Source organism: Lithobates pipiens, unplaced genomic scaffold (genome assembly GCF_037356315.1).
Source record: "Lithobates pipiens isolate NorthernLeopardFrog02 unplaced genomic scaffold, aLitPip1_a1.2 Scaffold_8, whole genome shotgun sequence".
In the NCBI taxonomy this organism is placed as follows: Eukaryota; Metazoa; Chordata; class Amphibia; order Anura; family Ranidae; genus Lithobates; species Lithobates pipiens.
This window is the reverse complement of record NW_027507903.1, coordinates 345,637,586-346,214,301: the sequence shown is the minus strand read 5'-3', so window position 1 is coordinate 346,214,301 and position 576,716 is coordinate 345,637,586. Positions and strand designations below refer to the sequence as shown.

General features: G+C 44.3%; 1 protein-coding gene and 1 pseudogene across 1 annotated transcript; one reads left to right on the top strand and one right to left on the bottom strand.

Moving 5' to 3' along the window:
• The first annotated feature begins 103,967 nt into the window (after positions 1-103,967).
• Positions 103,968-575,209, top strand: RAD50 (RAD50 double strand break repair protein). Its single transcript, XM_077473261.1, has 26 exons — positions 103,968-104,206; positions 117,942-118,156; positions 145,744-145,827; positions 166,218-166,369; positions 169,663-169,848; positions 209,596-209,800; positions 225,524-225,652; positions 225,808-225,973; positions 245,487-245,680; positions 256,936-257,142; positions 261,867-262,049; positions 272,414-272,571; positions 319,258-319,433; positions 326,809-327,046; positions 393,315-393,504; positions 400,707-400,833; positions 445,414-445,607; positions 459,934-460,044; positions 463,033-463,125; positions 463,208-463,321; positions 465,992-466,119; positions 466,517-466,741; positions 504,221-504,306; positions 528,858-529,000; positions 540,489-540,622; positions 573,755-575,209. The coding sequence occupies exons 2-26, from the start codon at positions 118,028-118,030 to the stop codon at positions 573,939-573,941; spliced, it is 3,939 nt and encodes a 1,312-aa protein (XP_077329387.1). The 5' UTR covers positions 103,968-104,206; positions 117,942-118,027; the 3' UTR covers positions 573,942-575,209.
• On the bottom strand, positions 196,078-197,886 carry LOC143962573 (uncharacterized; annotated as a pseudogene).
• Positions 575,210-576,716: the final 1,507 nt, after the last annotated feature.

The following is a 576,716-nucleotide window of genomic DNA, read 5'->3' as shown; positions in this document are numbered from 1 at the left end:
CACCTACCCACAGACAGGAACTGGAATAGGGGGGCACAGGAGGGACTGGAGACAGAGATAGGGGTCTCGCTCTCTCATCCCCTCCTCAACCCCCCTCACCTCTCTCTCACACCCTTTATCTTTCTTTCAAACCCCTCTCTCTCCCCCCTTCTCTCTCCTGCCCCTCCCCTTCCTCTCTTTCTCCTCCCCTCTCTCACTCCCCCCTCTTTCTTCCACCTCCCCCTCTCTCTCTCACCCCCTCTTACCCCGCTCTCTCTTACTTTCACTCTCTATTTTACCCTCTCTCTCTCTCCCCCTCTCTCTCTCTCTCACCCTGCTCTCTTTCTCTTTCACCCCCCTCTCTCTTTTACTCTCTAGCTCTCTCACCCTCTATCTCTCTCACCCCCATCTCTCTCTCACCTCCCCTCTTGCTCTCTCACCCCCTCTCTCACACACACCCTCTCTCTCACCCTCTCTCTCTCACCCTCTCTCTCTCTCACCCCCTCTCTCTCTCTCGCCCCTATCTTTCTCACACCCTCTCTCTCACCACCCCTTTCTATCTCTCACCCTGTCTCCCTCTCTTGCCCCTGCTCTCTCTCTTGCCCGTTCTCTCTCCATCCCTCTCATCCCCTCTCTCTTACCACCCTCCCTCACTCACCCCCTCTCTCTCACCCCCTCTCTCTTGCACACCCCCTCTCTCTTGCACCCCCTCTCTCTCTCTCTCCCCCTCTCACCCCCCTCTTTCACCTCCTCTCTCCCCCCTCTGTGTCTCTCCCCCCTCTGCCTCTCTCCCTCCCCTCTCTCTCTCTCTCTCTCTCTCTCTCTCTCTCTCTCTCTCTCTCTCTCTCTCATCTCCTCTTCTCTCTCTGTCTCTCTCACCCCTCTCTTTCATCCTCTCTCACCCCTATCTCTCTCCCCCTCTCTTTCATCCTCTCTCACCCCATCTCTCTCCCCCTCTGTTTCATCCTCTCTCACCCCTATCTCTCTCCCCCTCTTTCTCACCCCCTATCTCTCCCCCCCTCTCTCTCTCTCACCCCTCTCTCACCTCGCTCTCTCTTTCACCCCCTCTCTCTCTCTCTCTTACTCTCTCACCCCCATCTCTCTCTTACCCCCTCTTTCTCTCACACACATCCCCCTCTGTCTCTCACCCCCTCCTCTCTCTCTTTCACCCTCTCTCCCTCTTACCTCCTCCCCTCTCTCACCCTGTCTCCCTCTCTTACCTCTGCTCTATCTCACCCACTCTCGCTCTCTTTCTCTCTCTCTCTCTCACCTCCTCTCGCTCTCTTTCTCTCTCTCACCTCCTCTCTTTCACCCCCCCCCCTCACTCGCCCCTCTCTATCACCCTCCTCTCTCTCTCACCTCCCTCTCTCTTTTTCACCCCCTCTCTCTTACCCTCTTTCTCTCACCCCCTCTCTCTTACCCAGTTCCTCTCACACCCCTCTCTTTCTCCACCCCCCTCTCCCATGCAGGCAGGGGGAACTGAGTGGAAACTGACAGGTGACAGCAAGTGAGTGTCACTGATCCCATCCCCATCCAGCACTGCCACTGATCCCATCCCACAAGCACTGCCACTGATCCCATTTCCTCACTAGCACTACCACTCATCCCATTCCCCACAAGCGCTGCCACTCATCCTGTCCCCCAACACTGCCACTGATGCCTCCCCCCCCCCCCAAGCACTGCCACTGATGCCATCTCCCCAAACTCACCCCATCCCCACCAGGACTGCCAATCATCCCACCCCCCAATCCTGCCACTGATGACATCACCTCACCAGCACTGTCACTCATCCCACCCCCCCCCCCCATACTGCCTCAGTACTGCCACTGATCCCACCCCCCCACCACCACTGCCACTGATCACACCCTATACCCCCAGCCCCAGAAGCTAATGGGTGAGTGTTAATGATGTGCAATAACCTCTAGCAACCAATCAATAAGCAGAAATTACATGCTGTAACCTCTAACAACTACTCAGTGAGCAGTAATGATATGCTGTAACCTTTGGCAACCAATCGCAATCAGTGCCTGATCTGCTGCAGTAAACTGATTTTAAGTCTAGCTGTTATTTATTATGTGTCTTAGGCCGTGTACACACAAGCAGAATGTCCGACAGAAAAAGTTCCTTTTTCTAGTCCTGTCGTATGTGTTGTACATCACCGTGTTCTTAGCGATCGGACTTTGCTGTGATCGTGTGTACGCATGACAGTTTCAGCGGAACTCTGTCGGAAAAACCTTCGGAGTTTATTCCGGAGTGTATGCGGCATTAGAGTAGGCGGAGAGTGAAATTGCATGGGGGGTCCAATCAATATTAAAGATGGCCTTGGCCACAGCTATCACATAGTAAAGGTCTGCAGGGATTGGTGCTGTACCATGTGATCACTGTGACCAATCACAGAGATTACTATAGTACACAATGGCTATGAATGTCAAGGCTTTGTTTCTCAACAACTGACATGTGATTGCTGTGATTGTTAACAGGGATCACATGATACCAGGGCAGCACATAGTGGCCCAGTACAATGATCCAGGTCAAAGATTGTGCTGCTGCACGGTACCTATGGCGTGTGAGAGGGAGGATGTCATATTATTACAATAGGCGGGGGTGAAAGTTGGTTAAATGAAGCAGCTGGGGATTCCATTCATCTATCCTAGATGAAGCTCTGCTATAAATGTTAATGGTGGACAACTACACACAAAAATAAAATGGTTTCCCCAAAAGTCATACCAGGGATCCCTATATTTATATGAGATGTCATCGGCTGGAGCTATCAAAAGTGGGAAAGCAGCAAGATAAGATATTAGTGGGCCGTTTTTTGCTTCCTTTCAGTGGGTCTGCAGTCAGAAGGCATTGAGATTTATGTGGATCTATTTTGCTAGATGATGTGATTGATGATAGATGTACATCCTGGGACAATTTTGTTTTTGTTTTTTTCCTAAGTAAGGACTTAGTAAGGACTAAGTAAGGTATCTCGGGTGCCTTCATTTATGAAGCATCCAGTCAACAGACCCCACAACTACCAGGCCAGGGTTGTGGGAAAGAGGCAAACAGATGGCCCCTGTCCCCACCAATAGCTGGCCTTCACAGCAAGGAGCACATGGAAGGGCAATGCAATGTGCCCCTGTCCCTTGGGCAACCTCCAGGCCCACCTGTTACTTATCTATCCATTGGATTAGAATGCATTTGCTCCCACTGTGGAGACTGTCATACATTTAGAAGGTTTATGACTGCAATGAATACAGGATGCCGTGAAGGAGTCTTGCAGCTTACGTATGCGAAATCTGTGCTAACCAGACCCCTGTTTTTTGTTAATGCATACTGTTAGACAGGTTAATTCGGTTGGAAAGCAGATTATTTAGTGAGTTGAGCTGAGAATTTTCTCTGGTCTCTCTTTTGTTTATATTGGTTTGTAATGGAAGCTTTCACTCCTACATTGGTGTCAGTGTAAGAAGCCCCCTATCATTGATATCAGATACATAGATACTTATCTCTCATGAAGCTCTATGGCTGCCATGTGATTCCAGTACTGGAACTTTTCAGACATTGCTGAGTGGAAGATCATTCTGCTCAGGGTGGTCTGCAGAACTTGGACTGATGTCCCCCTAAAGCAGTGGTCACCAACCCTGTCCTCAGGGCCCACTAACAGGCCAGGTATTATGTATTACCATGGGGAGATACAGACTAGAATACTGCAATCACTGAGCAGCAAATGATATTACCTGTGATGTATTTCAGTTATCTTGCAAACCTGGCCTGTTAGTGGGCCCTGAGGACAGGGTTGATGAACACTGCCCTAAAGGATTATGACATGCTAGGGCATCCTGCTGGCCTCAGGGAGCATGTCAGACCTTTGCAGAGCGATCATTGCTTCCCCGCAGAGAATCAAGGTTCCACTCTGCAGCATGCCGCAACTAGCTAGACAGACTTTTCCACTCAGGCTATGGCTGCTGTAGAAGAAAAATGAATTTAAGACCATGAAAATTTTTTGCACTGATGCACCTGGAATGTAATTAGCTGATCTAACCTGACAGTTCCATTGGGCTTTAAAAGAGAAAGCCTTTGACTAAAGAGTAGAGGTGCAAATAGTAGAGTAGACAGCTTGGACTAAGCCCTTGTACACATGGTTAGATATTCCGATGGACAATGGCCGATAGGACCGTGTTGTCGGATAATCCGACAGTGTGTGGGTTCCATCGGACTGTTTCCATCGGAGTATCCGACGGACCAAGTTTTCCAACTTGTCTATAAAATTTTCTGACAACATGCTCCGATCAGACTTTGTCCGATCATGTGTAGAGAATTCCGATCGGACAAAGTGGCACGCATGCTCAGATCAAATTCCTAGACCAAAGCTATTGGCTACTAGCCTGAACGTAGTCCCGTCGTAACTAAATAACGTCATCACGTTAAGTACGATCGGATTTTCTGACAACTTTGTCCAACTGTGTGTATGCAACAGTTTCGGACAAAATCCATCGGACAAAATCCAACGGATTTGGTTGTCGAAATGTCCGACCGTGTGTACAAGGGTTAAGAAGAATATTGTCATACCTATTATCACTTTCCTAGTCTGACTGCGATCCGCTCAAGTGACAATGTCAAATGTTTGGTTAGTGGGAACTTTGCAAAGGTTTTATTAGCCACTTCTATTAGCATTACCAGTTTGTTTTGTAGAAGATAATGCGGACACTTTTAGTGTCAATATTAATATTATTTATGTAGCAATCTGATGTTTAGGCAGGGTTGCTATTACATTTAATTACCAGGCGATAGTTGCCTTGGCCAATTGTTAGGAGATCAATTCATTTCCCCCTAATTCTGGAATTGCTGCACTTCTTTCTTCTGTCACTAGGTGGTAACTGGTGACATAGAATAAGACAAGGGCATAGCAAGGACAGATTATTATTGAATAGGGTATCTCAACCAATGGGCAGGGATTTTCTTGGGTCCATTGGCCTGCTGGGAAAGCCTATTTATTTGGGTGGAGTCAGGTGATCAGGGTTCTTTGCCACCTGGACAGCTGTCTGGGTGGACATGTGTTATGTTGCCCCGGGCTGCTAGGCCATAGGCCTTAAGCCTATCCCAGGGACATCTGGCTGCTAGGCTGTCTGAGGGCCTACCCAGAAGCAGGAGAGCAGCAGAGGGTTGGGGCTTCAGGCTTGTAGTCCAACCAGAAGTAATGGTTACGCCAGTTGTAGTCGGACGTGAAGGGGAAGCTGTCACCACTAAGGGACCATCCTTGTTACCGGAGACCATCGTGAGTAAGCTGAGGCTAGTACCAGAGCAGACTTCTCACCAGCCGGAGAAGGTGAAGAAGTGGGAAAACCTCTGTAAGTGCCAAGTCAGGTACCCAGCAGAACAGCAGAGGAGACGCTTGTGGAACATCGGCAAGTTCCAAGCCAGGGACCTAGCGTGTCTGCGGGTGTGGCGCTTGAGGAGAATCTGTGAGTGCCAAGCTAGGGACCCAGCAGGGAAGTGGGGGTGACGCTTGAGGAAGATACTGAGTGCTAACAGTGGAAGAGCTCAGGGGATCCAGTGGCTATTGGATCTGAAGTCTAATGGGAGACTGGGAGCTCGTCGAGTGAAGACCCACAGTGAGTGAGTGTGGAGTAAGTTGAGAACTGCTTGATTTGCAAATAGTTGGAAACAGTTACAGTTAGTAACTTTTACATGACTGTTGCCATAGGAGGCAGCATTCTACCTATACAGAAGTGATGTCCGGCTGGAGGCCTTCATCTGTATAGCTGTCTACCTGTAGAAGTCTCAGAGTCTGCTAATTAACACTGCATCTACTTAAGGGTGTCCTGGCTCTAACCCTCTCTCCCATAGCTCTATTTGAGACAATAAATCTATTTGCATTCTAAAAGTGTCTGGCGCCCACCATTTCATTTTGCATTACACCCACCATGCCTTGTAACCCACTCTACACTGTAGAGTGGGCTACAATGTCAGCTCTCCTTCATTCTGGAGGTCACTATTGGGCCTAGAGAGCCCTGGGACTTTGCTACAATAACATTATTGTCAAACCATATTAGACAGATTTGTAGGCACCCTATTTCCAAATATTGACAGATTTACCATATAAACTGTTCTGTTTAAATTCCTTGAGTAAAACAGAGAAGGGTAATGTCCTTATAAAACAACGCCAACATTACCAGCATTTTTAAAGAAGGAAATATTTGTGTTTCCTGCATTATCTGTTATGATCTAGCAAAAAAGGAATGCACGCCATCTCATTTTTTACAGTTTAACCATGTGCTGAAAGAACAATTTCAGATAAATTCAGTAAATCATGTCATGTAACAGCCTTAATAATAATTGGCCTACCTTAAAGGTATGATTCGCCTTTACCAAAAACTGGCTATGCAGGTAAGGGGCATCTGTTGATATAAACAAGTGTAGCTTTGGCCAAAGTTGAATAATGCTGTTGCTATAGGTGTAGGCCATTTAGTTACCTCACAAAGTCTGACTGAAAAACTCCCAGAAATTGCATGATCCCAAGCAATCTATTGGGTTGCCTCTTTCAAGTTTTGTCGGAGGTTGTGTTTTGCTTCTACCCACAGTGATGAAATTGTTTTATTGAAGCACACTATCTTCTTGGAGATTTACTATATAAAGTATACTGGCAAATCAAATCATTATATTGGTAAGATATGGATAGAGGGAGGGAATCTAATAAAATATGTTGGCTGGGATAGAGCTTATACTAATATGTTTGTTACTGACACAGAGCCAAGCTTTTCTTATGTTTTCTTTGATTATTAGTTTACTGCATTCAGTGCCTCACAATATCAAGTTTGTTGGCAAGAAAGAACAGTAATATTGGAAGAATGCAGATGATATTCAGTTTAAAGTGGCTTACCAATCCTTAAATGTGGTGGCTGCATTGGTTTTCTTTTTTCAGTCTTTTTTGTGAGTAACATGTTCCTGTGCTGTCTTAGGGTGGTTCCACTTTCAGTATTAATGTAGCCAACCTTGGATATCAGCATTGTCAGTCTGGGGAGAGAGTAATGTTAGATGCACTAGAAAATGTAAATGGACATGACTGACAAATGAAAGCCTAATTCCTGCTGAGGCCTCTTTCACACGGGACGGTTCCGTGATGATCCGCCCCGTGGACATCCCCTTGCTCAGTGGGGATTGCTCCGTCAATCCCCGCTGAGCAGGAAGATGACAGGTCCGTCTCTGCACACTGTGCAGGGACAGACCTGTCAGTAGAGATGGCCTTTGCGGTTCGCCCGGCGGTCGGTTCGCGGCAAATTTTGCGTGTTCGCGATTCGCCAAACCGGCGGACTTCTGACGCTGTTTGCCCGGCGAACATATGCGTTTACATTGTGAAAGAACTTTGACCCATGATGACACATCCATCATGGGGTACAGGACAGCCAACTGAGACATTTCAGCACATGGACAATTGGACATTCCCCCTACCTTATAAATAGACCTGATCTGGCGGCCATTTTACACTCTGTCTTTTGTCAGTGTAGGGAAAGGTTGCTGTGTGGAGCAGGGACAGACTGTAGTGACACAAAAATCGCTAGCTATTAGGTCCACAAAAGTCCTTTTAAGGACTGGTATAGGTGTACAGTATATACAGTTCTGGTGCACTGCTGTGCTGGTGATTGCTGAGTGCACTGCTGACTGATTCTGCAGCTGTCTTTTGTCAGTGTGGAGCAGGGACAGTCAGTTTAATCACTAGCTATTACTATTAGGTCCACAAAGGTCCTTTTAAGGACAGGTATAGGTGTACAGTATATAGGATGCTGGTGATTGCTGAGTGCACTGCTACCCGATTCTGCAGCTATCTTTTGTCAGTGTAGGGACTGAGGGACAGTCTGCAATCACTAGCTACTAGGTCCACAAAGGTCCTTTTAAGGACTGGTATAGGTGTACAGTATATAGGGTTGTACACGTATAATCTACTATCTTTCAAATATAGAAAGAATATTATACTTGACTGCTGCCCTATTCTGCAGCTGTCTTTTATCAGTGTAGGGACTGAGGGACAGTCTCTATCATGGTGCTGGTGCTCTCTATCATGGTGCTGGTGTCAGTGCTCTTTATCACGGTGCTGGTGTCAGTGCTCTCCATCACGGTGCTGGTGTCAGTGCTCTCCATCATGGTGCTGGTGCCAGTGCTCTCCATCATGGTGCTGGTGCCAGTGCTCTCCATCACGGTGCTGGTGTCAGTGCTCTCCATCACGGTGCTGGTGTCAGTGCTCTCCATCACGGTGCTGGTGTCAGTGCTCTCTATCACGGTGCTGGTGTCAGTGCTCTCTATCACGGTGCTGGTGTGGTGTCAGTGCTCTCTATCACTGTGCTGGTGTCAGTGCTCTCTATCACGGTTCAGGTGATCATCTCCTGCACCATATTCATAGCCTACCCTGACCTTTCCTGACCTTTCCTCTCCTCCATGGCCTTAATGCGCTCCTGAATTGTCAAAATTTCACAGATAAAAAAAGAATGCTTGTCATTGTCGATCCCAGATTCACTTAATACTTTTGTTATGTCAGTGTCCATGTGGTGGGACTATGTGTGCACATCTAGTAAGTATTTTTTGGCTGAAAATATGACCTGTAGGTTTTTAAGGTTCACCTGCCAAGTCAATGGGGCCCGCTGCGAACTTTGCGGTTCGCAAACTTTTGGCCGCGTTCGCGGTTCGCGAAACATCCCGTCGGAAGTTCGTCCATCACTACCTGTCAGAGCGCCGCTCTCCCCTATGGGAGATCGGATGACGATGGAACGCAGAGACCATCGTCACCCGATATCCAATCTGCAGATGGATGAAAATGTAGGTTTTTCCTCCGTCACACTTTTTCGGATCGGAGCGGGTCGGATGTCAGCGGAATGTCACCGCTGACATAGAGGTCTGACTGACTGACAGGCAGAACTGAACGGATCATTCGTGTGAAAGAGGCCTAACACTTTTTAGCTTTAAAGGTTTTATATAAATTAATAAAAGCTGACCATTGTAAGCACCTCTACCCATGGTAAATGCTGTGTCTCAAACCTCTAGCTTCTGTTTTTTGATAAACAGCTTGGTCTGACCAATGCGGGGGCTGTGTTCAGGGCCGTCTTTAAAATTGATTGGACCCTGGGCAAAACTTTTCTTGGACACCCCCCACCGCCCCATGCAGTTTTGCTCTCCACTTGCTCTGAGACATACAATAAATAGCAGCTAGACTCAAAATCAGTTTACTGAATCAGATCAGGCAGCTATTGCGATTGGTTGCCAGAGGTTACAGTGTTTCATTACTGTTCACTGACTGGTTGTTAGAGGTTACAGCACACATTACAGCTCACTGATTAGTTGCTAGAGGTTACAGCACATGATTTCTGCTTGTTGAGATTACTGTACAGTAATACTGCTCACTGATTCATTGCTAGAGGTTACAGCACATCATCACCTCACTCCAGGGGTCATGCTATACATATGGATGCAGCCTTTATTTACATATCCATGCAGCTATTTACATATGAATGCTGCTGCTATTTACATATGAATGCTGGTTATTTACATGTAAACACAGGGTCTGCAGGTGAGTCATCTGTACACAACAATAGGGCAGAGCTGGGCAGCATTAGTAGCAGCACTTCACACTGAGATATCAGGACACAGCAAGAGACAAGGACATTTAAACTGGGATAGTTGGCAAGTATGAGGCAGCTGCTTTGGGCCCCACAACAATGACAGGGCCCAGGGCAGCTGCCCCTTTTGCCCTGCCTTAAAAATGGCCCTGGCTGTGCTTATGCACATGGGAATGCAAAGGTCCCCCCGCAACCCACTGCAGGCAGTCCTATTCATGTCATTTGAGACACAGCAGCTAAACAGACAAAGTTGCTGCTCCCAATTTGACATCAGTGCAGATGCAGATGTATGGCAGAACACACACTGGAACACCTGTGCATCTCTGTTTGGGTAAACATGGCCCTCGCACAGGCATATGCTACAGTATGCCCCATGTGAGGGAGGCCTTAAAGTTTAACTAAAGTCACAGTACTTATCTCATCTCCAACAGCTAGGCATCTACAAACGGCCCTTGCTAGTGCTGCCATCTTCTACCCAGCTTCTTCTGAGTGTTGGTCTTTGGCCATCTTGATTGGCTGGTATGGGATAACTTAAAGTTGAACTTTAGTCAGAAAATTAAGTCCTGCTAGATCATTTCAGACTGTCCCCTTTTGCAGGTATAGCTGCAGTGTGTAAAACATTAAAAATAAACGATGTGCCTACTCTGTTTAAAATCCACTATAAGGGTCCTTTCACATTGACGTTCCGTTCAGGCCCGCCTGTCAGTTTTTCAGGCGGACCTGAACGGGTGCTCCATAGAGGTCTATGGAGCGTCGGATGTCAGCGGTGACATGTCCGCTGACATCCGACCCGCTCCGATCCGAAAAAGTGTAACGGAGGAAAAAGCTATTTTTCCATCCGTTTGCGGATCGGATCGGATGACAACGGGCACTGCGGTCCGTCGTCATCCGATCTCCCATAGGGGAGAGCGGCGCTGTGACAGGTCCGTCCCTGCACAGTGTGCAGAGACAGACCTGTCATCTCCCTGCTCAGCGGGGATCGACGGAGTGATCCCCGCTGAGCAAACGGATATCCACGGGGCGGATCAGAACTGATCCGCCCCGTGTGAAAGGACCCTTACACTCTCACCCTGCTCTGCACATAACCAGTTGCTTTCTATTTTTAGGCACTGCCGATCTGCTGACAGCCTTAAAGTTGAATTAAGCCCTCCTATCCTTTACAAGGCACTACTATGGTGCTGCACATGTGTTCAGTTGTGACACCAGACATTTGATGGTTTGAAAGATTTGTTGAGGACACAATCAAATTTGACAGTTAGCAATCCTGGCATTCTAGGAATGTAAGGCCGCGTACACATGGGCGGACTGTTCGCCCAACTTTGTCCGCTGAACAGTGTTTCAGCGGACAGTCCGCTCGTGTGTGGGCTTCAGCGAACAGTTTCAGCGGACAGTCTGACGAACAAAGTTTTTCGGAATTCCCGTAAGACAGTCCGCTGAAACTTGGTTTGAGCGGACAGTCCGCTCGTGTGTAGGCTGGTTCGACAAACTAAGTGTCGCGCATGCTCAGAAAGGATTTACACGGCGAAGGTTGCATTGCAGTGTATTGGACGTCGTATTTTTCGACCCGTCGTACGTGCCGTTCACGTCATCGCGCACGGTTTCAGCGGACTGTTCGTTCATCGTGTGTGGTCAAGTCCGCTCATGCAAATTTTGAGCGGACTGTTTGTCGGATTGTTTGACAAACTAAGTTGGGCGAACAGTCCGCCCGTGTGTACGCGGCCTAACTGTTTTAAAACCCTTAAATCAAAGGGTTTAGTTCCGATATGATTTTCTGCAGATCAGGGGCTCTGGGATTCAACAAAATGGCAGCCTCCTGCAAGAAGAAACAAAAATACAATTTTGGTAGCGTAGTTATTAAATGTGTAATGTATGTTCCTTTCTAAAGAACTTTTATTAAGTTGTTATGGGTAAAGTTCTGCTTTAAATCCTGCGTTCAGTTTACATGTCACAGAAGATGTTTTTTCTGCAATAAATAGCCTTTAGTTCTGCTTTAACCACGTCACTTCTCACAGTTGTTCACCCCCTATGACCCAGAGCAATGTTTACATTTCTGCTATGGACCTGTTTATTCTGCAATAACTTTGTCATTACAAAAGCTAACAATGTAATACATTTATTGTTTTCAATGGCAAACAAGGCTTTCTATTCATGATATTGTCTTGCACAACAATGATTTTTTTTTTTCTCAATCCTTAGACAATGCAACAAAGTTAAACACACTTTTTTCTTTTTTTGAGCAGTGTTAGTTAAATAGTGTTACTGCACAAAAAATGTGCACATTCTGTCCTGTTTTATGATTCTAGTGCAAAGCATTGCAAAGTTACAAATGAAATAAATTGTTTTATTTTTTTCAATTTTGCACTTTTTTTTTATTTGAAATGTGTAATATATGTTAAATATATAAAAATATTAACTAACAAAACAAAAACATAGTTGAAGAAAGGAGACTAAGAAGTTAATTAGGGCTGATTAAAATAAACTAAGGGTTTATAAGGTGTTAAACAGAGAAACATTTTTTTTTTTATTATTCGTTTGTCAGGTTGGTTTAACTTGCATCATCTGCAGTTCTAAGTTCATCCATTTGATCTGCAGATGAATGAACAAGACGATACAAATGTAACAATATGCTTCATTGTAGCTTTGTATAATTGAGGTCTGGAGCAGTGCTGTTTATAAAAACACTGGTTCAGGGTTTTTGTTTTTTTTGACAGCTACATATGCCACTTCTTCTCTGAGTAAACTGTAATGTCCTGTACACAAAATAGGATTTTCTGACATCAAAATCCGTGTTTTTTTTTCTGACGGATGTTGGCTCAAACTTGTCTTGCATACACATGGTCACACAAAGTTGGTCAAAAATTCTGAACGTCAAGAACGTGGTGACGTACAAAACATACGATGAGCCGAGAAAAATGAAGTTCAATAGCCAGTGCTGCTCTTCTGCTTGATTCCGAGCATGCGTGGAAATGTGTGCGTTGGAATTGTGTACACACGATTGGAATTTCCAACAACAGATTTTGTTGTCGGAAAATTTGAGAACCAGCACTAAAATTTTGTGTGACAGAAAATCCGATGGAAAATGTCTGATGGAGCCTACACACAGTCAGAATTTCCAACAACAAGCTCCTATCAAACATTTTCCTTCAAAAAAATCCTATCATGTGTACAGGGCATTAGGACCTTTCACATGGGTTCTCCGATCAGGTCTGCCTGTTAGTTTTTCACGCAGACCTGATTGGACACTCTATGCACCTCTATGTCAGCAGTGACGTGGGATCAGATTAAAACGAACAGGCAGTGTCAGAAACCATGAATCAGACTGAGACATAAGTACAGTTAATATTGTTTTCTAAATAGTGCAGTGCTGTGTCTCATTAAACAATGGGCATACAAAATTTATATTAAACATATCATGATCAAAAGAATATTTGAAATAAAAATATGAAAATGTCAAAAAAATTAAAAAAAAAAACTGTTCATCTGTTTCAATGCTTCTAAAACAATCACCACTGAGTGTGTTCGTCCTCAAAAGGACTAATATCCAGTGCACACTTCCATCAGTTAAAGTGCCTGCTCACCTCAAAGATGAATGTAAAAGCATAGACAAATCACTCCTCCTGTCCACCACAATGGATCAACTTTCACTCACCAATGGTAAACCTACAGTCTCAAGACTGCTCCTTTATGTGGGTAGCCGTCAGACAAACATTACTTCACTTTCTAATAAGTGCTCAATCTCGCTATTACTTCTGTAGGTTATAGACATGAAACAACAAACTCAGGTGCCATAGTGTACTCTGTTTGCATGTTTATTAAAAGCCCCCAAAGTAAATCCACTTATAAGATAAAAACTTTAAAACAGCATGTCTCAAATCATCACTTCATTCACCGCAAATCTACACTCACGATGCTTCACAGATTCTCCTAAAAGTGTGTTATTTTTTTAGTTTTTAAACTTAGGTTTCTGAGAATACAATGGATAGAATCCCCTCATACGTCATGTCCATACCTAGAGCGTTATTAGCAGCACATGGTGACAAATGGTGCATGTGGGAATATTATGCTAACTAGAATTTGATGGACTTTTTTTTGTTATTTTTCAACATGACAAACTTTGCAACTATATAACAGTGGGATGGGGCTTAATCCTGAACTTACCTGCGGGGCGCAGGAGTCAAAAGTATATAATGTATATAGCGCAGGGGTCCATATTCGTAAACCTACATAGTGCAGTGGTCTGCATTGGGTAATGTACATAGTGCAGGGGTCTGGGTATGCAACATACATAGTGTATTGGTCAGTGTGAGGTTCAGGAGTGGGAAACATACTGTACATAGTGCAGTGTTCTAAGTTGGGTAAAGTACATATTGCAGGGGTCCAAGGTGGGTAATGTACCCCTCACTCTAGCTGCTAATGCATGCTGTATAATGACTTTGCTGCCCTGTGCCCATTTTTTGCCTCCTTGATCCAGCTGTTCGTGGTTGACATGGAGTGTGCACAGCAAATATGTGTCCAATTGCTTGATTTCTAGCTGCTAGAAGCTACTTGCATGCATGGTGTGTTTGTCATGTTGGCTGTGGGTCGATGGGATGGAGACTGGCCATGTTGCAGCAGTAGATGTCAGAACAAGCATGGAGCCATGGGCAACTGGTTGAAAGCTACTGATCTGTAGCATGCATGGGGTGCCCCTCCTGTCTACCTTTTGACAGCTGCAGGGGGCTGTGCAGAGTGGTATGGGGGGCTGTGCAGAGTAAGATGGGGGGCTGAGCATACCGAACTGGGGGGCTGTGCAGACCAAGCTGGGGACTGAGTAGAGCAGTGATGGTGAACCTTGGCACCCCAGATGTTTTGGAACTACATTTCCCATGATGCTCATGCACTCTGCAATGAAGTTTAGCATCATGGGAAATGTAGTTCCAAAACATCTGGGGTGCCAAGGTTCACCAATACTGGTGTAGAGTAAGATGGAGGGCTGTGCAAAATGAGCTGGAGGGGCTGTGCAGACTGAGCTGGGGGCTCTAAGAGACTACATTATATTGTAGATTACAGACTCCTGTGCTATATATACTATATTGTACATTACCTATGTCTCACTAAAGTGCTCATTGTCCCAACAGTTGCTGGTCGTTAAACAGCCTCTGACTATTTTAATGAAATAAATATTTTTTTTTTTATGATTGTGCTGGGGTTTACACATATATGTGAGAAATGTAATAAAATTGTAATGCCGCGTGCACACGACCGGACTTTTCGACAGCAAATTCGATCGTGCGTGGGCTTCATCGGACCTTTTCTGTCGAAAAATCTGACGGACTTTAGAAGTAGAACATGTTTCAATTCTTTCCTCCGGAACCAATTCCTATCGAGAAAACCGTTCATCTGTATGCAGGTCCGACGGACCAACAACGACGCAAGGGCAGCTATTGGCTACCGACTATTGAACTTCCTTTTTCTATTCCCGTCGTACGTCATTGCATTAAACAATTGGACTTTGGTGTGATCATGTGTAGGCAAGTCCGATATATATATATATATATATATATATATATATATATATATATATATATATATATATATATATATAAAAAATACTGCCACCGCCCTCTGCCCAACTGACACTGTCCTCTTGGGGTGGGGTGGAAGAGGGGGCGCCGAACTGAGTCTATGCCCTGGGTGAAAGAATGTTTAAATTCACCACTGCATTAAAGTGGTTGTAAATCCTTACAAACCACTTTTACCTACAAGTAAGCCTAGATTAAGGCTTACCTGTAGGTCCAAGAAATATCTCCTAAACCTACATGGTTTAGGAGATATTTACAAAAAGACAGGCACTGCTGTCTACGGCGCATGCATGACATGCATGGCAGCGGTGAAGGTAAAGAAGTAGGACCGCTTCAGGGGCTTCGTTCTCAGGTAAGTTATTCATAATGAGCTAGTATGCTATGCATACTAGCTCATTATGCCTTTGCCTTACAGGTTGCATTTAGAAAAAAAGTGCATTTACTTCCTCTTTAAAGAGACTAATAGACTTGCAAAAATGAGTTAATTTGTCCAGTTTCTGAACTGTTGCGTGCTCAAATACTGTTCTGACACTTTTTTTTATTTGTTTCGTTGTTTAGTGGTCAGTGATCTTGATAAGGCCAGAACTGACATATGACTACACACAGCTATACATTGCTCCAATTTTAACTGGAAAAGCAAGCAGGAAGTCTATCATCTATCTATCGCAAAATCTTTCAGTTGAAAAATGTTTAACACAGTAGCTGTGGGGCTTACTGTATGTGTCTTTTTACGCATGTGCACTAATTTACCACAAATATGTTGGAATACTGTGTTTATCAATTCACTTATCGAATAACATATTTGGTATGCAAGATATTGATAGACATGCTGGAATTGTTTCCTAATAGATGAGCCTACTAAAGGAGTGTCTGATGGTGGTTCTTCCTCCACATCATAGGTGTGCGCACAGGATGTGTCGGGTGTGCCCGGGATTAGATTACAATTAGTGTCTGGCCCCTTCACATCACTTCCGACTTCCCTCCTCTCCCTCCAACTGCTGCAGACATACAGGGGGATCTTCAGGATGTAGAGCAACGAAGAAGACCTTAACAATGTCATTTACTGGTCCCTTCCTTTTCTGAATGAGTGCAGTGAGTACTTAGTACCGATCGCTCACTGTGTTCATACATAACTGAAGCATACTAAGCTGTGCTTACTATTCTTCAGTTTATGCATGAATAGGAAGGCTGGGCAGAGCTTTTTGTGTTCAATAATTCTGTGCAGCTGAGGCTGAAAAAAGGAACTGGTTAGTGTTGCCCTAGTCCCTTTCTCTGCTTTAAAAGTAAGACCTCAGGGGTATCTCCCCAAAGCCCCCCACATCCCAAAAGTATTGTGGGAAAACATATTTAAAAAAAAATGCAACAAATAAAAAAAGTAAAAAAAATTAAAAATGTAAAGAATAATAAAAAAAAAATGAAGGACTCATTCACACTGGTTCTCTGTGTGTGTGTGCATATATATATATATATATATATATATATATATATATATATATATATATATACATATATAATACATATATACACACACACACACACACACACGTGCATTTGAGCTTTAAGGGTGCACACCCTAATGCAGTAGGCTGCACACGCCTATGTTCACCATCATTGCTATGAGCAAGCACACATTTGTGTTTAAGGACAGTATGAACAGACAACACTGTGAACTGCTTGATTTTGACTGCATGTCTGCTTGTCCTTGATGCTAATGACCAGCCTTAAAGGAGAACCAAAGGCAAAACTTGTTTTTCATTTTGGATTGACCAAGGGAGGTGGGGCTATAACCCCTGTCAAGTTTTATTTTTATTTTTGTTGCCATTTGTATTTCATTGGGGGGATTTCCCTTCACTTCTTGATGCATAGCCAATATAGGAAGTGAGAGTAAATCGATGCAAATTAAAGTGTTAATAAACCCACAACAGTAAAATCAGTGTGTATATGCAGTAAAGCATGCATCTTTTACTCATGGTGGATTCTAGGGGGTTAATCATCCGCATTGTGTAAAAAGGCTGTTTGATCTTGTCTTCTTTGATCCTCCCTTTCTTCCGCTATCCCCAATCCATCTCCTGTTAAGACAGAGCCCAAGCTCAGTTTGGTGTGTAATGCAGAGAGTTTTTTCTTTATTGGGAGGGTACACATGATCAGCACAGGTCCAATCAGCATTGTCCAGGCATAGGGTCTGGGGACCTGCTGCCTCATAGGACAGTCAGAGGAGAATGAAAACTACTCCTACAAGCTTTAACCAGACACTGATAGAAGTCACAAGACTCCTATATACTGCTGATGAGAAAAGATATTTAGCAGTTTACTAAAATAATTTAATTTCCATGTTCTGTGTACTGTGGGAGACCACACATAGTGAATACAGGGTCCTGGGTTTAGGAACACTTTAAGGGAATCTCATGGGGCCCCTAGGTCTCAATTGGAAGATTTCCCCAATATTCCTGTTCTGGGGACAACTCCAGACAAAATTTATGCTTTCACAGGACATATAGAGAAAAATAGAGACAAATAGAGAGCATGAATCCCCCTAAAGCTGCCCATACACCTATAGATTATCTGCAGATTTTCTATGGTTAGATGGAAAAAGTGCAACAGATTTCTCCATGTTCACTAAATTGTGTGGATGAAGGAATCTCCCACTTTTTCCATCTAACCATAGAAAATCTGCAGATAATCTATAGGTGTATGGCCAGCTTAAGGAGGACACAAGCTTGCTATGGGGCACCCGAACCAAGCCGCAGCTCCGTGTGTCCATTCACACATGGAGCTACTGTTTGGCCCCACCCCCTCCCTCCTGATTGGCTAACTGACTTTGATTGACAGCAGTGAGAGCCAATGGCACCTCTGCTGTGTCTCTGCCAATCAGAAGGAAGATTACTGGCTGGCCGAGGCACTCCTGGATCGAGATTTGGCTCAGGTAAGTATTAGGGGGGCTGAAGGGGGCTGCTGCACACTGAAAGTTTTTATCTTAATGCATAGAGTAAACTGGCCTTTTGGAAGGAAAACACATACGCAAGTATTTCATCCAAACAAAAAATACCATTATTTCGGTGTCAGTAACAGATAAAGAGGGAGGCAGCAATGTTGAAACTGGGGAGATTTGTGAAGCCTTTGGCCCCCAGGTCACACATCAAATATTTCAACGCAAAAATTGGTGGCCTGAGGAGTACATATCTGAGGGAGAGAAGTCTGGTCCTGAAGTCCATGAAACCCGGAACAGCAGCAGATGACATCTATGTTCCCAGGCTGTGGTACTACAACAGGCTGCATCTTCTGGCACACCAGACTGAACCCAGGTCATCACACTCTGGTCTTCCTTCCACGCTTCCTTCCAGGCTGTGGCTGTGGTGCTGGAGGTGTGGCAGAAGGAGGAGGAGGAGGAGCAGGGGCATGGGCCAAATTACACAAGTGTGTTTCTGGTGTCATTTGGCCCAACAGACCCGTGTTGAGGGTTTGTATAATAACCTGCTCACACAAGATCTGTTGCCCCTGCTCCATTTTCTCAAGCTTGCATACAAACAAGGCGGCCAAGGCCTCTTGGTAGGTTGGTTTTGCTTGGAGTGCCGCAGAAGCCTCACCAATCAGCCTCAGGGCCGACTCCTCAACATTCCCCCCCTTTCTCGCCCTTCTGCGTGGAAGGCGGAGGGGAGGGACCTGGCATTCGATGAGGCTACTTTGGCTGCCCACCGCCTGGCTGCCGCTTACCCCCGCCTCCTCCTGGCTGCCACTTTCCACAGCCGCCTCCTGGCTGCTGCATTCCACACCCTCCTGGTCCTGGCTGAGTTCTTCCTGTGTATGAAAAAAGGACATAGTTTGAGTTTTTGGTTCATCAAACACACACAATTTTCACATCAACACTGTTGCAAATTGTTAACCAATAGAAAAGACTATCATTCTGAGCCCAGCATTTTTCTTTCTTGTCCCAAAGGTTTTGGCCACTACTGTCTATTGATATGTGAAACACTTTCTAAACTCACCAATTAGTGATCACAAATCAAGTTAACATCATTCATTTTGACTCCACAAATATGTACAACAATACTATACCTGGCTTAAGCTGGGCTCCTCCAGTTCTTCCTGAGTGGAAGGCCCAGGTTGGGCGTCGGAAAACTCATCAGGTATGGAATGGAGCATAGGACGTGTGGAAGGAAGAGTAGAGAGGGATTCTCTGGCCTCAGCCTGGTCTGCCAGAAAATTCATCCTGTCATAATACCACAGGGTGGGAACATAAACCTCAGCTGCTGAAGCTCCAGATTTCATGGACTTCAGCACCCTATTCCTCTCCTTCATATATGTACTCCTGAGGTTCCCAATTTTCTTTTTGATATATTTGTCATCTGCCCTGGGGACCACCGTCTTCACAAACTCAACCAGTTCCAACAGTGCTGCCTTCCTCTTTGGTCTGCTACTATAGAAAGGGTGGGTGTTTTGCCACAGGACTGGCATGTCTCGATATTTATCGATGAATAGAGGGAGGAAGCTGTAGTCATTAAACCTGTCCATGTCTGCAAGACACAACACAAGACAAACCCTAATGTCAGGCTAAACTCCACTAATGCAGGCCCCAATCTAGAAGCAGTGTAGCCTAGTGATGTGCCAAGTTCAAAATGTTACCTTCATTTGCGCGTTCGTCGCCTCAGCTTCTCCCTCTGTTCACAGATCGTACGGACGACACACGTGTGTTACGTTTTATATACAGTGCGCATGCGTGCAACTCCGCCCGCCCCTGACGTTCTTTCCAGACTATTCCCCGCCCCTTCACTTCCGGCGCAGTGGGGAGAGCACATGGCAGAGAGAACACAGGTGCGCACTAATAATTACACTAACGAGGAGGAGGGTGAGGAAAGGCCGGAGCCTGAAACGTCCCGATCCAGGAAGACAAGATTTAAGGCCGCAAATATGTCTTTTGGAGAGATGTTGGAGATGGTCGACATATTGAACAGGACCGACTATGATGGGAAGTATGGACCTTACCCAAACCCAAATATCAGAAAGGCCAAGATCATGAATAAAGTTGTGAAGTGTCTTCTGCCTAATTTTGGGGTACACCGATCCATGGATCAACTGAGAAAACGCTGGTCAGACCTGAAACTGAGGGAGCACGAGCAGTACATAAGGATCAAGAGTGTTCTTGCCAAAAGTAAGTAGTTGTCGTGTGTTCATATGATTATTATTGCTTGCATACTGCTCCATGTGCTTTGAGTTCATGTTGTGCATTTTAAAATGGCCACTTTCAAGTTCATGGTTTCATTCGTTCATAGGAAACATCGTTCTTCCGGTAAGTATTCTAGCTGAACACAGTGTCCCCAATAATGTTATGACCTTGAAGCTCGGCCAAAATAAACAATTGAACAACACTTCCAAACAATGTTTCATATTGTTAATTTTTCACTCTGTGTGTTCATTTTTTATTTTTTCTACATATCATAGGGGAGAGAAGACTCGGCAAGTATGAGGACACCAGGGACCCCACCCCTCACAAAGAAGGACAACTTCCAAAAGCACAAACAGAGGAGCAGGAGGAGGAGGAGGAGGAAGGAGAGATCATGCAGGTTGGGCAAATTGTCACCACAACAGGGGAGTGTCGGAGAACACAGCTTCCAGTAAGCTCATCAATGTATGTCACCATATTTATATTACATGTTTTTTTTGTTTTGTTTTGTAGGTGATGTGGAAGATGATTTCCGTTTTACCAGTGAAAGTGCCCAGATCGGGGGGAGATAATGGGGTGCAATGGGAATTGGGAACATATCCTGCAAAACATCAATGATGTTAATTTAAATTTGAAAAACATCATTGATGTTTTGGGGAGAGTGTGAAACACCCCAAACTAGATAGGGTCTTATTTTTGGAATTGTACTAACAAAATGTTGTATTTCTCCAAATTCGACATTTGGAAGATGCACAGAGTGTGTAAACATGCATTATCTCCCATCATGGGGGATCAATGTATGTGTTTTGTGTTTAGTGTCTGAGATGAAGTGGTTGCAGCCCCAAAGCATGTACATTGATCCCCCATGATGGGAGATAGCTCATGTTGACACACTGTGTGCATCTTCCAAATTTGGATTTTTCTGGAGTGGCACCCCATGTGATGAAAGCAAGATCAGACCAGTTTGTACATACTCATGTCTGATATTGTCTTCATGTTTCAAAGCGGAACTTTGTAAGTTCCTGTGTTCTGTATTTTACAGTTAGATACATGCCTGTTTACAGAAAAACAACAATTAAACCACATTTTGAATAAACTAAGTTTTGGAAACACACCATTTCTTGGTTGGTTGTACAAACCTTTTCAAAACGCACATGTGAATGTGGTTGGATTAAACAGTTCAATTAGCAACAATGTGTGGCTTTTTTTTTCATGGCAACAAAAATGTATTTGTAGTACAATTTAAGTTTGTGCTGAGAAGGAGTGTGATTTAATAAAGGCAACTCCACTTTGCACTCCCAGGGCAGTTTCAGGTGTACTTTTGCAGTGCACTTGTAGTGCATAGTGGATGTGCCTTTACTAAAAAAACACCCACAGTGATGTGTAAATTTTGACAATCATGCCATTTTCCTGCCATGGTGCTGAAAATGAGCACGATTTGGGTCAGTAATGCACTACATACATTAGTTACCAAAAAAGAAGGTGTGTGTGTAGCAGACCCACAACATAATAACATTATCTTAAGAAGAGACTGTCCCCTCATCTCACTCTGAACTTGGGTTTGCACTGTTGGTGAAAAAGGCACAACTTGACCAAACCTAATTATACCTACGAGACACATAAAACCAAGCCAAGCAGTAAATTAAGGAGTTTCAGATAAAAAATTTTTTATAAAATGCCGCTCAGACATTGTCTGGCATATCAATGGCCCCCCTACCCACAAAGTAGTCCATGTATTGTGTTCTAACCTCACGGGTGCTTTGGGGGGCCAAGCCAGGATGAGCATGGTGAAGGCCCGTGAGGTTATCTGCATTGTCCATTAAGTCTGCTTTTTGTTGGCCAACTGAGACCGCATAGTTCGCAGTAACTTTTTTCAAATAATTGTGAAGAACACAGCACGCCAGCACTATGTGATTCAGTTTGTATTCTGCCATGTGAATATGCGTAAGAAAAAGGCGGAACCAGCTGGCCAGTATACCAAAAGTGTTCTCCACCACTCTTCGGGCTCTGGACAGGCGTAAATTAAAAATCCTCTGCTCTGGGGTGAGGGTCCTCATGGGGAAAGGACGCATCAGATGGTTCCCCAGGGCAAACGCCTCATCCGCGACGAAGACGAACGGGAGTCCTTCCTGATTCTCCTCTGGGGGTGGCAAGCCCAGACTGCCACTCTGGAGACGCCAGTAGAACTCCGTCCGTGAGAACACTCCACCATCTGACATCCATCCATTTTGCCCCACGTCCACATACAAAAACTCATATGTCGCAGACACCACCGCCAACATCACGATACTATGAAACCCCTTATAGTTAAAATAGTATGACCCCGAGTTGGGTGGTGGGACGATGCGGACGTGCTTCCCATCTATTGCTCCTCCACAATTGGGAAAGTCCCAAACTGGCAAAGTGGGAGGCCACAGTCTGCCATTCCTGTGGCGTTGAAGGACACTGTGGATTCAAACAAGAACAAAAATTATTAATTTGACCAATCAACATTCCAAGCAGATTACACGCAAACATTTTGTGACAAAATTAGTTAAACATTTTGGGAACTGAGTATTTAAAGCCTAAAGTCTAATGTACCCTTATGAGAGTCATCACCCCCCCATCCCCCCCACCTGATGGGCCCTTGCTAAAAAATGAGGGGGGATGTTTAGGACAGGTAACCCTCTCCACTTGATTGAGAGCTGAATGGCTAAATAATATGTGATACTTTGGGAAGCCCCTCCTTAGTTACACTATTGGCAGCCCACCGGACAGGTAAGAAGTGTCAGAATAACAAAAATTCAACAAAATGTAAGCACTTTTTGACATTCTCATATTACATATCCAGATAATTAATAGGTTAAAAGCAAAAAAAAAAACTTTTAAAGTATTGAGGCAGGCCCTTACACTACATGCTTAGGTGAATTCATCCACAAATGTGAGCATCAAAAAGGTAGGTATAGTGTGTATTAGGGATGAGCCGAACATCCCCCGGTTCGGTTCGCACCAGAACTTTCGAACGGACCCCAAATTCGTACGAACGTTAGAACCCCATTGAAGTCTATGGGACTCGAACGTTCGAAATTAAAAGTGTTAATTTTAACGGCTAATATGCAAGATACTGTCCTAAAAAGGGTTTGGGGACCTGGCTCCTGCCCCAGGGGACATGGGTCAATGCAGAAAAAACTTTTAAAAACTGCCGTTTTGGCGGGAGCACTGATTTTAATGACGATTAAAATACAAAAAAAGTGAAATATTCCTTTAAATATGGTGCCTGGGGGGTGTCTGTAGTATGCCTGTGAAGTGCCACGTGTTTCCCGTGTTTAGAACAGTCCCTGCACAAAATGACATTTAACGGAAATAACATCATTTAAAGCTGCTTGCGGTTTTAATGTTATATCTGGTTCCTGCAATATGGTTGAAAATCATTGAGAAAAATGGCATGGGTAGCCCTCCCTGCCCATTACCAGCCCCTTTGGGTCTTGTACGCATATTAAGGGGAACCCCGTACCCATATTAAAAAAAGGAAATATGTGTGGCCCCCAGGCCCTATATACTCAGAACAGCAGTATACAGGCGGTGCAAACAAGACAGGGACTGTGTAGGTTTGTTGTGTTAAGTTGAATCGGTTTGTAATTTTCTACTGGTACATTTTTAAAGGGTAGCTCCAGTCAAAAAAACTATTTTTAAGCTTTTTGGAAAACATAGGGAAGGGTTATCACCCCTGTATAATTTGTTTTGCCGTCCGTCTTTTTCAGAGCACGCAGACAGCACGCACAATCTCCTAACACTGACTGAAAGCTCTATTTAAAACAAGCAAGATATTTAGCTATATAGGTGGATAAAGCGGTGTATACTGCGTTCAGAGCACGCAGACAGCATGCACAATCTCCTAACACTGACTGAAAGCTCTATTTAAAACGAGCAAGATACTTAGCTATATAGGTGGATATAGCGGTGTATACTTCGTTCAGAGCACACAGACAGCATGCACAATCTCCTAACACTGACTGAAAGCTCTATTTAAAACGAGCAAGATATTTAGCTATATAGGTGGATATAGCGGTGTATACTGCGTTCAGAGCACGCAGACAGCACACACAATCTCCTAACACTGACTGAAAGCTCTATTTAAAACGAGCAAGATATTTAGCTATATAGGTGGATATAGCGGTGTATACTGCGTTCAGAGCACGCAGACAGCATGCACAATCTCCTAACACTGACTGAAAGCTCTATTTAAAACGAGCAAGATACTTAGCTATATAGGTGGATATAGCGGTGTATACTTCGTTCAGAGCACACAGACAGCACGCACAATCTCCTAACACTGACTGAAAGCTCTATTTAAAACGAGCAAGATATTTAGCTATATAGGTGGATATAGCGGTGTATACTGCGTTCAGAGCACGCAGACAGCACGCACAATCTCCTAACACTGACTGACAGCTCTATTATAAAAGATAGATATATCGCTAGATATATAGGTGAATATAGCGGTGTATACTGCGGTCAGGGCACGCAGACAACAACCACTACAGAAGAGCAAGAACAAAAAATCGGCCGATAACGATCGGTGTATACTGTGTTGAAGGTACACAGAACACCCATTAACTGCTACAGATGCCAACACACTACACAAGGCCGTCGCGCTGGCGGCCTTATATAGTGTGGGGCGTGTACTACACAGCCTGAGCTATGATTGGCCACAGGCATCCTGCCTGTGGCCAATCATGGCTCTCCTCGCTGCCGGCGCTGTGATTGGCCAAGCGTGCGGGGTCAAAGTGCATGCTTGGCCAATCATGAGCCAGCAATGCACTGCGCCATCGCAGTGCATTGTGGGCCGTGAGCGCCACACGAATTTGGTGCGAACGGCCCATAACGTTCGGAATTCACCGAACGGGCGACTCGAACACGAAGCTCATCCCTAGTGTGTATTGAGTTTGGTAAAGGCAACAGATAGAGGATTGCTATCAGCTAAGCTAGCAGTTGGGGGGAGGGGTGTTCCTAATGAGTTTGGCACAACCCCCCCCCCCCCCCCCCCCAAAAAAAAAGAAAAAAAAAACACTCTGCATGAATTGAAGCACACACATCACATTTGTAGACATTTTAGGGGGTGTTTAGGGTAAAGCAATACTATGGAGCTGACAAAAGAAATTAAGTGACTAGACTCTAGTTTTATGTGCCAAGAAGAGCATGGTGGGGAAGTTAGTGAGGCAAATATGCCTGAGGACAAAGGGGCACAGCATATAAATTAGAGCATATTGCAATGATGGTAATTAGAGAATGAGGAAAGAAATTCAAGACATTAGCAATCATGAAATACATAGAATGTGATGTTAAAGGATAACACTTACCTTCATATAGTCCTTCTGCAGGACCTGAATGATGGCAGAACAGGTCTCTGGAATAATGATCCCCAGAGCCTGGGGGGAGATGCCTGTAGAGAACTTGAGGTCCTGAAGGCTTCTCCCAGTCACCAAGTAGCGCAACGTGGCGATGAGCATCTGCTCCGGAGTGATGGCTTGCCGCATGCAGGTATCCTGCCTGATGATATAAGGGGTCAGCAAAGCCAGCAGACGGTGAAAAACGGGTTCCGTCATCCGGAGATAATTCCTGAAATTATCAGGATTATTCTCCTGGATCTCACGGAGCAAAGGCATGTGCGAGAACTGGTCATGCTGGCGCAACCAATTCTTGGTCCACAAACGCTTCCCCTCCCCGTTCATGGACCGGGCTTGTGTCAAAGTAGCAACCCCAACACGAAGCCCCTGCACAGCAGAAACTCTACGATGAGTACGTAGAGGAAACATGGTTTGAAAACGGTTGGTTGGTCAGAACGGACACCAGAAAGCACAGATAAACAGCAAAGCCTGAAAGAACGACCCGAATAGCAGAAGCAAGCAGAGAATAAGAACTGCCTTTCAAAGCGTACTATACAAAGATATAGTCCATAATGATCAACAAATACTTACTGACTGCATGCACTGATTATCAGATACGCACCGACAAGCAGAAACTGAAGAGCTGTAGCGATCTGAATCACAAATCTGAAAAGCACGAATCGTCTATCACCAAACTTCTACTAACACGCGATAGACACGAGATCAGCAGAAGGAGCCCAAAGGGTGCCGGACGTGGAGCTGAACTTCCCTTTTCTAGTCCCGCCGTATACAGCTTACGTCACCGCGTTCTTGACAACCGCGAAATCAGACAATTTGGCCCGACCGTGTGTATGCAACAGTTTCGGACACAATCCGTCGGACTAAATCCGACGGATTCGGTTGCCAAAATCTCCAACCGTGTGTACGTGGGCTAACTGTCACAAGGGATGTTTACATGCCTTGTGACAGCAATAAAAGTGATCAATTTTATTTTTATTTTTTAAAAACAATTAATTTTAAAATAAATAAAATAAAAACATTTTAAAGCCCCCCCCCCCCCCCCCCCCCCGTCACCACGAGCTCGCGCAGCAAAGAAAACTCATACGGAAGTCGCACCCGCATACAGTGGTGTGAAAAAGTGTTTGCCCCCTTCCTCATTTCCTGTTTCTTTGCATGTTTGTCACACTTAAGTGTTTCAGAACATCAAACCAATTTAAACAATAGTCAAGGACAACACAAGTAAACACAAAATGCAATTTGTAAATGAAGGTGTTTATTATTAAAGGTGAAAAAAAATCCAAACCATCATGGCCCTGTGTGAAAAAGTGATTGCCCCCTAAACCTAATAACTGGTTGGGCCACCCTTAGCAGCAACAACTGCAACCAAGCGTTTGCGATAACGTGCAATGAAGCTTTTACAGCGTCCCGGAGGAATTTTGGCCCACTCATCTTTGCAGAATTGTCCTAATTCAGTTACATTAGAGGGTTTTCGAGCATGAACGGCCTTTTTAAGGTCATACCACAACATCTCAATAGGATTCAGGTCAGGACTTTGGCTAGGCCACTCCAAAGTCTTCATTTTGTTTTTCTTCAGCCATTCGGTGGTGGACTTGCTGGTGTGTTTAGGATCATTGTCCTGCTGCAGAACCCAAGTTCGTTTCAGCTTGAGTACACAAACAGATGGTCGGACATTCTCCTTCAGGATCTCTTGGTAGACAGCAGAATTCATAGTTCCTTTTATCACGGCAAGTCTTCCAGGTCCTGAAGCAGCAAAACAGCCCCAGACCATCACACTACCACCACCATATTTTACTGTTGGTATAATGTTCTTTTTATGAAATGCAGTGTTCCTTCTACGCCAGATATACTTGGACACACACCTTCCAAAGAGTTCCACTTTTGTCTTATCGGTCCACAGAATGTTGTCCCAAAAGTCTTGGGGATCATCAAGATGTGTTGTGGAGAAATTGAGACGAGCTTTGATGTTCTTTTTGCTCAGCAGTGGTTTTCTCCTTGGAACTCTGCCATGCAGGCCATTTTTGCCCAGTCTTTTCCTGATGGTGGAGGCATGAACGCTGACCTTAACTGAGGCAAGTGAGGCCTGCAGTTCCTTGGACGTTGTTGTGGGGTCTTTTGTGACCTCTTGGATGAGTCGTCGCTGCACTCTTGGGGTAATTTTGGGCGGCCGGCCACTCCTGGGAAGGTTCACCACTGTTCCATGTCTTCGCCATTTGTGGATAATGGCTCTCACTGTGGTTCGCTGGATTCCCAAAGCTTTGGAAATGGCTTTATAACCCTTTCCAGACTATTAGATCTCAATTACTTTCTCAATTGTTCCTGAATTTCTTTGGGTCTCGGCATGATGTGTAGCTTTTAAGGATCTTCTGGTGGGCCTTACTGTGTCAAGCAGCTCCTATTTAAGTGATGCCTTGATTGTGAACAGGTGTGGCAATAATCAGGCCTGGGTGTGGCTAGAGAAATTGAACTCAGGTGTGGACAACCACAGTTATAGTATGTTTTAACAAGGGGGGCAATCACTTTTTCACACAGGGCCATGATGGTTTGGATTTTTTTTCACCTTTAATAATAAACACCTTCATTTACAAATTGCATTTTGTGTTTACTTGTGTTGTCCTTGACTATTGTTTAAATTGGTTTGAAGTTCCGAAACACTTAAGTGTGACAAACATGCAAAGGAACAGGAAATGAGGAAGGGGGCAAACACTTTTTCACACCACTGTATGTAAACAGTGTTCAAATCACACATGTGAGGTATCACCGCGATCGTCAGACCTCCTCTGTAACTCTAACCTGGTAACCAGAAAAAAAATTTAAAGCGTCGCCTATTGAGATTTTTAGGTACCGTAGTTTGTCATCATTCCACGAGTGCATGCAATTATAAAGTGTGACATGTTTGGTATCTACTCAGCGTAACATTATCTTTCACATTATGCAAAATAATTGGGCTAATTTTACTGTTTCGTTTTTTTTTAATTCATGAAAGGTGACCCTTTTGCCAAAAAGTTGCGTTTAAAACACCGCTGCGCAAATACCGTGTGACATAAAATATTGCAACAATCGCTGTTTTATTCTCTAGAGTCTCTGCTAAAAAATATTATATATATATATATATATATATATATATATATATATATATATATATATATATATATATATATATATATATATATATAATATGTTTGGGGGTTCCAAGTAATTTTCGAGCAAAAAATATGTATTTAACTTGTAAACACCAAATGTCAAAAATAGGCTTAGTCATGAAAGGGTTAATGCATGCCAATATTCTGTTGCTTTGTTAGCAGCAGCTTGGCATTGCATACCATTGCTGAGCCTATTATCTACTAGGACCCCCAGGTCCCTTTTCCATCTTTGATTCCCCCAGTGTACAGATTGCATTCATATTTGTGATACCTAAATGCATTATTTTACATTTTTCCACATTAAAATCTCATTTGCAATGTAGTTGCCCACCCCATTAAGTTGTTTCCACATCCTGTGGAGAAGTTATTTCCCTGCTTAACTTAGTATTGTCCGCAAATATAGAGATTGAACTGTTAACCCCATTCTCCAGGTCGTTTATGAAAAAATGTAATAGGATTGGTCCCAGTACAGAACCCTGGGGGACCCCACTTTCCACCCCTGACCATTCTGGGTACTCCCCATTTATCACCACCATCTGAACTCGCCCCTGTTGCCAGTTTTCAATCCATGTACTCACCCTATGGTCCATGCCAACCTTACTTTGTACAGTAAACGTTTATGTGGAACTGTGTCAAATGCTTTTGCAAAATCCAGATACACCATGTCTACGGGCCTTCCTTAACCGCTTAATAACCGGCCCATAGCCGAATGACGGCTACAAGGCAGTTTATTAACTCTGGGAGGGCGTACAGTGACGTCCTCCCAGAATTCTGCTGTCGAGCGCCCCCTGGACCTGCACCTAAGAACTTCCGTGACATCACCGGATCACAGTGAACGGCCACTGGTTGGGGCCGTTTACCACATGATCACTCTGTCAAATGACGGAGCGATCACATGTAAACAAACCGGCGCGATTTCCGGTTCCTCCCTCCCCTCTCCGTCCAGTGCGAGTGGAGAGGGGAGAGATCGGTGCCAACAGTGCTGTGGGCTACATGTGTAGTGCCCATCGATCCATCCATCCATGCTCACCCATCCATACTCTTCGTACCCAGCCACACTCTCCATACCGAGCCACACTCTCCATACCCAGCCACACTCTGACTACCCATCCATACTCTGCATACTCTGACTACCCATCCATACTCTGCATACTCTAAATACTCATTCATACTCTGCATATGCTGCATACCCATCCATACTCTGCATACCCATCCATCCATCCTCAGCAATACTCATCCATCCATCCATGCTCAGCCATCCCATCCACCCCCATCCATAATTAGCCATACCCATCCATACTCAGCCGTACCCAGCCATACTCAATCATACTCAGTCATACCCAGCCATACTCAGCCATCCCATCTATACCCATCCATACTCAGCCATCCCATCTGTACCCATCCATACTCAGCCATACCCGGCCATACTCATTCATGCTCAGCCATCTCCATCCACGGCTCATCCATCCCCATTAATGCTGATTTATCCCCATTCATGCTCATCCATGCCCCATCAAGGCCACTACAGTGCCTCACAAAAGTGTAATAGGTAGTCAAATTAGATTTGAAACTTATGTCCCTAGAACACCTGATGGTGCTCCCTGCATGTTGGTTCTCGGTATGTGACCACGCTGTGGAAAAGTCTCACACATGTGGTATTGCCGTACTCCGGAGGAGTAGTAGAATGTGTTTTGGGGTGTAATTTGTGCTATGCGTATGCTGTGTGTGAGAAATAACCTGCTAATATAACAATTTTGTGAAAAAAAAAGAAAAGAAAATCTTGATATTTCAAAGAATTGTGGGAAAAAATTACAACTTCAAAAAACTCACCATGCATCTTACTAAATACCTTGGGATGTCTAATTTCCAAAAAGTAGTCATTTGGGGGGTATTTGTACTTTCCTGGTTTGTTAGGGTCTCAAGAAAAGAGATAGGCCGTCAGTACTTCAGGTGTGATCAATTTTTAGAGATTGGCACCATAGCTTGTGGACTATAACTTTCACAAAGACCAAATAATATATACCGATTTGGGTTATTTTTACCAAAGATATGTAGTGGTATAAATTTCGGCCAAAATAAATTAAAAGAAAAAAAAAGAAAGACTTACCGGTAACTTGTTTTCCAGAAGTCTTTCAGGACAGCACCTGAGAGATAGTGACTCCTCCCTCATCCTTAGGAAACACCTTCTTCCTCTAAACTTTAAAGGGAGGCACCTCCCTACCACACCTCAGTTTTAGAAGAGAACCTCCGGCCCCGGCTGGAACACATAAACATATACGTTAGTCACAGCGTAGCATAATAAAATACAATAGGGCGGGATGTTGTTGTCCTGAAAGACTTCTGGAAAACAAGTTACCGGTAAGTCTAACTTGGTTTTTCCCAAGGCATCTTTCAGGACAGCACCTGAGAGGATAACAGATACTTACCCCTTAGGGCGGGACAACAGCTTGCATTACCTTCCTGACAAACGCTTGATCACTGGCAGATGTGAGGTCCAGCCTATAATGTTTCACAAATGTGTGAAAACTCGACCATGTCGCTGCCTTGCAGATCTGTTCAGGGGTGGCACCAGCTCTCTCTGCCCATGTAGACGCCAGAGCCCTGGTTGAGTGTGCACAAATCCCTGCTGGCGGGGAAAACTCTGCTTGGGAATATGATTATGAGATAGATAATTTCAGCCATCTAGCTAAAGAAACTTTAGAAGCCTGGAAACCCTTTTTATTACCTGAAAAAAGTACAAACAGTGAATCTGAACGTCTGAAAGGCTTTGTCCTTTCTAAGTAACACAACAGAGTCCTCCTGACGTCCAACATGTGGAAAAGGGTCTCCTTCTCTCCTTCTGGGTTAACGCAGGAGGTTGGAAGTACTATGTCCAACAAGGCTTGATTGTCAGTCCTAGAATGGTTGAAAAACAGGCCCTTTTTGGCCAAAAGGGCGTGATTAGTATGACTGGTACCTTTTCCTTCTGAATTTTCCTTAAAATTAATGGAATTAACTGAAATGGGGGGAAAGCGTAGCAAAGACGGAATTCCCATGGATATGCTAGTGCATCTGTCCCCAGCGACCCGTCGCGACTGTTCAGGGAGAAAATTGGAGAACCTGGGCATTCTCTTTTGAGGGAAACAGGTCTACCTTTGGTAGCCCCCATTTCCCGGCAATCATTGCGAAAACCTCTGGGTTTAGAGACCATTCCGCTTCCTGAATAGGGTTCCTGCTTAGGAAATCCACCACCCTGTTTAGATCCCCTTTTAGGTGGACTGCTGATAGCGACAACAAATGCCTTTCTGCCCACCAAAGGATTTCCAGGGCCAGTACTTGGAGCAACCTGCTCCTTGTACCCTCCTACCTGTTTAAATAGGCCACCGCCGTGGCATTGTCTGTTAGGAACTGAACATGCTGGGACTGAAGATCCTGAGCAAACGGCACCAGAGCTAAGGCAATCGCCTTGAGATCCCTCCAGTTTGAGGACCTGACTAGCAGATGGGTTCACTAAGGAGTCACGAAAAGTCTGAATCGTGGCTTATAGCTCCTTCTTTACAGAGGCAATCAGATCTTCACATACAGAGGCTGATTCCTCTTTAACTAAAGAAGTACCGTATATACTCGAGTATAAGCCGAGATTTTCAGCCTCTTTTTTGAGGCTGAAAGTGCCCCCCTCGGCTTATACTCGAGTCATCGCTGTCTGCCCGCTCGATCAGCGTGTCGAGCAGACAGACAGCGGCCATTCTGATTCAAAAGCCGCGCCTCCGGCTCCCCCTTCGCCTGTGATAGGCGGAACACTGAATTTCCCAGCAGCCTGTGTTCCGCCTATCACGGACTTCGTATCATCCTCGTACTACGGACGAGGATGATACGATGTACGTGATAGGCGGAACACAGGCTGCTGGGAAATTCAGTGTTCCGCCTATCACAGGCGAAGGCGGCGGCGCAGCTTTTGAATTTTACAATGGCCGCCGACGAACGAAGAGGGCACGGGACGGAGGCAAGGCACAGGACGGCACGGCACGGGACGGGACGGGACGGGACCGGAGGCAAGGCATGGCGGCGAGGCACGGCGGCGAGGCACGGAGGCGAGGCACGGAGGCAAGGAGGCTCGGCACGGGACGGAGGCTCGGGACAAAGGCTCAGGACACAGGTAGGCTGGACACACACACACACACACACACACACACACACACACACACACACACACACACACACACACACACACACACACACACACACACACACACACACACACACACACACACACACACACGGATGGACGGACACACAGGGATGGACGGACACACAGGGATGGACGGACACACACACAGGGATGGACAGGCATGTCTTACCCTCGGCTTATACACAAGTCAATAAGTTTGCCAGTTTTTTTGGGGGTAAATTGGGGGCCTCGGCTTATATTCGGGTCGGCCTATACTCGAGTATATACGGTAATGCAGGCACTGCATAGGGTTTTCTTCCAACTTTCTCCCAATTTGGCCCTGCAAGAAGGACATCTCTTCTTTGGATCAGAGCTTTTAGCCTATGAAGAAAAGACAAAAAGGAAAAAAACCAGGGGTCCCTTAGTGAGACCTAGTCTCTGCTTTGATAAGGATCACCACACAGGTGCACTAAGAAGAAACCAGTCAGCCTCTAGTGCCCAGACAGGCCCCTTGCCACCAGGGGGGAAAGAAAAAAGAGAGAGACCAAAAGCCAGAAATGGGAGAAAAGGCAGACTTTAACCGCTGCCTCCTACCTGGACTTTGCTGGTGCCTGTGCCTGTCCCCACTGCTGCAGACGCTGACTCTTCCATAGCAGGTGTGCAGTATTCCACTTGTGGCTTCACACGCCGCCTCCGGACTCCCATAATGCATCTGCACCAGGCCGGAAGCGGAAATAGGCACCAGCTCCTGTCCTCCCTCCTTCCCCCTGCGTCCACACCAGAAACTACGTTTTTGGCAACTCAGTGACCCTCTCTGTCGTTTCCTAGCGCGACCGTCGAAAGAACATGGCGGCGGCGCATGCGCGCTGACGCTCCTGTGATCGTGCGGGCCACCAAATCTTCGGCTCTCTCCGAGCACTAAGAGGAGAAGAGGAGCCCGCTTGCTACCGCTGCTGAGGCCTGGGTAGGTAGGGAGGACAGTGGGTCCCTAGAGGAGGAAAAAAAGGTAAGGGCCCCTCAGGAGCACCCAAGAGACCTTGACTCCCTCCCAAAAAGATGTTCCCTCCGGGCCGGAGGAAACACAATAACTGAGATGTGGTAGGGAGGTGCCTCCCTTTAAAGTTTGGAGGAAGAAGGTGTTTCCTAAGGATGAGGGAGGAATCACTATCTCTCAGGTGCTGTCCTGAAAGATGCCTTGGGAAATTACTAATATGCAAAATTGTATAACAGAAACAAAGAAAAATGCATTTTACAGAATTTTTGGTCTTTTTTCTTTTATAGCGCAAAAAAAAAAAAAAACCCAGCGGTGATTAAATACCACCAATTAGATGATCAGGGCTGGCCACCTATTATCACAAATGCACACATTAGTGCTTGGGACCAAGAAAAATACAAAATTATATTATATTATATTAGAGAATGGGAAAGCTAATTAAAACACAGCTTTACATCGACCCAAATTAAAAATCTTTTTAAATCTACATACCATACATCTATAAGCTCACAAATCCAGGAAATGTCATATAAATTTCTGACTAGGTGGTATCGGACTCCAACAAAACTGGCACAGATTTATCCAACAGCAGATGCCAAGTGTTGGAGAGGGTGTGGGCAGAGGGGTACCCCTCTCCACATAAGGTGGCTGTGTCCCTTGATTAAGGGATAGTGGCAGGAAATTGCCCCTTGGATAGAAAGGCTATCCCCGGAAGTGATAGAGTTAACGCCTCTAAACTTCTTATTCCAAGGGACAATGACATCAGTTAGAACATACAAGGATAGTATAAGACCATATTTACTAAACGTGGCAAAATTACTAATACCCAGATTATGGAGACAAACCACACGACCAACTTTAATAGAATGGAAGAAAGAAGTGGATAGGATAATGGAGGCAGAGAGATGGATATATATAGTCAAAAATAGAAAGGAGGAATTCAGGGAAAAATTGAGAAAATGGGAGCTCTACTCAATAGAGATTGAATAATATGATTTTGTGGGGGTGGCGGAGAGGATGGGGTGAGGGGGGGGAGGGGGCGACGGGAGGGGCAGAGGGGACTACATTTTTTTTTGGGGGGGGGGATGGTTTATGTAAATAAGAAGTTGCAAATGTAATACTATGTGGAATTGACTTCTTTTAAATCTAATAAAATTTGATAATAAAAAATAAATACCACCAAAAGAAAGCTCTATTTGTGTGAAAAAAAGGCAAAAATTTCATATAGGTACAGTGTTGCATGACTGAGTAATTGTCATTCAAAATGTGAGAGCACCGAAAGCTGAAAATTGGTCTGGTTATTAAGGGGGTTTAAGTGCCCAGTGGTCAAGTGGTTAATCTAGATGGCAGCTCACCTCCTCATAGAATGTTAATAGATTGGTTTGGCAAGAACGATTCTTCATGAATCCATGCTGATTACTGCTAATGATATTGTTTTCATTACTAAAATCTTGAATATAGTCCCCTTATCATCCCCTCCAAGAGCTTACATACTATTTATGTTAGTCTAACTGGTCTGTAATTCCCAGGGATGTATTTGGGCCCTTTTTTTAACCCCCTAAGGACTGAAACTCTTTCTGAGATTTGTTGTTTACAAGTTAAAAACTGTTTTTTTTGCTAGAAAATTACCAAACATTATACAAACCCCAAACATTATACATTTTTTTTTCTAACACCCAAGAGAATAAAATGGCAGTCGTTGCAATGCTTTCTGTCACACCGTATTTGCGCAGCTGTTTTACAAGTGCACTTTTTTGGGAAAAAATAAATTTTTTTGAAGTTAGTCCAATTTTTGGGATGTTGGGAAAGATAATGTTACGCTGAGTAAATTGATACCCAACATGTCACGCTTCAAAATTGGATCTGCTCGTGGAATGGCGACAAACTTTCTCCTCTCCATAGGCGACATTTAAAAAATGCTACAGGTTACATATTTTGAGTTACAGAGGAGGTCTGGAGCTAGAATTATTTCTTTCGCTTTACCAATCATGGCGATCAGTGGCGGCCCGTCCATAGGGGGCGCCCGGGCGCCGCCCCCCCTCCAGGCAGTCACGAAAAAAAAAAAAAAAAATGAAAAAAAAAATATATTTTTTTTTGGAAATGGCCCTTTAAAAAAAAAAAAATGAAAAAAAGTCCTTAAGTGCACTGTGTACGCGCGCCGGATACAGTGCAGCGCTGGACACAGTGCACTATGTGAAGACGCCACGTCAACGCAATCACAAGATTGCAGACGCGGCGCTTCATTTGCGGGGTTTTAACCCGCCTTGTGGCGCTAGTACAAATGCCGATCTGCATCCGCCCGGCGCCCATAGGTTTACAATGCTATGGGTTTGAGTGACAGACTAGTTAGTCGTCACTTCCGGTCTTCCCCTGTCGGATCAGCGCACCGAGCGGAGGAGCAGAGGAATGTGAACTGCTGCTGGCCTGCTGCACTATGAAAAAACAAGGTTAGAATTGCTGGAAATCCACAGGAGGGGGGCAGAGCTACAGGATGGATGGAGGGGGAGGCTTTACACGGGCAGCACTGACGATCAGCATCATTGGAAGATGAACTCTAACTGGCAGTTTCAAGCTACCGCACATAATGATTGCCTTTTGCACTCACTTATTTAATAAGCTCAGCTATGAAAGTTAACAATGGATTTTCCTCTGTGGATAACCTTGTGCTTGTGGATTGATAAAAGATGAAGAAGTGAAATGATCCTCTCTAATATATAGTAATTCTCACATGCATGTCTACAGAAGTAGATAATGCAGGCAGCAACACTTACGCTGGCCACTGGTTAACCAGTTATAACCAGTGGAGGCTCTTGTGAAACACACAGCCCATATGAAGCCTCCCCCCACCCACCCATCCCTCTGTCCCTGATTCATCCCAACCACCATCTCTCTGTCCCTGATCCCTGATCCATCCCACCCACCATCCCTCTGTCCCTGATTCATCCCAACCACCATCTCTCTGTCCCTGATCCCTGATCCATCCCACCCACCATCCCTCTGTCCCTGATTCATCCCAACCACCATCTCTCTGTCCCTGATCCCTGATCCATCCCACCCACCATCCCTCTGTCCCTGATCCATCCCACCCACCCATCCCTCTGTCCCTGATTCATCCCAACCACCATCTCTCTGTCCCTGATCCCTGATCCATCCCACCCACCATCCCTCTGTCCCTGATCCATCCCACCCACCCATCCCTCTGTCCCTGATTCATCCCAACCACCATCTCTCTGTCCCTGATCCCTGATCCATCCCACCCACCATCCCTCTGTCCCTGATTCATCCCACCCACCAGCTCTCTGTCCCTGATCCCTGATCCATCCCACCCACCCACCATCCCTCTGTCCCTGATCCATCCCACCCACCATCTCTCTGTCCCTGATCCATCCCACCGTCCTTCTGTCCCTGATCCATCCCACCTACCATCTCTCTGTCCCTGATCCATCCCACCCACCATCTCTCTGTCCCTGATCCATCCCACCCACCATCTCTCTGTCCCTGATCCATCCCACCGTCCTTCTGTCCCTGATCCATCACACCTACCATCTCTCTGTCCCTGGTCCATCCCACCCACCATCTCTCTGTCCCTGATCCACCCCTCTGTCCCTGATCCACCCCTCTGTCCCTGATCCATCCCTCTGTCCCTGATCCACCCCTCTGTCCCTGATCCCATCCCACCCACCACTGATCCAACTCCCCACCCCACCTCCATCCTTCTGTCTCTGATCATCACCATCCCTCTGATCCCACCACCAAAGGAAAACATGTAAGATATTGCATTATTGCAGTCACTAAATGTGATGACTGTATTTGTTTTATTTTATTAGGCTTTCTTGTACTTCATTGTCTGCGGTGACCTCTGCCTATTGCTGTTTCCCGAGCACCTTTTTTGTGTTTCCTGTTTTTTTTTCTCTGGTGAACGAGGAGTGTGGCTGGGCTGTCAGACATATTGATGTGTCATTAGAACCTGGTGTATAATGTAGAGCCTGGTATATGATGTACAGAGCCCTGTCTATAATGTAGAGCCTGGTATATGATGTACAGAGCCCTGTCTATAATGTAGAGCCTGGTATATGAAGTATAGGGCCCTGTGTATAATGTAGAGCCTGGTATATGATGTACAGAGCCCTGTCTATAACGTAGAGCCTGGTATATGAAGTATAGGGCCCTGTGTATACTGTAGAGCCTTGTATATGATGTACTACAGGGGACGGAGTTGGTGGATTCTATAATGGGTGGGGCTTATGAGAAGTGGGATGGGTCAAAAGGGTGGGCGTGGTCTAGCGCCCCCCCATCTTAAAACTTCACCAGCCGCCACTGATGCCGATACCTCACATGTGTGGTTTGAACACCGTTTTCATATGTGGGCGCTACTCATGTATGCGTTTAAAAAATGTTTTTTTTTAATTAATTTTACCTTTTATTTTTACACTGTTTTTTAACATTTTTTGCGCTATAAACAAAAAAAGAGACAATTTAAAAAAAAAGCTATATTTTTTACTTTTTGCTATAATAAATATCCCCAAAAATATATATATAAAAAAGATTTTTTTTCCTCAGTTTAGGCCGATATGCATTCTTCTACATATTTTTGTTTTAAAAAAAGTAACAACAATCGCAATAACTGTATATTGATTGGTTTGCCTAAAAATTATAGCATCTACAAAATAGGGGATAGTTTTATGGCATTTTTATTATGAATTATTATTTTTTATTAGTAATGGCAGCGATCTGCGATTTTTTTTATCAGGACTGCGACATTATGGCAGACACCTCAGACACGTTTGACACTATTTTGGGACCATTATCATTTATACAGAAATCAGTGCTATAAAAATGCACTGATTACTGTGTAAATGACACTGGCAGGGAAGGGGTTAACCACTAGGTGGCGATGAAGGGGTTAAGTGTGTCCTAGGGAGTGATTCTAACTGTGGGGGATGGGCTTCAAGTTACATGACATCGATCACTGCTCCCGATGGCAGGGAGCAGTGATCTCTGTCATGACACAAGGCAGAACGGGGAAATGCCTTGTTTACATAGATCACCGGGAAACAGGCGGGCATCAAGTCTACCGGTCCCGTGGGCACTGTCATGCTGTACATAGCGGGTGCGTGCCTACTAGCCCCGCCGCTTAAAGGGGACGTACGGGTATGCCCATTTGCTCACAGCTGCCATTGTGCCAACATAAATCTGTGTGCAGCAGTTGGTAAGTGGTTAAGAGCTATTGGCGGAAGTGATGTTTTGATGTCTCTTCCACCATGCATTGATATGGCGATGGGTGGGGGCCCTCTTACCCTCACTTATCTCCATGTCAGGTCAGAAGAAGGATCCGATCACCTCCGCCGCTACTAACAGCTCAGGTAATCGGCAGAGGGCCCCAGAGCAAGGTGGGAGGGGGGCCCTTCTCCCGCCACAGATAAAAAGTTCTCTTGTGGTGGATCTGCCACAGAGACCACTTTTTCTTGAAACAGACCGCTCACCAAAGAAGAGGATACTGGGTTTATGGCAGCTAGCTGCGGCCTTTAATGGCTTACCTTAGTTGGAGTCCATAGTGCAGAGATGTATGCCCACCCTTGCAAATACACACAGCTCACGGTAACAAGGTAAAAGGCTACCTGGGCTGTGAATTTGAGCAGGGGGGCTTGACAATTTACCAAAGGATTGTCGGTGAAGCCATAGTCAGGGATTCCAGAAGTCAGAGTTAACAATGAACAGAACCAGGGACAGAAGCCGGGGGCAGTCTTGGAACACTGAAACTTGAAAATAAGAACACAGGAAACCAGGCACCTTTGGCAATACAAGAGACAAAGAACTGATCCAGCCCTCAAAGTAAGGGCAGTGTTTTATACCCAGCTGATTAACTTCTTGAGTCTACGCTATAGCCGAATGACGGCTATAGCGCGGACCTGCTTTGCCGTCCCGTGCACGAGCAGCCTGCGCGCCCCCTGACCAGCGAGTCTATGAGACTCGCCTGATCACGGATCGGAGCAAGGGGGTCGATCCCGACCCCTTACCACATGATCAGCTGTCAGCCAATGACAGCTGATCATGTGATCACAACACAGCCGGTAATCGGCTTTTTTTCCTCCTCCCGCTGACAGCGCGAGGAGAAAAAAAAAGCCGATCACCGGCGGCCGTGATCGGGACATCAGTCCCGATCACGGTGAGCTGGGGACAGCTCATCAGTGCCCACCTGCCCCCTGCCAGTGCCACCAAAAATATGCCAAAAAGTGACACCCATCAGTGCCACCCATCAGTGCCCATAGTGCCACCCATCAGTGCCCACAGTGCCACCTATCAGTGCCCACAGTGCCACCTGTCAGTGCCCACAATCTGCCTTGCACACACTGTGCTGCACCTCAGTGCCACATATCTGTGCCCATCAGTGTCATGTACCAATGCCCATCAGTGACGCCCAGCAGTGCCCAGCAGTGCCACCTATCAGTGCCACATATCAGTGCCCATCAGTCCCATCTATCAGTGGTACCTATCAGTGCCCATCCGTGCCAACCATCCGTGCCACCCATCAGTGCCATCTTATCTGTGCCCATCTTTGCCCATCAGTGGCGCCTTATCTGTGCCCATCAGTACTGCCTTATTTGTGCCTATCGGTGCCACCTTATCTGTGCCCACCAGCGCCGCCTATCAGTGCCCACCAGCGCCGCCTCATCAGCGCATTTCATAGAAGGAGAAAAATGACCTGTTTGCAAAATTTTATAAAAACTATTAAACATGATTTTTTATTTATTTTTTATTTTGCATTTTTTTTGTTTGTTTAGTAAAAAATAAAACTCCCAGCTGTAATTAAATACCACCAAAAGAAAGTTCTATTTGTGGGAAAAAAATGATAAAAATTTCATTTGGGTACAGTATTGTATGGCTGCGCAATTGTCATTCAAAGTGCATCAGCGCTGAAAGCTGAAAATTGGTCTGGGCAGGAGGGGGGTTTAAGTGCCCAATAAGCAAGTGGTTAAATAAACTGCCTCAGCTGAACCAGGAGTGGCAGATACTAATTGCACAGCAAGATCCAGAGTATAGCCCTCAGTGCTATACAGCAGGAGCATTACACAGAAAGTCATGGGTTCAAAACCTCCTTGAGCCACTTGGGGGATGACCATGCCTGGCTGTTTGCATGGCATGATAGGAACCGTGACACTGCCATAACAACGACATTCCTCTTCAAAGTACGACCTATAATGACGGTGGGTGATCTGGAAGTGGTTAAATATTGGAACTACATTGGCTTTTCTCCAATCATCTGATACCATTCCAGTCAGTGTAGTGTCACTAAAAATTAGGACGGGAGGGTCGGGAGGAGCCAGTGACAAACAGTGCTGTGTGGGCACTGCTGGCGTGAGAGGAGATCCCAGCTGTTAGCTGTAGGCAACTGGCCTTACCATTTGCGATTCATTCTGCTGGAAAGTGTGAGTGAAGTTTATCCTTAGTTTATAGGGAATATTCAATATATTATCTGCGCAATGGTCTTTTTCTTTGTTGTTTCATAATGCGGAAGTTCTTTGAAAGCCAGAAGCCAGCCCAGCCTAATGAGCAGTTGAATATATGAGCAAGCCACCTATCATTGGGGTTACTCATTGAAACCTGTCTAAACTCATCAATCACTAAAGACGTTACATTTCTTCAAAGCGGTATGCTGTCCTATTGAGATATTTGTGCACTGTGGTTCATCACATTAGTATATCTCATCTTCTTTCTTTTTTATTGTGTTTAATAATTTATCATCACATTTATTTAGCTTAAGGATTTTGTTATGGTGAAGGATGTTATTTTATTTATAATAGGATCCATTTGCTTATTTTGCACATGACTCAGTGATTAACCATTGGGAGGTTACACCGTGTTATATTGGGAGGTTAATATTAGCGCATTATACATTCTAAATATAAACAACACCTGTGTACGATTCGACTCTCACGATTCGATGACAATACACTAGGATTCTTTTGGTGCATGAGGAATCTGAGGTAAGGAAAGAATCAGTAGCTATCAGTACTATCAGATGATCTGTAAACAAATCACTGTGCCATGGCAAACCATAAACCATGAAAGTATAAATTATATAAGATATCCCTGCTGCTAAACCAATATCTGTGATAAAAAACACAAAATGCCAGCAATAAATATTTCCAAAACGGTAAGTGCTAGATATCAAATATGAAGCTTAACAATAATGATCAAAGACAAATCAATGTTGTTATAAGTGCTACAAAATATACAGTATATAAAGTGCAGAAGTCCATAAACTTCACTTCATAGTGCCGATAGTGACAAAACAGTTTATGAAAAAGTGATACTACATGCTCCACACTTCATGCATCAATAAAGTGCTCCATTGTGATCTCAGTCCTATCCCCTTCCTCACTGGGACTAGCCAGATTCTAAGACCCAGAAAAAAAGTGGGTCTAGCAATGCTTGGTTTAGCACCCAGATTCCTGTTTGCATCTCCTCCTCCTATTATATCTTGAATGAGTGCACTCAAGAAGCCCTAAAGATGCTGATGGTGGTGAAACGTGTTGAGGTTGGGTTAGATAACCAACGCCGTCACTTCTGGTGATGCCAGTTCTGGACAGTGGAACGCACGCCGTTAGCAGAAGCAGCGGCAGCCAGCTAGGGGAATACACTGCCGGATTCTACTGAGTGCCAGTGCTAGGCACCATAACATGTGAGCGTAATAGCTATAGTATTCCTTGTATGTTTTAAGGGTTATCATAAACAGTAGACATGTGCAGAGTAAAATATTTCGTTTCGGAATTTCGTTTTTGTCCGAAAACTTAATTTATTTAGTTACTCCCGAAATTCGTTTTTATTTATTTCGTTTTTCGTTCAAAAATTGCATTCGTCCGAAAATCCACATGAATTACGATCGAATCTGTCTTTGAAGGCTTATGGTGTCTGTCGAATGTATAAAGAAGATTCGACGGAGCTAGTATATAGCATACTTTAGAACCCTATTAAAGTCTATGGGACTCCAACGTTCAAAATCTAAAGTGCTAATTGTAAAGACTAATTTGCAAGTTACTGTCCTAAAAAGTGTTTGGGGACCTGGGTCCTGCCCCAGGGGACATGGATCAATGCAAAAAAAAGTTTTAAAAACGGACGTTTTTTCGGGAGCAGTGATTTTAATAATGATTAAAGTGAAACAATAAAAGTGTAATATTCCTTTAAATTTCTTAGGGGGGGGGGGGGGGGTTGTCTATAGTATGCCTGTGAAGGGGCTCATGTTTCTGGTGCTTAGAACTGTCCCTGCACAAAGTGTCATTTATGCAGGAAAAAAAGTCCTTTAAAATCACTCGCAGCTATTATGAATTGTCGGCTCCGTAATACAGAGAACACTCATTGAAAGTCATTGATAAAAAATAAATAAAAATAAATAAAAAAGCGTGGGGGTCCCCCAAATTCAATTACCAGGCCCTTCAGGTCTGGTATGGATATTAAGGGGAACCCTGCTTCAAATGTAAGAAAAAATTTGACGTGGGGTTTCCCCTAAATATCCATAACCAGACCCTTCAGGTCTGGTATGGATATTAAGCGGAACTCCACATCAAATTAAAAAAAAAATTGACGTGGGGTCCCCCTAAAAATCCATGCCAGACCCTTTATCCGAGCACGCAACCTGGCAGGCCACAGGAAAAGAGGGGGAGACGAGAGAGCGGCCCCCCTCCCTCCTGAACCGTACCAGGCCACATGCCCTCAACATTGGGAGGATACTTTGGGGGTCTGTAACCCCTCAAAGCACCTTGTCCCCATGTTGATGAGGACAAGGGCCTCATCCTCACAACCCTGGCCGGTGGTTGTGAGGGTCTGCGGGCGGGGGGCTTATCAGAATCTGGAAGCCCCCTTTAACAAGGGGATCCCCAGATCTAAATCTAAACCGATTACAACAACTTTAACCTACAGGTAAGCCTACATTAGGGCTTACCTGTAGGTTAAAGTTGTTGTAATCGGTTTACAACCACTTTAAAAGGGCAAATAAGGGGACTTTTGGATAAGTCAGCCCCCACAATAAATAAAATGGGGTAGTTTCACTAATGTGGTGTACACACGACCAGACTTTGCAGCAGAAAAGGTCCGATGGTCTTCCTGACGGACTTTCGACTGAGTTACGATGGACTTCCGAACGAACGGACTTGCCCACACACAAACAGACTAAAGTCTGTTTGAAAGTCTGTTAGTTTTGAACATGATGACATATGACGGGACTAGAAAAGGAAGTTCAATAGCCAGTAGCCAATAGCTGCCCTTGCGTCGTATTTGGTGCGTTGGACCAGCATATAGGCAAACAGTTTTCCCGATAGGAATTGAGTCCGTCGGACAGATTTGAAACATGTTCTATTTCTAGGTGCTACGGATTTTTTTAAAGAAAAACGATCAGACTATCCCACACACGATCGGACTATCCGACGGAATGATTCTGTGGGACCTAGTCTGCCAGAAAGTCCGGTCATGTGTATACGGCATTAGAGTTAAATAACGACAAATAACAAGTGGTAAAATGCGGTAAATCAATTGTGAATGTTTGTTAACAAATACCACACGTGATATCGCCAGCAAAACCCTGGTGGTAATTGGACTTAAGAGCTTTTTATGCAATATTTACTCGCACATTTTTTTTTCGGTAAATACCCAATAATCATAATTTTTTCGTTTTTTTACATTGGACTTTACTGCATGCCATAATTTATGCAAATGAGTAACATGATACCCTTATCGGATGCGGTAAAGCTTAGTGAATTGACCCCAATGGGCTCTACTGAATGTCCTGTAAGTAGCAAAATGCTGCGTGTCTTATGCCGCATACACACGATCGGACTATCCGGCGGAATCTTTTCCTGTGTGTGGGCTCCGGCTGACTTTTTCTTTCCAAAAGTCCAGCGGACTTAGAAAGAGGTTTTGACTCAAAAGTGTCCACCGGACTGCAATCCGCCCGTCTGTGTGCTAGTCCGCTTGACTTTGAAATGAACGGACTAGCCCACACACAGAGAAAAGTCCGTTAATTTTGAACGTGGCTCCAGGTAGCCAGGACTAGTGAAGGAAGTCAATATCGCCGTCTACATCGGCGAGATTGACACCTCGCTGGCCCCGTTTGGCGCAGGGGTTCCCCTTTAAATCCATACCAGGTGAGGTCAGGACTCTTTCTGGGCCACTCCAGAAGGCGTATTTTCTTCTGTTTAAGCCATTACATTGTTGATCTACTTCTATGCTTTGGGTCATTGTCCTGTTGCAACACCCATCTTCTGTTGAGCTTCAGCTGGTGGACAGATGGTCTTAAGTTCTCCTCCAAAATGTCTTGATAAACTTTGGAATAAATTTTTCCTTCGATGATAGCAATCCGTGCAGGCCCTGATGCAGCAAAGCAGCCCCAAACCATGATGCCCCCGACCACCATACTTCACAGTTTTGATGTTGGTGTGATGTGCCTCTTTTTCTCCACACATAGCATTGTGTATTTCTTCCAAACAACTCAACTTTGGTTTCATCTGTCCACAGAATATTTTGCCAGTACTGCTGTGGAACATCCAGGTGCTCTTGTGCAAACTGTAAATGAGCAGCAATGTTTTTTTTGGACAGCAGTGGCTTCCTTTGTGGTATTCCCCCCCCCCCCCCCCCCATGAAATCCATTCTTGTTTAGTGTTTTACGTATCGTAGATTTGCTAACAGGGATGTTAGCATATGCCAGAGACTTTTGCAAGTCTTTAGCTGATACTCTAGGATTCTTCTTCACCTCATTGAGCAGTCTGCGCTGTGCTCTTTACAGGACGTCCACTCCTAGGTAGGCTGACACTACTGCTGAACAAGCTGCTCTGATGATCCAAGCTTTTATCCAAATTCCCCCCCCCCCCTTACACCCCCAAATTTGCCCTGGGAACAGGTTTTGCAGGACCTACAGGCTATGGCTTCATCAGAAGATCTAGCCTATTGGCATACACAGGGGCTGACAATGAGTCCTGAGACTGGACTCATTGCCAAAGAGGGGAAACCAGGCATACCAAAAGGCATGCTGGCCATGGCCGTGTAAGACGCTATAGCTCCACCTTCCATGGCCTTTAATTGGCATGAGAATCAGGAGCTCATCCCCACAGCGCCGCCTTGAACGAGAACAATGTTCGTTCTCATTCAAGCAGACAGGGAAAATGCGGTAATGTGCTTGCGCGATGCCGCTAAGCATGAGTTGAACCGTAGTTCACAATCACATCTGAGGTAGCGGCAGGTAGCGAGCTACAAGACACGGAAGTTGTGGCATTGTAAAGGGATTATAAAGGAGGAAGTGCAGAAATGAGGTAAGTAGAAAATAGGGAAAATAAAAATGTTGGCAGAAAATAAATATAGATCGCAGATGTTTATCATATATATATATATATATATATATATATATATATTTGTACCTATGCTCATCAATGCAGCCTCACCTGTGCTCATCAATGCAGCCTCACCTGTGCTCATCAATGCAGCCTCACCTGTGCTCATCAATGCAGCCTTACCTGTGCTCATCAATGCAGGCTCACCTGTGTCCATCAATGCAGCCTCATCTGTGCTCATCAATGGAGCCTCACCTGTGTCCATCAATGGAGCCTCACCTGTGCTCATCAATGCAGCCTCCCCTGTGTCCATCAAGGCAGCCTCCCCTGTGTCCATCAATGCAGCCTACCTGTGTCCATCAATGCAGCCGCACCTGTGTCCATAACAGCTGCTTTACCTGTGTCCACCAATGCAGCCTGAAAAAACAATGACAAGGGGCTTCTGGACTTTTTAGGCACCATAGACAAAACAATAACCATAAGGTAAGATCATAAACTTTATTTATTTAAAAAATATCATTGTATCATATTTAATACAACAGAGTTTTAAAACCATATATCACAACAATACTCGTAATTTTTGTTTATGTAACATACAATAAACACCGCGGCTACACTTAATACATTTTAAAAAAATTTAAAATAAACAGTATACATTTATTTGGTATTCTTATAAATAGAATTAGTATTCGCAGTATAAAATATGCTATTTGAAGGAAAGGCTCAACATGTTTCACGTGGATTAACACGCTTCTTCTGGAGCTTGTATTAATGTGACTGGTGAAGCAATAAGAAATAGACATATACAACAATTAATTATACACATAGATAACACTCATATTTGGCATATTATGCAAAAATAAAGATCCAAAGTACGAACATGCTTATGCGTTGTCAAGGATTAAACAGGGCGCCAAGGGCTCACTGACCAAGAACAAGGGGTATGGAGCAAAATGGTCACCATAGGGACGTGTATAACATAATGCCAGGGGTACTAAAAATGTTCAAAAAATGTATTTTTAAACTTACTCAGAGAGCTGCTTTCATATAGGGACTGTTGATGACTGGACTACACCACATAGAGAAATGCTACATATCCATCAATTTTAACCATATGGAGAAAAAGGTTTAGTAATTCTGGGAACAGGCCGCAGCCCGAAGTAGAATTAGACCCTGAAAAGGCCTACAGTTAAAAAAGAGTTAGGCAGCTACTAAGTAAACCAACAATGCACTAGCTTAAATGAACCTATTTAGAAAATAAAAAACAAAGCTTTACAACCCCTTTAAATATGATACAATGAGAGGAAGAGGATCGCCAGCTGGATCATCAGAGAGCTGGGGAACATCACTGGAACAGCTTTCATTTCAATAGCAGTGTTTTCCCGCCACTCAGCGTCACATACAGCCCCGTCTCCTCATCCCAGGTGATCTGTCTATCAAAGTCCCAGGACCAGGGGGCGCGGTTGTGTGTGACAGCACTCTGCTATTGAAATGAAAGCCGCTAGCGATGTTTCTTGTGCTCTGATGATCTGGCCACCTGCTCTCTTCTCTTCCCCGAGCACTGGGAGAAGGATTCCCATACAACCCGCCTGCCTGTTGGTGCCCGCCTCCCCCGCTCCCAGGCAGCCCTTCCTTGCCAGCCCTCAAAATCCACTTGCAAAATTCGAGCAGGTGAGTGGAATTTTTGAGGGCTGGAGTATATTATTAAAAGCGTGGACTGTGGCCAGTGGGATTAAACATCAAATCATTTGGTATTACCGGGAGTAATAATACTTCATTTAAAGCATCAAAAAATCTATAAAAATAGCAGCGCTAATAAATAATTATTGCATTAAAGCAACAATTTTTAACATCAATATCTTTTTGTGCAGTCAGTACTCAATATGATTCAATAAATACAGTCCATATATATCATATATTAGGAATCGCTGTCAAACGCTGTAAAACAGAGTCTGTTGCAGGTAAAGCAGATGTGAAATGATGGCACCGACAGACTTCACCTCCATGCGTGCACAGGAAAAAGAAGGGGGGGTGTGTGGAAGAAATCCCCCTTAGTATCGCTGTTACCGGGAACAAAAGGTTCAATCTGGCATATAAATCAACAATTCAACTGTGGCAACAGTCTTCACTCTTTTATTCACCTCTGCGCTTATCGCCTCAATATCTCAGTAAAACAGAAAAAAATAGTGGACATCCCGTTTAAAATATTTTTAATGCTATTCAGATGATGTTGGAATGACGAAACGCGTCAGTGTGGAGCCATATGACCAGCGTAACCACGTCAGTAATCTCGGAAAGGCAGTTGGGTTCTCTGTTGGCTATAGCTACAGCTACAGCGTGCTACAGTGAGCGGTAGGATAATCTGTATTCATCTGATGCTGCAGATGTAATGTGAACCAACGCTGTGATATTATGCTTTTTTTGTGTGAGTGCATATTGGGAAGGCTTTTAAGAATAACATTAAAAATATTTTAAACAGGATTACACTATGTTCACTGTTTTTTTTTCTGTTTTAATGAGATATAGAGGGGATAAGCGCAGAGGTGGATAAAAGAGTGAAGACTGTTGCCATAGTTGAATTGTTGATTTATATGCCAGATTGAACCTTGTTCCCGATAAGAGCGATACTAAGGGGGAATTTCTTCCACATCCCCCCCTTTCTTTTACCTGTGCATGCGTGGAGGTGATGTCTGTCGGTGCCAGCATTTCACATCTGCTTTACCTGCAATAGATGTTTTTTTTAATGTTTTGCTCTCTGTTAGAGCGTGTCTATAAGCAGCAGCTGATACCATTGAGTGCTTAACGAAGTCTATTTTTAAATTTAAAAGGAATTTCCTTCTGCTTCCATTTAGTGTTTGCTTTTATGAGAAATAGGTCTTGTTTTCTTATAATATTTTTTGTAATAATGCTTCATTGTTGGTATCATAGGGAGGAATAGTGCCCCATTATTGGTGTCAGTGAGAAATGATCCCTCATTGTCGGTTTCAGTGTTGGTGCCAGATGGCATAATAAGTGTCTTGCATCAGTGGAAGTAACAGTTGCCCCAAGGGCCAGTTAAAAGCGCGCAAAGGGCTGCATCCAGCCCCAGGACCGCAGTTTGGAGACCACTGGCCTTTAGCAACAATAAGCTTGCAACTGATGTCAGATATGTAAAGTATAACTCCAGGCTATTTTTTTTTATTGGGGCCCCAACTGGATTAACTGGGAAAAAAATCAGATCTCTCTGCAATACTCGCCTCAATTTGTCCTTCGCCGTAATTTTTTTTCACCACAAGTTGTCTGTAGCCTCCTGGGTTAAATAATGTACAGTGTTGATGTCAACTTAATTTTCTGCATCTGGAAGCTGTGCCCAAAAAAGTCAGACAGAGATCAAAGGACTGGTCACCAGAATCGTTGATGTTTCTTCATTATCCACTTACCATTCCTTATTCTACATGGAGTCTCTTTGTGGAGGTAGCCATCATGGTAGAGGTAGGGTTTTGATTCTTTATGTCAGAGCCTCCAGCATGGAGAACAGGTAGCAGCACAGTAGTGACATCACCAATCTCCTAAGACTAGCAGTCATAAGCAATGCCTCTCACACAGCAGGTATATAGCTATGAGCCTGTATGCTCAGAAGGGCCAAGGCACATTTGTGATGATTATCATATCGGACGACCTCAAACATTTAGGAGGGTCTGGAAAAGTAGTACTAAAGACGTTGCCCACCTCATTGGTCAGAATTGCTACAGCAGATGCCATAAATGGCTTGTCTCTGTTAGAACACGTGGCGGTGGTTACCCTTTATGTTTAAGGCTTAACTGCTTTGCTAGTCTACTGGTGCTTAGATTTTTGAAAATCTCTGCACAGGGTAAGGCTGTAAAAGAAATACATCAAAACTGTCACATGCCAGGAAGTAGACTGATATTTTTCAGGAGGCACTCAAAACAAAAGGTGTTTATTAACCACCTCCCGCCCGCCCTATAGCCGAATGACGGCCGTAGAGCAGGCGGGTTCCTTCGCTTGGCCGTCCCTGGACGTCCTTGTGTTTACTTCCGCAATGCGCGCCGCCGGGGGCGCGCATCGCGGAAGTTTTGTATTCACCATGTCTCCCGGAGACAGGCAAACATAGATCGCTGTGAACGGCCGCTTTGATTGGCGATCGCAGCTGCCAATGGGAGATGATCTCAAATGTAAACATATGAGATCATCTCCCATTGCCGTGTCTCTCCCTTCTCACACAGAGACAGCGTGTGAGGAGAGAGAGGATCTGTGAGTGATACATTGTTACACTGTCAGCCCCAGTGCCATCTGTCAGCCCCAGTGCCATCTGTCAGCCCAGTGCCATCTGCCAGTAGTGCCAGTGCCGCCAGTGCCACCTGCCAGCGCCAGTGCCACCTGCCAGCGCCAGTGCCATCCGTCAGCCCCAGTGCCATCAGCCCCAGTGCCGTCAGCCCCAGTGCCGTCCAGCGCCAGTGCCAATGCCACCTGCCAGTGCCAGTGCCACCTGCCAGCACCAGTGCTACCTGCCAGCGCCAGTGCCATCCGTCAGCCCCAGTGCCGTCAGCCCCAGTGCCGTCAGCGCCAGTGCCGCCAGTGCCACGTGCCAGTGCCACCTGCCAGTGCCAGTGCCACCTGCCAGTGCCACCTACCAGCGCCAGTGCCATCCTTCAGCCCCAGTGCCGTTAGTGCCAGTGCCGCCAGTGCCACCTGCCAGTGCCACCTGCCAGTGCCACCTGCCACCTGCCAGCGCCAGTGCCATCTGCCAGCCGCAGTGCCATCTGCCAGCCCCATTTGACAGAGCAATTAGCCAGAGCAAATAGCCAGCACCATCTGCCAGTGCCAGTGCCATCTGCCAGTGCCAGCCCCAGTGCCATCTGCCAGCGACATCTGCCAGCCCCATCTGTCAGCCCCATCTGCCTCCAGTGCCATCTGCCTCCAGTGCCATCTGCCTCCAGTGCCATTTGTCAGTGCCACGTGTCGTCAGTGCCATGTGTTGTCAGTGCTACGTGTCGTCAGTGCCACCTGCCACGTCAGTGTCACCTGTGATCAGCGTCACCTGTCAGTGTCACCTGCCACATCAGCGTCACCTGTCAGTGTCATCTGCCAAATCAGCATCACCTGTCAGTGTCATCTGCCAGATCAGCGTCACCTGTCAGTGCCATTTGTGATCAATAAAAATGTCACAAAGATTGTATTCAGCTGAGGAGGCATATGATATTTTTGCAGCCGACGAGAGCAACGGGGAGGTTTCCGCTTCGGATTCCTCCTCATATTCAGATTGTGACTCTGACGTGGACTACAAGCCTGTCCTCAGCAGCGGTACCATGACAGCCTCAGAGGAGGAAGATGATAGTCCGCCCGTCAGACGAAGGCGCACTGGTGAGGAGGCGGTACCATCCACCAGCACCGCAGAGCCATCCACCGGCAACCCAGTGCCATCCACCGGCACCACAGTACCTCGGCAAAGGCCACGTACAAGTGGGGTGTCAACTCGGCCCCAAAGGGTTAGGTCCCATGCCAGCCTTCCCTATTCCCTCCAGAACCCCTTGTGGCTTCCTCCTAACTCAGTAGAAGCTAACGTTCCCCCTTTCACTGCCAACCCAGGAGTCCAGGTGGACACACACAATTTTTCCCTGATGGACTTTTTCCACCTAATTTTTACAGAGGACATGCTTGAATCCATTGTGGTCCAGTCCAACCTATATGCCCAACAATTTATTGAAAGCAACCCAACGTCCTCTTATGCCCGTCCCTACAAGTGGAGAGCCCTAACAGTGGAGGAGTTTAAAAAATTTTTGGGCCTCACATTTTGTATGGGACTAAACAATAAAAATGAAATATGTGCATATTGGTCATCCCGCCCCATCTATCACATGCCCATCTTTTCCTCAATAATGTCCCAGACCAGATATCTAATGATAATGAGATTCCTACACTTTAACGACAATACCCAGTGCCTTCCCCAGAATGACCCAAATTTTGATAAACTTTACAAAATTCAGCCGCTAATAAATTATTTTTCTGAGATCTTCCCCCAGTTGTTTACCCCAGACCAACACATATGTGTGGATGAGTCCCTGATCAAATTTTCTGGCAGGCTGGGTCTAAAGCAATTTATTCCCTCCAAAAGGGCCCGCTATGGGGTGAAAATGTATAAATTGTGTGATCGAGCCACAGGGTATACATATTCCTTCATGGTATACGAAGGGAAGGACACCCAGCTACATCCCCCTAATTGCCCCGAATACATCGGATCGAGTGGGAAAGTTGTTTGGGAACTCATAAACCCACTCCTGGAGAAAGGCTACCATCTTTATGTGGATAATTTTTATACAAGTTTACCCCTGTTCCGCAACCTCCATAGAAAGCAAACTCCAGCATGTGGCACCGTAAGAACGAACGGGGAAGGGCTTTCCTCAAAGCCTCGTCAACAAAAGGCTAAGAAAAGGCGAAGCAGCGAGTTTACGGAACGAGGAAATTTTGGCTGTGAAGTGGAGGGACAGAAGGGATGTGTACATGCTGTCTTCGATCCACAACAACACTTTTGTTGAGATCACCAGGAGGGATGGCCCAATACAAAAACCCACTTGTATCCATGAGTACAACATGTTCATGGGGGGTGTCGACTTGAACGACCAGATGCTCGAACCCTATCTTGCCACGAGAAGAACATACAAGTGGTATAAAAAAATTTAAATTTATTTCTTTAATTTGGCCATATACAACACGTATGTAATTTATCGTAAATCCACAGAAAGACCCATACCCTTCCTTGGCTACCAGGAGGAAATCACCACTGCCCTTATATACCCCAACGGCCCACCACAAAACATTCGATCCGATGTAATTAGCAGACTCTCTGAACGCCACTTTCCTGATAAAATCCCTCCCAGACCAACAGGCCGAAGACATCAGAAAAAATGTCGGGTGTGCAGCAAACGAGGATTGAGAAGAGACACCACTTATCATTGTGCCCAATGCCCTTCCCAACCAGGCCTCTGCATAGGTGACTGTTTCCGCCGTTACCATACTTCAGTGAATTATTAGTGAAGTATGGTAACCATAACCCTCACTTCCTGCCATTTACCTTCAAACCCCTTATGCCTCTGCTTGCTCTGTAACTGACCCTGGCTTGTTATTCGACCACGCTTCTGCCTACTGATTCTGTTTATGCCTCTGCCTGATCTGGAACTGACCCTGGACTGTTTGACCATGCCTTTTGCCTGCCTCTTGGACTGATCTTGTACCCTCTCAGTGGACTAGTGGGATTCATAACAGGGGTCTCACATATGTGAGGGGCTCCAGAATAGTTTTTTTGGATGAAGAAGACAATTTCCTTTGTTTTCTCATTCCTAGATTAGGGTCTGGAGACTCGGAGGCTTCAAAGAGATTTGGGTGGGAGAAGCCTCTACCCCTATCCCCATTCTGTCCTGAACAAGGCCCTACTTCTGCCTGCTGCCTGTAGGACCTATACCATCATGCCTCTGCCTGTCGCATGAACTGACCACACCACATGGATGGACCATGTTCCTGCCTACTACCAGGACCAATATTTTGGCAATGCTGACGATCTCTGCCTGCACTGACCTTGGACTGTATATGGACAGTATCCCTGCCTGCTGTCAATATTGACTATGGACAGTATACCTGCCTGTTGCCTGGAAAATTGTGTTCACTTTTGCTGACCAAGTCCCTGCCTGCTGCCTGGACCAGTGCTATCATCCTGTGGACAACTGCGCTGCTAAAACCACAGGTAATCTTTTGTTTACTCTTTTCTCAGCAGAATGTATTTTGGGGTGTAATTCTTGGTATGTGCATGCCATGTGTCCCTGGAACACCTGATGGTGTTCCTTGCATGTTGGGCCTCTGTATGTGGCCAAGCTGTGTAAAAGTCTCACATATTTGGTATTGCCATACTCAGGAGGAGTAGCAGAACGTATTTTGGGGTGTCATTTTTGCTATGTACATGGTATGTGTTGGAAATATCTTATAAATGGACAACTTTGCGTAAAAAAAAATGCGTTTTAATTTTTTTCCACATTTTCCCGAAACTTCTGGAAAAAAATAAACCATTCAAAAGACTCAATATGCCTCATAGATTATACGTTGGGGTGTTAGCTTTCCAAAATGGGGTCACTTTGTGGGCATTTCCATTGTCCTGGTGCTCCAGGGCCTTCAAAACTGTAATAGGTGGTTGAGAAATAAGATGTGTAATTTATGCTCCTAGAACGCCTGATGGTGCTATTTCAATATTGGGCCTCTGTATGTGGCCAGGCTGTGTAAAAGTCTCACACATTTGGTATCGTTATACTCAGGAGGAGTAGTAGAACGTATTTTGGGGTGTCATTTTTGCTATGTACATGGTATGTGTTGGAAATATCTTATAAATGGACAACTTTGTGTAAAAAAAAATGCGTTTTAATTTTTTTCCACATTTTCCCGAAACTTCTGGAAAAAAATAAACCATTCAAAAGACTCAATATGCCTCATAGATTATACGTTGGGGTGTTAGCTTTCCAAAATGGGGTCACTTTGTGGGCATTTCCATTGTCCTGGTGCTCCAGGGCCTTCAAAACTGTAATAGGTGGTTGAGAAATAAGATGTGTAATTTATGCTCCTAGAACGCCTAATGGTGCTATTTCAATATTGGGCCTCTGTATGTGGCCAGGCTGTGTAAAAGTCTCACACATTTGGTATCGTTATACTCAGGAGGAGTAGTAGAACGTATTTTGGGGTGTCATTTTTGCTATGTACATGCTATGTGTTGGAAATATCTTATAAATGGACAACTTTGCGTAAAAAAATGCGTTTTCATTTTTTTTCCACATTTTCCCAAAACTTCTGGAAAAAAATAAACCATTCAAACGACTCAATATGCCTCATAGATTATACGTTGGGGTGTTAGCTTTCCAAAATGGGGTCACTTTGTGGGCCTTTCCATTGTTCTGGTGCTCCATGGCCTTCAAAACTGTAATAGGTGGTTGAGAATGTTGCATGTTGGGCCTCTGTATGTGGCCAGGCTGTGTAAAAGTCTCACACATTTGGTATCGTAATACTCAGAAGGAGTAGCAGAACGTATTTTGGGGTGTCATTTGTGGTATACACATGCCATGTGAGAGAAATAACCTATTACATTGAAAATTTTGTGAGAAAAAAAAATAAAAAATCTTCATTTTGCAAAGAATTGTGGGAAAAAGATGACAACATCAAAAACCTCACCATGCATCTTAGTAAATACCTTGGAATGTCTACTTTCAAAAAAGGGGTCATTTGGGGGGTATTTGTACTTTCCTGACTTGTTCGGGTCGCAAGAAATGAGATAGGCCACCAGTACATCAGGTGTGATCAATTTTTTATGATTTGCACCACAGCTTGTAGACTCTCTAACTTTCACAAAGACCAAATAATATCCACTAATTTGGGTTATTTTTACCAAAGATATGTAGCAGTATAAATTGTGGCCAAAATTTATGAAAAAAAAATTATAATTTGCAAAATTTTATCACAGAAACAAAGAAATATGCGTTTTTTTTCAAAATTTTCGGTCTTTTTTCATTTATAGCGCAAAAAATAAAAACCCCAGAGGTGATCAAATACCACCAAAAGAAAGCTCTATTTGTGGGAAAAAAAGGACACAAAATTCATTTGGGTACAGTGTTGCATGACTGAGTAATTGTCATTCAAAGTGTGAGAGCACCAAAAGCTGAAAATTGGTCTGGTCAGGAAGGGTGTTTAAGTGCCCAGTAAGCAAGTGGTTAAAGCGGTGTTCCGCTTAAAAAAAAAAAATTAAAGTCAGCAGCTAAAAATACTGCAGCTGCTGACTTTTAATAATTGGACACTTACCTGTCCCAGGGTCCAGCAATGCGGGGGATCAAAGCCCCGCTCGTCTCCCCCTCCGCTTGCATTGTAACTGTGGCAGAGCTGATCTCCCTTCCTGCACTGAGGTAAGTGACGTCAGGCGCTGAAGGAAGCAGACTACAAGGGACCCCCTAGCAACAGGCATTTAGAGGTGAGTAAAAAAAAATAACAATTTCTCCCAAAAAAAAATTTTTATGCACATAAATTACATTTTTTTTAGGGTAGAACTCCACTTTAAGGTTATTTCTTAAGCACAATTACATTTATAAACATTCCCTATGACATAGCAAATATTCACTTTGAATCCAGGCCCACTTTAATTAGATATAATCCTACCGGATGACGTTTAGTTTGTTACAGATTTTTGTTAGGAATAAATTCTCACTTTGTTATCATTCTTTCTTGCAAATTAATTCAACTGATTTTCTGCAGCCTCTGAGACATGAGTCTTGTCTACTGTAGCTTCAACTATATTTTATTGCTTTAGGCCAATTAACTGATAGTGACAAACGTGGACCATGCCTACACCATGTCAGTACAACCACTTTTAGTCTCTACCAGGGACACATGACAGGGAAATAATACAGCAGTACAGTTGGAGTGGGTCACTCCATAACAGGAACTTCTTGAATGAGGACTTTCAATGGCAGGATCATCAGGCATTATTTTGAAAGCTGCAAATTGAAAAAAAAGATTAAAATCCACTTTTGAGTTTACGCTCATACACGCTATAAGAAAATTGGGCAAACATTTTCGTCGGAGGAATGATCAAACGATTTTCTGATAGTGTGAACACAACTTTTGACAGCCGAGTCTGACCTTCCGAATAAACATTTCCAAAGGGGCACACTCCAAAAATCTTCTCGGAACAACTTTCGTCTAATGTGTACTGTTTTTGTACAACTTTTACACAAAATCAGTAACTGAATACTGCTCATGATCAGAAAAAAATAAACAATAAAAAAAAAGCTTTTGTCGTATGAGATTTTTCATACATTATTTCCTTCCTTGGTTCTGACTTACTGTGAAACAACGAGGAAAATCAGACAATCATTAACCCAATTTTCTAATAGTGTGTACTCCCCTTTACATGTTAAAGCTTTTAGATTTTGGTGATTGGGTTTAGATACTGTATACTTATAGTAAGTGCTAAGACAAATACGTTTCTTGATCCCCAAATAATTAAACCAAAAATGTTCCTAATGAAGGATTAGAACCCCTGATATGTTTTACTGCAGTCTATGACTCTGTTGGAGAGATTTTTCCTTATTGAATGTCTGATGGACAACCTCTTCAGATGACAGGGAGTGAATGAAACTCTCTAACAGCAACCCAGGCCAAGGTAAAAATGTTTTTTTTTAAGAGAGAAATGATAGAACATGTGAGCGCTATTGTCTCTATAACAGAAGCCTGGACAATAGTAAGATCTAAAGAAGTTCTAAACCTTCCCTAATCTATCCAAAACTAACAATAATGTTTAGGCTATAAATCTATTTTAAGATCATTTTGTTTATTTTAAATGTCACTTTTTTCTTTTAATAGCATTATCTTCTATTTTTAGACTGCAATATCATTGTCCTAAGAATAGTAATGACTTGTAATGACTTGTATTGACTCATATTGCAATATTTGCTTACAAACAAAAAGAGGAAGGTAAATGTTTGTCATCGGTTGACTTTCGCCATCGGTTCTTTTTAGTTTCATTCCAGCATTACAATGAAACTAGAGCCATAGTGGATTCTCCTTAGGAATATCAGGACATTTTCTCAAGAGGGAGGAACTAGGAAGTTTGTTTGACTTTTGTCTCATTACACATCAGGTGATGAAAACTCATCAATTTTAGATTGCTTAATAGTGAGACAATAGCAAAACAATAGTTTGTTAACACATTTTTGTTACATAAAGCATGCATTGCATGTGATTTACCCAAAACCCATAAGGATACACTCATTGATCATGCTGATTAAATTGTATTGTATTGCATCACAATGGCCTGCAAAATGTATCCAGTTAGGTCTATAAATGTACATATTCTGACCAAGGGATTTTCCAATATACACCATAGTTAGAAAGTAAAACAAGGAACCAGATTTAGACATAACTGCTATAGACATGAAAACAGAATAGAATACCAGAGGAGTAACCAAACAGACCGTGTTGTTATTCAAACAGTCCCCAAAAGGTCCCTCCATTCTGTTCCTGGCCTGTGGATATAAACAATTTACACATTTTTAAGGTGGAACTACACTGCATCTGAGTACCACAAATCAAAAACACTATTTAATACATTTTTTTTTATTATTATTTTTTTTTTCCCACGTCGGAGGACCTGTGCTTGAGACACAATCATATTGCCTCTCATTTTTATCTCAGCATCATATCTCATCATCGTGGGTTATAATTCTTATTTTCAATGATTTGTTTTTTTTTTTTTTTTTTTTTGCTATTACAATATCCGACAAAAAAGTTACCCGCCTTCCTGAGGCCTATCTAGACAACAACAATCTACCTATATTTTATCCCTTACCCGCCCTACCCCTACCCATCCCAACCCCCCCCCCCCCCCGCACCCCCCTCCACATCCCTCCCTTGCGCCCATTTGCACATAAACATCGATATGCTAACCTTATGTCTCCTATTCATTCTAATCTATAGGGTATCCCATCTCGGTTATCCATGGGGACCATATTCCTTTCCATACTCTATAATTTCCTCTCCTTACAAACAGAGTCTTCTCTTTCCAAACTAGTTCATTAATGCTTTGGGTCCATTCTCCTACTGTAGGGGCTCTTTCAGCTTGCCATCTTTGCGCGATCAATCTGCGTGCCTGAAACAGGCATCTTACCACTGCCATCGTGACATATTTCCCTTCTCTTGGCTCTTGCCTATATCCCAGTACGCACAAGATCGGGTCCATTCCCAATTCTAACTTAAAGATCCTATTGATACTCGCCGTCACTTCTCTCCAATATCGAAAGAGCTTCGGGCAGCGCCACAGCATGTGTAAGAGATCTCCCTGTCCCCAACATCTAGGACATCTGTCATCTATTCTCCTACCCATCAGACGTAATCTTTTAGGGGTATAGTAAGCCCTGTGCACCAGCATCAATTGTGAGATCTTTTGAGAGGGGGAGAGCGAGGTCACTGGCCCTAATTCCATTATTCTCCTCCACTGCGTTTCTAAGATTTCTCCTAAATCCTCTTCCCATTTACTCTTCAAGTTCGGGTGATCTATTTCATCATTAGAATTCATACCTAAATGATTGTAAATACCTGAGATGGACCCCTTTACGCTATCTGAGGTGAGCAACTTCTGAAGTGCAGGTATTTTATCCCACGGTGGCATATTTCCCCCAAACTGTGCTACTAAAGCATGTCTCATCTGCAAGTAGCTAAAGAATGAATGTTGTGGTATATCGTAGACTTTTTTTAAGTCCGAGAATGTCCTTAAGGCCCCTCCGTCATAAAGGTGGATCAGTCTGGTTATACCCTTCCTTTCCCAAGATTTAATCTTACCGATACTAAATATTTCAGGTAAGTTTTTGTTGCCCCATAGGGGTGTGGTTTCTAACAGCCCTGAGAAACCCATTTTTAATTTCACCGCTTTCCAAACCTTACCTATCATTTTAGTTATCGAATTACTATACTGAAAAGAGTCAGCCTCCAGGACCTCAGCTATAAACTCATGCGGGGCTCCTATCATTCTTATCCCTTCTTTTAGCTTTCTTCCTTGCTCCGAGTCATGACCTGCCAGATGCTGCATCTGCGCCGCCAGGTAATAGTTCCTAGGATGAGGAACAGCCAGGCCTCCTCTATCTATTGGCATCTGCAACGTCTGGAGTCGTATCCGGGCCGTACCCTTTTTCCAAATAAGTTCCCGAAAAAGGGTGTCTACTTTCTTAAACCATTTTTTGCATATCCATACGGGCGCATTATGCAGAACATACAGCAGCTGTGGCAGCCAGATCATCTTGATCAAGCTGCAACGGCCCATAACTGAAAGCGGAAGTTTACTCCAGACGTCGCATTTGCACTTAAATTTATGCAGAAGAGGGATTAAGTTTTTATTAATATATTGATCGGGGTTCAATGTCAAGTATATGCCGAGGTACTTCAGCACATTCACCTCTCTTACTCTTATCCCCGGGTGCGGGACTGCGGCCTCCTGGGGGTCGACTCGAAGCAGTTCAGATTTCTCCCAGTTAATAGCCAGCCCTGAGAAGTTACCGAAACCTTCTACTAAAATTACTGCCTGCTTCAGAGATGGTCCGGTATCTCCCAAAAACAATAACACATCATCTGCGTATAAGGCAATCTTTTCCTGTCTCTCTCCGCTTCTTTGAAATCCCTTAATCCCAGAGTTGGCCCTAATAGCTATGGCTAATGGCTCTATGGCCAATGCAAAGAGCAGAGGGGACAGGGGACAACCTTGCCTTGTCCCCCTGCTCATTTCAATTTTTTCTGAGTACCTACCATTGGCCCTTACCCTGGCGCTAGGGGCATTATACATCTTTTTAATCCAGCCAATAAAGGTGGGGCCCATTCCTACTTTCTCCAACACCCGCCATAGGAAGTTCCATTCTAAACTGTCGAAAGCTTTTGAAACGTCCAGGGACATTATAGCCCTCGCCCCTACATTCTCTACTGGGATCTGCATATTTAGGAAAGTTCTTCTGATGTTCATACTTGTAGATCTTCCCATAATAAATCCAGTTTGATCTGGGTGCACTAACTTTGACATGAACTGATTCAGCCTATTTGAAAGTACTTTAGCTAAGATTTTTTCATCCGCATTCAGTAATGATATTGGCCTATATGAGGCCACTTCCAACGGGTCCTTATCCGTTTTGGGGATGACTATGATCGTTGCCTCTGTCATTGAAGCCGGAAGGTGTCTCCCTTCCGCTGAGTCTGTTAAAGTTTTATGCAACTCGGGAAGTAGCAGTTCTCCATAATATTTGTATATTTCTACCGGGAGTCCATCCGGGCCGGGAGCCTTATTGTTTGGCATCCCAGCCAATGCCTGTTGTAGCTCATTAATGGTTATCGGGGCATCTAAGATTTCCCGTTCCTCCTGAGTGAGGGTCACCATTTCTAAGTTTTCCAGGAAACTATTCATTTCCCCTTGCTCCCCTGAGCCTCGTGACTGATACAGCTCTCTGTAGTAATTTCCAAAAATTTCTACTATCTCCTCGCTCTTGCATGTTATCACCCCATTTGAATTTCTAATACTAGAAATAAGTGAGGGGGAGGTGTTTGTCTTAACCAACTGTGCAAGCAATCTTCCCACCCCCTCCCCTTCCCCAAAGTAGCGCTGTTTCACAAATATTCGTTTACTCTCTTCTTTTTTTACAATTGCTATTTTATAATCTTGTTGTTTATTTAGCCAGATTTTTTGGTTTTCTGGGGTTGGGTCCAAGACATAGGCATTCTCAGCTTCTAGAAGTTCCTTCCTAATATTCTCCTCCCATAATCTAGATTTTCTCTTCATTCTAGCTACCTGTTGAATCAAAACACCCCTAATAAACGCTTTTAGGGTATCCCAGATCACGCTCATCGGGGCCAAGCCGACATTAAAACCTATAAACTCTTTTAAGCTTAATTTAACTTCCACTTCATCCTTCATAAGTTCGAGCCAGAACGGGCTAATCTTCCAACACCCTTGAATTTTTTTAATCCCCGTATTAAGCACGACCCTTAACAAGGAGTGGTCTGAGATACCCCTAGGCATATATTCTATCTTACTTATGTTTTGTGCCATTTCCACATTTCCTATAGCCATATCTATCCTAGAAAGAGTACCGTATGTTCCTGAAAAGCAAGAGTATTGTTTAATTCTCGGGTGCCTCTCTCTCCAGAGGTCCTTCAAGCCTATTTCATTCAGAAAGCAGCTCAGCCTAGTTTCGCCTAGGTCCCTGGATCGCACCTTAGGGGGAAACCTATCATAATTTACATCGAGGACTTCATTGAAATCTCCCATCGCAATAACTGGAATATCCTCTTTATCCCCAATGAATTCCAACAGTCTGTACATAATTTCCATTTTAAACGGCGGGGGTATATATATATTTGCCAGGATACAGCTACTGCCCTCAAGTTTACCGTACAAAAAAATATATCGGCCCTGCTCGTCTATGCTGACCTGGTTGCAGGAGAAGCTCACCCCTTCCTTTATTATCACACTTACCCCCCTTGAGTAGGAGGAGTATACTGAGTGGTATTGTTGTCGATATTTCCTGTTAATTAACAGTGATTTGGATATATTGGTAAGGTGGGTCTCCTGCAAACAGGCCAGTCCAATATCAAATCTCTCCAACGTAGCAAAAACTATCGCTTTTTTTACCGGGGTACCCAAGCCCCTCACGTTCCAAGACCCGATGTTTATAGATTTACCCTGCGTCAAATTTACCATCGGATCTAAAAGAAAACAAACCTGCAGGCAAAGAACGCCACACAGTTACACAGAGAGCAACTACATGATATTTATAGAATATAAAGTCTACTAGGATACCTATCTCTATTAAGTACACCCACCCTAGTATCATATACAGTTTATGTTTCTCTACTTTGTACATTAATAGCTCTGGGTTAAATTTAACCCCAGATATTATCTTATCATAGTGCTTTATGTTTATATACTTTCTCTCTTGTGCAATTATCCTGCGTCTATCATATTTTCCCTCCAGGGTACCATAAGATACTGAATGGTACTGCTGTTGGAATTTCCTATTATTTAGCTGTAGTTTAGACACATTGGTTAGGTGAGTCTCCTGCGGACAGGCCTACGTCAAATCTCTCCAGCACAACAAAAACCACCATTTTTTTTTTTTTTTACCAGGGTGCCCAAGCCCCTCACATTCCAGGACCCAATATTGAGGGTTTTAGCCTGTAGCATCTGTACCATCAAACAGAAAAAAAGAACAAACTAACAAGCGGAGAGTGCCACACAGCCAAACAATGTACATAAACATAGTACTTATAATATGTAGACCCTACCGGAGTACCGATATACAAAAAGTGCTCCCACCTCCATTTCATCTTCCTTTGACTTTTCCATACTTTATATATTTGTAACTTACAATTAAATTTAACCCTAGTTTGTGATATCTTGTAGTTGTGTTTAGTGTTACTTTTCTTACTCACTTGTGTATTTATCGTGCTATATTCAAATTTTCCCTTCACGTGTTTACTTTTTTTAAACAATTTTCCCCTCCCATCCAACCCAACCCCCCCTCTTCCCCCCAAACGTCCTACCCTCCCTTTTAATACCACCCCCTCCCACCCTTCCCTCCACCTAACAAGGTGCTCCCTTTGGGAGTTTAACGTGACCAAAACATCCATAACCCACCTAGTACCCAAACTCACAGACACCACCCCGTTGACCCCCCCCCCCATCCTACCTAAACTTAACTTCCACTTCCAACTGAAGATTTATCAATCGACATATAACCACCCCCCTCCCTTACTATCTACCCTCCCTTTCCCCCTGGCTACTCCGTAGGGACTCCTTATTATTTTCCAGCCAGTTTAGTGCCGCATCAAAAATCTGTACCCCGTCCGGGGTCATCACACGCAGTCTTGCTGGATATAAAAGTGCATATGATACTTTATATGACTGCAAAGTAGCTTTAATTGTCCGGAATTCCGCTCTGCGTCTCTGCAAGTCGGGAGAGTAATCTGGGTAAAGTGAAATCCTTGAACCATTAAAGGAGATGTCCCCCATCTCCCTCGACTTGCGCATTAATGTCACCTTGTCCTTATAATTAAAAAACTTCAGCAGCACGGGTCTGGGACGCCCTCCGGGTGGCGGTGCTCTAAAAGGAAACCGATGGGCTCGTTCTATCGAAAAAAAGGGTGAGAAACCTTCCTTTCCGTACTTGTCTACCAACCAGGACTCCAAAATTTTTATAATATCGGGGCCTTCACTTTTCTCGGGTAGGCCCAACAACCTAATGTTATCCCTGCGAGATCTATTCTCTAAATCGTCCATTTTAGTAGCGTAACTGTCCAAGTGCTTTTGCATATTCTTAACCACCAACTGGATTGGGCATAAGTCATCTTCCAGTTGACTAATTCTCGATTCCAGGGCGGTTGTTCTTTCAACTGCTTTTTGAATGTCTTGTCGAACTAACAATATATCCTCCTTCATTCCTGTTAGCTGGGCTGCCAAGTCTCCCAAGGAGTGTTTACATGCGTTTACCGCCTGTAATACATCTTTCAGTGTTGGGGCCTCCTCCTCCTCCTGTGACTTGTTAGACACATCTGACTCCAGATCTACTTGGGTACCCCCCTGGCTCTTTTTACTCTTACCCTCAGGTACTAGCGTGGTCAGAGCGGCCGGTTGGCCTTGGCTTTTTCTGTCGGCCGGGCCCCCATGATGAGATTTAGTTTGTGTCGTCTGTCCTCCTTTTGTTGGTGTTTGGGCCGGGGTATGCGTAAACCGTTCTAATTTTGCTGCAGCTGACATTGCTGCCTGATTACTTTTTTCCTTTTCTTTGGAGGAGCGGAGATGTTGTACCCCCGCACCCTCCTGCTGCGGCTGTTCCTCCCCTCTTCGCCTTGACATATTGACTTATAAAAAAAGTAAATAAGGAAAAAAAACAAAAAATTTTAAAGAGGGGGCCAATAACACTTATGACACTAATGCTATATGCAGCCGTTACCCCAAATAGAGCAAAAGCAAAGGAAGACTTAGTATTAAGACCTTTCGGACATTGCTGTAAGTCCGTGCTGCATAAAGAAAGCGAAGAAAAAGGGGAAAGAAAATACACAAAAAAAAAAAAAATGTTCTTATGTTTTCTTTTTCTTTTAAAAAAACGTTCCTAGCTGTATCGTCCGTAGCTGCGTTTGCGAGACATTTAAATAAATGTGGGTGTTCAGTTGTTCAATTGCACTTAGGGAGACAAAGCTTGTTTTTTTAAAAAAAAATATCACTGGAATATCATTCAAACAATTTACCAAAGAGATCTTGTCATCCTGAGAGATACTGAATCTAGTAGCAAACCAATAGATAGCAGTATAGGCATGTGTACTCTTTCAGTTCCATCAGCAGAAAAAGCATAGAGAGGCATAAAGAGTGTAAGTTACATCCCACTGCCTAAACTCCTGTTATACCAGAGATACAAACAGATGAAGCTGCTACTACAGTTTGTTGGCCGGAGAAATCCAGTGTACTAATCATTTTTTCTCACCTCCAGAGGGGCTATTCCCAGACTATTTTCCCCAACAAGGGGTACTCACGGATACCAAAATTAGCAGCTGGCAGGTACCGGTGTCTTCGCTTGTACAGCGCCCGGGAAGTCCTCATCAGCCGGCATGTATGTCGGCGCCTCCACTCCTGCGCTGCTCGTGTGGTCCGCGGCCAGCGTCGGCTTACATCCGGATATCTTCGGCCACTGTCGGCCGGCTTCGGCATATACCGGCGCTTCCGCTCTCCTGGAGAACTCCGGCGAACCTCATCTGTTCCTACGCAGCCTGTCGCTCAGACAGAACGGGGGAGAGACAGCGTGGCGGCGTCTCACTCACCTCAACCCAGCCACATCCTCACGATTTAATAAATTTTTAATACTCCAAGCAAACTCCCTTATCCCCCATGTCTTCATACTTTATTTTGCAAAGAAATCACTTTGAAAACCACCCCCAGGATTTCTAGCAGTGGCCATCTTAAGTAAGATCCATCTGCCCTTAGCTCTGGCATGCAGACAGGAGGGGGGTGCATAGCTGATAAAACCCCTCCTCCCCTCCTAAAGACTTCTGGGATGCATGACATAATTTGCCTAGGCATGGAAACCAGGAAGTAACTGATGTAAAAAAAGTTTTTAAAACAAATAAATATAATCAACCTTTCTATTTACTAAGGCTAGCAGCATAAGGATTACAAATAGTCAATGTTAACTGAGATAGTAAAGTTCCACTTTAACAAGCAGGAAAATACCTTTTAAAACAAGAGCTCAATGGCATCTGAAGCTACATGTGTTGTGAGAAGCTACATGTATTGTGAAGCAGTTCATTGTCAGAGATAACAACAGAGATATGGTTTCAGCTCACTGGGCCTGCTATTCGTTTTTCGTGGAAGGCTGACTGCCGTAGAAAATTAGGGGAAAGGAACTGTGTGATTTCAGGGACTTTGTTATGAAATTTGAAGAGTTATTTCTCTACAATGCCTACAGTTATGCCACGTATACACAGGAAATGTTCGTTGTGAACTTATTGTCGGAAAGTCCGGCCATGTGTATGCTCCATCGTACATTTGCTGTCGGAATTTCTGACAAAAAATGTTTGAGAGCAGGTTTTAAAATTTTCCAACAAAAAACATTGTTGTCGGAAATTCCGAGCATGTACATAAGTCTGAGGCACAAAATTCAACGCATGCTCTGAATCAATTACGAGACCGAAGTGCTCGCTCTTGTAAAACTAGCATTCGTAATGGATAAAGCACATTCCTCACGCTGTAAATTTTTAAATGTTTCAATGCAGCGCGTTCTCTTCTTCTTTACAGTATAATGCTAGAATAATCAAGTTGCTTTGCTGCTGATATTCACAAAGAGTTCTGACAAACTGATTTCTTATTATCTCTCATGATTTCCTGAATAATCTCCCCCCCCCCCCCCCCCCAGATCTCCAGAATAATGTTTGTTTGTTTTTGTCTAGTGATCTACTTTTATTTATTTTTTCTCAAGATCGCCCAAATTTTTTTTTCTACTGATCTCCATAATATTTTTTGTCATTTTGTGTGTCAAGTTACCACAACACCTTTATTATCTTGTAATTTTTAACATCAAAAGAGGTTGGTTGGTGTTGGTGTCCCTTGTTAATTTGACATTGTATTTTTGAAATGTACCTGCCTACTCACAAACTGCCCTTTTTTAACTAAAACACATAGCTAAGTATTTCTAAAAAAAAAATATTAATTTATTAGGGGTCATAACAAAATAAAGAGGAAGGCAACGCTGGATAAACTGTTTGTCAGAAACCATGAATCAGACCGAGACAGAAGTACAATTAAATCACACTTGTTTGTTAAATAAAAATAAAAAGGTAAATAGAGAAAGCGTAGTCAAAGCATAGCCAGAGTCCAGTAACCGGATCGAGTTGTCAGCCAGGCCAGAGTTCAATAACCAGATCGGGTAATCAGCCAGGCCAGAAGTCAGGGATCCAAGTGGAGCAACAGCAAGCAGGATAAGGAGCCAGAAAGGATGTCAGCAAGCCAGTCTTAAAACAGAACTGCAGGAGATGGTTTCTTTTGATGTGACCAAGGTGAAGGCAGAGATGAAGTGAGCTGGAAAGCTTTAAGTAGGCAGGTCAGACGAGCATAATCAGGAACAGCTGGTAACTGTGGAGAGAGATGAGAGCTGGCAATTAGCCAACAGCTGAGCAGTCAGCCAAGAGAAGGAAGGGCTAAGCCAGCCCTGACACTGTTAAAATTGGTGAAGCCTTTGTACCCCAGGGCAGACATCAATTATTTGACAGGCAAAATTGGTAGCCTGAGGAGTCCATTTAATAGGGAGCACAATCTGGTCCAAGACTCAGAGAGATCTGGAGCAGCAGCAGATGAGATATGTCCGGAGGCTGTGGTCTTACAACAGCCTGCATCTTTTACCAGACCAGACCTAACCCAGGCCTTCACTCAAGATTTCCTTGCACGCTTCCTTCCAGGCTGTGGCTGTGGTGTTGGAGGTGTTGCAAGAGGTGGAGGAGAAGTATAGTCCAATTCACATTCATGGCTTTTATTGATGAGTTGGCCCCTCACCCCCTTATTTAGGGCCTGAAAAATGACCCCCTGACAGATGAGGCATTGGCCCTCCTCCAATACTTGCATTTTGCTGGCTGTCATACACGCAAAGGCCTCCTGGACATTAGGGGTGTTTGTGAGTACTGCAGTAGCCTGCCGAATCGAAGCAGCTGCTGATTCCTCCATGTTCCTCCCTTCCTGGGCCTTTTTGTTGTAAGGCGGAGGGGAGGAACCTGGGATTTGTCAGGCTACTGGGCACGACCACCTCCTGGCTATCACTTTCCCCTGCCACCTCCTGGCTGCCACTTTCTTTGGCCTCCTCCTGGCTGAGACTTTCCTATGTATGAAAATGGGACATAGTTTTAGTTTTTTGGCCATCAATCACACACAATTTAGAGCTCATGACTGTTGCAAATTGAATGTTGACAAATAGAAAAGACTATCATTCTGACCCCAGCATTTTTCATTCTTGTCCCAATCATTTTTGGCTACTATTGTCTATTGATATTTAAACCACTTTGTTAAATCAGAAATTAGTGATCAATGTTAACATCATTATCATTTTGACCAGAAATATGTTGAACAATGCTATACCTGGCTCAAGCTGGGCTCCTCCACATCTTCTTCCTGCGTGGAAGGTCCAGGTTGTATGTCGGAAGCCTCATCTGATGTAAAAGGAAATATGGAAGGAAGTGTGGATAGTGATGGCCTGGGTTGATACTGGTCTGATTAAAACCACAGTCTGTCATAGTACCACAGCCTGGGGACATAAATGTAATCTGCTGCTGTTCCTGATTTCATGGAATCCTAGACCTTTTTGCGCTCCCTATTATGCATTCTCCTCAGGCCCCCAATTTTGCACTTCAAATAGTGATGTCTGCAATGGGATTCACCGGCTTCACCAATTCCAACAATCGATCCAGAGCTGCCTTCCTCTTTATTTGGTTGTTATAAAATTGATGTTTCACTTGCAGCAGACAGGGCAGTTCTCTGTACTTATCAATGAAGTTGGGGAGGAAGTCATGGTCATTAACCACTTTCAGACCGGACCATTTTGCTGGTAAATGACCAGAGGTCTTTTTACAATTTGGCACTGCGCTGCTTTAACTGGTAATTGCGCGGTCATGCAATGTTGTACCCAAACAAAATTTGCATCCTTTTCTTCCCACAAATAGAGCTTTCTTTTGATGGTATTTGATTGCCTCTGCGATTTTTATTTTTTGCGATATAAACGTAAAAAGACCGCAAATTTTGAAAAAAAATGATATTTTCTACTTTTTGTTATTAGAAAAATCCAATAAACTCAATTTTAGTCATACATTTAGGCCAAAATGTATTCAGCCACATGTCTTTGGTAAAAAAAAAGTCAATAATTGTATATTTATTGGTTTGCGCAAAAGTTGTCACATCTACAAACTAAGGTACGTTTTCTGGAATTTACGCAGCTTTTAGTTTACGACTGCCTATCTCATTTCTTGAGGTGCTAAAATGGCAGGGCAGTACAAAACCTCCCCAAATGACCCCATTTTGGAAAGTAGACCCCCTAAGGAAATTGATAAGTGGCATCTTGAGCCCATTGAATATTTTTTTTTTTTGCCTCAAGCGATTGAATAATGACAAAAAAAATATATATTTTTTTTTTTACACAAAGTTGTCACTAAATGATATATTGCTCACACATGCTATGGGCATATGTGAAATGACACCCCAAAATAAATTCTCCTGCTTCTCCTGAGTACGGGGATACCACATATGTGGGACTTTTTGGGAGCCTAGCCGCGTACGGGGCCCCGAAACCAAGCACCGCCTTCAGGCTTTCTAAGGGCGTAAATTTTTGATTTCACTTCTCACTACCTATTACAGTTTTGAAGGCCATAAAATGCCAAGATGGCACAAAACCCCCACAAATAACCCCATTTTAGAAAGTAGACACCCCAAGCTATTTGCTGAGAGGCATTTTGAGTCCATGGAATATTTTATATTTTGCCACAAGTTGCGGGAAAATTACAAACTTTAATTTTTTTTTTTTTTTTTTCACAAAGCTGTCACTAAATGATATATTGCTCACACATGCTATGGGCATATGTGAAATGACACCCCAAAATAAATTCTGCTGCTTCTCCTGAGTACGGGGATACCACATATGTGGGACTTTTTGGGAGCCTAGCCGCGTACGGGGCCCCGAAAACCAAGAACCGCCTTCAGGTTTTCTAAGGGCGTAAATATTTGACTTCACTCCTCACTACCTATTACAGTTTTGAAGGCCATAAAATGCCAAGATGGCACAAAACCCCCACAAATGACCCCATTTTAGAAAGTAGACACCCCAAGCTATTTTCTGAGAGGCATGTTGAGTCCATGGAATATTTTATATTTTGCCACAAGTTGTGGGAAAATTACAAACTTTTTTTTTTTTTTTTTTTTCACAAAGTTGTCACTAAATGATATATTGCTCATGCATGCCATGGGCATATGTGAAATGACACCCCAAAATAAATTCTGCTGCTTCTCTTGAGTACGGAGATACCACATATGTGGGACTTTTTGAGAGCCTAGCCGCGTACGGGGCCCCGAAAACCAAGCACCGCCTTCAGGCTTTCTAAGGGCGTTACAGTTTAGAAGGCCATAAAATGCCAAGATGGCACAAACCCCCCCCAAATGACCCCATTTTGGAAAGTAGACACCCCTAAATTTAGGGGTACACTAGTGAGACTAGGTAATAAATGGCGGGTGCCCTGAAACTATAAAAAAATAACTAACCAACCAGCGTCACCTGTAACAGTTATATGGTGATCACTGGTGAAAGGGTTAACTAGGGGGCAATCAGGGGGCTTTATGCGGTAGTATATGGGGGTCCCTGGCGCTATAAAAAGCTGCGGCGAACCTAAATACCTACCTGCCTAACTAGCGTCACCTGTGACACTAATACAGCGATCAGAAAAACGATCGCTTATTAGGCTGGGTTCACACTGGAGCGATGCGGGAAAGCCACGAATCCGCGGCGGGTTGCCGCATCGCATGCCTCCCGGCGGCAGTTCACACTGCCCTATGCGAACTGCTGGGAGTGTCAGTGAAATGTTAATGACACCCCCAGATCAGTTCGCATATCGCAGTGCGATCTGCAAACTCGGATCTCATGGTGTGAACACCCATGCGATCCGATTCTGCTGCGGGCCAAAAAAAGGGTCCCGTGCGAATTTGCGGCGGGTGCGGCGGGTGCGATGCGAATTCAGCCATACTATCTGTATGGCTGAACTCGAATCGCACAGAGATCGGATGTGATTTGCACTGCAGTGCGGTGCGAATCACATTCGTTCTCATAAACCGCTGCAATGTGAACCCAGCCTTAGTGACACTGGCGACAGGGGGTGATCACGGGGTTAAACCTTTATTGGGGGGGTTAGGGGGGTACATTAGAACTAAAGGGGGCTAACCCTAACTGCCCTAACAGTTATTACAGTCACAAATGACACCAATGCAAAAAAAAAAATGATATTGGTGTCACTGTGACTGGGGGGCAGGGGTAATTGGGGGGGTGATCGGGGGGGTGTGAGTGTGCCTGGCATGTTCTACTGTGTAGTGTTGTGTTGGTGCAACTCACCGATCCTCTCTCCTCGGTGTCGGAACGAAAAATACCGACACGGAGGAGAGATTACATCACTTCCTCTCCTGTGTTTACATTACAGGAGAGGAAGTGATGTGACGAAGGATTTCTATTCGTCGGGAGCGATCGCGAGGGGGTGGCCATGAATGAATGGCCGCCCCCTCATCCCGGATCTCTCCCGAACGAATACCGACCGCCGCAGGCACCGGACGGGGGCCCGATCGGGCCCCCGACCCGCGGGAAGGCAAGGACGTACATGTAAGCCCTTATGCCTGTCCGTGCCATTCTGTCGACGTACATCGTCGTGCGGCGGTCGGGAAGTGGTTAAATGTATCCATTTTATCTGCAAGACACAACACAAGGCAAAACCCTAATGTCAGGCTAAACTCTCCTAATCTTGTCCCGGTATAGGCCTCAATGTATAAAAGCAGTATAAGCCACTAACCACTGATGCCCTAAGTTAAAATAGTACCTTCATTTGCATGATCGACACTTGCGCTACTCCATCCTCACAAATCGTATGTACGATGCATGTGCGTTATGCTTTATCTACACTGCACATGTGTGAAACTCCACCCCGACCTTCTTTCTAGTATATTCCCCACCCCTTCTCTTTCGGGGCAGTAGGAAAGCACATGGCGGAGAGACAACAGGTGCATGATAATATCAGCAATGAGGAGGACGACGAAAGCCCGAAACCACAAACGTCCCGATCCAGGAGTAGATTTAAAGCCTCAAATATGTCCTTTGTAGAGATGGTGGAGATGGTGGAAATCTTGACGAGGGCCAACTATGATGGGATGTATAGACCTTACCCAAACCCAAATGTGAGAAAGGCCAAGATCATGACTAAAATTGCGAGAAGTCTGCAGAAGAATTTTGGAGTACAATGATCCAAGGAGCAATTGAGGAAACGCTGGTCAGACCTCAAATTGAAGGAGCACGATCAGTACAGAGGGGTCAAGAGAGTGCTGCAAAAAAGTAAGTACTTGTTGTGTGTTTCACTTATTATTACTTGCATGCTGCTCCATGTGCTTTTCTTTACTGTTGTACATTTTAAAATGGTGTGGGGACTGTAATCATTTGTAGTAAACATTGTTCATTCAATCGTCCATAGTAAACATTGTTTGTTCGACCACTAATACAATGATTTTGGCAGATGCAGGTTAATTACATTTGTTCAGGCCTATTGGTATGAAGGATATATGTGCAACACTGACTTTCACAAGTGAAACACAATTACGTGTTATTAATGTATCAAAGAAAAAAGAGACCACTGTGTAAAGAAACTGTAAACAAAAAGTTCATATGAAAAATGAGCAAGAGCTCAAAGAAAAATATCCACCAAAAATTATAAATACATAATGTACAGAAATAAAAAACAAAAAAATAAAAAATAATTTGAACAGTGTCAACACTAAATAGTGTCCATATGATTATAATTAAAAAATATCTTATTAATAGTGTAAATTGTCCATATAATTAATCGACCACCAGTGATGAATCTTCATGTGAATGACTGAATTGACACACACAATTCTTTTCTCTCCAAAAGTGCAATGTGCTCTTTACCATCACCAAATATATAAATTGGCTCCTTACCAACTTTAACCACTTCCCGACCAGCGCACGACGATGTACGTTGACAGAATGGCAAGGGCAGGCATATTGGCGTACAGGTACGTCCAATATTCAATGCCGCCCTGCCATCGGGAGCGCGCCGCCGGCGGCGCGCTCCCGCGCTGGTTGGGACCCCCGTGAGTCCGGTCGCGGGACCCGCAGACTCGATCGCCGCGGGCATCCCCGCGATCGTCTCACGGAGCGGCCGAATGGAGGAAATGCTGTGTAAACAACATTTTTCCATTCTGCCTAGCAACTAGTGACGCTGATCTCTGCTCCATGTGATTGGAGCAGAGATCAGTGTTCACTAAATGAAAGCCCAACCCCCCCACAGTTAGCAACACACCCCTAGGAACACTTAACCCCTACACTGCCACCCACTGGTTAACCCTTTCACTGCCAGTGTCATTTACACAGGAATCACTGCATTTATATAGCAGTGATTACTGTATAAATGACAATGGTCCCAAAAATGTGTCAAAAATGTCTGATGGGTCCCCCACAATGTCGCAGTCACAATAAAAATCGCTGATCGCCGCCATTACTAGTAAAAAAAAAATAATAAAAAATTATTAATAAAAATGCTATAAAACTATCCCTATTTTGTAAACGCTATAACTTTTGCGCAAACCAATCAATAATCGCTTATTGCGATTTTTTTTACCAAAAATATGTAGAAGAATACGTATCGGCCTAAACTGAGGGAAAAAAATGTTTTTTTATATATTTTTGGGGATATTTATTATAACAAAAAGTAAAAAATAATGCGTTTTTTTCAAAATTGTCACTCTATTTTTGGTTATAGCGCAAAAAATAAAAACCGCAGTGGTGATCAAATACCACCAAAAGAAAGCTCTATTTGTGGGAAAAAAAGGACATCAATTTTGTTTGGGAGCCAAGTCGCACGACCGCGCAATTGTCAGTTAAAGCGACGCAGTGCCGAATTGCAAAAAGGGGTCTGGTCATTGACCAGCAAATTGGTCCGGTCTGCAAGTGGTTAAGCGACCCCCCGTTACAGAGGGTCACAACAGATGAAGTAAGATTAAATGGGCATTCAGGTTGTTGTACCACTTGGTCAATCCCAGATCCTCCACAAGATGGGGCTACAGCTGTCTCTAGCGTCACTCCATATATCACTCCCAGCTCAGCGCAGTGTCATATAGAGATAGTGTAAAACCAACCCACTTTCAATTCAAGAATAAAAATAAATGCACTTACATAAAGAGTTTAACAACAGGCTCGATAAGAAGAGTGCGTCGGCCGGACACATGCCAAAAAACCAACCCATCCTTCCTGGTGTATGACAAGCGAACACGACTGGGGTGACGACAACACGTCGCTCCGCCCTACGCGTTGTCGTACCCATTCCCATACCCAAGCCTCGTTCTGGGTCGGTGGCCATTTTAGATGTAAACTCAACAATAAACATCACGTGATTGCAGGCCAAGCCTCGCTCCCAGTTTGCGGCCATCTTACGTGTGTATATCACCACATACAACATGTGATCGCGGGCCAAGCCTCGCTCTCAAACAGCGGCCATAATGGAAATTTTCTCTCCCCAATTCACCTAGCGGGTGTATGTCCTACGAAGGAACAACAAAAGGTTGGAAAGCCAAGCCTCACTCCCGATGGGCAGCCATCGTTTGAAGTTCCCTCAGCTTTGGAATCAACCCCGAGCGCAAATGATTAAAGGGAATGGGGAAACAGAAAAAAGAAAAAAGAAAAACAAGGAAAAAGAAAAAGAAATAAAAAATCTCATAAACAATCCTTTAGTCCATAAAAAACACACAAAGAATAAATAAAAAACTAGGTTAGCCCTAATTAAAGAGCTCACCTCTTATATACAATACAACCCGGAAATAGATCCGAATCATATAATGGGGACATGCAATGAGATCAAAAAAAAATAATAAAATAAAATAGGAAAATAAATGAAATTGGTAAAATTGTGAATTAAACCACATAATGGGTATTAGCTACATAAAGGATGGTCTACACCATCCATCTTCAAAATAAATATCAAGTTAAGAATTGAACATATATGTGTTTAGAGAGAATTCATCATCCATATAAAAAAACATTTTTTATTATAAAAAATAAAAAACTGAAAATATAAAAAAATATATATAAAATATGAAAAAATGAAACAAGGGAAAAAAAAAAGAAAGAAAAAATGCATGTATTGTCTATTCCAGTGCATCATGGGATGATAATCCCAGTTCCCATGTGATAATCACCAAACACGACGTGGCGATACCCATACCAGATCGGTACAATGAGGAAGCAGAGACAGGAGAGAGTATGTGTTCTAAATGTCAAACTACCCCCAATCTTACAGATGATACAGCCAAAAAGCCATCTACTAGTGTTATAGGGATATATTTGGTGTAGGTCCCCTCATCCAAATAGCTAGCCGACCCAAAGCAAAGGCCTACCCCAAATGCAGAAAAAAACATGTATACAACAAGAACATAGTCAAAAATTGCATATGTGTAACCTAGGTTGGGACAAAAACACAAAAAGCTACAGACTTAAGAATTATTAATAAAGGCATTTACATCGGTGTCCACATTGAGGCCAAACGGAACGTACGTCTTTAATTTATGGATCCAGGCCATTTCGAGCTGAGATATCTCCCTGACCAAAGATCCACCCCTCCAATGGGGCTTGTATTTATCAATGCCCACGAATAAAGTGCCCGATGGGTCTCTCTTGTGTATCTGATCATAATGTCTAGACACGGGATGTTTGTCGAACCCACGTCTGATATTCCCTATATGTTCGTTCAGCCTGACACGGAGCGCCCTTTTGGTCTGCCCTATATATTGGAGGCCACAAGGGCACTGTAAAAGGTAGACCACAGCCTCCGAAGAAGAGGTAATGAAGGGTTCTATTTCGTACGTTCTAGTGGTACTCGTGGACACAATGTTAGAAATCTTTGAACCCCTAAAGGAGTTCAAAGTACAAACTTGACAATTTTTACACTTGTAATAGCCCGTTAAATTCTGAAAAAACATCTGTTGGCCCTAGGTGGGTCCTGTACACTCAGAGCAATTTTGCTCCCCAGGGAAGAGGCCCCTTTGAAAATGATTTGTGGTTTTCCAGGTAAGACAGTGTTGAGAACCTGATCACTGGTCAATATGTGCCAATGTTTTTTGAACAGGTTTCTCACGCCACGGTGTTGCACTGAAAAGGTCGTAATGAACGGTACACCACCCTGAGCATTGGCTCTAATGTCCTGTCTGTCTGTCAACAGTGTTGACCTGTCTCTTTCTCGGGCGGTCCTCACTGTCACATCAAGGGAGATAGGATCATATCCTTTTTCCAAAAACCTCCTGGATAGAATTGCTGCCTGTTCATTAAACTTTGCAACATCTGAACAATTCCGTCTAAGACGTAAGAATTGCCCCAGAGGGACAGCTTTCAGCCAGGGTTGAAAATGGCAGCTGTCAATGGGGATGTAGGAGTTCCTATCAGTGGACTTGAAATATGTAGATGTTATAAACTCCTCTCCCACCTTCCTTATATTGAGGTCAAGAAAATTGACCTCTTCTTGACTAGCCTCGAAGTTAAATTTAATTCCTCTGTCGTTCTCATTCAGGGTAGTCATGCATGAACGCAAATCTGACTCCGTTCCATCCCAAAGGAGGAGGACGTCATCGATATATCTAGCCCACAGGACTATCTCAGGTCTCCTAGGGGCATCAATGACGTCCTCCTCCCACTTTGCCATGAACAGGTTGGCCAGACTGGGGGCATATTTGGCCCCCATAGCTACCCCCCTGTCCTGGCAATTAAAACTGCTGATCAAACCAAAAATAATTGTGTCCGGCAGCATATTCCAAAAGTTCTAACAAAAACTCAATCTGGGACGGGACAAGGCCCGACCCCCTTTCCAAAAACAACCTCACAGCCTCCAGTCCCAGAGAGTGGGGGATGATGGTATATAGTGATTTAACGTCTGCCGTGACCAACCATAAATCTTCCTTAGGAAGGATTACCTTTTCTTCGGAGGCTGTAGTCTACCTTTTACAGTGCCCTTGTGGCCTCCAATATATAGGGCGGACCAAAAGGGCGCTCCGTGTCAGGCTGAACGAACATATAGGGAATATCAGATGTGGGTTCGACAAACATCCTGTGTCTAGACATTATGATCAGATACACAAGAGAGACCCATCGGGCACTTTATTCGTGGGCATTGATAAATACAGGCCCCATTGGAGGGGTGGATCTTTGGTCAGGGAGATATCTAAGCTCGAAATGGCCTGGATCCATAAATTAAAGACGTACGTTCCGTTTGGCCTCAATGTGGACACCAATGTAAATGCCTTTATTAACAATTCTTAAGTCTGTAGCTTTTTGTGTTTTTGTCCCAACCTAGGTTACACATATGCAATTTTTCACTATGTTCTTGTTGTATACATGTTTTTTCTGCATTTGGGGTAGGCCTTTGCTTTGGGTCGGCTAGCTATTTGGATGAGGGGACCTACACCAAATATATCCCTATAACACTAGTAGATGGCTTTTTGGCTGTATCATCTGTGAGATTGGGGGTAGTATGACATTTAGAACACATACTCTCTCCTATCTCTGCTTCCTCTTTGTACCAATCTGGTATGGGTATCGCCACGTCGTGTTTGGTGATTATCACATGGGAACTGGGATTATCATCCCATGATGCACTGGAATAGACAATACATGCATTTTTTCTTTTTTTTTTTTTTCCCTTGTTTCATTTTTCAGATTTTATATATATTTTTTATATTTTCAGTTTTTTATTTTTTATAATAAAAAATATTTTTTATATGGATGATGAATTCTCTCTAAACACATATATGTTCAATTCTTAACTTGATATGTATTTTGAAGATGGATGGTGTAGACCATCCTTTATGTAGCTAATACCCATTATGTGGTTTAATTCACAATTTTACCAATTTCATTTATTTTCCTATTTTATTTTATTATTTATTTTGATCTCATTGCATGTCCCCATTATATGATTCGGATCTATTTCCAGGTTGTATTGTATATAAGAGGTGAGCTTTTTAATTAGGGCTAACCTAGTTTTTTATTTATTCTTTGTGTGTTTTTTATGGGCTAAAGGACTGTTTATGAGCTTTTTTATTTCTTTTTCCTTGTTTTTCGTTTTTCTTTTTTCTGTTTCCCCAATCCCTTTAATCATTTGTGCTCGGGGTTGATTCCAAAGCTGAGGGAACTTCAAACGATGGCTGCCCATCGGGAGTGAGGCTTGGCTTTCCAACCTTTTGTTGTTCCTTCGTAGGACATACACCCGCTAGGTGAATTGGGGAGAGAAAATTTCCATTCTGGCCGCTGTTTGAGAGCGAGGCTTGGCCCGCAATCACATGTTCTATGTGGTGATATACACACGTAAGATGGCCGCAAACTGGGAGTGAGGCTTGGGTATGGGAATGGGTATAAATGGGGTGACGTCGCACGCCGCCCGTGCCCCTGGACGACGTAAGTTCTTACGAAACGCGTAGGGCAGAGCGACGTATTGTCATCACCCCAGTCGTGTTCGCTTGTCATACACCAGGAAGGATGGGTTGGTTTTTTGGCGTGTGTCCGGCCGGTGCACGCTTCTTATCGAGCCTGTTGTTAAACTCTTTATGTAAGTGCATTTATTTTTATTCTTGAATTAAAAGTCGTTGGTTTTACACTATCTGGAGCCTATGTTTTCTCTATATGACACTGCGCTGAGCTGGGAGTTATATATATAGTGTCGTTATAGACAGCTGTAGCCCCATCTTGTGGAGGATCTGGGATTGACCAAGTGGTACAACCTGAATGCCCATTTAATCTTACTTCATCTGTTGTGACCCTCTGTAACGGGGGGTCGCTTCAAGTTGGTAAGGAGCCAATTTATATATTTGGTGATGGTAAAGAGCACATTGCACTTTTGGAGAGAAAAGAATTGTGTGTCTCAATTCAGTCATTCACATGAAGATTCATCACTGGTGGTCGATTAATTATATGGACAATTTACACTATTAATAAGATATTTTTTAATTATAATCATATGGACACTGTTTAGTGTTGAAACTGTTCAAATTATTTTTTATTTTTTATTTGTTTTTTATTTCTGTACATTATGTATTTATAATTTTTGGTGGATATTTTTCTTTGAGCTCTTGCTCATTTTTCATATGAACTTTTTTTTTTACGGTTTCTTTACACAGTGGTCTCCTTTTTCTTTGATACATTAATAACACATAATTGTGTTTCACTTGTGAAAGTCAGTGTTGCACATATGTATATATATATATATATATATATATATATATATATATATATATATATATATATATATATATATATATATATGTGTATAATATGTCGAAGTGATTTTTTAGGTATAATATTTGAAGCTTTTGTTTGCTTATTATTTCCGGTTTTGTATATACATATTTTGGAATTGCAGTGCACTTGTAGTGCAAAGTGTATTTGCCTTTAGTAAATACCCCACACAGTGCTCTAAAATTTGTCCCAATCACACCAGTTAAGGGACTCAAAGCAATTAATTCATGGAGCTGAAAAGGATGATTATTTTCATCATTAATGCATTACATACATTAACAAAAAAAACAATGTGTGTGTAGCAGACCCACAACATAATAGTTATCTGAAGAAGAGATTGTCACCTCATGTATCAAATAAATTACGTTTGCACTATTGAAGAAAATGGCCAAAAATAAAGGCCATTGGAGAACCTAGGAGACAGCTAAAAGAAACACAAGCAGTAAATCAAATGAAATATGAGTTCAGTTTATACCAAAAAAAAATATTTTAAAAATGTTTCACACATTGGCTGGCATATGAATGGCCGCCCTACCCGCAAAGTACTCAACATACTTCTGCCTAACTTCATGGGCACTTTGGAGGGGCAAGCCAGGACGGCCAGGTTCAAGTGTGGTCAAGGTAGTTGGATTTGGATTTTGTATGCCGGCCTCAGTCCCAACTGAGGCCCACATAGTTTATAGCATTTTTCTGTAGGAAATTGTGGAGAATGCAACAGGCAAAGGTAATATGATTCAGTTTATATTCTGCCATATGGATTGCTATCAGAGATAGGCAAAACCGGCTGGCCATTATTCCAAATGCATTCTCCACAACTCTTCTGGCTTTGGCCAGCTGATAATTAAAAACCCTCTGGTCCGGGCTGAGGGTCCTCATGGGGAACGGCCGCAGCAGAGGGTCACCCAGTCCAAAAGCTTCATCAGCGACGAACACAAATGGGAGACCAGCCACATTGTCTTCCGGAGGTGGCAAGCCCAAGCTGCCATTCTGGAGAAGTCAGGAGAACTCCATCTGGGCGATGACTCCCTCATACAACATCCGGCCAGTTTTCCCCACATCCACATAAAGTAACTCGTATGTCGCCGACACCACCGCCAACAGCACAATACTATTAAACCCCTTATTATTATAATAGTATGACCCCGATTTGGGGAGTGGGACAATGTGTACTTGCTTCGCATCGATTGCCCATGTGCAGTTAGGAAAGTTTCACTGCTAGGCAAACTGAGAGGCCACGGTGTGCCATTCCTGTGGGTTTGAAGAAAACTGGGGAGTCAAGAAAAAAAACTTGTATTTTTGCACATAACTTTGCAAGCAGATTGGACACAAACATTCTTGGCCAACATATGTATAACATTTATTTTAAGAAGTATTTAAAGTCAAAAGTATAAGGTCCACTTATCAGATCCCTCACCCCCTCTGATGGCCCATTGTAAAAATTTTAGGGGGGGGATGTTTTGGACAGGTAACCGTCTCCACTTCATTGAGAGCTGAATGCATAAATAATGTTTGTTACTTTGGCCAGCCCCTCCTTACTTACACTATTGGCAGCCCACTGGACAGGAAATAAGTGTCATAATCCAAAAATATGATTACACAATGTCCAAATTGAAGCACATTTTTACATTGTGCAATTACCTCTCAAGATAATAGGAAAACAAAACTTTAAACAGTACCGTTTGAAAGAATTCAGGCAGGCACTTGCACTACATGCTTTGGTGAATTCATCCATAAATATGACCAAAAAAGAGGTCGATATAGTGTTTATGGGTTTGGCAAAGTCAGCAGATAGAGTATTGGTATTGTCTGACTTAGCAGTTGGGGGAGGGAGGGTTCCCAATGAGTTTGGGCCCCCCAAAAAAAAGCTCCTTGCACTCTGCATGAATTTACAGTAATAACAAAAATAACATTTGTACACATTTTAGGGGGTGTTTAGGCTAAGCACTACAAAGGAGCTGACAAAATACATTGTTAAGTGATTAGGCTAGGTGTGTATGGGTCCAGGATAACATGCTGAGGAGGTTAGTGAAGGCAAATATGCATGAAGGACAAAAAAGGAGCATTAAAAGCTTCCAGCATGCATGAGGACAAAGAGGACATTCAGCGCATATTACAATCATGGTAATTAGGGAAAGATTAAATAAATACAATACATTAGCAAACATTAAATACATAGAATGTGATGTTAAAGGAGAAAACTTACGTTAATATACTCCTTCTGCAGGATCTGTATGATGGCAGAACAGGTCTCTGCAATAATGATTTCCAGAGCCTGGGGGGAAATGCCAGTCAAGAACTTGATGTCCTGCAGATTTCTCCTTGTCGCTAAGTACCGCAAGGTGGCGACAAGCCTCTGCTCGGAAGTGATGGCTTGCCGCATGCAGGTGTCCTGCTTAGTAATATAAGGGGAGAGCAAAGCCAACAAATGGTGAAAAATGGGGTCCGTCATCTGGAGATAATTCCGGGAATCATCAGGATTATTTTCCTGGATCTCCCGCAACAAAGGCATGTGCGAGAATTGGTCACGCTGGAGCAACCAATTCTTCATCCATGAACTCCTCCTTGCCCTATTCATGGACTGGACTTGGGTCAAAGCAAGAACTCCAACACAAAGCCTTTGCACAGCACGAACTCTATGACGAGTACATACCCGCAACATGGCTAGAAAACGGTTGGCTGGTCAGAATGCACTGAAAATCTGAAAGAACCTGAGAAGAACGATCTGAAAATCAGAAATGAGCGGACAAGAACGCACCGAAAACATATGAACTAATAAATAGAATGCACTGAAAGATAGGAGTGAACTGACAACATGCACTGAAGAACAGATATGAACCCAAAAGCACAAACTGAAGAGCAGTAACAAAATCAAAAGCACGAGACTGAAAAACGCGAATAGTCTCTCACCAAACTTCTACTAACACGAGATTAGCAGAAGGAGCCCAAAGGGTGGCACACTGGTTATTGAACATCCTGTTTATAGTCCCATCGTACGTGTTGTATGTCACCGCATTCTTGATGTTGGGAATTTCCAACAACTTTTTTGTGACCGTGTTTATGCAAGACAAGTTTGAGCCAACATACGTTGATAAATCCACGGTTTTGTTATCGGAATGTCCAATTGTGTGTACAGGGCATTACAGTGAAGACTTGTTTAAACTTTTACTGCTTGTTCCAAATATGTAAATACTTTAATGTGCATAGTCTTTGCGTAGTCATAGTTATTTAGTCAGCGTGCATTGTAATTTTTCTAATCCTTTGTTTCATCTCAGTGCTGTTGGAATCCTTGTAACCTCTTGCTGCTAATTTGCTGTGCCACTGGGTGAAATTGTGGTTTACGCCAGATTTTGTAGGAAGGGAGCACACTAATGGCACAGGTGTGTACGGGCTTCATATGAGAGCCAGACATAGAACTCAGAGCTCCACTCTGCCGAGGGAGTCAGTGTGTGAAGGGAGCCGTCAGAGGTGCTGGTGCACCATGGTGTCTAGGTTGGGATAGAGCAAGGCCCGAGCCTGGGAGAGAGAGACCACATGGGACAGAGCAGCTCTGTTCATAAACACTGGGATGTGTTTCATGATCAGGATGGCCAAAAAAGGTACTGGCAGTCTGGAGGATCCTGAGGAGGTACTTGGAGCAGTAAAGCTACCAAAAGAGAGTCAGCAGGCCGAATGTTATGTTTGATTCATAGTGATGGTAATAACCCCTGCGTGGGAAGATATGTTTGTGGGAATTTTGCCTTTCCTTTAAATAAGGTGGGCAGGAAAGCACCGAAAACTCTATTGGGCGTGGAGTTAACTCATTGTTTTGGCACTATCATTGACCTAAGAAACCTTGACGTGTCACACTGTTTACATGCATGAAGGGCTGCTGTAAGAAATCACAGGGCCCTATACAGTCTACCTGACAGCCCCCCCACCCCTCCCACTTCCTCCAAAAATACACTCAAAGCGTTATTAGCGGGCACAAATACTGACTGGTCACAAACATAACATAACTTACAAAATTCCTACTAAATTGAAACTATACAACTATATTGAATTAATAAAGTTTTGTGTGTGAATGGGGTCTCATTCACATAGGTGCTGTAGCCTGTACAGTGTGAATCAGTTTTTTTTTTTTTTTTATGTGACTATTGCTGTGTGCAGACAGGTTACACTATGGGGACACAGCAGCTGTATGAACACAGCTGCAGTTCATAATTTGACAGGCGTGTTGTGGATGCAGGTGTATGGCCCCCAATATGGATACTCACCCACTCCTGCACAGCTGTCACAAATGACACCAATGCAATAATCATTAAAAAACAAAACAAAAAAAACTGCTATTGGTGTCATTGTGACAGGGGGTGCAGGGGGGTGATTGGGGGGTGGAATGTGTGCCTGCATGTTCTACTGTTAGTGTAGTGTTGGTGCAACTCATATTGATGTCTTCTCTCTTTGAACGAAAAGGCTCGGGCCCCCCGCCTTGCCATTCTGCCAACATACATCATCGTGTGATATTAGTTTAAGCAGACTGTGATTGTCTATTGTTGTGACTTAGATGAAGATCAAATCACATTTTATGACCAATTTGTGCAGAAATCCATATCATTCCAAAAGGGTTCACGTACTTTTTTTTGCAACTGTATATATATATATATATATATATATATATATATATAAAATAAAATACACTGCCACTAACTAACCTGCCTGCCTAATCTAGCTCAATCTATCTCCCTCCACAGTCACATACTATACAAGTCTGCTATGTAAGTGGCCTTATATAGTGTGGGGCGTGGACTTACTCCCCCTGAACCATGATTGACCAAAGGCACCCAATTATGGTTCTCGCAGCAGAGGGCTCTGTGATTAGCTAAAGCAAGCAGGTCAGGTGCATGCTTTGGCCAATCATCAGACATCAATTCACTGCGATCGTGCAATGCATTATGGGGCATCCCGGGGTGCTCAAATTTGCCGCAAAAAATATTCCCTGTTCGACAAACAGGCGAACACCCGATGTTTGAGCTCATTCCTAATGAAGACTGCTTATACATGCCACACAATAATTGTATCTTGATTGTCCACCTATTTTACTGTAGATCTACTAAAGATTACTTAAAGGTCTTTGGTAAAGCCTTCAGCAAGGAAAGGAAGATAACTTGGCTTATAGACTGCAGAAAAATCAGTGCGTTAATGGGAAAGAAAATGTAAGATCACCCAGTAGATGGAATGTGAGGGTTATGACAGACAAAAGAATGTGCTTCTACATGAAGGAATAAGGAATAAAAAACCATTGAGTTCTCAGTTCTATGGGGTCTAACTAAGGGATACCCTACCATGAATGCACGAGAAAAGTGGGTTACTGCCCACAGGGACCAGTTAAATTCCTTGTTTCTTTATTCTGAGAGATTAAAAAAATAAAACCTGATTGGTTAATGTCTTGTTTCTGTTGTCTTGGGTTTTAAAAAGTAGGCTACTTAGTTAATACACTTTGAAGTTAATATAAATTAAAGTGAAAAGTGAAATATTAATATATTGTAATTCATTAAACATCAGTACAAGGTTACAGAAGTAGTCTTGAGCTCTTAAAACATAGTCCGGAGAGAACAATTAAAAAAAATTCTTCTACACATACTTGTACATTATTTCTAATGTTTTTTTTTTAATTCAATTAATTTTTATTTTATCAATCAAGAACATATCAATTAAAGTTGCTGCATATATTACATAACATTGTAATACAATAAACTGTGAAGGCATATAGTATAGAACTTGTTCAAACCTTAATGTCCTAGTCCAGCCTACCCCAATTGGGTTCATGCTGTAGGCCTAGAATGTCACCACTTTATCTATGCTTCAGTCAATATTTTTTGGTTATTCGTTCTTTTTCATTTCCCCTTTACCAATATTATTTCCATATTTCTAATGTTTTTGTCACTCAGCATTAGTCATGATTTGAAAATTTAGTCACAACATGAAATTAATTGCACATAATAGTAACAAATTTCAATGAAACTTAAATAAATTATAACGTAAACAACTAATTCATTTGTATTCGTTTCATTTGGATGACATGATGCAACAGTTTGTGCCTTTTGTTAATGTTTAAAGCATCCGAAATAATGTGATAACATAATGAATGATCCAAATCGGTTCAAATCCATTTGTTTTTTATTCTAGTTCCAGCTGTGATGAAACTACAAATCCCATCATGACTCTGCCTCTAGGAGTCATGCCTATGATTGTCAGGTTCTTGCAATGTCTCATGGGACCAGTAATTTCACCACAGCTGGAGGGCCGAGGTTGCCTATCCCTGGCATAGAGTGAATATTCTAATAAATTTCTGTTTGCATCAGCTCATTCCATTTATCTTTGTGGGTTGGACTAGCAGGGATGACTCAGAGTGCATAAGTAATCTCCTGAAACAACAACTTAAAGCGGGAGTCCACGGGAGTCCGCGTTTTTTTTTTTTTTTTTAAAAGCCAGCAGCTACAAATACTGCAGCTGCTGACTTTTAAAATAGTGACACTTACCTGTCCAGCGCGCCCGCGATGTCGGCACCCAAAGCCGATCTCTCGATCGTCTCTCGGGTGCTGCCTCCGCCATCTTGGGTATGGGAATCAGGAAGTGGAGCCTTTCGGCTTCATTTCCCGGTCCCCTACTGCGCATGCGCAAGTCGCGCTGCGCAATAAGGATGGACCCGCTGCCTCTGGGATCTGTGTGTTTCCCAGCAGGCAGCGGGGGACTTTCGGAAAGGGGCGTAATCTACGCCCCTTTCCGCAGAGAGCTATCCCGGAAGTGGGTGCAGATACCTGTACTGTACAGGTACCTGCACCCCCCTCCCCCCTGAAAGGTGCCAATTGTGGCGCCGGAGGGGGGGAGGATTCCAATGAGCGGAAGGTCCACTTTAGGGTGGAACTCCGCTTTAACATGTTAAAATGAATATAGCCAATCTTCCAAAATAACTTTTGAAACTACAAATCGATTTGGAACAATGAATATACAAAACAAATCTGAATATATGAAACAAACTCTGAAAACGAATCATTCTAACATAACAATTATGACAAAGTGAAATGATTAACTTAATAAATTAATCTGAAATTAAACAAATATTTACATTGTGTAAATCTCTATTCAGCATATACTAGTGAATATACATTATTATATGAGTCTATAGCTTGACTTATTATTTTTCCTGAGATTTGGAATATAGCATCCAATTATGGCTATCGAGTTATGTAGAAAATAAAGACGAATTTCATAAAGTTATAAAAATCTAATTTTTATCCTGTCGTGTATTCATTGAAAAGTACTTAAATACATTTTTAAATAGATATAATATATGTATTTCAATTATCTATAAACTTTTATAACTGTTATACCCTGTACAAAAGCAATGAGACTGAGAGAGGAACTCTTAGCACCCGTACACATGGTCGGATATTCCGTCAACAAAATCCGTCTGATTTTTTTCCCCGACGGATTTTGTTCTAAACTGGTGTTGCATATACATGGTCGGACAAAATCCGATCATTCGGAGCGTGATAACGTTCGTTGCGACGGGACTATGTTGCGGCTAGTAGCCAATAGCTTTGGTCTCATAATTTGATCTGAGCATGCGTGGCACTTTGTCCGATCAGAATTCTCTACAAACGATTGGAAAAAGTCTGATCGGATTTTGTTGTCGGAAAATTTTATAGCCCAGCTCCAAAAGTTTGTTGGCCGGATATTCCAAAGGAAACAGTCCGATGGAGACCACACACAGTCGGATTACGGAGTAGCAAAGATTTGAAAACTCTGATGTAAACAGTGTATCTCAAAGACACATGCAAGTTATAAATATCACAGTTCAACCAATTTAAATGGCTCAAGTGTGACTTGTGTGCTCAGGCATAAAGGGGGAAGAGAGGTGACTTGTTGCAGGCCAGTCTGTCTCCCTGAAAAATGTTGAAATCACAGGCCCTGACTGTATGAGTATAGTACCATATGCAAAACAATATTAACTTTAGGATAGAAGATAGAGTTCCTCCTTAGTGAATATAAGCGTGACACTGAGTTCTTGCTTAATGAAGAAGAGATGTGTAAGTCCGCACAATGGTGATGCACTTTAGGTGTTCTGACAATCAGGGTGGAACAAAGTATGTTTTAGCCCTTGTACACATGGTCAGACATTTCCGACGGAAAATGTCCGATCGGACCGTGTTGTCGTATAATCCGACCGACAAAGTTTTAGAGCTGGGCTATAAAACTTTCCGACAACATGATCCGATCAGGCTTTGTCTGATCATTTGTAGAGAAATCCGACTAGTCTCTGGCCCATGACAGCTGGCTGACATCCTGCTAAAAGCATTCAGTGAAACTGGAACAAACAAAACTTTGCCCGCCATGCTAAATAAACAAATTAAACTGTCTAACAATCTATGTGAAAAAACTGAAGTTTTAGTTTCACAACATTTGCAAAAATATGCAAGGTAAGATGTTTTTTGCAGAATGCGTCAGTAGGTTCCTGCTTGCTACTCAATACAGTATTCAAGATTGTGGCATCCTGTGCATGGTATTCCTTTTATAAGCTGTCTTTGTTTTGTTGTCTGGCAGAGGCTTCTGGATAACAAGACTGGCAGAACAGAATGACAAACCTTTCAAAGGGTAAAGCCTGCCATACATGGATTGAAATTCAGCAGGAATTTGATGAATTCTGATTCATGTATCGGCAGTCTGATTGTACCAAAGTTGATTCAGCCTGTCAGATTTTTCATCATGCTAATACCGCCAGTACCTATAGCTGCTAGCAGTAATCATTGTATTCTGCAGGCCAGGAAGCTTCCTACGCCCCTCCTGCCAGCAGAATACAATAGTGCAGCGGGAGGTATTCCCCCATCACCACTGAATGTGGTGATGGGGGAATCAAGCAATTTTATTTTCTTACACCTGTGATGGCAGGAAAGAAAATCGAGCAATCTATGAGCTGCTTTAGGCAGAGTGTGAATAGCTTATCAGCTGTTTCCCTAAAGTTCAGCTTAAAGTATGACTGTCTGCAAATGGTATGATGCAAGTAAAAATTTAACATGAATGCATTCATAAGCACTATTTATTTTCAGCAGCAATGATGTAATAGCGTTTAACTTTTTCATAAAGTAGACCTAAATTAAAAAAAAAGTGAACATTTACTTTGTTAAATGGAACATATAGAAATTGTAATTCTAGCAGATCTAACTTTATCTGGAATCCCTTGTTTAATTTGCAGTGTGCTTACCGTATGTGAGTGTGACTAGGCATTTCTATGCCTACATCCTCATAGTTGCAAATCTGCAGTGTAAGATCTAAGGCACAGTGGTGTAGTGGTTAGCACTCTCACCTAGCAGAAAAAAAAGGTTGCTGGTTCAAATCTCAACCATGACACTACTTGCCTGGAGTTTGCATGTTCTCCCTGTGCCTGCGGGGGTTTCCTCCCACACTCCAAAGACATGCAGGTGGGTTAATTGGCTTCTGTCCAAAATTGGCCCTAGTGTATGAATGGGGACCTTGGATTGTGGGCTCCTTGAGGGTAGGGACCGATGTGAGTGTGCAATGTACAGGGATAGGGACAATTGTGGACAATCACTCAGGTTGAACTGGATGGACTGGTGTCTTTATTCAACCTTTCTAACTATGTAACTATGCACTGCTGATCTAAATAGATTTGGATTGAGATTTGTTGATGTCACCACTGTGCTGCTCACTGTTCTTCTTGCTGGAGACTCTACACGGGGTAGCAAAGCCCTGTCTTTACCAACATGGTAGCTTTCACACAGACACACAGTGCAAAACAAGAAATGGTAATTCAGTAATAGGGAACAGATCAGCTGCAGGGAGACCACGTGCAATACTAGTGTCTAGTCCTACGCCCACTATCCGCCTTTTTTTGGGTACTGTTTCCACAGTTCAGCTTGTTACAACAGTTTATTTGATTGGCGTAAGACAGAACAGGAAGTTAGGAAATCCCCCCCCAAGAGGATACCAGTAGCATTAAAAGCAAAACAAAAATTTAGAACTGATGACAGGATTTCACTACTTTGTCCCCATGGAAAAAGAAAACAATATTCTCAATGTGGTCAAGTTTTGACTAGAAGTGGGCATTTTTTGTAAACACTTATCTAGCTAAAAGTCCTCTATTGTGTGTAGGTGTGTGATGAGCTATTTCAGCATGTGATGTATACATAATGAAAACATGAACTGAAAACGGTTTTGAAGTACATTGACTTACATTTAACTATACTTGACATAAACAGCAAAAATCCCTGCATATTTGTATGATGGACAAAAATTATAATATTTAATATAAAGTATGTAAAAAAATGTAAATTCATAGAAATACGTTTTCAATGTTTTATTTTAATAAAATAAAAGGTATTTATTCTTGCTTGTGATATGATTATATTTTGCCTATATGTAGCACCCTCCTAGATGGGTTGCTGTTTGGATCAGTTAAATTCAGTTCTGGTGGCTCTCCTGTAATCATTTGAGCAGCTTGTGATTGCTTTGGCTTGTTCTGGGCCCTTGCAAGATGTGGGGTTGATTGCTTCCCACTGTTTTCTGGACGATTCCAGATTTTAAAGGGTTGGGGGAGTCAGATAAGCAGCCTGAATATTTACAGTATGTGGGTCCAGCCCAGTAGGTGGTGGAGAGTGCATAAATAGCCTGGGGCCTGAGGCAGCCCTGTTCTTGTCCAGGAGGAGATGTTCCCATCCTGAAGGACTACTGCCCATCTGGGCAGCCCAGCTTAAAATGTTACTGGTGTCAATGAAGGTCCCAGGTATGGCAGAGCTGGAGGGATTTCACTGGGGATCTGGTCTAGGAGACTCATGAAGGAATTGTCTGTCTGATACTGGAGGCAGGCATCCAGATATCCAGGGACATTGTAAATACAGACCTGACAGGAAGATCGTAATGACTGTTGCTACTAATATCCCTAGCATACGTTTACTAATGCTTGCCTGTCGTAGGACCAGGGCTGTCTTTAATATTGATTGGACCCAGGGGAAAAAATTTCTTGGGCCCCCCCATGCAGTTACGCTCTTCACCTGTTCTGAGACATACAATAAATAGCAGCTAGACTCAAAATCAGTTTACTGTATAAGATCAGGCAGCTATAGTGATCGGTTGCTAGAGGTTACAGTGTATCATTACCGCTCACTGGCTGGTTGCTAGAGGTTACAGCACACATTACTACTCACTGATTAGTTGCTAGAGGTTACAGCACATGATTTCTGCTTGTTGATTGGTTGCTAGAGATTACTCTGGATATGACCCCAGAGGGGCATGATATACATATCAATGCTCCCGGCCACTGCTATTTACATATGAATGCCGCCACAATTTACATATGAATGCTGGTAATTTACATGTAAACACAGGGTCTGCAGGTGAGTCCTCTGTACACAACAATAGGGCAGCGCTGGGTAGCATTAGTAGGAGCACTTCACACTGAGATATTGGGACACAGCACAGGACTAAAACCTCAAGGGACGAAGGAATTTAAACCAGGATAGTTGGCAAGTATGAGGCAGCTGTTTTGGGCACCACAACAATGACAGGGCCCAGGGCAGCTGCCCTTTTTGCCCTGCCTTAAAGACGGCCCTATGTAGGACATTGCTGAAAGTGTCCTGGAGCTGTTCATTTTCTGGGCTTTTGTTGGAGAGACTCTTCTGAGAAGTAGTATTTCAGTGAAGAGTGTCCCAATTTAATTGCTCAGTGTTCATGGATTACAGTATCCCACAGCTCCCTGTGCCCTATCCAGGTTAGTCAGAAATACATTTTAAAAAGGCAACCCCTAGACTTTATTGAGCTGGAAGAGTGACTATTGCTGTCTGCTTAGATGCTATCAAACTAATCTTGGAAAGGAACCTGGGACAAATCAGCGGCCCTTTTGGTGGGGAGCGCTGCATATACATATACATTCACATGTAGAAGTGGGCCTCTTAACAGTGTTGTAATATTTGGATATCAGCTGGGAAAACACAAACTTAGAATCTTCCAAATAGCTATATAATACTATTTACTATGTTTTCAAAGATAATGTATGTGTATTTTAAATCTGTGTCCTGCCAACAATTTACCCCTTTAACGTGTTCTATAGTGATGGCCGAACGGTTCGCCCGGCGGTCGTTTCGCGGCGAATTTCCGACTTTCGCCGTCCGCGGGTTCGAACGCCTTTTTCCGTCGTTCGCCCCGGCGGACTTACGTGTTTAATGTATACAAGAACTTTAACCTTTCGTGACACGTTTATCATGTGTTACAGGACAACCAATTGAGACATGACAGCTCATGGACACTTGGACATTCCCCCTAACCTATAAATACACCCGATCCGGTGGCCATTTTACATTCTTTCTTCTGTCACTGTAGGGAAAGGATCCTGTGTGGAGTAGGGACAGAGAAAACGCTAGCTATTTGGTACACAAAAGTTCTTTTCAGGACTGGTATAGGTGTTAGGTCAGCAGCCTGAGTTTCTTTTGTCAGTTTAGATAAAGGGACAGAGCGCTGTATGCTGCTATTTTAGGGACAGCTCAGCCAGATTAGTCTTTCTTCATCATCATCATCATCATCATCATTAGCTGTTACTATCAGGTCCACAAAAGAGCTGTTCCAGCTAATCGTTCCAGCCTACTCTTTTTTGCCAATTTGTATAGGGACAGGCAGGAAGCAGTGTGTCAGGCAGTGAGGATAATTTTAAAGACTTGCTGTTACTATTAGTTCCACAAAGGTTCTTTTCAGGACTGGTATCAGTGGTACGGTAATAGGCTTGTACACGTATAATATTCTTTCTTCCAAATATAGAAAGAATATTATACTTGACTGCTGCCCTTCTGCTGCAGTCTGCTAATCATTCACAACTCACTTGTTCCACAAAGCTCTTTATCAGGACTGGTAACTTGGTCTGTCTAGGGTGCTACGGTACATAGGCTTGGGTGCGGTACAGTCTGCTGTTCTGTAAGGACCGCTATCGGTCCACAATAGATAGGGTTGCCGTGCACTACTGCTGACCGCTGCCCTATACTGCAGCAGTCCTTCAGCGGTATAGGGACTGACGCACAGTCTGCTAAACACTAATACACAACCTGCTTGGTCCACAAAAGTTCTTATAAGGACTGGTAACTTGGTATAGGGTGCTACGGTACATAGGCCTGAGTGCGTTACAGTCTGCTGTTCTGTAAGGACCGCTATCGGTCCACAATACATAGGGTTGACGTGCACTACTGCTGACCGCTGCCCTATACTGCAGCAGTCCTTCAGCGGTATAGGGACTGACGCACAGTCTGCTAAACACTAACACACAACCTGCTTGGTCCACAAAAGTTCTTATAAGGACTGGTAACTTGGTATAGGGTGCTACGGTACATAGGCCTGAGTGCAGTACAGTCTGCTGTTCTGTAAGGACTGCTATCGGTCCACAATACATAGGGTTGCCGTGCACTACTGCTGACCGCTGCCCTATACTGCAGCAGTCCTTCAGCGGTATAGGGACTGACGCACAGTCTGCTAAACACTAATACACAACCTGCTTGGTCCACAAAAGTTCTTATAAGGACTGGTAACTTGGTATAGGGTGCTACGGTACATAGGCCTGAGTGCGTTACAGTCTGCTGTTCTGTAAGGACCGCTATCGGTCCACAATACATAGGGTTGCCGTGCACTACTGCTGACCGCTGCCCTATACTGCAGCAGTCCTTCATTGGTATAGGGACTGACGTACAGTCTGCTAATCACTAACACACAACCTGCTTGGTCCACAAAAGTTCTTATAAGGACTGGTAACTTGGTATAGGGTGCTACGGTACATAGGCCTGAGTGCGTTACAGTCTGCTGTTCTGTAAGGACCGCTATCGGTCCACAATACATAGGGTTGCCGTGCACTACTGCTGACCGCTGCCCTATACTGCAGCAGTCCTTCATTGGTATAGGGACTGACGTACAGTCTGCTAATCACTAACACACAACCTGCTTGGTCCACAAAAGTTCTTATAAGGACTGGTAACTTGGTATAGGGTGCTACGGTACATAGGCCTGAGTGCGTTACAGTCTGCTGTTCTGTAAGGACCGCTATCGGTCCACAATACATAGGGTTGCCGTGCACTACTGCTGACCGCTGCCCTATACTGCAGCAGTCCTTCAGCGGTATAGGGACTGACGCACAGTCTGCTAAACACTAACACACAACCTGCTTGGTCCACAAAAGTTCTTATAAGGACTGGTAACTTGGTATAGGGTGCTACGGTACATAGGCCTGAGTGCGTTACAGTCTGCTGTTCTGTAAGGACCGCTATCGGTCCACAATACATAGGGTTGCCGTGCACTACTGCTGACCGCTGCCCTATACTGCAGCAGTCCTTCAGCGGTATAGGGACTGACGCACAGTCTGCTAAACACTAACACACAACCTGCTTGGTCCACAAAAGTTCTTATAAGGACTGGTAACTTGGTATAGGGTGCTACGGTACATAGGCCTGAGTGCGTTACAGTCTGCTGTTCTGTAAGGACCGCTATCGGTCCACAATACATAGGGTTGCCGTGCACTACTGCTGACCGCTGCCCTATACTGCAGCAGTCCTTCAGCGGTATAGGGACTGACGCACAGTCTGCTAAACACTAACACACAACCTGCTTGGTCCACAAAAGTTCTTATAAGGACTGGTAACTTGGTATAGGGTGCTACGGTACATAGGCCTGAGTGCGTTACAGTCTGCTGTTCTGTAAGGACCGCTATCGGTCCACAATACATAGGGTTGCCGTGCACTACTGCTGACCGCTGCCCTATACTGCAGCAGTCCTTCATTGGTATAGGGACTGACGTACAGTCTGCTAATCACTAACACACAACCTGCTTGGTCCACAAAAGTTCTTATAAGGACTGGTAACTTGGTATAGGGTGCTACGGTACATAGGCCTGAGTGCGTTACAGTCTGCTGTTCTGTAAGGACCGCTATCGGTCCACAATACATAGGGTTGCCGTGCACTACTGCTGACCGCTGCCCTATACTGCAGCAGTCCTTCATTGGTATAGGGACTGACGTACAGTCTGCTAATCACTAACACACAACCTGCTTGGTCCACAAAAGTTCTTATAAGGACTGGTAACTTGGTATAGGGTGCTACGGTACATAGGCCTGAGTGCGTTACAGTCTGCTGTTCTGTAAGGACCGCTATCGGTCCACAATACATAGGGTTGCCGTGCACTACTGCTGACCGCTGCCCTATACTGCAGCAGTCCTTCAGCGGTATAGGGACTGACGCACAGTCTGCTAAACACTAACACACAACCTGCTTGGTCCACAAAAGTTCTTATAAGGACTGGTAACTTGGTATAGGGTGCTACGGTACATAGGCCTGAGTGCAGTACAGTCTGCTGTTCTGTAAGGACCGCTATCGGTCCACAATACATAGGGTTGCCGTGCACTACTGCTGACCGCTGCCCTATACTGCAGCAGTCCTTCAGCGGTATAGGGACTGACGCACAGTCTGCTAAACACTAACACACAACCTGCTTGGTCCACAAAAGTTCTTATAAGGACTGGTAACTTGGTATAGGGTGCTACGGTACATAGGCCTGAGTGCAGTACAGTCTGCTGTTCTGTAAGGACCGCTATCGGTCCACAATACATAGGGTTGCCGTGCACTACTGCTGACCGCTGCCCTATACTGCAGCAGTCCTTCATTGGTATAGGGACTGACGTACAGTCTGCTAATCACTAACACACAACCTGCTTGGTCCACAAAAGTTCTTATAAGGACTGGTAACTTGGTATAGGGTGCTACGGTACATAGGCCTGAGTGCAGTACAGTCTGCTGTTCTGTAAGGACCGCTATCGGTCCACAATACATAGGGTTGACGTGCACTACTGCTGACCGCTGCCCTATACTGCAGCAGTCCTTCATTGGTATAGGGACTGACGTACAGTCTGCTAATCACTAACACACAACCTGCTTGGTCCACAAAAGTTTTTATAAGGACTGGTAACTTGGTATAGGGTGCTACGGTACATAGGCCTGAGTGCAGTACAGTCTGCTGTTCTGTAAGGACCGCTATCGGTCCACAATACATAGGGTTGACGTGCACTACTGCTGACCGCTGCCCTATACTGCAGCAGTCCTTCAGCGGTATAGGGACTAAGAGTTTTGTCACAGGGTGATTTAAAAAATGACAGGCAGAGGAAGAGGCAGGCCCTTCCGCAGGGGTGGTAGGGGTAGGGCAGGAGCAACAGCCTTGAGCCAAAGTGGGAAGTTGCAGAAGGTGCGTTCAATTACTTTAAAGGACGCACCAGACTTGGTTGAGTGGCTCACTCAGCCTTATTCTTCTGCACCCTCCTCATCCTCTCGATCTGCACCCTCTTCTTCACTCTCTGCTATGTGCACCCCCAAAGACACTACCACCAACAACACCACCACCACCACATACCTTCCGCTTGAGTGCAAATGGGGGCCTTCATGCTCCAGTGTTTTAATAGGGACCCCCGTATAAAAAGCATGAGGGTCAAGGACCAGTACTGGGTGGCAACGTACTTAGATCCCCGGTACAAACACAAAATGGCGGAAATGTTACCGCCGTCGCAGAGGGCTGTCAGAATGCAGCACTTCCAGGCCTTGCTTCGAGAAATGCTGCATTCTGCTTTTGCGTGCGCTGGCAGAGGAGCAATTCCCACTCCCAGAGAAGGATTTGCGGGTACCAATCCAACAGCGCCTGCAAGAAGAGGCCGGTTTGAAGATGTGTTGGTGACTTCGGATATGAGGTCATTCTTTCAGCCGACCCATCGACAGGTGTCATCCGGATCCAGCATCAGGGAACGCCTAGACCGTCAGGTGTCCGACTACATTGGGTTAACGGCCGATGTGGACGCTCTGAGGAGTGATGAACCCCTAGACTACTGGGTGGGCAGGCTTGACCTCTGGCCAGAGCTTGCCCAATTTGCAATCGAACTGTTGGCTTGCCCCTCATCCAGTGTCCTGTCCGAAAGGACGTTCAGCGCAGCAGGGGGGATTGTGACCGATAAGCGTACTCGCCTAGCTCACGACAGTGTTAACTACCTCACATTTCTAAAAATGAATGAGGCATGGATCTCGGAGGAATTCAACACATGTGATCAGTAGACCATGTATATGTCTATAAACAATTTTTGGAATCAAGCACACAGACCTTCTTAATTCATTTGGCTCACTTCCCTGACCCAAAAAAGCACACCGTACTATATGCCCCTACCCTCCTCTTTGAAGAGGTTGAGCGGTGTCATATTTCTACTGGGGCTGCTTATTATGAGGGGTTCCCACCATCCCTGTGCTGTGCTGACTTCCTCCTGGGTGTTCTTATTATGAGGGGCTCCCACCATCCCTGTGCTGTGCTGACTTCCTCCTGGGGGTTCTTATTATGAGGGGCTCCCACCATCCCTGTGCTGTGCTGACTTCCTCCTGGGGGTTCTTATTATGAGGGGATCACACCATCCCTGTGCTGTGCTGACTTCCTCCTGGGGCTGCTTACGGTGCTGCTGTCAGCGCTGTATGTCACGGAGCTGCTGTCAGCGCTGTATGTCACGGAGCTGCTGTCAGCGCTGTATGTCACGGAGCTGCTGTCAGCGCTGTATGTCACGGAGCTGCTGTCAGCGCTGTATGTCACGGAGCTGCTGTCAGCGCTGTATGTCACGGAGCTGCTGTCAGCGCTGTATGTCACGGAGCTGCTGTCAGCGCTGTATGTCACGGAGCTGCTGTCAGCGCTGTATGTCACGGTGCTGCTGTCAGCGCTGTATGTCACGGAGCTGCTGTCAGCGCTGTATGTCACGGAGCTGCTGTCAGTGCTGTATGTCACGGAGCTGCTGTCAGCGCTGTATGTCACGGAGCTGCTGTCAGCGCTGTATGTCACGGAGCTGCTGTCAGCGCTGTATGTCACGGTGCTGCTGTCAGCGCTGTATGTCACGGAGCTGCTGTCAGCGCTGTATGTCACGGAGCTGCTGTCAGTGCTGTATGTCACGGAGCTGCTGTCAGCGCTGTATGTCACGGAGCTGCTGTCAAGCTGCTGTCAGCGCTGTATGTCACGGAGCTGCTGTCAGCGCTGTATGTCACGGTGCTGCTGTCAGCGCTGTATGTCACGGAGCTGCTGTCAGCGCTGTATGTCACGGAGCTGCTGTCAGCGCTGTATGTCACGGAGCTGCTGTCAGCGCTGTATGTCACGGAGCTGCTGTCAGCGCTGTATGTCACGGAGCTGCTGTCAGCGCTGTATGTCACGGTGCTGATGTCAGTGCTCTGTATTACGGTGCTGCTGTCAGTGCTCTGTATCTCCTGCACCCTCTTGTTTGCCTACCCTGGTCCCTGACCTTCCCTCTCCTCCATTGCCTTCATTAGCTCCATAGTCCTGAATTGTCAGAACAATTTCCCAAATAAAAAAAAAATGCTTGTAGTTATCGATCCCAAATTCACCTCATACATGTATTATGCTATTGTCCAGGTGGTGGGACTACGTGCTACCCCCTAATAATTACCCCGTGGCCGCAAATTCGACCTAAAGGTTTGCGAAATTCGCCTCCCATTGAAGTCAATGGAGCCCGCGGCGAACGGTCGTTTTCGCGAACGTTTGTGCCCGTTCGCGTTTCGCGTTCGCGAAACGTCCCGTCGGAAGTTCGTCCATCACTAGTGTTCTATAATAAATAAAGTTCCTTGCATTTGGAAATATTCCGTAATAGGTTTTACGAGGAAGATAAAAAAATGCTCCATACTCAGTTCCCACATATGTACCGCCTTTTGCTAAGCATGACTTTCTTCTAGGCAGGTGTTTAGATAGAACTGTTAAAAGACAGGAGAAAATGTGTTTTGCTATGAAAGTGGCGATTTTTAAATTTTTTAGATAATGGCGTATAAGCACCATCATTTTTGTACTGGAAAATTGAATAAAAGAAAATGAAACAAATCAAAGTATCAGACTTCAGATTTGGCAACTAGACAGAAAAGCCCACATTTCCTTAAAAAAAAAAACATTGATTGATTTCTTTAAAAAAAAATTAGAAAATAATTAAAGTGTTACTAAACCCACAACAGTAAAATCAGTCTGTGTATGCAGTAAAGCATGCTTGTTATACTCACTGTGGAACCTAAGGGGTTAATCCTCTGCATTTTATAAAAAGGCTGTTTGATTTAATCTCCTCTCATCCTCCCTTTCTTCCACAGTCCCCAATCCATCTCCTGATAGTAGATAGCCTTGGGGGCACTTTGCACATGCTCAGTTTGGTGTGTATTGTTAGAGAGCTTTTTTTGTTTGTTTTTTGGGAGGATGCATGTGATCAGCACAGGGCCAATCAGCACTGTCCAGACAGAGGGTCAGGGGCCATGCAGCCTCATAGGACAGTCAGAGGAGAATGCAAACTCCTCCCACAAGCTTTTCCCAGTGCTCGGCTGGAGACTGATAGAAGTCACAAGACTGCTTTATGCTGCTGATGACAAAAAGGTATTTAGCAGTTTATATTTACTAAAATAATTGCATTTCCATGTTCGGTGTACTGTGGCAGACCAGATATAGTGAATGCAGGATCTAGTAACAATTTAATTGATTAGGTACAGCCTAATTACAGTAAAGCATACTGGAGTTCAAGTTTGGATCAATTCTATGCAATCCTAAAACAAGGAAAAAAAGCCAACACATTCAGTATCCTAGGGTGCCCTAGGTCTTTCATCATTCTAGTCATGCTCACATTTTGTCACACTGCTTTGACTTTTCAATTGTAAAGCCAGGCATATTACTTCATGCGGATATAGTCAATGTTTATATATTGTTTAGATTGTTTAACCACTTCAGCCCTGGAAGGATTTGCCCACTTAAAGCGGAGGTCCACCCTAAAAAAAATTACATAAAAATGCTCCTAAAAATCTGGAAAAAAAAATAAAACTATTTTTATTTACCAGAAATGGCTGTTGCTAGGCAGATCGTCCTAATCTGCGACTTCCTACTCGTGGTGATCTTCATTCTCCTTCTCCTCGCGTTGTCTTCTGGGGAATGGGGCGCGCTGTGTTCTGGGAACTGCGTGTGTCCCAGAACACAGCGCACCCCATTCACAAAGCACAGCGCACTCACGTATGCACAGTAGGACACGGGCAGTGAAGACGGATCGGCCTCGAAAGGGCGACATCGTGAGCATCCTGGACAGGTAAGTGTGCTTATTAAAGGTCAGCGGCTACAGTGTTTGTAGCTGCTGACTTTAATTTTTTTTTGTCAGCTGGACCTCCGCTTTAGATCGCAGGCATTACTAGTAAAATAAATAAAACAATTCCACAGTTTGTAGACGTTATACCTTTTGCACAAACCAATCAATATACGCTTATTGGGATTTTTTTTTTTTTACCAAAAACTTAGCAGAATACATATTGGCCTAAATTTATGATGAAATTCAATTTATTTTACATTTTTTTTGGATGTTTTTTAAAGCAGATAGTAAAAAGTATTGTTTCCCCCACCCCCTAAATTGTCTTTTTTTGTTTATAGCGCAACAAATAAAAACTGCAGAGGTGATCAAATACCAACAAAAGAAAGCTCTATTTGCGTGGAAAAAAAAGGACATACGTTTTATCTGGGTGCACCGTCGCACGACCGCACAATTGCCAAAGTATCGCAAAAAATGGCCTGGTCATGAAGGGGGTAAATCTTACGGAGGTCAAGTGCATAGCTCCCAACTGTCCCTGATTTCGTGGGACTGTCCCTGATTTGGAGCAATGCCCCTCTGTCCCTTTTTCCCTCTCATTTGTCCCTGATTTTAGTCTGATCTATATAGTTGTATATAAAATGCACTATTTATCTTCCAAAATTGTTCAATTGTTCAATTGTTCAATTGTTTCAGAAAGTGTTTTCCAGCGCTAAACCTTTCATCTGATTTCCAAATTGCTACATTTGTACATTTTAAGAGCCAATATAAAGGAATAATAGTGGTAAAAAAAAAGTCCTTGTGGGTTTAATTAAAGTGGTTGTATACTCAATTTTTTTACTTTTACCTACAGGAAAGCCTATAATAAGGCTTACCTGTAGGTAAAAAAAATATCTCCTAAACCTGTACGGTTTAGGAGATATTCCCCTCGGTATGCGCCTCTGACTGCAGCGGCGCATGCGCACAAGGGGATTCTCTGCCTGAAAATCCGGCAGTGGCCGACCGGCCGGAATGAAATCTCCCGCGCGCATACCCGGAAGAAACGCCAAGGGAGCATGTAAGGTTGCCACCTTTTCTTCAAGTCAAACCCGAACACTTTAGCGGAGCACAGCAATTTTTTTTTTTTTAATATTATAAACTATATATATATTTTGCTATTAAATAATATTTCTAATCGTATGAAATTAATAACAAGAGTCCCCCTCTTCATCAGAGTCCGCAAAGTTCCCCTTTTACATCTGAACTCGCAGAGTTCCCTTTCACTGTAAGGGGGGACTCTGCAGACTCTGGTGGAAAGGAGAACTCTGGGGACTCTGACATAAGGGATCCTCTGGGAACCCGGATTTAAGGAGGAACACTGAGAACTCTGATGTATGGAGAGGAAACACTGTGGCCTCTGGTGTGAAGGGGAAATCTGATGTAAGGGGTGCTCTGAGAACCCTGATATACCTTAATGTACTCTCTCAGAGTCAGGAGAGAGAAGGGGGGAGACTTCCGTCACAGACTGGGATGGATGGTGAGCTCACCCACCCCTTGGCAATCAGTACCTCTCATCCAGATGTATCTGAGGCTGCTGGACTTCAAATTTCCAGACACAGAGGGATAGGAGGTGGGGGGAGAGGTGTAGATCGAGCCCTCTCTCCTATCCCGTCTGTGTGTGTGTTTGGGGGTTTGTTAGTGCTGGCTTTGGGCAGCGTGAAAGAATGTAGCAGTCACTCTCAGGTTAGACAACTGCAGCCAGCAACCCTGCTGGGAAGCCATAGTCCAGTCTGAATGATGTGTCCGGGTTTCAGGCAGTCTGATGGTTCCAAACCCGAACTGTCCAGGTGAATCCTGGACAGGTGGCAACCCTAGGAGCATGTCAGCTCCCTCGGCGTGGATCGGGCCAGATGTCGGGGCCTCGTTCTAAGGTAAGTATTTCATAATGAGCTAGTATGCGGTGCATACTAGCTCATTATGCCTTTTGCTTTGCAGGTGTTAAAAAAAAAATAAAAAAAATTTGCGGGTTTACTACAGCTTTAATCTTTTTTCTTGGTTAATTTTCCTTTAAGGGGGTGTGGCTGGGGGGCGTGCCCTATGCCTACATACATTTGTTAGTAGACGTCCTTCATTCCCATTTCAAAATGTTGGGAGGCATGCAAGTGGTTAAAAAAGTTGTGGTCAGCGATCATGTGAGCTCTCAGAAGGAGGCTTGGAATCCATCGGGGAATGAGGAAGTGAAGCAGAAGGAGTGAATGTGAAACCCGAGAAACAGACCTGAGACTGGATCTCAGAACGAGGCTTGATACTCAGAGAAACAGGGAAGTGGAACAGAACGAGGAAGAAAGAGGCAATCATAATGATCTTAGAACGAGGCTTGGCATTTAGAGGAACAGGGAAGTAGAACAGAATGAGAGAGGAGGTGTAGTGTCACAGTTTGCTGCCTATCACAGGATGGTGCGGAAGTGACGTTGTTGCGTACTGCGCATGCGCGATGCGTTCCAAACGCTCGCGCCGTGCGTTCCAACATAGTTTCGGCAATACAGTTCAGCGAAACCATCACATAATGTTACGGAAGTGATGTTACACACAACACAAACACGGGCCACGTTGTTGCGTACTGCGCATGCGCGATGCGTTCCAAACACTTGCGCCGTGCGTTCCAACATAGTTTCGGCAATACAGTTCAGCGAAACCATCACATAATGTTACGGAAGTGTTCGTTACAACACTAATACTTCCCTTGTTACCTAGTAGGTTTTGCATTGCTGGGACTTGTAGTGCCTATCCTGAGCTACATGCTTCAATGTTCAGTGTCCTCATCCCTATCCCCATGCTTCAATGTTCAGTGTCCATCCTTATCCCCGTGCTTCAATGTTCAGTGTCCTTATCCTTATCCCCGAGCTTCAATGTTCAGTGTCCATCCTTATCCCCGTGCTTCAATTTTCAGTGTCCTCATCCCTATCCGCGAGCTTCAATGTTCAGTGTCCTCATCCTTATCCCTGTGCTTCAATGTTCAGTGTCCTCATCCCTATCCCCATGCTTCAATGTTCAGTGTCCTCATCCCTATCCGCAAGCTTCAATGTTCAGTGTCCTCATCCTTATCCCTGTGCTTCAATGTTCAGTGTCCTCATCCCTATCCGCAAGCTTTAAATGTTCAGTGTCCTCATCCTTATCCCTGTGCTTCAATGTTCAGTGTCCTCATCCTTATCCCTGAGCTTCAATGTTCAGTGTCCTCATCCCTATCCCCCTGCTTCAATGTTCAGTGTCCTCATCCCTATCCGCGAGCTTCAATGTTCAGTGTCCTCATCCTTATCCCCCTGCTTCGATGAGGACACTGAACATCGAAGCATGGGGATAAGGATGAGGACACTGAACATTGAAGCTTGCGGATAGGGATGAGGACACTGAACATTGAAGCACAGGGATAAGGATGGACACTGAACATTGAAGCTCGGGGATAGGGATGAGGACACTGAACATTGAAGCAGGGGGATAGGGATGAGGACACTGAACATTGAAGCTCGGGGATAAGGATGAGGACACTGAACATTGAAGCAGGGGGATAGGGATGAGGACACTGAACATTGAAGCTCGGGGATAAGGATGAGGACACTGAACATTGAAGCTCGGGGATAGGGATGAGGACACTGAACATTGAAGCTCGGGGATAGGGATGAGGACACTGAACATTGAAGCACGGGGATAAGGATGGACACTGAACATTGAAGCTCGGGGATAGGGATGAGGACACTGAACATTGAAGCAGGGGGATAGGGATGAGGACACTGAACATTGAAGCTCGGGGATAAGGATGAGGACACTGAACATTGAAGCAGGGGGATAGGGATGAGGACACTGAACATTGAAGCTCGGGGATAAGGATGAGGACACTGAACATTGAAGCTCGGGGATAGGGATGAGGACACTGAACATTGAAGCTCGGGGATAGGGATGAGGACACTGAACATTGAAGCTCGGGGATAGGGATGAGGACACTGAACATTGAAGCATGGGGATAGGGATGAGGACACTGAACATTGAAGCATGTAGCTCAGGATAGGCACTACAAGTCCCAGCAATGCAAAACCTACTAGGTAACAAGGGAAGTATTAGTGTTGTAACGAACGGCCCAGTGTTTGTGTTGTGTGTAACTTCACTTCCGTAACATTATGTGATGGTTTCGCTGAACTGTATTGCCGAAACTATGTTGGAACGCACGGCGCAAGTGTTTGGAACGCATCGCGCATGCGCAGTACGCAACAACGTGGCCCGTGTTTGTGTTGTGTAACATCACTTCCGTAACATTATGTGATGGTTTCGCTGAACTGTATTGCCGAAACTATGTTGGAACGCACGGCGCGAGCGTTTGGAACGCATCGCGCATGCGCAGTACGCAACAACGTCACTTCCGCACCATCCTGTGATAGGCAGCAAACTGTGACACTACAGGGGCGTTGTACAAGCATGTGATCTCAGAACGAGGCTTGGTTGCTGTACAGAAACTGGGAAGTGAAACAGAACGCATGGGCTGATGAGAGGGGGGAAAGAGGTTGTGTGGAGGTGTTTTATTACTAAGTGACGTAAAGTAGGAAGTCGCTGGAAAAGGTAGAGTGATTCCATGCCTGTGGGCGGGACTTGAAGGCAGATTTCCCGCGCTGTATGGATCGCACTTTGGGAATCATTGTACATAGCTAGTAGAGTGTATATCGGTGAGTGTGTATGAGTTCTACCAACTTGCACGTCCAGTCTTCTGAAATAGCCACAAGAAATATCAGACGCTAGGGACATATTTCATCGGACTGTAAACAATGAATGGTTGGGCTCACACTGTCATGTTGTGTGTTCTGTAAAGGCAGCACTTTCATATGACACACATATTCACAACAATTGTGAACTTAGCTTAATGGCCCATACACACGATCAGAAAATTCGATGAAAAATACTGCTTTTGACACAATCGTACGATAATCGGATCGTAAGTACACAGCTTTCAAAAGCTGATCGCGACAGTTCATCCGATATTATTCGATCGGACAAGCATGACGTACGATTTTAGTTTAGTCAGTACAGTTGTCATCCGAATATACAATACTAATGCATTACAACGCATGACATTGATTCCAATTTCTGTTTTTCTGTCGTACGAGAATTTTCGTGACTTTAGTAACCTATACAATTTCTATTTGCGACTAATAAGCAAAAAACGTCGGACGATCTGTTGTCCGATTTTCGGATCATGTGTACGGGGGCACAAGGCTGACCATACAGTATGCAATCCGATTGTACAGGGTGCTTTAGATCTACAATTAACTATGTTATGCAAGGGACTGCCTGATTTGCTATATATTGACTGCATTTATTTTTTATTTTTTTACGTGTGTTCTCGTATTACCTAGTTTTGGTAAATCTAAATGAGCTTGTGCAGAGATTGTATTATTTTTATATGTCCAGCTTGACCTCTGGGAGATTTACCCCCCCTTCAAAACCAGGCAATTTTTTACGATACAGCATTGTATGGTCATGAAAATTGAATGGTCATGCGACACTGTACCCAAATAAAATGTGCCTTTTGTTTTTCTTCCACCAGTAGAGCTCTCTTTGGCCCCTTTCACACGGGACGGATCAGCCCCGTGATGATCCGTACGCTCAGCGGGGATCGCTCCGTTGTCCCCGCTGAGCCGGCGGCGGACAGGGCGGTCTCCGCACACTGTGCAGGGACCGCCCTGTCAGCTGCCCGCTCTCCTCTATGGGGGATCGGATGAGCACGGACCGTCTGTCCGTGTTCATCCGATCTGCTCAGCAGACGGATAGAAAAATAGGATTTTCCTCCGTCTGCAGAATCGGACTGTTGCGGAGGCGGACAATAGCGGGTGTCTGTGGATGTACATCCGCAGACACCCGCTGTCCCATAGGAATGCATGTATGTCCGTATTTCATCCGCAAACGGATGGATGAAATACGGACATACTGTCCGCATGTGTGAAAGGGGCCTTTTGGTGGTATTTGAGCACCTCTGCAGTTTTTATTTTTTGTGCTATAAACAAAAAAAGCCTGACAATTTAGAAAAAAAAATAAAAAATATGTTTTACTTTCTGCTATAAAACATTCAATTTAAAAATATAAAAACTAATTTAGGCCAATATGTAATCTGCTACATGTTTTTGTTTAAAAAAAACAAAAAACAAAAATGAAAAATATCCCAATAAGCGTATATTGATTGGTTTATGCAAAATTTATAGCGTCTACAAACTATGGGATATATTTATGGAATTATTTTTTTAATACTAATGTCGGCGATCAGCAGGACTATGGCGGATAACACTGAATGACACTTTGCGGGAATCAATGACACCAATACAGTGATCAGTGATAACAAATATGCGCTGTCGCTGTTTTAAATACACTGGCTGGAAAGGGTTTAACCACTTGCTGACCAGCTGCCGTCATACGGTGACAGGTCAGCTCCTTCCCTACGAATTGCTGTAGCTGTATGGCGGTCCCTTTTATCAGCTATAGCAAGCACGCACGCCAGCTGCATGGCGGGGGAGCTGAGGCACATGGCCGGCGGCTGCTGCTGTGTCCACAGAGAGCCAGAAAGGGCATCTGTCAATGTAAACCGCTCCCTGTTCTGTCAGGGGAGTACAGAGTGATCGTCTGTTCCTAGTGATCAGGAACTCCAATCTCTCTCTGCTCCCAGCCAATCCCCTCCCCCCACAAATAGAAATACCTCCCAAGGAACACATTTAACACCTTTATCGCCCCCTAGTGTTAACCCCTTCACTGTCAGTGTAATTTATACGGTAATCCGTGCATTTTTATAGCCCTGATGGCTGTATAAATGTCACTGGTCCCCAAAAGTGTCCAATCTGTCCACCGCAATGTCGCAGTCCCGATAAAAATCGCTGATCACCATTACTACTAGTAAAAAAAAAAAAATGTAATAATAAAAACGCCATACATTTTTCCCCTATTTTGTAGATAACTTTAACTTTTATAACTTTTTCGCAAACCAATCAGTATACGCTTATTGCATTTTTTACCTTGTAGAAGAAGAATACATATTGGCCTAAACTGTATTTTTTTTTTTTTCCCAAAATTTTTTGGGGGATATGTATTTTAGCAAAGTGTCAAAAATATTGTTTTTTTTTTCTCAAAATTGTCAGTCTTTTTTTTTTGTTAATAGCGCAAAAGGAAAAAAAAAATGCAGAACTGATCAAATACCACCAAAAGAAAGCTCTATTTGTGGGGAAAAAAGGACGTCAATTTTGTTTGGGTACAATGTTGCAGTGCCGAAGTGCAAAAAAAATGGCCTGGTCATTAAGGGGGTAAATACTTCCGGTCCTTCAAGGGTCAAATATCTAGGGCGATCAAAGAGTTAAATGCGTACCTAGCCAATGTTTGTGTTTACAATGTGTGCTGCTTTTACTAGGGGAAGACATGTTTTACAGGATTGCAGAATCAATACCTCACCCTCCCCACACCAGTCAGAACCAGGATCTGCCTTGTTTACATAGGCAGATTGGCAGGTGCCGGAGAACATAGAGTGCCCGACACCTGCAGATCGGTCTCTGCTGTGAATATTCACAGCAAAAGCATCCCAGCGGCATGTGCGTGGCCCCTGCAGGCAAAAGTGCGGGCACGTGTGTGTGTGTGTGTGTATATGTGTGTATATGTGTGTATATGTGTATATATATATATATATATATATATATATATATATAATGTATATGTGATCCTGCACGCAGCTGCCACCCTGTAGCAGTTGAACTTCTATAGGGCAGTCGCTAAGTGGTTAAATCTAAATTTCGGACAGATAATGTAAAGTATACTATATTTACAGGTGTTCCTATGCCTTTAAATAATTTCTTTGCATTTTAGTGCACAGTCCCCTTGGAAGGCAGCACTCCAGCCTTCTTTATTCTGGGAGGAGCTCTCTGTACCCCTCATATCCTGTTCATAAGACCAGTGCCCTCTATCCCCGTCTATCGGTCTTGTAAATTCCCCACAGTAGTGTTTAGTAAAGTGAGTGGTGAGTACATCATAGTTTGCTACAGTAGGTGGACATGTTGAGTTCAAGCTCCCAGGTTGAGCCATCCACTGTACAGCATAGGACAGGAAAGGGAAATTTTGGGAGGAAAAAAGGGGTCAAAACATGGAACACCATAGCCATGAATTACCTCAGTATCCCCCAGTAAAGTGACGGACTATCTTGATACCAAGTTATATAAAAACGTATAAATTTATTATTAAATGCAATTTAAAAGATTATTTAAAGAAAAAAGAAAACATATACATAAAGGGTTTAAATTAATACATAGTATGATTATAACATAGATATGCGTGTTACGGCGATATAATCATACTATGTATTAATTGAAACCCTTTATGTATATGTTTTCTTTTTTCTTTAAATAATCTTTTAAATTGCATTTAATAATAAATTTATACGTTTTTATATAACTTTGTATCAAGATAGTCCGTCTCTTTACTGGGGGATACTGAGGTAATTCATGGCTATGGTGTTCCATGTTTTGACCCCTTTTTTCCTCCCAAAATTTCCCTTTTCCCAAGTGTTCTTCCAGGACAGCCCTTGAGAGATGGAGCTCCTCCCATCGACCCAGGAAACACATTGCCACAGTTCAAAAGGCGGTCCCTCAGGTCCCTGGTCAGTCATTTGTGTTTCCTCCGTCGGAGGAACATGTTGCCAGGAACCTGAAGGCCCCTCTCAGGGGCTGCCTGAGAACCTGTAGCCATGAGGGACCGGGTCCTATTCCTTGGCTGCAGTTTTGGGTCCATACCTTTTTTAAACGGCTCGGGTACCGTCCAGCTGATTCGGAGCAGACCCGTTACCCTCCTCCTTCCAGTGCCGAGGTGGCCAGGGGCAGAATGGCGCTGGTTTCCCCCAGGAGCGGTGAGTGGAACCTCCATCTCAGCTCCTTGTTGCGGTGGGGTCGGAGACGCCGAGCGTCACTTCCGGCGGAACCGCGTCATCACTGCGTGCCGAGACTTCCGGTTCCGGGTCTCTAAAGGTACAAGGAGGAGAGGGAGAGCCAGCGCTGTGCCTGTGAAGCCCGACCAGCGTCCAGCAATACCGGACTAGCGGCGGGATCGGGAGCATCAGAGGGGGACCATGGAGGCTATTCCCCAGGATACTCCGGCGGAGACAGGCACCAGCCAATCCCAGGTAGGCTGCTGGGCATGCTATTACTCTGGTGGAGTGGTGGTGTTTGTAGGCTGGGTCCTGTAGTGCCCCACGGTGGCGGTTTACTCACAGTGAGATTGTTTGCACTTGGTGATTGAAGGAGGGACATGGGGCTGACGCTAAGAAATCCTTTGTCTTCTTATTTCAGGCTAAAGATATCCCAAGGGAAGACAAGACAGGCCGCAAAAAGTGTCCTAATTGTGGGAATAGGTTGTCCTCTGGCTCTAACAAAGCCCTATGCAAGCAATGCATTGCAAGCTTGCTTAAATCTGAGGCAGATTCCCCTTTAGCAAAGTTTTTGGGCTCCTTTAAAGAGGAAATGGCGTCGACCTTTAAGTCCCTCCGGGAGTTAATCACTGACGTGGGATCAGCTGCAGCTGCCTCCACGAGTAAAGCAACTATAATCTCTTCCTCACCATGCCTTACAACACCCAGCTCAGGGGAGCCCCGTATGATCAGGGAGCCTAGCCCCACGTTGATTAGCCCCGATTCCTCTGACACTGACTCGGGTCAGGAAGAGGATCAAGTAACATCCAAAGCCTCAAAGTATAGATTGTCTCTTGAGGAAGTAGATGAGCTAATGGGGGCTATCTATGATACGCTGGAAATTGAGGAGGAAGAAACTCAGTTATCTAGACATGATCAAATGTATGAGGCTCTGGGGAAAAAGAAAGCAAGGGTTTTCCCTATACATAAGGTGCTTTCTGACCTTGTCCTTAAGGAGTGGTCTGAACCAGATAAAAAGGTTTTCTTTCCTAAATCCCTTAAGAGAAGGTTCCCTTTTGATGAGAGCCCAGAGGCGGTCTGGAATAAAAATCCTAAACTAGACGCCCCTTTGTCCAAAATCTCAAAACAAGCTGATCTGGCTTTTGAAGATATGGGTCACCTGAAAGATCCAATGGACAGGAGAACTGACATTGTCTTAAAGAGGGCCTGGGATGCCTCTATGGCAGGCTTAAAACCAGCTCTAGCCACTTCTTGTGTAGCTAGAAACCTGGAGTTCTGGTTGTCGCAACTTCAAGAACATTTAAAAGCAGGCACTCCTAGGGGGGAGCTTCTGAAATCCTTCCCTATGCTTTTTAAGGCCACCAGTTTCATCTCTGACGCCTCCACGGACTCCGTAAAATTTGCGGCTAAGTCAGCAGCACTTTCAGTGGCAGCAAGGAGGTCAGTATGGATGAAAACCTGGGGGGGAGACACGGCGTCTAAGACCCGCCTGTGCAGCGTCCCTTTTACAGGAGACTTAGTCTTCGGGCCTGAATTAGACTCCGCCTTAGAAAGGACGGCGGATAAAAAGAAAACCTTTCCCGCAAAAAAGAAAAATTTTCAAAGAAAAATTTTTCGTCCCTTTAAAGAACCCTCTAAACCAGAGAAGAGTTCAATCCCCAAAAAACATTGGTCGGGGCATAAAGGGAAAGGAAAAGGGGGCATACTGTTTAGCCGCCCCAATCAGGATCCCAAACCCCAGTGATGCCAGGGTCCCTGTGGGAGGAAGATTAAGCCAATTCCTTCCACAATGGGAAGAGACAACTTCAAACGAATTTGTCTTAAACATAATAAAAAGGGGTCATGCGCTGGAGTTTCACAGCCGCCCTCCTTCAAAGTTTGTAGTGACAAAACTTCCAAGTCACTCAGAAAAGGCCAGGGCCTTACCCTTACTGATAGGGGAGATGGTGGATCAAGAAGTATTGACACCAGTCCCTATACAGGAACAAGGAGACGGTTTTTACTCTCACATTTTTGTAGTAAAAAAGCCGTCAGGAAGATTCAGATTAATTATGAATCTCCGACCATTGAATCGCTCCATCCGTTACAAGAGATTTCGGATGGAGTCCATTTACTCCATAAAGAATCTCCTGCAGAAAGAGATGTTTATGGCTACCCTGGATTTAAGGGATGCTTATCTGCATATTCCAATAAAGGAGGAATGCCAGAAATTCCTTCGAATGGCAGTACAGATAGACACAAGGGTTTACCACTTTCAGTGCCGAGCGCTTCCCTTCGGTCTGTCATCCTCCCCAAGAATCTTTACCAAAGTTCTCGGAGAGGCTTTAGTTCCACTGAGGCTTCAGTCAGTCTCAATTATTCCCTACCTAGACGATCTACTCCTAACAGCACGCTCGGAGAGTCGTCTTTCTCAGGATCTGGAGTTGACTCAACTCAGCCTGAGTCGGTTAGGGTGGATTGTCAGCCAGGAGAAATCCAAGACAACCCCAACACAGGAGATCCTGTATCTGGGTTACTGGATCAAGTCAGTAGATCAAAAAATTATACTGCCGGAAGAAAAGATTTTGAATCTGTGGCAGAGAATATCTTTTCTTCAATGCAGCCCCAAATGTACAGTGAGGGAAGTAATGTCGGTCTTAGGTCTTATGACAGCAGCCATTCCAGCCGTACAATGGGCCAGGTTCCACCAAAGAGACCTTCAGGGGTTTCTGCTAGAACAATTAAGGGGCAGAGATCTGGAGGAGGAAGTTTTGATCCCCTCAAGGATAAAACGCTCCCTCTGGTGGTGGAAGGACAGGGAGAACCTGAACAAAGGGGTTCATTGGGTCCTTCCTATCACTTCAACACTGACAACAGATGCGAGCAGTTGGGGCTGGGGAGCCCACCTCGGCTCAAGCTGGGTCCAGGACAAGTGGACCCCGGAAGAGAAATGTTTCTCTTCCAACTGGAAAGAGCTAACAGCAATCCTGAGAGCGGTCTTAGCCTTTCACCCCACAATACAGGGTCACCATCTACAAGTCCGTTCAGACAATATGACGGCTGTAGCATACATAAACAAACAGGGAGGTACCAAAAGTCCTCGTTTGATGGTAGTAGCCAGACGCATTTTCCAGTGGGCAGAAGCCAATCTGGAATCCATTTCTGCAGTCCACCTGAAAGGGGAGCTGAACAACACGGCGGACTTCTTGAGTCGACAAAAGATTTCGAACCAAGAATGGTCCTTACACCCAGAGGCATTCAATCTCATAACAAATCACTGGGGAAAACCAGAGGTAGACCTTTTTGCGAACAAAAACAATGCAAAGGTTCCAAATTTTTTCTCGCTAAACCCAGGAGATCGGCCCCTGGCTGTAGATGCCTTGCAAGCTCCATGGTCTTTCAGTCTGGCGTATGCTTTTCCCCCTCTTCATCTCATTCCGAGGGTCCTAGCAAGATTCCTCAAGGAAAAAACCTGTTTGATTCTAGTAGCACCGTTTTGGCCCAGGAGACCATGGTTCACAACGTTGCTACAATTGACAGATTGTCCACCTCTAAGGCTTCCCTACAGACAGGACCTCCTGTCGCAGGGACCTCTTTACCATCCACAGGTCGCCACACTGAAGCTTTCGGCGTGGTTACTGAGGAGGAAATCTTAAAGAGTAAGGGCCTGACAGATGAGGTAATTGCGACCTTACTACAGAGTCGCAAACCAGTCACGAGGGCTATTTACAAAAAAGTCTGGCAAAAATTTAATAGCTGGTTGAATAGCCGTGACATAAACACGGCTAATATTCTACAGTTTTTACAGGAAGGTGTAAACAAGGGTTTAACCCTAAGTACCATTAAGGTACAGATAGCTGCCTTAAGTGTGTACCTAGATGAACGTTTACAGGAAAATCCTTTTGTCGCTAGATTCTGTAAGGCAGTCGCTAGACGCAAGCCAGTCAGAGTCACCAAAGTCCCATCCTGGGATTTAGCAGTTGTACTAAAAGCTTTCTTGGGGTCACCCTTTGAGCCTATCTCGGAGGCCTCCTTAAGGCTTGTTACATTTAAGACAGTACTCCTGGTGGCAATCACTTCAGCCCGTAGGGTCAGTGAAATCCAAGCCCTTTCCATCAGGGAACCTTTTCTACAGATCCTAGAAGACAGAGTCATTCTAAAGACAGACCCTGGGTTCTTACCAAAGGTAGCATCTAGCTTCCATAGGTCCCAAGATATTGTCCTTCCCTCATTTTGTCAAAATGCAGCAAATGAGAAAGAGGAACGTTTTCATTTATTGGATGTGAGGAGGTGTATTCTAGAATACCTTAAAGTAACAAATCCATTCAGAATTTCAGACTCCCTTTTTGTCCTTTTCTCCGGACAGCGTAGGGGACAGAAAGCTTCAAAAGTAACCATAGCTAGATGGATTAGGCTAGCTATAGCAGAGGGGTATAAGGCCTTGAATAGAGATCCTCCTGAGGGTGTTAAAGCTCACTCCACAAGAGCGTTGTCTGCATCCTGGGCAGAAAGAGCTGGTGCCACCCCGGAGCAGGTATGTAAAGCAGCCACATGGTCAAGCTTTTCCACCTTTACAAGGCATTACCGACTGGACTTAATGTCTAGTCAGGATCAGGCCTTTGGGAGGAAAGTCCTCCAGGCCGTGGTCCCCCCCTAATCTGGTAAGTACTTGGGGATCCTCTCAAGGGCTGTCCTGGAAGAACACTTGGGAAAACTGGAGTTAGTACTTACCGGTAACTCCTTTTCCGGTGGTCTTCCAGGACAGCACGATCCCACCCTTTATTTGATTATAATGATGTACTAATGTTATTACCTGTTATGGTTTATATGTTTTTCAGTTCCATCCTTCGGTTCTTGGTGAATGACTGACCAGGGACCTGAGGGACCGCCTTTTGAACTGTGGCAATGTGTTTCCTGGGTCGATGGGAGGAGCTCCATCTCTCAAGGGCTGTCCTGGAAGACCACCGGAAAAGGAGTTACCGGTAAGTACTAACTCCAGTTTTCTGTATTTAATGTATAAGGATGAGGATACCGCATATCTGCATATACTCCTCTTATAATACTTAAGGCACAACAATACAATCAGCATAGGACAGGAGTCTGATTCATCCCAAACACGTTCACAGTCCCACCCACGATGCCGCCCATTCAGACTGTGAGTGGATCAGACCAGGAGTCTGAGACTAATACAGTGTGAATGGGTGGCAGTGTGGGCGTGTATGGGATGAATCAGACTCCTGGCTTGTCCATGTAATTATGTTGTACAGTGGGAAAATCAGACCAGCAGTCTGAGACTAACAGGAAGTGATGTGGCCACTTCAGAGATCCCTCCTGAAGCCCAGGGATAGAGAAAATTCTGTGTAAAGAGATGATGTCACTGAGTTTTGTACACAGTAATCTAAATCACAATAGCTGTTTTTGCTTACCTAACTACACAGGACTAATGTGCACATTTTATCACTATCCCAGTGTTCTTTGAGTATATTTTTATACCGCATACGTTTCTGAGAAGGGAAAGATGGGCATTATATAAAGTGATATTAAAGGAGTTGTTAAGGCAGAAGGCTTTTTTTTTTTTTTCTTTTTTATATATTAATGTATTCTAGCCTCCCCAGCACCCCCTAATTACTTACCTGAGCCTCATCTCACGCCAGCGATTCACGATTGTCTAAGCTGTCCGGGACACTCTTGATTGGCTGAGACATAGCAGCGGCACAATTGGCTCCCACGGCTGTCAGTCAGTCAGCCAATCGGGGTAGAGAGGGACCAGGTCGGGGGGTTCCGTTTCTGAATGGACACACGGAGCTGTGAATTAGCTCCAGTACCCCCATAGAAAGCTGCTGACTGTGGGGTCACTTGATAGGAGGGAGGGGCCAGGAGCAGCAAAGAGGGACCCAAGAAGAGGAGGATCCAGGTTACTCTGTGCAAAACCAACTGTACAGAGCAGGTAATTATAACATTTGTTATTATTTCTTTTAAACAAGACTTTACACTCTCTTTATAGGTGATTTAAAAAAAAAGAAGCAATTTTGCACAGAGCAGCCCTGATCCTCCTCCTTCTGGGGTTCCACACTGGCACTCCAGGCCCCTCCCTCCTACTGAGTGCCCCCAGAGTAAGCAGTTTGCAATGGGGGCACACAAGAAGGCTGTGTGTCCATTCGCACACAGAGCCACTGCTCGGCCCTGCCCCTTCTCTCTCCTCATTGGCTCCTACTGCTGTCTCAGCCATTGAGGGGGGAGAGTCCCAGGAGAGCCAAGGTTCTCCTGCACATTGCTGGATCGTGATGGGGCTCAAGTAAGTAAGGGGCTGGGGGGCTGCTGCACAGAGAAGAGTTTTTTTTATTTTTTTTTTATTTTAACCTTCATGCATAGAATATATGAAGGTACAAAATCTTTGTGCCTTTAAACACTTTAAAAGAGAAGTTTAGCCAGAGCTCTTTTGGTCATACTTCTCTTCAGGGTTACATGAGTGCTTTTCTGTAACCAAGAATCGGCCAACAGCAGGCTAAAGTCCTAAAATCACAGAGCTACACCACACTCTGGAAGGATCCTGACCATATTATTGGGATCTGCCAGATGCCTGATCGGCAGCTGGTTCAGCCTCTCAGCACGTCATTTTCTCCTGCCCAGTTTCCCCGCCCCGTGCTTCGGTGAACATTGGAGGGGCAGAACAGAGAGCCGCTGCCAGTCGCCACTCTGTGCTCAGAGTAGACCCGAGAAATTGGCAATCAGGCTTGGGGTCGGTGAGGGAACAATTTCAATGTCACACCAATGCTGCAGCATGGAGGCAAGTTTGGAAGTTTTTTTCTTTTAATAACCCCAAACTTCTCCTTTTTTTAAAGTCAAATTTTTTTTTTTTTTTTTTTTTTAAGCTTAATGCATTCCCTATATTAGGGTAAAAAAAAAACAACATTCAGCTACCTGTCCCTCTGATCAACCCAGCGCTGTCTGTACCTGGCTGTAGGTTTTCTCCCTGCACTTCCTGGTCTCACAGGAAGTTGGGCAGCTGTCAGTCTATAGACATACACAGCCTGGCTCTGGAACGCACCTGCCTGAGCTTGACTGGCAGTCACCGCTCTCTGCTCAGTTCTCAGTCTGCTCAAAGCGATCGGTCGTGTGGTCATTAATTCTCAGTCTTAGATCTAACAAGGGACAGCTGCAGCATCACACCAAGCTACAGCCTAGAGGTCAGTATTTATAAAGAAAGTTGTAAGAAATCCAATCTCAAGTTCACATCATCCCATAAATGAATATGGTATTTTTGAAACAAGAGTAGTGGGACTTTACATATGCAAAATGAGAACAAAATCTGAATAAAAATCTATATAAATTTTATTACACATAAAACGTGGTCATAAACACAATATTAAAAACATAGATATGCATAAAGAAAGATTGTGATAAATATGTAAATCTGATGATTACATGTACTTGCAACTAGGTTACCCAGGATCCCCCGCTTCTTCTGGACCATACATATATTGCAAATGTGTTGTATATACAGAGTTTCTTACTCGATATCATAAATGATCAAAACAACAGAGGAGAGGAATACAGGATCTGACTCAGATGTTTTTCCTATTGGCCCATAGGATCGAGTCTGAACCTATAAAAGCAGACGTAAACATAAATATCTGTTGTGTAGCAATATACTCCAAACAATGTGAATCCCAATATCTATTTAACCACTTCCAGACCGCCGTGCGCTGATATACGTCAGCTGTTTGAAGAGGGATATCTTTATTATGGCAGCATCTAGCAGCCATAACCCTGGAAACCTCTTCTTCAGTGGGTGGTCCGGTTTCCAATAATAGTGGTCTCTGCGGCGGATTTGCCACAATATCGGTTTTATCGGCGGCAGGGGAGGCCCCCCGCCGCTCTCCAGTGCCCTCGGCCGCTTACCGGAGCCGATCGTGTCCTGCTGGCTCTGCATGGAGATGAGTGAGGGGAAGATGGGCCCCTACCCGTCTCCATGACATTGCAGTGCGGAAGAGACGTCAAAACATCACTTCCGCCCATAGCTCTTAAAGGGCTCTTAAGAGGTTCTGTCATGCTTTTTTTCTATTACAAGGCATGCTTACATTCCTTGTAATAGGAATAAAAGTGATTTTTTTTTTTTAACCGTGTAAAAATAAAAGGTAAAATAAGAAAAAAAAAAAAAATATTTTTTTTTTTTAAACACACCCCTGTCCCGCCGAGCTTGCGTGCAAAAGAGAACGCATACGTGAGTAGTGCCGACATATGAAAACTGTGTTCAAACCACACATGTGAAGTATCGCCGTGATCGGTAGAGCGAGTGCAATAATTATAGCCATAGACCTCCTCTGTAACTCAAAACATGCAGCCAGTAAAAAATTGTAAACGTTGTCTATGGAGATTTTTAAGGGTAAAATTTGTCGCCATTCCACGAGCGGCGCAATTTTGAATCATGACATGTTGGTATCAATTTACTTGGCATAACATTATCTTTGACAGTATATGAAAAATTGGGCTAACTTTACTATTGTCTTATTTTTTTAATTCAAAAAGTATATTTTTTCCCAAAAAAGTGCGGTTGCAAGACCGCTGCGCAAATACGGTGTGACAGAAAGTATTGCAACAACCGCCATTTTATTCTCTAGGGTGTTAGAAAAAAAAAAGTATAATGTTTGGGGGTTCTAAGTAATTTTCTAGCAAAAAAAAAAAAACTATAACTTGTAAACAACACATCTCAGAGGCCGGTCCTTAAAGTGGTTGTATACTCAATTTTTTTAACTTTTACCTACAGGAAAGCCTATAATAAGGCTTACCTGTAGGTAAAAAAAATATCTCCTAAACCTGTACGGTTTAGGAGATATTCCCCTCGGTATGCGCCGCTGACTGCAGCGGCGCATGCGCACAAGGGGATTCTCGGCCTGAAAATCCGGCAGTGGCCGGCCGGCCGGAATGAACTCTCCCACGCGCATGCGCGGGAGTGACAATATCGCGGCTCCGGCGCTGTGAAGAAACGGGCCAGATGTCGGGGCCTCGTTCGAAGGTAAGTATTTCATAATGAGCTAGTATGCGGTGCATAGTAGCTCATTATGCCTTTTGCGGCTTTACTACCGCTTTAAGTGGTTAAGACAGAGGGGATAAATCCAAAATGCCAAGAAAACCAGACATCTCTGTGACGATCACATATGCTGGTATTGTGGTAATAAGTACATATCCACCTCTCCTCTGGTAAAGTTTGTATTTATAAACCCCAAGCCTCTTCCCAGCTAGGCAATGTGTCTAATGTGCATGTACACCACTTGCACTGCATTCCATTGGTTTGGGAAGTACTATGGCTCTCTCTTTGAGTATGGCCCAATTCATAGGAATGTACTGTATGGGGAACTTGTAACTGGCAACTCTTCTCCCTTGCTGGTGTTTGGCCTGGCACAGGTATATGGAGGTGGAATGAGTCTTTAGCCCTTTGTTTAGATCAAATATATTTTATGTTGACTCAAATGGAAAATGTTTAATACTTTTACTGTGTAAGTATAACTGAGAGTAGTTTTAATTTTGTGTTTCAGGATTTTGCAGTCAGAAAAATAATTGATTTGAGCAGCTGCCATTTTTTTTTTTTGCTTGATCGGACAAAAGGGCAAAAACCTTCAAGATGTCAAAAATAGAGAAAATGAGCATACTCGGCGTGCGAAGCTTTGGAGTAGAGGATAAGGACAAGCAAGTCATAACTTTCTTTACTCCGCTGACAATTTTGGTGGGACCAAATGGAGCAGGGAAAACTGTAAGTTGTCTCATGGATTAGCATTTAAATTCTAACAGTGAGCATATCTTGTTTGCTTCCTTTGGTCTGTTACGGAATAAATGGGGAGATTTTCATTAGCTTCATGTTTTGTAGCTACAAGTGGGAAAAAATTTCAGTGAGCGGGCTGCATGCAGGGTAAATATTTCCTAAGCGGTGCATGTTTTAGGAGATATTTATTTTACCTAGAGGTAAGTCTTATTAAAGGCTTACCTCAAGGTAAGAATTAACAAGCAGGGCTTACAACTGCTTTAAGGGTTTTCAGTGGATCAAATGCATATGACTACAAGAATAAAAACTGATATGTATAGTGATAAAACACATTAAAGTGATTGTAAAGTCTTGCCATTTTTTTTTTTTTTTTAAACAAAGACATACTTACCTGCTCTTGTGCAGTTGGTTTTGCACAGAGCAGCCTGGATTCTTCTCTTATGGTGTCCCTCGCTGGAGCTCCTGGCCCCTCCCTCCCATTGAGTGCCTCCATAACAAGCAGCTTGCTACGTGGGAACCTGAGCTACAGCTCTTATGTATCCATTCAGACACAGAGCTGCGGCCTGACCCCACCCCTTCTCTCCCGATTGGCTAACTGAGTTTGACAACAGTGGGAGCCAATGGCGTTGCTACTCTCTCAGCCAATCCGGAGGAAGAGTCCTGGATGGCTGAGGGACTTGTGTACATTGCTGGATAAAGATGAGGCTCAGGTAAGTATTAGTGGGGGGAGGGGCGGGGGGGCAGCTGCTGCACACAGATTGCTTTAAGATAAAAAAAATAACTTTCTTCCTTTACAAGAATGCATGTGGCACTTTCAGTGATGGTGTACATAAGGCCTGGACAATTCTCATTTGCCATGGCGACTTAAGAAAAAAAATGAAACTCTGGAGACCGGCTAATTGAGAGCTTTTGCAGATGGGGAGGTGGGCACTAAAACGCTGGCGCTATAATTTGGGTAATACCTGCACTGCGTGAGAACGTAGTAGCAGATGTGATTGTGTTGTTAGTCAGTGATGCATGAGACAGACTGAGCTAGTGGCGTGTGAAAAATCTCAACATGCAAACTTTGCTCAGTCTGTATTGCACAACACTGGCTGTCAATACAGTCCTATTAGCTGCCACATTCTCACGCAGAGCCAAACTATAGCCTTTAAGCAAATGCCTCCCCAGCGACAATAGCTGTATCAGCATTTTGTTGAAAACCTCATTCCTAATTTCACCCCACTCTCTTCTCAAGCAGACTTGTCTGTGTTAAGAGGAAACGCAGCTACCATAATGCAAGCCATGGCATGTATTTATGTTGGGGTGAAGGCGCCCCCTACAGTTGACAGGTTTTCTGTCATGAATTCCCCCTCCGCTTCTTAAAATAAAACTAGGTAAAAGGTATTGCTTCAATTTAGAGAACACCTGGCATTTTCTGTTTATTGTTTTTGGTTTAAATTAATCTATTCTGTATCTTTTTTGTTAAAGGAAAAGTTCATCTAACAAAAAATAATACATGCAATTTTTTTTGGTTTGTAAAACAATGTGCATTTATTATTTTTTTTTCTGCAGCCTCTAAAGCAGGGGTATTGAATAAAATTTTATGGAGGTCCGATTAGTAAAATATTTTTCCAGTAGAGGTCCAAATCACACTTTTGTGCAAAGACTCCTTCACTTCACATGCCCCCCTTCACACACAGTAGTGTGCTCTGCCCCCACCCCCCTCCATATCACCCTTAACATGCACTACCCCCCCTGCACGTCACCCCCCCCCCCCCCCCCCACACACACACACACACACACACACACGGCCCCCTTCACATTACTCCTCCCTACAGCACTGCCCCATCACATCACAAATCCCCTCCACATTAGTGTACTCTGCCCTCTGAATATCCAGCAAGGCCTCCCCCCACTGCCTCCTCTCACAACCCCCCCCCCCATCCTCTGCCATTAACTCACCTACCTTAGACCGAGCGGAGGGCGGGAGGCATGATGGTAATATCCCGGGGTGCGGGAGGCACAGCTCTGTATTGGGGGCAGGTAGTAAGCTGCTAAGCTAACTTCAGGAGACACAGCTTTGCATTGGACGGGAGCAAGAGCTGCCGGCTGCATTTCATATTAACCGGTGTTCTGCCGTATAGTGTATGGCCATCAAATAGTGTCCGGACCATACTGTGCATGCGCAGTACGGAGCAGACAAAGCTTCGGAAAATCTCCGAAGCTGAACGGCGCCTGTGCCGTGAGTGGAGGTGGTAGCCCCACCATCCAAGCGCACACAGGGTTGTGAATATTAGAGGGCCCCTCGCGGGCGAGCTTAGCTCGCCACGCTTCGGGCTCGGCCTCGCTGCGCTCGGCTCTTTTTTATTCCTACTCTATGTCCACTTGGATAGTGGGGATAGAACCTGGACTCATGGCGCAGGCACCGTTCATCCTCGGCAATTTTCGGAATCTGTGTTGCTGTGTACTGCGCATGCGCAGTACACAGCGGACACTATCCGATGGAGGACGTTATTTGACAAGACACCGGCAAGTGGTTGCTGGCTAGGATGAAGGGCGGTCCTAGCCACCAATCACTTACCGGTTAATATGAAAAGCATCCGGCAGCTCTCGCTCCCGTCTAATTAATTCAGAGTTGTGTCTCCTGAAGTCACACATAGCTTATTACCCGTCCCCAATGCAGAGCTGTGCCTCCTGCACTCAGGATATTACTATCGTGCATCCTGACATGCAGAGAATCACAGCGGCTGAAGCTGGGTAACAGAAATGGTTCCTAAAAGGCGCAACTGTGGGTCTGGATGGGACAGGGGCTCGTTACGGATCCAGCCCGCGGTTCACTATTTATTGATGCCTGCTCTAAAGCATTGCACCAGTAATCTGCTGGCCGCTAGTGCCATGCAGTTCTGCAGTCTAGTAATTGTATCTGTGTGCCTGCACCTCAAATGGGCAAGCAGATAAAATCTGACAAGAAGACTTAATGAACTACCACGGTGCTCCACAGCGCCGTAGTAGTTAATTTAATACTACAAACTGACAGTCGCAAAGGATATCTGGACTTGTAGTTTTCAATTCACAGAGGACTGTGAATGAGTGACTTGGCCACGTTTTCCTTACATTGTATCAGCTAGTGGGGCGGGGAGAAAATCCCCGCTAGCTTTCAGAGCGGGGATCGGGGGGCAGCGGTGGTCTTGTTACACAAGTTCCATGTCAACTTATCCTTTAATTGTTAAAATGTATTAAGTCTTATTTTTAAAGTGGTTGTATACCCACATTTTTAACTTTTACCTACAGGAAAGCCTATAATAAGGCTTACCTGTAGGTAAAAAAAATATCTCCTAAACCTGTACGGTTTAGGAGATATTCCCCTCGGTATGCGCCGCTGACTGCAGCGGCGCATGCGCACAAGGGGTTTCTCGCCGTCAAAATCCGGCAGCAGCCGAGCGGCCGGACTGAAATCTGACGATATCGCGGCTCCAGCCACTCACAGCGCCGGAGCCGCGATACCTGGAAGGAACGCAGAGGGAGCATGTCGGCTCCCTCGGCGTGGATCGGGCCAGATGTCGGGGCCTCGTTCTAAGGTAAGTATTTCAGAATGAGCTAGTATGCGGTGCATACTTGCTCATTATGCCTTTTGCTTTGCAGGTTTAAAAAAAAAAAAAAAAAAAAAAATGTGCGGGTTTACTACCGCTTTAACTGTTGCTTTGCGTTATGTATCTTTCATGCTGGTGTAGACGGGCCTCAGTTTGTGCTTATTTTTTAAATTGGTTAATTGTATGTTGTACCAAATTTTTGTTTTATTTGGAATAAAGTTGGTAGGGGTTGCGACCCCTATTGGGTTACTTTTTGCTGTCTGTTGCATGTTGGGGAGATCCACCTTCACTTCCTATCCTGGAGACAGAACAGGAAATGAGGGAAAAAAACTCCCAAGGGGGAGGTTAACTATTTGCAATCCTTTTGCTGGTAGCTTTAGTAAACAGAGGTATATTTGTACTTATTTTAACCTATTTATTTATTTGACATACCGTATTTATCGGGGTATAACACGCATCGGTGTATAACACTCACCCTAAGTTTAGGAGGGCATTTTAACCACTTCAATACCAGGCACTTAAACACCTTCCTGCCCAGACCAATTTTATTTTTTTTGTTTTCAAAAAAGTTTTATTAAAGCGATTAACAGAAATACAAAGTCAGCAAAAAGAATCATGTGTCAAAAATAGCATAAGTAGTTGGATGACAGGATTACAAGGAGGTGATAAACAAATGACAGAACTCCACAGATCAAACCGCAGATTATAAATTTCAGTATGGGTCTTACATCCAACAACAGGTCGCGAAAAAGAGAGGAAATAAAACGTTCAATGTGCTGACCTACATAACCAGAATACATAGGAAAGATCCTATCATGAGAGAGAGGGGAAAGAGAATAGAGAGAAAAAAAAAAGAAAAAGAGGAAGAAATGCAGACAGAAAAGAGAAGGAATATGAAAAACCCAAGGTGCGATCACTTTAGCAAGCGGAATAGGAACCATGGGTTCCACTTAAGGTCATATATGCGCGTCGTGTCCTGCAGAGTGTGGAAGATCTTTTCAGACAGCATCACTTGGTCAATACGTGAGAGAACCTGTGCTAAAGGTATCGACAGGAATTTCCAGTGAAGTGCTATAGTCCATAGCACAGCGACACATATAGAGTGCACTAGCCGTACAAAGTGTTTTGGAGTGTCAGAGGGGGTCTGGAAGAGAAGGCAGTGGTGATAAGAGAGGGACAATGCTCGGCCCGCGAACCCGTCCATCAGCCTTAAGACCTCCTGCCAGACTGGGCGAATTAAACTACAATCCCAAAAGATGTGAACAAAGGTGCCCGGGTGATTGCATCCTCTAAAACAGTTAGGGGATGTATGGGGATAAATCTGGCGCAAACGTACCAGAGTGTAGTACCATCTGGTGAGAACTTTGATGGCTGTCTCTCTAATTGTTAGGGATCTGGTGCATTTGCGCATGTTATTCCAACCCTCCTCCCAATCCACCACTCCGGTCTCCAGAGCCAACTCCTCCTCCCAACGTGATCTATACCGTAGAGGCTGACACACTGTATGTCCTTCCAGAGCCCTGTATATCAGGGAGATCAGGCCTTTTTGGCGTGGGAAGTTAAAACATAAGTCTTCAAAGATAGTGAGTTGGGTCTGGGACCGGAGCCCATAACGGGAGAGAAAGAAGTGGCGGATTTGTAGGTATCTAAAACGTTCAAAATCCAGGAGTTGGTGCTGGGTCTGCAGTGTCGAAAAAGGAACAAAGCCAGAGCCCGTCACAAAGTCCTTCAATTGAGTAAGCTTACATTGAACCCATACACCAAAAGATTCAGGATGGAGATAAGCTGGGGGGAACCTAGGATCACCCAGGAAGGAGGCCCCCATAGAGCAACCCAGGGTGAGGTCGTACTTGTGTTTGAAGCGGTGCCACAGCAGGAGACTGTCCGCCACTATAGTATTAAGAGTAGTTAAAGTCGAGTGAGGACGATGAGTCGACCACATAAGGCCAGGGAGATAAAATGGAGTTATCGAGTCACTCTCAAACCTCACCCAAGGGACTCTAGAATTAGGGATCGACCACTGTGCCTGTTGAGTAAATCTGCAGGTAAGATAATACAACCAAATTTGAGGAACCCCCAGACCTCCATTTTTCATAGATCTGTACAGAACCCCCCTAGCAAACCTGGGAGATCTATTATTCCAAATAAATCTGTTGAAATGGGATTGAAGGTTAAAGAGAAAAAACTTGGAGAGCTTAACCGGTAGAGAGCGAAATAGATACAATAGCCTGGGGAGGATGACCATTTTGAGCGCTGTGATTCTTCCTATAAAGTGAATACGTAAAGAGAGCCAGCCTTTTAAGGTGTTTTTAAGTTTGCTAATCAGTGGGGGATAATTGACCCCAAAGAGGTCACGGAAATTCCCGGGCAGTCCCACTCCCAAGTAGGGAATGTGGGAGGCAGCCCAAGTAAAGGAGTAATTTTGTTTAATAAGGGCCAAGTCATTGGGAGCAAAGCCTATAGGGAGAGCTACAGATTTGGAAACATTAATGGAAAGACCAGAGACTTTCGCAAAGTGAGACAGTGTCAGAAAAAGGTTGGGAAGGGAGACATGAGGGTTTGTTATAAACATCAAAACATCATCAGCATACATACAAAATTTGTACATTTCTTTACCCTTAGTGTAACCAGTAATATCAGGATGTCTCAGGAGGGCAATCGCGAGGGGCTCTAGGGCTAAAGCAAAGATTAAAGGGGAAAGGGGACACCCCTGTCTAGTGCCTCTACCTATTGGGAAGAATTCGGAGCTACAGCCAGGCAACTTAATGCGGGTCCTAGGATTATTGTAGAGGGCTTGGAATCCCACCAGAAAACTGCCATGAAAGCCCATGAGTGGCAGAAGTGTGTCTAGGTAGTTCCATGTAACACTGTGAAACGCCTTCTGTATATCTAGGCTCAACAGGAGGAGCTTACGGGAGAACAGGTTGGCATCCTGAATAACGTTTGAGGCTAGGCGGATGTTGTCTGTGATAAAGCGATGTGGAATAAACCCAGATTGGAAGGGGGAAATCAGGGAGGGGATACATTTTGCCAGTCTGTCAGCTAAAATTCTACTAAATATTTTGATATCCTTATTTATAACCGAGATCGGCCTAAAATTTTGAGGTAAATTATGATTCTTGTTGGGTTTAGGGATCAGTGACATGTTAGCCAACAGCATTTCCTCCGGGAAGCTATCGCCTAACAAAATTGAGTTGAAAAGGTGCATCATTCTAGGGGCTAAGATCATGGAATATTTTTTGTAATAAAGAGCCGAAAAGCCATCCGGACCCGGGGCAGAACCCATTTTTAATGACTTGAGGACCCCTAAGATTTCTGGGACCGTGATGGGGGCATTCAGTACATCCAATTGTGAGGGGGAGATTGTTGGAAGGGGGATGTCGCGTAACCAGGACAGGTCTATGGGAGAGGGAAGAGTGTGAGGGGACTTTTGGAATAGAATTGCTCAAAAATCTTGAGAACTTCTTTGGGATGTGAAGATATAAAACCGTCTCTATTAGACAGCCGGTATACATGAGGCGGGCAAAGTGAGTTAGACAACTTCCTAGCAAACAAAGTCGATGCAGAGTTGTTGAACAACAAACTGCGAGCCTTGGCCCAGCGTAGTGTCTTCTCAACCTTGGATGACAACAAGGAGTCTAGTTCCAGGCGCTTCTGGTCTATGGAACGCCTGGTAGAGTCCAAGTGTAACAAGGACGAGTTTTTATATAATTGATCTAGGTCTCTGGTTAATTCAACTATCCTAAGTCTATTGGATTTGTTACGGGCAGCAGAAATACTGATAAGTCTCCCTCTAATGACGGCTTTATGTGCCATCCAGAGAGTCGAGGGCTGCATATCTGGGTGAGCATTCAGGGAAAAATACTCCTCCAGAGACTGCCACCTGGGATTCCACCCCTACATCAGAGAGAAGGGACTCATTCAATCTCCAGGAATGGGGCGTGGGGGCGAGTTTAATAAATCCCGTAGTAAAGGAGATAGCCTGATGGTCTGACCATACACAGGGGTGAATGGAGGCCTCCAAAGAGTTAGCAAGTATAATTGGGGTGGAGTATATGTAGTCTAACCTTGCATAACTATTATGCGGGTGGGAAAAGAAAGTGTACTCCCTGCAGCCTATGTTGTGCGCCCTCCAGGTGTCAGTGAGTTGCAGGTCCCGCAGGCCTCTCGAGAGATTTCGGGAAAGCTCTAGAAGCGATCGAAGTCGACGAGTGATCTAGAGTGGCGTTGGCTACCGAATTAAGATCGCCACCTATGACCATATGGGGGGAGTGGTATTGTGCCAATTTCTCGAAAAATATCCCAAAGAAGGTAGCTGAGCCCTCATTGGGTGCGTAAATACTGGCAATGGTAAGTTCCCTGTTATGGACAATGCCCTTAACAATAACATATCTACTTTCGGGGTCTCTGAATATATGCTTAACCTCCATCGGGAGGTAAGAGTGGAGGAGTATGGCGGCACCCCTGGTCTTGGACGAGTGGAGCGAGTAAAAGGCCTGAGGAAAATCTTTATTGAAAAATTTGGGATGGGAGGAGCGGGAGAAATGGGTTTCTTGGAGTAGAAGGATTTTAGCTCCAAGTCTTTTATAAAAGGTAAAGGCTTTGCGCCGTTTGGAGGGTGAGTTAAATCCCTTTAACATTATGTGAAATGCATGTTATTGCCATGGTAAATGAGAAATCACAACTGTAGTTGAGAGATCACATCTGGTGGTGGGGGGGAGGGGGAAACTTTCAAGGAATACTCGTCCAACAAGTACAAGATAAACAGGGGGACCCTCATATCGTCACCAAGACAACCGGAAAATAAGGTACCGTACAATAACACCAAGAGTGGCATGAGAACACTGATCTTGAGTATAAAAGGAACCTGAGTTGCTAAAGGAACATAGGACATGAAAAATGATCGACCTATTTGGGAGAAAATCGAAAAACATAGAGCAAGAAGATTAACATTTGAAAAAAAAAGCCCAGAATCTAACCTAGGACTGGGAAACAACATTAATGCTAAATGTGGTAGCGTGTGGGAAAAAATATCCACACCAAAATAAACGTCGGATACCGAGACTACTAGGTCTCGCGGCCAGTAGGGTTGCGCAATGGTAAGGGGCACCCACCAGAGAAGCAACCAACCACTGGAAAGGGGAGCCATAATACAGCTCCTAGGGACTTGTAAATTACCAGTGGGCTGGGTAGCATACCATGGAAAACATATACCCCCACTCCCTCTCACCCCACCCCCCCCCCCAAAAAAAAATGGAGGGGCGGAGCGAGCGGAGAAAAGAGGAAAAAAAAAAAAAAAACACAAACAAACTCTACCCTCGAAACTGTAAACAGGAGCACATTATGTATGTCCACTGGGAATCAAAGCTAACCGCAGTCAGAACATCAAGATGAAGCAGAGAAAAGTATCGTCAGCGAGGGCTATCTTCCACCCGATCCTCAGCACCATATCTGATCCTACGCCTGTCCCTTCTGGTCGGGGGTGTTTGCCAAATAGGCGTAGCTCTGGGAGTGGAGGGCAGTCTGCGAATCATAGAGGCCTCCAAAAGGCCAAGCTTCACCAGGATTTCCTTACCCTCCAGGACAGAGGTAGCAGAGTAAGTCGTGCCATTATGAGGGATCACCAGACGAAACGGAAATCCCCATCGGTATCTGATGCGGGCTGATTGCAAGACAGTGGTTATCTCCTTCAAGTTTCTTCTCCTCTCCAAAGTCGCCGGGGCGATATCTGGAAAAATTTGGATTACTTTGTCGTCGAGAGTTATCCTCTGTTTGTTGCGGGCTGCTCTCAATATTTCCTCCTTGACCAGAAAGTCTTTCATGCAGAGGATGACATCTCTGGGGGGCTTGTCCTCCGGGGGTTTGGGACGTAGGGCCCTATGTATCCGATCACATTTGAACATGTTGGCTTCATGGTCAGGAAGCAAGGATTTAAACAACCTAATCACCGCCGGGATGAGCTCAGATTCGGACTCAGGAATTCCTCGGATGCGCAGATTATTGCGCCTGTTTCTGTTATCAAGGTCTTCTATCTGAGACTGCAGTAGCTGGACCGTGGAGGACAGGGCCTCATGTTCTCTGCTAAGGTCATTATGAGCTATTGCCAACTCATCATGTTTAGTCTCTAGCCTCTCAGTCCTCGCGCCCAGAGCAGAGATCTCCTGTGAAAGTGCATGTGAAGTCTTTTTTTAGTTCCGATTGAAACTTGGACACCAATCTGTTGTACATGTATTCCAGACTGTCCTCCAGATCTGCCTTTGAGAGGATACTAGGGCTCCCCCTGTTCGCCAAAGGAGCGGGTGAGGTTGGACCCGGTGAGCGCGGTGGGGTGGCAGGATCAGGGGAGAGACCCCCCCCCCAACTGCCCCCTCACGCTCCATACTAGATTGTTCCTGAGAGCGGAGAAGATACTGTGTGAGGGTCTTTTGAGCGGTGCTCCGTGCCTTCTTTTTCTTCGCCGGCATGCACCAAGGTTCTGCGGGTTAAGAGGTGATATAAAAAAAGAGGGTGAAACGTGGGGTTAATGTACCTCAGGGATAGGCTGAAGTCCCGGACGGAGCTAATCTGGAGCCTCAAACGTCCATATTGTAACTAGCTGCGTATGCTGCTTCAGTAAGGGGGGGTGCAATGAGGCAAGGGTAGCAAGATTAGTGTCAGTTGTCTATCTGTGGGTTTGCTGGGGTGTGTTGTCCCACAGACTGATGCTGAAACAGGAAAGCTACCGGACCCAATGTGCCAGGTGGAGGGGAGCACTCCCCGGGCTGAACGTTCAGGGGGGGGTCAGAGAGCCAGGAAGCAGCTAACGGGGGGGGGGGGGCCATGCCGTACTCACTGCGATTCCAGGGGAAAGTGTAACGACATCCCAGGCCAGGGGTGCTGCTCACCACCAGTACTGAAGGTGAACTCCTGCGATATTGCCCAGATAGTGGTGAGATGCGGCGTCAGGAAAGTCACTGTGGGCCCCAAGATGGCGCTCGCCGTCAATCCGAGCCACGTGTGGACTGGTTATTGCGGGAAGGGCTGAGATGGCACACACAAGGTCCGGGGATGCCTCACCTTATCCATGGGAGTGAGTCTGAGCAGGGGTGTTACTCAGGAGGCAGAACTAGGCTCCAGATGCGGGGAGGGAGTGTTGCGGGCTGCTCCGGGTGTACCAAGATGGCCGCCGGCTAACACTCCGGATCACTAGGCCCCGATCCACCAGGCGTTTGGCTCCCACCAGTCACGGCCTCCGGGTCTCTGAAGGGGATGCCTCCCTGTGTGAGTGATGGGCGAACGGCCCTTCGCCGGATGAAGTAGGGAAGTCCGGATGCACGGGAGCAGAGGTAGGCCGCAAAATGGCGGCGAAGCGCCACTTGCACTGTCCGCAGCCTCCGGACGAACCCGGAGCTCGTAGGCGACCCGGGTTAACGCCAAAAAGTCCTCAATCGATAGCGGGCAGCTACAGCGACCCGGATGGATAGTGAAAAGGTCCGTCGGTAAAGCCTGGAGCACGGATGGCAGCAGATAAAGTTAGGCCGGCGCGGAGCTCTCCTAGGAAGCGATCATCCACTTCAACTTCCGGTCACGCCCCCCTGCCCAGACCAATTTTGAGCTTTCAGCGCTGTCGCACTTTGAATGACAATTGCGTGGCCATGCTACATTGTACCCAAATGAAATTTTTATCATTTTTTTCCCCACAAATAGAGCTTTCTTTTGGTGGTATTTGATCACCTCTGCGGTTTTAATTTTTTACTAAACAAATAAAAAAAATACCGAAAATTTTGAAAAAAAGTTTTTTTTTTGTTTCAAAACTTTTCAAATAAGTAAGTTTTCTCCTTCACTGATGGGGTTACACTGATGGGCAATGATAAGGCGGCACTGATGGGCACCAATGAGGTGGCACCGATGAGGTGGCATTGATGGACACCGATATGTGGCACTGATGGGCACTGATATGTGGCACAAATTGGCACTGATAGCTGGCACGGATTGGCATGGGTGGGCATGGGTGAGTCGGCACAGGTGGGCATGGGTTAGTCGGCACAGGTCGGCATGGATGGGCACTGATAGGCGGCACAGATGGGAACTGATAGGCGACATTGTATTATAATATATTGTACTAATGGATGCCAATCAGTGCCAATCAATAATGCATGCCAATCAGTGATGCCCATTGTGGGCACTGATTGGCATCCATTGTGGGCACTGACTGGAATCCCTGGTGGTCTAGGGTGGCGTACCTTGTCCTGGGCATCCCTGGTGGTCTGGTGGCGTCCCTGGTGGTCCAGTGTGGGCATCCTCGGGGGGGGGGGGGGGGGGGCTGTGCAGATAATCGATCAGCACAGACCCCCCCCCTGTCAGAGGAGCAGCCGATCGGCTCTCCTCTACTCGCGTCTGACAGACGCGAGTGAGCCGACTTTTCCTATTTACACTGTGATCAGCCGTGATTGCACATGGCTGATCACGTGGTAAAGAGTCTCCGTTGGAGACTCTTTACCGAGATCGTAGTTGCCGGGTGTCAGACTGACACCCCGCAACAACGATCGCCGCGATGCGCGCCCCCGGGGGTGCGCAGCGGCTCATAATCCTGATCACGTCATATGACGTCCGGTCAGGATTATGCAACCACTTTGCCACCGTCTATTTGTTATAGGGCGGGCGGCAAGTGGTTAAGGAAAAAAGTTTTAGGAGGGAAGTTTAAGGGAAAAAAAAATTACATTTAAATGCCCTTCAATGCAGCCTTATCAGTGTGCATCTGCAGCCTTGTCCATCATTGCAGAATGATCAGTGTCATTTGCAGCTTGCCCACCGCTGTTTGCAGCCTTGCAGAGTGTCATTTGCAGCTTGCCAGTGTCCTTTCCAGCTCGCCCAGCGCCGTTTGCAGCCTTTCCCAATGTTTAAATATCCCGGCACCGAAGAAGACCGAGCCGTCTGCTCGGCTCCGCTCGTAGTCCCGCCTCCCTGCTCTTTCTGGAGCCAGCGCTGCCGAAAAAAACCGAGCCGACTCTACTGTGTATTCGGCTTGGCTCGGCTCGCAGTCCCGCCCAGTATGGGCTGGACTACAAGCCGAGCCGAGTACACAGTAGAGTCTGCTCGGTCTTTTTTGGCAGCGCTCGCTCCAGAAACAGCAGGGAGGCGGGACTACGAGCGTAGCCGAGCAGACGGCTCGGTCTTCTTCGGCGCCGCTCGGTCTTCTTCGGCGCCGCTCGGTCTTCTTCGGCGCCGCTCGGTATTTTAGCCTCACAGACAGTGGGGATCGGCGTATAACACGCACCCACGACTTTCCCCCGATTTTAAGGGGGAAAAAGTGTGCGTTATACGCCGATAAATACGGTAGTTACATTCAGATGGTTTTAGCTACTTGCATTACTCCTGTGTTACTGTCATTTTTAGGTGCATAGTAGTCATTGTAGTTGTTTTCTGCAATTGTAATTAAACAAACCCTAGATTGTAAAATGTGTCACTTAAACCATATTACTTACAGCATTGTCTGTCAGACCTCCATTCTTTGTCACCACTAAAGAGGATTAAGCAACTTCCAACTTGCTTGCGCTCCAAAGCAAATTCCAGTTTGTTTCTGCTCTACAGACAACCTACAGTTGCTGTGAAGCTTGAGCAACAACAAACCTCTAGTTTCAAAATGTATTCTGTAAATGCGTGAAACAATCTATTTACAATGATGTACTTTTGTGTTAAATTCTGTAAAATACAGAGTTACTGAATCACAGATTTAAAGAAGAGTGCCACCTTAAAAAAACAAATACTGCTGCTGCTGACTTTTAATATATGAACACTTACCTGTTCCAGGGTCCAACGATGTCGACAGCAGATGACGAACAATCACTCTTCTCTCTCTTCTCTCGGCTGCCCCCGCCGCCATCCTCTGTCAGGGATTCGGGAAGTGAAGTAATGTGACTTCACTGCCCGGTCCCCTACTGCGCATGCTCGAGTCTTCACTGGTTCCCGTTGTGTCCTGGGAACTGTGTGTTTCCCAGAACACAACGGGTAGGGGGCTGGTTGGGGGGTGGTACTTCTGCGGCTAGCTATTCCCGGAAGTGGATGCAGATTCCTGGATTATACAGGTCATACATCTGCACCCCCCCCCCCCCCCCCCCGAGGATTGTTCAGATGAGCGGAACTTCCACTTTAGGGTGGAGGTCTGCTTTAATTATGGGTTAGTTATATTAGACCTAAGTGCTATTAGGTGTTTAACAATACAAAATTCCAGTGCTTTGGCATGTAAAGGTATAGTATTGGCAAAAAGATTTGGAGGTGCATTTATTCAAGAAAGATGCACGGTTTGGCTCATTATTTTCGGGATAATAAATGTGTATATCATGAAATCATTAAAAAAAATATTTATGCCATGCTAAATACCTATATTGGACACATTCCATTACTAAAAGAAAAAAAAAGATATTTTTGATACTCATGACAGTGACAAGTCTCAAAAGTTGAGACAGGGCCATGTTTACCACAATATAGCATCCTCTCATCTTTTAACAACATGCTGTAAATATCTGGGAACTGAGGAGAGGAGTTACTGGTGTTTTGGAAGAGGATCGTTGTCCCATTCTTGCCTGATATAGGATTCTAACTGCTCAGCAGTCCTGGGTCTTCTTTGTTGTTATTTTCCTTTCATGATTCACCAAATACTTTCAGTTGGTGAAAGGTCTGGACTGCAGGCAGGACAGATGAGCACTTTGACTCTTGTACTACAAAGCCACACTGTTGGCATAGATGTGGTATGCAGTAATATGCAAGGCCTTTCTTGAAAAACACGTAAAAAAAAATGGCCGTGGGCGGAGGTAACATTTTGACGTTGCCTTCGCCCTGCAGTGTCATGGAGATGGGTGAGGGCCTTGTGTAGCTATAAAAAAACTTTTATAAATACCCCCCCCCCTTTTTATATATATATGTGTGTGTGTGTGTGTGTGTGTGTATGTGTGTGTATATATATATATATATATATATGTATGTATGTATGTATGTATGTATGTATGTATGTATGTATGTATGTGTGTGTATATGTGTATATATATATATATATATATATATATATATATATATATATATATATATATATATATATATATATATATATATATATATATATATATATATATATATATATATATATATATATGTATGTGTGTGTGTGTGTGTGATCACATTTCCTCTGTTCTCCACTGCATAAGAGCTGGGTCGAGGAGAAGCGGCAGTATACTGATCTTCCCATTGAATTTCGGGGTGTCAGGACAAGTCTGATCTTAGGAGAATAGGCGCAGTTCCCAGCATAGCTAGAGAACTGACCACACTGTACTCTCCTGATTAGTGCTGTCAATTTTTAATTGAAAATCAGAGGTTCTGACAAACACCAGGGACTTCAAACAAAGGAAGAAATGCACAGAAAACAATCCTTTTTCTTACAAGGACATGGTGGTACAGCAGGCACATATCAGGAATATAAAATGCTGGGGTAACAAATAATTTAAAGCAAAGATCTGTGACCATCCACCACAGTGCTGCCCGATATGGCAAATGCATGTCTTGCAGAGTGAGGCAAAGCCTAGTTACATATGTAGACTACAGTGATTTTGAGTTGCACCAAATGTCTTTTTTTAATCAATATTTATACCATGGAACTATAAGAATACTTTGTGAACTTTCATATTCTGAAGAAGCGTGCAAGACCCCAGATACGCTTTGTCTTATAAATATCCAGAAATGTGATATGAGAGAAATTTAATTGTGATATACAAAGGAAATCTGTAATAAGGGATAAAGTATTCTCTCTTTTTTTTTTTTTTTATTATTATTATTTGTAAGGAAGTATGGTAGCCTTCCAGGTTTTATTGTTGTTGGAATAAACTATTTTATTGCTGGAATGTAAATACGGGATAAACCTGTTGTATGCGTATTTTAAATATATAAGCTGTATGAAATGAAAGGTTAAACATAAAAGTACATCAAATAAAACGACAGCCACGAGAGTATCATATGCTTCATATGCTACATTATCCAATAAAAACAAACAATATATATAAGTGCAGTATGGGAAATGCCCGCATTCTCCAATGGACAACGTGCAAGCCCGAAGGGATTTACTAGGCGACCTTGCCTAGTAAATAAGCAGGGCCTGTAAATTTTTTTATATTTAAAGCAGAGTTCCACTCAAAAATGGAACTTCCGCTTTAAGTGAAGGTGACCCCTGTCATTTTTCTGGGGGGGGGGGGGGGGTGAGTGAATACCCTGTTTTTAGAGGCACCCAGCTTTCACTTCCTCCCGGGGCTCTGCGGCACCGGAAGGAAGTTCACCTCTCCCCCCTCCCTTCCTCCAATCTTTCCAGGTTCCAGAAGATTGCCCCGCCATTCGCAGCACGTCTCGCGCATGCACAGTGATTTCCCGGCTGTGGAGCCACAGCCAGGTGCCCACAGTAAGAATTGTGGTGCAGTGGAGAGGAAGGGGAGGAGAGCAGGCTTCGTACGCTCTCATCGCTGGACCGTGGGACAGGCGAGTGTCCGATTTTATTAAAAGTCAGCAGTTACACTTTTTATAGCTGCTGACTTTAAATTTTTTTTTTTTTTTTTTTTTTTTTTTTTTTATACGAGGGAACGCTGCTTTAACATATTCTGGGGCCTAGTTACACACACTGTAGGCATTGTGGAAATGCGCAGTTTACCACAGCAATGGGGGGTAACACAGAAAATTAGGTGTGGTGCATTGCAGTGCCAATCATTTGAAATGGCACCCAAACATACCTAACCACTTCACAACATATGCAGTACACGCCTGTAGAAGGGGAAAGTTTGAATTGGCCATAACTATAATTGGACTTTTTGGGGTGACCAACATTTCATAGTTGGTAAAGTTGAATAAGGACACCAGTCCATCCAGTTCAACCTGAGTGAGTGTCTACAATTGTCCCTCTCTGTACATTGCACACTCACATCGCTCCCTACCCTCAAGGAGCCCACAATCCAAGGTCCCCATTCATATACTAGGGCCAATTTTGGACAGAAGCCAATTAACCTACCTGCATGTCTTTGGATGGAGCGAGGAAATCGGAGTACCCGGAGGAAACCCATGCAGGGACAGGGAAAACATGCAAACTTCAAGCAGGTAGTGTTGTGGTTGGGACACGAACCAATGACCCCTTTTACTGCTAGGCGAGAGTGCTACCCACTACACCACTGTGCCACCCGAACATTGCATAAACACCTTTTAGGATTACCATTACTTAAAATAAAGTAGGCTCTTCATTTCTTGTTTATTAGACTGTAATGGATTACACATTCTTACCAAAACAAAAGGCAATTACCAAAAAATCCCTCTAAAAATTCCAACTGCACATCTGCAGAGTGCATGACACAGCAATGACATAATCCTTTTGTGTGCCTGTAGGCTAGTAAACAGTAGCAGTGATGCAACCCAGGGAATCTCCTAGAGGAAATGGAGACATGTGTCTGAAACAGCTACGCCTGAGCAATAACACAAAGTTCGCAGTTCAATTTTGCAACTTCTTTCACAGAGGTTACATCCCAAATTGATTTGCTTCACTATAATTATTTTTTAACATGCAGTAATAAAAACATCACAGACTTCTTTACCTAGTAATGTCAGGCACACAGTTTATATATTTTGAAAGAGGGGACTGTAGGAAACATGATTTTGTATATAAGGCCTCATTTTCATGGGCGCCAAGACCAATAAAATGTGATTGACGCATTTGTTTGTGATGGAGCTGCCTGGAGCTTTGTGCAGGCAGCCTATGTGAATGCAGATACGGCAGCTGTACAGAAAGATCTGCACATCCTTTTTTTGGCATGTGTGCAGGAGGGGATTCACAGTACCAAACACACATTGGGGTTTATTTACAAAAGGTAAATCCACTTTGTACTGCAAGTGCACTTGGAAGTGCAGTCGCTGTAAATCTAAGGGGTATATCTAAAATGAGGGGAAGCTCTGCTGATTTTATCATCCAATCATGTGCAAGCTAAAATGCCGTTGTGTTTTTTTTTTTTTTTTCCTTGCATGTCCCCCTCAGATCTACAGCGACTTTACTTTCAAGTGCACTTGCAGTGCAAAGTGGATTTGCCTTTAGTAAATAAACCCCATTGTCTGCTTTTGGGGCTTTGCACCTGCCCCTGCATGCCTGTCAAATGAGTGCACGTGGCTGTCTCCATACAGCCAATGTTTCTGCATTTACTTACATAGGCTGCCTGCACACAACCTCATGCATGCTGTAGAGGCCTAAGCCCGTACTATTACAAATGTTGGTCAAAATATAAAACGCTAGACACAATAATTGTGCATTATTTTAAAACGACATATTACAAATATTCAGCTTTCAGTGCGCTCATGCTTTGAATGACAATTGCTCAGTCATGCTACACTATACCCAATTTTTTTTTTCTTCACAGAAATAGAGATTTCTTTTGGTGGTATTTATTCACCACTGTTTGGTGATAATTTGGGGGTAAAATCTCCCCCATTTTTTTTTTTTTTAATAAACAAGTGATGTTTCTTCATAAATATAGGCCAAAATTTATTCTGCTACATATCCTTGGTAAAAAAATAACCCAATTTCTTGTTGAGAAATAGGAATGTAGCATCTGGTCATTTGAATTGTGGTCACTACACTTTGTGGGAAGCCCTTTCTGTTTTGTTCTTGTACCACAGGCCAAGATACAGGTTGTGGAAAAGGGTCAGACTGGTATAATAATTATCAAGGTAGATGCGATATCCTGTTTGGAACAGTGGGAATGGCAGACAATTTTACTGCTTGTGCCGATATATGTTGGCCACTCGAGGCTGGAGCTGGAACTCTTTGCCTTTGTACATGTGGAAAGAATGCACATATCCTGGTGGTGGTTACAGAGAGCTTGTTGAGTTCCAATCCATATCTGACCCTTTTTTTTTTTTTTATCAGGAATTTATTGCTTAAATCACAGCCAACCAGTGAAGCAGACAATGGATTTCTCCACCCAGATGTTTTGGCCAGGGACTTAAAGTTCAGCAAAAATGAATAAGGGGGGCAGATTTTTTTATAGTTTGCCATATTTGGGATGCTCTCAGAGAGGGCACTGTGAGTTATCGCTGAAATGCAGGAAGCACATGATCATGTTATAGCGTGACCTGTACATTACAACTGAAAAAATTGGCATAGGGTGGGTGGACTAAAAAGCATGCAATTTAGTTTTTGTTTTGCAAGCCCCATGTTGATCATAAGGCCCAAAAACAATTTAAGCTTCTCCACTGTTAGAGGTCTCCATTCAAACAGATGAGCATGAGTTGGGGTTGTTATCAATATATTGTTGGGCGAAAAGGTTAGTCTGGTCCACAATAAATTGAAGTAAATTGTTATGGAAAAAAAAATAAAAAAAAAAATCATTTTTGCGCCAAGGCACAGTTTCCCAGATTTTTAAGATTCTTTCTCTGATTTCGGAACCATTGATACTGCCTTTTTTTTGAATAGGTGGGAAGCAGAACTTGGTGCAGCTTGGAGTGAGCAAGAGAGAGAGGAAATGTTGAAATTGGCAGACTGATGATCTCGGAGGCCGTCATGGGGAGTCACCCCTGCTACATTTTTTCCTTATGCAGATAAAAATTTAGTGACACACTTGGGTTACATCTCAACATTAAAGATGGCCATGCAGAGACAAATCCCGTTGTATTTGCTGGTCAGAATAACCATAGCCACCAGGGGGAAGCTACTTCAAGTTCATGGACACATACATGCCTTATGTTGCCCGCTTGGGGGGGGCCATCATATCCAGTTATATTTTGTTACTTATAGGGTTTCTTTCACTTTGACGGACTATAGTCCCTATTCTACAAGTTATACTTCTTATGTTACCCAATGGCTTGGTTTTTATTGTGTCTTTAACTTGTATCTATAGAGTTACATATTATAACATGTACGAATCCTACAGCGGTTGTATCCATATTTGAGCCGGTGAGGGGATTTTATTGTACATTATTTTGCTCTATTTTACTTCACCTTATTTTACTGTTAACGGGCATTGTTCATGTTGTATTATAAATCTTCAATAAAAATATTTAAAAGAAATTAGCAGACGGAACAGAAATAAAATATAAACACGATAGAAATATAAATGTCTGTCAAGATTGTATACATCACCTATCAAAAGGAGAAAACATCGCTTTGCTGGAGAGTGGGAGTGGGTGTGGGAAAAGAGGAACAATGACACCTATATGGTGGGAGTGATTGAAAATACAGACATTTTGGCAGGAAGTGATCTAACAGATCCAAGATATTACGGGAGTAGATATGCCTAAAAATCTAGAAAACATTACATAATACCAAACTTACAATAAAACAATATAAGAGAACGATCAGACCACATGTAACAATGTATGCCGGCACAATGGCACGGCTGCGTAAATGGGCGTACCTGTACATCCCCTTTTAAGTTGCAGCTTAGTGGGCGTGCATGCCGCAGCTCTCTCTGTGAGCATGTCCACGGGTCCCGCGGTCTCTGTCTGCCGGGGCCCGTGATCGTGACATGCCATTTCCCTGTTCTGCCTAGCAAAAGGACATGGATCTACTGCTTCCTGTCATCCCATTCCCCCCACAAGTAGAATCACTCCCTAGGACACACTTAACCCCTTGATCGCCCCTAGTGTTTAACACCTTCCCTGCCAGTGTAATTTACACAGTAATCAGTGCATTTTTATAGCACGGGTCCCAAAATAGTGTCAAAAGTGTCAGATGTGTCCATCGCAATGTCGCAGTCACGATAAAAATCACAGATCACCGCCATTACTAATAAAAAAAATAATAATAAAAATGCCATAAATCTATCCCTTATTTTGTAGATGCTATAACTTTTGTGCAAACCAATCAATATACACTAATTGCAGTTTATTTTTATTTTTTTTACCAAAAATATGTAGAATACATATCTGCCTAAACTGAGAGACATTTTTAGTTTTAGGAATACAAAGAAATACTCTGAGATAATGCGAATCTGAAAAAAAGAGGTAGAGGAAATAAATGAAGGAGAATTATAACGCATGTTTAAGGAATGCGGGATTGCGGAAAACTATATTTTTATGAATGAGAATTTTGTACAAAGTATTTTATCGTTTTGTATAATATGAAATTTTATAAAATTTTAATTAAAATCAGTTTGGCCTGCACACCTGGCTGTGCGGTGAAAGGGGGGGATTGTAGCTGATCCTGAGCTGGAAGGAAGCCATAATGGGTTTGGGCCCTGATTCTTTAGGTCTGGCGTGATATTCCAGTGCTGGTACTGGGCCTTTCATCCTGAGGTGGTAGCACCATTAACATTTGCCAATTAGCCATTGGGTTGTATGACGCTGCTGGTGGCTGCGTGATTTTCAGAGCCGCCTTATCCTTTTAGGAGAGACCCATTTCTTCTCTGATTCGGTCGCCGATCCACTACTTTCGGCTGGCTTCCGATCGGAGTCTGATGGTGAGAGCTCCCCGCTTCTCTCATCCATCATATTTTGAATTTTGATATGCCTCCTCACTAGTATACCATTTTTTTTGTACATAGTGGCTGTATGATGGGTAAACTGCTGATGGGCGGCAGTGATGGCGGCTCTGTGACTGGTACGCTGATCAGGTGCAGCACAGTTACTGATGGGCTGCATAATACTGATGGGCCGCATGACCGGCACACATGCAGGCTTGAGCCATTATCCATCCATTAATGCACCCAGTGTGGCTTGGCCTTCCCCGGCCCCCCCTTGTTACTGGATTTGATTGACAGCATCAGGCGTTAATGAAGTCCAGGGAGGAGGAAGAGAGCGCAGCACGGAATTGAGATCGGGCCCATGTAAGTATTTGGTGTGCGGTTGAGGGAGGGTGGTAGCATTTCAGTAAGTGAACAAAAAAATACTTGTTGATCTTGCCATAAATCCAGTGTGCTTTCAAATTCCTGTACATTTGCTGCTATCAGTCAGAGGTGTTGGCCCTGCCCAGCTCAGCTCACATTCTGTGATTTACAGAATACCTCACTCCTATGTTATGAAAAGAAGGGAAGGATGTATTCTGTAATCCCTATTTACCTCTGTCCCAGGTTGATAATGCTATTTCCCTTGATAAAGTACAGGGAATTAGTGTTGTCACCCTAGGACAAGAAGTGTTATTGGTAGGACCACCAGGTGAAAATTAAAGGGAAAAAATTAATGCAACCTCCACACATGAGGCTGGTAATCTGTAGCGTGTGTACACACACGTGATATATATATATATATATTTATTTAAAAAGGGCTAACTTTTACTGGTTAGTTTTTATAAAAAATGTTTGAAAGAAATTAAAATAATTTTATTAAGACCGCTGCGCAAATACATTGTGACATATATTGCAACAACCACCATTTTATTCTCTAGGGTGTCTACTTAAAAAAAAAAAAAAAAAAATAATGATTATATCTATATAATGTGTATATGTGTGTGTGTGTGTGTGTGTGTGTGTGTGTGTGTGTGTGTGTGTGTGTATATATGTAGACGATTAGCTTTCTCTTCCACATTTCCCGCTAGAATGCATACTGGAACACAGTGCAGCGGCAGCTCATCCGAGAATAGATGTAATACACAACTTATGAGGCCATTCACAGATAAATTCCAAAAAATGAGCAAACATACTTATCTTGGAAATGCGGTGCCACAGATCAATGAATCCACAGACTTCTGTGAGGCAGGCTCCAGACACGGACAGCTTTTTTGAGGAACAAAGCACTGGCTGTACTGTTATATGTGGGGCTAGTTAGCACCCGCTTTTTCACCCCAAAAGATCCACAGAAGGGGCTCTCTGCCTTATCAGAGCATTTAGCGTACCAAGGCCAAGGACTGTGCTTTTCATGATGGGCTGAACCTGAGCTGAAAACTACCAAAGGTGGCAGGTTAGGGTCCTTCTTCTCTTCACACTGGCTGTGAGTTCCATGAGGACAAAAAAGGGAACGGGCTGTTGTGTGCATGTTAACTTTTTATAGCTATGCACTGGTCCTATGGACTGGGCTACTATCATACGTATGCTGCCATGGAAGCACCAGGAAAAAGTTTTGCCTATTGTTCTACTTTAAGTTATGACAAAGTTACTGCCAAATAATCTGATCCATAGCAGAAATTTTAAAATTGCTCCAGTCCATGGGGAGTGATTAGGTGTGAGAGGTGAAGTGGTCAAAGAGACTTTACTTGGGGATGTGGGTAAAGAGCTGCAGGCACATAAAGCAAAATATCCACAATATTACCAAAAGTATTGGGACACCTGCCTTTACACGCACTTGAACTTTAATGGCATCCCAGTCTTAGTCCGTAGGGTTCAATATTGAGTTGGCCCACGCTTTGCAGCTAAAACAGCTCTTCTGGGAAGGCTGTCCACAAGGTTTAGAAGTATGTCTATGGAAATGTTTGACCATTCTTCCAGAAGCGCATTTATGAGGTCAGGCACTGATGTTGGACCAGAAGGCCTGGCTCGCAGTCTCCGCTCCAATTCATCCCAAAGGTGTTGAATCAGGTTGACATCAGGACTCTGTGCAGGCCAGTTAAGTCCCTCCAACCCAAACTCGCTCATCCATGTCTTTATGGACCTTGCTTTTTTTGTGCACTGATGTTGGAACTAGAAGGGGCCATCCCCAAACTGTTCCCAGTTTGTGGGAGCATGAAATTGTCCAAAATGTATAATGTCGCCTTAAGTGTTTCCTTCACTGGAACTAAGGGGCCAAGCCCAACCCCTGGAAAAATAACCCCACACCATAATCCCCCCTGCACCAAATGATTTGGAGCAGTCTACAAATTGTATTACAAAAGTTAACACAAAACCTTGATCACAAAAGGTTTTCAAAACATTATTATTATTATTATTATTATTATACAGGTTTTATATAGCGCCAACAGTTTGCTCAGCGCTTTACAACATAAGGGCAGACATTACATTTACATTACAATTTGGCACAAGAGGAATAAGAGGGCCCTGCTCGTTAGAGCTTACAATCTAAATAGTTTGAGTGTTATAATTTTGCCTCTGATAAACCCTTAATAAGTGCCGTTGCCTTGGCGAATTTATTTGGCTGGTTCCACAAACCGGCTAGTGAAAGAGCATGAGCACACACAATGTCTTTTGAATTTCTGACAAGATCAGCAGTTGTTTTTGTAATTGCCAAATGCAGCTCACTACTTCCTTGGGAGCTGCTGAATAGTTCATTACAGTACTGCTGGTTTAACCTCCCGCTTCTTCCACCTCTGCTGTAATAATCACAAACACAGTTCAACAATCTAATGGGAATGTTTATTCCTGATGCTGCAGTGTGTGTGATCTGTAGGTGATGCAGGACAGTATAAGTTGCCTCTCTTGTTGAGCTGCATGAGTAGAAAGAACCCTTTCCCTTAACGAACTGGCTCGTGTCCCTCTGAATGACATGTGGTACTTCTACAATGCTGGAAGTCCCAGGCCTCACCTGCCTTCTCACCTCCTGCCATTTCTTCCCATGCCAGCTCAGGAAAGTCCAGGCATGGTGAACCTTCCAGCTCTGGAGTCTTTGAACCTCCAGGTCGCCCAGTAGAGTTTCTTGGCTTTCCAGCGCTGGGATCTATGCACCCCCCAGGCCTTCCAGCCCTGCTCCTGAGAGTTACATTTTTGCAGCCTTTCTGGATCTTCTCTCATTCCATCTCCCCCAGGGAACACGTGGCACTGATCATTTAACCTATCTTTACCTACTAGCACCCACCTAAAGGTGGTGGACGCTGCACAAACTTATAACAAAATGCTTCCATTGGTGTATTAACTAGTTGAGGACACTGAATATGCTACAGACACCCCAAAAAAACATCAAAGTACAGAGGACATGTGTAGCAAGCCAAGTCTTCCTGCCCTGCTGCTGTATTTCTTACTCCCTACTAGCCAGCAATTATGTGTTCTTAAAATTAAAGCTGCTGTGAACACAAAGATACAAAGTAACATTGTTATGTTTGTATCTATTCTGTTTCATTTATCTGCAGATCAAATATACAGTTCTGTGTTCTTGCAGTGGTAGAGGACTTAATTCTCAGAAGAAAATCTAGCCGGCCTAAGTGCTGCTCACCCATTCACACAAAGCCTTGCATTTTTATGAATTGAATACAAGGTTTCCTTTGATTAAATGAGGTTAAGATTGTGACTTCAGCTAATCAGATGAAGCCTTGTATTCATTCATAAAAACAGGGGTCAAGTCCTGGGGAAAAAAGTGTGGGAACTCCCACCCAAGATCCACTCCCCCACCAAAAAAAATAAAAATAAATAAAGGTACGCTCATATGCATATATATTTCACAGAAAATACAGTACATTTATTGTAAAGTGCCAGTTTACAAATACAAAATAAGTTAACTTGTCAAACAGAATAATCAACACAATGGGTGATGATCTTTCTCTCGCAGGGAATTTCTAACACAAATACACCCTGTTCCAAATTCAAATACAGAAAATTTAGAAAATATCACACAAACTGGAATAACGTTGCCCTTGCCGTGCAAGATTATCGGCAACGGATCAAAAAACTCACGGATCGGATCATTCCTTGGATCTGAGTCACAGATCGGATCTTTTTTCGGATCAGCAAATAATTGAATTTGCAAAAACCTGTGAAAAATTTCACCACCATATAGTCCCCACTGCAATATACATCTCCCCTACTGTAATATCCACGTCATCTCCCCCAATAATATTTTGGCTGAGCATGGATGGGTATGGCTGGGTATTAGCAGAATATGTATTGGCAGGGTAAGTATTGGCAGGGTATTGCAGAATATTGGCAGGATAAGTATTGGCAGGGTATGGCAGATTATTGCTGGGTATTGCAGATTATTGGCAGGGCATTGCTGGGTATTGCAGGGTAAGTATTGCAGAGTAAGTATCGGCAGGGTATGTAATGCAGAGTATTGGCGGGCTAATGCAGAGTATTGGCGGGCTAATGCAGAGTATTGGCGGGCTAATGCAGAGTATTGGCGGGCTAATGTCGTGCTAGTGACTAACCTGGTTTACTTCTCGGGAGAGCACAGGGTAGAGGGGAGGGAGGAGACAGGCCGTATCCCAGCGGCGTGTGTCTGTCGCTGGCTGCGCTGGAGGCCGTATGCGCACTGTCCACTGACTCCAGTGCGTGCCCACGTGTACGGCCGACGTCGTGACCGGTTGCTAGACGCGGAGCGGCCCTAGCCTAGCAACTCGGGCGGCAGAGGAGCGGCAGGCTACTCAGGTGGCTAATGGGAATGGCGTTCCTGTTGTGGAAATAGTACGGGAACGCCGTTCCCATGCGTTCCCGCAGGACTCGAGCCCTGCATAAAAAGCAAGGCTTCATCTGAATAGCTGAGCAGTGCTTAGCCCGATTCGATTTTGTTCTAGCAGCAGACGGGAAGTCCCTGTAACACTGCCAGAACACAGCACTGCATACTGTATAGTTTGAGCAGTGCTGACAGCAGCTACATTCCTTAGTAATGGAAATAGTAATTTTGGACCAGCTTGACCCAAACAAACTAAAGTAACACAAAAACTACAGTTGGGCTTTAAAGCAACATGACAACTTATATATTTTTTTTTAGTTCTCTTTTTCCTAAATTTTGCAGATTAACCACTTCTCGATCAGCGCACGCCGATGTACGTCGGCAGAATGGCACGGGCAGGCATATTGGCGTACAGGTACATCCAATTTTAAATGCCGCCCTGCCATCGCGTGCCGGTCAGGGCCCCTGTGAGTCTGGTCACGGGTCCCGCAGACTCGATCGCCGCGGGCATACCCGCGATTGTCTCACGGGGCGGCTGAACTGGGAGATGCCTTTGTAAACAGCATCTCCCCATTCTGCCTAGCAACAAGTGACGCTGATCTCTGCTCCATGTGATTGGAGCAGAGATCATTGTTCACTAAAAGAAAGCCCAGCCCCCCACAGTTAGTAACACACCCCTAGGAACACTTAACCCCTACACTGCCACCCCCTGGTTAACCCCTTTGCTGCCAGTGTAATTTACACAGGAATCGCTGCATTTGTATAGCAGTGATTGCTGTATAATTGACAATGTGTCAAAAATGGCCGATGTGTCCGCCATAATGTCGCAGTCACAATAAAAATTGCTGATCGCCACCATTACTAGTAATAAAAAAAAAAAAAATTATAAAAATGCCATAAAACTATCCCCTATTTTGTAAACGCTATAACTTTTGCGCAAACCAATCAATAATCGCTTATTGCGATTTTTTTTTTTTTTTTTTTTTTTTTTAACAAAAATATGTAGAAGAATACGTATCGGCCTAAACTGAGGGAAAAAATGTTTTTTTATATATTTTTGGGGGATATTTATTATAACCTAAAGTAAAAAATAATGCTTTTTTTTCAAAATTGATGCTCTATTTTTGTTAATAGCGCAAAAAATAAAAACCGCAGGGGTGATCAAATGCCACCAAAAGAAAGCTCTATTTGTGGGGGAAAAAAATACCTCAATTTTGTTTGGGAGCCACGTCGCACGACAGCGCAATTGCCAGTTAAAGCGACGCAGTGCCGAATCGCAAAAAGTGGTCTGGTCTTTAACCAGCAAAATGGTCCGGGGCTGAAGTGGTTAATATCACAAAAAAGAAAGCAAGCAGAAACTGCTGACACAGTATCTCTGCTATAGGTTGTTCATACAGGGCAACAAATAACACCATGTAACTACATGATCAATGCACATATTATGTAGGTGAAAACACAAGGTATGGTGGTTTAAAACACAAGGTATGAAGGTTTATAATGCCTTTAACTTGTTGGCACCCACTTAACACATGTGTGAGGGCAAAAGGGTAGGCTTTTAAGACCTATGCGCTTATTTCAGAGTAAATGGGTCCTTAGCAGAAATGTAAAACTTGCTCTTGTTCTTGGGGGGTATAAAGGTGTAAGAAATTAAATACTTAAAATTACCAAAAAGAAACCAATAGATTTAGTTCATTGTTGCAATTTTATATACACTTTAAATCCTCTTTGCTTTCGATTGAAATGTTCTATTTGATAACTGTTTTTTTTTTTTTGCAGACTATTATTGAGTGCCTCAAGTATATCACAACGGGTGATTTTCCACCGGGGTCTAAAGGAAACACTTTTGTCCATGATCCAAAGGTATTGCTCATATTCACACTATGGTGCTTACATTTGCTAAGCTTGCAATCGCAGACTTTCATAGACTAGTGTTCATAAGCCTATTGTGAAAACATTTGGCAATTTCATAACAGACAACTTTGCAAAATGAACCACCAATATTTTCTGTAAAGGCCTCATTCACACAAGGCATATCGATGCGTACACCCATGTGAGGGCTGTCTTTGTCCGCACAGGATGCCCAGGTGTTCTGTGCATCCACATGCAGGCAATTCTATTCATGTCAGTCGGGATGTGGCGGCTCCACGGACACAGCTACTGGTTCCAAATTGACATCCATGTAGGTACGTACAGGTTTGTGTCCCGGGAAATGCAGACAGTGTACCCATGTGAAAGAGGCCTTAATCAGATGGTGGTAGTAAGGTAATTAAAGTGCAATATTGTCCTAATGGGTCTCATTTACATTTCTCAATTTATTCATACTTTCCCACACCATATACTAAAGTTATTAAGGAGATTTGTATCATTATGTGTGGTCCCCAGTCTGTCATCATGCATTCTTTATGCTAGCCTTTACCTACACAATTTCTTGCACTTGTGGTTTTGCTGCATTTTTTGCAGGAGTTTAACTCCCTCTAGTGTCTATAGAGCTTCAACTCGGCTCGCTATATGTGTATTTTCTCTTACTTTCATTGAAGGACACAGCTTAATCTTGAACATAGGTCCTTCTATACCTTTTGGATGTGCTGTTGGTAATCCTGAAGTCGTATGTGTCCCAGGAGCAGGATCATTTGTGACTGCAGGACCGCCGACAGTGCATCCAAAGGTATCCAAGGACCTATGGTCAAGATTAACCACTTGCCTACTGGCCACTACCCTCTTACTGCCCGCCCAGGCCAATTGTTAGGACTGTCACACTTTGAATGACAATTGCGCAGTCATGTAACACTGTACCCATATGTATTTTTTTCACACAAATAGAACTTTTCCTTATTCACTTTTGGGGTGGCACCGATGGGTGACACTGAGGCGGCACTGGTTGAAATGATTGGCAGCACTGGTGGGCATTGTTGTGACTACACTGACAATCGGTGTTCTGATTTATCAATGTAAAAATCCCATTTAACCCAAGACAGTTATCGTCTCTCCTCTCACCCCCTCACAAAGGAATGCAGATAACTGGCTTATGTTTATATCGTGATCAGCTGTGATTGGGCACACCTGATCACAGGGTAAAGTGCTGCTGATTGGCTCTTTACCCTGATTTGTGATTAGCTCTGTTTGGAGGACACAGTGATCAGAGTGTGCAGCGGGCAGGGTCGCGGGAGGATATCATATGATGCCAGAACCGACCGCCTGCGATGAAGCCATCATTTGGCTATGGCGCAGTCAGCAAGTAGTTAATGACAAGCTGTGTCCTTAAACTCAGAGAAAGGGGTTTTAAGGGCGATTATCAAAAATCCTGTTTTTGCATGCATTTAAAGAATGAAATGTTCTATCTTCTTAAAAACATGTTTATGGTCATATACACCAGCCCAGCAATCTGTCAAGTAAACAAAAAATAAATAATTAAACATTATTTCGTTATATAGTTTATAAAGTTGAAAAAGTTTATCCAGGTCAATCTGTGGGATTTTTATTTGCTGACAATTCCCATAGCTCTGTATATTCTCGGTAATCTCCTTCCAAGGAGAATGGGAGATGCCACCGTGGCCTGGATCACATTCTTATGGGCAGCCACCTTTGTGTTAGCATGGAGCTGCTGGAGACGGGGGGCTACTCGGAGCAGGGGAACATCACCTGCCATACTACAACACCTCCAGCTCCTCCGCCATAGTCGTGACAATGTAAAAATAACAAATGTATAAATAATGACTTTTTTAAAGCACCTTTGTGTTTGCGTGCAAAGGTTCACAGATTCATCTTTGTGCTCTTGCACAAAGGTGAACGCACACGTCGGTCCCACATGCACGCAAACAGCGATGTGAGGTATTGCCACATATGTCAGATCATGGGCAGTAATTCTAGCACCAGGCCTCCTGTGAAATCGTAAAGTTATGAGCTGTAAAGGCTTTTACCTGTAAGGGCATGCACAATTTAGATATCTATTTACTTGGCGTAACATCTTTTATATTTTACCAAAAATGTAGGCTATGTAGTGTGTATTTTTGCATTAAAATTAAAAAAGTGTATTTTTCCCCAAAAATTTACATTTGAAAAACAGCTGCACAAATACCGTGTGCCATAAAAAAATTGTAACACCTACCAATTTATTCTCCAGAGCCTCTACTTTAAAAAATATATATAATGTTTGGGGTTCTAAGAAATTTTCTAGCAAAAAAGAAAAAAACATTAATAGTTTAAGAAGCCAGAAAAAAAAAAAACAATCCTTTATATTTTTCCTGGTAATTTTTAATTTTTTTATTTTTTATTAGGACAAGTCGATTGTCATGAGGGACAATTAAATTGGGGCCCCAATTTAGTCCCTTGGACAAGTAGTTTTTTTTAAAAGTGTCCACACCCCTGTTTGTCATCTTTCCTAAGGAGGATGCGTGGCCAAAACTGAGCTGCATATTCTACATGAGGCAGCACCAGTGTTTTGTAAAGGGGTAGAACTATTGATTTATCTTTTTAGCTTTGTTAGATGCTGCTTGGCATTGCATACTATTGCTAAGTCTGTGCTCTACATGCATTCCTTTTCCATCGTGGATTCTCCAGGGAGCTTTTCCTAATGTATTTTTTTGCCACCCATAGACATAACTTTATATGTTGAACCTTATCTGCCATGTGGCTGCTCAACCTCCTATTTTTCTCAAGGTCTTCCTGTATTGATGCTATATTTGTGCCAAAGTTATTTCCCCACATAATTTGGTATCATCGGCAAACACTGAAATTGCGCTCTTGATTTCAACCCCTATATCATTTAATAAACAGATTGAACAGTATTGGCTCCAAGACCGTACCCTGGGGCACACCACTCACAACTTTAGACCATACAGAGAATGAGTAATTTATCACTACTCTCTGGAACCGTTAATGTAAGCAATTTCTTATCCATCCAACAAACTGTATCATGGGTGTATGGGACTTTCCCGACACCAAATATAATTCAAAGGCAGAAAATATATATAAAAAACAATTGTTTACATCTTTATAACATTAAAACAATATCTCAAAACATACATTGTAGGCTTAGACCATAGGGGAACAAAACCCCAAAATATAATGTATCCCTCGTAGGTTTAAGTGTAACAGTCTTGATGTCAAGAAGCTTCTACGCATTTCGAGTATCACTCAGCCCAAAATGGGTATCGTGTCCTAATCACAGCCAATAATGGGTCCACTTAAGAACATGGGTGGCCATAACACTCCAACACCAGGGAAGATACATCTCTGGTATTAGTGATGGAGGTGCAAGATGCATTATATGCATTATATGCGGTTGGATATAGGTATAGATCTAGTTTTTTTTAGGATAAAATCTTTCTTTCCATTCATAATCTGAGAAACACACAAGCCTAGATAATGGGGTTGGAGCTTGTGGTCCAGATGTCTGGTTTTGGAAACAGAGTTAGGTCTCGTTCACACAGGTACAATACTGTACACCTGTGCAGGGCTGTGTTTACCCACACAGGGATTACAGGTGTTTTGTGCATCCCTGTGCAGGCAGTGCCATTAATGTCTAATGGGATACATCAGCTGCACTGACTCAGCTGCTGTATCCTAATATGGAATCCATTTGAGTGCCAGTGTGGGACATTATAGGTTTGGGGACATACACCTCCACCCACATGGCTATTCCTTGTAGTTTTGGAAGGCATTTATGCAAATGGCTTTAGAGATTTGGTCAGGATCAATGATATCCTCAATATTAAGTCATACTTATCTGTCATGTCATACCATCAGGGAGACATGTGATTGGCCCCAAAGTTATTCTGCAGCAGGACAACAATCCCAAACATACAACCAATGTCACTGAGAATGATCTTCAGCGTAAAGAAGAACAAGGAGTCAAGGAAGTGATTGTTTGCCCCCCCCACAGAGCCACCAATCAACATCGAGTCTGTTTGGGATTACATGAAGAGACAGGAGTTGAGGCGGTCTACATCCACAGAAGTTCTGTGGTTACTTCTCCAAGATGTTTGTAACAACCTACCTGCCGAGTTGCTTCAAAAACTGTCTGCAAGTGTACCTAGAGGAATAGATGGTGTTTTGGAGGCAAAGGGTGGTCACACCAAATATTGATTTGGATTTCTCTTCTGTCTGTTTACTTTACATTTTGATAATTGATCAAATAAACTATTAACACTTCTATTTCTGAAAGCAATCTTTACAGCATTTTTTCATGCCTGCCTAAAACTTTTGCACAGTACTGTACAGTACTGTACATTTTAACTTTGTTCTTTTATTCCTGTTACTGAGTGAAATGCAATGACTATTGCACTTGTTTAATTAGTATTTGTAAATAGCTTTGCAGTACTTTGTACCAGAATCATGATGATTGCGGAACTTTAAACAGGACACTACGGAATAAAATGTATACGTTTATTCTACAGCAGCTTGATTATGTTTTTTATTTTATTTTTTTAAACAAGAAAACAAGCTTTTTTATTTTTATTTTTTTTTTGTTACTTTTTTGTGTAAATTAATTTTAATTCATGCATCATAAAAGAAAAATTAAAAATGAAAAGAATTGCGCTAGGTGTGAAATAAACAATACATAAATAAATGAATAAATAAACCATGAAGGATATCCTGCAGCTAAGCACTATAACCCCAATATAGGGCACAAAGAAAAATAAGTAGACAAAAAGTGCAGCGCTAGGTAATAAACTAATAATGCAAGTGATTATCAATAAAAACTGTGATTATACAAAGGAGTATTCTAAATAATTAAGTGATCAAAAAAAAAATCATAATATCCATATGTGTTAGTATGATCAATCCATGAACAACAAACACGTGTATCTAACGCAAAAACAGTTCATGGGTGAAATAATCCAACAAAGAAGTGTTCACAAACTAAATCCAAATAACACGTTTCCACCACTAGTGCAGCCCGTCACCTAGGAATAAGCAATGGAGGCTTACCAAAAAGCCAGCGACCACCCTTCTTCAGGGGGGGTCACATAAGGCTTAGTAGAACAGCAGGCTTGCTGTTGAAGTACCACCGACTGTCCTCACAGGTAACCGGCCAAAGTCTGTGGAAAGTGGTTTCAAAGGCGCTTCTGTCAGGAGATGAACGCTGCACATCAATGCACGTTTCCTTCCACCAGTGGGATGTGGTAATCCAATGGAATCCAAGGTGTCAAGCGGTCCCAGGCTCCTTTTTTCACCTGCTCTGATCCTACCCACAGATACCGGAAACAAAAATAACCACCTTCGTCCTACCACCTCACCAGGACGAAGTGGATTCAGGGGTTAATGGAACTAAATAGATGTAGCTACTACAGCTTCTATTAAAGGAACAGGATTTATGAATGGAGAGGACGGATTTATCAATTGTTCCTCCCAATCTCTATTCTTTTGATTCAGTTTTGTGGTAGCTGTGTAGTATGGCTTTTAAGAATGGCAGAGCTGAGTGGAAAGTGTAGGCATAGTTGGACTCCCTTGATGAGAGCCTGTGACATCCCTTTTGTTGTATTAACCCCTGCGCACTGGAAGATTACACCAGTGGGTTGGGGGTGGTGCAGGATGGAGGAAGATTATATTAAACGCAGAGGAATCTGCACAAGGGACACAGCCTACTGACTAATGTTCCATATGATTTTTTTGGCTTTTGATTTTGGCTGCACTTAGGCTTTAAGCGACCTCTCTCAAATATGAAATTGATTTATAACCATAGAGGTCGCTTTGAACCAAATTTCAGAAAAAGTAGGAATGTGACAGGCATAATTTTTAACTTGCTGTCCGTTGGACACAAGTGCTACTTGATTTTGAACAGTGGCACTAATGTATTAGCTCCGATTTACTCATTTGTGATCTGTGTCATGTCTAAGGGGTACTACTAATTTCCAAATATCCATATATTTGAGGTGGCACATGACACTTGGTTTAGGTTTTCATAGTTACTCAACTGATTTTACTCTACTTCTATTTCTATGCAGGGGTGTATCTAGAACATTTGGCACTCAGGCGGATATCCTATATCTGGCACCTCTTCAGACAGGCAGTGCACAGAACATCAGCTTGGTGGCGTCATGTGTAGTGCCTCCATGTACTGCTGATCAGAATCTGGAAGCATCCTCCTCCCTCTGCTCCCCTGGATGGCCAGGCCACTCCTCCTTCTCTGCAAAGACGACACCGACCGACACTAGGATTGTCATCGGACAGCCGGCGCCATACAGGAATACATGTAACTGGCACATTTAGTATGTGCTACTGCCAGTGGCGTCACAAGGGTTGGTGTCACTCCGCCACCTCCCCCAAAAAATATATATTTTCCTATTTTCCGAAAGAGCGCCAAATATGTAACGTGTACCTTAATAGAAATCTATAGGACTGCAGCTATAACTGCACGTAGGAAGACCTCCTTTACATTATACAACCCCTGTACCTCTGGACCTCTTCACATTTACACAGCCCCAACACCTCTGGACCCCTTTGCATTACACAGCCCCTAAACCCTGAAGCTCTGCCACTTCCTATATTATTAATGTATGCAGAGTGGGAGACACAGGAGAGTAGGAGGCAGGAGCGTGGCATTGAATAGACAGCGGTAGCTGCCAAAGTTAACTTTCCAAGTTAACCAGCAGGTGATTGGTTGCTAGGTGGTCCTGCCTATTCAGCACTGCTGTTTTTCCTCTCTCTCCCGTTCTGCCTTTTCCTTCCAGCTCCGCTCTTCTGTGTTAGTAAACGGCGGAGCGGAGACAATTCGGCAGCCAGCCCTATGTGTCACCCGGGTACCGCCCCACCCATTGGTACACCACTACTTAGGCTCCTTTCATTGCGGTAAAGCGCTGCTATTTTTTTAACGATGCTTTGGCCGCTAGCAGGGCGCTTTTAACCCCCGCTAGTGGCTGAAAAAGGGTTAAAACCACCCGCAGAGCGCTGCTGCAGCATAGCTTTGCCGGCAGTATAGCCGCGCTGCCTCATTGATTCACTTCACTGTTCCAAAGAGCCTGTGTCATGGAGATTCTATTAGAAATCGGAACCCCAGGCCTTCTGGCTTGCGTGCACGCGACCGTGCGCGGAAGCGCGTGTGCGCGCTCCTGTTGGCGCGTGCACGCTAAACCTGTCTGTTACTGACGGTCTCCGCTGTCTGCTCTACAGCGTTGTGTGCCTGAGAACCTGATCCGAAGTATTTGTGATTTAGACCCGGCTTGCCTGTGACCTACCTGTTATCTGCCTGCACCCGACCTCGGCCTGTTGTGACTACTCTCCTGCCTGCTCCCTTGTGCCTCGCTTCCAGCCTGATACCTGACTCGGCCTGTTTGACGATCCCATCTGCTAACCTGATCCAGTTTTCTGAGCTGATTCCATCTGCTGTAGTTACCTGCTAAGCTGATCCAGTTTGCTGAGCTGATTCCATCTGCTAAGGTGACCCAGTTTGCTAAGATGATTCCATCTGTTGTTGTGATCCAGTCTGTTGTGTTGATCCTGTCTGCCAAGCTGTTCCCCCTCTGCAGAGTTGACCCCGCCTGTTCATCCCTTCCCGTCTGTTGATCCTGCCAGACACCCGTACCCCTCCTTACTCCTGTGTTACCAGGAAACCGGTAGTGGGAGTCGTAAGGGAGGCCTCCTGCTGCAAAACCACTAGGTACGTGACAGAAGCAGGCAGCCATGTCTGAGACCGAGCGGGGAGCCTCCGCTATGGAAGAACTGTCAACACCTGGCAGGACTTTCCGAGGCAGTTAAGAATCTCCAGCAGGGCTACACCCAGCTGGAAGAATGGGTGCTCGCCCTATCCAACCCCTCTGGTACCCTGGGAGCCCCTCAACCATCAGTTCCTTCAGCCGAAGCAGGACTGGCACCTATAGTTGTGGTGCTTCCTCCAGAACCTAAAGTTCCTACACCTGAGCGATTCTCCAGGGACCGCAGCAGCTTCAGGGCCTTCCGTAACTCCTGTGAATTGTATTTCGCCCTCCAACCAGGGACCTTTTCTTTGGAAGCCACCAAGGTGGGCTTTGTGGTGTCCTTACTTTCTGGAGAACCCCAGACTTGGGCTCACCGTCTTTTAGAACAGAAGGATGCAGCCTTGACCAATCTCACCACCTTTGTTGAAGCAATGGCTCAATTATACGAAGACCCTCAACTTTCAGCGACTGCAGAAACTGCCTTGCGGACCCTCCAGCAGGGACGAAGAGCGGTAGAGGACTATGTGGCTGAGTTCAGGAGATGGGGTGCAGATACGAACTGGAATGACGCTGCCCTTCGTCATCAGTTCTGCATGGGACTCTCTGATTCCTTAAAAGACGAACTCGCTAGAGTCGGTGTTCCACAGACTTTAAATGCACTAATTGACTTGGCTATACAGATCAATCGACGTCTGAGAGAGAGGATGGCCGAGAGGGCCACGGGTTTCTCTCGTCCAACCTGGATGCTTCCAAAAGTTCCAAGCCATCTACACCCAGCACCAGCCGCCCGACCAGCATCCACTTCTGACACACATGAGCCCATGCAACTTGGGGTCTTGCGGCCGTCTCTTACCCCCGAAGGTCAACGACGACGGAATAATCTGTGTCTCTATTTTGGGGAATCTGGACGTTACGTCAGGAACTGCCCTATTAAGCTCCTTAAGTGTCCATCTATGCCTTCTGGTTTCCCAGATTCTTTAATTAAGATCTCATCTCACCTTGCCCTTTCTGTCTCCTTTCAGCTCCCAGGAAAGACTTTACAGACGCCCGCCATTATTGATTTCGGGGCATGCAGCTGTTTTATGGATTCATCTTTTGCTGCCAAACACCAGATTCCCCTCCTGCCTAAAACCCATGGACTCTCTATTCATCTGGCCGACGGGTCTGCTATCAAATCTGGTCCTGTAATTCAAGAGACTGCACCACTACCTGCTGTTATCTCCGGTTCCCACGTATGGAATTCCTTCGTATGGACATAATTTCCTCTCCACTCTTTCCCATAATACTTGGTATGCCATGGCTACAGGCCCACAATCCTGCCATAAACTGGGCTACGGGGGAAATTACTTTCTCTTCATCTTACTGCCAGAAGTTCTGTGGTTCTCCCGACCCCTGAGACCATCCACCTTATTATGTCTTGACTCAGAAATCGAATTACATCAGGCCATTCCTGAAGTGTACCATGAGTTCCTCGACGTGTTCAGTAAACAAAAGGCAGAGGTGCTTCCACCCCACCGAGCCTATGACTGCCCCATTGAACTGCTCCCTGGAGCCAAAATTCAGTTTGGAAGGATTTTTCCCCTGACAGAGGTGGAGCAAGAGAAGCTCAAAGAATATCTCGATGAAAATCTGAAGAAAGGGTTAATTCGCCCGTCCACGTCTCCAGCAGGTGCGGGTATTTTCTTAGTCAGGCAGAAGGACCACACCCTCCGACCCTGTGTGGACTACTGCGAATTGAATAACATTACAATAAAGAACCGGTACCCTCTTCCTTTTATTCCCGGCATTATTCCAAAGACTTGGAACCACTATAATTTTCACTAAACTCGATCTCCGCGAGGCCTACAATCTGATCCGTATCAAGGATGGAGACGAGTGGAAGACCGCTTTTCGTACCCAATTTGGACACTTCGAGTACTTGGTGATGCCCTTCGGATTGTGTAATGCCCCTGCCACTTTCCAATATTTTATCAATGATGTGCTCCGGGACTTTCTGGACTTATTTGCTGTTTATTTCGATTATATTTTAATCTTTTCTTCTTCCCTCAAATCCCATCGCAAGCATGTCAAGAGTGTGTTGGGCCGGCTCCGACAACACGGTCTATATGCAAAAGCCGACAAGTGCCAATTCGAGCAGGAAAGTATACCATTCCTGGGCTTGATCATTTCCAGTAAAGGTATAAAGATGGATCCCCAGAAGATCGCTGCGATTTTGGACTGGCCAACTCCTGCAGACAGGAAAGGAATCCAGCGCTTTATCGGGTTCGCCAACTTTTATCGCAAATTCATCAAAGGGTTCTCGGCTATTGTTGCACCAATCACGCAGCTAACAAAACTAGGGACCCATTTCCGTTGGACCCCTGAGGCTCAAGAAGCTTTGGAAATCCTCAAGGGACTTTTCACCTCTGCTCCTGTCTTTAGACATCCAGATTCCTCCCTGCCATTTGTTTTTAAGAAGTGGATGCATCTGAAATCGCCGTAGGGGCTATATTATCCCAAAGACAAGGAGCCAGGGCCCTGCTCCATCCCGTGGCTTTCTTCTTGCGCAAACTATCAGCAGCCGAGAAGAACTACGATGTAGGAGATCGGGAATTGTTAGCAATTAAATCTGCATTGGAAGAATGGCGCTATTTACTGGAAGGAGCTTCTCACCCAATCTTAATATTCACCGACCACAAGAACCTGGAGTATTTAAGATCCTCAAAAAGACTAAAGCCGAGACAAGCCAGGTGGGCACTCTTCTTCTCCCGGTTTACCTTCCATTTAACTTATCGCCCAGGTTCTAAGAACGTAAAGCCAGATGCCTTGTCACGGATGTTCCACAAATCTCAAGAAATTTCTCCTCCAGACACCATTCTCGCTCCTGGCATTTTCCTTCTGCTTCAGGAAAACCTTCTTTCCCGACTTAGACAAGCCTCCATGGGGCAAATACCTTCTCCAGAACCAGAACTACAAGCCAGAGACTGGTTACTGTGGCACAAAGACAAGATCTACATTCCCGAGGGCCTACGGGTATCCGTTTTATAGCTATGTCACGACCACGCACTCGCCGGGCACTTTGGTATCACCAAGTCCACCGACTTGGTACGACGTACCTTTTGGTGGCCTCAGTTGCGGGAGGACTGCAAGAAATTTGTGGATACCTGCACTACGTGCATCAGGAATAAAAGCTGTAGGACCAAGGCCTGGGGCCTACTCAAACCTCTGCCTGTTCCGGACAGGCCATGGAGAATGGTGTCTCTGGATTTCATCGTTGAGCTGCCCCCGGCAGAGGATCATACCACTATCTTTGTGGTAGTTGATCGTCTGTCGAAAATGGCACACTTCATTCCCATGAAGGGCACCCCCTCAGCCCCTGAAACTGCGTACTGCGAAACTGCGAGTACCAGCCAATATAGTTTCTGATCAAGGGGTATATTTCACCTCTCAATTCTGGAAGTCCCTCTGCAAGGCTTTGAATTTTGAACTGTCTTTCTCATCCGCCTACCACCCTCAGTCCAATGGGCAAACTGAGAGGACGAACCAAACCCTTGAACAATATTTACGCTGTTTCTCCTCTTTTGCACAGAATGATTGGATCTCCTTGCTTCCAGTAGCTGAATTCGCTTACAACTATTCTCTCCAATCCGCCACCAAGCAGATGCCCTTTTTCGCCAATTACGGCTTCCACCCTTCGTTTCTACCCAACTCCCTTCCCGAATGCACAGTGCCAGCAGTTCAGGAAAAGATGAATTTCTTCTCAACCAATAACAGACTTCTGCAAGAAACCATGACTAGAACTCAGGAGCACAACAAGACAACCTTCGACAAGAAGAGACGAGGGGAATTGGTACTGGTACCTGGTGATTTGGTGTGGTTATCCACGGTGAACTTGAAGATGGCGTGCCCTTCAAGGAAACTGGGTCCCAAGTTCTTAGGACCCTTTCCAGTTAGAAGGCTTAATGAAGTAGCCTTCGAATTAGAACTTCCAGACTCATTAAAGGTCCACCCGGTATTCCATGTGTCCCTGTTGAAACCTTCCACTCCCAATCCATTTCCTAACCGAAGTACCACTCCTCCTGATCCGATCTTGGTAGACGGTGAAGAAGAATTTTGAAGTAGAAGCTATCCTAAACTTCAGAAGAAGAAACCAGAACCAGTTCTTAATTAAATGGAAGGGGTATGGTCCCGAAGAGAACTCTTGGGAGCCCGAGGACAACATTCATGCAAAGAGTCTGGTTCAATCTTTTAAGAGGGCCCATCCCAAAAAATTTGCCTGAAGGGGCATCTGGAGGCTGCCCCTTGGGAGGGGGCAATGTCATGGAGATTCTATTAGAAATCTGAACACCAGGCCTTCTTGCTTGCGGCCGCGGGCGCCACTGCAAGTGCGTGCGCGCCCCCTGTTGGCGCCAAACAGGCTATTTAAACCTGTCTGTCTCCGCTGCCCGCTCTACAGCGTTGTGTGCCTGAGAACCTGATCCAAAGTATTTATCTGTGATTTAGACCTACCTGTTATCTGCCTGCACCCGACCTCGGCCTGTTGTGACTACTCTCCTGCCTGCTCCCTTGTGCCTCGCTTCCAGCCTGATACCTGACCCGGCCTGTTTGCCGATCCCATCTGCTAAGCTGATCCAGTTTGCTGAGCTGATTCCATCTGCTAAGCTGATCCAGTTTGCTGAGCTGATTCCATCTGCTAAGCTGATCCAGTTTGCTGAGCTGATTCCATCTGCTAAGGTGACCCAGTTTACTGAGCTGATTCCATCTGCTAAGGTGACCCAGTTTGCCGAGCTGATTCCATCTGCTAAGGTGACCCAGTTTGCCGAGCTGATTCCATCTGCTAAGCTGATCCAGTTTGCCGAGCTGGTTCCATCTGCTAAGCTGATCCAGTTTGCTGAGCTGATTCCATCTGCTAAGCTGATCCAGTTTGCTGAGCTGATTCCATCTGCTAAGGTGACCCAGTTTGCTGAGCTGATTCCATCTGCTAAGGTGACCCAGTTTGCCGAGCTGATTCCATCTGCTAAGGTGACCCAGTTTGCAGAGCTGATTCCATCTGCTAAGGTGACCCAGTTTGCCGAGGTGATTCCATCTGCTAAGGTGACCCAGTTTGCCGAGCTGATTCCATCTGCTAAGGTGACCCAGTTTGCCGAGCTGATTCCATCTGCTAAGGTGACCCAGTTTGCCGAGCTGATTCCATCTGCTAAGGTGACCCAGTTTGCTGAGCTGATTCCATCTGTTGTTGTGATCCAGTCTGCTGTGTTGATCCCATCTGTTGTTGTGATCCAGTCTGCTGTGTTGATCCCATCTGTTGTTGTGATCCAGTCTGCTGTGTTGATCCTGTCTGCCAAGCTGTTCCTCTCCACAGAGCTGACCTTCCCGCCTGTTCATCCCTTCCCATCTGTTGATCCTGCCAGGCACCTGTACCCCTCCTTACTCCTGTGTTCCCTGTTAACTTACAGGAAACCGGTATTGGGAGTCGTAAGGGAGGCCTCCCTCTGCAATTCGGGCTTAAAACCACTAGGTACGTGACAGGCTGCTAGCAAGACTTATTTTTTTTTTTAGCATCCTGCCAGTGCACCGCTCCAGTGTGAAAGCCCTTGGGGCTTTCACACTGGAGACACAGCAGCGGCTCTTTCAGGGCGCTTTGCAGGCGCTATTTTTATCGCTGTAGCACCTGCAAAGTGCCCCAGTGTGAAAGGGGGTTAACTCTTGCTATCTTATTTAGCTTACTTATTAATGCGCACAGTCGGATTAGGTCACTCATTTCATATTTCTTCAACAATTTGATAACTTGCCAGGTGTCTATGTAATACTGGTAAATTCCTTCTGTGTATGCTTTATTGCAGAGGCCTTGTGTTATCTATTTCTTTGACTGAATTAAGTAGCACATGGATGCAATATTTGTTAGCATTCATGTTGTCATTTTAATAATACAGTAGTACAATTTTGAATAAAATAATGCAGCAAAAATGTTGTTTTTGTTAAATTAAAATGCAGAACTGCGAATAGTAATTTGGCTGTAATGGACAGATCTGTGTGATGCTTCTGAATATTGACCACAGTGAGTGTCTCTTCCTCCTATTCAATCACAGCCCTGACCAAATTGTATTGCTTTGACTGACATGGTGAAAGTTAATGGTCAGGACTTTTTACAGTTCCAGTGCAAATGCCACTTGGCAGAACCAGCCACGTTACTCCAGTGAACTTTTTAGCTGTCTTTTTAACTGTCTATTAATGAATCTGTATTAGCAGATGTTATGTCATCTGAAAACTATATGTAGCAGAATCTCTGACCTTTTCCAGTGTAATGGGAACCTTCAAGGCCAAAGATGGCTGACATCCTTCAATAATTGGTGGGTTGTGAGGCATAGTGGGTGCAAAGGTGGTAGAAGTCACTGGGCACCAGACACTTCTTGGATGTAAAAGGATTTATATTTTGTAGGGGAAAGAGGGTTGGGGCCAGGACACCCTTGAGTAATTGCACATTCAAATGGTAGATTTTGAGACTTCAATAGGAGAACAGCCATACAGGGAAAGGTCCCAGAAGGGTGCCACTTCTGCACAAGCAGGATTGCTGTCTCCTTTGGCAACAGTACTTAAACAGTTCCTAGCTCAAAGTAACAGTTCTCCCAGCTGTACTGCAACTTCTTCTTGTAGTTCTTCAGCCCCTTAAGCTCCTAATCTCTCACTGGACCCTAACCCACGCTTCCCTGCTAGGTCCCTAGCTTGGCACTTTGCAGACCTTCAAGCTTCACCCCTGCTGACCAGCTCGGTCCCTAGCTTGGCACACAAGGCTGCTCTGCAAACATCACCTCCACTGGTTGGGACTTGATGACCTCCTGAATTTTCCCGATTCTCCACTTTGCCTATTTGGTGAGACTACTGCTCCGGTACTTTCTTCAGTTACTCACTGTGGTCCCAGGTAAAGGTGATTGGTCACTTTGTGGTGACAGCTTCCCTTCTACCTCCGACTACTGACAGGTTCCCTGGCAGAACTGTCATTTATGGTTGGACTGCAAGCCGCAGTCCCAACCCTGCGCTGCCCTCTTGCTTCTGGATAGGCTCTCGCACAGCCTTGCAGCCAGATGCCCCTGGGATAGCCCAATATCCAGCCTTAAGACATATAAATACAGCGCTCGCAAACATATATGTGAAAAAAGTTGTATATAAGATGAACCGACATAAAGTCCAAAACAAATCACTGAAAGTGCTCCAATACAAAGTGAATGAAAAACTTCAGGTGCACAACACCCCCTTAGGGCCGGTTCACACTGCGGCGCGAGGCGAGGCGACACGGCTCGCCTCGCCTCGCTCCCGCAAGTCGCCCCCATTCTGTACAATGGAACCGTTCTGAGAGGAGCGACTCGAGTCGCTCCGACTCAGAAAAAAGGTTCCTGTACTACTTTGGGGCGACTTCGGGGGCGACTTGCATTGACTTCTATACAGAAGTCCTCTGCAAGTCGCCGCTGAGGTCCGTGCAAGTCGCGGCGAGGCAAGTCGGAGACGCCTCGCCGCGCATCGCTGTGTGCACCGGCCCTTAAGAGTCCTCACTCACCAGATCCACATGACCCCCAGCTTTTCAGTCTGGAGGGTCAATTAAGGCTTGGCATGGATGTCTTTATGATGATGTGTGGAAAGCCAGATCAGCAGATCCAGGGTTCCTCAATGAAGAGTTTGAGCCAAATAGACATGTACCCAGAAGTAAAAAAAGGGGGAACGAATAGTGAAGTACCATCAAAAAATTGATTTATTTGAACAAAAGATGGGTACTTACAAAACGAAGGGAAGCATTAAGCATGGAACAGATCGTATGAAACCATCGTTAGTAGTGTGCGTTCCAACGTTAGAAAGTTTTAGTGGCTGGGTATTGGGAGGGTCTCCATATAACAGCGGTGATGGTGTATAACTCATCAGACAAGGGTATCTGGGGACAAATATTAAATATATGTGTAGTTTGAAACAGTAATGAATATATGATATAGTATGTAAATAATGAACCCAGTATACCTACATGTAAAGTGATAATAAAAGATTATAAATGAAAATTATAATGGACTAACCTATATGTAAAAAGTGATTGTCAGTGGCCAAAATATGTGCAAACATTAACTAGGAAACAGTGATGAATGAATGAGACTAAATAATAAGAAAAAAGGGGAGATAAAGTGCAATGGACCAAGGCAAAAACATGACAACCAAAGTGAACCTAAACCCAAAGGCACTTATCCAAATGCTGCATGCTATGCAACACCATCAGACGCCACTCGCACACATCCGGTGCAGTATCGGGAGCGGCGTGATGTCACATGTTGCGCCGCTAATGATGCTCATGTGGGGAATACAAATAGACCCAAGCGGCAAAACAGTCTGCGGGGCCTTTTGGGAGCCACATTACCTCAATGCACTGCAGTCAGGTAAATAACAAACCAATCTTTCTTTATTAGAACTGTGATTTTTTTTTTGTAGCTACTTTTGTGCAAATTACATGATAAAATCAATGTGGTATAACTTACTTGACCTGAATAGCACCACAGCACCTCCATTAAAATTAGTAAAAACGTAAAAACTGTATTTGTAATATATACCTTTCTTCTTTTATGTATTAGTGTCTTAATAAAAAATATATATATTTTTTTACTCATAAACTGTTAATTATTATATGAACAACAACCATAAAGTCCCATCCATTCCCCGACTAGGGGTTCTTTTTTTCTACCTACTGGAAATGTTTACAGGCTCCATGACACATATCTGGAGCGCTTGCCCTCTTGTAAACCCTTTTTTGGGGCTAAATTATTACGCCATTAATATGACTTAGTTGGTGACAGATTTCTCTTATTTATTACTTCTCTATCAATGTTGACCGGATCCTATAAACAAAATAAAAAGCCTTCTATGTCCTTTTTCTAACCTCTGCATGTACTGTGATAGGGCATGGCACAAACCACATGCTCCCTCCTTTACTGACTGGATCTGTGAAATGGATGCCATCCGCCATTTAGAGGGTGTGATCTCCTGGGAAAGGGATAAAACTGACAACTGCACCATCACCTGGTCCGACACTAGTACAGATTTTCCTCTTCTATCTAAACCTGCTGAGCTACTCTTTGTCATCCTGTGTAGGGTTTCCAGCCCTGCTGCTCCCCATGAGGCTTTGATCTTGTACATTCTTTGGCACTTGATTTAACTTGCCCTATACCCTCCTATCCACCCCCCCCTTTTTTTTTTTCTTGTTTTCTTTTATCTGTATTTTTCTGCTCCTTGACACATTCTAGGTGTTCTATTTGTTTATTTGGTCATGACAATACTATTATTCTATGTATACTCGAAAGAGAGGCACCCAGTGGCCTTGTATGGCAATGACCCACTCCTTTAATATACAGTAGGTGCCCGCGATATTGTGTCAATCTCGTCGCTTTTATCGGCGAGATTGGCGCACTGTGAGCCCCATCGCGGGAGCTAGCGCCGAGCCAGCTCGCATCGGGAAAGGAAAAATGATTTTTCCTTTCCCAATGAGTGACAAGCATCGCTGACATTGGGGCCGGGTTCACACTGGTGCGGGGATCCGAATTGGATTCCTGCCAATACCAGGCACGTTATTTGGTATGAATCTTAAGGAAGAACTCCACTCCAAATTTTAAATAAACTAGCATGGGTTCCCCCTCCAGAGGCATACCAGGCCCTTAGGTCTGGTGGGGATTTTAAGGGGAACCCCCTATGCCGAAAAAACGATGTGGGGGTCCCCCCAAGATCCATACCAGACCCCTATCCAAACACACAACCCAGCCGGTCAGCAAAGGGGGTGGGGACGGGCGAGTGCCCCCCCTCCCCCCAGAGCCGTACCAGGCGGCATGCCCTCAACATGGGGAGGTGGGTGCATGAGGAGGACAAGGGCCTCTTCCCAACAACCCTGGCCATTGGTTGTTTGGGTCTGCGGGGGGCTTCTTGGAATCTGGGAGCCCCCAGATTCTGGCCCCCCACCCTATGTGAATGAGTATGGGGTACATGATACCCCTACCCATTCACCTGGGGGAAAAAAGTGTTAATAAAAAAAACACACAACACTGGAATTCAAAGTAATTTATTAGGCAGCTCTGGGGGTCTTCTTACGACTTCAGGGGTTTTCTTCCGACTCGTTCGTGCTCTCCCGCGTCTTCTCCCGCTCTCTCCAGTTCTTCTACTGGGCTCCTCCGCTATCTTCTTCCAGTTCTTTTACTAACGGAGGAGCCCAGTCCGTCCTCCGTCCTCCGTCATTCTCTCTTCTTTCTTCATCCGATGTTGACACAACGCTCTCTCCCACTGTAATGCCGTGTGAGCGATGTGCGATCATTTATATAGGCATGGAGTGTAGTCACCGGGTGATGTCACACGTGGCCCCGCCTGTTATGATGTCAGGTCCCGGGGCATGCTGGGACTGTGAAATCATAAGGGGCGGGTCCACGGTGTGACATCACCCAGTGACCACACCCCATGCCTATATAAGTGATCGCGCATCGCTCACACGGCATTACACTGGGAGAGAGCGTCGTGTCAACATCGGATGAAGGAAGGAGGACAGAGGAGACCGGGCTCCTCTGCTAGTAAATGAGCTGGAAGAAGATAGCGGAGGAGCCCACAAGAACCGGAGAGCGCAGAGAAGAACCGGAGAGCGCAAAGGAGACAGAAGAAGACCCCCGGAGCTGTCTAATAAATTACTTTGAAAACCTGTGTTGTGTATTTTTTTTATTAACAGGTAAATGGGTAGGGGTACCATGTACCCCATACTCATTCACATAGGGTGGGGGGCCGGGATCTGGGGGCCCCATTTATTAAAGGAGGCTCCCGGATTCCGATGAGCCCCCCCGCAGACCCCGACAACCAACGGCCAGGGTTGTCGTGAAGAGGCCCTTGTCCTCATCAACGTGGGGACAAGGTGCTTTGGGGTGGGGGGCCCGCAGGGCGCCCCCTTCCCCCAAAGCACCCACCCTCCCATGTTGAGAGCATGCGGCCTGGTACGGCTCAGGAGGGGTGGGGCGCTCGCCCAACCCCACCCCCTTTCCTGACCAGCCGGGCTGCGTGCTCGGATATGGGTTTGGTATGCCCAGGGGTGTGGTATCCCCTTAAAATCACTACCAGACCTAAGGGCCTGGTATGCCCCTGAAGGCATGCAGGTCTTATTAGAGAGGAGACATTGTTGCTTATTTTTCGTGCTCGCTGCTATAGGAAAATTTGACATTTTCCTATTGCAGCCAGCGCGACAGGATCGCGCTGGTTGGAGAAGCCTGTCGCCGGGAACCGGCGCGTTAGGATCGTGCTGGAAACACAATATTGGCGGCACCTACTGTATATTGTTTACTGCCCTTCTTAACCTGGGCATATGGAGTTTCTAATAGGTTTTCACCTATAGATTTGGGCTAGTTGGGCTTGATTGTTATTTACCCCGTGGAGTGTTTCCTCGTGTTTTTCATTGTTTTCTATATCAGTATTTACAATGTACTTTTGCTGATATTGCACTGATCTCATAAATGTCTCAGTGCCTTTCTGTTTATCTTTTTATTGTAACTTGGTTATAAGCAAATCTTAAAAACAAGATTAAACTTAAAAAAAAAAAAGTTGAGAGAGGCTGCTTTAAAGAATAAGTTTACTTCTAGCGCACTTCTGCTTCTTAAAGGACAACTGTACCTTTGGTACAAGTTACCATTACTTAAATGCAACCACCCTGATCTGATTCTTACCTTTGTTCCCTGTCAGGTGCCACACGGCCTTCCTTCTGAAAACATTCTTGCTCAGTCCTCCTCATTGTGTGCTCATTCATTCCTATGGGGAACTGTACTTGTGGAGACCTTCAGCTGGCCAGCAGAATTTGAAAAAGACACTTTTTAAACTGCTTGAGAATGCGCAGGTTTGAATAGGGTGGGAGATGGGCATAAGGCCCAACCTTCAGCTTCCTGAGAATGAAGAATTTATAAGCACTGAAGAGCTCTTGATGCAAATTAGGAAGGTTTGACTTATAATCGGGAGGGTCGTGACTGAATAGCACTCCCATTTCAGGCTGGGTTCAGAATTATGCAATTCGCATGACAGGAGACTGTGACCGGGTCCCAATGGAGCCGGTAAACACCGCTTTGGGGCAGCCGCAGTCCGCATTGGAAAAGGGTCCTGTGAGCGTTTGGCTCCATTTTCAGGTGCGTATTCAGGCAAAAGTGTGGACCTGATTTGCACCTGAACCAGTGTACTGGGAAGCAGCGGATACCCTGCTGGGACCCACGGACGCGCATCAGTGTGAACCCAGCCTAATCCTACCAGTGGTTCAGATTTTTTTTTTTTTTTTTTAAGACTAAAGACACAGGAGTAGAATGAGTAGAACATGAATATTACATTGCACAAGCATAATTGCTTGGAAGTTAGTTTATTTATACGTGTTAATTTGTGAGTTGTGGAGTTGAATGCAGTCCTATTCAGTGAGGTAAACTCCTGCTTCCTATATTTTTTGTTGTAATGCCCACATGTACCATGCACCAATACCATAACCAAGATGTTTTATTTTTAGTCTGATTTCCTATTTGCTTTGAACAATGGGATAGACCAGATTGAAGCTGCAAACTGATAGTAGTTCAACATGTTGGTAAAATACATAAACTGATTTTTGCTGTTTTTCAGGTTGCTCATGAAACAGATGTTAGAGCGCAGATTCGTCTTCAACTCCGAGATGTCAATGGACAACTTGTGGCTGTGCAACGGTCTATGGTGTGCACTCAGAAAGGGAAAAAAAATGAATTTAAAACATTGGAAGGAGTGATCACCAGAATGAAGTACGAATCTAGAAACACTGCTAAATAAACCTGGTAGAAGAGGGTTCCTTCCATTTGTGGTTTTATATATCACTGTTTAACTGTTTATAAACTTTTAATAGCATAAATTCATTCTCTGTCATGGTTAGGGGTCAGACTCAGAGGCCAAAGCTATAGCAGTACAGAGGCTGCCACTGACTAGCAGGATACTGTAGGAATACAAGCAAGTCACCCTGGCAGATAGGGGGCTTACCCGAGATGCCAGTTCTAAGTACTAATCGGTATTCACCAGTGCTCCTGATAGTGAAGATGGGTTTTTCTGCCTGTTAGTATCAGGTTACGGCTCTCAGGATCGCCCCATCAGGAGGTGAGCAAGCCAGGGCCCAGTAGCAGATATAGCAGGTACAGATCAAGAAAAAGCAGAGTCAGTAAACTAGCCAAAGGTTGGTAACAAGTGTTTGCAGGTTGAGGACAAGCCAATGGTCAGTAACAAAAATGTTATTTTTTAAGTTTATAATAAAGTGGCACTAAAGACAAGTAAAGAAACAATTATGTTCAATATCTGTATTTGTAACTAGTGTCCATTCTAAAAGCAGCATTAGAGATCAAATCTATAAAAGTCGTTTTCAAAACTTTAAAGCTGCAACTTCCTTTATGAGGGTGGCTATTCTGCATAGTCCACACTGTACAGTATGTGGGATCGTAGCCACCCACTACTCGCTCTTGACTTGTACTCAGATACATCAATCAGCAGTGCATAAAAGCTCAAAGTAAATGCCCATTCGTCAAATCCTTGCCCATATTGTCCTGCCCACTGTCCCCTGTGACAACTGGTCATCAGCAGCAGACACTTGTGTACTGTGTGTAAAAAAAAAAAAAAAAAAAAAAAAAAAAAAACAGAAGGGAATGCTTACAGTGGATTGGGCAGGCTAAAAGACAGGAACATCCTGGACAGGGTTGTATCTATCCTGGGCCTGATATTGCATATCAGGCCCAGGATAGATACAACCTTGTCCAGGATCTTCCTACACTGGGACAAACCTCTGTCCCTCTGCTCTAGTGCCTGGGCCCTTCAGATTCATGCTCAACTCTAGGTTCATAAATGTTATTAAATAGAGTAAACCGCGCTAATCAACCCTAGGTGTTGGATAGATAAACACAAGGGGCAGTAGGCTCAGGAGAAAATATTATATATATAATTAAATAATTATAGGTTGCAGCCCCCCCCCCAAAAAAAGAAAATCCCCAATTGGGGTTTCTTTCAACAATAAAAACAATTTAGCAACCGGGGTAACTGGCGCTACCTATTTAGCACGAACAGATGTTAATTCTCAATACTGAGGAAGATGTATTTTTAAATAAAAAGTCAAAAAATGCCAGCAAGTCCAGTAAAACCGGCCTATTTCACACCTAATAGTTTTCATGTATCAATAACAACTAAATAAAGATAATTACTCCTTACGGAAGGTAATAAATCCTTTGGAACCCACTCATTTCAGTTCAAACCAATAAAGAACACAAAAACAGCTACTGCCAAAATCGTATGCAGTCGCACAGATTACCTAATGCGACTCAGACATACCCGTGATAAGTGTAATTGTTAATAACCTTATTTTGAAGACTCAATATAATCCCAAAAAACTTTACATATAACCTGTAGAACAAAAACTAAATAGCAAAAGATGGTGCTTAGTGCGACTTTGCCTTAAAGTCGCATCAGTACTAACCGTGTAATTATACCAACATTCTATAAGATAATATTTGTGAAATACAACTCAATCAATATATGTGAAAATGAATCTGAAAATACAAATTCTATTAAAGGAATCTATATATATAAAAAAGTGCAAATGGAAAAACAAAAAAGTATGTAAAGAAACACCCAATTAATAACACAGCTCGTGCCCAAAAACACAAGGCCTAAATAATGTGTATGTACTAAAAAAAATCACCTGTGAAAAAAAATATTATTATATATTACATATTTAGATATATATATATATATATATATATATATATCTAAATATGTAATATATAATAATATTTTTTTTCACAGGTGATTTTTTAGTACATACACATTATTTAGGCTTTGTGTTTTTGCGCACGAGCTGTGTTATTAATTGGGTGTTTCTTTACATACTTTTTTGTTTTTCCATTTGCACTTTTTTATATATATATATATATAGATTCCTTTAATAGAATTTGTATTTTCAGATTCATTTTCACATATATTGATTGAGTTGTATTTCACAAATATTATCCTATAGAATGTTGGTATAATTACACGGTTAGTACTGATGCGACTTTAAGGCAAAGTCGCACTAAGCACCATCTTTTGCTATTTAGTTTTTGTTCTACAGGTTATATGTAAAGTTTTTTGGGATTATATTGAGTCTTCAAAATAAGGTTATTAACAATTACATTTATCACGGGTATGTCTGAGTCGCATTAGGTAATCTGTGCGACTGCATACGATTTTGGCAGTAGCTGTTTTTGTGTTCTTTATTGGTTTGAACTGAAATGAGTGGGTTCCAAAGGATTTATTACCTTCCGTAAGGAGTAATTATCTTTATTTAGTTGTTATTGATACATGAAAACTATTAGGTGTGAAATAGGCCGGTTTTACTGGACTTGCTGGCATTTTTTGACTTTTTATTTAAAAATACATCTTCCTCAGTATTGAGAATTAACATCTGTTCGTGCTAAATAGGTAGCGCCAGTTACCCCGGTTGCTAAATTGTTTTTAACTCTAGGTTCATGTCTGCATGAGTGTCTTGGACATGATGGTAACCTGCTTTTGAGGCAGTGCCATGTGCCCATTTCACTCCAGGCCATTGAACCTTAACATTGTGTCAGTGTGGGACAAACTATATCAATCCTTGGACTGCCCCATGCATCTGATCTGCAAGGCCAGACTTTCCCTGGTGTTGTGGCTTTCCAAAACAGAACTTGAGAACCTTTTTCTCCAAAAGAAACGGAAATTTCCCATGACAGGTACCAGACTATGGGGCTATGGAGGATTCCTGGATGCCCTCTCAGTACAGGGCCTGGTAGTTGAAGGAAGCACATCTTCCCAACAGCATCAAATCTGAGGCTGTGTGGAAGTGTGCAGTGTTTCAAATTTCCTGAAGGTAGCTGCATAATATCCTATGTTTGTTTAATTAAAGATCATGTGTCCTGTACTGTACTCGGAGAAACAGATTTTTTTTTTTTTTTGTGATGGCTTTCACAAGCTGCTGTTTTATTGGTGAAGTGGGTCACCTGCATTTAACGTGTGTGCTATCTGTTATTACTTTGTTTACATTTGTTTCCAGGCATGGAGAGAAAGTCAGTCTTAGTACGAAATGTGCAGAAATGGACAGAGAGATGATCAGTGCATTAGGAGTGTCCACCGCCGTTCTGAACAATGTCATCTTCTGTCACCAGGAAGATTCCAGCTGGCCTCTGAGTGAGGGGAGACAGCTGAAGATAAAGTTTGATGAGATCTTTTCAGCAACCAGGTAAACCTTTCCATTTGAAATCCATACATGTATAAGTAATGGTGATCTGGACAATTGCCATTTCAGGCCACATGGATTAAAGCCTTGTACACACGGTCAGATAATTGAAAATTTTTTGTCAGTTTTTTGTTTGATGCTATTCTCAAATCGAAAATGAAGAGGGTACTCACCATGAGAAAATTTTCTGACGACAGAATTCAACGTCAGAAGTGATGTAACGTGTTGAATTGTTTTATATGTGTTCTTTCATTTCTGAGCATGTCTAGTCTAGCTCTTGAGATTTTTTTATTTATTTTTTTGGTCAGAAAACAGTACTAATGAAAAGAAAACCAGAGGACATGGTCACACTAGACAAAAATTTTCAAGTCTTCATAATCAGCTGTCAAAAGCCGCATACCAACGATTAGAAAATTGGCAGATCGTTCATCAGATGAAATTTATCTTCAGATTTTCTGACCGTGTGTACGGGCCTTAAGAGATCACTTATTCTGACTGTAACAGACTTTTTAGCAGTTTTACAGGCCTTGCAAAAGTATTCACCCCCTTGGCATTTTTCGTGTTTTGTTGCCTCACAACCTGGAATTAACATGGATTGTTTGATTTGCGTCATTTAGTTTACAGAACATGCCCACAACTTTGAGATTTTTTTATTTTTCATTGTGAAGCAATCAACAAATAGGGAAAAATGACATAAAAAGTCATTGTGCTTAACTATTCACCCCCCCCCCAAGTCAATACTTTGTAGAGCGGCGATCACAGCTCCAAGTCACTTTGGATAAGTCTCTATGAGCTTGCCACATCTTACCACTGGGATTTTTGCCCACTCCTCCTTGCAAAACTGCTCCAGCTCCTTCAATCGGATGGTTTGCACTTGTGAACAGTAATCTTTAAGTCTGACCACAGATTTTCTGTTGGATTGAGGTCTGGGCTTTGACTAGGCCATTCCAACACATTTATAGGTTTCCCCTTAAACCACTCAAGTGTTGCTTTAGCAGTGTGTTTGGGGTCATTGCCCTGGCTGAAAGACGATCCTCCATCCTAGCCTCAAATCACACACAGAGTGGTACAGGTTTTGTTCAAGAATATCCCTGTATTTAGCACTGTCCATTTTTCCCTCAACTCCAACCAGTTTCCCAGTCCTGACTGCTGAAAAACATCCCCACAGCATGATGCTGTCACCACCATGTTTCACCGTGGGTATGGTGTTCTTTGGGTGATGTGTTGCGTTTGCGCCAGACATAGCTTTTTCTTTGATGGCCAGTGTCAGTTAGCTGTGGATTGCTTTCTGAATTAAGAGCCCCAGGTATGACCCTGCCTCTGCACACTAATTTTATCAGTAGGCCATGCACCACTATCTTGTTATTAGGACATTGGGTGCTGTGAATTAATCTTCAATGAGCATTGACATCATCTATATAATGTCAAGTAAAGTGAGGTAGAAAAAATAGATATGGCGCTATACCTTTTTGGACTCACTAAATATAAATATCATAGAAATGTACAGATTTTTCAGCTTGCTGGCTAATGGTTTTAAACTCTAAAGAATCCTGAATGAACCAAAATATACTGGTATAATAAACCCTATAAATAATGTATCAGTCAATATTAAATTGTGAATCCAAAAATAAATATAAATTTTCCAGCGTGCTGGTTAATAAATTAATATAAAAATAGGGTGAAAATAGGAATTGGAATAAAAAATATATATATATAAATGTGAATTGCACAATAAATGAATCAGATGCCTAAAGTAAAGGATGCTATGTATGCTAAACTCAATCTATAATCAACAGTGAAACTTTTTAAAAAATATACTAAAAAATATACTAAAAAATACCCAATGTGCCTGTGACTGTGGTGATGGCCTAACCAAGAACTTTGGTATACAAATTCAATCAAATAACCATAAAGCAAAAACCAAAAAATTCAAATTTGTACAATTGTGAAACACAAGTGAAAAAATGAAATATGAAAAGTGCAACAAATATATACACACTGTGTTAGATTTCGAAAAATTCCCAATTATAGATATGAAAATTGGGAAAACAATACAAGAAAAATTAGAGATATTAGTCCATAATATAAAAAAATGTAAAAAATATAAGAAATAGAGATTTAGTCCATAATATAAAAAATGGAAATTAGATAGTGAAAAAAGAGAGATTTTCTATGTATAGAAGAAGAATGGAGGGAGTAACTTCGCTTTATCCGTTCGTGTTTATGAATTTTGCACTCACCAGAAATACGACCCCTTCCGGGGTAGATCAGCCTCCACAGTATAAGCCACTGTGTCGCTTCTTGCGCTCCAGATGACGTCTGAATGACAAAACGCGTAGGGCGTGGCCAGATACGTACACCTTCAGTGCAAACGGCGTGCTAGCCGAGCGGAAGTTCCGAACGCTTTCTTACAATACCTGTTTTATCATACTAAATGTGAGTACTTTTAAGTTGTTACAAATTGAGTTGCAAACATACTATACCATGGAAAGTCCTCTTCTTTACCTTATGTAATACGAGGTACAACATCCCCACGGAAGAACGAGGGATCTCCCCTGCATTCCAGCAAAGACAGCCCAAGAAGCGACACAGTGGCTTATACTGTGGAGGCTGATCTACCCCGGAAGGGGTCGTATTTCTGGTGAGCGCAAAATTCATAAACACGAACGGATAAAGCGAAGTTACTCCCTCCATTCTTCTTCTATACATAGAAAATCTCTTTTTTCACTATCTAATTTCCATTTTTTATATTATGGACTAAATCTCTATTTCTTATATTTTTTACATTTTTTTATATTATGGACTAATATCTCTAATTTTTCTTGTATGGTTTTCCCAATTTTCATATCTATAATTGGGAATTTTTCGAAATCTAACACAGTGTGTATATATTTGTTGCACTTTTCATATTTCATTTTTTCACTTTTGTTTCACAATTGTACAAATTTGAATTTTTTGGTTTTTGCTTTATGGTTATTTGATTGAATTTGTATACCAAAGTTCTTGGTTAGGCCATCACCACAGTCACAGGCACATTGGGTATTTTTTAGTATATTTTTTAAAAAGTTTCACTGTTGATTATAGATTGAGTTTAGCATACATAGCATCATTTACTTTAGGCATCTGATTAATTTATTGTGCAATTCACATTTATATATATATATTTTTTATTCCAATTCCTATTTTCACCCTATTTTTATATTAATTTATTAACCAGCACGCTGGAAAATTTATATTTATTTTTGGATTCACAATTTAATATTGACTGATACATTATTTATAGGGTTTATTATACCAGTATATTTTGGTTCATTCAGGATTCTTTAGAGTTTAAAACCATTAGCCAGCAAGCTGAAAAATCTGTACATTTCTATGATATTTATATTTAGTGAGTCCAAAAAGGTATAGCGCCATATCTATTTTTTCTACCTCACTTTTCTTATTGTTCCATCCATTAGGACGGAAACAAAATAGAGGCTGCTCTTACCTACATTACATTATATTATATATACTCTCTGTCAAACAAATTCCATAGCGCGCCATATCCTTTTATTTTTATTTTCATATAATGTCAAGTGCCTCATGCTGAAAGCAAGGAGAGGGGCGCCTTTGGGTGTAGATTTTAACACAAAATTTATTTAGTAAAAAAATGCACAGGCAACTCACATTTCATGTGATCATCATGAGCATGTAAATATAAGAATCGTCCATCAGGGGTAGATCGTCAGTTGTCGTCATAATTTCATCCTCTCTGCTGCTCGTTGTTTACATCGCACGATGGAAATGCCGGCCACGGTGGATATAGGACTGAAAACGAGGCTTGGAGCATAGGAAGCGTGGAGAGCAGCAGACGCGTAGATATATATATATATATATATATATATATATATATATATATTATAGATAGATAGAGATATATATATATAGATATATATATATATATATATATATATATATATATATATATACTCCATCAAAAACAATCTCCGATTTACTTCGGGCTATTTTCATAATAGACTCCTTCACGGTAAACTTATGTAATTTGCATATCTCTTGGCCTCTCTGAATTTGGGGTAACACAGGATGGAATACGATGAGACCTGTCCACCTCAATCTTCTCAGGTGATGAATCGCCCATTATCTGACGAAATAATTGTTGGACAGTTGGAAGCAAGTCAGACATCCGAATCGTTTCAGGCAATCCTTTTAATTATTTGTCTACTATCCCTATTTTCGTGGTCATCCAACTTGTACATATATGAGTTCAAAACTTCCTCATGATATTTTGCAGTGTCTTGAATGTCTGCTACTGCTTGTACCACTGCCTCATGGCTATTTTCTAGTGACTCTACCTGTGGCCTAGTACATATGTGTCTTCTCTGAGGCCCTCCACTGCTTGCTGATAAGATTTCTCCACCGCTGATATTTAATTCCTGAATATCTGATTTAGTGGGGAGCTTTTAAAAGTTCTCCAATATCCAGCTCCAAGTCCAGCTCCATGCCCTATAAACCCCCACCTGTCCTTTAACCACTTTCAGACCGGACCATTTTGCTGGTAAATGACCAGAGGTCTTTTTACACTTTGGCACTGCGCTGCTTTAACTGGTAATTGCGCGGTCATGCAATGTTGTACCCAAACAAAATTTGCGTCCTTTTCTTCCCACAAATAGAGCTTTCTTTTGATGGTATTTGATTGCCTCTGCGATTTTTATTTTTTGCGATATAAACGTAAAAAGACCGCAAATTTTGAAAAAAAATTATATTTTCTACTTTTTGTTATTAGAAAAATCCAATAAACTCAATTTTAGTCATACATTTAGGCCAAAATGTATTCAGCCACATGTCTTTGGTAAAAAAAAAGTCAATAATTGTATATTTATTGGTTTGCGCAAAAGTTGTCACATCTACAAACTAAGGTACGTTTTCTGGAATTTACGCAGCTTTTAGTTTACGACTGCCTGTCTCATTTCTTGAGGTGCTAAAATGGCAGGGCAGTACAAAACCCCCCCAAATGACCCCATTTTGGAAAGTAGACCCCCTAAGGAAATTGATAAGAGGCATGTTGAGCCCATTGAATATTTTATTTTTTTGCCTCAAGCGATTGAATAATGACAAAAAAAAAATTTTTTTTTTTTTTTTTACACAAAGTTGTCACTAAATGATATATTGCTCACACATGCTATGGGGGTATGTGAAATGACACCCCAAAATAAATTCTGCTGCTTCTCCTGAGTACGGGGATACCACATATGTGGGACTTTTTGGGAGCCTAGCCGCGTACGGGGCCCCGAAAACCAAGCACCGCCTTCAGGCTTTCTAAGGGCGTAAATTTTTGAGTTCACTTCTCACTACCTATTACAGTTTTGAAGGCCATAAAATGCCAAGATGGCACAAAACCCCCACAAATGACCCCATTTTAGAAAGTAGACACCCCAAGCTATTTGCTGAGAGGCATGTTGAGTCCATGGAATATTTTATATTTTGCCACAAGTTGCGGGAAAATTACAAACTTTTTTTTTTTTTTTTTTTTCACAAAGTTGTCACTAAATGATATATTGCTCACGCATGCCATGGGCATATGTGAAATGACACCCCAAAATAAATTCTGCTGCTTCTCCTGAGTACGGGGATACCACATATGTGGGACTTTTTGGGAGCCTAGCCGCGTACGGGGCCCCGAAAACCAAGCACCGCCTTCAGGCTTTCTAAGGGCGTTACAGTTTTGAAGGCCATAAAATGCCAAGATGGCACAAACCCCCCCCAAATGACCCCATTTTGGAAAGTAGACACCCCTAAATTTAGGGGTACACTAGTGAGACTAGGTAATAAATGGCGGGTGCCCTGAAACTATAAAAAAATAACTAACCAACCAGCGTCACCTGTAACAGTTATATGGTGATCACTGGTGAAAGGGTTAACTAGGGGGCAATTAGGGGGCTTTATGCGGTAGTATATGGGGGCCCCTGGCGCTATAAAAAGCTGCAGCGAACCTAAATACCTACCTGCCTAACTAGCGTCACCTGTGACACTAATACAGCGATCAGAAAAACGATCGCTTATTAGGCTGGGTTCACACTGGAGCGATGCGGGAACGCCACGAATGCGCGGCGGGTTCCCGCATCGCATGCCTCCCGGCGGCAGTTCACACTGCCCTATGCGAACTGCTGGGAGTGTCAGTGAAATGTTACTGACACCCCCAGATCAGTTCGCATATCGCAGTGCGATCTGCAAACTCAGATCGCATGGTGTGAACACCCATGCGATCCGATTCTGCTGCGGGCCAAAAAAAGGGTCCCGTGCGAATTTGCGGCGGGTGCGGCGAATGGCTGAACTCGAATCGCACAGAGATCGGATGTGATTTGCACTGCAGTGCGGTGCGAATCACATCCGTTCTCATAAACCGCTGCAATGTGAACCCAGCCTTAGTGACACTGGCGACGGGGGGTGATCACGGGGTTAAACCTTTATTGGGGGGGTTAGGGGGGTACCTTAGAACTAAAGGGGGCTAACCCTAACTGCCCTAACAGTTATTAGTCACAAATGACACCCGCCGGGTGATCAGGGGGTTAAACCTTTATTAGGTAATAAATGGCGGGTGCCCTGAAACTATAAAAAAATAACTAACCAACCAGCGTCACCTGTAACAGTTATATGGTGATCACTGGTGAAAGGGTTAACTAGGGGGCAATCAGGGGGCTTTATGCGGTAGTATATGGGGGTCCCTGGCGCTATAAAAAGCTGCGGCGAACCTAAATACCTACCTGCCTAACTAGCGTCACCTGTGACACTAATACGGCGATCAGAAAAATGATCGCTTATTAGGCTGGGTTCACACTGGAGCGATGCGGAAACGCCGCGAATCCGCGGCGGGTTCCCGCATCGCATGCCTCCCGGCGGCAGTTCACACTGCCCTATGCGAACTGCTGGGAGTGTCAGTGAAATGTTACTGACACCCCCAGATCAGTTCGCATATCGCAGTGCGATCTGCAAACTCGGATCGCATGGTGTGAACACCCATGCGATCCGATTCTGCTGCGGGCCAAAAAAAGGGTCCCGTGCGAATTTTCGGCGGGTGTGGCGGGTGCGGCGAATGGCTGAACTCGAATCGCACAGAGATCGGATGTGATTTGCACTGCAGTGCGGTGCGAATCACATTCGTTCTCATAAACCGCTGCAATGTGAACCCAGCCTTAGTGACACTGGCGACGGGGGGTGATCACGGGGTTAAACCTTTATTGGGGGGGTTAGGGGGGTACATTAGAACTAAAGGGGGCTAACTCTAACTGCCCTAACAGTTATTACAGTCACAAATGACACCAATGCAAAAAAAAATAAAATAAAAAAAAAATGACATTGGTGTCACTGTGACTGGGGGGCAGGGGTAATTGGGGGGGTGATCGGGGGGTAAAGGGGGGGTGTGAGTGTGCCTGGCATGTTCTACTGTGTGTGTAGAGTGTTGGTGCAACTCACCGATCCGCTCTCCTCCGTGTCGGAACGAAAAATACCGACACGGAGGAGAGAATACATCACTTCCTCTCCTGTGTTTACATTACAGGAGAGGAAGTGATGTCACCGGGGATTTCTATTCGTCGGGAGCGATCGCGAGGGGGTGGCCATGAATGAATGGCCGCCCCCTCGTCCCGGATCGCTCCCGGACGAAAACCGACCGCCGCAGGCACCGGGCGGGGGCCCGATCGGGCCCCCGACCCGCGGGAGGCAAGGGACGTACATGTATGTCCTTATGCCTGCCCGTGCCATTCTACCGACGTACATCGGCGTGCGCCGGTCGGCAACTGGTTAAAGGAAGATTGTCCCCACACTGTACTGAGATAGAGCTGGGGCTAGGGCTTATTATCTGCGTTGTTTGTCCCTCTCCAGGGGAGCCTGGTCCGGCCTCAATCCATCCCTTATCAGCCTCCACACTTTCTTCCTCAGACCCTGTGGGAGTCCTGTTCATTATAGGCAGGTCCTCATTAGGGCCCAATACTGTCCTGTCTCCCCTGGCCCCACTGGCCACTAGGGACATTAAGTCACTTTGATTATGTACCTGAGAGTCCTGATGTACTTTGGAGGGACCATCTCTGCAACCCGCCGTTCCGGGCTTCGCTCTCAACGATGTGCTACCATACACCAGGCCATTCCAACTGAGAGTCTGCTGATCTGCATCTATTACTGGGGAGCCCACGCTGAGCACTGCACTGCTGTCTCTGGGTGCCGTCCTTCCCCTTCCCAGCGCCAGAGATCGCCGCTCTATAGCCTGGATGCCACGGCCTGGTGTTAGCGGTCCCCGCTCTGGCCTCGATAGATCTTGCCCGCTCACTGAGGTCCACAGCTCCCCTCTTCCCCTACTTTTGCCCCCGGCTTGGGTTCCCCTCTCCGCTGCACGTGGGGAGAGGTAGGATAGTTTCCCTCCCGCCTGTTGCTGTGCTGTCTGCCTGCGTGTTGGCATATCTCCGCTGGAGTGAGGAGGCTGGAGGCGCTCTCAATCACTCAGTCACAGCCATTTGTAGTTTGCAGATTGTCTCATAGCCTGGCGGTGTGGAGAATGGAGCGCGTTACTCAGCATGTCCACTCACCACCATGTGTCAAATTATCTATGCTGGGTGCGTGCAACTCATGATCCACTATTGCCTCTAGGATTGCCTGCAGTGCATTACATGAACGGTCTGAAACTGATAACTTGTACTTTTGCTCTCAGCTTGAGTTTCTGCCATCCACAGAGACCTTGCTATATATCTCATGGGGAGCTAGGGGGATCCGCGTGGTCAGCGCACCAGCCAATGTACACTCAAGAGACAGAATGCTGCAAATAAGCAACCATCTAAACCCCTCTCACATGGGGGCCAGGTGTTCACATAACACGGATGGCCCTCACTACAGCCAGGCAGGGATCGCTGGATGGATCATGTGGCGTCCGTGAGCACAGTGTTTCCGTTACCATGACACCGGCCGGGACGCTGTGCACGCATACCCCTCCGTTCGGGGTCACGTGACTCGTGACGTCACCGCATCTCTCTCTCCCTCTCCCTCTCCCTCTCCCTCTCCCTCTCCCTCTCCCCCCTCCCCCCCTCCCCCCCTCCCCCTCCCCCTCCCTGCCTGCGCTCCAATTGCCAAGACATATGCTGACTCATCCCTCTGCAGTGCTCTTTGCTGGGAATATTAGTGTATTGCTTTTTCTTTGACACTTCCCCTGCAGTTTCCACCCACACCTCTCTAAGCCATACACACACACACACACACACACACACACACACACACACACACACACACACACACACACACACACACACACACACACACACACACACACACACACACACACACACACACACACACACACACACACACACACACACAGTGTTTTGTCTACAGTGCTACTCTTGAGGAGACCCAGGCCACTGCCATTAATGCCAGGTTTAAAGAGACTGTAGTGGCTCTTATTTATGCAGTTTGCACTGCTTTGAAGCTATGCCCTCTATCAGTGCTTTTCCTAGCCTGTGTCCTTTCAAGATCCCCAGAGACCTTCCAGTGCATCAGTTGTTTCCCATCATCCTTTTCAGAGACTGGAATAACCTTGACAAGGTGTTCAGCCTTCTCAAGCGACTATTGGTCCAGTATCCACTTAAGGACAACTGTGTTTTAAAAAAAAAAAAAAAGCCTTGATCATCCCTGTGGAGGATGTGCCTTTTTGAAGGACCCCATTGACAAGTGATTGAATGCCATTTCTAAAACCTTGTTCTTTCTGACAGACTGTACAATGTATCTGCCCTGGCAGTAACGTTAGTCTAGAAGAATGCCAATCCTTTGATCATTGAGCTACTGGGTGGATGGATCACTTTTGTGACTTCCAGGCCTCAACCCCCCAAGCCTGACAATTGGCCCACCCACAAACCGTGAACTGTCAAGCCCTTAGATGTGTTTTCCTTAGCATGGGGTGGTGCCCTCACTTTCTGAAATGGAGGACATCTGTTAAGCTTTGTGACATTTAGTCAGTAGGCATATGGGATGTTTGGGTGGGGGAGATGGATTTCATGGTCTACAAGCTAGAATTCTGCTCTGTCCCCTCCTTGGTTCAGATCTTCCAACCAGTCTGTGTCACTATAAATCAATAATACACGCTCTCGTCCTCACACCTGTGTATCACCACTGCGCTTTTGTACAAACCCCAAAAAAACAAAATAGTGTACAGTATTCCAAATAAACAGTATGGAATGAGCAGCTCTGAATACTATGTGAGTATAACCAATAACACAATGTGAACACTAATGTATCAAATAAATTAACAATAGTGTTCTGTGAAATGTAACCACACAGGTCTATAAGTAAACCACCCTATGAAATAAGTGACTTCAACGTAAATAAATAAATACATAAAGTGTCTAAATTAGATAACGCCAACAGAAAATGTCCACTTCCTAAAAAAAGGTTTATAACAATATGCACATTAGATGGTGACCAGTGAATAACTCATAGTGATGATCCATACAGCATTTCCAGGAACATTCCTCCACCACACCGCTGTGTCTGACTCCAATCCCCTTAAGCTTTCACACTCGCACATTGCCTGTGCCTTACACTCTCGTGCTTGGCTGAAAGCGCTTTAACCCTCTTTTCATGGGGTTGAAAAATAGTCCTCCAGATTCCAATTAGAGATAGATGCACATTCTTCAGATTAACTCTTTAAAAGCTGCACATGTAAATGAAAGAGAGAGCTGCATAGAGCAGATAAGTATCACGTGTTTGTTATTTTTTTATTTTTTTTTAAAACAAGACTTTACAATCACTTTAAGCCCTTTGTGCAGGGTGACGCACATGGCTTTGTGGCTTCCTTGCGTGCTCACCCGTGACTCTGTAGGATCTGAATTTGGTTCTCTGGGCACTACATAAACTTCTATTTGACTCTATTTGGGATGTTCCCTTTTCCAATCACTCACAAGGTTCCATACCTTATTGCCATTAGTTCATCGAAGTGAGTGCAGAGCTGGCGATACTAACTTGTAAAAGATCATTTTCTGGTACTTACAGAACTTCCCTTCTTGGGTATTTTTGGCCTTTTACCTAAAGGAAATTGTTCCTCCATCGCTCTGACCATAGGTCATCTGAAGGAGGTTTTCCTCTTTTTCCTAGATGTAGTTCATGGTATGCATGCCTGCTTTCTTTAACAACTTACGGACAATCCCCCCCCCGTCATTATACGTCGGCTGTTTGAAGAGGGATATCATTGTTATGGCAGCAGCTAGCTACCATAACCCCGTTATCCTCTTCTTCAGTGGGCGGTCCACTTTCAGATAAAAGTAGTTTCTGCAACGGATTCGCCACAAGATCACTTTTATCGGTGGTGGGAGAGGGCCCCCCTCCCACAGCTCTCTGGTGCCCACCACCGCTTACCTGAGCCGCTGTCGGAGTTGGAAGCGAATGTGTCCTGTCTCCTGTTGGCTATGGACACGAGTGAGGGGAAGATGGCCCCCACCCGTCTCCATATCATTGCAGGGCGAAAGCGACATCAAAACGTCACTTCCTCTCATAGCTCTTAAAGCTAATTTTTTTATTTTTTTTATTGGATTTTAGTGTAAATATGAGATCTGAGGTCTTTGACCCCAGAGGTTATGGACCCCAGGAATGGAGAAACCCAGGTGCAGGCATGGCATATACTTGCAGATAATTGATGAGTTCTGGATGGCCGCACTCAATTCAAATGCCTTTATTCGTGAAGCAGAATCACACAAGCGTGGGTCACAGCAAAGCAACAATAGCTATTGTTGCTTTGCTGTGACCCACTTTTGTGTGATTCTGCTTCACGAATAAAAAGCATTTGAATTTATCTTGGAGTGCGGCCCTCCAGCTCTTTAATTATTTGCAATACCTGGGTGATACTCATGAGTCACTTCACACTCTGCTTTCCGAAATTACCACCTTTGGTGACTACTCTGGGTTCTGGGTGAGTTGGAATAAGTCCAATATGTTTCCTTTTGGATCCCGTAGATTCACCCGGACTCCAGACTTCAGATTGTGTCCTACTTTAGGTATCTCGGAGTTTTACAGATACCTCTGTCTTCCTACTTTGCTAAAAACCTAGGTCCCTTATTAACTCGGCTACAAGAACAAACCAAGTAATGAATGGATTTGCCTCTAGATCTCATGGACAGGGCCAACACCCTTAAAATTATACCCAAGTTATTGTATCTTCTGGCTAACTCCCCTTGCAAAATCCCTAAATGCATTTTTAAGCATATAGACACGATCTGCACAGCATTCTTATGGAATGGTGCCCCTTCCCCCAGGAAAAGCTTGAAAAGCTGAGGTTGCCGACACATCTGGCAGGTTTGGCATTTTATAACTTATCTCTATTATCTAGCATCTCAATTGGTCCATATTTATGATTGACTGCACCCGGCTGCAGCAAATGCATGCACTACTACTGAGGGAGCCATTGCCTCTTCTCTAGAGACCCCCCCATAACATTATCTATAGCAGACGAGTTCCAGCTCGTCCTGGCACATCCATATTAGCTACACTTCTTTTGTTATTCCACTCAGTTGTTTCAAAGATATCCAAACAATTTTGGTCGACCTTTCCCTGTAACCCTCTGTGGTTCAATCCTAATTTGCAGAAACTGTACTCCCTACCCGATCCCAATCACTGGTACTCTAAAGGGGTTAAATACCTATGGGTATTACTTGTTTATGTATGCTAATGGACAACCAAAGTTTTTTTTTGTTTTTTTTGTGTTCATGTTGGTTTGTCTTTAAACCCAATAAAAAATATCTCATTCTGTCTCCATCCTAAACTTGCTGTGGTGAAATATGCACCTTACCGTGTTCATACAAAATCATGCTTTTGAATGTATTGTCCACACCATGCAACAACTATTGACTGTACTTCATCTGGCTTCACATCTTACCAAAATGATGACTTCATTGCAGCAGAGTGACCATCAGAGTCCCAAGTATTATTTCACTTCTCTAATGTAATTGAAAAAGTAGGAACTACTTTGTGCGATATGTCTTGCTTAATATTTATTGTAAAAAATACATGATATAATGTAATCCTCCTTGCTTCCTCCATTGTGTAGTTGAGAACACAACGTAAGGACTGAGCATTTCTAGGGAACAGAGGCATATGACTGACTTTATGATGAGGCATTTAGATAACCGTGACAAAAACATTGATCAGATGTTGCCCTGGATGACATTTGCATTGACATTTCCGCATTAGAGAAATCACTGATTTTCCCTCACAGGTTGGTAGAAATACGAAAGTTAGGGTTTGTGGTACCACTTTTTTTTTTTTTTTTTTTAAACTAGATTCGACATTTTATTTTATTGTATTCTATTTCAAGGGTCTGAATGTTCTTCCACACTGGCTTATTACGAACCACAAAAACTTGATCTCTTAAGCCTTGCATACACTAATTTTCAAAAATTACAAATGGCTCAACCATAAAGATACAAGCACCCTCATAAGTAGGCACCACATCCCCAGATAAACAGTATAGTAAAATGGAGAGTGAATAGGGATTTTGACGGTGCTAACTAACAAGAAAATTGGACAACGTGCAGTATAAAATTATACAAATTTTATTCAAAACATGATTAAAATTAAATGACAGTGAAATTATACAATTGTGGTTTGACTGATCAAGACGATCGATTAAATGAAGATGGATTGTTGCACATTATCCAACATGTTTTGCAAATATGCTTCCTCAGGGGATGTCCGTATTAGTTAATCGATAAAAACGCTAAGTTTGAAATACAAAAATACACAAAATTAACAGCAAAAAATATAATATATAAAGAGACACATTGGAAGGAAAGTACCACTTAGAAGATGAACACTGCTTACCCAGACCAAGTAAACCACTCCAAGCCACTGCCAGATATTAAACAACCACTGGTAACCCCACTGTCACGATCACTCGGGCACCCCGGTCGTGTACAAGAGACTTACCCGTAGAAACCCGTCGTGGAGAGCCCGCCGTTTTCCTTTGACGCGCGCTAAAGCCAACGATCGCACTCGCGTCAACACGAACGAGCGCGCACGCGCATGTGGGTTACGAACGGGAGCACGTTTCCTTGCGAGGGCGCGCTGATCCGTCGTACGTCCGTTTGGCGCCCTAAGGCCTTCTTTAGTCACTGGCTCCCTTCCACCCGTGCTGTCCAGTCTACAGCGTGTCCGTGATCTTGCTATCTGAATCTGTACCCTTTATCCTGGTTCCTGATATCCGGCTTGTTCCTTGACTCCGATCCGTTGCTGCCTGCCTACGACCTCTGCTTGTCTGACCACGTCTCTGCCTCATCCCTTGTACCTTGCTGACCGATTCCTGCTGACCCGGCCTGTACCCGATACTTCTGTTTCTGCTTACCCATTGGGTTCCTGGTGCCTCCTGACGACCACCTGCCCAGCAGTCCATCCACTGGTGCCTGCCTGCTACAGATCAGTCCTACCAGCTCTACCTACTCGCTGTCGGTGCCCAGCTGTTCATCTGGACCAGTCTCCATCTGCCAGGCACTTGTGCCCCCTGAACTTTTGAATACCTGTCCTCATCTCCAGGGGTTCATTAGCCAGGGGGATACGAGGGGCCGATCCCTGCATTCCAGGCTCAACTACTAGGTACGTGACAGTACTGGACAGCCATGTCCGAGCCTGCGCAGGGAGCCTCCCCCATGGACGAGCTCTGCCATCATCTGGCCGGCCTTACTCAAGCAGTTAAGAGTTTGCAGGAGGGCTACGGAAGACTGGAGGAACAAGTTCAGGCACTATCTGCTTCAGCACCAGCCGCTCCAGGGGCCCATGCCCCACCTTCAGTAGTCATGTTGCCACCTGAACCTAGGGTTCCAACCCCGGAACGATTCACGGGAGACCGAAACAAGTTCAGGGCCTTCCGCAACTCATGCGAACTTTATTTTGCTTTGCAACCCCGGACCTTCTCTCTTGAAGCAACGAAGGTGGGATTCATCATCTCTTTGTTGACAGATGAACCTCAGGCCTGGGCACACCGTCTGTTGGAGCGGAAAGACCCATCTCTAGACTCTGTGGATACCTTCTTTCAGGCAATGTCCAGACTCTACGAGGACCCCCAACTCGCTGCAACCGCAGAAGCAGCCCTACGTGCCCTGCAACAAGGTCGTAGACCTGTGGAGGACTATGTCTCAGAATTCCGGCGATGGAGCGCGGACACAGAATGGAACAACGCGGCCCTGCGTTATCAGTTCCGCTTGGGTCTCTCCGAGGCCCTGAAAGATGAGTTGGCTCGTGTGGGCATCCCCGAGACATTAGAAGCCCTGATAGACACCTCCATCCAAATCGACAGGCGCTTGAGGGAACGCCGCCAGGAACGTTCCTCCGCAGCTACTCGTCCAATCTGGATGTTACCACGGGTGCCTAGTCACCCAACTCCTCCTGCTCCATCCGCATCCACATTGGACACCCCGGAACCCATGCAGCTGGGGCTACTTCGCCCGTCTCTGACTCCAGAAGAACGCCAACGTCGCCGGGTCAACAACCTTTGTCTGTATTGCGGAGAGCCGGGGCACTTTGTTCGTTCCTGCCCAGCTAAGATACGTAAGTGCCTCCTTGTTCCACCTGTCCCCTCATCTGTGTTGACTGATAACCCTTCTCATCTGGCTGTCCCTGTCCTGTTGCAGCTCCCAGGAAGGACTATCCTAACCTACGCGGTTATTGATTCCGGGGCTTGCAGTGGCTTCGTCGACTCGTCCTTCGCCCGAAGAAATAGGATTCCCCTCAGACCAAGAGAGAAGGGGCTCTCGGTATACCTAGCTGACGGGTCTACCTTGGGATCAGGACCAGTGACTCAGGAGACTAGCCCCCTACCCGCTGTCATCGCCGGAACTCACCGAGAACTCTTGTGCCTGGACGTCATTCAGTCTCCCCTGTTTCCAATCATCCTTGGTATGCCTTGGTTGAAGGCACACAACCCACGGATTGATTGGGTCACCGGAACCATCGAATTTCCTTCGGATTACTGCCTCCAGCATTGCTGCCGGAACCCCGACGGGGACTCCTCGGTTCTTCTCTGTTCAGAATCCGATGACGAAACCCGACAAGCGGTACCCAAGGAGTATCACGCTTTCCTAGATGTCTTCAGCAAAAAGGGGGCAGAGACCCTTCCTCCCCATAGGCCATATGACTGCCCTATAGAACTGCTCCCGGGGGCAGAAATCCCCTTTGGAAGGATCTTCCCTCTTTCCGAGTCTGAACTGAGTGCCCTGAAGTCATATCTAGATGACAGTCTAGAAAAGGGATTTATTCGGCCCTCCACCTCCCCGGCGGGCGCTGGAATTTTCTTTGTAGAAGAAAAAGACCACTCCCTACGCCCATGTGTGGACTATCGGGCCCTGAATAAAATCACCATTAAAAATCGTTACCCCCTGCCGCTGGTACCTGAACTTTTTCAAAGACTGGGGTCCGCTAAGTTCTTCTCAAAGTTGGATCTTCGGGGCGCCTATAACCTCGTACGTATCAGGAGAGGTGACGAGTGGAAAACTGCCTTCCGCACCCGCTTCGGGCATTACGAATACTTAGTGATGCCATTTGGATTGTGTAATGCCCCGGCCACTTTCCAGCACTTTGTTAACGACATTTTTAGGGACTATCTAGATTTGTTTGTAATTATTTACCTGGATGATATTTTAATTTTCTCTTCCACCCTAGCCATTCATCGGGAACACGTGAAGAAGGTACTGACCCGTCTCCGTCTCCACGGTTTGTACGCCAAACCCGAAAAGTGTATTTTTGAACAGCAGAGTATCCAGTTCCTCGGCTTGGTCATCTCGGTAAGGGGAGTAGAGATGGATCCACAGAAGATCTCAGCAATCCAAGATTGGCCTGCTCCTTCAGATAGAAAGGGAGTCCAGCGGTTTGTGGGCTTTGCTAATTTCTACCGCAAGTTCATAAAGGGGTTTTCTGCTATTATCGCTCCCATTACCGAGCTGACCAAACAGAACCGAAGGTTTCATTGGACTCCTGAAGCACAAGAGGCCTTCCAGGCCCTGAAGAATCTATTTGTCTCAGCCTCGGTCCTGAAACATCCCGATCCTGCTCTACCGTATACCCTTGAAGTTGACGCTTCAGAAATAGCAGTTGGAGCAATACTGTCCCAGAGGCAGGGACCCAAGTCCTTACTCCATCCGGTCGCCTTCTTCTCTCGAAAGCTATCAGAGGCCGAAAGAAATTATGACGTCGGAGACCGTGAGTTACTAGCCATTAAGTCCGCACTTGAAGAGTGGCGCTACTTGCTGGAAGGGGCTACCCACCCAATCTTGGTCTATACCGACCACAAAAATCTGGAGTACCTGAAGACAGCTAGGAGACTAAAGCCTCGTCAGGCCAGGTGGGCACTCTTCTTCTCAAGATTTGTATTCCATATTACCTACCGTCCCGGATCCAAAAATACTAAGCCGGACGCTTTATCCCGCATGTTCAGCCAGCCGGAGAACTTGCCACCTATTGATACCATCCTCCCTGCTGGGAACTTCCTTCTTCTCCAGGGAGGTGTGATGTCTCAGCTTTAGCAGGCGTCCATAGGCGCTATACCTCCATCCGGTACCCCGTTATCCTCCAGTGATGGCCTTCTATGGTCTGAGAACATGATTTTCGTCCCCCAGACAGCTCGGACTCTGGTTCTGGCCTCCTGTCATGACCACCCCTTGGCTGGTCACTTTGGGATATTCAAGACCCTGGAATTACTCAGGCGTACCTTCTGGTGGCCACGGATGAAGGACGACTGCAAGAATTACGTACAAGCTTGCACCACTTGCATCCGAAGTAAGGGCGACAAGTTAAAAGCCTGGGGTCTACTAAGACCACTACCCGTTCCCGACAGACCGTGGAGGATGATCTCCATGGACTTCATCGTTGAACTTCCCCCCTCCGAAAACCACTCCACGATCTTCGTCGTAGTCGACCGACTCACCAAGATGGCACACTTCTTGCCCATGAAGGGCACCCCTTCAGCCACGGAGACAGCTAACATTTTTATGAAAGAAATTGTGAGGCTTCATGGCATTCCTGCTAACATCACATCCGATAGGGGGGTGCAGTTCACCTCAAGGTTTTGGAGGGCGCTCTGTGAAACATTGAAGATTGACCTTTGCCTATCCTCAGCCTACCACCCGCAGACCAACGGCCAGACCGAAAGGACGAATCAGACACTGGAGCAATACCTTCGCTGTTTTTCGTCCTTCTCTCAAGACGACTGGGCCTCTCTTTTACCAATGGCGGAGTTTGCGTACAATAATACTATCCACTCGGCCACCAAGCAATCCCCTTTCTATGCGAACTTTGGGTTCCACCCGTTGTTCCTGTCTGGCGACCTTCCTGAGTGCTCGGTGCCAGCGGTTCAAAAGAACCTGAATTTCTTTGAAGAAAACAACAAGCTTCTACAGCAAACTCTGGCCAGATCACAGGAGCACAGTAAAGAAATCTACGACCGAAAGAGGAGAGGGGAGCTGGATCTTAAGGTTGGGGATCGGGTCTGGCTGTCTACCCTGAATCTTAAACTCTCCTGCCCTTCTAAGAAGTTGGGCCCGAAGTTCATAGGTCCTTTCCCGATCAAGAGGAAACTAAACGACGTAGCGTTTGAACTCAAACTTCCTGAATCCTTCCGAATCCATCCAGTTTTCCATGTGTCACTCCTCAAACCCACAGTCATGGATCCCTTTACTGACAGAATCTCCAGCCCTCCGGAACCCGTGTTGGTCAATGGGGAGATTGAGTTCGAAGTGGAGGCCATTCTGGATTGTAGAAAGAGACAGAACCAGGTTCAATTCTTGGTCAAGTGGAAGGGGTACGGACCTGAGGAGAACTCCTGGGAGCCAGAAGCCAACATCCACGCCAAGAGACTCATCCGTGCCTTCAAGAAGTCCTATCCGAACAAGTGGGCTTGGTTAGGCATCCTGAGGCTGCCCCTTGGGGGGGGGGGCAATGTCACGATCACTCGGGCACCCCGGTCGTGTACAAGAGACTTACCCGTAGAAACCCGTCGTGGAGAGCCCGTCGTTTTCCTTTGACGCGCGCTAAAGCCAACGATCGCACTCGCGTCAACACGAACGAGCGCGCACGTGGGTTACGAACGGGAGCACGTTTCCTTGCGAGGGCGCGCTGATCCGTCGTACGTCCGTTTGGCGCCCTAAGGCCTTCTTTAGTCACTGGCTCCCTTCCACCCGTGCTGTCCAGTCTACAGCGTGTCCGTGATCTTGCTATCTGAATCTGTACCCGTTACCCTGGTTCCTGATATCCGGCTTGTTCCTTGACTCCGATCCGTTGCTGCCTGCCTACGACCTCTGCTTGTCTGACCAAGTCTCTGCCTCATCCCTTGTACCTTGCTGACCGATTCCTGCTGACCCGGCCTGTACCCGATACTTCTGTTTCTGCTTACCCATTGGGTTCCTGGTGCCTCCTGACGACCACCTGCCCAGCAGTCCATCCACTGGTGCCTGCCTAGTACAGATCAGTCCTACCAGCTCTACCTACTCGCTGTCGGTGCCCAGCTGTTCATCTGGACCAGTCTCCATCTGCCAGGCACTTGTGCCCCCTGAACTTTTGAATACCTGTCCTCATCTCCAGGGGTTCATTAGCCAGGGGGATACGAGGGGCCGATCCCTGCATTCCAGGCTCAACTACTAGGTACGTGACACCCACAGATCTATAAACGCCAAAAACCGTAGAGGGCAAAAGATCCAGCTAACAAATATAAATATTGTTTATCAATAAAATAAAAATTTATGGTAGTAATGTTGCAAATATTTGCAACAATAGGGATAAACATCCTTCAATATTAAAGGTATTAATAATTTACTCACTTAAAATCAAGTTGGTAGAGCTCAAGAGGAAAATGACAAAGATATACGTATACACTATCATGTTTTTTCAGCTCTTTGGCACCACCCTTTGGGCTCCTTCTGCTAATTTGTGTTAGTAGAAGTTTGTGCGTGATTTGCGCTTTTCATTTAGTGGTTTTCAGTTTGTGCTTTTCATTTTATGCTTTTCAGTTGGTTTCTGAAGGGCCGTTCGTTAACCAGACATGTTGCGTAATCGGAGGAGATAAAGTGCTAATTATTATTGGCCTTGGAGATATTGCTTTGACCCAAGTCCAGTCCAGGAACAGGAGGAGGAGGAGTTCTTGGACCAAAAATTGGGGGTTGCTTAACTAATCGTGACCAGTTATGTCATATGCCTTTGCTGCGGGAGCTCCAGGAGAATAATCCAGATGTTTTTCAGAATTCTCTCCGGATGACGGGCCCCTGCTTTCACCAACTCTTGGCATTGTCGACCCCCTATATTAAGAAGCAGGCCATGTGCATGAAGCTTTTAATTTATTTTTTTAGTTGAATAATTATGATTTGATTTATTATATTTTCGGATGCATAGAATGCACTTTTTAGTTAAACCGGAGTTCCAACCTAAAATGGAACTTGTGCTTTTTGGAATTCTCCCCCCCTCCGGTGTCACATTTGGCACCTTTTCAGGGGGGAGGGGGGAGCAGATACCTGTCTAATACAGGTATTTTGCTCCCACTTCTGGGCCACCCGTGGGTATCTACGCCAGTTATGGCACCTTCTCTGTCACCCCCCACTGCCTTCTGTGAGACACACAGGTCCCAGAAGACAGCAGGGACCAGTGGGATTGTGCAGCGCATTGGGGAACCAGGAAGTGAAGCCACATCACTTCCTGATTCCCTTGACGAAGATGGCAGCTCCTCCACCCGAGAGCCAAGGGACAGGTCGGCTTCGGGTGCCGACATCGTGGGCGCCCTGGACAGGTAAGTGTCCTTATTTTAAAAGTAAGGAGCTGCAGTATTTGGAGAATAGTACTTGGCTATGTGTTTTACTGCAAAACACAGTTTGGGAGTAGGCAGTTACATAAAAAAAAAATACAATGTAAAATTAACAAGGAACACCAATATAGTTGCATCTTTTGATCCTAAAAACGGCATAATGGTGTAACTAATTCTTGTTATCACTAGAAAAAAAAAAAGCCTTTGAAAATGAGTTTGCAAGAACTCTAAAAGCAGCTTCATTATTATCCCATTAACCACTTCCCGACCAGCGCACGACGATGTACGTCGACAGAATGGCACGGGCAGGCATATTGGCGTACATGTACGTCCAATATTCGTTGCCGCCGTGCCATCGGGAGCGCGCCGCCGGCGGCGCGCTCCCGCGCTGGTCGGGACCCCCGTGAGTCCGGTCGCGGGACCCGCGGACTCGATCGCCGCGGCCATCCCTGCGATCGTCTCACGGAGCGGCCGAATGGAGGAAATGCTGTATAAACAACATTTTCCCATTCTGCCCAGCAACTAGTGACGCTGATCTCTGCTCCATGTGATTGGAGCAGAGATCAGTGTACACTAAATGACAGCCCAACCCCCCCACAGTTAGTAACACACCCCTAGGAACACTTAACCCCTACACTGCCACCCACTGGTTAACCCTTTCACTGCCAGTGTCATTTACACAGGAATCACTGCATTTATATAGCAGTGATTACTGTATAAATGACAATGGTCCCAAAAATGTGTCAAAAATGTCCGATGGGTCCCCCACAATGTCGCAGTCACAATAAAAATCGCAGATCGCCGCCATTACTAGTAAAAAAAAAAAATAATAAATTATTAATAAAAATGCTATAAAACTATCCCTATTTTGTAAACGCTATAACTTTTGCGCAAACCAATCAATAATCGCTTATTGCGATTTTTTTTACCAAAAATATGTAGAAGAATACGTATCGGCCTAAACTGAGGGAAAAAAATGTTTTTTTATATATTTTTGGGGGATATTTATTATTACAAAAAGTAAAAAATAATGCGTTTTTTTCAAAATTATCGCTCTATTTTTGTTTATAGCGCAAAAAATAAAAACCGCAGGGGTGTTCAAATACCACCAAAAGAAAGCTCTATATGTGGGAAAAAAAGGACGTTAATTTGTTTGGGAGCCATGTCGCACGACCGCGCAATTGTCAGTTAAAGCGACGCAGTGCCGAATCGCAAAAAGTGGTCTGGTCTTTGACCAGCAAATTGGTCCGGTCTGAAAGTGGTTAAAGAAGAAGAGAATGTGCTCTGCATCTTGAGATTTCATAATTTGCCGCGTCACAAATGTTAATTCTCCGTTATGATCGCTAGTTTACAAGACCGACCGCTTCTGGCTCGTCCTTTCTTCCGAGCATGCGTGTTTGTACTTGGACTTTTGTCTGATGGACTTGTGTATACACGCTTGGAAAATCCGACAACAGACATTTGTCCACGGAAAATGTTAGTCTGCAATCCATCATTTGTTCGCAGAAAACTGACAACAATTGTCCGATGGAGCATACAAACGGTCGATTTTCCACCAACAGCCTGTCATCACACATTTCCCGTCGGAAAATCCGACCGTGTGTACGAGGCTTTAGAGGTATTGCAAAGGGAGCTAAAATTAGGATAGACTGCAGTGGACATTTGTACACAATCCCTTTTTGATTTGAAAGCCACATATGTAACACATTATTAGCATTTTTTAGCAATCAAGGTGATTTTTTTTACTGGTAAGATTGCACTCTAGTGAAAATTTTAGTTTAGTTGAAATACATGCAGTCAACATGGACTACAGGCATAATGCTTTGTTTTTTATCCTTCATGTAGTGTTCTGGACCATTTCACTGCATAAAAAATACTCTGATGCTTTTTATAAGATATTTTGCTAGGGCATGTCATCATGGTGATGACATCATCCTACTTCTTGGGTTCGTTTGGCCAACCATACTTGCTGTAATCTAACTGGATTTACTGTCTCCTTATTTCGCATTCTCTACACTTGCTGACATGGACTAACAAGCCTTATATATGCATCAAAACAATGAAGGCAGAGACACACAAACTTAGCACCACATCCCTAAATTAATAAAAATACAGATGGGGGAAAAAAGGGGTAGACAAAACCCCGGGACTTTAAAGGTGCTGAGTAATGTGAGGTAAGCAGGTATTCAGAGAGTATGTATGGTAAAATAACACGTTTTATTTCCTTTACAAAGGTACAAAACAATATTTACAATTTATTAAAATTGTTATCCACATCAATATTCTACAATAAAGCAAAAGGAAGAAATATTTATCACTCAGAGTATGCCACTCAACCATGTTTCGCTCATCTGAGCTTCCTCAGGAGTTTAAGGTACACTTTGTGGATAGACTAGAAACAATAAGAAGATATAGATCAAATATATATCACAAAAACATTAATAAGCTTGTAGGATAACATACTCCCAGTAATGCCCATTTAATGGGCACAACAACATTTATAAATATACAGTATCAACATATTTATATTAGGTTTGTTGAGTATTATAAATGTAGGTCCATATGTGGTCTTACCAAAAATATGCCAATTGGTGAATCACACCGCGACAAATGTAGCAGCCAACCGATAAATATTTTTGAAAACTGAATTCTGAATCGCACAAAGGGATATGCCTGAGTTCAGGGGCCACAGGGGGGTTAGTGACGGAGATGATCTATATAAAAAAAAAGGAATTGGATATACCAAATCCACCTCAAATATCCATCTGTCTACTATGATAAATTAATAATTACCTGACTATTACATTAGGGTAGAATCGGAGAGGTCCTATACTGGAGAAATGTCCTCATCTATAGACGTAAACGTGTTAATCATTCAATAGTGGCTTGACCCATTTGGCATTAAAGCATAATGGGGAAAAACCCAAAGAAAGATGCCCTATACATATAGAGGTATCTAAATACAAAGGACTGACGCACTTGATGTAGTGTAGCAAGAAAGTTTGCAGACCATCGGGTGATAGATGAATAGACCACCCAAATATGCGCTGACAACGGCAGAAAGTTGGCGGTGAATGCACCGCATCTAAGTAACCCTCCCAACCCGGCGGTATCTGACGTCACTGCCAGACTGCGGACGCATATGGAGAGAGGCCAATGGGAGCGACTGACTGGCTGGATTAAGAAAAATGGAGCGTATAGCGCCATAGAAGTAATCCCGCACATACGTTCCTTCATTACTTGAGAACAAGGAAAACTTCCGGGAGTGATGTATCTCACGTCACATCCCCATATTGCGCATGCGCACCGATTGCAATTTCTGGTATAACAAACAGGGGACATGTAAGCATTCCCTGCATCAAAAGAGCCATCTTAAGCTCTGGATACCCAAACTCACATTCGGGACACAGGACTAAATGGCGCTAAAATATTGCACAGCACAGAATGCTCCACAGTGTGCACTAATTTGAATAGGGCACAGTATAAGCAGGCGGCTGATTCTCCGCCTAACCGCTAATGTACGCCGGGCGTCCGTGTGAACCCCCAATGGAGTTCAGGCACATCAGGTGACAGAATCCAAATTAATTGAATAATCAGAATTATTTTGGAAAAAGGTATATAGATCAAATATGGACAGGAAAAAAAAATTAAAATCACAAAAAACATTTAAAACTCATAGCATGACTGAGTCCAGGGTATTTCAACGTTGACAATTCATAAATCCATCTAGCCTCCTGTTGTAAAATAATCTTATCATAATCCCCTCCCCTGGGTCCTGGTGGGACATGTTCTAATGCGTAAAAATGCATTTTCTGCTATAAAAATTATGATTAATACCAATATGGTGGCTGATTGGAGTTTCCATGCATTTTTTCAATATAAGGGACACGTATTTTGATACTGTATATTTATAAATGTTGTGCCCATTAAATGGGCATTACTGGGAGTATGTTATCCTACAAGCTTATTGTTAATGTTTTTGTGATATATTTTTATATATATCTTCTTATTGTTTCTAGTCTATCCACAAAGTGTACCTTAAACTCCTGAGGAAGCTCAGATGAGCAAAACATGTTGAGTGGCATACTCTGAGTGATAAATATTCGTTTTGCTTTATTGTAGAATATTGATGTGCATAACAATTTTAATGAATTGTAAATATTGTTTTGTACTTTTGTAAATGAAATAAAATGTGTTATTTTATGATGCATACTCTCTGAATACCTGCTTACCTCATATTACTCAGCACCTTTAAAGTCCCGGGGTTTGGTCTACCCCTTTTTTTCCCTGTCCTTATATATGCATGTTTAACAAATTGGTATATATGTTTTGTAGTCATTTTACATACGTTATTCGTTCTTTTTTTTTTTTTTTTTTAATATATTTTTTTTATATATAACAATAGTCGCATGACACCAGGGAGGGAAAATGGCTAATTGGGCCCAATTTGGCCATTTTCACTTAGGGGTGTACAAACTTTTGTTGTCAGCGGTTTAGACATTAATGGCTGTGTGTTGAGTTATTTTGAGGGGACAGCAAATGTACACTGTTATACAAGCTGTACACTCACTACTTTATATTGTAGATATAAAAAGATATAATAAAATATTTACAAAAATGTGAGGGGTGTACTCACTTTTGTGAGCTACTGTATACTCCAATTTTTGTAGCTATAGACACTATACTGTAACAGTGGTGATCAGAGACATGTAGTGTGACTGTTATAGGGTAGAGGGCAATCTGGTGCTAACAGACACTGGCAAGAAGAGTCACTAACTGATACTGATATCGCTAGTGACAATAATACAGTGATAATAATGTACTAATGACACTGGCTGGGAAGGGGTTATTGTCTAGGGGCAATTAAGAAGTTAATTGTGTGCCTAACAATGTGTAATGTGTGCTGCTTTTACTTACTAAATCTGGCAGTTTTTTCTCCCTGCTTTTCAGGAAGAAGAAACAGCCAGACCACTCTTGTAAACACAGACTGTGTTTGTAAACACAGAACTCTGTGAGATTGGACACAGCGAATCAGCTGATTTCAGCCAACATCATTGGCTAAAATCTGCTGCCAAACTCCTGCCGTTTCCACTCGCAGCATGGGTCACATGGGTAAGCACATGCGTGCTCCAAACCTGGTAGAAGGCCATCATGTACATGTATGTGATTGACTGTGCCTGTACCCATCGCCCGCTCACAGTATATTTACTGTGAGCAGTTGGCCGGTAGTTAAAATTCATGGTGGGATTTTATGGAAGTGCGCCATTGTCGTTTTTTCCATATATGCCGAGCAGGATTAGATTCTGAAATCGGCACTTGAAGGTGGCCAGAGGAATAGGCTCAGGACTTGCAGCAGTTCAGTCTTTCCTTTGTATCTACAGATGCAAAAAATATCCAATGCAATTTGAGACTTGTAGGGACGATATGCATGGACGTCAAACTGGTTTTGCACACAGTTGCTTTTTTTTTTATGTCTGTTGAGGGAAAACTTCCTGGTGAAGGATCTTCCGCAATCTGGGCATGAATATGGATTCTCACTACTGTGCATGGCCTGGTGGCAGACCATGTCGGCCTTCCACTGGAAACATTTGCCGCACTCCGCACAGGAAAAGGGCTTCTCCCCAGTGTGAACCCTTTGGTGTCTTTCCATCTGTGACTTGTGTGCAAAGCATTTCCTGCAGTCTGAACAGGAGAACGGCCTCTTGCCCGAATGCATGGCTTGGTGTTCAACAAAGGAGTCTTCCACTGAAAGGTTTCTCCGAACTCTTCACAGGAGAAAGGCCTCTCGCCAGTGTGGATGTTTTGGTGTCGGTCTAAGTGTGATTTTATGAGCAAAGCTCTTCCCACATTCGGCACAGGAAAACTGCTTCTCACCGGTATGGATTTTCCAATGTTTGACAAAGCTGGACTTGTGTATGAAGCATCTGCCACAGATCATGCAGGAGTTTTGGCTGTTATCAGCGTGCTTCTTCTGATGGAAGTTGAGCAACTGCCTCTCCGTGAATCTGTGGCCACATTCTGAGCATGAATATGGCTTCTCTCCCATGTGGTGCCTCTGATGTTCAACCAGCCAAGCTCTGCGCATAAAACACTTCCCACTTTCCGAGCAGGAGCAGGGCCTCTCCCCCGTGTGGACTCTAAGATGGAGGATAAGACTGGATTTGTGCAGAAAGCCCTTTCCACAGAGGGAACATGAGAGCGGCTTGTCACCTGAGTGCATGGACTGATGAACCAGGAGAGTGGAACGCAAAGCGAAGCTCCTCCCGCACTCAGCACAGGTAAACGGCTTTTCGCCCGTGTGGGTTCTCTGATGCCCAATGAGGATGGACTTCTCAAAGCATTTTCCGCAGTCATCGCAGGAGAAAGGCTTATTCTTCATGGAGACCTGTTGGTGTTTGACCAGCGTTGACTTCTGGCAGTAGGACTTCCCACAGTCTGAGCATGAATAGGGTTTCTCCCCCGAATGTAAAGCCTGGTGTTTGCCAAGAGAGGCCTTCTGGGTAAAAAGCTTCCCACATTCCGGACACGAGTATGGCTTCTCCCCCGTGTGGGTGATCTGGTGCCGGAATAGAATATCTTTTTGCCTGAAACATTTTCCACAGTCAGGACACGAGTAGGGCTTCTCTCCTGTGTGTATTCGTCGGTGATAGTTTAACTGGGACCTCTGTGAAAACCTCTTTCCGCAGTCGCTGCAAGACAACGGCTTACCGATTCTTTATTTTCTCTTTTCTCCATTCGGAGCAGCAAGTTGACGTTTACGCATTTTTAATCTTCTGTATCGTCCATCTGTGCTGATCTCTCTAGGAATTTCCTCCTCCTTATTTGACTCGTTACCAGATAGATTGTCTGTCTTCTTCCTTCACCTCTACTTTTAATAATGAGATTTTCATTCAGGTCCTTGTTTGAAATGTTATGATCATCCTGTGTGGAATCCTGAGTATAAAGAGGACTGGAGCATCTCTCTGGGGTATTTCTGTTACTGGATCTATCTGTGCTCATCTCCAGAGGAATTCCCTCCCCTTGACAGTGCTCCTCATCCTTCAGATACATCTCATCTTCATCTGTATGTTCCTCTTTAATGGCAATCACATGGTTCTCCACATGGCCTTCAAGGATCTCCTGATGTTCCTGTGTGGAGTCCCAGGAATACAGAGGACTGGGACATCTCTCTGGGGGATTTCTGTTACTGGATCCATCTGGTGGCGTGAGGGGCAGCTGGTTCGCCATCATGATCTCCTGCTCCTCACTGTATGTTATTAGTTCTTGATTCAAAAATACTCGGTGAGGTATAAAGAAATTATTTGCATTGCTGTGGCCTCTTAAAAACGACTTCAAGTGCAGGCCAATTCTGACATTTCTCTCATACATGTGAAATCAGCATTTTTATTTTTTGCTACAGAAATTACTTATAACCCCCTAATAATATATATATATTTTTAAGCAGAGTCCTTGTTGAGTAAAATGGTTGTTGTTGCAATTTTTATGTTGCACTGTGCAACAGTTTATCAAATGCACATTTAAAGGAAAAAATATATTTAAATGAATTTTGGTGCACACAAACACAATTTTCAGTAAACCTTAAAACATTATGTACAGTGGATATAAAAAGCTTGCACACCCCTGTTAAATTGTCAGGTTTCTGTGTAAAAAAAAAAGAGACAAAGATGCATAATTTCAGCACTTTTTCTACCTTTTTATTGTGACCTATAAACTGTCCAACTCAGTTGAAAAACAATCTGAGATATTTTAGGGGGATAGTAAAACTAAAAAACTAAAGTAATTTAGTTGAATAAGTGTGCACACCCTCGTATAACTGGGGATGTAGCTGTGTTTACAACCTTCCATCATTTAAAGTTCCTCTGATAACCCCAAATAAAGTTCAGCTGTTCTAGTAGGTCTTTTCTGACATTTTCTTTAGTCGCATCCTACAGCAAAAGCCATGGTCTACATAGTCTAGAGCTTCCAAAGCATGAGAGGGATCTCATTGTTAAAAAGTAAAAGTCAGGAGAAGGGTACAAAATTTCCAAGGCATTAGATATACCATGGAAGACAGTGAAGACAGTCCTTATCAAGGGGAGAAAATATGGCACAACAGTGACGTCCCTCCAAAATTTATGAAAAGATGAGACAAAAACTGGTCAGGGAGGCTGCCAAGAGGCCTACAACAACATTAAAGGAGCTGCAGGAATATCTGACAAGTACTGGCTGTATGGTGCATGTGACAGCAATCTCCTGTATTCTTCATATGTCTGGACTATGGGGTAGAGTGGCAGGGCGGAAGCCTTTTTTCACAAAGAAAAACATCCAAGTCTGGCTAAATCTTGCAAAAGCATATCTGAAGTCCCCCAAAAGCATGTGGGAAAATGTGCTTATGGTCTGATGAAACAAAGGTTGAACTTTTTGGCCATAATTCCAAAAGATGTATTTGGCGCAAAAACAAAACCACATCACCAATAGAACACCATACCCACAGTGAAGCATGCTGGTGGTAGCATCATGCTTTGGGTCGGTTATTCTTCAGCTAGAACAGTGGCCTTAGTCAAGGTAGAGGAAATTATGAACAGTTCCAAATACCAGTCACTGTTGACACAAAGCCTTCAGGCTTCTGATAGAAAGCTGTACATGAGAAGGAACTTCATCTTTCAGCATAACGACCCTTGTGTGACACAGAAAAGTGAAGATTAGATATTTGGGAGCAATGGAACAGCATAAATGGAGTTTTCAACCATTGATCTTGTTGGAAAACACTTTTTGTGGTAACGATAAATGGTTATGACCAGCATGAGTAGTATGCTTCCCCAACTCTGAGCTCCTGCGTTATTGCTTGCTTGTCCAGTGCAGGCCTCTTATGAGTTTAAAAAATTGTAGTGACTTCCCTTATTCCAACAGTGCAAACCTCTATCAAGATGTGGTTAGGGTCACTAAAAAAAAAACTCCCTATCCCACTATCGGCACTTTATACCCTGTATTGACCTCAAACTATGGGACTCTAAAGGTCTTACCCTACTGAAAGACCTATACCAGGGAACAACCCTACACACTTTTGCATACCTATCCTCTCATTTTAATCTTCCTCCTTTAGCACACTTTACTTACCTACGAGTTTGATCCTTCCTTCATAAACACCCCCTACCCTTAAACTTAGAAATACCAGCCACGATACTTGCATTCCTCCAAGAAGCTGAAACTCTATTAAAAGGGATCTCCCTATTTTATAATGTGTTCAATATCCAGGATTCCTTTTCAATTACCATTACCAAATGGGAAGCAACCTTAGACAAGACCTTTACAGATACATATTGGAAAGAAACCTTTTCTATCACATACAGTATACCTCAACTAGGTGTGCGAATCACTGGGAACTCTTCCAGAATGTAGTACACTCCTGGTATCTTGCTCCATTCAAACTCTCCAAGTTTTACCCCTCACACACAGCCCTCTGCTGGAGAAAGTACAGAGAATCTGGTACACTATTCCACATATTATGGTCCTGCATATCAATAAGGTAATTATGGAACAAAATCTTCTCCATACTGTCAGACAGAGGTGGCCATCACATAGCTCCCAACCCTGAACTAGCCATCTTACACCTGACTATCCAGGAACTACCACCCAATATGTGAGTAGTGGCTACACAACTTCTACTAGCAGTAAAACTCACAATCACGAGATTGTGGAACACACCCACCTTCCCCTCTTGATGCCATTCTTACCCTAAATCACCAATGTGAGATGGAAAAACTGTTGGCCATCACCAACCTCACTGTTACATCATTCAGAGATAAGTGGAATCTATGGTTATCTAAGTGTACAGTCAAGATTTGAAAACTGTTTAATATTCATGGTTACTGTAAACCAATCCAAGAATCACTAACATGGGTGTGCTACACACTGGTGAATAGCCTGACCTCCTCCTCTCTCCTCCTTCCTCCATGGCCCTTCTCCCCCCCCCCCCCCTTCCTCTCCTCTCCCTTTTGACAAGTGTATCTTGCTTGTTCATGACTAATAGGTCAAGTTACTTACCCTTTGTCTATGGTGGAAATGACACTACTTTTCTTGGTTTACTTTGTTGTTATGTTGACATTGGATACCAACTGATAGCTTGAACCTATTCTATCATACCACTTTATTTTGATACAATATAGAAATATTGACATTAAAAATCCACAAGACCCATTGGAGTTTAGGGATTTGTTTTATAGAGTAGCAAAGGTGACTTTCACAAACCACCTCTGTGGAGACCCTCCGGGTGCATGTGTTTTGAAATGGGAATGATTGCTTCTCCATAGGCAAATGTTTGTGAAAGTTGAATTGCCTGCTCTATAAATAAACTCCATCGTTTTACAAGTGTGCATGCATGCATTATTTTTAGCGAGTCACTGAACCCACATCTTGCTAACTGTAATGATATTTTCAAACAGACTGAAAGAGTAGAATGTGGAAAGCTATGTAAGACATGACAATTGATGGAGAGATAAGCTTTACACAAATGACAGCCAATAGTGAGAATTGTTTCAGGATCACATTATATACAGCTACCTATACATTCCACATTTTTCTCTCCTACAAAATGCTGTATAATGCTAATTATAAAACTAGCACTATTTAATTTCCCTTTTCTGCTATAGCGCATATACTTTTTTTCATAGTTGTATTTCTATTAAACTTTCACTAATAAAAGACGTTAACTGACCGTGCAAAAAAAAAAAAAGAAGGTAGGGGCCCTCCCTGTGATTCGCATTACAGAAGTTTTTAATTTCTAGTCCATTTGGTGGAAAACCCCTTTGCTTAGTAGTGCAGTACAGGACAGCATCTTTTAGTTTTTACCATTAGAGTGAGCTTCCAACTTGGCAACAGCTCCCTGTCTACAATCCATTGGCACTACACAACATCTAGAGCTAGTTGTCTACCTGGGTGAGCAGCAGCCTGTAGAGCTGGCACAAGGGATCAGATTGCTTCACTAGCTCAGACTCGGCCCAGAGCTCAAAGAGGAGTGGTCATTTATTTTCACAGGGCCCTAATACCCTTTGTTTGGACTGTTAACCCTGGTCTTACCTCCTGCTCTCTTATGGAGACTCTGCTGGCCCTTTGGCCATGCAACCTTCTTCCTTTTTAGCTAGAGAGAAATTTTCTGCCACATAGTATTAATTCATGGGCAGATTTTCAGGCCCTATAGAGGCCATTAAAACTAGGGGTTTCAAGTGTACCCCTTCAGGCTCCCTAGTCTTTCACTTTGCCCTTAAGGCAGATATACTATCAGAGGAAGTGGTAGATTAGAACAACACCCCCTCGGCTTCTGAGGAATTGGATCAAGATCAGACTCCGTCAGGTGAAATTTCATCTAAACTTAGATACCACTGTTACCCTTATTGATGCTGTATGCACCTGCTTAGCATTAGAGCATCCTCCACATGCTCAACATAAGGGGTCCATTAAACCTGCTAACACTTTCCAAGTAAAAACAAATATAGAAAGATTTTTGTGGGACTTTTAAAGCGCAAAAATAACAATATCGAAAAATATATACATTTTAATAAGTTAAAAAGAATGAATACATAGAATAGACATTCCAAAGAATCGATCACAAAATACACAGAGCTAGATGCAAAGCCGATTAGTCTCAATCAGCTTTGCATCTACCTCTGTGTATTTTGTGATTGATTCTTTGGAATGTATTCTATGTAGTCATTCTTTTTAACTTATTAAAGTTTATTTTTTTGATATTTTATGTTGTTTTTTTACGCTTTAAATGTCCCACAAAAATCTTTCTATATTTGTTCATAAAGGGATGTGCATCTAAAAACAGTTTCAGTATCCCAGCTCATAATAAAATTACTTTCCCAGTACACTTGCTTGTGAAACCTGTTCTTTACAGGGATTGGCCCCACCCGAGAAGATTTTTATTTTCCCAAAAGCTTTGCACAACAATATCATATTGCGTAAAGTTTCTAATGAAAATGGACAGTTCCTGTAGTAAATACTGCCATCTCTTGCCTTACCAAGACATTCACAGCCCCTAGAGGATAATTCTGTGTTCACTGACCCAGTGGACATGAGAATAAGGGTCCTCTTCTCCAACCATGAAACTTGTGGTTACTTTCATGGCAGTGTGTTTGACGATTGCTGTCTGGACTGAGTGCATAGCCCCAGATCTTATTTCCATCCTAACAGTTGCCCTACGTTACTATACAAACAGCTTGGTTGTCTACGTGCACAGGATCTTTGGTTTAAATGCTGGTCAATGAAACTTCCCTGCAAGAAATGCCTTGAGCGGCTAACCTTTGAAGATAAACACTTGTTTGGCCCCTCTTGGGATAAGTACATCAAGGATATCACAGGGCCAAGCATACTCTCCTTCCCCAGACCCCCAGAAAAGCTTGTTCTTTGACAAGTAGAACTTCTACTTCTAAAGGTTCCTTTTGTCCTGCTGAGACCTCCAGTTCCAAATCTAAGCCAAGAACAATCTTTCATACAATGATGTCTTCCAAACCAGCTAAGACTTCTTCCAAGCCCTTTGTTCAGTGATGGTGCACCACTAGACAATTGAAGTAATGAGAGTTCACTGCTCTAAGATGATCACCCCTCCCAGTATCAGCTGTCTCCACGATAGACTGGGTGCCGGCTCTGGTTGCAATAGGAACATGAAAGCAAACGCTTGATAGTCGCACTCCAAATGCTCACCTTTTCTTTCATAAAAACAGAAACCAAATACATCCATGGATATAAGTGCATACCAACACGCACCGCTAATGAGTTTCACACCAATTACGGTGCTTACTCATAGCCAAAGTGCTTCACCAACATACAGGCATATATATATATACCCCTCTAGACAATAAAACAAGACATACACATGTGAAACATTTATTGTCCATTAACATCACCTGTGAATATCAAGAACACAGATTGCCAACGTCTATTAACCATAAAATCGATAATTGACGTGGGAAAATGCACACAATTGTATATGGCATACTCTACCTACTCTGCCCATACGTAATAGAGGGAGTTTGGGACTTTAAAATGAAGCACTAGGATAATGGAGGTAGGTTTTAACCACATTGAAAAAAATATATATAATTTTTTATTGATTGTTCGGTAACAGATCATAAAAAATAATAAAGATCAAATTCATAAAGTATATAGGCGTAAGTACAGTAGAAGCATGATATATAGTATTCACATATAGCAGCACATAGTAGTAATAAAATAATTGGGTAATATGGCATGGTAGTGCCTATGACAGCAAAACCGACATCAGCAAGTACATCCACATAATACATATGCATCCACTAGATGTAAAACAAAAATAAATTTAGTATATAGTTAAAGTAAATTCATAACAAATTCATAAAGTATATAGGCGTAAGTACAGTAGAAGCATGATATATAGTATTCACATATAGCAGCACATAGTAGTAGTAAATAAAATAATTGGGTAATATGGCATGGTAGTGCCTATGACAGCAAAACCGACATCAGCAAGTACATCCACATAATAGATATGCATCCACTAGATGTAAAACAAAAATAAATTTAGTATATAGTTAAAAAAGTAAATTCATAATAAAATAAATATAGTTCCATATAAAGTATAACTGGGACATCATTTCAAAAGCTCGACGCGTTTCGTGGGTGTCTCCCCACTCATCAGGAGCTGATGCGACCAAAAAATTCCTATGGAATAGAATAAAGAATAATATAATATACTAACCATATAAATAAAAATAAATTAATGGGGATTTAATGCGTGTAAATGGTTAGCCAGGGCAGACTCATCAATCCGGATGGAAAGTGCAGTGTGCGGCAGTGGGCGTAGGGTGGGCCATGGGCAAGATCCCTCCCCGGCAACTGAGGCGGCATAGGCATGGATGCGATATCAGGCGAAACCAAAAAGATACAGCAGTGTTGAAGAGTATCAGATATGGAATGTGTGGCAATTGTTGAAAACAACATATCTAAAAACAAAATGTTAATAGTATGTATGATTAATGAAAATAATGTGATGCAAAAGTAATTGAAAATTGATAGTGACCCTCAAAGAGTACAGAGAGAGTGCTGGCCATAAGCCAAGTATATACTATGTAGTAAGTATATGCAGATGAATGTAAACAGTGAATGGTGTGCAAAAATTAAAGAAATGTAATAGTGTAAAAGAAAGTGTGAGTGTGCAGTTTAACAAAAAGTGAAGAAAATTGATGAAGGGTGTACATAGACCATGATAGACAAGGAGAGTGACAGAATTACCAGTCAGCAAGAAAAGAAAAGGTGTGAGTAGTAGGAGAAAAAAGATTTTTCACCTAAAAATCGCTCCTAAAACACCAGCAGACAAGATATTAGGATGAGAGATCCGTCCAGCCGGCGTCCTGCCAATAAGGTCTGCAGACACCAGTCAGGGCGGCTCTGAAAATAAAGGCCCCTTTAACTATCCACAGCTGATACTGATTGCACAACCAGCATGGAGAAAAAAAAAAAAAAAAAATATATATAAGGTAAACTTTAATGATAGTAATGGTAATATTTATAAAAGCTAGTATAGTGGCTTAAGACAAAAGGTAGTAACCATGAGCATAGGCAGGGTCAAGTACAATCAGAACAGAGATGAAGTGTGAGTAGAAGGAGAAAAGAGATTTTTCACCTAAACATCGCTCCTAAAAACAACACCAGCAGACAAGACGGCCAGTGTGTGCAGACTCCATGCAGAGACCAGCTGCACACAGCCATCTCCGAGTGGGGTTTAAATATGCCGCCAACGCCACGTGCGTGAAACATACTACTATGTGCTGCTATATGTGAATACTATATATCATGCTTCTACTGTACTTACGCCTATATACTTTATGAATTTGTTATGAATTTACTTTTTTAACTATATACTAAATTTATTTTTGTTTTACATCTAGTGGATGCATATGTATTATGTGGATGTACTTGCTGATGTCGGTTTTGCTGTCATAGGCACTACCATGCCATATTACCCAATTATTTTATTTATTACTACTATGTGCTGCTATATGTGAATACTATATATCATGCTTCTACTGTACTTACGCCTATATACTTTATGAATTTGATCTTTATTATTTTTTATGATCTGTTACCGAACAATCAATAAAAAATTATATATATTTTTTTCAATGTGGTTAAAACCTACCTCCATTATCCTAGTGCTTCATTTTAAAGTCCCAAACTCCCTCTATTACATACCGATTACCGGGATGGAGGCACATACTTGTGCTTCATTTAAAGTCCCAAAATTCCCCTTTTTTACTCTGCCCATAGGGAGATTTTGTTGAGATGGAAATCCAGGGAGCTGCCCACCATCACCACCTGGAGGAATATCCTGAATGCTGGATTGCCTCTATATAAGATAACACATATTGACGGAAATTGTCCGAGTAAATTTAACAAGATATGGCCCTTATGGATAGACTCCTGGGGATCCCTGCCATTGGAGGTATCTCCACTCAGCCCTATTGGGGAGGGGTGGATCTTGAACCAGCAACCATTTGATATAAAACTTTGTATGTAGTAAAATATCTGTGCACACATTATATATAATGGAGGGGACAAAACCATAATAAAATACAAATCGTTCTAGGGTTAAATTTTACTGTCACTATATAGACTATTTGCTCTGTTTGCATAAAGGAAGTTGGGGACATTAGTGAATGGCTTCTGTATCTCAATGATGATTTGTCTCAATTTGAGCTTTACAGGTACTATGGATCTGAGACAGAGTTCCTTGATGTTGTCTTGGTGGCGAAGAGGCTGGTTTTTCATCCAAGCTTGATAGGAAATTGTCAGCCCGCAATTCTCTGTTGAGGGCAGACTCTGGTCACCCCAAGCATACTATTAGAAGTTTTCCAGTCGGACAATTTTTAAGATTGAAGCGTATATGTAGTAGTGAATCTGACTTCCAGATGGAAGCTTGTAAAATGAATTCACGCTCCAGGGATAGGGGTTACCCTGAGTCTGTCTTCAATAGAGCCCTCAGCATTGCCAGCAGCACTGAGAGGTGATCTTCTCTATGACAAACCAGGCAGATCTAAAGACAGAAACAGACGTGTCCATAATTATGACATGTCTGGGTCTGTTAATATCCCTGTCTTTTTCAAATTCTTTTAGTTTTGAAATGAATAGAGATCAAAACATGATTGTGAAATATCTACTCATGTTCTACAATGATCCTATCTATGCTGAAGTGCTATCTAGAGGTATCAAATCAGTATCTTGTAGAGCCCCCACTATCGGTTGCATTTTATCTCCAAGCCTCTACACGAGCAGACCTTATCGTCCGCATTGGTTACAATTCAAAGGATCATATCAATGTGGAGGTAATGGTTGCTCTTGTTGTTCACATATAAAAAGGGGCGATGTGATACATTCTAACTCTTTGAATAAGGATTTTAATGCATCTACATGTATTAACTGCAATACTAAATTTGTGGTATATGTGATTACCTGTGAACAATGTTCTGTTCAATATGTGGTTCACACGACCTGTAGATTGAGAGACCGGTTAGGTGACCTTCTGTATGACATAGCTAAGGATCATTCAACCAATATAGCAAGACATTGGAATCAAAGCCAATGTCAGCAGTTTGCATATACAGGGGGTTGAAAAGATTGTGCTAGCCAAAAGGGGAGTTTGACAAGTTTAGCTTGTTATGTATGAGAGGTGTATTGGATCTTTCACCTCAATACTAGAAAGCCCCTTGGCCTTAACTTTGAGTGGAATATCTCACATTCCTATGAGTAATTAGGACAAAAGGACACTCTTTTTTTTTTTTTTTTTTTCTGTCTTTTCTTTACCTTCTTTATTCATCTTTCCTTCTCCTTCCACCCCCCTTTTCTTCTTCCCCTCTTCTTCCTTGTTACGTTTGCACATATTTGCATATATAGCCAAAAGTCACCGTGCCCACATCAAGGCTCCTCTGTATACTGCACTCCTAGCTCTAACATTTTTTAAGAGTATCCTAAGTAGGAGCACATAAAGCAGTGGATAGAATAACGGCAGGCGTTCATGGACGGAGCTCACCCCTCCTTTAAAGGCATGGGAACGCACATGATGCCCAACAAGAGCACAATGGCAGCGAAGGTATCCTGTGTGTCCCTGCACCCAATTCTACCAACTGTTCAAAAAAAGTGGCAACCACCCCACCTATAACTAGCCTTTGCAGTAAGGTGCACATGGAAGGGCAACGCACATCTCACACACAAGATTTCCCAGTGCACCTAACCAGAAGCTGGGTGACGTCAGTATGGGAAGTCGGCCATCTTGGTACACCCAAAGTTTCTCATTGAGCCTATGAGGGTAGACTAAGGAATAAACCAAATTCACATAGTAAAACAAATGGAAAAAACTGATAGCACCAGTCGGAGCTGCTGTACTAACCATGCGAGGTTCGTTTAACAATCTCCCCCACTGAGCTATTGTGTTCTGATAGGGGGAGTGGATGAGTTTGCTTTAAATAAAAAAAAACAAATATTAAATAGCATTTTTGCATTGTTGTACTTAGATGCCGTTTAGTTCAACTTTAATGTCGCAGGTGGGAGGGGGCGCCAGACATAGACCTCTTGAGTTTCAGGTTCAACAACAAATTGGACAAATGTATTGCCAGGAATAGATTCTTGGGCCTTTGCAGTGGATGCTCTGTTGACTCCATGGGTTTAGTCTGATCTATGCCTTGCTTCTTCTGAAGCTCCTTTGTCTGCCCGGAGTGCTGATTGGGAGTTGGTCGGATGCTGGTTTTCCAGCATGCACATCTGACAGACCAACATACACACAAGCAGAATGTCAGACTTTTTTTTTTTTACCGGCAAATGTCTCCCTGATTGTATATGGGGCTTAAAGAGGAAGTAAACCCTGATGAGTTTACTTCCTCTTTCATTCCCTGCAAAGGCAAAGCATAATGGACTACTATGCATCGCATAGTAGTCCATTATGTGTCACTTACCTGACACAGGAGCCAGCGAAGTCGCCGCTGTCCCCTGTAGTCCAGCGCATCCATCTTCTCAGTGGGGTCTCGCAGCTCCGCCGCTGTCATTCGTCGAAGCCGTGATGACGCCACTCCCGCGCATGCGCACGGGAGCCGACACGCGCGGCAGCTCTGTTGTTGGAAATGCCGCGCTCAGTGCGCCTGCGCGCCGCTGTCTACGGCGCATGCCTGTCTTCGGGCAAATATCTCCTAAACCGTATAGGTTTAGGAGATATTTCTTGGACCTACAGGTAAGCCTTAATCTAGGCTTACCTGTAGGTCAAAGTGGTTTGTAAGGGTTTACAACCACTTTAAGACTAAAACAATAGGATTTCTTAATTATTAGTAAAAGCGGTTCCTTGGAGTAGAGGCTGGGACACAGATCTCTGCCTTTTTGTTCTTATCTACCATTTCTTGCTATGAAACTGAGGCTCACTGGGAATAGGTTTCATAGGGGATGTCCTAGCAGCTCTTTTTTTTTATTTTTTATTTTTTTGCCTGTGCCCAATAACCTGAAGGTAGCTACATATAAACCATAGTACTAATAAATAAAAACATTTTTAACCCCAGCTATAACCTGCTAAGGTAGCACCTTTCCCATACCAAATGATTAGATGCTTTGATCAAAGATCCAAGTAATTTGTTTGGTTTTCCTCACTCGGGAATATGCTAGGCATTTCCCAGCATGATGGACCCTAGCCTCAAATATCTATGCAAAGCAATGCTTCATAGCACAAGAAAACACAGAGATGCTATGAAGACTGGTAGCCTCAGCTGCTTAGTTGGTGGGGTTAGGAGTTGGCTTGCCTTCAGATCATGGTTGCAGCCACAACGAGGAGGTTTTCAGACAAGTGAATTTAAATGGGTAAGGCACAAGGAACCAAAGAAATGTCACTAGGGATTTAATGGTAAAATCTTTGTTATGATTATTAGTATTTACTTTTTAATAAGTTGATTTTCTTGTCTATAAAGATATATTAAAGCCTTGGAAACGTTGCGTCAGGTGAGGCAGAAGCAAGGCCAAAGGGTGAAAGAATGTCAAGCAGAGCTGAAGTATCTAAAACAGAATAAAGAGAAAGCAAGAGAAATCCAAGACCAGCTACGGAGTAAAGAGGCACAGTTGGCAGCCTCTAAAGAGAATGTGAAGTCTATTGATAACCAACTTGAACCACTCAAAGTAAGTCATCATTTTGGAATCCTAAAATGAAATGTCATGTGGGACTGAGTGCCAGCTCAGGTTCCAGGTTAGATACAGTTGTCACTTCAGTAAGTACCCCAACAGAAACCTCCTTCACAGGACCTTAATGTATAATTTTAAAGTCTAACTTAACCTTTTAGACCATATTACTATTTACACCCATAATTGAGGTGTAACATGTGGCATAGTTGCAAGCACTCCTTCTACGACGGCATGCTGCTTCTTGTGGTTCTTTCTCAGCAGTCGCTGTCCATTTTGCCTTTTGACAGTTCCTTCAGCTTAGTAACTGAAACGCCATACCTCAGTGTGGAAAAGTTGCTGGAAGAAGAGTCTGTAGGAGCCTGTGCGTTGCACCAATGAGCCACAGGTCAGATTTCAAGCAATTTCTTTTTGAAGGTGGTCAGAACTACTTTCCTGGAACAGGAAATGTTCCAGATTTTCTAGTTAAACCTGTTCACAAGACAAAAGTTTGCATTTTCCCTCAGTACTAGATCTGCACTCTCTCAATAGATTCTTTTTGTTTCAAACAATCCCTATGGAATCCACACGTCCTCGACTATTGCTTTCCCTTCACCTGTGAAATATCTTGGCAATTTTAAAGGAAAAACACTGCGCTGTGATAAAGAAAAAGCTACAGATAAATATGGAACAGCAGCTAACACTCAAACAAAGTTCTGTAAATACAAAGTAACAAATAGTGTAGCGCTAAATAAGTGAGAAAGTGTCAGCAATGAAACTGACAATATACCGCACATAAATAAAATATGCAGTTACGTGAAAGAGGTCAAGTATTAATTCACTAAGAATACAACCTAAATATAAAAATAAAAATGTGTCAATACTGAAAAGTATCAATAACTAGAATGCGAGTCCCAGTGAAATAGTCCACATATATTAAATGGTAAACAGATGTTGTGGTTAATCTTCCCAACAAGGAGATCAGGCAATCTATAAATCAGTTAAAACCAGAGATGAAGGCCTGTCTGGAGTGACTTCAACAAATGGTTAAATACTCTTACCATAGAGGATGGACTCATCTGTCGTACAACGGTTGAGTCAACAGCGCTTGAGGTCCAGAAATGGAACCAATAGTAAGTTGATGGTAGTCCAAGCAGGTGGCTCAGCTGTCTCCAGATTGGGAGGACTTCCAATATTGAAAGGCTGTGGTATACGTCTCTCAGGGTGACAGGATCCAATCAGTCACGTTGGGGTGCCAACTCCAAATGCAGGGGATGGTCCGCAAATAGGGAAAAAAAGGCTCCAAATGGTGCAGATCAGATGATAACCATTGGGTTTATTTTTTTTAAAAGTCATAAAAACTGTAACAAAATTATGACATGTGATCACAAAAAAATGTTGAAAAAGCAATGTGGGGTGCCAAATGCAAGCCCGACACATTTCGACAGCATAGGTCTTCAACAGGGGCATATTGCAACCCTCCACATTGCTATCTGATTTATAAACTACCCCATAACTGGCCCGCCTATAAAAGGGTGGGGTCAGTAATTAGAGACAAGGTGTGTGCGGGATGGTTGTCCAATGGAATTATATCATGGGTGGTTCACTTTAAACTTAGTAACCAATAGACATCGGGCCATCCAACACGCAGACACCATGTAAACAGCCAGTCAGCTATACATTATCAGAATATCAAACAGTGTAATCAAAGCATTCACAAGTAAGGCTAAAATTCCACATCCATCCCTCCACATCACAAACGGCACTTACTGATGTGTCATACAAAGTCAATTCAGTCACATGGGGGCATGGGGGGCTAGGGGGATCCGCGTGGTCAGCGCACCAGCCAATGTACACTCAAGAGACAGAATGCTGCAAATAAGCAACCATCTAAACCCCTCTCACATGGGGGCCAGGTGTTCACATAACACGGATGGCCCTCACTACAGCCAGGCAGGGATCGATGGATCATGTGGCGTCCGTAAGCACAGTGTCTCCGTTGCGGGGACACTGTGCTCGCATGCCCCTCCGTTCGGGGTCACGTGTTCTCTCTCTCTCTCTCTCTTCCCTTTTTTTACTGTATTTTATTCTGCAATGTTTTATCATGCTTGCTTTTCAGGTATGTCTTTTTTTTTTTTTTTTTATACTTTACTGTGTTTTATTGTTAACCATTTTTTTGTTTTCAGGTGCGCCATTCAGCTGCAGCGCGGATTTATTTATCTTGACAGCAACAGCGTTTGCTCCCACGATACATAAAGCTGGGACTCCAGTGCTATAGGAGGTGAAGCATGGAGGCAGCAGGGGCGGAGGAGCGATTTTGCTCCTAATGTGCATACATACGGTCTAAATTCTGACGGAGGCTTGCCCGTGGAAAAGTCCGACCGTGTGTACGCGGCATAACTTTTTTTGCGGGAGGATGCCCCCATGCTTCGGCATATATTTATTTTAGGCACAGGTTGCGTTAAAAATGTTTTTATTTTTTACTGTTTTTTTGTTTGGTATTTGCTTTGCAGGTATGGTATGGTATGGTAAGGTCTTACTGTTATACTGTAATGTTAATTTGCTTAGCAGGTACGCCATTCAGTTGCAGCGCGGATTTATTTATCTTGACAGCAACAGCGTTTGCTCCCACGATACATAAAACCGTGACTCCAACGCTGTAGGAGGTGATTTCACCACCATAGTTAAAAAAAAAAAAAAAAAGAGCATATTTGCCGAAGCATGGGGGCAGCAGGGGTGGAGGAGCGATTTGCTCCTAATGCTGCGTACATACAGTCAATTCCAACGGAGGCTTGCCCGTGGAAAAATCCGACCGTGTGTACGCGGCATAACATTTGCCAGAGGATGCCCCCTGCTTTGGCATATATAAATGGTGCATGTATGCCCATCATTAGAAGTGGGTGAATGAAGGGAGGTATTCTATTGGCCAACAGGCTGCATGAAACAAAAATTACAATATATGTCCAACAAGGACCAGCAACATACTGGTATGTCGCTGGACTTTGAATGGTTATACCAGAATGATGCCTGCGGGTTTATTTATCATCTTGGTATCATTCTTTTCAGCCAGTGATCGGCTTTCACGTAAAAGCAATCCCAGCAGCTAATTAGCCCTCTAGACTGCTTTTACAAGCAGTGGGAGGGAATGTCCCCCCCCCCTCCCGGATATAAGCAGCGCCATTGGGAAATTGGGAAAGCGTTTTATCACACTGAACGGTGTGGTCAGATGCTTTGAGGGCAGAGGAAAGATCTAGGGTCTAATTGACCCCAGTTTTTTTCAAAAAAAGAGTACCAGTCACTACCTATTACTATCATAATCAAGATAACAATAAAAATGATAAAAATAATGGAAAGAACAGTTTAAAAATAAAATAAAAAAGCTAAAAAAATAATAATTATAAAAAAAGCACCCCTGTTCCCCCTTGTTCTTGCGCAAAGGCGAACGCAAGCATCAGTCTGGTGTCATATGTAAACAGCAATTGCACCATGCATGTGAGGTAGGTCAGATCGAGGGCAGTCATTTTAGCAGTAGACTTCCTCTGTAAATATAATCTGGTAACCTGTAAAGGCTTTTAAAAATGTATGTAGTTTGTCGCCACTGCGCGTTTGTATGCAATTTTCAAACATGTCATGTTTGTTATCCATGTACTCGGCCTAAGCTCATATTTTTTATTTCATCAAAAATTTGGGCAATATAGTGTGTTTTAGTGCATTAAAATAAAAAAAAGTGTATTTTTTCCCAAAAAAATGCATTTGAAAAATCGCTGCGCAAATACTGTGTGGGAAAAAAAAATGCAACACCCACCATTTTAATCTGTAGGGCCTTTGCTTTAAAAAAAATATATACTGTTTTGGGGTTCAACGTAATTTTCTTTAAAAAAAATAAAAAATGTTTTCATGTAAACAAAAAGTGTCAGAAAGGCCTTTGTCTTCAAGTGGTTAGAAGAGTGGGTGATGTGTGACATAAGCTTCTAAATGTTGTGCATAAAATGCTAGGATAGTTCAAACCCCCCCCAAATGACCCCATTTTGGAAAGTGGACACCCCAAGCTATTTGCTGAGAGGCATGTCGAGTCCATGGAATATTTTATATTTTGACACAAGTTGCGGGAGAAATAAAATTACGTTTTGCACAAAGTTGTCACTAAATGATATATTGCTCAAACATGCCATGGGCATATGTGAAATTACACCCCAAAATACATTCTGTTGCTTCTCCTGAGTATGGAGATACCACATGTGTGAGACTTTTTGGGAGCCTGTCCGCGTACGGGACCCCAAAACCAAGCACCGCCTTCAGGTTTTCTAAGGGTGTAAATTTTTTTATTTTACTCCTCACTGCCAATCACAGTTTCGGAGGCCATAGAATGCACAGCCCCCCAAAATGACCCAATTTTGGAAAGTAGACACTCCAAGCTATTTGCTGAGAGGTATGGTGAGTATTTTGCAGATCTCGCTTTTTGTCACAAAGTTTTGAAAATTGATTGAAAATTTATTTTTTTCTTTCTTCATTTTCAAAAACAAATGAGATCTGTAAAATACTCACCATGACTCTCAACAAATAGCTTGGGGTGTCTACTTTTCAAAATGGGGTCATTTTGGGGAGTTTTGTGCTGTCTTGGCATTTTATGGCCTTCGAAACTGATAGGTAGTGAGGAGTGAAATCAAAAATTTGTGCCCTTAGAAATCCTGAAGGAGGTGATTGGTTTTCGGGGCCCTGTATGCGGCTAGGCTCCCAAAAAGTCCCACACGTGGTATCCCCATACTCAGGAGAAGCAGAAAAATGTATTTTGGGGTGAAATTCCACATATAACCATGGCATGTGTGAGCAATATATCATTTAGTGACAACTTTTGTGCAAAAAAAAAGTTTGTAATATTCCCACAACTTGTGGCAAAATATAAATTATTCCATGGACTCAACATGCCTCTCAGCAAATAGCTTGGGGTGTCTACTTTCCAAAATGGGGTCATTTGGGGCGGTTTTGTACTGCCATGCCATTTTAGCACCTCAAGAAATGATAGGCAGTCATAAATTAAAAGCTATGTAAATTCCATAAAATGTACTCTAGTTTGTAGACGCTATAACTTTTGCGCAAACCAATAAATATACGCTTATTGACATGTTATGACATGTTATATAATCTTATTAAGACATGTGGCTGAATACATTTTGGCCTAAATGAATGACTAAAATTGAGTTTATTAGATTTTTCTTATAACAAAAAGTAGAATATATATATATATATATATATATATATATATATATATATATATATATATATATATATATATATATATATATATATATATATATATATATAATATAATATAATTTTTTTTTTTTTTCAAAATGTTCAATATTTTTCAGTTTATATCGCAAAAAACAAAAATCGCAGAGGCAATCAAATACCATCAAAAGAAAGCTCTATTTGTGGGAAGAAAAGGACGCAGATTTTGTTTGGGTACAACATTGCATGACCGCGCAATTACCAGTTAAAGTAGTGCAGTGCGAAATTGTAAAAAGACCTCTGGTCCTTAGGCTGACAATTGGTCCGGAGCTTAAGTGGTTAACGTTTAGGATTTCATACTTTACTGTCAGAGCACATTCTACCAGATCTGTTAGTGCTCTGTGGGCTTTTTAGCATTAAATATCTGTTTCTCAGATTTGCAAGGCAGCAACCTGGTCTTGTGTTTGCAAGTTTAACCACTTTCAGACCGGACCATTTTGCTGGTAAATGACCAGAGGTCTTTTTACACTTTGGCACTGCGCTGCTTTAACTGGTAATTGCGCGGTCATGCAATGTTGTACCCAAACAAAATTTGCGTCCTTTTCTTCCCACAAATAGAGCTTTCTTTTGATGGTATTTGATTGCCTCTGCGATTTTTATTTTTTGCGATATAAACGTAAAAAGACCGCAAATTTTGAAAAAAAATGATATTTTCTACTTTTTGTTATTAGAAAAATCCAATAAACTCAATTTTAGTCATACATTTAGGCCAAAATGTATTCAGCCACATGTCTTTGGTAAAAAAAAAGTCAATAATTGTATATTTATTGGTTTGCGCAAAAGTTGTCACATCTACAAACTAAGGTACGTTTTCTGGAATTTACGCAGCTTTTAGTTTACGACTGCCTATCTCATTTCTTGAGGTGCTAAAATGGCAGGGCAGTACAAAACCCCCCCAAATGACCCCATTTTGGAAAGTAGACCCCCTAAGGAAATTGATAAGAGGCATGTTGAGCCCATTGAATATTTTATTTTTTTGCCTCAAGCGATTGAATAATGACAAAAAAAAAATTTTTTTTTTTTTTTTACACAAAGTTGTCACTAAATGATATATTGCTCACACATGCTATGGGCGTATGTGAAATGACACCCCAAAATAAATTCTGCTGCTTCTCCTGAGTACGGGGATACCACATATGTGGGACTTTTTGGGAGCCTAGCCGCGTACGGGGCCCCGAAAACCAAGCACCGCCTTCAGGCTTTCTAAGGGCGTACATTTTTGAGTTCACTTCTCACTACCTATTACAGTTTTGAAGGCCATAAAATGCCAAGATGGCACAAAACCCCCACAAATGACCCCATTTTAGAAAGTAGACACCCCAAGCTATTTGCTGAGAGGCATGTTGAGTTCATGGAATATTTTATATTTTGCCACAAGTTGCGGGAAAATTACAAACTTTTTTTTTTTTTTTTTTTTTTCACAAAGTTGTCACTAAATGATATATTGCTCACACATGCCATGGGCATATGTGAAATGACACCCCAAAATAAATTCTGCTGCTTCTCCTGAGTACGGGGATACCACATATGTGGGACTTTTTGGGAGCCTAGCCGCGTACGGGGCCCCGAAAACCAAGCACCGCCTTCAGGCTTTCTAAGGGCGTAAATTTTTGAGTTCACTTCTCACTACCTATTACAGTTTTGAAGGCCATAAAATGCCAAGATGGCACAAAACCCCCACAAATGACCCCATTTTAGAAAGTAGACACCCCAAGCTATTTGCTGAGAGGCATGTTGAGTCCATGGAATATTTTATATTTTGCCACAAGTTGCGGGAAAATTACAAACTTTTTTTTTTTTTTTTTTTTTTTTCACAAAGTTGTCACTAAATGATATATTGCTCACGCATGCCATGGGCATATGTGAAATGACACCCCAAAATAAATTCTGCTGCTTCTCCTGAGTACGGGGATACCACATATGTGGGACTTTTTGGGAGCCTAGCCGCGTACGGGGCCCCGAAAACCAAGCACCGCCTTCAGGCTTTCTAAGGGCGTTACAGTTTTGAAGGCCATAAAATGCCAAGATGGCACAAACCCCCCCCAAATGACCCCATTTTGGAAAGTAGACACCCCTAAATTTAGGGGTACACTAGTGAGACTAGGTAATAAATGGCGGGTGCCCTGAAACTATAAAAAAAATAACTAACCAATCAGCGTCACCTGTAACAGTTATATGGTGATCACTGGTGAAAGGGTTAACTAGGGGGCAATCAGGGGGCTTTATGCGGTAGTATATGGGGGTCCCTGGCGCTATAAAAAGCTGCGGCGAACCTAAATACCTACCTGCCTAACTAGCGTCACCTGTGACACTAATACAGCGATCAGAAAAACGATCGCTTATTAGGCTGGGTTCACACTGGAGCGATGCGGGAACGCCACGAATGCGCGGCGGGTTCCCGCATCGCATGCCTCCCGGCGGCAGTTCACACTGCCCTATGCGAACTGCTGGGAGTGTCAGTGAAATGTTACTGACACCCCCAGATCAGTTCGCATATCGCAGTGCGATCTGCAAACTCGGATCGCATGGTGTGAACACCCATGCGATCCGATTCTGCTGCGGGCCAAAAAAAGGGTCCCGTGCGAATTTGCGGCGGGTGCGGCGGGTGCGGCGAATGGCTGAACTCGAATCGCACAGAGATCGGATGTGATTTGCACTGCAGTGCGGTGCGAATCACATCCGTTCTCAAACCGCTGCAATGTGAACCCAGCCTTAGTGACACTGGCGACGGGGGGTGATCACGGGGTTAAACCTTTATTGGGGGGGTTAGGGGGGTACCTTAGAACTAAAGGGGGCTAACCCTAACTGCCCTAACAGTTATTAGTCACAAATGACACCCGCCGGGTGATCAGGGGGTTAAACCTTTATTAGGTAATAAATGGCGGGTGCCCTGAAACTATAAAAAAATAACTAACCAACCAGCGTCACCTGTAACAGTTATATGGTGATCACAGGTGAAAGGGTTAACTAGGGGGCAATCAGGGGGCTTTATGCGGTAGTATATGGGGGTCCCTGGCGCTATAAAAAGCTGCGGCGAACCTAAATACCTACCTGCCTAACTAGCGTCACCTGTGACACTAATACGGCGATCAGAAAAATGATCGCTTATTAGGCTGGGTTCACACTGGAGCGATGCGGAAACGCCACGAATGCGCGGCGGGTTCCCGCATCGCATGCCTCCCGGCGGCAGTTCACACTGCCCTATGCGAACTGCTGGGAGTGTCAGTGAAATGTTACTGACACCCCCAGATCAGTTCGCATATCGCAGTGCGATCTGCAAACTCGGATCGCATGGTGTGAACACCCATGCGATCCGATTCTGCTGCGGGCCAAAAAAAGGGTCCCGTGCGAATTTGCGGCGGGTGTGGCGGGTGCGGCGAATGGCTGAACTCGAATCGCACAGAGATCGGATGTGATTTGCACTGCAGTGCGGTGCGAATCACATTCGTTCTCATAAACCGCTGCAATGTGAACCCAGCCTTAGTGACACTGGCGACGGGGGGTGATCACGGGGTTAAACCTTTATTGGGGGGGTTAGGGGGGTACATTAGAACTAAAGGGGGCTAACTCTAACTGCCCTAACAGTTATTACAGTCACAAATGACACCAATGCAAAAAAAAAAAAAAAAAAAAAAAAATGACATTGGTGTCACTGTGACTGGGGGGCAGGGGTAATTGGGGGGGTGATCGGGGGGTAAAGGGGGGGTGTGAGTGTGCCTGGCATGTTCTACTGTGTGTGTAGAGTGTTGGTGCAACTTACTGATCCGCTCTCCTCCGTGTCGGAACGAAAAATACCGACACGGAGGAGAGAATACATCACTTCCTCTCCTGTGTTTACATTACAGGAGAGGAAGTGATGTCACCGGGGATTTCTATTCGTCGGGAGCGATCGCGAGGGGGTGGCCATGAATGAATGGCCGTCCCCTCGTCCGGGATCGCTCCCGTACGAATACCGACCGCCGCAGGCACCGGGCGGGGGCCCGATCGGGCCCCCGACCCGCGGGAGGCAAGGGACGTACATGTATGTCCTTATGCCTGCCCGTGCCATTGTACCGACGTACATCGGCGTGCGGCGGTCGGCAACTGGTTAAAGTGGTTGTAATGGCTGAATTTTTTTTTTTTTTTTTTTTTTTTACCTTTTAACCACTTCAGCTCCGGACCAATAAATACCTTAAGGACCAGAGGTCTTTTTGCAATTTCGCACTGCGCTGCTTTAACTGGTAATTGCGCGGTCATGCAATGTTGCACCCAAACGAAATTTGCGTCCTTTTCTTCCCACAAATAGAGCTTTCTTTTGATGGTATTTTATTGCCTCTGCGATTTTTTTTTTTTGCGATATAAATGGAAAAAGAGCGAAAATTTTGAAAAAAAAAGATATTTTCTTCTTTTTGTTATAAGAAAAATCGAATAAACTAAATTTTAGTCATACATTGAGGGCAAAATTTATTCAGCCACATGTCTTTAGTAAAAAAAATGTCAATAAGCATATATTTTTTGGTTTGCGCAAAAGTTATAGCGTCTACAAACTAGAGTACATTTTCTGGAATTTACACAGCTTTTAATTTATGACTGCCGATCTCATTTCTTGAGGTGCTAAAATGGCAGGGCAGTACAAATCCCCCCCAAATGACCCCATTTTGGAAAGTAGACACCCCAAGGAAATTGCTGATGGGTATGTTGAGCCCATTGAATATTTATTTTTTTTGTCCTAAGGGATTGAATAATGACAAAAAAAAAAAAAAAATTTTTTTTTACAAAAAGTTGTCACTAAATGATATATTGCTCACACATGCCATGGTTATATGTGGAATTGCACCCCAAAATATATTCCGCTACTTCTCCCGAGTATGGGGATACCACATGTGTGGGACTTTTTGGGAGTCTAGTCGCGCACGGCACCCCGAAAACCAATCACCACCTTCAGGATTTCTAAGGGTGCAAATTTTTGATTTAACTCCTCACTACCTATCACAGTTTCGAAGTCCATAAAATGCCAAAATAGCACAAAACCCCCCCAAATGACCCCATTTTGGAAAGTAGACACCCCAAGCTATTTACTGAGAGGCATGTTGAGTCCATGGAATATTTTATATTTTGCCACAAGTTGCGGGAATATTACAAACTTTTTTTTTTTTGCACCAAGTTGTCACTAAATGATATATTGCTCACACATGCTATGGGCATATGTGAAATGACACCCCAAAATACATTCTGCTGCTTCTCCTGAGTACGGGGATACCACATGTGGGGGACTTTTTGGGAGCCTAGCCACGTACGGGACCCCGAAAACCAAGCACTGCCTTCCGGATTTGAATATAAAATGCTACCAAAAAACCTGTTAGCGATGGCAGGGATCAGGCCTGACTCTGCGATCGCTGCAGTTATGTGTTTAGTGTTTTGTAAGTGACAGTGATCGATCGATACTGCACTTGGGTGGGCTGGGCAGAGGGGCAAAACGCAGGTGCTAGCAGGTATTTAGGCTGATCCCGCTAACAATGCGTTTTTTTGGAACCCTAAACTGCTGGGGACGCTAGTATAGATCTGATCAGATCAGATATTGATCTGTTCAGATTCTATACCACTACGGGAGGTGTATGCTTTGCGTGTGGGTGTTAGCGGTACTGGCACTAACCTAGCGCTGCCTGGGGCGACGCAGACCCTGACCCTAAAACCTAATTGATATCACCCGCCGGGTGATCAGGGGGTTAAACCTTTATTGGGTAATAAATGGTGGGTGCCCTGATGCTATAAAAAACAAACTAACCAGAGTCACCCGTAACACTTATACGGTGATCAGTGGTGAAAGGGTTAACTAGGAGCAATCAGGGGGTTCAAATTTTTATTAGGTAGTATATGGGGGTCCCTGGCGCTATATAAAAACCTGACGGGGAACCTAAATAACTAACTGGCTAACCAGCGTCACCAGTGACACTTATACTGTGATCGCTGGTGAAAGGGGGTGAAAGGGTTAACTAGCAGCAATCAGGGGGTTAAAACCATTATTGGGTAGTATATCGGGGTACCTAGCGCTATAAAAACCTGGCGGTGAACCTAAAAAAATAACTAGCTACCTAGCGACACTAGCGACACTGATGCAGCGTTCAGAAAAATTATCGCTTAGTGACACTGGCAAAAGGGGGTGAAAGGGTTAACTAGCGGAAATCAGGGGGTTAAAACCATTATTGGGTAGTATATCGGGGTACCTAGCGCTATAAAAACCTGGCGGTGAACCTAAAAAAATAACTAGCTACCTAGCGACTGTAGCGACACTAATGCAGCGATCAGAAAAACGATCGCTTAGTGACACTGGCAAAAGGGGGTGAAAGGGTTAACTAGCGGCAATCAGGGGTTAAACCCATTATTGGGTAGTATATCGGGGTACCTAGCGATATAAAAACCTGGCGGTGAACCTAAAAAAATAACTAGCTACCTAGCGACACATGCAGCGATCAGAAAAATGATCGCTTAGTGACACTGGCAAAAGGGGGTGAAAGGGTTAACTCTAGGGGCAATCAGGGGGTTAAATCTTTATTGGGGGGTGATAGGGGGCTACCCTGGACCTAACACTAACTGTCCTGACAGTTTTTACTGTCACAACTGACACTGAATGCATTGATCAGTAAAGAAATGATCAATGCAATCAGTGACACTGTGACTGGGGGGGGAGGGGGGGGCGATCGGGGGGGGGGATCGGGGGGGGGGATCGGGGGGGGGTTTGTGTGCCTGTGTGTACCTACATGTCAGTGTAGTGTTGGTGCACACTTACTTTTACTCTTCTCCTCGTAGTCCGGTCAAAAAGACCGCCCCGAGGAGAATGACATCACTTCCTCCTTCCTGTGTAAACAATACACAGGGGAGGAAGCTTCTCATTGGCCAGGAGCGATCCAGAGGGGGTGGGCGAAAACCAACGGCCATCCCCTCATCACGGAGCGCTCCTGGACCGAATCGGACCGCCGTAACCAGCGGGAGGGGGTCCGATCGGACCCCCCACCCGCTGGAAGGCAATCACGTAGATGTACGTGATTGTGCCTGCCTGTGCCATTGTGCTGACGTACATTGGCAATACGGCGGTCCTCAAGTGGTTAAAGGGGTTGTAAAGGTAAATGTTTTTTCACCTTAATGCATTCTATGCATTAAGGTGAAAAAACATCTGACACTGCCTGCGACCCCAGCCCCTCGTTTTACTTACCTCACCCTTCGAAAGTCCCACACTCGTCCCCCGACGTCCTTTCCACCATTCAGCCTGGCTGCTGATTGGCTGGAGTGGATGGATGGAAAGCAGCGCAGCCATTGGCTCGCGCTACTGTCAATCACATCCACTGACGCGGAGCGCCGGGGGCGGGGCCGTGTGATACAGCGAGCTGCTATAGCCGCCGGCTGTATCACGGGAGCGCACCTGCAGATGCTTTTCACCATGCGAGGGAGCTCGCATGAACGTGAGAAGCATCTGAGGGAGGAAGCTGAGACAGCCGCCGAGGGACCCCAGAAGAGCAGGTTCAGGGCCACTCTGTGCAAAACGAGCTGCACAGTGGAGGTAAGTATAACATGTTTGTTATTTAAAAAAAAAAAAAAATTCTCTTTACAACCCCTTTAATGCATTCCATTCATTATGGTTATATATAATATAATTAGTGGATACGAGATATAGGGCCATTAATGGGTATGCAGTGGCTTGAAACAGGCTGAAGTGCCACTTCTCCCATAGACACACCCTGTTATACTCTAGTTATAGCATAGGATTAGGGGATTTTATCCTGATGTTTTGGGGAGGCCTGAAACTGGTCTGATACTAGCAAAATGTGTTATAACCATTTGTGCGTGTAATCCTGATCCAAAGATGGATTACTGAAACTGTGTTGATCACTATAACACTATACACTGCTGAGAAAACGATAACACAACATTGGCTATTTCCCAAACCACCTTTAACCTGCCTTTGGATAGATAAGGTAAAATTCCATCACTCATCTAAATACTTTATCTTATGCCGCGTACACACGATCACACAATCGGGTGGAAAAGTCCGGCAAACTCAAGTCCGCCGGACAATCCCCCCGTGTGTAGCCTCCGGCGTACTTTTTTTACCCGAAAGTACTTCGGGCTTAGAAAGTAGTTTTGCACTCCAATCTTCTCGCTGGACTTGCATTTCGGCGGACAATCCGGCCGTGCGTATGCCAGTCCGCCGTACTTTTGAAATGAGCTGACTTTTTCCGCCCGGAGAAAAGTCCGCTCATTTTGAGCAGGTCTCCAGGTAGACGGGGCCCGCGAAGGAGACGTCGCTGACCCCGCCACCTGGTATGGACTTAAAGGGGAACCCCAACGCAGAAAAAAATCGGCGTGGGGGTCCTCCCAGGTCCACATCAGACCCTTGTCCGAGCACGCTACCCGGCCAGCCAGGAAAGGGGGGCACGAGCGAACGCCCCCCCCCCCCTCCTGAGCCGTACCAGGCCGCGTGCCCTCAACATGGGGGGTGCCTTGGGGAAGGGGGTGGCCGCGCGGCCCCCCCACCCCAAAGCACCTTGTCCCCATGTTAATGAGGACAAGGGCCTCTTCCCGACAACCCTGGCCGTTGGTTGTCGGGGTCTGTGGGCGGGGGGCTCATCGGAATCCGGGAGCCCCCTTTTAATAAGGGGGCCCCTGGATACCGGCCCCCCACCCTATGTGAATGAGTATGGGGTACAATGTACCCCTACCCATTCGCCTGTGAAAAAAAGTACAAAAAAAAACACAACACAGGGTAAAAATAGTTTATTGCACAGCTCCGGGGGTCTTCTCGCTGGACTCCTCCGCTATCTTCTGCTAGCTCTTTTGCTAGCGGAGGAGCCCGGCTTTCTTCCTCACTGCCGGCCTCTTCTTCCGACTTCAGGGGTCTTGTCCCCCTCTTTGGTTCTCCTGCCGGGCCACCGCGCCTTCTTGTAGCTCTTTTACAGCCGGTCTTCTGTCGCTGCTGTCGTCATCGCCGCCTTCTGTTCTTCTCTTTTTCTCTTCAGATGTTGACTCGTCGCTCCCTCCGCTCACAATGATGGGGACCAGGCAGAAGAACCGAAGAGGGGGACAAGACCCCCGAAGTCGGAAGAAGAGGGCGGCGAGGAAGAAAGCCGGGCTCCTCCGCTAGTAAAAGAGCTAGAAGAAGATAGCGGAGGAGTCCGCCGAGAAGACCCCGGAAGACGGAAGACCCCCGGAGCTGTGCAATAAACTATTTTTACCCTTGTGTTGTGTTTTTTTTTTTGTACCTTTTTTTCACAGGTGAATGGGTAGGGGTACATTGTACCCCATACTCATTCACATAGGGTGGGGGGGCCGGTATCCGGGGGCCCCCTTATTAAAGGGGGCTCCCGGATTTCGATAAGCCCCCCGTCCGCAGACCCCGACAACCAACGGCCAGGGTTGTCGGGAAGAGGCCCTTCTCCTCATCAACATGGGGACAAGGTGCTTTGGGGTGGGGGGGGCGCGCGGCCCCCCCCTTCCCCAAGGCACCCCCCATGTTGAGGGCACGCGGCCTGGTACGGCTCAGGAGGGGGGGGGGGGGGCGCTCGCTCGTCCCATCCTTTCCTGGCTGGCCGGGTAGCGTGCTCGGACAAGGGTCTGATGTGGACCTGGGGGAACCCCCAAGCTGATTTTTTTTTCGGCGTTGGTGTTCCCCTTTAAGTCCATACCAGGTGGCGGGGCCAGCGACGTCTCCTTCGCGGGCCCCGCCTACCTGGAGACGCGCTCAAAATGAGCGGACTTTCCTCTGCGTGTGTGGGCGAGTCCGTTCATTTCAAAAGTACGGCGGATAGTACGGCGCACTTAGTACGCCGTATTAGTCCGCTGAAAAAGTGCCGTGTGTGGGCAAGTAGCCCGTTCGGAAAGTCAGACGGACAGTCCGGCGGGAAATCCGCCGGATAGTCGGCTACGTGTGTATGCGGCATTACACCTACAAAGGCAGTTCTGAGAGCCTGAGCCAGCCCCTCCCGTCCCCTCCACAACCCAACGCCTCCAATGAGTGCTGGAGGGGCAGAGCAGAGAGCTGCTGACTGACAGTCACGGCTCTCTGTTCAAAGCAGAGGGGGAGAACTGAGTGATCAGCAGTGTTTATTGCTCAGTTTGTGGTAAAGCCGGTGGGGGGGGGCAGATGCAGCTTCGGACCAATGCTGCATCCACCTAGGTGAGTATAATTGTTTTTTTTGTGTTTTTTATCCCAAACCTCTTTTTGGAGTTGTTTAAGGACCAACCAATAAAGCAGTTTGTTTCCAGTGATTGGCTATATTCATTGCAGTGTAGAAATCCATTTATGACTCCTGCCAGTGAAAACAGGTATTTCTTAGCATTACTGCTTTATATTTTGGAAATCTAGTTACAGTCTTGAAAGTAATAGCAGTTTTGTTCTGTTTTTAAACTGATTTTATATTAATATTAATGATTATTAGAAAGTTCATTTCATTTTTTAATCAGTAAATTATTGTTTGATTCTAGAGTCGGTTGGCAGAAATTCAGAAAAACCTTTCTAAAGTAATGAAGCTGGATAATGACATAAAAGCGTTGGAAAGCAGGAAAAAGAACATGGAAAAGGACAATCAGGATTTAGAAGATAAAATAGAGAAGGTTTGTCAAAAATGTGTTTGAAAAATATATGTTGACGAAGTACATACAATCATTATTGTTCCCAGGGTCATAGATGCGTTTACCCTATAGTGTAATGATTAGTAAATTTGCGATTTAGATTTTTTGATATATCATTTTGGTTTATTTGATTTCAGATTTTCCAGGGGACAGATGAAGAGCTTAATGAGATGTACCACAACCATCAAAAGACTGTGAGAGACAAGGAAAGGAAGCTCAATGATTACCAGCGTGAGCTGGACCGAGTAGTTAAAGACTGCCAGAGACTGAACCGAGAAAAGGGGGAATTGCTGGTCCAGCAAGGTAATTTACTGCACGTTTCCTTCAGGATTTATGAGTCTGTTGTGTTAAATCTGATTATTGTCTCCAAACAAGACAGATGATGAGATAGTAGGTCCAGATCATAAGATAAGTAGGTGCTTTTTATTATAGACACTTCTGCAGCGGAGAGACAAAACACACTGATATTTCAGCACTACCAGGCCGAACGTAGAAGGAAGTGTCTCTGACTTAAAAACATTGTTTAACAATATATACTTTATGAAAATGCATAAGCACTAGGTGTGTTATAGGTGTGATCGTATAGTTTAGTCCAATCAGCATTCATATCTTCTTAGTAGCAAGGGAACGGTTAAGTGGGTGGTTACATCATGTGACTGATAGCGAAAGAAAACATGGGCTCCGACCATCTCGGTACTGGTTCAGACCTGCTAGATAAGACTGTCCATTTCTTGTAGCAAAAAAGGAGTAAACTGTTGCTTCTTATCTGGCGGTGAAGGTCATCATAGACTGAAAACTCTAAGAAGAAGCAAGAAAAAGTGTGTTACAAAAAGTGACAGTCTCTCTCTCTAGCTATATCTATCTATATATCTATATATCTATCTATCTATCTATCTATCTATCTATCTATCTATCTATATATATATATATATATATATATATATATATATATATATATATATATATATACTTAACATTATCAGACCACTATAATTCTACTAATTTCCCTCCTCTTGACCCCTATGGAGGGATCGCCCATCTTGGCATCATACGAATCTGCTAATCTGACTATCTGATAACACTCTATTTCTTCCTTGGGGTCATCTTCCTCAGTTCTAACTACCATTGTAGTAATCCTTGTATTTCACATTTAGCACACCTGAAAAACAAAACAAGAAATCCTATAAGGATGATTATTATGAGGACAAGAAAATATCGGTTGAATCCATGAAAATGTACCATTCCTAAACAAAGTGTAATCTGGGTTTGTCTTATTTCTTATCATAAATAAGGAGATATTCCCAAGGGCCTTACGTTACATTTAGCATAATGTATTTTCACAATAATAGAACATTTGTGTTATTTCTAGACATACTGGTATTTTTGGCAGCTTTGTATGGCTTTAACTCAAAATGACAGTAAATGGGTACCAGGTGTGTGCTTTTTTTTTAACTGTCTGGCCTATGTGAACATATCTAGCAATTACTTAAATTACTCCTTATGCCTGTTAGCATGTGTAATTTGTACAGATGATTTTCCTCTATAGCCTTGACTACTAAGATCAAGCAAAGGCATAACAGTAGTTTACTCATATTTTGAAATTAGCTGTTCTTTCTTGCAATGGCTGGCATGTATCCAGGTCACTTTAAAGCTGTAGCAGTTGTCGGGAACACATGGTAGGGCCCTTCAAACTTTAATCCAAAGATGCTTTCACATGTTCTTTAACTAGGACCCAATCATCTGGCTATAAATCATGTGTTCCAGTTACTTGATCTGGAATGGAATCAAAAACAAACTTGTGCATCGCAGTTAGTTGCTTGTATTAGACATTTACATAACAAAACATAAACCTTATACATTACAGCAGTCTGATGTGGAAAATACAACCCTGTCTTAGGTGGGCCCCCAAACAAAATCTCTTGAGGGCTGAAGTTCTCTGACCCTATAAGTAGGAGTATTTCTGATGTTATTAAGAAACAGGCAACAGTGATGGCCACTGTTTCTTTACTGACCCTTCCTCCCGTTCCTACATTCATTTAGTTAGCCTTCCTTTAATGATTCCACTATATTTTTCTACCTTCCCTGAACTCTGAGGATGATAGGGGCATGGTCTGTTCAGTGAAATGTGTTCCTCTGTCGCTCTCTATGGTTTCAGGGACTCCGAAGTGGCATATTATTTCGGAAAGGAGCTTCTTTGCTGTTGTCTTGGCATCTGCTGTAGCCACCAGGCAGGCTTCCATTCAGCTTGAAAACATCTCTACGCACAACAAAACATATTGATAGTGGCCTGATTTGGGCAATTGGATGTAATCAATCTGAAGTCTTCGGAAAGGGAATAGTGACTTGGCCAAATGTCCTTGTGTTACTCTGGTTTCTTTTCCTAGGTTATTTTTAACACAGATTATGCATCCCTCAACAAAGTCTTGACATGAATTTCTGGAGTATTGAATAAACTATCCAGTCTTGCTTATGTTTCTCTCCATTGCCTTAGGGCCTACATGATTCAGGCCATGGGCTAGTTGCATGATTGTCGTCTCCATTTGAGGTGGGACACACTGTCCATTTTCCTTGCAAAAGAGTCCTTCCTGGTTCTTCTTTGCTCTGTATTTATCCATGATTTCATTCCAATCATCAGGTACAGATTCTTGCAATTTCTTAATCGGTTCTTTTAATTTGAGTATTTGTTCTCTTCTTTTTCTTCAGTCTGTTACAGCCTTTGCAAAATCAGTGATTAGGGTCATGATTGCTTCCATTGGTGTTTCAGCAATCTTCCTGGCAGTATATGCCTTGACCGTCAGGATGGCTACTTCCTTTGGGAGGGTGACTGCTTCAAAAAGTTCTTGAACATATTTCCAGTTTTGAATTGGTTCTCTTTCAGCAGTTGTGAATCTTCTGTTCTTCCTTATGGGTCCATAATCATGGACTACTTAGAGAGCATACTTGCTAGATGTTGGCTGTTTGATCATTTGCGACCTCACAGACTCTGGTGAGTGCTACCACTTTGGCAACCTGCGCTGAAAGTGATGAAGGGAGTAGTTGGGTCTCAATCACTTCCTCCAATGTTGTCTCCGCATATGCCAGTCTTGGGTACTCTATCTTGGTACAGGCGTGAACCCTCTACAAACAGGATCAGATTAGAACTTTCAAGAGGAGTGTCCTTTACTGGGGAGATTTGCTGCATTTATTCTTCCATAAGTCTTAAGCAGATGTGGTCACCCTCTTCGAGATAATCTTTTCGCTCTAGGAAAAAAGCTGTCAGGATTAATTGTAGTACATCTTTTCACTTCTATTTCTCCTAATTAAAGCAGGATTGCTTCATACTCGCTCAGCCTTGCTGATGACAAATGTTTTGTCCTTGTTCTTTCCAAGATTTAATTGGCATATTTCTTCATAACATCCGTTCTAAAACATATCTTCCCTTTTGCACAGCACCACTGGCACAGGTTGCAGCTGCAGTTTTCTTTTTGTGTTCTTGCCACAGCATGGATCTTGGTGCATCCACCAAGCTGATCTATTTTATACACAGTTTGAAAGGGTTTGTGGTCGACAGAACAGGGCAGGATGAGGGGGTTTCACACCATTTAAAAATGATATACAGAAAACGTGACAGCATACTTCTGGAAAGCCAGCCTCCATGGAAAGATGTTCAGACAAATTGGACGCCTCTCGGTTGAACTTTAACGCTAAAGTACTGGCATTGGTCCCATCTTTGCCTTCGTCACCATCTTTTTCTTCATGTTGATGGTCTCTAGCATCAGATGAGCATAAATATTTGCTCCTTTAAATTGGAAAGCAGAGTTCTTGGCTCTCTTCATCCAAAGCGACACTGAAGAAAGCATTTGCCAGTACTATTACGGTGTACACACGTGTTCCTGTTGTAGGTATGTCATTGAGCAAAGTACTAGGATTTGGGACAGCAGGAGTGCCTTCCTCTGATTTGATTGATGGTCATTAAATCATGTACCATTTGATTATACTGGCTTCCTTTATCATTCATCACGGGACACAGAGCAGTTATTCATGACTATCTGGGTTATACGCTACCTCTAGGTGATTGGATACTGGCAACCAATAGCAAGAAGGTTCCTCCCATATTACCCCTCCCATATGGGAATTACCTCAGTTTCTTCGCCAGTGTCTTCAGGTGATGGTCACGAACATGAAGCTCTTCAAAAGTTCATTAATTGAGCATCCCAGTGAGGACGTTGTAATCGGATCCATTCGGATGGCACGAAGATAAAGGAATGGTACCCAAGCCTCGATGCAAGAATGAGGTTTTGCTTGTAATGTGTCCTATCTAGGCGCTGGACCCTTGGATAGTGGTATTCTGGTCATTAACTTGCCCAAGATAAACCCGAAGGGTGTTTACAGGCCCAAGGGTGTGGACCCCAAGATGGGGGACCCAGTCCTTGAATGTCCACAGAGGCACTACCCTCTGTGATGGGGGAAGATTGGGCCTGTCTTCTCAGATCCTGCAGCGTGGACTGGTGAGTACTCCCTCTGGGATTGCTGTATTCCCCTCTGTTACTGTGTCTTTTCAAAGCGGTTCCAGACTGTCTCCATGCTGTGTTTTTTATAACGATGAAACGCTGGTGCATGCGGAGACGCCCGTGCCGTATGAACGTGTGCACGTGCTGTTGCCGTACGGTCGTGCGCCGCTGAGGTGATTTTTGCCTCGTACGGTCGGTGGTCTTCAGGCACGCATGAACTGTATTTTGGCGCCACTTGCCGTATATGTTCGGATACCACGCCTCCCTCGCGGATTGAATGGCGCCATTTGGAACCTTTAAAAAAGGCAGTTCACCTGGTGTGCGCGTGGAGGCATAGAGCTTGTTGGGCACGTGAGTCTGCAGGTTTTTTGACACAGTTGCATCAGGTTAAAGGGGATAGTGTTGAAGCTGTATTAGCTGCTGTATACTGGATTACAGTTATAAGCTCAGAGGGGGTGCTGTTTTCCCATACTTGTAAGCAATGTCTTCCAGGAAAAAGGGGACAGGGAGCAAGACCAATACAGGGTTAAGAGTACCTCCTTTAAAAGGAGATCAAGCTCTTGAGGATATTATACCAGCTCCGGTGAGGGTCCTGCGGCTTCTGGCTTGGCTGAGCCATTGAATTTGTCAGGTGTTGTGGCTACAACTGGTACCCCTGCTTCGGCTTATGTTTCCAAAGATGATTTGGCATCTGCCTTATCTGGCCTTGAAGGTAAAATAGCAGGTATGATTGCCTCGGTAACACAAGCAGGGAGAAAACGTAACAGATCTCTCTCCAGAGCCTGATCATGATGGTGAGTCATCTGAGCATCAGGACTCTAATAACCAGGCAGGGCAAGGGGACCCAGACCCAGAGTGGGAGGAGGATCTGGTCGCAAAGGATCGGGAACAAGGAGAAGCTGAGGACTCTTAAATAGGTGAGTCTAGCTCGGACGAGCCATTCTCAGCCTCCCATTCCCAAAAATTATTTGTCCATTCTCTGACAGAGATGGTTTGAGCTGGGTATAAATTACCCCCAGTCCAGGAAACTGGACCCTCCTGTTCTACTTTGGGTTCTCTTCGACCTCAGAGGCATTTGCTTTGCATCCATTGTTAGAACAGGTGGTATATGCAGATTGGGATAATCCTGACAGGATATATTTGCCTCCAAAAAGGTCTCCCCTCTTGTATCCTATGGAGGAGAAATTCAGGAAGAACTGGGGTACACCTCTGGTCGATGCCGCCATTTCTTCAGTAAATAAAAATTTGACCTGCCCTGTGGATAATACCCAGGTATTTAGGGATCCGGCCGATAAAAAGCTAGAAACTGCTAAAACTTTACAGTAGCTGGTTTGGCTGTTCAGCCAGTCATAACGGCTATTGGCATCTGCCAGTCCTTAAAAGATCGTGTTAAGAAATTGGTCAGGAACCTTCCTTGTCAAGGAGAAGCTACCGAAGAGCTCCCTCGCACCTTGTGCCTTACAGTAGATGCATTAAAAGATGTAATCCAACAGATGACTCGTTGTGCACTTCTGTCGGTACATAGGCGCAGGGTCTTGAGGCTGAAAAACTGGTTGGCCGAAAACACCATGCAAAAAGCTTCTTGCAGCTTTTCCTTTTCATGGTGAACGCCTGTTTGGCGAAAATCTGGATAGGTATATCCAAAAGATCTCAGGTGGGAAAAGCGCTTTGCTCCCTGTTAATAGGAAGAATAAGCGACCCTCCTTTAAGATTCCCTGCGGTCCAGGACCTAGTTCTTCTCCCAATCGGTATCGACGGCCTCAACATCCCGGTTTTAAAAAACCGCAGGGTCAGAAAAAACCCTAGACTCCAAGGTCAAACAAGCCCAGTTCCAAGTCTACCCTGTGAAGGGGCGCCCCCGCTCTTATGGGTGGGGGGAAACTTCGGCTGTTTTTGGATGCTTGGGGGAAAACAGGTTCAGGACAAGTGGGTCATTTCCATCATAACATCCGGTTACAAGATAGAGTTGCGGAAGTTCCCTCCAACTCGGTTCTTGAACGCAAGGGTTCCGGCGGGAACCAGAGAAAAGGAAATGTCTGCTCCTATCCTTAGAGCATCTTCAAAAGCATCGAGGTCCCGCATGGGGAAAGGTTCAAAGGGTTTTACTCAAACCTGTTCACCTTACCGAAACTGAATAGGGACGTAAGGCCCATTTTGGACCTCAAATCCCTCAATCTGTTTGAATGTCTGAAGTTTCCGAATGCAATCAACTCGCTCAGTGATAACATCCCTAAAGAAAGGGGATTACTTAGCATCCATAGAAATCAAGGATGCATACCTTCATGTGCCCATCTCCTTGCCGCATCAACGGTTTCTGCGTTTCGCGGTTAGAAGGGCGACATTTTCAATTCGTTGCATTGCCGTCCGGTTTAGCCACGGCTCCATGGGTCTTCACAAAAATTCTGGCCCCTGTATTGGCGGTCCTAAAGATCCCAGGGAATTGCTGTGGTAGGATATCTGGACAATCTTCTTTTGAAGGATCAATCTCGTCCCGTCCTGGTCCAAAACATCTTAAAGACTGTACAAGTTTTGCAACACCTAGGCTGGATTCTGAATATAAAAAAATCAAACCTTCACCCCACTCAGGTGTTAATATACTTGGGCCTAAACTTGGATACTGTCCAAGAAAAGGTGTTTCTACCTCCTGAAAGGATCAACTCCATAGTGGAGCTCGTCCGGAGGATGAAAAGAGAAGAGAAACCATCTGTTCGCCTTAGTATGAGGCTATTGGGCAAAATGATTTCGTCTTTCAGCGCAGTCCCTTTTGCTCAATTCCACTCCAGGTTGTTCCAGAACAACATTTTAAGGGCTTGGAACAAAACCACTCTAACTTTGGATCATCCTATGGTCCTGTCCCAACAGACTCTACGGAGCCTAACTTGGTGGTCAAAAACCAGCAATTTAAAGGTTGGAAAATCCTTTCCACCAGTGGCCTGGAAAGTTGTGACCATGGACGCCAGCCATCTGGGCTAAGGAGCAGTTCTGGGGGAAGCATCGGTACAGGGACAGTGGTCTCTAGCAGAGAAGGCTTTTGCCCACAATGTCTTGGAAATGCGGGCAACCCGACTAGCTCTGCTTTTCTGGACGACCAAGCTGCAGAGTCTCCCAGTCTGAGTTCAAACCAACAATTCCACAGTAGTTGTTTATATCAACCACCAAGGGGGCACCAGGAGCGTAGCAGCTCAGAAAGAGGTTGATCAGATATTAAGATGGGCAGAGAGGCATTTGCCGTTTCTGTGGGCGGTATTCATACCGGGGTTAGACAACTGGAAGGCAGACTATTTAAGTCACCAAAAGTTGTTGCCAGGGGTATGGTCCCTTCATCCTGAGGTGTTTCTCCAGATTTGGATCTCCTAGCATCCAGGTTCACTGCCAAGCTGGACAGGTTTATGTCCAGAACCAACGATCCTCTTGCAGTCGAGACAGACGCATTGGTGACTCCTTAGCACCAGTATTCCCTGCTGTATGCCTTTCCTCCAATCCACATCCTGACGCATCTGCTGCGCAGGATACAAGAGGAACTAAGACCGGTGATCTGGTGGCTCCAGCCTGGCCCAAGAGGTCCTGGTACACAGAAATTGTGAAATTAGCAGTAGGGGACACGTTGCTCCTTCCGTTACGCCTGTATCTTCTATTGTCCCAAGGACCAATATTCCATCCTGCTTTACAGTCGTTGAATTTGACGGCCTGGCTATTGAGGCCAGGGTATTAAAGGACCGCGGGGTTAGAGGTGCAGCCTTGTCCACTTTGATAAATGCTAGGAAACCGGTTTCCAGGGCCATTTACTACAGGGTTTGGAAATCATACATTTCCTGGTGTGAAGGGAAAGGTTGGAACCCTCGTAAGTATACAATTGGAAAGATCCTTGCTTTCCTTCAGGCAGGAGTATGCTTAAGATTGGCCTTGGGCACAATTAAAGGTCAGATTTTGGCCTTATCTGTTTTTTTCAAAAAAACAATTGCAGCCCATTCCTTGGTGCGTACCTTTTATTAAGGGAGTGATGCACCTAAGACCACCTATTAAATCCCCCTTATGCCCCTGGGACTTGAATTTGGTACTATCAGCCCTTCAGTATCTTCCCTTTGAGCCTATTAAGCAGATTTATTTAGTCCTATTGACCAGGAAGTTAGTCTTCTTGATGGCCATAACTTTGGCCAGAAGAGTGTCGGAGCTAATCACCCTTTCATGCAGAGAACCTTACTTGATCCTGCACCAGGACAGGACAGTCTTGTGCCCTCGTTGGGAATTTTTGTCAAAAGTAGTTTCCAATTTTCATTTGAATCAGGATATCATTCTGCCCTCCTTTTTCCAAATCCTGGCTCTAAGGAAGAAAAGTTACTCCACTGGCCAAACTATCATTCAGGCATTTGAGTTGAGGCATAGGATTCCACCGAGAGACCTGAAAGCACATTCCACTAAAGGGGTTAGTGCTTTGTGGACAGTGCATCGACAGGTGTCTATGGCTCAGGTCTGCAGGGCAGCCGCTTGGTCTTCAGTTCACACATTCACCAGAATTTATCAGGTGGATGTCAGGTCTTGAGAAGAGAGAATCTTTGGTCATAGCATGTTGCAGGCGGCCTTATAAGGCCATACTACAGTTGGGACTTGTCTAAGCTGTGTATCCCTCCCCTCAGGTGTATTTCTTTAGGACATCCCAGATAGTCATGAATAACTGATCTATGTCCCGTGATGTATGATAAAGAAAAACTGAGTTTTAAAAATCCTTTTCTTTGAATACATCACGGGACACAGAGATCCCTTCAATGCTTTCTACAAAACTGAGGTAATTCCTGTATGGGAGGGGTTATATGGGAGGAAGCTTCTTGCTATTTGTTGCCAGTGTGCAATCACCTAGAGGTAGCGTATAACCCAGATAGTCATGAATAACTGCTATGTGTCACGTGATATATTCAAAGAAAAGGATTTTACAGGTAAGCTGTATTTAAAAATCATTTTTTTTCTTCCCTTTTGACCTTTTTCTTTACAGGAAACAATGGCTTCTGTTCTCTGCTTTCTGTTTTATTTTTGACACCTGCTTCGAGTAATTATTTTATCTTTTGTTCTCATACACCAGCGAGTTGATCTGGTGACAGTAGATACTGTGGTATTCGTTGGATTTTAGCTCTTGCTTTTATTTTTACTTTAACCCGGAGGTCCTACATCATATTTCTGCTTGTACATCATGGGACACAGCTCCATAGTTGTTACTATGTGGGTTATAGGCCACCTTCAGGTGATGGACACTGGCACACCCTAAATTAAAAAGTGCACTTCCTATATAACACCTCCCACTGGTGGGAGTATCTCCAGTTTTTCGCCAGTGTCTAAGGTGTCGGTCATGAGTGAAGATGTGCTGTGCTGAGCTCCACTGGAGCAATCCTTGCTGGGGCTAGCGTTGCTTACCGGATCCATTCACAGTGCTATTTTGGGCCAAATTGAATGGTACCCAGGCGTTGTATCCGAAGAAACTAGGGTTTGCTTGTGAATGCTTCTCTTTTAGAAAGCTGTGCCCAGTACTTTTTGGTAGTAAGGCCATAAAGTTTTTACTGGCAGGATGCTGTTGCAGGTCCAGGATTGTGGGTCTCCTCTAGGATGCCCAGCTTCTGAAGGTTTAATGGAACCCACTGTGAAGGGTGAAGATTGGGTCTGTTGGTTTACCACAGAAAACCCTGCCGCGGGAAAGGTAAGGAGTTTTTCTTATGAAAAAATTTCTTATGACTCCTTTTAAAATTGTAAATGTTGTCATGCCTATGTTGCCACCACTGGGGACTGTATTGAGCACTTATTTCTCATGCTTCTCAGAGAGCCACGATGTGATCCAGGAAGTAGAAAGTTCTTCCTCCACCAAACAGCAGCAAGACCTCCGGTAAACCTAGAGGGAGGGTCCTCTCCCCATCAGACGCCCCATGTGCAGTCTATTTTCTCCCCCTCTTCTCGGGGGAAGGAGTCAATTCTTGGAATAAAAAAAAAAATGGCAGGAATGGACGCCGCTTGGGATCCTCCATAGGGGCCAGCAGTGTGAGAAAAGTGCATTTTTAAAAGACCGGAAGGCTGTAGGCGGAGGGGCGGGGCTTAGCGTTGCATTAGCGTCTTCCAATGTACAGCTCAGGAAGGGAGGCTTTTAAAAAGTCACCATTGTGTGTGTTCATGCTGCTGGAGGGACACAGGAGCAAAGGTGCTTTTTTAAAGGTTTGGTGACGCAAGCATTCATTTTGACACATTTACAGCATCAGGCTGAATAGCTGAGATTAAGCTGGACTATTGTTCATGCAGTTGATGCACTCCTTCTGGTAGTAGCTCTGCTTTGTGCATCGGGCTATGAGTGGAAAGGGGGGGTAAAATGCACCTCAAAAGGAGGCTCTAGTAAGACTACTACAGTCACATGGCAGCCTAGAAACATCTCAAAAAAGATGGCATCATTCCCTGAGAGTGATATGGCTGATCAGAGTGAGCCTTTAGGCCCCTTTCACACTGGGGCGGGAGCGGCGTCGGCGGTAAAGTGCCGCTATTTTTAGCGGCGCTTCACCGTCGTTTTAGCGGCGGTCTGCGGGCGCTAGCGGGGTGGTTTTAACCCCCGCTAGCGGCCGAAAAAGGGTTAAACCCGCCCGCAAAGCGCCGCTGCAGCGGCGCTTTGCCGGCGGTATTGCCGCGGTGTCCCATTGATTTCAATGGGTAGGAACGGTGAATACACCGCTCCTTCACCGCTCCAAAGATGCGGCTAGCAGGACTTTTTTCACCGTCCTGCCAGCGCATCGCTCCAGTGTGAAAGCCCTCCGGCTTTCACACTGGAGTGAAAGGGGCCGGTTTTTTTCAGGCGCTACACAGGCGCTATTTTTAGCGCTGTAACGCCTGAATACCGCCCCAGTGTGAAAGCAGCCTTAGGAGGGGCAAGTGTTGCAGATGCTTTTGACACTGCAGCCCCTATGTATATTACCCAGGAGATTTTTTTCTTCAACCATTTTAACCACTTGCCGACCGCCGCACAACGATATACGTCGACAGAATGGCACGGGCAGGCATATGGGCGTACCTGTACGTCCCTGCCTTCCCGCGGGTGGGGGGCCCGATCGGGCCCCCCCCGGTGCCTGCGGCGGTCGGTATTCGTTCGGGAGCGATCCGGGATGAGGGGGCAGCCATTCATTCATGGCCACCCCCTCGCGATCGCTCCAGACGAATGGAAATGCTTCGTGACATCACTTCCTCTCCTGTAATGTAAACACAGGCAGAGGAAGTGATGTAATCTCTCCTCCGTGTCGGTATTTTTCGTTCCGGCACCGAGGAGAGAGGATCGGTGAGTTGCACCAACACGACACTACACAGTAGAACATGCCAGGCACACTCACACCCCCCCTTCACCCGCCGATCACCCCCCCCCCCCCCAAGTACCCCTGCCCCCCCCAGTCACAGTGACACCAATTGCATTTTTTTTTTTTTTGCATTGGTGTCATTTGTGACTGTAATAACTGTTAGGGCAGTTAGGGTTAGCCCCCTTTAGTTCTAATGTACCCCCCTAACCCCCCCAATAAAGGTTTAACCCCCTGATCACCCGGCGGGTGTCATTTGTGACTTTAATAACTGTTAGGGCAGTTAGGGTTAGCCCCCTTTAGTTCTAAGGTACCCCCCTAACCCCCCCAATAAAGGTTTAACCCCGTGATCACCCTCCGTCGCCAGTGTCACTAAGGCTGGGTTCACATTGCAGCGGTTTATGAGAACGGATGTGATTCGCACCGCACTGCAGTGCAAATCACATCCGATCTCTGTGCGATTCGAGTTCAGCCATACAGATAGTATGGCTGAATTTGCGTCGCACCCGCCGCAAACTCGCACGGGACCCTTTTTTTGGTCCGCAGCAGAATCGGATCGCATGGGTGTTCACACCATGCGATCTGAGTTTGCAGATCGCACTGCGATATGCGAACTGATCTGGTGGTGTCATTAACATTTCACTGACACTCCCAGCAGTTCGCATAGGGCAGTGTGAACTGCCGCCGGGAGGCATGCGATGCGGGAACCCGCCGCGGATTTGTGGCGTTCCCGCATCGCTCCAGTGTGAACCCAGCCTAATAAACGATCGTTTTTCTGATCGCTGTATTAGTGTCACAGGTGACGCTAGTTAGGCAGGTAGGTATTTAGGTTCGCCGCAGCTTTTTATAGCGCCAGGGACCCCCATATACTACCGCATAAAGCCCCCTGATTGCCCCCTAGTTAACCCTTTCACCAGTGATCACCATATAACTGTTACAGGTGACTCTGGTTGGTTAGTTATTTTTTTATAGTTTCAGGGCACCCGCCATTTATTACCTAGTCTCACTAGTGTACCCCTAAATTTAGGGGTGTCTACTTTCCAAAATGGGGTCATTTGGGGGGGGGGGGTTGTGCCATCTTGGCATTTTATGGCCTTCAAAACTGTAACGCCCTTAGCCTGAAAGCGGTGCTTGGTTTTCGGGGCCCCGTACGCGGCTAGGCTCCCAAAAAGTCCCAAAAAGTCCCAGCAGCAGAATTTATTTTTGGGTGTCATTTCACATATGCCCATAGCATGTGTGAGCAATATATAATTTAGTGACAACTTTGTGAAAAAAAAAAAAAAAAAAAGTTTGTAATTTTCCCGTAACTTGTGGCAAAATATAAAATATTCCATGGACTCAGCATGCCTCTCAGCAAATAGCTTGGGGTGTCTACTTTCTAAAATGGGGTCATTTGTGGGGGTTTTGTGCCATCTTGGCATTTTATGGCCTTCAAAACTGTAATAGGTAGTGAGAAGTGAAATCAAAAATTTACGCCCTTAGAAAGCCTGAAGGCGGTGCTTGGCTTTCGGGGCCCCGTACGCGGCTAAGCTCACAAAAAGTCCCACATATGTGGTATCCCCGTACTCAGGAGAAGCAGCAGAATTTATTTTGGGGTGCCATTTCACATATGCCCATAGCATGTGTGAGCAATATATCATTTAGTGCCAACTTTGTGTAAAAAAATAAAAAATTTTTTTTTTGTCATTATTCAATCGCTTGAGGCAAAAAAATAAAATATTCAATGGGCTCAACATGCCTCTTATCAATTTCCTTAAGGGGCCTACTTTCCAAAATGGGGTCATTTGGGGGGGTTTTGTACTGCCCTGCCATTTTAGCACCTCAAGAAATGAGATAGGCAGTCGTAAACTAAAAGCTGCGTAAATTCCAGAAAACGTACCTTAGTTTGTAGATGTGACAACTTTTGCGCAAACCAATAAATATACAGTTATTGACTTTTTTTTTACCAAAGACATGTGGCTGAATACATTTTGGCCTAAATGTATGACTAAAATTTAGTTTATTGGATTTTTCTAATAACAAAAAGTAGAAAATATCATTTTTTTTTCAAAATTTGCGGTGTTTTTACGTTTATATCGCAAAAAATAAAAATCGCAGAGTCAGTCAAATACCTTTAAAAGAAAGCTCTATTTGTGGGAAAAAAAGGACGCAAATTTTGTTTGGGTACAACATTGCATGACCGCGCAATTACCAGTTAAAGCAGCGCAGTGCCAAATTGTAAAAAGACCTCTGGTCATTGACCAGCAAAATGGTCCGGTCTGAAAGTGGTTAAACTTGGACCAAAAAATTGATGCTTTATTTGCATTCCAGACTGGGGCTAAGCGTAGCAGGTCCCTGTCCATTGCTCAGGATCCACATTCTGAGGAGCACAGAGCAAGAGAAGACTATTTGCCTTCTAAGGACCAGGAAGAGACTAATGTTTCTGCTTCTGAGGAACCTAATACGGAGATTGCAGGTTCGCAGGAAAGATTGTTGGTACAATCTCTCACTGGGCTGGTCCACTCTACTTTTTCGCTGCCAGCAGCGCAGTCAGTTAATGAGCCCACATCTGGTTTGGGTTCACTTAAGCCTCCCCAATCTGATCATTCTTTTCCTATCCGTTCATGGCTAAGGAAGCCTTTGTATTCTGAATGGGAGCACCCAGATAAACAATTTTTACCTCCAAAAACGTTTTCTATACTTTATCCTATGGAGGAAGACTTTTATAAGAAATGGGGAATTCCAGCAATTGACGCTGCTATAGCCTCATTGTGTTTCACAGTAGACGCTATGAGAGATTCTGTTCTCCAGGCCTCATGGCTTATCCTAGGGCTGGTACATGTGTGCAGAATCCTATGGTTGAAAAATTGGTCAGCCAAAGCGCCTTGCAAAAAGCTCTTGGCCAGTTTCCCTTTTCATGGTGAACAATTGTTCGGAGACTATCTGGATAAGTATATCCAAAGAATTTCTAATGAGAAAAGTTCCCTTTTACCGGTTAAGAAAAAGTTTAAACATTTTAGTTTTAAACATACTTTCAGTGCCAGGGGCAGCTGCCTCCAGGCAGTCTTGACAGCCTCCACCGTCAGATTCTAGGAGTAAACCTCTCGGTCAGTCCCAGGGCCAAAAGAGGTCCTGGGGGAGGAAACCCACAAAACAAAATACTAAAACCTCCTTATGAAAGGATGCCCCCGCTTGCTTGGGTGGGGGGAAGGCTTCTGCATTTTTCAAGAGTCTGGCAAGGACAATGTCAAGACAGATGGGTGGCTTCCTCAATTTCTATAGGTTACAAACTAGAGTTCCGAGAGTTCCTGTATCCTCGTTTTCTCAGATCAAACGTTCCCAAAGATCCAAAGAAAAAGAAGGCTCTTTTCTAGCTCTGGATCATCTCTTATCTCAAGGAGTGATATCGGAGGTCCCTTTGGAAGAGCGAGGTTTAGGGTTTTATTCAAAAATATTCATAGTTCCAAAACCAAATGGGGATGTCAGACCCATTTTAAATCTCAAATGTCGAAACCGTTTTTTTTTAAACATCCGTTCCTTTCACATGGAGTCAATCCGATCTGTAGTCTCCATCCAAAAGGGGGAAAACTTCTGGCGTCAATTGACAGGGCCACAGGGATTGGCCCTGGTACCATGTGTTCGCTGTGACCAATCAGAGGTCTCACAGTAGTAAACCATGACAGCATTTATGTTCATATGCTTGCTGTGACTGATCCTTGTGATTACATAGTACACAGCCGGTCACAGATCCTGACACTGCATACTCTAGTGGGCACGCACGAGCAGGCAATGTGGGAGGACAGACAGGTGCAGTAGAACTCCATAGAGCTTGGGGATAGGCAAATGATCTGCCTTCCTACCCCATAGAAGACTACGGAATTCTACTATGTGTGCATAGGGTGGGAGCCGGACCCAGCAATTAGTGACGGAACTGCTGATCCCTGCACAAACCAGAAATCCGCTCCCAACGGAGGACTTCTCTTATTGCTAAAGCTTTGCAGCTTTCTTCAGTAAATTATATAAGAGTCACGAATAAGTTATTAGTGATAGGAGACTTTCTGTGCTGGGAGCCACTTTCACTAATCTCTGACCTGGCAGCTCACACTACCAACTTCCCCCACCCAACCACTTCTGCTAGCCAGGAGGACTTCATGTAGAGTTACAGATGACAGATCCTTGTGAAGACATCACTGCACGTTCAACTACATCTGTCATCACCAGTATGCCAGCACCACCTTCCTCCTTTACTAAGCCTGCGCCTCCCTTTTTACTACCATGCCTGAAACTTCCTTACCATGCCATTCTTCCCTCAGGCTCCCGCCACTGCTGCTGAAAACCCATCTTCCTTCCCTGTACACCTGCCTCCGCTCTTGCTGAGCCTGACCTCAATTCCCCCTGCTCCTACCACCTCTCCCCCGTGCCCTGACTTCACTCGTCACTATATCAATGCCCACCTTTTCACTCGCTGCCCCTGCACTGATGCATACATCAGTACTCGCTGCTACTGTACTGGTGTTCACATTTGTGCTCTTTGCCAGTGCAGTAATATGCCCTTCTCGTTCAGCCCATTAAAAGAATTAGCAAACGTTTGCTAGCTCTATTAAAAGCGCTTTTTTATGTTAAGGCTTTTGTTTAAAAAAAAAAAAAGGAAATATACTGCATACAAAGAAATTCAAATGTAGAAAGTTGCCTTTTTATCAGTTCCATTAATAAAAAGAAAAGAAAAAAATAACACACTACCAAAAGGTTGGAGAGTGCTGCTCACCCCTGGATGATAACCAAAAAGAAAAAGGAGCAATGTCCCCTGCAATAGGGTTTTATGGCAGCAAAGCAATGTCTATAATGAGGTTAGGAGACTGTTGAATAAAAGAAGAATTTGAATATTTATTGATACATAAAAAATATATATGACACAATGGTCAAAACATGAACTCCACTGGACAATTAATAAAAATCAGAACATAACATTAATGAAAAGTAGATGTACATATATGGACAAAGATTTCACATAGACACTGTGCAACTATACAAACAGTGGAGATGTGACCCTGACACGTTTCGACCCGCGGTATGGTTCTTCTTCAGAGGGATTGTCTATCGTGGAAGGAAAACATCATGAGTATATACATAGAAAATTACTTCAATATAATGTAAGTATCTGAAATCCTAACATAACATAGTTACCAAATAATGTACATCCAGATAGGTAAAAAATACAAGTTCACAGTGGAAACTTGAACAAAGGGTAAAAACAACAGGCACCGCTTATCTCTCTCCCTACATACGTATACAGGGGGCCACGACGTTACCAGTTGTCACCACAAACCAGGCAACAAAAGGGCGGAGTCTGATGGTGCAGCTTACAAGAGATCACACTGTTCACTCCTCTCCAATGTGGTCCACAAGAGAGACTGCAAGCATCGGCAACCAAGAGGTGGGAGGGACGCACCTGTAGCAAAATTAAATGCGAATGCGCAATTAACGCTGCCTGCTCAATAATTAAATGAGCAGGCAATCCGGCCAGATATAACTACAGTCATTCAGCGGGAGGTAGAGAATATTTTTTTTTTATATATACCAGGGAACCTTATAATATGCATGGAAAAAGTTAAGTCCCGTGCATGCGCTGCGAGGTGCGGCGTCCAGGGATGCTCCGGGATGCCGTCGGCAAGAGGGAGTTCCCCAGTCAGGTGGGGGCGGTACCAGCCCACCCACCCACACATGGGGACACAGGGGAGGGGCCCGCGCGGGCAAGGGCTCCCCCCTCCCCCTGCTTGGAAGCCATACCAGAAGAGTCCACCCATCCCGGGACGGCAGCAAATGGAACTCGGTGCACCACCTGAGGGAGAGAGAGGGATGTATTATTAACCAAAGAGATGCCAAGGTGTATCGTATTCATCCAATATGTACTTATAGTATATAAACAATGCATATGCACATGAAAAACGAAAAACAGTGAATGTTGCCAATCCATAGTGCTATAAGGATGATTAGAATGAATTGTTGTTATGGCTATAGAAGAAAGAAAGTATATAAATAACAGATGTATATCTGACCATATATTAAGATTATCCTCACCAAACCGTTCCCACAGTGGGGAAAGGGGGGGTAAGGGTGAGAGGAGGAACAACAAAGGGAGGCAGAGTGAAAGCGGGGGGGGGAAAGAAACAAAAGGGTGCGGGCGCAGCATATGTCATATGTCCCACAATTATGAGGGACACTACTGCCCTAATACTCTCTATTGCGTCCTTCCAGAGAAAAATCCTTTTAGGAAGGGGGCAAAAGAGATTGCCTCATTGAGTCCAGGGTAAGAGGTGGCATTCAATTTAAATATCCATCTCTGCTCGTGTTGGAGCAATATTTTATTCCAATAACCACTCCGGTCTGGAATGTGTATGCGGTCAAGTACAGTAAAGGACACAGTAGGCATTTTGTAGTAGTGTATGGCAACCACATGTCGCCCAATGGGTAAGTAGTGGTTGCCAATTTCCATGCTATAAACATGCTTGGCTATCCGTCGGTGAAATTCCTGTTTGGTTTTCCCGACGTAGAAAGCCCCGCACTCACATTCCATGAAATACACAACCCCCCGTGTTTGGCAGTTGGCAAAGTGTGCAGGTCGAAAAATCGCACCATTAGGTAGGCGAAAAACTTTCTCGCCTGATATGTCTACAGCAGGAACAGTGGCCACAGGGAAAAGAGCCAAATGCCAAGCAATGTCTGGCTGTCTTTCCTTCATTTTTATACTCGCTTTGGACCAGCTTGTCGTGAAGTGAGGTGGCACGTTTGTAAGTAATCGAGGGACACACTGGGATAAGGTTCCCAATCTTTGGGTCATCCCTTAGGATGGACCAGTGCTTTTGAATAATATTCCAAATGGCAGTATGCTGCTTAGCGAAGCGAAGGATGATCCTGGCTGCCTCAGAGCCAGAGCCATCTTGGGAAGCAGAAGGTCCCGACGAGACTGTGCCACCTTCCTGTTGTGAGCTCTTCGTAGGCACGAACGGCTGTAGCCACGTGCTAGAAGTCTCGCTTGTAATTTGCCAGCCTCTTCTCTGAAGAGGGAATCGTCTGAGCAGTTTCTATGTAACTGCAGGTACTGCCCATAAGGGATAGAGTGTTTCAAAATCTAGGATGGAAGCTATCCGCATGAAGCACAGTATTACCTGCAGTGCTTTTGCGATAAAGTGTAGTAAAAATATGATTGGCAGGGGTACGGCAAATTTGAACATCCAGGAATTTAATTTTATGATGATCGTACGTCATAGTGAATTTTAAATTGTGGTCATTTACATTCATACAGGAATGAAATTTCAGCCGTTGGTCCTCCGGTCCCTCCCATATGATGAGGATGTCGTTGATGTACCGTAGCCACATTGAGATGTGGCTCGTGTACTCGACGAGACCCTCGTCACACAGGAGGGACTTCTCCCACTCCCCCAGGTACAGGTTGGCGTAGGCCGGGACGCTTTGCACCTGGAGGTAGTGGGAGTTATTAAATGTGAAGTAATTGTGGTGTAAAATATAATCCAAGCCCTGAACGATAAAATCGTTCACTGCCTGGTCATATTTGCCACTGCGTTGAAGTGTAGCTGGTGTATTGTCCAGTGGAGTTCATGTTTTGACCATTGTGTCATATATATTTTTTATGTATCAATAAATATTCAAATTCTTCTTTTATTCAACAGTCTCCTAACCTCATTATAGACATTGCTTTGTTGCCATAAAACCCCATTGCAGGGGACATTGCTCCTTTTTTCTTTTTATTTATCAGTTCCATGATTACAAAAAACAAAACAAAAACAGCCTTTTGTTCCTTCAAAAAATCCAGTGAACTTGTAGCATTCTGTGTACTTTGCCTCTGCAATGAAATGTCAAGTAATGTTAAAAGCTCTGCCCAGAGTTTTACCTCTGTGAACTACAGAACACCTCCTCCCTTATGTTATTATGATGCGGAGATGGCAGCTGTTTTGTTTTCCTACCACACTTCCTTACCTAACGTAATGTTGGTGATTCAGTTACATTATTTACTACTTTGTTCAGGCCGCCTGCAGATGGAGGCTGACCAGCACCAGCAACAGATCAGAACTCGAGACTCACTTATGAAGACCTTGGCAGCACAACTGGAGCTTGATGGATTTGAGCGAATGCCATTCAGTAAGAGACAGGTAGAAAGCTTTCAGAAATTAGTCAAAGAAAGACAAGAAAAAGATGAAATGGAGGCTAATCAGATAATGGTAAGAGTCGTACATTAATATGTAGTAAAATATTAAATTTCCCAAAGAGGCAATATACTGTATATAAAATTATGAGTGGATGTATATGGGAGAATTTTTTTGTTTGGGGAATGCATATGTGTATGTGCGATGCACAAAAGCATCAATGTACATCCACCCAAGTACAGTTTCGTACAGCCATTCACTTCAATAGTAAGCTCAAAGTCTGTGTGTGTGTAAATATGCTGTGTGTGTGTGTATGTGTGTGTGTGTGTATATATATATATATATATATATATATATATATATATATATATATATATATATATACACTGCATATATATGTACTATGTGTGTGTGTGTGTATACAGTCAAGTCCATAAATATTGTGACATCAAAACAATTCTAATCTTTTTGGCTCTATATACCACCACAATGGATTGGAAATGAAACAAGCAAGATGTGCTTTAACTGCAGACTTTCAGCTTTAATTTGAGGGTATTTATATCCAAATCAGGCGAACGGTGTAGGAATTACAACAGTTTGTATATGTGTCTGCCGCTTTTTAAAGGACCACAAGTAATGGGACAGATTAACAATCATCCATCAAACTTTCACTTTTTAATACTTGGTTGTAAATCCTTTGCAGTCCATTACAGCCTGAAGTCTGGAACGCATAGACATCACCAGACGCTGGGTTTCATCCCTGGTGATGCTCTGTCAGGCCTCTACTGCAACTGTCTTCAGTTCCTGCTTGTTCTTGGGGCATTTTCCCTTCAGTTTTGTCTTCAGCAAGTGAAATGCATGCTCAGTCAGATTCGGGTCAGGTGATTGACTTGGCCATTGTATAACATTCCACTTCTTTCCCTTAAAAAACTCTTTGGTTACTTTTGCAGTATGCTTTGGGTCATTGTCCATCTGCACTGTGAAGCACCGTCTGAAGTATTTTGCTGAATATTAGCAAATGCCCAAAACACTTCAGAATTCATTCTGCTGCTTTTGTCAGCAGTCTCATCATCAATAAATACAAGAGAACCAGTTCCATTGGCAGCCATACATGCCTACGCCATGACACTACCACCACCATGCTTCACTGATGAGGTGGTATGCTTTGGATCATGAGCAGTTCCTTTCCTTCTTCATACTCTTCTCATCACTCTGGTACAAGTTGATATCGGTCTCATCTGTCCATAGGATGTTGTTCCAGAACTGTGAAGGCTTTTTTAGATGTTGTTTGGCAAACTCTAATCTGGTCTTCCTGTTTTTGAGTCTCGCCAATGGTTTACATCTTGTGAACTCTCTATATTCACTCTGGTGAAGTCTTTTCTTCATTGTTGACTTTTACACACATATACCTACCTCCTGGAGAGTGTTCCTGATCTGGCCAACTGTGAAGGGCATTTTCTTCACCAGGGAAAGAATTCTTCGGTCATCCACCACAGTTGTTTTCCATGGTCTTCTGGGTCTTTTGGAGTTGCTGAGCTCACCAGTGCGTTTTCTTTTTAAAGAGGAAGTAAACCCTGATGGGTTTACTTCCTCATTCATTCCCTGCAATGGTAAAGCATAATGGACTACTATGCATTGCATAGTAGTCCATTATGTGTCACTTACCTGACACAGGAGCCAGCGAAGTCACCGCTGTCCCCTGTAGTCCGGAGCGTCCATCTTCTCAGTGGGTCTTGCTGCTCCGCCGCTGTCATTCGAGGAAGCCGCGATGACGTCACTCCCGTGCATGCGCACGGGAGCCGCCACTCGCAGCATATCGCCGTTGACAGCGGCGCCCAATGCGCCTGCTCGCCGCTGTCTACGGCGCATGCGCCGTAGACAGCGGTGCCCGTGTTTTGGCAAATATCTCCTAAACCGTGTATGTTTAGGAGATATTTCTAGGACCTACAAGTAAGCCTTAATCTAGGCTTACCTGTAGGTCAAAGTGGTTTGTAAGGGTTTACAACCAGTTTAAGGACATACACACATATATATATATATATATATATATATATATATATATATATATATATATAATATGTGTGTGTGTGTATGTATGTGTGTGTGTGTGTGTGTGTGTGTATATATATATATATATATATATATATATATATATATATATATATATATATATATATATATATATATATAATATAAAATTTTCAGGGCGCAAAGTTCCAAGTCCTGAGCTACTAGCCAGGCCTTAAGAGTTACTTGCCACCAGTTGCCACACCCAACTCCTACCATGCCCCGCCCCTAAACACGCCCTCATAAATTATCTCATGATATGAGACTTAAAGTTAAAATTTATTTAAAACATTTATCAGTGCCCATCAGCGCAGCCTGACCGGTGCCCATCAGCGCAGCCTGACCGGTGCCCATCAGCGCAGCCTGACCTGTGCAGAGGAAGAGGCGAGCCAGCCGGATCATTAGAGAGCAGGGATTGCCCACTGTAACAGCTCTCATTTGAAGTCCCGCCTCCTGGCCTAGTGCTTTTGATGACGTTGCACGTCCCGGCATTGGATCGATGTTCTACCTATCAAAGGTGTCGGGCCAAGAGGCGGGACTGTATGACGGTGAGCTCTGGGAACAAATGAAAGCTGTTACTGTGGACAATCCCCGCTCTCCCATGATCCGGTCGGCTATCCTCTTCCTTCCCCCTGGCTGGCAGAACGGCTACAATTCAACCTCCTCTGGGTCAGCCTCACATTAACCAGCAATCATTTTCCACTGTGAAAAATTTGAGGACACTGTGTGTATGTGTAATATATGTGTGTGTTATATATATATATATATATATATATATATATATATATATATATATATATATATATATATATATATATATATATATATATATATATAATTATCTTAAAGTGAGTACACCCCTAACATTTTTGTAAATATTTGAATATATCTTTTCATGTGACAACACTGAAGGAATGACACTTTGCTACAATGTAAAGTAGTGAGTGTACAGCTTGTATAACAGTGTAAATTTGCTGTCCCCTCAAAGTAACCCAACACACAGCCATTAATGTGTAAACTGCTGGCAAAAAAAGTGAGTACACCCTTAAGTGAAAATGTCCTAATTGGACCCAATTAGCCATTTTCCCTCTCTGGTTCATGTGACTCGTTAGTGTTACAAGGTCACAGGTGTGACTAGGGAGCAGGTGTGTTAAATTTGTTGATATCGCTCTCACTCTCTCATACTGGTCACTGGAAGTTCAACATGGCACCTCATGGCAAAGAACTCTCTGAGCATCTTAAAAAAAAAAAAAAGAATTGTTGCTTTACATAAAGATGGCCTGGGCTATAAGAAGATTGCCAAGACCCTGAAACTGAGCTACAGCATGGTGGTCAAGACCATACAGTGGTTTAACAGGACAGGTTCCACTCAGAACAGGCCTCGCCCTGATCAACAAAAGAAGTTGAGTGCACATGCTCAGTGTCATATCCAGAGGTTGTCTTTGGGAAATAGATGTATGAGTGTTGCCAGCATTGCTGCAGTGGGGGGGTCAGCCTGTCAGTGCTCAGACCATACAGACATATTACTGGAACAATGTCCGGTGGTCTGGTGAGACCAAGATAAACTCATTTGGTTCAGATGGTGTGAAGTGTGTGTGGTGGCAACCAGATGAGGAGTACAAAGACAAGTGTGTCTTGCCTACAGTCAAGCATGGTGGTGGCAGTGCCATGGTCTGGGGCTGCATGAGTGCTGCCGACACTGGGGAGCTACAGTTCATTGAGGGAGCCATGAATGGCAACATGTACTGTGACATACTGAAGCAGAGCATGATCCCCTCCCTTCAGAGACTGGGCCACAGGGCATTATTCCAACATAACCCCAAATACACCTCCAAGACGACCATTGCCTTGCTAAAGAAGCTAAGGCTAAAGGTGATGGATTGGCCAAGCATGTCTCCAGACCTACCCTTTTGAGCATTTGTGGGGCATATTCAAGCGAAAGGTGGAGGAGTGCAAGGTCTTTAACATCCACCAGCTCTGTGATGTCATCATGGAGGAGTGGAAGAGGACTCCAGTGGCAACCTGTGAAGCTCTGGTGAACTCCATGCCCAAGAGGGTTAACCTCCCTGGCGGTAATCCCGTGTGTGGATCGAGATTAAATTTCAGTATCAGCTGTAATCCCGAGCCACACTCAGAATTGCATCTCGGGATCCTGGTGCAGGTTGGTTTCCTTGTCCCCAGGATCCTGCGATGTACCCCCCGCTGTGTCTGCGGGCTGTGTCCTCCGCCCAGTGCTCTGTGTGTCGGGCTCCGGTCCCTGCGAGTGCCACGACGGATTGGAGCGAAGCCTGGCGGCAAATTCAAGAAGTACAAAAAACATGACACAGTACACTGTAATCTTACAGATTACATTACTGTATCAAATCATTTCATCTCCCCTTTGTCCCTAATGCTTTGTGCAGTGCCCTGCATGCACTTTTATATTATATATACTGTTCTTTCTGCCTGGAAACTTGAGATTGTCCATGGCAACCAAAAGCGGTTTTAGACCAGCTAGAAAACACCGATAGTAAATTAGAACACTTGCAGAATTGAGCGATAGTGATTTGTGGGAAAATTCATTTTATTATATTATTTTTTATCATTTATTTTTATAATTATTTAAAGTTTTATTTATTATATTATTATTTTGTGTTTCAAACTTTATTGTACCTGGGATGTCTACTAGACTCTCTTGTTTGGACAGATTTAAGTGTGTTATTACTAAGAATTACAGGCCTACAATCTAAAATGCCAAATGTCTATGTATATGTGTGTGTGTGTGTGTGTGTGTGTGTGTGTGTGTGTGTGTGTATGTATATATATATATATATATATATATATATGTGTGTGTATATAATATCATGCATCACAAAACATGTGCCTTCTTCTCACTCATAACTAGTGATGGGCTCAGGTGTGTTCGGATCGATCCCACCACCAGGAAGCAGTCACTACACACCGCCAATCATAGGCAGTGAGGCATTTCCTGACCGGCAACTGCACTTACACATGCTGCCTATGATTGGCAGTGTGCAGTGCCGGCTTCTTGGCAGGTTCGACCCGAACATGCCTGAGCCCATCGCTACTCATATCCAATGGGTAATACTGCCACCTTCAGTTGAATGCAAGACTAATAAAATTCTATAACCCCTCCTGCTCCCAGGATGTCTTCCATTTTTTTTTTGCTAGTGTCCTTAGGTGAGGGATGTGGTTCTTTTAGTGCTAAGAGAATATTTTTTTTTTTCCCATTTACTGAGATTTGACTCAGTTTTTTTTCCCCCTATGTCCTGCTTTGCTGTACAGTTACCTACAGCTTGCTTGGCCTAAAGAGGCCTATACCTGGGCCCCTCAGTGGAGAATTGCAGGGATGCCCTATAAGGTTGCTGGATGACACTGGAACCTGCTGGAAGCACTTGTCTGTGCACACATGGTGTGTGTGATAGCAAGGTGCTGTAAAGATCCAGGGTAGTGGTCCACTGTGGTGTAGCCCACACCCTAAAGACCCTTCTGAGTATGTATTACAGTGGACGAGACAAAGCTTGAGCTTAGGTTTTGGAATTCAAGTCAAGGTCAACGGGACTCAGATCATTATCTAAGAGGAATTCATTTTGTCAGTCAGTGGCCTCTGTCCCAAGCAGGAGCCCGGAACTCAGTTTCACAGGAAGAACTGTGCTCCAGAGGCGGCCAGGCCTGTTGTTAAGACCTCTTTCCAGTGTATCAAAGAGTACAATATGAAGAAATCAAACTAAAGATACCACATCGCAAATAAAGTAGAGCAAAGAAAAGGGGACTGAGAGGTAACAAACCTCGGGACTTTCACGGTATCATAATACAAGGATCAAAATGTGAAAGATCAACATATGTAAAACTCTAATTTACCCATTAGTAAAAACAAAAAGGCAACAATGGTACATCCATACAGCAGGATATACATTAATAGGATATAAACATATAAAGCTCTACCATTCTCGGCGTGTTTCACTCTTTAGAGTTTCTTCAGGAGATTGATGGTAAAGCTCTTTTGTATACTGCAATAACAAAACATAAATAAGAAAACAACCTTTTGAAAGACATATATACATAGATATAACATGAATGTATATTAATTGAAAATGGTGGCTGTCAACAAGGACAAGCCTCATACCATAATGCCATATCAAAATTATAAGGTCATAGACAGCAGATGATCAAGAAATGGGAAAGAAAACTGGTCTCACCACATATGTTTAGGTTCCACAGTATAAGAATAAAACGATGTTGAGAAATTGGAGATGGCCCCAGAAAACACAGAGAAGCCACGTGACATGACCTCTTTCCAGTGACCCCTACAAGACATTGCAGAAACTTGGGTTCAAAATCAAAGGGATACAAGCTGGAGTTTTGCAGTTTTCCCCCTTCTCACTTCATGTGCTCACATATCTCTTCTGTGCTTCTCAGAAAAGCAAAACGTTTTATTATATTAGAGCGGCTGCAGGGGGCCGTTGCTTCTGTCCCATAGCAAGAAAAGTTCCAGGGGATGTATCAGTGGCGGTCGGTGGTAATTTTTTTTTGGGGGGGGGGGGGGGGGGTCGGTTAGCAAACCGTAACAACCCAACCCCCCCCAGTCGGTCGGTATGTCAGTTGGTATGCGGGTCTGGTGCACTTATCCCATCAGCAGCATTTCTCCTGGGCACTTGGCAGTGGCGCGGCTCTCCCTTTCCCTGCTCTACATGGATGAGGCTCTGGCTTCCGTTTCCTCCTTTTCGGTGGCCAATCGGGAGTCTTCTCTTTTTGCCCATTTAGAAAATGGGTCTCAGACCTGATTCTGATTGGCCGGATTGAGGATCAGTGTTACAACAGCGAATATTAATTTGCTGATGTAACACCTGGGTGGGCTCATGGCGCAATGCTCTGTGCCATTAGCCCACATATTTTGAAGCCTATCGGAGCCTATGGCTCTAATCGGCTGCTTCAAAAATACACCCCTGCCTTCAGGCGCTTGGTGTCTGAAAAGGGACACGATGCCTAAATAGGGGGTGGCAGCGGTGGCCATGGATAGATTAATACAATGCATGAATCTATCCATTATTCATAGAGGGGGGTTGGCGTGGAGAGAGGGGGCAGTGCCTGGGCGCCCCTAATGGACGAGCTGCCACTGAGGTGTATTGAAACCTTTTTACTGTCTCTGAGGCAAATGGGGATGTATGTCCTATCCTAGACCTGAAGATTCTCAGCAAGTTTAAACATTTTGTATAATATTAACCCTGTCTTTGTCTATCTGTTTCTTTTCAGTCAGGGTATTTCCTGGCATTGGTTGATATCAAAGGTGCCTATTTGCACATTCCTATCTTTCTGTCCTCCCATCAATACCTGCTGTTTGCAGTGGGTAAGTGTGATTACTAGCTTGTGGCACTTCAGTTTGGCTTCTTCACAGCACCTTGGTTCTGGGCTAGATGTGGTTGCAAGAGATCCCCATTATGAGGTATTGTGATGACCTACTTTTTAATGAAGCAATCCGCACAAGTGTTGTCGGCCAATGTCCAGCTGATGTGTATACCTGCAGAGCTTTGCATGGGTTTCGAAACCTCCAAGTGTCACCTCCAGTTTCACTCCAGACTACTGCCGCCCAACATTCTAGCAGCTTGGGACAAACTTTAAGTTCCTATATTTGCTCATATGCTTGACCAGCAAGAACAGGCTAGCCCCTGAGTTCTAGATCCCGAGTCTACCGTTGGATTTGGGGAAGTCACTACTCTGCGCTGATGACTGATGCCAGCCTGTGTACTGGAGTGGAGTCTTGGAGTTCCTCTCCGCTCAGGGGATGGTTGTAGTCAGACAATGCCATGCTGGTGTACGTCAGTCATCAAGGAGTTGCCAGAAGTCGCACTGCTCAAGTAAAGGAGACTGATTCTATCCTGGGCAAAACTTCATTTTCTGATGCTGTTGATGGTGCACTTTCCAGGTGTGGAAAGCTGGGAAGTCCCAGTGTCTGAATCCCAGGGATCACCCAAAGGTGTTCCAAGCCCTTTGTTGCAGGTGAGGTATGCTGGACATGGACCGTCTAGCCTCTAGGTTCAACAACAAACTGGACAAGTTTGTGGCCAGGACCAGGGATCACTTGCAATGGATGTTCTGGTGGGTTCAGGTTAATCTGATATTCCTTTTCTCCTCTTGATCTCCTCCTTCACTTGCTATGCAGGATTGAGGTGGAAGGCATTTCTGCAATTCTCATTGCACCATAGTTGCCCAGGAGAGCATGGTATTTGGACTTTGTAGGGATACCGGCAAACACTGCACAGACCTGCTTTTCCATCCTGCTTTAAAGAGGAAGTAAACCCTGATGAGTTTACTTCCTCTTTCATTCCCTGCAAAGGCAAAGCAATAATGGACTACTATGCATCGCATAGTAGTCCATTATGTGTCACTTACCTGACACAGGAGCCAGCGATGTCACCGCTGTCCCCTGTAGTCCGGCGCATCCATCTTCTTGGTGGGGTCTTGCTGCTCCGCCGCTGTCATTTGGTAGATTTCCTAGCCTTTAAGAAACTATGGGATCAGAGAGACCCCTGTGCCTTCATACTTGGGCTTGTTGTTAAAGTGGTTTTAAACCCTTACAACACACTTTGACCTACAGGTAAGCCTATATTAAGGCTTACCTGTAGGTCCAAGAAATATCTCCTAAACCTACACGGTTTAGGAGATATTTGCCGAAAGACAGGCACCGCTGTCTACGGCGCAAGCCCAAGTATGAAGGTACAGGGGTCTCTCTGATCCCATAGTTTCTTAAAGGCTAGGAAATCTACCTGTCGTAAAGGGCTACCATCACATGTGGAAAGCTTATTTCCTTTTAGTGTAGAGCAAGTGGGTTTCACCATAGGTAATACACTGTAGAGCATAACCCATCCTTCCTACAGTCATTGTTTGAACCAGTCTTCGGCCTTGAGTACCATCAGATCACGGCTTTAGATGTTTTCTTCTTCTAGAGACCTGTTTCTCATTTGTTGGTGAGAGAATTTGTGCAGTAGGGTGCCCATGCCGTCCCTCCTGTACGTTCTCCGTCTACTCCGTGGGACCTCAGTTTTGTGATGTCGACTCCTCAGAACCCTCCATTTGAACCCATTATGTTTGGTGCCTATATCTCAGCCAGTGGGGTGTTGGAACAGGATTTTTTCTTTAGAGCTGAAGTTTAGGTGTGGACTATTTTGGATAGTCCAGGTTGGACTAATGTAAGCTTGCATGTTCCATATCTGTGGGATCCCTGTGGGAAGCTGGAAAATACTGTAGTAGGCATCTCTAATACAATGAATGCTACTGGCTCCTGAGTCCTATGTTTGGTGCCCTGTGGCTTGGCAAACACAGAAGATTGCTCGCTCTGCACGAGTGCCAATCAAAGAACACTTTGCAGTTTCTTAATGAATGCAAAACATTCTCTAAATGGATAAGGTGGTGGCTTATTAGAAAGGTCAGGGTAGTAACATCAAGATTTCCACCTCATCCACTCAGAGAACATTTTACATTCATTGAGATAATGCAAAGTGTTCTCTGAAGGAGACCATTGTCAGCTGAGTGACCTCCTGTGTTCACAAAGCAGCAGGGCAGGACTGTGTTTACTACAGTGGTTTTCAGCTTCCATAGGTATTGGCCACATATGAAACACATGCATACTTGCATTGGTCCAAGCTGTATCAATGTAACTAGGCAAAATAGTCTATACCTGAACTTCAGTTTAAAGGAGACATTCTTGCTTGTACAAAGACAAGGTGGTGCTGAGGCCTTATACCTCTGTTTTGCCCAAAGTTGCTCTGGCTGATACCAGATTTGATTGAAAAGTCCTACAGGCAGCTTTGTAATATTTGGGTTACTTCCTGTTGTTCTTGGTCTCTGGGCTTTTTGACTATTATTTGCTGTGTTGCCCATTCCCTTAGCATGGGATTATAGGCTAGGGCCTTCAGGTGACTGGACACTGGCAAGCTTTTGAGGACAGGCTCCTGCCACCCCCTCTCTATATTATCCCTGTCCCACTATGTGAATTCTCCCAAATGGAGAAATCTTTCTTAGTTTAACTAGCTCATTATTTCCTCTTTGAATTCTTCAATCAACTCTTTATTGTGTTCTAAAACAATAGAAGCAATGCATCTTCAGAAAAACCTTGGGAACCATACCCGGTCCCCACTCTGTGGGGCACTAGATCCTGCATTGGCATTCACCTTTGCACTTTGTGCAATGCATGTGTTTAGCCTGAGGGTGCTGTAACCCATTGGCAATAAATTAGACCTGTATCTTGTAATGTACCTTAAGCAAATAATTTTACAGGTACAATATGTTGAAAATCATACTATCGTATGGTTTTGGCTAGCAGGATTGTGGATGGTGTCTATATGTCACCTAGGCTTTCCACTCACACATGGTGAGGGCTTCCAGAGTTTATGGCTGTTTATTTCCTTCCCAGAAGCCTAAAAGTTTCTGTTCTTGAGCTTGAACCTTGGGTGGGATAAAGCCTCTGTTTATAGGTCTACATCTTACCTGATAAGCAGACTTCATCAGCCTCAGCTATGTGAGCTTACTGAGGCTCAGGGCTCTTATTTTTTGTGGGAGCTTGCTGCCGTGTGAAAAGGTTGAGTGCTGACCGAACAGTAAAAAATGTACAGTCGCCGCCTGTTTGAGTTGGAGAACCAGACTTTCCATGTGTTCTGCCTCATGACAGGAAGTTACCATGGTACTAAGTCACATGATGAGAATGAATGGGAAGTTGGTTCTGTTTCATGAAAGTGAACAGCAGACAGGTGCTGAAAGTTTGGTCTGCTATACACTATACTAACAAAAATGATGTTCCAACTAAGAGTTGCATAAATCAGAAGCTACAAGAATAGATTCTTTGGTTAGGAGGTTCTTAAAGTGGACCTTTACTCAATATGATGTCCATTTAGCCCTCCCCCTGCCGGCAGTGTCCTGGGACATGTCACACATGAGGCTATATGTAATATGCAATCTAATGCTTTATTATAGGATGCTTTGAGACTATTGAAAGCAACTGGAAATATAAAGCTTGTGATGTGCAAGACTAGCTGTCCACTGATTTATTGTGTGGTGCAAGCAGTCACTGGCAAAAAGACACAAGTGTTCAGCTTGTACTTGGTGACCCCTGCATACCATTTTTCTTTGTGTTTTTATTCTCACAAAGGTTTACTATTTATAGCCATAGGCAAAGGTATAAAAGCCATTTGTGTGAAAATACAAAGTGTATCTTCAGTAAAATGTTTTCATATCTGCCAGTATTTTCAGTAGTTTTTTCCTAATTGCAGAAGGAGTTTTCAGACAAAGAAGCAGCTAAACAGAGACAAATAGATGAGATCAGAGACAAGAAGACCGGCCTGGAGCGCACTATTGAGTTAAAGTCTTCTATGCAGAACAAAAAACAGGGAGACCTCAGGAACATCAAATCTGAGCTACAGCAACTGGAAGGTTCCTCTGACAGACTGCAAGAACTTGATGAAGAACTTCTAAAAACGGTGAGCTGTATATTTGTGTGGCCTAAAGAGTAACTCCACTTTGTTTAGGAAAAAAAAAAACTCTGGGTAATCAATGTAGATTGCAGGGATATAAAAAAATAGATTCCTGAAGAAATAGCTTGTTGTTTCACCAGACTGATCTCATACTCCGATGCCACCAGGACTCCATTGTAAATATAGACACTTATTTATTAGGGCAATGTCACATTAGTCAAATAAGCCAACATTTGAGTTCTGTGTTAGGGTTCCTTTGCCGTAATGTGTATACAGTGCCTTGAAACAGTATTCATACCCTTTGAAATTTTCATGTTGCAACCAAAAACATAAATGTATTTTATTGGGATTTTATGTGATAGACCAACACAAAGTGGCACATAATTGTGAAGTGGAAAGAAAGTTATAAATGGTTATGATTACACAATCTTTTGCACAAAAAATATCTTAAAAGTGTGGCGTGCATTTGTATTCAGCCCCCCTGGGTCCAATGCTTTTGTAGAACCACCTTTCGCTTCAATTATAGCTCCAAGTCTTTTTGGGGGTGTCTCTGCCAGCTTTGCACACCTAGAGAGTGAAATGTTTGCTCATTCATCTTTGCAAAATAGCTCAAGCTCTATCAGATTGGATGTAGAGCATCTGAACAGCAATTTTCAAATGTTGCCACAGATTGTCAATTGGATTTAGGTCTGGACTTTGAGCCATTCTAACACACGAATATGCTTTGATCTAAACCATTCCATTTCAGCTCTGGCTGTATGTTCAGGGTCTTTGTCCTGTTGGAAGGTGAACCTCTGCCCCAGTCTTTTGCAGACTCTTAACAGGTTTTATTCTAAGATTGCCCTGTATTTGTTTCCATCCATCTTCCCATCAACTCTGACTATCTTCCCTGTCCCTGCTGAATAAAGCATCTCCACAGCATGGTGCTGCCCCAACTATGTTTCACAGTGAGGATGGTGTGTTCAGGGTTATGTGCAGTGTTAGTTTTCCGCCACACATAGCGTTTTGCTTTTAGACCAAAAAATTACATTTTCGTCTCATCTGACCAGAGCACCTTCTTCTACATGTTTGCCGTGTCCCCCACATGGCTTCTTACAAACTGAGAACAGGGCTTCTTATGGCTTTCTTTCAACAATGGCTTTCTTCTTGCCACATAAAGGCAAGATTTGTGGAGTGCACGACTAATAGTTTTCCTGTGGACTGATTCTCCAACTTAATCTGTGGATCTCTGCAGCTCCTCCAGAGTTACCACGGGCCTCTTGTCCGCTTCTCTGATTAATGCTCTCCTTGCCCTGCCTGTCAGTTTAGGTAGAAGGCCATGTATTGGTAGGTTTGCAGTTGTGCCATACTCTTTCCATTTTCGAATGATGGATTAAACAGCGCTCAATGAGATGTTCGAAGCTTGTTTTTTTTTTTTATAACCTAAACCTGCTTTACACTTCTCCACAACTTTACCCCTGACCTGTCTGGTGTGTTCCTTGGCCTTCATGCTGTTTGTTTACTAAGGTTCTTTAACAAACCTCTGAGGGCTTCACAGAACAGCTGTATTTATACTGAGATATTAAATTACATACAGGTGGACTCTATTTACTAATTAGGTGACTTCTGAAGGCAATTGGTTCCATTATATTTTAGTTAGGGGAATCAGAGTAAAGTGGGCTAAATACAAATGCATGCCACACTTTTCAGATATTTATTTGTAAAACATTTAAAAAAAACATTTATCATTTTCCTTCCACGTCAAAATTTTATGTGCCAATTTGTGTTGATCTATCACATAAAATCACAAAAAAATAATTTACAATTTTAGTTGTAACATGACAAAATGTGGAAAATGTCAAGGGGTGTGAATACTTTTTCAAGGCACTGTATGTTTGTAATGGAGTGTTGGTGAAGTCTCATTGTTTTACTGTGATTTATGCTGTGCCATCTGCTACAGTCACAATGAGGACTCGTATCTTTTTAAGGTCGAACTCTGAAAGCAGTGCAGTCTTCATCCTTTAGGTCCCTTTCACACTGACAATCTGTTCAGGTCCGCCTGTCAGTTTTTTAGGTGGACCTGAACGGACACTCCATAGAGGTCTATGGAGGGATGGATGTCTGCAGTGACATGTCCGCCGACATTAGACCTGCTCCAATCTGAAAAAGTGCGACAGAGGAAAAACCTATTTTTCTATCCGTCATCGGATCAGGTGACGCCGGACTCTACGGTCTGTCTTCATCTGATCCCCCATAGAGGAGAGCAGCGCTCTGACAGGTCCATCCCTCCACAGTGTGCAGAGACAGACTTGTCATTTTCCTGCTCAGTGGGGATCGATGGATTGATCCCCCCCACTGAGCAGAGCGGGCTCCGGACACGTCAGTGTGAAAGAGTCCTTAATTTAATGATCTCATACTCATTCTGAATCGGACGATCTAGTTAATTGTTAATCAGCTGATGCACTTTCTGTGTGTAATGAGGAAAACTGCAGTGTCTTACAAGCGATTACCCCTTGGGGTGTGTGTCACCAATTTTTGAATTTCTATCACAGAGGGTGCCTAAAATCTGACTTTTATTTTGGTTTAGGAAATTACATTTTTGAAGGTATTCTGTACACCAACAGTGTACAGAGCACCTCCAGGTAGCCATATTGCATTGAATGTTACAGAAAAATACAGCCCTGCAGATTAAAAAGGAAAGGTAATTTGAATAACATCCAATTACAGTATGGCATGGGTAGCAATGTTCATGCTATATTGCAGGCGATTCTCTGCACCGCAAAAACAATCATAGTGGCTATTTAGTCCCCCCCCCCCGTCTGCCTTAGCATGACATGTTGGGTATCTGTTTACTCGGCGTAACATCATCTTTTACATTATGCAAAAAAAAAATCAGGCTAACTTTAGTGTTGTTTTTTTTTTTTTTTTTTTTTTTTTTTTAATGCATGAAACTGTTTTTTTTTTCCAAAAAAGCACATTGGAAAAATTGCTGGGCAAATACTTTGCGAGATAAAAAGTTGCAAAGACCACCATTTCCTTCCCTAGGGTCTCTACTAAAAAAAAAACATTCATAATGTTTGGGGGTTCTGAGTAATTTTATAGCAGAAAAAACTGATGAATTTTACATGTAAGAGAGAAGTTTCAGAATTGGCCTGGGTGGCAAGTGGTTAATGCCCTTCATGTGTAAGGCTGAATTCACACTATGTGTGGTGACAGATGTTTTACTGCATTGTAAAATTGTTTCTGATGTGTCCAATTCACACTGCAACTCAGCCTAGGATTGCGCTGTTGCATGCTGCTATAAAATGCAGACATGCTGCATTTTATCTCAGTGCACACGTCGAATCGCATGGCACTGTACAAGTGCATCGCACTGCTGTATATTGCCATGCTGTACATTGTCATGAATGAAGCGTATGTTTTGTACACTTTAAATAAGGTTTGTATAAAACAAAAACAAAACAGGGAGCCGTGTGATGCATTGGATCACGCCTCACACTTCCGCCTACTGCAACCAGCAACGGAGAGCTGCTAGAGCAGTACAGTGCTTAGACAGCTCTCTGTTGCAGTGTGAATGGAGCCTGACAGTAGCAAGTCTTGTGATTGGACATTCAATACATCAGGTTGCTGCAAATGCATGAATGTGTCATATGGCAGTTTATGGCAAATTTATTTGTACCGCACTCTATCTGTAAGGTAGAACTCGGTTAGCATGATTATGAAAATACTAAATTATAGAGAATCTTGCATTTTTTTAAAGTAATTCCTGATGAACCAAACAGTGGCTGCATCCAATCAGATGCAGATGCTGTTTGGGTATTCTTTTTTTTTCCGCTGATGGGTGAATGCAGCATTAAAGTGGAATCCCACAGTACATGCTCTGCTTCAACAGTCCAGCAATGCCCACAAGGTCCCTCGTCAGCATCTTCTGGGTGCTGGTCTTTGACCATCTTGATTGGCTTTTGTGGGATAATGTCTGTGCATGCGCAGGGGTTCATTCGTCCCAGCACATAGGCACTGTGCTGGAATGTAAACTGAGCTGCACATGCACAACTTGGTGTACCCTAAGGGCCGGTTCACACTGCAGGCGATGCGAGGCGACACCGACTTGCCTCGCCGCGACCTGCCGCGACCTCGGCGGCAACTTGCAGATGACTTCTGTATAGAAGTCAATGCAAGTCGCCCCCAGGTCGCCCAGAAGTAGTACAGGAACCTTTTTTCTGAGTCGGAGCGACTCGAGTCGCTCCTCTCAGAACGGTTCCATTGTACAGAACAGGGGCGACTTGCGAGAGCGCGGCGAGTCGTGTCGCCTCGCATCGCCCGCAGTGTTAACCGGCTCTAAAGAAGACTGCAAACAGGAAGGTAGGTTTATTTTATTGCAGAAGAGGCATTGCAAAAAGCCTGTCCGCTTACATTTTTGTAAACATAAGCTTTAGTTCCACTTTAAAAGAGAGAAGGAAAAGAAGGAAGGTAGAGCAACTTAGTCACAAAACCTAGTGTGGCTATAAAAGATGTTCCAAAAAAGAGAAAGATGCCTTTCTTGCCCTCTTCTGAAATTGGTATGCAGCAAATATATTGTTAGATCTAGAAATTGTTTTATTTTGTTTTTGTAGCACTGAGAAGCTTGTTTAAGTTCCATTTTTTTCTACTACCACATGATACTACATATTATGTAGAAAATGTACTTTTGAATATTGGGTGTTAACCTCTGTTGGAGAATAAGTGGATCATATGCGGGTTTTGTCTCACAGGAGCGGGAACTGGAGGGCGTTGAACGGAAATGCAACGTAGATGCTCTGAGATCAGAGGTTGAACAGCTTCAGAATCAGAGGTCTGAACTGGACAGAACAGTGCGCAAGCTGGACCAGGAGATGGGGCAGCTCAATGCCCACACAATGACACGGACACAGATGGATATGCTGAAGAAGGATAAAGTAGAGCCATTTCATTACATTTTCTACTGTTTTGTTCATAGAATTACTAAAAAATGACTATATATATATATATATATATATATATATATATATATATATATATATATATATATATATATATATATATATATATATGAGTAATGACACAACCATCCCCACATGTCAGCGTGCTAGGTGTTATCCTGGACTCTAAACTCTCCTTTCGACCCGGCCCCACATCCAATCACTTTTCAAAGCTTGTCGCCTCAACCTCCGCAGCATCTCTAAACTTACGTCCCTTTCTAACCAATGAAACCACAATCTCCCGATTCATCCCCCCTGGTTATCTCTCCTCTTGACTACTGCAACTCACTCCTCATTGACTTACCTTTAAATAGACTATCCCCACTTCAGTCCATCATGAATGCTGCTGCCAGACTCATCCACCTTACAAATCGCACAGTGTCTGCTACCCTTCTCTGCCAATCCCTCCATTGGCTGCCACTTGCCCAACAAATTAAATTCAAAATACTAACAAGTTACAAAGGCACCCACAACTCTGCCCCCAGCAACATCACTAGCCTAGTCTTAAAATACCAACCTAATCATCCGCTACCCCAATCTGTCAGACTGTCTCCACATTTATCCACTTTTAGGCGATCCTCTTCAGAGTAGCCTATCCTGCCTCCATCTAACAAATACGCTACTTTTTCCATTAGCTCATCCCCCACAGCTATTACCCTTTTGTATAACTTGACCCTCCCTCCTAGATTGTAAGCTCTAACGAGCATAGCTCTCTGATTCCCCCTATATTGAATTGTAATTGTACTGTCTGTCCTAATGTTGTCCTGTATAAATCCTGTATAATAATAATAATAATAATAATATACATATTATATATGTGTAAAATAATATAGTATTTGTGCTGAACTAATGATTTGAAAGCACTGTTGCAAAGTGCAAGTATTTCTATATGTAAAAATATATTTGTATCTACATCTTTGGAAATCAACCAAAATCCAGTCTGATGGCCAGCATAGTTGGCCTACATTGCATCTAAGGATGCAAGAAAATTGTTTGCACCTCAAAATATTTTCAGTTAGCCACATGAAATGTATCACTTACATTTTGAATTTCCCTTCTACTACTATCCATGGCTAACATGGTACAACAATCTACTGTACTTACAGATGAATTCTGTTTATTTCCTGTCTAAAAATAGGATTTTTATAACAGCTTACCTGTAAAATCCTTTTCTTGGAGTACATCACGGGACACAGCGCCAAAGTAATAACTATATGGGTTATATGGTACCTTCAGGTGGTGGACACTGGCACACCCTAAACAGGAAGTTCAATTCCCCATATAACTCCTCCCCTTATTGGGAGAACCTCAGTTTTGTAGCAAAGCAATACATGTGTAACCAGAAAGAAGGGAGGGACCTCTGTGTCCCATGATGTACTCCTAGAAAAGGATTTTGCAGGTAAGCTGTTGTAAAAATCCTATTTCTCTTTTGTTCACTGCCTGACACAGCTCCATTAATCTTGACCATAGGGTTATTACACCACCTTCAGGAGAGGACTAGGCAGAACATGTAATATATCTGAAAAAACAGAACTTTACAGTTCCGCCCAGGCGGCGGTCCCTCTGGTAAAAACCCCTCAGCCTGCTTCCTGCAGCTCAGTTTTTTTCTGCCTAGTGAAGGAGATAGACCTAGGCTCCCTGGGATTTTTTGCTGAATGTTTGCCTTTTGCCCAAGATTTTAAGATCCTGTGATCTGCTATCAACAGCCGGCTGGGTGACAAGCTGGATAATGTAGATCCTTGTAGTCTCTTCAGCCTGGCCATCAAGCATGTGCAGACCCTAGCTACGTGTTGGATCGGCCACGGCATGCCCCTCAGGCTTCAGGGGCGGCCGGTGAGTGCAACGCTCCTGGGTACACACATGACCGGACTACCGATGTCCTTGTCACAGTGTGCCGTTGCCAGCAGCCACCCCGTACTGCTTGGAGAGTGGGTCTGTGATGGGATGTCCCCAGCTCGTCCGGATGGTAAGTACAGCTCTCCCTGCCTCAGTGGGATTGAGCAGCTGGCGATTCCCTGGGAGGTCGATTAGGGGGTCCATCTCCTCTCTCCCTGTCCCTATTCCCCCCCACCCCTGTGGGGGATGCTGCATGATGGGCTACTAGTGGTGTGTGTACCTGTAGCCAGGGGTCCCCTGGGGGGCTCTCACCTTAGATCTGGGGCTGTTTTTGGTGTCTGTGGTCTCCCCGCTGGGTGTCTGGAGGTCTGCATTTGCCGATCGCCATAGCGTTGTTCTGCCGCCATTTTCTCTGTCCTTTCACTGTGTACAGTTGTTGGCCATTTTTGGTGTGCCTCAGTGGAAAGCATGGTCAGGGGCCATTTTTCTGTAGCTCGGCGGCCATTTTCTTTGTCATTATGTCCCTTATACTGGGCGGCTGTAGGTCATTTTGTTGTAGCCCGGCTTGGTTTTTATCCTCAGTGCTGGTCCCTGCTGCTCAGAACAGCGCATTTTTTTTTTTGCTCAGGACACCTGGGAGCTGATACTGGATGCAGACACCCTGAAAATTAAGGATACAGCAGGTTCCTTTGCTGAAGTAGCATTCCCTTTTGGGTCCCGTAAGCCAGCCCGTACACCTAAGGTATTTCCGTATCTGACTTATTTCAGTAAGTTCATATACAAGGAATGGGGAAGCCCGCAACGGACCTTCTCGGTCCCAAAAAGAATGGCAATGCGCTACCCCTTTGAGGAGAGCCTTCTTAAAAAATGATCGGCTCCTCCGCTCGTGAGACCCCCCAGTATCCAGGTTAAATAAAGTAACCACGATAACGGTAGAGGGGACCTTTGCATTTATGGACCCTACCGACAGGAAGGCTGAAGCAGTGGCCCGTTCCTTGTTTACGGTTGTGGGTCAGCAATACGACCAGTACTGGCCACAGCACTTGTGTCGCAGACACTTATTGAATGGGCAAAACTTTTGCACTGCAAATTGGAGAAGTAGCAGGCGACTCCCGTCTGCGTGGAACTAGCAGACCAATTGGTGCACGGCCTTAAGTACGTTTGTGACGCGGCCCTGGATACGCTTCCTTTGCTCTCCAGGGCTTCAGTGTCAGCAGTGGTGCTGCGGCGCCTGATTTGGCTAAAATGCTGGTCTGCGGACCAGACATCTAAAAAAGCCTTGACGGATCTACCCTTCCTTGGTGAGCTGCTCTTTGGAGTCTCGTTGGATGACATTATTAATGATGTCACAGGTGGAAAGGGTACCTTACTCCCACAGGCCAGGAAGACTAAGGAGCCATGCCACAGGCAAGGGCCCTTATTTTCTGCTCAAAAGAGGCTTTTTCATCTGTCCGGGACTTCGGCTAAACGCTCACAGTCCGACAGGACAACCTCTAAGGGACAAAAGTGTCCCTGGAACCGCAAGCCTGCGAGCCAAAGTGCTACTGTATGAAGGTTTGCCCCCGCCCATCTCTCGGGTGGGGGTCGCCTTCGGGAGTTTGCAGCCCGATGGGCCTCTCGGCTGTCCGGCCAATGGGTCTGCAAACTGATTTCCTCTGGCTACAAGATAGTTTCTCTCTTGGCCACCAAACAGATTCTTCCCTTCCAGCATACCCTTACTCCCGGCTCGCCGGGAGGCCCTATTGGAGGCAGTAAGGGACCTGCTAAGCTGCGGGGAAGTAGTGCCTGTTCTGGAATCGGAAAAGTTCCAGGGGTTTTACTCCAATCTGTTTGTAGTCCCCAAAAAGGAAGGGGTACGTCCTATCTTGGACCTAAAAGCCCTCAGTTGCTTTGTTAAAAGTACAGAGTTTCAGAATGGAATCAGTTCGCTCAGTAGTCGCTGCACTCCATCAAGAGGACCACCTGGCATCTTTGGACATCCAGGATGCGTTCCTGCACATACCCATATGCCTCAGGCATCGGAGGTTTCTGCGATTTGCAGTAGGGGAAGACCACTAACCAATTTTGGTGTTTCGACAATGTGGGATCACAATCGTAGGCTTCCTAGACTATCTCCTCCTCAGAGCAGCTTCCACCTCAGAATTAAAGGAGGATGTGGCGATCACCATGCAAACCCTGCAGGAATATGGGTGCCTGTTGAACCTCAGAAAGTTGGTGCTTATACCGACTCAGCATTTGGAGTACCTAGGCTTACTGCTGGACTCCGTGGAAGCGAGAGTTTTTCTCCCCTCAGACAAACTGCAGACTCGCAGAGATGCGATAAAACTATTGATGAACCCCAGGTGGTTGTCGCTGCACTTCTGCATGAGTCCCGGGCCTCATGGTGGCCTCCTTTTGAGGCGGTACCATACGCAGTTTCACACCAGAGTCTTGCAGAAGGAGATATTGACAAAATGGGACAAATCTCTGTTTTCCCTGTATCAGCAGATTTGGGTGAGCCAGTCAGTCAGGGACTCTCTGCTCTGGTGGCTGAGGTCCCCAGCACTTTGGTCTGGGAAGGTGTTCCTACCTCTGCATTGGACAGTGATCACAATGGACGCCAGCCTGCCCGGCTGGGGTTGGAGTACTGGGAGTACAGTCGACCCAGGGCCTCTGGTCCGGGGAGGAATCAAAGTTGCTGATCAATGTACTCGAGCTACGAGTGATCAGGCTTTGCCTCTCCACATGGTCGACAAGACTAAGAGGGCATCCGATCAGGATCCAGTCAGACAACGCCACAGCGGTGGCATATGTCAACCATCAAGGAGGAACAAGAAGCTTGGCTGCAGCACGGGAGGTCACTCGCATCTTTCAGTGGGCAGAGCGACATGTACCGGCCTTGTCGGCCATTTACATCCCGGGAGTAGAAAACTGGCAGGCGGACTACCCAAGTCGGCAGATGCTGGACCCAGAAGAATGGGCGTTGCATCTGGAGGTGTTCAGGCTGCTGTGCCTGCGGTGGGGCACACCAGACGTTGATCTCCTGGCCTCCTGCCTCAATCAGAAGGTCCCGAGATTCATATCCAGGACAAGAGATCCTTCGGCAGATGCGTCAGACTCGCTGGTGGCTCCATGGGATCAGTACCGACTGATCTATGCTTTTCCTTCGCTAAAACTATTACCAAGCCTGCTCCGCAGAGTGGAGCCCAAGGGTATTCTAGTGATACTGATTGCCCCAGATTGGCCTCGGTGTCCCTGGTATGCCGACCTATTACGCCTGGTTGCAGATGCTCCCTGGCGACTACCGCTGCAAGAAGACCTTCTGTGTCAAGGTTTGATTCTCCATCCTGCTTTACCATTGCTGGATTTAATGGCGTGGCTGTTGAGAGCCAGGTGCTAAGGAACCGGGGCCTGTCGGACTCTGTGATTTCAACTATGTTGAGGACACGAAAATCTTCTCGGAAGATATACCATCTTACCTGGAAGGCTTACATCTCCATGTGTGAGAAGAAAGGGTGGCGTCTGCACACCTATTCCGTTTCCAGGATCCTGCTGTTCTTACAGCGAGGAGTAGACCAGAAATTGGCTTTAAGCACCATTAAGGCACTAATATCAACTTTGGCTGTTTTTTTTCCAACGACCCCTGGCATCTCACTCTCTGGTGAGCACTATTATTCAAGGGGTCCGGGATGTAGTCCCTCCGGTGCATCCACCTTTGTCCCCGTGGGATCTGAACCTGGTGCTATCGGCGCTTCAGAAACCGCTGTTTGAGAACATCAGGGAAATTCCCTTATTGACTCTTTCACAGAAAGTGGTCTTCCTACTGGCCATTACATCTGGCAGGAGGGTTTCAGAACTGGCGGCCTTGTATTGCAAGTCGCCTTATCTGGTTATCCATAAGCATAAGGTGGTGTTGCGTCCACAACCTTCTTTTCTGCCGAAGGTGGTTTCGGTGTTTCACATCAATGAAGACATATTGTTACCATCTCTCTGTCCTAAACCGACACATCCTAAGGAGGTGGCCCTTCATTCCCTGGAGGTGGTCCGGGCTCTAAGGGTATATTTGTCTGCCACAGCTCCCTTTCAAAAGTCAGACTCTCTGTTCATTTCAGTAGCTGGTCCAAAAATAGGTATGGCGGTCTCGTCGGCCACCATTTCCAGGTGGATCAGACAGATTGTGGTACAGGCCTATGCCTTGAAGGAGCAGGTGCCCTCCTTTCCTGTCACGGCCCATTCCACCAGGGCAATTGGAACCTCTTGGGAGTCCGACATCAAGCGTCAGTTGCTCAAGTGTGTAGGGCGGCGACTTGGTCATCCGTTCACACTTTTACCAAATTCTACAAAGTGGATGTAAGCGCATCTTCGGATGCATGTTTTAGCTGCAAAGTTTTGCCGGTGGCCGTGTAATGTTGCAATTCTGCACTCTTTCCTCTGTTTTTAAAGAAAGTTACTTTTGAGTATTAATGCACTGTTGCATTTGTTGACCGCAAGTTCTGATGCATTTAGATAAGATGGTGACTCCCCTGTTAGGGAACACCGTTGGTTGTGGGTGAAGTTTATTTTTGCTGTTCCCACCCCTCGTTATGACACTGCTTGGGGACGTCCCTACGGTCAACATTAATGGAGCCGTGTCAGTCAGTGAACAAAAGAGAAAATAGGATTTTTTGTACTCACCGTAAAATTCTTTTTTCTGAAGTTCACTGACTGACACAGCACCCTCCCCTCCTATTGGTTTACGTTATACTGCTTGTTGACGTACTGAGCTGCAGGAAGCAAGCCAAGGGGTTATTACCAGAGGGACCGCCCCCTGGGCGGAACTGTAAAGTTATGTGTTTTCACATGTATTACATGCTCTGCCTAGTCCTCTCCTGAAGGTGGCTTAATAACCCTACGGTCAAGATTAATGGAGCTGTGTCAGTCAGTGAACAGAGAAAGGATTTTAGGATAAGTACAAAAATCCTATTTTTCTTTATCGTACATCACAGGACACAGAGCCACAGTCCATGGGGTCCCTGCCACCATCTTTACTATTTCTGCTAGGGCCGTGCTAGGGCCTTAAGAACGACAGACTTACTTTCTTGCTTGTTCCTGTGAAGAAGTCGAGGTAGCAGCAGACTAGGAGGGAATGCATAAACCGGTGAGAACTGATCCCACGGGGTCACCAATGCATCTGTTCCGCATGCGAGTACATCCCTTGTTCTTGACACAAAGTTGTCGACTCTGTTGTTGAACCTGGACGCAAACAGATCTACATCCTGGATCCCCCATCTTTGGCATATAGATGTCTGGGTGAAGGAACTATTCCCCCGGGAACAACTGCTGGTGGTGACTTAAGTAGTCTGCTTGCCAGTGCTCTACCCCTGGAATGAAGATTGCCGAAATACACGGTATGTTTTTATGCCCAGGTTAGGATATGGTTTCTGGGTTCCTGGGCTGCCTGACTTCTGGTGCCCCCTTGGTAATTGATATAAGCCTCTGCGGTGGCATTGTCCTATTGAATCCTGACAGGAGAATTCTGCAACTTGAATGTCCAGGCCCTTAGGGCTAGATGCACCACCTGAATTTCTAGAATGTTGAGGGGCAAGGTCCTTTTGGTTCTGGACCTTTTCCCTTGGACAGACGCTTGTTCCATGACTAGTCCCCAACCTGAAAGGCTGGCATCTGTTGTCGCCACCTTCCAGGTAACCAGTAAGAAGGATTTCCTCTTCTGCAAATTCTTTGATATCCTCCACCAAATGAGGCTCTGGCGCACCTTTGGCGAGAAACGCATTGAAAAATCTAGAGCCTGAATCTTCTTGTTCCAGGCCAATAGGATACTGTTTTGCAGAATGAAACTGAGCATAGGGAACTGCTTCGAATGAAGCAACTATCTTTCCCAACAACCTCATACAAAGGTGAATGAAAGAATCCTTCTTTGCCCTGACCCCTTGGACCAGCTCCTTTATGTCGCTGATATTTGCCACGGGTAAAAACACCTTATTCTGGGCTGTATCTATGACCAGACCCAAGTACTCCAATCTTCTTACTGGCTTTAAAGAAGATTTCTCTAGGTTGAACCTGACGGTGGAGGCTGTCGTGATTGCCCGGAGGCGGATTCCCCTGGCACTGGAGAAAGAGCCGTTTATATGAGGGACGTTTACTCTTTCTTAACTGGCGAGAGGTTTGAAGAATAAAATCTCTGATTGCGTCAATTGTAAAGCACAAAGCTGCTGGCAGCTCAGTTAATTCCAGGGCTTGCTGTTCAGGGAACACCTTGAGCACTTGTTTCAAGTGGTCTCAAGGATTGACTTACCCCAATTGCTGCCACTGCAGGTTGAGCCACTGAACCTGCCAGGGAGAAAATATTTTTTTTAACAGGAATTCCAATTTTTTACCAGTTGGATCCCAAGCATTTGCGCATTGTCAACCGGACAAGTCAAACTTTTATTCACAGAGGATGTAGCAGCGTCAATTGCTGGTATACTCCACATCTTGGTGAATTTTTCCTCCATAAGATAAAGTGTTAAACACTTTTCATCTGGGTGATTCCACTCAGACTACATAAGCTTTTCTAGTAATGAATGGACAGGAAAGGCACGCAAGGCTTGCGGAGGCTTTAGGCTGGATTCACACCTATGCATTTTTTGTGCTTTTTGCATTTTTCAGATTTGCCCTACAGAATGTGTTCCATAGGGAACCATGTTAAATGGACTGTAGTGCAAATCTGCAAAAAGCACTAAAAATGCATAGGTGTGAATCCAGTTTTAGTGAACCCAAACAAGAAGTGGGCTCTTCAGCCGACTCTGTTACAGGTAGCTTAAATGTGGCGTGGAACATTTCAGTAAGAGAATGCACCAGCAATTTTTCAGTATTTAAAGCTGAAGAAGGTCCTTCCCCACTTGATTCCTCGGAAGAGGAATCATCAGCCTGTTCAGTTCCCTGAGGGGGATTCATTTTCCCCCTCCCACAGTTCCTCCGTTTATGGATCCTGGGTGGTACAAGGAGAACTAACGCGTTTTCTTCCACTCTGATTAAAGCCACTAATCTTTCCTCTAAGCCACTCATAGCTGAGGAGAAAACCTGCTCAGTTATATAGACGGGCTGAAGTGTCGGAAGCAATTGCAGCCCCTGATGGCTCACTTTGACAAGCCTCCTTAGATCTGGATGGTGTTGCAGAGGGAGGGTTCTTGGGACCTGAGGGCGACCTCTTTGTGTCCTTGGTGTCTTTGTGGCACTTGAACCACCTCCTTGGGTCATAGTGCCGAGCACAAACGCAGAGGTACCACCAAAAAAATGCACCCGCTGCTATTAAGCTCAGCCTGACTGTCACTCACATGCCACATGTCCACTCTGTGTCCCTCCTAGCTGTATGCACCTGAAAAAAGGTGCATTTTATAGCTATGCAGCCCGCATTGTGGATGCTAAAACATAACATCGCCCCTAAGTCTCGCCCCCTTCCGGCCACCAATCGCGCCCCCTCCCCCTCTATTTTAAAATGGAGCTTTTTTCCGCATGAGCGGGCTCTGATCCTGCCTGGACCGCATGGAAGAGGCCTGGGGAAAGAGGAGAGGAGGAGAGCTGCCCATGGGAACCGCTAATTCCATGCTGCCTCTGCCTGGAGGAAAGCTATCCAGGTGGGGGGACATTCCTAGGAGAAGAAAACGCCCCTTTCCCACGACTTTATATGGAGCCTGGGCCAGAGGAAGTGTGCAGCTTGTACACAGATGAGACTGACAAACATGGAACAGGTACATGCGCTTGACAGCCTCTGGTGGTGACTAATAGGCATAGCAACATTTACTTTAAAGGAGAAAACCCACAAGAATTAGAAAAAATCCTTAGGAATCTCCCTTACCTCATCCAGCTGCAGGGTTCTGTGTTAACAGACCCAATCTTCACCTCTCACAGTGGGCTCTGTTTAGAAAACCTTCAGGGACTGGGGCCCACTTTTTTTTTTTATCGGGGGATCCACAGCCCTGGGCCTGTAAAAAGCACCCTGCCAGGATTATGGCTGATTAAAAAACAAATACTGGATCCCGCTCTCTAAAAAGAGAAGTGTTACAGGTAAAACCTTGTTTCTTCGGATACGAAGCCCGGGTACCATTCATTTCGGCCTGGAAAAGACAATTTGAATGGATCCGGTTGCATAGCTAGCCCCAATTAGGAATATTCTAGTGGAGCTCAGCTCAGCACAGCACATCTTTACTCGTGACCAAAACCTAAGACACTGCCAAAAAAACATAGGTACTCCCGGTAAGGGGAGGGGTTATATGGGGAATTGAACTTCCTGTTTAGGGTGTGCCAGTGTCCACCACCTGAAAGTGCTATATAACTCATACAGTTATTACTGTGGCTTTGTGTCCTGTGATGTACGATAAAGAAATACTTTAGTTGCAGAGCACTGCAAATGGTAGTGTTGTAAAGCACATTTCCCAAATTAATAGTTTTCTTTTTTGCTACTCTACCTAGCTTACCTTACCTATACAATTTTTTTTTTTTGGTTATAGGCTGAAAAAGAGGAACATATTCGAAAGATAAAATCCAGACACAATGATGAATTGACTTCTTTATTGGGATACTTCCCAACTAAGAAGCAGCTTGAAGACTGGCTGTATGCCAAGCAGAAAGATATCAATCAGACACGGGACAAGCTGGCCAAGTTGAAGTAAGTTCCTGAAGCTGTTTTTGTTGTAATAACAGAATATAAAGTCATTTTAGCCTTGCTTATGGCAGGGACACCACTTATTTTTGTTGTCACAGTAATTACAGAATTTATGGTAGAAAATCTTTTAATTTCTAAAAGAAATTCATTCTTCCTTACAACAAAGAATAACTGTGTGGATGGCACTTTTTTTGCTCATAGGGTCTATGAGCACTGGCTTAAAAAAAACTGCTTCTGGAGGAGTTTACCATTTTGTCTGTAGAAGCAGCTAATATTATCCTATGTGTCCATGCACATTAGGACATTAAGAGGCATATTGTAAGCTTCGCCTTTTAGAGGTGGAAAAATCCCTTCTATCTTGCATTTTTTAGAGCAGTTTTCTGGCAGAAATAAATGCTAAATGCTCTGTATGATCTGTTTTTTTGTTTTTTTTTTTCCTGCCAAAAGACCTGGTCCAGGTTGTCCCCTTTTACCACTTATTTTTATACTTACATTGCCACTGTTATGAAGTATTAGAACTTACCCAGACATAGAAGGGGTACAGGTAAGGAAAGTGTCTCTTAAAGTTGCTGCATATGCAGACGATTTACTATTTTAGCCCAGAAGTAACTCTACCCAATTTAATGATTGAAATTATACCGATATGCTTACCGGTAATTGTCAATTTATAAAATTATGAGAAATCCAAAAGTAATGAATCTCACAGTCCCAGAAACTAGAATGTGTATATTGAAATTGAGCTTCCCGTTTAGATGGGTGGTGGAGAAACGTAAGTACAGTATTTAGGGATATATTTTACACCATCTCTAGCCAATGTATTCCAATATACGGTAACTTTTCACAACTGCTTACCAATATTAAATGTGATCTGTGGCGCTGGTGACAACTCTCTCGCACATGGTTTGGTAAAAACTGCATTTTAAAAATGAATGTACTCCCTCGAGTGCTGTACCTTTTTTCAGACCCTTCCAGTGACAGTATGACATAATTTTCTGCGACATATTAAGCGTGAGTTTGTGCAATTTTATTTCTCACTAAGCAAGCAGGGGGCTTGGGATTTCCAGACCCAGTACGGTACTGTCAAGCTGCACATTTAGTACGGATACTGGACTGGTGCAATCATGGTCGGGTAAAAAGCTGGTTATCACTGGAGCAACATATATCATCTATTCCACTTAAGGCCATCCCATGGCTTAATACTCTGTGTCCGGCTCAAGTGAGGGAGCATCCTATCCTAGGTGCTATGCTTAAATGAGTCTGTTTATTAAAACAAACTACTGTAGGTCCTTAAACATCATTACTTTTGGTGCCAATAATAGGAAACCCTGACTTTCCACTGAGGTTGACTTACCCAGAGTTTCGCCAGTTCTTAGCGATGGGCAAGTTCCAATTTGTGGATTTTTGAGACTCATATGGTTGGAAATCCATAAGGGATATACAATCCATGCTTACACCATCTTTACCGACATGGCAGGAGACACAAATATAGCATCTTACTTTACTATCTCAGGGTTCATAATTTTTAGATTATAGAAGACGTGTGCTGTATTGATAGCACCCTCTGATTCACATGTTCCTTTTTTATGTCTGTGTGGGAAAAAGATTTAAATAGATGATTTTCAGCTGATCAAAGATTGTATCCACTATTTCTTGTTCATAAAGTTTATTAAGAAAAAAAAAACGAAATTACAGAGATAGCACAGAATAACATTCTGTCACAGAGCAGGCAAAAGGCATTATATAAAAGTGAAGTCAGTTGGGATGCAACCTATATGAGAAACAGGTACAATAATAAAGCTAGTCAGTAGTGCAAATCGTGTTTCAACTCCTGGAATCTGACAGTGAAGGACAATATTAACACAACCATGAGTTGGTAATAAAATGTAAGGAGGATTAATCCATAAAGACCAGGGTAAACATGACCGCTGGTCAATTCAAAAGGTCTGTAACATGTATTGGGTAGGTAAGTCATAAAAGTAGGTAATTACAAGGAATACAGCATGTTTCGGAGATCCAAGGATACCGCTGTAGGGTGTATGATTAATCCCACCGAGGATGATCTTTATAGATGCAAGTCATCTAAAATAGGTGATGCATATGATAAGAAACCAAGGAAAGTCAGAAAGTGCAGGAGGGGAAGTTTAGGAGTAAGAAGGAACGAAGAGAGGAAGGCCCCTGGGGAGATGTAAACTGAAATTGCTCAAGATGAGAATTAATTTAGAAATGTATCTATTATTTCATACATAAATCTTCTATGTCTTCGAGACTGCAGGAAGCAGAGTACAAGCTCTTGACTAGATGTTATAGATCTCCAGAGAAGCTTCACTGTATGTTTTCTAATGCAGACTCCATTTGTTGGCTCTGCAGAGAAGAAATGGGAACACTATTCTATATTTTCTAGACATGTCCCAGAAATATCCCCTATTGGCAAGAGGTGTGCGCTTTGATTAAAGATATCTCTGATCTCTCCCTTGATCGGGACCCAGCAGCATGTTTGTTACATCTCAGCCTTGTCTTGAGGGGTAGATATCGCCAATCGGTGGTAAGACATCTCATACACGTGGTGAGAGAGTGGTGAAATATAAGGCATTATTTCCCTGAGCCTGTGTATGTAAGTCGCTATATGGCCTGGTCATGAAGGGGGGGGGGGTAGATATTCCAGAGGTCAAGTGGTTAATATGGTGGTTACCACAAAGAAAATTTTGCAGGGCTCTGTGAATCATCCTTGCAAACGACAATTATATAATGTTATTAAAGCGGGAGTCCACCGGGACTCCGCGTTTTTTTTTTTTTTTTTTTTTTTTTAAAAGCCAGCAGCTACAAATACTGCAGCTGCTGACTTTTAAAATAGTGACACTTACCTGTCCAGCGCGCCCGCGATGTCAGCACCCGAAGCCGATCTCTAGATCGTCTGTAAGGTGCTGCCGCCGCCATCTTGGGTATGGGAATCAGGAAATTGAGCCTTTCGGCTTCATTTCCCGGTTCCCTACTGCGCATGCGCGAATCGCGCTGCGCAATAAGGACGGTCCCCGCTGCGTCTGGGATCTGTGTGTTTCCCAGCAGGCAGCGGGGCACTTGCGGAAAGGGGCGGGCACTTGTGGAAAGGGGAGTAATCTACGCCCCTTTCCGCAGAGAGCTATCCCGGAAGTGGGTGCAGAATACCTGTACTGTACAGGTATCTGCACCCCCCTCCCCCCTGAAAGGTGCCAATTGTGGCGCCGGAGGGGGGGGGGGGGGTTCCGATGAGCGGAGGTCCACTTTAGGGTGGACCTCCGCTTTAAGTAGAAATGTAATGGTCATTTATTGTTTATTTTCTTAAGGGACATTCATTTAGCAGGCGCGCCAGGTACATACAGTGCCTTGGAAAAGTATTCATACTGCTTGACGTTTTCCACATTTTGTCATGTTACAACCAAAAATTTATATGTATTGGAATTTTTGTGATGGACCAACATAAAGTGGCACATAATGTTAAAGTGGAAGGAAAGTGATAAATGGTTTTCAATTCTTTTTATACAAATATCTGAAAAGTGTGGCGCGCATTTGTATTCAGCCCCCCCCCCCCCCCCCCCCCTACCATCTCTACCATCTTTGCACATCTAGAGAGTGACGTTTTTGTCCATTCTTTGCTAAAGAGCTCAAGCTCTGTCAGGTTGAATGGAGAGCGTCTGTGAATATATAATGAATGTTTGGGAGTTCTAAGTAATTTTCTAGTAAAAAAAAAAAAAAAAAAAAAAAAGTAGATTAGTACATATACTGTGGCTATAAAAAGTCTACACACCCCTGTTAAAATGTCAGGTTCCTGTGATGTAAAAAAAAGAGACAGATAAATAATTTCAGAACTTTTTCCACCTTTTTAATGTGACCTATAAACTGTACAACTCAGTTGAACAACAAACTGAAATCTTTTAGGTGGAGGGAAGTAAAATAAAATATTATGGTTGCATAAGTATGCACACCCTTAAACTAATACTTTGTTGAAGCGCCTTTTGATTTTTGGGTATGAGTCTATCAGCAATGCACATCTTGGCTTGGTAATATTTGCCCACTCTTCTTTGCAAAAACACTCCAAATCTGTCAGATTGCAGGGGCATCTCCTGTGCACGACCCTCTTCAGATCACCTCACAGGTTTTTAATTGGATTCAGGTCTGGGCTCTGGCTGGGCCATTCCAAAACTCTAATCTTCTTCTGGTGAATCCATTCCTTTGTTAATGTGGATGTATGCTTTGGGTCGTTGTCATGCTGAAAGATGAAGTTCCTCTTCATATTCAGCTTTCTAGCAGAAGCCTGAAGGTTTTCTGCCAACATTGACTTGTATTTGGAATGGCTTATAAATCCATCTACCTTGACTAATTCCCCTGTTCCAGCTGAAGAAAAACAGCCCCAATGCAGCATGCTGCCACCACCATGCTTTTACTGTGGGTATTGTGTTCGTTTGGTGATGTGCAGTGTTGTTTTTGTGCCAAACATATCTTTTGGAATCATGGCCAAAGAGTTTAACATTGGTTTCATAAGACCACAACACATTTCCCCACATGCTTTGGGAGACTTCAGATGTGTTTTTGCAAAATTCAGCCAGGCTTGGATGTTTTGCTTTGTAAGAAAATACTTCTGCCTTGCCACTTTACCCCATAGCCCAGACATATAAAGAACACAGGAGATTGTTGTCACATGTAGCACACAGCCAGTACTTGCCAGATATTCCTGCAGCTCCTTTAATGTTGCTGTAGGCCTCTTGGCAGCCTTCCTGACCAGTTTTCTTCTCGTCTTTTCATCAATTTTGGAGGGATGTCCAGTTCTTGGTAATGTCACTGTTGTGCCATATTTTCTCCACTTAATGATGACTGTCTTCACTGTGTTCCATGGTATATCTAATGCCTTGGAAATTCTTTTGTATCCTTCTCCTGACTGATACCTTTTACTAGGATGCGACTAACAAAATGTCAGGAAAGACCTACTAGAACAACTGAACTTTATTTGGGGTTAATCAGAAGCACTTTACCTACTTGTCTACCATGCCAATTCTGATGCGTCTCTCCTACATGTAAAAATCATATTTTTTTGCTGGAAAACTACTCAGAACCCCCAAACATTATATATGTTTTTTTATCAGGGACCATAGGAAATAAAATGGGGGTCGTTGCAACGTTTTATCTTGCATGGTATTTGTGCAGCAAACTTTCAAACGCCTTTTTGGGGGGGGGGGGGGGGGGAGTTTCATGCATCAAAAACAAAACCGTAAAGTGAAAGATGATATGCTGAGTAAATAGATACCTAAACTGTAACACTTTAAAATTGAGCACATTCATGGAATAGCGCCAAACTTCGGTACTTAATCCCCATAGGTGACGCTTTCAATTTTTTTTAAAGGTTACCTGTTTAGAGTTGCAGAGGAGGTCTTGCACTACAATTATTGCTCTAACTCTAACGTTCGCAGCAATACTTCACATGTGTGGTTTGAATGCTGTTTACATATGTGGGTGTGACCTACGTATGCGTTCGCTTCTGCGAGCAGGAACCGGGTGCTTTTAATTTTTATTTTATTTATTATTTCACATTTATTTTTATATTTTGATGCTTTTTACATTTTTTATTTTTATTTTTGATCACTTTTATTCCTATGACAAGGAATGTAAACATCCCCTGTCATAAGAATAGGGCATAACAGGTCCTCCTTATAGCGAGATTTGGGGTCTATAAGTCCCCAGATCTGGCCCCTAGGCTGGGAAGCCTGAAATAAAATAAAACGAGCTCCTCTTTCCAGCCGAGGTGGCGGCATTTTTTCAAGTGTAAAGGCCAGGCGTGACATCATAACATCGCGCCCAGCCTCCGAACAATCATAGCGACTTCGGGGACCATCTGGCCCACCGGAAATCTCTATGGTCAACATCCAGTGCAGTTCAATCCCTTCTCCGGCTCACCGATCGCATGGGTGAGCCAGTAGTAGCATGTGAGGGTGGCAGAAGGGGGGGCGCCTGTAAAAACGATAAAGCGGCTGAACAGCCGATATGATTGTGCTTACTGTGAAGAGAATCGCTGACTGTAAAAAGATATCTGAATGATGTCTGTAACTGCAGGCATCATTCAGATACACCCACTGAAAGTCTGCGACAACATATGACGTTGGGTGAGCAGCAAGTGGTTAAATGATGGCAGGTGTGTACTGACTCCTATTTAACATGAGTTTGAATGTGATTGCTTAATTCTGAACACAAGTACATAGACAGTTATAAGAGAGTGTGCACACTTATTCAACCACATGATTTTTGTTTTTTATTTTTACTTCCCACCCCCCTAAAAGATTTCAGTTTGTTTTTCAATTGAGCCGTACAGTTTAGAGGTCACAATAAAGGTGGAAAAAGTTCTGAAATTATTTATCTTTGTCTAATTTTTTTTTTACATCACAGAAACCTGACATTTTAACAGGGGTGTGTAGTCTTTTGCTATCCATTGAATATAAAAACTGTCAGAATTGGCCCAGTATTGAAGTAATTAAAAAACCTCTAAGGGTCGGTTCACACAGGGGCAACACGACTTTTGGAGGCAACTTGGACATGACTTGGGGCGACTTACAACAAGACTTTAAGTCGCCCCAGGCCAGGCAACTTTTGCCGTGGCCAATCAGAGAATGAGCACTGAAGGGGGAACTGCACGCCAAATTAAAAAAAAAAACGGCATGGGTTCCCCCTCCGAGAGCATACCAGGCCCTTAGGTCTGGTATTGATCTTAAGAGGAACCCCCTACGCCAAAAAAATGCAGTGGGGCCCCCCCCCCCAGATCCATTCCAGACCCTTATCCGAGCACGCTACCCGGCCGGCCAGGAAAGGGCGTGGGGGGTGCCTTGGGGAAGGGGGGGCCGTGCGGAGACAGCGATGAGGCAACATCACCAGAAGAGAAGAACAGAAGACCTCTTGTAAAAGAGCTAGAAGAAGGCGCGGTGGCCCGGCAAGAAGAACCGAAGAGGGGGACAAGATCCCCAAAGTCGGAAGAAGAGGGAGGTGAAGAAGAATGCCGGGCTCCTCCGCTATCTTCTGCTAGCTCTTTTACTAGTGGAGGAGCCCGGCATTCTTCGCCGCCCTCTTCTTCCGACTTCGGGGATCTTGTCCCCCTCTTCGGCGAGAAGATCCCCGAAGATGGAAGAAGACCCCCGGAGCTGTGCAATAAACTATTTAACCCTTGTGTGTTGTGTGTTTTTTTTTTTTTTACATTTTTTTCACAGGTGAATGGGTAGGGTAGGGGTACATTGTACCCCATACTCATTCACATAGGGTGGGGCACCCCTTCCCCATGTTGAGGGCACATGGCCTGGTACGGCTCAGGAGGGGGGGGGGCGTGCTCGGATAAGGGTCTGGTATAGATCTGGCGGGGACCCCCATGCCATTTTTTCAACGTAGGGGTTTCCCCTTAAAATCCATACCAGACCTAAGGGCCTGATATGCTCTCGGAGGCAGAACCCATGCCGTTTTTTTTTTTTTTATTTGGCGTGGAGTTCCCTCTTGAGAGCTGATCATTTTGTGAGAGTCGCCTCCGTATAGACGGAGATCCGACTTGGAAGCGACTGCCATTGAAATCAATGGGTACCAGTCGCCTACAAGTCGGATTGAATTAGTACAGGAACCTTTTCTGAAGTCGGAGCGACTTCAGTAGTGTGCATTAAGATGGCTCTCATTCACTTACATAGATTTTTACATGTAGCATGACTTAAGGCGACTAGGGGTGACCTGAAGTCGGATCTGAGTCACCCCTGTGTGAACCAGCTCTAAGGGCTTCACAGAACAGCTGTATTTATACTGAGATTAAATTACACGCAGGTAGACTCTATTTACTGATTAGATGACTTCTGAAGGCAATTGGTTCCAGTAGATTTTAGCTAGGGGTCTCAGAGTAAAGGGGGCTGAATACAAATACAAGCCACACTTTTTAGATATTTGTATATTTGTAAAAAAAAAAATTGAGAACCATTTATCGTTTTCCTTGCACTTCACAATTATGTCCCACTTTGTGTTGGTCTATCACATAAAATCCCAATAAAATACATTTACGTTTTTGGTTGTAAAATGACAAAATGTGGAAAATTTTCAAGGGGTATGAATATGTTTTCAAGGCACTGTATGTGTATACAGGCTCTCCTCACTTAGGCTACTTTCACACTGGGGCGGGCGGGTGATTATTAACGGCTCTTTACCATCGATTTTGCGGTGCTATTCAGCCGCTAGCAATGCACTTTTAACCCCTACTAGCGGCCGAAAAAAGGGTTAAAACCTCCTGCAAAGTGGCGCTGCAGTGGTGCTTTGGCGGCGCTGCCCGATTAATCTTAAAGGGCAGGGGCGCTTTAGAAACGGTGTATACACCAATCCTACAGTGCTGCAAAAATTCTGCTTGCAGAGCATTTTTTACCGTCCTGCAAGGAAACCACAGGAGTGGCTCTTTACAGGTGCTATGTAGGTGCTATTTTTAGCGCTGTAGCGCCTGTAAATCGACTCAGTGTGAAAGTGGTCTTAACGACCATATTCTGTTCCAGCGACCAGGTTGTTAAATTGGTCACTGAACAAGGAGCCACAAGTAATCAATATTTAAAGCATTCTTAACTACTGTATTGTATTCTGAAAAAAGGTCTAAACACAAAGCTCTAACTCAATAAAAAAAAATTAATTTGCAAGTACAAAACACAAAAATTTTAATAATAAAAATCCTGTACTGTACAAAACGATTAAGTACAGTGCCGAAAAAGCTGGTCGTAATTACGAGCGGTTGAGGAGAGTCTGTATTGTAAATGTGTATGTTGCACTTGGCAATTAGATTGTTGAGTACCCGGATGGTAGTGTATATTTATAATTTTTGTTTTGAGTTATTGTATATTAACCACTTTACCACTGGGCACTTAAACACCCTTAATAACAGACCAATTTTCAACTTTCGGTGCTCTCACATTTTGAATGACAATTACTCAGTCATGCAACACTGTACCTATATGAAATTTTTGTCCTTTTTTCACAAAAAGAGAGCTTTCTTTTGGTGGTATTTAATCACCACTGGGTTTTTATTTTTTGTGCTATAAAAGAAAAAAGACCTAAAATTCTGTAAAAAAAAAACTAAAAATAAATAAATTGCAAATTAGTAATTTTTCTTCATACATTTTGACAAATTTTTATACTACTACATATCTTTGGTAAAAATAAGTACAAATTTGTGATATTTTATTTGGTCTTTGTGAAAGTTATAGAGTCCACAAGCTATGGTGCCAATATCTGAAAATTGATCACACCTGAAGTACTAACGGTATCTCATTTCTTGAGACCCTAACATGCCAGAAAAAGTACAAATACCCCCCCAAATGACCCCTTTTTGGAAAGAAGACATTCCAAGGTATTTAGTTAGAGGCATGGTGAGTTTTTTTGAAGTTGTAATTTTTTACCACAATTTTTTGCAATATCAAGATTTTTTTTTCACAAAATTGTTATATCAGGTTATTTCTCACACACAGCATATGCATACCATAAATTACACCCCAAAACACATTCTGCTATTACTCCCGAGTATGGTGATACCACATCTGTGAGACTTTTACACAGCGTGACCACATACAGAGGCTCAACATGCAGGGAGAGCCATCAGGCATTCCTGGAGCACCCAGGCCAATTCTGACATTTCTCTCCTACATGTAAAAATCATAATTTATTTGATAGAAAATTACATAGAACCCCAAAACATTATATATGTTTTTTAGCAACAACCCTAGAGAATACAGTGGCGGTCGTTGCAACTTTTTATCTTACACGGTATTTGCGCAGCAATTTTTCATTTTTGGGGAAAAAAAAAAGTTTTGTGCTCTAAAAAAAACAGTAAAGTTAGCCCAATGTTTTTGCATAAGGTGGAAGATTAAGTTACGCTGAGTAAATGTATACCTAACATGTCAGCTTTCAAAATTGCACATGCTCGTGGAATGGCGCCAAACTTTGCTACTTAAAAATCCCCATAGGCGACGCTTTAAATTTTTTTTACTGGTTACATGTTTTGAGTTACAGAGGAGGTCTAGGGCCAAAAACATTTGCATCGATACCTCACGTGTGTGCTTTGAACACCATTTTCATATGTGGGCGGGACTTAAGTGTGCGTTTGCTTCTGCATGCGAGCACACGGGGACAGGGGCACTTTAAAAAAAAAAAATATTGTTCATTTTATTTTAGTTTGATGCTTTTTTCCCCAAAAATTAATTTTTTTGATCACTTTTATTCCTATTACAAGGAATGTAAACATCCCTTGTAATAGGAATACGGCATGACAAGTCCTCTTTACAGTAACATATAGGGTCAATAAGACCCCACATCTCACCTCTAGGCTGGGAAGCCTGAAATAAAAAATAAACGTTTCTGGCTTTGATGGTAGCGGTGAGTCAGTAGAAGCATTGGAGGGCGGCGGAAGGGGGAGATGTCCCCTCTCGCCTCCCGTAAGAACGATCAAGCAGCGGAACAGATGCTATGATTGTTCTTATTGTGTAGGGAATCGCTGTCTGAAAAAGCTGATATCTGAATGATGCCTGTAGCTGCAGGCATCATTCAGATACCCCCCCCCCCCACAAACTCAAGGATGCCATATGACGGCCAGTGGGCGGGAAGTGGTTAAAATGTTTTTTTTTTACACCAAAGTTGTCCATTTATACAATATTTCTAACACATAGCATGTACATACCAAAAATGACACCCCAAAATAGATTCTTCTACTCCTCCTGAGTACGGAGATGCCACATGTGTGAGACCTCCACAGCCTGATCACACACAGAGGCCGAGTACAGCTGAGCATGGCTGGGTATCACCTAGTATGGCTGGGTATCGCAGGGTATCACTGAGTATCACTGAGTATGGCTGAGTATGGCTGTGTAGTGCAGGGTATCACTGAACATGGCCAAGTATGGCTGGGTATTGCAGGTTATCGCCAAGTATGACTAGGTATTGCAGGTTATCACCGAGTATGGCTGGGTATTGAAGGGTATGCCTGGGTATTGCAGCATATTGGCAGGGCATTTCTGGGTATTGCAGCGTATTGGCAGGGAATTGCGGGGTTAATTGTCGGTGAGCAGCGCTGTGGGCACTACAGATCCAGCCCACAGCGCTGCTGACAATGATCTCTCCCCTCTCACTGTACCAATCGGTACAGAGAGGGGAGGGAGAAACCGGCATCATGACATGAGGTCGGTTTGTTTACAAGTGATCACTCCGTCAAATGAGATGAGCGGCCGTTTACCATGACGCGGCGGTCACGGATGCTCTCGAGTGCTCACCCCAGGGGGCGCGCGATAGCGGAATTCTGGGAGGATGTCAATGTAGGTTCTCCCAGAGTTAAGCAACCGCCCTGTAGCTGTCCTTCAGCTATGGGCCAGTTGTTAAGTGGTTAAAGCTTATGAACGTGTGGAATATTTAATAAGTGATTATAAAAAAAAAAATTGCGTTTTAAGCCCAGTGTGCATGGGCGCTTACAGTCATTGTACTTCAGGATTTTTCTGTTCTGGTGTCATGATTTTTAAAATGAACACTAACCCTAACAGAAACATATATAAATTACAGCGCTCACAATAATAAACAACCTAACTAAATAATCATGTAATACAATTCATTAGTAAGTGAATGTTCATATATTAGTGAACGATGTGCTCCAAAAATTCGAGGTGCGCAACACCCCCTCCTGTGTCCCCACTCACCAGATGGAATGGACCTTTTAGCTTTTCAGTCTAGGGGTCGTTTCAGGCTTAAAATGATGGCCAGGGATGGTAGCTTTACATCGATTCACAAAGCAGTTCTCACATGCTCATGATAATCATCCATAGATAATAGTACCCAAAATGAGATAAAAGGAGGGGACTATAGTGAAGTACTGTTTGGCAATATTTTTATTGCACAAATAGAGTGAATACTTACAAAATGCAGTGTAAAAACAGGCATATAGTGTCAGGAGATTGCAATAGGAAACGCAGCTCTCAGCGTGCGTTCCACTGATAACCGAAAGCGACGTCTGTTGGACTCGGAACCGGAAATTACATCAACACGTTTCACCCTCCCACAGGGTGTCTTCAAGGACCTTATTTCCAGTTAGGAGAGCCGTCAATAAATACAGGGAGGAGGACCCCACCCCTTTTACTCCAATCAGATTCTATATGCAGAAATTTAACTTAAAGGTCCTGATGGTCGCACTCCAATGAAAATTATTTCTTTGTTATAATGAATCCATGCAGCAAGGTTAAAACCACTAACGCTTTTCACACTTTTATAGCCGGTGCTTATTCATAGCTACGTTTTAAAATAATGAGACATATGCAAACAGGCAAAACCATTAGTTGGTGTAATTAGGCATTGTGTACGCCCACTACAGGTGATACAATGCTCTTAGTTGATCTAGGTGTCCGTTTATGAAGCAGTGATCAGTGGAGATCCAGAGGATCGCCGCTGATCACAGCCCATAAACAGTTTATAAACCAGAGATAATCAGGGGAGAAGTGTTTGAACTTGTTCTCCCGCCGATTATCTCTGCACACTGAGAATCCTCATAGAATGGCACAGTAACGGTCACTTTATGAAGCTGCGATCTCAGCGCTTCACTGGTGATCTGTGTCAGAATTCACACTCCCCGATTCACCAGCTCAGAGGTGGAGAACCGGGGAGTGAAGAAAGAACACTGTAACCATGTCCCCCTGTCATATTTATGTGTATATATATATATATATATATATATATATATATAATGTGTATATGTATATATAATGTGTGTGTATATACATGTATGTATAATGTCTGTGTGTGTATACATGTATATATTATGTAGGGGGACTCTTTATTTCACTAACATTAATCACACCGTGTGTCAGTGTATTGAGCTGTGATGATTTATCACTGCTTAATAAATTGACATCTCTGTGTATCGGTGAATTTCTAATACTGTAATCTCGTAAAGTCTCACGAGATTCCAGTATTAGGGGCTGTGCTCCAGTGTTAGAAGCGTTTGTAGATCGCTTCACTCCTCCAAGGGTGAAGCGATCTACTCCGCTTCATAAAGTGGCACACAGAGGAGAAAGATCTCCTCTGTGAATGCCGGAGAATGAAGCAGTGAATAGATTTCACTGCTTCATAAAAGAACACCATAAAGACAAGTCAGCTGGAATTCTCTCACGTGATCACAAGGTTAACTCTTCACACAAAAATAAAAACAAAGAAGCCAAACCCATGAAAGATATATGACTAAAGACCAAACATTTGACGGTGATGCATGCTTAACATAATTAAACCACTTTAAACAGGTGAAGAATATCCCACTCAAGATAGTCTTCTAAGAACAAAAAAAATGTGTTTAACAAACTTTCCATAAACGTGTGCATATATGTATATGTACTTTGATAAAAATGCCTGAAGAGTTTCCTGGCAGAAGCACCTGTGCATGCCTAGCATTAGAAATATCATGTAAATATATAGATACATAGGAATAAAAATATCTAAACATTGCTTTTGCGCATGCACAGGTAGGTAATTCCAAATTCTGTCAAAAACCCTGAATCTGGGTTTACCTAGAGTGAACTACAGTTGCATGGGCCCTTAATAGCAACAACCTGAAGAACAAGCAAAACGATTTTTTGGTTCATGCTTTGGGTCTGGCTATAAGCCACAATATCTTTTGGCATGAGAAACCGTATTTTAGACAGAGGAAAGGTATAGCCATGGGGGCCAAGTATGCTCCCTCGGTGGCTAATTTGTTCATGAGCCAATGGGAGAAAGAAGCCATTTTCAGTGGAGCTATACCTCAATTAATATTCTATAAACGCTTTGTAGAAGACATTATTTGGGCAGGTACTCAGGATTCCTTCTTCCCAATTTTATCCAAAAATTGTAAAAACAGATATGGAATTTCATTCACAGCAACATTTGACCAACAAAGCAGTGCAGCGCTGAAAAAAAAAAAAAAAAACCCTATTGGTATTATAAAAAGTCTCTCAAGATGAACAACATAAAAAGGAAAATGATAAAAAATGTATCAACAGTCTCTGATGATACTGATCAACAATCCTTCATTCTTCTCAGTGGATAGAATGCATACTGATATCCTTAATCACTGATTAATGAACCGCTAATGAAGTCCCGTTCAGGACGATTTGCGTGCGGAGGACCTTGGAATGTCACTGCAACCACCTTTCTGCATTGTTTAAGTGAATATTGTTTATACATGCCTATAATTCAGCACTAGATGTAGTGCCTTGTATGTGAGTACCTGTCTTTTGGCAATAATTTTTTTTTTCTATACGGTCTGCACTATATATATTTTTTTATTTTTAACATCTATGTGGGGAGTTTGAGCCATCATTGATGACAATGCTGTGATATCCAAGGAGCTGAGTTACACCCTTTTGATCCACCTGAATCCTGGTATATGACCACTGGCAGAGGCGAATGCTCCATTTGACCTATCTGTTTAGTCAGGGGTCAATTGTTTAAGGTGAGCAGTTTGGCTGTCTGGTGATTAAGGATATCAGTATGCATTCTATCCGCTGAGAAGAATGAAGGATTGTTGATCAGTATCATCAGAGACTGTTCATTTTTTTTATCATTTTCCTTTTTATGTTGTTCATCTTGAAAGACTTTATATAATACCAATAGAGGTTTTTTCACTGCTCTGTTCATGATGTTTCTTTGAGGTTTTTGTTATATTTACCTTTAGTGTTCAGCTGCTCCGTTACTTATATTTTAAACAGAAGGTATTGTTTTGCGCTGACTGATTTTGCATTTAATATTTGACCAACAAAGCATTTATTTTGTGGATCTTGTAATTTTTAAGGATAATCACCAGTTATTTACCAAAACTTATTTTTAGGGAGTGGACAGGAATGGATACATTTCATTGGGAAGTTGCCACCATCCAAGATGGTTACGTGCAATTCCCAAAAGCCAATTTATGAGAGTAAGACGTAATTGCTCCAAAAAAGAGGATTATGACATACAGGCCCAGATTTTATCTGATTTGAAGAAAAAGGCAAAATTCCAAAGATTTAGCAAAAACCAGGTTAGCAGTAAGAGATATGAAGAGAGGGGATCTTTTTAATAAGAAAAAATTAAATGAAAGGGACTTTGGAGTTGCTTTCATTACTGGTTTCACACGCCAACACAAACACACAGAAAAAATTATTTGTAAGCATTGGCCTCTGCTGTTAAAGGATGCTGACCTAAGATATATTACCAGGTAGACCACAGTTTATACTAAGCCCCCCCCCCCCCCCCCCCCCCTACTTTACATATAAAATTAGCACCCAAGGTTATAGACCCACCCTAGAAGTTATGTACTACTTGGATCCAAGTGGGTTTTTTTAAGCTGTGGAAGGTGTGTAATGTGTAGGACTTCCAAACACAGGGTAAGGAAGACAACACATTTCACCGCTTACTCTTCTGGCGAGTCCTTTAAAATCAGGAAGTCCATCACCTGTGGAACCACGCATGTCACATATCTTCTATCATGTCCATGTGGACTGCAATATGTGGGTAGAGCCACTAGAAAACTAGGAGTATGACTCCGTAAACATGCTAATAGGATCAGGAAGGGCTATTCGTACCACAGCTTGTCCAACCACTTTAGACTTCATCATGGAAGAGATCCGAGTTGTCTGACTTTCTGTGGTATAGATGGGATTAAAGGTCACTGAAGAGGAGGTAACCTTAAGAGGGCCATCTCTCGTAATGAAACCCAGTCGATCCATCATCTGAGGACGATGAGCCCATTGGGGTTGAACATTGAACTGGATTTGAATTGTTTTGTTGTCAAATTGGTAACATTTTTATTTTAATCTTTCATATTTCATTATTTTCTGGAGATTTCATTGATGATTTTTATTTTATTTTCACTTTCAGCCTTTCTTTTTCAGTTTCATTTTTATTTAATTTTTTTTTTTCATTTTTATTTGATTTGAAGTCTGCAATTGAGTGAATTAATATTAAATTTAAAATGTTAATGTTTTTATTAAAGCGATTGCTTGTATACATTTGTGATAGGGGTTTGCCGTTATGTAATGTTCTTACTTGAATTTGCGTCAGTTGGAACAATTGGCATTATAGGAATCATGAAAGGAATCTACATCTAACCAGTATCATGGCCACTAGTCTCCCACAGGGGGATTAACCATGTGGTAGAGGAGACTTTTGTGCTACTGACAAAATGGCCACCATATAGAATCTGATTGGCTGAGTAAAAGGGGGAGGTCCTTCTCCCTGTATTTGACGGCTCTCCTGACTGGAAATTAGGTCCTTAATGACGCCCTGTGGGAGGGTGAAGCACGTTGATGTAATTTCCGGTTCCGAGTCCAACAGTCGTCACTTCCGGCTATCGGTGGAACGCACGCTGACAGCGAATTTTCCTATTGCAATCTCCTGACACTATATGCCTGTTTTTACTCTGCATTCTGCTTTTATCTCATTTTGGGTACTATTATCTATGGATGATTATCATGAGCAAGTGAGAGCTGCCTTGTGAAGCGATGCAAAGCTGCCATCCCTGGCCACCATTTTAAGCCTGAAACGACCCCTAGACTGAAAAGCTAAGGGTCCATTCCATCCAGTGAGCGGGGACACAGGAGGGGGTGTTGCACACCTCAAATTTTTGGAGCATTAGCACTTGTATCACTTTTAGCGCATATATATATATATATATATATATATATATATATATATATATATATATATATATATAATATTTTGTTAACACTAATCCTAAACCTTTTTAATTTTTAAAGTTTAACAAAATCTGAAATTTCTTCAACTCGTGGTAATCTCTACTTGTGGATTGACCGCTCTTTCTTGCATCACTGAAACTGACTTGCTTACTCATGCTGTCATCGTAGTTCAACACTTCCCTATTCTGATCACATAGTTTGTAAGGAAAACTCCATCTTTTGTGTGACCAGTAACTGAAAAAAATAACCCTTCTCCCACATGTGGCGACCTTCATTTTGGATGGACTTCTGTTTATTGCGTAAAGGAAACTGAAATGTTTGGCTCTTGTTTTCTTATGAACTCATTCGAGGAAATAGTGCCACTGAATTCAGACAGTTTTGTTTTTCTTTCTCTTCTATTGAAGGACAAAGGAAGTAATTTACTTTTGGGTTTACTGCTCACCTACAGGAGGATTGGACTCCTATCCTCGTACTTATCAGTGCCTCATAATTAATAATACCTACTGCGGTAGACAAAAAAAATATACACTCCGCGTCCTTCTAAATAACTGTTCTGTTAAGAGCATTTGAAGTTTTTTTATAACAATGCTTACGTAGGTATTACATTAATATTGCAGTTGTACTTTTAAGGTAGCAAGGGGCATAAAATAGGCAGGCTAGCTTCTTATCAGACTGTAAAGAATATGTATGCATAATCAAAACATTAGTGCTGTGTGTAGAATATAAATGCAGTGTAAAATACATAAGCAAAGCATACAGAATTAAATAGTTCTTTAGCATTTTTTTTCCATCAATCAATACTCTTCACTACTATACCTACATTTTTTTATATTTCGGCTATCTGGCACAGCCACCCCCAACTTAGTTTTTGGAGTGCCGAGTCTGCTGGACTGGACATAGCTGGTATAGCCTGGAACTGACCTATGGGCACTGGGATCAGTGTAAGGCGCTTTTCAGACTCAGTGCTTGCCCTTTTCTAGAATACCCACTGCATTATTAGGCCAATTGGCTGGGGCAACAGGTGCTACTTCATTTACATTGCTTGCTGGGTTCCTTTAAAAACCTGGTCTACACTGTAGAAGGAAATTACGGTGGAGGGCGGAATGCTGATGCCATTCTCTGGGTGGAGTGTTGCCTGCACTCTGTGCTCCCTTTCCCTCTAAGTGTTACATTTCCTCACTGCTGCTCCAATTGCCCTGTGGGACACCGATATTCTGTTATACCACCCCTGCTGTAATCTTTTGGGCCTGTGTTTGTTTAACCGCTTGCCTCCGGCTTGCGAGCGGCTCATACAGACACAATCAGCCTGTGTGGCTGCAGTGTGTTCGGTGTTCAGAGCATGAACGCACCCTTCCCGGCCAACTCCTGTTGTGGTTGGACACATTGGATTGGATTTGTCAGCAGGTTTTAGCCAGTGATTTATGACTAAGACCTACTGATCAGCTTTGTCCAATCGCAGCCCAGAGCCCTGTATTGACCAACAACACAGAGCTCTGTACAGAGCGAATGATCTTTAGTACAAAGCAGCACACATTACACATTGTTAGGCACACAGTTAATACTTTGATCGCCCCTAGATGTTAACCCCTTCCCACGCAGGGTCATTAGTACAGTAACAGTGTATAGTAATAGTGTACCTCCCAGGCACCGTCCATTATTGTCAGATTGTCTGCCGCACTATTACAGTCCTACTATAACATGCTGATCACCGCCATTACGTGTGTGTGTGTGTATGTGTGTATATATATGTATATATACAGCTACGTGTATGTGGCTCCGCCCACTTTCTTAAGCAGCCCAATCATGGCTGGTGTTTGATAGCTGCAGGGCCCCTCCCACCCCCGACATCACGCTGAATTCTGACAGCTGGTCTATGCATTCAATTACATATAGTGTAACTGAAACTGACAAATTAGCTCAGTGTGAAACCTGCCAGTGCCACCTACCAGTTTCAATCAGTGCCAACCAGTGCCACCTGCCAAAAAAAGAAATCGGCTTAAAATATCGGCCACAAAAATCGGCGGCATATATTAGCCGGCCCGATTTCTAAATATCGGCATCAGCCAGAGAAAAAGCCATATCGGTCGACCTCTAGTCCTAAGGGTTTTACTTTACATGCCCTGGATGTGTTTGGGTGATTCTGGTGTATTTGGCAGTCACAGGGTCTTTTTGGAGATCAGTCTCACTGTTTGTGATCATGGACGGGCCAAAAAAGGGGCTGTCTGCTGCTGCTGCAACCTTTCTAGATGGATCAGACAGATGATGACTCTGGCCTATTCTGTCAGGGATTGGGTTCCTCCTTTCCCTGTTACGATGCATTCTACTTGGCTGCTTCCTACCTCTTGGGTCTTCCATCATCAGGCGTCAGCTGTGCTGGTTTGCAAGGCAGCCACTTGGTCGTCTGTGTACACTTTAGCAAAATTCTACAACGTGAATGTGCTGACATCTGAGGATGCTTCTTTTGGCCACAAGGTGTTGCATGCTGCTGTTTAGGGGGTCTAATCTCTATTGGGGGTATATTGTTCAGGTTGAGCTCCAGTTCTGTTGAGTTCCTGTTACCTGGTTGGCTCTTGTGTTAGCCTTGGGATTTTTCGTTGTCCCACCCCTCATGTTTGGCACTGCTTTGGGGCGTCCCTATGGTTCTGAATAATGGAGTGCTGTGTCTGTCAATGAACAAAAGAGAAAATTGGATTTTTGACTTACTGTAAAATCCATTTCTCTAACTTCATTGACACCTCTCCCACCCCTCTAAGGAGTTTTCATTGCGTCTGACACTGCTTGTTACTAAACAGAAGGCCTATAGCAGAGAGGGGGGTGTATATCACCTAGGACTGCCCATAGGCATAGCCAATTGTCCTACTTCTGTAAGGGGCAATATAACCCTATGGTTCTGAATAATGAAGCGCTGTGTCTGTTAATGAACTCAGAGAAATTGATTTTACAGTAAGTCAAAAGTCCCATTTTCTTTTCTTTTTGGTCTTTTCCTTTATATAATAAAAACCCAATTTGATCAAATACCACCAAATTAAAGCTCTATTTGTGTGAAAAAATAAATAAATTAAATTTTGGTATAGTGTTGCATACTGCGCAATTACCAGTTAGAGTACCGTATTGCTAAATAGAAAAAATGGCCTGATCATGAAGAGGGTAAAATCTTTTCTAGCTTAAGCAGTTAATTAAATAAAGTTTTGTTATTTACAAGTATAGTGGAACCTTGGCTTACGAGCATAATTCATTTCAGAAGAATGCTCGCAATTCAAAGCACTCGTATATCAAAGTGAGTTTCCTCATAGAAGTCAATGGAAACTCAGATAATTGGTTCCACAGTGACTTCTATGATATGCAGTACCGCATAAGGCCAGAGATGTGGGGTGTCAGAGACATTCTGAAACATTTGGATTCACTCAGTAACACTCGGAAAGGCTTGGGAATGAACCTCAGGCCAAATGTGGTACTGCACACCACAAAGCCTTGAACCCTGCTCATTTTGCGAGACAGTGCTCCAAAACCGAGTCAAGATTAAAAAAAAAAAATCTGAAGTATTACTGTATACTACTTTCCTGTAATGTGAGAGTGGCATGGGCACTGATATGGTCTCAAACTGCTGTACACCACCTGTATTCTTTGATAGTATCCATGGTCATAGAATAGTTGTAGCCTTAGTTTTTACTAAAGGCAAAACTTTTTTTTATTTTTCGATATAGTGGAGAGGGATCAGAACGTTTTATTGCTGTCTGTGCCCCTGTTAAGGAGATTATGTTTGTCTTTACCATTTATCGTTGAAAGTGAAAGTAAAAGAAAATCAAAAATGTTGGATTGTCCCCAGAAATGTAATAGAGAGGAAATCTTCCAATGGAGACACTAGTTCTGGTGACCTGGGGGTCCCCAAGGAAATCCCTTAATTGATATAAAGAATAAGCACACAACCTTATATACCCTTGTGACACAAAATATACAAATCTCAAAACATAATTATAAGTACATATGGTTCTATATGAAAAATGCACCATAAAGTGTGGAAAAAAAAGGTCCATAAAGCAATCCAATAAGAAGATTCACAAGACACAGTGCTTTACCAGGTGCTCTTCTCCACAAATAATGTATGCCTTTTTCTAGAAAGGCTAGATCTCTAGTTATAGAGATCTTAATCGCTCGCACAATGATCAGTCAGCGGTGATATTCCACTCCTCGGGCTCCTGTGAAGGGGTTCCTTTCCGGCAAGCAGACTGCTCTACTCAATGGATCTTTCATAAATCCTCAATACTTGTACGGACCGTCCCTACATGGATTCTCTCCAGCATAAGAGGTGATATAAGGAAGAGGCTTTGTGGTGCAATACTTTTAAAAAGCATTTTATTAAAAAGTATCCCTTGCACTTGCATTTGAAAAAATGGTAGAACACACAGCCACGGACTTTGCCTGCTGTCTGTTCCATTATTTTTCCTCCAAACATTCGTTTTACTTTATCCCTTTGTAGCGTGCATGTAAACCCTAACAAAGAGCTTCTCTTATTTTGTCCCTTTTGGTATGCTAAATTTAATGTTGTATTTAACTGCTTGCCTACCAGCACACGCCGATTTAATGTCGGCAGAATGGCACTGGTAGGGCGCCCGGCACGGTCTCTGTGACCACGGGTCCTGCGGACTCACTGTTTGCTGGGTGCCCGCGTTTGTGTCACAAAGAGGTAGAATGAGGAGATGCTTTTGTAAACAAAGCATTTTCCTGTTCTGCCTAGCGACAGGACACAGATCAGAGATCATCAAGAGCGGTGATCGTTGTCATGTGAGGTGTAGCCCCCCCCCCCCACAGTTAGAATCACTCCCTAGGACACACTTAACCCCTTCAATCTCAGATCGCCGCCATTTGTAATAATAAAAAAATATATAATAAAAATGCTATAAATCTATCCCCTATTTTGTAGACACTATAAATTTGTGCAAACCAATCAATATACGCTTATTGTGTATTTTTTTTTTTTTTTTTTTTTATAACAATATGTCAAAGAATACATATCAGCCTAAACTGTGGGAAAAAAAAAGTTTTTATATATATTTTTGGGGTATATTTATTATAGCAAAAAGTAAAAAATATTGTGGGTTTTTTTTCTCAAAATTGTCCCTTTTTTTTTTTATAGGGCAAAAAATAAAAACCGCAGAGGTGATCAAATACCACCAAAGGAAAGCTCTATTTGTGGGGAAAAACAGGACATAAACTTTGTGTACAACTTCACATGACCACGCAATTGTCAGAGTGACGCAGTGCCGAAACGCAAAAAGTGCTCTGGTCAGAAAGGGGGTAAATCCTTTTGGGGGTAAAGTGGTTAACCACCACAGCCCCGGAAAGTTTTACCTCCTTCCTAACCAGAGCACTTTTTGAGATTCGGCACTGCGTTGCTGTCAGAAACCATGAATCAGACTGAGACAGTAGTACAATTAAATCACACTTCTTTATTAATAAAAATAAAAAGGTAAATAGAAAAAGCGTAGTCAAGCATAGCCAGAGTCCAGTAACCATACAAAGAAAAATTCCCCCTAAGTGGGTGGGATTTTAAATGACCATTGACACCAAACAAAGATTCACAGAAATATACAAAATTTTATTAATAATTACGAAAATTACATAGTACCACCAGAGGGGCATCTAAACTAAAACATGTCCCCATGGTGTATTAACAAATAAACAATCACATAAACAGAAATTTAATTAATGAATAATTAAGAAACATTTCCTATATCACCCACACCCGACGCGTTTCCAGTTGCTGGTATCTCAGAACTTTCATCAGGGGTGAAAATACTTGATGATATATTGATACAATAATCTACAATATAAAAAACAATTTTAAAAACACATAAAATTCATATACCAGGCAGAGTAGAAAAAAACAAAACAAAAAAACAAAAACAAAAGCCCAGCTGGCTAAACGGACGGCCCATCTGAAATAGTTACCCAATGAGATCGAAGATCAGGGTACATATCACTTTAGAATATGGATATGTCTGCAGGCTGGGTTAAAATAGGTTTAGAATTGGATATAAATGTAATCTAGAATCCTATATACTGTTCTGTCCACCATTTTAGGTAAAACGCATTTGGAAGGAACATGCAGGATACTATGCATCTGCATGACACTTTTACTTCTATTTAAACCAGCCTGCAGACATATCCATATTCTAAAGTGATATGTAACCTGATCTTCGAGCATACATCTCATTAGGTAACTATTTCAAATGGGCCGTCTGTTTAGCCAGCTGGGCTTTTGTTTTTTGGTGTTTTTTTTTTTTTTTCTCCTCTGCCTAGTATATGAATTTTATGTGTTTTTAAAATAGTTTTTTTATATTGTAGATTATTGTATCGATATATCATCAAGTATTTTCACCCCGATGAAAGTTCTGAGATACCAGCAACTGGAAACGCGTTGGGTGTGGGTGATATAGGAACCGTATCTTAATTATTGATTAATTAAATTTCTGTTTATGTGATTGTTCATTTGTTAATACACCATGGGGACATGTTTTAGTTTAGATGCCCCTCTGGTGGTACTATGTAATTTTTGTAATTAATAAAATGTTGTATATTTCTGTGAATCTTTGTTTGGTGTCGATGGTCATTTAAAATCCCACCCACTTAGGGGGAATTTTTCTTTGTAAAATTCAACAGGGATGGGACCACTTCACTGAAATTTGACCCATTGGTAGTTCCTTTCTCTGTTTATGAGTCCAGTAACCAGATCGGGTAGTCAGCCAGGGCAGTAGTCAGGAATCCAAGTAGAGCAACAGCAAGCAGGATAAGGAGCCAGAAGGGATGTCGGCAAGCCAGTCTTTAAACAAACCGCAGGAGATGGTTTCTAGTGATGTGACCAAGGCAAAGGCAGAGGTGAAGTGAGCTGGAAGGCTTTAAGTAGACAGGTCAGGCGAGCGTCATCAGGAACAGCTGGTAACTGTGGAGAGAGAAGAGAGCTAACAATTAGCCGACAGCTGAGCGGCCAGCCCAGAGAAGGAAGGGCCAAGCCAGCCATGACAGTCGCTTTAACTGAAAATTGCTCGGTCTTGCGACATTGCTCCTGAACAGAATTGGCGTCCTTTTTTTTCCCACAAATAGAACGTTCTTTAGGTAGTATTTGATCACCCCTGCGGTTTTTATTTTTTGTGCTATAAACAAAAAAATAGCGACAATTTTGAAAAAAGCATTATTTTTTACTTTTTGCTATAATAAATATCCCCCAAAAATATAAAAAAATATATTTTTTTCCTCAGTTTAGGCCGATACGTATTCTTTTACATGTTTTTGGTTAAAAAAAAATCACAATAAGCGTTTATTGATTGGTTTGCGCAAAATTTATAACGTCTACAAAATAGGGGACGTGGACACTTATCACCGCTCCTGATGGGGAGCAGACTATCTGTGTCCTGTCATTAGGCAGAAGGGGGAATGCTGTTTATCCTCACAGTGATTGAGTCCATGGGTCCCCACGGGCATGGTCCTGGAGCTCGTGGCAGGAATTTCAAAGTAACGTAGGGGTAGCGTAGTGCCCAGCCGTGCCATTCTGCCGACATATATGCCAACAGCGGTCGGCAAGTGGCTAAACCTGGAAAGTACAGCACAACAAGTAAATAATAATAATTTAATCATGTTGTGCCAAATCACCAAAGTACAATATTCTTCAAAATCTCCTGTGTGTGCAACAAACACCATTAACAATACATGAAATGTGAATAATCACTAGATGTATTATTTACAGTATAACTAATCGATATGAAACTAAAGTCCTTGAAAACAGTCCTCAATCTTCTTTATAATCAAAGTTTTTTTTTTTTTTTTTGTAATACCGCATGCATCCATTTCCATGCTTGCTTGCCGTGCATATTCCAAAAAAGTGTGTTCCACCAGTGCGATTCATCACCTCCCAATAGAGCCTCTTACATCTATGCCTGACCTCCACAAGGGTAAGGTCAAACAGCGCTTTCCCAGTGATCTGGGTCACAGTCCTCCCAACAATCCCTCAAGGCATCCAGAAATCTGCCTGCATACCATTCTGGCACTCCGTCCGAACTCCAGCCAATTCACCAAAAAATAAGAAATATACCTCTCATTATGTGGTATTAAAATAAACTTAGCTTTATTAATAAAGAAAGGAAAACTACTCGCAAATAAAGTGCACTATTCACTCCCAGTGCACAAGATCGTATTGCCTTTTTAAGCACTAAAACACATCGCCCTCTTCATAAAAGACATAGGTGTAAGCATATGCATAGATGGCCTGCTTCCTGACATATTTTGTCATGCTTTGTCATGTGATCAGTGACTACATCATATACTATCATATGAGGAAGTCACTGATCACGTGAGGAAACATGTTGGTCAGCAGGAGGTAGACCATCTATGCATATGCTTTAATTATCACAACTTAATGAGACAAAAATCAAACAAAATAATACTGAATATTATCCAAAGACACCAAAAAGTTCATAGAATCATATGAAAAAGGGTGCAATCCAATTCTTTTTTGGTGTATCTCCCAGTGCTCAGGAAGATACGGCAAAATATCTGCTTACCAGATCATTAGACCCTTTTAGGTCAATATTTGCATCTGTGAGCTTCGTTACTCCCACATTAGGTGCATCAGCCAATCTAGTCATAATATAGGACCCGATGGAAATCGCCAGAAAAATTAACCCTCAAAGTGTTCACAGGAAACAATCACGCAGTGTTTCAATTATATCTATTTACCCTGGTACTTTCGTTAGAGGCTACAGCAAGCATAACTCAGGCATAATTTAGACCTTGGATCTTAAGCCCAACACATAAATATGTGTTAAATAATAACAAACACCTCAGTTTCTTTTTTAATTTGGCACTCAGTTTCTCACCGTGGTGTCCCTTAATACGGGGTTGGTTTATGTACCATATTTTGCTCGATATACTTTTTGTTTAATGAAAGTATCTTAATCTTCGGGTGCAATGCCTCCCTCCCTTTGACACAGTATGCTCCCAGTTGGAGTGTCTGGGTGAGGGGGACAAGACTCATTGCAAAATTATTACTACAAACTCTGCACTTTTGATTCAACAATCTGTAACTTATGCCTTACTATGTTACTCGTTTCAACAACTTCCTAACGACTATATGATTGTATAACAGAAGGTTTCATTGTTAACTCATCTTTTTTGCTCATATTTCCCTTTTGAGAAATCTTAAAAACATTTTTAAATATAAATGCTGTAAATACTTAATTTAAGAGCCAAGATTACAATCGCATGACCAGCCACAGCTCACTCCTTCTCTCGTCGACCTCCCCTCCAGACTGACATCAACAGGGGAATCTCAGCCCCACCCGCTGCATCTCTCAGAGGAGGAAAGAAGAAAGCTGCCTGGTCATGTGATCGCAATCTCAGCTGTGAAATTAGGTATTTGCAGCATTTATTTTTATAAATCATACTCAGAGGGGGACACTGCAATAGGATGCAGTGCTGATGGTGTACACAAGTTAGTATGTCTTAACAACCACTTTAATGAGACAAAAATCAAACAAAATAATACTGAATATTATCCGAAGACACCAAAACGTCCATAGAGTGATTTTCAAAAAGGTGCGATGTCCTCCAATTCTTTGGTGTGTCACCTAGTGCTCAGGATTAAGTATCTTACCAGGTCAATATTTGCATCTGTAAGCTTTGTTACCCCTCACATTAGGTGCGTCAGCCAATCCAGTCAAAATATCAAATAACCGTTCCGCACCCTCAATGGGGCGTTTTGACATCACCGCTATTTCCTGCCTTGCCTGACGTATGTTTCGTCTGAAAAGACGTCTCCCTACTGCCTCAAAGAAAACGTTTGTTCAGATGAAACATATGTCAGACAAGGCAGGAAATAGTGGTGACTTTGAAAGTGAGTGCAGGACGGTTATTGTATTTCCAATGCCTATGTAAACTTTGCCGTTGTAAGTATAACCTTTGTTAAACTCTTCAATTGTAACTAGATGCTGCGCAATGAGCATTTTTTCTCTCATTGATACACTGCATGATTGGTTCCTGTGGACACCTTGAGGGTTAATTTCTCTGCCGGGTTTCCATCATCGGGTCACATATTTTGGCTGAATTGGCTGACGCACCTAGTGTGAGGTGTAACAAAGCACACAGTTGCGCATATTGACCTGGAAAGTTCTAATGATCTGGTAAGCATATATTTTACTTACCAGAGAGAATATGTAAGGCATCCGAGAGCTACATAGAACTAGATTTGTTGTAATAGGCTAAGAGGCTGTGAGGATTAATGTATATAGGCATTCCACGGTTCCCTGACCATGTCGTATTTATCTCTAGTGGACTGGAGGATACTGACCATCTTTTACTGTACCATTATCCAGGATATTTTCAGTTTTGCAGCAGCAAAGGACATGGTAGGCTGTTTCCAGGCTCGGGCTATCATGATTTTAGTTCCCAGAATTATGAAATGAATGAGAATCCGGAGAGACTTGGAACATCCTACCGGGCTACCATTCAGTAAGGCAATCTCGGGTGTTTTTGGCACAGCCATACCAGTCAATTTGCGCAACAAAGAGAAGATCATGTTCCAGAAGTCCCAAATGCGAGGACACTCACTCCCACTTCCATATGTTTAATAAGGATCCCGACATCCCACAACCTCTAAAGGATAGTGGGGATGTGCGTGGGAAAATTTTGGCCAGCCGTATTGGTACACGATACCATTGTGCAAGTCATTTGGTACTTGCCTCTATAAGAGAGACATTAGGTCCTTAAAGGACTTCTGGAACTGTGAGAACCACATGCCTGCCTCCAAATTGGCCTTGACATCCTGTTCCCAGCTCAATGCGTAAGATGGTTTATCAGGGTTTTCCATCAGTGAGGCATAAATCATAGATATTCTTCCCCTCTGATCCATACATCCAGAGCACCATTTTTCGTATGTAGTGATACTCGGGGGTTGGGTTCTGAGGTCCATAAAGATAAAAGAAAATGTTGAACTTGATGCAGATGGAATCTTTCAGATGATGGCATATTCAGTTTGCTAATGCAATGGCTTGCCATGAGGGGACCCATAGAGGATAGAAAGTGTCCAATTCGGAACAGCCCCTTGTTCATCTACCACTGAAACACCCTAATATTTTGGCCTGAGGGGAAACTGGGGTTGTGGAAGATGTGCGCTAAGGGGTGTAGATCAGAATTCAGATAAGAAGATTTGTATAATAGGTCACAGAGGGACTTTGAGTACGATAATGTGGGAGCCATTATGGGGGGTTCTATTTTTAGAGGAAACTCAAGCTAGGTAATTATGTTATGTAATGGAACTGCTTGTCCCTCCATTTTGCCCCAGTCTGGTCTACTTCCCTGTGAGTATATGATTGAGAACTGTGCTTATTGCACAGCTTGATAGTACCTCCAGAGGTCCGGTAAACCTAGTCCTCCTTGGGTGCGTCTTCTAAGAAGGACACTTTTAGGGCAGCCATATTCTTTGTTGCCCCAGATAAAGCGTATTATCTGGGATTGGAATTTTTGCAGCAGTGATCTCAGGATCGGAATTTGCAGGGAGTGAAATAAGTATAACATCCTAGGTAGGAGGATCATTTTCACAAAGTTTACCCTGCCCAACCAGGACAGATCCCCTTGCCCCCAACTAGAGAGATCCTCCTTCAGTTTTTTTTATACATTGGGGGGCAATTGGTGTTATAAAGTTGGTCAACACTAGCTGTTAAGTTGATGCCCAAATAAGTGATCGAGGTAACGTCCCAGGCAAATGCGAAGTCGTTTTTGAGTCGCTCCACTAGAGGAGCTGGGTGGTAATATTTAAAGCCACAGATTTGGTCATGTTAACTCTAAGCCCCTAGACCTTGCCGAAATCTTGTAGGAGTTTAAAAACATTTGGAGTAAAAATAAGGGGGAAGTAATAAAGTAGCAGAGAAACCGCAAACAAGGCACATTTATGAACACGGGAGCCGCAGGTAACGCAATGTATAGCTGGGAGGTTTCTTATTGCGGTGGCTAGAGTTTCAATTGCTATGGCAAATATAATAGGGGATAGGGGGCAACCTTGTCTAGTGCCTCTCTGTATTGTAAAAGGGTTCGAGTAGTGGCCTTGGATCTTAACTTGGGCACTTGGATTGGAGTATAAATTCCTTAATATCTGTAGGAAATGAGAGCCAAACCCCCATCTTGGTAACACTTCAAACAGATAAGGCCACTCAACAGTATCGATTGCTTTTTGTAAATCCGCCAGTAATAAAAAATCTTTCCAGGTGGGGCCCCCATCTCAATTTGTCCGCAAAAGAGAATTACATCTACAGCTCAACATATCTGATCGGGGCCCTGCCTCCCTGGGATGAAGCCTACCTGGTCCTTCTGAATGTACCTGCTTATAAATTCTAAAAGTCTGTTGGCTATGATTCTGGTTAATGGGTCTATAATTGCCCACGTCAGAGCAATCTTTGCTCTGGTTTAAGAATCACAGACACGTAAGCCATGTTAGCAGTGTTATCCAGTGTAGAACTCCCCCAAAGGGCATTTTAGAATCATGTCAAATGAGGGGCTAGTGTGGAGGCAAAGGTTCTATATAAGCAGGGGAAAACCCATCTGGGCCTGGGAATGAGTTTCTTGATTACTCCTAAAACTTCCAATTCCGTGATAGGTTTCTCCAGAATAGCGCTATGTTCCTGTTTCATGTTAGGGAGTGGGATTTTATCTAGGAAGTCACTGAGGATACCGGGTCAGGGTATCTCTTGAACTAATATAATTTTGCATAACAATCATGAAATGCTGTCAGGATTCGTTGTGGGTTTTGCGTGGGTGTACCTGTGGAGTCACAAACCTTAGGAAAAGAGAAAATTCGAGGCCTGGGTGTCAGTTTAGAAGCCAGTCTGGGCCCCACCTTATCTTTTTGAAGATAAAAACAAGCATTTGACCACTTAAGGTTTTTTGCCACTTGGGTAGTTAGAGCTAAGTTTAGGATGATGCTACTTGATTCCAACAGGGCTTGCAGCTTTAATAGTGGGATTGCGTCTGTATTTTGGAGAGTTTTTGAAATTCCTGTTCTAACTTGACAAAATCAGCCTGTCGTTTCCGTTTTAACCTTGGTGGAGATTTGGATAATCTTACCCGTAACACCACTTTATGAGCAATCCAGAGTGTTTCAGAGGGTTTTGAGAGGTAAAGCATGACCGTCAAGTAATCCGACAATGGAGAGTCCCTAATAAAAGCTTAAGAGGCATAGGGGATGGCTGATGCCACCATAAAAATATGGTTAATCCTTGCATGCGTTTGGTGAGGGGCTGAAAAATGAGTAAAGTCCTTGGTTGTTGGATTAAGTTCTCTCCAAATATCCACTAAACCATGGGTTTGGAGGGTTTTGGCTATCTTTAGGCTTTGTTTAGGGGGCTGGAGCAGTCTGGAATGGCCATTTCCCAATTTTATCTAACATCTGGTCCAATGCAACATTGTCGCCCCCATAATTACTGTTCCCACGAAATGAGGACATCTAGCATAGAGCTAAAAAAAAAAACTAGCTTGACCACGATTTGGTGCATATTACAAGATAAATGTATATAGGGTTCTATTTACAGATCCAGAGAGGAGGATGTATTTGCCCTCAGGATCCCTGATTTCCTCCTTGGGAGAAAAGGTGACAGTTTTCAAAAAGATGCCCACCCCTTTAGTTTTGTCTTCAGCTTTCACTAAAAAAAAATTTGAGGGAATTTAGTGTGGATAAATAAAGGTTTATATGATTTGGGGAAATGAGTTTCTTGTAGAAGAACATCTATCGGCTGGGATGAACAGTTCTGGAAATATTTTTGGCCTTTCAGTGGGGAATTCAAGCCCTGGACATTATGGGAAGCTACTCGAATAAGTAAAGTGGTGCCATGGATCAGAGGGGAAAGAAAATGCATCACTGAACAGAGGTCCTGCCTTCCCCTAGATGAATCTAGCCAGGAACCACTACAGACCAATTAAGGAAAGAACAACTCTAAGCCACCTGCCCATGGAGCTTCCCTGGTGCCTGAAAAAGTAAAAAAAAGTACAGTGAGTGAGAGAGAAAATGAAAACAAGATTGGGAATAAAGAAGGGTGAGGATCTGAGAAGGTCACGAATTAGAAAAATTATGAACCGCCTCAGGATGTGAGCAGACTTATACGCTCCTCCTCTATCAAGTAGTAACAAAAGTGTCCGCCTAAGAGACAGACTAACAACCACCACCACGTGGGATGAAGGTCTACACGCAGGGGCAGAGGGAGGTGCATTACGTCTACTCTGACCCTGTCAACCACCTATTTTGGCAATGTAGAAGGAAGAGGGTTCTCTATGAAAGACAATTTGTTGCCAATGTGAGAGCGAAATCCCCCCCCCCTCCCCCGGGGGATGTCCGAAGCTCAAGAATGCTCAATGGGAAAGAAACGTCCCCATCAGGGGTGATGCTTGCCCCCCCAAGCTTCCGGAGCGTGGGATCTTTAGATAACAACAATGATCCCAGCCGGCATTCTGGGTTTTTCACAAGCTAGTAACCATACAAACATTAACTATAACAGGTAAAGTATAGGAAAAATCTTTTTAAACTGGATGCAAAAGACCAAGATGGCCAGGAGAGGGGAATGGCAAGGGGCACTGCTGCCCAGCCTCTCTCCTGTGCCCCCCCGATCCAGATAACTTGAGGCCTAAAGTCATCAACAGTGACACTAAAGTGATCGTTGCTGGAAAATTGGGCCACCAGGGGAAACCGTTGTATCACTATTTCCGTTCGTGTGTTTTAGGAAGAAGTTCTGGGTTACTTAGGGGACAGTCAGTCATGTGTCAGAGGAGCTAGGTCCCCAAATGGTAAGAGATCAAGTGGGACAAATGACCGAGGTGGCAAAAAGGAAAAGTAAACAAAATAAAAGAATGAGGATTAAGGCCCACTACTTATCACGTAGGGTAAGAGTCTTTGGATCAGTTGGACTGCTGCTTTCTCCAGACAGGGGTAATTGGGTAAGGGGCTCTGTGGCGAGGGACATTTAGCAGAACTGGTGTTCTTGAGGCTTGAAGAAGTTGGTGGGTCCTGGGATATGAGACCCAAATGTACCATCAGACATTCCCCGTCATGTATAGAAGTGAAGCTGTGTGTTTTATTCTTGTAGGAGAATGAGAAGCGAAAGGGGAAGGACCAGCAATATTTGATCATCTTTTGCGATGAGACTTGCAGAAGGGGTTTCAGTTCTCTCCTCTGCTGAATAGTGAGGGAGGACAGGCCTGCAAATACTTGAACAGGGTGACCCTGGATGGAGAGTTGATGCGCATTTCTGGCTATACGCATGACCTCTTCTTTAATGCCATAGAATTGTGGTTTGACCACAGTATTGCTGGCTAGTCCATCCGAACGAGGGGGACAAAGAGCTCTGTGAACCCTGTCTAGCTCCAGACGATGGTCCGGGATGTCGGGTATGATATCTTTGATGAAGGCTCTAACTGCTAGATGGATGTCCTTAACAGTTTCGGGAGCCCTCTAATGTGAAAATGATAATGCCTGGAGCGGTTCTCCAGGTCATCAATTTTATAGATAGCAGTGTCCAGTTCATCTTGTAAATCTTGGATTGGGCCGTATTCTGGTTAGCCCTAGAGATTGTTCCACCTTTATGCTCCATGGCCTCAAATAGAGCCAAGATTTTGCAGGTCAGCTTGTATGGTGGATGTGATTGTGGGTGCTATTTTTGCTAGGCCCCTATACAGCATCTTGGAAGTTATTCATCAGCATAGTAAAGTCCATTGGGCCTGCAGCAGAATGTGTGCTGAGCAGGGCCAACATGGCTGGGCTGGCTGCATGGTCCCTCACAGGGGTGGCAATAAATCCATCCAGTGGGAGTAGGTTACTCACAGGTTCAGGCCCCAGCAAAGGGGCCTACCCATGCTTCCCCCGGATTCGATTAAGCTCTGGGAGCGGTATGAGCGATCTGGCTGCTAGCTGCAATGGGGTTGGAGAGGCTGGAGCGGGACGTAGCTCTGAGTCTAGGCGTCTACTTCCTACAGCATTTATTTTTATAAATCATTCACAGACGGGGACACTGCAATGGGAGTCTGTCCACCGTATTGCTCCTCTGTCCAGTACCACAAAATTCAAGACCCCTTAGCTTTCTCATTCATTAGTCATAGCTCTGTGTAGGGTAAAACATCAGACCGTTTATTAGAACAAGAATATAAGTCTTATATACAGTTAAAGAGGAGGTTCCTACCACCTGCTCATATTACTCTAACAATACACCTGTAACCAGAAACATAAATTAACATGAGCTAATTAATGCCTTAAAGAAGCCAATGTGACTCCCTAACTACAATACACATTGTCATACATCTCTACACAGAACTCCTTTATACAATTGCAGGGTTAATGAGCACAAACAACAATGGGTGAAAGACTCTTAGAAGCTGTGACAAGTCATACTAGACTAGACTAATTTACATTATAGCAGATAACAGACAGAGAGGTTGCTGGAGTTGACATCAGCATCTCCTAACAGTATTTGTCCCAGCATTATGAATCAGCCACTATTTCTAATATTAATAAAATATAAATACAGTGCTCACAAACAAAAACCCATAATAAGTGATGACAAAAACATAAAGTCCATATAAAACTGTGAATGTGCTTCACAAATAAACAATGCAGGGAATGCTTCACATCTGGTGTGCAGAAAGTGCAGAGAAAATTTTGCAGAAAAATTTTCAGGTGTACCCAGACACCCCCACATATGTCCCCACGCACCAAATCACAATGACACCCAGCTTTGCAGTCTAGGAGTCAAAATAGGCTTATAGCGATATCCAGAGGATGTTTCAGGATGGCAGGTTCACTTTTGAGATTATAAACCATCCTTTAACGTTAATACTCGGCCATACAAAAACGGGTACCCAAAAAGGAAGAAAAAAGGGGGGACCAATAGTGAAGTATGTTCAGACTGGAAATTTATTGCGCATAAAAGGTTATACTTACATAAGTAAGTTAAAATCAGGCATTGAAATGATCAGAGGATGCAGCAAACACCATTCACTAGCGTTCCCACGAGACAGGAAATGACGTCAATACCGGAAGTGTGTCACGTCAATGCATTTCGCCCTCCCACAGGGCGTCATCTTTGATGACGCCCTGTGGGAGGGCGAAATGCACCTTTTGCACACCTGATGTGAAGCATTCCTTGCATTTTTGTATTTGTGAAGCACATTCACAGTTTTATATGGACTTTTTTTTTTTTTTTGTGAGTGCTGTATTTATATTTTATTACTATGTCCAGGTGTCTAGCACTTTGTGTATAGCAGCTTCATTGATTGATTTTTTTTTTTTTTTAATCACCCAATTTTTTTTTTTTTACACCATTAGCGTGAGTTTATATATATCTAGATTATATATTTTCCCACTATTTCTAATATGGCATATACAGGGTTCTCTGAGTCTTTGTGTCTTGGGGGTCATGGACCTGAATCCAAAGTAACCCCACCACAGGGGTTCCCCAGGCACACAGCTCACAAAGAGCACTATTCCCCCAAATGTCAGGGCCCATATTCACAAGGCAAGAGATTAGCATTCAGTCCTCTCCAAAAGTCTCTGTCCTGGCTAGGTCTGTCACAGGGAGGCAGTGCTGATGGTGTATACAGGTTAGTGTTATGAGAGCAGTAGGAGGGGGGGGGGGGAGCGGCACTGTCATAAGCAGACAGAGGGAAGGGGGGAGGAGGACACAGGAGCATAGAGGAGAGCTGCAGATAGCAGGCTGCGGATGATGGAGGCACATAAACTGACCACGCTCAGCAGCCATGATACACCATGGTCAGTTTACATTGGGGAGGGTAGAAACTGGCAGGATCAGCCAGGTTTTTTAGGTGTTACAGGGGGTCAAATAACACAGGACAAGCACTGTGTCTTATGATATGCTTTAACTAGTTGCCGCCCGCCCGCGCCAAATGACGCCGTCCCAGAGCAGCCTCTCTCGTGTGCCCACAGGAGCACGCTGCGTGTTGGCCACGCCATGTTGCTAGGTCACGGCGTGGCCCCGATCTCTGCGGCTCTTTAACCATGTGATCGACTGTGTCCAATCACAGCCAGTCACGTGTAAACACGGAGATACCGGTAATCGGCGCTCCTCACCTCACAATGGCAGAGTGTGTGGCGAGGAGAGCCGATCAGCCACATCTCCTCACAGGAGACTTCTAAACATGTAATCGGTGCACTGATCTTTGGTACCCTGATTAGAATAGTGCCACCAGTGCCACAAATCAGTGCCAGCAATAAGTGCCCACCACTGCCAGCAATCGGTGCCCACCACTGCCCACAAGTGCCAGCGATCAGTGCCCATTAGTACTGGCTATCAGTCCCGCCCATCACTGCTGTCCATCAATGGCCATCAGTCAAAGCAGGAAGAAACCCTCTATGGTGGACTTTTTAGGCACACATAGTTAGAAGTAAAAATATTTTATAGTAGTTTTGTAGAAAATTGTTTTATTAAACATATTGGATAAAATACATATGAAAATAGAATGTATTGTCAAATCATAACATCACCATATGCTAAAATGACAAAAACTATCCTCTTGCACCCAACGTGTTTTGGAGTATAGATATCTCCTCCTTCAGGGGTGTATGTTGAAGAGGAAAATATATCTACACTATAATTTTGAAGAACAGTAAGCGTCTAACTGCGAAAGTACATTGTGAGTAGCAATTGTAGGATTAGTTTGCAAATACACTCACATCTACTTTTGGGTGATGTGGTGAATTAACATTCCATCATATTAAATTTAAAAACAAGAAAAAGAACATCAAAAAGGGGTCTGTGCTTGCGGAGTTCCTGCTTCAATATCACAACCATCACAAGGAATATTAGAACCACATGGTATGTTTTTTCCAGAGAGCAGATTCTCCGCCCTTACTAGACCCCACAGAGGGGAGATGGCCAGAGGAGCTCACTGGGGTCAAAAATGGATAGATCCTGCAATGGAAAGTATAGATAAGTCTGGGGTATATTTAGTAAATGAATCCTTAAATAATATCCAATTATAGATATTTTATGTATACCTGAATACTGTAGGTGACAAACAGCCAAGGAAGGAGAAGGGTCTATTGTAAAAGGGCTGATCTCAACTGGAAGAGTATAATAGATTGAAAATAAGTCATTTATAGGGCTATTTTTAAAGAAAAAGTTTAGAAAACATATAGGAAAATGAGAGAGAATGAAACTATCAGAGAGAAATGGGACACAGTTATAATATTTCCATATGGGTAACTATAATGAGCCACATGTCAAATATCATATATAGTATATATTATTTCAGTCTTAACCACTTCCCGGACAGTCGCACGCCGATGTACATTGGCAGAATGGCACGGACACGCAAATGGGCGTACAGGTACGTCCCTTTAAATTTGCTGCCGTGCCAACGCGTGCGCACCGGTCGGGACCTCCGTGAGTCCGCGGGTTACTCAATCGCCGCGGGGATACCCACGATTGTGTCTTGGGGAGGAAGAATGGGGAGATGCTAAAGTAAACCAGCATCTCCCTGCTCTGCCTAGCAACAGTGACACTGATCTCTGCTCCCTGTGATTGGAGCAGACATTAGTGATGTGTAAAACACAGCCAAGTTTTATTTTTTACTAATAAGTTTTTATTAGTAAAATAAAGCATCATTAAATCTTCTCCATGTCTTAACAAAGGCATTTAGCTACATAGATCATCACAACAAATTTTGTTTGTCATAATTTTGCCGGACATGAGTAAGCCAGGGGCACATAAACCAAGTATGAAAAGTACTAACAGAAAGATGGATTCAGGGAGTTCTTATAGCATAGAAGTCTATGTACAGTTTGAAGAGGGTATATTGGAGGGATTTACATATTAGAAGAGGAGTCATCTCCTGTATCTAGAGGGCATCATAGCTAATACCAGTATATCATAGAGAGCAGCCCACTCTTACATTTCCGCTCCTAGATAGTAAGTTATCGCGCTTTTACCCATGCATCCCATAATTTATCAAATTTTTGTGGGCATTTCCATCCTATATATGTTAGCTTATAAAGAGGCAATACCGAGTCCACCAATTAGTGCCATTGGTTGATTGTAGGGGGAGACATCAACTTCCAATTTTGTAGCAACGCTTTCCTGGCATAGAAGCAGAGATAGAACAGCAGGAGTCCCTTGTGAGTGGAATGTGTTGATGTCAGTTATACCTTGGGATCCATTGATACTGAAAGGTTGGTGACCGCATTAATGTCCAGCACCCGCTCCCAGAAGCTTTGGATAATCGGACAGTCCCAGATAACATGGTAGCATGTTCCAACTGCATGTTGGCATTTAGGACATGTCTCTGATTGGGTACGGTATATTTTGGCTAGACGCTGGGGGGGGGGGGGGGTATAATATGCCCTGTGTATACATTTCAGTTGAATAAATCTATCCCTTGCAGAGATTACCCTGGGGATATATTGTTGCAGAGTTAAGTCCCATTCCTCTTCTGAAAGGGAGGGAATGTCTACCTTCCAGGACTGAAGCAAGGGCGACTCTCCCCCCCCGGTTTCCCACGTGTCAGGCGGAGATATAGGGAAGAAAGGATTCTATCTACACCTCGAGCGATAAGAAATCTCTCTATCGCATGTGGCTCCACTGGGACATCCTCTGGGGATTGCACCTGAGTCACATGTTTCAATTGTAAGTATCTGAACAACATCTACGAGGGGAGTTGATATGCCTCTTTTAGTTCTGGAAAGGGAATGAGGGCTCCAGCAGGCATAATTTGTTGAATCTTAACCACTCCGAATCTAGCACAGACACTAGGATCTGGGATAGATCGGAAATGCGGAAGTTTGGGATTGCCCCACAGAGGACAATCTACCATACTCTTTTATGACCTTCAGAGCTGCCATCGGCTAATCAGAGGCGTCCCTAAGGTACAGAAGCGTATTGTTCGCATATCATGATATCTTCTCTACCAGGGGACCCACCTGCAATTCCCCCACCTCTTCCGTCAAACAAAGGAGGATTGCCAGGGCAAACAACCCTGGAGAGAGGGGGCATCTACAGAGGCAGGAGGGGGGAGAGAGAGGATACCACCAGTATGCACACAAGCCGTCGGGGAGGTATAGTGCTGCTGGATCCAGGTGATAATTTTGGGGCCAAACCCGAATTTGACCAGGACCTGTCAGAGAAAGACCCATTCCACAGAATCAAAGGCCTTTTCTGCATCCAAAAAGGCCACAGCTCCCCCTCTGTCTCCATCCTTAAACTGTGCTATTAGTGTGAAGTCGGCGTATAGTAATGTTAGTGCCTTTGCCTGGCAAAAAGCCTGTCTGATCCCCATGAACTAAGGAGAGTATCACTGTGTTTAATGTATTCGCCAATATCTTCGTTAGGATTTTAGCGTTGACATTTAATAAAGATATGGGCCTATAAGAGGAGCACAGTTCAGGGTCCTTTTCCCGGGTTTCGGTATAATGATAATTATAGCTTCGGACATGGAAGCTGGGAGGTCATTTGAATCTAGGGTCTTGGTAAGTGTCGAGAGATAGTATGGGCCCACCACCTCTAAATTGGTCTTGTAAAATTCTGAGGGGAGTCCATCAGGTCCCTGCGTTTTTCCTGTCTGTATGGATTTTATAGCCCTTTGAACCTCTTTCGGAGTAATGGGGCTCTCTAGTGCTTGTGCAGCCTCGGCAGTCCGAGCCGGAAACTCTATTGTGTCAAGGAATGAAGTTAAATCTTCTAAGGAGTAGGTAACCCTAGACACACAGAGATGAGTGTAGTATTGTTCAAACCTGGCATTGATCGGGGCTGGCTCCGATCATTACCTTTTGATGTTTGCTATACAGGGACTTCCTGTCCTCTCCGTGGCCAGCCACGCTAACAGCCTGACTGGCCGTTCTCCCTGTTCAAATATTCGTTGTGTCTGGGAGAGGAGGAAGCGGCAGCAGGAAGTGGTACGGATCAGTGCCAGTTCCCTGTATGCAGTAAGCATATCTGCATGTGTACCCTGACTCGGGGAGCCTGCATATCGTTCCTCTAATCCCATGGCTCGAAGTTCGGCCTCTGAGAGTTCGAGTCTCGATTCCTTCCTGACCTTTGCGATATTAAATTGGTACCTGCCCCTGGCATAGGCCTTAAATGCATCCCATACAGAGGCTTGGCTTCTCAACTCAGACAGCATCAATGGCTCCAGTTTTTCATCAATGATCCAGTATCTAGAAAGTCTACATAGTCCCGACCCAGCTGCCGAGTCTGTGCGCAGGGTCACCATAACCAGAGCATGATCTGAAATGGCACGTGGTAAGATAGAAATCGCGGACACCCTGGAGAGTCGCTAACATAGATTAAGTCTATGCGTGACAGCGTAGCATGTGGAGTGGCATGTAAATTGTCTTGCATCCGGGTGTTTCCATCTCCACGTGTCATGTAGACCAAACGTCTTTGCCCATCTAGCCAAGCCAGAGTCAGTCGCCTGACCGGAACTCATTTTATCAACACTGGGTTCGGGATCATGTTAAAGTCTCCAGCAAGGACAATGTTGGTTGTGCGGTAATTGGCTGCAATGGTCAGAATCCTATGCAGGACAGCCAGATTCGCCGGCGGAGGTACATATAGACCAACGACCACCATATCCACATATTGCCCATCTGGGTCTAAATGAAGATCCATCAACACAAATGGGAGCGTCTTATGTACCAGAACACTGACCCCTCTGGTAGTAAGATCCCACCCAAGCCTTTTTTAGGGAGAGTATTCTGGATCCCGTGAGATGAGTCTCCTGTAAAATACAAATGTGCGGGAGGTATCTCTTCAAATATGTGAAAACCAGGGATCAAATACCACCAAAAGAAAGCTCTATTCGTGGGAAAAAAAAGGACATCAATTTTGTTTGGGAGCCACATCGCACGACCACGCAATTGTCAGTTAAAGCGTTGCAAAAAGTGGTCTGGTCTTTGGCCAGCAAAATGGTCTGGACTGGTTAAACAATGGCTGGATGGATTAGTCATATGCATTAGTTACTATTTATTAAGTGTAAAGACCAAAAAAGGAGCCAATTTGTATAATTGCAGTAAGGTTTAGCAGAAGAAGATACAGGTGGACATTTCTACCTTTAACCACTTAACAACCGGCCCATAGCCGAATGGCGGCTACAGGGCGGTTGCTTAACTCTGGGAGGACGTACTATGACATCCTCCCAGAATTCTGCTCTCGCACGCCCCCTGGGGCACGCACTCAAGAGCATCCGTGGACCCGGCGCATCATGGATCATGGTAAACGGCCGCTCATTGCGGCCGTTTACCACGTGATCGCTCCGTCAAATGATGGAGCGATCACTTGTAAACAAACCGGAGTCATGTCATAACGTTGGTTCCCCCCTCCCCTCTCTGTACCTATCGGTACAGTGAAAGGGGAGAGATCGGTGTCAGCAGAGCTGTAGGCTGGATCTGCAGTGCCCACAGCGCTGCTCACTGACTATTAACCCCACAATTCCCCAGCAATGCCCTGCCAATACCCTGCAATTCCCTGCCAATACTCTGCAATACCCAGCAATGCCCTGCCAATACTCTGCAATACCCTGCCAATACTTTGCAATACCCTGCCAATACTCTGCGATGCCCTGCCAATACTCTGCAATACCTTGCAATGCCCTGCCAATACTCTGCAATAGCCTGGAATACCCTGCCAATACTCTGCTATAAATTGCCATACCCAGGCATACGCGGTGATACCCTACAATACTCAGCCATACCCAGCAATACCCAGCCATAGTCGCTGATACCCTGCAAAACTCAGCCATACCCGGTGATACCCTGCAATACTCTGTGATACCCAGCCATGCTCGGCCATGCTTGGCTGTACTCAGCCTCTGTATGTTGCCAGGCTGTCGAAGTCTCACACATGTGGTATCGCCGTACTCGGGAGGAGTAGGAGAATCTATTTTGGGGTGTAATTTTTGGTATGTACATGCTATGTTAGAAATATTGTATAAATGAACAACTTTGTGTTAAAAAAAATAAAAAATAAAATGCATTTTAACCACTTCCCACCCGCCTGCCATCATATGACGTCCTTGACTTTGTGCGGGGATATCTGAATGATGCCTGCAGGTACAGACATCATTCAGATATCAATTTATTTAGCAGGTGATTCCCTACACCATAAGAATGATCATAGCGGCTGTTCTGCTGCTTTGACCGTTTCTACAGAAGGCGAGAGGGGACGCCCCCTCTCGCCGCCTTCCGGTGCTTCTACCGACTCGCCAATACGATCAAAGCCCGAATCGTTTTTTTTTATTTCAGGCTTCCCAGCCTAGAGGTGAGATGTGGGGTCTTATTGACCCCATATCTCACTGTAAAAGAGGACCTGTCATACCATATTCCTATTACCAAAAAAAATCAAAAAAAATCTTGATTTTGCAAAGAATTGTGGGAAAAAATGACAACTTCAAAAAACTCATCATGCCTCTTACTAAATACCTTGGAATGTCTTCTTTCCAAAAAGGGGTCATTTGGAGGGTATTTGTACTTTTCTGGCATGTTAGGGTCTCAAGAATATTTTAATTTAATAAAATTGTATTTATTTTAATTCACATATTCATTTATTGTTTAATATTGTGTACACCAAGCACACATTTTTTTGAAATTATACAGCTATTTGTTCCCAAGGTTACTGCCCAGAGCAGGGTAGATTGGGTGCCAGCCCAATAAAAGTGGTTTTGTGCAATTGATGACCCATTTCACCTAACTATAAGAACACTTGGACAGGAGGGGGCGGTTTGGAGTTGTGTGCCGTTTAAGAATGCCCCATCTCACTGCTCAGGATAAACGGTTGCAGCTGGTTGGTCCTCAGAACATTGTAAATGTGCAACTGCTATATTGAGCTTCCATTCTGGTTAAAGGCGTGTGGGTAGGTGCCATCTTGGTACTGCTGCTTACCCCCACAGTGCATGCATAGGCATCCTTTTCACCTCTGTATCATAGGCATGGAGGCCATATTTTGAGAGGGTGCATGTTTGGGTGCAATTTCAGCAGGACACACGTGAGGTAGGCGGCTTCCTACTGGCTCTCCACTGCCAAACAACCTTGTACAGGGCAATTATCGCCTAAATTGGATTAGACCTTTAGGGGCAGATCACTGTGAAGGACCTGTCACCTAAAGGGATACTGATGGCAATACTTGTGATAGTGAATACTCCATGTGGGGACCAGCTGCAATGGAGCATTCTAACACTGGGCAGAGGTTAATCAGAGGCAGTGGCATCTGGGACATTGCATTTTTTTGTATGAATACAGACGAATTCTCTACCCAAATGTCTTCCCTTATGAGGCAACATTTCTATTAAAAGAGCCTTAAAGCAATCCCCCAGTTTCCTTGCGCCCTTCTGACTCAGACAGAGGTTTACGTAACGCTTAAGCACTTTGCACAACAGTATTCCATTTACGAGGAGTTCTCAAAAAATGGGTTATTCTTGAGGTCGATCTGGCTATTTCTTGCTTAAAGACACTCACAGTCTTGTTCAAGGGTGTGGCTACTTTCAGGGTCCCTGCGGATAGGTACTTTAAGTGCTTAGGGTCTGGTCCAGGCAGGCAGCCAGGAACCCTAGTGGCATTAGGGACAACACCTTTTACAACATTAACTAGACCCTTTTCTGGTAGCCTTACACTATTACATGGACAGGATGAGTGATGTGCTCCATCAGTTATCTTGAATTGTGCTTCTATCTGTACAGATGCAAAGGATCCTTTGACTGAAGTGCTGCTCAGCTGAACAAAAGATTGGGGAGTCTTTTGGATGTGTACATCAAGAAATTGTCAGGTGAAAAAAGTAACCTGGGTCCCTTGGCACAGAAAAAGTTGTCCTATTCTTCCAACTTTGGACTCAAGGAGTTGTGATACAGGTCCCATGTCCCAAAGGAAGAGAGCCAAATGGGCAGATAGACCCATTCTGGATCTCTAATGCCGTGTACACATGGCCGAAATTTCTGATGAAAACAGTCCGGAGCTTTTCATAGGATTTTCCGACCGTGTGTATGCCCATCAGTCTTTTTCTGTCTGCATTTCCGACGGTCTTTAGATTGAGAGCCTGATATTAATTTTTCCGATGGAAAACCTTTCTATCGGATTTTTTGATCGTGCGTATGCAATTCCGACATGCATGCTGGGAAACAATTTGACGCATTCTCGGAAGCATTAAACTTCCCTTTTATAGTGCCGTCAAACATGTTGTATGTCGTGGTGTTATTGACCGTCAGAATTTGGTGTGACCATGTGTGCGGAAAGACAGTTTGAGCAAAACTCCGTCGGAATTCCAACGGGAAAACCATCAGAGCATTTTCCGACGAGAATTCCGATCGTGTGTATGTGGCATTACTGTTTCTGGAAGTCACAAAGTTCCTGATGGAATCCATGAAATGGCAGCCCTCCAGCCAACGGAATCTATTGATTCCGTTGGCTGATCAATATCAAGCATATGTACTTACACATCCTGATATTACCTCTACTCCTGAGTTGTCTGCCTTTTGTGGTGGAGGATAATCATTTTAGTTTTGGTGCCCTTTCCTTTGGGTTGGCCACAGCCGTTTTGAGTCTTTACAAATATCTTGGCCTCCTTGCCAAAGGGATACACATCTTCAGATATTTGGATGACCTGCTTCTGCAGGAAAGGTTGGCCCTTGTCCTGGGGGAGAGTCTTCAATGAACAATAAAGATCCTGCAGAGATTTGGTTGGAATTTTATTCTACAGAAATCTTTGGGTTGGTCCTGCCAAAAGCAAGGTGTTCCTGCCACAGGAGAAAAGTGTCTCACTTTGGGTGCAAGCTTGGAACCTTTGGTCCACTGCGAATCCCCCAAGGAGGGCCTAAATGTGGGTCTTAGGCTTGAGGGTGACCTCGTTTAAGTAGTCACTTATGCTCATTGGTTTTCCAGTTCCTTGAAGTACAACATTCTGTCAGTCTGAAACAGGAGTCCCTAGAGTAATCTTATGACTTTTCATCCATGATCTGATCTCTGATTTAGTGCCTTTTTAGCCCGTCGCTGGAGCAGGGCAGGTTCTTTCTACCCCTGAACTAGATTATCCTTTCTTCAAATGCTAGCTTTTCAGGTGGGGAAGAGTGTTAGGGACAGCCAAAGCGCAAGGGACTTGAATGCCATGGAGTTTCAGCTTTCAGTAACTATTTTGGAGTTGAGCTGGAGTTGGAGTTGGAGTTCTGCAGTGGACAACCTCTCTCGGGTGTCTTCTGCTCAAGTTTGAAAATGTCACAGCTGTGACCCATGTCAACCACTAAGGCAGCACAAGGAGTCACACAGCTCAGAAGCAGGCAGATTTCATTGTGAAATGGGTGGAGATCAATGTTCCAACCATATCTGCTGTAGGCATTCTAGGAGTGGAGCACTGGGAGATGGATTTTATAAGTCAACAGAAATTGATGTGGTAGAAGTGGTAACTATATGCAGAGTTTTTTTTAGGGAGATCTGTCGTCGCTGGTGGACTCTAGGTGTGGTCCTTTTGGCACCCAGATTCAACAAGAAACAAATCAGGTTTGTGACCCGAGTGAGAAATTCTCATGTGTTTGCAGTAGACACCCTTGGTCCCTTGGTGACTTCATGGTATCTTAACTGATCTAAATATTTCCCCATGCTTCAGTTGCTACTAAGCTTTTTCAAGATTGAGGTGGAAAGACTTGGTTCTCTGATGTTTTTTGCATATAAGCAGAACATCTTTGGCCTCTTTTGGACCATCCACGCCTTCTGTTACAAGGTCTCATCTAACAACCTACTTCGTGATCACTGGCTAACATGGCTGTTAAGTCCCAAGCCCTAAAGGGGAAGAGTGTCTTGGAATCTATTTATTTCTATGCTTCTTAGAGCAAGAAAGACTACTTCCCAAGAGGTATATCATCGTATTTGGAGGAACCTCCATTCTCACTTTTTATTCTATAGGTCAGTGGTACCCAGCCTTTTTGGCACCCGAGGTCCTGGGGAGGGGGGTGGATGTTATGCGTCTTTTCGCTGGCAATTTGTTGGGGAAATAGCTGGTGTTAGTGCTTCAATCATCACAGCACCATGGCTGATATGGTGTCGGGATGATTGAAGCACATTTCTGTCATTACATTGTAATATAAAATGAAATCGCTCAACTCACCATAATGCAGAATCTGCTGCCAGATGCAGCTTATCTTTTGTCAGGTTGCCTGCCACCAGATGCGATTTGTCACTTGCCACGTCCCCTGCTACCAGATGTGGTTTGCCATGTCACCTGCCACCAGCTATGGATTGATGCTTGCCACATCGCCTACCACCAGATGTGGATTTCCACTTACCAGCAGATGTGGATTGCCACGTCACCTGCCACCAGATGTGCAATCTCTTACCACGTCACCTACCACCAGATGCAGTTTGCCACCTGCCACCAAATGTGATTTGCCACCTGCCATCAGATTTTTTTTTTTGTCACCTGGCACCAGATGAGGTTGGTCATCTGCCGTGGTGGCAGCACAGGCCAGTGAGGCAGAACAATGGTGATGTGAGGTGGGCGGTGAGAGATGATCTAATTTCTCTGCTCCCCCGCCTCACCGCAGTGTAGCGGCCCCGCTATGTGGGCGGAAGAGTGGTGATCCGAGGCGGGCGGTGAGAGAAGTCATCTCTCTGCTTGCCCACTGCCACACTTCAGACAGTGCAGCCTTCATGGCCCAGCTGCAAATAGGTTACGGTTGGGGGTTGGGGAACCCTGCTATAGGTAATTTTCTGTGGCTGGATCAGAAATTGGCCCGGAGTACCCTGAATCGTCAGGTCTCAGCCTTGGCAATTTTGTTCAAGGGCCCTTAACCTAGGACTCCTTGATATAGTCTTTTGTGCAAGGGGTTGCTCACATCACTGTGCCTCATTGTCACAAGTGATGCTGTGGTACTTTACCGTTATACTTTGTTCCTCCAGGAGCCGCCTTTCCAACCGATCCTGGAAATTCCTTTGACTATTACCTGTAAGGTTGCTTTCCTAGTGCTATTACCCCAGCCAGATGGGTTTCAGAGCTTGCAGCTCAGCCTTGTGGGGAGCCCATTTTGGTGTTTCAGAAGGACAAGGTGGTTTTATCCTTTAAAGAACATTAGCTAGTAGGTACATTTTTTTCAAAGGAAGAGTTTGCTAGCAGATGGTAAAGGAGTTTTTTTTTTGGCAGAAGAGATGTACAAATGTTTACTTTGTGTACACTTCTGCAGAGACGGCATAGGGGGCAGTGTATGCTCCTGACTAACTCCAGAGTTGCATTATCAATGGCCTCCCAATGGCTGAAGGAAAGAAGATAGTTACAGAAAAAGACAAGGAAAATATGTCAGCAGTGGTGAGCAGAGCAACAAGGGTGGAGTGTGGACCTTGCATCGCTGGACGAAGCCAAACTGAGAGGTATGTCTGCTATAATGTGCAAGTAGGCAGCGTATGTTTGATCATGGTGGCAAATTCTTTGTGGACACGTTGCGGCTTTAGTTTCGCTATAAGGAAAAACTGATCAACATGACCCATGCCATTCCCATTGCTATCTCCTCTAACAATACCTGTGCATAGAGGCTGGTAAAAGCACTTTTTAATGCCCCCTCTATAATGTAACTGCCCCCCAGATATCCAGTATAAAAACTGTGTACAAATGCACAATCAAAAGTTTAATTTGCCAACTACCTTGAATACAGTAGCTTTTTTTCCATGTTTACTGAAAGCAATATGTTGACCACAGGCAACAGGGTTATAGTCTGTTAGTTGAGGTCAGCCAATAGAAAACATTAATCCAGCCAATTGGAAAAAGCGGAATGAAGGAAGGTAAAGTAAAGTTTTTCAGTTTTCCATTTACTATTAACAATTTTACCTAATTCACGTGACTTTTGTAACCTGCAATAATGCAAAACGCTCTCCAGTGCCCAATAAACTAATACATATAGCACTTTTTTGTTGCTGATATTTTATGTGCATCGTCTAAGTACAGGCGTGAAAAACTTCAGGTAACAATGTTGTCTCCTTTTATTTTTCTGTTTATAGCAAGGAGCTAGTGTCAGCTGAGCAGAATAAAAGCCACATGAGCAATGAGCTGCGGAAAAAAGAACAACAATGTGGATCTTATGAAGAAAAACTCTTTAATGTTTGCGGTAGCCAAGACTTTGACAGTGATATAACACGCCTGCTGGATGACATAGAAAAGTCATCTAAACAACGAGGTTAGACACATCATGTTCATATAAAATATTACTGTGAGATTTGTTGTGATCCTTAACCAGTTTACTAGCAGAGGTGATTAAAGCTTAGATGCCAGGATCTAATTTAGCAGCTTTAGTAAGCAGTGGTTATCTTGTCAATGTAATTGTGACTAACTTGCCAATCTGAATGAATGCATTGCACTTTTTTAACCTTTTTCAATGTATTTATTTTAATTGTACAGGACAAGAAATATTTGCAGCTACCTTCAAGTATTTGGACACTGGCAAAAGCTTTGCTGGGAACACCCCAAATGCACCTTCATTTAAGGCTGTACAATCCATGGGGATACTTTACCCATTACTTGATTTTAAAAAATGTATTTATCAAGGAACACATATATTCCATATTGATAATTAACTATCACAATTAGTTTGTGCTGTTCATTGCCTCCAGCATTGTTCCTGTTTCTTCTTGCTGGAGGCCATTTTGCTGAAGCCCAGAGCCCCTCAGAAGTAGTAAACCCTAAAGCAGAACGAAACCCATCAATTTAACGGTTTCAAAAATCAGTTACAGTTGCAGATCAAACAGAAACAACTTCCTTGGTTGTAAAGGATAGGAGGTTTTAATTCCGCTTTAAGACAGTCACCAGATTGCCCTCTACAAACTCGGCAGTGCCTGAAAATAGAAAGAAACTGAGCATGTGCAGAGCAGGGATTTTAAACAGTATACTGTATGCACTTGTTTTTAATGTTTTACATGTCTATAGCTGCAAAGGGGGCCAGCATGAAAAGTGATCTAGCAGGACTTTGTTTTCTGACTAAAGTTCCACTTTAAGTTGTGTAAAAGTTTTCTAAAACATTCTTTTTTTTGGCATACCTTAATGATGACCACCTGAATCTTAAATTTACAGGTCAGATGGATACTAGCTCAATCTGCTTTCTGGATGTATTGCGCAAGGGCCAGCAGGATCATTGTTAAAAATTTGTATAAAAAGCCATTGTCTGGCAATAAGGTCCTGCTATCTGATTCAAGCAACCCGAGACACACTATAAGGGCCATTACCATAGGACAATTTTTGAGACTTTGGAGGATATGTAGCAAATGAATAGAATTTTGAGAAGGAATGCACATTGATGTATAGACAATTTCTCCAGCAGGGTTATCCTGAGTCGGTGTTGTATACCCATATATGGTCTAAGAGCTTCTAGATGGGCTCCCTCTTTGGGTAGTCATCTCTTTTAGTCATTTCTCATCCTGGTGGTAGCAGTTGGCTTAATTTTAATGGCAACTACAGGTGTGGGGAGAACAAATGTCCATTCTGTCCCAGTATTTCCGTAGGGGAACGGTTCGTGTCAGTAACAAAGAGTTTAAAATTAAGACTTTTATTAACTGTGACACAAGATATGTTTTTTTACCTTATAACCTTCAGTATTTACATTAAACAATATGTAGGAAGTACAACAAGGAGGCTACTAATGTTGCAACACATTTTAATGCTCCTTTCACACGCGGTGGACTCTGCCAGGAGCTTAACTGCTCAGCAGAGATTCTGTCTGATAATCCCCACTGAGCAGGTGGATGGCTGGTCAATATCCGCTCCGCTTATGCAAAGCAGACACAGACGAAGGTGCTTCAAGTTGTCATCTGAGTGTATTGTTTCCTTTTGCCTTTTCTTTTGCGGATATGCTGCTCTTTGCAAAGTTGTTATCTGTCTCTCAGTTTTTTGCTTGCGGACATCCCATAGTCTAAGACGATCTGTCCTGTACTGTAAGATTAAGTGAATAGGAACAGAACAGTACAGGACACAGATCCCTCTCCTCTGTCCTTTTGTTTTCCTTAATGCTTGCTAAAAAAATAATGGAGTCACACAGAGTAGGAGGGTTTATATAAAGGTGCACTGGGGGCTTCCTTGCAAAGCTTTTGTCCAATCACCTAATGGTAACAGCATATAACCCATGGTCTACGACTGTATGTCCTGTACTATAACCCAAGATTGGAAAATTGACTGGCAAGTCAAAACTTCCATCTTTTTCCACACTGTAATTATTGTCAACACACTACATCTTTTCTTTTTGTGCTGCCATTGTACAGAGAGAGTTACAATGCCATATGCAAGATGGAGAAGTATGTTTGAAAAACAAATCTCCAGTCTGCGTGCAATCACCACGATTGGCTATCTTGGTAATCACATGATCGGAAACCATGCTGATTTGTTGAATCTCATACCTAGGGGACATATACAGTATTCTCATTGTGCACCATACAATTAACCATATTGATGAGGGTGCTGTGCAAATGACTGTTATTGTGTAGAACGTAAATAGAATATTTTGTCAGCATACTTTAATTCTTGTTAAAAGTTCAACTTTATTGTAGCAGGTTATAAAACGCACCATAGTGCAGGGTTCTAATGCTTCTGAGAACTCTATCAAGGGCCCGATTTATCATTTTAAAATTAGTAATGCTTATAGATGGAACTTTTCTGACAGCATGGTGAACTTGTTGTTTCCAAGTGCTAAAACTTTTATTAATTTAATTGCTTAGTACAGGGCACAGGAAAATGATTCCTAGACCCTTCATTATAGGGTTGTACCTTCAGGTGATTGGACACTGGCAAAGCTTTTGAGGAGGCGCTTGCTGAACGTCCCCCTTATAACCTTACTCCACTCAGTGGATCCTAAGTTTGTATCCCCTGTTTAACCCTTTCCCGCCGAGCGTACGCACATCTGCGTACTCGGCTTCCGAGGGTTATACCGGGATGAAGCCCGCACCTGCAGGCATCATCCCGGTACCGTTTTTTACAGCAGGCGATTGGCTATCCAGGCATAACAACCGATGCGGCTAAAAGCCGCTCGGCTGTTATGCCGGAGGAGCGGGAGGGGACGTCCCCCCCTCCCGCCGCCTCTCGCCGCTGTTACCGGTGCTCCCGCTCGATCGGGAGCACCGATTTGCGATCCGTCGGCTCTGGCTGCTGGGGAGGAACTGGAACGAAGCCGTAATCGGCTTCGTTCCAGTCTCCTCATCGTAAACACGGAAGCGACGTCATGACGTCACTTCCCGTTTACTCGGCTGCCAATGGCGCCGGTTTTAAAAAAATATCCGGTATTCAGAATCGCCGTTTTCGGCGATCTGAATACATTGAAGTGTAAAGGAGGGGTGGGGGGTCTTTTAGACCCCCGATCACTCCATAAAGAGTACCTGTCACCACCTATTACTGTCACAAGGGATGTTTACATTCCTTGTGACAGCAATAAAAGTGATCAAATTTTTTTTTTTTTTTTTTAAACAATTTAGTCATTTAAAAATAAATAAAAAAAAAAAAAAAAAAAAATTTCAAAGCGCCCGCCGTCCCCGCGAGCTCGCGAAGCAAAGAAAACGCATACGGAAGTCGCGCCCGCGTATGTAAACGGTGTTCAAATCACACATGTGAGGTATCGCCGCGATCGTCAGAGCGAGAGCAATAATTCTAGCAGTAGACCTCCTCTGTAACGCTAACCTGGTAACCGTAAAAAAATTTTAAAGCGTCGCCTATTGAGATTTTTAGGTACCGTACTTTGTCGTCAATCTACAAGTGCGCGCAATTATAAAGTGTGACCTGTTTGGTATCTATTTACTCGGCGTAAAATTATCTTTCACATTTCGCAAAAAAATTGGGCTAATTTTACTGTTTTTTTTTTTTTTATTCATGAAAGTGTCCCTTTTCCCAAAAAGTTGCGTTTAAAACACCACTGCACAAATACCGTGTGACATAAAATATTGCAACAATCGCCGTTTTATTCTCTAGAGCCTCTGCTAAAAAAATATTTATAATGTTTGGGGGTTCCAAGTAATTTTCTAGCAAAAAATATGGATTTTAACTTGTAAACACCAAATTCCAAAAATAGGCTTAGTCATGAAAGGGTTAAGCTAGTGTCCTAAGGTTATGGACCTATTCTCTTTCAAGAGAATATAATTCTTAGCTGTTATTTTACGTCATCATTTTATCTTTGGATTTCTCATGGGCTTCTAATGCCACAAATAGAAACAGTGTATCTGGATTGGTGCAGCCTTTGTATGTCTTTGGAGCCTGAATACCATGCTGAGAGGTTGTCCTCTAATGTTACACCAGGCACTAGATCCTCATCTTGGAACTTGGTGCAATGTGTGTAATCAGCCGCATATACAGGTCCAGGGCTGTGTTCTATCCCTTTCGCAACCCAGTCACAGAAGGGTGCATGCTGGCTGAGATGGTCAGGTAGGACAGGGTCCCCCAGTATGCTTCTGTAAAAGACTAAGATGATATTTAAATTGCATTCCTTATAATGTAAACTTTTCAGATTTCGCACTAAAACTCAACCACTAAGTGCTTAGTCTTAGATGGATGACCAGGTGTTGCATCTCACCTTAGTTTGCACATTTTACTGCCATTTCACCTAGAGCCATTATATGGTACTCAGGCGCATCCTCCCAACCTTTCACCATAAGTGTTTGCTACAGAACAGTCTACACCTGGGTTGCTGTATTCTCCTTCTAGACACGATTGCCCTATATTCAGTATCCGACTCAATAAGTACCCCTTAGGGGAATATCCTCCGCTATGGGGGAGACCAGACGAAAGAGAACAATTGCTTTGCTTAAGACCTGCACAACACGCAGAATATCAATGTGCCCCTTGCACTTGAGCAAGAGCCAACTCTGACACTGGTCTTTGCATCCAACTCTAGCACTAATTAAGGTATGCAATAAGTGTCTTATCTGACAAAAGCAGAATTTTCTTCATATATGTCCTAATTTCTTCAGACCAATAAAGTTACAACGGAGAGGCCCAGCAAGCGTCTCCTCAAAAGCTTTGCCAGTGTCAAATCACCTGAAGGTACAACCCTATAATGAAGGGTCTATGAATAATTTTCCTGTGTCCTGTACTAAGCGATTAAGATAAAAGTTTTAGCAGTTGGAGACAACAATTTACAGTTCACCAGGCTGTCAGAAAAATTCCATCTATAAGCACTAATCATTTTATAATTATAAATCGGGTTTAATACAGCCAGCTTTGCCCAGGGTCTTGCTATTGTGCAAAAGCTCACTTCTGCTTTCTGCAAAAGCTTTAGCATTGTGCAGCTTAGTTCTTCTCTGTCTCGCCATGCCCCTTTGGATACAAAGACCCGTAAAACCCTCCGACATTCCTTGCTCATGGACCTGATAGAATGTGCAGAACTCATGTAAATTACCTTCTTCTGAAGGACTCTCTCCCTTCCAACTGTCAGAAAATTTCTACATGCCAATTCAGATGCTCTAGGCTTTTGGTTAGGTGGTCAATTAAAAAATCGGTTCTCCAGCCTTCACTGCTCCTGGAATTCTTGGGGCTGATTCCGGATGCAGCTCAAGCAAAGGTTTCAGAAAAGAACGTTTTTTTCTCTCAGAACACACACTCAAGAATTGAGGTTAAAGAGACATCCTACAATGAGCTTCTCCATGAGAGTTGTGGCCTCATGGTAGCCTCCTTTTGAGGCTGTACTATTTTACCAATTTTATTCAAAAGCTCTCCAACACAACCTGGAACAAACATGTTCCTTCTCTCAACCTACACATACTCCTGTCCAGCAAAGCAGGAACTTACCTAGTGCGTATCCAACCTAGCCTTAACAATAAGGAAGTCTTTCCTTCCCTGTCATTGGAAAATAACAAGAGATGCCAGTCTTTCAGGCTGGGGAGGGATGTTCCAGTACCTTGGGAACCAGATAGAAGCCAAACTTCCCATTACCATCCTCTGGAGCTCCCTTCTGTGAGGAAACCAATTTGGGGTGCGGTCAGACAATACAATGGCTATGAAACCTTGAAGGAAACAAATCGCATAATGTCATGTGCATAAACTCACTGTCCAGCTATCTATGTGGTTCACATTCCAGGAGTGGACAGCTGGAAAGCAGACTACTTCAGCTGCCACCGCCTGTTTACGTGGAATGGGCCCTTCACCCAGACATCTTCTATCTGAAATGGCGGAAAAGTGGGACTCCAGATGTAGACATACTAACCACCAGATTAAATTAAGATTTTGCCTTTTTGTAGACATGACCAAGGATCCTTTGGCCACCTGCCTTGCATACTTTGAAAATTCCCTAGTCTCAGTTCAGGCTAATCTGTGCCTTCCCTCCAGTGCAAATTTTGCCTTGTCTGCTAAAAAAAGATAGAGCAAGAGAGAAAAAGTGATTCTCATTACACCGAGCCTGACCAAGAAGAACCTGGTACACAGACATTCTCAGAGACTATGATCAGATGACTCCAGCCCTTTTCCAACAGGCAAATTCGCTGTATGTATATGTATATCTGCTGTCTTCATCTGTATATATCTTTTAGAAAGTACTCTTTGTGTTAGATTTTCTCTTCCCGGTTAGCACTGCAGTAATGCCTGGGCATACAGCCAAGACAGCTGATTGAAGGAAGGGCACACACCCCCTATCCCCATTGGCAAAGGAAGAAAGGAATATGCATAGCTCTGGTCTGAGGCCAAGCTGACTAATCTATTTATAGCAACCTCCCCTTACACACACTTCAGGCTCCCTTTGGAGAACTTGTCAAAAGTTATCAGGCTGATGGCAGAGGAACTGGGCAGGAGAAAGCTATGGGACATAGTGCTTTGAAGAGCGATAAGATGTACTGTATGTGCCCAGCTCAAATTTCATGAATCAGGTTTACATCTACTTTAACAGACTGAAAATAAGTTCGCTATCATTCTTTAGAGCAGATGGCATCTTTACCCCTGTCTGTGTCTGCATTGATATACACTCCTTTCTAGAGGTTAAGAACTAATACACATTTCACATCTGTTTTGCAGTTAGTGTTCACGGCACTTCATAACTTTATACTTTTACTATTGTCAGATTTAGCCACTGCAGTTCATGCCTAAGTGCCCGTTCACACTACGACGACTTGTCAGGCGACTTAGTCGCCTAACAAGTCGCGCTCCGTTCTGTACTATGGAACCGTTCTAATAGGAGCGACTCAAGTCGCTCCGACTTAGAAAAAGGTTCCTGTACTATTTTTGGGGCGACTTCAGGCGACTTGCATTGACTTCTATACAGTCATCGTTTTGCAAGTCGCTGCTGAAGTCGCGTGCAGGTCACGTCTGTGAGTTGCGCTGCAAGTCGTGTCGCCCCTGTGTGAACGGGCACTTAGCTGATGCAGCAGAGAGCAGTTGCTGAAGCTTATAGAGAGTATTACATTCAATGTACATAATCTAGCAGAGGATTCAGCAAGGACTTCAGCTTGTAGCACAGGAACCTTTTTCCTGTGATGTGCTTGGAGTTGAGTATCCTGCTGTAAGGAAAGCACCTTGTGTATGATTCCTTTGGTATTGTAGCTGCTAATATTAGTATAGGTAGAGGAAATACATATTTATTACTGTATTTTATATTACAGCAATGCTGGCAGGGGCCACAGCTGTGTACACCCAGTTTATCACCCAGCTAACCGAGGATAATCAGCCCTGCTGTCCAGTGTGCCAAAGGATCTTCCCCTCGGAAGCCGAACTGCAAGATGTCATTAATGACATGCAGTCCAAATTGCGTCTGGTTCCAGATAAACTCAAGTCTACAGAAAGTGATTTAAAGAGAAGAGAAAAAAGGAGAGATGAAATGATGGAGTTGAAGCCAATGAGGTACGTCTACTATGTTTATACAGTCTTTATTAACACCGGCATTTCTTGAACGTACATTAAAAGAGAAGTACAGGGTTTGTTTGTTTTTTTGCAGAATCATACTTAGCTCAATGGATGCAGAATCGGTCCCTGGCCGGCTCTAACACTAAGAATCAAGTGATCAAATGCCACCGATCGCTCGGTTCCCAGAGCTCCCTAAGTAGAGAGCTGGTGACTGTCAGTCACTGCTCTCTGCACTGCCACCCCCTCCCCCTCACTCACTGGAAAGCTGGGCTGTGGAGGGGGGTGGGAGGGGCTGGCTCAGGCACTCAGCAACTCATTAAGAGGCTGAGTCGGGTGTCGGTCCAGGCATGTGGGCAGAACCCAACTTCATTGTCACAATCTTGCCCGAGCTTCAGCCCACTGTCTGCTGAAAACGAGTCACAGGAGTGCAGAACAAACTACACTCCTGTGATCTCTTCTGACTGCATTTGGTGCAGAGTCAGAAGGGGCTCATTTTCCAGCTTTCCATATAGACTCTTCCTCAACATTACTACAGTGGCCGTACCTGGACTGTGGAAGTAAGAAGCAGGATGAGCCTGTAATATGCCCTTCTGCACATTGTGAGCCTGCTGAAGGCGTTTGCCTAGACAAACGGCAAGCACAAACAGGAAAAATAAAAACAGTACTGTCAAGGAAGAACACAGAACAGAAATGGGAATGCTTCTAATTGATTGTATACAGACACACTGCAAAATATGTTTCCATGGGTAAGAAGTTTAAAAGGCTAAAAATCAAACTTGTGTGGCTTGCGTCCAAAGTAAAAAAAAAAAAAAAAAAACTATAAATAATAAGAAAAGAACATTAAAAAATGAAGGAGCACACTATCATCATTTAAATGTTACAAAGAATATAACAGCATAGGTAAAATGCAAATCGGGAACACACAAATTCAATTCAGATCCCAAGGACACGGCACACTACTGATCGCTGCATGCCCCCGAAATGAGAATGGGGGGAGATCATATGACATTCTCCCAGAACGAGAGTGCTCCAGTCTGTTCATCATTTCACTATACACCAGGGGAAGCATTTCATGACAGGCATTGGTGTATGACCAATGTGGTACATATATTTAACCATTTCCCACCTGGCCTATTGTAATATAACAATTGGGTGCTTTCTCATTGAGCACATGTCATTTGTAAACAGTGGCTGTCATTTATAGCCATTACTTATTGTTGTGATCTCTGTAATTTGTCACAGTGATCACACGTATATAAATATGCATCGAGTCCACACTAAGATAAAGGACTCTTCTTGGTGGTCTTGTCTTCAAGGAGACCATTTTCTAATTTTAGCCAGTCACCTAATCACAGTGAACCTGCTCTGGTGATGGTATGTAAACAAAAATTGTAAAAAGAAAAACATTTTGTAAAAGTGTGTATGTGTATATATACATACACATACAGTGGATGTAAAAAGTCTACACACTCCTGTTAAATTGTCAGGTTTCTGTGATGTAAGCAAAAGAGACAAAGATAAATAATTTCTTGATTTTTTTTTTCCTCCTTTGATGTGACCTATAAACTGTACAACTCAGTTGAACGACAAACTTAAAACTTTTAGGTGGAGTAAAAAGAAAAAAATATGGTTGCATAAGTGTGCACACCCTTAAACCAATACTTTGTTGAAACACCTTTTGATTTTATTACAGCACTCAGTCCCTTTGGGTATTAGTCTATTAGCATGGCCTATCTTGGCAATATTTGCCAATTCTTCATTGCAAAAATACACCAAATCTGTCAGATTGTGAGGGCATCTCCTGTGCGTGCACAGGCCTCTTCATATAACCCTACAGATTTTCAATCAGATTCAGGTCTGGACTCTGGCTGGGCCATTACAAAACTTTAATCTTCTGGTGAAGCCATTCTTTTGTTGATTCGGATGTTTACTTTGGGTCGTTGTCACGCTGAAAGAAGTTCCTCTTCATATTAAGATTTCTAGCAGAAGCCTGAAGGTTTTGTGCCAATATTGACTAGTATTTGGAACTGTTCATAATTCTCTCTACAGTGACTAAGGCCTCTGTTCCAGCTGAAGAAAATCAGCCCCAAAGCATGATGCTGCCACCACCTTGCATCACTGTGGGTATGGCATTCTTTTGGTGATGTCCAGTGTTTTTGTACCAAACCTATCTTTTGGAATTATGGCCAAAAAGTTCAACCTTGGTTTCATCAGACTATAACACATTTTCCCAAATGCTTTTGGAAGACTTTAGATGTGTTTTTGCAAAATTTAGCCGGGCTTGAATGTTTTTGTTTGTAAGAAAATGCTTCCGTCTTGCCACTCTATCCAATAGCCCAGATATATGAAGAATACAGGAAATTGTTGTCACGTGTACCACACAGCCAGTACCTGCCAGATATTTCTGAAGCTCCTTGGCAGTCTTCCTGACCAGTTTTCTTCTTGTCTTTTCATCAGTTTTGGAGGTACGTCCAGTTCTTGGTAATGTCAATGTTGTGCCATATTTTCTTTTGAAATATCAGGGGACACAGAGCCATAGTAGTTACTATGTGGGTTAAATAGGCCACCTTCAGGTGATGGACACTGGCACACCCTAAATTAAAAAGTGCACTCCCTATATAACCCCTCCCACTACTGGGAGTACCTCAGATTTTTTGCCAGTGTCTAAGGTTTTGGTCACAAGTAAAAATGTGCCCCAAGCAGCATGAACGGAGGCCGCTCGATGGCTTCCAGCTCCCCCCTCGCCATTCCTTCCTCTTCCTGGGATCCCCATAGGATCAGGAGCGTGGGAAAATCGCGTTTTTAAAAGTTACAGGGGAAGGGTCTTAGGCGGCGGGGGGTGGGGTTGGGAGCAGGCCTAAGTGCTGCATTGGCTGCCCTCCAACGTTCAGCGTGGGGAAGGGGGCTTTAAAAACCACCATTTGTGCTGTTTCATGCTGCTGGAGGGACACAAGAGCAAAGGTGGTTTTAAAAGGTTTGGTGACACAGGAATTCCTTTTTGACACATTTACAGCATCAGGCTGAGCATTAATAGCAGTGATAGAGCTGGACTTTTGCTCATGCAGTGGATGCATTCCTTCTGGTAGTACCTCTGCTTTGTGCATTGGGCTATGAGTGGAAGGGGGGTAAAAAACAATTTAAAAGGGGGCTCTAGTGAGACTACTACAGTCGCACAGCAGCCTAGAACCATCTAAAAAAAGATGGCATCATCCCCTGAGAGTGATGTGTCTGATCAGAGTGAGCCATCAGGAGGGGTAAGTGTTGCAGCTGTTCTTAACACTGCAGCCCCTATGTATATTACCCTGGAGGTTTTTTCTTCAACCATTTTAAGCTTGGAGAAAAACATCAATGCTTTGTTTGCATTCCTGACTTGGGGCTAAGTGTAGCAGGTCCCCGTCCGTTTCTCAGGACCCTCATACTGAGGAACAAGGAGCAAGAGAGGACGATTTGCCTTCCAAAGACCAGGAATAGGCTAACATCTCCTCTTCTGAAGAACCTGATGCGGAGATATCGGGTTCACAAGAAAGATTATTGGTACAATCTCTCACTGGGTTGGTCCGCTCTACATTTTTACTGCCAGCAGAGCAGTCAGTCAATGAGCCCACTTCTGGTTTGGGTTCACTAAAGCCTCCTCAATCTGATCATTCTTTTCCTATCCATTTGTGGCCAAGGAAGCTTATGTATTCTGAATAGGAGCACTCAGATAAACAATTTTTCCCTCCAAAACTGTTTTCAATACTTTATCCTATGGGGGGAGACTTTTATAATGGGGAATTCCAGCAATTAATGCTGCTATATCCTCTGTAAATAAAAACCTGACTTGTCCAGTTGACTGCTCATATGCTAAAGGATCCAACAGTTAAAAAATTGGAGTTCCTTTTTAAGAACTATATTTCACTCGCAGGTTCAGTCCAACCTGTGCTGGCTGCAATTGGAGTATCTCAGTCCTTAATGGACCAGTTTACAGATGTACTCAGTTATTCCAGGGTTTGGCCGGTATATCAGAAGCATTGTGTTTCATAGTAGGCACTATGAAAGATTCTATTCTCCAGGCCTCACTGCTTATGCTAGGGCTGGTACATGTGCGTACAATCCTATGGTTGAAAAATTATTCAGCCGAAGCGCCATGCAAAAAGCTCTTGGCCAGTTTCCCTTTTCATTGTGAATGGTTGTTCGAATACAATCTGGATAAGTATATCCAAAGAATTTCTAATGGGAAAGTTCCCTTTTGCCGGTTAATTTTACTTTTAAACGTACTACTACTTCAGTGCCAGGGGCAGCTGACTCCAGGCAGTCACGATGGCCTCCACTGACAGATTCAATAGGTAAACAAAACAAAATACTAAACCCTCCTTATGAAGGGACGCCCCCCCGCTCGCTTGAGTGGGGGGGAAGGCTTCTTTCAAGAGTCTGGCAAGAACAATGTCAAGACAGATGGGTGGCTTCCTCAATTTTTCTAGGTTACAGACTAGAGTTCCGAGAGTTCCTGTCTCCTCGTTTACTCAGATCAAACATTCCCAGAGATCCAATAAAAAAAAAAATCTTTCTAGCTCTGGATCATCTCTCATCTCAAGGAGTGATATCGGAGGTCCCCTTGGAAGAGTGAGGTTTGCGCTTTTATTCAAACCTGTTCACAGTTCCAAAACCAAACGGCAATGTCAGACCCATTTTAGATCTCAAACATCTAAACCGTTTTTTAAATATCCGTTCCTTTTGCATGGAGTCAATCCGAACTGTAGTCTCCATCCTACAAGGGGGAGAACTTCTGGCATCAATTGACATCAAGGATGCTTATCTTCATGTGCCGATTTTTCCCGCTCATCAGAAATTTCTAAGCTTCGGGGTAGAAAATCTTCATTTTCAGTTTGTAGCTCTACTTTTCGGTCTGGCTACTGTACCTCGAGTGTTAATAAAGGTCCACAATACTAGCCTACTTAGACGATCTACTCTTGATAGATCAATTGGTAGCCTGCTTAAACCAAACTTTGGTCACCACAGTCAGCTGCCTAGAGGACCTAGGTTGGATTCTTAACCTAGAGAAATCCTCCTTAAAACCATCAAGGAGATTGCAGTACTTGGGGATGATCAAAAGATACAGCTCAGAAGAGGGTGTTTCTGCTCCAGGAAAGGATCAGTTTCATAAAAGAACTGATCCAGGTGGTCAAAACAAAGAAAAATCCTTCTATTCGACTTTGCATGAAATTGTTGGGAAAGATGGTGGCTTCTTTCAAGGCCATTCCTTATGCGCAGTTTCATTCAAGACTGCTACAAAACAGTATCCTGTCTACTTGGAACAAGAAGGTCCAAGCTCTGGACTTACCAATGCATTTATCCCCCAATGTGCATCAGAGCCTCAATTGGTGGTTGATATCTGAGAATCTTCAAAAAGCTTCTAGGCTGGGGAGCAGTCCTGGAAGAAGCATTGCCTATCAGCAATTTTCATTCCAGGAATAGAAAATTGGCAGGCGGACTACTTGAGTCACAAACAATTGTTCCCGGGAGAATGGTCTCTTCATCCCAACATCTTTCTGTCTATATGTCAAAAATGAGGATCTCCGGACGTGGATCTATTTGCGTCCAGGTTCAACAACAAGATCAACATCTTTGTGTCAAGGACAAGGGATCCGATGGCATGCAGAACAGATGCCTTGGTCTTTCCGTGGGATCAGTTCTCACTGATCTATGCATTCCCTCCTGTTCTGCTGCTTCCGCATCTTCTTCGCAGGATCAAGCAAGAAGGGACTGAGGTGATTCTTGTGGCCCAGGCATGGCCCAGGAGATCTTGGTTTGCAGAGATCATAAAAATGGCGGTAGGGGACCCTTGGACCCTACCACTGTGGCCAGACCTTCTTTCGCAAGGTCCGGTATTCCATCCTACCTTACAAACGCAAAATTTAACGGTTTGGCTATTGAGACCCACATTCTAAAGGACCGTGGGCTGTCGACTTCAGTAGTTACTACTGTGATTAATGCTAGGAAGCCAGCCTCCAGAATCATATACTATAGAGTCTGGAAGGCATATGTTTCCTGGTGTGAATCCAGGGGTTGGCACCTCAGAAAATGTCATGGGCAGGATCCTTGAATTCCTACAGATGAAGCTGGCCTTGAGCCCTATCAAAGGCCAGGTGTTGGTCTTATTGTTTTCTCTTATATTCACCGACCGACACAGCTCCTCTCTTAGCCATTGGGTTCTTATGGCCATTACTAGGAGAATACTAGGCATTAGTTGTAATACAACACTCAGAACTCTTTAGTTCTGCCCAGGGGTCAGTCCCTTGGGCAATAACCCTCCAGCCTGCCATGCAGTCATCAGTTTTATTTTGCCTAGTGAAGGAGAAGGACCTAGGAACCCTGCGGGCCCATCGGTCCGTGCTTTTTTTTCTGCAGAAGCGTGACATTTTGCACAAATGATTGATCCTGTGATCTACTATCAACAGCCGACTGGTTGACAGGCTGGATACTCTTATCCATGTAGTCTCCCCAGTCCAGCCATCGAGCGTGTGCAGGCCGCAGCTACGCACTAGGCAGGCCACAACGAAACCTCAGCTCCAGAGGTGGTCGGTGAGCTTTTATGCTCCGGGTCATACATATGACTGGGCTACTGATATCTGTGTCACAGTATGCCGGGCCAGCAGCCACCCTGTACTGATCAGTGAGTGGGTCTGTGATGGAATGTCTCCCAGCTCTTCAGGACTGGTAAGTACAGCTCTCCCTGCTTCGACGGGGCTGAGCAGCTGGGCATTCCCTGGGAGGTTGATTCGGGGGTCCCTCACCTCCCTCTCTTCTCTCCCCTGTCCCTATCTTCCCTCCCCCCCTCTCTGGGAGGGATGCTGCATGTGGCTGCTGAGCGGTGTGTGTGTCTCTATGCAGGGGCTCTCCGGGGGGGGGGGGGGCTGCGCTAGCTAGCGGGGTCCTGTTCTTCATGCCCCTGGAAGGTGTATGTGAGGTTTTGCGGTTGTCCTGTACAGTGCTGTGTTCACTGCCATCGTTTTCTCCCTATACCTCATGGAGCTGCTTCGGTGGCCATTTTAGGTGTGGGCAAGTGCAGCATGCTATCCTGGGCTTCAGCGGCCATTTTCCTGGTGATTTCCTATACAGGACACCGGCGACCATTTTCTTGAAGCCTGAACACTGTGCTCCTGTGCCCTCACAGCCATTTTTCCTGTGTTTTATGTCCTTGTGCTGGACGCTGGGCGGCCATTTTCTTGAAGCCTGAGCATACTTGAGAGTGGTTTTAGCATCATTTGCAGCTGCTTCCACTGACACAGCACTGTTTCCTCTGAACCTGGGAGTCAACAGGGACTACAGGCACTACCTGCTGAATAGTGCAGAACTCCTCAGGGTGGTGAGTCCAGTGGGAAAGAGCCCCTCAGTCAGTCGCAGTAAGGAGGGTGGGACTGTCACTGTCCTAAGTGCCCTTCGGGTGGCAGACAGGGTAAGGTCAGCATGGCTTCAGAAACTGGTGTTTCTTTCCCCAAAATCCAGGCAATTGCAACCGGGTGGCCTGCGGACTGCGCAGTGCCCATGGACACCCTGACGGTGGTCCTCAATTAGTTTGTTGCCAATCTGGAGGTCGCACATGGGAAAAAGGGTGCAAAAAAGCGGCCACTGCCCCCCCGTCTTCTGGGGAGAGCTCTGATGCAGACTCGGGTCCTGCTGAGGCTAGTGACCCCTGCTTTGTCTTGTCAGATGACGCTGACCAGGACAGTGAGGGGGAGCCTGGGTCCGTGTGCGGCAAAGCGCTTGTTGGAGCACTTATCACAGCTGTGTGTGATACTCTGAATATTCAGGAGCCAGCAGATCCCTCGGCTGATGTAGCAGTCCTCTTTGGGTCCCGCAAGCCAGCACGTTCACCTAAGGTTTTCCCGTATCTGACTTATTTTGACAAGTTAATTTACAAGGAATAAGGTCGCCTGCAACTGACCTTTTCGGTCCCCAAATCCATGGCGGTGCATTACCCTTTTGTGGAAAGCCTTCTCAAGAAATGGTCAGCTCCTCCGGTCGTGGACCCCCCAGTATCCAGGTTAAATAAAGTAACCACGATCCTGGTAGAAGGGACTCTAGCATTTAAGGATCCCACGGACAGGAAGGCCAAGGCAGTGGCTCATTCCTTGTTTACGGTTGTGGGGTCAGCTGTGCGACCAGTACTGGCATCCGCACTTTTTGTCACAGACACTGAGTGGGCAAAACTGTTGCACCCCAAATTGGGAAAGCAACAGGCTTCTCCTGTCTGCTTGGAACTAGCAGACCAACTAGTGCAAGGCCTTAAGTACGTTTGTTCCTCTGTTATCCAGGGCTTCAGTGTCAGCAGTGGTGCTGAGGCGCCTGATTTGGTTAAAATGCTGGTCTGCTGACCAGGCATCCAAAAAAGCCCTGATGGATCTTCCCTTCCTTGGCAACCGGCTCTTTGGAGCCTCTTTGACATTATCAGAAATGCCACTGGTGGTAAGAGTACCCTACTCCCACAGGCCAGGAAGGCTAAGGAGCCACACTGTAGGCAAGGGCCCTCTTTTTCCGCTCACAAACGGCTTTTTTGTGCGCTCGGAGCTTTGGCTAAACATCCCCAGCCCAACAGGACGACCACGGAAGGACAAAAACGTCCCTGGAACCGCAAGCCTGCGAACAAAAGTGCTACCACATCCAATCTTGGACCTAAAATTCCTCAAAAGTGAAAGTGCAGAGGTTCAGAATGGAATCAGTTCGCTTAGTAGTCGCTGCACTCCATCAAGGGGACTCCCTGGCGTCTTCAGACATCCAGGATGCGTACCTGCACATACCCATAGGCATCAAAAGTTTCTGCGATTTACAGTCGGGAAGCCCACTACCAGTTTGTGGCTCTTCCTTTTGGTCCGGCATCATCCCCCCCGAGTCTTTACCAAGGTATTGGCTCCATGTTGGCGTTGCTGCGGCAACGTGGGATTGTGATCATGTGATACCTAGACGATCTCCTCCTGAGGGTATCTTCTGCCTCAGAATTAGAGAAGGATGTGGCGATCACCATGTAGACCCTGCAAGAATTTGGGTGGCTGCTGAACCTAAAGAAGTCGTGATTGTACCGACCCAGCGTCTGGAGTACTTGGGCTTGCTGCTGGACTCCAGGGAAGCGAGAGTGTTTCTCCCTTCAGACAAACTGCAGACTCTCAGATCCACGGTAGAACTGCTGATGAACCGCAAGTGGTCGTCGCTCCACTTCTGCATGCGAGTCCTGGGACTCATGGTAGCCTCCTTCGAGGCAGTACCATATGCCCAGTTCCACACCAGAGTCCCGCAGAAGGAGATTTTGACAAAATAGGACAAATCTCAGTGGTCCCTGGATTGACAGATCCAGGTAAGACCAGTCAGTCAGATATTCACTGATCTGGTGGCTGAGGTCCCCAGTGATTCAGTCCGGGAAGTCGTTCCTACCTCTAAAGTGGACAGTGATCACAACATACGCCAGCCTATCCGGTTGGGGTGGAGTGATGGGGGTTCAGTCAGCTCAGGGCCTCTGGTTGGCGGAAGAATCCAAGTTGCCGATCAATCTGCTTGAGCTAAGAGTGATCAGGCTGTGCCTCTCCACATGGTCGATGAGACTTCAGGGGTGTCCGATCAGGATCCAGTCAGACAATGCCACGGCTGTGGCATACGTCAATCACCAAGGGGGAACCCAGAAGCTCAGCCGCCGCATGGGGAGGTCATTCACATACTTCAGTCGGCAGAGCGACACGTACCGGCCCTGTCGGCCATTTACATCCCGGGAGTGGAGAACTGGCAGGCGGACATTCTGAGTCGCCAGATGCTGGACCCAGGAAAATGGGCATTGCATCCGGAGGTATTCAGGCTACTGTGCCTGAGGTGGGGCACACCAGACGTGGATCTTTTGGCCTCCCATCTCAATCGAAAGGTGCCGAGATTCATGTCCAGGACAAGAGATCCTTGGACAGACGCGTCAGTCGCGCTGGTGGCTCAGTGGGATCAGTACCAGGTGATCTACGCCTTTCTTCTACTGAAACTGTTACCACATTTGCTTCGCAGAGTGGAATTCGAGGGGATCCCAGTAATACTGATTGCCCCAGATTGGCCTCAGCGTCATTGGTATGCAGGCCTGGTGGCAGACGCTCCCTGGTGACTGCCGTTACGAGAAGACCTTTTGTCTCAAGGTCCGATTCTCCATCCTGCTTTACCATCGCTGGCTTTAACGGCATGGCTATTGAGAGCCAGGTGTTGAGGTACCGGGGTCTGTCGGATTTGGTGATCCCAACTATGTTGAGGGCGCAGAAATCTTCTTCACAGAAGATATATCATTGTACCTGGAAGGCCTACATCTCCATGTGTGAGGAGAAAGGATGGCATCCGCACTCCTTTTCTATATCCAGGATCCTGCTGTTTCTTCAGCAAGGAGTAGACCAGTAATTGGCGTTAAGCACCATTAAAGGGCAAATTTCAGCCTTGGCTGTCTTTTTTTTTTTTTTTCAGCGACCCCTGGCATCTCACTCATTAGTACCTTTGTTCAGGGGGTGCAACATGTAGTCCGTCCGGTGCGTCCACAGTTACCGCCATGGGATTTGAACCTGGTGTTATCGGCGCTTCAAAAACCGCTGTTTGAAAATATCAGGGAGATTCCCCTGTTGACTCTTTCCCAGAAAGTGGTCTTTCTAGTAGCCATCACATCGGCCAGGAGGGTTTCGGAACTGGCGACTTTGTCCTGTAAGTCACGTTATCTGGTTATCCACAAGGATAAAGTGGTGTTCCGTCCACAACTGTCTTTTCTGCCGAAAGTGGTTTCGGCTTTTCATATCAATGAGGGCATTGTGTTACCATCTGTGTGTCCTAAGTCCAAACACCCTAAGGAGGTGGCCCTTCACGCTCTGGACGTGGTTCGGGCTCTTAAGGTGTATTTGTCTGCCACTGCTCCCTTTCGAAAGTCAGACTCACTGTTTGTTTCGGTGGCCGGTCCGAAGAAAGTCATGGCGGTCTCGTCGGCCACCATTTCCAGGTGGATCAGACAGCTTATAGTGCAAGCCTATGCCTTGAAGGGGCAGATGCCCCCCTTTCCGGTCACGGCCCACTCCACAAGGGCAATCGGAACGTCTTGGGCCTTTTGACACCAAGCGTCCGTCGCTCAGGTGTGTAAAGCGGCGACCTGGATGTCTGTCCACACGTTTACCAAGTTCTGCAAGGTAGACTTCAATGCATCGGCTGATGCCTGTTGGTCGCAAAGTTTTGCAGGCGGCCGTATAGTTGCAATTGAATATGCAATATATTTTCTTTTTTCCTGTTTTTTTGATAAAAACGCAGTACCGTTAAGTTAATGCACTGTTGCATTACATTCCGCAGTTCTTGGTGCGGTTGTGGGTAGTCACTCCTGTTGAGGGTACCCTGGTTTTGTGGTGGATTTCTCTACACACTGTTGTTTTGTTGTGGGTAAAGTTTCACTAGTTCCCACTTGCCATGGTGGATGAAGTTTCTATGCTGTTTTCCCACCCCTCGTTTGGCACTGCTTGGGGACATCCCAATGGCTAAGAGAGGAGCTGTGTCAGGACTGGCTTAGCCCTTCTTTCTCTGGGCTGGCCGCTCAGCTGTCGGCTAATTGCCAGCTCTATTCTCTCTCCACAGTTACCAGCTGTTCCTTATGATGCTCGTCTGACCTGCCTACTTAAAGCCTTCCAGCTCATTTCACCTCTGCCTTCGCCTTGGTCACATCACTAGAAACCATCTCCCTTGGTTTGTTTAAAGACTGGCTTGCTGACATCCCTTCTGGCTCCTTATCCTGCTTGCTGTTGCTCTACTTGGATCCCTGACTTCTGGCCTGGCTGACTACCCAATCTGGTTACTGGACTCTGGCTATGCTTGACTACGCTTTTTCTATTTACCTTTTTATTTTTATTAATAAACAAGTGTGATTTAATTGTACTTCTGTCTCAGTCTGATTCATGGTTTCTGACAGTCGGTCGGTGAATGTAAGAGAAAATAGGATTTTTTTGTACTCACCGTAAAATCCTTTTCTCTGCATTTCACTGACCGACACAGCACCCACCCCTCCTTTTTCTTTTACAATAATAAGTTTTATTAAGCAAATGTCACAATGTGGTAACAGAGTCAGCGAATACATAGAAAAGGAGCCTGTGTCAGCAGGCGAACAAACCAGCATAAAAAAATTACAGGCTATAATATGCAAAGTACATATCCATAACAACAAAGTACGCAATTTAAAAGTGACATGAAAATTAAGTGACGGGCCCAAATAGAGCCCTATGCACCCTTCAGTGTGGAAAACAAACAACAACTCCTCATGTTAAGGGAAAGAAAAGGAAGCAAGCTGAAGTTCAAAGGAGAAGTATAGGGTAAAAGGGGAGAAGAAGGAAAAAAAGAGAAAAAAGAGGAAAAGAAAGGAGAAACAGAGTGAGTTTGCAGAGCTTCAGATGTCCTGTAACACATCCCCGCCAGGCCGGCCCAACCCGGGACCCCATCACCCCAATCCGCCATATATCCGGGGGGGGAGTTCCGCCATTAGACACTAGTCAAACTCTCGAAAGCCGTGGAGTATTTGAACTGGACCCAGGGAGACCATGTAATGTGGAATTTTTCAGCGGAGTCCTTAGCGGTAGCCAACATCTCTTCCATGGCATAAATATGATTAACTGAGTGCACCCATTCTCGGATAGTGGGGGTAGTCGAGAGTTTCCAATATTTAGGCACCAAAGCTTTAGCTGCGATCAGTAAATATTTTGTTAAAGATCTATTATATTTGCCCAAAGAAACGTTAGATATGTGCAGGAGACAACAGCCCGGAGTGAGTTTAATTTTAGTGTCTGTTATGTGAGATATTAGACCTCGGACCTGACTCCAGAAATCTGCTATTCGGGGGCAACTCCACCAGATATGCAGCATGTCTCCTTTCGCCTCCCCACACCGCCAGCACAAGTCAGACGAAGCCGGATACCAGCGTTTCACCTTAACCGGTGTAGCATACCACTGAGAAAGTAATTTGTACGAGTTTTCTTGCAGTCTAGTGCTGACTGTACATTTATGGGCTAGAATACATGCGTTCCGCCATTGTGTATCAGTGAAAGAGGTTTGAAGTAACCTCTCCCAGCTCTCCCTGAACCTGGAGGCCTCAGTGTGGTCAAGCTGCTGGAGACACGTGTACATAAAGGAGGTCGTTTTCTGAACCGGATCGCCCCGGAGACAAACTGACTCAAAAGGTAAGAGCTCCCTCAGGACAGCCTGTCTTCTGTCGGGTGCCAACATGTAATGGCAAACCTGCCGGTAGTTCCAGAACGACAGCGTCCCAGAGGGCAAAACATCCCCCAAGTCCTCAAATGAGAGAACCCGCCCCTGCCGAGTCAAGTGCGTAGCCAGGAGAGGGTTGGTAGCATCCAACATAAATCTATTTGAGTCCATCCCAGGAGGGAAATCCGGGTTGTGTAGCAGGGGTGTGAGGGGGCCCGGGGAGGACGTGAAATTGTGTCCGGCGATAAGCTTATGCAAGACCCTCAGTGTGGCTCCAATAAGAGGGTGTTGGATCAAGTCGGCAGGGCACTTGTCCCTTGGTATCCAGGGGGAAAAGCGCAGGGGAGTCTTAGAAACACTCTCCTCCACTCTTACCCAATCCTTGCTTGCTGCATGACAATTCCAGTCTATAATTCGGGCTAGGTGCGTAGCATAGTAATAAAGTTAAAAATTCGGGAATCCCACCCCACCCTCTGATTTGGGTTTCATCAGTAAATAAAGACTGATGCGTGGGCGTTTGTGGGCCCATAGAAATTTCCATAAAATAGATTGCAACTGCTTAAAAAAAGAGGCTGGAATTGAAATGGGCAAAGTGTGGAAGAGGTAAAGCAAACGTGGTAAAGTGACCATCTTTATTATGGCAGCCCTGCCAAACCAAGAGAAAAAACCCAAAGACCATCTACGCAGGTCAGTGTCTATCTGTCGCAGCATGGGTCGAAAGTTGTGGTCGTATATAAGGTGTATCTGGGGGGTGAGTCTAATGCCTAGGTATTTTAACGCGCCCGAAACCCACTGAAAAGAGTTATTCGTTTGCGCTTGCGCCAAAGCCTCCGTCGCAAGTGACAAGTTCATCGCCTCCGACTTACTGTAGTTTATCTTAAGATGGGAGATGTATCCATACACGGTGAAAGCCATCAGTAGGTTGGGAATGGTAGTGTGCGGGCGAGTTAAAAAAAATAACAAATCGTCCGCGTATGCTGCAATTTTGAAGCTCTCATGTCCAATGGGGAATCCCGTAATTGAAGGAGAGTTGTTGACTGTGCGTATAAATGGTTCCAGGGTGAGGATAAACAATAAGGGGGATAATGGACATCCCTGTCTCGTCCCATTGTGGATTACCACCGGCTCAGACAGGGTTCCATTGACTTTTAAGCGTGCTGTCGGGTTCTGGTACAGGGAGGAAATCCAGGAGAGCATTCCCGGGCGTAGACATATGTGCTGACAAGTTGCAAACAGGTAGTCCCAGGCCACCCTATCGAAGGCTTTCTCCGCATCCGTAGATAGGAGAAAGCCTTCCAGACCGCTCCTGTGGCAATGGTGGATCATATTCAGTGCTTTGGTCACGTTGTCCCTGGATTCCCTCCCCGGCATGAAGCCGGCCTGTTCGGGACCAATTAAGTGGGGAAGAAAAAGACGTAACCGGTTCGCAATTATCTTTGACATGATTTTTAAGTCCAAATTCAACAACGAGATCGGGCGATAACTAGAACATTCGGTGGGGTCCTTACCCGATTTCGGAATCACAGTTATATGCGCGCTTAGGAACGAAGTGGGGAGGTGATGCGGATTTCTAAGGAAGTTAAAAGTTTTCAAGAGCGGTTGTTCTAGCAAGGCCGAGAACACTTTATAGTAATGTGCAGTAAGCCCATCAGGTCCGGGGCTCTTCCCCGGTTTAAGACCTTTAATAGTAGCCAACAGCTCCGCGGACGTGATGGGACCTTCTAGGGATTCCGCATCATCAGGGGATAACGTGGGCATACCGCTCTGCTCTAGATAATCCCGTATAATTTGGCTCCGGTCACCACTCAGCGTGCCAGGCTTGTGTTGTGGGGGCGTGTTGTAGAGCTTAGTGTAGTATTGGCGGAAACTTTCGGCGATTTTGTCCGTGCGATGTGACAGGGTACCATCTCCCAACCTTACTGCCAAGATGTTGTTGGTTAGGGAAGCTTCCTTCAGGGCCCTGGCTAAGAATTTCCCTCCCTTATCCCCGTGCTCGTAGTACACTTTCTTTTTAAGAAAAAGGATGCGTTTGCTCCTGATCTCCAGGAAGCTACGCAGCTCTAGTCTAGCCTGAATTAGCTCCTGGGCCTTCAAGGCATCAAGGGACCGTTTGTGTTGGGTTTCTAACCGCGCCACCCTGGAGGTCAACGATTGAATCTGTAGTTCCGCTGCTCTTTTCCGGGCCGCTCCCGCTCTAATGAACACCCCCCTCATCACACACTTGTGCGCTTCCCAAATGGTTAGGGGGGACAGTTCCTCTGTCTCATTCTCTAGGAAATAGTTGCGCAAGGCTTCCGTCAAGGAAGGGAGCAAGTCGGCATCAGTCAACAAGGAGGGATTCAGTCTCCACATACAAGACTTGGGTCTCAGGTCAGGGCGTGTCATTGTGAGTGAAATAGGTGCGTGATCCGAGATGGTCTGGAGGCCTATATGGGCGTCTTGTAGGTCTAATAGGTCCCTCTGTGTGATGAAGGTGTAATCAATGCGAGTGTATTTGTCATGAGGTGCCGAGTAGCACGTATAGTCCCTGTCTGACGGGCGAAGCGTGCGCCACGCGTCAGTCAAGGTCAAGGAGTGCAAAAGGTGTTTGATCCGTTTCAGTATACGGTATGTCAAGCAAGATTTGTTGCCATCGGATGTGTCCTGCAGGGGATTGAGCGGGACATTAAAATCCCCACCCAGGATAATGCATCCCGAGGCAAAGCTTTTAAGCTCCTCAATGATTCGATTGCAGAACGCAACATGCCCTTTATTGGGGAAATAAACATTCGCCAACGTTAAAGGCGTGTTACCCCAGGAGCCTTTCAAAAATAAAAACCTACCCTCCAGGTCAGACAACTGATGTGTCACTACAAAGCCCGCACTCCTATGTAGGAGGATCGACACCCCTTTTGTCTTGGCTATAGGGTTCGTGGAATGATAGACCCGTGGAAAGGTTTTGTTGGACAATTTGGGAATTTGATCACCCCTGAAATGTGTCTCCTGCAAATATACAAACATGGGCCTTACCCTGCTCAACTCTCTAAGGACGGCAGTGCGTTTTTCCGGCAAGTTGAGGCCTTGAACATTGTGGGAGATCAAGGTAGGGCTACGGCCCAGCGAGGAGTATGCCATGTCGAAGATGTCAGAACACTCTTCCGAGGGCCCACTCTGCAAAACAAAGAAAAGAAGAAAAGAGAGGGGAAAGGGGGTAAGATAAGGAGAGAAACAGGAGAGAAAAGACAATAGGCTAGAGGTAAGCAAGAAAATGTGAGTGAGAATATAAGAGGGTATGAGGGTTGCACAACGGAAAGGTTTAACAAACAAAAAAAAAACAGTATCTGCCTACAGTATCTTATACTGCAAGCTATTAGTAGGGCAGGAGGTGGTGGATATGTCACCACCGTCAGCACAACTCCGCCCTTTTTTGTGGGGATCGTGGGAGGAACTTCGCCAAAGGGGGAAGGTGTGCAATACGCTATGAGGAAAGCTATTATAATATAAAAAGCAGATAAACTCGCACACCCAAAAATAAAACTAACGTATCAAACAAGAAACCTAGAGGGAGACCCGCAGGCCTAAAAGGAGCATGAAGTCAAAGCACAAATATATTCCCTGGCCAGGAATTATTAACCGGGGTAAATCCAACAGGTGTAGCGTGGAAGGGGGGGAGGAGGACACTTACAGACCCAATGTACCCCCAGGGGACAGATCCCATAGCTGGGGCGGTATACTCATTAGGAACCAATAGAAGACCTCCACCCCAGAGAGTCCCAGCAAAGACACAAACTAAAGCAAGGCCCATAATGTCCTGATATGGGACCCAAAAAAAAGTAAAAAAAGGAAAGGAACCAAAAAGAAAACACAAAAACAGTTCAAAGGAAAAAAGGGGTGCAAGCCCGGGCGACTGCTATCCAGGAGGAACACCCACGATCTTCAAGCGTTGTCGCGAAGCCTGGATTGACGATCGGAGTGTGATGGGTGGCCCCCCATAGCTGGGGCCTGCTTCCCGCTCCTGCTCTTCTTCTGCGGGGGTTTCGCTGGTGAGGAGAGAGGAGAGCAACTCGGGCTGTCATCCACTGGTGGGGGATTGAACTCGGCATACCAGTCAGGTAAAGTCATGCAAGGGATGTTCAAACTAGCACAAAAGTCCGGGAGCTCTGCGGGCAGGCGTAGCATCAGTTGTTTCCCATGTAAGGTCGCCTGCAATGCGAAGGGGAAGCGCCATTTATAAACCACCCCTCTCTCACGTAACACCTCCAGTAAAGGGCGCAGGGCCCTTCTATTTTGCAAAGTTATTGGAGACAGGTCCTGGTAAAGCGTGAGCTCACAGTCATTGAACATGATCCTGTCGTTCTTTCTGGCTTGATTTAGAATTTCCTCCTTCAAAGGAAAACTCTGAAGGCAGCATATTATATCCCTGGGTGGTGCAGCGTCTGAGGGTTTTGCTCTCAAGGCCCTGTGTGCTCGAACAAAATCAATAGGGGTGTCAGCAGGGTTCTCCAGCAGATTATTAAAAATGGAGCGTAAGGCAGATGGGAGTTGATCAGGACCCACCGACTCGGGGACCCCCCTCACCCTGATATTGCATCGTCTCCCCCTATTATCTAGGTCCTCCAAATGGCGGTTGATTGAAATCAAATGAGCAGTATGTGCAGCTGCCGTCGCTTCCAGCCTATGCACTGCTTTATCTCTCTTGTGCTCGGTTCTTTCCAGGGAGGACATCTTTTCAGTTAGGGACAGCAGGTCAGCTTTCAGATCCGTGATCGCTGAAAAGAGGGTATTTTTGATGTCTGAGGCAATAGAGGTCATGTCCCCAAGTGTGAGAGGGTGGTCAGGGTTCCCCATCCCGCTTACCAGTTCCTCTGTAGCACACTGCGAGCCGTCGCTCATGTCCTCCTCATCGCCTCGTGCCTGCGCCATCTTGCGCGGTGTGCCTCGGCCGGAGCGAGCCTGAGACTGAAAGAGGTCTTGTATACTGCGGGGCTGAGACGGGGTAGACTGCCGTCGGGAACGGGAGCCGGAGTGAAGGCGAGCCGATCTGTGCATGTTGCGGCGTGTTTGTGGCCAGGGAATCTGCGAAAAGGCCGCGGGTCTCCAGGAGCTCCTCTTTCAGGCAGCCATTCCTTCCGCGCGCCAAGCCACGCCCCCCTCCTTTTTCTTTTTACGTTATACTGCTTGTTGACGTACTGATGACTGCAGGGCAGGCTGGAGGGTTGTTGCCCAATGGACTGCCCCCTGGGCGGAACTAAGGAATTCTGAGTGTTGTATTAAAACTAATGCCTAGTATTCTCCTAGTAATGGGCATAACAACCCAATGGCTAAGAGAGGACCTGTGTCGGTCTGTGAATTACAGAGAAAAGAATTTTACAGTGAGTAAAAAAAAAAATCCTATTTTTTCAATGACCACTTGCTTCACACTCTCTGGTTCGTAACTTATTCAGGGGTTAACACCGATTAATCCCCCAGTTAGATCTCCCCTGAACCCTTGGGACTTAGATTTAGTCCTATCGGCTTTAAACAAACAGCCTTTTGAGCCAATTGGAGATATTTTCTTGGCCCTCTTGATGAGGAAAATTGTTTTCTTGGTTGCCATATCTTCTGCTAGAAGAGTATCAGAGTTGGCTGCTCTTTCTTGTACAAAGCCATATTTGATTATGCATAAAGATAAGGTTGTATTATGCCCTCATCCTAAATTCCTACCTAAGGTAGTATCAGGTTTTAATTTAAACCAGGATATTGTTCTGCCTTCATTTTTTCCAGAGCCTCGTTCTGTGGAAGAAAAATCACTACATTCTCTTGATGTGGTAAGGGCGATCAAGGTCTGCTTGAAAGTGACCGCTCAGATTTGTAAAACATGTTTTGTTTGTGTTGCCCTACGGCCCTAAAAGAGGACAGGCAGCATTGAAGTCTACTATTTCTAAATGGATTTGTCAAGTGATTGTTCAAGCTTATGGTTTAAAGCGGAAAATTCCTCCTTTTCATATTAAAGCTCACTCCACCAGGGCCGTTAGTGCTTCTTGGGCAGTGCATCACCAAGCCTCCATGGCTCAGATCTGTAAGGCCGCAACTCGGCCTTCAGTCCATACATTCACCAAATTCTATCAAGTAGATGTAAAAGGTCATGTGGATATTGCCTTTGGGCGCAGTGCTGCAGTATAAATCCTCTTGTCTCTTAGTGCCCTACTTTTGTTGTGTCTCCCTCCCTTGGCTTGCTATGGTACATCGCACATAGTAACTACTATGGCTCTGTGTCCCCTGATGTATGAAAAGAAAATAGGATTTTTAAAACAGCTTACCTTTAAAATCCTTTTCTTTGAAGTACATCAGGTGACACAGAGGTCCCTCCCTTCTTTGTTATTCACGTGTATTGCTTTGCTACAAAACTGAGGCACTCCCAGTAGTGGGAGGGGTTATATAGGGAATGCACTTTTTAATTTAGGGCGTGCCAGTGTCCATTGTCTAAAGGTGGCCCTATTTAACCCACATAGTAACTATTATGGCTCTGTGTCTTCTGATGTACTTCGAAGAAAAGGATTTTACGGGTAAGCTGTTTTAAAAATCCGATTTTCTTCACTTGATGACTGTCTTCACTGTGTTCCATGGTATATTGAATGCCTTGGAAATTCTTTTGTACCCTTCTCCTGAGATCCCTTTAACAATGAGATCCTTTGGAAGCTCTCTGCGGACCATGGCATTTGCTGCAGGATGTGACTAAGAAAATGTCAGGAAAGACCTACTAGAAAAGCTATACTTTTATTTGGGATTAATTAGAGACACTTTAAATTATGGCATGTGTGTATTGACTCCTATTTAACATAAGTTTCAATGTGATTGCTTAATGCTGAACACAGCTACATCCCCAGTTGTAAGGGTGTGCACACTTATGCAATCACAGTATTTTAGTTTTACTTCCCCCACCTAAAAGATTTTTTTATTTTTTTTTTCAATTGAGTTGTACAGTTTATAAGTCACATTAAAGGTGGAAAAAGTTCTGAAACGATTCATGTTTGGCTCACTTTTTTTTTTTTTTTTTTTATATCACAGAAACCTGATATTGTTACAGGTGCGTAGACCTTTTATATCCACTGTATATATATATTGTTTTTACATGCTTTCATCAGTCAGTGTCTATGATCACCACCACATCAGTCGTGTGCTGACACTGTATTGCTCTGGTGGCAGCATGTTGGAAAAAAATAAATAAATTATACACATTTTTCTCAAGGCTTCTTCCAGCACATCCCATGAGACCTAGGGCTCCTCCTACCAGAACAGGAAACATGTTAAGCCCCCACAGGATAAAAGGAAGGTCCTCCAGGCTCCATGTTAGTATTGGGTGTTTCCTCCAGACGTGGGGGGGTGGTAACATGTTTCCTGGAACCTGTTTCCCTAGGTCTTGTGAGCAATGCTCCTGTTTCTGTTGGGGAGAGATTTCCTACCTTCTGCTCAGTCACAGAGCAGCACTTCCACCGGGAGAGTAGGGGGTTGCCACTGTCTTCTATCCTCAGTGCCTGCGGAAGGCCAGGACCGCTGCAGATGTCTGTAGCCCCAGTTCAGCGTGGGCCAGAGCGTCATACTTCCCTGCTGACAGCCTGGCTGTTTGTGCAGGGAAAAGCAGTGAGAGCCATGAGCGCATGGAGGGGCAGAGCCACTGCGCTCCAAGCTGGCCCACAGGAAGTGCCAGGTGACTCGGCAGCATCTTGTCAGAAGATGCTTACTTCAGTTAGGGATGAGTTAACTTCAATGTTTAGCTCTTTTAAGTCCCTAATTGCTAAGATACAGGTCCCCTCACAGGGTTCATCCCCAGATAGGTCTCCAGCCGTTTATTTCGCTCTGCCACAGAGCGTGGGAAGTGAGGTTTCTGAGGAAGAAACTAGATCTCCCCATTCTTCTCAGGAAGAATCCGGATCAGATGGAAGGGCCCAAGGATAGCGAATCTATCAGGAGCTCGAGGTACAAGCTGTCACTAGAGGATGTTGATAACTTGTTGAAGGCCATGTATGCAACTCTTCAGATAGAAGAGGTGAAGGTACAAATGTCTGAACATGATTTTATGTATGAAGAAATGCATAACAAAAAAGCTAGCATTTTCCCTGTGCATAGTTCCCTTCTTGATGTGATTAAATTAGTATGAGAAAATGCAGACAGAAAACAGTTTTTTTCCTGTAACCTAAAAAGGTTTCCTTTTGTGGAGGACACAGCGCAGCCTTGGAACAAAAACCCCAACTTAGATGCACCTCTTTCAAAAATGTTCAAAAATACGGACCTAGAGTTTGACAACATGGGCACGCTTGGGGATCTGATGAATAAGAGAGTAGATATACTTTTACGCAAGGCCTGGGACTCCTCTATCATAAATCCTAAACCAGCCTTAGCGTCTAATTGTGTAGCCAGAAACCTGGAGTTATGGTTAACACAAATAGAAACGCAATTTTTTTGGCAGGAACTTCAAGAGTACAAATCCTTAAATTCTTCCCACTCCTCTTTCATACAGTTGCTTTTCTGGCAGATTCTTATGCAGAGTTGGTTAGAATGACAGCTAGGACCCCGGCCTTGGTGAAGAAGTGAAGTAGAATAACGTATCGAACCAGGCAGGACTTCAGTGATGCAGGTTTATTAACAGCTGAGAACATACAGATTTATGTTCAAAGTATTACAAGATGCATGTCTAATTTATACAGTTTCTTACAATCCAAAGATAATAAGTACAACTTGATTGGTTGCTAAGATCTACGTCAATGTAACTAACCATAAATCTGACACCTGTCATACAACCAGACAAACGTAATTATTTTCAGAATTCCTACAGGTTTATTAAAATGATCTATAACAGTTTTTTTTTTTTTTTCAATTAAAAACACAAGTGTAGAGACAATATGGCACAATATGGAACCCTCCTCGTTCTGATAGGACTTCACTAACTTCAAGGATAACACATTTATGACTGGGAGAATGAACTTTCAATAACCACACCTTGTGTGTTATATGTCTCACTATATAATCCTATATGCATGTATTTTAACAGTTTTTTTTTTTTTATCTCAAAAGTTTTTTATTAAATTTTTCATAATACAATGAGTCGGTGACAGTGGATATACATTTATGTTTAACCAAAACAGTAATACATGTGGTAAGTCACAACATCATAAGCGATATATCTATGGTATCTGATAACCATATAACCCAAATGCAGTTATACAATGAGAAATAAGATTAGTTGTTCGAAAGAAATGGAACTGTTGAACACAGCTAAAAAAGAAAAAAGAGAACAAAAAAAAAAAAAAAAACTAAAACATCTTCATTGTTGAGAAAACGCTAGAGAGACATAACAGGTGTTTTCTAGTCCGTTAACTAGGATAGTAATAAGAATATGGGACACACAGTGGGGTAGGTGTCACCCCTGAGATACAAAGAAGTGTGAATGAGCTAGTTGGAATCTAGGACAGTGGTAGACTGGGTCAGGAAAGCGGTGAAAATCGGCTATTACCTGAGAGAAGGAAGATGTTCGCCCGGGCACCCCCTGAGGGATCTATGCTGTGCCCGAGCGAGGCCACCTGCCCCTCTGCTTATGTTCGCTTTCGAAAGTCATTTCAAAGATTTAGAATGGAAATAGAGAAGTTATGTCAGAGGAGCTGACCCAGTCCTTCCACTGTTGCCATCTGGAAATAAGTTTACTTTTAGGCCCTTGTTTAAGGGGTAGTACAGTTTCATGTGAGTAACGTGACTGGGTAGTTTGAATTACCTCCAGTAGTGTGGGAGGATCAATGTTCCTCCATTTTCGAGCAATAGTTAATCGCGCCGCTAACAGTATATGAATTATGATATTTCTTGTCGGGTTTGAGGATTGATCAATAGTCAAGGATAAGAGGGCTAGATAGGGAGATTCTGTTACAGATTGTTTGGTGACTACATAGATGAGGTTGAATACTGAGTGCCAGAAGCCCTGGAGTTTGGGGCAGCTCCAAAAGGTATGAATTAAGTTCCCATAGTGACCACATTTCCGCCAACACGTCCCATCATTGGTCGAGTCGAACTTAGAGAGTTTGTCAGGGGTCAAATACCAACCGTAGTTCAGTTTATATGCCAATTCCCATAGGGAGGCGCAACATGTGGCTTCATAGGTGGATTGGCAGGCTATCTCCCATTGTTCCAGTGTAAATGTACGGTCTAGAATTTTTTCCCAGTGTAGTAGTGCCGCTGATTTAACAAAAGTAGTTTTCTGGTGGAGTAATTTGTAAAAGAGGGAGATACCTTTGGTACGTACCATGGTGGATTTGTAGAAAAGCCATACTGCACGGGGTAGCGTACATTCCCATGTTTTAAGTGATGCGAACCAATGTTTGGTGCGCAAATACAGAAAGATATCAGAGTTTGGGAGGTGGAATTCTTTTTGTAACGTCGGGAATGATTTTACAGTTCTGTTGTCGATAAGGTCTGTTAGAGAGGTTATACCTTTGGACTTCCAGCACTCGTAGGATGTCGATTGCATCAGTAGATGCAGGGTCTCTATAGGGATACGAACTTTGACCCCTGTGGAGTGAGACATAGTTGATTGGGTAAATCTTATCCATGTTTTAATCGTTGCTACCATGGGCAGAGAGATTTTGCTAGGGGTTTTGGCCCCTAAGCTTGTGGCGAATAGCCACAAGGATAGGTTGCCTCCTGGAATTAGAGAAGCTTCCATTTTTCCCCATAGGGAGGAGCTAGGAGAGAGTGGGGACCATGCTTTGGTTTGCGTAAGGATAGAGGCCATGTAGTAGTCCTGGAAGTCTATGTAGCCTGTGCCTCCAGCTAGGCGGTGTTTGATTAGTTGGGAGTGACCACATCTGGCACGTTTGCCTTGCCAGACATATTTGGATAGTAGTGATTGGAGAGATCTAAAATAGCTAAGAGGAAGTGGGATGGGTAAGGTGCGGAATAAATAAAGAATTTGAGGAAGGTGCAACATTTTGAACGCCGCTAGGCGCCCTGTCCAAGAAAATTTGTGGGTCGCTAATCTGGTGAGATCTGATTGTAGTTTGGTTCGGAGCGGTATATAATTGGCAGCAAATAGAGATTTCGTAGTTTTGGTCAACTGGATACCTAAGTATGTTATGCTTTTTTCTGCCCAGGTGAAAGGGAAGGATGCTTTGATACGGGCGCTAATGGAAGGGTCTAGACCTAAGTCCAAGATAGACGATTTGGATTCGTTTACCTTGTAATATGAAACAGCACTAAACCAGGCGAGCGTCTTTTGGATGGCCGGGAGGGATCGTTCAGGGTTAGTTACTATAAGGATCATGTCGTCCGCAAACAGGTTAATTTTATGGACCATTCCAGCGAGGGGAATGCCAGTAATTTCATTATTCGCTCGAATTCTTTCGGCAAGAGGTTCCATAACTAGGTTAAAAATGATAGGTGAGAGTGGGCAGCCCTGCCTTGTGCCATTAGAAATTTGAAAAGGTGCTGAAAGGACATCTGCAGAGAATACTCGGGCCGAGGGAGAAGAATATAAAGCCAGTATAGCATCTTGTATTGGGCCAACAATTCCAAACTTGGTTAGTACTGCTGCTAAGTAACCCCAATGGACCCTGTCAAATGCCTTTTCGGCGTCAAGGGATAGGAGAATGGAGGGGAGTTTAGAGGATTCTGCGTGGTGTATGATATTGAGTAATCGTCTTGTGGCGTCCGACGTTTGGCGTCCCTTGGTGAATCCAGATTGATCTAGGGAGATTAGGGAGGGTAGGATGTCTTCTAGTCTATTGGCTATCATTTTTGCGTAGATTATTCAATATTTAGTAATGAGATGGGACGGAAGTTCTTGGGAGATGTGGGTTCTTTCCCTGGCTTGGGCAAGGTCACTATCATGGCAGTAAGCATTTCTTTTGGGAAGGATGCGGACTTGGCTTCTAGGTTGAGTGTTTGGGACAGAGCAGGGGCTAGTATGTCTTTGAATTGTTTGTAATATTCCCCCGTGAAGCCGTCCGGACCCGGGGATTTGGAACAAGGAAGCTTATTTATCACTGCTATGATCTCAGTGATCGAAAAGGGCGAGTTTAATTCTGAGAGTTGTTCTGGAGACACGGTCGGAAGGGACAAGTCTTTCAGGAATGATTGAATTAACTCAGGGGTAGGTTGTTTGCTGCTTGAGTCTTCGCTAAGGTTATAAAGGTCTTGGTAGTATGTGCTAAATGCATCGGCTATGGATTTAGGTTTAAGTAGCTTTTCGTTGGAGTGTGGATGGTAAAGATACGGGATTTTCATTTTATCTCTATGCCCTTTGATTTTTAGTGACATTATTTTACCTGCTTTATTACTTGTATTGTAGGATGTGGCCTTAAGTAATTTGTACGTTTTTACCTGTCTTTCCAGTAATAGTGACCGAAGTTCGTTACGTAGCGTAAATATTTTAGCTTGGAGTGCTTGGGAGGGGTTGGTTTTGTTTAGGGATTCAGCGGAGGCAATGTCATTTGTGAGTTTATCTAACCTCTGGGTTCTTTGTTTTTTGGCTTTCGCCCCCAATTGGAGGAACACACCTCTCATGACCGCTTTGTGAGCATTCCATACCACCCCCGGGTCGCAAACTGAGGGTTGATTAATCAGAAAGTATTCCTCTAAACTTTGCTTGAGTTGAATGGAGAATTGTGGTGAAGTAAGGAGGTAATTGTTTGCTCTCCATATAAAAGAATCTGAATGACAGGAGTCATCCAAAATGTCAATGCTGACGGGGGCATGGTCCGACCAGGTGGTGGTGTGGATGCTGGAACCCAAAGTTCTCTGGAGAACTCGTTTATCTGCTAAAAACAAATCAATACGTGAGTAGGTGTTGTGACGCGGCGAGAGGAATGTAAAATCTCTCTCGCTCGCATGACAACACCTCCAAACATCATACAAGTCATTAGAAACAATAAAAGACTCCAAAGGGGAGGCATAACGTTTGGACCCCGTTGTCGAGTCCATTAAGTTATTTGGGACTAGATTAAAGTCCCCGCAGAGTAGTAAAAGACCTTTTTGTACTTTTCTCACTTTTTTCAATGTTTTCCTAAGAGAGGTAATTTGACCCTGGTTAGGAGCGTAAATCGTAACAAGAGTATAGGGTACATTATTGATTGTACAGTTCAATATAATATATCTCCCATCCGTGTCAGCAATGTAATCATGCACCGTGAATAATACCGTGTTCTTTATGGCTATCAATACTCCCCGCTTCTTCTGTGAGGAAGAGGAGTGGAAGACATGTGGGAACAGTCTGTGTTGACATTTAGGTGTGGCGTCTGTGGCAAAATGGGTTTCCTGGACACATAAAATATCACAGTTGTGTGCCAAAGCTGATTTCCAAAGAGAGTTACGTTTCACAGGGTGGTTGAGTCCGTTAGCGTTAAGAGAAAGGATGGTGATGCCCATGGTATGTTGGAGGGATGTGTGTTGGCAGCTTGAGTACTTACAGTAGACGGGTGTAGCGGCTCCCAGTCCAGGGTAGTAGCCGGTACTAGCGGATCTGTTAGGAGCAGATTCAGGAAGTCCTAGTGAGATGAGATGGAAGAGAACGGCAGTACAGTTGTAATGAAAATGAAAATACTAGGTAGGGTTGCAGGATAATAGCAGGCCGTAGGTTTGGAGTGTGTGTGTCAGACACTCATGGAGGACATTCGATATCGGCAGTTGCAAAATGATAAAAAGTGTACCAGAGGAGAAAAAAACACTGGACTATGAACAAGTGAAGAAAAATAAAACACAATAAAAACAAAAGAAAATACAAGGATGTCAGTATCCAACCGCTCTCGTGAGCAACTGACTATTTTGTGGGGAAGACTTCAACAATCGGGTGTATAGCCGCAGCTCCAGATCGGACTATGATAGTCGTGGAACATAGTAGGGCGGACATGTCATTCACCGTCGTGTAGTTTTGGGTTTCTCCTGAGAGGGGCCAAAGACAAATGGATTGGGTTGACCATCAGGACCCTGTTGAGGGTGAGGGGGGTCTATTAGGATACCCCATGCGTGGAGGAGCTTCAATCCACCCTCTAGTGTAGAGATGGTGTGTGGAATACCATTATGGCTGGTCAGGATGGTCGCTGGGTGACGCCATTTGTAGGCTATCTTATGGTTGTTCAGGGCTTTAGTTATGGTACGTAATTGCCTCCTCAATTGCAGTGTATACTGAGACAGGTCTGCGTATAGTTGGATATTGGAGTATGGCGCAGGTAATGGAGATAGCTCTCTAGCCTTCTGAAGTATTTGTTCCTTCGCCTGAAAGAAGTGTACCCTGAGGAGCACGTCTCGGGGTATATCCGCCTCAAGGTGGCGTGGTTTTGGCAGTCTGTGAATTCTATCAATAATGAGTTCAATAGGTGTGACCTCAGGTACTATGCTGGAAAACATTGTGGATGCAAAGTTATGCAGTTCTGTGGGTTGAATAGATTCCGGAATACCACGTTTTTTTATATTATTTCTCCATGAGCGGTCCTCGAGGTCCGCGATTTTAGCTTTGATCCAAAGAGCGTCATCTCTTTGCTCAAAATATAATAATATGCGTCAACCAATTCATTGACCGTGTCAGTACATTCCCCCATCTTAGTCTCTAAGCACTGCATTCTATTGTCCATATGTTTCAGCTCTAGGGAGAAAGTATTGATCAGGGATGAAAGATTGGACATAAGGGACGATTGTAAAGATAAAAGCATATCTTTCATAGTTGTGTCAAGAACCGGTTGACCAGTAGTTGGGAATTGAGCAATGGATGATTGTAAGTCAGATATAGCAGATTCGTTATGTAGGCCGGTACTCACTGCGCCTGAGGCCTGGTTGTGAGGATCCATCCGCATCTTCGACTTCACTGGGCTCTGTGATGCCGGGGTTGAAGGAGATGAATCAGGAGGATAGGGCATTTGTAGGTCTGGGGAAATGTCCTGAGGATGGTCGTCTGGGAGGTCCGTGTAACTCAGGGCTGCCCGTGCTGTGCCGGCGCCGCCATCTTGGGCCTTGTTGCGCGGCTGAAAGGAGAAGGACTCCAGGCGTTTCGGGCCTCTTTCCTGGTACCGCTTGCGAGACATCGCTGTGGCGGAGGTTCGGGAGATATGTGTAGGAGCTTTTGGAGCTGATGGCGGCAGAGCGATCGTCCGGTAGTCGCTATTTGTCCAGTCTGGATAGCGGAGCTCACTGTCTAAGCGTCCATCGCTCTGCGCGCTCAAGCCACGCCCCCCGTATTTTAACAGTTTTAATGAGGGCACAAGCAGACCTTTGTTTGACCCTGTTAAACTTAATGTACTGTACATAACTTTCCCATATTCCACATAATTATTTCTAAACCACCTGTATAAGATGTTCTTATCTTGTCAGGCTGTAATTCATCTGCTGTCAAAGTTTTTTTTTTTCGAATTAGCGCTTACTTAAACACGAAATATGAACGGTCACCCAATAAATTATATTTTAAAAAATGAGAAAGAAGCAGAGAGGTCATCTAAAGTTCAACATTTAAAAATGTTAAGTCTGAGCACTGACTTCTCATTTTTATTATTATTATTTTATTTTTTTACTAGTAATGTTGACGATCAGCGATTTTTATTGTGCCTGCGACATTATGGCGGACACGTCGGACAATTTTAATACATTTTTGGGACCATTGGCATTAATACAGAGATCAGTGTGATTAAAAATGCATTGATTACTGTCAAAATGTCACTGGCAGTGAAGGGGTTAAGTGTGACCTAATGTGTGTTTTTTTTACTGTAGGGGCGTGGCTTGGCGTGTGACGTCACTGTGTGTCGTCGTTCCCTATGACAAGCTCACTAGGAAGCACGGGGAGAGGTTTGTTTACACTTACCTCTCTCCATTCTTCAGCTCTGTGACCAGATTGCGGGACACCGGCTGGGCTTGACCCACGGCTGGGCTTTTAAAGTTCAGCGTACCGGTTCGTGCTTGTGCCCGGTTGTGCCATTCTGCCAACGTACATCGGCGTGAGGGGGTCCTTAAGTGGTTAAGTATTAAATAAATTTCAATTTGCATGTTCAATACTTTTTCCCTATATCATTCCATTTTATTACACATAACTTCATTTCTAAACGTATTTGTTTTGATTTCTTTGTATGTATGGATTGTTACCGACATTAGGTGTGTGTATATGTACACACACTATTACTGTCCAAATGTTTTAGGCAGTGGTGAAGAAATCTTGTAAAGTAAGAATGCTTTCAAAAAGATATATTTTAATTGTTTACAATTTGTAAATTGATACAAATAAAGTGAGCAAACAGAAGAAAAACCCAAATCGAATCAGTATTTGAAGTGACTACCCTTTTGGATTCAAACCAGCATCAATTCTCTAGGTATACTTGCATGTGTTTTTTGAATGAACTTGGCAGGTGGATTGCTCCAAACATCTTGGAGAAATAACCAGAGCATTGAAGATGCAATTGATCAATGTTGAGGATTATAGATGCAATGGTTGCACAAGGAAATTTATTGCAGCAGATGGACACCTCTTGATTACTTCCCTTTGACAACACAGGATGTCCAGCAGTGCCATCAGCACAGAACTGGTGGAAACCAGTATTGTCTAGGTTCTGTGCTGCGACCAATCCTGTTTAATTTGTTCATAAACCGCCTGGAGGATGGGGTAAACGGCTCAATCTCTGTATTTGCAGATGAAACTAAGCTAAGCAGGGCAATAACTTCTCTGAAGGATGTGGAAAACTTGAAAGATCTGAACAAATTAATGGGGTGGGAAACTACATGGCAAATGAGATTCAATGTAGGAAAATGTAAAATAATGCATCTGGGTGCCATCTACTCACTAGGGAGTGAACCTCTGGGGGAATCTAGGATGAAAAAGGACCGGAGGATCCTAGTAGATGATAGGCATGCATTGCCAAGCTTCTGCTAACAAAGCAAACAGAATATTGGCATGCATTAAAAAGGGGATTAACTCCAGGGATAAAGTGATAGTTCTCCCACTCTACAAGACTTTGATCTGGCTTCACCTAGAGTATGCTGTCCATTTCTGGGCACCAGTCCTCAGGAAGGATGTACTGGAAGTGGAACGAGTACAAAGAAGGGAAACAAAGCTAATAAAGGGTTTGGAGGAAATTAGTTATGAAGAAAGCTTGCGAACACTGAACGTATTCTCTCTGGAGAAGAAACGCTTGAGAGGGGGTATGATTTCAATTTGCATATACCATACTGCTGACCTCACAATAGGGATAAAACTTTTTCACAGAAGGGAGTTAAATAAGACACGTGGCCACTCACTAAAATTAGAAGAAAAAGAGGTTTAACCTTAAACTGCATAGAGGTTTCTTTACTGTAAGAGCGGCAAGGATGTGGAATTCCCTTCCACAGGCGATGGTTTTGTGCGTGGGGGAGGTGTTGTGTTATGGGCCATCAATAGTTTCAATATAAATATAAATTAATTTAAATTAAATTAATTTATTATTAATTTAACCACTACAGATCCGCGCTATTGCCAAATGACGGCATCAGCGCGGACCTACATTTCCGGGACTACGTCTATTGACGTTGTCCCGGATACGAGCGGCCTGCGCGCCCCCTGAGGGGCGCGCGCGGCGCGCTCTGTGATCGGCGAGTCCGTGAGACTCGCCTGATCACCGATCCGTGCAAGGGGTCGATCCCGACCCCTTATCACGTGATCAGCTGTCAGCCAATGACAGCTGATCATGTGATAGAACGGAGCCGGTAATCGGCTATTATTCCTCCTCGCGCTGACAGCGCGAGGAGAAAAAAAAAAGCCGATCACCGGCGGCCGTGATCGGGACATCAGTCCCGATCACGGCCATCAATACAAGGGACCACCTGCCACCTGCCAGTGCCCACCTGCCTCCCGCAGTGCCATCCTGAAGTAAAATAAAACGCAAAAGTAAGTGCCCCCCGTCAGTGCCCATAGTGCCCACAGTGCCACCCACAGTGCCACCCCACAGTGCCACCCAATCTGCCTCAAAGGTGCTGCACCCCAGTGCCGCCCATCAGTGCCCAGCAGTGCCGCCCATCAGTGCCCAGCAGTGCCGCCCATCAGTGCCCAGCAGTGCCACCTATCAGAGCCACCTATCAGTGCCACCTATCAGTGCCCATCAGTCCCATCTATCTGTGGTACCTATCAGTGCCCATCCGTGCCACCCATCCGTGCCACCCATCTGTGCCACCCATCCGTGCCATCTTATGTGCCCATCTTTGCCCATCAGTGCCGCCTTATCTGTGCCCATCGGTGCCGCCTTATCTGTGCCTATTAGTGCCGCCTTAACTATGCCTATCAGTGCCCACCAGTGCAGCCCATCAGTGCCCACCAATGCAGCCCATCAGTGCCCACCAATGCAGCCCATCAGTGCCCACCAATGCAGCCATCAGTGCCGCCTAATCAGCGCACTTCAATGAAGGAGAAAAATGACCCGTTTGCAAAATTTTATAACAAACTATTAAAACATGATTTTTTTTTATTTATTTTTTTTGCATCTTTTTTTGTTTGTTTAGCAAAAAATAAAACTCCGAGCTGTAACTAAATACCACCAAAAGAAAGCTCTATTTGTGGGAAAAAAATGATAAAAATTTCATTTGGGTACAGTGTTGTATGCCCGCGCAATTGTCATTCAAAGTGCATCAGCGCTGAAAGCTGAAAATTGGTCTGGGACTGAGGGGGGTTTAAGTGCCCAGTAAGCAAGTGGTTAAATATAAACAGACACAGGTTGGACTTGTGTTTTTTTCAACCTCACCTTCTATGTAACACCTATTTACTGTTTTGAAGAAGTCTGGCCAGAAGTGGTCTTAATGTCACAATTGTGTCCATACCCCCGACATGGAAACAAGGGTAAGCATTTGAACTATGCACAAAAACATGGGAACTCGTGTGCAGAATAATGGCAGCAGGTGTTCTGGACTATCAAATAGGTGCACAAAATATTATTTCTTTTTAAACAAGAAAATAATTGGTGACGCGTAGCGCTGAAAATGTGAATAATTATACTCACACTACCTCCCTAAAGTACATATATTCACACAAGTGAAGCTAACAGTATATATAATCACATATAAATATGCAATAAAGAATAAAGTGCTAAACGTGCATTCAATATAAGGTGCAAAAGGATTTATATACAGAGAAATATATATATATATATTATATATCCTCATATATGTGTCACCAATTGTTTTCCAGTTTAAAAAGAAATAATATTTTGTGCACCTATTTGATAGAATTTTTATATAAGTAGCAGCTTAGGTTAGAGGTTGGTAGTGATCGTAGCGCCGTGGTGATACACTATTTGGAGGGAATGTGATTGGTGTATCCTATTTTTTTATAGGTTTTCTGGACTGATGAGTCAAAATGTGAAATATTTGGCTGTAGCAGGAGGCAGTTTGTTCACCAAAAGAATAGAGAGTGGTACAATGATTGTCTGAAGGCAACAGTAAAGCATGGTAGAGGTTCCTTGCAAGATTGGGGCTGCATTTCTGTAAATGAAGTTGGTAATTTGGTCAGGATCAGTGGTGTCCTCAATGCTGTTAAATACAGGCAGATACTTATCCATTATTCCATACCATCAGGGAGGTGTATAATAGACTCCATATTTATTCTGCAGGACAACGACCCCAAACATACAGTAAAATTGTTATTGGAGGGATCGGTATGTGTATGGAAAACATTGGTCTATCAAATCCAAATGAATACATGAACAAAAAACACCTGGTGCATATAGCACGGTAATACCCCTCATGGCTTTTTTGACAAGCAGACAAAAATGTAGATATAATATATATATATATATATATATTATGTAATTTTACTATAACAACATGATAAAATAGTACAAATCAGCAATGAACATCATATAGCATTAATGTGACTGTGAATATAAGATCATTATATATAATACCCAAAATAGCACATTCTCTGTGTCTGACACATACTGCCCATAGATACTGATGGGCTAGCTGTCGTACATAATGGCATAGACACCTTACATATTTCAGACTAATTATAGTCCTTCAGAGGTTTTATGTCAAATGGGTAGTAGTAGTTAAAAATTATAAAAACAAATATTGCATATAACTGATGAGTAAGTGATCAGTTGTTTCCCAGAGAGGGCAGCGCAGACATGCAACAGATTGAACCACGAGGACCGCAGAGAAATGAGCCCAAAACTTGCACACACAAGGACCCCAGATAACAGAACAAAAGCTCCCACTATGTGTTGCCAAACAGGCAGTTAATAATCGGTCATTGGAGAGTTTATTATGATGCTCATCTTGGTCTCCACAGTCAGCTCCAGTGCAACCTACTCTCAGTTGTATGCTGTTGTGAGCATTGATCAGCACAATAAACTTTCCAGTGATCGATTACTAACTGGCTGTTTGGCAGTACATGGTGGGAGCTTTTGCTCTGTTACCTGGGATCCCTGTATGTGCAGTTTTGGGCTCATTTCCTTGCGGTCCTCGTGGTTCCATCTGTTGCATGTCTACGCTGCCCTCTCTGGGAAAGTATATATTTTTTACCTACATTCTGGTCTGCCTGTCAAAAAATCCATGAGGGGTTTTACTGTGCCAAGTGCACCAGGTGTTTTTTGTTCAAACATATAGTAAACGTCATTAACTACTGTATCTTCCGGGTAAAGAAAAACAAATAGTCCTGAAGGTGATGATTTGACCCCCACAGTGCCCTGATCTCAACATCATCACATCTGTTTGGGGTTGCATGAGGGGACAGAAGGATTTGAAGCAGCCTACATTCACAAAAGATCTGTGGTTAGTTCTCCAAGATGAACAACCTACCTACCAAGTTGCTTCAAAAACTGTGTGCAAGTATACCTAGAATATTTGTTGCAGTTTTGAAGGCAAAGGGCAGTCACTCCAAATATTGATTTGATTTGGATTACACTTCTGTTCATTTGCTTTCTAAAATGTTAATTGATACAAATAAACTTTCTTTTCTTACATCAGGGGACACAGAGCCATAGTAATAACTGTGTGGGTTATATTGGCATATCAGGTGCTGGACACTGGCATTCACCTTAAGGTGTGAACTTCCCCCATATAAGCCCTCCCATCACTGGGAGTCCTCAGTTTTTTTGCCAAAACTAAGGTGTTGGGCACGTTTAAGGATGTGTGTACTGAGCTCCACGGGCAGTAATCCTTTGATGAGAGCCAGCCATCCTGACCGGATCCATTCTGATGTCTCTGTAATGGACTAAATGAACGGTACTCGGGCCTCGTCATCCGAAGACACAAAGTTTTTCTTGCAAATGCTTTTAAAGCTGGGCCCTGGGATCCAGTACTTTTTGGTAGTAAGGCCAATAAAAGTTTACTGGCAGGGTCTTCTCGCAGGTCCAGGATTGCGGGATTACCTTCCAAGGTCTTGGAGCCTACCGTGAAGGATGGAGATTGTTTTTTTTTGTTTTTTGTTTTTATCTCTGACAAACCCTGTTGCAAGGAAAGGTAGGGGAGATGATCTCTCCTTCCATGTATTGTGTTGTCATGTTTATGTGTCACCACTGAAGGCTGTATTGAGCACTCACCATTCTGACCCTGGAAACAGCAGAAGCTCCACTCTCCTCCTTTCAAGCCAATTCAGACCCTCAGGTATGAAGGGGGAGGGGGGTCTGATCACTTCTTGGACCCCTAGATTGTCGATTTTGATCTATTTGAATGCCAGCCAGCTGCCTTTTTCTTTAAAAGTGGGCAAGTCGCGGCTGCTCACTGAGCAGAGGATTTACCACCCCCACCACGGCCCACCATGATGTCCCGGCTCACGCGGGAGATCCGCTTCCCTGTTTTAAACAGGAGGGGCGGGGCGTTTTCGCCTGGGGGGCGTGATTAAACGGCGTCAGACGCCGGCCATACGTGTAGGAAGTAGTTAGAGCTCTGCAAGAGAAGCTACTGCCTGGTGGTGGAGGAACAGAGCAGAGTGGTTGCTGGTCTGGTTTGGTGACACAGGCATTTTCCTTTTGGCAACATTGTACAGTATAGCTAGGATTAATAGCAATTATTGTACTGTACTATAGCCTAGCAAGTGAAACATTCTTTTGCTGGTACTGCCTCTGCTTTGTACTGTAAGCTATGAGTGACAAAGGGACCAGGAACCCCTCTAAGGGTTCTAAGGGGTTAATGGTATACAACAAACTAAAAACCCTTCCAAAAGAATGTCTTCCTCCCCTGAGGGGTAAAAAGAAAAATACGGCTAGTCAGATGAAGCCGTCAAGGGTAGAACACTTCTGTCCCTGTGTATTTTATACAAACAGGTTTTTCTTCTGACCATTTAAAAGATTATTGCTATGATGTCTCTCCATAGTAGGACTAAACATAGCAGATTCCCATCTAGTCTTCTGGGCCCTTTTGTTGAGGTGCAAGAGGCTGGGGATCAGGTAGATCTTCCCAAATATTGGAAGATACTTATTTTTCCTCTTCAGAAGATCCTAACAGGGAGGCAGTAGCCGCACAAGTCAGGTGTTTGTCTACTCCCTTACTTTTGTTGCCTGCCAAAGGCTCTTGAGGTATCTACCTGGGGATGTTTTTCCTATTCATGCATAGCTATGTATTCTGAATGGGAACATTTCTATGAAAGAAATTGGGGGGGGGGTTCCAGCTATTAATTCTGCAATCCCCTCAGTGAGCAGTCTCATATGTCCAGTGGATAATGCACTGATGTTAAAGGATCCATTAAGTTAAGGTTGGATTTTCCTTTTAAAGACAAGATGTATTTTGCAAGTTCTGGCTGCAATTGGAGTAGCTCAGTCCATTAACCCTTTAATGTCTGCTCCACTATTTTGGTGGAGCACATTTTGAGTCACGCCAATGCATTGGAATGTGGACACCAAGGGGTTAAGGAACAGGTGTGAGATACCTGAAAGTTCTGCCTGATCAGCAGGCCCGGCAAGGGGCTGGTATATTTGACGCACTGTGTCTCACAGATGGTATGAAGGACTCAATTGTTTAAGCCCTATGGCTTATACTTGGACTAGTGCATTTTTGCAGAGGTCCATGGCTGAGATATTGATCAGCCGAAGCACCAGGTGAAAACCCTTAGCCAGTCTGTGTCCCTTCCTGCGGTATGACTATTTAGAGTGGATAAGTACATCCAAAAGGTGTAAAGCTCTCTTTACCAATAAAAGGAGGTTCAAACAGTTCTCCTTTAATCATGCAGCCTCTCCTAATGCCTCTCCATATCTGCCTTTAGGTGGTCTTGACAGGGGCAGCACCAGGATCTTGGGGCAGAAAGCCCATGAAGCAGAATGCTAAGGCCTTCTCATGAAGGAGCACCCCCACTCGTTCGAGTGAGGGGAAAGGTCCCGCGATTCTCAAAGTCTGACAGGAACAATGTTAAGAGCAGAGTGATTTCTGTGATTTTTTTTTTTTTCTCTAGGTTACATCTACAGTTTTAAGAGCCCGGATGGCCCAGTCGGCTTTCGATCTGAGGGTCTGGGATTGGGTGCTGCCTGTGAGGTCCTTGGGGCTGCTGATGCGGCAGTCTTTATGCAAGAGTGTCCATCTCCTCAAAGAATGCTCCTAAGGTTCCAGAGAAAAAAAAAAGAGAAAGAAGAGAAGTGTCTCTTTCTGGTCTCTGGATCAGTTGTTATACCAGTCGGTGATATATGAGAGATTCCCTTAGTGGAACAGGGGTTTTTGGCTCAAACCTTTTAAGGTCCCAGAGCCAAGCAGAGAGGTAAGACCCATTCTAGATCTCGGAGATCTGAATCGGCACTTAAACATCCGGTCCTTTCATAATTTGATTGGTTGTGTCCATCCTGCAAGAAGGGGAGTTGCATATCTCCATGTGCCAAAGTTTCCCGCTTACCAGAAATCTCTGCGGTTTGAAATATAAAATCATTTTTTTTTTTTACAAACAACGTGGTGTTTTATTGAAGTCAAAAAAATGTACAGACAATATTCAGCAGAGACAGTATTATAACATTCAGTAGTATAAAGGCAATAGATGGTACATGGCAGGGGGAACATATGTTGCCAACATAACAAGTCATTTGTTTATAGAAACTTAGAGGGTAATCCTACATTCCTAAGCTTAGACATCATAGTAGCGGGGGAGGTCTAAATCTACAGAATGGATACAAATTACCTTGGTGTTTCGCAGCGCAGTCCTGACAGTCCCTGGGCCATATATACAGGGCCCCTCAGCCTCTATGAGGGAATCTCATTGCACGTGGCGGCATTGTTCAACCATGCATCCCAGACCTTATTATATTTGGGCTGACAGGCCCTGTGGGCATAAAGTTCTTTTTTATATGGGAGCACATTGTTGATCGCAGCCATCCACTCCTGAAGTGTGGGGGGCTGGGCCTGCAACCACTTTCTTGCTACCAACAGCCTAGCCTTGAAAAGAGATTCGTGAAAAAATATCTTGTGGTACTAATCCGGATCAGGAAAAACTCCCAATAGACATTGTTTAGGGCACAACTTCAGGGTTGATCCCATTTCGTCATGGATGAATCGTATTATGTGAGACCAGTAGTGTTGGATCAGCGGACAGAACCACAGGATATGGAAAAAAGTGCTTTGTGGGCTACCACACCTGGGATAAAGGGGGCTGTACTCAGGTTTGTACTTGGCTATGCGTTTTGGTGTCAAGTTGGTTCTGTGCAGAATATTTAGTTGCGTAAACTGGTCTGAGAGTTTAGGTGAGGCCTTTTTACCATTTTCCAGAGCTTCCTCCCATTCATCGTCCTCCAGCTCCCCCACGTCCCCTACCCACCGCCCCCTGAGATCCGCCGTCAAAGCTATCGCTGGGGGTCTGATTAAGAGGGTATAGAGACTAGAAATCAGTTTGCATGGATCCTGTCCCAGTAGTATATCCACTACAGCAAGATTCTGTACACTAGGTGGGGACAGCGCAAATTGTGCCTGGAGAGCATGTTGAAGCTGGAGGTATCGATAGTGCATTGTGTTCGGGAGGGCAAACTCTTCCTTAAGCTCCTGAAACGACTTCAGCACCTGTCCTCGGTATACATCAGAAAGATATACAATTCTGCGTGAGGGCCATACTGAGTAGTCGGGGAGTAGCCGCAGTTCACGTAGACCGGGGTTATCCCAGAGAGGGGTATGTGAGTGGGTCGTAGGAAGTTTCAGCTTTTTCCTAAATACCTCCCAAGTCCTACAGTGAGTGTAAATCAGCCCTTTACGATTTTCCTGGAAACCCGCCGAGGCATGATCCCTAAATATTAATTGAAAGGGATGGGTGAGCGTATGTCCTCGTTTAGGGCAAATAAGTGTCAGGTATCTGTCCTTGTCATGTTTGTCCAAATGGTATAGGTGAGACACCTGGGCTGCCAAATAATACAGGGCAAAATCTGGCAGGGCTACCCCTCCCAGATCCCCAGGGCTCTTCAATGCCTGCCACAAAATTTTGTGGCGCTGTGAGCCCCAGACAAAGGAATTTAGCAGGGCCTCAATGGACTTAAACAGCCGCGAGGGTAGATATACAGGGGTGTGCCAGAATACATATAAGAACCCGGGTAGAATAATCATTTTTACCAAATTTATATGGCCCATGACACCCAATGGAAGTTTAACTCGCGTCTTAATCTTGGCTTTCATAGTTGTTACTAGGGGATCTATATTTAGCTTGACGTAGTCCTCTGGGGAACGAGTGACTTTGATGCCAAGGTACTTTATCACGCTAACCCTTAGAAGGGAAGTAGAGGCCTCGCTCTCAGAGGGAGCACACATATCAATGGGCAATATTTGGGATTTCTCCCAGTTAATTTTAAGCCCAGAGTACTCTTCAAATGTCTGGATCGTCTCAAGAGCTGCTCGGAGGGAGGGGCCTGTATCCACCAAATACAGCAGCATATTATCCGCATACAGGCTGATCCTCTCCTCCAGGTTGCCACACTCCAGCCCATTGATACTCGGATGTCCACTGAGAGCTGCAGCAAGTGGTTCCACAGCTATGGCATATAACAATGGTAACGGGGCAACCCTGCCTGGTGCCCCGTGAGAGAGGGAAAGGGAGTGACACCCGCCCATTAACCAAGATCCTGGCACAGGGGCAGCTATACAGAAGACGGAGCCACTTAATAAAGCGGGGCCCGAAGCCAAAGCGTTGTAGGCAGCTCCACAAATATCGCCATTCCACCGAATCAAACGCTTTGGCCGCGTCTAGAGATACCACCGCTCTAGACCCCATCAAATTGTGTTTTGCCTGCAGATTCATGTGGAGCCTCCTCAAGTTGTAGGTCGTGTTTTTGGAAGGCATGAACCCCGTCTGGTCGGGGTGGATAAGGTCAAGAATAACCGTGTTTAAGCGGATAGCCAGGACCTTGGCCAGGATCTTGATGTCTAACTGGAGTAGGGAAATTGGTCTGTAAGACTCAAGGAGTTCCAAATTCTTCCCCGGTTTGGGGATAAGGACTATATATGCCTCACACATTGAGGGGGGAAGGGTTTCCGATTCAAATATATGGTGGAATAGCTCTTGTAGCTTAGGTGTCAGGTAGGCCAGTAGGCGACCAGTCGGCTCCCCACACTCATACGCCCTCTGTTTGACATAAAAAATGTTCCGTTCTTCTTTTTCAAAATGCAAGCCATTAACCACCCTGGATTGCATCCTGAGGCGGTCAGCTGTGTCGGGGGACGGATTGCTGACAAAGTCCTGTTCAGCAATAGTCAGTTGACGTTCCGCTTGGTACAATGCCCTAGTGGACGTCTTGCGGTGTCGGGAAATCTGTTGGGCTAGGTATAGTCTGGCGTGGGCCTTGAACGAGTCCCAGACCATCGCAAAGGAGGCCGTGTCGCGGTTCGCTTGAAAAAATAATTCTCACTCCGATCCTGCCTCCTCCAGCCCAGGGGTCACCCCCAACCAAAAGGGGTTTAGCTTCCAGGTATAGGACGCCAGAGGGCCCTTAAATTGCAGTACAACCCAGTATGGGGCATGCTCTGATAGTACTCGTGGATTGAATCCCACCTCACCTAAATTGGGGAGGAGGGAGCGGGAAATAAATATAAAGTCGATCCGAGACATAGTGGGATGCGACACCGAAAAACAGTAGTATTGCCTGTCCGTGGGGAATCTATGTCTCCAGGAGTCCACTAGAGCAAGCTCCAGGAAGAATCTGCCAAACCTTGTGAGCCCAGGGTTCTGCGTGGGTGGGGGGGTCAATGTAAGTCTGTCTAGGTCCCTATGTGTGACGTTATTGAAGTCCCCCATCCACACTGCCGGAACAGTGGGGAATTGGGACATAAACGTCAGGCCCTCATTCAGGACGGAAAACTGGAAAGGGGGGTATATATATATAGCCAGGAGAAGGATGTCTTGGCCATTAATCCTGGCGTGTAGGAAGAGATACCTCCCCTCGGGATCCGATTTGAGCAACAGGAGTAAAAACTGTACTGATTTGGACACCAGAAGCGCCACCCCCCTGGAATTGGCAGAAAATTGGGCCTGATACACCCAGCCCACCCAGGGTTTCTTAAGCGTTAACATAAGTTGACCAGTAAGATGCGTCTCAACCAGCACTATTATATCCGCTCTCTGAGCTTTAAGATAAGTCAGGACTGCACTGCGTTTGTTTTGCCCTAATCCCCCTGACATTCCAGGTACGGCATTTCAAACTACCCATTGCAAGATAAACAAAGATCTACAGAAGTTGGATAACCAATGCCCCCTCCCACTTTCCACAGCACAGAAAACATGAACATAAAACCCATCCCTCTGCCCCACATGTAAATAAGCCAACATACGTCTTTCCTAGTCTGACACAACAAACACCAACGTTTTAAAACAACAGTCCAACTGTGAACTAAAAAGCATGCTGTAGAACATACACCAGACCGTCCGGCGCGGTCCTGTCCCAGCCAAGGACCTGAGGAGGTGAGCCAGCGCCGACCGGCCCAGGGAAACCAAGCTTGAAAAATAAAACCAAAGCTACGCCGCTTGCGGGACCAAGCTAAGATCCCATTGTAAAACAAACCTAGTGTGACGATTAATCTCTGAGAGACCAACAAAAACATGAGGAGCGTGGCCCCCGGGTACATCCACAGATAGTCAAATGGAGATGGGATACAGCAGGGAGGCCACTGTCCTGCATCCACCCGGGGTGCCATGTGGGGTCCGAGCCCGCTGCAAGAACATAGAATGTGAGGCAGGCATGCAATTAGCTTAACATCCATAACAATGACACGGGCCAGTTCAAACCTGGAAAAAGGCGGCCAGTCCATGTCCATGGTAGGGGAAGGGTGGGGAGAAAGGGCAGGGGAGAAGGAGAAGATAGTAGTCCTGGAACCCCAAGGATAGGAGGGTCGGGGGGATCTCAAAAGGGGTGCGGAACAGGAATCCAAAGTACCACACCTCCCCAGGTACCCATCAAACTATCAGCTACGGTTCCCAGCAGTTCCATGAGGTCCTAAGCTGCGTCCCATGCTGGTGCTGCCCTGCTCTCCAGCCACGCAAATACCGCCTCCGGGGTATCAAATAAGTGAGCCCTGTCCTCCCCCGCAACCCGGAGCCGGGCCGGAAAGAGCATGGTGTACGAATAGTGGCCCTTTTCCTTTGGACCTCCGCTGAGAAGTCTGGGAAAACTTTAATTTCAGTATTGTGGTAGAGGATATTGCCTTTTAATCTCACCAGTCGCAGGACTGCATCCCGGTCACGGAAGTTCAGTAGCTTAGCAATGAAGGTTCTAGGAGGAGCCCCCTGCGGGGGGGGGGGGGGGGGGGTCTGGCAGGCATACAATGGGCCCTCTCCACCACAAAAGACGAGGAAAACTGCATGGCCAAAGGAGGTGATCAGTAGTTGTTCAAGAAATGTGGGGGGATCATTGCCCCCCTCCCCCTCGGGCAAGCCGACAAAGCGCAAGTTGCACCTCCCGCAAGCGATTCTCCATATCGTCCTGTTTCGCCAGGACCGTGGATAGCTGATGTTGCAGGCGCTCAGCGGTAGTCTGCAGCGGGGGCAGCTCGTCTTCCACACGGCCGATACTGGTCTCTGCCTCGGTCACCCTCTCCCGCAGCTTCTGCATATCTTGCCGGAGGAGGGACACATCCACCTTTACCTCCTCAATTTTCCCCATCAAAGCACTTTTACAGTCCAGGATAGCTTCGAGCACTCTGGTGTCCGGGTCGGGCACGGAGGAGGAGGGGGGACTGGCGCCATCCGCAGCCATATTGCACTTCTCCGCGTGGCGAAATTTGGTGAGTTTAGCCGCGGCTTCCAGCTTAGCTTTAGACGGGGACATGTCCCCTGTAGGCTCAGGAGGATCGGTAGCCCGTGTCAGCACAAATTAGCAGCAGTATCAGCCTCAGGATTTAAGTAAACGGATAACAGTCCAGCGGAGCTCACACACAGTGCTCCTCACGCCATGCCGGTCCAGGCCACGCCCCCCATAAAATAATTTTTATCAGTCATGGCACTGCCATTCGGCTTAGCCACAGCACTATGAGTGTTCTGAAAGATTCTGCCACCTCCTTTAGCCAGGTTAAAGGCTCAAGGCATAGCGGTCCTAGCCTATTAGAAGATCTACTTTGAATAGATCATTCAGGCTCAGTTCTAAAACCAGAGTCTGGTCTCAGCTGTAGGTAGCTGAAATCTCTAGGTTGGATTCTCAGCCTAGGAAGATTCTCTTTAAAACCATCGAGGTTACTGGGGGGCTGGTTATAGATACCATACAGAACAAGGTATTCTTACCCCAGACATGAATCAGTTCCATTGTAGGACTAATTCAACTTATCAGGATAAAGGAAAATTCCTTCATTCGGCTGCAGGATATTTTTAGGGGAAATGGTGGCCTCCTTCAGGGCCGTCCCTTACACATAGTTTTATTCAAAGACTGCTTCAAGACACCATCCTGTCAGTCTGGAATAAAGAGGGTTCAGACATGGGTCAGAGCCTAGATTGGTGGTTGTTATCCAGCAGGAGGGAAAATCTTTATCCTGCAAGATGTTAACAGATGCCAGCCTTCTAGACTGGGCAGCAGCCCTGGAAGATGATTCTGTCCAGAGGGGATGGTCCAGGTTAGAGGACCTTGCCTATCAACTTTGTTGGAAGTTTCAGGCAGTAAGTACATCTGGCTATAGAATCTTGGCAGTCAGATTACGGGACTGTCCTGACAGGATTGTCTGACAGAGCCACGGTGGTGGCTTACATTGATCACCAGGGGAGGCACGAGAAGTCGTGCAGCCCAAAAAAGAGGTGAATAATGTTCTAGCTTTGGCAGAACACAATACTCCTTGCCTATTGGAAATTTTAATATTTCAGGCGTACTACTTGAGACGCCAACAATTATTTCTGGGAAAATGATCTCTTCACCCTGACATCTTCCTAAAAATATGTAAGATGGGGTACTCCGGACATGGACCTATTCATGTCCAGATTCATTGAGAAGGTCTACAACTTTATGTCAAACAAGGGGTCCACTAGCAGGCGGAACAGATGCATTAGTCTTCCCAGGGGATCAGTTTTCACTGATCTATACATTTCCTCCAGTTCTGTTACTTCTGCACCTTCTCCGCAGGATTAAGCAGGAACAAGAGGAGGGGATTCTGGTGACCCCAACCGGGTCCCAGAAGATCTTAATTTATCGAGATCATAAAGATGGCAGTTGGAGTCCTTTGGACTCTGCCATTATAGCCAAACCTTTCTTGCACAAGGTCCGGTATTTCATCCTACTTTACGGACAAGGAGTTTAGCAGGTTTGACTGTTGAATCCCACTCTATAAAAGCTTGTGGGTGATCTCCTTCAGTAGTGTCTACTTTGACTAATGCCAGGAAGCCGGCTTCCAGAATCACTTACTATAGGATCTGAAAGGCATAGGTTTCTTGGTATGGATCCAGGGGTTGGCACCCCAGGAAGTATGTCAATAGGCAGGATTCCTGCATATGAGATCTAAAATTAAGCTGGCCTTGACTTTTATCAGGAGCCAGATCCAGGCCGTGTCAATGTCTTTTCCTACGGCCTCTTGCTTCCCACTCTTGGTGCATAGCTTATTCAGGGGGTAACACGGTTTATTGCCCCTATCAAATCACCTCTAAATAATTAGGATTTAAAATTGGTCTTGTCGGCTTTGTTAAATCAGCCGTTTGAACCTTACGAGAAATTCTCTTGGTTTGACAAGAAAGATGATCTTTTTTTGCTTGCCATTTCTTCTGCTAGAAGAGTACTGGAACTAACGGTTCTGTCTTGTAAGAGCCATATTTCATCATGCGTAAGGATGAGGTGGTGTCCTCATCCTGAATTCTTACCAAAAGTGGTAACAGGTTTTCATTTAAACCAAGATATTCTTCCTTCTTTCTCCCTAGAAGCCTTAATCTTGGGAAGAGAAAGCACTACAGTCTCTTGATGTAGTAAGAGTCAGGATCTATTTAAGGGCGACCGCTCAGGTTCGCAAAACACAGGTTTTGTTTGTACTGCCAGAGGGTTCAAGATATGGACAGGCAGCGTCAAGATCCACTATTTTCCAAATGGATTTGTCAAGTGATTGATCAAGCTTCAGCTTAAAGAAGAAAATTCTTGGGTGGTGCATCATCAGGCCTCTATGGCTAAGACCTGTAAGACCACAACTTGGTCTTTGGTTCAAATGTTTTCCAATTTTTTTTCAAATCAATATTAACCACTTCCCACCCACGGTCGTCATATGACGTCCTGGAATTTCAGTGGGAATATCTGAATGATGCTAGCAGCCACAGGCATCATTCAGATATCTTTGTTTGCAACCGGCGAGTCTGTGCACCATAAGAAGGATCATAGCGGCAGTTGCCCGCTTGATCGTTCTTACAGGCGATGGGCTCTCCTGTGCCATCTGGGACCCAGAGAAAGAATCGTCCGGTGCCGGATGATGACGATGGAGATTTCCGGTGACCAGATGTTCACCAGTCATCTCTATGACCGTCGGAGACCCGGGCGCGACGTTATGACGTCATGCCTGGGTTCCCTGAAGTAAACAAAGCAGCGATCGCGGCTGTCCACATGGGATCAGTGAATTTTTTTTCACAATCTCATGCTTTCCAGCCTGGAGGAGAGATGTGGGGTCTTATTGACCCCACATCTCTCCATAAAGTGGACCTGTTGTGAATGATTCCCATTACAAGGGATGTTTACATTCATTGTAATAGGAATAAAAGTGATCAAAAAGTTGTAAAAAATTAAAACAATAAAGTAAAATAAAATAAAAAAATTAGTTTTTTAAAACGCCCCTGTCCCCAGTAGCTTGCGTTCAGAAGCGAACGTACATGTTAGTCCCATTCGCATATGTAAACGCCATTCAAACCACACATGTGAGGTATCGCCACGTGCGTTAGAGCGCAAGCATCAATTCTAGACTCAATATGTAACCTGTAAAAAATTTTAAAGCGTCGCCTATGGAGATTTTTAAGTACTGAAGTTTGGCATCATTCCATGAGTGTGTGCAATTTTAAACATGTTAGATATCTATTTACTCGGCGTAACATCTTTCACATTATAGAAAAAAATTTAAAATAACTTTACTGTTTTGTTGTTTTTTAAATCATGAAACGTTTTTTTTCCCCCCAAAAAAATGCATTTGAAAAATTGTTGCGCATATACTGTGTGAGATAAAAAGTTGCAATGACCACCATTTTATTCCCTAGGGTGTCTGCTAAAAAAAAAAAAATTATGTTTGGGGGGTCATTTTATAGCAGACAAATTATGATTTTTACGTGTAGGAGAGGAGTGCCAGAATAGGCCCTGTATTGAAGTGGTTAAAGGTCATAAGGATATTGCCTCTGGGCCTTGGAGGCTGCAGTATGAGTCCTCTGGCCTCCTGTTTCCTTGATTCTGTCTCCCCCCCCCCTTGCCATTGTGGCCAGTCTGGCCATTGCTATGGGACATCCCACATAGTTATTACTATGGTTCTGTGTCCCCTGATGTACATCAAAGAAAAGGATTTTACAGGTAAGCGGGTTTTAAAATCCTATTATTACAAATAAACTATTAAACTTCTATTTCTGAAAGCATTTTTAATTTACAGCATTTTCTCACACTGGCTAAAACCTTTACACGGTAGTTTTGGGCAAGAGATCCTAATCCTGTCCACAAGGTGGCACTAGTAGCATTGTTTTCAGTTTACAAGACCCAACAGAAAAGAAAACCTGCAATTCTACATTAATTAACCAATTCAATACAGGGCACTTTCACCCCCTTCCTGCCCAGGCCAATTTTCAGCTTTCAGTGCTGTAACATATTGAAAGACAATTACATTTTTAAACTTTTTGCTATAATAAATATGCCAATTTTTTATTTTTTCTCAGTTTAGGCGATCTGTATTCTACATATTTTTGGTAAAAAAAAAATTGCAATAAGTGTATATTGATTGGTGCAAAAGTTATAGCGCCTACAAAATAGATTATTGATTTATGGCATTTTTATTATTATTTTTTACTAGTAATGGTGGTGATCTGCCCTCCGTCACTGGCAGGGAAGGGGTTAACACTAGGGGACGCTCAAGGGGTTAAATGTGTTCCCTGACTGTGTTCTAACTGGGGGGGATGGGACTGACTGGGGGAGGAGACTGATCTGTGTTCCTCTATACTAGGAACACACAATCTGTCTCCTCTCCCCTGACAGGACATGGATCTGTAGGTTCCTGTTCCTGCTTTGTCACAAGAGATCAAGGGTGCCCGGAGGACATAGCAGCCGCGGGGCCCATGCATCAGCTTGGTCATGCGGGGGGCGCGTGCATTCCCCCTATGCCAGCAGGAAGCAGAGGACGTCTGGGAGATTCCCTCTGCGCACGTCATATGACTATGGGTGGGATGGGAAGTGGTTAATAAAGCAACCCCAATTAGTTAATTAACCACCTCAATACAGTGCACTTACACCCCCTTCCCGACCAGACCAATTTTCAGCTTTCAGTGCTCTCACAGTTTGAATGACAATTACTCAGTCATGCAACACTGCACCCATATGAAACTTGCGTACTTTTTTCCACACAAATAGAGCTTTCTTTTAGTGGTATTTAATCACTAGTGGGTTTTTATTTTTTGTGCTATAAATCAAAAAAAATAAAAAAAAACTTAAATTTTGTGAAAAAAATGCAATTTTCTTTGTTTCTGTCATACAATTTTGCTAATTAGTAATTTTTCTTCATAAATGTTTGCCAAAATTTATACTGCTACATATCTTTGGTTAAAAATAACCCACATTAGTGTATATTATTTGGTCTTTGTGAAAGATACAGAGTCTACAAACTATGGTGCCAATCACTAAAAATTGATCACATCTCATCAGGCCTTCAGTACATCAGGTGTATCTCATTTCTTGAGACGCTAACAAGTCAGGAAAGTACAAATACCCCCCCAAATGACCCCTTTTTAGAAAGTAGACATTCCAAGGTATTAAGTAAGTAGCATGGTGAGTTTAAGTTGTCATTTTTTCCCACAATTCTTTGCAAAATGAAGATTGTTTTATTGTTTCATGATCAGGTTATTTCTCACACACAGCATATGCATACAACAAATTACACCCCAAAATACATTCTACTACTCTTCCCAAGTATGACGATACCACATGTGTGAGACTTTTACACAGCATGGCCACATACAGAGCAATTGAAGTGGCACCTTCAGGCGTTCTACGAGCAAAAATGACAGATCTCATTTCACTGCCCCCTATTACACTTTTGAAGGCCCTGGAGTACCAGGACAATGGAATTGCCCATAAAATGACCCCATTTTGGAACGCTAACACCCCAACGTATAATCTGTGAGGCATAATGAGTCTTTTGAATGGTTCATTTTTTTCCAGAAGTTTTTGTAAAATGTGGAAAAAAATGAAAACAAATTATTTTATTTTTTTACACAAAGTTGTCAATTTATAAGATATTTCTAACACATAGCATGTATATAGCAAAAATTACACCCCAAAACACATTCTGCTACTCCTCCCTTACACAGCCTGGCCACATACAGAGGCCGAACATTGAAGTAGTACGTTCAGGCGTTCTGGGAGCATAAACGGCACATCTCATTCCATTCCTACCTATCACACTTTTGAAGGTCCTGGAGCACCAGGACAATGGAATTACCCCCAAAATGACCCCATTTTGAAAAGCAAACACCCCAACGTATGTTCTATGAGGCATGGGCTGCAAATAGGTACTCTTGTACTCTGATGAGCTCGTGACAGGTACTTGTGTACTCTGATGGCCTGGTGACAGGTACTCGGGTACTCTGATGGCCTGGTGACAGGTTCTCTGATGGCCTGTTGAATGGTATTTGGGTACTCTGAAGGACGGTGATAGGTACTCATATGGACTGTGACAGGTACTCGGGTACTCAGATGGACCGGGACAGGTACTCGGGTACTCTGATGGACCGTGACAGATACTCGGGTACTCTGATGGACCGTGACAGGTACTCGGGTACTCTGATGGGCCGTGACAGGTACTCGGGTACTCTGATGGGCCGTGTCAGGTACTCGGGTACTCTGATGGGCCGTGTCAGGTACTCGGGTACTCTGATGGGCCGTGTCAGGTACTCGGGTACTCTGATGGGCCGTGTCAGGTACTCGGGTACTCTGATGGGCCGTGTCAGGTACTCGGGTACTCTGATGGTCCGTGTCAGGTACTCGGGTACTCTGATGGTCCGTGTCAGGTACTCGGGTACTCTGATGGTCCGTGTCAGGTACTCGGGTACTCTGATGGTCCGTGTCAGGTACTCGGGTACTCTGATGGTCCGTGTCAGGTACTCGGGTACTCTGATGGTCCGTGTCAGGTACTCGGGTACTCTGATGGTCCGTGTCAGGTACTCGGGTACTCTGATGGTCCGTGTCAGGTACTCGGGTACTCTGATGGTCCGTGTCAGGTACTCGGGTACTCTGATGGACTGTAATGGGTACTCGGGTACTCTGATGGACTGTAACGGGTACTCTGATGGACTGTGAGTGACAGGTACTATGATGGGTGGTGACAGGTCATCTTTATTGGAGGGGGCAATCGGTGTGCGTGATGGCGATTGGTGTGTGAGGAGGAGATACCGCGGTTTGTTTACATTTAGCAATCGGCTGTGAAAGGATCACAGCCGATCACGTGGGTAAACAGACAGCCAATGGCTGTTTACCAGCGTCGGTGACGATCAGTGTTCCCGGGAACACGCTGCCACCGACGTGCACGTGCAGCGCGCATGCGCCGTGCACAGTGGGGATGGAACCATCTGTGAACGACCGTGACTTCATCACGGCTGATCACGTGGTAAACAGCCATGCCCAATGGCTGTTCACCCCCCTTTGTGGCGAGCGGGGTCTCCTTGACACGCCGCCACCGAAGGAACAGGGATGCGCGCATTCCCTGTTTAAACGGGAGGACGTCATATGACGGCCTCCCGCCACAATAGGTGCACTGCCTGGCCGGCCAGCGGTCAAGAACTAGTTAATTAAGCAACCCTGATTAGTTCATTTCTTTTGCATCTCACGCTAGAAAAGAATTCTGATTGGTTTCCATAGTCTACACTGTACGTTTCATGTTCAGAAATTTTGATAACTAAAACCCACTGTTTTCAAATATATGTGGCAAACGTGTGATTAATAGCAATTAACCCAGTTAAGGATCTAAGGCAGCATAGAAACTGGTTGGGTGAAGGGATTTGGCTTGTATGTCCATCAGTGACACCTGGCTTATACCAATTACAGTTTTCAAACAAACTGTTCCAAAGGGAAATTATTCTGAGAACTTTTTTTGAGGGAAGACTTTGAAGTTAGAAATATGTGTTGACTGGTTAGTGAAAGTGCAATCTTATTGGTTTTACTCTTTAGTGGTCCTCTAACCTAGACCAAGCATGCAAACGGTGAAGACACTGGTATGCACATCACTTGTTTATGGTCCGCGTTTTAAAGCCTAGGTTTACCTAACACAAAAAAATAAAATAAAAATGATCACAACGTTCATCATTCACCTTTAGTGAACTGTATTCCTTGCACTGCTGTGTCCTCGTTTCGCTGAAATCTTTCTCCTCTGATGGCTGGAATTCGCTCCATCTGTGGTCCTTTTGACATGTCTTGCCTGACATTCTTTGACTGAAAAATTGAAAGCCCCAGTTGGATGCATGCACTGTTGGGGTATTTTGACAGCCAGCAATGTCCGCTTTCAGAATGCAACTGGCAGAGCAAAAGGTTTGTCAATCAGTGCTGTTGATCTATGGCCAGCTTAAAGTGTTTGTAAACATATCATTCTTGCCTCCACTGTGCAGTTCTTTTTGCACAATGTCGTCCCAAACCTCGTCTTCTGGGGTCCCCCAGTGGCGTTTGCGGCTCCTCCCGCACTGGTAAACCCCCTGGGAGAAGCGCTTTCCTGGGGGGTTACCCCTTGTGGGCGCGCTCCCGTGCTTAGACACAGAATTTCGGACTCTGCCCCGTCGCCCGCATCATTGGATATGATTGACAGCAGCGGGAGCCAATGGCTGCCCTGCTATCAATTTATTCAATCAAGAGCTGAGAACCCCAGGCAGAGAGGTCCAGTGCGAGGTCATTGTCAGAAGTTTTTTCACCTTACTGCATTAAGGTGAAAAAACATGAGGGTTTACAACCCCTTTTATGTACACACAACCGGTTTTCCCGTCGGAATAAACTCTGAAGGTTTTTCAGACGGAGTTTCGATGAAACTGTCTTGCGTACACACGTTCACACCAAAGTCCGACCGTCAAGAACATAGTGACGTACGACGGGACTAGAAAAAGGAAATTCAATACCCAGTGCGCCACCCTTTGGGCTCCTGCTAATCTCGTGTTAATAGATGTTTGGTTAGAGACGATTTGAGCTTTTCAGACTGCTGGTTTTTCAGATTGTTTTACTGCTGTTCAGTTTGTGCTTGTGGGTTTGTATCTGGTTTTCAGTGCGTGCAGTCAGTTCGTATCTGTTTTTCAGTGCGTTCTTGTCCACTCGTTTTATGATTTTCAGCTCGCTCTTCACAGGCCTTGCTGTTCTTCAGTGCGTTCTGTTAAGTTCGTTCTGACCAGCCGACCATTTTGAAACCATGTTGCGGGTATGTACTCGTCATCGTGTTTGGGCTGTGTGTGGCCTTGGTGTTGGGGTTTATACTTTGACCCAAGCCTAGTCCATGAACAGGGTGGGTAGGAGTTCATGGACCAAGAATTCGTTACTCCAGCGTGACCAGTTGTCGCACATGCATTTTCTTTGTGAGATCCAGGAAAATAATCCTGATGATTTTAGGAACTTTCTCCAGATGAGAGACCCCGTTTTTCACCATCTGTTGCCTTTGCTCACCCCTTATATTATGAAGCAGGACACCTGCATGCAGCAAGCCATCGCTCCGGAGCAGAGGCTAGTCGCCACCTCTTGTTGTATTTGGCGACTGGGAGAAGTCTACCAGGGACTACCAGCCTGTAGGGACCTCACGTTCCCTACAGGCACCCCCCCCGGCTCTGGCGATCATTATTCCAGAGACCTGTTCTGCCATTCAGGTTCTGCAGAAGGACTATATTAGGGTAAGTTTTATCCTTTAACATCACATTATATGTATTTAATGTTTGCTAATGTATTGTATTTATTTAATCGTTCCCTAATTACCATGATTGAAATATACTGTGAATGTCCCCTTTATCCTCATGCATGCTGGAAACTTTTAATGCTCCTTTTTTGGCCTTCATGCATATTTGCCTTTACTAACCTTCCCAGTATGCTATCCTGGGCCCATATACACTTATAGCTTAGTCACCTAACAATGTATTTTGTCAGCTCCATTGTAGTGCTTTACCCAAAACACCCCCTAAAATGTGTACAAATGTTATGTGTGTCCTTAAATTTAGGCCAGTGCCAGAGGCTTTTTTTTGGCTCCCAAAGTCACCTCAAACTACCCCCCCCCCCCTAAAATTTTTACAATGGACCATCAGAGGGGGGGAGGAATATGATAAGTGGACCTTAGATTTTTGTCTGGAAATACTTCTTAAAAAAAAAAATGTTATACTGATGTCGGCCAAGAATGTTTGTTTGTTTTTTTTCTTTTTTATCTGTGTGCAATAATGTGTGCAAAAATACATTTTTTTCCCTGTTTTGACTCCACAGTTCCTTTCAACGCCACAAGAATGGCAGACTGTGGCCTCTCATTTTGCTAACGGTTGGGACTTTCCCAACTGTGGAGGGGCTATAGATGTGAAGCACATCCACACATCGTGCCATTCTGGGTCTTACTATTATAACTATAAGGGGTTTAATAGTATAGTGTTAATGGCGGTGGTGTAGACACAATATGAGTTCCTCTATGTGGATGTGGGGAAGAATGGTCGGATGAAGGAGTCTTTGCCCAGATGGAGTTTTACCAACATCTCCAGACTGGTGGTCTGGCATTGCCACCTAATGCAGACAATGTGGAAGGACTCCTGTTCGTCTTTCTTGCTGATGAAACATTTGGTCTGGGCGAGCACCTGATGAGGCCATTCCCCCAAAGAACCCTCACCCTGGAGAGGAGGGTTTTTAGCTACTGGCTGGCCAGAGTAAGAAGAGACGTTGAGAATACCTTTGGGATAATGGCCAGCCGGTTCCGCCTGTTTCTGAGTGCAATCCATATGGCGGACTACTAAATCAACCATATTGTCCTATCCTGCTGCATATTGCACAATTTTGTAAGGAAAAATGCCCAAAATTATATTGCTTCAGTTGGGCCTGACGTTGGACTTCCTGTTAATCCCCTGATGGGCCTGGATACTGGCCATACTGGCTTGGCATCCCAAAGCGCCTGTGAAGTTCGGCAGAAATATGTAAATTATTTTATGGGTAGGGGGGCCATTGCTATGCCATACAATGTCTGAAAAAAATGTAATAAAAAAAAAATGTATCTGATAAAATCTTGAAATTTCTTTATTGCTTGTGTTTCTTTTTGGCTGTCTCCTAGGTTCTCCTAGTGCATTTGTAGTGCAAAGTGGATTTTCCTTTAGTAAATAAGCCCCATTGTCACTGTAAACACAAAATTACTTGTATTGACCATTGAAAGAAGAAGCCACACATCGTTGATGAGCAAAGTTTTTACTCTGTGCACATTCACACATGTGCGTTATAACATTTTTGTGTAAAAATGTTAATTTTTTTTGCATTTTTGGGTTTTTTGTTCAAAATGGGCATGTTCAATAACATAACAACATACAAAACTCGTAGAAAAACAGAAGGTAATATCAGACATTATAGCATGTCCTAAATGTCTGGATATTGCCTTCATCAGATGGGCAATTTGGGAGTCAAAATGGGTATTTACCTCCTGATCCCATGCCTAATGTCAACATGTGCTATCTGCCATCATGGGGGATCAATGGACGTGTTTTGGGGGTGCAACCCCTTCCTCTCACCTACTTAATTTGGGAGGAATGGGTTGCACCCACAAAACGCATACATTGAAATCACCTGATGGCAGATAGCACATGTTGACACACCGTGTGCATCTTCAAAATTTGGCTTTTACTAATTACAAAATAGTGTTTTTAGAACAACAATTCTTAGAATGGTTGCATTTTGAAGATCATTTAAATTCTCCCCAACATAACATTTGTTGTTCAAGAAAATGTAGTTTCTTTCTTATGACGTCGATTTCCAGATTCCATGTCATGACGTCCTGGAATGGAGTTGTACACTTGCACTTGTGAATTTTGGAGCTTGCTCTTCCACAACCAGCAAATCACCTAAACATTTTGAGAAAAACATGTATTATAAATATGCAGGCATTCATATATTACCTGAAGCTGGGGTGTCAGACACTCGCCTGTTGTGGTGACAAGTTCGCCCACTTCCTCCACCTCTCCTTCCTCTAGATGCTCGGGGTGTGGTGTTTTTGGGAGTTTCCCTTCTTTGTCAGGTGGGGAGTTCCTGATGTCTTCTGCTGAGTGGTGTCCTCCAAGTCTTTGGTCCCCTATGAGAATGAAACAAAAGGTATACTTTAGCACACGGATAGTTAGGTATGACCATAGTTACATAGTAAGGTTGAATAAAAACACCAGTCCATCCAGTTCAACCGTCCATCCAGTTCAACCTAAGTGAGTGTCTACAATTATCGCTATCCCTGCACATTGCCCACTCACATCAGTCCCTACCTTTGAGGAGCCCACAATCCAAGGTCCCCATTCATATACTAGGGCCAATTTTGGACAGAAGCCAATTAACCTACCTGCATGTCTTTGGAGTGTGGGAGGAAACCGGAGTACCCAGAGGAAACCCACGCAGCCACAGGAAGAACATGCATACTCCAGGCAGGTAGTGTCGTGGTTGGGATTGGAACCAGCAACCCTTTTTACTGCTAGGCGAGAGTGCTAACCACTACACCACTGTGCCGCCCCATCAACCACTGCGCCGCTCCAAATGTATTTAACCTGTATTTGCCCAAAACATCGTATTTAATGAGCGAAAAGTTCACTACGACCGATTATTGTGCCCACTAACCTGAAACGTGCCATTTTAAAATGTCCTACAGTAAAGAAAATCACATGGCGCAGCATGCAAGTAATAATAAAGAATCGGACCAGGGGTGCGTGTCCGACTTCCGGTATGTGAAGACCTTTTCCTAATAGCTCAGGACCGCGTTAAAATCCTTCACCCATCCTTACCAGCCTGAGACCCGAGATCGACCCGCCAAGCGGTAATATCACTGTAGGAACACACCAGGCACATGAGCATGGTCAACAAATATGGCCCGCGGACCATCTGGCCAGATTCATACATGAGGCTGGCCAAGATGGCACCTGGGTGACTGCCAAAAGACACAACACCTCAGCGATGGGAGGACACCTGAGTACCGAGGGGGACCCAGTATGGCCTGATCCTACGGACCCGCTGGCTACTCCCCTGCCATCCCCTCAAACGGACTCAGAGGAAGGAGGCTCCGGAGCTCAGGTAAGTACCCACGCTGGCTCAAATCATGGACACAAAAGCTGCCATGCGGCGCTCTCTAACCAGATAGAAACTATCCAGATGGACTTATGCTATATTGAAGGATGATGTCCAGAAAGTAAGGCATAGGGTCACTGCTGCGGAACAGCGAATCAGCACAGTGGAAGATGAATTCAATCCATTGATGGTGTAGGTGAGAGATACAACGGTGGACTACAAGTTCCCAGAAGGCTCTGAGGGTAAGCAGGCAGAAGGAGTTCCTGTTATCCTGGCTTAAGCAAACCTTCGGTACAGAATGCTTTTCTCACCTATTTGCAATTGAAAGGGCTCATAGGGTCTCATTAAGAGCACCGCAACCGGGTAGATACCCCAGACCCATGCTAGCCCAATTTCTCTACTTCAGGGATAAAGAAACTAGCACACAATATGCCTGACACGTACCTACCGATACATTCGGGGGGACTGGCACTGCCAGATTTACAGTGCTACTATCTGGCCGCCCAGTTAACACATGTGCACTGGTGAGGCTTCCCAAAACTGGATATCGCCTTGGTGGCTACCCAAGCAGCCCAGGTCCACTCATACAAAGCATTAATTAACATATTATACAGAAATGGTCCCTACCCTGTACATGGAGCTGATATACTGAAGTTATCCCATAAAATATTCCACATGTGCAATGCTAAAATGAGAGGAACCAGCCTTTCTGTTTCGCCCAGTGCTCCACTGTGGCACAATCCTCAACTGGAAGAAATCTTTAAAATCCCAGATGGGGAATGCTGGGCAACATATGGGATTAAGTATGCACACCAACTTTTCAGAGATGGAATAATCCGAACATTCACAGACATGAAGATAGAATACAAGCTGCCTAACACATTCTTTTTTAGATCTATACAGCTGAGACATGCTGTACATGCACAATACGGTAGGCAGGAGGTGGCACTAGCCCCATCGAAACTATAACAGCTGATAGTGGATGAGGACCACACGAAGCTCATATCTAGATATTACTTCACTTTACTGACATCCTCTTCTCCCAGGATGGACACTGAAGTCGGAACATTCCGTCCATCACAGAGGAATCCTGGGGTGAGGTCTTGGAGACAATGCTACCTTCACCGATCTCGGCCAGGGACAAGCTGGTACAATTTCATCTCCATAGAATTTATTATACCCCTCAGAGGCTTCACAAAATGGGCAGACTGGATTCACCTGAATGTTATAGATGTAGGGGAGCAGTGGGAGACTTTTTTCACATGTTTTGGCAGTGCCCAGAAATAGCAAAATTCTGGAGAGCAATCCTCCATTACTTGGAAGATGCTCTGGCCCTACCCAATATCTATTCTCCTGCCAGATTCTTACTGGGTGTCCTGGAGGAGGAAAGTATATCCACATCTCAGAAGACTCTACTCAAAAAAAGCAATTGCTCTTAGATGGAAAGAAGCGACCCCACCATCTCTACAAAACTGGATAGACCTAGTGAATAGCTCATTACCAATGTATAAACTTACGTGTACAGCCAGTGGAAATACCCAAAAATGTAACAAAGTGTGGGCAGACTGGTTGAAATATGCCCCATGTGATGGAATAACGGATTAAGATGAGAGGGTAGGAAAACAGACAATACTTTCTAATGTAGGAATAGATAATGTTCACAAACCTGAACATGAAAGGTGAAATGTTGTACTCAAAATATGAAGTTACTGGCGAAGATTATGAACAAAACGCACTCACACCCAAGTAGAGAAATGTATTGAAAATATTTTATTAATTCAAGCATCGCAAGTAGGAAACACCTATGTATGTATACTGTTTACGATATACAGATGTAAAGTTGAGAACATGTTGTTTACAGTAATATGATGTTATCTTTGAATATGTCATTTTTCACAAACCAAATAAAATCGGAACACATGACAACTACTTACTTTTTCTAAGCACTTTTTTAATCCTTCTATACTGATCCAGTTCCCTCAGCTTCAGGTCTGACCAGTGTTTCCTTATTTGCTCCTTTGATTGTCTTACCCAAAATTTGTGTGCAGACTCTTCACAACTTTTGTCATGATTTTATCCTTTCTCACATTCGGGTTGGTGTACGGTCCATTCTTGCCATCATAATCGTTCCTCCTCAAGATGTCCACAATCTCAAGAAAGGCCATATTTGTAGCCTTAAATCCTCGCCTCCAGGATCGGGACGTTTCAGCCTCCGGGCTTTCCTCCTCCTCGTTACTCCAATCACACACCTGCTGTGTCTCCGCCTTGTCACTCCTACTGTTCGCCAAAGAGAAGGGTCGGGGAATACACTCGAAAGAACATCAGCGGTGGGCGATGCATGCACGCCTGTGTCTTATACGCACGTTTGTTGTGCTGAGGAAGGAAGACAAATGTTCTATATTGCTTCAAGATTGAGGTCTATATTGGAATAAGATTATGTGAGTTTAGGCTGACTTTTAGTGTTTTTGTCTTGTGTATTGTCTTACAGAAAATATTAATCACTTTAAGGACCCAGAATTTATGGCCAGTTTCATTGAAAAGTACAGGGAGATGAGGAATTTGTGGGAGGTGAAACACAGCTTATATTATAAGAAACAAGCTAGGAGGTCATCGCTGGAGAAACTTCTGGAATTTGTGAAGACTCGGGTCCCCAGTGCAACCATCATGTTCTTGGAAAAGAAAATTGGGATCTTAAGGAGCATGTATAAGAAGGAGCATAAAAAGATCCAGAAATCACTCCGATCAGGAGCATCAACAGTACAAGTGTATGTCCCCAGGCTGTGTTACTTCAACAAACTGCGCTTTCTGGACGACCAGACTTGAGACAGGCAATCTCTTTATACCCTTCTATGCAGCCTTCCCTTCACCCCTCCCTCAACTTCAGCAGAAGCTGATGAGGAACAACCTAGGCCTTTCATCCTGGAAGAAGTGGATGTGCCCAGCTGAGCCAGGTATATTATTTGTAGACATATTTATTGTCCTAATATTAATGATATTAACTAGATGTTATAATTGATAACAAATGAATGGTTAAAAAAAAAATGATGTATACATATCAATAGACAGTAGGGGCCAAAAATGTTGGGACTAGAATGACAAATTCTTGGGTCAGAATGATAGACTTTTCTATTTATTAACATTCAATTTGCAAGTCATGAGCTGAAATTTGTGTGTGATTGGTGAACCAAAAACTAACACTATGTCCGTTTTTTATACACAGGAGGAGCTCAACCAGGAGGAGGGTCTGGAAAGTGGCAGCCAGGAGGAGGGCAGGCCCAGTGTCAGCCAGGAGGTGAGCGGGCCCAGTAGGAGCCTCACCCAATCCCAGGCGCCTCCCCTCTGCCTTACAATCATAAGGCACAGGAAGGGGATGATGGCGGAGGAGGCAGCACTGGGCCTCATTAGGGAAGCAAGCAATGTCCTCAGGAGCCACCCCAACGCTGAAGAGGCCTATGGCTGCTATCTAGCAACTAGAAGTGGTTGAGGGGCCAGCTGACTGAGAACAGCCACGTATGTGAGCAAGCCCATCTTCCTCCTCCTCCTCCTGCCACATGTCCACCACCAGAGGCACAGCCTACAATGAAGGTATCTCTGGGATTCCTGGACTAGATTGTGCTCCAAATTATATGGACTCCTCAAGCTACCAATTTTCTTTACCACAGACTTGATGTGTGCCCTGGGAGCCAAAAGGCTTCGTAAATTCCAAAAGTTTCCAGCGTTGCCTTTCTCTTTATTTTGTTACCCAGAATAAATGGAGATTTTATTTTTTACGTTCACCGACTGACACAGATCCTTTATTATACCATTGGGTTGTTACGCCACCTTCAGGAGAGGACTAGGCAGAACATGTTAATATGTTATAACAAAACTAGAGCTTTCTATTTCCTCCCAAGGGGCGGTCCCTTAGGTAATAACCCCCCAGCCTGCTCCTGCAGCCTCAGTTTTTTTCTGCCTAGTGAAGGAGAAGGACCTAGGAAACTTGCGGGCCCATCGGTCTGTGGATTTTTCTGCAGAAGTACAGCACAGCTCTCCCTGCATCGGTGGGGCTGAGCAGCCGAGCATTCCCTGGGAGGTCGATTCGGGGGTCCCTCACCGCCTTCTCTTCTCTCCCTGTCCCTATCTCCCCCCTTTCCCTGTGGGGATTGCTGCATGGGCTGCTGAGCAGTGTGCATGTCATAGACAGGGGCTCCCCGGGTGGCCTCTCACCTGGGGTGGAGACTGCGCTGGGTAGCTGTGCCCTGGTTGTCTGTATGTCTCTCCCCTGGGTGTCCGGAAGCTGTGTCTGCTGATCGCTGTAGAGCTGTTTACCGCCATTTCTCTACCTTTTTTTTTCACTGTCCCTCATGGCATCGTGTTCGGCCATTTTTGGTGTGACCAGGGAGCAGCATGCTCTGACTTCATTTTAGTTTAGTCTGGCGGCCATTTTCCCTGTGATGGTATCCTTTATACTGGAGGCTCGGCGGCCATTTTGTTGAAGCCTGAACACGTTTTTCAGCTTCATCGCTGTACAGTGGAGCTCAGCACAGCGTGGTTTTGTCTCTTAAGCATCTGGGAGCTGACACCGGCACACCTACCTGGAGGGCACAGGACTCGGTCAGGGTGGTGAATCCTGTGGTGGTGGCCCCTCAGCCTGCAGCAGTTAGGAGGGTGGGACCATCACTGTCCTAAGTCCCCAACAGGTGGCAGACAGGGTAAGGTCAGCATGGCTTCAGAAACTGGTGTTTCTTCCCCCAAAATCCAGGTAATTGCAACTGGCTTGCCTGCTGAAAGTGCAGTGAATCTGGACGCTTTGTCAAAGGTCCTTAATATGTTTGTTGCCAAGATGGAGGCGGTGCGTGGGTGCAAAGGTGGTAAAAAAGGCCCCTGCCTCCCCCCCCCCGTCCTGCGGGGAGAGCTCTGACACAGACTCAGGCGCTGCGGAGGCGGGTGACCCCATCTCTGTCGTTTCAGATGACACTGACCAGGACCGTTCAGACTGTGAGGATGATTCAAAGTGCTTGTTGGAGCACTTATCACAGCTGTGCGCGATACCCTGAAAATTCAGAAGCCAGCAGATCCCTCTCCTGATGTAGTGGTCCCTATTAGGTCCCATAAGCCAGCCTGTATGCCTAAGGTGTTAACGTATCTGACTTATTTTGATGGGGTCGACCGCAGCAGACCTTCTCGGTCCCCAAATACATGGCGGTGCGATGCCCCTTTGAGGAGAGCCTTCTCAAAAAAATGGTCCGCTCCTCCGCTATCCAGGTTAAACAAAGTAACCACGATCCCGGTAGAGGGGACTCCTGCCTTCAAGGATCCCATGGACAGGTTCCTTGTTTACGGTTGTGGGGTCAGCAATGCGACCAGTACTAGAGGCGATTCAGTTCGCATTGTGCGCTATACAAGTATTTCATTCATTCATTACTGGCATCCGCACTTGTGTCGCAGACACTTACTGAGAAGGCACAGCTTTTGCACTGCAAATTGGGGGAGCAACAGGCTTCCCCTGTCTGCGTGGAACTAGCAGACCAGTTAGTACAAGGTCTTAAGTATGTTTGTGACGCGCCCCTGGACAGGCTTCCTCTGCTATACAGGGCTTCAGTGTCAGCAGTGGTGCTGAGGCGCCTGATTTGGCTAAAATGCTGGTCGGCTGACCAGGTATCTAAAAAAGCCCTGATGGATTTACCCTTCCTTGGCAAGTGGCTCTTTGGAGCCTCATTGGATGACAATATTAAGAATGCCACAGGTAGTATGAGTACACTACTCCCACAGTCCAGAAAGGCTAAGGAGCCACGCCATAGGCAAGGGCCCTCATTTTCCGCTCACAAGTAGCTTTTTCGTCCGCCCGGGGCTTCAGCTAAACGTCCCCAGCCCAACAGGATGACCTCTGAAGGACAAAAACGTCCCTGGAAACGCAAGCCTGCGAGCAAAAGTGCTACCGCATGAAGGTTTGCCCCCACCCGCAACTCGAGTGGGGGGTCGCCTTTGGGAGCTTGCAGTCCGGTGGGCCTCTCGGCTGTCCAACCAATGGGTCTGCGATCTGATTTCCTCCAGCTACAACATAGAGTTTCTCTCTTGGCCACCAGATTCTTCCCCTCTAGCATACCCGTACTCCCGACTCGCCGGGAGGCCCTAATGGGGGCGGTAAGGGACCTGCTGAGTCGTGGGTGATAGTACCTGTTCCAGAGCCGGAATAATTCCAAGGGTTCTACTCCAATCTGTTTGTAGTCCCCAAAAAGGAAGGGGTACGTCCAATCTTGTACCGCAAAGCCCTCAATTACTTTGTAAAAGTACAGAGGTTCAGAAAGGAATCAGTTCGCTCAGTAGTCGCTGCACTCCATCAAGGGCACTCCCTGGCGTCTTTGGACATCTAGAATGCGTACCTGCACATACCCATATGCCTTCGGCATCAGAAATTTCTGCGATTTACAGTTGGGAAAGCCCACTACCAGTTTGTGACTCTCCCCTTTGGTTTGGCAGCAGCCCCCCAAGTCTTTACCAAGGTATTGGCTCCTGTTTTGGCGTTGCTGCGACAATGCGGGATCGCGATCGTAGGTTACCTAGACAATCTCCTCCTGAGAGCATCTTCTGCCTCAGATTTAGAGGAGGATGTGCCGATCACAATGCAGACCCTGCAGGAATTTGGGTTGCTGTTGAACGTAAAAAAGTCGGCTCAGCGTTTGGAGTACCTAGGCTTACTGCTGGACTCCATGGAAGCGAGAGTGTTTCTCCCTTCAGACAAGCTGCAGACTCTCAGAGCAGCAGTAAAACTGCTGATGAACCTCAGGTGGTTGTCGCTATGCTTCTGCATGCTAGTCCTGGGACTCATGGTGGCCTCCTTCGAGGCAGTACCGTATGACCAGTTTCACACCAGAGTCTTGCAGAAGGAGATCTTGACAAAATGGGACAAATCACCGTTATCTCTGGATCGGCAGATTCAGGTGAGCCAATTAGTCAGGAACTCCCTGCTCTGGTGGATGAGGTCCCCGACACTTCGGTCCAGGAAGTAACGGAAGTTCAGTCGTCCCAGGGCATCTGGTCGGAGGAGGAATCCAAGTTGCCGATCAATGTGCTAGAGCTGCGAGCGATCAGGCTATGCCTCTCCACTTGGTCGATAAGACTGTGTGTATGTATGTATGTATGTATGTATGTATGTGTGTGTGTGTGTGTGTGTATATGTGTGTATATGTATATATATATATATATATATATATATATATATATATATATATATATATATATATATATATATATATATATATATATATATATACATACACACACACATACACACTGTGTGCACAATTATTAGGCAAGTGAGTATTTTGACCAAATCAGCATTTTTATGCATGTTGTCCAACTCCAAACTGTATAAACTTGAATGCTTATTGGATTTAAGCATATCAGGTGATGTGTATTGACTCAGGGTTTGGCCTAAGGAGAACAACATCTTATATCAAGGTGTGCATAATTATTAGGCAGCTTCCTTTCCTCAGGCAAAATGGGTCAAAAACAAGATTTAACTAACTCTGAAAAGTCAAAAATTGTAAAAAGTTTTTCAGAAGGATGCGGCACTTTCGAAATTGCTAATATATTGGGACTTGATCACAGATTCATGAAATGTTTTGTTGCAAATAGTCAACAGGGTTGCAAGAAACATGTTGCGCAGAAGACACAAATTAACTGCCAAAGATTTGAAAAAAAATTAAACGTTGAAGCTACTAGGAACCATTTTCCTCCAGTCCTATTCCAGAACTGCAACTTATCTGGAGTGCGCAGAAGTACAAGGTGTTCAGTGCTCAGAGACATGGCCAAGGTAAGGAGGGCTGAAACCCAACCACCACTGAACAAGACACATAAGTTGAAACATCAAGACTGGGCCAAGAAATATCGAAAGAGAGGTTTTATGGACTGATGAGTGATTTTTTTTTTATTCTATATTTTATTTTATTTTTTACAAATAAACAGACATTCAATTGCATGCGTATCACAAAATATATCATAACTCAATTCAGTTCTATTTTCAGTAGATATATAGAGTCTTGAAATTCACATCTTATTTTTATTCTAACATTTGTATACATTTTGACCTATTCCGCATTTCCCCATCACTGTGATTTCCCCATGTGTCTGAAAAAAGATGACTTTGTTGCACTACTCTCAGGGTTGCCCCTATAAGGGGGTGATGCCTTAAGGTTCCCAGTCTAACATTTGTATACATTTTGACCTATTCCGCATTTCCCCATCACTGTGATTTCCCCATGTGTCTGAAAAAAGATGGCTTTGTTGCACTACTCTCAGGGTTGCCCCTATAAGGGGGTGATGCCTTTAAGGTTCCCAGTAATCTTGACCGTAACCATGGCACACATTGAAGTGGGATCTCAGTGACTTTCAACTGACCAGATGGATGGGTTCGTGGCTGGATCAGTAATGGGCACAGAGCTCCACTTGGACTCAGATTTCAGAAAAGTGGAGGTGGGGTACTGGTATGGGCTGGTATTATTAAAGATGAGCTGGTTGGACCTTTTCAGGTTGAAGATGGGCTCAAAATAAACTCCCAAACCTACTGCCAGTTTTTATAAGACACCTCCTTCAAGTAGCAGTACAGGAAAAAGTGTGTATCTTTCAAGAAGACCATGATATTTATGCAGAACAATGCTTCATTGCATGCATTGAAGTACTCCACTGTCCTGTGTAAGTTCACCTTACAGATTGTTCTGTAAAGTGAACTTACCCTTTAAAGATGAAAGAATGATGATATGGCCCCCTTCCTCATCTGACCTAAACCCTATTGAGAACTTGTGGGCTTTCTTAAATGGGAAATGTAAGGTGAAGGAAAACAGTACACCTCTCTGAACAGTGTCTGGAAGGCTGTGGTTGCTGCTGCACGAAAAGTTGATTGTCAACAGATCAATACACTGACAGACTTAACTATTTTGTTCAAAATAAGGGTGGCTATATCGGGCACTAATTTCTTTTTCTTTTTAAATATCAGACTTTTTTTTTGTAAGTTTTGAGTTGGTTGTTTTATCATCACTTTAGCAGAAAAGTGAGATGGGAACCTTTTTTATTTAGTTGCATAATAAATCTGCACACAAATAGTTGCCCAGTAGTTGTGCACACATAGATATCTTCCTTTAAAAGCCAAAAGATCACTTTTACATAAATATTCAGGTTTGAGGTTTATTAACATTTTTGACTGACCGATAGCACAGCAGTTGTTCAGTAATGAAATAAATCCTCAAAAATACAACTTGCCTAATAATTGTGCACAAAGGGTTTATACATATATAAACCTTTCAACTAGGTAATATAAATAGAAGTGAAGAAAAAAATGAACTAATGGGAACACAACAATATTCTCTTTTGGGCAAGAGATCCTAATCCTGTCCATAAGGTGGCGCTAGTAACATTTTTTTCAGTTTACAAGACAGAACCGAAAGGAAAACCTGCAATTCTACATTAATGAAGCAACTCCGCTTTAACTGACAATTGCATAGTCGTACAGTAATGTATCCAAACCACATTTTTGTTCCTTCCCCCCCCCCCCCCCCCCCCCCAGAAATAGAGCTTTCTTTTGGTGGTATTTAATCAGCTCTGCACTTTTAATTATATTATTTATAAAGCACATCCAATAAAAAAAAAATTAAAAAATCAAAATTCTTCATCAGTTTAGGCCAGGGATATGCAATTAGCGGACCTCCAGCTGTTGCAAAATGACAAGTCCCATCATCCCTCTGCCTCTGGATGTCATGCTTGTGGCTGTCAGAGTCTTGCTATGCCTCATGGGACTTGTAGTTCTGCAACAGCTGGAGGTCCGCTAATTGCATATCCCTGGTTTAGGCCAATAAGTATTCTGCTACATATTTTTGGTTAAAAAAAATTCCCAATAAACGTATATATAGACTGGTTTGCACAAAAGTTATTGCGTCTACAAACTATGGGATAGATTTATGAACTTCATTTTATTTATTTTTTTCACTAGTAATGGCAGCGATCAGTAATTTTTAGCGGGACTGCGACATTGCGTGGACAACTTTGACACTTGGTGACCCTTTTTCAGGACCAGTAACACCAATACGGTGATCAGTGCTAAAAAAAACTGTATAAATTACACTGGCAGGGAAAGGGTTAACATCAGGGGTGAGCAAAGGATTAAATGTGTGCCTAGGGGGATGCTTGCTAACTGTGTGGGGATGTGCGGTGGGTGGTCCGGAAATGGTTAATGAAGCAACCCTGATTAGTTCAGTTCTTTTGCATCTCACGTTAGAAAATAATTTTGATTGGATGTCTCTTCAGTAATCACTAACCTGAACAAGCATGCAAACTGAAGAGACACTGGTATGCACATCACTTGTGGTCAGTGTTTTAAAGCCTAGGTTTATCTAAAACAAAACAAAAAAAATCAGTACAAGATTCATTATTCATCTTTAGTGAACTATGTCCCTCAAACTGCTGTGTCCTCCTTTCGCTGAAATCTTTCTCCTCTGATGGCTGGAATTCGCTCCATCGGTGGTCCCGTTGACACACTTCTGCCTGGCATTCTTTGACTGAAAAGTTCAAAGAGCCAGGTGGATAAATGTTGACCGAATAGCACCTGCATGCAATCAGATGCATGCACTGTTGGGGTATTTTGACAGCCAGCAACATCAGCTGTCAGAATGCCAATGCCAGAGCAAAAGGTTTTCCAATCTGCACTGTTAATCCATGGTCAGCTTACTACTCAGATATATATGCAAGTGCACTTTGTAACAGTTGTATAAAGTTAGCTGTGAAGTCATATGGCTGCATTCACACTAAACCGTTTCCTGAATGTGCGCAGTGTGTGTGTTTTTTTTGTTTTTGTTTTTTTTTTATTGTTTTTTATTAACGTGAAGAACTTTAATCTGTTTTGCCGCGTTTAAAATGGTTTTACTAGTGAAGCATGCTTATTTTCTATGTTAGTAATTCAGTACCTGGTTTGAAAATCTGGCTTCTCCTCCTCACCTGTCATATCTCACTGATGGTCTGTTGTCTTGATGCATAGTGTCGCTGACTGGTAGTGAGGTGGGGGAAGTGGTAGGGGGCAGGCCCTGAGCTCATCTTCAGGAGCTGTATAGATGTCTGCATAACTGAGCACTGTAGGCTCACATACTGTAGATATTTGTAGGTACATCAATGTGCCCACTAACAATATTAGTGACAATTCATTAGGTTTAGTCTGGACACAGGTTTGCTTTAATGTTCAAATTTTTGGGGCCTTAAAAGGTTTGCCATTTAGCATACAATATATCAAGTGTTGTATATTAGGAAGAAAGTAGATTTAAAATACATTAAATATTTTATTCACTCTTTAGGCAAATGCTGATTGATCTTAAGGAAAAAGAAATCCCTGAACTAAGAAACCAGTTGGTGGCAATAAACCGGGAAATACAGCGTTTAAAGAATGATGTAGAAGAGCAAGAAACTCTGATAGCAACTTTTATGTCTGAGGAAGACAGTGCAAAGGCCTGTCTACAGGACATATCCCTAATGGAGAGGTATCAGGTAAGTGGCAGAGTTTTGGCCTCTGTTTAATAAAGCACTAAGGACCGTCTAATGTTTAATAACCTGTAACAGTCAATCAACCTTCATTTGTTCTTGTTCTGAAAGTGAAACCTTAATTTATTTTCATGCATTACGAGACACAGAGCCATAGTAGTTACTATGTGGGTTATAATGCCACTAATAGGTGGCACGCCCTAAGACAAGAAGTGCACTCCCTATATAACCTCTCCCACTACTGGGAGTCCTCAGTTTTTTTCGCCAGTGTCTAAGGTGTTGGTCACAAATAAAGATGTGCTGAGCTCCACTGGAAGCAATCCTCCTGGGGCTAGCCATGCTGACCGCATCCGTTCAGAGTGTCCTTTAATGGGCCTAAGGAATGGTACCCAGGCTTCATGTCCAAAGAAACAAGGTTTTGCTTGCGAATGCTTCTCTTTTTAGAGTGCTGGACCCTGGGATCCAGTACTTTTTGGTAGTAAGGCCATAAAGTTTTTACTGGCAGGGTGCTGTTGCAGGTCCAGGATTGTAGGTAACCTCTAGGTTCCCCTGTTCCTGAAGATTTCGGAGCCCACCGTGAAGGGTGAAGATTGGGTTTATCTCAGATAACCCTGTGGCGGGAAGGTAAGTGGAGATTTTCTTATGAATTTGTGTGTCACCACTGGGGGCTGTATTTATTGAGCACTCACCGCCTGATGCCATAATTTCCTCCTCCTCCTCCTCCGGTCAGAGCAGGCAGATCCTCTGGTAAGAAAGGGGGGACTGGTTTATCCTGCTGCGCCACCAATGTTGAAGTTAATCCCTTCGGGGGAACTGTATGCCGAAAGCATTCTTTTAAAAAAAAAAAAATGCTCAGCAGTGGTTTTTACCCCCGCCACCATATCAGCTGTTTGCAGGGCGCCTGAAGTCCGCCACTCGTGTGGGAAAACACTTTCTTTTGAAAGCTGGGAGGGGCCATAATCAGCGTGGGGGGGTGGGGCTAAGGGCATCAGAAGCTGGCCGCACGTGGAGGAAGTTTTTAAAGCATGGTGTGTGTAGCTGCTGCTGGCTGTGGAGGGACACATGAGCAGGAGGTGGCTTACTTCAGGTTTGGTGACACAGGCATTTCCCTTTGACACATTATTACTTTACCAAGCTAGCTATTAATAGCAGCTTATAGCGCTGGACTATAACCTAGCAGTGTACATTCTTTTTGGTAGTGCCTCTGCTTTTGTGCTTCAGGCTATGAGTGGAAGAGGGACCAGGAACTCCTCTAAGGGTTCTAAAGGGTCAGTGGTTTCACAACAAAGTAAATCCATTTCCAAAAGAATGTCATCCTCCTCTGAGTGTGATGCGGCCAGTCAGATTGAGCCATCAGGGGAGACTGTTGTTGCAGCTGCACTGGACACTTCAGTCCCTGTATATATCACACAGAAGGTTTTCTCTTCTACCATTTGTAATTTGGAAAAGAAGATTGATGCTATGATATCTCTCCATAGTGGGTCTAAACGTAGCAGATCCCCATCTAGTGCTCAGGGCCCTCTTATTGAGGTGCAAGGGGCAGGGGGATCAGGAAGATCTTCCAAGAGATTTTGAAGATACTAATATATCCTCTTCTGAGGAGCCTAGTATAGAGGGAGTAGCATCCCAAGACAAGTTGCTTGTGCACTCTCTTGCTAAATTGGTTCGTTCAACCTTTTTGCTGCCTGAATGGGAACATCCGGATAAACCATATTATCCTCCCAAGCAATTCTCCACACTTTATCCTATGGAAGAGGATATTTATAAGAAATGGGGGGGGGGCGGGGGGGGGGTTCCAGAAATTGATGCTGCAATCAATTCCCCCGGCGAACAAGAGTCCCGCGTGTCCGATGGATAATGCGCTAATGTTAATGGATCCAACAGATAAAAAGTTGGAACTTCTTTCCAAAAGCAATATGTCTTTAGCGAGTTCAGTTCTTGCGGCAATTGGTGTATCTCAGTCCATTAAGGAACAGTTTGTGGAGATACTTTAGATTCTGTCTGATTAACAGGCCAAGCAATGGGCTGGCATATCAGACGCACTATGTTTCAGAGTAGATTTGATGAAAGATTCTATCATTCAAGCCTCACGGCTTATGTTTGGACTAGTGCATTTTCGCAGAGTTCTATGGCTGAAATATTGGTCAGCCGAAGCACTGTGTAAAAAAAAAAAACTCTTGCCCAGTTTCCCCTTTCATGGTGAACGGTTATTTGGAGATGATCTGCATAAATACATCCAAAGGATCTCTAATGGGAAAAGCTCTCTTTTACCAGTAAAGAAGTTTAAATATTTCTCCTTTAAATCATCAGCCTCTAGGCAGGCTGAACAGCCTCAACTGTCAAGTTCAAGGGGAAGACCCCAAGGGCAGCACCAGGTGAAAAGAGATCTTGGGGCAGAAAGCCCATAAAGCAGAATGCTAAAACCTCCTTATGAAGGGGCGCCCCCGCTTGCTCGGGGGGGGGGGGGGGGGGGCTCCTGCAATTTCCAAAGATCTGGCCGGAACAATGTCAAGACAGATGGGTGGCTTCTTCGCTTTCTCTAGGTTACAAACTAGAGTTCCGAGAATTTCCGTCTCTTCGTTTTCTAAGATCAAATGTTCCCAGGGGTCCAGAGAAAAAAGTCTCTCTTTCTAGCTCTGGATCATCTATTATACCATCTGGTGATATCAGAGGTACCCTTAGAGGAACGGTAGGTTTTTATTCAAAACTTTTCACGGTTCCAAAACCAAACGGAGAGGTAAGACCCATTCTAGATCTCAAAGATCTGAATCGGCACTTAAATATCCGATCCTTTCGCATGTAGATAATCCGATCGGTTGTTTCCATCCTGCAAGGAGGGGAGTTTTTGGCTTCAATCGATATCAAAGATGCATATCTCCACGTACCAATATTTCCCACTCACCAGAAATTTCTATGCTTCGAAATAGAAAATCATAATTTTCAGTTTGTAGTCCTGCCATTCGGTCTAGCCACAGCACCCCGCGGGTGTTCTCAAAAATTCTGGCACCTCCTTTAGCCAGATTAAGGGCTCAAGGCATAACGGTCCTAGCCTATTTAGACGATCTACTTTTAATAGATCATTCAGTCTCAGGTCTAAACCAGAGTCTGATCACAGCAGTAAACTACATGGAATCTCTGAGTTGGTTACTCAAACTAGAAAAATCCTTCTTAAAACCATCAAGGAGATTACAGTACTTGAGGCTGGTCATAGATACCGTACAGAAGAAGGTATTCTTACCCCAGACAAGAATCAGTTCCATTATAGGACTAATTCAACTTGTCAAAACAAAGAAAAATCCTTACATTCGGCTGTGCATGAGATTGTTATGGAAAATGGTGGCTTCCTTCGAGGCCACCCCTTTACACGCAGTTTCACTCAAGACTGCTACAAAACACCATCCTGTCGGTCTGGAACAAAAAGATTCAGGCTTTGGATTTTCCAATACGTTTGGCTCCCGAGGTACGTCAGAGCCTAAATTAGTGGTTGATATCCAGCAACCTCCAAAAGGGGAAATCTTTTCTGCCAGTATCCTGGAAAGTGGTGACAACAGATGCCAGCCTTCTAGGCTGGGGAGCAGTCCTGGAAGAAGATTCTGTCCAGGGGAGATGGTCCAAGTCAGAAAGGACCTTGCCTATCAACATTTTGGAGATTCAGGCAGTACGTCTGGCCGTAGAATCCTGGACGGTCAGGCTACGGGATTGTCCTGTCAGGATTCAATCCGACAATGCCACGGCTGTGGCTTACATCACCGGGGGGCACGAGAAGTTGTGCAGGCCAAAAAGAGGTGACTCATGTTCTAGCTTGGGCAGAAAACAACATTCCTTGCCTATCTGCGATTTTCATTCCAGGAATAGAAAATTGGCAGGCAGACTACTTAAGTCGCCAACAATTATTTCCTGGGGAATGGTCTCTTCACCCCGACATCTTCCTAGCGATATGTCAGGGATGGGGTATTCCGGACGTGGACCTGTTCGCATCCAGATTCAACAACAAAGTCGACAACTTTGTGTCGAACGAGGGATCCACTAGCATGCGTAACAGATGCATTAGTCTTCCCATGGGATCAGTTTTCACTGATCTATGCTTTTCCTCCAGTTCTGCGATCCTCCGTGTCTTCTCTGCAGGATCAAGCAGGAATGAAAGGAGGTGATTCTGGTGGCCCAGAAGATCTTGGTTTGCCAAGATCATAAAGATGGCGGTAGGAGTTCCTTGGACTCTGCCATTATGGCCAGACCTTCTCGCACAAGGTCCGGTATTCCACCCTACCTTATGGATGCTAAATTTAACGGTTTGGCTATTGAAACCCACATTCTAAAGGATTGTGGGTTATCTCCTTCAGCAGTGTCTACTTTGGTTAATGCCAGGAAGCCGGCTTCCAGAATCATTTACTATAGAGTCTGGAAGGCATATGTTTCTTGGTGTGGATCCAGGGGTTGGCACCCAAGCAAGTATGTCATGGGTAGGATCCTTGATTTCCTACAAATGGGATTAGAAATAAAGCTGGTCTTGAGTACTATCAAGGGCCTTGTCAGTATTTTTTCAATGGCCTCTTGCTTCCCACTCTCTGGTGCATAGCTTTATACAGGGGGACTGTGCAAGAGGACACTGGCCACACAGAGATGGCCCCTGGATTGACCGGCTTCCAACCGGCCACGGCTACACAGGTGGTTTACATAATTACCTTGTTGAAACCATCCTCCTCTCCTTTTAGATGTATGTCCTGTCGGGCTGCTTAAAAAACCTGCTGCCCTCTTACCCCCCCTTCATTGGGGAGATAATCAACTGCTGCTTCAGGACAGGTATTGTCCCGGGCATTCTGAAGCAGCCGTGGTCTTGGCCCTGCTAAAGAAACTGACCTTGGACACGGACATACTGGGCAACTACAGGCCGATTTCCTTCTTGCCTTTTGTAGCAAAGGTGATGGAGCGCTTGGTGGTTATCCAACAACAGACTTACCTTGAGCCTTTCCATCTTTTGGATGAATTCCAGTCTGGATTTCATCCAGGGCACGGAACAGAGACAAGCCTTATCTGTGTTTATGATGATTTCTTCACAGCTTGGACAGGGGTGACTCACTAGTTCTCTTAGACCTGTCAGCCACGTTTGATACCATAAATCATGGAATCCTACTGGAGCGGATGAGATCTGTTTTGGGTATGAGCTGGTCGGCTTTGGCATGGGTGGCTTCTTTTTTAGAGGGCAGAATTCAGGGAGTCAAGACTGACCCCTTCTACACTAAGTATTCCACCCTGGATTGCGGAGTGCCACAGGGCACCCCTGCTGTTTAATATCTATAGGAGACCTCTTGCCGACCTGCTAATGTCCCACGCCATCCAGTACCATGTTTACGCGGGCGACATCCAGGTTTACCTGAAGATTCCTAGGAACCAGACGGCTGATGCCACCCTTGCCAGTTGTTTGGAGGCCATCAATACATGGATGTCTGACAACTTCCTGAAACTTAATGGGGCAAAACTGAGGTGATCATCTTCAGTGATCTGGCCACCCCCCCCAGATATTCCATCTTGGCCTCCCTCATCTGGTCCTGTTCCAAAGGCGGCCCCCCAGGTCCGTGATCAGGGATTCGTCCTAGATTCAGGTTTAACTCTTTCCCCTCAGGTAAAAAAGGTCGTCAGTGCATGTCACTGGCAGCTAAAACTCCTTAGGGGGCTGTTTAAATATCTGGATATCTCGGACAAAAAAGCTGTCATCTGTGCCATGATGGGTAGCTGCCACTCTGTGCTGCTTCTTGTACCTGCACCTTTTTTTTTCCAGGATCTTTGCTATGCGCGTTGGAACCCTTTGGGTTAACACCGCGCTATATTAAGATTCCTCTCAACTCTCTTCATAATAAGTGAAAAAATTGCAGTTTTGTTGACACATGGCATCCTTAAGGTCCTGATCACACAAACACAATTCCGTTTTATTGTACAGATACTTACCTCATTGCTACTAACCCCCTGAAGAAGGAATCAATATTTTGAAATGTGTCGGGGTTTGGTGCATGTTATGGTAATGCCTCGCTCTTAATGAGGCCAATTACATTTATGCTGTCCTATGTATCCATGTTTTGTTTCTTATTGATGTTTTAGATGCCATGCCAGTCATGTTATATTCTTGCCCCTTTTAACACTATTGTAGCAATAAAATTTGTATTATTACGTTTTTATATATATCTTTCTCCTATGTTTTTTGTAAATTCTGGGCTCACATCTAATTTTTGGTAGGAGAGATGACTACAGTGCTGTCCGGAACTCAGTGAGGGTGTGGAGCCTCCAGTCAAGCAGTGCCGAGCCGATGTAAAGGCTAATCAGTTTATTGAAGATAAATTACAGTACATACGATACCAGGCCAGTGTAGGTGGATAAACATGGGCTATTGTCCGGTGGGGAGAAGGATGGAAAAAAATCCACCATAATCATACAACACACCTAAGGGTGTAGGTCCTTGGACGCTGGGAGCCAATCCGAAGTCTGGCAGCACTCCCGTAGGGCGTCACTGCAATGTCAGTGCGCAAGATGCCATGATGATGCGTTTTGCACACATGTGCTTTGTCAAATCATGAGTGTAGCGGCAACTGAAGAATTTAAAGCCCTTACAGATGAGAGCAGGGAGTGGGCAGGGCAGTACTGTTAGTCTCCGGGAATTCTCTCCGCACCTCCTATATGGCTTTCATCTTCCGCATAGCTTTGAGAAATTAGGTTGGTCACTGTTCCTGGAATGAGGCTTGGAGCGCACAGCCTCACTTTGATCTCCACAACCCCTACTCAAACCACAAACGACTCCGGCTTGGCTCCCAGTGTCCACGGACCTACACCATAGGTGTGTTGTATGATTATGATGGAGTTTTTCTAGCCTTTTGCCCAGCGGACATTAGCCCATCTTTATCCACCTACACCAGCCTGGTTACCATATGTACTGTAATTTATCTTCAATAAACTTTAAAATAAGCTTTTACATCGGCTCGGCACTGTTTGACTGTAGGCTCCACACCCTTATTAAGTTCCGGATAGTGCTGTCTTCATCTCTCCTACCCAGTTCAGTCACTCCATGTGTTTCTATGATGGCTGCAGTGGACTGTGAGTTCCCCCATAGGGCCGGTGCCTGGACCTTCGTGGTGTTATAATCCCATTTTTGGGGGGCTTTTTCTCTGTACACTGCTTGATAAAAGTAGTGTCAACATATTAAAATGTTTTTTTTTTTTCAGATGGAGTTGAGAGATGTGGAGCGGAAGATAGCACAGCATGCTACTAAACTGCAGGGGGTGGACCTTAACCGTACTGTTCAGCAGGTGAACCAAGAGAAGCAAGAAAAGCAGCATAGTCTGGATAATGGTGCGTATGTGTAAAGCATTGCACTCTAAAACATTGTATATACTCTTGTACAGAAAGCCAATCCAACGGGTCCTCGCCCACAATCGATGGGTCATACATATGTAAGATGAAGGCTCTACATGGTAAAGTATTGCAAGACATACACTTTATTTAAAATGTATTTCACTTACATTTATGTCAATTGAAAACAGCATATAAAACACCAAAGCTGCAAACAGGTCTGTCTCCAGTAACAATGATGGCTGAACATCAATTACGCATTCGCGCCACAGCGTGTGTGCGTGGCTCCGTCCTATGCAATTCATCAGAAATGACATCAGAGGCACGCACATATACGCTGGAGCCATTCAAATATATGCAGAATCCAAGGGAGAAGGGTCCACCATGATTGGTTAAAAACAAGAAAAGGGACATACTAAGGAAGCCAGACAGTCTATTACAAACCATCAAGGTTGTAAGTAATAAGAGGACTGGGTGCCATTGCCATCTTGTGGCTGATAACAAGAAGACACGCAGGAATAATTCTAATGCATAATAATATATAAGAAAAAAATATAAAATAATAAAAAATGTAAAATGTATTAGGAATTTAACGTGAATCCCCATCGCTCGGGCACGACATACCAGAGAACAAACCAAGAGGGAAATCCTGTGATGGTCATAAATAACAATTTAATGTTACAAATATAAAAGACACACATAATAAAAACAAAAATGTACAAGACAAAAATTGCAAAACCATAAAGCATTTACAACAGGGGACAAATGGGGAGAAGGAAAAAGAAAATCAACCTCTGTTGGTAAAACAATTTATTCCACACTCCACAGTCAACCCCTGAGGGCCATGGTTCCAAGTCAAAAAATTGTATTTAGTCACATTGGTTTAAACGCTGCACTTTTTTACTAGTTTTATATGTCTCTGATATCGAAGATATAGTGTTCAGTAGCTGGTTATTTAGCACAAGCGCAGCTCTTTTTCCACCATTTTTGTTTATTATCTGCAGCTGTCTTTTGAGTTAATTACTTGTGTGAATCAGACATCACATTGCAATATAGATGTATTTGATTATAGAACACAATATCAAATTAACATGGAGGGTGTTTTTGATGACGTTTTTGGTTGCAAAAAAACAAAAAGGTAAATTATCTTTACTTGATGTGGATATTATCATTAAAAATAAACGTATCCCGTATAAAAATTTCCCTGAGTATATGCTTAAATTTAGTGGCTTTTAAAGCTACTCATTATATAAGAATCAAAACAAAAAAAGAAAGTACAACAGAGACATTAAAGATTACAAGAGTAATGTAGTTTTTAAATGGCAATTGGAACTAGCTGGTGCTAAGCAACCAGTGGCGCAATCCATACAAGAGACCCAGCTTGGGGCTCCCCATGATACTGCTTCCTCCCCTTGCAATAATGGGGTGGGCTAGAGACAGAGGTGTTTACCAGCCATCTCCAGGTCCAAATGGGAAAAATGGTTGGTCACACCAACAGTCTTCTAGAAATAATGAACAAAACCGACAAGGGAGACCACTATATAGATCTAGTGATTCACAGGGTCCATACAACCAAAGGAATTATCCCCCTTATTAAAGGATCTGCTCTTCACCCCAGAGAGACACAGTGGGACAACATCCATGTAATAATAAGAGGGTCAAATGTAATGGCCCACATAGGGAAAACGTCCCTCTAATATTTATGGTGCTGATACTTACAACAGGTATGCCCTCTTAGTGGGTACAGAGAGGGTCTCAAATTCACTCTTCCTCAAACTTTGAATACATTTCAAACATTTATTGATGTGCAAAAATACACGCATAGATAAAATATTAAGAGGTATTTTTTTAACCAATCCTGCTGGACAACCTGTCACAGGTTCATCTGATATAGTATATTCAGGTCTGGCTAATGCTTCACTTTTCAATCCCTCAGGAAATAGTGTTCCCAACATTAGTGTTTTCATGACTTGGTCTTAAAAGACATAGAAGCTATGACAGTGAAACATGTTAAACATCAAAAAGATGTCACCACAGGTCTAGAAAAAACTGTGTACCCGAAGGGATATAGTAATCCGCCCAGCATATAAAGGGAGGGCTTTTGTCATTTTCCTCAAAGAAGCTTATACATGTGAAATGGATAGACTTTTTTCAGATGCTGATACGGTCCTGGAAATTTTGGCCATACGCAGAGCACACAGCCAAATCTCCTGTTTCCCATAATAATATTTCCATCTTAATGATATAATACTTTAGCTTACCTTCCAACACACTCATCCCAATGAACAGACATGACTATCCTTCTTACGTTCTCCGTTCCATCAGCCTGACTGCCCCTGGGGGCCCAGACACTTGGGCTTTTTATTAATTCGACACGAAAGAATGACCAACAGGAAGTGATTGCCCACAACAGGCAAGCACTTCCTCAGTACAGAAAATGACATCACAAGAAATGACATACATTAAAGGGTAGGGCACTCACAAGAGGAAGTGCACACACCCCCCTTTAGTCAGCATGGAGCCCAGACAATAGTGTTCCAAAGTAAACATTATTGAGTAAGCTCATTCTACTGGTTCTTACAGACTTGAGGAAAACTGCGGGGACATTGCTACTGGTGTTGTCAATATATGGTACGAGTATATTAACAAGTCAGATACCAATGTCCTCTTATTAAAGCAGATATGTATCCAAAAGGGATAACGTAGCCACACAGAGATAAAATAATATGTTTATCTCGTTATGTGAACTTTGCTTCTCTAATACGCATAGTCATTTGAAGGCAAGAAGCCCAGCGCATTGCGCTTGGTACCTACAAACCAACAAACATCCACAGACACAGAGAACACATCTCAAATCCCATGAGAAGGTTTTCATACTGACCGTTTTTACCACTGGTCTCGATTTAACCCGAGTGCGCTCTGCTAGAGTGCTCCTCGATTAAACCAGACACAGGGAGACAAATGTCAATCTATAAAACACACATCCTAGAATAAAATGTTCACATAAATGTTATACAATCAAATTTCCACACCAGTCCTTCCTTTTTTGTCATATGCTCCCATGTGTCCCCCTTTGAATCTTGATCTTCTACTTACACCTGGAAATGAATCAGTCCTTACAGTCCATATGAGTCCATAAAAAGGAAAACACGGCTAGACATGTAGACTCTTTTCCTCAGGAGAGATGACATGGTGAGCTGCAGTAGTCACTGGTCGGTCTGGGATCCTCTGTGTCTTGTTCCTGGGTCGGGCTTCTTGGGCGTCTCATTGAGGAAGATGTGCTCATCTGCTCCAGCTCTGGTCATGCATCCAATCAGGCCACAGTAGCACCTCATCACGGCATATAGAAGAATAGAAACAAAAACAACACGTGTAAATATACCCCTACTTCCTTCAACTATGATCCGCTGCAAAAATAAAAATTAAATGCCCCCAGATTCCCAGACCCTTAAGAGGATTCCAACCTTCATTAGCTATAGCTCTGGCTTTACCTTTTCGGTTTCTTCGCCTTATCCATATGGGCCTGAACTTTGTCACCAGTATCCCCCTTGGATTGTGGAAACTTCCTTGTAGCTTCAACAGTTACATGAAAACATCCCATCCTCAATGGATGAGAAACTGTTCAATCGTTTTATAAGCTCAAGCCCCCACCGTGTACAAGCAATTCCCTTCCAACTGTCCCTGCCATTCTTACCTTCTCTTGCACCATCAGAATCGGCCGCGACATAAGATGCTGGGACGAGATTCACCAGCACACACGAACCTCTTGCCTTAGGGGAATTACCTTATACGCTGTAGATCCACATTAATACCAAACTAAAGTTGAAACACGCATGTGGGCTACCTAGTTATCCCAATACCAAAACTGGCAAGAACCAGAGCGATTTTTTTAAATTATTATTCATTTTACCCTCTAGAAATGTATTGGTAAATTCTATTTACAAGTGTCTGTTTGGATTTTACTAGTTTGTCAAAAACTCCATACACCGCTGTCATTGCTGAGGCACGTAGAGCTCAGTGGAGACTCAGAGTAGACCCAACCATGTGCCCTGTTCGCTTTCTTAGCTAGTTGGAAAATACACTTTAAAAATATAACCACTTTCAGACCGGACCATTTTGCTGGTAAATGACCAGAGGTCTTTTTACAATTTGGCACTGCGCTGCTTTAACTGGTAATTGCGCGGTCATGCAATGTTGTACCCAAACAAAATTTGCGTCCTTTTCTTCCCACAAATAGAGCTTTCTTTTGATGGTATTTGATTGCCTCTGCGATTTTTATTTTTTGCGATATAAACGTAAAAAGACCGCAAATTTTGAAAAAAAATGATATTTTCTACTTTTTGTTATTAGAAAAATCCAATAAACTCAATTTTAGTCATACATTTAGGCCAAAATGTATTCAGCCACATGTCTTTGGTAAAAAAAAAGTCAATAATTGTATATTTATTGGTTTGCGCAAAAGTTGTCACATCTACAAACTAAGGTACGTTTTCTGGAATTTACGCAGCTTTTAGTTTACGACTGCCTATCTCATTTCTTGAGGTGCTAAAATGACAGGGCAGTACAAAACCCCCCCAAATGACCCCATTTTGGAAAGTAGACCCCCTAAGGAAATTGATAAGAGGCATGTTGAGCCCATTGAATATTTTATTTTTTTGCCTCAAGCGATTGAATAATGACAAAAAAAAAATTTTTTTTTTTTTTTACACAAAGTTGTCACTAAATGATATATTGCTCACACATGCTATGGGCGTATGTGAAATGACACCCCAAAATAAATTCTGCTGCTTCTCCTGAGTACGGGGATACCACATATGTGGGACTTTTTGGGAGCCTAGCCGCGTACAGGGCCCCGAAAACCAAGCACCGCCTTCAGGCTTTCTAAGGGCGTAAATTTTTGATTTCACGCCTCACTACCTATTACAGTTTTGAAGGCCATAAAATGCCAAGATGGCACAAAACCCCCACAAATGACCCCATTTTAGAAAGTAGACACCCCAAGCTATTTGCTGAGAGGCATGTTGAGTCCATGGAATATTTTATATTTTGCCACAAGTTGCGGGAAAATTACAAACTTTTTTTTTTTTTTTTTTTTTTTCACAAAGTTGTCACTAAATGATATATTGCTCATGCATGCCATGGGCATATGTGAAATGACACCCCAAAATAAATTCTGCTGCTTCTCCTGAGTACGGGGATACCACATATGTGGGACTTTTTGGGAGCCTAGCCGCGTACGGGGCCCCGAAAACCAAGCACCGCCTTCAGGCTTTCTAAGGGCGTAATTTTTTGAGTTCACTTCTCACTACCTATTACAGTTTTGAAGGCCATAAAATGCCAAGATGGCACAAAACCCCCACAAATGACCCCATTTTAGAAAGTAGACACCCCAAGCTATTTGCTGAGAGGCATGTTGAGTCCATGGAATATTTTATATTTTGCCACAAGTTGCGGGAAAATTACAAACTTTTTTTTTTTTTTTTTTTTTTTCACAAAGTTGTCACTAAATGATATATTGCTCATGCATGCCATGGGCATATGTGAAATGACACCCCAAAATAAATTCTGCTGCTTCTCCTGAGTACGGGGATACCACATATGTGGGACTTTTTGGGAGCCTAGCCGCGTACGGGGCCCCGAAAACCAAGCACCGCCTTCAGGCTTTCTAAGGGCGTAATTTTTTGAGTTCACTTCTCACTACCTATTACAGTTTTGAAGGCCATAAAATGCCAAGATGGCACAAAACCCCCACAAATGACCCCATTTTAGAAAGTAGACACCCCAAGCTATTTGCTGAGAGGCATGTTGAGTCCATGGAATATTTTATATTTTGCCACAAGTTGCGGGAAAATTACAAACTTTTTTTTTTTTTCACAAAGTTGTCACTAAATGATATATTGCTCACGCATGCCATGGGCATATGTGAAATGACACCCCAAAATAAATTCTGCTGCTTCTCCTGAGTACGGGGATACCACATATGTGGGACTTTTTGGGAGCCTAGCCGCGTACGGGGCCCCAAAAACCAAGCACCGCCTTCAGGCTTTCTAAGGGCGTTACAGTTTTGAAGGCCATAAAATGCCAAGATGGCACAAACCCCCCCCCCCAAATGACCCCATTTTAGAAAGTAGACACCCCTAAATTTAGGGGTACACTAGTGAGACTAGGTAATAAATGGCGGGTGCCCTGAAACTATAAAAAATAACTAACCAACCAGCGTCACCTGTAACAGTTATATGGTGATCACTGGTGAAAGGGTTAACTAGGGGGCAATCAGGGGGCTTTATGCGGTAGTATATGGGGGTCCCTGGCGCTATAAAAAGCTGCGGCGAACCTAAATACCTACCTGCCTAACTAGCGTCACCTGTGACACTAATACAGCGATCAGAAAAACGATCGCTTATTAGGCTGGGTTCACACTGGAGCGATGCGGGAACGCCACGAATGCGCGGCGGGTTCCCGCATCGCATGCCTCCCGGCGGCAGTTCACACTGCCCTATGCGAACTGCTGGGAGTGTCAGTGAAATGTTAATGACACCCCCAGATCAGTTCGCATATCGCAGTGCGATCTGCAAACTTGGATCGCATGGTGTGAACACCCATGCGATCCGATTCTGCTGCGGACCAAAAAAAGGGTCCCGTGCGAGTTTGCGGCGGGTGCGACACGAATTCAGCCATACTATCTGTATAGCTGAACTCGAATCGCACAGAGATCGGATGTGATTTGCACTGCAGTGCGGTGCGAATCACATCCGTTCTCATAAACCGCTGCAATGTGAACCCAGCCTTAGTGACACTGGCGACGGGGGGTGATCACGGGGTTAAACCTTTATTGGGGGGGTTAGGGGGGTACCTTAGAACTAAAGGGGGCTAACCCTAACTGCCCTAACAGTTATTAGTCACAAATGACACCTGCCGGGTGATCAGGGGGTTAAACCTTTATTAGGTAATAAATGGCGGGTGCCCTGAAACTATAAAAAAATAACTAACCAACCAGCGTCACCTGTAACAGTTATATGGTGATCACTGGTGAAAGGGTTAACTAGGGGGCAATCAGGGGGCTTTATGCGGTAGTATATGGGGGTCCCTAGCGCTATAAAAAGCTGCGGCGAACCTAAATACCTACCTGCCTAACTAGCGTCACCTGTGACACTAATACGGCGATCAGAAAAATGATCGCTTATTAGGCTGGGTTCACACTGGAGCGATGCGGAAACGCCGCGAATCCGCGGCGGGTTCCCGCATCGCATGCCTCCCGGCGGCAGTTCACACTGCCCTATGCGAACTGCTGGGAGTGTCAGTGAAATGTTACTGACACCCCCAGATCAGTTCGCATATCGCAGTGCGATCTGCAAACTCGGATCGCATGGTGTGAACACCCATGCGATCCGATTCTGCTGCGGGCCAAAAAAAGGGTCCCGTGCGAATTTGCGGCGGGTGCGGCGGGTGTGGCGGGTGCGGCGGGTGCGGCGAATGGCTGAACTCGAATCGCACAGAGATCGGATGTGATTTGCACTGCAGTGCGGTGCGAATCACATTCGTTCTCATAAACCGCTGCAATGTGAACCCAGCCTTAGTGACACTGGCGACGGGGGGTGATCACGGGGTTAAACCTTTATTGGGGGGGTTAGGGGGGTACATTAGAACTAAAGGGGGCTAACCCTAACTGCCCTAACAGTTATTACAGTCACAAATGACACCAATGCAAAAAAAAAAAAAAAAAAAATGACATTGGTGTCACTGTGACTGGGGGGCAGGGGTAATTGGGGGGGTGATCGGGGGGTAAAGGGGGGGTGTGAGTGTGCCTGGCATGTTCTACTGTGTGTGGGATGTGTTGGTGCAACTCACTGATCCGCTCTCCTCCGTGTCGGAACGAAAAATACCGACACGGAGGAGAGAATACATCACTTCCTCTCCTGTGTTTACATTACAGGAGAGGAAGTGATGTCACCGGGGATTTCCATTCGTCGGGAGCGATCGCGAGGGGGTGGCCATGAATGAATGGCCGTCCCCTCGTCCGGGATCGCTCCCGAACGAAAACCGACCGCCGCAGGCACCGGGCGGGGGCCCGATCGGGCCCCCGACCCGCGGGAGGCAAATCACGTACATGTATGTGATTATGCCTGCCTGTGCCATTCTGCCGACGTACATCGGCGTGAGGCGGTCGGCAAGTGGATAAATAAAAAGATACTTCTCATCCTTGTCTCCTTCTGCAATTTTCTTTACAACGACCCAGTCACCTGTCACAAACGTGGCTAGAATTAGAGTAGTTAGTATCATTGGTTGAAAAATTGTCATTCTCACCACTCTCACCCCCCCCCCCCCCTCCTTTTTTTAGAATGGTGCAGAAAAAAACTGTGAACTAGCCTATGATACTTTTACCTTCTTATACACTTTCAGAAACTCCTTGGACCTGAAAAGATACTTATAAACAAAAGTTATTACTCTGTCCTACATAAACAATACAACAATCGTATACATTGGTACATTGTCATTGCCATTCCTCAAAACCGATAATAACTAAACCCTCTGTAACCCTTAATTTCACGTTCTTACTAAAATACCACACCCGCGACACGTAAGAGGGCTGCCCCGGTGGGTTCCAACATATTCTTGCTACTACATACAGACATGAGACAAACATTTAGATACAAATGTGGGGGAGATATTTCATAGTTCCAAATCAAAAATTGCAAATGAAAAACAACGAAATGGAATTCTGCCTTCACTCTTAGTGATATAAAAAAAAAAATACATACAATGGGAAAGACACGAGAACATCTCAGAATATTGTATGAACCAGCCACACAAAGTTCTAAAAGGGGCATGAGAACTTTAACCACAGTTCCTCCTCTGGGAATCACAAAAGCAAGTACTACACATCCATCAACGCACTCTCCTTTACAGATTTCTGAAGCTGCAGTTGCGATACATCAACTCCAGAGGGATACCCAAAGTATCCTTGGACCACCTATGTCAAACTTTAAAGGGGTCTAATGGCCTTAGCCCCAAAACTAGGCTCTTTATGTACTGTGTGGCAGTCTGACTGTGGGAAGCCTCCAATCCTTCCCTTGCATGGACCTCCTAGTGCCCATGGTGATTCGAAACGGCTTATCGTCTTACCCCTGCGTCCAGGGAAACTGCTGCATCTACTTTGGGGATCACCGCCAGGTGTCATCTTCTGCGGTGGATCAACGGACTACAGCTAGTCCCCCAACTAGAAACTCCATCCGAGGTGTTATCACCCCCCCGAATTTGGTCCCTACCCCTCAGTGTATGCATACACAAGCGTTTCCTTTGTACGCCCATACACTGCATTGCCAGATTTAGCCGCACAGAAAACACAATTACACCCGCTTACTCTACAGAACAATGTGGCTTCTCTCTGTATCTAGATATTACAACAAATAACATGGATGCCTCCTGTTTGCTCTCTATCCAAAATTGTATTACAGTATAAAACTAAAAAGATGACTGGAATTAAATTTAAAGCACTCTTTCAAACGTCCGTGTTTTCCCATTGTCCTTCCAAACATGAGTCAGAAGACCCCCGGCTCCTCCCACCAACTTCCTGTGGATACATCAAAATGTTGCAGTATGAACCCATCGAACGGGTTTATTTACATATCAATGTTACAGGAAAAGGGAGGGGGAGCCTAGCCCCATATGCAGGCTATACAATACTAAAATAAACCAATGAATTGCCCTCTGAGAAACTCCCATACATTTGTAAAATAAAAATAACACACCACTGTGTACAAAAACTCAGTTAAGGCTAGTTTCACTATCCACTGAAGCCCAGTGCAAAGTAGAGATTTCCACTGAAAACCAAAATTCACTACAGAAAATGCAATAGCTTAACTGAAAAATCATGTGAAAAGTAAAAAAATAGAATTCACTTAAAGGAAATGGCTCCTAGAGAGAAGGTGACAGCCCAGATCAATTGGAACAAGATGGTGGCTCATGTCACATGGTTTCACACACAAGGGAATGGTGTCCCCTATAGGAAGACTCAGAGATCCTCAAAATGGAAACCGACCCTGGTCACATGGCAGACAACAAAAGCTAGGCTACGACAAAATGGTGATTTTTTTTTTTCCCGCCAAAACCAAAATTTCTCCCCACAAACTTACACATTTGAAAATGCACACCTAAACAGACACACAGTTTAGGAACAGTTCCGCTGAAAAGTAAGTAATCTTACCACAAAATTGAGAATGCACATTTAGTAACACGGTATCCAATGAAACAAAAACGCCACATAAACCACAAACACAGCTCTCAAATATACCCTCTTTTCTCAAACAAAGTTAAATTCTGGCATCAGCTTTCTGGCATAAGCTTCCATAACAAGCCATTGAGACATACAGTGATTGCTCAGAACGTAATTTCCCTTCCCACAGATTGTAGCCCGTTCAACACAAAACATTTTCCTATTGTCCACAACATGGGATAGCTACCTTGGCTGCCCCTCCCCCAAGCCACATGGCACACAAACATGCAGTTACAAACTGCTCTACAAGAATCATGCAATCTACTTGTCCCATACATAGGTAAAAATCAAAATTCATCCATTTCTCATTCAGTTACTTACAAACTTGTTACACAGTATACATTTTCCATACACATACACTCAAGCTGATCCGAATTACACACACACACAATCAAACTTCCAGCATTATCTCAAAAAGACAAAAAGTGTTCTTTTCGCAAAGCAGGACTTCCCCAATGCATCAGGCAGAGAAAATATACCCCTTTTGTCTCAGGACAACAAAGTTTTGATGTCCTGGACTGGGATCTGTTCTCCCCCTTTCTGCCTGTGCAGAGGGGGGGCACCGTTTGCTCCATAAATACCTGGCTTGCCATCTGTTCTGGAAATTTTGGCAGTACGCAGAGCACACAGCCAAATCTCCTGTTTCCCATAATAATAACATTTCCGTCTTAATGATATAATACTTTAGCTTACCTTCCGACACACTCATCCCAATGAACAGACATGACCATCCTTCTTACGTTCTCAATTCCATCAGCCTGACTGCCCCTGGGGGCCCAGACCCTTGGGCTTTTTATTAATTCGACATGAAAGAATGACCAACAGGAAGTGATTGCCCACAACAGGCAAGCATTTCCTCAGTGCAGAAAATTTCATCACAGGAAATGACATACATTAAAGGGGAGGGCACTCACAAGAGGAAGTGCACACGCCCCCTTTTTGGCGAGCCAGGTAGGAGCCCAGACAATAGTGTTTCAAAGTAAACAGTATTGAGTAAGCTCATTCTACTGGTTCTTACAGGCTTGAGACAATCTGCGGGGACATTGCTACTGGTGTTGTCAATATACGGTACGAGTATATTAACAAGGCAGATACCAATGTCCTCTTATTAAAGCAGATATGTATCCAAAAGGGATAATGTAGCCACACAGAGATAAAATAATATGTTTATCTTGTTATGTGTACTTCGCTTCTCTAATGCGCATAGTCATTTGAAGGCAAAAAGCCCAGCGCATTGTGTTTGGTACCTACAAACCAACAAACATCCACAGACACAGAGAACACGTCTCAAATCCCATGAGAAGGTTTTCATACTGACCGTTTTTACCACTGGTCTCGATTTAACTTTAAGTGTGCTCTGCTAGAGCGCTCCTCGATTAAACCAGACACAGGAAGACAGATGACAATCTATAAAACACACATCCTAGAATAAAATGTTCACATAAATGTTATACAATCAAATTTCCACAACAATACCTATACCCTTTTGTCATTAGAGCCCACTTCACTGTATAAAAAAAGAACTTAAACTGATGGACAGGGGCTTTAGATCAGGTATCTTAAATAAAAAAGAAAAGGTGTTCCTTGTACCACTAGCTCCCAGGTTACCTACCATGTATTGTCTGTCTAAGATGCATAAAAGCCTGATAAATCCTCCAGGACAGCCCATCATCAGTGCGATTGACTCAATTACCACAAAAGCGGGAAAATACATTTACAACCCCTGGTTATGGGCACCCCCTCTTTTTTGAAGAATACTAAGCATGTGATTAAAATATTGAGTGCAATGAAAGTCAACATACAGAAGATGTGGCATCCCTATATACGACCATTTCACACAGTTTGGGTTATCATGCGGTCTGATCTTTTATTTTTAGATTCCTCCATCCTGGATATTTAAAAGAACTTCATTGTGGACCTGTTAAAATTTTCTATGATGCATAACTATTTTTAGCAGAATGGTTCTTAATATCTACAGTATGGCCAACCCATTCATTGTCATTTGGGAAGGAGATGTCATTTTGTGTGAGAGGCATCTGGAATTAATCCTTTGGAAATGCTTTATAGATGATGTCTTTTTTTATTTGGGATGCAAACAGAGATTCAATAGAATCCTTTCTGGAATTTCTGAATGCCAATGCTAGGGGGATAATGCTCAGCCATGAGGTCAGTCCTGGCGAGATCCGTTTTCTGGATCTTAAGATTTAAAATGGGGCATTAGTAACAGCTACCTTTTTTAAACAAACCGATAGGAACGATTAAACATCCTGAAAATCAGCAATTTGGTTGTCACTTCAAAGATGGACCCCTCAGTGGCAAGGTGACATGGCAATAAACCAGTTAGACAATGCCGCAGCTGTGGCCTGCATTATCTAGCAACAGAAGTCACCCCTCTCAAAGGTAAGCAGACGTGATCCTCTCTTGGGCAGAACGGCGTGTTCTGGCCTTGTCCGCCATCCACATCCCAGGCATGCAAAATTGGCAGACAGACTTTCTCAGTCATCAAAGTTTGGTTCCAGTGGAATGGGCTCTCTATGCAGAGGTATTCCATGCCCCATACCACAGCTGGGGGATGCCAGATGTGAATCTCCTGGCATTCAGATACAACAAACTGGACAGATTTGTCACCAGTACCAGGTCTTTGCAGTGAAGGCTCTGACTGGGATCAATTTTACCATATGTATGCCTTTTATGCCTCCTGGCTGAATTTCAAAGTTCAAGACTTCCTGTTTCCTTCCTTTACCAGTTCTGATACTACATGTCCCATGATCCTTTAAGCCTCTGTAATTTTAGAGCGGGCTATGGGAGTCACTTGTACTAGTTCTGAGAGTTGATGTGGCTAGTCCTAGAGTTACTGTGGGTGTTTCTGGGCCTTCATGTGAATGGTGAAAGGAGAAGAATGGAATTGTTATCTCCACCCACACTCCATTCCTCTCTGCAGTGACCAGAGTGCTGTACAGCAGGAAGTGTAACCTTACAAACCATCTCTTGGAAAAGAAATGTGCTATTCTAGCTATAAAGGGCACACAAATATAGGACTAATCACATGATCATGTTTTTTTTTCTGCTCTGATTTCAGTCTTCTTAACAGAGAAACAACTAATTGTCTTTGCTGAAGGCAAGATTTGTAATGTGTATATAATGTTTGCACACACATCCCACACAAAACTCTATTTAATTACACACAAATCTTTGGTTGTTGTAAAGTGTATACGTAGTCACCAAACACACTGCTATTGTGAGCAGAAATTAGCATGCCTTTTACACAAAATGTGAAAGGGGCCTTAGCAAGAGATCACTGCCATACTAAAATCATCGCAGTCTTTGGCCCCTTTCACATTTGTGCAACTTGTTCTGTGAGTTTTAGACTTCAAAGTCACATGACAAATCATACCCCATGATTTCCAATGAGTACCGTTCATATCTGTGTGACTTCAAGTCGCAGCAACTTCAAAGTTTCCCTATGCTACTTTGGTCTGACTTTGGTGCGACTTGAGGTCCATAGACCTCAGGATTACACAGATATTGCTTCAAGTCATGCCGAAGTCATGGCTAATTCGCGCTACTTTCAGGCCCTACAAGTGGGAAAAGGGGCCTTATGGCTTGTTTAAATTAATGGTGTAAAAATGCAACACAACCGCAAGGTTTTACTGCCCCCGCCCACTGCTCAGCCTTTAGCTGAAGGGGCACTGGCTTGGGGTGAACACATGCCATGACTGCAATACTCTGCTTTATGGCTGTGGTAGGAACTATACCTCATGTTGTGCTTGGTGGGCACTACTGCCTGCCAGACACAATTCTAGTAAATGGAGAAAAGAATTTCCTCTCAAAGGATTGGGACTTTTTAGGCTCAAGGAATGTACAAAGGTCAACTATACATAGTTTTAAATAAGTAATATTTATTGGTATCAAAGAGTCAATAAAAGGAAATAACAGTATAAAATGTACATACAGAATACATGAAAAAATGTGTGGTCTGTAACCACAAGGCAAAAGAAACCACCAAGTCCCAAATACAGGAAATATGCATAAGTCGCTAACGTGCTTCAGAGTCCTTAAAGCATAGTCTTCAGTCTCTTCCCTTTTTCTTCCCTTTTATAGGACAGAGAAAAGCTCTTTTCCCAATCGCATTTTATCACCTTCTTTCACATTTTTAACACATTTTTAATCATATTTTTAATCACAGCTTTGTTCCTCAAAGGGCTTAACAAACTATCCTTTCACTTTCTTCCTAGAAAGTTCAATTTCCTTGCACAGCATCAGTGCTGCTGACAAACTATGAAATATGTTGCTCATTTTTGTCAAGCCAAGATGTTGCCGCCTTAGAATTATCAAAGAAAAAAGTTTCTCCTCTAACTATAATCCTTAGTTTGGCAGGGTAAAGCATGGCATATTAAACTTTAATATCACAAAGTCGCCTTTTAACATCTTTAAATTGAGCTCTTTGCTTTTGAACCTCAGCAGAATTGTCCAGAAAAAAAGGAAATTCTAGATCTATTGACTTCAATGATGCCCTTAATACGCGCCAGTGATAATATTTTGTCTGTCTCTATAATGGAGCATTTTTTAAAGATAAACTGCCTTGGATATTTGCCCGGAGATGGGGAACTATCAGGAATATGATGGGCTCTCTCCACAGCGAAAAAAAGGGGTAATGTTTTGTTAAACACTTCCAGCAACTACTGCTCTATAAATTCCGTTGGCTTCCCCCCTTCCAGGAGTTCAAGTATACCAAGGATTCACACATTATTCTTTCTGAGTCTATTTTCAAGGTCATCCATGGTATTTGCATTGCAACTCGACTGCACACCCATTTCCTTAAAGTCTCTCTGAATTAGGCTCATCTCCTCCTCCACGGTAGCCACCCGCCCCTCCACTGCAGATGTTCGGTCATGCACTTTGTGCATATCCTGGAGCATAGTAATCACATCTTCCCTGAGATGGTTAAACTGAGTAGATAACGAAATCAAGGTGCAATTACAATTTTGTATTGCCAGGAACACATCCTTAATTGTTGGTTCTCTCCCCAATTCAGCTTGGGTAGGCAGAGCAACAACACCTGAGACATTACCCCTTTCTTTTTCCACTCTTTCCATCAGTCCAGCCCCACTCTGCTCTGTTTGCATTGCCCCCTCCGTTATCTCACATGAGACAGCCTTCCCCTTTTCATTTCTCTCTGTCCTCATCACCTCCTCCATCTCCACCTCTGCCGCTCCCCCTGGGACCTCATCACTCTGCCTTTTATTATATCAGAACTATTAGATGCATTATACATACCAGGCATATTTGGCGTTCCATTTACGCCCCGAGTCTCACTCCAAGCGAACCCTTCCAGCCTTGCAGCTGCATCCTTTCCTCTGTCCCTTTTCCCTGCCTGGAGCGAGGGCTGAACAGCACTTTCCTGTATACTTTTCTCTCCTCTGTTCCGCTTGTTCCAGCCTCCTTGAGAGGCTTCCACATTGTTCTTGTAACCGGATGAGACTGCAGGATGCAAGGTGCACACTGGAAGATGTAGTCGGTAGATTAGCTTAGCATGAGCGAGACACAGCAAAACACAGACAGTCTCTCTAACAACATGGCCGGCAACGATTACAGGAGGTTTATCAGCAGCTCAGCAACTTGTCTGTAAAGAGCAGAGAGACACATAAATCTCCAGTGACCAGTTCGTGGAGATGACTGGGGCGATGGAGCAGTGGAAACCCAGGTTTATTCCTCCCCTATGCCTTACTAATAGACAGCTGATCGTCGGCGGGAGCACAGTGCTACAGCGTCCTCTCACATGCTCAGCCTAGCCACTCCTCAGCCTAGCCACTCAAATGTTTTTTTTTATTTTTTTTTCTCTTCCACTTCCTTACCCGCTTCCCTTCCTTGTCCCCTCCTTAATTCTTTTCCCCTATTTCCCCCCCCCCCTTTTTTTTAAAGGCGGATGCCCTTGCTTTTGCTTTTGTACTGATGATAGTATAAGAACTCCTCCTTAGGGCTCAAGCCTGGATGGATTTTTTTCCTTTTTTATTTTTTTGTATTTTATATACATATTTTTTTTTTTCTTTTTTTTTTTTTGTTTGTATGGGGGACAATCTATATGTTACTGTTTGATGCTGTTGTATTGTTTTGTTTGTTTCTACTACAGTATGACATGCATAAGATATCAGCTGAATGTTGGTCAGGTCTGTAACTCTTCAATGGAGGAAGGCAGTATAATGACTTATTGATGTATGATTTACCGTATTATGGGGATCATGTGGATAATATGTGCACTAGGTCATGTGTGTATATAATTAATAATGGCTAATAAGATCGGAATATGGTCCTGGAATGTTAGAGGTAATGCGACAGATTGGGTTGATATTGGCAGACATTCCAGGGACCCTCATGTTTATTATGGGGGACTTCAATAATGTATGCAATCCCAGTATGGATAGATATCCAGCGGGCCCTAATATGGATACTACATTCTACAATTATATTCAGGAGCTTGGATTGTATGATATATGGCGGGTTAGGAACCCATCTTCTAAAGAATGTTCTTGTTGCTCTAGTACTTATCAGACCGTATCAAGGTTAGATATGTTCTTGGGGACAGACTCCGCTCTTCTTTGGGTTTCTGATGTTCAGTACTTAATGAGAGGGTTATCAGATCATTCACCTTTAGTCGTAGTAACACTAGATAAAATAAAGCCTAAAATTAGGTCTAACTGGCGAGTTCCTGCTTTTTGGTTTAAAGTTCCTCATTAGGGGGATGCAATGAGTCGGGCCTTAGTCAAATTTTTTTCAAACTAATAATAACTCTGCATCACGTCCGGTAGTATGGGACACCATGAAGGCATTTTTGGTTAAGGCCATAAGCGTCTACAAAAAAAAACTAGCGGGAAATGGGAATCGCTGTTAGCAGCAGAGGCGCAGCAGAAAGAAGTTCAGTATATTCAGAGTCCTACTACCTCTAATCGTAGGGTGTGGAAGGATTCACAATTACTATATAAACAGACTTCTATGAAAAAGGCCACACGGTCTGGCTTTTTGTCCAGATGTCGCAGTTTTGAAGAAGGGAAAAAATCGGGTAGAACACTATCAGTAATAGCAAAATCTCAAGAAGATCGTAAAATTATTTCCGCTATTCGTACAGTGGAGGGAGATATCATTCATGATCAGAAGGAAATAATGTGATCCTTAACCACTTGGCGCCCACACTACGTCTATTGACGTCATGGGCTTTCAGTGGTTATATCTAAATGAGGCCTGAGGCCACAGACATCATTCAGATATTGCCGTTTTCAGCCGGCGATTCCCTGCACCATAAAAACGATCATAGCGGCTGTTCCAACGCTTGATCGTTCTTTTTTTTTTCTCAATCAAAGGTTTTATTGAAAATAAGATCAGGTTTACAGTCAAAGTCTGAATACAAATATCATTGCAATCAATCTGTAAACAATAAAACACATAAGTACATCTCCACTGTGTTCAAATTCGGTTAGCGGCTAAGTTGGAGTAAGAATACAATTGAAGACGCAAAGTAGCGTATGATGTTTGGGGACAGGTGAGAATGGTGTGGGGGGGGAGGGGGAGGTAGGGGGCAAGGGGAGGGGGGTGTGGGGTGTGATCAGCCCATTGCTATCATTCATAACTCCGTTAATTAGAAATGTTCTATGTCGGTTTAAGCTTTGCTCCCACCGTGATGAGGGTCAAAAGATGCTGAAGAGTAATCTCTAAGCGTGCGGAATTCAGGGGAGAGTGTGAAGATCAGCCATGGTTGCCATGCTTTGATAAAGTTCGTGCTATTTTCATGTTTGTTAGCCACGATCTCCTCCATCTTGTAGATATATTGCACTCTGTCTAACCAGTCTGTAATGCTCGGTGTTTTGGTTGTTTTCCAATGGATTGGTATCAGTGTTTTAGCGGCCGTGAGTAAGTGTCTGGACAATGACTTTTTCTAGCGGCTTAAATTGGTGGGGACCAGATTGATCAAGCATGTGGCCGCGTTCAATTCTAGGCGAGTTTCTGTTATGTGTTTTATTCAGGATTTGATTGCATCCCAATAGGTTTGTATTAGCGGGCACTCCCACCATATGCGCAGGAAGGTACCCTTGTGTGTTTTACATCTCCAGCACACGTCTGAGGTGGAGGGAGACCATCTCCTGGTTTGTTGTGGCGTAATATACCATTGAGCTAAAATTTTGTAGGATATTTCCTGGTATTTGGAGCTTAAGGAGCACTTGTGTGCCAGCACGCATGCCTTATTCCATTGCTCCTCAGATATGCTTGTCTGGAGATCACGTTCCCACTTTGTTTTGAATTTATTTTTGTCAGCTTGTGACGCTTGAATTAGCAATGAGTATGCAAGAGACGTGGTGTTCGTTATTGGTGATCTCTGTAGACATATATTCTCGATCTGAGTCAATGGGAGGCGAAATAGATTTTTGTGTTTGTTATTTACCAGGAAATCCTTTAGTTGAATGTAGAACCAACTTCCAGGAAACAGCTCCCCCACCTCCTCGGTCAATGTTTCGAATGACTTAACTTGTGTACCTGATATACAAGTGTGCACTAGAAAGTCTTGTAGGTTGTGGTGCAGGCCAGGGATGAATTTGGGGTTATTCGCGAGTGGCGTCAGGGGACCTGGGTTTGTTGCGATCCTTTGTGACTTTACCAGTGTTTGCCAGATCTTTATTGTAGTTTCAATTAGTGGGTGATCTATAAGTTTGGGCTGTCTGGAATGAAGCGACCATGGGAGGTAGAGGGTGCCGCGTTTTGCCAAATTGTTTTCCATTTGAACCCAGTCCTTATTCAGGCCATGGCAATGCCAGTCTTACTCTTGTGACATGGGTAGCCTGATGGTACTATTTGAAGTCCGGCAATCCTATACCCCCATCTCTTTTAGCCAGTGTTAAATGTCGGAATTGGATTCTAGGTTTCTTATCAGGCCACAAAAATCGCCTCTGAATTTGGTTTAATGTTTTAAAGAAGAGTTCTGGGATTTTAATTGGTAGGGCGTTAAATACATACAGAAGTTTAGGGAGTACCGTCATCTTTAATATGGCGGCCCTCCCAAACCAGGAAAACATTTTTGCATTCCACTTAAGGAGGTCCTTTTTGATCGTGGCAAGTAGGGGTTTATAGTTTGCATCATATAGTTTTTCAATGTCGCTGGATAAATTTATACCCAAATACTTAAGGGCGCCCCGTTCCCATTTATAGGGGTGATTGGTTTGTAGATTTTCGAGGAGGTTCTGTGGTAGGGTGAGATTCAGGGCTTCTGATTTAGACTGGTTTATTTTAAAGTTGGATATGTACCCAAAGGTTTGAAATACTTTGTGTAGATTGGGTATCGAGATGTGGGGGTTGGTGAGAAAGAATAGGAGGTCATCAGCGTAAGCAGCAATTTTATATTCTCTATCCTTTAACGTAAATCCCTGGATGTCCGTGTTTAGGTTAATAGTTCTAATTAAAGGCTCCAGGGTTAGAATAAAGAGGAGGGGTGACAAGGGACAGCCTTGGCGTGTACCGTTATGGATGGATATAGGTTCTGAGAAAATATTGTTAATTTTGATTTTGGCTTGGGGGTTCCGATAGAGAGCTGAGATCCATGACAACATGTTTCCTCCAAGGCCAATGTGCGAGCATGTAGCCATCATGTACTCCCAGGAGACCCTATCAAAGGCCTTCTCGGCATCGGTAGAGAGCAGCATGCCCTTGGTGCTGGATTTGCGTGCAAAATGTATCAAGTTCAAGGCCTTAATGGTGTTGTCACGGGCCTCCCTCCCCGGCATGAACCCCACTTGTTCAGGGCCGATTATGTTCGCTAAAAAGGGTTTTAGTCTATTGGCTAGGATTTTGGCTAGGAGTTTGAGGTCTATGTTAAGGAGTGAGATGGGTCGGAAGTTTGCGCAGTCTGTGTGTTCTCTGTTGGGCTTGGGAATCACAGCTATATGCGCCATGAGGAAAGATTGGGAGTCGTGTTGGTTTTTTGCCAAGAAATTAAAGGCTGAACGGAGGGGCTTTATTAGGGCAGTGGTGTAAGTTTTATAATATTGTGACGTGAAGCCGTCGGGTCCGGGGCTCTTCCCTGCTTTCAGGTCTGCAATCGCGTTTGAGATTTCAGTGGCAGTTATGGGGTCCTCAAGTGCGTTTGTATCCTCTACTGTCAGTGATGGAAGTCCGCTATTCCGTAGGAAATCATGTATGTTATCCCGTTTCGTGTGCGTAAGGTGAGGTGGTTTGTGTTGGGCTGGAAGTTTATACAGTTCTGAATAGTAGGTATGGAATATACGTGCTATTTCTTCCGGGTTGTGTTTTAAAGTGCCTTTCTGATCTTTCAACGCGTGGATATGGTTCGCCAGCGTGGCGTCTTTTAGAGCTTTGGCCAATTGTTTACCACTCTTGTCACCGTGTTCGTAAAAAATGCTTTTCTTAAAAAACAGGGAGCGTTTAAGTTTCATGTCTCACAGAAGTCTTAGGGCGGTCCTGTGTTGAGTTAATTGATTTTCTACTTTGAGTGATTGGGATTGTTTGTGTTGTAATTCAAGGTTTGCTATTTGCTGGGAGAGATTATTAATTTCATTTTCCCTTTCCCTCTTTTTCCGGGCACCCCATTTAATAAGTTCGCCTCTAATTACAGATTTGTGTGCCTCCCAATTATTCAGAGGGGTTGTGTCAGTGTCAATGTTGTGAACGAAATAGGTGTTGATGGCGTGTAGGATGTCCTCTTTTATAATTGGATCAGTGAGGAGGTTGGAGTTCAGTTTCCAGTTAAATACAGACTTGCGTGGCACTTTTAGCTGCAGTGTAACTGCCGTAGGTGCATGGTCGGAGAGGGCTATAATGCCTATTTCCGCTGAGAGCAGGTTACTAAGGTCCCTTTGCGAAATGAATATCATATCTATTCTCGAGTATTTTTTGTGTGGTGCGGAGAAAAAGGAATAGTCCCTGCCTGTGGGGTGCATGGATCTCCATGTATCCACTAGTGTCAGTGATTGCAGGAGGGCTTTTATTCTTTTGAGTGTTCTATACGGCACTTGCGTGTGTCCTGTGGAAGTATCCTTTAGGGGTGCTAGGGGAACATTAAAATCTCCTCCAAGGAGGATACATCCTTCTGCAAACCATTTGAGTTCCTCTATGATTTTGTTGCAGAAAGATATATGGGAGGTATTTGGGAAGTATACATTAGCAAAGGTTATGGGGGACCCTTCCCATGAGCCTTTGAGGAATAGGAATCGCCCCTCGGGGTCTACCAATTGTTGCTTCAGCACAAAGGGAGCATCTTTGTGGAAGAGGATGGATACTCCTTTAGTTTTGGCCAGGGAGTTGGTGGCGTGATACACTGTGGTAAAGGCGTTGTCAGTGAGCCTAGGAATATTACTGCTTTTAAAATGAGTTTCTTGTAGGAAGACAACTGAAGGTCGGGCTTTTTTAAGTTCCCTCAGTAGTTTAGACCTCTTTTCGGGCACATTTAGACCATTCACATTGTGGGAGAGAATGGTAGGAGTTTTCCCCAGGAAAGCGTATGCCATGGTGAAGGCGTGACTTCTAGAGGGATATGTTTTGAGGAGACAAAGTAGTCAATCAATATGATCCGGACCCGCTGCTATCGTGAGGTGTAAGCGGGTAGGGGTAGTGTAGGAGCGAGGGGGCGGCTATGTGAATAGGGAGTAAGGGTAAGTAGGGGGAGGGGGGGATGGAACGGGTAGGGTGGTTTGGTGGGGCAGATCGATCTGCCCCCCCTGTGGAATGGGTCAGACCGATGTCTGGCTCGTTCCAAAGTACGGTGGTACTTCCCCTGCTGGGGGTAGCGGGGGGTGTGATAGCAGGTAGTGGTATGAGTTGCACTGTGTAGTAGCGCAGTGTGGTACTACAAGTAGTTAACCCTGTGAGAAGGTCCGATGGGACCTGAGGACCTAAGATTTCAGGCTGGGGGGGTTCCCCCCTTGAGATTAGGGTGTCTGGGATCAGATGTAAGGCTAATTTGGTGAGAAGTATTAGCCGCGGGGGGTGTCGCTTGGGGTGATGACACTGCATATGGACATTGCCCAATTTAACCGTTAATGTTAAAAAAAAAACCTCTATCAGCAGTGCATAACCATGAAGAACGTACAAAATCGTCTAAGGTAATGAACCCCAAAGAAAAAACAAAAAATAACAAGCTCAGACAAGAACAATTCAGGTCAAAGGTAGTTGAAACATGCTCATCTGCCAACCTAAAATGGTATCATAACATTCTTCAACCCGGTATGTAACAACAAACAGTAAATAGCTTAACCCTTTAACAAACCAACAAACCCATTGAACCTGTTAACAAGGAGTATAGGCCCGAGATAGATACTTAATACGGCTCAGCTACAGTCCTGTGTATGTATCTTAAGTCTCCGCTATGGCAGGGTCAGAGTGTCCTGCACAAAATTCAGGAAGCTGTAAGAGGAACCCGTTTGTCCCGGTCAAGTGCGTACCTTACCAGACTGCACCTGAGAGGCAGCAGCGGGTGTGACATTTAGTACTTACAGTTCCGTTGGAAGCAGAAGACCAGGTGCGGTCGTAAGTCACTCTGACCAGTGGTATACTGTGTGTAATTTACACACGAGTGTAGCGTTCACATTGGTATTGTGCACGTCGTCCGTAGGCAATCGGGCGGCCACAGTGTTCAATGGGTGGCAACAGTACACAGGTTGCAGGGTTAAAGCTTATGAGCAGCCCCGTCAGGTCAGTAGTCCCTTGCGTCTCTCCCTCTTGGGCTTCTGGCATTTCTGGAGGGGTACGGAGGCTCGAAACTGTTCCTGTCTGGGTTCCTGCGGTGTCTACCAGGTTGGTAGGGCGACTGCGTATGTGACGGTCCCGGTGAGAATTGCGGGTTGTTCACTTCTGGGGGTGGGCAGAACTCGGCGTACCACTCTGGGAGATCCACGGTCTCAATCTGAAGCTCATCACAAAATTTGTTGAGATCCCCTGGTACTTTGAGTACGTGTTGTTTCCCCAGGAAGTTTGCTTGAAGCGCGAAAGGGAACTTCCATCTATAACTAATTCCTTTGTGCCGTAGTACTTCCAGGAGGGGCTTCAGGGCTCTCCTGTTTTTGAGCGTAATTGGCGACAGATCCTGGAAGAGTTGGATCACAGCGTCTTCATGTACAATCCGATCTCTGGCCCTGGCCTTTTGAAGAATGTCTTCCTTCAGGCAGTAGTTGGGTTAACAGCAGATGATGTCCCTCGGGGGGTTTCCATCTTGTGCTCTAGGCCTGAGGGCCCTATGCGCCCTGTCAAAATCAATAGGGGATTGTTCCGGCCTTTCCATGAGGGTATTAAATATGGCTGTGAGAGTCGGCCTAATTTGCTCTTGGGGGACAGTCTCAGGTACTCCTCTAATTCTGATGTTGTTTCTGCGTCCTCGATTGTCTAAATCTTCAATTTGTCGATTCATGTCAATCAGGTGTTGGGAATGTGTGGCTGCGATGTCATCCAGTCTTATCAGGGCTCTGTCTCTTCTCTTCCCTGCACGATCAGTTATTGCCAGTTGTTCCGTTAGGCGCAGAATTTCGGTTTTAATGTCCGTTATTGCTGCTGTGAAGGAGCTTTTAATATCGGCCGCAATGTCAGTCATGGCCGCATAGGTGAGCAGGTGGTCAGTCTTATTGGCACCAGCAGTAGAGTCTTCAGAGGCTGGTAGAGAGACCTCATCGTCCTCCATGTCTTCTATGATACTGTTGCCCTGTGGGGGCGTCTTTTTGGTATGTTTACCGCTGCCCGAGTATTTAAATTTGCTTAGGTTTGCGGATGATGATTTGCTCTGTGGGGTCCCCAGAGAGCGCAGGGTATGGGTACAGTGGTGTGAAAAAGTGTTTGCCCCCTTCCTCATTTCCTGTTCCTTTGCATGTTTGTCACACTTAAGTGTTTCGGAACATCAAACCAATTTAAACAATAGTCAAGGACAACACAAGTAAACACAAAATGCAATTTGTAAATGAAGGTGTTTATTATTAAAGGTGAAAAAAAAATCCAAACCATCATGGCCCAGTGTGAAAAAGTGATTGCCCCCTTGTTAAAACATACTATAACTGTGGTTGTCCACACCTGAGTTCAATTTCTATAGCCACACCCAGTCCTGATTATTGCCACACCTGTTCACAATCAAGGCATCACTTAAATAGGAGCTGCTTGACACAGTAAGGTCCACCAGAAGATCCTTAAAAACTACACATCATGCCGAGACCCAAAGAAATTCAGGAACAATTGAGAAAGAAAGTAATTGAGATCTATCAATCTGGAAAGGGTTATAAAGCCATTTCCAAAGCTTTGGGAATCCAGCGAACCACAGTGAGAGCCATTATCCACAAATGGCGAAGACATGGAACAGTGGTGAACCTTCCCAGGAGTGGCCGGCCGCCCAAAATTACCCCAAGAGCGCAGCGACGACTCATCCAAGAGGTCACAAAAGACCCCACAACAACGTCCAAGGAACTGCAGGCCTCACTTGCCTCAGTTAAGGTCAGCGTTCATGCCTCCACCATCAGGAAAAGACTAGGCAAAAATGGCCTGCATGGCAGAGTTCCAAGGAGAAAACCACTGCTGAGCAAAAAGAACATCAAAGCTTGTCTCAATTTCTCCACAACACATCTTGATGATCCCCAAGACTTTTGGGACAACATTCTGTGGACCGATGAGACAAAAGTGGAACTCTTTGGAAGGTGTGTGTCCAAGTATATCTGGCGTAGAAGGAACACTGCATTTCATAAAAAGAACATTATACCAACAGTAAAATATGGTGGTGGTAGTGTGATGGTCTGGGGCTGTTTTGCTGCTTCAGGACCTGGAAGACTTGCCGTGATAAAAGGAACTATGAATTCTGCTGTCTACCAAGAGATCCTGAAGGAGAATGTCCGACCATCTGTTCGTGTACTCAAGCTGAAACGAACTTGGGTTCTGCAGCAGGACAATGATCCTAAACACACCAGCAAGTCCACCACCGAATGGCTGAAGAAAAGCAAAATAAAGACTTTGGAGTGGCCTAGCCAAAGTCCTGACCTGAATCCTATTGAGATGTTGTGGTATGACCTTAAAAAGGCCGTTCATGCTCGAAAACCCTCTAATGTAACTGAATTAGGACAATTCTGCAAAGATGAGTGGGCCAAAATTCCTCCAGGACGCTGTAAAAGCCTCATTGCACGTTATCGCAAACGCTTGGTTGCAGTTGTTGCTGCTAAGGGAGGCCCAACCAGTTATTAGGTTTAGGGGGCAATCACTTTTTCACACAGGTTCATGATGGTTTGGATTTTTTTTCACCTTTAATAATAAACACCTTCATTTACAAATTGCATTTTGTGTTTACTTGTGTTGTCCTTGACTATTGTTTAAATTGGTTTGATGTTCCGAAACACTTAAGTGTGACAAACATGCAAAGGAACAGGAAATGAGGAAGGGGGCAAACACTTTTTCACACCACTGTATGTGTACTTCTCCGTGAGTGCGTTGACATAGTCAAGATGATCCGTTTTCACTTCTCAGGTCCCCATGTCACCAGGGTTGTTTTACAGCAATAACATATAGGCTATACACCAGGCCACTGCCCCTATTGCTAAATCTGAAAATATGTGGCAGACTAGCGATTGAGGGGGGTGTATCCTATGTACAATCCTTACAGGTGTACTTTTGTGTCCCGGACAGCCAGGTCAGTCTATTGCAGGTAGGTTTAGAAGTGGTATAAGCAGTCTGGGTGTAGCAATATGGCCTCTGGTATTTTGTCAATAGGCCTGCTGGCTCTTGTTGTCCCACTGGCAGCTCCTGTCCCCCAAGTGACCCAGGGCTTGCAGGAAGGCATGTCAGGGGGAACCAGGTGCTGGGCAATGTTGGCTGTGAGGGTGGGGGGTGAGGTGGGCTCTGCAGTATTCACTGTGTGCCCAGGTTGAAGGCCCAAGTCGTGGCTGGCGCTTCCGCGGATCCTGGCTGCCTCCTGGGACTCCTCAGCAGCGGTCCCCGGGTGCTCAGGGTCTGCTTGTGTGAGGGGATGCCTGGAGATCTGGTGCCCGGCGGAGGAGGGCAACACGGAACGGCCGGTTCGTAGGCCCCAAGATGGCGCCTGTGGGAGTCCACTGCCGCGCGGCGGCCTACTTCACCGACGCCGCCCCGGGTGCAGAGAGGGGCCCGTCGGCAACGATCCACGTCCGCTCGGTACCCTCTTTTAGCCAGCTGATCGCGGGGATGGGCTACGGAAGCCCCGGTACTCGTTGGTGGCGTGTGGCGCGAGGCGGCCTGCCTATAGGCCCCAAGATGGCGCCCGTCTGTCTCTATGCCTCGCGGTGTCTTGCAGCCCCGATACCGCTCCCGGCTGCCAAATGACCCCGCGAGGTGTCGCCCGTTGACCACGGTAGCAGCCCCGTGCAGGATGGACTCTTGGCCTAATTGTTCAAGCTCCGGATGGCGGCGGATACCAATCGTCCTCCCGGGGCTCTGCAGCTGTACGTCCGCACTCGTCCGCGGCTCTTGATCGTTCTTATAGGCGGCGGGAGGGGGCGCTGCCGCCGCCCTCCGGTGCTTCTATCGACTCACCGTTTCCATCGGTGAGTCGGTCACAGGATCCCCCGGCCCCAGCAAGTTACCATAGAGATTTCCGTCAGACTACATTGTCCCCGGAGTCTCTATGATCGTTCGGAGGCCGGGCCCGATGTTATGACGTCACGCCCGGCCTCTGTATTCAAATTAACGGCGCCGATCTGGCTAGGAAGCCAGGATCGTTTTTTTTTTTGTTTTTTTTTATTCTTCCCAGCCTAGTGGTGAGATATGGGGTCTTATTGACCCCATATCTAACTGTAAATATGTCCGATCATGCCATATTCCTATTACAAGGGATGTTTACATTCCTTGGAATAGGAATAAAAGTCATCATTTTTTTTTTTTTTTTTTTAAGTGTAAAACTAAAAAAATTAAAATAAAATTAACAATAAAAAAAAATAAAAAATTAAAGCGCCCCTGTCCCCGTGAGCTCGCACACAGAAGCGAACGCATACGTAAGTCCCGCCCACATATGAAAACTGTGTTCAAACCACACATGTGAGGTGTCGCCGCGAACGTTGGAGCGAGAGCAATAATTCTAGCCCTAGACCTCTTCTGTAACCCAAAATATGTAACCAGTAAAAAAATGTAAAGCGTCGCCTATGGGGATTTTTAAATACCAAAGTTTGGCGCCATTCCACGAGCGTGTGTAATTTTGAAGCGTGACATGTTGGGGATCATGGTGACATGTTCGAAAAATTGCTGCGCAAATACCGTGCGAGATAGCAGCGAGCGCCATTGTATTCTCTAGGGTCTTTGCTAAAAAAACATATATAATGTTTGGGGGTTCTCGTAATTTTCTAGCAAAAAAATTTGGAATTTTACATGTAGGAGAGAAATGTCAGAATTGGCCTTGATGCGAAGTGGTTAATTTTTATAGTAATTTATATCAAAACAAAGTTAACTGTTCCAAGACAAGACTTAGAGAATTTTTAGAACCTTTAACCACTTGACCACTGGGCACTTAAACACCCTTAATAACCAGACCAATTTTCAGCTTTCGGCGCTCTCACATTTTGAATGACAATTACTCAGTCATGCAACACTGGACCTATATGACATTGTTGTCCTTTTTTTCACACAAATGGAGCTTTCTTTTGGTGGTATTTAATCACCGCTGGGTTTTTTATTTTTTGTGCTATAAAAGAAAAAATACAAAATATTCTGTAAAAAAATGAATTTTTCTTTGTTTCTGTTATAAAATTTAGCAGATTAGTAATTTTTTCTTCATAAATTTTGGCCAAAATTTATACTACTACATATCTGGTAAAAATAAGTACAAATTGGTGGATATTATTTGGTGTTTGTGAAAGTTATAGAGTCCACAAGCTATGGCGCCAATATCTGAAAATTGATCACACCTGAAGTACTGATGGCCTATTTGAATTCTTGAGACCCTAACATGCCAGAAAAGTACAAATACCCCCCAAATGACCCCTTTTTGGAAAGAAGACATTCCAAGGTATTTAGTAAGAGGCATGATGAGTTTTTTTAAGTTGTAATTTTTCCCACAATTCTTTGCAAAATCAAGATTTTTTTTAACTTTTTTTACAAAATTGTCATATCAGTTTATTTCTCACACAGCATATGCATACCACAAATTACACCCCAAAACACATTCTGCTATTACTCCCGAGTACGGCGATACCACATGTGTGAGACTTTTACACAGTGTGGCCACATACAGAGGCCCAACATGCATGGAGCGCCATCAGGCGTTCTGGAGCACCCAGTACAATTCTGACATTTCTCTCCTACATGTAAAAATCATCATTTATTTGCTAGAAAATTACATAGAATCCCAAAACATTATATATGTTTTTTTTAGCAAACACCCTGGAGAATACAATGGTGGTCGTTGCAACTTTTTATCTCGCACGGTATTTGCGCAGCACTTTTTCGAATGCTTTTTTTTTTTGAAAAAAAAAACTGTTTTGTGCTTAAAAAAAAAAAACACAGTAAAGTTAGCCCAATTTTTGCATAATGTGAAAGATGAAGTTACACCGAGTAAATCGATACCTAACATGTCACTCTTCAAAATTGCACAGGCTCGTGGAATGGCGCCAAACGTCGCTATTTAAAAATCCCCATAGGTGACGATTTAATTTTTTTTACTGGTTATATGTTTTGAGTTACAGAGGTGGTCTAGGGCTAGAATTATTGCTCTCGCTCTAACGTTCGCAGCGATACCTCACATGTATGGTTTGAACACCGTTTTCATATGTGGGCGGGACTTGCGTATGCGTTCGCTTCTGAATGCGAGCACATGGGGACAGGGGCGCTTTAAAAAAAAATATATATATATATATATATATATATATATATATATATATATATTTTATTGTTCATTTTACTTTATTTATTTTAGTTTGACATTTTTTTCCCCAAAAATAAATTTTTTGATCACTTTTATTCCTATTACAAGGAATGTAAACATCCCTTGTAATAGGAATATGGCATGACAGGTCCTCTTTACAGTGAGATATGGGGTCAATAAGACCCCGCATCTCACCTCTAAGCTGGGAAGCCTGAAAAAAAAAAAAAGATTCTGGATTTGATCGTATTGGCGAGTCGGTAGAAGCACCGGAGGGCGGCGGGAGGGGGGGGTGTCTATGGCTGGGTATTGCAGGGTATCACCGACTATGGCTGGGTATCTGAGTATGGCTGGGTATCTCAGAGTATGGCGTTGCAGAGTATTGCGTTGTAGAGCATTGCAGAGTGTTGCACGGTATTGGCGGGTGTTGCAGAGCATTGCAGAGTGTTGCAGGGTATTGGTGGGTGTTGCAGAGCATTGCAGAGCGTTGCAGGGTATTGGCGGGTGTTGCAGAGTGTTGCAGAGTGTTGGCAGGGAACTGAGGGGTTAATTTTCGGTGAGCAGCGATGTGGGCACTGCAGATGCAGCCCACATCGTTGCTGACACCGATCTCTTCCCCCTCCGCTGTTCCGATCGGTACAGAGAGGGGGAGGGAGGAACCGGCGTCATAACATGACACCGGTTTGTTTACAAGTGACCACTCCGTCATTTGACGGAGCGATCACGTGGTAAACGGCCGCTATGAGCGGCCGTTTACCGTGATGCGCCGGGTCCTGTGGACCCGGCGGTCACGGATGCTCTCGAGTGCGCGCCCCAGGGGGCGCGCGAGAGCGGAATTCTGGGAGGACATCATATGACGGCCTCCCAGAGTTAAGAATGGCGGCTACAGGGCGGTTGTTAAGTGGTTAAAACTCCACTCTCTTTCTGAAAATTATAAACAAGAACTGGGTGCCCCTCTGACATTGGAGGAGCTAATCAAGGCAGTGGAAGAAAGTCCAAATGATAAGGCCCCGAGTATTGACGGGTTACCTTCAGAAGTATATAAACAACATGGTGAGGATTTTCTGCCAGAATTATTGAAGGTTCTTAACCACCTCAATACAGTGCAGTTACACCCCCTTCCTGACCAGACCAATTTTCAGCTTTCAGCGCTCTCACAGTTTGAATGACAATTACTCAGTCATGCAACCCTGTACCCATATGAAACTTGCGTCCTTTTTTCCACACAAATAGAGCTTTCTTTTAGTGGTATTTAATCACTAGTGAGTTTTTTATTTTTTGTGCTATAAATAAAATAAAACGTAAATTTTGTGAAAAAAATGCCTTTTTCTTTGTTTCTGTCATAAATTTTTGCTAATTAGTAATTTTTCTTCATACATTTTGGCCAAAATTTATACTGCTACATATCTTTGGTAAAAATAACTCACATTGGTGTATATTACAAAGAGTCTACAAACTGGTGCCAATCGCTGAAAATTGATCACATCTGATCAGGCCTTCAGTACATCAGGTGTATTTCATTTCTTGAGACGCTAACAAGTCAGGAAAGTACAAATACCCCCCAAATGACCCCTGTTTACAAAGTAGACATTCCAAGGTATTAAGTAAGTAGCATGATGAGTTTCTTTAAGTTGTCATTTTTTCCCACAATTCTTTGCAAAGAATTCCTACCCATCACACTTTTGAAGGTCCTGGAGCACCAGGACAGTGAAATTACCCACGAAATTACCCCATTTTGGAAAGCAAACACCCCAATGTATATTCTATGAGACATGGGCTGCAAATAGGTACTCGGGTACTCCGATGGGCTGGAGATAGGTACTCTGATGGCCTGGTGACGGGTACTCTGATGACCTGGTGACAGGTACTCGGGTACTCTGATGGCCTGGTGACAGGTACTCGGGTACTCTGATGGCCTGGTGACAGGTACTCGGGTACTCTGATGGCCTGGTGACAGGTACTCGGTTACTCTGATGGCCTGGTGACAGGTACTCGGGTACTCTGATGGCCTGGTGACAGGTACTCGGGTACACTGATGGCCTGGTGACAGGTACTCTGATGGCTTGGTGACTGGTATTTGGGTACTCTGAAGGGCGATGACAGGTACTCATATGGACTGTGACAGGTACTCGGGTACTGAGATGAACTGTGACAGGTACTCGGGTACTGAGATGAACTGTGACAGGTACTCGGGTACTGAGATGAACTGTGACAGGTACTCGGGTACTGAGATGAACTGTGACAGGTACTCGGGTACTGAGATGAACTGTGACAGGTACTCGGGTACTCTGATGGGCTGTGACAGCTACTCGGGTACTTTGATGGGCTGTGACAGGTACATGGGTACTTTGATGGGCTGTGACAGGTACTTGGGTACACTGTTGGACCGTGACAGGTACTCGGGTACCCTGATGGGCCGTGACAGGTACTCGGGTACTCTGATGGGCCGTGACAGGTACTCGGGTACTCTGATGGGCCGTGACAGGTACTCGGGTACCCTGATGGGCCGTGACAGGTACTCTGGTACCCTGATGGGCCGTGACAGGTACTCGGGTACCCTGATGGGCCGTGACAGGTACTCGGGTACCCTGATGGGCCGTGACAGGTACTCGGGTACTCTGATGGGCCCGGGACAGGTACTCGGGTACTCTGATGGGCCCGGGACAGGTACTCGGGTACTCTGATGGGCCGGGACAGGTACTCGGGTACTCTGATTGGCTGTGATAGGTACTCAAAGACTGTGACAGGTACTCTGATGGACTGTGATTGACAGGTAATATGAGGGGTGGTGACAGGTCCTCTTTATTGGGGGGGGGGGGCAATCAGTGTGATTGGTGTACACTAGGCGGTAACGAGATGTTACCGCAATCTCCTCCTCACACACGATCGGTGTGTGAGGAGGAGAACAACCCGGTAACATCTCGTTACCGCGGTTTGTTTACATTTTAGTGATCGGCTGTGAAAGGATCACAGCCAATCACGTGGGTAAACAGCCGGCCAATGGCTGTTTACCAGCGTCGGACACGAGCAGTGTTCCCGGGAAACACGCCGCCACCGGCGTGCACGCGCAGTGCGCCCGCGATCGCGTGCATGCGCCGTGCACAGCCGGGGGGGGGGGCATCTGTGATCGGCCAGGACTTCATCACGGCCGATCACGTGGTAAACAGCCATAACCAATGGCTGTTCACCCCCTTCGGTGGCGAGCGGTGTCTCCGTGACACGCCGCCACCGAAGAAACAGGGAATGTGTGCGCACAATCGCGCGCATTCCCTGTTTAAACGGGAGGCTGTCATATGACGGCCTCCCGCCACAATAGGTACGCCGCCTGGCCGTCATTTGACTGCCGGCGGTCAGCAACCAGTTAATCAGGCGTTGGAATCATTCAAGCTTCCAGAATCTATGAGGGATGCTTGTATTATTGTATTACCAAAGCCTGGAAAGGGCCCTTTGGCCTCAGAATCTTACCACCCAATATCATTGTTGAACTCGGACGCTAAGATTCTAGACAGGGTCCTGGCTAAAAGACTACGTAGATATGTGCAGGAATTGATTCATCAAGACCAATGTGGCTTTATCCCAACAAGGCCCACAGCTATTAACCCTTTCATGACTAAGCCTATTTTTGGCATTTGGTGTTTACAAGTTAAAATCCATATTTTTTGCTAGAAAATTACTTGGAACCCCCAAACATATATATTTTTTTAGCAGAGACTCTAGAGAATAAAACAGCGATATTGCAATATTTTATGTCACACGGTATTTGCGCAGTGGTGTTTTAAACGCAACTTTTTGGGAAAAGGGACAATTTCATGAATTTAAAAAAAACAAACGAAACCGTAAAATTAGCCCAATTTTTTTGCATAATCTGAAAGATAATGTTATGCCGAGTAAATGGATACCAAACATGTCACACTTTATAATTGCACGCACTCGTGGAATGACGACAAAGTACGGTACCTAAAAATCTCAATAGGCGACGCTTAAATTTTTTTTTACGGTTACCAGGTTAGCGTTACAGAGGAGGTCTAGTGCTAGAATTATTGCTCTCGCTCTGACAATTGCGGTGATACCTCACATGTGTGATTTGAACACCGTTTACATATGCGAGCGCGACTTCTGTATGCGTTTTCTTTGGTCCGCGAGCTCGCGGGAACGGCGGGCGCTTTAAAAAAAATATTTAAATAAAATTTAAATAAATTTAAATACTTTTTTTTTATTTGATCACTTTTATTGCTGTCACAAGGAATGTAAACATCCCTTGTGACAGTAATAGGTGGTGACAGGTACTCTTTATGGAGGCATCGGGGGTCTAAAAGACCCCCGATCCCTCCTTTACACTTCAAAGTATTCAGATCGCTGAAAACGGCGATTCTGTATACTGTATATTTTTTTTAAACCGGCGCCATTGACAGCCGAGTAAACGGGAAGTGACGTGATGACGCCGCTTCCGTGTTTACTGTTAGGAGACTGGAATGACGCCGCTTACGACCTCATTCCAGTTGCTCCCCAGCAGCCGGAGGCATCGGATCATGAATCAGTGCTCCCGATTGAGCGGGAGCACCGGTAACAGCGGTGGGGGGGCGTCCCCTCCCACTCCTCCTGCATAACAGCCGAGCGGCTTTTAGCCGCTTCGGTTGTTATGGCTGGATAGTCAATGGCCCGCTATGATGCCTGCAGGTTATCTAATATAGGCATCTGCAGGAGCTAGTGGGTGTTGTGTGCCTCCAGCACAGCACAGTATACACCTCTATCTACCTTTTATTGCTGGTGTTCTCTAATACAGGCATCTGCAGGAATTAGTGTGTGTTGTGTGCCTCCAGCACAGTATACACCTGTATCTACCCTTTATTGCTGGTGTTCTCTAATACAGGCATCTGCAGGAGTTAGTAGGTGTTGTGTGCCTACGGCACAGCACAGTATACACCTGTACCTATCCTTTATTGCTGGTGTTCTCTAATACAGGCATCTACAGGAGTTAGTGGGTGTTGTGTGCCTCCAGCACAGCACAGTATACACCTGTATCTACCCTTTATTGCTGGTGTTCTCTAATACAGACATCTGCAGGAGTTAGTGGGTGTTGTGTGCCTCCAGCATCTCCCTGCATGCCATTACTATGTCTCGAAGGCCAACAAGGAGAGGCAGACAGTCACGAGCCAATAAAAGAGGGCAAGCAGGCTCTGTGTCTAGAGACAACCATGCTGGTTGTGGACGCGGTGCATCATCATCAGCACGTGGCCATGGGACACGTTTGTCCTTATTTTTGGCAGCTGGGCACATTGAGCCGCATCATGCTGAAGACTTGGTAGAGTGGATGACCAAGCCCTCTTCATCCTCCTCATCCTCTCTCACCCAGGCTCAGGGTACTAACAAAGCAGCTGCCAACGCGTCCTCTTCCCTCGTCTCTAGGTCATCGGTCACTTCTTCCCTAGACCCACCATGTCCTCCTGAGGAGTCTCCCGAACTGTTTGAGCACAGTTTTGGGTACATACTCCAGGAGGATGCCCAGCGTTTTGAAGGCTCTGATAATCATACCCAGCTAGAGGAAGGCAGTAGCGTGAGCGCAGAGAGAGGGGATGCTCAAGAAGGACAGCAGTCTGGCAGTCATGTTCCACCAGCTGCAGCATACTGCCAGGTTTGCTCCAGTGACGAAGAGGGAGGGGATGATGAGGTCACTGACTCCACGTAGGTGCCTGATGGGAGAGAGGAGGAGGAGGCGGCACATCTCCAACGAGGCAGGATGCCCTCCGGAGGCCAGCTTGGGGGCAACACACCGACTGAATCACACCGCAGAGCTCTGCCTGTGTAGGGCGCTGCCTCTGCACGTTATTCCAAAAGTTCTTTGGTGTGGGCCTTTTTGAGACCAGTGCATCAGATTGCACCGCTGCTATTTGCAACATATGTCTCAAGCGTATCACGCTTGGCCAAAACATCAGCCGCTTGGGCACCACATGCTTGGCCAGACATATGTTGACCTTCCATGCAGAGCTCGTTGGCAAGCGTACCTTAAAGACCCACGCCAAAGATCAAAGCAGACCTCTCCTTGCTCCTCATCAGCTGGGATCTCCAACCCCACTAGACCTTCAGTCCTCTCTGAAACCTACACTGAGAGGAATGAAGGTGTACAATTAGGTGTCACAGCCAAGTACTTGCGGGCACTCTTCTAGTAGTACACCCACATCCAATTATAGCAGGCAAATTTCCCTGCCCCAGCTGCTGGACTGTCAAAAGAAGTTCACTCCCATCCATCCATATGCCCAGTGGTTGAAAGCTAACTTGGCTAAATTGCTAGCACTTCAACTGCTGCCTTTTCAGTTGGTAGACTCGGCCCCCTTCCGTGAGTTTGTGCAATGTGCGGTTCCTCAGTGGCAGGTCCCCAAACGTCACTTTTTGTCACGAAAGTCTATTCCAGCTCTACTGGCATGTGGAAGGCAATGTCCTTGCCTTGCTGGACAGGGCAGTCAGTGGTTAGGTGCATATTACCACTAACTCATGGTCCAGCAGGCATGGACAGGGACGTTACCTATCTTTCACGGCCCATTGGGTCACTCTTCTGGCAGCTGGGAAGGATGCAGGACAAGGTGCAGTAGTGTTGGAGGTTGTTCCCCCACCATGCCTCCAAAATGCTACTACTGATTGTGACACGACTCTCTCCTCCACCCCCTCCTCCTCTTCTTCCTCCATGGCCTCTTCCAGTGCTCTATCCTCGGAACCAGCGGTGCTCCGTAGGCATTCAAGGGGCTACGCGAGTATGCAGGCAAAAAGATGCCATGCCGTGCTTGCGCTAGTTTTTTTGAGGGGCAGGAGCCACACTGGGGCAGATATTGTCACCTCTGCAGGGGCAGGCCGAGAGGTGGTTAACTCCACACCAGCTTAAGCCAGGAATGGTGGTTTGTGACAATGGCACCAACCTCCTCTCCGCCCTCCGACAGGGACAACTGACCCATGTGCCCTGTGTGACTCATTTCCATAACCTGGTGGTGCATTGGTTCCTGGGCAGGTACCCACGCTTACAGGATGTCCTGAGGCAGGCCAGGAAAGTCTGTGTGCATTTCTGCCGATCATTTAATGCCAGTGCTCGGCTGGCTGAGCTCCAAAAGGAGTTGAACCTGCCCAAGAACCGCCTTAGGTTGACATGCCCACCAGATGGAACTCAACGTTGACCATGCTGCAGCGACTTCACACGCAGCAAAGGCCATCGATGAATACCTGTGCGACTATGGCACCAGGACAGGGTCAGGGGAGCTTGTTTTTTTTTCACCACCCCAGTGGGCCATGATCAGGGATGCATTCACTGTCATGTCACCATTTGAGGAGGCCACGAGGATGGTGAGCAGTGACAGTGCATGCATCAGTGACACTGTACCTGGCCTCCTTGATCCTGCAAAGCCTGCGAAAGGTTCTTTCGAATCAAGGAGAGGGACCATTACTGTCTGGCCACTCTCCTTGATCCACGGTACAAGGGTAAGGTTGCGGACCTTATCTTGCCATCGCAGAGGGAGCAGAGGATGAGACATTTCCGGGGAGGCCTTGCAGAAAGGTCTGTGCAATGCGTTCCCAGAGACTGGGAGGTTACAAACTCCTGGTCCTGGACAACGTTTTGCTGAGGCTTCGTCAGTCATAGAAGGAGTGATGGAGTAGGTGGCCGCCTGACCGATGCGTTCAGACAATTTTTTAGTCCGCAGCCCCAAGGTATGATCGGTTCCAGCAACCATCGCCAGCGTCTGATTTACATGGTGCAGGAATACCTAGGGGCAAGGTCAGACTTGGACACCTTTCCCACCGAAAATCCTCTGGCTTACTGGGTCTTGAGGATGGATCACTGGCCAGAGCTTGCACAGTATGCAATTGAGCTACTGGCCTGTCCTGCATCCAGCGTTCTTTCGGAACGCACCTTCAGTGCTGCTGGTGGCTTTGTAACCGATCACAGGGTGCACTTATCCACCGGCTCGGTTGATCGACTGATCTTCATAAAGATGAATCGGTCTTGGATCACCACCAGCCGCCAAGCAACTGAAGCTGATGTAACTGAATATTTTGTTTTTGAAATGTCACATCCCTTTAAGACTGCCTATGCTGATGCTGATGCTGATGCTGGGTGACTGTCCTGTTATGTTGACTGAGTATCCTCTTCCTCCTCAACGATCCTTCTGATATCTTGGAAGAACATTTTTGGTTCTGGGTGATGCCACCAGCCCAACTTTTCAGCCCCCTTTTAACAGGGGCATGTAATTGGAGTGCAATGCTTTGCAGCAGGGCTCATTCATGCACTCCAACTAGAGTATATGGGAGAGGTTGCAGTGTCGTGGCACCAGCACCAGTGCCTAAGGCCTCATTTTTCAGCCCTTGTTTAACATGGGCATGTAATTACAATTTGTGATGCAATGCTTTGCAGCAGGGCTCATTCCTGCACTCCAACTAGAGTATCTGGGAGAGGTTGCAGTGTCGTGGCACCAGCAAGCAGTGCCTAAGGCCCAATTTTTCAGCCCCTGTTTAACAGGGGCATGGTATTACAATTTTTGATATAATATTTCACAGCAGGGCCCGTTCCTGCACCCACCGAGAGTAACTGTGAGGACTTATAGTGTTGTGGCACCAGCACAACCACCAAAGGCCCAATTTTTCTACCACTGTTCAACAATGGCATGTAATTACAATTCTTGATATAATCATTCCAGCGCCCACCAAGAGTCACTTTCAGGGCTTACAGTGTTGTGGTAACACCAACACCTTAGGCCCCCATTTCTGCAGAGCATATAGGGCAGGCCCCTACTTTCAAACATCCAACTTACAAACGTCTCCTACTTGCAAACGGAAGGAGACAACAGGAAGTGAGATGAAAAAAGACAAACAGCCTAAAAAATTATACAGGGGTGATAATCCTTCCCTATGTTTTCCAAAAAGTTTAAAAATAGATTTTTTTTTACTGGATCTACACTTTAACCACTTGACCACTGGGCACTTAAACACCCTTAATAACCAGACCAATTTTCAGCTTTTGGTGCTCTCACATTTTGAATGACAATTACTCAGTCATGCAACACTGGACCTATATGACATTTTTATTATTTTTTTCACACAAATGGAGCTTTCTTTTGGTGGTATTTAATCACCGCTGGGTTTTTTATTTTTTGTGCTATAAAAGAAAAAATACAGAAAATTCTGTAAAAAAAAGAATTTTTCTTTGTTTCTGTTATAAAATTTAGCAGATTAGTAATTTTTTCTTCATACATTTTGGCCAAAATGTATACTACTACATATCTTTGGTAAAAATAAGTACAAAGTGGTGGATATTATTTGGTTTTTGTGAAAGTTATAGAGTCCACAAGCTATGGTGCCGATATCTGAAAATTGATCACACCTGAAGTACTGACGGCCTATTTCAATTCTTGAGACCCTAACATGCCAGAAAAGTACAAATACCCCCCAAATGACCCCTTTTTGGAAAGAAGACATTCCAAGGTATTTAGTAAGAGGCATGATGAGTTTTTTGAAGTTGTAATTTTTTCCCACAATTCTTTGCAATATCAAGATTTTTTTTTACTTTTTTTTTTTTTTCACAAAATTGTCATATTATCAGTTTATTTCTCACACAGCATATGCATACCACAAATTACACCCCAAAACACATTCTGCAATTACTCCCGAGTATGGCGATACCACATGTGTGAGACTTTTACACAGTGTGGCCACGTACAGAGACCGAACATGCAGGGAGCGCCATCAGGCGTTCTGGAGCACCCAGGACAATTCTGACATTTCTCTCCTACATGAAAAAATCATCATTTATTTGCTAGAAAATTACATCGAATCCCAAAACATTATATATGTTTTTTTAGCAAACACCCTGGAGAACACAATGGTGGTCGTTGCAAATTTTTATCTCGCACGGTATTTGCGCAGCAATTTTTCGAATGCTTTTTTTTGGAAAAAAAACTGTTTTGTGCTTAAAAAAAAAAAAACAAAACAGTAAAGTTAGCCCAATTTTTGCATAATGTGAAAGATGAAGTTACACCGAGTAAATCGATACCTAACATGTCACTCTTCAAAATTGCACAGGCTCGTGGAATGGCGCCAAACGTCGCTACTTAAAAAATCCCCATAGGCGACGTTTAAATTTTTTTTTACTGGTTATATGTTTTGAGTTACAGAGAAGGTCTAGGGCTAGAATTATTGCTCTCGCTCTAACGTTCGCAGCGATACCTCACATGTGTGGTTTGAACGCCGATTTCATATGTGGGCGGGACTTACGTATGCGTTCGCTTCTGCATGCGAGCACATGGGGACAGGGGCGCTTAAAAAAAAAAAAAAAACATTTTATTGTTCATTTTACTTTATTTTAGTTTGACATTTTTTTCCCCAAAAATAAATTTTTTGATCACTTTTAGGCCGCGTACACACGGGCGGACTGTTCGCCCAACTTTGTCCGCTGAACAGTGTTTCAGCGGACAGTCCGCCCGTGTGTGGGCTTTCAGCGGACAGTTTCAGCGGACAGTTTGACGGACAAAGTCTTTCGGAAATTCCGAAAAACTGTCCGCTGAAACTTTGTTTGAGCGAACAGTCCGCCCGTGTGTAGGCTACTTTCGAAATGAGCAAACTGTTCCCGCTCGGAGGAAAGTCTGCTCATTTCGAGCGCGTGTGAAGGTAGGCGGGGCCCGCGACGGAGACGTCGCGGGCTCCGCCGCCTGGAATGGACTTAAAGGGGAACCCCAACGCCGAAAAAAATCGGCGTGGGGGTCCCCCAAAGTCCACAACAGACCCTTGTCCGAGCACGCTACCCGGCCGGCCAGGAAAGGGGGGCGAGCGAGCGAGCTTCTTAAAGGGGGCTCCCGGATTCCGATAAGCCCCCCGCCTGCAGACCCCGACAACCAACGGCCAGGGTTGTCGGGAAGAGGCCCTTGTCCTCATCAACATGGGGACAAGGTGCTTTGGGGTGGGGGGGCCGCGCGGCCCCCCCTTCCCCAAGGCACCCCCCATGTTGAGGGCACGCGGCCTGGTACGGCTCAGGAGGGGGGGCGCGCTCGCTCGCCCCCCCTTTCCTGGCCGGCCGGGTAGCGTGCTCGGACAAGGGTCTGTTGTGGACTTTGGGGGAACCCCCACGCCGATTTTTTTCGGCGTTGGGGTTCCCCTTTAAGTCCATTCCAGGCGGCGGTGCCCGCGACGTCTCCTTCGCGGGCCCCGCCTACCTGTACACGCGCTCGAAATGGGCGGACTTGCCTCCGCCTTACGTGGGCGAGTCCGTTCATTTCAAAAGTTGAGCGAACTGTTTGGCAAACAGTTCGCTGAAACAGTCCGCTCGTGTGTGGGCAAGTCCGCTCATGCAAATTTTGAGCGGACTGTTGCGGCAACTGTTTGACGAACAAAGTTTCAGCGAACAGTCCCCGCGTGTGTACGCGGCCTTATTCCTATTACAAGGAATGTAAACATCCCTTGTAATAGGAATATGGCATGACAGGTCCTCTTTACAGTGAGATATGGGGTCAATAAGACCCCGCATCTCATCTCTAAGCTGGGAAGCCTGAAAAAAAAAAAAGATTCTGGATTTGATCGTATTGGCGAGTCGGTAGAAGCACCGGAGGGCGGCGGGAGGGGGGGGGGGGGTGTCTATGGCTGGGTATTGCAGGGTATCACCGACTATGGCTGGGTATCTCAGAGTATGGCGTTGCAGAGTATTGCGTTGCAGAGCATTGCAGGATATTGGAGGGTGTTGCAGAGCATTGCAGAGTGTTGCACGGTATTGGCGGGTGTTGCAGAGCATTGCAGAGTGTTGCAGGGTATTGCAGAGTGTTGCAGAGCATTGCAGAGTGTTGCAGGGTATTGGAGGGTGTTGCAGAGCGTTGCAGGGTATGGCAGAGTAATGGCAGAGTAATGGCAGAGTAATGGCAGAGTAATGGCAGAGTAATGGCAGAGTATTGCAGGGTATTGAGGGGTTAATTTTCGGTGAGCAGCGATGTGGGCACTGCAGATGCAGCCCACATCGCTGCTGACACCAATCTCTTCCCCCCTCGCTGTTCCGATCGGTACAGTGAGGGGGAGGGAGGAACCGGCGTCATAACATGACGCCGGTTTGTTTACAAGTGATCACTCCGTCATTTGACGGAGCGATCACGTGGTAAACGGCCGCTATGAGCGGCCATTTACCGTGATCCGTGATGCGGACCCGGTGGTCACGGATGCTCTCGAATGCGTGCCCCAGGGGGCGCGCGAGAGCGGAATTCTGGGAGGACGTCATATGACGGCCTCCCAGAGTTAAGAAACCGCCCTGTAGCCGTCATTCGGCTATAGGGCGGTTATTAAGTGGTTAAAAATGTACCAGTTCAAAATTACAAACAGATTCTACTTAACAACAAACCTACACAGTCCCTGTCTTGTTTGCACCACCTGTATACTGCTGTTCTGAGTATATAGGGCCTGGGGGCCCCACACCTTTCCTTTTTTTTTTTTTTTGGCTATGGGGTTCCCCTTAATATCCTTACAAGACCCAAGGGGGCTGGTAATGGGCAGGGGGGCTACCCATGCAATTTTTCTCAATGATTTTCATCCGCATTGCCGGAACCAGATATTACATTAAAACCGCAAGCAGTTTTAAATTACTTTTTTTCCATTAAATGTCATTTTGTGCAGGGACTGTTCTAAACACGGGAAACAGGTGGCACTTCACAGGCATATTATAGACACCACCCAGACAAGATATTTAAAGGAATTTTTCACTTTAATCGTCATTAAAATTAGTGCACCTGAAAAAAACGACTGTTTAACCACTTGCTTACTGGGCACTTAAACCCCCCTCAGTCCCAGACCAATTTTCAGCTTTCAGCGCTGATGCACTTTGAATGACAATTGCGCGGGCATACAACACTGTACCCAAATGAAATTTTTATCATTTTTTCCCACAAATAGAGCTTTCTTTTGGTGGTATTTAGTTACAGCTCAGAGTTTTATTTTTTGCTAAACAAAAAAAAAAAGATGCAAAAAAAAAAAAAAAAATCATGTTTTAATAGTTTGTTCTAAAATTTTGCAAACGGGTCATTTTTCTCCTTCATTGAAGTGCGCTGATTAGGCGGCACTGATAGGCTGCATTGGTGGGCACTGATGGGCTGCATTGGTGGGCACTGATGGGCTGCATTGGTGGGCACTGATGGGCTGCATTGGTGGGCACTGATGGGCTGCATTGGTAGGCACTGATAGGCATAGTTAAGGCGGCACTAATAGGCACAGATAAGGCGGCACCGATGGGCACAGAAAAGATGGGCACAGATAAGATGGCACGGATGGGTGGCACGGATGGGTGGCATGGATGGGTGGCACGGATGGGTACCACTGATAGATGGGACTGATGGGCACTGATAGGTGGCACTGATAGGTGGCTCTGATAGGTGGCACTGCTGGGCACTGATGGGCGGCACTGATGGGCGGCACTGCTGGGCACTGATGGGCGGCACTGGGGTGCAGCACCTTTGAGGCAGATTGTGGGCACTGTGGGTGGCACTGCTGGGTGGCACTGTGGGTGGCACTGCTGGGTGGCACTGTGGGCACTGCTGGGTGGCACTGTGGGCACTGCTGGGTGGCACTGACGGGGGGCACTAACTTTTATTAAATTGGCACTTCAGGGGGCAGGTGGGCACTGGCAGTGGGCAGGTGAGCGCTTACATTACTGGCCGTGATCTTTTTTTTTACCGGCTAATAGCCGATTACCGGCTCCGTTCTATCACATGATCAGCTGTCATTGGCTGACAGCTGATCACGTGATAAGGGGTCGGGATCGACCCCTTGCACGGATCGGTGATCAGGTGAGTCTCATGGACTCACCAATCACAGAGCGTGCCGCGCGCGCCCCTCAGGGGGCGCGCAGGCCGCTCGTACACGGGACGACGTCAATAGACGTAGTCCCGAAAATGTAGGTCCGCGCTAATGCCGTCATTAATTAATTAATCGGTTAATCGTATAACTTTAATAATATAACTTGGATTACAAAATAGTCCGCTTTACTCAAATTAGTTGATGCAAAAATTAATATGCCCCACAACTACATCTAGTATTTTGTATGACCTCCATGATTTGTAAGGACAATACCAAGTCTTCTAGGCATGGAATGAACAAGTTGGCGACATGGATGCTGGTTGGAGAGTGATGCTTGTCTCTTCAGAATTCCCCATAAGTGTTTGATTGGGTTCAGATCAGGAGACATACTTGGCCTCTGAATCACTTTCACCCTGTTCTTCAGAAATGCAACAGTGGCCTTAGATGTGTGTTTTTGGATCAGTGTCCTGTTGGAAATGTGCACAACGACCAAGTCTTCTTTAAATATTAATCAGAGAAACAGCCAAGAGCCCCATGGTTACTCTGGAGGAGCTGCAGAGATCCACAGCTCAGGTGGAAAAATCTGTCCACAGGACAACTATTAGTCATGCACTGCACAAATCTGGCCTTGATGGAAGGGGTTTAAAATAGGTGGTGCATATTAACTCCTAAAGGCATGTCAAATGGCCTCTAAAAAACGATCTGGCGCATGTGAATGAGCCCTTAATACATTGGAAAAATGTGTATGGTAATCAAAACCATTTATAATGTGCTTTGGTGAATGTCTATAAGCTTTAACTTATTTGTTTTATGTAATGTTCCTAATACTGTACAAAATCTGCTGTCTTTTTTTTCCTCCTCTTAATTAGTTTTACTTTTTGCATAGTTTACCTGCTGGAGTCCCGGTCTTTAAACGTACAGTAACATCCTTGTGAAGTTGTTAAAAAAAAAAAAAAAAAAAGCCATTTCAAAGGATCCATGGCTGATTACATCTCTTGCTGGACTGCATTGTCATATAAAGCACTGCAGGGATGAGAGATCATTTGAGAAGTGTAGTTATCCATATCAAACATAGCTAGTAGACTTCATTCTGCTATATCCAGATCTATGAAAAATCCTATTTTGTGTTTTCATCCTAGCTTACATCCTTGACTCATTAACTACCTGTATGATTAAATAATATAACACATGCAGACCTATTCAATAAAAATCCTGTAAAACAGTTGGATAACTTCACAGAAGCCACTAGGAAGCTGTGGGGTGGTTTATCACATGTATGGAGAGTTTTGTAATACACCAAGAATTCCTTTTGTACAAACACCTGTTCACGGTCTCCAGATGGCAACCTTTTCAGAACATGAAAACACCATACTGTATGTCTCTTGTGACACTGTTTGGGAATCTCTTCCCTGTTGAATTGATGCAGTAGTTGATTACTATGTAGGCCTAGCTTATTTGTAGTTTGATTCAAAAACTTGACAGGGTTATGTTTCTGATCTATTACAGGTACTTGTAGAACCCCAACAATTTATGCAGCTTGTTACATAAATATTTTACATTCACATCGGTCCCTGCCCCCAAGGAGCCTAACTGCATAACCTCTGCTAGTATGAAAAAGCAGCTGCAGCATATTGTACCTAATTATTTTCATATTCTTTTTTGTAACCTCTAGTTTCTGGTAAAATTGAGCTGCTGCGCCAGCGGATACAGGACCAACAAGAACAGATCCAACAACTGAAGAGTTCTGCCAATGAACTGCGAGCAGAGAAGCTGCAGATTTCCAGCAATCTTCAGCGTCGCCAGCAATTAGAAGAGCAAAGTGTGGAGATGACCACTGAGCTGCAGAGCCTGTCAAGAGAGATCAGGGTGAGAATACTGTGGAGTGGTCAGCACATTAAGTGCTGATAAATAGGTCAAAACGAGAATGTCTGTGGGCACTTTCACACTGATTTATTGCAGTAACACAAGTTAAACAGTCTTTTTACTACATATTACTGCTACTTGTGTCAACGTACCCAAATAAATGTGGTGCATAGCTGTGCTGTGCAATTAGATTACATCCATACTCCAACACACCTAGCAGCCCCACATATGCATTTTAGTGCACCACAATACACTGATGTAAACCACAGAGTTTATCACTGTGGTAAGGCAGCCTATTCATTGATAACCATCTATGTGTTGTGGGCCCGTTCTTTGACAAAAATGCTGCAGGTCCATTAAAATATGTGCTGTGATGTATTGGCAGTCTATTCAAAATGCCTTACAGTTACGCACATTAAAGCATCTGAAGCTTGTTAGAACCATATGAACATCAGTAAAAGTCCTGCAGTAGCTTCTTTGGACCGGTGAAGGAGCAGTGTATTTACCGCTCCTCCACCGCTGTTCCCCATTGAAATCAATGGGGCAGTGCTGAAATACGGCCGGCAAAACGCCGCTATTGTGGGCGGTTTTAACCATTTCTCGAAATGCACCGCAAATCCGGCGGTAAAACGCCACTAAAAATAGCGGCGTTTTACCGCCAATGCTATGGGCGGCGCAGTGTGAAAGGCCTCCAAGAGTAGAAATTTGTGTTTCCAAACATTTCCTAAGGTAAATGCATGTCATGATTTCCAAAAGGGATCACAGGTGTATTATTGGACTAGATTATAGAAACATTAATATCATCTTTGATTCTATGAGGGGGGACTCCTCTACTAGTCATATTGTTAATGGAAATCTATTGTTATGATTGTATTGTGGGGCAGAAACAGAAATTTTGTAGCCCAGTGTCACATCTGAAATAAAAATCACTTTAGAGGTGTCATATCTTGTTTTTTCATCTACATATTATGAACTGTCCACAGTGCTTTTGCATGTTGTGTTTCTTCAGAAGTTTAGAAAATGCCAGCCAGCTGCTCTTTTCTTGTTTTTATTGTACAAAAATCAGTATGAGTGGAGACAGTTTGTTCAGTTCCTATTGAAATTTAGGCCAAAAAATGCACTGTGAGCAAATTCTGAAGAGGATGTGGGTTTTCTCAAATGCAAATATATGCACTTATCAGATTGTCTACCATGTTCTGGGTATATGGGAGATAAGTCACAGGTTTCTAGAAAGTATACCTTTTTTATTTGTCATTGTTTGATAACCCTAATGGTATGTACAGTGATGGAATGATTCCACTTAATTCAGCAATTTTGAAGAATACCAAATGTTTTTAAAAAAGCAAGTCTTCGACTATAATCCTCATAAAAAATATGTTTAGACTGTTATATATAGGATCATCCAAGATTTGTTGGGCACTACCAAACTCAGGGTAGTCACTTAGACTGGATTCACACCTATGCATTTTTAGTGCTTTTTGCAGATTTGCACTACAGAATGCGTTCCATAGGAATCCATGCTAAATTGACTGTAGTGCAAAATGCAAAAAGCACTAAAAATGCATAGGTGTGAATCCAGCCTTAATGTGCCACCTACCGATGACAATGTGCTGGAAGTGGTGTAGATACCCGCGGCTGGCTCCATTATCTATGCCCGGAAGTGGGAGCAAAATACCTGTATTAGCAGGGGAGGATTCTGAAAAGCGGGAGTTCCATTTTTGGGTGGAACTCCGCTTTAAGTGTTACAGGGCCTACACCTCTGGAAAGGTTTTGAGTGAGTTTCCTATGACAGGCCAAATAGCCTGGTCTGTACACTGAATGACACTGAGTGTGCTGCTCTTGACTTTACTGTGTCTCCCTTATGGCCATCTGGCTCTCCTCAACTTTTGGTCATTACACTGCAGAGCAAGTTTCTCATTTCATGCATGGCATGAATTATCCATTGCTGGATGGCCTTGTTCTCCCCTGGATTGTCAGTAGCCAGAAAATGCTGGGAACCTACTGCAAGTGTAGGGGATATAGTACATCTATACAGCCTTGGTGGGGCCTGATCTCTGGAATGTCTACCAGTTATCCTATAGCTGATTCTCAGCTTATTGAGCACATTTCTTCGTGTTTTTCATTGTTCCTATCCTTAGATAGGTAAATGTTCTTAGAAGTGAGACTAATATTTCTTTCCTTTGCTCCTCAGCTGAGGATGTTTCACTGGAGTGGGATGGGTCCAGATGATTCTTAGAATCATGTTCTTTTGGATTAAGATTAGTAAAGTTTTCAGAATTTCCTGTCAGACCCCAGGACACACCTAGGTGTTTAGGCTTGTGGGTTCATGCTGTTCATCCTTCTGTTCTTCTGGTGTCACATGCCACAGCCTCTGTTGCCTTATATCCTCATGCTTGTTTACCCTTGTACAAGTGCCCCCCCCCCAACTCCCTCCTGCCTCCTTTACTTGGGTTATTTTTATTTCTTATCGTACATCACGGGACACAGAGCCATAGCAGTTACTATTTGGGGTATAGGCCACCTTCAGGTGATGGACACTGGCACGCCCTGAGACAAAAAGTCCACTCCCTATATAACCCCTCCCACTACTGGCAGTACCTCGGTTTTCTCTTACATTCACTGACTGACTCAGCTCCTCTCTTAGACCACTGGGTTGTTACGCTACCTCTAGGAGAGGACTAGGCATAACATGCTAACATGTAATATAAAAACTAGAAGTTTCTAGTTCCGCCCAAGGGGCGGTCCGTTAGGTAACAACCCCACAGCCAGCATTGCAGCTTCAGTTTTTTTCTGCCTATTGAAAGAGAAAGACCTAGGAAGTAGGAACCCTGCAGGCCCATCGGTCCATGTATTTTTTTGCAGAAGCTTTGCTTTTTGAGCAAGATTAAAGATCCTGTGACCTGCTATCAACAGCCGGCTGGGTGACAGGCTGGATACTCTTATCCTTGTAGTCTCCCCAGCCTGGCCAGCGAGCGTGTGCAGACCAGAGCTCCGCGCTGGGTTGGCCACGACATGCCGCAGCTCCAGAGGTGGTCGGTGAAGATAAATGCTCCCGGGCAAACATATGATCGGGCTACTGATGTCTGCGTCAGTGTGCCGGGCCAGCAGCCACCCCGTACTGATCAGAGAGTGGGTCTGTTTTGGAATGTCTCCCAGCATTTCAGGACTGGTAAGTACAGCTCTCCCTGCCTCGGTGGGGCTGAGCAGCTGGGCATTCCCTGAGAGATCGATTTGGGGGTCCTTCACCTCCCTCTCTTCTCTCCCTGTCCCTATCTTACCTCCCCCCTTCCCTGTGGGGGATGCTGCATGGGCTGCTGAGCGGTGTGTGTGTGCCATATACAGGGGCTCTCCAGGAGGGCTCTCACCTGAGGGTGACTGCGTGGGCTGGCTGTGCCTTGCATGTGTGTAGGTCTCTCCCTGGAGGTGTCTGGAGGCTGTGTCTGTTGATCGCTGTAGCTCTGTTTCACCGCCATTATCTGCATGTTTTTTCTCGCTGTCTCTCATGGTATACAGTGCTCGGCGGCCATCTTTGGTGGGGCAAGGAGCAGCATGCTTTCTGGCCATTTTCCTGTAGTTCGGCGGCCATTTTCCCTGTGATTATTTTCTTTATATTGGACGCTCGGTGGCCATTTTCTTGAAGCCTGAACATGTTTTTGGTCAGTTTCAGCACCATTCAGAGCAGCTCTGCATAGCGCGGTGTGGTCTCCTATGCATCTGGGAGCTGACACAGGCACTACTAGCTGGACAGCGCACAACCAGTCAGGGAGTTGAGTCCTACGGGAAAGAGCCCCTCAGCCAGCAGCAGTTAGGAGGGTGGGACCATCACTGTCCTAAGTCCCCAACAGGTGGCAGACAGGGTAGGGTCAGCATGGCTTCGGAAACTCTTGTTTCTTCCCCCGAAATCCAGGCAATTGCAACCGGTTCGCCTGCAGACAGTGCGGTGTCTCTGGATGCTTTGTCGGCGGTCCTCAATTTGTTCGTTGCGTGGAGGCGGTGCGTGGATGCAAAGGTGGTAAAAAATGGCCCCTGCCCCCCTGCCCCGGGGAGAGCTCTGACGCAGACTCGGGCCCTGCTGAGGCTGGTGACCCCTGCTCTGTCTTGTTAGGTGACGCTGACCAGGACCGATCGGACAGTGAGGATGAGTCCCCGTCCGGGTCCGTGCGCGACAAAGCGCTTGTTGGCGCACTTATCACAGCTTTGCACCTTTGAGGAGAGCCTTCTCAAAAAGTGGTCGGCTCCTCTGGTCGTGGACCGCTCAGTATCCAGGTTAAACAAAATAACCACGACCCCGGTAGAGGGGACTCCTGCCTTTAAGGACCCCATGGACAGGAAGGCAGAGGCAGTGGCTCATTCCTTGTTTACGGTTGTGGGGTCAACTATGCGACCAGTACTGTCGTCTATACTTGTGTCTCAGACACTAACCGAGTGGGCAAAACTTTTGCACCACGAATTGGGAGAGCAACAGGCTTCTCCTGTCTGCGTGGAACTAGCAGACCAACTAGTGCAAGGCCTGAAGTACATTTGTGACGCGGCTCTGGATACTCTCCCTCTGTTATCCAGGGCTTCAGTGTTAGCAGTGGTGATGAGGCGGCACATCTTTCAGTGTACTCTAGCGGCGGCATGTGCTCCTGTGCTCTGACGGCCATTTTCCCTGTGTTTTATGTCCTTGTGATGAACGCTGGGAGGCCATTTTCTTGAATACCTGGGCACACTTCAGAGAGGTTTTAGCGCCATTTGCAGCTGCTTCCACCGACACAGCACTGTTTCCTCTGCACCTGGGAGCCAACAGAGACTACAGGCACTACCTGCTGGATAGCGCAGAACCCCTCAGGGTGGTGAGTCCTGCGGGAAAGAGCCCCTCAGCCAGCAGCAGTTATGAGGGTGGGACTGTCACTGTCCTAAGTTCCCTTTGGGTGGCAGACAGGGTAGGGTCAGCAGGGCTTCAGGAACTGGTGTTTCTTCCCCCGAAATCCAGGCAATTGCAACCGGGTTGCCTGCGGCCTGCGCTGTGCCCCTGGACACCTTGATAGCGGTCCTCAATTCGTTCGTTGCCAAGATAGAGGTGGTCCTTGGGCGAAAGGGTGCAAAAAAGCGCCCCTTCCCCCCCCGGTCCTCTGGGGAGAGCTCTGATGCAGACTCGGGCCCTGCTGAGGCTGATGACCCCTGCTCTGTCTTGTCAGATGACGCTAACCAGGACCGTTCGGCCAGTGAGGATGAGTCCCTGTCCAGGTCCGTGCTCGTCAAAGTTCTTGTTGGAGCACTTATCACAGCTGTGCGTGATACCCTGAAGATTCAGGTGCCAGCAGATCCCTCTGCTGATGTAGCGGTCCCTTTTGGGTCCCGCAAATCAGCCCGTTCACCTAAGGTGTTCATGTATCTGACTTACTTTGACAAGTTAATTTACAAGGAATAGGGTCGCCCGCAACGGACCTTTTCGGTCCCCAAATCCATGGCGGTGCATTAGCTCTTTGAGTAGAGCCTTCTCAAGAAGTGGTCGGCTCCTCCGGTTGTGGACCCCCCAGTATCCAGGTTAAATAAAGTAACTACGATCCTGGTAGAGGGGACACCTGCATTTAAGGATCCCACGGACAGGAAGGCCGAGGCAGTGGCTCGTTCCTTGTTTACGGTTGTGGGGTCCACCGTGCGACCAGTACTGGCATCCGCACTTGTGTCGCAGACACTGAGTGGGCAAAACTGTTGCACCACAAATTGGGAGAGCAACAGGCTTCTCTTGTGAAAAAAATTGGAAAAAACAGCGCTGTCTATAAACATTAAAAGAATATCCGTGAAAAAAATATAAAAAATTCCTGCTGCAATTTAATGTGAGGTACACACAATATAAAGCAATTTAAAAAAGAAAGCTGCGGTGAAAAGCATATACCATAAATAGTGCTAAATTATATCATTACCACCATAACAACACTTATTTTCCACCTTGTGTACAAATTATTGATATAAACACAAATAAAAAAGTGAAAAACAGTAATAAAAAACAAAATGTGACTAGTCCAAAAATAATATTAAATATAAAAGCAAGAGGATGAGAAGATGAAACTTCAATCCACTTAGGTGACTCCGCACACAACACCCTCAGAGTATGCCAAGAGGCCTTTGGGAGTTTGCAGCCGATGGTCCTCTCGACTATCTGACCAATAGATCTGCGATCTGATTTCCTCAGGCTACAAGATAGTTTCTCTCTTGACCGTCTCGTCAGGAGGCCCTCTTGGGGGCCCTCTTCCCCATCTCGCCAGGAGACCCTCTTGGGGGGCAGTAAGGGACCTGCTGAGTCATGGGGTGGCTGTATCGGTTTCGGAATCGTAACTTTCCAGGGATTCTACTTAAATCTGTTTGTGGTTCCCAAGAAGGAAGGGGTACGTCCAATCTTGGACCTAAAAGCCCTCGATGACTTTGTGAAAGTGCAGAAGTTCAGAATGGAATCAGTTCGCTCAGTAGTCGCTGCACTCCATCAAAGGGACTCCCTGGCGTCTTTGGACATCCAGGATGCGTACCTGCACATACCCATATGCCTTCGGCATCAAAAGTTTCTGCGATTTGCAGTTGGAGAAGCACACTACCAGTTTGTGTCTCTTCCTTTTGGTCTGGCATTAGCCCCCCGAGTGTTTACCAAGGTATTGGCTCCAGTTTTGGCATTGCTGCGGCAACGTGGGATCGCGATCATGGGATAACTAGATGATCTCCTCCTGAGGGCATCTTCTGCCTCAGAATTAGAGGAGGTTGTGGAGATTACCATGCAGACCCTGCAAGAATTTGGGTGGCTGTTGAACCTAAAGAAGTCGGTGATTGTACCGACCCAGCGTCTCCTCCACTGAAACTGTTACCACGTCTGCTTCGCAGAGTGGAAGTCGAGGGGATCCCAGTAATACTGATTTCCCCAGATTGGCCTCGGCGTCCTTGGTACGCAGACCTAGTACGCCTGGTGGCAGGCGCCCCATGGCGACTGCCGTTATGAGAGGACCTTCTGTCTTAAGGTCCAATTTGTCCATCGTGCTTTACCATCGCTGGCTTTAAACGGCATGTCTATTGAGAGCCAGGTGTTGAGAAACCTGGGTGTGTCGGACTCTGTGATCCCAACTATGTTGAGGGCATGGAAATCTTCTTCTCGGGAGATATATCATCGTACCTGGAAGGCTTACATCTCCATGTGTGAGGAGAAAGGATGGCATCCCCGCTCCTTTTCTATATCCAGGATCCTGCTGTTTCTCTAGCAAGGAGTAGACCAGAAATTGGCATTAAGCACCATTAAGGGGCAAATATCAGCCTTGGCTGTCTTTTTTTTCAGCGACCCCTGGCGTCTCACTCATTATTGAGTACCTTTGTTCAGGGGGTGCGACATGTAGTTCCTCCGGTGCGTCCACCGATACCCCCATGGGATCTAAACCTGGTGTTACCGGCGCTTCAAAAATTGCCGTTTGAAAATATCAGGGAGATTCCCCTGTTGACTCTTTCCCAGAAAGTGGTCTTTCTAGTGGCCATCACATCGGCCAGGAGGGTTTCAGAACTGGCCACCTTGCCCTGCAAGTCTCCTTATCTGGTTATCCACAAAGATAAGATGGTGTTGCGTCCACAATCGTGTTTTCTGCTGAAAGTAGTCTCGGCTTTTCATATCAATGAAGACATTGTATTACCATCTCTGTGTCCTAAGCCGAAACACCCTAAGGAAGTTAGCCCTTCATGCGCTGGATGTGGTTCGGGCTCTAAAGGTGTATTTGTCTGCCACCGCTCCCTTTCGGAAGTCAGACTCACTGTTTGTTTTGGTGGCTGGTCCAAAGAAAGGCAAGGTGGTCTCGTCGGCCACCATTTCCAGGTGGATCACACAGATTGTAGTGCAATCCTATGCCTTGAAGGGACAGATGCCCCCTTTCCGGTCACGGGCCACTCCACAAGGGCAATCGGAACATCTTGGGCCTTCCGACACTAAGCGTCTGTCGCTCAGGTGTGTAAAGCAGCAACCTGGTCGTCTGTCCACACGTTTACCAAGTTCTACTAGGTAGATGTCAGGTTTTTCGATAAAAACGCAGTACCGTTAAGTTAATGCGCTGTTGCATTACATTCCGCAGTTTTGTTGTGGTTGTGGGTAGTCACTCCTGTTGAGGGTACGCCGGTTTTGTGGTGGTTTTCTCCATGCACTGTTGGTTTTTTTTTTTTTTTTGTGGGTAAAGTTTCACTAGTTCCCACTTGCCATAGTGGATGAAGTTTTCTATGCTGTTTCCCCACCCCTTGTTTGGCACTGCTTGGGGACGTCCCAATGGCTAAGAGAGGAGCTGTGTCGGTCAGTGAATATAAGAGAAAATAGGATTTTTTGTACTCACCGTGAAATCCCTTTCTCTGTAATTCACCGACCAACACAGCACCCGCCCCTCCTTTTTCTCTTTACGTTATACTGATTGTTGACATACTGATGACTGCATGGCAGGCTGGAGGGTTGTTGCCCAAGGGACTGCCCCCTGAGCCGAACTGAAAAGTTCTGAGTGTTACATAACAAGTAATGCCTAGTATTCTCCTAGTGGTGGGCATAACAACCCAATGGCTAAGAGAGGAGCTGTGTCAGTCGGTGAATTACAGAGAAAAGGATTTTACAGTGAGTACAAAAAATCCTATTTTATTTTTTTAATTATTTCACAGCTTTGTATAAGCTTACTCCCCCATCATCTCTTGACGGTGGTTCTCTTGGTCATCGTAAACAGGAGTATGTTTCTGAAACTGCCATTCCAACACTAGTTGGATTTGTACAAGGGAGAGAAGCACGTGACAACACGCTTAAATCCCTTTTACTCATCGATTATGCTCAGTCAGTAAAATTACCGGTTTGCCTTCTGTCTGTCGATGCAGAGAAGGCTTTTGATCGTGTTGGGTGGCCGTTTCTTGAACAGACTCTGACTCAAATAGGACTAGGACCAGATGATGACGCTTTATACTAAGCCAAGAGCAAGAATATGGATCAACCAGTCATTATCACCAAATGTCCCTATTCAAAATGGGACGCATCAGGGATGTCCACTGTCTCCTCTCCTGTTCGTTCTGTTAATGAAACATCTGGTAACAGCTCTTAGACAAAAAAGGAGGTGAAGTTAGCAGTATTTACTGACGATTTGTTACTTTACGTCATCAACCCACATGTCTCTATGCCATCTATTCTGTATGAATTCCAGTGTTTTGGAGCTTTGAGTAATTTTAAGTTAAATCTGTCTAAATCAGAAATTCTTAATGTTTCCCTGTCTCTTCATCAAGTTAAGGCTCTTGGGAACAATTTTCCCTTTAAGATATGTACCTTGACATTGAAATACTTGGGTATAAAAATTCCACAGGATCTTACTAAGCTATATATAGAAAATGATTATCCACTTATGCAGCGTACAATAAAAGACCTTAAAAAGTATGATCAAGTCCACTATTCATGGTTTGGAAGGATTAATATCTTAAAAATGGATATAGCACCACGTTTTCTCTTTCTTTTTCAAACCATACCAATTGTGGTTCCCTGTTCCTTCTTCAATACGCTACAATCTGCCTTTACAAGGTTTATCTGGGGAAGCAATAGACCTAGATTACAGAGAATTTGGTCTCTCCCTAAAGCAAAAGGGGGGGGTGGGGGCATCTGACCTATATTACTAGCATGTGTCAGCGATATTAGTCAGACTAGTAAACTGGTTCCATCATTTGCATTTTAAACAATGGGTACACATAGAACAATTAATTGTCCCCTTTGATCTTCAGGTGCTTCCCTGCTTAGATACCGCTGTCCGGGGCCCACTTTCTTCCATGCCTCTTCTTACAGCTCACTTATTGCGTACCTGGGATAAAATGCAAACCCAACTGGGGCTCTCCCCAAAAGTGGGAATAATGACACCCGTGTTTGGTAATCCAGCGTTTCCCTCAGCAATGGCACTGGGGAATTTTTTGACATGGAGCAAGGAGTCAAATCGTCAAATATCCCAAATTCTTTTTCAGGGAGAGCTCCCATCGTTATCAAATTTACAGCAACATTCAATCAAACAATGGCTGGAATATCGGCAACTGACATCTTTTCTTTCCTTTCTATGGATGTGTTTAACAAAGAACTAGATACCTTTGAATCTTTTCTGCTACAAGAAACTGTACCAGAACATATTTTGTCTTCTGTGTATAGGGTTCTTATCCCTAGACTCCATCCATATCCCCCAGAGTTTACAGATAGGTGGCATAGAGACTTGAAGGTCCAAATTAAAATAGAGGAATGGGAAAAAGAGTTTACTCTTACACATAATATGTCGTTAGCTACTAAGGCACTAGAGACTAACTTTAAGCTTCTTTCTCAATGGTATAGATATCCGTTACTGCTCCACCAGATATATCCAAATGTCACGGACTTGTGTTGGCGTTGTCATTCTGCCAAAGGTTCGTTATTACATATTTGGTGGGAATGTGCTTCAGTTTATAATTTTTGGGATATGATACTTTATGCCCGTGTAACGGGGGGAAACTATTCCCAACATACCACAAATTATTTTGTTATCCATTCTTCCTGGCTCATCTAAAGCATTAAAAAAGGCCTTCTGAGACACTGGTTGACAGCTGCAAGAGCAGTTATACCAAGCCATTGGTGGTTGGCACATGCTCCATCGTTGACTGAGTGGATTTCAGAGATGGATTATATTGCGAGGATGGAGATTCTCTTGTTGCAGGAGACGGACACTTACGGACAATGTTGTCAAATTTGGCAGCCATGGAAGATGTTAAGGGAATCCTGTGAATTACAGAATATGATTGGAGGTTGTAGACAGGATAGGAAATCGGTGCAAAGTTAGGTTGAGCAAGGTGATGTTGGTTTGAGCAGTAATTTTGGGTAGTTCTAATTGTTTTTTTTTTTGTTTTTGTTTTTTTGCTCTCCCTCTGCCCCGTGGTAGGGTGTGTCAGTGGGTGGGTATATGTTTTATATTTTATTATAATGTGGTATGTTCTTTATTATTTGTAGGATGTTGTGTGTTTCTCTGTTTTTTTGTGTTTGGGTGTTTAGTTGTTTGTAAATTTCTTAAAATTGTCAATAAAAATCTGAATTATAAGAGATTCTCTTAGTGGAACAGGGTTTTTTTTTAGCGCAGACCTTTTAAGGTCTCAGAGCCAAACAGAGAGGTAAGACCCATTCTAGATCTCAGAGATCTGAATCGGCACTTAAACATCGGATCCTTTCATAATTCGATCGTCTGTGTCCATCCTGCAAGGAGGGGAGTTGCATATCTCCATGTGCCAATGTTTTCCGCTTACCAGAAATTTCTGCGGTTTGAAATATAAAATTATTTTTTCAATTGTGGCACTGCCATTCGGTTTAGCCACAGCACTACGAGTGTTCTGAAAGATTCTGGCACCTCCTTTAGCCAGGTTAAGGGCTCAAGTCATAACGGTCCTAGCCTATTAAAAGGATCTACTTTTAATAGATCATTCGGTCTCAGGTCTAAAAACCGAGTTTGATCTCAGCTATAGATATCTGAAATCTCTAGGTTGGATTCTCAGCCTAGGAAGATTCTCCTTAAAACCATCAAGGAGGTTACTGGGGGGCTGGTTATAGATACCATACAGAAGAAGGTATTCTTACCCCAGACGTGAATTAGTTCCATTGTAGGACTAATTAAACTTATCAGGATAAAGGAAAATTCCTTCATTCAGCTACAGAACATTTTTAGGGGAAATAGTGTCCTCCTTCAGGGCCATCCCTTACGCCATCCCTTACATTTTATTCAAAAACTGCTTCAAGACATCACCCTGTGGGTCTGGAATAAAGAGGATTCAAGCCTTGTTTGTTTCCAATATGCTTGGCTCCCAACATAGGTCAGAGCCTAAATTGGTGATTGTTATCCAGCAGGAGGGGAAATCTTTATCCTGCAAGGTGTTAACAACAGATGCCAGCCTTCTAGGCTAGGGAGCAGCCCTGGAAAAAGATTCTGTCCAGGGGAAATGGTCCAGGTTAGAGGACCTTGCCTATCAACTTTCTTGGAAGTTTCAGGCAGTACGTCTGGCCAAAGAATCTTGGTGGTCAGATTACGGGACTGTCCTGACAGGATTCAGTCTGGCAGAGCTACGGCGGTGGCTTACATCGATCACCAGGGGAGGCACAGCCCAAAAGAGAGGTGAATAATGTTATAGCTTTGTCAGAACACAACACTCCTTGCCTATCAGGCGTACTACTTGAGATGCCAACAATTATTTCCAGAATGATCTCTTTACCCAGACATCTTCCTAGCAATATGTCAGATGGGGTACTCCGGACTTGGACCTATTTGTGTACAGAGTCATTAATAAGGTCGACAACTTTATGTCAAACAAGGGGACCGCTAGCAGGCGGAACAGACGCATTAGTCTTCCCAGGGGACCAGTTTTCACTGATCTATGCATTTCCTCCAGCTCTGCTACTTCCGCACCTTCTCCACAGAATTAAGCAGGAACAGAAGGAGGTGATTTATCGAGATCATAAAAAGGGCAGTAGAAGTCCTTTGGACTCTGCCATTATAGCCAGACCTTCTTGCACAAGGTCCGGTATTTCATCCTACTTTACGGACAAGGAGTTTAACAGGTTTGACTGTTGAATCCCACTCTATAAAAGATCGTGGGTGATCTCCTTCAGTAGTATATACTTTGACTAATGCCAGGAAGCCGGCTTCCAGAATCCCTTACTATAGAATCTGAAAGGCATAGGTTTCTTGGTTTGGATCCAGGGGTTGGCACCCCAAGAAGTATGTGTATAGGCAGGATTCCTGCATATGGGATCTGAAATGAAGCTGGCCTTGACTTTTATCAAGAGCCAGATCCAGGCTGTGTCAATGTATTTTCCTATGACCTCTTGCTTCCCACTCTTGGTGCGTAGCTTATTCAGGGGGGTAACACGGTTTATCCCCCTATCAAGGCACCTTTAAATTCTTAGGATTTAAAATTGGTCTTTTCGGCTTTGCTGAATCGGCCGTTTGAACCTTACGAGAAATTCTCTTGGTTCTTTGACAAGAAAGATAATCTTTTTTGCTTGCCATTTCTTCTGCTAGAAGAGTATCAGAACTAATGGCTCGGTCCTGTAAGAGCCATATTTCATCATGCATAAGGATGAGGTGGTTTGATGTCCTCATCCTGATTTCTTACCAAAAGTGGTAACAGGTTTTCATTTAAACCAAGATATTATTCTTCCTTTTTTCTCCCCAGAAGCCTTAATCTAGGGAAGAGAAAGCACTGCAGTCTCTTTATGTAGTAAGAGTGATCAGAATCTATTTAAAGGCAACCACTCAGGTTCGCAAAACACAGGTTTTGTTTGTACTGCCAGAGGGTCCAACATATGGACAGGCAGCGTCAAGATCCACTATTTTCCAAATGGATTTGTCAAGTGATTGATCAAGCTTCAGCTTAAAGAAGAAAATTCTTCCTTCTCATATTAAGAGCACACTCATCCAGGGTGATTAGTGGCTCTTGGGTGGTGCATCATTAGGCCTCTATGGCTCAGATCTGTAAGACCGCAACTTGGTCTTCGGTGCAGACGTTTATCCGATATTATATTATTATATTTTATCAACTCGATACTAAAGGTCATGAGGATATTGCCTTTGGGCACAGCATACACTGTAGGCTGCAGTATGAGTCCTCTGGCCTCCTGTTTCCTTGATTCTGCCCCCCCCCCCCCCCTTCAGTTGCCATTGCTATAGGACATCCAACATAGTTATTACTATGGCTCTGTGTCCCCTGATGTAAGAAAAGAAAATAGGATTTTTAAAACAGCTTACCTGTAAAATCCTTTTCTTTGATGTGCATCAGGGGGCACAGAGGTCCCTCCCTTCTTCTTCTTCTTCTTATACACTTTGATTGCTTGGCTACAAAACTGAGGACTCCCAGTAATGGGAGAGGTTATATGGGGGAAGTTTACGCCTTAAGAGGCATGCCAGTGTCCAGCACCTGATACGCCGATATAACCCATATAGTTATTACTATCGCTCTGTGTCCCCTGATGTACATCAAAGAAAAGGATTTTTACAGGTAAGCTGTTTTAAAAATCCTATTTTATTTTTTTGTTTTGTTTACGTGCCATGCTTTTGTACATTCAAAATCTTTTTTGCAAATGACATTGTTTTCTGAATTAAAAACCTAGCCTGAGTAACTGTGCTGACACTTATTGTGTATACATGTTCTGCTGCTGTCACTAGCAAAAAGATTGTCCTGAAAAATTACATGCAGTCATGCATGTGTATAGACATGAAATGGCTGTAAATTGGGGCTTACAGATTTGTCATTGCTACACCGAGAACTTGTAATTCTTGCTTGTGTTATGCAAAATAATTTATTATAAATTATTTCTCTTCAGGAAGCTCGAGAGCAAGTATTCCCCCTGGATAACACTATGGAAAAACTTCAGCAGGAGAAGAAAGAAATCCTACAGAGGAAAGACTCCAGCTACAGAGCAGTACAAGAAAGGGTAAATCTTCCATTTATAATTCACTAAAACTCAACTGAACTTGGAGTGTAAATCCACTGAATGCAATGGGACACGTTTTATCAAGGAAATCTGTGACACAATTGTGATGATATTGAGAACTGGACACCCCAGAAACTGTCTGAGAAGACCCAGGGCAGACTTGTTGTTTAAAATCCTTTATTTAACTTATTTTATTGCAAATATTCAATAAAAAGCAGGAAATTTAAAGTATACATGAACCCGTGTAAAACAACCCATTCATCTTAAAATAGAATTGAAAGGGTGTATATATATATATATATCTATATATGTGTGTATATATATATATATATATATATATATAAATTGTATGTATGTGTGTGTATACACACACAGTATATAATATATTAGGGTTGCATCAATACCGGTATCAGTGCCGATACCGAGGTTTTGCACTAGTACACGTGCAAATGCTCAGATACTCAAAGCCAAGACCTTTGCTTTGTGATTTGAGCCCATATAAAATGAATAGGCTCAAATCGCACTGCAAAGAATCGCATGTGATTTGAGCAGGAATGCAGTGTTATTTCAGCCCAGTTATTTTGTATCACAGTGCACATATCCACAGAGTTAGAAAACTGACTGTGCTGGGCTTTCATACCTAGTGTGATTTCATTTTTAATTGGAAAGCAGAGGGACTGGCAGGAGTGCCAGTTATTTCACACAAAGGAAGCAATACAAAGAGAATCAGGAATATGAAATGTTGGCTTTTACATTTTTAGAATAGGAGGCTCAAAGCCAGCTTACCTCCACAGCCATCTTTTCTAGCAGGACCAAAAAAAAACTCACTTTGCCCAGATATCTTAATAGCTAAATCTGTAACTAATTGAATGCCTTAATTGGAAGACTGGAAAAGAACACTGCAGTATGACTGTAGTTGCTTATCATCTTAACCCCTTAGCATCGGCTGCCTGGTCCTTAGCAGCGCTTCTTGCAAAAGGGAGTTTTTGTATCATGTGACTGCCGTGACTGGTTGTCATGTGATCTTAAGCCCCACCTCCCAGCATCATAAACCTCTTAAAGGGTCAGGAGCATTTCTCACTGAGGGAAGTGGCATTAGCCATCATAAAGCTGTAAGAGCATTCCAGTTCTGTTACGTTCTAGACCTCAGAGTAACTAAATACATTAGGAGTATGTGGCATGCCATAAAATGTCTTACACAGGACTAATTGATATCTTAAAATTAATTTAGGCCTGATCTATACTGATAGCTGTCCTACCTGATCAGCAAAAGACCCCTTCATTAATTCTTTTTCAAAATCTTAACTAACAGAACCCAAAACTTTGCAACTATTTTCAGTCTTAAACTCTGTTTTTCTGTTGCAGCATTGTCTTTTATTTTATTTTTTGTAATACCTTTTTTTTTTTTTTTTTAAACATTTTAAACCTATTTTTTTTATTAAAATATATTTTAAAATTGTTAACCTTTTCGCCACCACACTAAGACAGATGTCATGGCGTAATGTGCTAGTCAAGACTATAGTATTGTATACTAGTACATTATGAAAGACTTCCTTTAAAACAAAGCCCTCCAGCAGAACACATTTTGAGTGGCCAAGCTGCGATGACATCACTTCCGTACAGGAGTCAAGGCCGTGGCACAGAGTTCTGAAGGATGGCGTGAGTATGCTGTCCCTTCAGAACGCATGTGCCGGTAACGTCACTACCTGCAGAAACCGTGAATAACTCCTAAACTGTGCAGTTTTAGGAAATATTCCTTGTACCTATAGGTAAGCCTTATTACCTTATCTATTAGCTTACCTATAGCTACAAGAGTTCAAGCAGTGTTTACTACCTACTATTTAAAGAATCCCTGTCTCTTTGAAGAGCACTTCTATACAGTTAATCTCTGGAATATTCCTGTCTGTCCTGACAGTGTGTATTACAGACATTTATTAAAAGTCATAATGGTCATTGTAAATAGTTGATAGTCCGATAAGCCATCTGGTAGTGGCTGATTTAGAGTGTATAACAGGTTAACTGCAAAGTTAACTAAACCCAGTGAAGATCACTCTGTGTGCTGGCACTTAGATTGTGGTCCCACAAGCTGGAAAGTCTTTACGGGTGAGGCTGAGAGTGTCATTGTAGCATGTTGGTGACAGTGTGGTGTGAGTATGAGCAGCCGTTACTCACATGTTGGTTAAGGTGACCAGGGTCTGACTCTGAGTTTGTCGCAACGATTGGACGCAAATCAGGCTTCTAAATTGGCAAACTCTTTGTAACAGTTTTTCTATATATTGGTGCCCCTTTGCATCTGTAATACAGGACAGCCAACTGCCACAGATGTGCAAAGGTCAGTATTAGATTTATGACTATGGATGAAACCAATCATTATTTCAAACATGCACAATTAGGAAGTGGTAAGAGTCAGATTTCAGTCTATCACATTGCTGCTTTAGAGCAGATGAGGAAGGAGTTTATAAATCAAGCGGTAACCATGTAGTAAACCTCCCCCGCCCCGAAATCAAGCTCACTGCTCTTGTTGAGCATTGTTTTACTGCAAAACAGAATTAATGTCGACCGTCGTTAGCTCCAATGCAAATGGTGTACAAAAGCTTATACTTTGTATTCTTTAGCCACAGCCTGAGTAGAAAACCATGTCACCTGTCAGCATGCTGCAAAGAAGGCTCCTAGAGGTCTACTGTTGGCAAAGCTCATGCTCCCCAGTGATTGGGGAAGAGTAGTTTTGACACACATGAGGCAGGTCAGCACACATAACAACGTGTTAATGCATGTTCATATACATGAAGAAGTGCATTTCAACATGTGTTGACATGAGTTTTGTTGCATTTGTATTCATTTCACTTGGAGCTAAATAGAACTAGAAGTTCAAATGATGTGAATTATTCCTCTCGTGTTGTATTGGGCAAAGTTTGCGTTCTGACTTCTCTTTTTGATAATTTTTTTCGCTCCCTTCTGTAAGTACTTTTCTCTCCTATTTTTCTGCAGCTAAATGAAATGAAAGAAAAAGTTAAAAAAATCAGCTTGTATATGAAGGATATAGAAAAGTATATCAGTGATGGAAGAGAAGAATTCAAAGAGGTACTTGATTCTTTCTATTAGAGTTAAATGAATTCACAGGTTGTATGGCTGCTGTGAGCTTTTTCATCTCTTTTACTTACAGCAAAAGGAAACCGAGCTGCAGGACCTAATGGCACATCTTAATGACAGTGAAAAGCATAAAGAAGTAATTAACAAAGAAATGATGACTATTAGGCAGGATATTGATACCCAAAAAGTAAGTACTTCATATACTTCTCTACTTAGACGTATTGCTGCAATTGCTTTATTTTAGCAAGATTCATACCTACATTTTTTAAAGTAGTCTATTGTTGCATGTGACTTTATCCATGGTGTATAGTAGAATCAGGACAGGAGGTGTGTGTATATATACACTCACCGGCCACTTTATTAGGTACACCTGTTCAATTTCTTGGCAACACAAATTGCTAATCAGCCAATCTCATGGCAGCAACTCTATGCATTTAGGCATCTAGACGTGGTGAAGAGGACTTGCTGAAGTTCAAACCACGTGGCATGGTTGTTGGTGAAAGACGGGCTGGTCTAAGTATTTCAAAAGCTGCTGATCTGCTGGGATTTTCACACACAAACATCTCTAGGGTTTACAGAGAATGGTCCGAAAAGGAGAACATTTCCAGTGAGAGGCAGTTGTGTGGATGAAAATGCCTTGTTGATATCAGAGGATAATGGGCAGACTGGTTCGAGCTGATAGAATAGCAGCAGTAACTTGTTACCAAGGTATGCAGAATACCATCTCTGAATGCACTTCACATCAAACCTTGAAGCAGATGGGCTACAGCAGCAAAAGACCACATCGGGTGCCACTCCTGTCAAGTAAGAAGAGGAAACTAAGGCTACAATTTGCACAGGCTCACCAAAGTTGGACAATAGAAGATTGGAAAAACAGTGCCAGGTCTGAAGAGTCTTGATTTCAGCTGCGACATTCAGATAGTAGGCCAGAATTTCTGTGTAAAGAACATGAAATCATGGACCCATTATGCCTTGTATCAACAGTTCAGGCTGGTGGTGTAATGGTGTGGGGGATATTTTCTTGGCATACCTTGGGCCCATTAGTAGCAATTGAGCACTTCAGCCCCGGAAGGATTTACCCCCTTAATGAGCAAAGCATTTTTTTACAACTGGGCGCTGCTTTAACTGGTAATTGCGCTGTCAAGCAATTCTGTACCCAAATAAAACTTGCGTCCTTTTTCCCAATAGAAATTTCTTTTGGTGGTATTTGATCACCTCTGCGGTTTTTATTTTTTGCAATATAATTGCAAAGGATCTAAAATTTTGAAAAAAAAATATTTTCTACTTTTTGTTATAAAAAAATACAATAAACTCAATTTTAGTCATACATTTAGACCAAAATGCATTCAACCACATGTCTCAGGTAAAAAAAGAAATAAATCAATAAGCGTATGTTTATTGGTTTGTGCAAAAGTTAGTGTCTACAAACGAAGGTACATTTTCTGTAATTTTACCCCATTTTGGAAAGTAGACACCCCAAGATATTTGCTGATAGGTATGTTGAGCACATTGAATATTTTTTTTTCAAGCGATTCAAAAATGACAAACAAATTACACAAATTTGTCACTGAAATTATATATTGCTCACACATGTCATGGGTATATGTGAAACGACACCCCAAAATACATTATACTGCTTCTCTGGAGTACAGGAATACCACATGTGTGAGACTTTTTGGCAGTCTATCCGTGTACAGGACCCCGAAAACCAATCACCACCTTAGGCTTTCTAAGGGCGTAAAATATTGATTTCACTCCTCGCCTACCTATCAGTTTCGGAGGCCATGAATTGCCCAGATATCACAAAACCCCACCAAATTACCCCATTTTGGAAACTAGACACCCCAAGCTATTTTCTGAGAGGCATGTTGAGTATTTTGCAGATGTCACTTTTTGTCACAAAGTTTTGAAAATAGAAAAAATAAAAATAAAATTCATTTTACAAAACAGACTAGAGCTACAAAATGCTCACTGTGCCTCTTAGCAAATAGCTTGGGGTGTCTACTTTACAAAATGGGGTTATTTGGGGTGGATTTGTGCTATCTTGACATTTCAGAGCCTCCGAAACTGTGATTGGTAGTGAGGACGTGAAATCACCATTTTACGCCCTTAGCCTGAATGCGTTGATTGGTTTTCGGGGTCCTGTACACGCCTAGGCTCCCAAAAAGTCTCACGTGGTATCGCCACACTCAGGAGAAGCAGCAGAATGTATTTTGGGGTATAATTTCACATATAAACATGCCATGTGTCAACAATATATCATTTAGTGATAATTTGTGTAAAAAAAAAAAAAAAGAAGGAATGCTCATCAGCAAATAGCTTGGGTTGTCTACTTTCCAAAAAGGGGGGGGGGGTTTTGAACTGTCATGGTATTTTATGCCCAACATTAGAAGTTTATTCCACACTCTTCAAACCACTTAAAGACAAAGCCTCTTCTGACACTTTTGCATGAAGAAATATTTTTCTTTTGCTAGAAAATTACTTTGAACCCCCAAACATTATACATTGTACCAAACTAAGCATGTGCAGCTTGATTCCATAGGCTCTGTGTTGTCAGGAATATATCAGGGGCAGTGGAAGGAGGGGAGAATCAGAGAAGCCAGGATCAAACAGCCTTTTTACTCAATGTAGAGATTAGCCCCTTATGCTCCACAGTGAGTATAACAAGCATTCCTTACTGCATGTACAGACTGATTTTACTGCTGTGGGTTTAGTAACACTTTAATTGCTAGCAGAGTTGCTAGGCTAATTGCTTTCTGGCTATTTATGGTTATATAAGGCATCTTGTAGTGTCTGCTTTCAGGTCATTTACAAATTTTATAATGGGGTATGCTAATTTTCTATGCACCCACTGTAGATACAGGAACGATGTCTCCAGGACAATTTAACCCTCAGGAAACGACAGGAGGAGTTAAAAAAGGTTGGACAAGAACGAGAACTACTACTAAAGGAAATGGGGCAGATGAAAGCTGCACATCTGAGGAAGTAAGAATATTTAGTCTCGTACCAGTTAACACAAAAAATAATTTTGTATCCAGTTGCAGTTTATTTGAGCATTGTTGTAAATGCTTCAGTTTACTTAAGCTTGTGTGTGTAATACAGTACATCTTTATCACACTTCACTTTAATTGTCTTTGTTGAAAGTGCAGAACTTGGTCAAAGAAAAATCTGCCAGCAGTGAACATGAGCAGTTCCTGAGGTGGTAGTGGTTTTAGGCAGCCATTGACCTATGTAAAGTATTAAAGCCCCATGCTTGTGAGATGTGTGTAATGCAACTGACCTTTATTAAAAACATTAAAAGAAAATAATTTGCTTCCATACTTTTATTGTCCAAACCCGGAGTTCTTTGTAAGGTTCAATCGTATACTTTTTTGGTTTTCAGTGAACACCAAGACTTGGAAAACAAAATCGAAACATTGAAAACAAACCACAGCCTGGCTCTTGGACGTCAGAAAGGATTTGAGGATGAAATCATGCGGTATAAGAAAGAGCTTCGGGAACCCCAGTACAAAGATGCTGAAGAGAAACACAGGGAGATGATGATTGTTATGAGAACCACAGAGCTGGCCAACAAAGACCTGGACATTTATTATAAGACACTTGACCAGTGAGTATTTTTTCCTGCACACTAATGCAAACAGTAGTGTTCTTTTGTTGGACTCTTTCTCCTTGGTTTCTATATATCCGTAAGACCCACATATAATACAGATCTGCTCTGTTCACTAACCTCCATCCTTAATCCTTTGTCTACGTTTATAAATGTCCTAGTATTTAGGGGGTATTAAAGCAAGCTTGAGCTGCAACAGCCATGTTCTTGGTATGTTTTTTTTTTCGAGCCAGCGATAGAATTATAGGTAAAAGTGATCTGGTTGGCTCCAGAGCCACCTGATCACTTTTATAGGGCTCTAAAGGTGCGGCTTCTGGCCCCTGCAGTGGTTTTCAGGCTTTCAATTCCCCCAGGGCCATGGTAATTGGTAGTAACAATGAGAGCAGGAGGAGTCGCTTTCAGGTTCAGACCTATCTTTCCCTGACCGCTGTAGCCGAGGTAGCAGGTGGGATCTAGTAGACTGCCTCTATAAGAAAGACCTGTCATATGCCCATGCCATGACATAAAAGCATCACAGTAAAGACTCTCCAATGCATACATGCAGCATAGGGCACACATGTGAATGTAAACATAATGTGCACCACACGTGAGGTATCACCGCAAATGTTGGAGTGAGGGCCATCATTTATTTGAAACAAAAGTTTGCGTTATGTACAAAAGATTTATACAGGACAACTGTACAATGCAATGTATATAATGGGGAGAGTCACACAACCCAATAAACCAATTATAAGAACTAACAACAACAAAAAAAGGTAAAACTGGTGTCAATTATTTCCATATGAATTGATAACCATACGTTTCAAATATAGACATAAGGAAAAGGGTTAGACTGTACCAATATATGGAGTACCAGACAAATTGGGAGATGCAAGTTGAAGAGAATTGTAACCCTCTATCCCACATTTTATTATACTTGCCTGGGCAACCACTATTGATGTAAATCACAGTTTTGTAGGGTAAGGTGTTATTGATTTCAGCAAGCAAGGCAGTTACCATAGGGGCAGCCGCCAGGATCCATTTTCAGCTATTAGCTTTCTTGCTGCAAATAATGTTTCGTGGAGGAAATGGAGCATATATTTGTCTATTCCGGTATCGGGAAATAGGCCCAGAAGGCATTGCTTGGGATCCAACGATACTGGTGAGCCCATTTGGTCGTATAGAAACTGAACGACCTGCAACCAGTATCCCTGAATCCGAGGACACTGCCAAAGGAGGTGGTCAAAGGTGCCGACAGAGATGAGACACTTGGAGCACATAGGGCTGCGGGAGGAGCAAAATGTACCCATTCGTTGCGGGATCAGGTATGCCCTGTTTTAAAAAAAAAACTCAGCCAAGCGCAACTACTGTATAGTATACTTGGTGTGTAGAGTAGTCGGTGCTCTGGCTAATTAAGCTCACAAAACATCCATAGAAAGTACAGGCCAGCAATCGTACATCACGGGACACAGAGCTATAGTAGTTACTATGTGGGTTATAGGCCACCTTCAGGTGCTGGACACTGGCACACCCTAAACAGCAAGTTACCTCCCTATATAACCCCTCCCATACCTGGAATACCTGTTTTTTCGCCAGTGTCTAAGGTGTTGGTCACAAGTAAAGATGTGCTGTGCTGTGCTGAGCTCCACTGGAGCAAGTGTTGCTAGGGCTAGCTATGTAGCCGGATTCATTCAAAGTGTCTTTTAGGCCAAATTGAATGGTACCCATGCCTAGTGTCTGAAGAAACAAGGTTTTGCCCGTAACGCTTCTCTTTTTAGAGAGCTGGACCCCGGGATCTGGTATTTTCAGCAATAAAGTTTTACTGGCGGGGTGCTATTACAGGTCCAGGAGTGTGGGGCTTCCCAAGGGTCCCTGGTTCCTGAAGGTTTGTAAACGGGACACAACATGAAGGGTGAAGACTGGGTCTGTTGGTTTTACCACAGAAAACCCTGCAGCAGGAAAGGTAAGTTGAGTTTTTCTAAGGAATTTTACATTTTCTTATGAAATGTCTCCTTTTAAAAAAAAAAAGTAAATGCTGTAATGCCTAAGAGTCACCACTGGGGTAATGCTTTCCTCAGAGATCACGCTGTGTCAGAAAGCAGAAGGTTTTTTCCTCTGGCTAGCAGGCAGTCCTCCGGTAAGTTTGGGGGGGGGGCTTCTTCTACCAGACATCCCCCACCTTGACAAAGCTGCCCCCCCATCTGCCTGGAAAGGGGAAACCTAAAAACGATCGGCATGCCGCTCTGTTTTTCCTATCGCTCCTGCACGGCGGCTTGTCTAGATCTCCTCCTCGCCGTCCCTCCCTCAAACACAAGCCAATCCCATCTTTTGAAAGAGAGATGGGGGGGGGCGCGATGCGATGGAGGGGGCCGGGGCTTACTGTGGCATTGGCTTCCTCCAACGTTCAGTATGGGAGTGTGTTTAATAAGCTAAATTTTTGCTGCTGCAAGTTGTCGGAGAGACACGAGCAAAGAGGGGCATGTAAGAGGTTTGGCGACACAGGCATTCCTATTGACACATTTATTATTGGCATCAGGATGAGCTTTTTTTTTTAATTGTATTTTTATTAAATTTCAAAGCAAGTACAAAATAATCGAGCAATGAAATGATCAATAAGCAGAGAAAAACATAGATTATAACATAAACGTTAACTAGAGAAGTTAGATAATAATGTCCACAGATGCAGGCACAAAAGTGAACTGCATAGCTATTACAATTAAAGTAATTAACATACAGTCTATGAAAGGCAAAATATCCGTATGACAGTAAGCCGGAGGCCAGAGAGAGACAAAACAACAAAACATCCATAAGAACATCATGGTGATTCTCGGGGGGGGGGGGAGAGTGGGTTACCTGGACAAGTACATATAGAGAATCAATGGGAGGGGGGAAGATGGAAGTAGAAGCCGGATAGGAGGCGCTACTACCGGCAGCCGTTAAGAGTGTACAAACAGGGGAGCCCCAAATTCCGATCGATCCCAGGGTTCCCATACTTTATCAAACTGGGAAACCAAGTCATGCACCGAGGCCGTCAGGTACTCCATTCTCCGTATCTCGCACACCAGCTGGAGAAATCTAGGCCAGGGAGGGGTTGCGCCAGACAACCAGCATAACGGGATAAGCCTCTTAGCAGCTAATAGAATATAGGAGATCAGTCAGTTTGTATTTTTGGGTAGGCCTGGGATAGGGAGACCTAATAAGCAATGTAGGGGGTCAATCGGAAGGGACACCCCCGTCACCCCCATCACCAACGATCCCACCTCCAACCAAAAAGGACTTATCAGGGGGCACTTCCAGAAGATGTGGAACATTGACCCAATGTCAAGCCCACAACGGCAGCAACGTGGAGAGACTGAGGGGTCAAATTTGTGGATGACATCAGAGGTTCTATACCAGAACATAAGAATTTTAATTGCCGTTTCCCTTTGCGTGACACACTTATAAGATTTAAAAGTAGAGGCCCAAATCTTATCCCATGTCTGTAGGGGGATAGGTTTATCCAACAACTGTGACCATTTACTCATATACAGGTGTGTAAGTTCATTTAAGGGGGTTGACTCATGGAGGATTCGGTGGATAGAGGAGATTAGAAGTAATTGGTGGGGGCCCTGGGCGCAGAGGTGTTCAAAGGCCGTGGGATTATCAAGGGTTAAAGTCGGAGATTTGGAGCTGAAAAGGTGCCTAACCTGGAGGTAAAAATAAAACGAGTGCTTGGGGATGTCATATTTATCACGTAAGGTATCAAAGGCATGAAGCCTACGCGAGATGGGGTGCACCAGATTTCTAAGTTGGAAAAGGGGTGGGGGTCCAGCCACGCGAAGATCCTGCCCAAAGACAGTCCATCTAGGATACTAGGGTTAAACAACACATTTGTGAGGGGTGGGGGGGGGGGCAGGGCGAGGAAAGGGAGTACTTTTTGTTACACTTTTGCCATATGTCCAGGGTAAAGGACATTGGAGCCGTACATTGACGCCTAAGGTTAGGATGCAAAGGGGAAGGGGCACCCCAGATCAAGGAGCATGGGTGCACCGGATACAGGACCCCCTTCTCAATAGCAGCCCACTGACTCGTGGCGTTAAGAGAGGACCAAGAGGTAATAATACGTAATTGAGTAGCATGGTAATACTTCACGATATCCGGAGCCCCCAGACCTCCCCGAGCTCGAGGCGCAAGTACCACTGAACTGGCAAGACGGTGAGATCTGTCAGCCCATATAAAATTTAAAAACAGTCTTTGGAGAAGTTTAAGCTGTGGGGTTGGAATGGCGACTGGCAGTGTCTCAAAATGATAGAGCAATCTGGGCAAAACTGACATTTTAAGGACGTTGATCCTGCCCAAAAGGGATGGAGGATATTTGGACCAGGTCAGTAGGGAGTTATTGATGTCTTGGAATAGGGGAGGAAAGTTTGCACGGAACAGGTGGGAATATGAAGGAGTTAAGAAAACGCCCAGATATTTGAGTGAGTCAGTGCACCATCTATAAGGATAAGTTTCTTTAAGCCTAGAGAGTTGTGTAACGGGTATATGTATGGGTAGTTCTAAATCCGTTAACGAGAGCTTGGGCAGTTTCAGGTTGGAGAAAAAGGACTTAAATTTCTCTTGTGTAAAGTGAAAATGATTTTCTGGGGATAGACCGTTATATAGTTTGTGGTAAAATTCGCCAAAGGTGTTAGAGATTTCACGAGGGCAATGAGTCTTAGTTCCGTCAGGACGGGAGAGAAACTCAGGGAAGGAATTGAATGTGCACGGCCGTAGTTTATTAATTAACATTTTATGGGGTTTATTGGAAAATTCGTAAAATTTCTGCTTCATCCAGAGCAGTGATCTAGCAGCCCAGTCGAGTTGGGCCGTTTTAATCTGTTCCCTGAGTAGGGTGACTTTCCGCAGTCTCTCCACCGTGGGGGAGCCCAAAAGCCTCTGCTCCGCCAAGAGAAGAGCAGAAGTTAGAGATCATATATATTCGGTTCTGTCTCTAAAAATGGCCTTATGGGCTTCCCACAGGGTGGAAAAATCAGAGACAGACCCACTGTTTAGTTGGAAAAATTCTGCAGAGTCTGCGCAAGGACAGAGCGGGAGCTTTCAGATTGTAAGAGATGATTAAGTCGCCAATGACAAGATCTTGGGTAGGCCTGAGTGAGCAGGAGATCTAGGGTAATGGGGGCATGGTCAGACCAGGTAATCGGCATCACCTCAGAGTCCACCACAAATGGGATGAGAGGGGCAGATATAAAGAAGTGATCGAGCTGTGAATACATCTTATGAGCTGGGGAATAGAAGGTAAATTGTTGAGCTGTGAGGTGTTTAATCCTCCATGAGTCAAAAAGGTGGTGGGATCTAATAAGCTGCCGGACATGGTAGCTTGAGAGGCAAGCTTCTTGGAGGGCGTGGAAGAAAACAGTGTTGGTCTATCTCTAGTGGGGGACATAACCAAATTAAAGTCCCCGCCGTCTATCATAAAGGGCTGTGAAGAATAGTGGGATGAGTCAAACAGGCCATTAAGGAAATCAATCTGACCAACATTAGGGGCATACAGGTTGACGAGGGTCAGAGAGGTGTTAAAGTATTGGCAGTCTAGGATTAGGTATCTTCCCTGGGGATCTACATGGGAGTTTTTAACCTTAATGGGGCATTCTGATCAAAATCACAACACCCGCCCTGCCTGTGGGGTCAGAGGCTAGGAAGGAGGCGGGGAAGTGCTTGGAGGCAAACTTAAGGGAGCCACCTGCTTTAAAATGGGTTTCTTGCAACATAATCTTGTCTGCACCAGAGGACCTGAATTCCTTCAGGGCCACCCAGCGCTTACGTATAGAGCCTAGGCCCTTTACATTGTATGACAAGAGCTTTAAAGCCATAAGGGCAATCTAGGTAGGTAAGCATATGTGAGTACCTGGAGGATGCAATACAGCCAACAATAAGTATCAATGAACTAGAACTCTAGTCGATATAAGGTGTCATTAGCGTCAGTTATGCCTAGGCGGTGGGGAAAGATCAGGTATACCCAGAGCCAGGATAACCTGAGGCCAAACCAGCATATGCAGTGCATAAGTAAACAATAAAACTGATCTATAGTAATGGACACAGTAGATCAAAAAACCTTAAAAAGGAACATTATCAAAAGCGTCAGAAAATTTAAAAAGAAAACAAAAAAGAACATAACATCTTGAGAGCCTGAGGGGAACATGTACCTCAGGGGACCCAGGGCAGCAACCCAGGCAAAGAGGGTCGTGGCCGGACGATCACCGGAGGTGGCCTTATGTGAAAGTGGGAGGGCCATCTACTCTCCTTATGAACTCGAAAATGAATAAAGTGCATTAACAACATATAGTCTTTTGTAAAAACAAAACCCCATGGGAAGGGGAAAAATAGTCCCGGCTTGAACATTCAAGACAAAGGAAAAACTTGAAATAAACATTGCAACAGGATCTTTTCCTTTCAATTCACGGAGGAAAAATAAAAAATGGGGGAGTAAGAGCAGCATACATAACTGAACCATGTGGGGAATGGCAAGGGAAGTCAGGGAGGTTGTTTGGAGAATCTTGGGCGTTGAGGTGTAGAGAGATGCCTCCTGGATTTGCTCCTCACGGGTGTCCAGATGCGGCTTGGGGTATTGGGTAGGGGGCGAGTCTGGGCCTCAGCCGGATGCATGTCTTCCTCAGGCAGGGGAGGGAGCCCAAGGCTCTTTAGAAAGGATTCACTCTCCATGAGATCAAGGAGGATATACTGAGCTCCATTTTTGGACACAAGCAGACGGAAGGGAAAGCCCCAATAATATGGGACCTTGTGATTCTGCAAGTAAGAGGTAATTGGCCGGAGGTTCCTGCGTTTAGCCAGGGTGATGGGGGAGAGGTCACTGAAAATCTGCAGCTTCACTCCCTTGTAAACAATTTGAGGTTTATTGCGTGTGGATTGGATCAGTGCCTCTTTGCTTTCAAAGAAGTGGAACCGGACAATAACATCTCTGGGCCTAGCCTCTGCAGGAGGCTTGGGGGCCAGAGAGCGATGAGTCCTGTTGAGGCGCCAGTCTATGTCCACTACCGTGGGGGCCAGGGTGTTAAAGAGGCCTAGCAGGTAAGCACGTAAGTCACAGTCACCCACAGTCTCCAGGATACCTCTAAAGCGCAGGTTCTGGCGCCTCTCTCTTTTTCCAGATCCTCCTGTTGGAGCTGTAGTTGAGACACTGAGAGGCGCAGGTTGTGGTTGTCCTCCTCAACAGCCTGGACGTAACTGACCATCTTATCAAATTTGTTTTCAAGCGTGTCCGTGCGGTCACCAAGCTGGTTGATTTCCTTTCGCAATTCCACCGCAAGTTTATTTACCTCAGCCGAGACATTGGTTATGATCTGTTGAAGCAGGAGATGTAATTTGGCATCCAGTTTGGCGTCCAATATATCAGGGGTAAGGATCCCCTGCGGGGATGGCAGGCCCAAGTCGGGAGCTTGGGGGACAATAACTGGGGGGGTACCAGAGCCCTCCATTCCCAGAGGCAAATCCATATTGGACAAAGGGTCCGGAGGGGAATGGGAGGGAGGCGGCTGAGATCTGGTAACAAAGCTATCCATAATAGGCCCCGTCTGCTGATCAGGGATGTGTTTGTAATATTCCTGTTGCTGACCAATTTTTCCCATGGGGCGCTTTAGTACTACAATGAAGAGGAATGTGTACCCCCGGAGCTCTTTGTAGCTAGTGTGGCGTTGCGGGGGTCATGGGGAGCAGATAGGCCCTTTAACTCATTTAAAAGTCATATTGGTCAGTATTAGTGAGATACATATCAATAGCTGATGATGAATGCAAGTGGTTTCAGGAGAATCCACTCCCCCCTCCCACTAGTAGATTGTGAAATTAGGAGCTGTAAGGTGTAGCTGGGTGTAGCAAGATGGCCGACTACATCCAGAATAGGCCGGAGCCAGGGCCTTGCCTAGTTAGAGCTGCAGCCAGAGGGCACCAGGCTCAATATCAGATGAGATTGTCCAGGCCTATGCAGGACCCTGCCCCCCTATAAGGCCTAGAGGGGGCACCTGTCTGGTGGGGGGAGGCTGAGAGGGGGATCCAGGAAAAACCCCTGAGGGGACTCACCAGGCCGGAGGATGTCCGTGCTGGAGTCTTTAAAGCAGCTTCTGTCCACAGGGGCCCCGCAGTCGGATGATTCCTCTCCCGATTACCGCCCGCTGCCGTCGGATCAGCTCCCGGCAGGCTCTGCAGGCAAGCACAGAGGTCCTGGAGGCCTAGTAGGCCGCAAAACGGCGGCCGACGAGCGGCCAATGGAGAAAGCAACGGAGCGGATTAAGCGGCTTGTGGACTTCAAAAAACGGCCAAATCTGTGTGGGGCTGTAGGGGGAAGCCCGATGGACAAGGTGGACATCTTTGGAGTGAAAAGGATGAACCACAGCGGAGGATGGCTGCGGATTCCAAAATGGCCAGAGGAGCACAGGGAAATTGCGTCTGTCCTCGGTTCCAGCCGGCCACGCCCCCCAGGATGAGCTTTAATAGCAGCCGCAGTGGCTGGACTATTGCTCAAAGCAGTGGATGCGATTCTTCTGGTAGTAATTCTGCATTTATGCATCAGGTTATGGTCAGAAGGGGAGGTAGAAACACCCAAAAAGAGAGCTAAAGGGATCTCCCTCAAGCTCTGAAAGCCTGAAATTCATCTCTACAATGGCATCCTCCCCTGAGAGGGGGTGGCTGGTCAGAGTGAGCCTTCAAGGGCCACGGAATGTTTGCAACTGTTTACAACACTGCAGCCCCTGCCTATATTTCTAAAAAAGTTTTTTTTCCTCAGCCATGCTAGCATGGGAAAAAGGTTAGTGGTTTTAAACGCATCCCAGATTGGGATAAAATGCGACAGGTTCCATTCCATTACCCAAGGATCCTCAAACTGAGGATCTGGGTGTGGGAGAAGATGTTTTCTCTCAGGGGTCTGTGAACAGGCTGATGACTCCTCTTCTGAGGGGTCATATGCGGAAGGATCAGCTTCACATTATGGGTGCAATTCCTTACTGAAATTGGTCCACTCCACTTTTTATGCTACCCTTAACTCAGTGTCCACTTCTTGTTTTGGGTTTGCTAAAGCCTTCTTAAAGCTGTGTATGCCTTTCCTGTCCATTCATAGTTGGGAAAGTTTATGTATTCTGAGTGGGATCACCCAGATAAGCATTTTTTCCCTCCTAAAAGGTTTTTCACACTTTATCCTATGGAGGAATAAACGTATTAAAGGTGGAAGCAATTGATGCTGCTATATCTTCTGATTAAAGGTTTGACTTATCCAGCAGACAATGCTCAAGTACTTAGGATCCAACAGATAAAGAGTTGGAATTCCTATTAAAAAAAAAAAAAAAAAAAACATATATTGGTTTCCTGACAGGTTGAGTGTCTCGGCCTGTGCTGACAGTAATTGGTACATGTCAAAATCCTTGAGGGACCAGTTTAAACAGGTGCTCATTGTTATCCCTGTTCAGCAGGCCCAGGATCTGGCAAGCTCCTAGTAGCTTTATGTTGAAAATAGACGCTATCAGAGATTCTGTCTTCAGGCCTCACCACTTTCGCTGGGCTGGTATTGAAAAATTGGTCAACCAAAGCTTCATAAAAAAACAAAAAAAAACTCCTGGCTGGTTTTCCTTTTTGCGGTGAACGGCTGTTTGGGATATCATGGATAATTCATCCAAAGAATTTCAAAAAGGTTGGAAAGGTACCCCTTTGCCATTTAAGAAAAGGAGTAAATGTATTTAATTTAAATAACAAGCTCCTTCTCCAGTGCCAGTAACATCAGCCTCCAGGCAGTCACGTTCAAGATGTAATCCTCAGGGTCAAGCCCAGGGACAAAAGAAACCTACCAACAAGATACTAAAGCCTCCTTAGGAGATGATGCCCCCTGCTCGCGGGGGGGGGGGGGGGGACTTCTGCAGTTCTCAAGGGTCTGACAGAAAGAATGGCAAGACAGATGGGTGGCTTCTTCAATAGCTCTAGAGTACAATCTGGGGTTTCAAGATTTCCCGTCTCCTTGTTTTCTCAGATCAAACGTTCCTAAAGATCCAGAGAAAAAAGTCTCTTTCTAGCATTGGACCATCCTTTGGCAAAGAGTGGTCATGCTGGTCCCCATGAAAGAGCGGAGTATGAGGTTTTATTCAAACCTTTTTTCATGGCAAAATCGAATGGCGATGTCAAACCCATTCTGGATCTCAAGTATCTGGAAATCTGCTCTTTTTCGCATGGAGTTAATCCAATCAGTTGTCTCCATCCTACAAGGAAGAGAACATTTGACGTCAATCGATGTCAAGGGTGCATACCTCCATGGGCATATTTCCCCGCTCACCAGTAATATCTACTTCAATGTAGAAAATCTTCATTTTCAGTTTGTAGCCCTGATTTTCGGTCTAGCTACTGCACCTTGTGTGTTTACAGAGGTTCCCCTCCTCTAGCCAGATTACAGGTCCAAGGTATAACGATTATAGTTTACCTAGACAATCAGCTCTTGATAGATCAGTCGGTAGCCTGCTTAGACCAAAGTATGGTCACCACATTCAACTACCTGGGATACCTAAGTTGGATTCTCAACCTAGAGAAATCTTCCTTAAAACCATTTTAAGGAGGTTATGAGTCTGTTCATAGATACACCCAGTAAAGGGTATTCTTGCCCCAGGCAAAGGTCAGCGCCATAAAGGAACTGATTAAGGTGGTCGAAGCAAGATGAATCCTTCTATTCAGCTTGCATGAGGAAAACATGGTGGCTTCATTCATGGCCATTCCTTATGCTCAGTTTCATTTGAGACTGCTGCAAAACAGTATCTTATCGGCTTGGAACAAGAGGGTTCAAGCTCTAGTTTTTCCAATGTGTCTGACTCCAAAGGTGTGCCGAAGCCTCAGTTTATAATTAATAACCAAAAATCTGCAAATGAGAAAATCCTTCCTACTGTTACCTGGGAAGTGGTAACAACATACACCAACCTTTTTTAGGTTGGGGAGCAGTCCTGGAAGAGGCAACTGTCGAAGAGAAGTGGTCCAGATCAGAAATGACCTTGCCCATTGACATTCTACAGATTCGGGCAGAGCACTTGGTCCTGAGGCCCTGGATGTTTAATTAATGGAGCTATCCTGTCAGGATCCAATGCGACAAAGCCACAGCAGTGGCCTATATCAATCACCAAGGGGGCACAAGAAGTTGTGCGGCCCAGAGAAAGGTGAATCATATCCTATCTTGGGCAGAAAACAATGTATCTTGCCTATCGGCAGTTTTTCATTCTAGGAATAAAAGTTTGGCAGGCGGTCTATTTTGAGTCACCAGCAGTTGTTCCCGGGAGAATGGTTCCTTCACCCCTATATCTTTCTGACAGTAGGTCAGATGGGGGATCCCAGAAGTAGATCAACAGAGCATTCAGGTTCAACAGAGAGTTTGACATCTTTATGTTAAGAACAAAGGATCTGCTAGCATGCGGAACAGGTGCCTTGGTGTTCCCATGGAATCCGTTTTACTGATTTATGCATTCCCTCCTTTTCTGCGTGTGTCCACGACTTCTTTGCAGGATCAAGCAGGAAGGGAAGTTGGTGATTCTTGTGGCCTCGGTGTGGTCCTGAAGATCTTGGTATGTAGAGATTAAAAGGATGGCGGTAGGGGTCCCATGGACCCTACCACCATGTCCAGACCTTCTCACGCAAAGGTCTGGTATTCCATCTTACCATACAAATGCTAAATTTAACAGTTTGGCTATTGAGGCCCACACTCTGAAAAAGCGTGGGCTGTCAGGTTCGGTGGTATCTACCTTGGTTAAATGCAAGGAAGCCGGCCTCCATGCTTCTATATTATGGAGTCTGGGAAGCATATGTCTCCAGGTGTGAAACCATGGGTTGGCACCCCAGGAAATGGGTCATAGGTAGAACCCTTGACTTTCTGCAGATGGGGCAAGTTATAAAGCTGGCCTTGAGTACTTTCTAAGGACAGGTCTCAGCCTTATTGGTATTATTTCAACAACCACGTTCTTTGCATTCTTTGGTTCCCAACTTTATTCAGGTGGTAACATGGCTTAATGTCCGGTTAGGTCACCCCTGAACCCTTGGGACTTGAATTTAGTTTTGTCGGCATTACAAAAACAGCCTTTTTTTGAGTTGATACGACATATTCACTTGGTCCTTTTTGACAAGGAAGCTATTTTTTCTGGTAACCATATCTGCTGCATGAATCGTATCAGAATTGGCTTCTCTTTTTTTTATAAAGAGCCATATTATTGTTGGAAGAAAAATCGCCACATTGCCTTGATGTGGTGAGAGCAGTCAAAGTCTACATAAAGGAAACTGATCAGATTCAGAAAACTAATGTTTTGTTCATATTGCCTGAAGATCCTAAAAAGAGGACAGGCAGTATTAAAATATACTATTTCTAAATGGATTTGACAAGTAATCGTTCAAGCTTATGGTTTAAAGAGGTAGATTCCACCCTCTCAAATCAAAACGCACTCCTAAGCCCTTGTACACACGGTCGGAGATTCCGACGGAATGTGTCCGATCGGACCGTTTTGTCGGATATTCCGACTGTGTGTGGTCTACATCGAACTGTTTCCGTCAGAGTATCCGATGGACCAAGTTTTCCAACTTGTTGGTAAAATTTTCCGACAAAAATGCTCCGATCGGTCATACTCCGATCATGTGTAGAGAATTCCAATCAGACAAAGTGCCACGCATGCTCAGATCAAATTCCTACACCAAAGCTATTGGCTACTAGCGTGAACGTAGTCCCGTCGTAACAAAATAACGCCATCACGTCGGATTTTCCGACAACTTTGTCCGACTGTGTGTGTGCAACAGTTTCGGACAAAATCCGTGGGACAAAACTTGACGGACAAAATCCGACGGATTTGGTTGTCGGAATCTCCGACCGTGTGTACAAGGGCTAACTAAGGCTGTTATTGCTCCATGGGCAGTGCATCACTAAGTTTTCATGGTGCAAATCTGGTATTTAACGTGTGTATCCACCACAGCTCCCAATTGGAGCAGGGTGCGATGGGTATCCCCCCTCTTGTAGACCGTTTAACATGTTCTAAACCAATGGAAGAAAAAGTATCAAGGTTACCTCCATGCACTGTCTTGAAATGCTTAGATACAATAGAAATATTTTTGGCATTTGAATTGACAGTGTAATTATTGTGTTCAGAGACCCTGATTCATAGGTGGTGAATGGTGCAACCCACATACTATATCTGAGAAGCACTACATAAAAAAAACTGATTTAGAGCTTCAATTCATAAAATGTTTGAGTGTAGGTTTTGCCTGTGTCTTCTACATTGCCTACATGTGCTGGTGCCACAAGGAAAAAATCCAGTGGTACTTAACCATGTCCATGGGGGATGATGAGGATGAAAAAGGCTAGGAGATAGGATAGATACCAGTTTGGGTGCCCTTCTTTTGGAAAAACGATATCCCTGCGGTAAAATGTCATACAATGTCTTATCCTCACATAGCATGGGAAGCCACTTTTTGACAATTGCCACAATTTGATTATATTGTCTAGAGTAAGTAGTAACAAAGTGTATTTTATTTCTATTACAATAGGACTGTCTTTTCCTACTAGGGTTCTCTGCATGTTTTAGCATGCTACCTCTATCCTCTTTCTCCGCCTGGACCCTGCCATTATCAATCAAATGTTTTTTGTATCCTCGCCTCAATGGCCAAAAGTAGAAAATCGCCAAGCTCCCAACTATAAAAACTGTACGATATAAGGTGCTTCTTAATAGCCTGCAAGGCTAAACAATGTGGTATACATGAAAATAATGCCTTAACATCAACAGTGATCCAAGTATTGGTTGCTGACCATTTCATTTCATGTATATGGGCAAGAAGGTGACCAGTGTCCCTAAGATAACCTGGTAGACGAGGGGTTGAAGATGTTCATCCACCCACTCACCAAGTCTCTCTAATAGGGACCCTATGTCTGCAACAATGGGAATGGCCCTGGACAGGAATATGATTTTTGTGTACTTTAGGAAGGTGATGGAACACTGGAACAATCTGTTTTTCTACCACCAAATAATCAATACTTTTTTGTTCCAGTACTCCTGCATTCCTTCCTTCATCCAAATGATGTCTCATTTTGCACTGTATATAGCTGGAGTTGGATCTGTGCTGAGTATGCGATATGTAATCGCATCATTCACCTATCTCAGTGCTTCTTCCCTATAACTGTCAGTGTCTAAGACAACCACCAGCCCACCCTTATCTGCTTTCCGTATGACAATATCTTCTCTTACTTTAAACCCCTGAAGGACAAGGTATTCTGGTTTAGATACATTAAACCTCCCAGGATGTGTGTGGATTTGAGACGATTCTTTCAATTTATTTAGTTCAATCTCCACTATGTGCTGAAAATAATCTACAACTTCACTGCGAGCCTGAATGGGGTAAAAATATCTGTCACTCAAGGAAATAGTACTTTCCTTAATACCACGTAGACCCCCCTCAGACTCTCAAGGCTTTCCAAGGTAGATGTCATAGTTAGATGATCATACAGGAAGGATGTGTGATTGTCAAATTGTGTGGTGTGTGGTACAACATTATCAGCTGTTTTTTCTTGAAAAAGTGTTTTTTAAGCATTCTATTTCTAATAAAATGATTAATGTCTAGCACAGTTGAAAAAACATCAAATTCATGTTCTCTGGACAACAAAGACAGTTCATCATTAAATAATGTGACAGATTAACTATATTCACAGCACCTAGTCTCCCTGCTTCTTTGATCGTGTCGGATAGTTCTTGTGCTCTGCCTTTGCTGGCTGACTTCCCCCCGTCTTGTCTTTTTCTTTTTCTTTTCTTTTCTTTGTCAGACATTTTGGGGACACCAGTATTGGAATTTCTAGCACCTCACCCCAATTCTAGTCCTCCAATTCTCCAACACCATCTACCCACCTCTGTTTATTAGAATATGCTAGCTTAGTTACAGCTGGAATGCTGAGCATGTTATAGAAAACAGATATGAGCTGACGTGGTTCATCGCTATATAGCACATCTAGGGACGATAGCGCAGGATAAGTACCCATAAACTGAGTGTGAAGTGCGTGTTGCATCTGAAAGAAATGAAAAAAATAAATCATTTGGAAGGTTCAATTCTACTTTCAACGATCAAACGTCTTAATCTCTCCATTGTGAAGAACGTGTGATAATGGGTATATACCCGGAGATATCCAAATGCTGGGGTCGGGTGCCTAAAGGAGCTTCGGGAGAAGTTTATTTTACCACAGAGGGTTATTGCCATGGAACACAGAACAATCACCAGGTCCCAGATCCTTTTGTGCTGAAATGAGAGTCCAGAGCAATTTGGATATACCATAGAGCCCCTCAGACCCCGCAGCACATCATAGAATGGGTGTGGGAGTTGCGAGTCTGCTGGATTACATACCAGGGCCAAATATCTGTGTTTGACTTATCTATGTGGTATAGGTGTGAGAGCTGCGCTGCTGGGTAGTAGGACCCAAATCTGAGACTGCAAGACCCCCCAATGTAGTTGGACATTGTAGAACCTTCCAGGAGAGTGTGTCCATGATTTTAAAGTAAAGTACTTAAGTGGAATGTATATTGGTGAATGCCACAGCACATATAAGATTTTAGGCAACGATATCATCTTAAGCCTATGCGCCCCATCACCCCCACCGGCAATCTTGTCCACGTTTGGATTTAATGAGCGGAATTAAAGGCTCCACATTCAGCGAGATGAAGTCAGCCGTGGACCGGGAAATCTGTATTCCCAAGTGTTTAACCACTTGCTTACTGGGCACTTAAACCCCCCTCAGTCCCAGACCAATTTTCAGCTTTCAGCGCTGATGCACTTTGAATGACAATTGCGCGGGCATACAACACTGTACCCAAATTAAATTTTTATCATTTTTTTCCCACAAATAGAGCTTTCTTTTGGTGGTATTTAGTTACAGCTCGGAGTTTTATTTTTTGCTAAACAAACAAAAAAAGATGCAAAAAAAAAAAATCATGTTTTAATAGTTTGTTATAAAATTTTGCAAACGGGTCATTTTTCTCCTTCATTGAAGTGCGCTGATTAGGCGGCACTGATGGCTGCATTGGTGGGCACTGATGGGCTGCATTGGTGGGCACTGATAGGCTGCATTGGTGGGCACTGATAGGCATAGTTAAGGCGGCACTAATAGGCACAGATAAGGCGGCACCGATGGGCACAGATAAGGCGGCACTGATGGGCAAAGATGGGCACAGATAAGATGGCATGGATGGGTGGCACGGATAAGTGGCACGGATGGGTGGCACGGATGGGCACTGATAGGTACCACTGATAGATGGGACTGATGGGCACTGATAGGTGGCACTGATAGGTGGCTCTGATAGGTGGCACTGATGGGCGGCACTGCTGGGCACTGATGGGCGGCACTGAGGTGCAGCACCTTTGAGGCACATTGTGGGCACTCTTGGTGGCACTGCTGGATGGCACTGTGGGTGGCACTGTGGGCACTGATGGGGGGCACTTACTTTTATTCAGGATGGCACTGCGGTGGGCAGGTGGGCACTGGCAGGGGGCAGGTGGTCAGCTGTATTGCTGGCCGTGATCGGGACTGATGTCCCGATCACGGCCGCCGGTGATCGGCTTTTTTTTTCTCTCCTCGCGCTGTCAGCGCGAGGAGGAATAATAGCCGATTACCGGCTCCGTTCTATCACATGATCAGCTGTCATTGGCTGACAGCTGATCACGTGATAAGGGGTCGGGATCGACCCCTTGCACGGATCGGTGATCAGGCGAGTCTCACGGACTTGCCGACCACAGAGCGTGCCGCGCGCGCCCCTCAGGGCGCGCGCAGGCCGCTCGTACCCGGGACGGCGTCAATAGACGTAGTCCCGGAAAAGTAGATCTGCGCTAATGCCGTCATTTGGCAATAGCGCGGATCCCAAGTGGTTAAGGGTGTTTACTCTAACTAGGGTCAATCTGGCCTGTTCCCTTGAGGGGGGAATACATCCATGGGCAGGATCTGGAACTTGTCCCAATTCATTTTGAGTCCTGAGAACCTACTGAAGTTCTCAATAATCTGCAGGGCCATCAGGAGGAAGAGTCCGAGATATAGAGTATTGTGTCGTCGGCGTATAGCCCCAACCTCTTCACTGAGCCAGATGTCAGCCCATCAATACCCGGGTGTGCCTTACGCAGGTGTGCCTGGGTAAGGGTTCCACCGCTAGTGCGTATAGCGGGGGTGAGAAGGTGCCAGAGGTCCAAGCATTAGCCACCACCCTGGTCTGCGGAGCATTATAAAGGACAAAGCCATTTGACAAAGTTGGGGCCGAACCCGAAGCAATGGAGACATTGCCACAAGTACTGTCAATCAACCGAGTCAAATGCCTTGGCTGCGTCAAGGGACACAATTGCTTTAGGTCCTATTTGGTGATGGGAAGCCTGAATATTCATAAAAAGGCCTCTAGTATTAAAGGCTGTATTTTTCGCTGGTATAAAGCATGTTTGATCAGGGTGAATAAGGGAAAGAATGCCCTTATTGAGGCATAAGGCTAAGATTTTGGCTAATATTTGTCAGTTTGTAATAGTGAGATAGGCCTATATGATCGGGGTAGGTGGGGGTTCTTGCCTGGCTTAGGGATAAGAACTATGATGGCTTCACGCATAGATTCGGGAAGGGTATTGGCCTTGAATATCGCTGGATAAAGAGCGAGGAGTTTAGGGATTAGGGTATCTGAGAAGTGGGCAGAAAATTAAATCAGTAGCCCATCAGAGCCGGGAGCCTTAGCTTTTCGCAAAATGTGAAAGGGCAAGCTTAATGTCGTCCATTGAAAGCGGGGCCCTCCAATATATCTGCATGTTCATTGGTCAATTTAGGGAGTGAGGCCACCAAGAAGGTTTTCCAGGTCCTGTGGCGGATAGCTAAACTTAGATGTGTATACTTCTTGGAAAAAATCTGCAAATTCCCTAACAATCAAGGCGGGCGGGGTCCATAATGACGCACACCGTATCAGACTGTAGGGTAATAACCACTGGAGGTCTGGAGTCCAGATGCGCCGAATAAGCAAGCAGTTTACCTGGATGGTCACCCTGTTCAAAGATCCTTTGTTTACTAAAGAATAGCTTGTGCCTAGCTCGCTCCTGGCACAGTTGTTCAACTGCCCTAATTTGAAGCTTTTTGAAGCTGTGTCAGTGAGGCGGTCGAGAGTGATGTCACATAATTATCCTCCAGTTCAGTCAACTGAGTGGTAGCTTGAATATAGGTCAACTTAAAGTCTCTTCTAAACCTGGAGATATATGCAGTAAGGAGCATTCTAGCGTGTATTTCAAATGTTTCCCATACGGTCAGTGGGGAGCATGTATCAGTATTATTATGAAAGAAGAACCCCCATTCCATGGCTAGTTCTATCCGTGTCGGGGAGAATGGTCAGCAGGAAAAGGGGTTTAGCCTCCAGTTCTGTGAAGGGGGGTTGTTGTATGGTGTCAGCTCAACCCAATAGGGGGAATGGTCTGATAATATTCGGGGGCCAAACCCAGCGTTTTGTAATCTGGGTATTAGGGTACAGGAGAGCCATGTGAGATCTGTTCAGGACATGGTGGAGTGGGAGCTAGAAAATCAGGAATAGGCTTGTTACTTAGGATATAGGTGTCGCCAGGTGTCCATAAAGTCAAAGCTCGTAATTGGGCAGCTGAACCTGGTGTCCCGATCCGAAATAGGAGACTGTGAGCCCCAGCCCATTTGGTCCAGATAGGGATTGACCACCATATTGAAATCTTCCAACCATATTGCCGGTGTAGTAAGGTGTTTAGCCATGAAAGAGAATCCCTCACTAAGAGGATTACCTCCTTTCTTAGCATGTAAGAATACATATATACGCTGGGGATTTAACGTTATTGATTGAAGCTCAAAGGACACTGACTTGGCTACAAGCACAGTGATGCCCCTGGAATATGAGGTATGAGTGACCTGGAACACCCAGCCAATCTAGGGGCGCCTCAGCTCTTGCTGCAGATATCCCTGCTGTGCTTTTCAGCTTGTCTCTTAAACCATGGACTTTCCACATTAGAAATTTAAACCTAGCCATAGATAAATCATAATGCAAAATATGGGACAGGTGGCCATGTGTACCACTATAGAGGACAGATCTGGTAATATAACTAAGAGAGTGCAGTAGTAGATAGCATATGTATGGTCATACTTATGCAGCAAACATGTAGAATAGACGCCAGCAATAGAAAAACAAAGACACCTTAACCCTCCCTGCTCTACACAAACCCCAACTAGTGCAAGCATATGTTTCAATAAAAAATAAATCCCAGCTCTGTAAATACCTTAGTGGACACCAGTGTGGTACCCGAAACAGGCAAGCCACCATCTGGGGCAACATGCTTAAAACCATGGAGTGTGGAAATAGTAGTAAAGTGATTCCTTTAATCGATCTTCCGTGGGGGGGGGGGGCAGCAGGACTCCAGTGAAACACTGGCTGTGGTCAATAGTAGAGGTGGGGAAATTGACCACGTTATTGCTCCAAGACCGCAAGCGGGGCATGACACGAGGTAGTCCCATAAGTGATCAGATTTGTGTCCCGGGTAAAAGTAGACCTAGTGGTAATAAAGAGAGGGGTGCACTAATAGGGCACAAAAAAACAGAACATAAGCTAAAATAGATGGTCCGAACATGGTTGCACATCCCTCTGCAAAGTTGAGAACCAGAGCTAGAATCAAAGTGGGATAATGGGCAAGATCGCTCGGTGTGGGGGAGATGGCCTGGGCCCATACAGTACTCATGGCTCATCTGATCCAGCCAGTCACTGGCGGCCCCCGGCTCCTCAAAAAAAGGACACGGTCCTCCCCAACAACAGAAAGGCTAGCAGAGAACAGCATTGCATATTTCAGGTGACAGACTTAAATGCGCCTCTTGATTTCTGTAAACTGATTGCGTTGCCTCTGGACCTCTGCGGAGAGGTCTGGGAGAGCTATGATCTTGTGATTGTGTAGGGGTATGTTACACTTCCCTCTGGATAAATGGAGAATGGCATTGCGGTCCTTATAGTTGAGTAATTTTGCGATAAATACCCACTGTGCTGCTCCCTGGGGTGGCTTTTTTGTCAGGTATGCGATGCGCACGTTCCACAACGTGGAATGTGCAAAGGCCTCGCACCCATATGCTGTAATTAATAGCTCCACTAGGAAGGTTGTTACCTTCTGTGCCTTCAGGGAGGTTGTTAAATCACAGGTTGTTCCTCATGCGTTTTTCAAGGTGATCCTGCTTCTGTTGGAGTTGGGCAATGAGGCGACTTACTTGATCTGATGACTCTTGCAGAGGGGGGAGAGCATCCTCCATACAGATCAAGCATTGCTCCAATTCCCCGACTCTCAGTTGCTGCATGTCCTGTCGGTGCAAAGATACCGTATATACTCGAGTATAGGCCGACCCGAATATAAGCCGAGGCCCCCAATTTACCCCCAAAAAAACTGGCAAACTTATTGACTCGTGTATAAGCCGAGGGTGAGACATGCCTGTCCATCCCTGTGTGTGTGTCCGTCCATCCCTGTGTGTCCGTCCATCCCTGTGTGTCCGTCCATCCCTGTGTGTCCGTCCATCCCTGTGTGTCCGTCCATCCATCCCTGTGTGTGTGTGTGTCCATCCATCCATCCATCCCTGTGTGTGTGTGTCTCCATCCATCCATCCCTGTGTGTGTGTGTATCCATCCATCCGTGTATGTGTGTGTGTGTGTGTGTGTGTGTGTCCAGCCTACCTGTGTCCCGAGCCTTTGTCCCGAGCCTCCGTCCCATGCCTTGCCTCCTTGCCTCCGTCCCGTGCCGTGCCTTGCCGCCGTGCCTTGCCTTGCCTCCGTCCCGTGCCCTCTTCGTCGGCGCCTCGGCGGCCATTGTAAAATTCAAAAGCTGCGCCGCCGCCTTCGCCTGTGATAGGCGGAACACTGAATTTCCCAGCAGCCTGTGTTCCGCCTATCACGGACATCGTATCATCCTCGTCCGTAGTACGAGGATGATACGATGTCCGTGATAGGCGGAACACAGGCTGCTGGGAAATTCAGTGTTCCGCCTATCACAGGCGAAGGCGGAGCCGGAGGCGCGGCTTTTGAATTATAGAATGGCCGCTGTCTGTCTGCTCGACACGCTGATCGAGCGGGCAGACAGCGATGACTCGAGTATAAGCCGAGGGGGGCACTTTCAGCCTCAAAAAAGAGGCTGAAAATCTCGGCTTATACTCGAGTATATACGGTATATCAGTCACCTCCTCTATTCTGGTGGTGAGGGGTGTTTGGCAGGCAGTGATCGCTTCCTGGGTCTCTCTTGTCAGCTGCGCGAGTGGAAGATGATGAGGACGGGGAGCCTCCATCTTGGGCCTGTGCCTGTTCTTTACGGACGGTGGAATTTCTCGAATACATGACATGTCTCCACTGTACACTGAGGCTCTAGAGGTATGTTACCGGGGCTGGTGGCTTGTGAAAATGGGATCGGGATCGAGGAAGGATACCGCCGGCGGAGCTCAGCTCAAACACGTCTCACTGCATGCAGCTTCAGGCCACGCCCCTCTAAGGCCATCATTTATGGTTAAATCTAAAGCATTACACGTGAAAAATTTTAGGTATCATAGTTTTTTGAGATTTCACAAAACTTGACATAAATATGTAGTTACATAGTTTATTATAGTATCTATTTACTCAACACAATCTCACCTTTTATATTTTACCAAAAAATTAAGTATAACATTGTGCTTGTTTGCACTAAAATACATTTTAGTGTTTGTTTTTTTCATTTGAAAAAAAGGTGCCTGAATATTGTGCAACATGAAAAATTGCAACTGTCACTGTTCTGCTTTAAAGTGGAGGTCCACACAATTTTTTAAGTTAACCTTAATCCCATCCTCGCATATCATGCATTGTTAAATGACAAACATTTTTTGATCGGGAGAATTATCGCTTTATCCTTTTTTAATGAATGGCAGTATTCACTTTGGTTTGTTAGCAGCAGCTTGGCATTCCATGCCATTGCTAAACCTATCATCTACTAGGACCCCCAGGTCCTTTTCCATCCTAGATTCCCCCAGAGGTTCTCCCCCTAGTGTATACACCGCATTCATATTTTTACCACCCAAATGCATTATTTTTAGTTTTTCTACATTAAACCTTATTTGCTATGTAGTTGCCCATCCAATTAATTTGTTCAGAACATATTGCAAGGTTTCCACATCCTGCAGAGAAGTTATTGCCCTGCTTAGCAGCTTAGTATCGTCCCCAAATACAGAGATTGAACTGTTTACCCCATCCTCTAGGTCGTTTATGAACAAATAAAATAGGATTGGTCCCAGCACAGAACCCTGTGGGACCCCACTACCTACACCTGACCATTCCGCGTATTCCCCATTTATCACCACCCTCTGGACTCGCCCTTGTAGCTAGTTTCCAATCCTTGTACTCCCCCTATGGTCCATGCCAATGGACCTTATTTTGTACAGTAAACGTTTATGGGGAACTGTGTCAAATGTGTTTTCAAAACTTAGATACCACATCTACAGGCCTTCCTTTATCTAGATGGCAACTCGCCACCTCATAGAAGGTTAAAAGATTGGTTTGGGAAGAACGATTCTTCATGAATCCATGCTGATTACTACTAATGATACTGTTTTCATTACTAATACTTGTATATAGTCCCTTATCATCCTTTCCAAGAGCTTGCATGCTATTGATGTTAGGCTAACTGGTCTGTGGCCCTTTTTAAATATTGGTGCTACATTGGCTTTTCTCCAATCCGCTGGTACCATTCTAGTCAGTAGACTGTCGGTAAAAATTAGGAACAATGGTCTAGCAATTACTTGACTGAGTTCCCTAAGTACCCTTGGGTGCAAGCCATCTGGTCCCTTGTGAAGACTGAGAAGAAGAAGAAATTCAAGACCTTCGCCATCACCCCATCCTTTGTAACCAGATATCCTACCTCATTCTTTATGGGGCCAATATGGTATGTCCTCCCTTTTTTACTGTTTACATGCTTAAAGAATTTCTTGTGATTTTTTATTTTTTTTGCTTTCTTCTGCTATGTGTCTTTCGTATTCTATCTTAGCCACCCTAATTGCACCCTTACGTTTCTTGTTGCATTTTTCATAAAATTTGAATGCTGATTATGATCTCTCAACCTTGTATTTTTTGAAGGCCATCACTTTTGCTTTTATATGCATTTTTACATTGGCATTAAGCCATCCAGGACTTTCGTTCGCTCTTTTCAATTTATTACCCAATGGGATGCACTGGCTAATGCCCTTATTTAATATGCTCTTAAAGCAAACCCATCTCTCCTTCGTGTTCTTTTTACCTAAGATTTTATCCTAATTTATATCTTCTAGCAAGGTTCGTAGTTTAGGGGAGTTGGCTTTTTTGAAATTCAGTGTCTTTGTATTCCCTTTATGTTTCATATTTGTGTGATTTATTTCCACATCCGTGATCAGGTCTGTATTCTTGGTAATCAGTAGATCCAGTAACGCTTTATTTCTAGTTGATGTGTTTACCATCTAAACCATGAAATTGTCCTGCAAGACATTTAGGAACTGGCAAGCCTTAGACGAATGCGTCTGTCTGGATAATTAAAATCCCCCCATTATGATAACACTTCCCACCCTTGCTGCCAATCCAAATTCCGCCCCCCCCCCCCCTTCCCTCAGGTTAGGGGGCCTATAGCATGCTCCCAGTATTTTTTTTCCCCTTAGCTTCATCTATTGGGAGCTCTGCCCATAAGGTTTCCACCTACTCCCTAGCTCCCTTAGTGATGTTGTCTCTCACATTCACTTGTACATCATTCTTGATATACAGGCATACCCCTACCCCTGTTTTACCCTTTGTATCCCTGTGATAAAGGGTATATACCCTTGAATGGTTGCCAGCCAATCATGAGAGCTGTTGATCCAAGTCTCTGAAATGCCCACAAAATCCAAATCCTCCTCGTACAACAGTATCTCTATTTCACCCGTCTTGTCCGCCAGACTCCTGGCATTGGTGAACATGCCACATAATCTTGACCGGTCACATACTATCCACTTATTGGGTGTTGCAAGATTGCAGCTAGGACTTGTTACTATACTTACCTTGGGTTTATGTGCTTTAGTCAACCTACCACTAATGCCCCCAATACTGCCCTCAGGACTATGTCCCTTGCCGACTATCTCTACCTCTGGACCCTCCCCCCCCGTTGCCTAGTTTAAAAACACCTCTAACTTTTTGGCCATCTTTACACCCAGCTTTACTTATAGCTTTCAAAGTTTAAGAGACCCCTCAAACCATATATTTTCTAAAAGCAAGTGATCAGTAGAAAAAAAAGAAGGTGCTACTGATTTCTAAGGTCCCAAAATATTTGCACAAATGTTTATCAAAACAATACTTTTGCTAAAAATTCACTAAAATCATGATTAGCAGATAAATACATAGCAAATTTTACAAAATTCCTACTAAATATAAAAGCTTAACCTGTATTGCGTTAATAAATACATATTTGTAACTTTTAAATTGCACATTTTTGCGAAATGGTGAAAATTGAACAGACGCAAATGTGTAAATATCCAAATTTCTCAGAAAATCTGAGAATATCTTAGTAACTATATTGTTACTAAAGCATCGTTCGCACGTGGCATACTAAAGTGTACGCCCATCGGGGGCCATGTTTACCCACACAAGAATGCACAGGTTTTCCATGAATCCTTGTACAGGCAGTCCCATTTATGTCAATTGGGATGCCATGGCTGCACAGGCTTAGCTGCTGTTCCCAATCTGACATCTGTGGGTACACCACCCCAAATGCAGACAGTGTGATCTCAGGGACATGCATGCGGACCTACATGGATGTAAAATTGGGAGCAATGGCCCTGTTCGTGCAGTTGCTACATCCCAAATGACATCAGTGGGACTGCCTGCACAGAGATGCCCTGTGTGAACAAGGCCTCAGGCCCCTTTCACACAAGCACACCGATCGGATCTGCCTGTCAGTTTTTCAAGCGGCCCCAATCAGACCACCCATTGTTCGCTGTGGAGAGGTTGATGTAAATGGACATGTGTCCGTTTACACCTGCCTGCATCCGATCCAGTCCACTAAAAAAATTCCATATCCATCTAGCGGATCGGATGGTATCCGATGGAACTGGACAGGCAGTTCGTTTCCACCTGACCGCCCCATAGAGAACAGCGGGCTGTGTTTGTGTCCTCTCTGCATCAGCGGAGAACAGACCCCTATGTCTTTTTTTTTTTTTGAGACAGAAAGGGACTGAAGATGGTCTCTTTTCTCTGCAGCACTTTTCTTGAATGAATGAGGAATCTGTATAGAGATTCCATTCATTCATAAAATGACAGTCTGTTACATAGTAACTCTCACAGTTTACTATGTATCAGCTGTAAGTTGATATAGGATCGATTGCTGCCTATATCCTCTGTACTACGGGGGAGCAAACCCCCCAAGCCACAGCTTCACCCCCCCACCGATCCCCTCCCCCTTTCACGCTCCCCAGCCTGACATGTGGCTGAGATCGGTGTAGGGAAAAGCTGCAAGTGGTGGGAGGGAAGGAGAGATGCTGCGGAGGCTGGTACAGGGGAGCTATCTGACTAGCAGGGCACACATCTGGATCCCTCAAGCCCCCTGCAGCACCTAAAGCCAGTGGGATTGGAAGAGGAGGGATGCCAGCTAATGAGGGAAGTCGGTTTGGGGGGGTTGGATCAGGTGGAAGAGGGGTAATCGGTGCTGAGAGGGTGAAGGGGATATGAAATTAGAGTGGGGAAAGCAGTTTTAGGTGGAAGAGAGCGGCGGGGGGTGGAGAGGCTGGGGACAGGGAAGCGGCGGCATTGGTGGGGGTTCACATTTACGGTTAATAACTCTGATCAGTGGGTTGTAATCCACTGATCAAAGTTCTAGAATTAATCAGCAGAGTTTGCTGAACAATTCTGACCATAAGCTTATAGGAGAGGGAGAAATGAGGTCCGTAGGCATGGCAGATCCTGCCATGCATGCAGACTTGGCCACCTACGGGCATTTCTGTGGGTACGTACTGCATACGGACCTGGCAGTGAAAGGGCTAAAAACGTTCTTTCTCTTATATTCACCGACCAACACAGCTCTTCTCTTAGCCATTGGGTTGTTACGCCCACCTTTAGGAGAATACTAGGCATTACTTGTTATGTAACGCACAGAACGTTCCAGTTCCGCCCAGGGGGCGGTCCCCCAGATGACAACACTCCAGCCTGCCCTGCAGTCCTCAGTTTTATTTTGCCCAGTGAAGGAGAAGGACCCAGGAACCCTGACGCCCCATCCGTCCGTCTTTTTTTTGTCCGCAGAAGCAAGACGATAGATCCTATGATCTGCTATCAACAGCCGGCTGGGTGACAGGCTGGATACTCTTATCCTTGTAGTCTCCCTATTCCGGCCATCGAGCGTGTGCAGGTCGCAGCTCCGCAGTAGCCACAACGAAACCTCAGCTCCAGAGGTGGTCGTGAGCTTTTATGCTCCGGGGCACACATATGACCGGGCTACTGATGACTGCGTCAGTGTGCCAGGCCAGCAGCCACCCTGTACTGATCAGTCAGTGGGTCTGTGATGGAATGTCTCCCAGCTATTCAGTACTGGTAAGTACAGCTCTCCCTGCCTTAGTGGGGCTGAGCAGCTGGGTATTTCCTGGGAGGTCGATTCCGGGGTCCCTCACCTCCCTCTCTTCTCTTCCTGTGCCTTTCTCCCTCCCTGGGGGGATGCTGCCGAGCGGTGTGTGTGTCTGTGCAGAGGCTCTCGGAGGGGGGGGGGGGCTCTCACCCAGGGGGGTGGCACTGGCTGCCTGTGTCCTGTTTTCTATGCCCCTGGAAGGTGTCTGTGAGGCTTTGCTTGTGTCCTGTGCAGCGCTGTGTCCACCGCCATTATTCCTCTCTGCCCCTCATGGTTCTGCATTCGGCGGCCATTTTAGCTGTGGGCAAGGGAAAGCATTCTCTCCTGGGCTTCGGCGACCATTTTCCCTGTGATTTGTCCTATACTGGACGTCGGCTGCCATTTTATAGGAGCCTGAACACATTTTTCAGTGTTCTCTAGCGACAGCATGTGCTCTGGCGGCCATTTTCCTTGTTTTTTATGTCCTTATACTGGACGCTGGGGGGCCATTTTCTTTGAGCCTGAGCACACTACAGAGCGGTTTCAGCGCCATTAGCAGCTGCTTCCACCGACCCAGGAGCTGTTGCCTCTGCATAGCGCAGAACCCCTCAGGGTGGTGAGTTCTGCGGGAAAGAGCCCCTGAGCCAGCAGCAGTAAGGAGGGTGGGACTGTCACTGTCCTAAGTCCCCTTCAGGTGGCAGATAGGGGGTAGGGTCAGCATGGCTTCAGAAACTGGTGTTTCTTCCCCTGAAATCCAGGCAATTACAACCGGGTCGCCTGCGGACTGCTCAGTGCCCATGGACACCTTGTCGGCGGTCCTCAATTCCATCATGTTGCCAAGATGGAGGCAGTACGTGGGCGCAAAGGTGCTAAAAAGCGCCCCCCCCTCCTCCTCTGGGGAGAGCTCTGATGCAGACTCGGGTCCCGCTGAGACTGGTGACCCCTGCTCTGTCTTGTTAGATGTTGCTGACCAGGACAGTGAGGATAAGTCCCCGTCCGGGTCCACGTGTGACAAAACGCTTGTTGGAGCACTTATCACAGCTGTGCGTGATACCCTGAAGATTAATGAGCCAGCAGATTCCTCTGCTGAGGTAGCGGTCCCCTTTGGGTCCCGTAAGCCAGCCCGTTCACCTAAGGTGTTCCCGTATCTGACTTATTTTGACAAGTTAATTTACAAGGAATGGGGTTGACTGCAACTGACCTTTTCGGTTCTCAAATACATGGCGGTGTGTTACCCCTTTGAGGAGAGCCTTCTCAAAAAGTGGTCAGCTCCTCCTGTCGTAGACCCTCCAGCATCCATGTTAAACAAAGTAACCACAATTCCAATTGAGGGGACTCCTGCATTTAAGCATCCCATGGACAGGAAGGCCGAGGCATTGGCTTGTTCCTTGTTTACGGTTGTGGGGTCAGCCGTGCGACCAGTACTGGCATCCGCACTTGTGTCGCAGACACTGAGTGGGTAAAACTGTTGCACCGCGAATTGGGGGAGCAACAGGCTTCTCCTGTCTGCGTGGAATTAGCAGACCAACTAGTGCAAGGCCTTAAGTACGTTTGTGACGTAACCCTGGATACTGTTATCCAGGGCTTCAGTGTCAGCAGGGGTGCTAAGGTGCCTGATTTGGTTAAAATGCTGGTCTGCTGACCAGGCATCTAAAAAAGCCCTGACGGATCTTCCCTTCCTTGGCGACCGGCTCTTTGGAGCCTCTTTGGATGGCATTATTAAGAATGGCACAGGTGGTAATAGTACACTACTCCCACAGGCCAGGAAGGCTAAGGAGCCATGCCGTAGGCAAGGGCCCTCTTTTTCCCCTCGCTAATGGAACCCTGGAACCCCAACAAGATAGTTTCTTTCTTGGCCACCAAACAGATTCTTCCCCTCCAGCATACCCGTTTCCCAGGCTCACTGGGGGGCCCTCTTGGGGGCAGTAAGGGACCTGCTGAATCGCGGGGTGACTGTGTCTGTTCAGGAATCTGAACATTTCCAGGGGTTCTACTCAAACCTGTTTGTAGTTCCCAAGAAGGAAGGGGTTCAGCCAATTTTGGATCTAAGAGCCCTCACTTTGTGAAAGTGCAGCGGTTCAGAATGGAATCGGTTCCCTCAGTAGTCGCTGCACTCCATCAAGGGGACTTCCTGGTGTCCTTAGACATCCAGGATGCGTACCTGCACATACCCATATGCCTCCGGCATCAAAAGTTTCTGCGGTTTGCAGTCGGGGAAGCCCACTATCAGTTTGTGGCTCTCCCTTTTGGTTTGGCATTAGCCAAACGAGTCTTTACCAAGGTATTGGCTCCAGTGTTGGCGTTGATGCGGCGATGTGGGATCGCGATCTTGGGATACCTAGATGATCTCCTCCTGAGATCATCTTCCGCCTCAGAATTAGAGGTGGATGTGGCGATCACCATGCAGACCCTGCAAGAGTTTGGGTGGCTGTTAAACCTAAAGAAGTCGGTGGTAGTACCGACCCAGCGTTTTGGAGTGCCTAGGCTTGCTGCTGGACTCCAGGGAAGCAAGAGTTTTTCTCCCTTCAGACAAGCTGCAGACTCTCAGAGCCGTGGTAAAGATTACGATGAACCGGAAATGGTCGTCGCTTCGCTTCTGCATGTGAGTCCTGGGTCTCATGGTGTCTTCCTTCGAGGCAGTACCATATGCCCAGTTCCACACCAGATTTCTTCGAAATGGGACAAATCTCAGTTGACCCTGGATCGGTAAATCCAGGTGAGCCAGCTATGGTGGTTGAGGTCCCCGGTGCTTCAATCCGGGAAGTCGTTCCTTCCTCTAAAATGGACAGTGATCACAACGGATGCCAGCCTATCCAGCTGGGGTGGAGTGATGGGGGTTCAGTCGACTCAGGGCCTCTGGTCAACGGAGGAATCCAAACTGTCGATCAATCTGCTCGAGCTGAGAGCGACCAGGTTATGCCTTTCCACATGGTCGATGAGACTACAGAGGCATCCGATCAGGATCCAGTCAGACAACGCCGCTGCTGTGGCGTATGTCAATCGCCAAGGAGGAACAAGAAGCTCAGCTGCCGCAACGGGAGGTCACCCACATACTTCGGTGGGCAGAGTGACATGTACCGGCCCTGTTGGACATTTACATCCCGCTAGTGGAGAACTGGGAGAATGGGCATTGTATCCGGAGGTGTTCAGGCTACTGTGTCTGCGGTGGGGCACACCAGACGTGGATCTTCTGGCCTCCCTTCTCAATCGGAAGGTGCAGAGATTAGTGTCCAGGACAAGAGATCCTTGGGCAGTTGTGTCAGACGAGATGGGGGCTCCGTGGGGTTAGTATCAGCTGATCCTTTCCTCTGTTGAAGCTACTACCACGTCTGCTCCACAGCGTGCAAGTCGAGGGGATTCCAGTAATTCTGGTTGCCCTAGTTTGGCCTCAATGTCCATGGTACGCAGACCTAGTACAGCTGGTGGCAGATGCGCCCTGGCAGCTGCCGTTACAAGAGGACCTTCTGTCTCGAGGTCCGATTTTCCATCCTGCTTTACCATCGCTGGCTTTAACGGCATGACTATTGAAAGGCAGATGTTGAGGAACAGGGGTCCGTCAGACTCAGTGATCCCCACTATGTTGAGAGCACGGAAATCCTCTTTCAGGAACATTTATCATCATACCTGGAAGGCCTACATCTCCATGTGTGAGGAGAAAGGACGGCATCCACGCCCCTTTGCTATATCCAGGATCCTGCTGTTTCTTCAGCATGGAGTAGACCAGAAGTAAAAGGACAGATATCGGCCTTGGCTGTCTTTTTTTTTGGCTGTCTTTTTTTTTTTTTTTCAATGACCCCTGGCGTCTCACTCACTGGTGAGTACCTTTGTTCAGGGGGTGCGACATGTAGTCCCTCCGGTGCGTCCATCGTTACCCCCGTGGGATCTGAACCTGGTGTTATCGGCGCTGCAAAAAAACGCCATTTGAGAATATCAGGGAGATCCCTCTTTTGACTCTTTCCCAGAAAGTGGTCTTTCTAGTGGTCATTACATCGGCCAGGGGGGTTTCGGAACTAGCGGCCTTTCCCGAAAGTCACCCTACCTGGTTATCCACAAGGATAAGGTGGTGTTGCGTCTGCAACCGTCTTTTCTGCCAAAGGTGGTTTCGGTATTGCACATCAATGAAGACATTGTGTTACCATCTCTGTTTCCTAAGCCGACACATCCTAAGGAGGTGGCCCTTCACAATGTGGACCTGGTTCGGGCTCTGAAGCTGCATTTGTCTGCCACGGCTCCCTTTCGGAAGTCAGGCTCGCTGTTTGTTTCGGTGTCTGGTCCAAAGAAAGGCATGGCAGTCTCATTGGCCACCATTTCCAGGTGGATCAGACAGATTGTAGTACAAGCCTACGCCTTGAAGAGGCAGGTGCCCCCCTTTCAAGTCACGGCTCACTCCATGAGGGTAATCATAACGTCTTGGGCCATCCGTCACCAAGCGTCTGTCGCTCAGGTGTGTAAAGCAGCGACCTGGTCGTCTGTCCACACATTTACCAAGTCCTACAAGGTAGACGTCAGTGCATCGGCTGATGCCTGTTTTGGCCGTAAAGTTTTGCAGGCAGCCATATAGTTGCAGAACCATTAAGTTAATGCACTGTTGCATTACATTCCGCAGTTTTTGGTGTGGTGGTGGGTGTTCATTCCTGTTGAGGGTTGGTTTTGTGGTGGATTCTTTCCAAGCACTGTTTTTTTTTTTTTTTTTTTTTTTTTTTTTTGTGGGTAAAGTTTCACTAGTTCCCACTTGCCATGGTGAATGAAGTTTTTTATGCTGTTTTCTCACCCCTCGTTTGGCACTGCTTGGGGACGTCCCAATGGCTATGAGAGGAGCTGTGTCTGTGAATATAAGAGAAAATAGGATTTTTTGTACTCCCCGTTAAATCCTTTTCTCTAATTCACAGACCGACACAGCAGCCGCCCCTAATTTTTCTCTTAAGTTATACTGCTTGTTGGCAGGTCAGGCTGGAGGGTTGTTACCCGGGGGACTGCCCCCTGGCCGGAACTGGAAAGTTCTGTGTGTTACATAACAAGTAATGCCTAGTATTCTAAAGGTGGGCGTAACAACCCAATGGCTAAGAGAGGAGCTGTGTCGGTCGGTGAATTACAGAGAAAAGGATTTTACGGCAAGTACAAAAAATCCTATTTTTTATTGTGTGAAATTGTCACTTTGGCTGCTAACAAGCAGTTTCTTAAGAGTTCCATTCTTGAATTTAGAGAAAGGCCTCAAATGTTTTAACAAAGGAACTATTCAGGCGGTAGACTTCAGTGTTTGAGACACGCTTATGGTTGTTTTGTATGTAGAGAAAGAATACCTTTGACTAGAATGGATAAATTATGCTTCATTCACTTTTATATTTTCCTAATTCAATTGTACATCTCCAACACCTGACATCTGACACCAATGGGAAGATGAAGTTTCATTCTACTGGAATTCACTATAAGAGGGACACAACTTTATAGCTTTTCTTCCATGATAGGGGGACATAAATAAAACATTATTCAGTCATCACAGATGAGGGATTTTACTTTTACATCCATTTAGGAACTAATGGTGGTCTTCTAGAGGTTTCCTTCCCCTTAACAGCCTGTATACTGAAGAGACTGCTATATACGTGTGTTTTATAAGTGCAGAAATATGGTAATCTTGTCAGAAAATCTGAGCTATCCTATATCTCAGGGATGCACTTGGACATTCCCAGTTCAGTTAATGCATATGCTTTACAGATAAAGACAGTGGGATGGAATGAGTAGTTTAGTAAAAGAAAACTGGGGAGGGTAGACAGTACTCGGTTCACAAAAATTATGTGAGGTCTTAGCCAACAAAAAGAAATTACAGTAAGAGCAAAGTGTATTTCTGGCAGATCATCAGGTATTTTTATGTACTTGCAATCTTCAAAGATACTTGCATATACTACAGAAAAGGCACTGCAAATCTTTCTGTGTTTTTTTTTTTTTTTTTTTTTTACATACACTTTACAGGAAACCTGTTCTTAGACACCATCACAGACTGTCATTTCTAATTTCCTTCTGAAAATGTTAGTTGCTTGGCTGTCTTGCTGAATCAGTGGCTTTGGCATTTACTGGATCACCTAACCAGATAAATCATGCAGACCAGGAACGAAAAAAACCTCCCAATCTGCATACTTGTTCTAGGCTAGTGATAGAGCTTCAGTAAGTGTTTGTGCGCACTTAGGCTAGGTCCACACTGCACCAAGCTCCGGCTTACAGCAGGAGTCTGGTGCATCCACAATCATTCATATTTTTGACTGAATTCGGACTTGAAATGGACCAAAAGACACACAGGAGATGCGTGAACCAGCTCCATAGAGAGACAACAACTTTAGAAGTGTGCACCTTTTTTTCTTTGTATGATAACATGAAAACAAATTCCCCTTCTTCCTTCTGGCTGATAGCATAGAAGCATTTCCCTGTACATACGATATAATACTACCCCTGGTAGTCCCAACCACAGTAGTGGCAGTTCCCTTGCTTGTTGTAGATCGGGATACGGTGGAGGATCCCACATTGTCAGATCTGCGGCAAATTATAATTATTTAAGAATTCCAATTTTAATCTGAAGCATTTTCAGTGTTTTTAAACAAATAGCTACCTAGCCTACCTGTAGATCTGTCTTTCAGTGGAACATATATTTATTAACAAGTCAAAAAGGGATCCAGACTATACTTAAATATATATCAAGTATATATGGAAGTTTGATTTGTTCAAAATAACTCTTTCCAAATGGTATTTATCTGTTAATTTATCATTTTTTCGACAAACCTGCCTTCCATACGGCTTTTGTGGGTTTATGGTTCACATTTTCTTCTAAGGTGCTTACTTTTATTTGCAAGTATGTCCAAACTTATACCATAACTATTTTTATAGTCTTATTTGCATTAGTTAATATATTAAAGGGGTGCTTCAGACTGTTACGCTCCAACGTTGGGAGCTCATGTCACATTACGAGTGAAAATCAAGGTTTCCCTATGGCAGCCGTCTTAACTGGTCGGTCTGACTTTGAAAATGCTCCCTGTTCTACTTTGGTCCGACTTTGATCCTACTTCAGCCCATTGATTATCACTGAAGTCAGATCAGAATTGGATCGCCGTCTCAACTGACCCAATTTTGGCATGTGACTTGTGCTCTGAGGATCTTAAAGGGGAACTCCATGCCAAATGTAAAAAGAAACTGGCATGGGTTCCCCCTCCTGGTCTGGTATGAATTTTCAGGGGGACCCCACGTCGAAGAAATTGCATTGAGGTCCCCCCCAAATTCCATACCAGACCCTTATCTGAGCACACAGCCCAATAGGTCGGGGGTGGGTGCTTTGGGGCAGGGGGCCCTTTAACAAGGGGGCCCCCAGATTCCAGCCCCTCACCCTATGTGAATGAGTACCCCTATCCATTCACCTAAAAAAAAATCAAAAATAAAACACATTACACATTTTTTAAGTAATTTATTAAGGCAGCTCCGTCGTCTCTTCCAATCTTTTCTACCTCCCCTGCTGACGTCTTCTGCCTCTGTCAGGTCTTCTCTGCCGATGTCTTCTAGCCCTTTTCGGTTCTTCTCCTTCTGTCTGCTGTCTCTGCTGGGTCTTCTCTATTTCCTCACTCTTTTGCTGGGTCTTCGGATGGAGCAGACAGAGGGAGAAGAACCGGAGTGGGCGAAGAACCAGAGAGGGCTCGAAGACATCAACGGGGAAGACCCGGAGTAGGAAGAAGAACTGGCAGAGGCAGAAGACGTCAGTGGAGGAGGCAGAAGAACTGGAGAGGGGAGAAGAGATCGGAAGAGACGACGGAGCTGCCTTTATAAATTAATTTAAAAACATGTGTAATGTGTTTTCTTTTTCTTTTTTTTAGGTGAATGGGTAGTGGTATGTACCCCATACTCATTCACATAGGGTGAGGGGCCAGAATCTGGGGGCTCCCTTGTTAAAGGGGGCTTCCAGATTTCGATAAGCCCCCCCCGCAGACCCCAACGGCCAGGGGTGTCAGGAAGAGGCCCTTGTCCTCATCAACATGAGGGCGCAGCCCCCCTGCCACAAAGCACCCCCCCCCCCCCCCACGTTTGATGGCTTGCGACCTGGTACGGTTCGGGGGGGCATTTGCTTGTCCTCACCCCCTTTCCTGACCTGCTGGACTCTGATGAGGGTCCGGTATGGGCTTTGGGGGGACCCCAACACAGTCTTTTCAGCGTGGGGGTTCCCCTTAAAATCCATACCAGACTCTTGGAGGGGGAACCCATGCTGTTTTTTTTGTTTTTTTTTAACATTTTGCGTTAAGTTCCCCCTAAAAATTCACACCAGCCATAGTGCCTGGTATTGTCCGGGGTCAAAGTCGGATCCCTGTTCATTGAAGTCAGACAGATGATGTCACACTTCAAGTCGCAGGGCAAAGTCGGATCCAAAGTGGTACAGTTGTCGTGTCATACCAGTGTGAACCCGGCCTAAAACGTAATAATTTTGGAATTGCCTGCACCTGTTGTATGGCACATAGATTAACCGCCAGTCAAACTTCCGGTATGCCCATGGGATCTGAATTTGGTTCTCTCGGCTTTGCAGGGGCAACCTTTTGAACCTTTGCATCTGGCTTCATTAGTTCTTTTGACCAAAAAATTGGTTTTCTTGGTAGCCATTTCCACGGCTAGAAGAGTGTCAGAACTAGCAGCTCTCTCCAGCAAAGAGCCCTATCTAATTGTTCATAAGGACCGGGTGGTCATGCGCCCCAACAGGTCCTTTCTACCGAAGGTGGTTTCGGGATTCCATTTGAATCAAGATGTAATTCTACCATCCTTTTTTCCGGACCCACAGTCCGCAGAAGAAGAATCTTTGCACACTTTGGATGTGGTTAGGGCAATCAGTATCTATCTTCAAGCAACGGCTCGGATAAGGAAAACTGATTGCTTATTTATTTTGCCGGAAGGCCTAGGGCCAGGCAGCATCAAAATCCACTTTCTCAAGGTGAATTAGACAGATTATTTCTCAGGCCTATAGTATTAAAAGGAAAATCCCTCCTTTTCAAGTGAAAGCGCACTCTACTAGGGCTGTAAGTGCTTCTTGGGCAGTGCATCACCAGGCCTCCCTGGCTCAGATCTGTAAGGCTGCAACTTGGTTATCAGTCCACACATTCACCAGATTCTATCAGGTGGATGTCAGAGGGCAAGAGGATATCGCCTTTGGGCGCAGTGTACTGCGGGCTGCAGTTTAGGTCCCTGGCGGTCTATAATTATGATCTGTGTCTCCCTCCCCTCAAACTGAGCATTGCTTTGGGACATCCCACTATGTAATGAAGCTCCTGTGTCCCGTGATGTATGATCAAGAAAATAGGATTTTTATATACAGCTTACCTGTAAAATCCTTTTCTTGAGAGTACATCATGGGACACAGGGCTACCGCCCCTCTTGGGTTTTATATGGTTTCCTATTGCTTTGCTACAAAACTGAGGTGCCTCCCATATGGGAGGGGTTATATAGGGGAGGAATTCTCCTTAATTGGGGTTAACCAGTGTCCAATCACCAGAGGTGCCTATATAACCCACTATGTAATGAAGCTCCTGTGTCCCTTGATGTACTCTCAAGAAAAGGATTTTGCAGGTAAGCTGTATATCCTATTGCTGTAAAATCCTATTTTTTGGGGCCAATGTTTATTCACTTGAAGGTTGCAGCATAACTCAAATAGTCATGAGTATGAATTACCCTTTGTCCTGTGCCAAAACCATTAGGAAACACATTTATTCTTATGCTCAGTTTAAATAAAGGAAAAGCACCACTCCATGTGTATCCACCTATACCTCCAGAGGGTGCTGGTCCAGCTCACATTGAGGTACCTTTTCAGTAAAGAAAGTTTTGGATGATTGCTCTCCGATACAAACTACCTTTATTATACAATGTGAATAAAACCTGATAAAGCGGTGGAACACGTTTCTTACTCTGCTTAATCATAGCTAGTGCTTAAAGTGATTATAAAGCTTCAGTTTTTTATTTTTTGATTTGTTTTTTTAAATAACAAACATGTCATACTTACCTCCACTATGCAGCTTGTTTTGCACAAAGTGGCCCCGATCATCGACTTCTGGGGTCCCTCGACGGCTCTTGCAGCTTCTCCTATCAAATAAACCCCTAGGAGAAGCACTCTCCTGGGGGATTACCTTGCAGGCTCGCTCCCGAGTCCAGTATTTGAGTCCATAGACACGAATTCTGGACTCGGCCCAGCGGCCGCATCATTGGATTTGATTGACAGTAGCGGGAGCCAATGGCTGTGCTGCTACCAATCTATCCAATCAAGGGCCGGGACTCCGTGCAGAGAGGGACAGCGTGTCTCCGCCGAGTGAATTAAGGGGTTATGGTAAGTGATATGGGGGCCGGTCACTGGCAGAAGTTTTTCCCCCCTTAGGGCCGGTTCACACAGGGGGCGATGCGAGGCGACACGACTTGCCTCGCCGCGACCTGACAAGTCGCCCCCGTTCTGTACAATGGAACCGTTCTGAGAGGAGCGACTCGAGTCGCTCCGACTCAGAAAAAAGGTTCCTGTACTACTTTTGGGCGACCTCGGGGCGACTTGCATTGACTTCTATACAGAAGTCATTTGCAAGTCGCCGCTGAGGTCGCGGCAGGTCGCGGCGAGGCAAGTCGGTGTCGCCTCGCATCGCCCCCTGTGTGAACCGGCCCTTAATGCTCATGCATTAAAAAACACGAGGGTGTACAACCCTTTTAATCATAATCAGTTGTTCAGTTTAAATTGCCAAGGCTTGTGACAGAGAGCTAACTACAGTTTTAATGTTGCATTGTTTCCTTATAATTAATAAGTAAATTATTATTATTTTTTTTAAATGATTTTCTTTAGTATTTTAAAACCCTTACAGTTCGCATTGTTTTTATTTAATGAACATGTATTTTACAATGATACATGATCAGACTCTTATCAAGCTGATTTATGTCTTGTTATACTAGAGCTATAATGAAGTTCCATAGCATGAAGATGGAAGAGATCAATAAGATAATTCGTGATCTTTGGCGCAGCACTTATCGAGGACAAGGTACTTCAATTTTGTTGGATATCAGTTATACAAACCCAAATACATTGTTTAAACAGAAACACTGAAATGTATTTGCCATTTCCCTGTATAGTGATATCTCATAGTACAGTAAATCCAGAAGCTTTAACCACTTCAAGACCAGACACTTTCACCCCCTTCCTGCCCAGGGCATTTTTATGTTTTCAGCGCTGTCACACTTTGTATACTCAGTCGTACAACACATAAAATTTGTATTATTTCTGTGACAGATCGCGCTTTCTTTTGGTGGTATTTTAATTACCACTGTTTATTATTTAAAAAAAAAAACAAAGGATTGTTTGTTGATTGTTTCTGTTATAAATTTTAGCATATAAATAATCTTTCTTCATAGATGTAGGCCAAAATGTATTCTGCTATATTTCTTTGACTAAAAGTAGCCAAATCAGAATTTAGTCTGTGTAAAATTCTACAAACTATTGTATATATATTTGAAAATTGATCAGTCCTGATGTTCTGACTACCTATATCATTTCTTGAGCCCCTAAAATGCCAGAACAGTACAACTACCCTCAAAATTACCCTTTTTTGGAAAGTTGATAGCTCAAGGTATTTACTAAGAGGCATGGCGGTTTTTTTTAACCACTTCAGCCCAAGAAGGATTTGCCTCCTTAAGGACCATTTTTTGTGAAACGGCACTTCTTCGCTTTAATTGATAATTGCGTGGTCGTGCGACATTGTTCCCAAACAAAATGGACATCCTTTTTTACCCACAAATAGAGCTTTCTTTTGGTGGTATTTTATGATCACGTCTGCGTTTTTTTTTTGTTTTTTTTTGTTTTTTGCGCTATAAACAAAAAAGGAACAATTTTACTTTCTTCTATAATGCATATCCCCCAAAAAATTATTCATCAGTTTAGGCCGATATATATTTTTCTACATTTTTTTTTTGGTAAAAAAAAAAAAACGCAATAGACGTATATTGATTGGTTTGTGTAAATGCTTCCGCTATCCTTCATTTTAAATAAAATATGTTTGTAAAAGACAAAACAAAAAAAACACATTTTATTTGTTTATTTTTCCAAAAGATTGTGACAAAACAATTACAACTTTAACCACTTGCGGACCTGCAGATATACAGCGGCAGGAAATTTTTTCTTTCTTTTTTAAAATATTGCAAATATGTATACTTGCCTAATCTAAGGGAGCTTTGTTAATGTTATCAGTACCCAGCACTAGTATCAGGGGAGAGGAGGGACAGCTTTCAACAGATGCTCCATAGTAAGTCTACGGCAATGTCACCACCCAGCCATTGCAACTGTTGTCTCCGCTTTCTCCTCTGAAGCTTGGCTGCTGAAGAGATCACATAACTGGAGTGGAGTGCCTTTAGATTAGGTAAGTATACACATCTTCCCTTTACCGTGTAGTTGATATAGGGCTTAGAATGTGGGTGGGAACAGATTTAACTGGTTCCCGACCAGCGCACGCCAATGTAGGTCGGCAGAATGGCACGGACAGGCATATTGGCGTACAGGTACGTCCAATCTTCAATGCCGTCCTGCCATCGCGAGCGCGCTGGCAGCGGCGGGCTCGCGTGCCGGTCGGGACCCCCGTGAGTCTGGTCGCGGGTCCCGCGGACTCAATCGCCGCAGGCATAGCCGCGATTGTCTCACGGGACAGCTGAATGAAGGAAATGCCGTGTAAACAGCATTTCTCCATTCTGCCTAGCAACTAGTGACGCTGATCTCTGCTCCATGTGATTGGAGCAGAGATCAGTGTTCACTAAATGAAAGCCCAACCCCCCCCACAGTTAGTAACACACGCCTAGGAACACTTAACCCCTACACTGCCACCCACTGGTTAACCCCTTCACTGCCAGTGTCATTTACACAGGAATCACTGCATTTATATAGCAGTAATTACTGTATAAATGACAATGGTCCCAAAAATGTCCGATGTGTCCGCCACAATGTCGCAGTCACAATAAAAATCGCTGATCGCCGCCATTACTAGTAAAAAAAAAAATAATAAAAAATTATTAATAAAAAAATGCAATAAAACTATCCCTATTTTGTAAACACTATAACTTTTGCGCAAACCAATCAATAATCACTTATTGCGGGGTTTTTTTACCAAAAATATGTAGAAGAATATGTATTGGCCTAAACTGAGGGAAAAAAATGTTTTTTTTTTAGATATTTTTGGGGGATATTTATTATAACGAAAAGTAAAAAATAATGTGTTTTGTTTTTCAAAATTGTCGCTCTATTTTTGTTTATAGCGCAAAAAATAAAAACCGCAGGGGTGATCAAATACCACCAAAAGAAAGCTCTATTTGTGGGAAAATAAGGACGTACATTTTGTTTGGGAGCCACGTCGTCGAACTGTCAGTTAAAGCGACGCAGTGCCGAATCGCAAAAAGTGGTCTGGTCTTTGACCAGAAAAATGGTCCGGTCTGTAAGTGGTTAAGCATAGTTGGGTTTTGACTGGGCTTCCACTCTCACAAGTTATTTTTCATAGATCGCATACTTCCAATTACACTCCAAATTCAAAGAAACATTCTTCTGCTACTCCTGAGTATGGGGATACCACATGTGTGAGACTTTTTTTTACAGCCTATGAGCCTGACCACAAAATCCAAGGAGCAACTCACAAGTCTAATTTTCTGAATACTTATCACATTTTTAGAGGCCCTGGAGCACCAGCACAGTGGAAACGCCCACACTCACAAATTTTTTGTGGAAGCGATCACCTCAACATATTATCTAAGATAGGGGTTTGCAGCCGGGCCGCGAAGTGTGCACTGAGATGCGGTGTAGTGTCATATTTTGCTCCCCATCATAGAATGCTCTGGAAGTGACAGCAGCGGTGAGCAGAGCGATCATCGCACTTCCACCCACACAGCCCTGCCGCTACACTGCTGGGGGTGAAGCAGGCGAGCAGAGAGATGACATCATCTCCCACCACCCGCCCACATCACCGCTGTTCCACCCACACAGCCCGGCCAGTATACTGTTGGAGGTGAAGCGGGGGAGCAGAGAGATTACATCATCTCTCACAGCCCGCCCCGCATCACCTCTGTTCTCTCTCACGCGGAACCCACCACTCCACTCCACTGCACTGCCTCTGCTTAGTGACAATTTGCATTTAAGATGCTGCATCTAGTGGCATGTGTCTGTGGCAATCTGAATCTGGTGGCAAGTGACTGTGGCAATCTGCATCTGGTGGCATGTGTCTGTGGCAATCTGCATCTGGTGGCATGTGTCTGTGGCAATCTGCATCTGGTGGCATGTGTCTGTGGCAATCTGCATCTGGTGGCATGTGTCTGTGGCAATCTGCATCTGGTGGCATGTGTCTGTGGCAATCCGCATCTGGTGGCATGTGTCTGTGGCAATCCGCATCTGGTGGCATGTGTCTGTGGCAATCCACATCTGGTGGCATGTGGCAAGTGACTGAGGCAATCTGTATCTGGTGTCTGTGGCAAGTGACTGTGGCAATCTGCATCTGGTGACATGTGGCAAGTGACTGTGGCAATCTGCATCTGGTGACATGTGGCAATCTGCATATGGTGGCATGTGTCTGTGGCAATGCGTATCTGATGGCATGTGGCAAGTGACTGTGGCAATCTGCATCTGGTGGCATGTGTCTGTGGCAATGCGCATCTGGTGGCAAGTGACTGTGACAATCTGTATCTGGTGACATGTGGCAATCTGCATCTGGTGGCATGTGGCAAGTGTCTGTGGCAATCTGCATCTGGTGGCATGTGTCTGTGGCAATCTGCATCTGGTGGCATGTGGCAAGTGACTGTGGCAATCTGTATCTGGTGACATGTGGCAATCTGCATCTGGTGGCTGTGGCAAGTGACTGTGGCAATCTGCATCTGGTGACATGTGGCAATCTGCATCTGGTGACATGAGGCAAGTGAATGTGGCAATCTGCATCTGGTGACATGTGGCAATCTGCATATGGTGGCATGTGTCTGTGGCAATGCGCATCTGGTGGCATGTGGCAAGTGACTGTGGCAATCTGCATCTGGTGGCATGTGTCTGTTGCAATGCGCATCTGGTGGCAAGTGACTGTGGCAATCTGCATCTGGTGACATGTGGCAATCTGCATCTGGTGGCATGTGGCTGGTGACATGTGGCAAGTGACTGTGGCAATCTGCATCTGGTGGCATGTGGCAAGTAACTGTGGCAATCTGCATCTGGTGGCATGTGTCTGTGGCAATGCGCATCTGGTGGCAAGTGACTGTGGCAATCTGTATCTGGTGACATGTGGCAATCTGCATCTGATGGCATGTGGCTGGTGACATGTGGCAATCTGCATCTGATGGCATGTGGCTGGTGACATGTGGCAATCTGCATCTGGTGGCATGTGACAAGTGACTGTTGCAATCTGCATCTGGTGGCATGTGGCAAGTGACTGTGGCAATCTGCATCTGGTGGCATGTGGCAAGTGACTGTGGCAATCTGCATCTGGTGGCATGTGTCTGTGGCAATCTGCATCTGGTGACGTGGCAATGTGGAGGCATTGAACTGTGGCAATCTGCATCTGGTGACATGTGACTGTGGCATGTGTCAATCTGCATCTGATGGCATGTGGCAGTCTGCATCTGGTGGCAGGCGAAGTGGTATGTGGAAATCTGGTGATAGGCAACGCGGCAAGCTGGTAGCAAGTGACAAGCTGCATCTAGTGACAGATTCTGCATTATGGTGAGTTGAACTATTTCATTTTATATTACAATATAATAATAAAAATGATGCACTTCAATCATCCTGACACCATATTAACCATGGTGTTGTGATGAAGTGCTAACACCAGCCTTTTCCTGACAAATTGGCTGCGAAAAGCCGCATCGTCCCTTTTGCCACAAGTTTTTGGAAAATGTGGGGGAATTTTTTATTTTTACACACAAAGTTGTCAATAAGATACTGTATTTCTCGCACACATCATAGGCATACTTAGTTCCTCCCCTAAAACACATTTTACTACTTCTCCTAAATATGAGGATACCAAATGTGTGAGGCTTTTTTTTACATTCTAGCCACATAGGCCCAAAATCCAAGGAGCACCTTCAGGCTTTCCAGGGGCAACAATTACACATCTAATCTCCTTACTACCAATAACATTTCTAGAGGTCCTGGAGCACAAACACCCACCCACAAAATTATCACAATTTGGAAAGCAAATACCTCAATGTAGAGGGGCATAATTCGTCTTTTGAAGACTATTTTTTAACCGCAAGTTTTTGGAAAATGTATTTTCTCTTTCGTTCATTGATGGACACAGCACCTTTAATCTTGACCTTAGGGTTATATCGACACCTTTAGGAGAGGACTAGGCAAAACATGTAAAAACAGCAAAACTGCACAGTACCGCCCAGGAGGTAGTGCTACTGGCTATAACTCCTCACTGTGGAGATCAATAGTCCTTGGAATTTTTTATTTTTTATGCTTTTTGATTCCTGTGATCTACAATCATCAGTCGGGCTGGGTGACAGGCTGGATAATATAGATCCTGGTAGTCTCTCCAGCCTGGCCATCGAGCATGTGCAGACCTTAGCTACGCGCTGGGTCAGCTACGACATGCCCCGTCTGGTCCAGGGGCAGCTGGTGAGCTATATGCTCCGGGGCACATATATGACCGGGCTACTGCTGTCTGTGTCAGTGTGCTGTGGCCGACGGCCACCCCATACTGCTCGGGTTATGGGTCTGTCCGTGGAATGCGTCCAGCAGTCCCTGCAGGAGGGTTAAGTGTGGTCCCATCTGTCTCGACAGGATGGAGCAGCTAGGCATTCCCTGGGAGGTCCACTAGGGGGTCTCTCTATCTCCCTTCTGTCCCTTTCCCTCCTCCCCATGCTGAGGGGCCGCTGTGTGACTGGGCATAGGGGGTGCAGTGCACGTACCTGGCCGGGGTCTCTGGGTCCTGGCAGGGGGCTGCGCAGGGCGTTGGTAATCCGCTCCTTTTCTCCCTGTTTGTAGGCCGTTTTTGGAGTGTCTGTGTGTTGCCATGTGGGGACTGGCCGCCATTTTCCAGTGGCAGTGGCCATTTTTTTGTAGCCACTGCCAGTTTCTTGAAGTCTGGCAGCCATTTTCCCAGAGCTCTCAGACTTTTTAACTGAGGTGCCCATTTTCTAGTAGCCTCAGGTTTGTTTTACACGAGCGCTGGGCAGTTGGTTCAGCCTGGAACAGAGCGAAACTGACACAGAACACCTCGTGGCTGTTACAGGGGAGAGTGGACAGTGGCAGCACAGCGTAGTACCTGGGTCAGGGTGGTGAGTCCTGCGGGGGGGCAGCTAGGAGGGGGGTGCATTTTTTGTGGCTTGCCCCTAGTGGTGACAGGCGAGAGTGGGTCAGCATGGCGTCAGAAGCTGTCGCTTTTTCCCCAGACATCCCTGTTATTGGAACCGGTTCCCCTGCACCTGTGGTGCTTATGGACACTCTGTCGGTGGTCCTGGAGTCCTTTGTTGCCAGGGTGGAGGCGGCGTGCAGGCGCAAGGGGGGTAAAAAACGCCCCCTCCCCCACTGTCTTCTGGGGACAGCTCTGAATCAGACTTGGGTCCCGCTGTGACAGGTGGCCCCTGTTTTGACGTTTCAGAGGATACGGACCAGGACCGTTCGGACAGTGAGGATGTAGGAGCACTTATCACAGCGGTACGGGATACCCTAAAGATAGAGGATATGGCGGGGGCATCTGCAGAGGTGTCTGTCCCTTTTGGGTCCCACAAGACGGCCCGCACTGCTAAGGTGTTTTCCTACCTAAATTATTTTGATAAGTTTATTTACAAGGAGTGGGGAAGCCCGCAGCGGGCCTTTTCAGTTCTGAGACGGATGGCGGTGCATTACCCCTGTGAGAAGGGTTTCCTGAAAAAAGGGACATCTCCTCCGGTTGTTGACCCACCGGTATCCAAGTTAAATAAGGTAACCATGATTCCGATGGAAGGGTCCCCTGCTTTCAAGGACCCTGCTGACAGAAGGGCCGAGGCGGTTGCCTGGTCCATGTTTACGGTGGTGGGGTCAGCATTGCGGCCGGTGTTAGCCACGGCCCTGGTGTCACAGACGCTTACTGAATGGACTAAGTTGTTGCACCGTGATTCAGTGTAAGCTGTGGTGCTGTGTCGCCTGATTTGGCTTAAATGCTGGTCTGCGAACCAGGCTTCTAAGAAGGCGCTGGTGGATTTGCCTTTCCAAGGGGAGAGGCTATTTGGAGCATCGTTGGATGACATTATTAAGAATGTTACTGAGGGAAAGAGTACTTTGCTCCCACAGTCCATAAAGAGTAAGGAGCCACGCCATAGGCAGGGGCCCGCCTTTTCGTCGGCCCGGGTCGGCAGGTAAGTGTTACAGTCCAACAAGATGCCCTCTGAGGGACAAATGCGTCCCTGGTTTCGCAAGCCTGCGAGCAAATCTGTTGCCGCATAAAAGTTTGCCCCCGCCCGACTCTCGGGTGGGGGGTCGCCTTCAGGCGTTTGCAGTACAGTGGACCTGACTCCTTTTCGACCAGTGGGTCTACAAACTGGTTTCGTCAGGCTACAAGATAGTTTCTTTCTTGTCCGCCCAAAAATTTTTTTCCTCCAACCTTCATCTTCTTCCGGCTCGTCGGGGAGTTTGGTTGGGTGTTGAACCTCCAGAAGTTGGTGTTGGTGCCGACTCAATGCCTGGACTACCTGGGCTTTATTCTGGACTCCTCACAGGCAAGAGTCTTTCTCCCTTCAGACAAGCTGCAGAATCTTCAATCTGCAGTGAAATTATTGATGTCCCGCAGGTGGCCGTCGCTGCGTTTTCACCGACTAACACAGCTCCTCTCTGTAACAAAATGGGTTGTTAGCCCTATCACTGGAGATTACTAGGCAAAGTTGTAATACAACACTTCAGAACTTTAGTTCCACCAAGGGGGTGGTCCCTAGGCTACAATCCCCACAGTCTGCCCTAGCAGCCTCAGTTTTATTTTGCCTAGTAAAGGTGATGCACCTAGGAACCCTGCGGGCCCATAGGTCCGTGTTTTTTTGATGCAGAAGCTTGGCTTTTTGCGCAAGATGAATGATCCTGTGATCTTCTATCACCAGCCGGCTGAGTGACAGGCTGGTTCACTTATCCTTGTAGTCTTCCCAGTCCGGCCATCGAGCGTGTGCAGGTCGCAGCTACGTCTCGGCAGGCCACGACATACCTCAGCTCCAGAGGTGGTCGGTGAGCTTTATACTCCGGGGCATACATATGACTGGGCTACTGATGTCTGCGTCACAGTATGCCGGGCCAGTAGACTTCCCTGTACTGATCAGGAGTTGGCTACAATGGAATGTCTCCAAGCTCTTCAGGACTGGCAAGTACAGCTCTCCCTGTCTCGGGGGGTTGAGCAGCTGGGCATTCCCTGGGAGGTCGATTCGGGGGCCCCCTCACCCCCCTCTCTTCTCTCCCCTGTGCCTAACACCCCTCCTTTCTCCCCCTCACAGGGGGGGGGCTGTGCATGGATACTAAGCGGTGTGTGTGTGCCCTGGGCTCTCACCTGGGTTCTGGCTGTGCTGGGGTGCCTGGGTCCTGAGTGCTTATTCCTGGAGGGTGCCTGTGAGGTTTGCCCCTGTGTTGGTGCAGCTCTGTGTCTGCCACATGTTTTCTTTCTGCCTCTCATGGCGCTGGTTGGCGGCCATTTTCAGTGTGGGCAAGGGATAGCATGCTTCTCGGCTTCAAGCGGACATTTCCCCGGTGGTTCCCTATTCAGAACACTGGCGGCCATTTTCTTGAAGCCGGACCATGTTTTTTGTGCTCTAGCAGCAGCTTCCCTCAGCTTCCTGTTTTGTCATCGCAGAGCGCTGGGAGGCTTTCTGTGTAATCTGGACACGTGTTTCAGATCGCTCAGCGATCGTTCACCGATCGTGCTGACGGACTGCCACCGATACAGCTTTGGTCCCTCTGCGCTCGGGATCTACAGGCACTGCTGTAAAACAGCGTAGAACTTCTCAGGGTGGTGAGTCCGGTGGGTTAGAACCCCTCAGTCAGGGGCAGCAAGGAGGGTGGGACTGTCACTTCTGTCCTAAGTCCCCTTCTGTGGCAGACAGGGTAGGGTCAGCATGGCTTCAGAAACTGGTGTTTCTTCCCCCGAAATCCAGGCAATTGCAACCGGGTCACCTGCGCAGACTGCGCGGTTCCTATGGACACCCTGACGGCGGTCCTCAATTCATTCGTTGCCAAGATAGAGGTGGTGCGTGGGAAGAAAGGGGCTAAAAAGTGCCCCTCCCCCCCCCCCCCCCCCGTCCTCTGCGGATAGCTCTGATGCAGACTCGGGTCCTGCTGAGGCCGGTGACCCCTGCTCTGTCTTGTCAGATGATGCTGACCAGGACCATTCCGACAGTGAGGATGAGTCGCTGTCCAGGTCCATGCGCGAAAAATCGCTTGTTGGAGAACTTATCACAGCTGCGCATGATACCCTGAAGATTCAGGAGCCAGCGGATCCTTCTGCCGATGTACCGGTCCCTTTTGGGTCCCGCAAGTCAGCACGATCACCTAAGGTTTTCCCGTATTTGACTTATTTTGACAAGTTTATTTACAAGGAATGGGGTCGCCCGCAACGGACCTTTTCGGTCCCCAAATACATGACGGTGCGTTACCCCTTTGAGGAAAGCCTTCTCAAGAAATGGTCGGCTCCTCCGGTCGTGGACCCCTCAGTATCCAGGTTAAATCAAGTAACCACAATCACGGTTGAGGGGACTCCTGCATTCAAGGATCCCATGGACAGGAAGGCCGAGGCGGTGGTTTGCTCCTTGTTTACGGTTGTGGGTTCAGCCGTGCAACCTGTACTGGCATCCGCACTGGTGTCGCAAACACTGACTGAGCAAAACTTTTGCACCGCAAATTGGGAGAGCAACAGGCCTCCCCTGTCTGTGTGGAACTAGCAGACCAACTAGTGCAATGCCTTAAGTACGTCTGTGACGCGGCCCTGGATACTCTCCCTCTGTTATCCAGGGCTTCAGTGTCAGCTGTGGTGCTGAGGCGCCTGATTTGGCTAAAATGCTGGTCTGCTGACCAGGCAACCAAAAAGCCCTGACGGACCTTCCTTTCCTTGGCGACCAGCTCTTTGGAGCCTCGTTAGATGACATTATTAAAAATGCCACTGGTGGTAAGAGTACACTATGCCAACAGGCCAGGAAAGCTAAGGAGCCACACCGTAGGCAAGGGCCCTCTTTTTTTTCGCTCACAAATGGCTTTTTCGTCCGCCTGGAGCTTTGACGAAACGTCCCCAGCCCGACAGGACGCCCACAGACGATCAAAAACGTCCCTGGAACCGCAAGCCTAACAAGCCTGCGAATAAAGGTGCTACTGCATGAGGGTTTGCCCCCACCCATGTCTTGGGTGGGGGGTTGCCTTCGGGAGTTTGCAGTCCGGTGGTCCTCCCGGTTATCTGACCAATGGGTCTGCGATCTGATTTCCACAGGCTACAAGATAGTTTCTCTCTTGGCCGCCAAACAGATTCTTCCCCTCCAGCATACCCGTATCCCCGGTTCGCCGGGAGGCCCTGTTGGGGGCCGTAAGGGATTTTCTGAATCGTGGGGTGATTGTACCAGTTCCGGAATCGGACCGCTTCCAGGGATTCTACTCAAATCTGTTTGTGGTTCCCAAGAAGGAAGGGATACGTCCGATCTTGGACTTGAAAGCCCTCAATCACTTTGTAAAAGTGCAGAAGTTCAGAATGGATTCAGTTCGCTTAGTAGTCGCTGCGCTCCATCAAGGGGACTCCCTGGCGTCTTTAGACATTCAGGATGCATACCTGCACATAACCTTATGTCTTCGGCATCAAAAATGTCTGCGTTTTGCAGTTGGGAAAGCCCATTACCAATTTGTGGCTCTTCCCTTTGGCCTGGCATCAGCCCCCCGAGTCCTTACCAAAGTACTGGCTCCAGTATTGGTGTTGCTGAGACAACGTGGGATCGCGATCGTGGGCTACTTAGACGATCTCCTCCTGAGAGCATCTTCCACCTCAGGATTAGAGGAGGATGTGGCGATCACCATGCAGACCCTGCAAGAATTTGGGTGGCTGTTGAACCTAAAGAAGTCTGTGATTGTGCCGACCCAGCGTCTGGAGATTTACTGTTGGACTCCAGGGAAGCGAGAGTTTTTCTCCCTTCAGACAAATTGCAGACTCTCAGATCTACTGATGAATCGCAAGTGGTCGTAGCTGCGGTTTTGCATGCGAGTACTGGGACTCATGTAGCCTCCTTCGAGGCAGTATCCTACACCCAGAGTGCTGGGGGTTCAGTCGGCTTAGGGCCTCTGGTCGACGAAAGAATCTGAGTTGCCGATCAATCTGCTTGAATTGAGAGCGATCAGTCTGTGTCTCCACACATGGTCGGTGAGTCTTCAAGGACGTCCGATCAGGATACAGTCAGACAACGCCACGGCTGTGGCGTACATAAATCACCAAGGGGGAACAAGAAGCTCAGCCGCTGCTCGGGAGGTCGCTCACATACTTCGGTGGGCAGAGCGACACGTACCGGCCCTATCGGCCATTTACATCCCGGGGGTGGAGAACTGGCAAGCGGACTACCTGAGTCGACAGATGCTGGACCCAGGAGAATGGGCATTGCATCCGGGGACATTCAGGCTGCTGTGAAGAAATGGTATAAAGAAATATTCCTGCGCCTAGTCAGGGTAAAGCTAGAAGGCGTACTGCTGCACACACTGGGGGGAGATATCTGAACCCAGAAAAATAAAACAGTAGACAAGAAATAGTGGTGCGCTATACTGTGACAGGGATGGCCCAGCCCCGAGAGATAGTATGTTACGTCAGAGATTGAATTAAAGGGCCATGGCTGAGAGATTATTCAAATATTAGTATAAAGAGACAAACTAGTTTGGCATAGCATAGAGTTAGTTGCTACAAAACGTTTGAAACATGTATATACATGAGTATAGCATGTACTCTATGGGAAAATGATCAGAAAGTTGTGACATTCATTTCAAATGTATGCAAAGAACTAATATATATATAAAAGATATAAGAAAAAATATCAAAATAGATCCAAGTGTCCTTAAATAGTGCAAAATGTAGCAAATAATTTTAAATGCAATTGCTAAAAACTGCCGAAGTCGCATAAAGTGCCAGTGCTAAATTATAATGCAGATGAATACACTTCTCAAACGTAATACATCAATATTAAATAACAAAATGGAACAAAATCTTATTAGAAATCTCAAATGTCCAATACAATGTGCAAAGTGTGGCGATTAGATCCCAAAAATCGCATGAAGTGCCAGTGCTTGAATACAGTAGTGCAAATAATGGTGAACAAAATACAGTAAACGGTGATACTGGTGATGGTGGGTATATCCCTCGTGATCCTGTGTGGTCTGGTTATCGGTGTCCCCTTACCTTACTGCTGTAAGGTAACAGCATGTGACAAGTATATCTTTAGGGTCCTTGATGCTCTTTCCCTTTAAGGTCCCGTTGTGGTATCCCCAAATCCTGGCGTTTGTATCCTGCCTATTGCGCTGTATGGCCCCTTTAAGCGGTAGCTCTGAGGTATTCAGTTTGGGGGTCCCTCAGTGGTTGGCATATGTGTGGGATCAGAGAGATATAGAGGAAGGATGCCCCATAGTGTAGTAGATTTAACAATTGACTTTTAAGAATAAAGCAAACAAAATACTCACAAACATATATTTAAAATGAGCGCTGTAAAAACCAGCAGCGAGCTCGATATGCGTCACTTCCGGTAGCTCTCGTCCCGACGTGTGTTCGTCACGGGTCACGTGACTTCATTAGGGGTCATCCTGCTTTACCGTCACTGGTTTTAATGGCATGACTGTTGAGTCCCGTCAGATTTGGTAATCCCCACTATGCTGAGGGCACAGAAGTCTTCTCAGAAGATTTATCATTGTACGTGGAAAGCCTACATCTCCATGTGTGAGGAGATGGGGTGGCGTCCGTGTACATATTCGGTTTCCAGGATCCTGGAAAATAGCAGTTTTGGCTGTCTTTTTTTCAGTGACCGTTGACGACTCATTCATTGGTGAGTATGTTTGTTCAAAGGGTTCACCATGTGGCCCCTCTAGTTTGACCACCGCTGCCTCTGTGGGATTTGAATGTGGTTCTCTCTGTGCTTCAGAAAAAGCTGTTTGAAAACATTAGGGAGATTCCCTTATTGACACTCTCTCAGAAAGTAGTCTTTCTAGTGGCTATTACATCTGTAAGGAGGGTTTCTGAGTTGGCGGCCATGTCATGCAAGTCTCCCTACTTGATCCTCCACAAGAATCCTTCCAAAGGTTGTTTCGGCCTTTCATCAAAATGAGGTCATTGTGCTTCCGTCCTTATGTCCTCAGCCGTCACATCCCAAAGAGGTTGCTTTGCATTTTTTGGATGTGGTCTGCGGGTATATCTGTCTGCTACAGCTCCTTTTTGGAGGTCGAACTCCCTGCTCGTATCGGTGGCTGGTCTGAAGAAGGGCCTGGCAGTCTCGCCGCCCATCATTTCTAGGTGGATCAGACAGATCGTGGTTCAGGCTTATGCCATAAGGGGGCGGGCGCCCCCTTTGCTGTCACGGCACATTCTACCAGGGTGATTGGTGCTTCCTGGGCTTTCCGACATCAAGCGTCCATTTCCCAGGTGTGTAAGGCAGCGACCTGGTCGTCCATTCACACTTTCACAAAATTTTACAAGGTTGATGTGAGCGCATCTCCGAATGTGTGCTTCATCCGCAAGGTTTTGCAGGCAGCTGTTTTAAGGTTTATTTTTGTTATGGGTGGAGTTTATTTTCTTTCTGTTCCCACACCTCGTTGACACTGCTTCGGGACGTCCCTAAGGTCAAGATTAAAGTTGCTGTGTCCGTCAATGAATGAAAGAGAAAATAGGATTTTTGTACTCACCGTAAAATCCTTTTCTCTGAAGTTCATTGGTGGACACAGCACCCACCCCTCCTATTTATGTTTGTACTGCTGTTTGACGAACTGAGCTGCTGTAAGCAGAGTGAGGGGTTATAGCCAGTAGGACCGCCCCCTGGGCGGTACTGTGCAGTTTTGTCGTTTTTACATGTTCTGCCTAGTCCTCTCCTGAAGGTAGTGATTTAACCCTAAGGTCAAGATTAAAGGTGCTGTGTTCTTCAATGAACTTCAGTGAAAAGGATTTTACGGTGAGTACAACAATCCTATTTTTTATTTTTTATTTTTATTTTTTATTACACAAAGTTGTCAATAAGATATTTCTAACACACAGAATGGGCATACATAGAATTGCACCCCAAAACACATTCTAATACTCCTCCCAAGTATCACTACAAATAATACATTACACACAATTTGATTTATACAGTAACTACAACTGTGATATTAACACTATCACTTTATCCTTCACAAAATAGCATAAACTAGTAGGGTAATAAGTAACTACCAATGAATGCATTTATATCATGACAATTATAAGTAAATATACAGTGTTGCACATATTATAGAATTCAAGATTCTCTAATTAAAGACAGGGGATATCAGACAGAGAAAGTGTTTGCATCTCCATACCATCTTAACCACTTAAGGACCAGGCCTCTTTTTCGGACTTGGTCTTTCCATGTTTAAAACAGTTTTTTTTGCTAGAAAATTACTTAGAACCCCCAAACATTTTATATTGTTTTTTTTCTAACACCCTAGAGAATAAAATGGCGGTCATTGAAATACTTTTTTTCACACCGTATTTGCGCAGCAGTCTTAGAAGCGCACTTTTTTTGGAAAAAATTCACTTTTTTGAATAAAAAAATAAGACAACAGTAAAATTAGCCCAATAATTTTTTATACTGTGAAAGATAATGGTATGCCGAGTAAATTGATACCCAACATGTCACACTTCAAAATTGCGCCCGCTCGTGGAATGGCGTCAAACTTTTAGCCTCAAAAATCTCCATAAGTGACATTTAAAAAATTCTACAGGTTGCATTTTTTGCGTTACAGAGAAGGTCTAGGGCTAGAATTATTGCTCTCGCTCTACCGATCGCGGCGATACCTCACATATGTGGTTTGACCACCGTTTTCATATGCGGGCGCTACTCACGTATGCGCTCGCTTCTGTGTGCAAGCTCGTCGTAACGGGGTGTTTTAAAAAATATTTTTTTTTTTCTTATTTATTTTAATTTATTTTATTTATTTTTACACTTTAAAAAAAATAATAATAAAATGGATCACTTTTATTCCTATTACAAGGAATGTAAACATCCCTTGTAATAGAAAAAAGCATGACAGGTCCTCTTAAATATGAGATCTGGGGTCAAAAGGTCCTCAGATCTCATATTTGGGCTAAAATGCAAAAAAAAAAAGAAAAAAGAAAATCTGACATTTAAAAAAAATATATACCTTTAAGAGGTATGGGCGGAAGTGACGTTTTGACGTCGCTTCCGCCCTCCTATGGTATAGAGACGAGTGGGGGCCATCTTAGCCTCACTTGTCTCTATGCCCAGCAGACGGAAGGACCCGATCGCCTCCGCCGCTACCGACGGCTCCGGTAAGCGGCGGAAGGTGCAGGAGGGCGGCGGGAGGGGGGTGGCACCTCTCCCGCCGCCGATAGCGGTGATCTCGCGGCGAATCCACCACAAAGACCACCGTTATCGTACAGCCGACCGCCGCCTGAAGAGATGGATATCTCGGTTGTGGCAGCAGCTGCTGCCGTTACCGAGATATCCCTCTTCAAAAATAGGACGTACATCGTCGTGCGGCGGTCGGCAAGTGGTTAAAGCTTGTTTGGCTGTACTTTTTCTTTTGGATCACAGAAGTGCAGTTTGTTCTGCACTCCTGTGACCCGTTTTCAGCAGACAGCGGACTGAAGCCCGCTGATGTCAAAGAGCCGCCCACATGCCTGAATCGGCACCCAGCTCATCCTCTCAGCGTGCCACTGAGCGCCTGAGCCGGGCACTCCTGCCCCTCTCCGCAGCCCAGTGATCCAATGAACGCAAGGGGCACAGAGAGCTGTGAGAACCGAGCTATCTGTGCTGTTTGATTGCTCGGTTCTCAGTGTTAGAGCTGATGTGGGACAGATGCAGCATCCACCTAGGTAAGTATGATTTAACAAAAAAAAGTATTCCCATACTTCTCTCTTAACAACAACTTTAAATAAAGGATGCCACATTTGAGCAAAAGAACATCCATCTACTATATAATCCCTTTTTATTAAATCTGAGGGAAATGTTAAAGCCATATGTCCCATGCTTTGTTTGTTCTCTTCTCCATTGCATTTATAAACCCACCAGTCTGCCTCCCTAATCCTATCCACTAACGTTTAATCTAAAACAGTTGGATATCTCTCAGTTTTTTCAAATAGAAGGTATAAGAGCCTTAGCCGCATTTAAGAGATGAGGTGTGATACTATTCTTACACACTACGATGTGTTAAGGAAGAGAACGTGCAAAGATTCTTTCGAGATTGAAAAAGGAGCTAATTTCTCCACCCACTTCAATATATCTTTCCAATATTGTTTAATCCTTGGACATTGCCATCATATATGTGTAAACATTCCTGGTTGGGTGCAGTCTCTCCAGCAATTTATGTCGTGGACTCATTTGTGCTAATTTGTCAAGTTTTATAAGATATTTTTCACACACAACTGGGACATACTAGAATTAAACCCCACAACACATGCTACTACTCCTCCAGAGTATGGGGATACCACATGACTTTTTTAATGTTTGGACTGATTATGTACTTGACATTGTATCTTGTGTATCACAAAAATCAACCAATTGTTACAAAACCAATGTACTGTAATGATGGCTTCTATACGAGTGGTCAGGGAATGTAGCTTATTGTAATGTCCCCTATAGACGTCCCAGTTCCTATAAGTCAAACAAGACTAGTCAACTGGTACGTAGCTGCCCCCAAAAATGCCATTATTATACAGGATTTATATAGTGCCGATAATTTGGCAGTGCTTTGCCATGTTTACAGGCCAAGAAGTATGGGCAGCTGTGGTTCCAGGAGTGCAGTTGTCTGCAGGGGGGTGGCTAGTGTCTTTCAGGAAGGTAGTCAGCTGGATGTACAGATGGGTTAGTTCAGGCAGTAGACAGAGACATGGTCAATAAACAGGCAATTAATCGTTGCAGGTAGAAACACTGTCAATAAACAGGCCAGGGTTCAGTACAGACAGTGGGCAGAGGCAACACTGCACTGGTGTGGCAGTGATCAGGAACTCTGTCGCTGGCTGCACTGGCTCTGGTGCCACTGTACTGATGTGCCAGAGGTCAGGGACACTGTTGATGGTTATACCTAGCGTAATGGTGATCAGAGACTGGTTGGTCACACGGTCTGCATTCAGGGCCTTGCACTCACACCCACACAGTTGTGACTTTGGGAGCAGCGGCCTTGCAGCTAATACGTGCCAACAGACATTGTTGGGACTTTATGCACAGGGGTGCATAGAACATCTGTGCATCCTCGTGCAGGTAAACAAGGCCCTCACATCAGGTACACATTGATATACCCTCTGTGAATTAAGTCTTATGACACAGGACTGATTTGGCGGCATTCAGGGATACTGTGACTAGCTGCACTGGTTTAAGGACTCATTTACACTTCTGGCTGGGGAGCGATAAAGCTGTATTTTTACTGCCCCCAAACACTCCTGCTTTAGCTTGGAGTGCCACGGCATGCAGTATTGCCATTGAAGGTGACCCATTTAAGCAAATGGGGCTGCGACGTGTGCAGTTGCAAGATTTTAAGGGTAAACTAGGTGCTGAGAAGGCATCATATTAAATTGGAGAAAATATATATATAGAGCCGCGCTAAGTGCACTCTAACAGATTAAAGTGACGGTATGAAAACAATATAAAGACAGTGTTATTCTACCCCCAGCCAATGGGGAAATAAGCAATATAGATGTTCTTGCCAGCCACACCCTTAAGTGGGCAGGTCACAATTTAGTGTGCAAAAATTATATAAATCATATATCAGGTGATCACATCTAAAGACACCCGTGAACTAAACATTCTCCAAATAAACACAAAATATTGAACAAATGAAAAAAAGAGTCCAGTCCTTAAAGGATTAGATACAAGCAAAGTCCTCTATGCACAAAAAGTGTTCAATCCACCACCATGTATCTGAAGTCACTTCTTACCGGAACTTCATGATCCCCCACTACAGAGGATCACAGTGAGCATGTAAATATAAGGTTGTCCCCCACTCCAAAGGAATCCTTTCTGTTCACCTTTACATCACCCTCTCCATATACGAATGGCTGGATGCGTTTTTCATAGGATACTTCTCACAAATTTGGAAGGAATATCATTGAAGTTTCAAAGCCTTAAATCCGTCGCGCCGGCCTGGACACTGAACACGAGGTGATGTTTAGCGTGACGCTCAGCCCTACGCGTTTCGCAACAAAATTGCATGATCCAGGGGCACGAGCGGCACGCCAAAACATCTCCTTTTATAATGCCACTATCCCTCCAAGCCTCACTTTGGGTGTGCTGTTTTTCCCGCCAAAACCAAGCCTCATTTTCATTAGTAGACAGGCATAGGTTATTCATTCCCCAAGGGAGCCTCCCCTATTCACTCCTCCATCCAATCCAATTAACCGACCTGTATGCACTTGCGGGTTAACCAGGCCTCATTCTCATCTGGTACAGGAACTGTATGATTGTATTGCCAATAAGAACCAACGGAACGCAGCGCCAATTTCGCCACTTCCGGTGCGTCACATCTGGCATAGAACACTACCAATGGAATGCAGAGCCATTTCTCCGACACCGGTGTGTCATATCCGGTATATGACACTACCGATATAACACAGCGCCATTTTTCTGACGCCGATGCGTCATATCCGGCTCACAGCCCATCACTGCCACTCCCAAGGTCTCCCCCAGGAACACCCAGTCATCCAACAGGGTCTGCCAACAGATAACAATTCCCTCACTCCCAAACGTCACATCCGGTGGGTGGCACCACCGTATTCACTTCCGGAATCCGGTGGAACGCAACACCACCATTAGTATTTCCAATGCGTCATATCCGGTCAACGGCACCTCCGCTGTCATCAGAGGTGCCCTCGTTTACCGGAACAACACAACGTATAGTGCTCGATCTCCAACGCACCACTATCTCTACGGTTGAAAGCTCGCCCCCCCCCCCCCCCATATCACGGAGGCCGCCGTTCCATCTGGCGCATCACAGCTTGCTCCCGATGGAACGCAGCATATCCTATAGATTTCAGGTCCTCCACCTGGAGTGACATGGGCTACAGCCAGTCCAAGCCCCATTCCCATCTGTAAATCAGAATATCTAACAGACCCAATCCGCCTATGTCTCTCCCTCTAAGATTAACCCCGTGAGGCAACCCAGGGTAAACCCCCACAGTACATTATTATAAAGGCAAAATAATACAAACAAGGTTAGCGGCAATATATTCGCTATAAAATTAAAATGGCTGTTACCAAATAGTCGCAATAACCTATACATATTAAAAATCCTCAAGAAATCTGAAATTTAAAACTGAACTGATAAAAATATATGCATATGAGAAATCCATAGTGCACTCACTAAGGAGAAGGATCAGACAGCCCTTCTACCTCACACCTTATCCTTAATTTAAATATGCTCAAAGCATATATTACACTTATTTATCTCTTCCTTTGTATACTCCGATACTATCTCATCAGAAACAAAAGAAGAAAAAGGGAAGGATCCAAAGAGCCGATTTATTATTAGTGATCCCCTCAGACTCCCTAACCAAGGATTAATATGGAGGAGTGAGCCTCTTTTGTTTAAGAGGTAAATGTATATTTTAGGGATACCACCCCTGACTCAAACCCAACCCGCCCGTAGGGCATGATGCCAAGAAACTACTGTATTTCACGCCCAAAGTACAGGCCATCGAGGGAGGGCTCACACAAATACATAGTATATATCACTGATACAGACCAAAATACTCTGTCAGACCATCCCAAATAAATAAGAGTAGTCAATTCAAAAAAAAGAGGGACATGTTAGAAATAATACAAAACAAACAATACAAATTGTAATACAAAAAGCAGTATCAGAAGAAGAAGAAATAGGAAAATTCTGATGGTAACGGATTTCCATAAAGCCTACGAGCGCATTCAAGCATTATTAATGAATACGTTCACATCCGTATCCACGTTGAGGCCATACGGAACATAAGTTCTGAGTCTGTGTATCCACGCCATCTCTTGTTTTGATATTTCTCTGACCAATGACCCACCCCTTAAATGATGCCTATACTTGTCAATACCCATATACAAGGTGTTAGAGGGGTCCCTATTGTGCCTTTGATCAAAATGGCGTGACACCGGGTGCTTATCAAAGCCCCTCCTTATATTCCCAATGTGTTCATTGAGTCTCACTTTCAGTGCCCTCTTGGTCCTCCCAATATATTGGAGGCCACAAGGGCACTGGATCAAATATACCACTCCCTCAGATGAGCAAGTGATAAAAGGTTCGACCTCATAGGACCTTGATGTGCTGGTTGAAACAACATTGGTAATCTTCCTTTCTTTACACCTGTTTAAAGTGCAAACCTGGCAATTTCTACATTTGTAATAGCCCTTAAGATTTTGAAAAAAACACCTGTTGGAACTTGGGGGATCGTGTACGCTTGGTGCAATCCGATTTCCCAAAGATGACACCCCCTTAAACACTACTTGTGGTTTATCCGGTAGTATAGTACCCAGAACCGGGTCACTTGTTAATAAATGCCAGTGTTTTTGTATTAGATATTTAATACTGCGGTGTTGCACCAAAAAGGTAGTAACAAAAGGAACTTTATCCTGTGTCTCTCTATCTTCCCTTCTTCTGTCCTCCAAAAGTTTCATCCTATCCTTTTCCCGGGCACTCTGAAGTGCTACCGACAAGGAGTTCCTATCATATCCCTTCTCCAGGAACCTTCCAATCAAGAACAGCCGCCTGTTCCTCAAAGGTCTCTACCTTAGTGCAGTTCCTCTTCAGGCGTGTAAATTGTCCTTGGGGTACTGCCCTCAGCCAGGGTTCATAATGGCAACTGTCTAAAGGAATATATGAGTTCCGATCAGTTGTTTTAAAAAAAGTAGAGGTTACAAAACGATAATTTTCCACCTTGATGTTCAAATCTAAGAAAGATCTCTCGCTTTGACTGGCCTCAAAATTGAATTTGATGCCCCTGTTGTTCATATTAAGGGTGGCCATGAACAAGCGTAAATCTGTCTCTGTTCCCTCCCTTTTGGAGGACAGAAGAAGGGAAGATAGAGAGACACAGGATAAAGTTCCTTTTGTTACCTTTTCGGTGCAACACCGCCGTATTAAATATCTAATACAAAAACACTGGCATTTATTAACAAGTGACCCGGTTCTGGGTACTATACTACCGGATAAACCACAAGTAGTGTTTAAGGGGGTGTCATCTTTGGGAAATCGGATTGCACCAAGCGTACACGATCCCCCAAGTTCCAACAGGTGTTTTTTTCAAAATCTTAAGGGCTATTACAAATGTAGAAATTGCCAGGTTTGCACTTTAAACAGGTGTAAAGAAAGGAAGATTACCAATGTTGTTTCAACCAGCACATCAAGGTCCTATGAGGTCGAACCTTTTATCACTTGCTCATCTGAGGGAGTGGTATATTTGATCCAGTGCCCTTGCTGCCTCCAATATATTGGGAGGACCAAGAGGGCACTGAAAGTGAGACTCAATGAACACATTGGGAATATAAGGAGGGCCTTTGATAAGCACCCGGTGTCACGCCATTTTGATCAAAGGCACAATAGGGACCCCTCTAACACCTTGTATATGGGTATTGACAAGTATAGGCATCATTGGAGGGGTGGGTCATTGGTCAGAGAAATATCAAAACAAGAGATGGCGTGGATACATAGACTCAGAACTTATGTTCCGTATGGCCTCAACGTGGATACGGATGTGAACGCATTCATTAATAATGCTTGAATGCGCTCGTAGGTTTTATGGAAATCCGTTACCATCAGAATTTTCCTATTTCTTCTTCTTCTGATACTGCTTTTTGTATTACAATTTGTATTGTTTGTTTTGTATTATTTCTAATATGTCCCTCTTTTTTTTGAATTGACTACTCTTATTTATTTGGGATGGTCTGACTGAGAGTATTTTGGTCTGTATCAGTGATATATACTATGTATTTGTGTGAGCCCTCCCTCGATGGCCTGTACTTTGGGCGTGAAATACAGTAGTTTCTTGGCATCATGCCCTACGGGCGGGTTGGGTTTGAGTCAGGGGTGGTATCCCTAAAATATACATTTACCTCTTAAACAAAAGAGGCTCACTCCTCCATATTAATCCTTGGTTAGGGAGTCTGAGGGGATCACTAATAATAAATCGGCTCTTTGGATCCTTCCCTTTTTCTTCTTTTGTTTCTGATGAGATAGTATCGGAGTATACAAAGGAAGAGATAAATAAGTGTAATATATGCTTTGAGCATATTTAAATTAAGGATAAGGTGTGAGGTAGAAGGGCTGTCTGATCCTTCTCCTTAGTGAGTGCACTATGGATTTCTCATATGCATATATTTTTATCAGTTCAGTTTTAAGTTTCAGATTTCTTGAGGATTTTTAATATGTATAGGTTATTGCGACTATTTGGTAACAGCCATTTTAATTTTTTAGCGAATATATTGCCGCTTACCTTGTTTGTATTATTCTGCCTTTATAATAATGTACTGTGGGGGTTTACCCTGGGTTGCCTCACGGGGTTAATCTTAGAGGGAGAGACATAGGCGGATTGGGTCTGTTAGATATTCTGATTTACAGATGGGAATGGGGCTTGGACTGGCTGTAGCCCATGTCACTCCAGGTGGAGGACCTGAAATCTATAGGATATGCTGCGTTCCATCGGGAGCAAGCTGTGATGCGCCGGATGGAACGGCGGCCTCCGTGATATGGGGGGGCAAGCTTTCAACCGTAGAGATAGTGGTGCGTTGGAGATCGAGCACTATACGTTGTGTTGTTCCGGTAAATGAGGGCACCTCTGATGACAGCGGTGTTGCGTTCCACCGGATTCCGGAAGTGAATACGGTGGTGCCACCCACCGGATGTGACGTTTGGGGGTGAGGGAATTGTTGTTGTTATCTGTTGGCAGACCCTGTTGGATGACTGGGTGCTCCTGGGGGAGACCTTGGGAGTGGCAGTGATGGGCTGTGCGCCGGATATGACGCATCGGCGTCAGAAAAATGGCGCTGTGTTCCATTGGTAGTGTCATATATCGGATACGACGCACCGGATATGACACACCGGCGTCGGAGAAATGGCGCTGCATTCCATTGGTAGTGTTGTATGCCGGATGTGACACACCGGAAGTTGTGAAATTGGCGCTGCGTTCCGTTGGTTCTTATTGGCAATACAATCATACAGTTCCTGTACCAGATGAGAATGAGGCCTGGTTAACCCGGAAGTGCATACAGGTCGGTTAATTGGATTGGATGGAGGAGTGAATAGGGGAGGCTCCCTTGGGGAATGAATAACCTATGCCTGTCTACTAATGAAAATGAGGCTTGGTTTTGGCGGGAAAAACAGCACACCCAAAGTGAGGCTTGGAGGGATAGTGGCATTATAAAAGGAGATGTTTTGTCGTGCCCCTGGATCATGCAATTTTGTTGCGAAACGCGTAGGGCTGAGCGTCACGCTAAACATCACCTCGTGTTCAGGCAGGACGGGTTTGTCCGTGTGCGTCCGGCCGGCGCGACGGATTTAAGGCTTTGAAACTTCAATGATATTCCTTCCAAATTTGTGAGAAGTATCCTATGAAAAACGCATCCAGCCATTCGTATATGGAGAGGGTGATGTAAAGGTGAACAGAAAGGATTCCTTTGGAGTGGGGGACAACCTTATATTTACATGCTCACTGTGATCCACTGTAGTGGGGGATCATGAAGTTCCGGTAAGAAGTGACTTCAGATACATGGTGGTGGATTGAACACTTTTTGTGCATAGAGGACTTTGCTTGTATCTAATCCTTTAAGGACTGGCCTCTTTTTTTCATTTGTTCAATATTTTGTGTTTATTTGGAGAATGTTTAGTTCACGGGTGTCTTTAGATGTGATCACCTGATATATTATTTATATAATTTTTGCACACTAAATTGTGACCTGCCCACTTAAGGGTGTGGCTGGGAAGAACATCTATATTGCTTATTTCCCCATTGGCTGGGGGTAGAATAACACTGACTTTATATTGTTTTCATACCGTCACTTTAATCTGTTAGTGCACTTAGCGCGGCTCTATATATATATATATATATTTTTTCTCTAATTGTTTTTCTGTAATATGTGATACAGCTGAGCCGCAGCTGATTTCAGTCATTTGAAAGTTATTTGGTATATATTGTTCACTTACCTTAGCACAGTTTTCACCTTATTTCTTTTTATCATATTAAATTGGGCCTTTGAAGGATTCAAAAAAGTTGACCACAGAATAATAGAAACCATGGACTCTTTGCTTTATAAGTCAGGATTTATTATTTGTAATATTAAAATCTGAAAACATTCATGGCAGGTCATCCTAGTTTTTTTGTATTTGTAGCAATTTAGGAAACCTGAGCATTATTTTAGTTTTGTAATAATCCATTACATTGTAATAATGTAGATAATATTTCATGCATTTCAGATATAGAGTACGTTGAGATCAGATCTGATGGTGATGAAAGTGTCTCAGCTTCTGATAAGAGAAGGACATACAACTACAGAGTTGTGATGATCAAAGGAGATACTGCACTTGATATGAGAGGACGGTGCAGTGCTGGGCAAAAGGTACATGGCATCCATTTTCTTGTATTAGTAATGCAATTTTAGTTTTGTGTAAATGTATTATGTCAGGAATGTAATGAAGTATAAAGCTACTCCCCCACTCCTTCCTCTTACCCCTCCTTAAAGCAGAGCCCCAAAAGACAGCAGCTACACATGCTGTAGCTGCTAACTTTTAATATTAGGACACTTACCTGTCCTAAAAGGATGTAGAAGCAGCGTTAAGAGAAGCAGCAAAATATTTCTCTCCCCCCAATGCTGTGGCTGTATTAAACCGAGAGCTTCCCCCAATAAGTTTGATGATGTTGAAAACTCATGAGCTCTGCCTATATATCGAATATAATATAAGTGCAAAACTGTCACATATAAAGTTGGTAGATTTGCTCTATTATATGTGATAATGTTTTATTTTCATTATCTGATGTTCAATGTAACACTGTATAACAGTAGCTACCTAAGAAGACGAGGTATATTTTAGTTTCGCCATAGAGCGCGAATATTCATTATTAAAGGGTTTGTTAACACGTCAATGCCTCTATTAGAGGCTGGTATAGCACACCGTGTCATACGTTTTTTTTTTTTTTTTTTAAATGAGTGCTGTAAATACCTAATATCAGCTCTCTTCAGGCCCGGGCACATGACTCGTGGCCGCTTTCCAGCTCCGATACATTGCTTCTGAGGGAGGGGCCGTGATCTCCCTCCGTCAACCGGGGAGATCATGTGGCTGCACGTCTCCTCCACAGAAGCAATGTGTCATACCTGTAAAGCGGCCGCGAGTCACATGACCGGCCTGAAGACAGCTGAAATTAGGTATTTACAGCGCTCATTTTTTAAAACAAATGACAGTGTGCTATGCCAGCTTCTAATGAGACAGACAGAGGGGAATGACAGGCAGGAAGGAGGGGGGAGAGAGGAGAGCGGAGCAGGCAGCCTATCACAGAGGGAGGAGATCAGGGCTGAGCAGCCCTGGTTATCATGGTGTGTTTAGAGAGGGCATACAGAAAGTTGTAGGTTTAGGGTTTTTTTTGTTACAGTTTAGAGTAGGGCAGATTACACAGCACAAGCGCTGTGCTGTGTAATCCGCTTTAAGGGACCAGAATCTTCATTTTTTTTGGGGGGGTTAACAAATGCTTGAAAGCTCATTGTCTCTGCAGAAGCCTTGGCATTGTACAGGTGGATTCTCCTCCATCTCACCACACCTCTTTGGGCACAAAGAGACCTACTAAGGCTATTCCTGTGGTTGACTCGGCTGTCTCTGTCCTAAATAAACATCTCAGATTATGTGGACAGAAAATTTGAGACCCTTTAAAAAAATTCTCTACCCTGACAGGAGTACCCTGCAGCCAGCTATGGCTGCTATTTCAGTATTTTATCCTTTAAAGCAGGGATATGCAATTAGCAGACCTCCAGCTTTTGCAGAACTACAGTTCCCATGAGGCATAGCAAGATTTTGACAGCCACAAGCATGACACCCAGAGGCTTGATGGGACTTGTAGTTTTGCAACAGCTGGAGGTCCGCTAAGTGCATATCCCGCTTTAAAGTGGTTGTAAAACCTTACGAACCACTTTGACCTACAGGTAAGCCTAGATTAAGGCTTACCTGTAGGTCCAAGATTTCGGTTTAGGAGATATTTACTAAAAAACAGTCATCGCTGTCTACGGCACATGCGTTGTAGACAGTGGCGCGCAGGCGCACTATCGCCGTTAGCAGCATGCCGCTAACGGCGATATGCCGTTAGTAGCAGCTCCCGTGCGCACGCACGGGAGTGACGTCATTGCTGCTTCGGCGCAAGCAGATTGTCTCAGCCATCGCTGCCTGGACCAAGGTGAATGGTCTCTTCATCCCATCCAGATGTGTTCCATTTGATATGCCAAAAATGGGAGACTTCAGATGTAGATATCCTAGCCTCCAGATACAAAAACAAGCCACTTTGGTTTGTATCCAGAACCAGGGATCTTCTAGCTCTGGCCTCAGATATTCTAGTTATCCCTTGGTCTCAGTTCAGGCTCGTGTATGCCTTCCCTGCTCTGAGCATTTTATCTTACCTGCTCCACATACTAGACCGATAGAAAGATAGAAAGTGATACTTCTGGCACCAAACTGGTCCAGAAGATCCTGATATAGAGACATACTCAGACTTCTTGCAGAAAACCCAGGGCCTCTTCCCAACACTGGATCTGCTAACTCAAGGCCCTCTTTTCCACCCTGCTTCAGTGTTTTGCTGTTGAAACCAGATCTTAAAGGATATAGAGGTTCTTAAGCCGTTTCTGCTGCCTTGCTGAAGGCAAAAAAAGCCACATCCAGGAAGATTTATTGGCACACCTGGAGATATTACTTCCATGTTGTGAGCGCAGTCAATTCAGTCCCAGACTGTTCTGGCCTTCTTACGAATGACCTTGGCCAGAATCTACCTCTCAGCCACCTTAACGGGCAAATTTCTCCCGTATCCATCTTTTTTCAGGTTTCTAGATTCGCATTCCCTCTTAAAAACCTTTATTGAAGGCCTTTCTATTATTAAGCCCACCTGTTTGTGTAATGGAAGCAATAGCTTTTAGGTGTATTATATGTATATATTTGTGATCACTGAGGCCCTAATCAAAGGGTAGGCTGCCTTCTCAGCTACAATCTCAATGGATTAGACTGTTGTTCAAGCCTATGCATTAAAGGTAGGCTACTCCTGTTTCTTATGAAAACCAAAAATGTAGCGCTAAAAAGTGGGTGTGCTCTGGAACCAGAGGACAAGTTCTAAATAGGTATAAACGTCCTATATTTCTAAATAGGAAAATTATAAGCTTATTATAAAGCACATTTAAACATCATAAACATAATATGGTGACTGTGATAATGTGAAAAAACAAAGCAACAAAAAAACAGTGCATGGATAATATGATGATAATAGAATCACGTAGCATAGATCGTATCTGGATAAGCTTATTCCTAGTTCATCAGTATATCAGTAAATCTCCTTCTATACAAATGGCCAGTCCTCTCATATGAACCAAGGCAGGCACGGACACCAACGGCAACACTCTGTTTGTCTGTAGCAATCTCTGCAATACTTTATTGGTATAAGGTAGGTACTCTTACCGGAAATGTTGGACCTACATGCCCTACGGCAGTGGGTCTAAAGGGCTTGTAATCCCGCTTGTAATACTCTGTTTCTTGTTATGGCCCATCCCACTAGGGTGATTAATGCATCCTGGGCTTTTTCGTCATCGGGTGTCTGTGCCTCTGGTCTGTAAGGCAACTCCATGGCTATCTGTTCATACTTTCACAAAGTTCTACAAAGTTGATATTGCTACAGCTCAGATGTGTGTTTTGACCACAAGGTTTTACAGATGGTGGTTAATTTTTCCAGGTGTCTTTGCGTGGTGGTTATGCTTTTCCCAACCCTCGATCACTGTTTTGGGACATCCTATGGTCAACATTTCAGGCTGTGTCCTTCAATAGAAATTAGAGAAAATAGGATTTTTTTTTAAATCACTGTATACTCTTTTCCCTGCATTCATTGAAGGACACTGCTGCCAACTTCTGGTTGTGTTATACTGCTTTGTTACCTGAATTGCCTGTAGCAGATTTGGGGGGGGGGGGTGGGCACCAGCAGGGGCAAACTCTGTACGATGCTCTTGTTTTTTTGTGCCTTGTGTCCTACTCCTGGAAGTGGGGCGATAACCATACTGGTGGTCAAGATTCCTCATCTGGCTATGTCCGTCTCAATGAATGCAGAGAAAGGGATTTTACAGTGAGTACCAAAAAAATCCCAGTTTTATGGTGTAAATATCCTGACTAAAGCACTTTTTACAATTTGGTACTGTGCTGCTTTAACTCGTAATTGCGCAGTCATTCAATGCTGTACCCAAACTAAATTTTCTGTCCTTTTTTCCCACAAATAGAGCTTTCTTTTGGTATTTGATCACCTCTGCGTTTTTTAGTTTTTGCGATATAAACAAAAAAAGAGCGAAACTTTTTTTTTTTTTTTTTTTTTTTTTTTCTACTTTTTGTTTTAAAAAAAATACAATAAACTCAATTTTAGTCATACATTTAGGGCAAAATGCATTCAGCGAAATGTTTCGGGTAAAAAAAATTCAATAAGCGAATATTTATTGGTTTTCACAAAATTTATAGCGTTTACAAACTAGGACACATTTTCTGGAATTTACGCAGCTTTTAGTTGGACTGCCTATCTCATTTCCTAAAGGTGCTAAAGTGACCCCCCAAGGAATTTGCTGAGAGGCTTGTTGAGCACATTGAATATTAAATTTTTTTTGTCACAAGTGATTGAAAAATGAAAAAAAAAAAGCCAAAACGTTTTTTTACACATAGTTGGCACTGAGATGATATATTGCCCAAACATACCCTAGATATATGAAATGAAACCCCAAAATACATTCTGCTGCTTCTCCTGAGTATGGGGATACCACATGTGTGGGACTTTTTGGTAGTCTAGCCACGTACAGGACCCTGAAAACCAAACACCACTTTCAGGCTTTCTAAGGGCATACATTTTTTTATTTCACTTCCCACTACCTAACGCAGTTTCGGAGGCCATGAAATGCCCAGATAGCACAAAACCTCCCCTGTACTCAGGAGAAGCAGCTGAATGTATTTTGGGGTGTAATTTCACATCTACCCATGTCATGTGTGAGCAAAATATTCTTCTAGTGACAATTTTGTGTAAAAAAAAAAAAAAATGTAATTTCCCCGAAACTTGTGGCAAAATATAAAATATTCCATAGACTCAACATACCTATCAGCAAATAGCTTGGGGTGCCCACTTTCCAAAAAGGGGTCATTTGGGGGGTTTTGAACTGTCCTGGTACTTTATGCACAACATTAGAGACTTATACTACACATCACTCACTTTTCTAACCCCTTCGAAGACAAAGCCCTTTCTGACACTTTTTGTTTACAGGAATTTATTTTTAATTTTTTTTGCTAGAAAATTACATCGAACCCCCAAATATTATATATTTTTTTTAAAGCGATGGCCCTACAGATTAAAATGGTAGGTGATGAATTTTTTATTTTTTTTACACAATATTTGTGTAGCGACTTTTCAACGCAATTTTTTTTGACACTTGAATTTTAATGCACTAAAACCCAAATGTTTGAAAAATATAAAAGATCTTATGCCGAGTACATGAATGCCAAAAACGACATGTTTTAAAATTGCGCACAACCGTGCAGCGGCAACAAACTACATACATTTTTAAAAGCCTTTACAGGTTACCACTTTAGATTTACAGAGGATGTCTACTACTAAAATGACTGCCCTCGATCTGACCTTCGCGGTGATACCTCACATGCATGGTGCGATTACTGTTTACATATGACATGAGACCAACGCTTGCATTCGCCTTTGCGCGCAAGCACGGGGGGGACAGGGGTGCAATTTTTATTGTTATCACAGGGAATGTAAATCCCCTATGATAGAAATAGGTATTTATTTCCACTTTTATTTGTACCTGTAAAGGTTTGGGTTTCTGAAAATGAAATTACATCTTTGGAAACCCTGTAAAGTATATTTTTTGGCACAGAAATGTTACTTTGAATTGTAGATTTTGCACGGGATTGTAGATTTCACGCAGGAAAAGTTGGTGCTTTTCTATTTGTTTTTTCATTTTATTTTTATTTGAATGCACAGCGTCTAACAGTATGTATTATAAATAAGCGATCAAGAAGTTTACACAGTAGGATATCCTTTACATTTCTTATTTTCTGCACTTTTTTCACTTTTTGCATCATATGCACCCATGGTATACACACCCCTCAAGTATCTAGAGATTGCAAATTACCTCTTAATAAGAGCAGCGCCATATCTATCCTTCCTTTTTTTCACGACCCTGTAAAGTGTGCCCTATGACTGTGCAGTGCTGTACCCTACTGTAATACTCGACTAATGTGTGGTAGCATTGGAAACATTCATCGATGCAGAGACCAGGTTGGTTAGGACAGGGGGGACAATAAAAGCGGGTGTCACATCTTTATCTCCGTTTCCTACAGACACAACATCTTTTTTGGGATGTTCTTTGGCCTGGGATACCACGGAGGACTTCTGGAAAGTGCCTCCCATGCAGCCGGCTCCCTGCATTTGCATTTTGAAGTCTCTTCCTGGAATTTAATTAAGGATCTAGTTTGTCCTGACGCTTTGTATAGCACATTAGCGTTCAGCAGAGCCAATTGAAATGGGTATACAGACACTTTTTTTGTACCAGCGTCTGGCCTTACGGGCAGTTGGGTATGGTGCCAACAACTGGTCGTTGAAGTCCATCCCCCCATATTAAGGTTGTATTCGTGCACACAGAGGAGCTTCTCAACAACAGTCGCCATTTGAATTTGGACAGTAGTATCTGCGTGAAGGGAGGATAGAACGAAAACATTCCAGTTATCCCTCCACTTCCACATACGACAATTCCATGATCAAACAAGTGACTAAAAAGTGCCACGTTTGTGTATTAATTGTCCATATAAAAGTGGTACCCCTTTCCAAATAAAGGTGACACCATGTCCCAAACAATCTTACCGCTGCTCCCTATGTAGTCTGGGCAGTTCTCGGGCTCCATGTAACTGCTTGCTTGGCTAAGATACTGTTTGAAAGACAAGCAGCCAGAAAATTTTATAAGGGACTCATCATCGCAGACAACTTGATGAGGAGTAAACAAGGCTGCAAACTGTTGGTTGAAGTGGTTGACGAGGGGCTGAATTTTGTGGAGGCGATCGTATTCGGGGTCACCCCGAGAACTACAGAGTTCATGGTCATTAAAATGCATGGACCATAAGGTCTGCTTGTATTGCGTCCTGGCCATGAAAGCAGAGAACACAGGCATATGGTGAATTGGGTTAGTGGACCAATAAGACCGCAACTCACTTTTTTTAACCACTTCTGGACCAGCCACCTCAGTTTTTCTGCGGCAGGTTGGCTCGGCTGGGCAAATTGCCATTACCTTACGCCTATTTTCCTTTGGCCACTAGGTTGTCCATGCCCGCAACGTGTGGCCAAAGCCGATGCGAGTGCCCGGCTGGCGCGATGACCACCGGGCACCAGTGATCGCTCGTAACAGAGTGAGAACCAGGATCTGTGTGTAAACACACAAATCTCGGTTCTTTCAGGGGAGTAGAGACAGATTGTGTGTTCATACTAAGTATGAACACTGATCTCTCTCTCTACCTAGATAGTTCCATCCCCCCTACAACTAGAACACAGTGAGGGAACATAATCACCCCCCACCCTTATCACCCCTAGTGTTAACCCCTTCCCTAGCAGTGACATTTATACAGTAATCATTGATCGCTGTATAATTGTCAAAGGTCTCAAAAGGTGTCCAATTTGTCCGCCGCAATATCGCAGTCTCGATAAAAATCGCAGATCGGCACCATTACTAGTAGAAAAAAAAAAGAATAAAAATGCCATAAATCTATCGCCTATTATGTAGATGCTATAACTTTTGCGCAAACCAATCAATATATGCTTATTACAATTATGTTTACCAAAAATATGTAGAAGAATACATATCGGCCTAAACTGAGGAAAATGTAAATTTTTTTGAAAAAAAAAATGTGGGATATTTATTATAGCAAAAAGTAAAATATTGTGTTTTTTTTTCAAAATTGTCACTTCTTTTGTTCATAGAGCAAAAATAAAAACCACAGAGGTAATCGAATACCACCAAAAGAAAGCTCTATTTGTAGGAAAAAAAGGATGTCAACTTTGTTTGGGTACAACGTCGCACGACCACGCAATTCTCAAAGTGACGCAGTGTCATATCTCAAAAAATGGCCTGGCCATTGAGTAGCCAAATTTTCTGGGGCTGTAGTAGTTAACTATGCCCATGAGGAGGGATATGTCTTAAATTCGGAAACCATAATAGGTTTCCAATCTCTGGCAAGGGTCAACTGGGGATTAGCGGCGATGAATTGACCAGCATACAAATTGATTTGGTCCACAATAGATCTATAGAGATCTTTCTGTGAAAAACAGCGAATAAAAATCAAGTGACGTATCCACCTGAATTCCACCTGAATTCTGGGTTGGCCAGTGAATGGGGGAAGTACGGGTGCTGCAGAAGTGGTGGGCTCCCAATTAGGATTGGCAAATGCAGCGGGAAGGACACTATGGGCTAAAGGGGGTTAAACCTTTATTCAGTAATATATGGAAGGTACCTTGACGCTATAAAAACCTGGCGGTGACAGTAACTAGCGTGACCCGTGACACTAAATACAGTGATCAGATCTGTACACTATATTCGTGGCACTGGTGACAGGGGATGAAGGGGTTAACTGGGGGCAACCAAGGGGTTAAAACTTTATTAGGGGGTTTAGGAGGGTACCCTAAACCCATCTGTGCCTACTACTAACTGCCCTAGCGCTGATTAGTGTCAAAAGTGACACCAATGCAGTGTTCAGGGATAAATCTAAAAACTGCACAGTGACAGGGAGTGAAGGGGTTAACTGGGGGCGATCCGGGAGGGGAGGGTGAAAAGTGTGCCAATCAGCAGGTCCAGGCCAGAAATCATTGGGTTGGACCTGAAGACTGATCAGTTCTGTAATGAAACAGCTACGGCGATTCGTTTAGCAGTGCCATTCTGCCGCCGTCAAAAGGTTAAGCAGCATTCTATAGCAGACAACTTTATTCTTTCTCTATCCTGAAACCAGATAGCTCTGATATGGAGATCTACTTAGGGAGAGCTGGCCCATCACACTTACTTTATTAACAGGTTGTAGCCTCCTATCCCGTTTAAACCTTTCAGGGTCAGGCCCTGTGCTCCATTTTGTACACTCAGTTGGCCAGACAATTTTTGCAATTTTTCCTTTGCTTTTTTATTTTTCACTTATAGCTTTCAGAGTTTGTAAAAGACCCCTTAAACCATATATTTTCTGAAAGCACATGACCAGTAGAATAAAAAGAAGGTGCTACTGATTTTTAAGGTCTCACGATATTTGTTTGATAAATGTTTATCAAATCAATATTTTTGCTAAAATCCACTAAAATCATTATTTGCAGCTAAAAACACAGTACATTTTACAAAATTCCTACTATATATAAAAGCTTAACCTGTATTGAGTTAATAAATAACAAATATTTGTAACTTTTAAATTGCCCCTTTTTGCGAAATGGTGAAAATTGAAGACGCAAAAGTGTAAATATCCAAATTTCTCTAAAAATCTGAAGGTTATCACTGTTCCCTTACAGCTTTCAGAATTTGTGAAAGACTTCCAAAACCATATATTTTCTGAAAGCATATGACCTCTGAAATAAAAAGAAGGTACTACAGATTTTTTTTCAGGCCACACAGTATTTGCACAAATGTTTATGAAAACAATATTTACACTAAAAATGCACTAAAACCATTATTGGCTAAAAACACAGCAAATTTTACAAAATTCCTGCTAAATCCCAACTAAATATAAAATTTTAACATGTATGGAGTTAATAAATAGCAAAAAAATGTAATTTTTACATTGCACCTTTTAACAAAATGGTAAAAATTCAGACATACGCAAAAAATGTAAATATCCAAATGTCTCTATATAAAATACACTTAAACCATTATTAGCAGTTAAAAACTTAAAATTTTATAAACTTCCTGCTAAATATAAAAGCATATCCTGTGTTGAGTTAATAAATAGCAAATATTTGTACATTTTAAATTGCACCTCTTTGCAAAATGGTGAAAATTGAACGTACCCAAAAATTTCTCAAAAAATCATTTTTCACTTACAGCTTTCAGAGTTTGTAAAGGACCCCCCCAAACCATATATTTTATGGAAGCATATGACCTCTGAAATAAAAAGAAGGTGCTGCTGATTTTTTAGACCCTGCGGTATTTGCGCAAATATTTGTCAAAACAAGATTTTTGCGAAAAATACAAAAACCATTATTAGCAGATAAAAACACAGCTAATTTTACAAAATTCCTGCTAAATTCCAACTAAATATAAAAGCTTAACCTGTATGAAGGTAATAAATATTTGTAATTTTTACATTTCTTTCTTGGAAAATGTTTAAAATTTAATGTATGCAAAAAATGTAAATATCCAAATGTTTCATTTTTCCCTTACAGCAATCAGAATTTTTGAAAGCATAAGACCAGTAGAATAAAAATAAGCGCAATTGTATCAAATCACAAAAAAAAAAAAAAAACACTAAAATCCTTACTTGCACACATAAACATAATATAACTTACGTAATTCCTGCTAAATTTCTACAAATGCATGGAGGCCCATGTTTACCTGCACGAGGATACACATGTATTCTGTGCATCCCTGTGTAGGCACTCCTATCCATGTCAGATGGGACTGCCTGCACAGGAATGCACGGAACACCTGTCCATTCCCGTGCAGCTGCTGTGTCCCAATTTGCATGGGTATGTATGGAAAACACCTGTGCATCCCTCTGCAGCTAAACAAGGCCCTGTAGTGGTATGCCCTGCGTGAACAATGCCTTAGACCTAGTTTAGACTTACGTTGGGGGGGGGGGGGGAGCATGCAGTTGTAGCGCACTTGTTAAAAATGGGATTAAAACAGGTGGTAAGGAGGCATCGTGTCACTCCCTCACTGCCTGTAAGTAGCCTCTGGAAGGTAGCCTTGGGCTTTAGAGGCAAATTTACCCTTGGATCCCTTTCACACCAGCTGTCCTATCAGGTCTACCTGTCAGTTTTTCAGGCGGACTTGATCAGACCCTCCAGTCTCCCCTATGGAGCAGCGCATGTCAGCGGTGACATGTCTGTTAACATCCGCCGCTATCCGATCCTGCCTTCAAACAGACAGATGGAAGTCCTATTTTTCATTTGTCTGACGGATTGGATGAAAATACAGGCGGTCTGTTTTTACCCGATCGCCCCATAGAGGGTGGTGGGACTGTGTCCATCTCTGCTCTGCAGAGCGGAGATGGACCTGTCATCCGCGGGAGATTAGCAGGCTGATCCCCTGCTGAACAAGTGGATCCCGTCCCATGGGGGTGCCTGTGTGAAAGGGGTCCTGCTATGATTTATCTATTTTTCTCTTCTTATTTTTTTTTTCACTTTATTTTTATTTTTTCACTTTTTTGTTTTTTTAATTGGGAGAGGGGGTGTATTTGAAGAGACATCAGGGGTCTAAACAAACCTTGGCCACCTGCAGGCACTTCTGTTTGCTTTCCAAAGTTAAGATTTGCTAGGTAATCTACTGCTGCATACAGGAGGTGCAGCTGGAGAATGCTGCCAGCTAATGCCATAACATGCAAATTAGTGTATATTATCTGCTTTTCTAAAAAAAAAATTGATGTGCTTGAACGTATTGCAGTGGCTGAGGAAGACTATGTTTTGACTAGGTGTTGGCAGTATGCTTGGGAGGGACATTTAATTTTTATTAGTATGGGCTTTACTAGTGTGCTGCAAAGGTTGCAATGGTAGTACCTGAGTGAGCAATGTTTGGGAAGCACTGCTGTGTAAGAAAGGCGAGTATACGTGATCTTATAAGCAAAATCAAAGTTTGAAGTTGAATGTTTGTTGTGCAGGTTCTGGCATCTCTTATTATCCGTCTGGCACTAGCAGAAACATTTTGTCTGAACTGTGGAATACTTGCCCTGGATGAACCTACAACAAACCTGGATCGTGAAAACATTGAATCTCTTGCACATGCATTGGTTGAGTAAGTACCAAAAAATGAATTCTCTGCTAATTCTAAGGGCCAGTGCAGGCAGGAGTCACATTAGGTACATCTCATTGCCTGGCACAGGAGTACATTTTTAATAGCCTCCTTTATTCGTGCACACTGTGGGATTGATTTACTAAAATTGGGGAGTGCAAAATGTTGTGCGGCTCTGCATAGAAGCAGCTGCCGGTGTTTTTTTTTTTTTTTTTTTTTTTAAGCTTAATTGAACAAGCTGACATTAGAAGCTGATTTGCTACCATGCACAGCTGCACCAGAATTTGCACTCTCCAGTTTTAGTAAATTAACCCCAATGCATGTTACAGCTGCTGTGAAGAAGGTGCATTTGATTGATACCTTAATCCTAAATGATTACGTCTTTAAGGATGTCAGATGACTGGAGATGAGTTACCTCTGCCTCGCAAGGTTTGTAGCCCGTTTGAACAAAACCTGAATCTTTTTAAGCTAAGATAAAGTTTTTTTGTATTATTTGATTTAAAAATAAATTTGTGACAAATGTGGTTATGTAAGTCACAGTAAATGGTGAATTTTGCTTTTGCAATGTTATTCGTAACACATGTTAGATTTCTGTATAGAATGTTTATCTGAGAGCATGACTTTTTATATATTTTTTTTTTTTTCACAATTACTTTTTGTGTTAAAGACAACCGAGCGATTGTGGCTTACGCATACATTTGCAAATGTGTGCAGACTAAACCCCTGTTTTTAACGCATACAGTTAGACAGGTTATTTGGTTGTCTGTGGGCTGGTGGTAAGTAAAGCTTGTTTTTTTTTCCTCGGTTTATCCTTGGGTTTGTTTGTATCTACAACCCAGCGATTCCCTTGCCATAAAATTGTATTAGTCCACTGATCAGTTTTACTTTTGTGAGACTGAAATTCTAGAAAGTAGATTTAAAGCATAACTTCACTTTAGTTGAGGAAAAACACATTCCCCTTGTACACTACAAGGATTTTAACAAAGTTTGTTGTAGAGGCATTTTTTTATTGAATAAAATCCCTGTGTGTTGTCTGTATCCATGTGGGAAAGTGAGTCTAATGGGAGTGGTTTCATAATTATCAACCAGCTGTACATCTGCAGGGCTCTAATGAGAAAATTGTCAGGGTCTGCATCCCTTTAGATGTGATTTCCTATTGGCAGTATCAGACTAAAAGGGACGTTTTTGTTGCAGGGGATGCCTGAAATCTGACTTGTATCTTAGGGCAGTCTTCTGGAAAAATTGGTGAGGCAATCACACAAGCAGGAAATTATGTTTCTGGAGGGTGTTCTGCACACATTCTATGTATAGAACACCTCCAGGTAGCCATATTGCATTGTATTTTCAGAAAATTACAGCGCTGCAGTTTGAAAAGGAAAGATAATTTTTAATAATAATCAATTACAATATACACTTTTTGCAATTTTTATTACCAAAAATATGTAGAAGAATACATATTGCCATAAACTGAGGAAAAAAATTGCTTATTTTTTTTTTAAAAAAGGGTCTATTTATTACAGGTAAAAGCACAACATATTGTGTGTTTTTTTTTTTTTTTAAATGTCGCTTTTTTTGTTTATAGCGCAAAAAATAAAAAAGAGATACAGAGATGATCAAATACCACCAAAAGAAAGCTTTATTTGTGGGGAAAAACGGGTGTCAATTTTATTTTGGTACAGAGCCACACGACCACGCAATTGTCAGTCAAATTGACGCAGTTCCGTATCGCAAAAAATAGCCTCGTCATTGAGCAGCCAATTCTTCTGGTGCTGAAGTGGTTAAGACAACAGGTGTAGTGGTCCGTAGCGGTGGTGTTTAGCCAGTGATTGTTCACAATCTATCCTATGCATGGATTGATTAGTGTACAATCCACTTTGGGACGCAGCAATATATGTATTGCACCAATTAATATTTATTTTGAAAATGTATTGGGTTTTAACCACTTGCCTACTGGGCACTTAAACCCCCTTCCTGCCCAGACCAACTTTCAGCTTTCGGTGTTCTCACATTTTGAATGACAATTACTGAGTCATGCAACACTGTACCCAAATGAATTTTTTGTCCTTTTTTTCCCCACAAATAGAGCTTTCTTTTGGTGGTATTTGATCACCTCTGGGGTTTTTATTTTGTGCGCTATAAATGAAAAAAGACCGATTTTTTTTAAAAAAGCCGCATATTTCTTTGCTTCTGTGACAAAATTGTGCAAATTATTAATTGTTCTTCATAAATTTTGGCCACAATTTATACTGCTACATATCTTTGGTAAAAATAACCCAAATTAGTGGATATTATTTGGTCTTTGTGAAAGTTAGAGCGTATACAAGCTGTGGTGCGAATCATACAAAATTGATCACATCTGATGTACTGGTGGCCTATCTCGCTTCTTGTGACCCGAACAAGCCAGGAAAGTACAAATACCCCCCAAATGACCCCTTTTTGGAAAGTAGACATTCCAAGGTATTTAGTAAGAGGAATGGTGAGCTTTTTGATGTTGTCATTTTTTTCCCACACTTCTTTGCAAAATTAAGATTTTTTTATTTTTTTCCACAAAATTGTCATTGTAATAGGTTCTTTTTCTCACATGGCATGTGTATACCACAAATGACACCCCCAAAAAAATTCTGCTACTCCTCCTGAGTATTACAATACCACATGTGTGGGACTTTTTCACAGCCTGGCCACATAGAGAGGCCGAACATGCAGAGAGCACCATCACGTGTTCTAGGAGCATAAATTACACATCTAACTTTTTGACTACCTATTACACTTTTGAAGGCCCTGGAGCACCAGGACAATGACACGTGACACTGATGACAGATGGCACTGATATGTGGTAATGATGACACGTGGCACTGATGACCGATGGCACTAATATGTGGCACTGATGACCGATGGCACTAATATGTGGCACTGATGACACATACGTGGCACTGATGACAGATGGCACTAATATGTGGCACTGATGACACATACGTGGCACTGATGACAGATGGCACTAATACGTGGCACTGATTGCATATGGCACTAATACGTGGCACTGATTGCAGATGGCACTAATACGTGGCACCGATGATGCATGACACTGATGACAGATGGCACTGATAAGTGGCATTGACACGTGACACTGACAGGTGGCACTGATGGCAAATGGCACTGATACGTGGCACTGATGACAGATGGCACTAATATGTGGCACTGATGACACATGGCACTTATACGTGGCACTGACAGATGGCACTGGGGACAAATAGCACAGACAACAGGTGGCACTGGGGACAGATAGCACTAACAGGTGGCACTGGGGCGGATGGCACTTTTCTTTAACTTTTTTTTTTCACTTACGGCCGCTGCAGCCGTTCATCTCTCCCTTCTCACACGCTGTCTGTGTGAGGAGGGAGAGCGGCGCTGAGAGATGATCTCATATGTTTACATGATAATTATCTCACATTGGACACGCTGATCACGCTGTAAACAGCCGCTGTGATTGGCCGTTTACAGCGATCTGTGTTTGCCTGTCTCCGGGGGACACGGCAAACACAAAACTTCCCCGATGCACGCCCGCGGTGGCGCGCATTGCGGAAGTAAACATGGGGACGTCCAGGGACGGCCTCCCGGATGAGAGCGTCCGCTCTATAGCCGTCATTCAGCTATAGGGCGGGCGGGAGGCGGTTAATTCATTACAAAACGTACAAAAAAGCCCCACCAATAATCCCAGAATCTGGGTTCAGTACAGTTCAATTAGAATTATCAGTTATCCAGTACTCCAGATGCAGTTCCCAACTCCAAACTATCCTATACCTAGCAGCTAGAAGTGTCTTAACCCCCTTGGGCAAGTATAACAGTGTGAACCAGTGTTCAGCGCTCTATTCCTAAAGCCAAAACTATACTATATACTTTCCCCAGTATAATCAAACAGTTTTATGGTCAGTGTAAATGTGAAAAAACAAAATACATTATAGTCTCTACAACATTGGAACCCTCCTTTAAATCTCACATTTTCCCTTTGTTTATGCGCCCCGAGTTTGGTTAAACTCTCACTAGATATTCTGACCCCTAAAGTGATACTAAACACACCCTGTTTAATTTACATTGACCCCTTCTACTTCTGTATATGTATAATAGCACTGTAATTAGTTTAATAAAATCAAAATAACTTTTTCCTAATCAATATACAGCTGTCACATGACCCAGCTCTTTCCCAGCCCATCTGCAGGGAAGCATAAGCAGGAGGTGCTTCTAGTCACTGCTACTTGTTACATGTTCACAATAAAAAATAAAACCAGCCTTTGGCATACAGAATAAAAAGAAATATCAATAAACTGTTTTAAATTGTCATACAAATATATCTGAAATTAAATCTTTATTATTTTTTGGCAATAACATGGTGTAGGAAGATTTCTGCCAGTCACAAGCCCTCCAGCCTGTGTGTTAGAATAACAGAAAGGTGACGCCTCAATCAATCTACATCTAATATCCCACCCCCTTGTGTTTAGCTGGTTAGTGGGCATGGAGGAGGAGTGTGCAGTCATTTACCACTGTGTATACACACGCATGTGACTCCATAGTCACGTGCACTGCTCAGATGTGATAGGAAGGAAACGCTCAGCATAGAAACTCACTAAAAACTGAGCGTGTGCAGAGTTGCAGCTGCAAAATTCCTAGCTGAATTGGAGACTTGGGCAGAAGGGGGAGATGCAGAGCAGCAGGATCAATCAGGTTTTTTGCAGAATACAGAAAACAAATCTCATAGTACTGAGTGAGTATGAACAGCGTGTAATACACCATATATTGATAGGTTTTTATGTTGTGGGTTTAGTGACAGTTTAATATATCAGTGGGTCAACTCAGGTTCAATGCAAATATCTTTCTCGCCTCCAGATGTCACCCTCCCTCTCCATGATAGTTCTCAGATATTCCACTGTCCTTGTGGCGCTCACAAAGTTTCATGCAAAAAAGAACAAAAATACTGCATCCATAATGTAGCATGTCATATTAACCAGTATAATACAAAATCAAATTATGCTTATATTACTTATAGACATGGTGCTCCCAAAATACTTCTACATGTGCTTGTGCAAGCCTAGACCATGACCACCATCATGCTGTAACCCCATTCAGATGGATTCTCACTAGAATATATGAACCCTGGTTTTCATAGTGTCCAAACAGGCTTATAGTGACACAACCACCACTTGCTCACTTCTTGTGCTCCAAACTTGCTCCAAATATTCCAAAGGCCCCTCAGAATACAATTTGAATTGCCAGTATTGCCAGCTGATGATCCTCCCCTCCTGGTAGGAAACTGCCTTTGGATATTAAAGAAGTGTGTCCTCATGAATTATAGTGCCCATTCATAAAAGACCACACACAGTGTGATACCTCCAATAAAATCATATATTCATAAATAATGCCATCAATTTTTCCTCAGGTGAAAATATGCCAGCAAATCACAAAGTGCTTCACTTCACCAAAGAATGGACATACATTCACCAATTTAATCTACCAATCTCAAAACATTCATATGCTGCAAGGACTATAATGTGTGACTTTTCACATTTACACGGAATAGAAGACTATTTGATTATATCAAGGAAAGTGTTTATAATACAGTTTTGGCTTTAGGAATAGTGTGCTGATTTCAGGTTTACTCGGCACCATTCAGGACAGTCAACATGGAATCATTTTGCCAAAAAAGTGCCCACTGAGGTTTTCCAGACAATGATCCATGTCTAAATCAGATATGTTACTTATATGCCATAGGCTACCACAAGATGTAATATCAGAGATGAAATTTTAATAAATCCAGATAATCTTTACATAAATTGTCTTCCTGTGCCACTTGTGTCATTGTAACCAATGCTCCATTATTGGTAGAAAGTGCAGACAGCCAGCAGTGCCATATCATGTCAATTATTTTTTTTGGCCAACCCCCATTAAAATATGTGGCCTTATAAAATGGTAGTGCTGAATTAACCAGTCCCTTCCAAAAAGTCAAGGAGAGGGCAATTGATTTCTTCCAGTTTAATCGAATCGCCTAAACATGCATAGATCAAAAGAATACGAAATAATGTTTTGTGCGCTGTTATGGAGGCTAATTGTTCCATCAGCACAAGTAAACAAACAGATAGAAATACAAAGTGCAGCGCTAGAGTACAACTCCACATCGAATTATACACAATGTGATAGAATTAAAGTGAGGAAAAATAATAAACAATAAAAATATGAAATAAAATAGCAGTGACAAAGTCCCAATAAATAGGAATGTCCACTGATATCAAATCAAATCCAGAGGGTCTGGTCTTCCAACATCCAAAACACGTTCAATCCTGTATCAGACTGCTATAACGTATTCGACAGAAGATGGGTACTCTTACCATGTATGGTGGACACATCTACCCTATGGCAATGCGTCTTACGAGCTTGAAACGGCTATGATAGCCATGGCCCCTGGGCATCCAGCAGGATGTTAACCCCCTCCAAATGGATCCAATCTTTGTCCATTACCCTCAGAGGTCCACAATTCCAAATTACAGAAGAATTGACCGCCTGGGAATCGAATATGTAGGGCTTGGTCATGGATGATTCAGCACAAGCCAAAGCATAAAAAAGAAAAACGCATGGAGGTGCTCCACATTGTGTAAGTCAACCAATGATGGTTTATTGTAAAAAATGGTATTACAAGCGTTTCAAAACCACAAAACGTCTGGTAATATAAGTAAAACATCACGTGATAAATGTAAAAGAAAAAGCAATATGGGGAGCAGAAATATGCTTTCCCTATGCGTTTTGACCGCAGTCATCTACTGGGGCATAACCTGACCCCCCCCCCCCCCAGCACATTGCTACTATATATAGACCAAACAATTACTGTGGCAGATTGAGACACCCAAGGGACAAGCCCCCCCCCCCCCGCGCATGGCCGACCCGGAAGTGAATCAAAATGCCATTATTAGCAACATTAAACAAAGTTCAGAAGAGCTTTTACCATTACAAAATGTAGTATACACTGAACATTAATTATGCAAAAATGGACAACCCAGAATCTGCTCCTTACACCCAGGATATAACAGTCACTCCTTATCCCAATAATGGAACGCAAGCATGGACAAAATGTCCGTTGTTTGCGTTCCACCGCTCAGACCGGAAACAGGAAGTAGGCAGACCATCCTCTTCCTGTGCCCGTCACACCCCAATATGAGCCCCAAAAAAGAAGAAAAAGCCACCCTACAAAAGTACACAGTCACCGCCCCAATGATCCCACACTGTCCACCACTCAGGCCGTTGTGCGGGCGTGCAGCAACCAAGCCGCCCCACCCACGCTCCAAGCCTCAATTGCAAAACCAGAAGTGATGGAAACGTCACTTCCGGGCGCATATGGTGCGTGGAGAGCACATCCACAATCCCTCCCCTTCCACACAAGATGGAACGCGGAAGTGACGAAAACGTCACTTCCGCTCAAAAGCACAGGATGTTTACATCGGAAGTCTGTATTGGCTCCCAAATGTAAACAAAAACATTAACGGGGCATATACCAAATCAGTTGCCTTAAAAATATAGGTCAGAGTGTCCTCTACCACGGCACCAGTGTTTTCAAAAGTACTAAAACCATAATTCTCATATTAGGCAGAACGGCTATTTGCATCCAAAATAAAGCCGGTCTGCACCACAAGAGTGTCATTAAGGGACGAAATAAAGGACATTGCAGGAAAAATGCTCCCAACAGTAAATTTCTGCATAAAATTAGGCCTATCCATAGTAATGGATCCCCTAAAAATGTAACAATAAAGAAAAGCATTGAAGTAAAATAAAATAGTCTCTCCAAACAAACAGAAACCACTAATGGAATAGACAGGGCAGTAAATTCTGTTTTACAGTGGGTCACCCCAATCCACAACTGTTGTATTAATGGGCTTTGCCAAAGATATGGGTAAAGTCTGCAGGTAAAAAAGTGCAGTGGCAACATGCAGAAGAAGGAAAATGGTAAATACCAGTAGGTTTGGCTGGAGTGTAGTATATTCTATGTAAAAATTTATACTGGATAAGTCGGCCTCTGGCAAGCGACTAAGTGCATAAACAGATAATCCCATATATCATCCCAATCTTCACCCATCCATTTTGCAATGTGCCATTGAGGTGGGTCGTACAGTGAAAAGTTCCTTGTAAAGTCCAGGTAGGGGCTTTCCTAAAGAGCTATTACAGAGTAACACTGCAAGTTTGGAAGGCTCAATCTCCAAGCAAGGTAAACCAAACTGTGTCAAAAAGGCATGGCGTAGCTACCATTACCAAAAGAAATAGAAATTGAGAAGAACTTTTCAATCTTCAAATGTCATTAGTCTACCATTGTGCAGAGTTTTTACCCCTTTCGTGGCACAAAGTGCCAGGTCAGGCAATGCGGAAAAATGAGGGAAGTGAGGATTAAGCCACAGTGGGAAGGAAGAGGATATTTTAGCTTCGGTTGGATGCAGAATTCTTTGGTTCTGCCTCCACGCCTTAATTGTAGTTATCATAGCGCTTGTAAGATAATAGGCTGCCTGTGTAACACTATAGAGTAGACATTTTAGGGCCTCATATGACTCTAAAAGAGCAGCCTACAACACTATGGCAGCATGGCCATCATCCCCCCTGCGAGCAAACACCATCTGGCCAGCGAAAAAGTATTTGTGGAGGTCTGGTAACACCAGTCCCCCTTGTTCCCAATGTTCCTGCAAACATTATATTCCAACTCTGGGATTCTGCGGAAATAAATAATTGGTTATTTTTTTTAAATGACAACGTGGCACCCATACAGGGCCATTCTTTAAATAACACTTTTATTTTTAACAATTATTCTAAGATCTTAAAGGACTGCCTGCAATGATGGGCCCAGTTCCTGTGTAGCGTACCCCCTAAGGAGCTATACTAGGATCCCCCACCTGGCACTGCCAGTTACAACAAATTTCCGAAACCAGACACTCGGAGTCAGAAAGACAGTTTGTGACTTTGATTTTTTTTTTTTTTTTTTTTATTGAAGGATAATAACTTGGATAAGTATTGGAGATGCCCACTTGACTTCAGAACAACTTCAGGGACAACTCTTCATATATACAGTCTATATGTACACTCCACTTCTTCCTTCCTGCTTGCAGAAAATCCAGCTGGCACACTGTACAGATGTACAGATCTGACAAAGCCCTCAGTCAGATTAGAGCAAAATCCTTTTATAGGCAGGAACCTGAGGCCCCTTGGTTGTGTAGCATAGTTCAGTGTCCAGGATTCCACCTCTCCCGTGGCTACTGATACCAGCACCACCTCTTCAGGCACTGCCAACCCACCTGGCTGCAGCTGCCCCTTTCACTAGCCAACCAGACAAATTTCTCCCCACAGTCCTCCAGACTGACATTCTCTCAAGTCCTCCAGACTGACATTCTCTCAAGTCCTCCAGACTGACACTCGCCAGCCCACCCGCCTGACACTCAGGAGATGATCTGGATATGCTGACCTGCTCCCGCTGTTTCCTAACTTGCTACTGTGCCTCCAGGAAGGGTTTCCTCCATGTGTTGTAGAGGGAATCTTCCTGCACCCAGGCCCGAGGTCACATCTGATTGACAAAGGGTTGTGTAATAATCCAGCTAAAGAGAGTATGTAGCTCTCTGACACACCCGGTAGTGAAACACTGAACAAAAGAAAGCACAGTTGTATAGCACAAACAGGTCACATCCTCAGACTAGGGGCACCCTCAATTGCCTTTGACAGCCTCCTCAGCACTTCATCTTCCACCCGACTGTCCTGCTGGCATGACTCATGTCTGAGGTAGGGCGCCCCCTTTCTGCTGGGGATAGGTCAATGACCTCATAAATATGAATGGCAGCCCCTCCTTACTCTCACACTCCAGTTCTGTTTTTCCCATCTTTCAGACCAGGGGGAAGTGCCGGAGAGAGCTGCCAGATGAGTCATCCAGCCCCCTGAGTCACTAAACCCTGCCCAGAGTCACAACCCAGACCTAGCTCTCAGCCAATCCAATTTGCCTACTCTAACTACCTCTATTTACACCTAGCATACTAGAGGATGCTGCGCCTGCAGGAAAAGAATTAGATCATCTGCATTTAAAGCCAGACATTCTTTAAATCCCCCCCACTCCCATGCCTTCCACAGCATCAGATTACCAATATGTAATAGCCAAGAATTCCATCATAAGAGCAAATAAGCAGGTAATCACCCCTGGACAGAAGTCCATAATAGAGGCTAGGTCTGTCTTGATCCAGGAATGGGAACCATCCCAGGCAGAGTCCAGGGGCACTTCAGCCTCCATCAGTGAGTAGAACCTGCTGCCAGATGAGTGGAAGAGAGCTTACAATATGGTACCTGCAGAGCCCATGACCTCGCCCTCTTTCTGGCCTCTGTGATCTCTGGTCCTTAGGAGATCTCTGCTTTCCCTTGCCAACATTCTCAGATGTCCCTGATGTTCTTCGATTTAGCTGAAGGTGTACTAGAGTGCTGAAAAGTAGCTGCAAAGGCCGGCAGCCATGGGTTCTGTCAGTATCTCATGGAGCTCCTGAACAGTGCATCTGGTTCTGCTCAGAGCCTAGCCACGCTTCCTGCTATTATTTTTTTTTTTTTTATATATATATAAACTGGCTAAAGTGTCTGTACCAGAGTGAGGAGGTTGGGGATTTTTTATTTTCAAATATTTTATTATTTTTGTGAACACAAAAGCGCAGCAGTGCGAAACATGTGAATGCCTCAGTAACAAAAAAACAAATAACAATGGAGGTGGGAGACAGGGGGGGAAATACCCCCCCCCCCAAAGTGTGGCACTAACTATACTAAAACCTAGTCGGTTTAAACCAAAATGTAGCGAGAATAGGTGAAAGATAGAGAAATCAGAAAAGAGAAAGTGGGGGAAAGTAAGATAAAGAAAGAGAAAGATAAGAAATAGGAGAGCGTGTGGGACACCCAGTAGCACAAACGGCTAGAGAACGTATGACCCGGGTATAATGGGATGTGGCAATATTTGGCCCAGGGTTCCCATATAAGTTCAAACCTACGCTTCTTGTCCTGCATAATACTGACTATTTTCTCTTGTGCCATGATCCAGGAAATTTTATGTTTTACCGCAGTGAACGGGACCGTCATTTTTTTCCAGTGAGCTGCTATTGTAATTTTCCTGCCTAAGAGGATGAAAAAGATCAGTGTTTGAGAATGTTTAGATATACCTTCAATTTTGAGGTTAAGTAGCGCAATGTCCGGCGTCTGAGGGATCTGGGCATATGTAAGTTTGCATAGTAAAGCAAAGACCTTGTTCCAGGGACCCCTCAAACGTGGGCATGACCACCATATGTGGAGTAGGGTACCAATATGATATTGCACTGTCGAAAGCACATCGGGGATGCATCAGGATAGATTTTTGCGATAAGATAGGGAACTCTATACCATCGGAGAAGGATTTTGAGACTAGCTTCAATCAGAGACACATTCATTATGCCCCTATAGGACCATTGGAGACAGGAAAACCATTTGTCACTCTCCCATTGTAGGTCTAGGTCCTTCTCCCATGCCTGGGCATAAGGCGATTTAGACAATGTCGAGGCCAAGGAGGAATAGATGATGGATATCCCTCCCCCCTGATTAATGACATCTGAGCACCATGCTTCATAAGTCGTAACTTTTAGGGGAACCGATTTATCCGGCCATATAGAATGGAGAAAGTGGGAAATCTGAGAGAAGCGAAACCTTTCCTCATTTGGCATTTTCAATTTCTTGAGGCAATATGAGAGGGAGAAGGGGCCTGTGGGGGTGAAGAAATCCCCTATTCTGAATAAACCTTTATTGAGCCACCACTTGAAGGCAAGTATGTTTGTTCCAGGAGGGAATTTGGGATTGTGGAAGATATGCGTCAGTGGGCGTAATGGTGAGATCAGGGCCACATTTTTATAAATGTGGTCACACAGGGACAAGGAGAGAGAGAGTGGGGGCCAAAACTGGAGGTCTAATTTTGGGGGGGACCCAAATGAGGTAGTCTATCGTGTGTCTAGGGACTGCTTGTCTCTCCATAGAAACCCAATCAGGCTTCGCACCCCGTGCATAGACAATGAAAAACAGGGCAAGCCATGCTGCTTGATAGTACCACCAAATATTAGGTAAGGCAAGTCCTCCTTGTGATTTGAGACGATATAAGATATATTTAGAGCATCTCCTTCCTTGGTACCCCATATAAATTGCATTATGCTGGATTGGAATTTATGTAATTGTGACTTGTGTATCGGGATAGGGAGAGCCCTAAATAAGTATAGGATATGTGGAAGGAGAGTCATCTTTATTGAATTAATGCGGCCCAGCCAAGAAAGCTCGTACTTGGACCAGGAAGTCAGGTCAGCAGTGAGTGTTTTGAAAGCAGCGGGGAAGTTCGCAGAGAAGAGGGTTTCGAATTTAGGCGTGAGATTGATCCCTAGGTATGGGAAGTGTGATGAGCACCAGTGAATTGGGAAGTGGCTCTGAATATTCTTCAGTAAATCGGGAGGAACCGTGATATTCAAAGCTGTGGATCTTGAGACATTAACAAGGAGTCCTGAAGCTTTACCAAACTGGTCTAGCAGGGAGAGTATGTTGGGCGTTCAGATTAGTGGGGATGTGACGAATAAGAGGATATCATCCGCAAATAGCGCACATTTGTGTTCTTGCCCCCCGCAAAGGACACCTTTGATATTAGGGTTGTGCCTAATCGCAATGGCCAAAGTCTCAATGGTGATAGCGAAAAGGAGGGGGGAAAGTGGGCGACCTTGTCTTGTCCCTTTTTTGATGGGGAAAGGATCAGAGTAACAGCCTTGCAGACGAACCCGAGCAAGGGGGTTCGAATACAAAGCACGTAAAATCCCAAGGAATTGTGGACCAAAACCCCAGCACTCAAGGACCTTGAAAAGGTAGGGCCAGGTCACTGTGTCAAATGCCTTTTGAAGGTCAATTGATAGAAGATACCCTGCTTGTGGAGGGCCACTGTCCCATTGTGAATTGAGGAGGGAGAATAATATCAATTGCTCTTCTAATTTGGTCTGGTCCCTGTCTCCCCGGGATAAAGCCCACCTGGTCTTTGTGGATGTAAAGTGCAATGTAGGAAGAGAGCCTATTGGCTAAAACTTTCGTCAAGATTTTGAGGTCATTATTAATCAAAGAGATTGGGCGATAATTAGATACTAGAGACGCATCTTTACCCGGTTTGGGTATAACTGAGATATAGGCCAGGTTTAGGGCTCCATCCAGGGGAGATTCAGGACTGTTATGGTTGAAGAACCTGACCATATATGGGACCAGTTGGGTTGAAAATTTTTTATAATATGCTACTGAGAAACTGTCGGGACCCGGAGCCGTGTGTGTTTTAAGCTGCTTAATAACCTGTGTAACTTCAGCTTCCGTAACGGGGCTATCAAGGTAGATCGGAGTGCTCCATAGAGAGTTTCGGTAGAGGGATAGTATTCAGAAATTCTTCTAGGTGAGAATGAGATTCTATGGTGTCTGCTTTATAAAGTGATGTGTAGTATTTCTGAAACGCTTCCATGATCCGGCATGGATTTTGGGTTAGATTCCCTGTTGGCATACGTATCTTAGGGAAGTTATAAGTGCAAGGCGTAGGGGACAATTTCACTGCCAGTTTGGCACCAATTTTGTCTTTTTGGGAGTAAAAACGAGCACCGGACCATCGAAGCTGTTTTTCAGCCTCTGTGGTTAGGGCCAGGTTTAAAGCTACCCGAGTGGATTCTAGGGATTCCAAAGAATCCTTGGTGGGATTTACTGAGGGCTTGAAATGACCTTTGGAGATTGGAAATGACCGCTGCTCTTTCTTTCTTTAGTCTTGAGGCGATCTGAATAATTTTCCCCCTAAGCACCGCCTTGTGGGCGGCCCAGAGGGTGTCCGGGGACATTGAGGCTGTATTATTAATGCGGAAGTATTCTAGGATTTCGTGTGCAAGGATTTCACATTGAGCCGGATCACTTAAAATGCTCTCGTTTAGCCTCCACGTGAAATGCTTAGGAGAGTTGTGTGAACGGAGTAAGAACAGAACAACTATAGAGTGGTCAGAAAGGGTGGTATCCCTGATGATTGCTTTCTGGGCCTCGGGTATGCCTTGTGATTAAATGAAGATATGGTCTATTCTGGAATAGAGGCGGTGAGGGGCAGAGTAATGTGTGTAATCTTTAGATCTAGGATTTAATTCCCTCCAAATGTCCACCAGGCCCTGTGCCCGAAGAGTAGAGGCTATTTTGGTACTTTGCTTTGGGGGCCTCCTTGTACTGGGACTGCCTGAGCCTGATTTATCCAGGGAGTGATCGAAAGGTATGTTCGTGTCACCTCCTATAATGATTTTACCTTCCAGCTGAGGGCCAATGGAGGACATCATGGAAGCAAAGAAGGAAGCCTGACCTTTATTGGGAGTATAGTACGAGACCATGGAATAGCGCACGCCATCAATCGTGCTCTTAACCATAATGTATCTGCCTAATTGATCCCTCACCACCTCTGAAGGAGAAAAAGATGTTTTTCTAAACAGATGGCCACTCCCTTGGTCTTATTCTGTGCATTGGACAAAAAAATCTGGGGGTATGAGCCATGCAGGAAGGAGGGGTTATAAGAAGATGGGAAATGAGTTTCCTGCAATAGGAGTATATCAAGTCCTTGGGAACTGTAATGGTTGAATAGTTTGCGTCTCTTAATGAGGGAGTTCATCCCTTGGACATTGAGAGGCAATTTTTAGTGGGCCAGGATTAGTGGTGTCAGAGTGCATTGATCAGAGGGAAAGCAATACGCAACACAATTATCAGGGACCTTACCCAACTTGACTGTAGGGAACGGGAGAGCTCAAAAGGTGTAGACCACGGGCTGGCAAGGTTCATCTGGTGGTCAATGACCATGGCACTGGGTGTCCCACGGAAAGGAAAGAGGAGAGAGAAGAAAAGGAAAGAAGAAGCCGACTCTGTGAAAGAAGAACAACATAGATCAAGTTTAACAAGTTGGTCAATCACACATGTAGTAACACAATATAAAACTATGAGATCAAAAAAAGGGTATGAATAGATCATTTCTGAACAGGCTATAGTATTGATAAAAAAAAAAAACCTGAAACGCACAAAAGGAAAAAGTGCGGCTTAGGTGGTATCCAAGATCCCACACGGGGTGGGACAGCCGCCGTCCCTGCCCCTGGGATCTACCCAAGGGAGGGCCAGGTGTGGTCTCCAGGTGGGCCCAGAAAAATAATCAAGGACCCACTCCGGAGCACAGGGAGGTGAAGTGCAGCCGCTCCAGCCATTCCGCCTAAAACAGGAAGGAATGGGAAGAGAAGGGCCTGAACAAAACAAAGAAAAACAAAAAGGAGGAAAGCTAAGGTAACCAGAACGGTCCACAGGAGAAACTAGGGCTGAAAATGAGCATGCCCTGACAATAGAACCAAAAAAAAATTATGAGAGTCTGCCTTAAGGTGGGCGTCCGTCTTTAGAGCGTTTTGCTTGCTGCTTTTGCCATAGTGGTTGGATGGGGCTAGAAGGAGGGGGTCTCTTGGCGGACATCGGGTTCCTTGCATCAGGTGTCGTGGCTGCAGAATGAGATATGAGGCCCAGTTGAAGTAAAAGGCGTTCCCCGTCTGCGAAGTTGGAGAAGCTGTAGGGTTTGTTCTGAAAGGAGAAGTTCAGACGTAATGGAAAAGACCATCTGTAAGCAATTAATTTCTGCATCAGGACTTGTAAGAGGGGCTTGAGCGATCTCCGCTTTTGTATCGTGTATGGCGAGAGGTCAGCGAATAGTTGTGTCGGGTGACCCTGAATGGAGAGGTTTTCGGTTACCCTGGCTTTGCCCATGACCTCCTCCTTGACACCAAAAAAGTGGGGTTTCACCACAATGTCCCTGGGAAGGCCATCTTGTCGCGGAGGTTGGAGAGCTCTATGGGCTCGGTCGAGCTCCAGGCGGTGGTCAGGAATATCAGGAATTAAATTTTTGATAAACACGCAAACAACTTTGTCTGTGTCTTTAAATGATTCAGGGAGGCCTCGGAGCCTAAAATTATACCTGCGAGATCTATTTTCGAGATCATCTAATTTTGCATATGCAATGTCCAGTTGTTCATGTAAATCCTGGATCCTGTCAGTGTTTTGATTAGCCACGGCTGCCATTTGGTCTGTTTTAAATTCAATTGCCTCAATTCTGGTTCCTAAATGGAGTAGGTCAGCCTGAATGGTAGATGTTATTTGTGCTGCAGTTTGGGCAAGTCCTCTGGCTAACATTTTAGAAAAAGTGTCCATCAGAGAGGAGAGATCAGTAGGAGAATGGGGGATAGTACTAGGGCGAGTCCCATGATGCTCAGGGGTATTGATGATGTCCTCCATGGGAGAGAGGGGGGGCCCGTCCATTACTCTGCTCAGCAGCGACTCTGTGGATGCGGGGGACAGAAATGACGGAGCCTGGTGATCACTCACAGTCTGCGGATGATGTCCCTCCGTTATTGGGTCCCAGCTCGGCGGATCCGCAATGGATTTGCCTGGATTCTGAGGTAGGCCTCACAGAGAAATGGTGGCCGCCATCTTGGCTCGTTCTGAGGCCGGAGCTCCGGGGTCGAGTTGGTGGGATAGATCCCGTCTGGCGGAGCCACCGGGCATATAGAAGAGATCCCCAAAGCTTCGTGCGGGCGGTGGGGTGTAGCGATCGGCCGTCTTCCGCTGATTATCGCTATGGCGGGGAGATAAGGCTGGAGCGGAGCGGAGCTCTCAGGGGATGCGTCCGTCCATCGAGCTGCCGCGCATGCGCCTCCAGGTTGGGGATTTTACAAATACTTGTCAGGGGTGATCTGACCAGGGAGGGATGGATGTTGTTGGCAATGAAGGTGTTCAGGTAGGAATGGATGTCAGTGGCAGTTAAGGCATCCTAAAGCAAAGGAAAAGTTAGCACTTCCCAAACTGCCAGAGTAGTGACTATTATATACTTTATATATCGTTTCACATTAAAATATAGCCTCTGTAGTACCATGCTTTTCATTAAAAGATTATATAGGGATTTCAGCAGTGTCCCACTACAATAACAAACAGAGCCCCGATATTATTGTGCTTTTTTTTTTCTTTTTTAAACCTATACAGCTTTAAGATGTACTCCAAAAACAACTGTCATCACAATAATAGATACAGTGCCTTGCGAAAGTATTCGGCCCCCTTGAACTTTTCAACCTTTTGCTACATTTCAGGCTTCAAACATAAAGATATAAAATTTTTATTTTTTGTGAAGAATCACCAACAAGTGGGACACAATTGTGAAGTGGAACGAAATCTATTGGATATTTTAAACTTTTTTAGAAAATAAAAAACTGAAAAGTGGTGCGTGCAAAATTATTCGGCCCCTTTACTTTCAGTGCAGCAAACTCACTCCAGAAGTTCAGCGAGGATCTCTGAATGATCCAATGTTGTCCTAAATGACTGATGGTGATAAATAGAATCCACCTGTGTGTAATCAAGTCTCTGTATAAATGCACCTGCTCTGTGATAGTCTCAGGGTTCTGTTGAAAGCGCAGAGAGCATCATGAAGACCAAGGAACACACCAGGCAGGTCCGTAATACTGTTGTGGAGAAGGTTAAAGCCGGATTTGGATACAAAAAGATTTCCCAAGCTTTAAACAAGGAGCACTGTGCAAGCGATCATTTTGAAATGGAAGGAGTATCAGACCACTGCAAATCTACCAAGACCTGGCCGTCCCTCTAAACTTTCAGCTCAGACAAGGAGAAGACTGATCAGAGATGCAGCCAAGAGGCCCATGATCACTCTGGACGAACTGCAGAGAACTACAGCTGAGGTGGGAGAGTCTGTCCATAGGACAACAATCAGTCGTTCACTGCACAAATCTGGCCTTTATAGAAGAGTGGCAAGAAGAAAGCCATTTCTCAAAGATATCCATAAAAAGTCTTGTCTAAAGATTGCCACAAGCCACCTGGGAGACACACCAAACATGTGGAAGAAGGTGCTCTGGTCAGATGAAACCAAAATCGAACTTTTTGCCCACAATGCAAAACGATATGTTTGGCGTAAAAGCAACACAGCTCATCACCCTCAACACACCATCCCCACTGTCAAACATGGTGGTGGCAGCATCATGGTTTGGGCCTGCTTTTCTTCAGCAGGGACAGGGAAGATGGTTAAAATTGAGGGGAAGATGGATGCAGCCAAATACAGGACCATTCTGGATGAAAACCTGTTGGAGTCTGCAAAAGACCTGAAACTGGGACAGAGATTTATCTTCCAACAAGACAATGATCCCAAACATACAGCAAAATCTACAAAGGAGTGGTTCACAAATAAACTTATCCAGGTGTTAGAATGGCCAAGTCAAAGTCCAGACCTGAATCCAATCGAGAATCTGTGGAAAGAGCTGAAAACTGCTGTTCACAAACGCTCTCCATCCAACCTCACTGAGCTCGAGCTGTTTTGCAAGGAAGAATGGGCAAGAATTTCAGTCTCTCGATGTGCAAAACTGATAGAGACATACCCCAAGAGACTTGCAGCTGTAATCGCAGCAAAAGGTGGCTCTACAAAGTATTAACGCAAGGGGGCCGAATAATTTTTCACGACCCACTTTTCATTTTTTTTATTAGTTAAAAAATCCAATAGATTTCGTTCCACTTCACAATTGTGTCCCACTTGTTGGTGATTCTTCACAAAAAATAAAAAATGTATATCTTTATGTTTGAAGCCTGAAATGTGTCAAAAGTTTGAAAAGTTCAAGGGGGCCGAATACTTTCGCAAGGCACTGTATGTCTTGGCAAAAATTGACTCAATGGGCCTTACCAAGCTGTGAATATTAGAATACTTTTTGTCAGTTTCGTTTTGCACTGAAACATTATTACAAAAGCTGTTGGGATTAAAATGACCCATTTCTTGTAACAAAATCTTGATTAGAAATATATTTTAGAGGCACTTCAGGTCAATTTGTACACAAGCGACAAGTGGGGACTGTATATGTGTGTGTGTGTATATGTGTGTGTATATATATATATAACGTTTGGGGTTCTAAGTAATTTTCTAGCAAAAATAAAACGATTTTAGCTTGAAACCAACAAATGTCAGAAAAAGGTTTAGTCTTTTTAATGGTTAAACTTCCCTCATTTACACACCAAAGTGTATTCCTTTGACCTAAAGGACAAATCCTCACAATGTTTATACTTAAGTTCCACTGCTAAAGAATGTTGTGGTTCTTGGCAGACCGCCCCATTTTTTTTTTCCTTTCTTTTGACAGCTGTTGCCTTCAGCGGAGCAGAGAGAATTCTCTGGATAGAAAGAATCGGGTTATTTTTTATTTTTGTTTGTATTGGTATGACTCAAAAGAGTTGAGAAACAAAAAGACAAATACTACACGTTCCATGCAAAACTCTAAAAATGGACTGGACAAAATTATTAGCACCCTTGATTTAATACTTGGTAGCACACCCCTTGGAAAAAAATAACTGAAATCATCTGCTTCCTGTAATCATCAATGAGTTTTGCACCTCTCTACTGGAATTTTGGACCAACTGCTCCATGTCTCAGATTGGAAAAGTTCCTTTTCCCAACTGCTGTTTTGACATCATTCCACAGGTGCTCTATGGGATTTAGCTCTGGACTCGTTGCTGGCTAGTTCAGTTCTCTCCAGCACTTTGTCTTAAACCATTTCTGGGTGCTTTTTGAAGTGTGCCTTGGATCATTGTCCTGCTGTAAGACCCATGACCTCTGACAGAGAACCGACTTTTCGACACTGCATTGCACCCCAGAATTCTTTGGTGGTCTTCAAATTTCAGAATGCCATGCACACGGTCAAGACATTCAGTGGCTAAAGCAGCCCCAAAATATCAGTGATCCTCCACCACGTTTGACTGTAGGGACCATGTTCTTTTCTTTAAAGGCCTCATTTCTTTTTCTTAAAACAGTAGAATGATGGGCTTTACAAAAAAACAGTAATTTTGTGTTGTCTGTCCACAGCACATTCTCCCAAAGGGAGTTTAGTTTCCTCGAGTAAGTTTTGGCAAACTCCAATCTGGCTTTTTTTTATATTTCTGTGTCAGCAGTGGGTCCTCCTGGGTCTACCATAGCATCCCTTTTCATTCAGATGGCGACATAATTCGAGCTGACACAGTTGTGTACCCTGTGCCTGAAGGACAACTTGAATTTGTCTGGAAGTTTGGTCGAGGTTCTTTAGCCACCATTCAATCAGTCCTTTGGTGCAATCTTTTATTAGTTTTTATCCATGTCCAGGGAGATTAGGTTCAGTGCCATGGTCTTTTAACTTTTTGACAATGTTGCACACAGCAGACACAAGAATATTAAGATCTCTGGGGAGATTGTCCATGCTTTTCCACAAGTTTTTTTCTCAAACCCTCAGGAAATTATGTGCTACTCTTTCTCTTCTCCATGCTCAATGTGACACGCAACAGAAAGGTTGAGTACATTTTTCACCATTTTAACTGGTTGCCTGTGTGATTGTTAGATTGTCAACACCTGTTAATTGATACAGGTAAGTTTAATTACAGATTACAGGAGCATCACAAACTCCAAAAATGTCTTACAATTTTGAGAAGGTGGTAATAATTTTGTCTAGTCCTCTTTTGGAGTTTTGCGTGGAACGTGTCAGATTTGTTTTTGTTTCTCCACTTTTTTGTGTCATACCAATACAAACACAAGAAATAAATATGAAAATGCCTAAACATTTGTAATTGCAACAATTTTCTGGGTGAGGTGGTGCATTATCTGACAGAAATGCAGGGGGTGCCAATATTTTTGGCCATGACTGTATATATCGAGGTGAGCAGGTACGGTTTGATTACATGTGGGGAGGAATTTCTGAGAAACCGAGTGACAAGAAGGGCAGGTTCAGGTTTAGTTTGCAAACCTTTTTGTGTGTGCTATGCTGTCCTTTATGAGTAGCCATCGAAGGACCAGAAAGAGAGACACCGTATTATGTGTGACAGACACACACACACACACACACACACACACACACACACACACACACTATGTAAAGGTATACCAGTCGCTCTCTGAATTCTTGGGGAAACACTGCCCTTTTAGAATCTTTGGTCCCCAGGGCCCAAAAGCACAAGTCTGCCTCTCCACCACCTAAATCTTTTCAGCAGTATGACCCTCCTAACCTCTTTTAGGGAGGTGAGGTGGATGCAAGAGAGGATCCAGTAGAGGAAATTTTACATCTTGAATTTTATGAATTACAAACTAAGGCTTCACGCCATATACTTTTTACTGTGAGCTCAGTTATTGATGCGGTATACAGCTGGAAAATTCTAGAAAGACTTCCTGTGCACACAAATTAACTGTGCTGTGCTTTGCTTGAGTATTGCACAAATCCCGAAAGGTATCACTGTAGTTCCTCCAAACTTCTCTGCTGAATTATATCCTATAGAAAAGGATTTCATGAAAAGATGGTCTGTTGCATTAGTGGAACCCACCATTTCTGTTCTCATCAAGAATCTTAATTTCTCTTACGTTCACCGACTGACACAGCTCCTTTCTTAGGCTATTGTGTTGTTACGCCACCTTTAGGAGAGGACTAGGCAGAACATGTTAATATGTTATAACAAAACTAGAACTTTCTAGTTCCACCCAAGGGGCAGTCCCTTAGGTAACAGCCTGCTACTGCAGCCTCAGTTTTTTTCTGCCTAGTGAAGAAGGACCTAGGAACACTGCAGGCTTATCGGTCCATGGATTTTTCTGCAGAAGTTTTACGCAAGATTAAAGATCCTGTGATCTGCTATCAACAGCCAGCTGGGTAACAGGCTGGATACCCTTATCCTTGTAGTCTCCCCAGCCTGGCCAGCCAGCATGTGCAGACCAGAGCTCCGCACTGGGTCAGCCACGACATGCCCCTAGCTCCAGGGGCGGCCGGTGGGTGTAATGCCTGGGGTACACATATGCCCGGGCTACTGATGTCTGCGTCACACTGTGTCAGGCCAGAAGCCACCCCATACTGATCGGAGAGTGGGTCTGTGGAATGTCTCCCAGCTTTTCAGGACTGGTAAGTACAGCTCCCCCTGCCTTGGTGGGGCTGAGCAGCTGGGCATTCCCTGGGAGGTAGATTCGGGGGTCCCTCACATCCCTCTCTTCTCCCCCTGTCCCTATCTTCCCCCCCCTTCCCTGTGGGGGATGCTGCATGGGTTGCTGAGCGGCATGTATGCCATAGACAGGGGATCCGGGGGGGGAGCTCTCACCTGGGGGGATCTGCCCTGGATGTCTGTAGGTCTTCCCCTGAGGTGTCTGCTGATTGCTGTAGCGCTTTTTATCACCATTTCTCTGCCTGTTTTTTCACTGTTCTTCATTGCATACAGTGTTCGGCGGACATTTTTGGTGTGACCAGGGAGCAGGGAGCAACATGCCCTGTCTCCATTTTACTTTAGTCCGGCGGCCTTTTTCCCTGTGATTATGTCCTTTATACTTGACGCTCAGTGGCCATTTTGTTGAAGCCTGAACACGTTTTTCAGCTTCAGCGCTATACAGAGGAGCTCAACACAGCGCGGTTTTGTCTCTTATGCATCTGGGAGCTGACACAGGCACACCTATCTGGACAGAGCAGAACTCTTTCAGCGTGGTGAGCCCTGCGGTAGGGTTCCCTCAACCTGCAGCAGTTAGTCCTAAGTCCCCAACAGGTGGCAGACAGGGTAGGGTCAGCATGGCTTCAGAAACTGGTGTTTCTTCACCCGAAATCCAGGCAATTGCAACCTGTTCGCCTGCAGACAGTGCAGTGCCTCTGGACGCTTTGTCGGCGTTCCTTAATTCGTTCGTTGCCAAGATGGAGGTGGTGTGTGGGCGCAAAGGTGGTAAAAAAGGTCCCTGCCCCCACTCTCTCTGACGCAGACTCTGGCCCCGCTGAGGCTGGTGACCCCTGCTCTGTCGTTTCAGATGACGATGATGAGGACCGATCGGACAGTGAGGATGAGCCCCCATCCGGGTCCGTGCGCAATAAAGCGCTTGTTGGAGCACTTATCACAGCTGTGCGTGATACCCTGAAAATCCAGGAGACAGCATAAGTTCATATACAAGTAATGGGGTCGACCGCAACATACCTTTTCGGTCCCCAAATACATGGCGGCGCGTTACCCCTTTGAGGAGAGCCTTCTCAAAAAATGGTCGGCTCCTCCGATCATGGACCCCCCAGTATCCAGGTTAAACAAAGTAACCACGATCCTAGTAGAGGGGGCTCCTGCCTTTAAGGACCCCATGGACAGGAAGTCCGAGGCAGTGGCTTGTTCCTTGTTTACGGTTGTGGGGTCAGCAATGCAACCAGTACTGGCATCCGCATTTGTGTCACAGACATCTACTGAGTGGGCAAAATTTTTGCACCGCGAATTAGGGGGAACAGGCAGCTTCCCCTGTCTGCGTGAAACTAGAAGACCAGTTAGTGCATGGCCTTAAGTATGTTTGTGACGTGGCCCTGGATACCCTTCCTCTGTTATCCAGGGCTTCAGTGTCAGCAGTAGTGCTGAGGTTCCTGATTCAGCTAAAATGCTGGTCGGCTGACCAGGCATCTAAAAAAAAAAGCCCTGACGGATTTAGCCTTCCTTGGCGAGGGGCTCTTTGGAGCCTCATTGGATGACATTACTAAAAATGCCACAGGTGGCAGGAGTACCCTACTCCCATAGGCCAGGAAGGCTAAGGAGCCACGCCGTAGGCAAGGGCCCTCATTTTCCACTCATAAACCGCTTTTTCGTCCGCCTGGGGCTTCGGCTAAATGTCCCCAACCTGACAGGACGACCTCTGAAGGACAAAAACGTCCCTGGAACCGCAAGCCTGTGAGCAAAAGTGCTACCGCATGAAGGTTTGCCCCCGCCCGCAACACAGGTGGGGGGTCGCCTTCGGGAGTTTACAGCCTGGTGGGCCTCTCGACTGTCCGACCAATGGGTCTGCAATCTGGTTTTCTCTGGCTACAAAATAGAGTTTCTCTCTTGGCCACCAAACAGATTCTTCCCCTCCAGCATACCCGTACTCCCGGCTCCCCGGGAGGCCCTAATGGGGGGGCGGTAAGGGACCTGCTGAGTCGTGGGGTGATAGTACCAGTTCCGGAGCTGGAAAGGTTCCAGGGGGTTCTACTCCAATCTGTTTGTAGTCCCCAAAAAGGAAGGGGTATGTCCAGTCTTGGACCTGAAAGCCCTCAATTACTTTGTAAAAGTACAGAGGTTCAGAATGAAATCAGTTCGCTCAGTAATCGCTGCACTGCGTCAAGGGGACTCCCTGGCATCTTTGGACATCCAGGATGCGTACCTGCACATATCCATATCCTTCGGCATCAGAAGTTTCTGAGATTTGCAGTTGGGGAAGTCCACTACCAGTTTTTGGCTCTCCCTTTCGGCTTGGCATCAGCCCCCTGAGTCTTTACAAAGGTATTGGCTCCTGTTTTGGCGTTACTGCGACAGCACAGAATCGCAATCGTAGGTTACCTAGACGATCTCCTGAGAGCATCTTCTGCCTCAGAATTAGAGGAGGATGTGGCAATCACCATGCAGACCCTGCAGGAATTTGGGTGGCTGTTGAACCTAAAAAAGCTGGTGATCGTACCGACTCAGCTCTTGGAGTACCTAGGCTTACTGCTGGACTCCATGGAAGCAAGTTTTTCGCCCTTCAGGCAGGCTGCAGACTCTGAGCCACGGTAAAACTGCTGATGAACCGCAGGTGGTCGTCGCTACGCTTCTGCATGCTAGTCCTGGGACTCATGGTGGCCTCCTTCGAGGCAGTACCGTATGACCAGTTTCACACCAGAGTCTTGCAGAAGGAGATCTTGACAAAATGGGACAAATCTCCATTATCCCTGGATCGGCAGATTCAGGTGAGCCAGTCAGTCAGGGACTCCCTGCTCTGGTGGCTGAGATCCCTGGCGCTTCGGTCCGGGAAGTCGTTCCTACCTCTGACAGTAATCACAACGGACGCCAGCCTAACCGGCTGGGGTGGAGTAATGGAAGTTCAGTCGACCCAGGGCCTCTGGTCGGAGGAGGAATCCAAGTTGCCAATCAGTGTGCTCGAGCTGCGAGCGATCAGTCTATGCCTTTCCACATGGTAGATAAGACTTCAAGGGCAACCGATCAGGATCCAGTCAGACAACGCCATGGCGGTGGCATATGTCAATCATCAAGGAGGAACAAGAAGCTTGGCCGCCGCACGGGAGGTTGCTCACATCCTTCAGTGGGCAGAGCGACAGGTACCGGTTCTATCGGCCATTTACATCCCGGGAGTGGAGAACTGGCAGGTGGACTACCTAAGTCCCCAGATGCTGGACCCAGGAGAATGGGTATTGCATCTGGAGGTGTTCAGGCTACTGTGCCTGCGATGGGGCACACCAGACGTGGATCTTCTGGCCTCCCGTCTCAATCGGAAGGTGATGAGATTCGTGTCCAGGACAAGAAATCCTTGGGCAGACGCGTCAGACGCACTGGTGGCTTCGTGGGGTCAGTACCAGCTGATCTATGCCTTTCCTCCGCTAAAGCTACTACCACGTCTGCTCCGCAGAGGGGATTCCAGTAATACTGATTGCCCCAGATTGGCCCCAGCATCCCTGGTACGCAGACCTAGTGCGCCTGGTGGCGGATGCCCCCTGGCGACTGCCATTGCGAGAGGACCTTCTGTTTCAAGGTCCGATTCTCCATCCGGCTTTACCATTGCTGCTTTTAACGGCTTGGCTATTGAGAGCCAGGTGTTGAGGAACCAGGGCCTTTCGGACTCTGTGATCCCAACTATGTTGAGAGCACGGAAATCATCTTCTCGGAAGATACATCACTGTACCTAGAAGGCCTACATGGCCTCCATGTGTGAGTAGAAAGGATGACGTCCGTGCTCCTTTTCTATATCCAGGATCCTGCTGTTTTTACAGTGAGGAGTAGACCAGAAATTGGCCTTGAGCACCATTAAAGTACAAATATCAGCTTTGGCTGTATTTTTTCAGCAACCCCTGGCGTCTCACTCTCTAGTGAGCACTTTTGTTAAGGGGGTCCGACATGTAGTTCCCCCGGTGCGTCCACCGTTACCCCCATGGAATCTGAACCTGGTGTTATCGGCTCTTCAGAAATCGCATTTGAGAATATCAGATCCCTCTGTTGATACTTTCCCAGAAAGGGGTTTTCCTAGTGGTCATTACATCGGCCAGGAGGGTATTGGAACTGGCGGCCTTGTCGTGCAAGTCGCCTTATCTGGTTATCCACAAGGATAAGGTGGTGTTGCGTCCGCAACCTTTATTTCTGCCGAAGGTGGTTTCGGCGTTCCACATCAATTAAGACGTTGTGTTACCATCTCTGTGTCCTAAACCAATACATCCTAAAGACGTGGTCCAGGCTCTGAGGGTGTATTTGTCTGCTACGGCTCCCTTTTGGAAGTCAGCCTCCTTGTTTGTTTTGTTGGCTGGTTCAAAAAAAGGCACGGCGGTCTCGTCGGCCACCATTTCTAGGTGGATCAGACAGATTGTAGTACAGGCCTACACCTTGAAGGGGCAGGTGGCCCCCTTTCTGGTCACGGCCCATTCCACCAGGGCAATTGGAACATCTTGGGCCTTCCATCAAGCCTCTGTCGCTCAAGTGTGTAAAGCGTCGTCTTGGTTGTCTGTTCACACCTTTACGAAATTCTACAAGGTAGATGTCAGTGCATCGGCTGATGCCTGTTTTGGCCGCAAAGTTTTGCAGGCGGCCATGTAATTTGCAATTGCACTCAAATTTTTTCAGTTTTTTTGCCACTTTTATGTAAATGCACTGTTGCGTTTGTTACCGCAAGTTTTTGAGGCGGTTTGTAGGGTAGTGACTCCAAAATTGAAGAGCACTCTTTTTTTTTTTTTTTTTTTTGTGTGTAAAATTTCTGTGCTTTTCCCCACACTGTTTTGTTTTGTTTTATACTATTTTTCCACATGCCATTGTGGGTGAAGTTTTCATGCTGTTTCCCACCCCTTGTTTTGGCTTTGCTTGGGGACGTCCCGATGGTCTAAGAAAGGAGCTGTGTCAGTCAGTGAACGTAAGAGAAAATATGATTTTTGTACTCACCGTAAAATCTTTTTCTCTGTAGTTCACTGACTGACACAGCACCCTCCCCTCCTATATTTTACGTTATACTGCTTGTTGACGTACTGAGGCTACAAGAGGCAGGCTGGGGGGTTGTTACCTAAGTGTTGCAATATGTTCTATACACAAGTAAATGCGCAAAAACAGGGGCAAAGATTTTTCCCAATGTCCACCAGTCTCTCACCAATTGAAACCAAAAATCCAATTATACGAATGAGAGTCCATAATATGTAAAGATCCGTATGATTATAAATATAAAAGCTACTGTCCAGTAGAACAAAGGAAAGCATTTAAAACCAGGAGCTCCATATCCAGGGCTGCCATCAGTGAAGGACAGAAACCATGTTCCAAAGTCTGTGAAAAAAAGCAAAGGAAGAGGCGCCTCTGGGTGTAGAGATAACATACACTTTAATTATAAAAACGTATTTAATACAGGCAACTCACATTTGGATGTGGTCTATGAGCATTCAGTCACTTTAAAAGCTGAGCATGGATGTGGTCATCTGATAGTCTGTCAAGCTAAGGCGCTGTAGCCGCTAGTGGCCAGGGAGTGGCACAGACGCTGGCCATGGAGCGCAGTTCAAAGCAGAGCGAAGTCTGGAGCGGCTGCGGAGAGAGATGACATCATGAGGTGGGTGCGACCTGTTTCGTGAGCGTACAGGCTGAGGTTGTTTGACAGCCGCGCTCCTTCATCAAGCAAGTGGGACAAAAAAAAGGGTGTCAACGAGAACATGAAATAAGATATAAATGGATTGGAAATGGAAGATGAATAAAATTAATTATTTTTTTTATTTTTTTATAATATTATATATATATATATTTTTTTTAATTCATCTTCCATTTCTAATCCATTTATATCTTATTTCATGTTCTCGCTGACACCCTTTTTTTTTTTTTTTTGCAACTAAGATTTGTAATCCTCTGCACCTGCATTTTAAGTGCCTCCTCCCCCTCCTCCTGTACATGGCCTATATATATATCAGTATTTGTTGTTGTCCCACTTGCTTGATGAAGGAGCGCGGCTGTCGAACAACCTCAGCCTGTACGCTCACGAAACCGGTCGCACCCACCTCATGATGTCACCTCTCTCCGCCGCTGCTCCAGACTTCGCTCTGCTTTGAACTGCGCTCCACGGCCGGCGTCTGTGCCACTCCTTGGCCACTAGCGGCTACAGCGCCTCAGCTTGACGGACTATCAAAAGACCACATCCATGCTCAGCTTTTAAAGTGACTGAATGCTCATAGACCACATCCAAAATGTGAGTTGCCTGTATTAAATACGTTTTTATAATTAAAGTGTATGTTATCTCTACACCCAGAGGCGCCTCTTCCTTTGCTTTTTTTTTTTTTTTTTTGCAATATGTTCTGCCTAGTCCGATGGTCTAAGAAAGGAGCTGTGTCAGTCGGTGAACTACAGAGAAAAGGATTTTTTACGGTGAGTACAAAAAATACTATTTTTCCCAGTGAATGGCTGTGTAGGTAGGGGTCTGCGTCCACAGAAATCTGATTAATGGAAAACAGGCAGGCTTTTCTCCCAACGCAGCCAGAAAACTGACCACGCTAAAATAGATGTGTTCTAATGCCTAATGTTGTCAGTTTAAAATAGGAGAGCATGGGGACTGGCCGGAACACCAGGTATTTGACACAAATGAAGCAATACAACAAGAAATGCATCATTTTTAACATTTTTAAGTAAATGGTACAACATACTTATATCAGGTAAATGATGTCCCTGCAATTATTGCTGTCATGTCAGTGTGCATGGCAATATGTGTGACTCAATTGTTGTTTTGGTTACACAGATTGCACCTGACATTCATGGTTGTTGTCATGTGTAGGGAGTGGTTTATTAAATTATAGACAACGATCCTCTATAATGTAAAAGCGATCCGAGTGGCTTTAGCTTTCATTAAAGTCTACCTGATAGAAGACACTGGGTTATGTTGCTGCATACAGGAAATTGGATACGACAGACAAAGCCGTAAGACAATGCCTCCCACTCCCATCATGCTCCAATTTATTTGCTAGTGTTCTAGGAAGAAGCAAACCCCATTCTTTACTTTTTGTGGGTTTACGAATTGGCTGGTCTTTCATGGCCACAGAGGTTGTACTCATGCCCTGCTGCGATGTGATCTAGAGGCAAGCCTGTAATGTGAGCTCCAGGCACTGAGCTCTGCTGTGACACTCTTCAGGCTCTTTGTGTACTGAGTAAGTTAGCTGCAGTTTTACAGGTCCAGGGTCATGATACATCCATTTGGTGGAATCCTTTCCCTGAAGACTCCCTCAGGTGTATGCCCTGAACAGGAGAAAACACAGATCTTAATGGGAGTGCTGATTGTCACTTTAAACAAGCTGCTTGTGAGCTTCAGCACCTACTTGAAGCTTGTTTAAAGTGACAGTTGGAACAGTCATTGAGATCAGCATGTTAAATTTCCAAACAGGAGCTAAAGGTCGCTTTAAAAAGTTGTGAAAGCTGCTCAAAGTTTTACAAAAGCTATCTGAAATTGTCATAAAAGCTTGCTGTTCACACTACTTATACAAGCTGAACCCCATGTGAAATAGGCATACTGTACAATTAAGATAACAGGAATTTAGACTTGCCTGTAAATTCCGTATCTTGGAGTACAGTACACGACACCTTCCCTAAACTTTCCTTGTTACTTCAAATTGCTTGCTACAAAACTGAGTACTGTACTTATGGAGTGGGGTAGGTTTATAGGCTGGGCGCCCCAGGTGTGTGTCCTCAAAAGCTTGCCAGTGTCCAATCGCCTAAAGGTACTGAGGTATAACCCATGATGTATGAATAAGTTGCCTGCATCCCGTGCTGTACTCCAAAATATGGAATTTCCGGGGGACTAGGGGATCTGCACTACAATGCGGCATTCCATCCACAATGCCACGGAGGGTCATCAACACCCTATTTCCTGCTGAGCAGCAAGCTAACCAAGGGGCAACTCCCATTTTCATATAAATTGTAACTCCAGTTGTAGCCATCCATTGGGTTGCTTAACCACTTGCTTACTGGGCACTTAAACACCCTTCCTGACCAGACCAATTTTCAGCTTTTGGTGCTCTCACACTTTGAATGACAATTACTCAGTCATGCAACACTGTACCCAAATGAATTTTGTGTCTTTTTTTTCCCACAAATAGAGCTTTCTTTTGGTGGTATTTGATCACCTCTGGGGTTTTTATTTTTTGCGCTATAAATGAAAAAAGACCGAAAATTTTGAAAAAAAAATGCATATTTCTTTGTTTCTGTGATAACATTTTGCAAATTATAATTTTTTTTTCATGAATTTTGGCCACAATTTATACTGCTACATATCTTTGGTAAAAATAACCCAAATTAGTGGATATTGTTTGGTCTTTGTGAAAGTTAGAGAGTCTACAAGCTGTGGTGCGAATCGCACAAAATTGATCACATCTGATGTACTGGTGGCCTATCTCATTTCTTGCGACCCGAACAAGTCAGGAAAGTACAAATACCCCCCAAATGACCCCTTTTTTGAAAGTAGACATTCCAAGGTATTTACTAAGATGCATGGTGAGGTTTTTGATGTTGTCATCTTTTTCCCACAATTCTTTGCAAAATGAAGATTTTTATTTTTTATTTATTTTTTCTCACAAAATTTTCAATGTAATAGGTTATTTCTCTCACATGGCATGTGTATACCACAAATGACACCCCAAAATACGTTCTGCTACTCCTTCTGAGTATTACGATACCAAATGTGTGAGACTTTTACACAGCCTGGCCACATACAGAGCCCCAATATTGAAATAGCACCATCAGGCGTTCTAGGAGCATAAATTACACATTTCATTTCTCAACCACCTATTACATTTTTGAAGGCCCTGGAGCACCAGAACAATGGAAATGCCCACAAAGTGACCCCATTTTGGAAAACTAACATCCCAACGTATAATCTATGAGGCATAATGAGTCGTTTGAATGGTTCATTTTTTTTCCAGAAGTTTTGGGAAAATGTGGAAAAAAAATGAAAACGCATTTTTTTACGCAAAGTTGTCCATTTATAAGATATTTCCAACACATAGCATGTACATAGCAAAAATGACACCCCAAAATACGTTCTACTACTCCTCCTGAGTATAACAATACCAAATGTGTGAGACTTTTACACAGCCTGACCACATACAGAGGCCCAATATTGAAATAGCACCATCAGGCGTTCTAGGAGCATAAATTACACATCTTATTTCTCAACCACCTATTACAGTTTTGAAGGCCCTGGAGCACCAGGACAATGGAAATGCCCACAAAGTGACCCCACGTGGCACTGACGACACGTGGCACTGACAGATGGCACTGGAGGCAGATGGGGCTGGCAGATGGGGCTGGCACTGGCAGATGGTGCTGGCTATTTGCTCTGGCTAATTGCTCTGGCAAATGGGGCTGGCAGATGGCGCTGGCAGGTGGCACTGGGGCTGACGGCACTGGCGCTGGCAGGTGGCACTGGCGGCACTGGGGCTGACGGATGGCGCTGGCAGGTGGCACTGGCAGGTGGCAGGTGGCACTAGCAAGTGGCACTGGCGGCACTGGCACTGGCGGCACTAGTGGTGGCAGGTGGCACTGGCGGCACTGGGGCTGACGGATGGCACTGGCACTGGCAGGTGGCGCTGGCAGGTGGCACTGGCGGCACTGGGGCTGACGGATGGCGCTGGCAGGTGGCACTGGTGCTGGCAGGTGGCACTGGGGCTGACGGACGGCGCTGGGGCTGACGGACGGCGCTGGGGCTGACGGACGGCGCTGGGGCTGACGGGCGGCGCTGGCGCGTGGCACTGGCGCTGGCAGGTGGCACTGGCGCTGGTGGTACTGGGGCTGACGGTACTGGGGCTGACGGCAGGCGCTGGCAGGTGGCACTGGCACTACTGGCAGATGGCACTGGGCTGACAGATGGCACTGGGCTGACAGATGGCACTGGGGCTGACACAGATCGCTCTCCCTCCTCACACGCTGTCTCTGTGTGAGGAGGGAGAGACACGGCAATGGGAGATGATCTCATATGTTTACATATGAGACCATCTCCCATTGGCAGCTGCGATCGCGCTGTGAACGGCCGCTTTGATTGGCCGTTCACGGCGATCTGTATTTGCCTGTCTCCGGGAGACACAGCGAATACAATACTTCCGCGATGCGCGCCCCCGGCGGCGCGCATTGCGGAAGTAAACACCAGGCCGTCCAGGGACGGCCAGGCGAAGGAACCCGCCCGCTCTAAGGCCGTCATTCGGCTATAGGGCGGGTGGGAGGAGGTTAATGTGTAAATGGAGCTCCCCTCGAAAAACATGGACAAGTTCATGTTGAATTCAGAAGCCAGTCAGTTTAACTGATAATACAAACACTTTTTGAGAAACCATATAACATCCCATTCAAAAAGCTCAAAAGGTTATGTTTTGTTTTGTTTTTTTGGGTATCTGTATTCTCTTTTATTCCAACAGTTAACTAGATTAGATTAAAGCGCATCTGTTATTTGAAGGTATCCCTAGTTGGTACCAGTCATCCTGTTCAAGCTTATTGGAATAAATTAGCACACACAGTACTGCACAGCCAAGTTTCCAAGGAAACTGGTTGATTGCCATACCTAAGGACCACATTAGACCGAAATGGTTGCGAAGAAGAAAACAAGGGATGCCAACCAGCTGTTGAAATAATGTTATCCCTTAGGAGTAACTACCTGCAAACATTTTCCCAATTAGGAGTTTCATTCTTTCTCTGCCTGGTGACCAGGAGTAAGAGCGAAATCTCTCAATAGTAACACCATTTTAATGGCAACTTTCAGAGATGGTTTACATGGTGACATTTCCCTGCTGGGAACATAGTTAGCAGTAAGAACCCGACAAAGGTTATAAATATTTACTGTGTCCAAAATTAGTAAAAGATTTTTGGCTGCAATTCCTCTGTAAGTTCCTGGCTCGGTATGTTGCATTCTCATTTTTATTATTCATTTTCATAAAACTGGGATAACCTTCTAAATAAGTAACGGAAGTTACAGTGTTGATGTATGTGAAGAAAAAAACTTTTTAGATCAATATTTTAATTACCACTGGTCATTCTGACTTTAATAGAGGATACGCATAAAATGTGTAATTTGTCTAATTGTATTTACAGGATCATCAAAAGTCGGTCAAGACAGCGAAATTTCCAGCTGCTTGTGATTACACACGATGAGGATTTTGTAGAGCTTCTGGGGCGTTCAGAATACGTGGAACACTTCTACCGAATTAAAAAGAACATGGACCAATGTTCTGAGATTGTGAAGTGTGGTGTGAACTCCTTGGGATCTTATATGCATTAGAAGTAGTTTGTGCGACTTATCCCAAATCTAAAACTGTAAATGCTGCTGTTATTTTTACACCTAGTGCTATTATTGTGGATTTATTTATAAAGCCTGTTTTGGCCCAGCTGCAGCTTGATGCTAAGACACTTTTTTATATCACTCAATGACCCCCCTTTTACTTCCATGGTGAATGCATGCTGTTATGTACACAGTGTGGGTTAGTGCTGGTGCGTTTTACAGCAGATCGATAACACATACTGGCCCAGATGTAGTTGGCTAAAAGTTTTGACCATGCTGTGTGTTAATAGCAGCCTGCATTCATTACACACATGACCATCTATAGTTTATGCACATCTACATCTTACATCTGTGAAAGGGTACATATAAACCTGTATGTGTAGACTCTTCTTGGGTTGAACTAAAGTGTCAATAAATGTATTAAGCAGAAATGTTACTTTGTCCAGCTTTCACACAGCAGTAAAAACAGATGAAGGTTCTAATCTTTCCCCAGTCTGTGTAAAACTTCTAGTGTTCCACTTTAGGTTGTGTTCATATCTATGTGCTGTAGCTAAAACCTGGCCTGCAAGTTCCCACTGTGCTGTAGTGAAAGACACCCTTTCTCAAAAAATGTGTGGCGCATGCCTCAGCAGGACAGTCAATCTTCAGCACCACTGCAACTACTGTGCTGTAATTCATAAACATATTCCTGTGCAGTCAAACCTGAGAGAATTCACAATTTAAAGATGCCTTTAATGTATTTTGTTAATGTTGTTCTTTGTTTTGCATAGAAAGAAGTGCTACAAAATGTAGATGGAAATTAAAGTCAAGAACAGGTGAAAAAATCGTTTGACACTGCAGTTTTATTTATTACAAAAAGTAATGCAAGGGCTGTTTAACTGCCATGCTCTACAAGCAGTCAAATATGTTATCTATCTCTCAATATGAAGAAAAATGTAGCAAGGATCACATTGGAATCCTCGGTATTGCTTCTGGGATCTTGACTTCCCAGGACACCACAACATGTAAGAATGGATGTAGAGTTTGCTGTAGGGTAGGAAAACATTTTGCTCCCACTGGAAAAGGTTTTGGTGAAACGGCTACTAAAACGTTCAATTCAGGAGGGAGAAAATATGTTCATGACACATTTCCTAGAGAGAAAGCTATTACTACTTTTATATTACAAATAAAGTTGAGGTTCAAAAAAGGTATACAAGAAAGATTTTTGCAATATGTAACAACTGTATGCTGTTCCTTGTGGTTCTACAAATAAAGTTTTTTTTTCTTCAGCTTGACTTCATTTTATATTTCAGACATGCACCCTGAAAAATAGAAAAACATAAAGGGGTAAGATTCCAGACATGCTCCACTTAATGTAATCCAACCATCAAAGAATCACCCTTAGACCCCCTGGTCACTACTGCAAATAGAACAAGTCAGCAGCAGAAAAAACTGTTTGATCCAGGAAAGGGGAAATGCATTCTCCTGAACTAAACATCCATATGTTTTTATAATATAAATAAATAATATAGTTAAAGTGGTTGTAAAGAAATAAGGTTTTTTCCTTAAGACTCCATGCACACCAGTCGCTCAAAAACTGCTATAAGAACACTAATATTTAGTGTTTTTGTAGTGTTTAGAAGCAGTTTCATGTGTTTAGAGCAGTAGCACTTTTGTTAAGGAGCATCCTTAACAACGCATGACTCATCAGCTGTCAGTGGGGTTCCCTGTTGACAGCTGAATGTAAACTAAACAATTGCTGGCAGTAAAAAAATTGAGAATGAAAAACAGCTTGTGCTCCCCCAATCCATACCAGACCCTTATTCAGCATGCAGGCCAGGAAAGGGGCGGGTGAGCCAGAGCCCCCCCCAAACCAGGCCATGTGCTTTGGGATTGAATGCGGACCTTTTTTTTTTTTTTTTCAGGTCGACAGCCAGCATTCATTGTGATTGACGTTGGATCTACATTTATATATATATATATATTTTTTTTTTAATAAAGTGCTTGTCAAAAACGGCCTCTTGTTTTTATTCCCACTACACTTTTTTTTGGTGAATGAGTAGAGGTACATAGAGGTGGGTATTCTTCTAGATTCTGGTGGGTCACACACCCCCTGCACCCCCACAACCACCGGGCCAGGGTTGTGAGGAAGAGGCCGTTGTCCTTATCAATATGGGGATAAGGTGCTTTGGGGGTGGGCCTCCCATTTTGAGGGCATGTGGCCTTATGGTTCAGGAGGGGGGCCCATGCCATTTATTTATTTTGGGGTTTGGAGTTCCCCTTAAAATCTGTACCAGACCCTAACCACTGCTCCACGTCCTGTCCTCGCCCCACCCCCGCCCCCCCCCCCCCCAATTTGTAGTGTCAGCAATTGCTTACATTCATTTGTCAGAAGGAAACCTGCTGACAGCTAATGAGTCTTCCGTTGTGAAGAATGTGGCGGCCACATTGCCATACACTGGTTGTTAAGGATGCCGACGGGCTGCTGGCTAAGGAAAAAAATTCGAGAAACTGGTGCTTAGCAGCAGTTAACAGTGCTTGGGAGCATTCCAAGTTTTTTCTACTGGAAAAGCTCACCAAAAAACGCTACAAGAACATTTTTTTTTTCTCAACACAAATCCATAAATACTTTCAGCACTAAACCCAGGGGAAATCAAACTTCTTTTTTAGAATGTCATTCTGAAAACACAAAGGCAGACACAACCACATTGTGCATTACCATAAATCATTTTTATTGATTCCACATAGACAAATGGATACTCACCTGTGAACAAAAGATAATAAGCCAAACTGATC

Bases quoted from the DNA above. Each gene is read 5' to 3' on its own strand.
- RAD50 (XM_077473261.1), top strand. From the start codon at position 118,028: ATGTCAAAAATAGAGAAAATGAGCATACTCGGCGTGCGAAGCTTTGGA. The intron at 327,047-393,314 runs GTACGTCTACTA...TTCACTCTTTAG, and splicing joins ATGGAGTTGAAGCCAATGAG to GCAAATGCTGATTGATCTTA. The intron at 529,001-540,488 runs GTACATGGCATC...TTTGTTGTGCAG, and splicing joins GGTGCAGTGCTGGGCAAAAG to GTTCTGGCATCTCTTATTAT.